At 38.4% G+C, this 534779-nt stretch overlaps 5 protein-coding genes, 1 non-coding gene and 1 pseudogene across 24 annotated transcripts; 2 read left to right on the forward strand and 5 right to left on the reverse strand.

Annotated features, from left to right (window-relative positions):
* Positions 1-97028: 97028 nt before the first annotated feature.
* On the reverse strand, positions 97029-144993 carry TTC8 (tetratricopeptide repeat domain 8). The gene is made up of 14 exons (XM_068556346.1): positions 144779-144993; positions 131613-131733; positions 130441-130504; positions 130167-130326; positions 129862-129951; positions 127742-127786; positions 122963-123048; positions 115084-115171; positions 112633-112743; positions 104379-104518; positions 102854-103028; positions 102432-102554; positions 99559-99642; positions 97029-97588 (listed from the first exon to the last, which is right to left on the reverse strand). Exons 1-14 carry the CDS (start codon positions 144890-144892, stop codon positions 97472-97474), a joined length of 1518 nt encoding a protein of 505 aa, XP_068412447.1. The 5' UTR covers positions 144893-144993; the 3' UTR covers positions 97029-97471.
* A 38278-nt stretch (positions 144994-183271) lies between these two features.
* Positions 183272-348377, forward strand: EML5 (EMAP like 5). 4 transcript variants are annotated; one of them, XM_068556608.1, is made up of 44 exons: positions 183272-183468; positions 215457-215616; positions 223830-223928; positions 225751-225819; positions 227309-227494; positions 229366-229501; positions 230847-231048; positions 249260-249397; positions 257129-257385; positions 258504-258716; positions 265089-265256; positions 265927-266033; positions 266550-266668; positions 268071-268257; positions 271501-271606; positions 272999-273092; positions 274086-274186; positions 278847-279049; positions 280054-280165; positions 281262-281389; positions 285732-285873; positions 296549-296701; positions 297429-297560; positions 298616-298704; positions 299502-299678; positions 301664-301865; positions 302575-302701; positions 305847-305861; positions 307572-307580; positions 309396-309474; positions 310568-310697; positions 313326-313424; positions 326542-326562; positions 335059-335232; positions 336044-336252; positions 339895-340052; positions 341468-341582; positions 343688-343876; positions 344049-344221; positions 345895-346057; positions 346364-346467; positions 347220-347373; positions 347833-347933; positions 348222-348377. In XM_068556608.1, the coding sequence occupies exons 1-44, from the start codon at positions 183272-183274 to the stop codon at positions 348256-348258; spliced, it is 5934 nt and encodes a 1977-aa protein (XP_068412709.1). In that variant the 3' UTR covers positions 348259-348377. The 4 variants fall into 4 exon arrangements, with proteins under 4 accessions (XP_068412709.1, XP_068412639.1, XP_068412563.1 ...); XM_068556538.1 differs by lacking the exon at positions 307572-307580; XM_068556462.1 differs by lacking the exons at positions 305847-305861; positions 307572-307580.
* A 3836-nt stretch (positions 348378-352213) lies between these two features.
* ZC3H14 (zinc finger CCCH-type containing 14) lies at positions 352214-390947 on the reverse strand. Of its 9 annotated transcripts, XM_068541925.1 has the most exons (19): positions 390785-390947; positions 390260-390302; positions 386744-386811; positions 386241-386253; positions 385166-385280; positions 382868-382908; positions 382197-382392; positions 381418-381847; positions 380715-380875; positions 380228-380328; positions 378830-378985; positions 364716-364790; positions 359877-360036; positions 358865-359097; positions 355206-355326; positions 354152-354288; positions 353751-353842; positions 352823-352929; positions 352214-352336 (listed from the first exon to the last, which is right to left on the reverse strand). In XM_068541925.1, exons 1-19 carry the CDS (start codon positions 390818-390820, stop codon positions 352330-352332), a joined length of 2292 nt encoding a protein of 763 aa, XP_068398026.1. In that variant the 5' UTR covers positions 390821-390947; the 3' UTR covers positions 352214-352329. The 9 variants fall into 9 exon arrangements, with proteins under 9 accessions (XP_068398026.1, XP_068397960.1, XP_068397952.1 ...); XM_068541859.1 differs by lacking the exons at positions 386241-386253; positions 386744-386811 and having other exon boundaries at positions 353751-353839; XM_068541851.1 differs by lacking the exons at positions 386241-386253; positions 386744-386811.
* A 5527-nt stretch (positions 390948-396474) lies between these two features.
* Positions 396475-463947, forward strand: PTPN21 (protein tyrosine phosphatase non-receptor type 21). 5 transcript variants are annotated; one of them, XR_011073703.1, is made up of 21 exons: positions 396475-396557; positions 400519-400900; positions 423291-423460; positions 426896-426993; positions 428257-428324; positions 429138-429208; positions 431220-431307; positions 431695-431783; positions 433531-433618; positions 434722-434801; positions 440617-440677; positions 441349-441433; positions 445547-446991; positions 452175-452312; positions 453191-453412; positions 456126-456254; positions 456439-456673; positions 457118-457278; positions 457505-457753; positions 458567-458646; positions 461482-463947. XR_011073703.1 is itself a non-coding variant. In XM_068541932.1 (19 exons), exons 2-19 carry the CDS (start codon positions 400721-400723, stop codon positions 457631-457633), a joined length of 3537 nt encoding a protein of 1178 aa, XP_068398033.1. In that variant the 5' UTR covers positions 396475-396557; positions 400519-400720; the 3' UTR covers positions 457634-459990. The 5 variants fall into 5 exon arrangements, 1 of the variants encoding a protein (XP_068398033.1); XR_011073691.1 differs by having other exon boundaries at positions 457505-458646; XR_011073697.1 differs by lacking the exon at positions 461482-463947 and having other exon boundaries at positions 458567-459990.
* TRNAG-ACC (transfer RNA glycine (anticodon ACC)) lies at positions 414770-414842 on the reverse strand. Its single transcript has one exon. It is a non-coding gene; the product is annotated as a tRNA-Gly (tRNA).
* Positions 463948-477544: 13597 nt separating the features above from the next.
* SPATA7 (spermatogenesis associated 7) lies at positions 477545-511765 on the reverse strand. Of its 4 annotated transcripts, none has more exons than XM_068556956.1 (12): positions 511589-511765; positions 506667-506741; positions 504651-504746; positions 501124-501171; positions 494581-494714; positions 486081-486559; positions 484875-484941; positions 483084-483199; positions 481486-481539; positions 480045-480122; positions 478421-478478; positions 477545-478165 (listed from the first exon to the last, which is right to left on the reverse strand). In XM_068556956.1, exons 1-12 carry the CDS (start codon positions 511605-511607, stop codon positions 477599-477601), a joined length of 1791 nt encoding a protein of 596 aa, XP_068413057.1. In that variant the 5' UTR covers positions 511608-511765; the 3' UTR covers positions 477545-477598. The 4 variants fall into 4 exon arrangements, with proteins under 4 accessions (XP_068413057.1, XP_068412969.1, XP_068413234.1 ...); XM_068556868.1 differs by having other exon boundaries at positions 511516-511765; XM_068557133.1 differs by lacking the exon at positions 504651-504746.
* Positions 511766-515536: 3771 nt separating this feature from the next.
* LOC137768249 (cytochrome c oxidase assembly protein COX20, mitochondrial pseudogene) lies at positions 515537-515897 on the reverse strand (annotated as a pseudogene).
* Between the last annotated feature and the right edge of the window lie 18882 nt (positions 515898-534779).

Below are 534779 nucleotides of genomic sequence, written 5' to 3' on the forward strand. Positions count from 1 at the left end.
CTTCACCCCTTGGCCTCAAACCCTCTTTCTGAGTTCATGTTCGGTCTCATCTCCTCAGACTCTTATTCTGCAGCCACACTGAGCTCTTGCCATTTTCTAACACATTGTGCTCTTGTACATGCTGCCCCTCTTCCAGATCTCATCCATTTGGATCTTACAGTGAAGCCCTTTCCTTATAGTTTTGATCTTAAACTGTAAGCTACTGCTCCTGCTCTGGGAAGAGATCCTATCCAAGGCAGAAGAGGATGAGGCCAATGCAAAGAGAAGGAAAGAGAGCAGAATCAATGTACATAGTGATAGAGATTTGGAACATCACTTGAATTCCTGGATCCGGCCACATTTGAAGCCTATTTCACCTAGGAATTCACTTCTGTAAACCAACAAGGAAGCCTAAAGAGTGGCAGTGGGGAATAACCCTGCCTTGGGAAATAGGACATCTAGCATGTCTATCAACTGGCTGGATCTTATAAGGACCCTTGTGATTACATTGGGCCCACTCAGATAATCTAGGATAATCTCCCCATCTCAAGATCCTTAACCCCATCACATCTGCAAAGTTGCTTTTTTCATGCAAGGTAATATAGTCACAGGTTCAGGAGGTTAGGACATGGATATCTTTGGTGGGCAGGTCTGGAGGGAGGCATTATTTTGCCTACCACATGGAGAAAGTGACCTCTGAAACGATAAATGGAAGAAGAGGGAGTTAATTGAGTGGAGTGAGTGAAGGAAGGCAGGCGAGCATTCCTAAAGAGGAAACAGTATGAACAAGGGTCCTTAGGCAGGAGGGAGAGTGATGAGCTGAGGACCTTGGCTTTTCCTAAAAGAAGAGCGGGGATACAATCAGATGCGTCTTCTGAAAATTCTACTGGGGCTTCCCATAGAAAATAGGTTGGAGGGGCCAAGGGGGGGGGACACAGGGAGCTCTTTAGATGGATGAGGGAATAGAAGCCACTTTGGTCATCACTTAAGTCCCCTGGCCCTTCCAGGTAACACATATGAATCATTCACACCTTGCTCAGAAGCTTTGATGTTAATTTTAATATGGAAAATTGGAAACACATACAAAAGTAGAGTTTACTGAAGGCCCACTTATCCAACTCCTAGCTATAATAATTAGTCAATTCACTGAAAATCTTATAGCATCTATATTCCCCTACCCCAGGATTATTTGAAGCAAATCCCAGGTATCCTATCATTTCATCTAAATTTATTTCAGCTTGTATCTGTAGCTGTATAAGGAATCCTTTAAAAAAACAAAACAAAAATCATAATTGCCTGGGAGCTAATAAATCCCTGTACTGACTCAGTACGTATCTATGGAAGGAATGAATGAATAATTATGTATTTTTGACCATTTTGTAGGAAGAATATTTGTTTCTCATCTTTGCCCAGGATTCCAAAGCACTTTATATGTCAAAATCCACATCCTCTCAGAGCAGAGGATTTGTCTTCTTGTGAATGCCAAGCTTAGTCTGGCCCCATCCAGCGCCTTCTCTTGCCATCCCCTAAGCATCCCTGCTGCAGGTTGTAGGGGCCTGAAGGAAATGCATCCTATTTTTCAGATGGGACAATAAAGGTACTGCCCCAGCTCAGCTCGCAAGATGGCAGAAGCCTCAGGTTGGTGTTCCATCCAGCCTCTCTTTCAGCATCAGGGGGAAGGCCTTTTCAAAATGACAAAAGAAATTCATGCAACCCACAACCCACGTGCTGACACTGCTCATTTCCAGGACACCTGCTGTTAGGCCTCCTCCTCTCCAAATTACTCTGCATTGCTGGCTGTGAGGGTGGGAGGTGGAGAGGTCTCTAATTACACCTTTGTTGCAGTCTTTGGTTCTGTGACTATTTCAAGGGGGAATGGAATGACGTTGACATCCTCCTCTCAAATGAAGACACTCCTCAAAGGTCCCCTCTCCTTTCCTCTCTCCACAAAATCCTTTGTTGTCTGGTGATGCTCTGTTCTGGTTGTCAATTGCTATATAACAAAATCCCCAAACACAGTGACTTAAAATAACAATCACTTTATTGTGTTCATGATCTATAAGGGTACTTGGGTGGGCAATTCTGCTCCACGTGGTATTGAGCGGGGGCATGGTTTGGCCTGGAGGATCCAGGAAATCTGGAGCTTGGGCAGGTACAGGTGGATTCCTCTCTCTGACCCTGTGGTCTCAGGGTGTCTCACATGGTCTCTCCAGCAGAAGAGTCAGACTCAGGACTCCAAAAGCACATGTTCCCAGAGACAGAAAGTGGAAGATGCCATCCCTTCAGGCCTGGAAACTGGCACAGCATCCCTTATTCTGCTGCTATTGGTCAAGGCAGTCTAGAGCCTTGATCAGGTTCATGGGGAAAGGACAGAGCCCCACATCTCAATGGAAGAAATGTCAAGAATATGTGTCCAGCTTTAATACCTGTCTTGGTCCATTCGAGCTTCCGTAAGAGAAGACCATAGCCTGGGTGGCTCATAAACAAAAGAAACTTATTTCTCATAGATCTGGAGCCTGGGAAGTCCAAGATTAAGGTGCTGGCAGATTTGGTGTCTGGTGAGAACCTGCTTCCTGGCTCATACACAGCTGTCTTATCCATGTGTCCTCTTAGGGCAGAACGGGCAAGAGAGATCTCTGGGATCTCTTTTATAAGTACACTAATCCCATTATGAGCGCTCCACCCTCCTGACCTGACCATCTCCCAGAGGCCCCACCTCCAAATGTCATCACATTGAGGATTAGGTTTCAAAAAATGAATGTTGTGGGAGATAGAAACATTTAGTCTATAGCAATCCTCCACAAGTAAGGAGAGAAGAGCACAGATCCTTTATAACCCCAAGAAAATGCAATGGCCCAACTAATAGGAGTTGTCCCAGGAGAACTGTGAATGGAAAAAACAGTTTTTGACATTCTGAGACAAAACTGCAGTCCTGTTATAGGAAAGCCCTTTAGGTGCTTATCGGCCTACATATCTTCTGCTTGGAAGGTAGAAGCATGTTTCCATAGGCAAAGAGAGAGTTTCTACTGTGTTACAACAGTAAATTTTGGATGATCCTGAAACTAAAAACAATGGCTTTGCTGGTTTCTAAAGAGGGCAAATCTGGCGAATCAAGTTGATTTGAATCACCAACCCCAGGCTAACTCTGTTGAAAGTGTTTCCATGCTTGCAGAATTGACCGAAAGTCACTTCACTCTCTATGAGCTCTGTGGCTAATGGCCCCAGTGATAGGAGAAGGGCTTTGTAAGCAGGAGAACCTGGCTTGGAACGCTGGCCTTCCCACCTAGGCTTCTATGGTGTGATCTTTGGCAAGTCATGTAACATCTCCTCCTTAGTAGAATGGGAATAGACTACTCCATTTAGTTTTGTGAGAATTAAATACTGAATGTGAAATACTTATTTTAGTGACTGGAACACATACTAGATGCTTAAACATAATTTAATTCTTTTATTTCTCTCCTGGATCTTTAACTATTTCTTTTTTCTTTCCTCATGCTTTCTTTCCTCTTTTTGTTCTCTCTTCATATTTTTCACTTGAAATGAATAAACTACTCCCCTACACAAACTCTGCTCTAAGAAAACCAGAATTTGCTTCTCCCTAAATGTACTTTTGACTTTTTCATCTCCATACATTTCCCCTTTCTCTAGAATGTCCTACACCTTCTTCCCGCTAATCTAAAACTTGCTCTGTGAGATATTTCCTGCTCATCTCAATTGGAAACCATCTCTTCCTCCTGTGAACTCCTATAGTCTGGTCCATTTGCTAATTGGTAGAAAGAAAAGAGCTTCATGGTCCAGGAGTCAGGAGACATGAATTATCTTCCTACCTCTGCCCTTAAATAGCTATGCGATCTTGGGCAAGTCATTTACCTTCCATAAGTTTTATATTCTCCATCTATAAAATAAAACCTTGAAGCTAGATAATTCTCTAATTAGGGTTCTTTCTGCTACAAATGACAAAAATGTTATTCAAATTATCTTAAACAACAAAAAAAGGGAATTTATTGTATCCTATTACTGAAAAGTTCATGGTTAGAGTCAAGGACAATTGGATCCAGGAGGGATGATCATCAACAATAAATCTATCTCTTGTTCTTTTTTTTCTTCTTTGTTGGCTTTATTTGTGCCAGCCCCACAAAAATGTATTGGCTGGGTGGAGGGGTGGTTCTCTAAAGAAAAGTCTGGGTACTAATATCAGAGGAAGGCAAGGTATTCTGAAAATGCAAAAATAATAGATACCAACTACAGTCCACCCCTTGGCTGCTCATCTCTCATACACCAATTCACCTATAAACCGAGCTTCAAATGTGCCCTGCCCAGCATGGTGCAACTGCTCTATGTGCAGCGCCAAACTCAGTCATCTCATTCTCCAAAGAGAGACAACGCAAAGTCTTGTCTAGTCACTGAATCCACGGCAATTCCAGGCTTTCTTGGTGATGTATGGCTCTTCATAGTCTGCAGCCTTTGAGTAAGTGGCATATTTAGCCATCTACCAACATGCCCAATGGACACTAGTGGATAAAAAATAGGATTAACTGCTGTTAAAACATTCGTTTGAGAAAGGTAAGCAAAAAACAATGGTTATTAGTCCACGGCATTTACCATATCCTGTTGGAGGGGGATAGCAAATCTCCCTGCTCTGGCAGTGGGATGAGTTCTTTGACTAGTGGCTGCCCTGGGTTTTGTTCTCTTTGATGCCCTCCAGAAATATAGGAGAGATGGACCTTGGGGTGAATCGCCCTTCTGGGAATGCAGTTCTTTAGCAGCTGGTTTCCTGTTAGTATAATTTCAAGTGTATCAGTAAGAAATGAACTCATGTATAAGGAACAGAATGCCTGGCTAACGGTGAGTTAAACAAGCATGAGCTTATTTTTCTCATACAACAATATATCTAGAGGTAAGCAGTCACCAGCATTAAATTAAATCAAGGGTCAATGAACCTTTCTGTTAGAATTCTATTGGCCTTTCTCGATAGATGGAATGCTGCAGCTCACGCTTGCATTCAAGGGAAGAAGAAGGTGGAAGGGCTGTTCCAGTGTATCTGTCCCATTTTATCATGAAACGCAAAAGCCTTCCCAGAAGCCCTCCTCAAACTTCCGTTTAGATCTCATTGGCCAGAATTGTGTCTCATGATCACCTGTAGCTGGAAGGGAAGATTGTAAAAGCCAATATTTTGTCCATTGTTCCCAAAACAGAACTGAGATTTATGAGAAGGAAGGCCTGAAAACTGCCTCAGGGATTGAGAGTCGGGGTATGAGGGAGGTAAGGTTTTCCAGAAGAAAGTTAGGGATCCATTACAACAAAAGGGAGGAAGGGGCGCCAGGTGCAGAAAAACAACAGACTGCTTTACAATCCCAAATCCACTATTTCTGGCTCTAAAAATCTTTGGTCCTGAGGGCATAAATTTTTAAAAATTGTCTCTGAGAGTAAATAAAATGATAATAATAATAACTCAAAGGAGTTTCAGAAAGTGAAATCAGTGGCAACTTATTTTTAAAATAACACCTTCCTGAGATAACAGACAATGATAACTTCTGGTTTTATCGGCAATTTCAGAAAGGATGAAAAAGAAGACTTTAAGCATGCTGACATGTGTTTTGCCATCTCTAGCATAAGGTAATATGCCTCACAGGGATGTCAAGGAGCCAGGGCTGCCATCCATCAGCACTGTCCCTATACCCCTCCCCACAGCATTGGAGTCTGCGGTGGTTGGCTCTCTAATTTGCATAACCACCAAGGCTAAATAGCCCAGAGCCTCTGATGCCCCTCTCCCCCACCCCCATCCTGCAGTTAATATCCCTAGGTCCAGGGCTAAGAAAGCTTAGGAGAGATTTTTAGGTGAGTTTCATTATTTCCAGGCCGGATTAGTTGGCTAACCCAATGTGAGCGTAAAGGTGCACTTAGAGCCCCCAGCCAAGGGCTCCTGAGCGGTGCTCCTGGGGGCGCCTCTGGCAGAGCGGCGTCCAGTGGAGTGGGCAGCAGCACAAAGTGGGTTATAATTCTAGGGCAGAGGAGCATTTGAAGGAGTGGAAAGGAGATGCTGCTCTTCCGGGCGTGCCCCAAGGGAGTGAAGCTAATAGACTAGACATCTTCTTGGAAACCAAGTTAATTTCTGAAGCAGAGGCTGACATAGACGTGGCTCTTCTCTTCTCTTTTCTCACGACCTCACCCCTACCTAACCTGAAATAATAATAGAAGCGATTAGGAACAGGTCTGCTATGCACAACAGAATAAACCTGCTTCAGGACAACGGCCAATTCTGTAAAAGAGCACATTGCTTCGTCTTCGTTGGTTCAGCTAAAAAAAGAATGCATCCAGCTGAAGAGCACCTCTAGGCAGTTTCTAGATCCCATGGCCCTTTAAATGTATCACCCCATGGCGAAGGATTAGAAACCCTTTTTAGGATTCATATTCAGGATTTTAATCTGTTTTCTGTTTTTAACCTTTAGAAGGAAAGACAAGAAAGACCTTGCAAACAAAAAGAAGCCATTATCTTGCTAAAGTAATTTCAGCTCTGAGAGAGAGAGAGAGAGAGAGAGAGAGAAAGAGAGTCAGTACAATTTAGCTTTCTAGGTGGTTGTGGGTTTTTTGTTTTTTGTTTTTAATTCCTTGCAAATTAGAGCAGGTGATAACAAGAAGAGTTGGGAAGCTGGGAAAATGGATCCAGGAAAGAGGGTCAGATGTTTCAGCGGGGTTCCTTCAAATCACACGTCCCTCCTTGCCCCCAATTCCTCCAGCCCAGACGATACATACCCTTGGTGACTCCTCTCTTTAATCCATCCTCGACAACTCTGCTTGTGTTCTTTCTCTACATTTGGTTCTCATCACACCGCTCCTCTGCTTAAAAACCACACTGAACTCCACACTGTCTTCAGAAATAAATGCAAACTCTAAAGCAACACTGCACGGGACCCTCCAACTTTCTCCTGGTCCAGCCTACCTTTCCAAGTCATCTCTGTTCTTTGCAGACAGTTGCCATAGCTTAGCACAGCACCTGCTACACATTCAGTTGTATTTGTCCACCAAATGCTAACTAGCCATACAAGTCACCATCTCCTGCCCTTGACATGCATTTACCCCTCTCCATGCTTTATACATCCAAGCCATTCCTTTTGCCAGGAACAGCCTTTCCCATTCTATTCATTTGGGGAATGGATACTTATTCCTAAGACTCCAATTCAAATGTCACCTCTTTTCCATTGCTTCCCTTGACACTCCTTCTACCCACCCACACACCCCTAGGCAGAATTATTTTGGGGTTACTATCCTCTTTTATGCATTCCTCTGCTGTAGCAGTTCCTGCATTGTATATTTAAACAGTCTGATATGTCATAAAGAAGATAATTGAGTTCCTAAGAAAATTTACTTTATCTAAATTGAATTATAAAACCAATTGATGGGGTGAGAGATAAAAGGTGTTGAGGTTAGGATATTCGAGGCTCACAATAACAAAGTTAGTTCTCCTGTAGGATTTTCAATAATAAGGGTGCTTTATAGCTATCAGACTATTTAATTGCAAGCTGAAATATCGAATTGCTTGATCAAGAAAAACAAGAATGAACCCAAACATTTGCCTCATGAGCCAAACACCCATGAGCCTTCCAAACTTCAATCATCTTGGCCTTGACCTTGCAACTTTGCTGGCATCACAATTCATAACACACAGTAAACAAAAGAACACAAGCATGAACAGGTGTACAAAGGAAGAGGCACTCACACTGCTGTGTGTCCTGGCACTTTGTTTCCAGTATCCGCCATCCTGCTCATCAAGAACTAATCCCCAGTGATGGGCCTGTGGTTACCAGTGGCAATCAGGGTAATGCAAATTGTGCTGCTTAATTCATTGACCTATGGTCAATATCCAATTCAATTATGAAAACTCTCTCTGTAGGGAAAGACCTTTATTTTCTAATCTATTACCTTCCTTCTACGTGGGAGGACACAAAAAGCAGGGATGGTGTCCTACTCAACTTTGTCACCCCAATATTGATGAATTGATGACAAACGCCCTGCAATATCCAGATAATTAGTTTTAGTCTTGACTTTGACTAGAGCTTGCGTAGTACCTAGATTTTTTTAACATGAATTAGATACATTTCCATCCGTCACCCCAAATTCTTATATACTGTTTACCAGATTTTAGTGTCGTGAGTAAAGAGTGATTTTAATAGACAGCTAGCTTCTATAATACAATATTAATATTTATTGAGAATATATTAAACCCTTTACATGGATTAGCTCATCTGTTCTTTCCAACAACCCTGTAACATAGGTATTAATATTACTGACTCATTGTACAGAAGAGTAAACTGAGGCTTAGAGAGGTCAATTATATGTCCTACAGACAAATAAGTGGAAAATAATGAAATAAAATAACCACTCTAAAATAACGATTCTCATTTGGAGTAGATATCCCCCAACCTTTAGTTGTTTCATGGCTTTCCACTCCAAATAGAGAGTCAATTCATTTACTTGCACATTCATAAATTTTGCAATTCGTTTTTATAAATTTTGCAATTCATTTATCTTGTAGGATTTAACTACTTAATATTAGATATTTAATGCGTGCTTTGTTTTTATGACTGAGATGGTACTAATTTGAACATTCTTAAGCTAAAATGACCATAGCTGTTTTCTGTAGCAAACAGAAACCGAGGCAGGCCCTCAATTATTCATTTGCCCAGTGTAGTGTGGGACCAAAGATGTTTTCTAAAGAAAGTCTTGGCCATATCCAGGGCGCCCACTTATAATGAGGTGTGAAGAGGCAGAAGGGCCCCATGTTTACAAAAGGATAGCAGTCCTCCCCAAGAGTTTGCGTATGGCTCAGCACTTAATCCATACCATAATATTAATACAAGTTCTCCAGTGCTCATCAGGCATACCCTTGAACTCCCTGCTGCCTGATTCATATCAAAAGCCTAGTTTGTATAAATAATATTTACGAAAGATGTCTTGAAGAAGTATTATGCAGTTAGTCTTTCAGATTGCAAATAAGGTATCTTAAATCAATTTTGGAATGAGGCATTATATGGAATTAATTATGATGATTTCAGACAAGCCATTTAACCTCTTTGCACTTGGGTTTCCCCACTGGTACCATGAAGTAGTTGGTTTGGGTGACCTCAAAGTGTTTTCCAATGCGAATATTTCATCAAATATTCTCCACTCTAACCATACCCGGGCTAATGAAGATCTCATCACAAATTATCTAAAGCAGTGGAAGATCCAAGCAAGCTGACCTGAGCAAGCTGGTGGGTGGTGGAACAATTTACTGAGAAGGAAACCTGAGAAGGAACAGGTTGGTGGTGGACACAATCATTGTTCGAGATGGTTCATATGCATCTGTGTCCATTCCCAGCCGCCAGCTAATTAATAGCCCTTAAAAGGAGTGAGCTTAACCTGCTCTGCTCGTCTTTGAATCTTCCACAGCACCCAGAACACTGCTATGTCAGCACTTGCTGACTGAATTGCCATTCTTAGGATCTCCGTGGTGTCAGAGTAGGTAAGGAATGTACGAGTGGAGACTTTAAACTGGCTTTGGCCCCAAGGGGAAGGTGTTGGCTCATGATATAAAAACCCAGGAAAAGCAGGGGTGGATCTGGGCTTATAAGGACAGCTAGAGCCAGTAACTCAACTGCCCCTAGGGTCTCCTTCCCCCCAGTTTCCACTCCTCACAGGGTGTTAGCTTTGTTCACTATCATTCACTGTTTACACCCTTCCTAACACTTAACACACTCACAAATCATCTTGTTCATTTACTTGTTTACTGCCCACCTCCCTACCCTGCCCTGAAATCATGTAAACTCCATACATGGAGTTTACATCTGTCTTGTTCATCGCTCTTCCCTAGCACCCAACATAGTGTCCTTGAGTGGAGACTTCATAAAAATTTTACGAATGGAAGAATGAATGAGTGAAGGACTATGTCTCAATTTAGCCACCTCTGAGTCCAATCACTGTGTCCAGGGCTTTGAGGTACTATGACTGGCTCATCTTGAGTCATGCCCCAACATGACTCCTCTCAACAGAGTCTGGTTGTTGAGAGGAGTAACAGGACCAGAAGTAGGACAGAAAGAAAGCTACAGGAAAAGAGGAGAGTTTGGGCCAACATTAAGGGCAAAAGGGATGTCACAAGTAGTCTCTTAGACCCTGCTGAAGGCAAGGTGCTCTCTATCCTGAGCTCTCCTTGGAAATGTGTGGGCATTGTCCCCTTCCACTTCTTGGCTTCTGAGTTATAGTGACTTGGACATATTTATAAGACACATGCTCTGAGTAATCTATTTAAACCTTGAATACAGTGACAATATTCTCCAAATAAAAATTCAAATACATAATATGATAAATATGGGGACAACAGGACGCAACATTTAAATTCGGCCTGTTCCAAAAATGTCATATTGATTGCTGGTTGCCCTTGTAAGTTTCCACCCCAGGTTAGCTAAGAAGCCATTAGCCATTTGAGCCTTGACCGCACAAATGGCATTTACACAAGGAAGGGCTGGCAGTAACTTATCCACATCATTCCCAGTCTTGCCTGCCTCTGGTATCCAGCAGTGAGTCCAATTTCCCTTAACCATTTGGAAAAATGGCAAATTAGAGGGAGCAAATGTCCCTTCCAGCAGCAGGAGAGACACCTGCCTAATGAATCAGCAGTTATGCAGATGGTGAGATGGAGAAACCAAGCAGGAAAGATCTGGAGTCGGCCTGTCCTGATAAGCAATCAGTGCCAGAGCCTCTTCCCGCCCCCTCTAATCCTGCTGGGCTGGGCCACACGGCTTTCCACACAAATGTAGGTCATTAAAAACGTTGTCAGCAAGCTGCTGGTTCTTACTGCCAACACACTGGAAAACCTACAGTGACTAGGAGAACTTATTTCCAAGCTGGTGCTTTTCACTTAAAACAGAGAATCCAGAATTTCTAAGCTGCATTCTATACTCGGTGCCGTGATTATCCTTCAGTGTTGCCCAAACGGCCACCAAATGTGTATATATGTGCGTTGGGGGTGGGAGTGGAGGGAGAGGGAAAAGGAGGGGAAGGAAAGCCCTATTTTTAAAGGTACTAATTATAATTTTGCAAAATTATTTTGAAAGTACTTAAAAACATACTCGGTTATAGAAAAATCAAAATGTCATTATTTATGCCAAGATCTAGAGACACATTTGGCCTTTAATTTGGCTGAGAAAGAAAAATATCTGTTCTACTGATTGAATTAAACATTTTGCAAAAGTACCTCTGTTTAATTCATGAAATTTAATCACTATCATGCTGGGATTTATTGCTGCTCATTAATGCTTCCTTTGAAGATGAGTGGAAAGACCTAGGGTTGAGAGGAAAGAAAAATTCTTTCCAAAATACTGTAAGACTTAATTTGGGTTTTATTAAATCTCATTAGTTCACTAATACAAAATTTATGACACTTTGGACAGAGAGTCAGCTGGTATTTTTCTAAGTTTAATCTATGAAAAAGTGATTTTTCTCTGCAGGTGAATGATATCAATAAATCCTATGGGGATATTCTATATTCTTGATAGAATATTCATTAGACACTTTCTTTTACATACCAGTACTATGCTAATTTCATTTTTTTTTTCATATTTTCATCAAAGAAGATGGGTAGAGGCTACCACTTGGCAGTACTTTTCCATTTTGCTTACTACTACTATTGCTTATTTATTTATACTCTACCCCCTTCCAAGAAGGATTTGAACCAGCCCACAACAAAGAACACATCTATATAGGTAAAATTAAATTTTTGTCTGATCACTACATCACACAAAACTGTTAAGACAATTTTCACTAAATTAGGGGGTGATCTGTCTTTTAAAATGGGATGAATCTGAAATTCATTTTTAAAGAGTTCTGGGAAGCACTGCAAAAAGGTTGTGTAGCAATTTTATTTAAAAACCCAAAGTAAGAGTGGCTTCAACAAAGTAAGTTTATTTCTGACTCACCTAAGAGAAACCCCTAGCTAGATTGGCCAGAGCTGATCGGGTGACTTTCCAGGCATCAGGGACCCAGTGCCCATCTTATTGTTCCATCATCCCTGTGCTGGCTTTCATCCTTTGGAACCACTTCCTGGTCCGAGATGGATACTGGTGTGCCAGGAAAACTATTCAGTCAACGGATAGGATGAAGAGAGGAAACACAAAATAAGCCCCTTCCAATGGGTCAGCACATTTAAGCAGCCTTCCTGGAATTCCCACGCAAAACTTACCCTTACAACTCATTGGCCAAAACTTAGTCACATGGCCACACCTCACGGAAAGGGAACTTTTGTTAATAAAGGAAAAAGAAGAGAATGGATGTGGGGGGGCTGGGATCAACCAGTCCCCGCCATGAATAGATAGCCAGCCATCCTTCTGAGCAGCTAAAACTGTGGTAGAATCAGAGGCGGAGAACTAGAAAATTAGGAACAAGAAAAGTAAAAGAATTTATGCAGTTTCTATAATTAAATAACAGCTTTAACACTGAGCTTCTTGATAGCCAGAAAAAAAAGGGAAAGAATTATTTTTACTAAAGAAGCAAATTAAGTTCCTCAATAGAAGCACAATGTAGCCCAGAATTGAATTCTATAATGTTTCTCTCACTGGTACCACATATAAGCAAAATAGCCACATGTTCTGCATTTTAAAAATTATTTTCATTATTAAATATTCTATCCCATTGTTTTCCATGCATATATTCACCCATGCAAGTCCAATGTCTGTTTTAGAAAACATGGTCACCATGGGTATTCAAAATAGTGAAAGGCATAACTGAATGTTCTTGGTAAGTTTTGCAGAGAGTGTGAAAAGAGGTTCTGTGGGAATCGGTAGAAGGAATGAACCAGAAATGTCAGAGTGGTGTCATTTATGTCATTATCAAGTCCTAGAAGACTGACTCAGCCTAACTGAAATGTGTGTGAGATGGAGACAGGGACCAACAGCAAGTAAAAGAATCGGTACAAAGACTGAGAGTGCCTTTGCTGGCACTGTCTGTGCATTCTTTCTATAGCTAAGACACTTGGGAAGCCAAATCTTCATCCAAAGCCACACTTTGGATCTGTCTTGAAAAATCTTTATCACAGGGATCAGAAATCCTCAAAATCCCTACAGTTAGTTCATTTTCCTCAATAGGCAGATCTACATGGAAATCCAAAGGTTGCTTGGAAAACAAGGAATTCGGGGAAGTTAAGTGAGAGACTAAACATTTAATGGCATCAGGGCCACCTATGACCATATAGATGTGATTGTTTTCCCTAGAGACTGGCAATCACAGAAATCTTTTGGCTGAGATTCCTCTCCCCTAGACAGACTGTAAATGTGCACCACCAACATTTGTCCCTTTGCTCTTCTTTTTTAAGGCCCTTGTGGCTCCTCAAACCCCCTTTAGGTCATAGCATTCTTTAATGATGTTACTACAGTTAATCAGTAGCTCATGTCTTTCTTACCTGAGAAGATTTTTGTCTTTTGGTGGTGACCTTTCACTTCTTTTCTGTTCATCAAATGTTTCTTTCTCAAGTTAACTCTGAGAGGGCAATCCAGGTTCCTGTAAGGCATTGCATTAACATCCCCAAATACAGGTCTTCGATGGACCTTCCACAAGTTTCAGGAGCATAGCGTAAAAGTTTAGTGGCTACCGTATATTGAGGGCCTACTGTGTCAGCCTCTGATATAGGCAGTTTTACTTGCAGTTTCTATTTAAATCCATGCAATAAATCTGGTGGGAAATATTATTATATTTCTTACAATTAAGGAAACTGAAACTTGCATAGTACATTCATTTCCTAAGGCTACAATAACAAATTACCACAAACTTGGTGGCTTAAAACAACAGAAATGTATTCTCTCATGGTTCTGGAGGCCAAAATCAAGGTGTTGATTAGGCTTTAATCCCTCCAAAGGTTCTAGGGAAGAATCTATTCCTTGCCTCTTCCAGCTTCTGGGGTGGCTACATCATTCCAATCTCTGCCTCCATCTTGACGTCATCTTCTCCTCTGTGTGTCTTCTTTCTTCTAAGGAAATTTGTCATTGGATTTAGAGTCTATCCAGGTAATCTAGAATGAGCTCATCTCCTGATCCTTAACTTAATTACATCTACAAAGACTCAGTTTCCAAATAACATCAGACTCATAGATTTAGGAGGTTAGGATGTGGACATATCTTTTGAGGAGATCACCAATCAATCCACTACAGAGATGTTGCATTTTGATCCAGAGTACTTAAAGAATAATTTGGGGGCTAGACAGACTGCATGTGGATGCGGATGTGAAGGGTAGCCCCTACTTTTTAGAGAATGAGGCAGGATCCTATGAATCTTAAAAACAGAACATACTCAACCTTACACGAACCCAACTGCCCAGAGACCCTGTCTCCAAAGTTTTAGCATTCTCCCACTGATAAGATATAGGAGAGGGCAATAAAAAGGGAATTTGTTGTTTATCACAGCACTCTGGTGCCCAGGTAGACTCCTTACCAGCACTGCCTCCTCCTTGGAGGGACTGAGTGGGGACCAGTATTGACAATCACATCACACAGGTAAGGTAAAGAAGATATGTAGAAAGCAACTCTTGGAATAATGGGGTTGAGGCTAGAATTTGGTTCTGCTTCATTAGCTCCCGTTACTTTGATCTCTGCAGTATTGGATGATACTATCAGAGGCCATGTCATAGAGTTAGGTGGGTCGCTAACAGTGTTGCCCAACAAGAATGGCAGCTTCTGTAGAGCATTAGCTATAGGTGTGCCTCCTAACACCTCCACCGTGTGCCAGGCTCTGTGCTGTGTCTTAGGGATGCAGGTACAATTCAGCTATACTTCCTGCTGCTAAGGTGCTAGGAGAGGACAAGCTGGTGATCACACAATCCTGCGTGGTAAGATACAAAAATTGCACTAATAGAAGTTTGTATTATGGAGTATCACAGAGGAGGGAATGGTTCATTTCCAGCAGAGGCAGGACTCATGGGTTTTTTCACAGGGAGGTACTTGGTTCTTTACCCAAAATTATACAGTCAGTAGGCAAAGCAGCTGGAATGGGAGCCCCAGCTTGTCTGACTGCAAAACATTCCTAATACCCACTCCATGAAGACATTTGTGCAAGGGCAAAATTAATGAGATAGAAGTATGCACCCCAGACGGTCTGGCCTGGTCCAAATTAGAACTTAGAATGCCTTGAGGGATGGATGTAGCTTTTGTCTGGGTCTCCTTTTCTGAAATATCACCTGTCTCAGCTGGCTGCTGAAGATGGAAGAAGAAATAGCAAAATATTCTAGTTTTCTTTTTCAGAAGACATCCTTGAGTGCTGGTTTGCTGCCTCCCTGATTGGGGGAAACAGACAAAATATGGTCATATTCTGTTAATTTCCTTTAAAAAGTATTTTAATTGCATATTTTCTCTAAAAACTTAATCTTTTAACATTTAGTAGTTTAAATGTCTCTAAATTAATTAATTAATATAACTAGTAAGATAGATTTGCATACTCTTTAGGGTAAAGGCAGTGTCTTCTCCATCTCTCTGGCCCCCATCAGGTCTAGCCCAGATCCCTTCATATAGTATGTGGGCAGTACAATTCTGCTGAATCAAATTGAGTTCTCCTTGTGCAGTGTTGGTGGGAATGTAAAATGGTGCAACTGCTGTGGAAAACAGTATGGGGGTTCCTCAAAAAATTAAAAATAGAACTACCACATGATCCAGCAATTCCACTTCTGGGTATATACCCAAAATAATTGAAAGCAGGGTCTCAAAAAGATATTCGTACACCCGTGTTCATAGCAGCAGTGTTCACAATAACCATAACCTGGAAGGAAACCAGGTGTCCATCAACACATGAATGGATAAGCAAAATGTGGTATACACATACAGTGGAATATTATGCAGCCTTAAAAAGGAAGGAAATTCTATGACATGCTATAACATGGATGAACCTTAAGGACATTATGCTATGTGAAATAAGCTAGTCACAAAAAAATACTGTATTTTTCCACTATTTGAGGTACCTAGAGTAGTCAAAATCATAAAGACAGAAAGTAGAATGGGGGCTGCCAGGGGCTGTGGGAGCAGGGAGTTGGGGAGTTACTGTTTCATAGGTATAGAGTTTCAGTTTTACAATATCAAGAACTATGGAGCTGGATGGTGTTGATGACTACACAACAGTGTGGCTGTATTTAATACCACTGAGCTGTACACTTTAAAATGGTTAAGATGGTAAATTTTATGTTATTTGTATTTTAACACAATAAAAAAAAGAAAAATAAGAAAGTGGTAGAGAATTCACACAAGCTTATTTCCCTATAAGGTTTTTTGTGTTTTGGTACACATTTCAATTTTCATGATAAATAAATTGATGTTCATATTTCTGTTGCTTTGTAGTATAGTTTGATATCATGGAACATGATACCTCCAGCTTTGTTCTTCTTTCTTAAGATTGTTTTGACTATTCCAGGGCCTTTGTGTTTCCATACAAACTTTAGAATTTTTTGTTCTAGTTCTGTGAAAAATGCCATTGTATTTTGATAGGGATTGCATTGAATCTGTAGATTGCCTTTGGTAGTATGGCCATTTTAACAAGATTAATTCTTCCAATCCGTGAGCATGGTATATCTTTCTATTTATTTGTGTCATCTTCAATTTCTTTCATCAGTGTCTACAGTTTTCCAAGTACAGGTCTTTTACCTCTTTTTAAAAAACTTTTTATTGGAGTGTAGTTGATTTACAATGTTGTGTTAGTTTCAGGTATACAGCAAAGTGAATCAGTTATACATATACATATACACACTCTTCTTTTAGATTCTTTTCCCATAGAGAACATTACAGAGTATTGAATAGAGTTCCCTGTGCTATACAGTAAGTTCTTATTAGTTATCTATTTTATATATAGTAGTGTGTATATGTCAATCCCTATCTCCCAATTTATCCCTTCCCCTCCCCCTATTTTACATCTTTTGTTAGATTTGTTCCTAGGTATTTTATTCTTTTTGATGTGATTGCAAATGGGATTGTTTCCTTAATTTCATTTTCTGATGGTTTGTTGTTACTGTACAGAAATGCAAGAGATTTCTGTATATCAGTTTTGTACCCTGCAACATTACTGAGTTCATTTATTAATTCTTATAGTTTCTTGGTGATGTCTTTAGAATTTTCTATGTATATTATCATGTTATCTGCAAACAGTGACAGTTTTGCTTCTTCCTTTCCAATTTGGACTCCTGTTATTTCTTTTTCTTGTCTGATTGTTGTGGATATACTATGCTGAATAAAAGTGGCAAGAGTGGCATCCTTGTCTTCTTCCTATCTTACAGGAAATGACTTCAGCTTTTCACCATTAAATATGATGTGGCTGTTGGTTTATCCTGTATGGCCTTTATTGTGTTGAGGTATGTTCCCTCTACACCACTTTATGGAGAGTTTTTTTTTTTAATCATAAATGGATGTTGAATTTTGTCAAAAGCTTTTTCTGCATCTATTGAGATGTTTATATGATTTTTATCCTTCAATCTAGTAATGTGGTTCATCCCACTGACTGATTTGTGGATATTGAACTATCTATCTTTGTATCCCTGGAATAAATCCCACTTGATCATGGTGTATGATCATTTTAATGTATTGTTGAATGTGGTTTGCTAGTATTTTGTTGAGGATTTTGCTCCAGTGATCAAAAAAGTATGGTACTGGCACAAAAACAGACACATAGATCAATGGAACAGAATAGAGAGCCCAGAAATGAACCCACACTTACACGATCAATTAATCTATGATAGAGGATGCAAGAATATACAATGGGGGAAAAGACAGCCTCTTCAATAAATGATGTTGGGAAAACTGGACAACTACATGCAAAGAATCAAACTGGACTACTTTCTCACATCATATACACAAATAAACTCAAAATAGATAAAAGGCTTAAATGTAAGACCTGAAACAATAAAACTCCTAGAAGAAAACATAGGCAATATGCTTTTTGACATTGGTCTTAGTAATATTTTTTTAATATGTCTCCTCAGGCAAGGAAAACAAAGCAAAAAATAAACAAATGCAAATGTTATATCTGATAAGGGGTTAATATCCAACATATACAAAGAACTCCACAACTCAAAAACAAAAAACCCAACAACCCAATTAAAAAATGGGCAGAGAACCTGAATACACATTTTTTCAAAGACATACAGGTAGCCAACAGACACATGAAAAGATGTTCAACATCACTAATCATCAGGGCAATGCAAAACAAAACCACAATGAGATATCACCTCACATTTGTTAAAATGTCCTTTATCAAAAAGACAACAAATAACAAATGTTGGTGAGGATGTGGAGAAAAGGGAACCCTTGGGCACTATTGGTGGGAATGTAAATTGGTGCAGCCACTATGGAAAACTCCCACCAAAATTAAAAATAGAGCTACCATACCATCCGGCAATGCCACTTCTGTGTATTTTTCTAAAGAAAGCAAAAACATTAATTGAAAAGGATATGTGTACCCCTATGTTCATTGCAGCATTATTCACAATAGCCAAGATAAGGAAGCAGCCTATGTGTCCATTGATAGATGGATGGATAAAGAAGATGTTTATATATAGAGAATATTTATATATACATAATAGAACATTACCCAGCCACACACACAAAAAAGAATGAAATCTTGCCCTTTGTGACAGCATGGATGAGCCTAGGGGGTACTATGGCGAGTGAAATAAGTCAGATAGAGAAAGACAAATACCACATGATTTCACTTATCTGTATAAACTAAAAAACAAAATGAATGAACAAGCGTAACAAAACAGAAAAACAGAAACAGAATCTGAGATACAGAGAAAAAACAAGTGATTGCCAGAGGGGAAGAGAGAAGAGGGGATGAGTAAAAATAGATGAGGGAGATTAAGAGGTACAAACTTCCAGTTACAAAATAAGTGAGTCACAGGAATGAAATGTATAGCATGGGGAAAATAGTCAATAATAATGTAATATCTTTATATGGTGACAGATATTAACTAGACCTCATGGTGATCATTGTGTAATGTAGAGAAATATTGAATCACTATGTTGTGCACCAGGAACTAACATAGTGTTGTAGGTCAATTATGCTTCAAAAATGAACAAACAAACTCATAGAAAAAGAGATCAAAACCAGAGGTGGAGAGTGGGGGGATGGGAAATTCAATGAAGGTAGTCAAAATGAACAAACTTCCAGTTATAAGATAAATAAGTACTAAGGATGTAATGTACAACATGATTAATATGATTAACACTGCTCTATTTTGTATATGAAAGTCTTTGAGAGTAAATCTTAAGAGTTCTCATCACAAAGAAAAAAAATTTTTTTCTTTTACTTTATATATATCTGAGATGATGGGTGTTCACTAAACTTACTATGGTCATCATTTCATGATATATGTAAGTCAAATAATTGTGCTGTACACCTTAAGCTTATACAGTTCTCTATGTCAATTATAACTCAATAAACCTAGAAGAAAAAAAACAAAGTACACATACACACGATTAACTCTAGCCCATGACACACTTTCTCTAACACTGAGTCTTCATGCTTAAACATTTTAAATCAAATTTGATTTAAATAAAATTGGATATTTTAAAGTTTAAATAAATAAATAAGTTGATTGATGTTCCAAAAAAATTTGAATTCTATTCACTATCCCTGTTCAATGTTGAAAACCAGTAAGAATTCCAGTCATGCTAATTTTATCACAAGCTCAAAGCAGTAAAGCCTGTAGATGATATAATTTGGTGAGTAGTTATTATCTGAATGAAAAACTGCTTTGCCTAATATTCTAAATTTATTTTAGGTCACTGAAATAATAGCTTCCAAGTGATAATAGAGTTAACACTATGACCTCCCATGAAAATGCTGAGTGTCCTAAAAGAGCACGGTGCATTTACAGCTTGCTGTGAGTCGAGAGATGGGGGGGAGGGTAATTTTGTTTTAATAACAACTTTCTTTATCCTGATATTTTCTTTCACTGCCCTTCCCATTCAAGTAGACAGACTATCCCAGGAGGGCTGTAGCAACCACCTAGGAGCCTCCTCCTGGCTTTGGTTTCCAAAAGCTTGAGGCTCTAGCTAGGAGGTGGTTGAAGAGAACTGTTATGAACTGAATGTTTGTGTCCCCCCAGCACACACACACCCAAATTCATATGTACTGAAACCCTATGCCCCAGTGATAGTATTCAGGGGTAGAGCCTTTGGGAGGTAACTAGGATTAGATGAGGTCATGAGGGTGGAGCCCTCATGATGGGATTAGTGCCCTTATAAGCATCATGAGAGAGCTTGCTTTCCCTCTCTGCTCTTTGCCGTATGAAGAGACAAGGAGAAGTCTGCAGTCTGCAACTCAGAAGAGGATCCTCACCAGAACCCAGCTATGCTGGCACCCGACCTTGGACTTCCAGCCTCCAGAACTGTGAGAAATAAATTTCTGTTGTTTGTAAGCCACCCAGTCACCCAGTTTATGGTATTTTTTGTTGTAGCAGCCAGAGATTTAATAATCTCTTGTCTTAATGACAAGGACTCAGCCAAATTTTGGAAGAAGGAAGGCTTTCCGTGAAGACCAAACAAGTGTTCTTTAGACTGTGGGAAGGGGAAATGAAGGGGAAGTGGTGAGGGTACAGGGCTCAGTAGATTCCTAAACAGGGGCCCCTGCAGCCTGCTTCCTGCCAGAGCCAGCAAGACCCCAGAGAGGAGATGACTGGTCTAGACAGGCACCTGACTGTGACCCCACAGTAGTGGGAGAGCCCCCAGACCTGAAGGACCCCTGTGGACAGGAACAGGGGCACCTCTGTGACATCCTGCACAGATTGATCACTGTAGCTCCTCCCAATAAATCTCCATAGACTGCTTTTCCAACAAGGTGGGAGCGGCAGCTGAAGTATTGGCTGGCACTAAATATGGTTGTTTGTTTGCTTGTTTTTTTGGGGGTGGGGGAGGGTTTGCTGAGCACATAGAAGTGAATTCCCCAAAGTTAAATATGTATATGATGTAACTCCCCCATGCTACCCAGAAAGGGGTGGAAAAAATGCTCATACCTACAGCTGATGGGCACTATAGGCAGGACAATTTGGCAAATCCCATCACCAGCTTTAAAGCATGCAAACTGTTAGACCCTGTACCTCTACTTCTACAAATCTATCTTAAATAATCCATCTGTACCAAATACTAAATCAAAGATTGAGGAACAAGAATGTTCAGTGGAGCATTGTTTATAATAGAAAAATATAGTAGGAAGCTCCCGAACTGTCCAATCACTGGGTTGGATCAATCATGCGAAGTTGAAAGCTCTCTCAACTGACTTAACTGGACTGACCGTCTTTTCCTCCATAAAATCCACTGACTGAGGCTGTGGTCCCTCCGGAGGGCCAGTGGGCTCTGCAGATGAGTGCACTTAATACTCCTGCTCCCACAGCTGAGGTGTGTGTTTACTAACGGCCTGTGGGATTGTCCAAAGTGGTTTATGGCAGTTGTACTTGTTATTTGCATTCCAGAATATACTTAAATATTATGCAGACTGATGCAATATGGGTGCAGAGAGAAAGACTTCATTTCTATTAAAACTACTGAAACAGAGCAGGACACTATAGGGGTCTTCCCAGGACAGAACCCCTCCATGTCCACTGCCTGCCTTTCGTCTGTAGAAAAACTTTAGTCAAAGAATAAATTTAATCAGAGAAGTGAGAAAATGCAAAAGCCAAGGAAAACAGTCAAACAAGACCAAATAATAATAGTCATTAAATAAAGTCAAGAACTTTTAGTTCCTCCTCAAGGGCTATAGATAATATTCTGAGCCGTATCCTTTGAGCTGTCTTATAGATACTGAAGCCCCCACCAGGTGGAAGAAGTTACCTACATGATGAGCAGACTGTAGCCATGACATCAGCTGCCACAATTCCAAGAACTGGCCTCAAAGAAATGGGAACAAACTAACCCTGGAACTAAAGACTAACTGTACTTAAACCAATCAAGATGATGCTGGTCAGACCACCGCAGGACAGATTTCAAGACGACGGTCAGAGCTGACTGTGCTGTTCTGCATGTGGCCTCCTCCCTCACCCTATACACCCCTGAATCCCCCTTAAAAAGCTCTTGCTCACTGATCAGCAGTGGGGCGGTGTCCTCTGAACATGAGTCCACCCTCTCCCCTGGCTGCCAGCCACCAGAATAAAGCGTACTTTCCTTTCCACCAACCTTGCCCCTCAAGTATTGGCTTTCAAGCCATGAGCAGCTGGACCTGAGTTGCGGTAACACTACCTTGAAAGCCTTGGAAAGGCTTCGTAAATCATAGTTCCATAGCTGTGGAATGAGATGTGGGTGAGACTACTATACGTGAGTGAGAAAAATTATGAGAATTTTGTACCAGGATTGCTTGGCTGTGTCTTTTAAGTTCTCACCTCTCTTTAAAGACACAGAAATTAGAGGTATAGATGACACATTATGGGTATGGTCTAGGTTGAACTAGCCAGCATAGTCTTAAAGAAAAGCCCTGGGCTCAGTGCAAAAGACTGGTGAATGAATACACATCCTTATGTTTTTGTTTGAACTAAAATGTGTAAGGTTATATATGCAAAATTTTCTAGGATTCCACAATCTCATCAGCTTTTTCTATGAATTACGCCACTGCTGAGACCTTGGATGAGAGGGACACAGCCACACATTCATAGAACAGAATGTTCTTTGGTTGTTAAAAAGGAAATTGCAGAAGAATGTTTTTCATATGAAGGTGCCCTTCACAGTAAATTGTTAAATGAAAGATTCAGGTTAAAAATATCCATATATACTGCCATTTGTATAAAAAATACATGTGTATTAAAATTTTAAAATACGTTTTAAAAAATGAGTGGTGGAAATATAAGTGACTTTTCTTCTTTGTATTTTTCATATGTGCTTGTATGTCTACAATAAATACTTTGTGGGAAAAAATTACAATAAAAGCACATCTCGGCTTAGAGAAAATGCACATCTACACCCAGATCCCAAGAGAAAGAAAGGAGAGGGAGGGAGGGATGTTGGTCGAGGGGATGGTACTGCGTGAGGAGCCCGGGAGGTGGGGTGGGTGCCCTGCGCCAGTGGCCTTCTCCCCACCCCCTGGCACCGCAGGTGTTCAATAAGGGCTTGCTGATTGATTCATTTTCCACTGAATTTGCTCACGGACTGGGGGTTGGCTAGGCGCAGCTAGGCAGTGATCACTTGGGTATCTCATGCAGTGACAGTCAGATGGCCATGGGGCTGGGGTCATCTCAAGGGCCACTTCACTCAGAGCCTGGCACCTGGGCTGGGAGCGGGAAGCTGGGGCTCTTTGGGCAGCTCCTCCTCCTTCTCATCTTGCTCCTTCTCCCCCTCCTCCTCTCCTCTTCCTCCTCCTTCTCCCCCTGGCCCCCTCCATGTAGGGGTACCTGGACTCAGCTGGCACCTGAAGCCTCCCCAAGTGAGTGCCCCATGGCAGCTTCGTAGAAGCTGTTTGGCCTTTTATAACCACGCTCTGAAGTGATCGTTTCATCCTATTCATAGATGCAGTCACAAAGACTCACCCTGGTTCAGAACAAGGGGACATAGACCCCATCCCTTGATGGGAAGGGTGTCGAAGAATTTTTGACCATGTTTCAAACCCAGCAACTCCCGGTGTCTGCCACACCCCTCGTCTGTACAATGGGGGGAACCGGCCCAGACGCTGATCCTCTGCACTCAATTCATCTTACTTCTCTCTCCTCCTCTCAGCCCCCCTCCCCAACTTGCAATTCTGTTTCCATCCTGACTAAACTCAGCTCCTCTTCTAGATTTAACTCCTGCTGCAGGTTCCCTGGGAACCTCTGCTTCCTTTCCTTCCCCCAAATTCCCCCAACTCAGAGCCAGGTTAGATGCACCGCTCTGTGGTTCTGGACCCCTTGTACATATCTCCAGTGCAATGGCAGCCAGCAAACACCATCACCACATTTGCCCTCTTACAATTTCCCCTTACGGAGCAGCACTATGGTACAGCCAGCCCTCGGATCCCACAGGCCCAGCTCTGTCAGCCTGGGTCCCTCCAAGCTGTGGGATCTTGAACAAGTCATTTATCCTTGGTTATCTCATTGGAAAAAATAGGAATAATAATCTCACCTAGGACTTCCCTGGTGGCACAGTGGTTGAGAATCTGCCTGCCAATGCAGGGGACACGGGTTCGAGCCCTGGTCTGGGAAGATCCCACATGCCGCGGAGCAACTGGGCCCGTGAGCCACAGCTACTGAGCCTGCGTGTCTGGAGCCCGTGCTCCGCAACAAGAGAGGCCGCGATAGTGAGAGGCCTGCGCACCGCGATGAAGAGTGGCCCCCGCTTGCCGCAACTGGAGAAAGCCCTCGCACAGAAACGAAGACCCAACACAGCCATAAATAAGTAAATAAATAAAAATTAAAAAAAAAACCTCCCTCTTAAAAAAATAAAATAAAATAATAATCTCACCTATCTCATAGGACTCTGGTGAAGCTTCGCAGAAATGATGGATGTCAAGTCTTCTTATATGTGCTCAATAAATGTCTGCTATTTCCAACTGTCATTATTATTATGAATAATTGCCCCTGAAGGTAGGGACCATGTCTGGTGTAAGTCAGTCTTCCCTGGAGCCCTGCCCATCCCCTGGCACACAGAAAAGACTCTGTACATCCTTGTTCTTCCTTTTCTAGTTTTTTTTGTTGTTGTTCGTTCTCTTTGGAGATTTTTGGCAGACTCTTCACCTTTGCCCATACCTGGCCCGACTCATGGTTCAGAACAGTCACGTTAGCCCTTTACAGAATTGCCTTCACAGTCCAAGTTACAGCTTTGCAAATTACAAGGATATCTTACTGGTTCCTAATATAGATTTAAAATTTTTTAAATCCTGCATTTCTATTTAAGCCTAGACCTTTCTGGCCCCTGTCTGAGGTGTCTTCTCCAAATATACAATTCTAGTGGGAAAGGTACTATTTTCCCAAAGGTTCCAACCTACCGTCCACACAAGGGCTGAACTGTAGCTTGGGGTCCTTCAATAGAAGGACCCTGGAAGGAAGGGGGCTGGTTGCTCAGAGTTTGTCAATATACTCACGAGGACCAGCTACATAATTTGTGGGACCCAGTGCAAAATGAAAATACATGCCCCTTGTTCAAAAACAGTTAGTAATTTCAAGATGGCATCAGCAAAGCATTAAGCCAAGCCTGGGGACCTTCTGAAAACCTATGCAGCTATACAGGTCATATGCTCATGAAGTTGGCCTTGATATTCACCTGAAATCAGCAGAAGAGAAAAAAAAATGCAGTCATTGAAGATAAAATGCAATTTAATAGAAGATGAGGCTCAGCAATTAAACTTGCTTTCACTCCAGGAGTGCCGCCTTCCTCTGGCTCCCATCCCATGCCTCCCACCTCTCCCTCCCTGCCCAGGTTCCAACTGCAGTGGCCTCCTTGGAGCACCTGGAACATGCTTGTTTTTTCTTGGTTCTTCCTGTCCCTTCTGTCAGGACCACATTTCCAGATTCTTCACACAGCTGGCTCCTTCTCCTCTTCAACTAGCAACTTCTATCACCCCCACAGCCTGATCCAGGCACCCTGTGATTATTCTCTATCCTAGAACCTCCTTTATTTCCCTCAAAACCCTTATGGCCATCTGTATTTTTCAGTTTATGATCCATCACTCCCACTGGAGTGTGGTCCTCTAAATGCAGGAAATCTTGTTGACCTTGCTCACTGCTGATTCTCAAGTAATCAGAACAAAGCCTGGCATGGGGAGGGGGAAGGGATAAGTTAGAAATACAGAATTAACAGATACACACTACCATATATAAAATAGACAAACAACAACAATTAACTGTATAGCACATTCAATATCTTGTAATAACCTGTAATGAAAAGAATCGAGAAAAAAGTGGATATATATATATATATATATATATATATATATATATATATATATATATATATATATATATATATAACTGAATCACTTTGTTGTACACCTGAAACTAACACAATATCATAAATCAACTATACTTCAATTAAAAAGAACCCTCACATAGGAATAAAGACACAGACGTAGAGAATGGTCTTGAGGACACGGGGAAGGAGAAGGGTAAGCTGGGACAAAGTGAGAGAGTGGCATGGACATATACACTACCAAATGTAAAATAGATAGCTAGTGGGAAGCAGCCACATAGCACAGGGTGATAGGGAGAGTGGGAGGGAGACGCAAGAGGGAGGAGGTATGGGGATATATGTATACGTATAGCTGATTCACCTTGTTATACAGCAGAAACTAACACACCATTGTAAAGCAATTATACTCCAATAAAGATGTTAAAAAACAAACAAACAAAAAAACCCTCGCATACACATCACAGGAGTTTGTAGTGGGCTGAATAATGACCTGCAAATACATCCAGCTCCCAATCCCTGGAAACTGTGAATGTCTTTATATGACTAAATGAAGCTTTACAGATGTGACTGAATTAAGACCTCAAGATGGGGGGATTATCCTGGATTAAACACGTGGACCCTCAATGCCGTCACAAGTGTCCTTTTAAGAGGAAGGCAGAGGGAGATTTGACACAGAAGAGAAGACCATGTGACAGAAACGGAGGGAAACAGAGTCTGAAAGATGGAGGAAGAGGCCCCAGGCTGAGGAACACAAGTGGTCACCCCTGAGCCTCCAGAGGGCTGCCAACACCTTGATTTTGACCCAGTAAGACCCCTTTCAGACCTCTGGCTTCCAGAATTATAAGAGAATAAATTGGTGATGTTTAAGGCACCAAGTCTGCGGTAATTTGTTGCAGCATCCATAGGAAACTAATACAGTGTCCAATAAAAATGTGCTGAATAATTGATGGTTAAGCGAATCTGTGGTAATTCATTCAGTGAATATTGTCCAGAGCTTCCCAAGTGTCTAGCAACATACAAAAGGGGCTAAGGATAGCTCTTGCCCTCAACATGCTCAGAGTCTCATAGAGAGGTCATCAGAAAACTTGGAAATAATCAGGTGAAAGTAGAGAGCCATACAAGGCCAGTACACATCAAAGCACTGAATTGGCAATGCTTGTCAAAAGATATTTTATCTCCCTTATTTTTCTTTATGACTACACCCTGTCCTTCCTTTCCAGTCGCCACAATCTTTGATGCTTTTCGTTTGTTAGTTGACTACTCTCTCCCCTTCTAATGTCTAAGCTCCATTCAAAGTATGAAAGTGTCTATGTGTCAAAAACCAGATATGAGACAGAATTCTACACCAGAAAAATAATCTCTAAGTTGATTGCTAAATTAAACATACAGGTCAGAGCATATAGTTACTCAGGGAGGAGAGCTCTGTGTTGGCTCCAGCTTTTGCGGTGGGAATCGAGGGGCAGGTGGCACTTGCAGTGGGTGTTTGAAGACCTTTGGGCATGGACTGAACCGCTGGGTGGGTCCTGGCCAGGGTCATCATATTTGTCCCCTAGGGCTGCCAAAACAAAGAACCACAAACAGGAAGCCTTAAACAACAGAAATGTATTGTCTCCCAGTTCTGGAGGTGAGAGGTCTGAGATCAAGGTGTGAGAAAGGTTAGTTCCTTCTGGAGGCCCTGAGGAACATCTCTTTCAGGCCTCTCCCCTGGCTTCTGGTGCTTTGCTGGCAATCTTTTATGTTCCTTGGCTTGTGGCAGCATAACTCCGATCTTCACGTGGTGTTCTGTTTCTTATCTCCATGTCCAAATTTTCCCCTTTTTATCAGGACACTAATCATACTGGATTAGGGACCCACCCTACTCCTGTATGACCTTGTTTTAACTAATTCCATCTGCAATGACCCTCCTTCCAGATAAGGTCACATGCTGAGGTACTGGAGGTTGGGAGTTCAAAGTATGAACTTTAGGGGGACACGACTCAGCCCACAGCAGCAAGGGACTCCTCTCCTGCCAAGCACATGGGGGACCCACTGGATTGGCCCATTTTGCCCTTGCTGTGGGCACCTCCTTGCATCTGTCTAGAGGACCATTCCACTGGCTTGGCTTTATTCAGAAAGCTTTCTTCAGTATCTCCCCCCATCTTTGTTGCCCAGAGCAGAACAGAGCTGGGCTGCCCAGAAGCCACCCACACCAGCACCGCAGCCCTTTCATCGTGGGACTTGGCCTCAGCAGACTCCCCAGGGAGGAGAGCTATTGCAGTGGCTCTGAGAGCTTTCAAGTGGAAATTTCTCACCCCGCAGGGGACAGCTCACCTTCAAGCTCCAATTCGAGAAGGCAGCTCCTGGGGCTTCTTCTGACTCCACTGGCTGGGGTCTCACCTCCTTCTTCTGAGAAGCCCTCCCCAGCTGCCCCCGACCTCCCAGGATCCCTCCACAGGTGACTGGCTTGTGTGTCTCCTCACACCCCTTCTCATCCCACACACTCATCACAGCCTGTTGGCTTGTCTGCTTCCCCACAGGACAGTGAGCTTGTGGCAACAGAGACCAGGTGTCAGTCACCGCTGTGTGCTTGCACCCTGCCCAGAGCCTGGCCCCCAACTGGGTCAGGGAATGGCGAACTACAGCCCGTGAGCCCAATGCATTCCACTGTGTGCTTTTGATTGGCCTGCAAGTTAAGGATGATTTTTACATGTTTAAATGGGTGGAGAAAATTCAAAAGAAGAATATTTCATGACACAGGAAAATGACATGAAACTCAAATATCAGGGTCCATAAATAAAGGTTTATTGGAATACAGCAATGTTCACTCATATATTGTCTGTGGCTTCTGTAAAAATTTTTTAGCTTTATTGAGGTATAACTAACAAATAAAATTGTAAGATAGTTAAACCGTACATTGTGATGATTTGGAATATTTATACATTGTGAAAGGATTCCTCCCATCTGGTTAACACATCCATCACGATATTTATATATACGTACTTGGTGAGAACATTTAAAGTCTACTCTGTTAGCAAATTTCAATTATACATAGAGTATTATCAACTATAGTCATCATTAAGCATTAGATTACATTATACAATAGATCCTCAGAATTTTTTCATCTTACAGCTGAAAGTTTGCACCTTTGTACCAGCCTCACCCTATTTCCCCCACCTTATTTGCCCTCACCTCCACCCCTGCCTGGTTTCTTTAGTGCTACAAGGACAGAGTCGAGCAGTTGGGATGGAGACCATCTGTTTCACAAAGCAGAAAATATTTACAATCTGGCCTTTTACTGAAAAAGTGTGCCAACTCACCTGCTGGACACTCAGGAGACTGATGTTGACCGCTGACTAAACGATTGGACACGTGGTCTCTGGCGCTCATGCAGCTCAGGCCACCTTGTGCTGTTAGCTATTTTTAGATGTGAGGTCCTGGGGGCAGGGATTGGGTCTTCTTTTCCTTTTTTGGCTCCTACACAGGGTCAGCAGGCCTTGGAAAATGTTGATGCTGATTTGTTGCCTCAGACGCCAGGGAGCAGGGATGCTGAGGATAATGTACTGCACGGACACCTGCTCATCTTAGAGGAAGGTGTAGACTGTCTACACAGTGAAACCGCTTCCGTCAACATCAATGACCACATCCTTCCAGTCTTCTTAGAGTCTGAGGTTGGAGAAGCCAGAGGAGAAGGGCTCTGAGACGCTGAGGCTCCCTCACCTCGAGGTCGGGCATCCAACGCCTCCGCTCAGGGAGAAGCGATCCCTCCACGCACTTCGAGAAGGGGCGTGAGGTCCACAGACCTGCGAGAAGCACGTGGCTTGGGGGTGGGGAAAACGAACACAGCACCAGGAAGAAAGAGTGGACTAGATACTGGCAGGGCTGCGCTGAAACCTCATCTGTGATTCTTCCTAACTCTGTGACTTGACGCAAGCTGCTGTCTTCTCATCTGCAAAGTGGAGGCAATAAGTATCTCCCCCTTACAGGACTGTCCTAAGAGCTAAGAGACACAGTTGTGTGTAAAAGGATGTTGAGAGTTTTCCCGTATCCTAGGAGTTGGAACCAATACTCAGTCACTCATTCAATAAGTGCTTATTGAATACCTACAATGTATCAGGCACCATTCTAGCCTTGAGAGATACTTCAGTGAACAAAACAAAGGACATAACTTCGCTTCCGTTTCATTCTCTGAGAGGCTGTAACCTATAGAATTCCCAGGAGTATGGGCACAATGACACACAATCTGGTAGCTCCGGAGCCATCCCAGCACCTGCTTGCTCCTCTCTCAGGGACACCATGTCCTGCAAGCTGCCATTGGGAGCAGGTGACTTTTAGCCCTGTTACCATCCTGTGGCAAAGCTCTGTGTCTCTGTGTCAGGTTGGTGGGAAGCAAAGGGATGATAAAGGTCTCTTTTGGAAGTTGCACCTCCCCAGAAATGAAGGGGAGAAGTAGCTCAGGGGGCCTCTTTTGTGCAACTACACAGTTATGGCATTTCCAGCTCCACCAAAAGAGCTAATGTTCGGCAAAATTTCTATCTCAAGAGCCAATCCAGGGAGGCAGAATTGCCATTTGAATGTTGTCCTCAGAAGTCTTTTCCATGCACTGGTGGCCCTCATCCTTTGCACAGCCCCCCTCTGTGACAGCAGAATGTTGAAAAGGGAGGAGGCTGCACTGCCAAGGGGTCTGGCACCAAAGGCCACATACAAGCTTCACCCCATAGATGCCCAAGAGACCAACTCACTCCCCAAGCAGCTGTGCAGCGGCTGCCACCTGACACGGCCTTCTCCTTAAAGGTTCCAAGTTGGATTCCCAGTGCACTGAAGGTTCCAGGTCTCTGGAATCCTTTTCCCTTCCTAGCTCACTCAAGTGGAGTGCATTGAACTTGGAGGACATAGTTCTTCGAAGAAAGAAAGAGAGAGAGAGAAGGAGGGAGGGATGGATTGAGAGAGAGAAAGAGAAAGTGTGAGAAAGGAAGGGAGGGAGGGAGGGGAAAGAAAGAACAAACTAGTGGGAGGGAGGGACATTTTAGCTTAGGTCTCCTCAGGCTGCACCTGCCTCGCATTAAAGATGGGACCTTGTTAGCAGAAGTGAACTCCATCTCTTGGATTCTTGTCCTCACCTAGAACTCAGGTCCCAGCACCTGAATATTTCCGGGAGTTTCTGGGACGTCTTCGTGAAGGAAGAGTTGGTCCTTTTTGCAGCCCAATAGTGGCTGCCCTTGTCCTCATCTTTAGCAAGCCCCGTTAGGAGGGAGGCTGCACCACCGGCTAGGGGCCACCGCAGGGGACCTGCCCACGCATAGCTGTGTCCTGGAGGCTGGCCTCAGAGCCACCACATCTGCATCCCAGGCTGCAGCCTCAAGTCCGCAGGTACCTCCAGGGCCCAGGGCACCTGCTGTCAATGCAGGGCTGCGGCAGAAGTCAGGAGGCTGCGCTCTGTGCTCTTTCTTTACCGCTGAGCAGGACGCTGAGGATGATGGACGGCACACTGGCACCTGCCCATGGTAGAAGGTGTAGACGGTCTACACAGTGAAACCGCTTCCGTGAACATCAGTGACCCCTCCTTCCAGCCTTCTTAGCGTCTGAGGCTGGAGAAGCCAGGGGAGAACATTTTAATTCTTTTGCTGAGGTGTGACATAAATACAGTAAAGACCACAGATCTTCAGTGGATGAGGTCCCTGCCGTTCTGACTTCTATCACCGTGGAATCCATCGCCTGTTCTTCAAACTTTGTATCAAGGGGACCATGTGATGTGAGGTCTTTCATGGCTGGCTTCCTCTCCTCAGCCCGTGAGATCCATCGTGTTGTTCATCAGTTCATTGCTTTTCCTTCGCTCTGTAGAGTTTCCTAGCAAGAGCGATCAGAGTGCTAGGTCCCAGAAGCAACCCACCCCCGACCCACCGTGACGGTGGAGAAAAAAGTGATTTTCCTTTGCCTGCATCCTGTGGCGGCGGCTTCATAGGGCCACTCAGAGAGCTTGATTTGAGTTTTGGAGCTGGAGGGGAACCCAGCGAAGCTTCTGAAGGTGAGGGACTATCCAGTGGAGGAGGCGGCTGCCTTCACAGCAGAGGAAGATGCTTGAAGGTCAGAATCCTGTCTGTAGAAAAGGGCAGGGGTGGAGGAGGACAGAAAGGGAGCACCAGCACATCATGGCAGTTGCCCCAGGACCTGCACTTCGCAGAGTATCCCCCCCGCAGGCAGATCCAGGGGAAGCCACCCTTCTGAGCACCAGGAGGGTCCTAAGGCGTGGCTTAGTCAACTGGCATTAAACTCTAAAAAGTGCATGAGGCTCAAGTCTCACTGTCACCAGCACTTATCAACCTCACCTATGATGGAGACAAGAGTGGACTCCGTTTCAGCTGTTCCACAGTGCTCTGCAGGTTTCTTTTTGCCTCTCTTCTGACTTCTCTTCTCCTTGAGGACCATTCTTTCTATACATTTAAACCTCATTTGACTTCTCTGTAAATGGTCAGGGTGCCCAGAAGTTCATGAAATGTGATTCTTTTCCTCTTACACCTTGCATCCCCCTAACAGCCCTGCCTGTGATTAACATCCCATGTTTATAATCCCCCTTTCTCTGCCCAGGAGTCAGGGATGCAAGTAGACCCAGCTAACAACAGTCTATCCCTCCCAGGGCAGCATCATGGCCAGGTAATCATCAGGCAATGACCAGGTGATCAATTGATAAATAACCTGGTTCATATTCTTATACTGGGATTTCAAAGAAAAAGAGATTCTTTGAAAGTCATTCATAAACTCTTGACTGAAGCATAGGTCTCTTCTATCTGGGTAGATCATCTTCCTTCATCTTAAGACTTTGAAAGAGAAGTGGAGGAAATGAGAGGGAGAAAGGGGACAGCCTCCTATGGCCCATATCAGATGAATCAACCCCAGTAATCATGGAGTGTCATATGTCACAGCCAAATTGCTCTCACATTCATGGGCTTCATTAATTCATTTTGCAAATATTTATTGAGCATGTACTATAGGCCAGGCACTGGAGATAGAGTAATGTGTTAGTTTGGGTGTTTTGGGTAGATGCCAAAACAGGATTAGCTGTGCAAGAGATTCATTAGAACACGTATGAGGGAAAACGAGAAGGGATCCAATGGGAGGCTGGGAGAGAAGTCAGACCTCAATGCAGGTCTGATTCCAGGTGAGGAAAAGACAGGGAAGTGTGAAGGTTAATTTTATGTGTCAACTTCTCTGGGCCACAGGACCCAGATACTTGGTCAAGCATTAGAAGTTTCTGTGAAGATATTTTTTTAGATAAGATTAACATTTAAATCAGTGGACTTTGAATAAAGCAGATTATCCTCTATAATGTGGGGGGCTGCATCCAATCGGTTGAAGGCCTTGATACAAACAGACTGACCTGCACCAAGGAAGAGGGAATTCTGCCAGCAGGTGGCCTTTGGACTCAGACCACAGCTCCTCTCTGGGTCTCCAGCCTGTTGGCCTACCCTGAAGATTCTGGACTCACCAAACTTCCATAATTGTGTGAGCCAATTCCTTACAATAAACTAATCTCTCTCGTGCACGCATCTGCGCTGTCTCTCTCTCTCTGTTCCTCTCTCTCTCTCTCACACACACACACACGCATGCACACGTCCTGTTCGTTCTATTTCTCAGGAGAATGCTGACTCATCCAGGAAGGAAGGAAGGTGAGAAGGAAGCGACTTAGACTGAGTACAATTCTAAGAGGGGTTGGCAAGGAACTGTTTACAAAGGTGTTGAAAGCCTGAAGGAACAAAAAGAGGATACTGAGGTAACCCAGAGGCGAGTAGCTAAAGGGAGCAGCCACAACCTCTGGAGGAATAAAAGGGGGGAAATGGTGCTGTGAGAACTTGGGAGCTCAGAGCAAGGCCCCACAGACTGGGGGGATGCCAAGGTGTTCCCCCCACAGCTGATATTTGGGTTCCTGAGGAGAGGGACATCCTGGCACTCAGGTCTCTGAGGAGGGGTCTGAACCTACTGGATGTCTGGAAGGCCGAGAGAACATGGCCCAGTGGATAAGGGAGCATGGCAGGTTCTGGTACTTCTAATGCAACATGATGAAGCTGCCGCTAGGGGCACTGAAAGAAATTAGAAGCTGGACCCATAACTTCTGCTGCTACTAGAGAGACACTAACAGGAACTGGAAACAGGGAAGGTCTCTTCTCCCCTCCTGCCTCCCAGTCTCCCTTCAGTGCCTCCCATTGGTGGAACCTAACAAGATTGGCAAGGGAGTCTGGGAAATCGAGTTTTCAGAATCTCAGCTCCAATATCCCAGAGCACAATATAGAAGGGTGGGCTTAGAACTGAGAGCCATTAGGTCAATAATGCAAGGAAGGGGCTTCCCTGGTGGTGCAGTGGTTGAGAATCTGCCTGCCAATTTAGGAGACACGGGTTCGAGCCCTGGTCTGGGAAGATCCCACAGGCCGCGGAGCAACTGGGCCCGTGAGCCACAGCTACTGAGCCTGCGCGTCTGGAGCCTGTGCTCCGCAACATGAGAGGCCGCGATAGTGAGAGGCCCGCGCACCGCGGTGAAGAGTGGCCCCCGCTCGCCACAACTAGAGAAAGCCCTCGCACAGAAACGAAGACCCAACACAGCCACAATTAATTAATTAATTAATTAATTAATTAATTAATTAAAGGAGACTGGTGTTATTTAAATAAATAAATAAATAATGCAAGAAAGCATTAAGGAATTAGTGAGAAAAAGGAAAATCACACATGGGGACAGAAAATGGAGACAGGAACAAGGCTCCTTTCTTCAGAAATGCCATGAAATCTTCCACATATACTACGGGAGGGCATAAGTTTGTGAGTTGTTCTTACCCTTTTATTCTCCTTGGCGCACTTGAAGAATCCAGTCCGTTCTCATCAGGCACAGCTGAATGTGTTACGTGGTGCCACACAGTTTCCTCCCATGTGTACTCCCAGGATTGAAGTCTCAATGTGTCTGCCAGTCCGTCTGCATCTTTATAAAGCATCTTCCCACGCAATGCAATAGCTTATCGCTTCTCAAGACTGGAGCCTTGTCCTGTTCCAGAAATGGAAAGCACAGGTATGTGAGCCAAACCCTCAGAATCAGCTAAGCTCTGGAAGGAGATAAAGCCCTTTCTCCTGATCACCACAGTGGCCACGCCCATGACCGAATCCTCCTCAAGACTCATGCAGAGTGCCTCAGGCCATTGGTTAGAATGCTATTGCCTACATATAACAGAAGACCCAACTCAAAATATTTTATTACTTTTTAAAAAATATTTATTTATTAATTTTCTTATAAGTTATCCATTTTATACACATCAGTGTATACATGTTAATCCCAATCTCCTAATTCATCCCACCACTACTCCGACCCCCTCGTCGCTTTCCCCCCTTGGCGTCCATACATTTGTTCTCTACTTCTGTGTCTCAATTTCTGCTCTGCAAATCGGTTCATCTGTACCATTTTCTAGGTTCCACATATATGCGTTAATATACATTTGTTTTTCTCTTTCTGACTTACTTCACTCTGTATGACAGTCTCTAGATGCATCCATGCCTCTACGAATGACCCAAGTTCGTTCCTTTTTATGGCTGAGTAATATTCCATTGTATATATGTACCACATCTTCTTTATCCATTCATCTCTCGATAGGCATTTAGGTTGCTTCCATGTCCTGGCTATTGTAAATAGTGCTGCTGTGAACATTGGGGTGCATGTGCCTTTTTGAATTATGGTTTTCTCTGGGTATATGCCCAGTAGTGGGATTGCTGGGTCATATGGTAATTCTATTTTTAATTCTTTAAGGAACCTCCATGCTGTTCTCCAAAGTGGCTGTATCAATTTACATTCCCACCAACAGTGCAAGAGGGTTCCCTTTTCCCCACACCCTCTCCAGCATTTGTTGTTTGTAGATTTTCTGATGATGCCCATTCTAACTGGCATGAGGTGATACCTCATTGTAGTTTTGATTTGCATTTCTCTAATAATTAGTGATGTTGAGCAACTTTTCATGTGCTTCTTGGCCATCTGTATGTCTCCTTTGGAGAAATGTCTATTTAGGTCTTCTACCCATTTTTGGATTGGGTTGTTTGTTTTTTAATATTGAGCTGCATGAGCTGTTTATATATTTTAGAGATTAATCCTTTGTCCGATGATTCATTTGCAATATTTTCTCCAATTCTGAGGACTGTCTTTTCGTCTTGTTTATGGTTTCCTTTGCTGTGCAAAAGCTTTGAAGTTTCATTAGGTCCCATTTGTTTATTTTTGTTTGTATTTCCATTACTCTAGGAGGTGGATCAGAAAATATCTTGCTGTGATTTATGTCAAAGAGTGTTCTTCCTATGTTTTCCTCTAAGAGTTTGATAGTGTCTGGCCTTACATTTAGGTCTTTAATCCATTTTGAGTTTATTTTTGTGTATGGTGTTAGGGAGTGTTCTAATTTCATTCTTTTACATGTAGCTGTCCAGTTTTCCCAGCACCACTTATTGAAGAGACTGTCTTTTCTCCATTGTATATCCTTGCCTCCTTTGCCATAGATTAGTTGACCATAGGTGCGTGGGTTTATCTCTGGGCTTTCTATCCTGTTCCATTGATCTATATTTCTATTTTTGTTCCAGTACGATATTGTCTTGATTACTGTAGCTTTGTAGTATAGTCTGAAGTCAGGGAGTCTGATTCCTCCAGCTCCATTTTTTAGCCTCAAGATTGCTATGGCTATTGGGGGCCTTTTGTGCTGCCATATAAATTTTAAGATTTTTTGTTCTAGTTCTGTAAAAAATGCCATTGGTAATTTGATAGAGATTGCATTGAATCTGTAGATTGCTTTGGGTAGTATAGTTATTTTCACAATATTGATTCTTCCAATCCAAGAACATGGTATATCTCTCCATCTGTTGGTATCATCTTTAATTTCTTTCATCAGTGTCTTATAGTTTTCTGCATACAGGTCTTTTGTCTCCCTAGGTTTATTCCTAGGTATTTTATTCTTTTTGTTGCAATGGTAAATGGGAGTGTTTCCTTAATTTCTCTTTCAGATTTTTCATCATTAGTGTATAGGAATGCAAGAGTTTTCTGTGCATTAATTTTGTATCCTTCAACTTTACCAAATTCATTGATTAGCTCTAGTAGTTTTCTGGTGGCATCTTTAGGATTCTCTATGTATAGTATCATGTCATCTGCAGTAACAGTTTTACTTCTTCTTTTCCAATTTGTATTCCTTTTATTTCTTTTTCTTCTCTGACTGCCGTGGCTAGGACTTCCAAAACTATGTTGAATAATAGTGGTGAGAGTGGACATCCTTGACTTGTTCCTGATCTTAGAGGAAATGCTTTCAGTTTTTCACCATTGAGAATGATGTTTGCTGTGGGTTTGTCGTATATGGCCTTTATTATGTTGAGGTAGGTTCCCTCTATGCCCACTTTCTGGAGAGTTTTTATCAGAAATGGGTGTTGAATTTTGTCAAAAGCTTTTTCTGCATCTATTGAGATGATCATATGGTTTTTATTCTTCAATTTGTTAATATGGTGTATCACATTGATTGATTTGCATGTATTGAAGAATCCCTGCATCTCTGGGATAAATCCCATTGATCATGGTGTATGATCCTTTTAATGTGTTGTTGGATTCTGTTTGCTAGTATTTTGTTGAGGATTTTTGCATCTATATTCATCAGTGATATTGGTCTGTAATTTTCTCTTTTTGTAGTATCTTTATCTGGTTTTGGTATCAGGGTGATGGTGGCCTCATAGAATGAGTTTGGGAGTTTTCCTTCCTCTGCAATTTTTTGGAAGAGTTTGAGAAGGATGGGTGTTAGCTCTTCTCTAAATGTTTGATAGAATTCACCTGTGAAGCCATCTGGTCCTGGGCTTTTGTTTGTTGGAAGATTTTTAATCACAGTTTCAATTTCATTCCTTGTGATTGGCCTGTTCATATTTTCTATTTCTTCCTGGTTCAGTCTTGGAAGGTTTTACCTTTCTAAGAATTTGTCCATTTCTTCCAGGTTGTCCATTTTGTTGGCATAGAGTTGCTTGTAGTAGTCTCTTAGGATGCTTTGTATTTCTACCATGTCTGTTGTAACTTCTCCTTTTTCATTTCTAATTTTATTGATTTGAGTCCTCTCCCTTCTTTTCTTGATGAGTCTGGCTAATGGTTTATCAATTTTGTTTATCTTCTCAAAGAACCAGTTTTTATTTTTATTGGTCTTTGCTATTGTTTTCTTTGTTTCTATTTCATTTATTTCTGCTCTGATCTTGATGATTTCTTTCCTTCTGCTAACTTTGGGTTTTGTTTGTTCTTCCTTCTCTCGTTCCTTTAGGTGTAACATTAGATTGTTTATTTGAGATTTTTCTTGTTTCTTGAGGTAAGCTTGTATAGCTATAAACTTCCCTCTTAGAACTGCTTTTGCTGCATCCCATAGGTTGTGGATCATCATGTTTTCATTGTCATTTGTCTCTAGGTATTTTTTGATTTCCTCTTTGATTTCTTCAGTGATCTCTTGGTTATTTAGTCACATAGTGTTTAGCCTCCATTTGTTTGTGTTTTTTATGTTTTTTTCCCTGTAATTGATCTCTAATCTCATAGTGTTGTGGCCAGAAAAGATGCTTGATATGATTTCAATTTTCTTAAATTTACTGAGGCTTGATTTGTGACCCAAGATGTGATCTATCCTGGAGAATGTTCCATGCGCACTTGAGAAGAAAGTGTAATCTGCTGTTTTTGGATGGAATGTCCTATAAATATCAATTAAATCTATCTGGTCTATTGTGTCATTTAAAGCTTTTGTTTCCTTATTAATTTTCTGTTTGGATGATCTGTCCATTGGTGTAAGTGAGGTGTTAATGTCCCCCACTATTATGGTGTTACTGTCGATTTCCTCTTTTAGAGCTGTTAGCAGTTGCCTTATGTATTGAGGTGCTCCTATGTTGGGTGCATATATATTTATAATTTTTATTTCTTCTACTTGGATTGATCCCTTGATCATTATGTAGTGTCCTTCCTTGTCTCTTGTAACATTCTTTATTTTAAAGTCTATTTTATCTGATATGAGTATTGCTACTCCAGCTTTCTTTTGATTTCCATTTGCATGGAATGTCTTTTTCTATCCCCTCACTTTCAGTCTGTATGTGTCCCTAGGTCTGAAGTGGGTCTCTCATAGACAGCATATATATTGGTCCTGTTTTTGTATCCATTCAGCAAGCCTTTTGATTGGAGCATTTAATCCGTTCACGTTTCAGGTAATTATCGATATGTATGTTCCTATTACCATTTTCTTAATTTTGGGGGGGGGTTTTTTGTAGGTCCTTTTCTTCTTTTGTGTTTCCCACTTAGAGAAGTTCCTTTAGCATTTGTTTTAGAGCTGGTTTGGTGGTGCTGAATTCTCTTAGCTTTTGCTTGTCTGTAAAGATTTTGATTTCTCCATTGAATCTGAATGAGATCCTTGCTGGGTAGAGTAATCTTGGTTGTAGGTTCTTCCTTTCATTGTTTTAAGTCTATCATGCCACTCTCTTCTGGCTTGTAGAGTTTCTACTGAGAAATCAGCTCTTAACCTTATGGGGGTTCCCTTGTATGTTGTTTGTCATTTTTCCCTTGCTGCTTTCAATAATTATCCTTTGTCTTTAATTTTTGCCAATTTGATTACTATTGGTCTCGGTGTGTTTCTCCTTGGGTTTATCCTGTATGGGACTCTCTGTACTTCCTGGACTTGGGTGGCTATTTCCTTTCCCATGTTAGGGAAGTTTTTGACTATAATCTCTTCAAATATTTTCTTGGGTCTTTTCTCTCTCTCTTCTCCTTCTGGGACCCCTATAATTCAAATGTGTTGTTGTTGTTGCATTTAATGTTGTCCCAGAATGTTGTTGCATTTCATGTTGTCCCAGAGGTCTCTTAGGCAGTCTTCATTTCTTTTCATTCTTTATTCTGTTCCACAGCAGTGAATTCCCCCATTCTGTCTTCCAGGTCACTTATCCGTTCTTCTGCCTCAGTTATTGTGCTATTGATTCCTTCCAGTGTATTTTTCATTTCAGTTATTGTATTGTTCGTCTCTGTTTGTTTGTTCTTTAATTCTTCTAGATCTTTGTTAAACATTTCTTGCATCTTCTCGATCTTTGCCTCTATTCTTTTTCCAAGGTCCTGGATCATCTTCACTATCATTATTCTGAATTCTTTTTCTGGAAGACTGCCTATCTCCATTTCATTTAGTTGTTTTTCTGGGGTTTTATCTTGTTTCTTCATCTGGTACATAGCCCTCTGCCTTTTCATCTCGTCTGTCTTTCTGTGAATGTGGTTTTTGTTCCACAGGCTGCAGGATTGTAGTTCTTCTTGCTTCTGCTGTCTGCCCTCTGCCCCCATATAACTTCTGAAACTTTCGCACTGTGCTAGTCTCGAAGGTTCCGTCCTTGCTCCTCAGGCCGGGTCCCCATGGGAGGCGGGCCTGCGTCTAACTCAAAATATTTTAAACCAGTGGTACTCAACACTGGCTCTCCATTCAAATCAACCAAAGAACTTTTAAAAAGACACCTTGCCTGGCATAAAAGCAAGATTGAGAACCAATGACTACAATAATAAAGGGATTTATTAGCTCATACAATATGAGGTCTGGAGGAAAGGCTAGGGATGGTTTGTTTAGTGATTTCAACAAGGCTCATCAGAGAGCTGGAAAGATTCTGTCTTTCTGTTCTGCTGAGGAGGGCATCCTCAGCATAATGATTTGTATCTTCATCTTTGACTTCTCATGGTCACAAATTATATGCAGCAGCTCCAAGCTGCTCCTCACACAACAATATCCAAAGATGAGAGAGAATGACTCTTCGAGACTTTTTTAGTGTCAAGTTTATCTCATATTTTAGTGGCTGCAACTGGGTCACATACTTGTCCTTAAACTAAGTACTGGTAAAGGAGATGGAATTATATGACTGGCCTAATCTAACCAGGACCCGTCCTCTGTATCTGCAAAGGGGCCTAAAATACAAAGCACGGAAGGAAGAGGGCCATGTCTCTTGGATAGGCAGCCAACAGTGTCTGACACCATTTACCCAGCATCTTCATGAGCTCCTTCTAGGGCCTGTTGAGTCTACATAAAGCCTTTAAGTAATTCTAGACCCTGAGTTACACACAGAATATAATTCTCATGGAATTTTTCATGGAATTATGGAATTTATAGGGTACGGCCTCAATGCAAAGTCTAAATGCTAATGAAATCTAGGTTTTTGCAAACTTCACATACTTCCAAAGCTACTGGAGAATATTGCTGAAGCAGGAAGCTTTGAGGAGTTTCAGATGACCAAAAGAATTCTCCTTGAGCAGTAATACAGAAAATGGGCTTTAAACAGTGGCCAAGTGTAAGCACCAACCTAATTCTTGGGCTCAAAGTTTTATGTGTGACTCAGGTGCTGTTGGTTTCTGGAATCGTCTCCTGGCAATATATTGTGGCATTATTTCCTGGCACATCATAGAGAAAGCCTTTTTTCTATGAAAATTGTTTTCATAAATATGACCCATCTCTGCAGAGCCAGGCCACTTGGAAGGTAATTGATTTATACATGCTCTTCAGAGATGTGATGAGGTTATTCAAGAAGATGATAGGAAAGATAGAGCCCCATACTTCTAAAACTGTTACATGTAAGCAAGTGCTGAGTGAAATTGCATTAAAGCTCCCAATATTTGCAGCTTCTTCCTTCACATTGCCCTCGGGCAGAGATAAGGACTTCCACAGCAATTGCTATCACTACCTTGTTGGCCTACACTTGAAAAGAAAACAATTTTCTTCCAAAATAAAACACCATCTGATTTAGTAGAAACAATGACCAGTTTACCACTAGGGAAATATTTTTATTTCAGAGGTTGGCCACTGTATAATTTCATTAAAATCCTTAGAGATGTGTTATAATGATATTAAGTCCAGGAAAAAAAAGTGATTAAAGGGTAGAATGGCAAGATACTTAGCGACCAGTCAACTTGGATGCAGAATGACACCAAAGGAATAAATTACCAAATTCCATCCAGTGACTCAGAGCTCTTAAGGATAGCCAGAGTGAGTATCAATTCCATCCTCTGACTTTTATTTGCCATCTCACATGCTAATAGATAAAACTAGCAGCCATTTAAAATTGAGTTAGGAAAGTAACGAATCTCTTCCACAGACAACGTGATAGATCAAGGGTCTTGCTCGACGGTTGGTTCTTGATCACTTAACCACTTAACCACTCAGTTTTCTAGAGAGTAAAAAAGAACAATGACAAGGATAATAACTTATTACCATGGGAGTGAGAGATACATCGATTTTTTTTAAATTAATGATCTTTATTAAGCGCCTATTACATGCTGTATACTGTGCTAGCTCTTCTGGATACTATGGTAAACCGGTTAAGACATGGTCCCTCCTCTCATAAGGGTTATGATATAGTAAGGAAGATAAGCATTAATCAAACACACAATTAAATGTAAAGTTCTAAACATAATAAGGCCTCTTCTTAGGAAGAGGAAGACAGTGCAAGGGAAAAAAAATCATACGAGAATTAAACTTATCTGAGGAGATCAGGAAGGTTCCCTGAGGAAGAGACATTGAGCTGAGATCTGAAGGAAGAGAAAGACTTAATTAGGTAGAAGGGTAGAGGGAGAATGCTCTGGCAGAGGTTGAAGAGGACACACACACAAAAGCCAAAAAGATATATGATGCTTGCAGTAGTTAAAGTTGATGCTAAATAGCTATGACAAAAGACCCCCAAAACACAACTCACATGAGAGCAATTTATTTATTTCTCTCTGTCATAACCACCTAGGATGAATGGAGCTCTACTCCATTAGGTCATTCAGAGATTCGGGTTCCTTCCATCTTGTTGCTCAGCCATCCCCCTAGAAACACAGGGTGTTCTCCTTATCTACATAATCAAAGATGGTTCACCACAAAAACCATATCAGCATTTCAGCCCAAATCAAGAGAAGAAAAAGAAGTCACTAGTCATCACCACTGGAGAGGACTTAATCCCAGAGCTGGCTCCAGCTGCAAGGGAGGCTGGGAAATGTGGCAACCAGCAAGATGGCCATGCACTCTAACAAAACTTATTGGTAGTAAGAACAAGCTCTACGCTAAAGGGGAGAGGGAAAGAATGGGTATCAGGATACAATAGCCTCTTCCACAAAGCAAAAGCACTCCCAGAATGTAATGCTATTTTCATTGAATTGGCGAATATAGATGAATATCAGCTGCTGCCTTGGTTCAGTTGAAATGACTACAGCATGAAGATCATTTCTTAATTTTATAGGCTCCTAGAAGTGTCTTTGTTGCAGCTCCCCATCTTTGAAGATCATGAATGAAGCACCGAGGAAGGAGCTCCCAACACTTTTTACCATCTATGAAGTGCATACTACGTCAAACACTGTTATGTGCTTTGCATACATTATCTCATTTAAACCTTATAGCAATCCATTTTATAGATGAGGAAACTGAGGTAGAGAGAAATTAAGATCACATTATGTCACATAATAGGCATATGATGGATTAGAACTCAGATCTGATTCTAAATTCCACACTTTTAACAGGTACACTGTACGACTGCTCCTAGAAAATATGACTCTGATGAAGGAATTTAAGAACTAATGCATAGTCTATATCCAAAAGGAACTAAACCACTATACTGAAGAGATATCTACACCCCCATGTTCATTGCAGCATTATTTACAATAGCCAAAACATGGAAACAACCTAAGTGTCCATCAATGGATGAATGAATAAAGAAAATGTGGCATATATATAATGAAATATTACTCGGCCATAAAAAGAAAGAAAGAAATCCTGCTATTTGCAACAACATAGATGGGCCTTGAGGGCATTATGATAAGTGAATTAGTCAGACATAGAAATACAAATACTGTATGATATCACTTATATGTGGAATCTAAAAATAATTGAACTCATAGAAATAGAGAACAGATTGGTGGTTGCCAAGGGCAAGGCAGTGGGGGTGGGGTGGAAGAGTTGGGTAAAGGTGGTCAAAAGGTAAAACTTTCAGTTATAAGATTAATTCAGTTCTGAAGATGTAATGTACAGCATTATGGCTATAGTTAACAATACTGTATTGTACATTTGAAAGTTGCTAAGAGAGTAGATCTGAAGTTCTCATCGCAAGGAAAAAAATTGTAACTATGTGTGGGATGGATGTTAACTAAACTTATTGTGGTAATCATTTTGCAGTATATACATATATCAAATCATTATGTTATACGCCTTAAACTATTGCCATGTTATATGTCAATTACATCTCGATAAAACTGATGGGGGAGGGGAAAAACAAATTGAGGTATGACTTGGCAAAGAACAAGGAAAATAAAAAGAACTAATACAGATATAACTGGTTAAATTCTTTCTATTTTATGTCCTTAGGAATATTCTGGTTTAAACATCTGACTTTTTGTTTCTTCACCCTTAAATGCTGGCTTATACCATGTACTGGACATTGAATACTGATTTTTCAAGGAGTGAAACTCTCAGAACTGATTGCTTCTAATTCACTGAAAGAAAGAAATTTAACCTTTTTTTTTTTTTTTTTTAGCCATTCAAAAGTTCTCAACTTCACTTCTTCAACAAACATTTACTGATGATCTATTTTAGGCACAGTGTTAAGCACAGGCTACGAAGATTAACATGGCCCAGACCCTGCCCTCAATATGCTCTCAGCCTTATGGAGGCAAACCCACCAGCAGGTGTTGCCATTAGCAGTACTGCCATGATACAGTAGTCAAGGACACTAAAGACTGTGTGGGAAGCAGGATAGGTGCTAAGGACAGGAAAGGCTTCACAGGCAAGATGTTACTGGAGGAGTCTTGAAAGGTGAGAAAGATTTAAATAATAGAAAAAGACAAGGAAGGCCTATCAGGCAGATGGAAGAGCATTTAGCAAAGGCACAGAGATGTGACATATATGGACACCTGCTTTACAACAAAAGCCCTATGGAAATTCAGTAGAGAACTGATGGTCTTTTTGATCATTGATGCTGAGTCATGGGATATTCATATGGGAAAAAAAGAATTTCAATCTCTACCTCCCACTGTACACAAAAATTAATTTATGATCAATCATAGAAATAAATGGGAAAGTTAAAACAATAAAGTATGTAAGAAAAAAAGGAGGAAAATATCTTCATGACCTTGGGGTAAGCAAAGATTCCTTAAACAAAACACAAAAAACCCCACTAACTTTAAAAAATTTGATAAATTGAATTAAATTAAAATGTAACACTTCGGCAAAAACAAACAAAACATTGAAAGAGTGAAAAGGCAAGCCACAGACTGGAAGATACATACTGTATCCTGCAAAGAGCTTGCATCCAGACTGTAATATGAACTCCTAAAAATCAATAGGAAATAGGCATAATGGGCAAAAGAACTGAACAGGCGCTTTACAAAGAAGAATATAAAAATGACCAATAAAATGTGAAAAGGTGTTTAACATCATTACTCATCATAGAGGTACAAGTTAAAATCACAGAGAGATACCACTACCACAAGGAGATACCATTATACTTTTAAGTGGTTAACATTTAAGATTAGTAACATCAAATGTGGGCTGCAAAGTAGAACAACTGGAACTTTCTTTTGTTCTTGGTGGGAGTGTAAATTGGAGCAACCAGTTTGAAAAAGTTTGGACAGTAACAACTATACCTAAACACATGTACATTCTATGAGCCAGCAGTTCCTCTCCTGGATCCATACCCAACAGAAACAAGTGCTCATGTCCACCAAAAGATTTGTACAATAATGTTCATAGCAGCTTTGTTCATGGTAACCAACAACTGGAAACAACCCAAATGTCAATCAACAGAAGAACAAATAAATAAGTTGTGGTGCAGTCATATAATGGAATACTACTTGGCAATGAAAAAGAATAAACTACTGACATCAGCATACCATATTGAAAGAAAGACACAATTAAGACACAAAACAACACATGCTGTATGGTTGTATTTATATCAAGGTCTAAAGCAAGCAAAACCAATCTATGGTGATAGAGGTCAGAATAGCAGTTGTCTTTAAGGGATACTAACTGCCAAGGGACTAAAGGGAGCCTTCAGAAATGATAGAAAAGGCCTATATCTCAATCTGGATGGATACACATGTATGCATATATGTTTGTAAACATGTATCAAGCTGTACAATTAATATTTGTGCACTTTACTTGAAGGGACACCTCAATTTAAAAAGCATTTTTTAAGTCCAGAGGTGTGAAACCACCTGACAAGTTTGGGGATTATAAGTGCTCTGGACTTATTAGAATGTGTGGTGTTGAGGACAGTATGGGAGGAGATTCATTCATTTAATGAGTGCCAGGTGTGGCGCCTACTATGGGACACTAGCAGTCTGGACTCAAGTGGCTACTGCCCTCATAGACACTACATTTTCGTGCAGGAGACAGCAATAAGAAAAATAACCAACAAATATGTGATTTCAGGTGTAATGAAAAAAAAACACGAAATCAAGGTAAAAAGATGAGTGACAAGAGTTGCTATTTTCATGAAGAGAGGTCCAGGAAGGCCTCTCTGACATTTGGCCCATAACCTGAAGGAGCTGAAGGAGGGAGCCATGTGGCTATCCCGGGAAGAGGACTCCAGGTCGAGGGAATAAGAAGTGCAAAGGCCCTGAGGTGGGTTGAGGTGGGCTATGGAACAGTGCAGAAGCCAGAATGGCTGGTAGAATGAGAGAGAGAAAAACGGTAAGGGAGGACATTAGAGAAACATCAAGGGGCTAATCACAAAGACTCTCCAGGACCAACCAAGGTAAGGGCCTGGGATTTCAGCCTGCATACACTGGGACTCCGTGGGGGGACGAGGGGGTGCAGAGTCTGAGCAGGGGAGTGACAGGACCCAATTTAGGCTCTCTGACGCACGTGGAAGCAGGGGTACATGACGGGAAAAGTCAGCAGGGGTATGGGGTATGGTCATTAAAGACCTTATGGCCAGGACGTGACTTGCTCAGATTCATATTTTAGAAAGATCCCTCTGGTGGCCGTGGAGAATGACCTTGAAGTGGAGAGTGGGTAGGGAGGAGACTTGGCAAGGAACCAGGTGAGTGGCCGTTAGAAGACTTCCAAATCTTCCCCAATATCAACATTCTAAGCATCTATAAACAGCTTGTTCTAGACAGATGGGAGTGCTGATGAGTTGGGAGTTCTGGTTAACAGGATGCCCGATGCCAGAGAGCTTTCTCGACAGAGTCCCCACAGCAAAATGACAGCATGCCCCTCAGCTCTTCCTCACAGTGTTTTACAGGGAGGCAAAATGAACAGCTGCCCGTGACATGGACTTTTTTTTCCCTTTTCTTCAAAGAAAATAGCAACCGGAGCAGAGCACAGCAGAACCGGGAGGGTTTGGCTGCTATTTTGGGTTTAGCTCAGTTTCCTAGTTCCTAGTCACTCCCATGTGCCCATGAAGAGATGGTTTATGGGCACATAAATGAAGACCAGCTGTGAGCGAGGCAAGGGAAAGAAGGGTCATTATCATCTCATCTGAATTTCATTCTAGCGTGTCCAAACAACGGAGGAAAATTGAGAGATTAAATTCACTGAGAGTCAAATGGAGCTTTCTTACTTTCAAAGCGATGTTGCAACTCATCGCTGAAAAAATCACAGAGGCCTGGGGGCAAACAGCCATTTGCAAATACCACCATGTCAGAGAAGACCTCTTTTTGGGTTCAAGCTCAGGAATTTAGTGTAACATTCAAAGGAGTGTAGTACAAATTCTTTTTTGTGCTTTTTGAGGGGGGCTGGGGAATAGGTTTTAAACATTGTACAGGTATAAGCAAACCAGAATATTGCTTATTACACTCAAATGCTGTAGAATTAATACGAAAGGCACTCCCTTTCATCTGAAAAGCAGGGAGCAGTGGGGTGGTTATAAGAAAACAACAGGGAATTCAGAGTTGGACAGATCTAGGTTCAAATCCCAGCTCTACCATGTATCAGCTGAATGATCTTTGGAAATTTATTAAACCTCTCTGAGCCAAGTTTCTTTCTGTAAAATAGGGATAAAATGCTTATCTTTCAGGGTCGTTGAGAATACTAAACAAAAAAGTGCCCATAAAGCACTGGACACATAGTAGGTACTCAATAAAACAAGATATTTAAACAACACTTTACCCTACATAATGCTTTCATATGTGTAATTGTATACACTCGATAATAACAAAATGTATTGGAAACATCAAGTAAAATGGTCATTTTGAATATTCCTCCACCAGGCCTCCTACATGATGCTACAAGGGCCCACTGTCACAGGACTTTCTTCCATGTGAGACCCCATGCCAGCCCAGGAGGCATTCGCAGGAGTCTTCAGGTCCCCAAAGGCCTTCAAAGGAAATAATGAGGTCTCAGGAGCTATCGTTGGTATTTCAAGAAAAGGCCAACAAAGACTTTGCCTTGTATAAATCTGCACAGACTATCTGAAAGGTCAAGTGTTATTGCTTTTGTCTGGAATTAAGACAGTATAGGTGTTAACTCATGCTGAGCAGGACCTCAGATTCTTTGCCAGACACGTTCGTGTCTTTGATGATTAAAAATAGGCAAAATGAATTATACATTTTTGTTCAGATTGTCTTAGTACATTCAGGTGACACAACAAAATACCATAGACTGGGTGGCTTATAAATAACAGACATGTATTTCTCACAGTTCTGGAGGCTGCGAAGTCCAAGGTCATGGTGCTGGCAGACCTCTGAGGCTGGTGAGAGCCCGCTCCCTAGGCAGCTATCTTTTTTCTGTAATCTCACATGAGAAGGGGCAAGCAATCCCACTGGGGCTCTTTTATAAGGGCGCTAATCCCATTCATGAAGGCTCTGCCTTCATGACCTCATAACCTCCCAAAGGCCCCACCTTCTCATACCATCACCTTAGGGAACAGGATTTCAGCATATGAATTTTGGGGGATACAAACATTCTGGCCACAGCACAGATGAAATTTTTCTTATGGAAGCCAAAGGTCAGCTGGGGCCTCCCTGCTCCTCTGAGATCTGGGGAAACCTGGCTCTAGTCTCTCAGTTCCATAGTGTGAGAAAGTCCAAGGCCATTGCTGAGGTGTCTGCAGATCTCTGGGGCTTTGGTTCCCATGGTGACCTCACTCTCTGTCTCCCGTGCTGCCTCCTCTTTGACTCCATTTCAATCTGGGGCTATATCGCCATTTACACACACGTACACTGTCCACTCACAACATGCGTGGATTTCGTGAGTTTAGCTGACTTCACTAAGGTTTGGGGGTCACAATGATGGGGGTCGCAGGCAAGGACCCCTCCTCCTGCTGACTTCACACTAAAACCCCCTTTCTTTTCTGTCTCCCTCTTCCCTCCATTCCTTTCTCATTTCTCACCTGGTCTCAGCCAAGAAGTCTAGCCACATCCTTTGTAGCTAGAGCATAGCTTCTTTCTCCCTCCAAATATGGCTCTCTTCCTCCCGTGAATGGCAAGAAATAAAAAGTTTTCCCACTTAATTAAGCTTAATATAAATTTCTTTGAGGAAAATCATCAAGAAAAGGGGTCTTTGCAATCAAAAAATGGGCAGAAGACCTAAATAGACATTTCTCCAGAGAAGACATAGAGATGGCTAACACACACATGAAAAGCTGCTCAACATCACTAATTATTAGAAAATCAAAACTACAATGAGGAACCACTGCACACCAGTCAGAATGGCCATCATCAAAAATCTACAAATGATAAATGCTGGAGAGGGTGTGGAGAAAAGGGAACCCTCCTACACTGTTGGTGAGAATGTAAATTGGTGCAGCCACTATGGAGGTTCCTTAAAAAACTAAAAATAGAGTTATCATATGATTCAGCAATCCCACTACTGGGCATATATCCAGGAACACTCTAATTCGAAAAGATACATGCACTCCAATGTTCATAGAAGCACTATTCACAATAGCCAAGACATGGAAACAACCTAAATGTCCATCGACAGATGAATGGATAAAGAAGGTGTGATACCTATATACAATGGCATATTACTCAGCCATAAAAAAAGAATGAAATAATGCCATTTGCAGCAACATGAATGGACATAGAGATTATCATACTAAATGAAGTAAGTCAGACAAAGACAAATATCATATGATATAACTTATTTGTGGAATCTAAAAAAATGACACAAATGAACTTATTTACAAAACAGAAATAGGCTCACAGACATAGAAAACAATCTTATGATTACCAAAGGGGAATGAGGGGGAAGGATAAATTAGGAGTTCAGGATTAACAGATTCACACTACTATATGTAAAATAAATAACCAACAAGGACCTACTGTATAGCACAGGGAACTATATTCAATATCATGTAATAACCTAAATGGAAAAGAATCTGAAAAAGAATATATTTTATATATATATATATATATATATATATATATATATATATATATATATATCTGAACCACTTTGCTATACACCTGAAACTAACACAACATTGTAAATCTATTATACTTCAATAAAAAAAAAAGAAAGAAAAGAAAAGGGGTCTTTGCAAACAAAAATATAGGAATTGTTAATCTAGGGCAGTGGTTCTCAAAGTGTGGTCCCTAGACTAGGAGCAAGGGCATCACCTGGGAACTTGTTAGAAATGCAAATTCTTGGCCCCGCCCCAAATCCTTGGAAGCAGAAACTCTGGGGATAGGATCCGGCACCTTTCATTTTAACAAGGCCTCCAGGTAATTCTGATGTGTACTGAAGTTTGAGAAGCATTGATCTAGAAGGAGGACTTTGGCTGTAACAAGGTGGGGATTCCAAACCCAGTGCCCAAAGAGACAGGCGGTAATAGAAAGGGTAGTAGGCAGAAGGGAATGTGGTGGAGATGGGAGTGAACTGTGGCTGATTTTTACCACGTGAAAAGGGAGATCCAGGTTGGTCAGTTTTTCTAAATTTGTAAGAGAAGACAGAAATTTGAATTTTTATGTGCAATCTCCAGATGTTTAAATGTTAGCAACAAATTTGTTTTGTCCTTCAAGGTTGATTCAAAGGCTTGCAGCCGCTGCCAACATCATCTCCCTGTTTAAATTAAGAATCACAGGTTTCCAAGCCATGCTCCTGGGTCTGCTACTTTCAGTTCAACTTTTAAAGCACAATTAGAAATGGAAAAGTAAAAAGAAACAGAGACTCTCATTTAACATGGATTCTGTGCCAAACATTAAAAATGGGTTTTTACGTTAATACAGGGCTATGGAGTAAAGAGCATATAAAATGGCAGTGAAATGGCAGTTGAACTAACGTAAGATATTGTTTCTGGGCAGCCTTTTTATTTCTGTCCTTATTTTCACAGAAAGTCACCAGGGAATCCGTTTTGTTCCCCATATCATGTTTAAAGCCAGGCTTATAGAATATATGCAGTGCTCAGCCATTGCCATGGCAACCTATCTTCTCCTAATTCCTTTTCTTTTCTAAAAATAAAGTGCCCTTTCTCAAAGTATCTATTTCCAATTTTTATTTAAATTTCACTTTTTGCAGAGGTTCTGTCTCCCTTTGACCTGAAAGCTATTTTTGTTTTGCTCAAGAAAAGATGGTGATAACACACATTCTGGACATGACTAGCAGCTATCTCCAAGTATTGCATTAGAAGACTAATGAGAGCTACAGACACTGGCCGGGTTGGAGGGTGCTTTTAAAACAACCCCACTGATTTCATAGAGGGGGTCACGGTCACATTCTTATAGTGCAGATACCACTTGGAACAGTGTTTCTCCAGTCCGTTATTAGGTCTGCTGCTTCCAAAAAACAGTATTTTTACTACATAAAAGAATATTCAGACAAAGAGATGGGCTGAGGACCCAAAGCCCAAACATCTGATGAGGGATGGAGCCTTGGATACTCACTCCTTTGAGCCGTAACCAGAGAGTTCTCTCTCCTTGGTTCCTTGTCCTCGTTGCAGGCTTTCCTTTGCCTGCAGAGGGGTCCTGATGGTCCACTTCTGAGGCATTAGAAGAGCTGCAGGGGAAGGAAATGTTGAACATCAGCCTAAATTCTGCAACATTTGTACATCAAAGACCAGGCCTTGATCAAAACGCCCATGAAAAGTGATTGCTTGGAACTTCTGAACCGAAAGGGAAACACTCTATAGACTGTCCTTTTGGGGGCCATTTGCCATGCTGAGATGCTACAGAGATGCTACAAATCTTGGGTATTGTCATGAGATAAGATGAAAAACTCTGCCCAAGACAAAAAAGACAAATGGCTGGGATTCCTGCCTTCTATGAGCCCACACCCAAACAAGGCCACATTCATGTGTCCAAGCAAATGAGCAGAAGATTTCATAAAGTCACGGAGGCATCCCTGGCTCTCGGGAGGATGTGTGCTTGGAGTTTTCTCCACATGTTGGCCAGCCATCCACGCTCCTCCCTCTCCATCTCTACCATGGCCAGCCTGCTCCTTGACTCCAAGCCTCTCTGTCAAGTCTGTGATGGTGAAAAAGGTGTGTTTCACCCCGCCAAGCTAAGTAGCCAAGGCAGAAATGGGAAGTGTGACTCTGGCTCATTTACACCGTAAACAGTTTGTGTTTGGGACACAATGGGTCTAATAAGCTTGCCCATTACAGATAATACAGGGTTAGGTGAAAACATTATTTTCTTTCTCTTCCTCTTGCAATTTCAAGGACTAGTCCTGTCCAACATTCTGTCCTACTGTAATGCTGTTCACTTGGATGATGGTCCTTTGGCACAGCTAATCTGGAGCCTGAGCTCTGTGGTGTCTTTACTGAGAGAATGTCACCTCAGTAAATGTCACACCCGACTGTGTACCATGGCTTGGGGCCAGACTGGACGTGATGGGTCAGCCACTTGGGACTCAAAACAGATGATTGAGGATTGCTTCTCTGGACTAGACAGCAGCCGAGAAGTCCAGGGCAGCAACTGGGGTCCTGACCATATCTTCAGATGGACAAGTTGCTCACCGCAGAGGGCACTGAACTGTGGTGGAGGCACTGGGCAATCCAGCCATGAGGAGGAGAAAGTCCAGGGCTGGGGCCTTGCGCCGTGGGAGGGTAGGGTCCCCAGCGCAGAAAGGAGGAATGCACTGCGCTCTGACCGCTTTCCCCTGCGTCTCACAGCCTGAGCCCTAAAGGTGCAATCACACGTTCACCAGCCGCAGCTTGGCTTTCACAACACTTTCTCTAAGGTCTCATCATAGGCTTAATAATCTTCATGTTAATACTTGATCATAAAAACACTTGTTGACCCAAAAGAATGCAAAGCGGGGCTCAGATATTTGTACACCTGTGTTCATACCACCCTTATTCAAAATTGTCAACAGGTAAAGCAACCCAAGTATTCACCAGCAGATAAAAGGAGAAACAAAATGTGATACGTACATACAGCAGAAGATCATTCAGCCTTAAGAAGGAAGGAAATCCTGTCACATGCTACAAAATCGATGAGCCTTAAGGACATTGTGCTAAGTGAAATGAGCCAGTCATGAAAAGACAAATACAGTATGATTCCACTTATATGAAGTACTAGGGTAGTCAAATTCACAGAGACAGAAAACACAATGGGGCTTTCCAGGCGCTGAGGGAGGAAGAGAATGGGGAGCTATTGTTTAATGGGTACAGGGTTTCCATTTTTCAAGATAAAAGGAGTTCCGGAGATTGGTTACACAACAGTGTCAATACACCTAACACTGCTGAACTGGACACTTAAAAACGATTAAGATGGTAAATTTTATGTTATGTTTATTTTACCACAATAAAAACAAACAAAAAGGAAAAAAACACTTGTTGAGTAATTCCCCTTTTTTTCCTCAGCTACTCCACTGAGATGCACTGAAGCTCTGGTCCTGATCCCAGAACTGCTATTCATAAACCCAAAGACACTGTGCAGCTCACAAAAACTTCCTGAGCCTAACTTTCTTCATGGATACTTGCGAATAATAATAGTGACCCTGGAAGATCATGTGAGAAGAGTTTTGTGAAATAAAACGTGAATAGCACTTAAGAGATAATGAGGATTATGAAGCCATTATACCCCACACACCACGTAGCACAAGATCTTGCATCTATTAAGGATCAAACGTAGGGAATGAACGGATGGATGAAGAGTTGTGCCCTGGACAGCCATTGACCCACTGTGTTGAGACAGAACAGTGAGGATAGTGAAATTGGTCTTCAGGCTCCACATGCGTACCTGGTTTGGTAATCTTCCTACCCACCTAGACCCTCAGTGCTCTCATTCACCCCTTCCCAGAAAATTAGGTAAAGTTTTACACTCAGATCTCAGTTCACAGATATCTTGCACGGGTATCTGCAGTTTCATAAGGCACACTGGGGAAAACAGAGCGCTTACCCAAAAGAATAAATGCCAATGATGGAAGTTCAGGCACTAATGATAGTATAATGTGGAAGACGTGCTGGGGTAGGGGGCAGAAGAAAGGATTGTGACTTCTCAGCAATCTTTGAATCACAGCACACAGGCAGATGCTAGGTCCACCACCATTGTGCCAATGGGGAAGTCAGCAAGGAAAAACAAGGTCCTTATCCTTAAGTCATGCCACCATTTTGGTGATAAGCAGCATAGCTTAGGGTTAAGAGCAAGGACACGGGAACCCAACTAACTGGATTTGGATTCTGGCTCTGCCACTCAGCAGCTGTGTGGTCTTCCACTTATCATTTAACCTCTCTGTGCTTCGGCTTCCTCAACTTTAAAATGAGGACGATGAAAACAGCACCCACCTCATAGGCTTGTCCTAAGGATTAAACGAGTCTTTACTCATAGAGTGAGTACTTAGAGAGCTCTTGGCACATAGAAAGTGCTCTATAAATATGTGAAATAAAGCCCAGAAAAATGTGTAACCCCCAGATCCATTCCCTGGCTTCTCCATTTGCTCTCCCTTCCCATTCCTCCTATCATCCGGATTCCCTGAGTGGAAAATGTACTCCCCACTCATGCCCTGACCACAAACAGATAAATCTTTCAGACTAGATTCCTGGCTGCTAATAAAGCTGGCTTTCAGACCTCATTTTCTAGTTAGTTGCCTAATTTAGAGACCTTGTCAATTTGCATTACATAGAAATAATGCAATAGGACTTCAGAGCTAGTTGGAACCATGTCCTGCAGCCCATAGCTCTGAATCTTCCAAAGTGGATTGGAATAATCGTAAATTATTTGAGAGCATGAAACTTCTCCTTTGCCGATTCTCTTATGATCACTGGGCTAGGACACTTTTGGGGGTAACTGTATAGAAATAAATGCCAAAAGTGTGCTATTTTCTAACTACAGATGGAAGGTGAGTTGAAATTAAATGTTTTCATCATAATGATTTGGGTTATCCTGTTGTCATTGCTGCTCTTGTTCATTTCTTTCTCCTACTTCTTTTCTTATTTTTTTTTAATCTAATAAACTTCTGTTTGAGTTTTAGATAAAATAGTGAGAATGCACAAATGCAACCTGCACCCAAATGTAAAAATATATATATTACAAGCCCCTCGAAGCCTCATCATGACCCCGTCTAGTCACTACTCCCCCACCTTATTCCTAAGGGCACAGAAGAGTTTGGACTGTTTTGATACTTTACATGATTGGAATCTTACAGAATGTATGGTCCTGTGTCTTCTTTCACTCCATATTGGGTTTGCAAGATTCGGTCACTTGATCGTTATGTGTAGTTGTGGTTTGTTCACTCTCACTGCTGCATAGTGTTCCGCAGCGTGATTATACCACAATTTATTCATGCATCCTAGTGCGTGGACATTTGTGGAGTTTCCAGTTTGGGGCTGTTTTGAATAGGGCTGCTAGGAACCTTCTGATACATGTCTTTTGGTGAATGCGTATAATCTCTCTTGTGGGTATGGTTGTTTTAGCTCCCCCTTTTTCTGACAAGCCGCCCTCCCTTTGTCACGGTGAGGCAGGGAAGCCCAGAGTGGGTGGAGGGTAGGAGGAAGAAGGAAAGGGGGACCCTGACTGCCTGACTTCTAGCCTCCACCTCCCTTCCTCCCCACCCCATCCCTCATACTTGGGGTTCTGTCCTACCTCAGCCGGTGCCTGCCTTCCTGCTGACGTGCTTTCCTGCGGCTCCTCCCTGGAGCTCCAGCTCCTGTGCAGAGGTGCTGCCACAACCTCTTTCACTCCCCTGCAGGTCAGAGTTCCTGGGACCTCCAGGTGAGCCCTCTGAAGGCAGACTCCCAGCCCCGACTGACACTCTGGCTTGTCCCTGTCTTCACTGGATGCCATGATTCTCCTGCTCTGCCAGACTTCCTTCCATCCCTCATAGCTGTGGCTCCCGGGCTTTCATCACCCCAGCAAACTTGCCTTAACCACTTTTAGTAGTTATGAGTGTAGGATTTGGGGGCAGGATATCTAGATTTGAACTTTGGTTCAAGCTTCTAGTTGTGTGATCCTTGCAAGTGATTTCATCTCTCTGCATCACAATTTTCTCATCTGTGTTAACAGTAATAACATACACTGAGCTCATAATATGACTGTTGAGTTAAATAAGATAACACATTTATTATTCTGGTAGTCGCTATTATCTATGCTCTGTATTATGTATGCTGCTTTTTGCCTTCTAAAGAGGAATCGTTTTGCTTTAATTCTTCAAAGTCAGCCAGTTCTTATCATAAAAATTACTTTGAGAATGCTATTGAGAAATAATCACAATCAGTCTGATTCTTTTGCCCTTTTTTGAATACAGTGTAAAGGCAGAGCGGTTGGGAAGTATTCACAATATACTGTTACATTTTTTAAAGAGGCAGGATAATAATTTATATATATATATATACACGTAGTTTTCATTTTAGAAAAATCAAAGAAATATATAGAGAAAGACGCTGCAAAGAAAGATATAAAAAGATAGCAATATTTCTCTCTGGATGGTGGTATTCTGGGTGATTTTTATGGTATCCCTTCTATTTTTCTATAGACGCTGATATATATAGATACACATGTACATGTAAACACATACACTTTTCTACACATATACATACAATTATAATCAGAATTTTAAAATAAGCCTAGTGTGATCAATGGAAAGGAAATCAAATTAATGGGCTGGTTATCTGAGGGTGGAGTCAGGAAATGGTTTAGTATTAGCCTCCTGGGTTTCACTTGCTGTTTTTGTGCAGAACCAACTTGGGTTGCTGCCATGCAATGGGGGTGAGGAGGAATGGGTTTGGCACCCAGGTGACTCATTGGAACACCTCTTGGTACCTGCACCACTTTGACAGTAAGTATATGAGTGCAGCAGGCCCAACCTGAGAAGGGCAACAGGGGCACAGACCCCTCAGGGATGCAAATCTGAGTCAGACCACCAGGCAAGCCATCCAAGAAGCTGAGGTGCTGGCTGAGGGTGAGAGGAAGATGGAACGGATGGTAGAGAGATGGTGATGAATAGCAGTCATGACTCTAAGACCAGAGGCAACAGCAGGGACTCCAGCGTGTCTTCCTAAACTTCCTCCTCTAAGCTTTCCCCTGGAAAGAGGCCCCCTGAGCTGTGGAAGGAGCTGCTTCCAGAAAGTACATGAAGCGTGGATCTCACTACACAGGGTAGTTGCTGTGATGCATCACCTATGTCCCCTTTCGGGAACGGCTTGTGGTCCATCTTCTGGGAGTGCTGTTGGTGACTGCCTTACCTGTCAGCCCTTCACGACAAAGAAGTGACAACACCAAATCTGTGGTTTAGAAACATTTCTCTGACAGCTGTTAAAAAGAATAATCTAGATCTGTACACATCCACACAGAGAACTATCCAAAACAAATCTTGAGGGTAAAACTCAGAATGTAGAAAAGTATATCTAGAATGTAACCATTTGTGTAAACCTTGGAACACATACCAAACAGAGCCATATATTGCTTGGATATCCACATATGTGGATATATATGTGTGTGTGTGTGTGTGTGTGTGTGTGTATCAAGATATACAAAATGAACACAATAGACACATTTGTGTTCATTTTGTAAATTTTCACATGCATAAATATTTTGAATTGGGTATTTTTTGTTTGTTTTTCTTCTGTATAACAAGTAACCCCAGTATCTTAGGGGCTTACAATAACAAATGTTTATCTTTACTCACATTACTTGGAGGCTGCAGGTCGGCCATGGCTCTGCTCAACTCTGCCAGGCTCTGTTGTACTGTGATGAGCTATGTCCTGCCTCTAGGAAGAACAAGAGGATGAGGAGGTAACAAATTATTGTGGGAAAATAACACGGACTACCGTACACATCAAACTTCCGAGGGCAATTGCCTCTGGAAGAGCAGGAAGAAGAATGAAAAAAGGAGTTAGTGAATAGAGGGGTTGTTATCTAGAACTGTGGCATAATTTGAGAAAAGGCTGGATGCAAATATGACAGTTCTGGATGATGGAAATAGGGATGATTGTTTAATTATCCTTGGGACTTCGCTTTCTACTTTTACAGAAATGATAGATTGATATGGGAAGACATTAAAGATGGAGTTGGGAGGGGGCGATTAGGAGGTAGAATTCCAGGTAAAATGATAAAGACCTGAACCATGACTAAGCATAGAAATGATATCATGGGGACTTCCCTGGTGGCGCAGTGGTTAAGAATCCGCCTGCCAATGCAGGGAACATGTGTTCAAGCCCTGGTCCAGGAAGATCTCACATGCCGCAGAGCAACTAAGCCCGCGAGCCACAACTACTGAGACCGTGTGCCGCAACTACTGAAGCCTGCGTGCCTAGAGCCCGTGCTCTGCAACAAGAGAAGCCACTGCACAACAACGAAGAGTAGCCCCCGCTCGCCACAACTATAGAAAGCCTGCGCACAGCAAGGAAGACCCAATGCAGCCAAAAATTAATTAATTAATTAATTAATTTTTAAAAAAAGAAATGATATCATGGAGTTACTTAAAAGCTAGAGTTCACGAGACTTGATGATCAATTACCTGTGAAGAGTGAGAGAGAGGTGAGTCAAGAATGCCTCCAGAGATGAATCCATGGTGATGGCAGGGCTCCCGGCTCGGGTGTCTGGGTGGAGTAACCATTCTCCACCCCAAGAAACAGAGGAGAATCAGGTCATCGGGTGGGTGGGCCAGGAGGAGGGGACACCTGTCATCTCAAGGCTTGGTTGATAACTCTGAATCATTACGATTTTACTTTTTTCCCTGTTCATTTGTTTACTTATTTGTTCCTTTGCTTATTCTTTCCTACTACTGGTTTACAAACCAGGGGTACATACATCTAACCTTAACTGTCATTTTTTATAACAAGTCCCTTCACTTGAGGCTGTGAGTTCTGCAAAGATAAGGCCAGTGAAATAGTGTAGGCTGGTCAGGAATGAGTTGCTCTGAAGAAGAAAATGACCACAGTGACAATTCAATGACTGACCAGCACATACATACTGCAGACTTCTTAACTTTGCTTAGGACATTCCTTTACCATAACTAAATACATGTATTTGTTTATTTGATATGAACCTGGAGCTTCTTACAGAGAGATGCTTCCATGAGAGCCTGCTAGACAGCAAAACAAGTCTTATAGTTTAGAGTCTCAGTCCTTGTGACCTTCTTTTGATTTGGGTTTCATATTTGAAACCACTGTTCATCTCTCTCAGTCGTTTTATCTCACCTTCAGCCAGTCTTGAGGGAGTTCCTCTGCCCTTACTCCTAGGACTTCCCAAAGGAAATTTGTAAACAAGCCAATCAATATTTAATCTCCAAATTGTTAAAAAAAAAATCTCTCCAACCTTTTCACATGATGAAATAACAAACAAAAGAAAAATAAATAGCTGCATTTGGCATTATGTATAGAAATAAATCCTAAACAACAACAGGACTACTTTTTTTGATTAAAAGCCAGCCTGACATTGCATCTGGCCATGACTTAGTTCTTCCTCAATCAGCTGTGCTTGAGAAAGAGACTGGAAGCTAATAGCTAATTCCCTACCCACCCCTACATTTCCATCTTACTCCATAGCCCTTCTCCACGATTGCCTGCATCTCTAGCTCATTATTTGTAGAAATGATAGATTTCAGCAGTAAAGTGCTACAATCTTACTCCACTTAAAAACAGTACTGGAAGAAACAGTGGTCCTAAAACTGCCTAGAACTCACCTGCTGCTTCCATCCCAAAAGTACAGAGAACATAATAGAAGAAATGCTGGGCTTGGAGACCCAGTCTCTCCTTTCCATTTTGTGCTTTTGAGCAAATCACATAACCTTTCAGAGGCTTGATTACCTCATCTGTAAAATAGGGAGAGTCATATCCACAATGCAGATTTTTTTATGAGGATCAAGTGAAATAAAGTATGTGAAAGTGCTCATGTTTGTTAGAGCAGAGCTTCTCAGACATGCATTTGTGTAGCAATACATGGGAATGGAAAACAGACTCTGATTCTCTAGGTCAGGGTTGGAGCCTGAGGTTCTGAATTTCTCACAAACTCTCCAGTCACACCAAAGCTGCTGGTCCGTAGACCATAACTTGAGTCATAGGCAGTTTTCTGTGCTGTCCATTATGGTAGCCACTGGCCATGTGTGGCCACTTAGACATAAATTAATTTAAATTTAAATTAATTTAAAATCCAGTTTGTTAATTGCAGTAGCGACATTTCAAATGTTCAATAACCGTAGGTGGCTAGTGGCTCCCATATTGAACAGCACAGATCTAGAACATTTCCATCATTACAGGAAGTCCTACTGAACTTTACTGTGTTAGAGCATCACAGAGATGTTAGAGAGCCATTCGACAGCACTCAGACTGTATGTACTGAGCACGTTCCATGAGCCAGAAAATTTTCTAGGCCCCTGTGATACAGCAATGAGCAAAATAGATAAAATTCTTGCTCTCATGGAGCTTACCTTTTAGTGATTATTGATTTGAAAACATAAGAGATCATTATTAGATGGACATAGACATGGCTGCTGTCCCATAAATAGACTCCTAACTTTATTTTATGACAGCCTCACAGTGGAACTCAACATTCCATTATATCTCCCCAGAGCACAGCCACTCAGATAACCATAAGTGAAGAATTAATCTGAAGATTTTACTGAAGATTTCTTAAAAGATGGTAAGGGGAAGTTTACATTACATAACAAAGAGCACTTTTACTATTAATTTTCTTTTTCATTTTTCAATTACACAGGTAGTAAATGGCAAATAGGATTTTACCTGCTTCCCACTCCTAAACCCCCCAAACTACCCCATATATTTCTTCCTAAGTCTTTCTCTTCCTGGCCACCCACTACAGAGATCTCCCCCAATATTTCTCTTTTTTTAATGCAGAGAAATTGATCTCTGCCCAACTCCTCAAGGTGTGCATCCCTATACCTCTTACTTCTCTGGGTCCCACCACGGCTTTAATTAGAGCGACAGACGAAGTCCGCCTGCCCTCACATTGTTGACAATAGAACAGTGATGGTGTGCTGGGGCCAGCTCAAAACAACTCACAGGAGCCAGTAGTGAATATCTCTTCCCAACTCTGCATTCAGTGACCTCACATTGGAAAGCTTGCAATTGGCCATGGTGGAGGTATTTATACCACAGCAATGGGCACATGCAATAAATCAGGGCTCCCTGATTTTCCCCACCCCCAGAGAGCCAGTTGTTAAACATTTACTAGCACACCACTGGGTGCAGAAATTGTGGGGAGATGACATGGTACCCAATTTAATTTAGAATTACTTGGAGGACTCTTATTCTGCAGTCCCAGATGCTTCTTTCTCTTTGTTTTCTGCTATGGGGTCTGACCTGGGAAACCTGCCTCACTTCTCTGAGGGGGACCCTTCCTGACAAGATACAGGAGAAGCAGCCAAATATTGCTTGGTTCAAATGACACCAAATGGTTCAAAGTCACCATTCCATGGCTTAAGACAGTGTGATCTCCAGTGCCAGAAAAGATACCAGGGAGATAATGAGACATGAACCAACACCCCACACACCCCACTCCTGATAGGCTGTACCTCTTACCTGTCTGCAGGTGTGCTTCCTTGGGTTTGGTGGTCAAGCCAGTTGAACCCATTTCTCCTGTGAATATTAAACTGAAAATCAAAAATGTGCAGAGGTGATAAGGGAAAACTGGGCTTGTTTTTCATATCTCACAACCGTCCTCAGCGGGCCATAACCATCATAAGAACGCTCTGGGAGTAGGGAACACCAAGAACTAGGTGATAGTCACCTCTGCTCAGAACTGGGGTTGGGGGTGAGGAATTGAACACAATGATGTGAAAGGCATTTGGGAGACTGACAGAAGCTCTGGGTGTGGCAGCCCCTGGGCAGCTTCTCTTCAGCTCTGTTTTCTTTCCTTTAGAGAAAGTACGTCAGGGACAGAGGCTAGAGCCAGCTCTACAGGATTGCAGTGGAAAGTGCCTCATGAGAGATTCCTACGTCCATGCCTGTTCTTCTGCACTTCCCTGTTCAGTTTCTTCTGAAGGCTGACTTTGACGTTCAGTGAAGCCTCTTTTGCTTTGGTTCAAAGTCCTGGAAGTGGAGAGGGAGAGAGTACAGAGATTTCCACTATGATTTACCCTATAGTTTCAGCAGGGCCCCAGGTTCACCCACTCACAACAGCACTGGATGTTAGGTTCTTCCCTAACCCCCGGCACCCTGAGGCTTCAGTGGAGGGGCCACAAGGATGGTGGCAGCTCCTGAGGAGCGGGGTCTGCCTCTGGCTGAGATGACAGGGAGAGAAGGAAAAGAAGCACCTCTGAGAAGGGTAGGATCCATGGACGACACTTCCCTGTCGCCTTGGCCCTCAATTCACTCTCCTGCTCCTTTATTCCATTTGGATAAATTGTGGGCTCTTTCTCTCCTGATTACAGTCTATAAATGCCAAGTTTTCAATGAGTTGGCACCTAAATTGAGGCTGCACTTTTTCACAGAGCAGTTTGGTTTTTAATAGCCTAATTAACAGACAACTCAGGTGAATCAGCATGCTTGTAAGAATGTATTAGTGCTACAGGGGGGAAAATGTCTTTATAAGGTGGCCCTCTTAAAGGTAGATCCAGACATAGCATGTCAACTAGGAACTCCATCTCTCTATGTGTCCATTTTCCTATCATGAAATAGAAATAACAGTGCTTTCCACATAGAACTAAGATAAGGATTAAATGAGATCACATATGCAGAGCACTTAGAACAGTGTCTGGCACATAGGAGATGCTCAAAATATGTTAACTGTTGGAGTTGTGATTGTGGTTTTTGTGCTTGTCTAATATTCTATTTGACCAGTAGGGTACGGTGCCAGCAGCATCCTTGAGGACTGGCTGCTGGAAAGTCGCTGAGATGATTAGATGTGGACAGAAACAAAATCGATGGCTACAGTCAGTAGATGGATAGCTATCTTAGGCAGCTCAGGAGGCTATGATAAAACTACCATTGACTGGGTGGCTTAAACGACAAACATTTGTTTCTCACAGTTCCAGAGGCTGGGAAGTCCAAGATCAAGATGCAGATTCAGTGTCTGATGTAATCCCTTCCTGGTGTGCAGACAGCTGCCTTTTTTGCTGTGTCCTCATATGGCTGAGAGAGAGAGATTATCTCTCTGGTATCTCTTTTACAAGGGTACTAATCCCACTCGTGAGGGTTCCATGTTCATGACCTAATCACTTCCCAAGGATCCCACCTCCAAATACCATCACATTGGAGATTAGGGCTTCAACATGTGAACTGGATGGGGTTCTGGGGCACAGACATTCAGTCCATAGCAAAGGCAGAGCTCAGAAGTCACCTTATCGTGGAGGCCTTCCCTAACCATTGCTAAAATATCACACGCACACACAAACACAGATCACTGTCTTCCCTATTCTGCTATGACATTCATCACCTCCTGATACATTATAAAGTTGTTTGTTTGTGGTCTTCCTTTACTGTCAACCTCCAACCTGACTATGAGCTCCACAAGGGCCAAAATTTTGCTTGTTTGCTGCTTTATCGCCTGAGCCTTTAATGGGGCTGGCAATACCAGGTCTCACTAAATAGTTGTTGCCCAAAAGAATGAGTGAACTAATGGGCATAGTGTTCTGTGCCATGGTCCAGCCCTTAGAGAAAGATGAGTAGTGAACTTAAAAAAACCAAAGAATGCCAAAAGGGGCACTTTTTTCAATCAAAAATTCTGTGTCATAGGGGAGCAGGGTCATATGTGGCAATAAGTTTGGGGCAACGAACACAGCCATCTCCAGAATAAAGTCGCGGAGTGTGGTATGGGTACAAGGCTGCTTCTGTGACATCCGCAGAGCCTGGGGATGGAAGCAACAGCAGCGGCAGGGCTGGGTGGTGACCTAGCACCAGGGGAGCATTCCGACTCATTAGATGGCAGTGGCAGGCCTTTTTGCAAGGGCAGAGCTGGGGCTCAGACAGCTTTAACAGCTAAGGCCGTCGCCTTCAGCTGGCACATCATGGTGGAGTCAATAGCTCCTGTGGATGATGGCAGCAGCACCCTGGATGGCAGGTGCAACCATGCATGGCAGCACCTGAGCTTTAGTGGGTGCCAGACCCTTTAGTGGCAGAGCTAATGGGAAAGCCACAGGAGTACCAGCCTCAAAACTCCCCGGGGCAGATACCACCAAACAGAGCCCCAAAGAAGATCCCATCAGCTGACAAATGATACCCAAGAGTAGTGCCTTTATGGATAGCTGCACTTGGAAATACTCCAGAAGGCCCACAGGAATATCAGGAGGGTATCTTAGAGAGAGCTGAAGACCCCGTAACTGTGCAGGGGGCAAGAGCCAGAGAAACGCTGGTTTTGTTAATAGGGCCCTGGTACAGAGGAGAACACTGGGATTAAACGTTGTGCTTGGCTGAAACATTGTCTGTGGCCCATAACCACCTTCGTATGCTCTCAGCAAAGCAGAAAAACTCCGTTAGGTTCTGCTGACAAGAAGCACTCACCAAGGCCAGGAGCGGGGAGGAGAGTGGATGCCATTTCTTTGCTGGTCCTGTTAGTGGTTAACCAGCGGGAAGGCAAGGACCACGGGCCCCTTCTGGGGCAGCAGCAGATTTCTGCAGTGTCTGGACTCTAGGGACCATCATCCCTCACTGCTTTCTGCTCCCACAGCCCTCCCAATCATTTTGTGACCTAATTCCTGTGCTAAATTTCTCTCCACCTAAAGACCAGAGGGGTTTCTGTCTTCTGACTCATAACCCTGACTGATAAAAATATGTATCATCCATTTGTTTAATGGTTTATGGTTTTTTTAATCTTCTAATTATCTTATTTAAATTCTATAACAATTCTGCAAGGTTGCAAAGACAGGGATCATAGTGACCATTTTTACGTGGCGGATAGAAAACCAGAGAGACTAGCAGGAACCTCGTTGCAGGTCCTGTCTTTTCTTCTGAACAGCTGAGTGATTACGGCCCTCTTACTTAATCTTTCTATGCCTCAGTTTCCTTTCCACATGAAGCAATTGGGCTAAAATCATTAGCTTTCACACAGTTTTTGTTGCAACTCACAAAAAGAAAAATATTTTATATCACTACCCAATACTTACATCTGCATGTATATAAAAAACTAAAATTATATTTTCATGAAATAAGATGCTTAAGAATCACAATGTACTCTGATTTTTTACTATTTATTCTATTTATTTTTAAAATGCTCCTGGTAATTATTATGGACTGAACGTGTGTGTTCCCCGCCAAATTCATATGTTGACATCTTAACCCCCAATGCGATGGTATTTGGAGGTGGGACCTTTGGAGGTAACTAGGTCATGTAGATGGAGCCCTCATGAATGGGGTTAGTGCCCTTATAAAAGAGACCCCAGAGAGCTCTCTCAATCACTCTCTCTCTACCATAGGAGGACACAGAGAGAAGTCGGTGGTCTGCAACCCAGAAGAAGGTTCTCACCAGAATCCAAACATGCTGGCACCCTGAGCTCGGATTTCCAGCCTCCTGAACAGTGAGAAATAAATTTCTGTTGTTTAAGCCACCCAGTCTATCTTAATTTGTTTTAGCAGCCTGAACGGACTAAGACAGCAATCTACTACACAGATTTCAAAACCCAAGTACTTGGGAAAAGTAACATCCATTTCCTGAGTCTCAGTTTCATCATCTGTAAAATGGGAGAAATAGTACCTCCTTTATAGGGTTATTGATAGAATTAAGTAACGACTAATTCTGGCTCAGGGTTTAGCCCAGGGTTGATGCTAGATTTATCCCTGAAACCCAACTGACAGGATTAGATCATACCTAGTAGTATGATTACATTAAAATGAAGAAGAGGGTATGAAAACAGCCCAGGGGAAAAAAAAGAAACCTGAATTGTTTACAATACAAGAACACCAGCTCTGCCAAGTAGTTCCAAACCTCCCCTTCAGTTGCCAGGAATTCAATGTAGAAACACTCCCGAGGCATTATACATGCTTGGGGGTGTGAAGTTGAAAGGAAAACAGCTCATATTGGGAATGGATATCATACCATCAAGCAGTGTGCCAGTATACGTGTAAGTGAGAAGTAGCCTTATTTGACATGCTTATGCAGCGTCCCACTGGGGTATTTTACAGTCCAAATGTCTTTACAGGTTTCTAGTTGCCAAATACCTGCCTTCTGCTTAACGGTAATGTTATTTCAATGGTTTTGCTCTCCAAGAGGTTGTGAGAAAATTGGATTTTTATAAATCAGCTATCATCCCCCCACTGGCTTAAATTATAACTTGCAGAGGTTTTGCTTCTAATTCCTCATTCGTTTTCAACCCTAACACTTCATTGAAAGTGTCTCTGCCTCCTCTAACCTACCTGCATCAGTCAGAGTTCTCAGTTGAGAAAAATAGAAGACATTCTAGCAGTTTACACAGAGAAAGGAATGTATTAAATGATACAAGGTCGCTTAAGGAAATTCCTGGAGGGCTAGCCTCACATCTTGTTTTATTTCTTTAAGAGTACATACCGTTATAGGCAGTTACTTCATTTATTTGTTTCCAGTTAGTTGGTGGTCTTCTCCTTTTGGAACATAAGAGCCATGAGCAGGAGTCTTGTCTGACCATCTCCCTGCACCCAGGACAACTGATGGCATACATTAAGTGCTTAATAGGTATGGACTGAATGAATGATTTAAACCTTAAAGGATAAGTAAAAGTTTGTAAAGAAGGAAAATAGGGACAGGCATTCTAATCTGAGAGAATAGAAGAGTGTATGTAATTAGCACTAATGAATAAAACAGCTTGACGCTTCAAGGAAGCAGCCAAATGTAGGTAGGCAGAGGTCAGGAGAGTCCTGTGTGCCATGCTGAAGAGTGGGAACTCATTCCTACGGGGAGTGAGGAGCGATTGGTAGGTTCTAACCAAAGGTGAAAGGAAATACACTGAAATGGGACCAACCTGCAGAGATAAAGACAATGGGAGGAGAAGGTACTTAACATCAGGCTGAAGACCTTGGATTGGATCTGTTACAGGCACTCTTAAAAAGCCAGGTCATTATATGGGTTTGGCAAACACTGTGTAAGATGCATTGGGGTAGAGAGAAGCTAGAATCAAGGAGACTAATTAGGAGTTGTACATATCCCAAACAATATGTCACTAGGGTCTAAACAAAGACGGTGTAATTTACAATGAGAAATAAGGAGCCACGAGACACTTTAAAGAACCAGGAGGATCTGGTAACAGATTGGCTATTGCAGTCAAAGAAAATGACTGGGCTATGGTGAGACCCCTTTTCCAGGCTGCAGACTGCTGACTTCTGTTTGTAACATTCCCTGGCAGAAAGGGGGCTGGAGCGCTCTCTGGGGTCTCTTTTACAAGGGAGCTCATCCAATTCACGAGGGCTCCATCCTCATGAACTAATTACCCCCCAAAGACCCCACTTCCCAATACCATCACATGGGATTAGGGTTTCAACATATGAATTTGGGAGGGACACAAAGTTTCAGTCCATGGCATTGGCCCTGACCCTCCCTTTTCTCCCCTGGCTCCTGCCTGTTCTTGGAGCCTGGTTCTCCAGCCATCTCTCCATTTCTGTGGTCTATCTCACACCCTTCAGATACATTCACTTTCCACTCAAGTTAACCAGACTTATTTCTATTATTTGCAGCCAGGAACCCTGACTATCCCAGCACCTAATAAAGAGACTTAAAAAATAAGACAAAAAACAAAAACAAACAAAACAAAACCCAAGATATTTGATTGTTACCTGAAGAACTTGAAGTAGTGAAAATAAAGAGAGAAACTTTCTTCCAAGCATGTAGTAGTTGCACCTATACTTTAAAAGGCTCCCTAGCAGAAATCCCTGTATTCAGAAGGAATGTTCACAAAAAGTAGCAGCTGGAATAATAGTAAGATGCCAGCCCATCCTGCTCCAATACTCCTTATATTCCTGTGGTTTAAACCAGAGCAATAATATCCAAGTCATCGTATGGGATGGATACTGATACATGCCTAGGAAATAGCTGAGATGTAATTCAAAAGTCATAGAAGGCTGCCAGAGATAAAAGCTGGGCTGTTATATAGCAGTCAGGAGAGATAAATTGCTACAGAACATAGAAGTTAAATTCTTAAAAAAAAAAAAAAAAAGGTGGGGGAGGGAAGGTACTTAATTGGTGCAGTATATGATGGGACATGTCTTCCAGGATTTAATAAAGTTTAGATTATGTGAATCAAATTGTGAGGCCATTTGCAACATCAAGTTACTAGACAGCGTTTTTCAAAATGACTAATGTTACCAGGAAGGGCTGTAGCACAAATGATTCCCTGCATTATCCCTGAAGGGGGTTCTGCTGGTCAGGAAGCAAAGCTCCTGGAAAACCTATCACATGTTATATATAAAATATGGGTTTGATGGTCACCTCTAGCAGTAGGGAAAAGAAGAAACTTAGTGAGCATAACAAAAAAGCAGGTGAAGGTGACCACTTCTCATCACCTCCTGGTCCATCTCACACCTGGGTTTCTGCAATGGTTTTCTAATGTCTCCTTTTTTGCGCTCTTATCCTTTATGTCTATTCTCATCACAGCAGCCAGAGTGATCCTTTTAAAACCTTTATGATTCTAATCAAACTCTCCAGTGATTTCCCACCTCACTCAGAAAAAAAGCAAAGTCCTTACAATGGCTTACAAGACCCTAATGATCTGTCAGTATCTCCCTACACACACACACACACACACACACACACCTCTGACCTCACCTCGTGCTGCTCTCTCCCTTACTCACCTCCAGCTGTACTGATCTGCTTATCGCTTCTTGAATAACACCAAGCTTGAGCTGTTCCCTCTGCCTGGAACCCTCTTCCCCAAGATACCCACTTAACTTCTTCCCTCAACCTTCCTTAAGTCTGTGCTCAAATGTCATCTTCCCCACCAGCCTTACCCCATCCTCTCTATTTGAAATTGCAACTTGTGGACTTCCCTCGCGGTTCAGTGGTTAAGACTCTACGCTTCCAATACAGGGGTATAGGTTCGATCCCTGGTCGGGGAACTAAGATCCCACATGCTGCGTGGCATGGCCAAAAATAAATAAATAAAATCGCAACTTTCTGCTCCCCTGCACACTCCTGACCCCTTTCTCATGTTCTATTTTTCCCTCATATGTGTCCTCTCCTAATACACTATATACTTTACTTATTGTTACATTGATTTATTATTGTCTGTCTTCTCTTCTTGAACCCAGTAAGTGCCACATTCACAAGGATTTTGTGTATTTTTTCCTCTACTATATCCCCATAGCTTAGAACAGTATTTAGCATTTAGAGGATGCTCAATAAATGAATGAATGTCTCAGGGGAGATATACAGCCAGGCAGAGAATAGAGAAAGTCTTCCTCAGTTTTTAAAACTCTAAGCCACTGAGCAATAGGAAGGGTAGGGTGTAGACAAAACATTTGGAAGAAACTTGAAAGGGAGAAGGATTCCTCCCTGCCCACATATTAGAAAAAATATTTGAGGGGATTGAAAAAAAGTGATGAAAGCAGAGAGTCTGGTGAGTTCTGGAGAGTGAAATCTATGTCTTGCCTTATGGACTCAGGCCTCAAGACCCCTGAGGGGGATGTCTGGGTGCTGCATCCACATAGAAAGGACCAAAACAGCGTCTCAGAGAAGCGCACAGCCACGAGCGAGCAGAGCAGCAGAGAGAGGTACAGGACCAAAGATCGCCCCGTGGACAGAAAGGAGGGAGGTCTCAGTGACAACCTGTATCCCCAGATGTCCCCTCCCCAAACCTGACAGTATGGAACCAATCCCTCCGCAGAGCCTTCATACAACCCTAAGAAAGTGAAGCGATCCCAAAAGACATTAAATTTTCCCACCATCCCATTGGGATAAAAGTAGAAACCATAACTAAGTTGAGTTGTGTAAAAATAAAACTCTATTTCTGCATGCCAAAGCTCTAACCTGCCTCATTTTATTTTATGTCAAAACAAGCACTAATATTTTAAGGCATGGAATGAATTTTAAAGACATTTTGATCATGTGCCAGGCAGAGACCAATTTTGTCCCCAGGAGTCTGGGGCAGGCACTCTGCTTCATCCTCTGCTGACCTTGTGCGCACTTCTGTAGGGAAATCAGAGAAGCATTAAGCCCTGCACACAGCTGAGTAATTGCCATGGCAACCAGAGGCCCATCACCTGAGCTTTATTCCAAACTGCTTTATCAGGAGTGAACTGCAGACAATCTCAGAAAATGAAAGATGGATATTCATATTCTCACTCTCTCTTTTTTTCCTCCTTTCTAGCGTTTTGATACTGGAGTTCTAAAAGTGGCCCACCCCTTCTCCTCCTAAATTATTCTCAGTGCCTTTTATTTCTGTCTTTGATGTGCCGTCTGATTCATGAATGCTTGTGCTTGATGAGGTGAGGGATTGGGATAGAATTAGCACACAGCATTTCCTTGGGTGTGACCCCCCGTGTCACATGTTGGCAAGGCTGGCAGAATGACGGTGTGTCTCTGAAGAGGCCACAGTGGGGCGAGCACATCTCGGTCTGTTGAAGGGGATCCATGACCCTGTCACTCTATTGTCTGGAGGGGACCATACAAGATAGAAAAGTTGTCATGTCCGGCAGTTTCTGGACTTGGAGTGGTGTTAACGGATAAATGATGACTTGTCGACCAGATCTTTGTGGGTTTTTTTCTCTCTGATCTATCATTTAAAGTAGAAGGCAGTAAACACGAAATCATGTGAAATATGGTTCAGGTGATGGGTTCTTTCGTTGCTATGGTGATAACTCAGCTATGAGTCAATGTCCCTTCTAAAAACAGTTCTACCACCTTCATAAGCCTAAGAATCGACTACAGAGCAGGTCTAAAATGTTTATTCCTAGGACCCTTTATTCCACAGGATCTGATTCAGAAGAGATGGATATAGGGCTCAGGAATTTGTGTTTTTAAAAAACACCCTCTCCCCAAGTGGATTTTCTTTCGTATGGTCTTCAGCACACACTGTGAGAAACAATACTTCCAAAAGCTGTCCCTGTGAATAAGGTTAGGTTCCACCAGTACAGGTGTGGTGACATGCCAGCGGGTACCAGCTGATTTGGAGGCAGAAAAGCATGGCTGCAGTAGGGTCTGCTACTTAAGTATGTGCCCTTGGGCTAGTTATGACCTCAGTTTTCTCATCTATATTTCCTTTATGCAGGGGTACTTGGACTACTTATGAATGAATAGCTAATACAAAATCACTAACCCCTGAATATCAAACGTATGCACGGGCAGGCAAAAAAAAGTTAATTCTAGTCTGGTTTGTATGAAAATAGACGTTATTTTTTCAGAAACTTTGCAATAATGATTTTTCTCATGTGAAAGGAAAGTTCAGTCTCCTAACTTGATGTTGAGATTGCGTAAGAAATGTGTTTTTATATCTCTGAGTCTCCAGGGCAGGTATAATAAGAAGTAATATAGATTTTATGAAGACTTTTATTACTTTGCCTTAAGGGGATATACATATACATTTTGGTGCAGAAGATGTAAAATCATTACATATATGGTTATATTGGGCTGCAGAGAAATGGATGGAATTGAATTAATTGTCGGAACTGAGCTAAATCTGTCGCTAATTATCCCTTGAAAAAGAACAACCTTATAGGTCAGTTATAACTTATAGACAAAATTACAGGTTTCAAACAGAAAAAAAAAAAAAGAATCGTGGAATTTTAGGTTGAAAGAGACCTAAGAGATCCTCTATTCCATTATTTACATTCATGGATACTCAGAACTACCCAAATTATATTGTACTAGAGTTTTATCTTGCTGATTATAATGAAATAGGTTTCCCTAGTATTCAAATATCTTTGCCATTCAGGTTTTATTTATTTTTTTGTAATTTCTTTGCTTTTTAGTATTTGGATTTGACTTCTATTTTTCAGACTCCATTTTGGGTTTTTTGTTTCGTTTTGCTTTAGAGAATGGAGTCAGATGAAGAAAGTTGTTTGAAATAATGGAAAAACAAGCTGATACCAGGACTTTGGAAAAAAGAAAAAAACATTTTTTAAGGGATAATAAGGCTGTCTTAGTCACCTTGGGCTGCTATAATAAAACACCATAGACTGGGTGGCTTAAAGAACAGACATTTATTTCTCATAGTGCTTGAGGTTGAGAAGACCGAGATCAACGTGCCAGAAGATTCCATTACTGGTGAGGGCCGTCTTCCTGGCTTGCATAGGCTGCCTTCTCACGGTGTCCTCACAGGGCAGAGAGAGAGAGCTCTCTGGTCTCTCTTTCTCTTCTTACTAGTCCCATAATGGGGGCTCCATCCTCATGATCTCATCTAAATTTAATTACCTCCCAAAGGCCCTACGTACAAATACCATCATATTGGAAGTTAGGGCATCAATGTACGAATTTAGGGGGAACATAAACATTCTGTCCATAACAATGGCCTTGTAGAAAGAGCATTTGATATGGCTCAGAAGACCTGAGCTTACTGTTTCTTTTCTCTTGACCTTCCCACAACATCTAATGTGACCTGGCTTAGGAATCATCTTCAGCTGGCAGATCTGGGTATCATCTTCCCTGGCCGTTGATGATCTCAAGCCAGGCCTTTCAACATTCTGGACAATTACCTTATCTGAGAGACATAAAAGGGAAGGATTGAACACTCTGTATAAGCTCTCTGGCTTCAAAATGCTATGACTCCATGATCAGCTAGTGTCTAGCTCCTGGTAAGCCCTCCAAAATGTGACCAAATGAATGAATACATGGATTGGGTGCCTATGGAGAAAAAGAAATCCTCTGGCCTCTAGGAGCTTCCCGGATCCTTTATCAAAAGTCACACTTTTGAGATAAAAGAAATCATCCAGTTGAGAAGCACAACTGTTGAGGTAGATGTACAAAATTGTTTTAGTGGAAGATGTTTCCACTTCTTTCCTTTTAGCAATTGCTTTTTTACATAAATCCAAAAAGCAACACATTTTCCTGAATATTTGATAAAGCTTACTGTTTCTTTTCTCTTGACCTTCCCACACATCTAATGTGACCTCGTTCAGGAATCATCTTCGTCTGGCAGATCTGAGCACCATCTTCCCTGTATTTCATGTTGGTCTTGTCTGAATCTCTGAGCCTCTTACAAACCCTGACATTTACCTAGATATTTACCATCAACACTCCATGCTTTAGTTAACTCAGTGCTTGAAACAACACTATATCATCTTCAGATGAGCTTTCCCACATTTTTTGGGTAAATAACTGTAAGAAAATATGCCTATAATTGGTATTTGACTTATGCTGAAGAAGAGATACACAATCTAATACAGTGCCTGGCATAGAGTGAGCCTTCAAGAAAGGTTTGTTGAACGAATAAATAACTGGCATCTAAATATTCTTACCAAGATATCTCTTTCCCCACTGCCTGCAAACATCCCTTCACTGGTTGGCCATTCCTGCCCCAGAACTTTGAGCCCATGTGTTCACCACAGACAAAGATGTGGGCCCCAATTTTGCACTGATTCTGCCATACCTCTAATAGCCCTTATTCTTCCCAGCAGGCTTGTATTTCTCCCACGTGGACTTCACCATGAACATGGCCCTTGGCTGGCAGTGTATTCTTCCTTGGAGTCAGAGCTTTTCACCAAGAATATAAAAAATAGAGTAAGGAAGAGGTTCATTTTTCCAGACCCTGTAGGGTGTGCAGCCAGTGCTTTTCCAATTTGCAGAAGGGAACATCAATCTCTCTTTTATTAGAATACCTTTCCTGTCATGGCCCAATGTGCCCAAAGCACCATTCTGTCCTACACAATCTACCAAGACTTTTGCTCTTAAAAGTACCTTAAAATTCTCTTTCAGAGAAGACTGGCCCCAGTAAGGTGATGGGAAGTAACAGACTTCATTCAGAGACTTAGACCATTCATTATACCCGTACACATCATCCCCTGTGGTGGGTTAAATGGCGTCCTCCAAAAATTCATGTCTACCTGGAACCTCAGAAATTTGGAAATAGGGTCTTTGCAGAGGTAATTAGTTAAGATGAGGTCATACTGTAGTAGAGTGGCCCCTTAATCCAATAATTGGTGTCCTTATAAGAAGAGGAGAGGACACATACAGACACATAGGGAAGGAGGCCATGTGACGATAAAGGCGATGACTAGAATGATGCAGGTACAAGCCAAGGAATGCTGAGGATTGATGGCCACCTAAGAAGAGGCCTTCAGAGGGGGCCTAGCCCTGCTGAGAACTTGATTTTGGACTTCTAGCTTCCAGCACTGTAGGAGTCCCCAAATAAAATTATATTAAGGTAAGACAATATTGTTCTGCATTTTGTACCATGACACCACTGGCCATCAAAAGCTGGGACCATTGTGAAAGGAGGAGAAAGGGAAGGAAAGAGATCCAGCACACACTGGCTCAATAGAAAAGCACTGACCTAGATATTTAGGACGTAAACATACATAATCTTATTTACTACCCGAATCCAAACCCTGTGAGATAGTTTATCAATTACTATGCTTTCAAGAATCAGACAAATTTAATAGATAAAAAAGGCAGTAAGGACATATGTATATTGAATAATAAGATAAATTAAATAGAAAAAATTATTTGTACATTAGAGAAAGAGAAAAAAAATCTGATATCTCTTATGTAGAGAATAGACATTTTTATGTCCATGGAACACATATCAAATGTAAGGTAAGTCTCCCTGAGAATTTATAACCAGATGCCACAAGTCACAAGAAGAACTGTGAACAAAGAAACTGGTCATCACATAGGTGTATCTAAACAAGCATTAGCAACAATAGTAACAAATGACTTTTTTGAGAGATATAGATACAAGGTGAGATTAAAGTACTCATAACATGTTACCACGTAAAACTGGAGGATTTTGAAGTATGCAGGGAAAGGGTGGAAATATTAAATTTAAAATAGGCTTAAATTGAGTATGTCTCTTAATATTAAGAATAACTGCTAAAGACACAGAAGTGATTCTGAAACGTCCAGATCAGTAGAGAGAAGCTAAACGGAATATTCTCTGACTCTCCTCAAGGGCAACCTTAACTCATCTCTGCCTTTCAGTTCACACCACAGTGAGAGAGAGCCAGCCAATGGATTTGCTACTCCCCGTCCCCGCAGCTGAGGCAGGAGGGGTGGGGGTGGTGTCATGCCGTTTAAACAGTGTCTGTGGTTACAGAGCAGATTCTTCCCAGAGAGACCATGGACCTTAACAATATGCCTATTCCATGTGGTTGAGTGATGCGGCTAATGTGAGCCCCCATGACTATAAAGATTGTCTCTGTATGAAAAGCAAATAGGGCTTCCCTGGTGGCACAGTGGTTGAGAATCTGCCTGCCAATGCAGGGGACACGGGTTCGAGCCCTGGTCTGGGAAGATCCCACATACCGGGGAGCAACTGGGCCCGTGAGCCACAACTACTGAGCCTGCGCGTCTGGAGCCTGTGCTCCGCAACGGGAGAGGCCGCGACAGTGAGAGGCCCGCGCACCGCGATGAAGAGTGGCCCCCGCTCGCCGCAACTAGAGAAAGCCCTCGCGCAGAAACGAAGACCCAACACAGCCAAAAATAAATAAATTTAAAAGCAAATAGAAGATTTTGATTTCCCAAAAGTCACCTGCAGCACAACTCTCAGGATGAGATTAACTTGCAATTAAAAAAAAAAGAATATGATGTCCTCCACTATACATACACCTACACACACACATACACACACACACGAATGCACAAAGAAACCACCCCACAGTACCCCGAAGGTGTAATCTGTGTGGCACCATGTGGGCAGAAATGGATGTGTGAGCGAAGCCAGTACAGAAAGTGTCTCCAAACACTTATTCATCCTCCCACTGCCTTCCAAAAACATTGTGTTGCATTCACGGCTTTGAAACTGTAATTAACACTTTTACTCATGGGAGAGTAGGTCCTGAGAATTTTAACAGGACATACTAGAAACAGGTTCAAACCTCAATGAGCGATGGTTTACCCGAAGGATAAACCAAGTGCAGCCACCATTTCCTGGTCTCCTGGGAATCTGGAGACCAGCATGCGCGTGGGCCAACCTTTCTTTAAATCCCGCTGTCATTGTTGTCATATCCCTCCATCAGATTGGAAAATTAAACCTCGCCGAGTACAGCTCTAAGCAATACCATGGTGAAAACCGCAAAAGTCTATTTAAATGACTAGGACCTAAAACTTTCTGGCTTTCTGCTATAACTTCACCAGCCACTCTCATGGCTTTGGGATTTGCAAGAGCGGTGTCCCTGCCGAGATGGTTGTGCTTGGTCGTCCAGGCTCGTGCTGCTCACCGCATGACAGGCCAGTAAGTAGACAAGTTGCTGGGACAGGGAATAGCAAGCAGACAGAGAAGATGGTAGACGAGTGTCCCAAAGAACCATCTTGCCCAGATTTGGATGTTAGTTTCTTTTTAGGGCAAAGAGGGGGAAGTAAGGCTGTAAAGTGAAAAGGCAATAAGCTGTGCAAATATTTCCTCGTTCCAGCCAGAGTCCAGAGGGGATGTGTTCGTTTCTTCTTTCCTGCAGCCATTCACAGCCATTCAAACACGCTAGTCGGGAGGTTTTCTGAGAGCTAAACAAAGGTATTTTAGCTTAAGGCTCAGGCATGGGAGGCAGAGTTCCCAGAGTTGGACCATTTTGTGTACTTTAAGCTATAGGCAACGTTCCTTTAGTGATAACTTGTAACAAAAGCAACAGAATACAAAGGTAAAAGTAAAAGAAACAGACCCATTATGGAGTCAGGTTTGTTCTTCAACTGTTACAGCAGCTTTCAGGGTGTGAGCTCAGGGATGCCGTCGAGCAGGGGTCCCCAAACCCCCAACTTTGCTTTGCACAGCAAGCAAAGCTTCATGTACCGCTCCCCATCGCTCGCATTGCCACCTGAGCCATCCCCCACCCCCGCCGCCCCCGTCCGTGGAAAAATTGTCTTCCATGAAACCGGTCCCTGATGCCAAAAGGGTTAGGGCCCGCTGCCGTGGAGCTCTCCTGGGCCCCAAGTAAGTCTCATGTAAGTCTGCCATGATGTCTGAAATCCCATGTGAAACTACAGGTATTTTACTTAGGAGGGAGAAACACACGAAGTTGTACACATTAGACAGCATATGGCATAATCTTGGAAGAAGATGCAGAACTGGCAGATTTGTGTAAAAGGACATAAAGGTCCAGAACAGGAGACGCTGCGAACAGGACAGGATAGAATCCTGAGCCCTGAGCATGGGGGAAAGGAGGCTGTGTGAGCCAGAGAGGGAGGTGGGGACCGGAAGGTGCTAAAAAAGGCAAACCTCACCCACTTAATTCTTCTACATAGAACTAGAAATAGAAGGATAGAGTGTGGGTACTGCTGGGGAAACCACAGGCTAAATTATAGACCTTTGCCCTGGAACAGCTGCTTTATGTGAAGATGTGAGAAATATATTATTTTTATATTAAAACAAATATAGATTTGCTTTGGGGATAATTGCAAAATCCAGGTGACTATTTTTTTATTGAAGTATAGTTGATTTACAATGTTTCAGGTATACAGCAAAGTGATTCAGTTATCTATCTATCTACATACACAAGTGTGTGTGTGTGTATATATACATATTTATTTTTTCAGGTTCTTTTCCGTTATAGGTTATGACAAGATATTGAATATTTTCCCCTGTGCTATACAGGAGGTCCCTGTTGTTTATTTATCTTACAGCAAAATTGAGAGAAAGGTGGTACAGAGATTTCCCATATCCCTCCTGCCCCCAGATGTACACAGCCTCCCTCATTTTCAGCATCTTTTTCCTTTTATATATAGCACAACAATCCAAACTATTACCCGAAGGTGGAAAGAGTTGAGGATGTAACGCTCTTTGATGGTAGGTTGGGGAACGTCTTTCAACGCACATCATTCAAACTCCAGTCCCCACACTTGAAAACTGGTTCCTATTGCACAGACTTGATAATTTGCACTATGTAATACATGCTGAGCCACGTTCCTTGGAATCCCCTTCTGAATTCCACAGACAACCTTGCTGCTGGCCGCTCAGCCTGTTTATCTATTTTGCATGTGGTAGTGTGTATTTGTTAATCCCAAACTCCTAATTTACCCCTTCCCCTCCGCTTTCCCTTTTGGTAATCATGAGTTTGTTTTCTATGTCTGTGAGTCTATTTCTGTAAATAAGTTCATTTGCATCTTTTTTTAGATTCCACATGTACGTAATATCATATGATATTTCTCTTTCTCTGTCTGATTTACTCCACTGAGTATGATAATCTCTATGTCCACTATTTTAAAGAGAAAAACCCAGGAGGCTCCAACTTCAAATGTCCTGCTTACGGTGGACCTCGTGGGTGGTGACCTGGACTCAGATTTTCTCAGCTCAGTCACCTCCCCTCCTCCTGCTACTGAGTGTCACTGTAACACCTGGAAAAGCTACTTGCTGATGAGCTTCATGAACGTGAAACTAAGAAGCCTTGTGCTGGGAAAGACGTATCAGAGCATAGCTCAGTACTAAGAACACAGGTTCTTTTCAATCCAAGTTCTTGAGACATTTTTTTCTAACTGAAATCCTATCAGGGACTAAAAAACCAAAGTAAGCCCGCTGTAACCTGGCACAGGTCAGAATGCAGGGTTTGAAACACAGCCCGTTTCTGTCAGAGCCATTTGGGGTCTCCTGCTTCTTCCTTTGGAATCAATGAACATCCTCCATGCTTACTCAGTGTGATGTATCTAAAGATGTACTCAGAGCTATTTGAGGTAACCATGCTTCTAAACACAGTTCTCCTTTGCCTGGAAAGTTTAATGCATGCAGCTTTGCCTTTCAGTTCATCTCTGTGTTATTAACAGTCTGCGTGGTTGGGAAAGTGGAAATGAATGGTGTAGAAGGGAAGAGAAGACCTGTTGTTAAGTCCCTAATCGGTCTCTTACCAGCTATGTGACTTTAGGTGGATCATTGTATCTCTCTGAATTTTGTTTTCTCATCTGGAGGATGGGGATATGAATTGCTGGGTTGCTAGCCCCGCAGGGTTGCTGAGAGGATCAGAGAAGATCATGAAAACACTTTGTGACCCATAGAACTTGTGGAACCCATTCTGATGGGAGACATCTCATTGTTTGTGGACCATCTGTTCCCTGTCACACCCCATTTCTCAAATTTGTGGGGAGCTACCAGTTCGTCTTCTACTTTTGCTAGTTTATCGGTTCTTAACTGGTTGAAAGAAGATAGCATGCCAGGATGCTGAGATTTCCAGCTATGCCTTTTACTATCCAGGTATCCTTGGGCAAGTTATGTAACTTCTCTGAGGTTTTCACCAGGAAAATGGGAATCATAATAGTTAATGTGTAGAACTGTAAAGATTACAAGCAGCAGGCACTTGATACATAATAATTACTTATTATTTTGATGTCCTTTCTCCCCACCTCTGTTCACAAGTATTTCATGAGGGCCTCAAAAGATGGCCTAGATCCTTCAGTTTAAAACCCTCTCTCAAGGAGTCTGGGACACCTCTCATTGACACTGTACTGGATATCTCCCATTTGAGTTGTATTAATAGGTAGACTCTTTAATAGATATAGGGCTATTTAGGTTATCTATTTCTTCTTGAGGGATCTTCTGTAGTTTGTGTCTTTTGAGGAATTTAGAGGTGAAAGTGCTCTTAGAAACCATGTAGCAAAGTGGTTCTCAAAATTTAGGGTACATCAGAATCCCCACAGCCTACCCCCAGACACTAGTTGTAACAAATATTATAATGGAGAAAACTGTAGTAAGTATTAATGTTTTTCTTTCCCCCAAATTCCTGTTTCATGAAATATTAAAATATCACACAACTCGTAGACCCACTTTTGTGAAAAGACAGAAATCTTAAGAAAACTATTTGTTGCAAACCGTAATTAATGAAGCACCATCTGTGATATTCAGTGTTCTTTGCATGAGCTGTGACTAGGTTATTTTTTATGCTTTTTCGCACTCATGGGAAAGAGAAAAGGGTGTAACCAAGCAGAAGTGTGGCATGAACTATCTGATTGGCTGCATATGCAATGCAGTTGAGAGATTTTTGTCTATTATCTAGTGTAAATATATTCATTTTCACACTCTTCCTAGAAAACTTGATTTAAAATCTATATCCAACTCTATATTCTCCAACTAATCCTAAACATTGTCCCCAGGTCAATTCTTACAAAATAGCTGCTTCCTTTTCAGCCCTCAGGTAAAAACTCCTTAACTTGGGATTCAAAACCTTCTATGTGCCAGTCCTTCCTGAGCCTCCAAATCTAGCTCTCGTGACCTGCCTACTCCTGCTGCTACTGCCCAACTCCCATCCAGCCAAATGCATGTTCTAATGGCCTCAAAGCCCTGCCTGGAATGCCTCTCCATAGTCTCTCTCTCCTCTCTGGTTGTCAAAATCCTACTGATCTTTCATCCAGTGATTTCTCCCATACGCTCTAGATCCTTGTTATTTAAAAAACATTTACAGAGCTCCTAAACTTTTATAGCCTTAAAGTATTTGGGAAAAAAAAAAGTATGGCACTTCAGTTAACTGTGATATATTTATTTTTTAAATCAGGTCTATTAAAGTATAATCTACATACGGTAAAACTGATTTTTTTGTAACGGTGTAGAATTCTATGAGGATTTTGGGGTTTTTTTAAAAAAAAAACTTTTTATTGAGGTATAACTGACATACAACAAACTGTAAATGTTAAAAGTGTAAAATGTGATAAGGCTGACATACATATACATTGATGAAACACTTACTACAATTAAGATAATGAAGGACTTCCCTGATGGCGCAGGGAAGAGTTAAGACTCTGCACTCCCAATGCAGGGGGGCCTGGGTTCAACCCCCGGTCAGGGAACTAGATCCCACATGCATGCCACAACTAAGGAGCCGGTAAGCCGCAACTAAGGAGCCCGCCGGCCGCAACTAAGGAGCACATGTGCCGCAACTAAGGAGTCCATGAGCTGTAACTAAGAGCTGGTGCAACCGAATAAATAAATAAAAAAAATATTTTTTAAAAAAACCACATCATTAAAAAAAAAAGATAATGAACATATCTTATCTATCACCCCCCCCAAGTTTCCTCGTGCTCCTTTGTAATCCTCATAATCCCTCCTACTCCTCCCTGTATCACCCCACTCCTCTCCCCAGGCAACCACTGATCTGCTTTCTGTCAATATAGATTAGCTTGCATTTTCTAGAGTTTTATATAAATGGAATGATTCAGCATGTGCTTCTTTTTGTTTGGCTCTCTTACTCATCATAGTTATTTTGATATTCATCCATGTTGCACATATATCAATAGTTCACTCCTTTTCATTGCTGTATAGTATTCCATGTGTGGATATGCCACAGTTTATCCATTCACCTGTTGATGGACATTTGGATTGTTTCCAGTTTGGGACTATTACAAATAAAGTTGTTATAAACAGTCATGTCCAACTCCTTTTTTGAATGTATGCTTTCGCTTCTCTTTGGTAAATACCAAGGAATAGGGATGCCTAGATCATATGGGAGGTGTAAGTTTAACTTTGCAAGTAACTGCCAAACTGTTTTCCAATGTGGCTGTACCAATTTACACTCCCACTGCCAGAATATGATAGTTCCAGTTGCTCTACATGCTAACCAACATTTGGTATGGTCTCTCTTTTTAATTTTAGCCATTCTAATTTAATTTTAATTTGCATTTCTTTAATGAATAAGCAGATTGAACATCTTTTCATGTGCTTATTTGCCATCCATATAGCTTCTTTGGTGAAGTGTCCATTCAAATTATTTGCCCATTTTTAAATTGTGTTGTTTTCTTATTGTCGAGTTTTGAGAGCTCTTTTTCTGTGTGCAAATTCTTTATCAGATATAAGGTTTGCCAATATTTTCTTCTAGCGTGTGGCTTGTCTTTCCATTCTCTTAACAATGTCTTTCAAAACGCAAAAGTTCATAATTTTCATGATGTCCAATTTATCAATTTTTCCTTTTTTGGAGTGTGCTTTTGGTGCTATAGCTAAGAAACCTTTGTGTAACCCATACTCACAAAAATTTTCTCTTATGTTTTCTTCTAAATGTTTTATATTTATAGGTTACGCATTTAGGTCTATCATCCATTTTAAGTTAAATTTTGTATACAGTGCGAGGTATGAATCAAAGTTGGGGTTTTTTCTGTTGTTTTATTTTGTTTTGTTGCATTTGATACTTAAGTGTTTCAGCATGCTGAAAAGATTATCCTTTCTTCATGGAATTGCCTTTGCACCTTTGTTGAAAACCATTTCCCATATACCTGTGGTTGTATTTCTAACTTGCTTTTCTGTTCCATTGATCTATTTGTCTGTAATGATACTGATACCACCTTGTACCAATTATGGTAGCTTTAAGGTAAGCCTTGAAATCAGGTAGTGTTAGTCTCAAATTTGTTCTTTGTCAACGTGTTTTGACTATTCTTAGTTCTTTGCATTTCTATATTAATATTAGAACCAGCCTGTCAATTCTCACCCCAAAAAGCTGGGATTTGGCCTGGGATTGTATTGAACCTATAGATGAATTGGGAAGGAAATAACATCTTAAGAATATTGAGTCTTCCAACTAATGAACATAGTATATCTCTCCATTTATTTAGGTCTTCTTTAATTCCTCTTGGCAATATTTTTAGAAGTCTTGTATATATTTTGTTAAATTTATCCCTAAACGTATATTTTTGTTGCTGTTATAAATGGTATTGACTTGTAATTTCAATTTCCAACTGTTAATTGCAAAGATATGGAAATACAAATGATTTCTGTATATTGAGATTCTACCCTGCAACCTTGCTAAATTCACTTTTTAGTCCTGGTAGCTTTTTGCAGATTCCATAGAGTTTTCAACATAGACAATTATGTCATCTGTAACTAAACATTGTTTTATTTCTTTTTCTTGCCTTATTGCACTAGTTAGAACATCTAATACAATGTGACTAGAGGTAGTGAGAGCCAGCAACCTTGCCTTATTCATGATCATAGGGGAAAGCACAACTGTATCAGTTTCTCACCATTGACTATATTAGCTACAGGCTTTTTGTAGGTGCTTTTATCAAATTGAGGAAGTTCCTTTCTATTTGTAGTTTGATGAGTGGTTTTTTAAATAAAAAATGGGTGTCAAGTGCTTTTTCTAAGTTTATTAAGATGATTTTTTCTTTTTTGTTTGTTTGTTAATATGGTGACTTATATTGATTGACTTTTGAATATTTTAACAACCTTGCATTCCTGATACAGGAGCTTAATGCTATAAATTTTCTTCCAAGTACTACTTTAACAAATTACCACAATTATTTTTATGCTTTGTTTTCATTTTCATGCAGTGTAAAATAATTTCTAATTTCCATTTCAATTTCTTCTTTGACCCTATATTGTTTAAAAGTGTGTTATTTCGTTTCCAAATATTTAAGGGGAGGGGTGTTGAGATATCTTCCTGTTATTGATTTCTAATTCAATTCTATTACAGTCATAGAGCACACTTTGTATGACTTAAATCTTTCTAAATTTGTTGAGATTGACTTGATGACCCAGAATACGGTCTACTTGGCCTTTCAAATTCTTGATGCTGTTATACTGGTATTGATTTATAATTTCAATAGAAATATGTTTAACATGCACTTGAAAATTGTTGTTGAGTGGAGTGTTCTATAAATGTCAGGTTGATACTGGTTGTTCAAGCTTTCTATACTCTTACTGATATTCTGCCTTCTTGATATACCAGTTACTGAGAGAGGTCTATTCAAATTTCTCCTTGCATTTGTTTTTGCTTATGTCCTTTTGATGAAATGACCCCCTTATCACTATCAAATAGCTTTTCCTATCCCTGGTAATATTCTTGGCTCTAAAATCTACTTTATCTGATATTAATGCAGAATTTCAGCTTTCCTTTCATTTGCATTAGCATGGTATATCTTTTCGTGTACTTTTACTTTTAACCTATTCATGTTTTTATATTTAATGTGTGTTTTTTGTAGGTAGTATGTATCTGGGTCTTTTTTATACAGTCTTAAAATCTCTGCCTTGTACTGGGGATAATTACATTTAATTTAGACCATGCTATGGACTGAATTGTGTGCCCCCAACCCCCAACCCCAGCCAAATTCATATGTGAAAACCTAACTCCCAGTGTGGCTATCTTTGGAGACAGACCTATAAGGAAGTAATTAAGGTTAAATGGGGTCATAAGAGTGGGACCTTAATTCAATACAGCTGGTGTCCTTAGATGAGGCAGACAGGCCAGAACTTTCAGCCATGTGAGGACATGGCAAGAAGGCAGCCACCTACAAGCCAGGAAGAGAGCTCTCATTAGTAACCTTGATCTTGGTCTTTCCAGGCTCCAGAACTGTGAGAAAATAAAATTCTCTTGTTTAAGTCCATATAATACAATTATTGATGTGGCTAGGTTTAAATGTACTGTACTACTTGTTTTCAACTTGTGCCATCTCTTCTTTGTCTACTTTTCCCTCTTTTCTGCCTTCCTTTTCTTATTTTGATTTTTTGTTTGTCGTTGGTTTTCATTTTGAGGATACAGGGAGGTGCAGGTACATTGTTGTGGGACTTCAGAGATAGGTGACACCTAATTAGGAAGCACTTCCTGAGGGAGCTGGATCCGAAGGGGTCCTAAGCTTTGGACATACAGAGGTTGAGGTTAGGAGCATCCAAGGCTGACAGAAAATCACACCCCAAACCTCGAAGGTGCACTGAATATTCTGAGAACTAACACTTATGTTTGGCTGGCACACAGGTGACATAAAGGAAATAAGCGTAAAGGGTGGAACTAAAAGTAGGTTTGAACCGAATGCTGGCAGGATGAAAATACCTGAGACATCAGTTCAATTTATAACAAACTCCATTTGCTTTAAGTACTATATATGTTTTTTGAAATTTTCCAAAATTAATAACTTGCCTAGAGTCTCCTCAGCCAACACATAATTTTGAAAGTCTTTTCATGGGAAGAAAATGCACTTCTCTAACTTTTCCTTTGTTTACTCTGCCACTATCACCCTAAATTATTACTTGTACCTGAGTTTTACCTACATATGTTTTCCCCTAGATAAGAAAAAAAAAATAATGTCAGTCAAAATATAATATAGTAGGTAGCTCTGAAATATAAAATTAGTGAGAATGACCAAGCAATTCCTACAAGAAAAGTAGGAGTCTGCAAGTCTCTGATCTGGTAGGATAGCCTTTTAAAAAGCAAACAATCTTCATTACATAATATGAAACACTAAAACATCCGTTAAATTTTTTTAAATTTTTAAAATTGAGGTATAACTGACATATAACATTATGTTAGTTTTAGGTGTACAATGTAACAATTCAATGTATGTATATATTTCAAAATAAGCAACATAATAAAGCTAGTTAACATCCATCATCACACAGTTATATTTTTTCTTATGTTGAGAACTTTTAAGATCTATTCTCTTAGCAACTTTCAAATATACAATATAGTATTATTAACGATAGTCACCATGCTGTACATTACATTCCCATGATTTATTTATTTTATAACTGGAAGTTTGTGCCTTTTGACACCCTCCACTTATTTCACCCCACCCCTCACCTTCCTTTGGTAATCATCAATCTGTTCTCTGTCTATGTATCTCTGTATCTATTGTTGTTTGTTTGTTTTTAAGATTCTACATATAAATGGAATAATATGGTATTTGTCTTTCCCGGTCTACTTACTTCACTTAGCATAATGCCCTCAAGGTCCATCCATGTTGTTGCAAATGGTGGGATTTCCTTCTTTATGGCTGACTAATATCTATATCTGTATATATCACATTTTCTTTACCCATTTATTCATTGATGGACACTTAATGTTTCCAAATCTTGGATATTGTGCATAATGCTTTGGTGAACGTGGTGGTGCAGGTATATTTTTGAGTTAATGTTTTCATTCCCTTTGGATAAATATTCAGAGGTGGAATTACGGGATGTATAATAGCTCTATATTTAAGTTTTGAGGAACCTCCATACTATTTTCCATAGGGGATGCCCCAGTTTGCATTCCCACCAATAGTGCACAAGGGTTTACTTTTCTCCATAACCTCACCGACACTTGTTATTTCTTGTATTTTTGATAATAGCCATTATAACAGGTGTTAGGTGATATATCATTGTGGTTTTTTGGTTTGCATTTCCCTGATGACTAGTGATGCTGAGCACCTTTTCATGTACCATTGGCTATCTGTATGTCTTTTTAAGAAAAATGTCTATTCAGATCGTCTGCTCATTTTTTAATCAGATTGTTGTTGTTTGGTTAGGGTTTTTTATATGAATTATTTCTATATTTTGGATATACGGTTTGCAATTACTTTCTCTCATTTAGTCGGTTGTCTTTTCATTTTATCAGTGGTTTCCTTTGCTGAGCAGAAGTGTTTTAGTTTGATGTAGTCCCACTTGTTTATTTTTACTTTTATTGCTTTTGCTTTTGGTGTCAGATTCAAAAAATCGTTGCCAAGACCTATGTGAAGGAGCTTACTGCCTGTTTCCTTCCAGGTGTTTTATGGTTTCAGGTCTTATATTCAAATCTTTAACCCATTTTGAGTTAATTTTTGTGTATGGTTTAAGCTAGTGGTCCAGGTTCATTCTTTTGCATGTGGCTGTTCAGTTTTCCCAGAACCATTTATTGAAGAAACTGTCCATTCCCATTGTATATACTTGCCTCCTTTGTCATAAATTAATTGACCATCTCTGTGTGGGCTTATTTCTGGGCTCTCTATTCTGCTTCATTGATCTATGTGTCTCTTTTCATGCCAATACTATTTTGACCACTATAGCTTTGTAATATAGTTTGAAATCAGGAAGTGTGATGCCTGCAGCTTGTTCTTCTTACTCAAGATTGCTTTGGCTTTTCAGGGTCTTCTGCAGTTCCACTCAAATTTTAGGATTGTCCTATTTCTGTGAAAAATGTCATTGGAATTTTGATAGGAATTGCATTGACTCTGTAGACTGCTTTAGATAGTATGGACATCTTAACAATACTAATTCTTCCAATTCATGAGTGTGAAATATCTTTCCATTTATTTGTGTCTTCAATTTCTTATATCAATGTCTTATAGTTTTCAGTATACAGGTGTTTCACCTCCTTGGTTAAATTTATTCCTGGGTATTTTATTCTTTTTATGAAATTGTCATTGGGATTGTTTTCTTAATTTCTCTGATAGCTTGTTGTTAGTGTATAGAAACACAACCGGTTTTTGTATATTGACTTTGTATCTTGTAACTTTACTGAATTCACTTTTTAGTTCAAACAGTTTTTTGGTGGAGTCTTTAGGGTTTTCTTTATATAATATTATGTTATCTGCAAATAGAAACAATTTTGTTTGTTCCTTTCCGATTTGGATGCCTTTTATTACTTTTTAATACCTAACTGCTCTGGCTAGGACTTCCAATACTATATTGAATAAAAGTGGCAAGACTGGGCATCTTTGTCTTGTTCATCATCTTAGAGTATAATTTTTCACCTTTTCACTGTTGAGTATGATGTGAACTGTGAGCTTGTCATATATGGTCTTCATTATTTTGCAGTACATCCCCTCTATACTTACTTTGTGGAGAGGTTTTTTTTTTTATCACGAACGGATGTTGAATTTTGCCAAATGCTTTTTCTGCATCTATTGAGACGATCATATGATTTTTATTCTTCATTTTGTTAATGTGGTGTATCACATTGATTCATTTGCCAATGTTAAACCATTCTTGCCTCCCTGGAATAAATCCACTTGATCATGGTGTATTATCCTTTTAACATACTGTTGACTTTGGTTTGCTAATATTTTGTTGAGGATTTTTGCTTCAGGGTGATGGTGGCTTAATATTGTTAAGATGGCAATAGTCCCCAAATCAATCTACAAGCTCAACAAATTCTGCTGAGGGAGGAGCTTCAAGATGGCAGAAGAGTAAGACATGGAGATCACCTTCCTCCCCACAAATACATCAGAAATACATCTACATGTGGAACAGCTCCTACAGAACACCTACTGAATGCTGGCAGAAGACCTCAGACCTCCCAAAAGGCAAGAAACTCCCCACGTACCTGGCTGTATGGATGACAGGCTCATGGTGTTCCAGCCAGGCGTCAGGGCTGTGCCTCTGAGGTTGGAGAGCCAAGTTCTGGACATTGGTCCACAAAAGACCTCCCAGCTCCACGTAATATCAAATGATGAAAATCTCCCAGAGATCTCCATCTCAACGCCAAGACCCAGCTCCATTCAACGACCAGCAAGCTACAGTGCTGGACACCCTGTGCCAAAAAACTAGCAAGACAGGAACACAACCCCACCCATTAGCAGAGAGGCTGCCAAAAATCATAATAAGGCCACAGACACCCAAAAACACACCACCAGACGTGGACCTGCCCACCAGAAAGACAAGATCCAGCCTCATCCACCAGAACACAGTCACTAGTCCCCTCCACCAGGAAGCCTACACAACCCACTGAACCAACATTAGCCACTGGGGACAGACACCAAAAACAATGGAAACTACGAACCTGCAGCCCACGAAAAGGAGACCCCAAACACAGTAAGTTAAGCAAAATGAGAAGACAGAGAAGCACACAGCAGATGAAGGAGCAAGGTAAAAACCCACCAGACCTAACAAATGAAGAGGAAATAGGCAGTCTACCTGAAAAAGATTTCAGAATAATGATAGTAAAGATGATCCAAAATCTTGGATATAGAATGGAGAAAATATAAGAAATGTTTAACAAGGACCTAGAAGAACCAAAGAGCAAACAAACAGGGATGAACAACACAATAAATGAAATGAAAAATTCTCTAGAAGGGATCATAGCAGAATAACTGAGGCAGAAGAACAGATAAGTGACCTGGAAGATAAAATAGTGTAAATAGCTACTGCAGAGCAGAATAAAGAAAAAAGAATGAAAAGAAATGAGGACAGTCTCAGAGACCTCTGGGACAACATTAAATGCACCAACATTCGAATTATAGGGGTCCCAGAAGAAGAAGAGAAAAAGAAAGGGACTGAGAAAATATTTGAAGAGATTATAGTTGAAAACTTCCCTAATATGGGAAAGGAAATAGTTAATCAAGTCCAGGAAGCACAGAGAGTCCCATACAGGATAAATCCGAGGAGAAACATGCCAAGACATATATTAATCAAACTATCAAAAATAAATACAAAGAAAAAATATTAAAACCAGCAAGGGAAAAACAACAAATAACACACAAGGGAATAAGGTTAACAGCTCATCTTTCAGCAGAAACTGCAAGCCAGAAAGGAGGGGCAGGACATATTTAAAGTGATGAAGGGGAAAAACCTACAACAAAGATTACTCTACCCAGCACGGATCTCATTCAGATTTGATGGAGAAATTAAAACCTTTACAGACAAGCAAAAGCTAAGAGAATTCAGCACCACCAAACCAGCTTTACAACAAATGCTAAAGGAACTTCTCTAGGCAGGAAACACAAGAGAAGGAAAAGAACTACAATAACAAACCCAAAACAATTAAGAAAATGGTAATAGGAACATACATATTGATAATTACCTTAAATGTAAATGGATTAAAGGCTCCAACCAAAAGACATAGACTGGCTGAATGGATACAAAAACAAGACCCGTATATAAGCTGTCTGCAAGAGACCCACTTCAGACCTAGGGACACATACAGACTGAAAGTGAGGGGATGGAAAAAGACATTCCATGCAAATGGAAATCAAAAGAAAGCTGGAGTAGCAATTCTCATATCAGACAAAATAGACTTTAAAACAAAGACTATTACAAGAGACAAAGAAGGACACTATATAATGATCAAGGGATCAATCCAAGGAGAAGATATAACAATTGTAAATATTTATGCACCCAACATAGGAGCACCTCAGTACATAAGGCAAATACTAACAGCCATAAAAGGGGAAATCGACAGCAACACAATCATAGTAGGGGACTTTAACACCCCACTTTCACCAATGGACAGATCATCCAAAATGAAAATAAATAAGGAAACACAAGTTTTAAATGATATATTAAACAAGATGGACTTAATTGATATTTATAGGACATTCCACCCAAAAACAACAGAATACACTTTCTTCTCAAGTACTCATGGAACATCCTCCAGGATAGATCATATCTTGGGTCACAAATCAAGCCTTGGTAAATTTAAGAAAATTGAACTCATATCAAGTACCTTTTCTGACCACAACGCTATGAGACTAGGTATCAATTACAGGAAAAAATCTGTAAAAAATATAAACACATGGAGGCTAAACAATACACTACTTAATAACCAAGAGATCACTGCAGAAATCAAAAAGGAAATCAAAAAATACCTAGAAACAAATGACAGTGAAAACATGACAACCCAAAACCTATGGGATGCAGCAAAAGCAGTTCTAAGAGGGAAGTTTATAGCAATACAATCCTACCTTAAGAAATAAGAAACATCTCAAATAAACAACCTAACCTTACACCTAAAGCAATTAGAGAAAGAAGAACAAAAAAACCCCAACGTTAGCAGAAGGAAAGAAATCATAAAGATCAGATCAGAAATAAATGAAAAAGAAATGAAGGAAACGATAGCAAAGATCAATAAAACTAAAAGTTGGTTCTTTGAGAAGATAAACAAAATTGATAAACCATTAGCCATACCCATCAAGAATAAAAGGGAGAAGACTCAAATCAATAGAATTAGAAATGAAAAAGGAGAAGTAAAAACTGACACTGCAAAAATACAAAGGATCATGAGAGATTACTACAAGCAACTATATGCCAATAAAATGAACAACCTGGAAGAAATGGACAAATTCTTAGAAATGCACAACGTTCTGAGACTGAACCAGGAAGAGATAGAAAATATGAACAGACCAATCACAAGCACTGAAATGGAAACTGTGATTAAAAATCTTCCAACAAACAAAAGCCCAGGACCAGATGGCTTCACAGGCAAATTCTATCAAACATTTAGAGAAGAGCTAACAGCTATCCTTCTCAAACTCTTCCAAAATATAGCAGAGGGAGGAACACTCCCAAACTCATTCTATGAGGCCACCATCACCCTGATACCAAAACCAGACAAAGATATCACAAAGAAAGAAAACTACAGGCCAATATCACTGATGAACATAGATGCAAATATCCTCAACAAAATACTAGCAAACAGAATCCAGCAGCACATTAAAAGGATCATACACCATGATCAAGTGGGGTTTATCCCAGGGATGCAAGGATTCTTCAATATACACAAATCAATCAATGTGATACACCATATTAACAAACTGAAGGAGAAAAACCATATGATCATCTCAATAGATGCAGAGAAAGCTTTCAACAAAATTCAACACCCATTTACGATAAAAACCCTCCAGAAAGCAGGCGTAGAGGGAACTTACCTCAACATAATAAAGGCCATATATGACAAACCCACAGCCAACATCATCCTCAATGGTGAAAAACTGATACCATTTCCACTAAGATCAGGAACAAGACAAGGTTGCCCACTCTCACCACTATTATTCAACATAGTTTTGGAAGTGTTAGCCACAGCAATCAGAGAAGACAAAGAAATAAAAGGAATCCAAATCGGAAAAGAAGAAGTAAAGCTGTCACTGTTTGCAGATGACATGATACTGTACATAGAGAATCATAAATATGCTACCAGAAAACTACTAGAGCTAATCAATGAATCTGGTAAGGTAGCAGGATACAAAATTAATGCACAGAAATCTCTTGCATTCCTGTACACTAATGATGACAAATCTGAAAGTGAAATTAAGAAAACACTCCCGTTTACCACTGCAACAAAAAGAATAAAATATCTAGGAATAAACCTACCTAAGGAGACAAAAGACCTGTATGCAGAAAATTATAAGACACTGATGAAAGAAATTAAAGATGATACAAACAGATGGAGAGCTATACCATGTTCTTGGATTAGAAGAATCAACATTGTGAAAATGACTCTACTACCCAGAGCAATCTACAGATTCAATGCAATCCCTATCAAACTACCACTGGCATTTTTCACAGAACTAGAACAAAAAATTTCACAATTTGTATGGTAACACATAAGACCCCAAATAGCCAAAGCAATCTTGAGAAAGAAAAACGGAGCTGAAGGAATCAGGCTCCCTGACCTCAGACTATACTACAAGGCTACAGTAATCAAGACAGTATGGTACTGGCACAAAAACAGAAATATAGATCAATGGAACAGGAGAGAAAGCCCAGAGATAAACCCACACACATATGGTCACCTTATCTTTGATAAAGGAGGCAAGAATACACAGTGGAGAAAAGACAGCCTCTTTAATAAGTGGTGCTGGGAAAAATGGACAGCTACATGTAAAAGAATGAAATTAGAACACTCCTTAACACCATACACAAAAATAAACTCAAAATGGATTAAAGACCTAAATGTAAGGCCAGACACTATCAAATTCTTAGAGGAAAACATAGGCAGAACACTCTATGACATAAATCACAGCATGATCCTTTTTGACACAACTCCTAGAGAAATGGAAATAAAAACAAAAATAAACAAATGGGACCTAATGAAACTTAAAAGCTTTTGCACAGCAAAGAAAACCATAAACAAGATGAAAAGATAACCCTCAGAATGGGAGAAAATATTTGCAAATGAAGCAACTGACAAAGGATTAATCTCCAAAATTTACAAGGAGCTCATGCAGCTCAATATCAAAAAAAACAAACAACCCAATCCAAAACTGGGCAGAAGACCTAAATAGACATTTCTCCAAAGAAGATATACAGATTGCCAACAAACACATGAAAGAATGCTCAACATCACTAATCATCAGAGAAATGCAAATCAAAGCTACAATGAGATATCATCTCACACCAGTCAGAATGGCCATCATCAAAAAAATCTAGAAACAATAAATGCTGGAGAGGGTGTGGAGAAAAGGGAACCCTCTTGTACTGTTGGTGGGAATGTAAATTGATACAGCCACTATGGAGAACAGTATGGAGGTTCCTTAAAAAACTATAAATAGAAGTACCGTACGACCCAGCAATCCCACTACTGGGCAAATACCCTGAGAAAACCATAATTCAAAAAGAGTCATGTACCAAAGTGTTCATTGCAGCTCTATTTACAATAGCCAGGACATGGAAGCAACCTAAGTGTCCATTAACAGATGAATGGATAAAGAAGATGTGGCACATATATACAATAGAATATTATTCAGCCATAAAAGGAAACGAAATTGAGTTATTTGTAGTGAGGTGGATGGACCTAGAGACTGTCATACAGAGTGAAGTGAGTCAGAAAGAGAAAAACAAATACCGTATGCTAACACATATATATGGAATCTAAAAAAAAAAAAAATGGTCATGAAGAACCTAGGGGCAAGACAGGAATATAGACGCAGACCTACAAGAGAATGGGCTTGAGGACATGAGGAGGGGGAAGGGTAAGCTGGGACAAAGTGAGAGAGTAGCATGGACATATATACACTACCAAATGTAAAATAGATAGCTAGTGGGAAGCAGCCGCATAGCACAGGGAGATCAGCTCAGTGCTTTGTGACCACCTAGAGGGGTGGGATAGGGAGGGTGGGAGGGAGGGAGATGCAAGAGGGAAGAGATATGGGGATATATGTATATGTATAACTGATTCACTTTGTTATAAAGCAGAAATGAACACACCATCGTAAAGCAATTATACTCCAATAAAGATGTTAGAAAAATAATAATAATAATGAACAAATTCTGCTAATGGGTATGAAGTTTCTATTGGGCATAGCAAAAGTGTTTTTAAGTTGATTATAGTGATGGTTGCCTAACTAACCGTGAATATGTTAAAAGCCATAAATGGTACACTTTAAAAGCAAGAATTGTGTGGTACATGAATATTATCTTTAAAAAGCTGTTATGTTAAAAAACAAAAACAAAAAACACTCTGGATTTGCTAATGACAGTCATTAATGCCCTCAGCGAGAGCAGCTGAGTAGTGGTAGGGGTTGAAGCCAGACTGAAGAGGGTCAAGAAACAAATGGACGATGAGGAAGTAGGCAACAAACATCACCTGCCCTTTCAAGATGTTCTGACAAAGGAGATAAGGTAGTACTAGAAAGGGGAAGGTTTACAGGGACTGTGATATTTTAAAAAGGAGAAAGAGAGAAAATCCAGTAGAGAGAAAATGTTAGAGCCCATAGAAACTTGAGTTTCAAACACTGGAAGAAGATCTATCTTCTCTGATTTAAAACAGAAAAAAATATTTCTTCCTAATATCTGTCTAAATATGACCTTTTCTTCCCTAAGATAACGTGGTTGCTTTCTCCAAGAGTTCCCATAATTTACATTTTACCAATTACTCCTTATCAGTCAGGATTCAGGTAAGGGAAAGTATCACATTGCAAGAAATATAGCCCCCAAGGATTATAATTTAATCTTTATTTAATCCTTATTCTTTAATCTCCAGAATTGGGCTTTCATACTGAGGACGTAAAATGACAGCATCTCTCAAAAATGTTAAATTTTTAGTCAGCCAAAAATAGGACTAAGGCCATCAATGTGGAAGGATGTAAAACTGTGGTTATTTTCAAATTGATACATAAACGTTTTCCCCTAATATCTGAGCCTAGATAACCATTTTAGAACTCTAGAACATATGCATGGATCATTCCAATTTACCTATTCCCTAGAATTTAAAACTATCCAGTAATGGCCTTTTACCAAAACTTAATTTCTAGGTTCATTATTTTCCAAGGCTGAGTCCTCCTGCGGTAGTTCTAAAATCTTTGTTGTTTTTCTGAATGCTTAAATTCAATTCCAGCTGAAAGATCTTGATAAAAATCCCTCATATTGGTCTTCCCTGGTGGTGCAGTGGTTAAGAATCCGCCTGCCAATGCAGGGGACACGGGTTCGAGCCCTGGTCCAGGAAGACCCCACATGCCACGGAGCAACTAATCCCGTGCGCCACAACTACTGAGCCTGCGCTCTAGAGCCTGCGAGCCATAACTCCTGAAGCCCGCGCACCTAGAGTCCGTGCTCCGCAACAAGAGAAGCCACCGCAATGAGAAGCCTGCGCACCACAACAAAGAGTAGCCCCCGCTCGCCGCAACTAGAGAAAGCCTGCGCGCAGCAACGAAGACCCAATGCAGCCAAAAATAAATAAATAAAAATTTTAAAATGACCTTCATATTAATAAAGAGTTGGTGGTGGAAACTATAGTTATGTGTTATCTTTATTAATTTTCCTATTTCTAGGCCATAAATTATATCCTGATGGGTGCTCTGATGCAGGGAAATACCATTCAGAAATGTAACAGAACAGTAGTACCATAGGGAACTGGTTCGGATGTGACCCTTTTGGAAAGGAAGAACTTCTGACCTCAGCAATTATTCATTGTAGGCAGCCTTCTTGCCATATCTCGTTTTCATCAGCTGGAAGCTCAATAATGTTAGTTTCGGCTGAACAATTTATATATGGATAGAACACTTTTTTAATCATGGTAGAAGACAATTGTTAACCTTCCTTATATAGAAATGTTGGCACAGAGGCCAGAAGTTATGCAGTCCAGAAATAATTTTGCTACAAAATATATGTAGCTTCTGATGCAGTGTTATGTCATCATTTTGCCCTTAGCCACCCTGACTCATTCTTTGCATTGGTGTTCACATTGAATTAACATAAACTCAAGACAAAAATCTCTCCATTATCACCTTAGGAATGCTGGCTCATTAATTTTTTTGCTGTGTTAATAGTCCCTTATTATTCAACTTTACTAATGCATGTAACATTCATCTTAAACAATAGTAGCTTTATTTACAGGCGAAACACTAAGAGGAGATTTGACATAGTAGTTAAGAACACGTACTCCAGGGCCACACAGAAATCTGCTGTTACCCTTAACCCATTCCTTTATAAATAATGTGCATTTGGCTCCCGAGTATGTGCTCTTAACCACTATATTAAATGTGCATTTGAATCCCAGCTCTGCCATTTAATAGCTTTAGAATTGGGGCAAGTAATTTGACTGCTCTGTGCCTTATTTTTTTCATGAGCAAAATGGGAGTAACAGCATTTCATAGGACTGCAATGGGAATTCAATGAATTACTCCATATCAAGTGCTCCAGAACAGTGCTGGGTACATAGAACATCCTCAGTAAATACTAGCCACTGTTATTAGTTCTTATTTTAAATTAACTAAGAAAATAATTCACAATATAAAATTTGAACCTAAATATTGCATACAGTGTTAGGAAATTTGATAGTGCTTGAGGAAATTCTCGCAAGCTGAACAAGCACTAGCGTTATCATGGAGAACCAGGGGAGGTTCAAGCCTGAAGTGCAGGAACAGGTCTTGTTTCCAGCCATACCAACCAGCAGTGTGACTCTGGGCCTGGCCTCCTCCTTCTGTCCCATGGAGAGATTCATCTACATAAGTCTCTGAAATTATTTCCAGCCTCTAACAATCTATTCCTTGAATTCACATTTTTTGTGTTCTGTCAGCTAAGTAGTACTACTTGTATAATCTGAACAGAAACAAATAAATACCTGTAAAATAGTTTTTCATAAAGTTAAAAAATGTAAGGTAACATAGATAGAGCCCAAAGCCCAATATATGAATGTGAGTGGCCCTGGCCCTTTAACACATTTCGTTGTATGAACACTTCAGTGAGAATTCCACTAAATACTGGAGAGGAGAGCCTGTCTAGGATTTTACAACGCACGGTATTGGGGTCCAGCCTAACCTTCTCAGGGCTGACCACAGTGGGACTTCTGGCCTATAACTCCATTTCTAATCCTGATATTCTTATACTGACAACATGATAGCCCATAAATAGCTTCTCAGGAAAAAGCAAAATTGATCGTACATCATTTCAAATAAAATTAGAATAACGACTTGATTTCTAAGACTCCTGGACTTCTGGAAAACTTTTTTCATCTGAGATGACTGAAATAAAAACTCCTGAAAAATAACAGAATGATGGTGTTTTATACACATTTATTTTAAAGCATAATACATAAGAAAAAGTAGAGTGTCTCACAAAGCATTTTATAAAAAATAGCTTTAAGTACAATTTTTAATCTCTAAAGTCTCTACCCAAGGATAAGTATATACACTTTTAGTCATAAAAGTGCAATTTTAAAGGCAGATTTCAGACCTCTTAAGCTACATGATAGCTAATGGCCAGGACATTAAAAATGTGCATTTATAAAAATTTGAGGAAATTCATGAAAATGTTTTGTAAACATTATAAACAAACATCTACCATATAATGTGGGAGGTTTCATAATCTGCTTACAAATGCTTAAATCCTGTCTTTTATAACATTATCTTATAAAGTTATTATTATAAAGTTTTAAACGTTCTAGTTTAAATTCCCTTATGTCACCTTCACTAATATCAAGCACAGGTGTGTACTACACATATATATACACTACTTTTTCCCTTGCATAATGTGCCTCCCTAAGAATATCTTTAGTCTGAGGAAAAATCAGAGCATAGCAAAATGCTGCTTTAACTGCTTAATTAAGTGTTGAGTGTCCACGTGATCTGGAAATGCTGCTTCAGACTTTTGAGCAGCAATGTAGCTCCTCTGTAGATCTCCCATCTGTAAGAAAGACCAGACCAGAATAAGACCACAGAATGAGAACCAGAAAAAAAAAAAAAAAAAAAAAAGACATAGTATCTGCACAATGTAGATTGTGCTTGATTGTGAATTGCTTGATTGTGCTACTTTGATTTAAAATTTTTTTCACCTAGATTACAATTCAATCTTGAAAAAATATGAGAAAAGTAAAATAACCAATTCCATAAATAATTTCTGCTCTGTTACAGTTGTCTAGTTATGAATTCATAAACCTGTGTTTTCTTTTCCTGTCACTGATAGTTATCATAAAAATAAATTGATGTCTGCATGCTAAAACAGCCGGCTCTGTAAGAAAACTATTTGTAATGTACCACAGACAATGACATATTTTGATTAGGGTATTATCTTTTAGACAGAAAATTCAAGTAAAAACTATTGTATTTAAGATACAATAACATGCTCTGGGAGCTTTTAAATGGTTGCTAACACAGTAATGTTGGGCAGATAACCTGGTTTTGAAAGTTTATAAAGGACATATCTGATTTTCAATAAACTTTGTGTTAAAGTCCAGTCCCCAAGAAAAACACGCACAGTAACTGAATCCGTCTGAATGTATCTTGATTCATGTATACATTTCTAAAAAGAGAAAGCTTTTTAGTGTGTACACACCAAAAAAACCAAAAAAAATCTAGATCATTCACTTCTGGTAGTTTTCTGGTAACATGCATATGAATTAAAAACATAAGTTTCCTTTTTAAAATCATAGCATTTCTTTTCAACATGCAATTTTCTCTTAGGGAAGTGTAGCCTTTGGCTTAAAGAAACATTTCATTTGCATTATATATTATTAAAATGTAACAATAGTCCTGAAAGAGAGTAATCCAGGCTTCTCTGTGGTTTAACTAAGTGGCAGCACAGTGCAGTGGAAAACATGTGGGAATCCTTGGGAGCTGGGCATGAATTCTGCATGGGACTCCAGGGAAGTCTTTTAAGTTCCAGAAGCCTTGGGTTCCGTTAGAATATAAGCTGCATGAGGTAGAGGTTTCTGTTTTACTCATTGCTAACATCCTCTGTGCGGACAACAGTGCCTGGTAAGTAGCAGAGGCTCAACAAATGAAACATCAGTTGTATGAAAAAATGAGTAGGGGAGGTAAGTGTTACCTACATCGCAGGGTTGTTGAGAGAATTAGCGGTTCAGAGAGCACCTGGAACAGTGGCCAGCACTTAACAAGCACTCAAAAATGACAACTTATGAATAACAGCTTATTTTATTTTCAAAACAGAAATGAAAGTGCAAATGACCTCACATTCATGCTATGAAAAATGATTTTTATAATGTCTTTTGGTCTATAAAGAAAGAGTCTTTACATCAGCAAACATTTTTAGCCATTTCCTTATCCTCAAAACCCACCTTCCATGTTAAAGTAAGGTTTCCAAGTAAAAGTTATTAGATGACTTTTGTTTGTTTCCTCTTATTGTTAAAATGGCACACGATTAGCTTTTAGCTCTTGGACGTTAATTGACTTGTAACACAGTATCAACGGTTGCATTTTTCCCATATTGTTCATAGCTAAAACAGCTTTCACTAATATCCCTAATTTTACAGCATCATGCCAGACTTGATGGCAATATGACCTACAAATAATATACAGGATTTCCTTGCTGCAAACGCTAATTACTAAATCCTTCCCACACCAGGAGTTAATGAATAGTTTTTCAATGATTAAATGTAATATTTGAAAACATAAAATAATTCTTCTGCAATCTATAATGGTGTTAAGTTTAGCTAATATTCAGTGATAAATATACTTAAAGTGTATTAAACTGTCCCTCGAAGTGAAGACATATGTGTACATAATAATTAAGTGTTGAAAAAAATAATTTCTCTCAGGAAGTTATGGGTAGAATGTCCTTATTTAACTGTACATTTTTTAAAAGCAAGAAAGAAAAACAAACAGGTCAGATGATAAATTGACAAAGAAAGAGAATACCTTATCAGAAACTGTTGCAAAATTAAAATGCGGCTCATACATGTGGGGTGCTAAAGATGAAGCAGTTTGTAACAGTGCTCTTGCCTGTGTTAAAAAAAAAAAGAAAGAAAAAGAAAAGAGAAACCAAAGCTATATGAGCATATATTAGCACTGTATTTGTGATTTTTTTTTTTTTTTGGTAAAAGAATACTTTACCCAGGATAGGACTTTAATAAACATAACCCTGTAATAAATAAGATGAATTCCTCATGAAATACAACTTACTGATAACCATGAACTCCCTTTATCTTGACAAAATTATATTAATAATAAAATGCTTCAAAATACGGAGAAAATGATGGAATCAAAAAGTTATGTGAGAAACACTGTTCTTACAAAGTTTATATTTCAGTATGATGTACAACTGGAAAATAATCCTCTCAATGCTAAAAAGTCTTATTAATCTAGTTTTTGTTGATGCTGATTGATTTAGTAGGCTTCTAATTATCTGTTCTCTAATGCAACAACAAAAACCACCAAAAAACCATTGTAAATTCAAATCCCCAATTTCTGTGCTGGATGACACTGAGCAAGCATTTATTATACTGCTGACCTGAAAATGACAACTGAAGGCGACTGAAAATGACAAGCTTTCTGTTCTCTAAAGTACTCAAAAGACAAAATTCACATCATTTTTTGTCCCCTCTAGACTCAAAGGATCACACATTGCAGAGACCACTGAGAGACATGAAATGCCCATACACTCATTGTTAAGATCACAAACTCAGCATTCCAAGCTGCCAAACAGCTTTTCAACTTGTAGCCAAACTTCTATGTATGACCCTGAGGACAAATTCTTATATCTTTTTTTAATGGAAAATAAATAATAGTTTAAATAGGATGGTGGATATTAATTTTTTTGTTTTATGATTTGCTATTTTTTTTAAATTGAGCTATAATTTTTAATAATAATGAAACCTTTCACCAAAACATTTCAAATCAATTGTATGCTGGAGGAACTACAGTAAGTAGGAGGGAAAGAAAATCACCAACATGGAAACAGAGAAAATCATAAAAAACACTTGCTTCAAATGGACACAGGCAAAGTTCTATGACAGAACAAGTTCGCATTTTAGAGTAGTTAGTTTTTGTTTAAAAAGTACAAATCCATCTTATTTACTTTGGGAAAATTTTGTGAAACAAAGGCAGCATCCAGTGACGTTTCTTTGCTTGTTTTATTATCAACGTGCTTAGGAGACCAGGCTAGAGGTTAACATCCTGGTGTGCTGCTCACTGCGTCTGTGACCTTGGGTAGTTACTTACCCTCCTCTAGTCTGTTTCTTCATCTGTAAAACAGAGAATGTAATATCTATCGATGTTGATTGCCATTAATATTGTATGAGTGTACTCAGCATTTTAAACTTCTTGTTATGTAAATAATAACAGTAATAATAATACAATTTATTAAGCATCTATCATGTGCTTTTACTATGCCAAGGGCTTTGCATGCACAATCTGCTCATCTTCACAAGGACACCTTCGGGTCAGTACTGTTATTACCCTATTTTATTTATCACCCACTCATTCCACCAGTACTAAGCACCTACCGAGTGTCAGGCAATGTTTTCGATACTGAAAATATAGCAGTTAGAAGACAGAGAAGGTCCCTGCTTTCATGCAGCTAGCATTCTACATTCTACACATAAAGATGAAAATATCTGATAAAATGATAAGTATTGTGAAGAAAAAAATAGTAGGAGATGTGATAGCACCTGAGGGCTCCTTTAGACTGATGTTCAAGCAAGTCTTTCTAAAAAGGCGGTAATTAAGCTAAGACCTGAATGATAAAAAGAAAAGTCATTTCAGGATCTGAAAGTATTTTCCAAAGGCACTACAGTAAGAACAGGCACTGCCCAGCAGCAAGCAGCTAATGTGTCTGGAAGTCAGTAGGGAAGGAGTAGTGGCAAAAGATACAGTCTGGCGGGACCCAGAGGCTAGATTAGGTGGGGCCCCGTAGGCTAAGGTTTGAAGTTCAAATTTTATTCCAAGTGCAAGGAGAAGCCTTTGGAGGATGCTAAGCAACGTAGTAATCAAATAATCTTGTTTTTTAAAAATATCCTCTAGGCCAGCGGTCCCCAACCTCTTTGGCACCAGGGACCGGTTTTGTGGAAGACAGGTTTTCCACGGGCGGGGGTGGGGGAGGGGGGGTGGTTCAGGCGGCAATGCGAGCGATGGGGAGCGATGTGGGGCAGCAGATGAAGCTTCGCTCACTCGCCCGCCGCTCACCTCCTGCTGTGCCGCCAGGTTCCTAACAGGCTTCAGCCCAGGGGTTGGGGACCCCTGCTCTGGGCTGTTCTGAGGGAGATGTATTATAGGGTGCGCCTACTTGCTGATGGAAGTGGAAACAAAAGCAATAGCTAGGAGACCCTTGTAGTCACCCAGGCAGGAGATGAGAGCAGCTTGGAGAAGGGGGCCGGGAGGGGAGAACTGAAGAGATGGGGGTAGAACTGACAGGCCTCACTGGACATGACGGAGGCAAAGGGTAGCAGGGAAGGCACTCAGAAAAGACAGGTTTCGAGGGTGGGTCCTAGGATTTTGGCTTGAGCAGCTGGATGGCGGATGGCGGGGGTGTGAGTGGTGGAACAGTTCACGAAGACAGGGAAGCCTGGGGAGGTGCAGATTTGTCCTAATAAAATCAAGTGTTCTATTTTGGATACTGAAAGGTTAAGTAACCTGTCCAAGGTCACAATACTAATACGTGACAGAGCTGGGATCAAACCCAGGCCGGTCAGACTCCAGAGCTCATTTTAAAATTATAACGTAAAGAGAGCTGCACGGGACAGCTTTTCTTTGAAGAAAGAAGACTGTCCGCAGTAACCCAGTAGTTCGCTGACCTGTTCGACATGGCCCTTCCGCATCTCCAGCACGGCCAGGTTGTTGTAGGCCTCTGCGTGGTTATTGTTGTTGACCAGAGCCAGCCTGAAGCACTGATGGGCCAGATTCGTATCTCCTATTCCCTACATAGGAAAAGCACAAACTCGTACACACAAATCCATTCACTTCCTCCTGCCATCTACGTCCTCCTTTCCTCATACAAATCTTTTCGGCCACCACAGAAAAAACAACAAGTACCAACACAGGAGTCAAGTGTGAATTGTACATAAGAGGATTTAACCTGAGAAGATAAAATGAGCTGTGGTGACTCCTAGCAATCTCCAAATTGCTACAAAGACTGTACCCAAACCTGGATTTCCAATATCTGAAAACTTCTTCAAACTAACATGTTGCTACCTTCTCTATTACAGAAACAACATACCACAGCTACATGTCCCAAGTTGTACCAGACGTCAGCTACCTCTTCTTCATTTTCAGCCAGAGAAAGGGCACGTTCAAATGAGGTCAGAGTCATATCATACTGCTGGGCATAGAAGCAACAGAGCCCCAGGTTGTTAAAAAGCTGGCAGTTATAAACACCCATCTGCAGGAGTCGCCTTTTGGAAAAAGAGCACACGTATTTTGGTGTCAGACCAACTTTATAAATATTAAGACATATTTTTTACAAAGTTAGAAATGAATTGACTTTATAATTTTTAATACCGTCCAAAGAACATAAAGTATTATAGCAAATGAAAAATATTTTAGAGCACATACAAAAGCATGTCTTTTGTAATGGTACTAGTCATAGGAAATGCATCCAGAGGCAAGGTCAGAAATAACTTACATACCTTTTTTTTTCCCCAAAAGCTTTGTTAGAGAATCAAAATAATCAATAAATAGTCACATGAAGTAAAACCCACACATTTTTGCCTCACACAGCTTTGGTGCTTGTAGGTAAATTTCTAAGAGCTTCTATTCAAATTTGAGGCCTGTGTTTAGCATTTACCGCCAAGTTTTCAGCTGAGTTGGATGCTGTTTCTGGTTATTTGTATTGTGTGGTTTGGCTGCATCTAACAACCTCCGATGAGCTTCTCCTCAGGAAGACAAGACTGTCAGGGGATCCCCATGTTATCCACTTAGCTTTCACGCTGCAGCTCAAGAACCCCATTTTGCTCCTATGTGTCATTAATCCCCAAAGGATGAAAGTTCAAATAAGCATATGAAAATCACCCCAGCTGCCCCGAGGAACCCATCAGCCACTGTGGGGGTAGGCGAGTGGAGTCAGCTGTATGTGCACAGGCTACATTCATATTATTGTTTTATGCTTCAGCATACATTTGGAAAGAACTCTTGTCAGCTGCCAGTTATCTCCTTGTATACTACCCAGGGGCTAAAGAGGAAATCATAATTTAAAAGTTAATTTCAGGAACCATCTATAGGATAAAATAAGTACGTGTTCAAAGAACCAGTGAGAATAACTTGTTTAGATTTTGAAAAACTATTTGGACAAGAGTTGACAATACTTCACAAAACCAGAATCCTGTTTAAGGTCCTCATCAGGATTAGAGCCTGGGGCCCACTGCTCTTTGCAAATCACATTACTATTTTACCTTCAGGGTCTTGATATTATGTACAGTGGTATTAACGGAGGCAGTGATGTGGAAGTGCTTCTAGGAACTGTTAACCTGTTATTGGCGGATAACAAAACGGCCAATTTATACAATGACAAGGTATTAAAAACTCAGGCAATTATCCAGGTGTGTTTCTGCAAGATGCCAAATACTTGTGCATTTCCAAATTATTAGATATAGCTTTAATATTCATAAAACATCTGGGTGCTTGAATTTTTAGTCTCATATAGACATGGCCTACACATTATTTCTCTACATTTTCATCCCATCTTTATTACTGTTGCATCACTATTTCATAGGAAAGCAGTTCTACAAATTGAATGTGAAGTGCACCTGTAAAACCGGAGAGCTACTTCTGGTTGATCAGAGTAAAAGTGGTTGCTTCCAATGCATGCAATGGCTTCCACATGAGTATTGTCCTGTTTTAAAACCTCTTTGTAGTATTCAGTGGCTGATGAAATATTGTTCATTTCCTATTCTCCATCAAGACAGAAGAGCAATACTGTATTAATATTGGACAAGAAATTATTTTTATTCTGACTGGTTTACATGATTTTATTCAATTAAATATTTATTAAGAGCCTACCATATGCCAGACTCTGTTCTAGGCCCTGGGGACACAATGTGAACAGTAAGATAAAATTACAGTCAGCCCTCTGTATCTGCAGGTTCCGTAACCATGATTTCAACAAGCCGCAGATCAAAAATATTCAGAAAAAAATTCCAGAAACTTCCAAAAAGCAAAACTTGAATTTGCTGCACTAGCAAGTATTTATACAGCACTTACATTGTATTTATAGCTATTTATATAGCATTTACATTGTATTAGGAATTATAAGCAATCTAGAGATGATTTAAAGTATACAGATGGATGTGGGTAGGTTATATGCAAATCCTATGCCATTTTATATAAGGGCCTTGAGCATCCATGGATTTTGGCAACCAAGGGGTCCTGGAACCAATCACCCCTGGATACAGAAAGACGGCTGTACTGTCCTCAAGGAGGTTACATCTGGTAGGAAGACAAACAAATGAACAACTATCTAAGAGGAAGTTCTTTCAGTTTTTCACCACTGAGTATGATGTTAGATGTGGGTCTGTCATACATGGACTTTATTATGTTGAGGTATGTTCCTCTATACCCATTTTCTTGAGAGTTTTTATCATAAATGGATGCTGAATTTTCTCAAAAGTTTTTTCTGCATCTATTGAGATGATCATATGGTTTTTAGTATTCAATCTGTTAATGTGGTGTATCACATTGATTGATTTGCAAATATTGAAAAATCCTTGCATCCCTGGGATAAATCCCACTTGATGATGGTGTGATCCTTTTAATGTATTGTTGGATTTGGTTTGTTAATATTTTGTTGAAGATTTCTGCATTTCCTCTAAGATCAGGAACAAGACAAGGATGCCCACTCTCACCACTTTTATTCAACATAGAGTTGGAAGTCCTAGCCACAGCAACCAGACAAGAAAAAGAAATAAAAGGAATCCAAATTGGAAAGGAAGAAGTAAAACTGTCACTGTTTGCAGATGACATGAGACTATACATAGGAATTCCTAAAGACACCACCAGAAAACTACTAGAGCTCATCAATGAATTCAGTAACATTACAGAATACAAAATTAATACATAGAAATCTGTTGTATTTCTATACACTAACAACAAACTATCAGAAAGAGAAATTAAAGAAACATCCCATTTACCATTGCAACAAAAAGAATAAAATATTAGGAATAAACCTACCAAAGGAGGTAAAAGATCTATACTTGGAAAACTATAAGACACTAATGAAAGAAATTGAAGACGACACAAACAGATGGAAAGATATACTATGTTCTTGGATTAGGAAAAATCAATATTGTTAAAATGACTATACTACCCAAGGCAATCTACAGGTTTGTTGCAATCCTTATCAAAATAGCAATGGCATTTTTCACAGGACTAGAACAAATAATTTTAAAATCTGTATGGAGACACAGAAGACCCTGAATAGCCAAAACAATCTTAAGAAAGAAGAACAGAGCTGGAGGAATCATACTTCAGACTATACTACAAAGCTACAGTAATCAAAACAGTATGGTGGACTTCCCTGGTGGCCTAGTGATTGGGATTCTGGGCTTTCACTGTGGTGGCCCGGGTTCAATCCCTGGATCCCTGGTCAGGGAAATCCCGCAAGCTGCACGGTGTGGCCAAAAAAACAACAACAAACAAACAAAACCAGTATGGTGCTGGCACAAAACCAGACAGACATATAGATCAACGGAACAGAATAGAGAGCCCAGAAATAAAACCAGGTACTTATGGTCAATTAATCTACCACAAAGGAGGCAAGAATATACAATGAAGAAAAGACAGTCTCTTCAATAAGTGGTGCTGAGAAAACTGGACAGTCACATGTAAAAGAATGAAATTAGAACATTTTCTCACACCATATTCAAAAATAAACTCAAAATGGATTAAAGACCTAAATGTAACACCAGAAGCCATAAAACTCCTAGGAGAAAACATAGGCAGAACACTCTTTGACATATATCGTAGCAATATTTTTTTGGAGCTGTCTCCTAAAGCAGGGTTCCGCAATCCCCAGGCCATGGACCAGTATCGGTCCGTGGCCTGTTAGGAACCGGTCCACATAGCAGGAGGTGAGCAGTGGGCGAGTGAGCAAAGCTTCATCTGCAGCTCCCCATTGCTCCCCATCACTCGCATTACCACCTGAACCATCCCCCCGCCCCGGTCTGTGGAAAAATTATCTTCCACGAAACTGGTCCCTGGTGCCAAAAAGGTTGGGGGCCGCTGTCCTAAAGCAAAGGAAATAAAAGGAAAAATAAGCAAATGGGACCTAAATAGACTTAAAAGCTTTTGCACAGCAAAGGAAACCACTGACATAATGAAAAGACAACCTAATGAATGGGAGAAAATATATGCAAATCATATGACTGATAAGTGGTTAGTATCCAAAATATATAAACAGCTCATACAATTCAACATCAAAAAATAAACAACCTAATTAAAAAATGGGCAGAAGACCTGAATTGATATTTTTCCAAAGAGGACATTCAGATGGCCAACAGACACATGAAAAGATGCTCAATATCATTAATCATCAAAGAAATGCAAATTAAAACCACAATGAGATATCACCTTACACCTGTCAGAATGGCTATCATCAAAAAGACCATAACTAACAAATGCTGGCAAGGATGTGGAGAAAAGGGAACCCTCATACACTGTTGGTCAGAATGCAAATTGGTGCAGCCACAGTGGAAGACAGTATGGTGGTTTCTCAAAAAACTAAAAATACAACTACCATATGACCCAGCAATTCCACTCCTGAGTATATATCTGAAAAAAACAAAAACAAAAACACTAATTCGAAAAGATTCATGCACCCCAAAGTTCATACAATTGCTAAAATATGGAAATAACCTAAATGTCCATCAACGGATGCATGGATAAAGAAGATGTGATTTTATATATATATATATATATATATATATATACACACACACACACACACACACACACACACACAATAGAATACTACTCAGCCATAAAAAAGAGTGAAATTTTGCCATTTGCAACAACATGAACGGACTTGGAGTGTATTATGCATAATGAAATAAGTCAGAGAAAGACAAATACTATATGAAGTCACTTATATATGTAATCTAAAAATTACAACAAACTAGTGAATATAACAAAAAAGAAACAGACACAGATATAGAGAACAAACTAGTGGTTACCAGTGGGGAGAGGGAAGGAAGGATGGGCAAGACAGGGACAGGGTATTAAGAGACACAAACTATTATGTATAGAATAAGCTACAAGAACATATTGTACAACACAGGAAATATAGCCAATATTTTATAACCATAAATGGAGTATAACATTTAAAAATTGTGAATCATTATGTTGTACACCTTTAACTTATACAGTCTTGTATATCAACTATATCTCAATTAAAAAATTACATCTATTAAATTTATCACCAATTTCATCAATACTACTAGTATTATGAAAATGGTTTTGACCCTATAGACTCCTAGAAAGGACTTCCCCAGGAATCTCTGAACCACACTTTGAGAAATGTTGATAATTAGAATGATTTGGGGGCCTTTCTTCCCACTCCTATTCCCTCATTCCCATGAGGCAAATGAGTATGGCTGTCTCAGCCCCTTCTGGGTCTCTTTAGAAGTCAACTGTCCTACAAGATGCCCACATGCTCTGCCCTGCTGTGTGCAGCAGGCTCTCCTGGGTAAGGTACGCTCATGTCTGTGACAGGATGGATTAGTCTGTGTAACTCAGAGGTAGAACAATATTAAGTCCTTTTGGTCATAATCTAGAGCCACATGCTCCAATTCTGCTTTTATCAAAAATAAAATTAATGGTTTATCCTCCATTTGTGTGAATCTTGTATCTATTTTTCAGTTGGTTCTCAAATTGGAGAAACTGGAGTGTTATTTATTAGTCCCATAAAACCCTGATAAAACATCCACAGGTTGATCCAAACTCATGCTTTATATATATTTTTTCACACGCTTTATGTTTGAAATTCTTATTCAAAGTGCTTCCAGGATTTGGTTCCTAAAGAGAAGAGGCTTTTGCATTCATTGCTTATAGCTGAAAAATAACTAAACTTTTCAAAACACAGGGATGTTGATACATTTGTTAGTTAACTCTGAGTTAATTTTCTCCTGAATTCTACACTGCTTTTATACACAACTATTCCACATTCTTAATATTTTAAGAACATAAGAACCCATTGAAAAGTATAAAAAATAATTTCAATAGAAGTGTATTTTCTATTTTTTGGTAAAACAAAAGCCTCATAAAACTAAAATTAGGAAACAACAAACGAGCATCTTAACTCACCACCCTGTAATCCCCACCCCTATACATACAATAAGTCCTTCCCTGACATGGGCTGTTTGTGTCCTCCCAAAATTCATATTGAAGCCCTAATCCCCAATGTGATAGTATTTAGAGGTGGAACCTTTGGGAAGTAATTAAGACATGAGTGTGGAGCCCTCATAATTGGGATTAGTGCCCTTAAAGAAGAGACACCTAAGAGATGATCTCTCTCTCCACCATGTAAGGATAGAGCAAGAAGGTATCCAGAAGACCAGGAGGATCCCTCACTAGGAACTGAAATGGCCAGCACCTTGATCTTGGACTTCCTAGCCTCCAGAGCTGTGAGAAATAAATTTCCGTTGTTTAAGTCACCCAGGTTATGGTGTTTTGTTATAGTAGCCCGAGCAGACTAAGACTTTCTCCTTCCAAAGAATAATCTTCACATTCAGGATGTGACCTGACCAGTGAGCCTTAATGGCCCCATGAACCATGGGGCCCCCTGAACATGACTTATCTGGTTTCCAGGGCAACAGCAACCCACAGTACAAGGCTTCATTCAGTGTTACAGCTGCCAAACTTGGTGTTATTAGTCTGCTCGGGCTGCCATAACAAAATACCATAGACTGAGCGGCTTAAACAATAGAAATTTATTTTCTCACAGTTCTAGAGGCTAGAAGTCCAAGATCATGGCGTCAGCATGGTCGAGTTCTAGTGAGGACTCTCTTCCTGGCTTGCACCTTCTCACGGTGTCCTCGCATGAGAGAGAGAGAAACAGAGACAGAGAGAGGGTTCAAGTGCTTTCTGGTGTCTCATCTTATAAGGGCACTAATCCCACCACGAGGGCCCTATCCTCATGAGCTCATCTAATCCTAATTATCTCCCAAAGGCCCTATCTCTAAATACCCTCACATTGGGGGTTAGGGCTTCAACATATGAATTGGGAGGTGGGGGGAGGGGACACAACTCAGTCTGCAACAGGTGGTAATGTCCAATTCAAAGAAGACTCCAGCCTCAATGGTCAATTGTTTCAAGGCTTCCAGTTCTATAAAATTACTTTAGTAGTCTGTATCTGTTAATCCCATACTCCTAATTTGTCCCTCCCCCACTCCCTCTCCCCTTTGGTAACCCTAAGTCTGTCTTCTATGTCTGTGAGTCTGTTTCTGTTTTGTTCACCTGAAATTAAGACAATATTGTAAATCAACCATACTTCAATAAGAAAGAAAAAAAGAACATCTTAGAATGTTTGTATACTTGATTGATGGGCATGGACTTAATTTATGTAATCTCTAGGAATTTTAGACTGAAACTAACATGTTTTGACAACCTTACATGCAGTTTTTCAAACTTATAAAATACGTGATGTTAAATAAATTTAAATGCATGTTTAAAAATCTCATAAGTAATTACAAATAGCCTCCAAATGGCTTGTACCAATGTACACTCCCAGCAACAACGTTCATACGTGACATCTGTTCCTCCACACCCTTGACAAGCTTAAATGCCACGGAACTTATTCATCTTTGTTAACCTGATTAAGTAAAAAATGACATTATTGTTTGAATTTTTATTTCTTTAATCATTAGTGAGGTTAGACATTCAACACACCAGGTATTTACATTTCTTTTTCTGTGAATTGTGGATTCGTGTCTTTTGCCAGTTTTCTTATCCTGTCTCTTGTCCTTTTATTATTGGTTTATGTGTATGAGGGGCTTGGGTGGGAAACCACCCTCCTGGGCTCAGGAGAGCTGGAGACACAGCTGTGGCTCAGGGATCCCTGGACACCGACTGTTTTCTCCTTCCGGATGCAACGAGCCCGTGCTGATGCTGAATTCAGTTCAAAACCCAGGGAGGCCCTGTGTTTATAAACATTCCCTTCAGAGGAGAAGCACAGATGGTTTGTTTGAGTTCTTCCAGATGTGTGTTAACCGGCGCCAGTATGAAAGGGCAGCGGGGTAGCTGAAATGCAGCTGGGGTTTGGCTGTTGTCTCGTCTCTGGGGGGACTTTACTGGCGTGGAGATGGTCAGCAGCCACTGTGTGGGCTGGAAGGACAACAACGGTCACACCGTGATCTCACCTCCACAACTGCTCTGAGGAAATACCGAGTTTCCGTGTTTACATGCTTGACCAAAATGAGAATTTATAAGTGTGTGTATGCACAGGTATGTGTCTATGTGTAATTCTCCATCAATTGGAAACCACCTGGAACCCAGCAATTGTTAAGCAATGTATAAACTGAGGAAATGAAAAGTAGCCTTTTTTTCTGTCCCAGGTATGGCAAATATGTGCCCTGTTTGATATTTTTACCTTTTTTTGTTTGGGTTTGCTTTTATTGGTATTTTTGTTTTTACAATATAGAAAAGTTAACTTTTACGTTCTCAAATTTATCAGTTTTTTTCTGTTATGGCTTTCTGACTTAGTATCATGGTCAGGAGGGTCTTCCCCATTCCAAGTTTATACAGATAATTCATCTGTATTTTCTTCTGGAACATTCATGGTTTTAAATCTTTGAGGCACCTGGTAGCAATGGGTTCTTTTAGTATATGAAATCATTACTCATCCAGCTCTATTTCTAAACTATTAAATAATCCAATAATCCAATTGGTTTAATAGACAATCTTTAGCACATAAATTTTCATATGTATGAATAAACACAGATTCTATTTTTGTCCTTTAAATAATATCTTCAAGCATATAAATGTCACTTCAAGTGTATAAACAACCGTGGTATCATTTAAGTGATTTTATAGTAGCTATTAGTGGTTATTTTTGAACCAATTCACAGAATATTAACTCTAATTAGATTTTTAGTTATTTAAAACAAAACTGCAAATAAGGAAGTGAATTTTGCAATGATTCTCAAACTCTGTTATACCTCAGAATCACCTAGTGAGCTTGCTAAGCAGACAAAAACCTACATCCCACCTTCCAGGACACCTGATTCAGAAGGCAGAAAATGGGCCTCACTCTCAAAACAATCCCAAAGTCACTGCTATTCACAGTAAAGTTCAAGGACCACAAGAATAATATTTCCTAGGGTAATGTTTCTCATTTCAAATACCTTTTAATAGAACAATTCAAATAAAGTTTACCATACAAAGATTTCCAGTGTATTCATTTTCTCCTTATGTGACAATGGATTGAGGGTTAATTACTAAAGTTTGTTCCTTAGCGTTGCAGCCTACACAACATATGCCTTAAGGGATTTCTGCATGTATATCATACTTTTCTCTGGAGGCATTCTTTTCCTTTATGTTCTTTCTTTTTTATTTATCACTTTCATTTTGGTCTTGTTTCTTCTAAATGAACATGTTGTGCTGCCTATTGTTCATTGCTTGTTCTGTACAGAAACTTGTTTTAAATGATTTATCCTTGCTAATCTGATTTGGTTGTGGTTTTAATTTTTCTTGGGGCCTTTTGTTTATTCATTTGAAAGGCAGGCCTTTATTTGAACTGTTCTATGTTAAAAGGTATTTGAAATTAGAAACATTTAAATCCCTATCTCATACCATTCTCTGTACTCTTCAATATGTTTGAAATACTTCATAATAAAAACTTAGTTTGACTAATGCATACACTAAAATCTCTTATTCTGTTGGTAAATCACAGGCCAACAATCATAATTTTATAAACTGTTATCCTTTGTAAGACCCCAAGGGGCTATGACCTTACTTAAGTAGCATATAACCTCAATTTTACATCAACTTTTTGAATGATATGAACCTTACCTCATAGATCCTGGCAATTCCACAAAGTAGGGCTACTTCTCCTGGAAACTTATCTAAGCCTTGTTTGAAAAGATTTAAAGCAGTCACAGGTTGATCCAATGAGACGTAAACCTAAAACCAAGATACATTTCAATAAGAGTACTGGTTCTTAAAATAATAGCATTTGTTATGACAAGTTTATAATTATTGCTTAGTAACAAATTATCTCCTAGATATTACAGTAAAAAAATTTCAGAAATCTGTTGGATTAATTTCCAATAATGATACTACACTTTTATCTCCACATGTTGTATATGAAGCATTCATTCATTTATTCATTCAGCAAACACTTACTGTGGACTTACTATTGTCACAGAGACTGGCCAGGACTAGAAAAGAAAGGATCAAGGGAAAATCTTTTTAGGATGGAGTATACCTATAAGTATATCTATAGGCTGGCGCTAAGGACCAATTATGAGGCTGACTTTGAAGATGCTGGAGAACGAGGGGATAACCCATGGAAGAAGGTCTGAGAAGGAGCCGCCGGGGAGAGCCTCCGGAGATGGTGGTTAGGGAGAAGGACCCTCGGAAAGAGAGGAGAAACAGATTTGTAGGGTACAGGGTCAGGGAGTTGAGAGGGTTGGCACTTGATAGTTTCTGCTTAATTAGCAACTGGAACATTAGCGTGGATAAACCATATACTTATTAGGAATTTCTAAAATAAGAGAATTATAGTTTTATGTATAGAAACATAAGATTATGACATTTTTTTCTTCATGATCTTGGATCCTCTGTTTCTTCCTAAACATTCAGATTGTGCTTTGAAGAGGCCCAAATGGATACACAGAAAACTGCTTGCAGTGTTTACTGCTAAAGTGTGAGATTAGAGGGAAGGGTATGGATGAAAACTTTTCAATTTTTACCTTACATGCTTCTGAACTGCTTTTTAAAATATAGTAAGTATATAATTCCATATACTAAGTAATATAAAATATTTAATAATTGTTAAATTAACAATCTAAAATTTTAAGAAATAATGTGGTTCCCAAAATCTGCTTGGCCTCTATTACTGAGCAATAATTCCTTCACATATTAAAGAAAATAAGTAAATTGTACCTCTATATAGTCATGTAGGCAACAATGGATTTAAACAAATCAATTTATGAAAAAATAAGTCAAATTAGAACTATTAAATATGACTCTAGTCATATTTAACAATAGTTAAAAAGTACATTTTTTTAACCACGTGGCAAGTGATTATCAATTAAGATGACAGTCAAATACTGTGACCTGAGTTATAATTTCAAGCTGTCAGGAAAGTTTACTGTGATGTTTAGAAAACTCTTTAAGAATTTTAACATATAATGTAGAGAAGATACTTAGAACCAGATAGTTTCAAATATTTCTGAAAAACCACTATAAACATACTAAGATTATCACAGTAAGTTTATATGGCAGACCTTCCATTTTGTTTCTTTTTAGTATGCAAACGTTAATACCATATTTTTTTTTAATTTTACTTATTTTTTTATACAGCAGGTTCTTATTAGTTATCCATTTTATGCATATTAGTGCAATACCATTTTTAGAAAGTGGTAGCACTTCCTTTTATATCTCATCTTCTTTTCAACCTCCTTTACCACACTTTTTTTTTTTACCACACTTCTTAAATTTAAAAAATTCTTAAAGATATAGCAAAATGATGTCCTAACCACCACTTCAACAAATGTTTCTTTAAAGTAGCCTTGGTGAGGGTAAAGAAGTAACTTTATTCCAATACTGAAAATTCTAGGTGGCCCTTCACTTCTGTTGTGGTTTGTGGATGGCACTACAGGGCAGTGAGTCAGCTCTGGAATCAGAAATTCCTGGGTTTGAATGCTGGCAAATAGCCAAGTGAGCTTGAAACTCTTAGTTACCCTCTTTAAGTCTCCCTTTCCTTAAGAGTACAAAGGAAATGTTAAAATCTGCCTTGTGGTGTTGCTATGAGGGTTAAATTGCATATGGAACAGACCTGATAGAATACCTTACCACTGAGTAGGTGATCAGTAAAGGGGAAATATTGTTTTTGTAATAATGGCAGAGCCAAAAAGTGAAGGACCTACATAAAAACAATCCCTGCTCTCTATAGTCTGCTTAGGTGGGAGACAAGTGTGCTGCAGAAAAGTGCCTCTCGGGGGCTTGTTACCCATGGGGGTAGTAAGCCTGTGGCGTTTTCTTCTGTTCTAATGGGCAATATTTCAAAGGTGTTGTCTTATTTTTCACGGCAATCAATTCTTCCTGAGATGGGTATTCTACGTATGTTCTCACCTTTTCCCTTATTAAAAAAGAAAAAAAAAAAACCAACAAACTTAAGTCTGAACATATTAACGTGTCCAATATTCCTAAAGAAACTGGTAACTCTCCCCATGTACTCGTCAGAATTTAAACATTTACCCTGAGAAGACAAATTCCACTCAAATTAAGAATACTTACTTTTGCCAAGTAGAGAAATGTATCTACCATTTCCTGCTGCTTCAGGGCTGATTTAAATTGTTTTTCTGCTTCACGATACATTCCTAACCTAAGAACAGCCATTTAAAAAATTAGACATTCAATTTAAAATAAATACTACAGCATTTATTCATACCTTGAGGATATGAATTAGAGACAAATTACATCTGTAAGAGTAAGCATGTAGCAAAGAAGGTGACGTTATACACACATACATATTAACATGTATGTTTATATAGTTTAGTTAAAAGATGCCTGTTTTCCCATATTCACTGCCTAATGCTTAAATGGTATGTAAAGAGTCTGTCTGAAGCCTAGTCACAGCAGGACTAATAGCTGCCAGGGAGCAAGGTCACACCAGTTCACCACCCAAAGAGCTTATGATCAGCTGACATATGTCACATGACCTCAATAAATGCTTAGAGCCTCCATTTTATTGGAAGAACTGAAGATGACATTTCTTTGAAAACATCTGCTTTGAGATAAAAGCCCATTTTTTTAAAGTGAGGTATAACTGACATACAACATTATATTAATTTCAGGTGTACAACATAATAATTTGATATTCGCATATATTGCAAAATGATCATCACAGTAAGTCTAATTAACATCCGTCACCATACATAGTTACAGAATTTTTTCTTGTGATGGGAACTTTTAAGGTTTACTTTTTTAGCAACTTTCAAACATGCAATACAGGATTAACTATTGCTGCAATGCTGTATGTGACATTCCCATGACTTGTTTATTTTATAACTGGATGTTTGTACCTTTTGACTCCCTATACTCACTTGCCCACCCCCTACCCTCCAGCTCTGTCAACCACCAATCTGTTCCCTGTATCTATAAGCTTTGTTCTTTATTTTTTTAGATTCCTCACATAAGTGAGATCATACAGTATTTGTCTTTCTCTATGAGACTTATTTCACTTAGCATAATGCCCTCAAGGTCCATCCATGCCATCGCAAATGGCAAGACTTCATTCTTTTTCATGGCTGAATAATATTCCATTGCATATATACATATATACACACACACACATATATATATATTATATATATATATTTCTTTATCCATTCATCTGTTGATGGGCACTTAGGTTGTTTCCATATCTTGGTTATTGTAAATAATGCTGCAATGAACATGGTGATGTAGATATCTTTTCTTTGAGTCAGTGTTTTCACTTTCTTCAGATAAATACCCAGAACTAGAATTGCTGAAGCATATGGTAGTTCCATTTTTAATTTTTTGAGGAACCTCCATACTGTTTCCCATATGGCTGCACCAACTTACATTCCCACCAACAGTGCATGAGGGTTCCCTTTTCTTCACATACTACCAACACTTGCTATTTTTCATCTTTTCAATAATAGCCATTCTAACAAATGTAAGGTGATATCTCATTGCAGTTTTGGTTTGAGTTTCCCTGATGATTAGTGATGTTGAGCACCCTTTCATGTACCTGTTGGCCATCTGTAATGTCTTCTTCAGAAAAATATCTATTCAGAGCCTCTGCCCATTTTTTAATCAGATTTTTTTTTTTTTTTACTATTTACTTTCATGAGTTTTTTAATATATGTTAGATGTTAACCCCTTTTGGATATATGATTTGCAAATATTTTTTCCCATTTGGTAGGTTGGCTTTTCATTTTGTTCATGGTTTCCTTTGCTGTGCAGTAGCTTTTTAGTTTGAAAAAGTCTCACTTGTTTATTTTTGCTTTTGTTACCTTTGCTTTTGGTGTCAAATCCAAAAACTCATCACCAAGACCACTGTTAAGGAGCTTACTGCATATGTTTTCTTCTAGGAGTTTTATGATTTCAGGTCTTATATTCAATCTTTAATCCATTTTGAGTTAGTTTTGTATATGGTGTAAGATGGTGGTCCATCATTCTTTTGCATGTGGCTGTCCTATTTCCCAACCCAATTTATTGAAGAGACTGTCCTTTCCCCATTGTACATTCTTGACTTTTTATAAATTTTTTTAAATTAATTAATTTGTTTTTGGCTGCATTGGGTCTTCGTTGCTGCGCACAGGCTTACTCTAGTTGCAGTGAGGGGGGTTACTCTTCATTGCGGTGCCTGGGCTTCTCATTGCAGCGGCTTCTCTTGTTGCAGAGCACAGGCTCTAGGCACACGGGCTTCAGTAGTTGTGGCATTCAGGCTCAGTAGTTGCGGCTCATGGGCTCTAGAGCGCAGTCTCAGTAGTCGTGGCACAAGGGCTGTTGTTCCTCAGCATGTGGGATCTTCCCGGACCAGGGCTCGAACCCGTGTCCCCTGCATTGGCAGGCGGATTCTTAACCACTGCGTCACCAGGGAAGTCCCTCTTTTGTAAATTAATTGACCACATGTGCATGGGTTTTTTCTGGGCTCTGTATTCTGTTCCATTGATCTATGTGTCTGTTTTTATGCCAACAGCATACTGTTTTGATCCCTATAGCTTTTTTTTTAATTTAATTTTATTTATTTATTTTTTATACAGCAGGTTCTCATTAGTTATCTACTTTATACAATCCCTATAGCTTTGTAATTTGGTTTGAAGTCAGGGAATGTGATGCCTCCAGCTTTGTTTTTCTTTCTCAAGGTTGTTTTAGTTCTTCAGGGTCTGTTGTGGTTCCATACAAATTTTAGGATTGTTTGTTCTATTTCTTTGAAAAATGCCATTGTAATTTTGATAGGGATTGCACTGAATCTGTAGATTGCTTCAGGTAGTATGGACATTTCAACAATAATAATTCTTCTAATCCATGAATGTGAAATATCTTTCAATTTACTTATGCCTTCATCAGTTTTTTTCATCAATATCTTATAGTTTTTGGTGTACAGGTGTTTCAACTCCTTGGTTAAATTTATTCCAAGTTATTTTATTTTATTTTTTGATGCTATTGTAATTGGGATTGTTTTCTTAATTTCTCTGATAGTTTATTAGTGTACAGAAAGCAACAAATTTCTGTATATTCATTTTGTATCCTACAAATTTACTGAATTCACTTATTAGTTCCAATAGTTTTTTGGTGTAGTCTTTAGGATATTCTATATATAGTATCATGTCATCTGTAAACAGACAGTTTTACTTCTTCCTTTCTGATTTGGATGCCTTTTATTTCTTTTTCTTGCCTAAACTTCTCTGGATAGGACCTCTAATACTATGTTGAATAAAAATGGTGAGAGTGGGCATCCTTATCTTATTCCTCATCTTAGAGCAAAATCTTTCAGATTTCCACCAATGAGTATGACTTTAGCTGCAGGCCTGTCATGTACGGCCTTTACTATATTGAGGTACATTTGCTCTACGCCCGCTTTGTTAGGAGTTTTTATCATAAATGGATGTTGAATTTTGTCAAATGCTTTTTCTGCATCTACTGAGATGATCATGTGATCTTTATCCTTCATTTTGTTAATGTGGTGTATCACATTGGTTGATTTGCATATATTGAACCATCCCTGCATCCCTGGAATAAATCCCACTTAATCATGGTTATGATCCTTTTAGTGTAATGTTGAATTTGATGTGCTAATATTTTGTTGAGGATTTTTGCATCCATGTTCATCAGTGATATTGGCCTGTAATTTTCTTTTCCTGTGGTGTCCTTGTTTGGTTTAGGTATCAGGGAAATGCTGGCCCCATAAAATAAGTTCAAAAGTGTTCCCTCCTCTTCTATTTTGTGAAACAGTTTGAGAAAGATTGGTATTAATTCTTCTTTGAATGGCAGAATTTACCTGTGAAGCTCTCTTGTCCTGAACTTCTGTTTGTAGGGAGTTTTTAAATTACTGATTCAATCTCCTTACTAGTACTTGGTCTGTTCAGATTTTCTATTTCTATGACTCAGTCCTGGAAGGTTTTATGTTTCTAGTAATGCATCCATTTCTTCTAGGCTGTCCACTTTGGTGGCCTATAATTGTTCATAGTAGTCTCTTATGATCCTCTGTATTTCTGTGGTATCAGTTGTAACATCTCCTCTTTCATTTCTGATTGTATTTATTTGAGTACTCTCTCTTTTCTTCTTGGTGAGTCTAGCTAAAGGTCTGTTAATTTTGCTTATCTTTTCAAAGAACTAGTTCTTGGTTTCATCGATCTTTTCTACTGTCTTTTTAATCTCTATTTCATTTATTTCTTCTCTGATCTTTGTTATTTCCTTCTTTCTACTAACTCTGGGTTTCATTTGTCCTTCTTTTTCTAGTTCCTTGAGGAGTAAAGTTAGTTTGTTTATCTGAGAATTTTCTTGTTTCTTGAGTAGGCATTTATTGCTAGGAACTTCCCTCTTAGGACCGCTTTTGCTGCATCCCATAAGTTTTGGTGTGTTGTATTCCCATTTTCACTTATTTCAAGGTATTTTTTGACTTTGCATAATCCCATTTTTAAACTCTAAACAATTTTGAGGTAAATAGTAATTGCCACTTGAGTAAAATAGCTGTACCATTTTATTATTCTACAAACATTTTCTTTTCCTTTTTTTGTATCTAGTCTATGAACTTCAGACTTGTTCCTTGCCTAAATATAACTGTCCTGATGTGAACACCCACTTCTTCTGCCCAGGGAAATGAAATCAATCATTAAAGCACACTTCAGCCTGTCCTTAATAGATCTGTTGGGCTTTCTCATAACTACTCATCCCCAGACATCTAAGAGCTACTTAGGCACTTTATGATAATGCTTTTACTTTGTAAAATAAAGTCAAAACAACATACAATATGGTCCATTATGTTACTTTCATTCTTGAAAGAATAGCTTTGTTCTTTTTTCCTAACCTAAGCCTCAAGTACTGGCATGGCTATACCCAGCTATTTGGGTATAGCCACACCAATGGACAATGTGGGACAATGAGGTTAAAAGTGATCCCAAAATCTGGCCTAAAGTTAGAGGATGTGGTAGAAGCCCCTACCACTCCAAAGGTCCCACAACTTTTACAAGGAGTATTCATAAAATGTTATCAGAGAACTCTGAAGTTCTGAAGAACAGCTTTATATTTATATACAAAGCTTCAACTGAACATTCAAGTCTTAAACACGTGGCTGAAGTTCAGTCACTGAATTCCATGAACACCTAATTATCCATGAGAGTCTGTATATTTGTAACTAAGTTGTCTCTTTCGAAAAACGATTTAAAAGGGATTACAATAAAAAGATACATGTAAAATAAGAATATGAAAACAGAAATAGATTTTTTAAAAAAACAATGGAGAATAAACAAATTAAAAAGCAAACAAGCAATCAGAGCTATTGAACTACCTGGAAACCAAAGAAAGGAAAGAAGAATGAGTCATATGTGTTTTACTACTGTACCCTTAAGAGATCATTTCTTCTAGTCCTATCAAAAAGGAATTTATCACATGGGTTCCTGTGCAAAGGAAATGGAGTGGGCGCCATATGTAAAGAAAGTCTAGGAATAATGAAAACACCAGTCAAGTTCATAAACACAGGACAATATCAAAGAATCAGAGCCCAGAGACGATCTCCACCAACCGCCAACTTTTTCTCTCCAATTTAATTCAATAAACACTGTCAGGGATCAACTGCATGCACATTTAATGATGGTAAGGAGTTGCAAAAATGAAGATAACAACCATGTTGTGAAGGCACCAGTAAAGATTGAAACAAAACATATGTTAAAATAAATTTAATTGCATTATGGCCAATGAGAAAAAAAGTGTTTTGAGAGCACAGAGGAGGAGCAAACTAAGACAGTTTCAGCAAGGAAGTTAACAGGCAAGATTTTGACAGCTAGATAGGATGGGGTGGGGGTGAGGGAGTATCTCTGATGGAAGCAAATTATCAGCATAAGCACACAAGCAGGAAAGTACACAGCATGTTAGGGGAGTGCTGAGTTGTTGGGTTTAAGTGAAAAGGAAAACACAACAAGGAATGAGAGAAGTAACAGAAAAGTGCAAAGCTGTAGACCGGGACAAAATCATGGGTGCCACACTTAAAATCCAGACTTCATTTCAGACATAATGGAGATTAACCAAAGAATCCAACAAGAGCTGGGTTTTTTTGCAACAGTTACTCTGACAGTGGGGTGTACAGGAAGGATTGATGGGACAAGAAAATGGAGGCAGAAAACCCAGATAAGAACCTAATGTAGCAATTCAAACAAATGACACTAAAAGCCAGGATTAAAGCACTGGAGTGGGAATGGGTAGTAGTGGAGCAACTGTAAGAGCTACTGCAGAGGAAGAACCAGTAGAACTTAATGATCAGGAGCAAAGAGACAGAAGTCAATATGGGGCTACATCCTCTGGCAAACCATCCTTGACCTCTTTCTCTGGGCTCTCACTGCACCCTGCACTTGCTTCTATCATAATGGGAACCACATTTATAATTGTTTCCTGTTCTCTCTCCTCCATTCAACTGTAAGCCATTTGAGCGAATGAATAAATGAATGAATGCTGAATACATAATAAGACAAGAAGCTATTAAGGAACAGAGGAGAACAATAATTAATATGACAAAATATACTCATTTAAATGCCACCTTATATGGATGGCAGAAGGAATCCAAGTTGTGCTTTTCTTTCATTATTATAGATTTCTGAGAGTTTTGCTTAGAGGCTCAAGATTTCAAGCTTGTCTTCAGAAATTATATTCATAAGAGTTTAATGTTATAATGGCCCAAAATTACCTTTTAGCAGAAAATACTTCCTCAGTCTAACAGTAGGAAAAAATACTTCAGAGTTCTATGTGAAATATCTAAATGGAAAATAGTCTTAATTTCCATAGTAGAAGAATAAGCATCCTTTTTATTCTATTTATATATTTCCTTTTCCTCACAGTGTTTAACTAATAACTAAAGTTAATAACCATCGAAGGATGCTCACAGTACCTAGTCTACCTTGTTTTTGAATAATAAAAGACATATTTATCTTTATAAAATATAATTGTTCATTTGTCTCTATTTTTCAAATGCTCCAAGTGCATTTCAATATCAAGCAATCATTTCAGATCCTATTTACCAGTTGCTATATAATATTCATAAATTATTACAACTTTTTTTAATCTCTCAATTAATTTGCTTTAAAATGTGTTTAAACATTAAGTGAATTAGTGTAAGACTATTTAGATCCTAGAGAAACACCATGGGATTGTGCAAATAGTAAAAGAACTGGCATCAGAAAGCTGAGCTCAAATTCTCGTTCTGCCACATATTAGCTACATGAATTTTGGAAAGTCACTTTATCTTTCTGAGGCTCAATTTCTCTCATCTGGACAAAGGGTTAATAATAGCAACTATATCCAAAGTGCCGTAAGATTTAAGTGAGATAATGTAATGCGTGGACAAGCTATCTCAACTATAAAGCACTTTACAGATGTGAGGCATCAGTAGAAATAAAAACTTGATGGGGAAAGAATCTAAAAAAAAAAAAAAAAAGTGGATATATGTGTATGTATAACTGATTCACTTTGCTGCACACTTGAAACTAACACAACATTGTAAATCAACTATACTCCAATAAAAATTAAGAAGGAAGGAAGGAGGGAGGGAGAGAGGGAGGGAGGGAGGGAGGAAAGACTTGAGAGCCAAGAGGAGTGGAGTGAGAACAGACTTGATTCTAGTCCCAGGTCTGTTACTGACTAGTTCCTGATGCAAATCACAACCTCTCTCTGGCCTCAGCTTCCTCATCTGAAAAGGAGTGTTGGACGTGATGGTCTCAAAGTTTCCCCTTCCCAGCTCTAAAATTTTACTATTCTAAAGGTGTCAGTTCTTAGTGCCATCATGGGATTACTAAGTAAATGCTTCCTCACGTAAGCCAAAGACACAGTTCTCATTTCTTCATGAGGAAATCTATCCCCCAGAAAAGGTTACCAGATTTGAGACTCTAAAATATGTTGCTGCTTCTAAGCCTTTTCCAAATAATCAAAATTTTACCTGTAGTAACATTTTCCAATCTGCACTTTCCACCACCAGTCCTTGTACTGAGAATGCTCTGTGGAAAGGGCAGCCAAATCCAAAGCCTTTGAAAAACAATTCATTTTAGATTAGGATTTTCTTTTCTAACAATAAACAGAAACAATAAATAATGGAATAAACCATATAATTAGCATCAATCAAAACATGTATTAGAAATCAGACAGAAACTCAAGTTGCTCATGTCTCCAGATGGCCCCACCAATCTTCCCTAAATAATCAGTTCCAGACCAGGGGACTGACAGCAGATGAGAAATAAACAGTGATCAAAGGGAAGCAGATGTACAGTCTATTTGAAAACAATTTTAATATACAAGTTACAAAACTGGTATTTAAAAATCCTTAAGTTTTACCCTCTCCCAACCAAAATGCCTCCAAACCCAGTGGGAGTCAAGCCTTTACCACGTAAGGCAGGCCCAACTGCAGGCCCCACTTTAAAGACAGGTATAGAGAAATAGAGAAAGATCAAGTATGCAGATAGAAGAAGGTTTGAAAACAGGGTGATGAAGAAGAGTGAAAGGAGCTGGGGTACTTGGGTAACTGCCATCTTTTAACAACCATCATTCCATTATTCTGACATTACCTTACATGCCAGTAATTCTAAAGGTCAGACTTTCCTTCGCTGCAGACTGAAAAAGATCTTCTTAACTGCTTTTGTATTTTACATGCGTTTATCCCTTTCTCTCTAACGTCTTCTAGTTTGTTCCTTCTAGTGATTATTTAAGATCAGACAAGAGACATCTCATTAGGAATTAGGATTCTATACCAAAAAAGTGGAAACCATTTGGACAGAGAGGAAAGCAAATCAATCTTTATACAAATTGAAAGCTCACAGAAATCTGAAGCTCATAGAAAGATGTGGTGAATAAAAACTCAGGTTATTAGTTTAAAAAGAATTCTGATTTTTTAATAATACTTGTTATTCTTTCTCTTAAGGTTGAAAACCTTTTATTCTTTAGTCAGTGTTAACATCATGACAATATCCAACAGCTCAGTTAAAGTAACTCTTAGATTTTCAGTTCTATAATCTCAGAATGCATCCCATATTATTGCCCATTTCTTATTATTAACTCTTTTCTGAAATGAATGCCAGAAGAGCTCCTTGAATCTCCTACTGCAAAATAAATAACTTTCCTTGTGTTCCTCATCTTCCCTCGCTCCAGGGGAGACTTCTAAATATGCAAACTATTTATAAAGGAATGGTGTCACCATGCTGAGGTTCTAATGGACTTGAAAAATCAACACCTCTACTTGAAAGCTATGGAAATTTAAAACACACTACACACTATGTTCATATGCTTATTTTTCTTTTTTTCCCCAAGCAAGGGGTAAAAATGGAAGTGAAAAATGAAGAAAAAAAGTATAATTTCAATTATCATTATCTCTGGAAATATGAGAAAACCATATTTCAATCAGCTCAGTTCAGGAGTAAACTGTAAATATCTGAATATATTCATTTTAACTTAATCCTTTAAAAGACCTGTTCCAGCGAATAGATCAGATTCACTTTCATGTTTAATATAACAGACCTTCTATTTTTCAGAAAAATATATGTCATTCTAAATTTTTTTTACACATTCTAATTTTTCCAAGATTAGACTTAGTGCTGATTACAGGCTGCTGATTTTGCTTTCAGATATGGTTCCTATGGAGGACCTACATGTTTGTCTAAACCAATTAAGGAAATTAATATGAATTACTGATGTAGAATAAAAATGGTTAAAAAAATTACATATTAATGACCACTCTTCATTTGAAGACTGGGGCTGCACTAGACAAAACCGCTTGTGACTATTTCAAATGGACTCAATTCCCTGAGGACAGGCATCCACTTCCTAACACATCTCTGTTGTTCTGCAATGTCACTGTGCGGTTAAGAGGCCCTCAAGAATTATTTGTTGACTGAATTAATTCTATTCTTTACTTCTGACTTACGTTGAAAATAAGAACCAAACAAAACTGTCATAGTAATAAGATTCATAATGAAAAGCTATTAACATTTTAAAATTTTAAAGAGATTACAGAGAGCTATATTTCTTTAAAGTCTTCCCCGGTTTTTTAAAATAAATTACTACATACTTATATTTAAGGATCTTTGAATAAGTCAATCAATCCGATATCTAGATATTAATAAAGACCTAGAAGGTCATAAATAAAAGGCGTAAGGTTATAAAAGTCCATAAGAACAGGGAACCTTGGCAGATCTCGACAACATGTTTGTGAATACATCCAACTGGGCGTCCCAGTGACCTTCCTAAGTAATAGTGCTCCAACCTCTAAAGTTTAAAAAAGTCATCCTTTCACTATTGTCAGAGTTGCGACAACTTCAGCATGATGAAATTAAAGAGCATATGGAAATAAAGATTCCAGAATCACCAACCCACATGCCCCTTCAGTTTGTCAATATTGCCAATACTGCCCCAAGAAGGGAGAGGAAGGGAGGAAGTTATTAAGAACTCAAAGGCAGAAATACAGTTTTCCATAGAACAAATTCTATTTTTTTCAATGGAGCTGAAAAAACAACATTCCTCAACAAAATTATGTAAATGCCAAGATGCAGAACAACATCTTCAAGATGAATAAAGACATCATCACCATGACCTATAAACAGCATATGATCTGTCAACTTTCTGAACCCATTGCCTGCAACTCTTCCCCGTCAAAGACCTCACTCCAGCCACAGTGGCCTCCTCACTGTTCCTTAAACAATCCAAGAATGCTAATATTCAGGGCCTTTGCAGTTAAAGTTCTCTCTGATCTACGTCCTCTTCCTCCACCTAACCATATGGTTTGTCTCCCTTCATACAGGTCTCTGTTTAAATGTCTTTTCAGAGTGGACTTCACTGACCACCTCCCAGCCCACATAAAATGACATCTTCCCCCATGTCATCTATTCTTTTACCTGGTTTCCCTGCTTTATTTTTATACGGCTTATCCCATGACATTTTATATATTTTTAAGTTTGCTAACTGTCTCTATTCCTTGCCCAACCGGAACGTAATCTCCAAAAGAGCAGAGATTTTTGTCTGCTTGCTTCACTCTGTAATCTCAGGGCCTAGAACAGTGCCTGGCACATTGTAGTGGCTCAAAATATGTTGGATGAAAGAATAAATGTCTCTGCAATAAATGAATTAATCTTCAAAAAGTCAGGATATAGCATTATGATACTCTAGTAATTACAAATATTTACTCATTTATAAAATGGGATGGTATTTGAATGTTTCTTTTTAATGACAGTGTAACTACATGATTTTATATATCACCCTGAAACCCTCTGACCAGCTTTATATTAAGTGAAAATGGCATGTACTGACTTTTATTTACAGAAATGTGCATGGTTTCTCAGTTGCCCTGACCTTAGTTTTCTCTTTTCTCAATGTGACCACATCCACTATCACTTCATTACCGATAACTCCCATACTCTGTATCTGGCCCAGGCCCCCCTACATTTTAGTGCCAGAGCTTCCAATACATGCAGTGACATCTCCACTTGGATAGCCTTTCACAATTTCAAACTAAAAATGCCTTCAAGTGAATTATTCAGCTTCTTTACAAACTGACTTCCTTCCCTAATAATCCCATTTCTGTTAGTAAGTCATTCTTATAGCATCTTTAAGAGGCAAGTTTGAGCTGTGTCTTTCCTTTGTCTCCCATACCAAATCTAGCATCACGTTCTGTCACTTTTCTCTAAAATGTCTCTTTGACACCCCCATTTTTGAGAATATGGTTTATTTATTTCTCTTTCCATACCCTGCTCATGTTTTTACCCTTCTTTTACATTTTTTCCCTCTCTTTCCAAATCCTACTGATTTTATGGATTTTCACTAATATTATCCCCTGATTTTTCCCCTTGATCTTCGGTAACAATTTCACATTCCGGCAATTACCTTTCTAACTGTTTCATTATGTCAATTTTATTTCCTCAGCTAGATTACATGGCTTGTAGCGGCAGGAACAAATATATTTTTATTAGTTTTCCTAGCACATAGCATAATGGTTGACATACAGAAAACACAATTGAGAAAAATGCTTTTGTCTTCCTGAATACTTAATATATAAGGTTTTTTCCTTGAATAAGAAAATGACAGAAAATACTATCATTAGACACTGTAGAATTAACTACATTTGATTGGACAAGATTTGTGAAGTTACTGCTCATTTGCATATTAGCATGTTGAAAAATGACACAAATGGAGAAGTCCTGAGCATGTAACCTTAAAATTCTCTGTTGAAAGGCTACCAAGATGACTGATTATTGATTATTGTTGAAGCTGGGTGATGGTTGATACAGGCTCATTATACTCTCCACTTGCACATGTTTGAAAATTTCTATCATAAAATGTTAAATGGGAGGAGATGGGGAACACTACAAAGAGACCAGAAATACATGTATTAGTAAACCTATAATCACTATATGGACCAAAGAAGAAAATGGATCAACAATGCTAACTATTAGTATAAAAAATAAACTTTAACACAAACATACTACGCAGCATTCTCATTTATCTATATCTTGCCCTTTAATGGAGATCTACTAGTCTATGAATCAGGCACAAGCCTTCCGGCTTCTATAGTTATACAAAGTTTCCTATTGGAACTGACAGTGGATTTGAAAGTATCAGTAATTCTCCAATCTTCATAATTCCATCTATTTATAAGGTAAGAAATAGAACATTTCAGAATCTAAATCCCCAAAGTCATAAAAATCACATTAAAAAATAGTGCAAATTCAAAACTTACAGTCTTAACATCATTTTCATGATGAAAGATATACTCAAACAAAGCCTGTGAAGAAAAAATGCAAACAATACATTAGATGTTATTTTAACAAAGGTACTTTATTGTTATATCAAAACTCAAAGGCCATTTTGACAGCAGCTAGATTGAACCAAAATAACAAAGTACTCTAAAGTGCCTGGGATTTATAAGTAAAGGGTCTATCCATCATTTGTTACAACCAGTCATTTTAAAATAAGGCTACTTATAACTGATTCCTGTTTTCACAGAATACGAACTGGAAAGCTCAAATAATTCAACAATGTTTTTCATATTACACATACTGTTTTATCAGAAAGAGACAAATGAAAAGACCAACTTTAGGACTGTCATAAAACTGCATGTATTATACAGTGATTATGATATTAATAATGACACTTTAGACATGGGAAAATCTGGAAGTTCTTTCTGAAACAAAGTACAGTTTAACTGTAAAGTAGGGCGTTTTTCCTTAATGTGCAGATGCCTCTATGTGCAGCCAGGGCTGAGAATCATTATTCTAATACTGCCCCCAACCTATCTGGATAAATAAGCATTTACCGGACTACCTCTCGGTGGTACTACATTTGTCCATAATACCATTATTTTATACTTGCAAAGAGGCTAGCACCCCTGAAAGATATCAAGGTTATTAACAGAGATGACTTGAAGGTAACCAAAAAAAGAAAAAAGAAATCAGGATAAGGCCCACTTTAGAAAACTACTCCTAATCCTCCATTTGTTCTCTTATTAAAAAAAAAAAAAAAAGTTATGAGAGCAGTTGGTGTTACCACTGTCATGAAAAGGATGTTATAACACCCCAGACAGTGTCAAGGAGTCACCAGCCACCCCAAGCAATATGCCAATATTAGAAATGAGTCCTGATAAGTCACAGCAAGTTGGGGACCAAAGACAGAGAAACCTGGCATTATTTCTACAACACACTAAATAAGTGCAAAATCTAGTTCAGTCTAAATCTAGTAACATAGACCAGGTCTGTCCTGGAAGCATCCTAATTTGAGGGAAACGCCTCTACTGACTACACTCCCTGGTTAGGAAACAACAATGGTATTAAGTAGCCATTCAGCCACCTCAAATAAATGGCCTAAAAAGATAAGGAATCAGATATTCCTCATAAAGGAAAGGCAAATAAGTAAAACTTTATGATTTTGCTAAATGAAGTTGACTGGGTTGCTATCAAATAAGAAATTAAGAAAAACATCATTGGCATTATTATAGTCTGATTCCTTGTTTGCCAACTGGCATTCCTTTTCCTGATTTAAATTTCAAGTCTGTATGGCTAGTGTCCTTTTTCATTTTCCCTAGAGTGTTTAATATTTACTAAATATGTTAAACGCCAGTAGAACTGATAATAGGAATGAGCTCAGCACTCATGCACACAATTCATAGAGATTACAGCTAAAAACCTGAGCTAGGCTTACACCAGTTTCCAGAAGCTAACTGCTCCTGGCTCTGAATTATTCCATGCTCACCTCTAAACTTTTCTGTACTGGAAAGGTCACGAACGTCCTCCTTTCTCTCCCTCTCCCTTCTCACTCTCTTATCACTTTTTCTCTCACTCTCACTTTCTCTTTAATTTAGAGGAGCATTTAATAGTTAGAATTACTAATGTAGTTGGCTTGCCACTGTCTGGCTCAAGTAATCCTTATTGAGATGCCTGATTAATTACTAATTAGAAAGAGAACATTTTTTTATCTTCTTTTTGACAGTTCTAAAATCCTACAAGGATAGAAAATTATTTTTCTGAGAACAGTTCAAGCTGAGAAAGAAAAATACACACACATACAGATGATCTCCTAAACATCATTACCCAAAGATGGTGCTGCACATCTGCTTTCTTTGTTATAAATTGCTGTTCTTTATTAGGAGAAAAAGAATTTCCTATTATAATGGTATATAGGCTTTATTTCTGATTGACTTTCCTTAACTCAATACTAAGAGAAATTTTAGATATTAGAATAATTAAACATTTCCATTTCAATCAAGACAAGATCTTTTCTTCACAAATTTTTATCCATTTCCTGCAATGCTATGATAACAGTTTGAACATTACTTCATAACATAAAATAATTTTAAGTACATACCTTTGCCAATTTAGGTTTCTGGGCATATTTTGTTAAATTCAGTCTAGATAAATTTATAAAAGGTCCATCAGGACTTGTAAGCATGGAAGCCTATGGGGAAAAATGATAGAACAAGAAATCTGAAACTTTCTCTTGAAACACAAATTGAGTTTAATGTGCATAAAATTATAAAGCCAACACAAGTAAAAAGAATCACCTGCAAAAATCTTCCATATAATTCTCTACTATAAAAATAGTGAAAAATGATTAACATAACATAAATTACTTTGGTCATACAAGGCTATGGTAAAGCTGACAGAATTTACCGTTCCCAGCCTGACAAATCTTCCAGATGAGCTGGTGATAGGGCGAGCTGTGTAGGCAGTTCTGGGTGTTCTGATGGCCTGTTCCATAGTGCCTGGCCTTCCACTTTGTGTAGTGGGTCTAAGGAAACCTGTAATGGGTCTTCCAGCTTGAGTGATCGGCCTGTGAAGATTGTAAATTGTTAAAATACAAAGAAGATCAATAAAGGAAGATTCTCATGCAGCCTGGTCAATATTTAGTGGCAAAGGGAATGAAATAGGAGTATACTGAACATACCTGACAGCTGGACTAGGCCCTCCTGTCTGATTAGTTCCAGGGAGTTTCAGAGATGTTCCAGGACCTATGAGATGAGACGGCGAATTCAATTTGTATATTATTTATTAATCTGTAAGAACTGTCCACTAACGCAATTTCCACAAATGTGCTAGCCTGGTGAAAAAGACATTAGTAACAGGAAATGTATCTAGAAAAATGTGTTTGAGATTAATATTTATTGAGTACCTATCATGTTACTTTTGTTATTACATTTAATCTCCACACTAATTCTGTAAGGTAGGTAGTACTAACCATTTAGCAAAGGCTTAGAGATTTAAGTAAACAGGTCAACCTGTTAGTAGAGCCAGCATTCAAACTCAAGACAGGCAGGCTCCAAAGCTCCAACACATCAAAATGACAGTTCTATACTCATAGTTTATTTTTCATACAAACTTCTTCTCCCAATAAAAGATCATTTACCCCCAATATCTAGAATTTAGATATTTTAACTCCAAAAGAGCAAAATGATAGGGGAAAAAGACATCTTAACATGAAACGTGTACTTTTTTCTCAATTTCCACTGAAGCATTAAACAGCTATTACCTTCCAAACATATATAAATGACTGATAACTGTCACAACTAACAAATTACCAGCAAGATACCATATGTCATGGTAATCATCCAATATCATTCACAGCAGCACACCTGCAAGCTGGGACTAGGCCATTGTGACAATCCTGATGGACATTCACTGCCTAGCAAATCACTCCATCACCTCACAACATGCATTAGAGCAAATCATCTTCAATTATTACAGTGAAGTGATGTTTTCAAATTATCATTTTTTTAGAACACTTCTGTTGTTTGGATGCTTCCTGTGTTTAGACTCTCAGATAAACAATCTTTGATATATTAGATAAGCAGTTCAGATAGAATACCTTTTTATAAAATATTTTAAAATGCATAATATGGCTTCTACTGAAAAATAGTTATATATCAATCTCACACCTTAAGTTTAAGATAATATAATTAAATTGTGCCTTTGTACTATAAGGCAGAAAAGAGGTAATATTTTTTCATGCATACACGTGTTTCATGTATATGTCTTATTTTTATTATAAAAAAGTACACATAGAGAGTATTCCTCCTCCTAATGGCTTTTCATTTACTTAACTGAAAAACCAGTACTTACGTGGAACCTGAGCAATAGCATTTTCATCCAGTATCATTTCTGCAATTCCTTCCTGGTCTATGTCAATTTCATCTATGTACACCATTTCAGTTAGTGCTCGTGCTTTTAAAATCCAGGCTGCCTAAAAAGCGTAGATAAGATAAAGCATATCTTAAATTGCATTAGAAGTAGTGTATAGCCTATAGAAGCCAGCCATCCTTTATTATTATCAAATTTTTTATCAAACATTGTTTACCACACTTAATGCATGATACTAATTTAAAGGGCTATGTCCAGGAGCTAATACAAGAAGGCAAGGTCATTATTAATCAAGAAACAACCAATAATGTATCAATTACCTAGTAAACAAAAGTGTGGTAATTACCTAGTAGTCTTCTAACATGCCTTTCTATAAGTGAAAGAAGATCTTTATAGAAAATTTTATTAGAATAATAATTTGAAAACAGATGAATAAAGCTACAACCATGTGTTCTTTCTGCCTTCCTCCTTCAGAGCCAAGTCCTTCGTGAAGACTTCCCTGATAGTTTAACTCTGAACCTACTTCCCTCTTGTCTTTCTTATAAAGCACTTTCTTTTATACTTCTATTATTATGTACTTACCATATTCAATTATGGTTATTTGGGCATATATATATATTATATATATAATATATTTTTATATAATATATTTATTATTTATTATATTTATAATATATTATATATATATATTTGGGCATATATATATATATGTCCATATATAATTATTTGGGCATATGTTTGCCCTCCCTTCCCCCAGAACACAAGCTTTTTTACCTTGTTCACTTTTGAATTTTCCATAACACCTATGGTTTGTGTACACAATAGATATTCCAAAAATGTTGACTTGAACTAAGATCAATTTTTCCCACTTCCCAATAACTAATCAACACAATCTTGGTTGCTTTGTGATCTAGCCAGTAGAAAACCTGCTAGAAAGTGGGGAAAAAAATGGAAAGGTAATTAAGGAGCCTAGAAAATATCTTATCAGCTTTGCTTTACCCTGCAAAATTAGACGTAAAGGTGTGCACAGTTAAATACCTTGTTAAATATTTAAAACTGCTTTATCAGAAAAGTTTACCTTTCTGCTTCAATAGAAGCAGAGAGCAATAAAGCTTGGTGTCCTGTGGCAGACTTGGGGAGAAGGCAACCCTTGAGGCAGCAGTGTAGGACCGACTCTGTGCTACAGGGGGAGCAGCAGCAAGGGAAATCTGGAAAGGGGTTAGGCCTCATCATACTAGGAATCTGACTGTGAAGCACGCTGCATGAAGGCAAGGGACTGAGCGAGGAACAGATGGAGGCTGCAAGAGGACCAGAGAGTCCTCACATAAGGATATCGAAATGCACTGAATCATCAGCGTGTATTTATTGAGCACCTCCTACTTATATAGCACTGGGCTAGGTTCTGAGAAGGAAATGCGAGAAGATGAAAACATGAATCCTAACTTTCCTGAACATATCACCTACTGGATTAAATAACAAGGCAAAGCAATGCATGATATGTGACAAATGTGCTACATGGAAAATGGTTTTACAAGAATTAGAAGGCAGAGATCCTTTTGTGGGCTAAAGTAACTGGAATGTATATTTTTAAAAATTTTTAAAGAAAAAGAATTTTTAAAAGTCTTCATGCTTTCCTTTTAATGGGAACAAAAGGAAATTACATTGTTGCCTTTGGTCCTCACCATGAGGTATTGTCTCCCCTGTGTGAGTCCAGGTCCTCCCAGAAGCAGATGCCAAGAGGGGATTGAATGTGCAGGGCAGAAATAGAGACACAGATGTAGAGAACAAACGCATCGGGGGAAAGTGGTGGGGGGAGCGGGGGTGGGGGTGAGGGGGGGTGGTGGTGGGATGAATTGGGAGATTGGGATTGACATACATACAACTAATGTGTATAAAATGGATAACTAATAAGAACCTGCTGTATAAAAAAATAAATTTAAAAAAAATGTTGAAATGAAAAAAATATATATATAACATCAGCTGTCCACAGAGCTTGTCATCACAAGAGACAGCCTACCACAGGAAAAAAAAAAAAAAAGAAGGCTGTCTTCACAATATATTTAGGTTCCTCAAGTGAAATTACATTTGATTAGATTATTGGGGGTTTGTCTTGTACTTTTCTGGTTGAGGTTTACTGGATTCTTATCAGATAACTTAGAATAAAATATTTCAAACGTTATGTGTAAATTTAACACAATTGAATGAGCAGAATATGGACCCAAAGAACTAATTTGTTTGTTAAAAAAGTCAGTTCCAATTGGAACTGCATCTAACTGTGGGAGCCACCAAACATTAGGAAAGTTGCCAGATCGATACTGCTATTCTCAGGGGTCAAGGAAGTCGTCACTCGTCACTGGCTTGGACTAATGGTTTAATTTAACTTTAAAGATGGCAATAAGTAATCCTGATTTATCTTAAGTCCTCACAGTTCCTATTGCCCTGCAAGTATCTGATGGCTTTAATTTTTCAAAAGGGCATATTCTTTGCTCAGCACCCCTGGTGGACAGGAGGAAGGACTGCAGCATTTTCTGTTCACACAGTAAAGCAGGATGTGGGCTTCACTAGTTCATTCCCATATTCCCAGGGAGCACCTACTGCATGCCGGGTCCTGGGAACAGAGGTAAGTCACAGCCCAAGTTCTAGCTCATAAGAATTTCAGTGTTATGGGGAAAGTGTAAAAACGAAAACCTGGAACATGCTATAGAAGGACAAAGAAAGGCACGCAGCTGCCTTGGGGTGGAAGAAAAGGTAAAGGAGGAGAGTTTGCCCCACGGCCAAGACAGGAGAGCGCGCGCCAGGTAGAGCGCATAGGGCAAAGGAAGGCCAGCTTGAGGGCTCATGTGGAGAAACAAGAGTGTGGTAGAAGAATCAGGTTCAGCCGAGGAGAAGCTGCTTGAGAAGAAGCTGGAGAAAAAGGCAGAGGCCAATGAGGGATCCTGTAGGCCACCTGTATGCCATGATGAGGAGCTAATAAAGCTTCAGGAGTATGATTTGGAGTCCTAGTTAAATTGACTCTCTAAAAGTCAAGTTTTTATTATTACAGTATCATTTACACAGTTGGATATTAATTATCCATGCACATATTTTTTAAACTATTTTCATACTCATTCTGTTATCTCATAGTCCAATCCATCATGCTTCTTGACTTCTATCCTTCTACTAACCCCTCAAATATTAAGAAGGTGCAAATTATTTTACATCAGGCTAAGCAGAACATAGGAAAGTAAATCCACTATTCCCTCCCAACCAAATGAATATATGCTTCAGAAGCCAAATAGGAAGATCTTTTTTTAAAAAATTTTATTCCATAAGAATTCACTTTTTCAAAAAGGTAAATCTATATTTGTTTCAGTTTCTAAAACCTCATTATTAAGAAGTAGAAATAATGATGTGAATTTCTGATATTTAAAGATCTGCAATAAGATCTACTTGCACCATTACTTAATTTTAAATTTCATCAGTATTTGAGAATATTAATTTTCCTGACTTTCCTCCTTCTATCCTAACAAAAAATGACCTTGAAAATCATGTATCACTGCTTGATTAAACATCAGATTGTATTCAAAGAACTGCTCTGGGCAACAGGAAAAATTCTTGGAATTTTAATGAAAACATTTTATTTTGGAGGCAAGCCAAGTATGTTTTACAGCCCTAAATTCCTCTGCCTGTTTAAATTTTTTTTAAGTTCAAAACTAATCAGTGATTAAAATAAAATGCATACAATATTGTAAATCAACTATACTCCAATAAAAATTTTAAAAAATAAAATAAAATGCATAACAAAGCAAATTGGTAACCCTACATTGCCACTTGAATCTGAATAAAACTATAAATTGGTTTTTATCAGAAATACTTAAGTTGTTAATAAATGACAGGGTCATGCAGTTTATGTAGATAAATTTGAATACCTACGTATTGGAAGTCCTGTAAAATCGATAAAAATAATAGATGCTTAGGAATTTTTTTTTAAGGGAAAAGCATAGATTCTCCCAATCTAAATGAGTAATCATCACATCAATTATTTCCTTTTTTATCTGCGAAACATAATCCCATCTCATTTACCTGCTGAGTTAGTCTATAGGACATTACTCTTGAGGCAACTATCTACCAGCTAACATCAGGAAAATACTGACTTACCTGTACTACCTTCTGTGAGGTTAATCCAATTTTAGTGATAAAAATAGACAAATGAAAAGGTTAAAACTCTACTGACTGAGTAAAACAGGTTTACACTGTTTTGTTCCTCTTAATACAGACTGCAAGGCGATGTAAGGCCTTTTAAGGCATGTAAGAAACAATTTTACTAAGTTATTCTTAGAATAAAGCTACCAAAAGAACAGTCTGTCTAACCTGATTTAGACATCATGAGAATCAGTAACATTTGACACTCTGCCTACTCTATGAAAATGAAAATTTAGGCACAAAATGTTGAATTGTTATTGTAAAGCCTCATTTATTTTGCAGTGATAAAAACCTGCAAAAGAGGAAAGGCAAAAAGTGTGAATAGTGAGTTCAAAAGAATCCAGTCAGCCTTGTTCCCTTCTGATTCTTTTAGATCACTATCCAATTAAGTCTAGAGTAACAGAGCAGGAAATATCAAATACAGGTCCTTCATGAAGTCCCTATGCTGGTTTGAAACTTTCAAATACCATTGAAAGTTTTCAAACCATACCAACAATGCAAATTATTGATGTTTTAATTTAATTTTAACTTTAATCAAAATCTTCCAAAATTACTGAAAACAAAAGGCACATTACTTACTCTATTTATACCTTAGGTGATTCTTATGACTCGTACATGTATTATACAAAAAATAGTTTTGCACCCTCTATCAATTTGGAAATCATGATTATGAACATTCCAATGACAAATGTCATCCTTTTAAAGAACACAGTACTACATTTTAACCTATTCACCATGTTTGCTTGAAACTACACAGGCCTCCATCAGAGTATTTTGTATACTACTTTCTTCTAAAAGGTTTGATAATTACGCATGTAAACCCCATGAGGTTCAAATTGTTTATTTATCTAAAAAACACTTAAAATTCACTCTTGCTTGGCAGGGCAAACCCCTGGCAATATTTAAGTTCTCTGATTTACAGCTCTCTCACCCCTTCTCCTTATTCCCAGACTTACTGGAAACCCTCTTGGGCTAAAAGCTTCACTGGCCAGGAGGCCCCCTAACCAGACCTCCTCTTCCTGGGTTCCCTTCCCACTCATCTACTGTCTCATCCAGTTAGCAGGTCTCTCTGGCCACCTCCCATTTCTAACAAAGTTCATTTGGTAGATGTGGCTGTCTGGCCAAGTCTCTTCTTCCTCACAGTGGCAGGCACCTCTCTCTAAAAACAAGACCTTCCCAAGCAGAGTCGGCCTACTCTTTACTCAAGACGTATGATTCAATCCATCACAGTCTTTTCAGACACTCCTGACATCTTGGCTCCCTTTCTAAGCCTCTGACTCCCCTTGCCTCCGCCTTTATTTTTCTCATCTTCTAGGTCAATATTGGTCATTTCTATTTAAGCTACAAGTCTTAATGAGTAGAGTGCCCTAGTTTTACATCCATAGACACAAAGTATTGGAAATATAATAGTTTATAGTTCTATAAGAAGGTACAGAATTCCTGGTAGATATAGCTAATTTTATAACAGCACAAGTAGATAGGCAGCTAATTTTCTAATCTATAGCAACAACTAAGCAATAGTAATTAAACTATTCTCTAAACTAAAGGTTGCAGCTAAACCTTTACCTGAGACACTGGCAATTCTGGATCTGGTTCCTGGAAAGCATTAAGAAGGTAGTAAACATTTTTAGGATAATACAGTTCCTAAAATTAAAAGTCTTAATGACCAACCAAGTATTTGTAGGTGGACTCAAACTCATTCAATAAAAACCCAAACATGAACTTTAATCTTTCCCCAAAAGTGCCCTCACAAGTTCTGTAAAGGTAACACCCTATCCACTGAAGAGTGCTAAATTTTCTGTGATCAGAAAATTCTAATTACTCTAACCTCATTTAGAGCACAGAGAAGAGATCTTTACATATTTAATGAATTCACAGTATTTCAGGAATTAAAAATAATTTTATAACTATACCAAGGAAGCTATTTTTATATTCAAAAACAAGTTCATGGTGGTTAAAGCATTCAGACTTTAATCACTTGAGGAGGAGGAGGAAAATCCACATACTATAAACCCTTCTATTCCCCATAAACATAATGGGATCAGTGGCTAAAGATAAGAAATTAATTCTGACTGCAATGTCTTCCGAGAAATTTTTGTAAATAGACTATGTAATATATATCAGGGCCAGGTGCTGATAAACTCAGGGTTTTTTTCTGTCCAAAATTAAATAGAAATGCATTGGTTAAAAAAACAGATTTATAACAAATTTATTTATAAAAGATCTACACTTTCACGTCTACAGTCAGCAGCCTCTGAACACTCAATCTGCAGCATGTTTTACTGGGAAAGCTACTAAGAAACAGAAAAAGGAAAGAAAAAAAAATCCTTGCTTTCCTTGCTTTCTACAGCTCTAAAATCCAAAAAAAAAATACCCGAAATATTTTTTTAAGAATATATTATGTGTGCAAGCAATGTGTAAACCATCTGGTCACCAAGCAAGGATAAGCAATTTCTTTCGCATGACACACAGTAGCAACAAGAGAGGAAAAGGCTAAACTAAGCTAGAAAGTGAGAGCCCTAGGGGGTGGGAGTTAGAGAATACTTGGCAATCAGCTGAACAGAACACAAAACAGCAACTAAGAAGACACAGTAATTGGAGGTTTTCAATGCCAGTGTGCAGAAGAAAGAGCTGGAAAAAGAACAGATTTCCTAGATCCCACCACCCATATTTAGAGAAATACACTGATACAGGCAATGAGATGACAGAAGAAATAACCCCTTCTATTCTTTCTTCTATTTATTTGTATACGTGTCTAAATGACCCCCCATTATCTCATTTGAGTCCCACAACAACCATTTCAGGGAGGCAGGTAAGTGTTATTATCCATTTTACAGATCAGGAAACAAATTCAGAGATGTCATGTAATTTGCTCAAGGTCACACAAAGAAGCTCTTTCTTGCCAGTCCACCTTGGAGATTAAAAAAAATGAGTTGGATGCATAGTAGGGCAGGATTGAAGGGTAAAGTGTAAGAGAGATACAAGATAAGTTCCATATAGAAACAGGTAAAAAAGTTTACCAGAGGTGATTGTAGACAGCGTTTGAAAAGGAACATAGTTAAAGGAGACAGAGCCACGGAGAGTAAGTAAACGCTGGATGCTTGTTAGTCGGCCAAGGGCAGGGAGATTCCTCCAGTGGCCCAAACTGACCCCGGCAGCTCAGCCTCAGAGCGCTCTGTTCACCAGCGAACACCTTCATGCTCTCTGTGTCTCATCCTGCCCCGCAGGATCGCACTTACGACTTACCAGGCAGGTAAGATGAAAGGTAGAGAAGCAGGGGTCCCCAGTGAGCTGTATGTTAGTAGTTGGTTGAGACAATGATCTGGTGATCCAAGCCAAATAAACATCTTTCTGTATGATTATCTTATTTATTTCCTCATTGGGGCCATGGAGACTTATTACCAGGCATTCTTTTGATTCTGTACTCTGCAGAGCAGTTCACGTTGCTGAATTTCAGCCTTTTCTGCACCTTCAAACCATTGACAGTAATAACCCCCTCCTCTCTGCAACATCTCTCATTATAAGCAGAGATTGGGGGTGGGAAGAAAAATGTGAATTACCCCCATTCTGATAAACAGCTAACCCTCCCACTCCCAGAATCACAGATTTTAACAATTTAAAAATCTATCAGAAATCTACCCCATTAAGAAAAGTATATTAACTTTAAAAAAAAAAAAAAACTGCCTCTATGTTTTATGAACTGTTGAATTATACTGGAGCTAAAATCGGGGCTGCTTTTAAAGCCATGAATCTGACATATGGAACACAAAGAACAGTAATCAGATTAAGCAACTAATCAGGATGACCGGCATGAGCTGTAAAAGCAAGCATTCCCTCTAGGTCACGTTGCTGCATGGAAGGCCATTTTGCATTTCTCTCTTTTATGTCTTATAACTTTTAACCACTTCTCACGATTTAGAGAAAACTTTGAAAAAAGACAACACTTCTCTATGAATTGATTGTTCCTACTGTCTTTTGTCAAATGGGCAAACTACAATGAATTAACCAGTTATCCTTCTTTATTCTTAACTGATCAGAACTTTAATGTCCTTCATGCTTACAGACCCTGCCCTCTGTTTCACACCATTCTGCATCTGGGAAAAGCAGCTCAGAATCCATCTTTTTCAGGAACCCATCCCAAACATCATGTTATTATCTTCAACCTACCCTTCAGTCCTTCCATATCCAAATAAAATTGTTTTACTCTAAGGAAACAAGCTGGTCCATAGTATATCATACCTCTCCGGCCAACCTGACTACTCTGACTTTGGCAAGAATCAAAACTAAATAAAATCCACATGTCCTAATAGAAAATAAAAGGCACTAGTTAAATATTTTTGATGATACTATACCAAAATGGTATCTCTTAAAGGAGAACTAAATGTAGAAGAAATAGTCTTAGAGGTGGGCTTCATTCCAAAAGGTCAATGTATCACCACCGAAATGTCTTTTTGAAGCTCCCTGGACCAGCTTATAAAAAGATTAGCAAATAGCAAATCACTTTAGAGAGGTTCTCCTCATCTGGGAGAAAAATAAGCAAAACCCAAAGTGAATATTAACATAAAAAACAAAAGCTATTTTTGTTCTAGAAAAAAAAAAATCAAGAGCAAAAATGAATCCATTTGGCACTCAGGAGAAATATTTTAATTTCCTTTCTCTTCCATGTGTCCAGGCACTGCTTCAAAGTCACTCATTTGTAATAAAATCAGTTGCGTGGCACAGGAATGGTAATTCAAGAAGCTGCAGAGGAAAAATATTCTGCTTTAAAATGTAGAAGCCTCAAAAAAAAGCCCATGAGGCTAAAGGGGTACATGAAGATAAGCCAGGGAAACCGCAGGGGCTGAGGACCACCTGCCTCTGCTCTGATCATATTACCGTTAGCTTCTCATAGATTGCTAGTCTCTCCATTTAACTTCCTCCACTGAAACAAGAGCGTTGTGAAGAAATACAAATGATGATAATGACTATCAGAAATACTCTCCTGGAGGGATCCAGGAAGAATTTGCTCAACTGATTAAAAAAAAAAAAACTGACCCTCGAAATAAGAAATGAATTAAGAATGTCCATAATACAATTACATTTGTATGAAAAGGTGAATACATATAAGAACCTATGGTGCTGAGAATTAGGATGGGGGAGCAGGGAGAAACAAAGACCACCAGGCAATTAGGGTGATCTCCATAAACAGAGGGAAAGCTGGCACACATAAATAACACCATCCAGATGCATATATGAATATGATCAAGGCACTCATTCAACAAAATACATAACGACGGCACCTGTGTGCCAGATTCTGTGCCATTCCATACAGATCTGCCATCCTGGACTCATATTCTAAGAGAAAGAATGAGAATTTTCAAGCTTTTAATCAAAGGAACCTCCTAAAGCTTCCTAAAGCTCCTCATTAAATGCATCAGCACTCTAACATAAATATTTAAATTCTTTTTAATTAATTCAGAAAAAAGCAGGATTTCTCTAAGCTTGGGGAAATCATACTGGAAAATATTTCCAAAATGAAATAACAATTGGATACAAAATGCACAAATTGGTGCTAAGAGAAGCATACAGAGAAAAGCACAGTGTTTAAAGGCTGGATCAAAGAATAATTAAAAGGAGTGAACCATGTAAACTTTTCAGAGGCCCTATCCAGGCATCCAAAGGCCAGTTTGGTAAGATAACATCAAGTTAAAACTTCTGTTCCTGGTGAAGTGCTACTCGTCATTCTGACAATATATATAGTTCCTCCTTAAAGAAACTATCTCAGCATAACAAATAAAAAGGATTAGAAAGGGAAAAAAATGTCATAAATTTCTTCTAGATCTGGTACAGATTCTCCTCAGCAGCTTTTGATACTTGTAGGAGCTAAACATATCAACCCCTGCTTATAACAATAAAACAGTAACAAAGAATTACATTTTAAAAAACATTTCTAGGATATTAAAATTAATTATGTATCACATTATGAAGTATTATTTCAAATCCACAATAAATAGGACAGTGGAATAAGCCAGGATTTAACAAGATCTGCTGCCATAATGATCTTAACCATGTCAGATGGTTAACCAATGACAACAGCAATATTTCCCAGTATGATCCTTTATCTTTTATTCTTCACTACCATTATCAAAGTCAGATCCACTAAACATTCCTTGTAACAAGTCTTAATTTTCCAAGAGGGCCAGCAAGGCCTAAAGGGAACTATATAAGAGGCCAAATAAAAAGATCCAAGTTACTAACTTGTTTAGCTGTTAATTTTGGAGACTTTAAACGAAGTTCTTAATTTGTTCACCCTGTTCTCCCTAGGTACAAGGAAAGGGGTCAAGATCTCCGCTACAGCTCCTTCTTAACCATTAATAGAACCGCTGATGCTTTGCCTATGCAGTTCCCAAAGTGACAACGTCTCCCCAGGATAAATTTGTACCTCTTCCCCAAAAAAGGAATCAGTCAGTGGTCAAGTAAGTTTCAGAATACTGCCTTAATCAAAATTAGGCAGGTTACCTTCCTTCAGGACTTCTCAGAGCCTTTAATCCATGTACACAGATATGTCAAATTCCCATTTAGCTAAAAATCTTGAAAAAGGAACAGCAAATGGGAAAATGTACTGGAAAAAGTTCAGAAACACAGAGTTTTGAAAAATTAGGCTACATAAGCACCAAAGAAGCAGCACAGGATAGACAAAGGGAATGGGCTTACCAGCTTTGTACCTTTGGACAAATTACTTCACCATGTGCCTCAGTGTGCTCTATCTGTAAAATGGGGGAAATAGTACCAACTTCCTAAAATAGCTGAGGATTAAATGAGATAACATATAAAACCCTCTGAATCAAGCCTGACACAGAGTAAATACTCAATAAATGTTACCTGTTACCTTTGTTACATACTTTGCAAGGTTATTCTAAGCAAAGAAATACACATAATTTATAGAATTTATCCCTGGCAAGTAGTAAGCACTCAATAAAAGGTCACTGAACACTGTGAAGTCCTGATCACAGTGCCTAGCACAAACTAAACCTGAATTGCAGTACTGAATGTCACTATGATTACGTCATTAAGATTAGAGACACGGAAAACAAACTATGGTTACCAAAGGGGATAGCAGGGTGCGGGGCGGGGGGGTGGTGGATAGATCAGCAGTTTGGGATTAACATATACACACTACTATATATAAAATAGATAACCAACAAGGACCTACTGTATAGCACAGGGAACTATATTCAATATCTTGTAATAACCTATAATAGAAAACCTGAAAAAGGATATATGTATGTATAACTGAATTGCTTCGCTGTATACACCTGAAACTAACACAACATTGTAAATTAACTATACTTCAATGGTTAAAAATGGTTTAAATAAGGTTTTAACCATTAATAAAAACACTGCTGCTTTGCCTATAACACATTTCCTAATGTGACAACATCTCCCTAGGATGATAACATCAGATATCTGAGCCTCGCCCACTGCCAAAAAAGGAATCGGTGATCAAGTAAGTTTCAGAACTATTGTATTCATCAAAATTAGGCAAAGTTTCTTTCTGCAGAACTCCTCAGAACCTTTAGTACGAATCTCTAAGTAGGGAATATACATTTCCCAAATGCATTTAATGAGGAAACTTTCTTTCACTGAGCACTCTTGGGACTGTTGTTCTTTGGAACACAGAATGGAAACTATCCTAACTCAGTGGAAAAATAGAACAATGTCTGGTACATCACTGGTTTGTAACAAACTTTGGTTGTACAAATGTAAAGGGGTCCATATTTTGTCGTGGTTCCCAAACATATTGGAGGGTGGAATCCTTTTTTTTTTTTTTTTTTTTAAGCAGCATTTGTGGGACTACAATGCCAGGAAACATACTTGGAAGCGTGCTTGTCTATGGAAATGCAGTCCTATTAACCAATGTGACCTAACACAAGCACAACCTAGTTTAGCATTCCTACTAACACAGATTGCTCTGTGGGAGATGTGCTATCTATCTGAAGGCCAAAAGATTCACTTTAATAGGTTATCCTCAATCCATTTGCTGGGCGCTAAGGCAGAGCCTAGTGACAGTTTTCACGCCTCAGTTTACGGAACTCCCCCTCAATTTTCCTTTTTTTTCTAACATCTCCAAGGCAACACCACTAGAGGAAAAGCTGGGAAACTATAACTACATGGGTACGTTCTGCATTTAATAGACGTACTGATAAACTACCAGAGCTCTGCTCTCCCTTTTTCTCCTTTTTTGTCTCTTCCAGGATCTACCTGACCACCAGAGTTGTACCTCTCTTATACCTAGCATACAAGGCTTTTCACTCACTTTATTTAATATTATACTTTATTTAAGAAACCCTAAATAAACTACTATAATCAATGCCATCTTTCCTTCTTTTACAGGAACTTTTTTCCCATCCCTCCCTCCTAATAAGGAATGTATCTTTTCCTCTCCTAGATTCTCATTCCTCTAATTTGCATTATTTGCCTCAAGTTGCACTCAAGCCCCAGCATCAAAGGCTCCCCACGCTTGGACAACAGTCTTAAGATGAACCAGAAGGATTACACGTTTGATCCAAAAGAAAAAAAGGCAGCTATTTCAACAGGGAGTGGGAAGTTACAGATCTTTATGTTTATACATAATGGTTTTAGAAATCAATACCGTACGTGCAGCGAGCTTAAGAGTCCATCCACATGCAAGTATAAAGGAACTAACAAAGTTCGTCACCAAATTGTTCCTTTAAGCGACGTTTGAAGGAAAGGGGCTGCTGAAGTTTGAGGAGGGGGCGGTCGTGGCACAGCACTCGTGGGTCCCGCGGGCAAGGACCCACCGGCCAAGGCTCCAGGGGGTCTCGCTCCAGGTGCCTGTGCTGACCACAAGGTCAATCTCGCCCTGCGCCTTTTTCCCTAGAGACCCCTCCCAGGGACCTGGGAATCCCCCAGAGCCCTCAGCCTTATTGCCGGGATCCACAGGTCTGACGGGGTCCGGCCTGTACCTGGTCATAAGGGGACTTCTCCAGCATCTGCGTGCACAGATCGGCGCAGAGCTGGAACTTCCTGCGCCTAAAATAGCTCCAGGCCAGGAGCAGCGGCTCCATCTCCGAGCCCATGGCGGCAGAGAGCCGGCAGCGAAACACCAGGGCACGGCTCAGGGAAGGCGGGGGGCGAGGAGCAGGCGGTCTCCAGCCCTGCCCGGCAACGCGCGGGGGCAGGGGCCTTGCCAGAGAGGCGCCCTGCATCGCGCCTGAGAATAAGAAAAAGAAAACCCACCTCGAGTAGAACTCAGCTATAGGACTGCCAAACCTTGGCTTTAAAAATTGTATACTTTTAAAGGCTACATATTTCATTAATTTTCTAGAAGACGGAACCGTGGCTACAGTAAGAGGCAGTGACTTAGACACCTCCAGCTGGGGTCCTCCACCCACCCAGAGGAGGACCGGTTGTCTGGCAACCGAACTCTCCGCATACGCTGCCAGTCCCAGAAAAATCCCGAGAGTTGACCGTCTGGCCGGTCGCTGTCATACTCTTACCCTTCAGGCATTCTTACCCTTATCACTTATCCCTCCGACTTTAGAAGCACAAACATGAGAACAGTTTCTCCAATACCATCTCGCCCACCAGAACCCAAAGACCTAAATCCTAAAACTCCCAGTCTGTTTCTCTAAATCCCTCTCACCCAATCTCGGTGTCCGAATGAAAAGGTACATTGAGGATTGCTTAGTCCAAACCGTTCGTTTTACAGATAAGAAACTGAGATGAGCTCAGATAAATTATTAACCTAGTGTGGCGTGGAGTAAGGGAGCTGGATTGTGATCCAGATGACTACAAACTGTTAATACCAGTTGTTAATTCCACGATGCCTAGGGGTTCTGGATTATAAATCGGTGACATTTTTGCCAAACAAAATAACGTACGAAAAAAAAATTTTTTTAAGGAGGTTTTGAAACACCATCTCCACGCACTTGTTGTTTGTCAAGTGTTTACTTGTGCAGAGTGATTTCTTCAGGTACAATGCTGACTTTCCTCTAGAGATTTACACAGATGACAAATATCTTTAATGGTTAGGAAAAGAGAAGTGTGACCAAGCTGCTAAGTCCAGGTTGACTTCATTATGGAGGACTAGGGGATATTTTTTCCTTGCCTTCTTCCTACCACAGTGAGAGAGGCAGGAGAGGAAAAGTTAACTCAATATTGAAGAACTTTCTGATCAGGTCTAACTCTCCTTTACAGATAAGAAGCGAACTAACAGCTCTTAGTAAAGATAAATCAGTCGTAATTTTCTCAAACCACTAGGATACCATAATGAAGACATTATATTGAATCCAGATATATATACGTCTCATATATATCAAAATGAAAGCTTTCTAAAATAAAAAATGGGTTGTGAGTAGTTTTTTCTCCTTTACTAAGCAGTCATTCTTGAATTTTTGTATCTTGGAAGCAATTAATTATCAGGATTGTGATTATTCCAGTTACGTTTATTGCAATTAGTCCATTTGTGTCTCCCTGGAGGTGCCTCTAGAAATGTAACCGGTTCTAATGCAGCAGCCCTCTGTTTCTAGGGGTCAGGACTTTAGGACCGTACATGCTGGAATTGGCACTTGGGCTCAACATTTCACAGGATCCTTTCGTTTTCTGGTAAAACATAAGTGGAATCTATGTAAGTGATTCTCAACCCTGGCTCCATATTAGATAGATTTTTTTAAGTAAACTATTTTAGAATATATTTAGATTTATGTAAAAGTTACAAAGATAGTACAGAGAGTTCCCATATACTCCTCACCCAGTTTCCCATTGTTAACAACATTACCACAGTACACATGTCACAACGAAGGAACCTACATTGGTATATTACTGTTAACTCCACAATTTATTCAGATTTCCGTAGTTTTCCCCTAATACCCTTTTTCTATTCCAGGATCCCACTTTGGATACCATATTACATTTAGTCATCATGTCTCCTTTGCCTCCTCTGGTCTGTGACAGTTTCTCAGACTTTTCTTGTTTATGATGACTTGACAGTTTTGAAGAGGGCTGGTCAAGTATTTAGTAGAATGTCTGCGGAGCTCTTAAAAATACAGCTGCTCACATTCCATTCCTAGAGATTCTGACTTAAATGGTTTGATATAGGGCTGGAGCATTGGTTTTTTTGTTTTGTTTTTGTTTCCCATGTAATTCTAATGGGCAGCCAGGGTTAAACAACCACTGTGCTGAGTTCTAAATGGTTTTGTATACATTGTGATTATTGCCAACTTCCTAGAGAAAACATTGTGTGTGTGTGTGTGTATATATATAGATATATATATATATATACATATATATATATAATTTTAAGAGCATGTAATTCATCTTAGCTTCTTCCAGGAGGCTGTTAATTTTTTTTCTTTCAGAAAAGTCAAGTGGACGAGAAAAACTGTAGAATACTCAGCAAATTGCAGATTTTTAAGCATGTCCAAATGTGGCATAAAATGTTACTTTAAAAGGTTATAAACATTTGTTTTTTTAATCTTGTTAATATGTGTATAGTTAATTTTATGAATATATAGATAGATTTTGTTACATATTTTATAATTACTAATCCATAATGCAGAAACCTTTTTGGTTTTTTTGGTCATGCCACGCGGCTTGTGGTATCTTAGTTCCCTGACCAGGGATTGAACCTGAGACCTCAGCAGTGAGAGCCTGGAGTCCTAACCACTGGACCTCCAGGGAATTCCCAACCATTATTTTTTTTAATGACATGCTAGTGATAGGAAAAATAGTAGATGGAACAGTTCCTGGTGAAGGGGATAGATAAGAATTACTAGGGCTATTTTCCTACTGGAGAAAATGAAGCATAGAGAAACAACTTAATCTCTTTGAATAGGTCAATTTCACAATCAGAGCTAGATCTCAGTTCATGGATCCTTATCTTTTGCTCTCTAGCAACTGGATCTCTTTAGGTTAATTCAGTTTAAAATCAGATAAGGAAGACAGTGTAACTTTAAATACAAAAGGTTAAATTTTCTTAAATGTTAAATTGGAATCACTCAGGCCATTTAAACTTAACCCAAAACAAAAATAGAAATGTAACATAAGGTATTCTCTTGATCAACAGGTCCTATGCTTGGTGGTAAGAATGCAGAGAAGAAAAAGACAGATCTGCCCCAAGGGTACTTATACATGAAGAGTAGTTAGAGGAAAGAGCATTGGGCTTGCAGTTAGACTTGCTAGCTGTGTTTTTTCAGGCAAATTAGGAATCAAGATAGGATGGTGATTTAAAAGTGGGCTCTAGAGCTAGATTTCCTATATTTGAAACCCTGTCTCTGCCATGCACTAAATGTGAGGATCTTAGGCAAGTGGTTTAATGGCCCTGTACCTCAGAAATGTGCTTCATCCATAACATAATATGTGTTTTCTGTATGCTTTAAGAATTTTAGATTCTGCTTTAAGAATTTTAGACTCTGCTTTAAAGAACAAGAAAAACAATGGGATGGATGAAATTCATAAGAAATGTTAAGAATAGATAGTAAGTACATCTTTAACCTATAGGACACGTTAAACATAGAATAAATAGACACTTATGTGTTAAATGTAGATTAAACTGATGAAACAAATGAGAGTGTTCATTTGTAGATAGAAAGCGATGGAAAGCAAAACCTTAAATGTTCATAAAGCATGGTTCAGCTTTATCTACCTCAAATTGGCCATCCACTGGTATCAACCCATTCTAGCCCACTTATCCTGTGGTTAAGGCATGCACTGCTGCTCACCAAGTCATCACCGAGCTATAGCTGTGGCCATGTATACTTGCCTTTTCATCTCTTCAGTAGAACAAGCATTTTGGGACCATGAACCTTCCATCTCCGAACTTTCTTGTTTGCCCTCAACTCTGGTTCTTATAACCACACAATCTGTGGTATAGGCAGTTGAGGCAAAGAGTCAGGATATAGGAGACTTGAGTGACCCACAAATAGTGTGGTCATTCTACCTGCTTTCACTAAATGTCTTAACCTACCTCGTCTCTTTCCTCTTGCTTCTCACTGTATGTTTTAAGTAGATTTAACAAACTAAATGATTTGAGCATCTTAATTTGGTTTATGAGCATTTCAGTTCCAGGACCTCTGGGATAGCCCGCTAGGTTGTATCCTTAGAGGCCACCATTGCATTTCCCCACTACATATAATATGGGGGGGATGATGCTGAGGAGGAGGAGGATTATGATGACGATGATGATGATAATAGTACCTATTTTATGGGATGGTTGTAGAGATCAAGTCAATTTAATTCAAGTAAGGCATAATGACATTGTCTTTTCAAAGAACATACAGACTCATTGGAGTGGAAACCAGCAATATGTGCAACCAGGGATCACATCAATTTTCAGTCAGAAAAGATTTATTACATGCTAGAGACAGAGCACTTGGAGACAATGTCAAAGACATTGAAGGTAGTTCTCATTTTCCCATTTGAGGAAGTGCTTGATAAATATCTGTTGATATTGATGTTAATGCAAAAAAAAAATGGTTTTAAATACAAACTATGAGATGCCGGAGATACAGAATGAATAATGCATGTAAACAAATAAGTTCATTAAAACCTATCAGGGTAATGGATACAAGTGAAGACACAGGACTGGGCAATTCTACTTCTGCACACGTGGTTGGTGAAGGGCTCTGCAGTCAGCAGCTCAGGAAAAGGTTCACAACAGCATGGAGCCATGTGACCAGGAAAGAAAGTGTGGAAGGAAAGAAGAGGCAAAGGTGGGCTGAATGTGACACATGATGCAGTGGAGTTTGCATGAAAAGCCCCCAGAGAAGTTTTATAAGGGAATAAAAGCAACTTGACTGATAAAGAGTGAAGGCCAGGAGATTGCTTAGGATACTATGGCAGGAGTCAAGGTGTGAGAAGCTGGGAGTAAGGAGAATGGACAGCAGAGGCCAAAAAATGTTCAAGTAGAATCCATAGGACTTGGACACTTGATCGGATATGTGGAGGGCATTTGGCTAAGGAAAAAGAAAAATCTAAGCTAGCTTCCAGGTTTCCAGGTTGTGAGGGGGCGCCATTCACCAAGATCAGAATGAAGGAGAAAGAATAAGCTGAGAAGAAAAGGGATTAAATTCAAATGGGACATAATGATTTTTAAGTGTCTCTGGGACAGCCAGATGGAGATGTTCTGTTGATAACTGGAGACAGATACATGTCAGAAGCCATAGAAAGAGGTCAGGGGGAAAGAGAAAATTTGAGACTCATTTAATCGTATGTCTGCTCATTGAAGGCAATGGAGAGGATGAGATACACCATGGAGAGTTTGTGGAATGAGAAGAGAGCCAAAGGAAGTACCCTGCAGACCCCCAGCATTTAGGGACAGCTAATGAAAAGAGGAAAGATGAAACGTACCAAGAAGAAACAGTCAGAGATGTAAGAAAGCAGATGTAAGAAAACCAGGTGAGTGTGGCTTCGTGAAGCCAAAGCACAGAGAGAATTTCAAAAAAGCAGAGGCATTTCAACCATGTTAAATTCTGAAAAGAGATGATGGAAACTAAAAGTTAAAAAAAAAAAAGTCACTGGATTTGGTCATTAGTCATCTGTTTACAATATTTGTCAGAGAAGTCAAAAGAGAATAGGCACAGAAATCTGAGTGCAATAGGCTGAGGCAAGAAATAGACATATAAATACAGCTTACTCTTCCAAGGGACAGACACTAGTGTAAATGATTTTAAAATACTTGCAAAGCCACATGCATATGTGTGAATTAATAGAAGTGTTATGCTTTCTGGCTATTTACCATGTAGTAGATGTTCTTTCAGAATTTTAAAGCTATAGAGTTCTATTACTGGAAGTTGCATAAACCACTGATTCTGGGGTGGAACTTTTTCTCTAAAGTGGATATGATCTGAGGTAACATGTTTACAGTTTTTTTGCTCAGGAAGAAGTGATACTTCCTCTTGGGTTCTTTACGGAAAAGTGAGCTCATTATTAGCACTAACATAGGAATTATTCTGCTTTTTAAATTAAAAAAAAAAGACATGAGGTAAATAATTCTCAGCACTATATAAGCAAATCACTACTTGATACTACTTAAAGGAGTCACTAACAGATTTATCTATATACCAATATAAAGATGACTAACATTTATTGAGTCTTGCTCTAGGTGAGTTAGGTTCTATACACGCTCTTAAATCTTCCTACTAACGCTGCAAGCTTGGTACTATTATTATCTCCATCTTACGGAGGAAAGAACTGAGACTTAGTTATCTGCTCAAAGTCATCCAGCTAGTGAGTGGCAGAATCAGAATTTGAACTCATATTGACTCAAGATCCTACACCCTCAACCAAATGTGTAACTTGAACTTTTGAAAGTACAAATACTCTAGTCACACTGCATTTCTCCCTATTCGCTGTACACTTCATGTACTTTCAGGATTTTGTGCCTTTGTACATGCTGCCCCATACCTGCAGTGTCCTTATCTCCTTCCCGCATGCCTTGTGTCTGGTTGGTATAGATCCAAGCCAAATTTCAACTCTACTTTGAACTCCAATTCTCCGAAGACCTGTCTGCAAGATACTCTCAATACTACAAACAATAAATGCTGGAGAGGGTGTGGAGAAAAGGGAACCCTCTTACACTATTGGTGGGAATGTAAATTGATACAGTCACTATGGAGAACAGTATGGAGGTTCCTTAAAAAACTAAAAATAGAACTTCCATGTGACCCAGCTATCCCACTACTGGACATATACCCAGAGAAAACCATAATTCAAAAGGGCACGTGCACCCCAATATTCACTGCAGCACTATTTACAATAGCCAGGACATGGAAACAACCTAAATGTCCATCAACAGAGGAATGGATAAAGATGTGGTACATATATACAATGGAATATTACTCAGCCATAAAAAGGAATGAAACTGGGTCATTTGTAGAGACATGGATGGACCTAGAGACTGTCATACAGACTGAAGTAAGTCAGAAAGAGAAAAACAAATATTGTATATTAATGTATATATGTGGAATCTGAAAAGATTGGTATAGACTATCTTATTTACAAAGCAGAAATAGAGTCACAGACACAGAGAACAAACATATGTATACCAATGGGGAAAGGGGGGTTGGGATGAATTGAGAGATTGGGATTGACATATATACACTATTGATACTACGTATAAAATAGATAACTAAATGAGAACCCATTGTATAGCTCAGGAAACTCTACTCAGTGCTCTGTGGTGACCTAAATGGGAAGGAAATCCAAAAAAGAAGGGATATATGTATATGTATAGCTGATTTGCTTTGCTGTACTAACAACTAACACAACACTGTAAAGCAACTATACTCCAATAAAAATTTTTTTAAAAAAAGATACTCTCAGTACTCTTCTTATAAAACTTATTGTGCTACATTGTAATGTCTGTCTCCCTAGCAAACTTTAATGTTATTTAGCCCTTTTCCAAAAGCCCAGCACATGGTACATAGTAGTAGGCGTTTCATAGATGTTTGTTGAATGACTAGCTGAATAAAGTTCAATAAATACTATACTTTTCTACTAAATGCAAAACTAACAGTTATATTTTGAAATAAATAATTTAATGTTTGAATATACACTTTGGCATCTATTTAAATGTTTAGGGAACTAATTTTAACCATTTCAAAACTTAGTGCTATATAACTTTTTTCTTTAAAATGCCAAAGCCTCTGAAGATTAGTCCATGTAAGTAGTGTTTACCTAAAGCAATTTGAAAATTATTTTTCACTTGAAGGAGGTAAAGCTCAGTCAAACTGGTTTTTGTTCTTTATTTTTTTTAATGACCAGTTTAAAGATCTTTATGCATTTTAAGGTACTTTAATTATTGTACAAACTATCAAAAATTTCACTTATTTTAAGATAACGGATATATTTTTCTAATACAACTTTTCTCTTTTTTTTTTAGTTCTTAAAATTTTTATTGGAGTATAGTTGATTTACAATGTTGTGTTAGTTTCTTCTGTACAGCAAAGTGAATCAGTTATACATATACATATATCTACTCTTTTTTAGATTCCTTTCCCATATAGGTCATTACAGAGTACTGAGAAGAGTTCCCTGTGCTATACAGTAGGTTCTTATTAGTTATCTATTTTTATATAGTAGTGTGTATATGTCAATCCCAGCAATACAACTTTTCTATATGTATAATTCCAATATTGTTAGATAAATTAAGATCTCAAATTTTTTCAGATAATTTTATTGACACTTCATATGTTTTCTTGATTCAATCCTCTTAATTTCTTATTCATTCGTCAAGCATTTATTGAGTGCTCACCTGTGCCAGGCACTTTCTAAACTATGGGGATACAGTACAGACTAGAGCAAAATCTCTCTCCTCTTATGGATGAGAGAGAAAATTATAGCTATTGGTAAACTAGGAATATAAGGACATTTCCTTAGCATGTTAAAGTATAGCTATCTTAAACCACATTCAACAGTACAACTTTAGAAGCATCCCCAGTAAAATCTAGGATAAGACATGCTAGCACTACTATTATTTAATATTGTTCAGAAAATTATAGTCAATGCAATGAACAGAATAAGACATTTGGCTATTGGAAGGCAAAGCCAAAGTAATTATTATTTGCCAGTTGCAGATAATTGTCTTTCTAGGAAATTTTGTTATGCAGGAAAGCTCTTGGGCTTTTAAAAATATTTATTTAGTATTCCATAATTTATTAGACACTTTGATTCAGTGATTTTGAATGCTACCTTAATTATGTGCTAAATTATAGTATAGAATGAATGCTGTTTCTGGATTGTCTATTCAAGGTCATTGATATGAAGGTCAATATTTATGAAAGTATAACACAACTTTAATTACTACAGCTCTATTTACAAATCTTCACATTTTCTTAAGTCTTCAAACTTATGTAAAACTTTATTCATAGAAAAACTACTTTATGCAATGAAGTTAGTCACAATCTAATATTCCTGGCATTTCAAATACTTGAACAATAATTTTTCCTAGCCTGGTGGGAAATATTCTCTGAACACTCTGCTACTACCATTGTAATTTCCAAATTGAAAAGCACTGTAAAACTAGTGGCTTCCCTAAAAATAAATAAAATGCTTCTCAATTTCTGTACATGAGCTGCATTTCATTATCCTCAAATTGCTGACCATCTGCCAAGATCCATTTTCTTCTTGTGGCTCTCCAATGAAGTCATCACCTGTTATTTTGGCAAAAGTCTTAGAAAAGTGAAAGTACAATTATTAAACATTCCATTTTATTCTAAATTTGCTTGTTTCGGTCTGAATTTCACAGGCAATTACACATCCACTAAGGTGAGCATCTAGGTGTTCTAACGAATATTTATCAAGTCTCTCTGATTCATATCACATACGACAGCCTAAACAGTTTTAAACCACACACATAAGGAGAGGCTGATTGCATTCAGTTGCTTTTTCCATCAAGCTTCTTGTACTGTGAAAATCAGATTCTGAAGTCTGAAAATGAATTGATTTTCAACAATTGAAGTAAGCTTAGAACTCTGCTGGTATAAATTCTATTTATGTGACAATCACTTCTGGCTCCATATCATACTCTTTCGATTGAACATGATATGAAAGAGTGCCTTATTTCTATTCATTGGTAAGGGGTTGTGCAGATGCTTTTCAAATTATTTTTAAAAAGAAAAATAGACCTAGTTTTTTCTAGCTAAAATAATGACATTTTGATCAAACCAAAGTCTACCTATCATATGGCATTTATATACGGGGAATCCTGGTATAAATATTTAAAATGCAAACTAAAAGTACTGGTTTTTAAAATGCAATATACAGTGTATTCTTACATCCCTGCCTGCTATAATACTTTGATCTACCACAAGGACACTTATATACACCTATGACAGGAGGGCAATGAGTAATTAAATGTCTTTGATTTGGCGAGAGTACTGCTCTTTAAAAAAAATTAAGTTCTGTAATGCTCTAACACCACCATCCAAACTCCCTACCAAGGTCTAAAGGTCCTACAGGTCCTAGATCCTGCCTACTTCTCTGGCCATATCTCACCCCCTCTGATTTGCTCACTCCACTGAAGTGACAATGGCCTCCTTATTGGTCCTCGACTGGGCTTCGCAGAATAGTGTTTGCTGACAGCCACACTCTTCCCCCAGGTAGCCACCTGCTTCACTCTGTCACTTCATAAAGCTCCCCACTGAAATGTCACCTTATGAAAGAGGTTCTCCCTGCAAATCATTCCCAACTCATGTCCCTGCCACATTTTTCTCCACAGCACCTATGACCACCTGATATATTTCATTTGCATGTGTATATATATTTACCGTCTCTCTCTACCCTTACCCACTCTTCCCCAGGACGCAAGCACCGAGAGTAGAGAGTCTGCTGCATCCTCAGTGCGTAGAATAGTGTTTGGCACACAACATGTACTCAAAAAATACTTGCTGAAAATGGCTTTCTTTCCAATAATATTACACTTAATAATACAAGTTCTGGATCACTATTTGAGTTTGAAGATCCAACTATTAATTAGTATCTTGATGAATATTAAGACTTGGTAGTGTAGATTATTTAATTGAACATAAAACCTACACCTCTTCATCAAACCAAACAGAAAACTGTCATCTCAAGAACCTCTGCACCTGTATTCCATTCTCTTCACAATGCCTGGCCTTGCCCCTCCCTCCGTCGTTAGAGGCAATAACAGAGTGCTACCCTACAGTATTCTTACTAGGTGGGTTTAGGAGAGAAACACAATGAAGAGAGAATCCAGAAGAGTCATCTGCCCAGCAGACCTACCTCATTCACATCCTGACCACCCATCCCTGAACCCCCGCTGGCACCTGAGAAGAGGAGGAATGGCTAGGTTAACATCTCACTGCAAGGTGGAACATATTTTTGTCTTCTTGTGAAAGTCTCATATTTATACTTACTGGCATTCCCCTTTCCCTCCCTCATATTCTGAGAAATTTTCCATTTTACTCTGGAAGTTCCAAAGTTTTAAGCATTTATAGGGCTTTGAATTCCATGACATAATTCCTTTTCCTTAGGATACTGTGGCAAACTGTATTATTGTCCCTAGTTATTCATTCATCCCTTCTCTACAGGAAGATTAAACATCCACCCCCTACTGCCATGTAACTTCCCTGCCCCCACTGACACTGGAGTCGGCCATGTGACTTGCTGTGGTCAATGGGTTATGAGCAGAAAAAATACACTCCATGTTTTACCAGAATCTTTAAGAGCCTTTGTGTGGTTGGCTTTTGCTCTTTTCCCTCTGCTTCTTCAGCCTGAGTTCTAGAATGAGATGATGGGGGGAGCAAAGGACAGCCAAGCGACAGCACTGCAGCTGACCCTTAACTCCCAACATACAATGTGAACAGGAAAGAAATGTGATTGTTGTAAGTTCCTGAGATGTTTGGGTCATTTGTTATTGCAGCAAAACTGACAAATGCTAATACGTTCACACTCATTTTTTTTCTCCCACGATTAGATTTCGGACATCCACTGATAGAAAGTTAGCAAGACATGGCTAACTTCCACAGGAAGAACACTGCTACATTTTCCTGAAGGGCACATGAAAAGAAATATAAATATATACCATGTTCCTAGATAGGAAGATCAGATAGTGATAAGTTTCAGTTCTCTTCAAATTACCCTATAAATTCTGTGTATTTTTAATAACTAGAATTGAGTCTGACAATCATCAGGAAGAACAGCCCCCTCCAAAACTGAGAAAGAATAATAATAAGGAGGGATTTGCCTTACAAGATATCAAAAACTTACATTAAAGCTATAGTAATCAAAACAAGGTGGTACTAGAACAGGTTCCCAAAGAGACCAATGGAATAGAATAGAGAAGCCAGAAATGGCTGCAGATATATGACAACTTAACATATGACAGACATGGTATTTCAAAATGGTAAGGAAAAGATAGCCTTTCCAACAGATTGTGTAGGGGATAGTTAGCTTTCTGTCTGGGGGAAAAAAATGAGTCAACTCACCAGTGTACAAAAATAAAAATCTGGTTAAAACAAATTCCAAAAGTAAAAGAAGAAAAGTTAGACAGCTTTTTTTTTTTTTAATCTTCAGCAGGAGAAATTTTTACCAAACAGGCACAAAAACCCAAAAGTTGTCATTGAAAGATTGGCTTATTTGACTACGTAACACATTTTAAACTCCTATGGAGCAAAAGAAACCAAGAATAAAGTTTAAAAAAATTGTAAAACACATGACAGATAAAGTATAAACATATGAGGAGTTGATCCACCTCCCTGTTAATCAGAGAAATAAAGATTAGAGTAGCATTTATTTTTCACTCAGCAGGTTAGGAAAAGTTAGAAAGATAAAAATTGTGTTGGCAAGAATACGAAGAAAGAAACCCTTTCATCCATTGTAGGATCACTGGGAATTTTGGCAAGCTTTTTAGAAAATAACCTAAAGTTTAAAATACAAAAAACCTTTGATCTCACTTTTGGAAATTTAGCTTTCAGGGAAAAAAAAGCATGCTTTTAATATATCTTCGATTTTTATAATGAAAATCAATGTATTAGTTTTATAATATAAATTTTAAAATTTAATATCACACTTCCAACCTCCACCCCATGTGCACCCCTATTCTTGTCAATAGCTTTACACATTCCAAGAATGTCCTCCTTCTCCTTTACAAGTTATCTACCTACCAAATTTTAGGCCCAGCTTAAATTGCTTCTACTCTCTAAATTTTTACTTATTCCTGCAGAGTATACTTGTGATCCTACCTTACACAGCAGTTTTTATACCCCCAATTGAACATTGTTTTATAATTGAACTTTTTAAAAAAATATAGTAGCGTTGTCCCCCTAACTATTAGTAGTCACTGCTGAATACACCTAGACCTGAGATTCTCAGCCCTGGCTACCCACTAGAATCATCTGGGTAGCTTTCACAAAATAGAGATGCTCAAATCTCACTCAAATCCAATTAAGTCTGAGTCTCTAAAACTGAGTCCTTGGTATTAGTAACTTCTGAATGTTCCCTAAGTGATTCTAAGGTGTAGCCACGGTTGACCACCATGACACTAGATGCTCCATAAAAAATTACTTGTTAGTTGACTGCACTCTTCCACTTTGCCAAATCCAGTGGCCAATCATAATTGATCTTTCAGCAGAATTTGACCCTGTTGACCATGCCCTCAGTCCTTAAACTCTCTCCTTATGGGACTCTACTTCCTCACTGGCTCTTTCTGTGTCCTTCGTCAGTTTGCCTTTACCACTCAGGCCTAAAAGTTAAGAGTACCCCAGCATTCAGTTCTTGGATCTTATCTCTCTATCAATATTTATGAACCAGTTGGTATGATCCAGTCTCATGGCTCTAAATATCATCTACCTGTTGCTTATATTTTCCCCCCAGACATTTCCCCTGTACTCCAGACTCATAAGGATCAATGGACATCTACACTTGAGACAAACAGGCATCTCAAGCTTGATACAGCCAAAATGAACCCTTGATTTCCTCTCTGTACTGCTTAACCTGTTCCTTCTGAAGTCCTTCCAATCTCAGAAAATGACCCATCCATCTTTCTAGTTGTCCAGGCCAAAAGCCTTACATATATATTTGTCTCCTCTTTCTCTAACACACCCATCCAAATTCATCAGCAAATCCTGTTGGTTCTACTTCCAAAATAGATCTAGAATCCACCTCTACCTAAACCATGTTGCCCCAGGCAGTGTTGGCTATCTCACTCAGATCAGAAGCCAGAGTTCTACACTAGCTCATAAGACCCTACATGATCTACCCACTCACTGTACCCAGCTCTCTGACCTTATCTAATGCCATTTTACACTGGCTTATTGTACCCAAGTCACACAGGATTCTATGCTATTCCTTGAACTGATCAAACATGGTCCCATCTCAAGTCATGTGCACTTACTCTTTCTTCTACCAGGAACGCTCTTTCCCCAGAGGTCCATGTGAATATCTTCCTCCCATCCCTCATGTCCCATATCAAATGTTACCTTATTAGAGTGGTCATCCCTGACTACCACGACTAGCTACCTAACTTACAGGGCTCAGTGCAAAATGAAAATTCAGGACCCCTTGTTATCAAGAGTTTCAAGACAGCAACCTGACATCAAACCAAGCACGGGACTCTGCTAAGCACGGGACCCTGCTAAGCACGGGGCCCTGTGCCACCACACAAGTCACACACCTATGAAGCCAGCCTCACTGACAATGTCACATAAAAAAGCAACTTCACTCCCACATTCCTTATCTCCTTATTCTCCTTTATTTTTCTTCATAGAGACATGTATTTATGTGCTTATTATCTGTTTTTCCCCACTAGGATATAAGCTCTGTGAAGTCAGGGACTTTGTTTTATACACTGTCGTGTCCGCAGGATTTAGAACAGAGCCTGATACATGATAAACACTCAATACGTATTTGTTGAATGAATGAATATCCAAACACGATACATGTTTATAGGTTTTGAAAGAAAAGCATATGACTATATTTAGAAAGAAAATAAAATTAGAGGTGTGAGTTCCTGTCTTGAAGAATGCAAGTAAGTGACTAGTCAGTAAATTGCTTGCTTTCTAGGAAAAAGTTCAAAGCTAATACATATTTTTCTGTCACTTTATTAATTGCACATTAAGCCACTGACACGAAAGGAAGACAACAAATTTTACTAGCGTTTATATCATTTTATGCTTCTGTTACATACATTAAGACAATCTCAATGATAATGTTGTTTCAACCTCTTTTATGATTTAGCTAAACAATATTTCACAAGAAGCAGTAACTCTTAGAAAAATTAATCACTGCTCAAAAATTGCATCAGGGCTTCCCTGGTGGCACAGTGGTTAAGAATCTGCCTGCCAACGCAGGGGACACGGGTTCGAGCCTTGGTCCGGGAAGATCCCACATGCCGCGGAGCAACTAAGCCCGCGCGCCACAACTACTGACCCTGCGCTCTAGAGCCCGAGAGCCACAACTACTGAAGCCCACGCGCCTAGAGACTGTGCTCTGCAACAAGAGAAGCCACCGCAGTGAGAAGCCCAAGCACAGCAACGAAGAGTAGCCCCTGCTCACCGCAACTAAAAGAAAGCCCACACACAGCAACAAGGACCCAACGCAGCCAAAAATAAATAAATAAATAAATAAATTTATTTTTTTTAAATTGCATCAGATAAGGTCAATGATTCAACAGTATACTTCCTAAGCTTTTCTTAAAGCTGCCTTGTGTTCAAAGGCTACGAACCCCTCAATATATGATTATGTAATGGAAAGCTATCCCATGTTCTCTTCCTACTAAGGTAGACTATTTTTTTTAAAGTGATTTCTGACACTTTTTCTGAAATCCAAACTTAATACATCACATTTTTATGTTTGTTATTTCTATTCCAGCAGGTGCATCCCGTGCTTATACGTAACCAATCCAGACTTTCATTCTATGGCACAGATTTTCATCTAGGTGTATTGCCAGTCCCTGTGTGTAATATTGCTTGAAAAAAATCTTTACTCTTCACCTCTGATAACAACAACAACATAATTACAATAAGTATTATATAATTCCTTACGTGATTCTGGTCTCCTCTGTGACCTGCCAGTTCACTGGAACCTGAGTCAAGTTCACTTAATGTCTAACAAAGTAGGAGCAATCAATGCTATTGAATTACTTTACTTCAATACTTCGTTCTGTTTAATTCCTGTTTTGATAAGGATTATCTTTAAATTTTTTTATTGAGGTATAATTGACATATAACATTATGTTGGTTTCAGACATACAACATAATGATCTGATATTTGTATATGTTGTGAAATGATCACCACCACAATAAGTCTAGTTACCATCTGTCACCATACAAAGTCAACCTTTAGGATTTACTCTCTTGGCGACTTTCAAGTATGCTCTAGAATATTATTGTCTGCAGTCACCATGCTGTACATTACATCACCATGATTTATTTATTTTATAACAGGAAATTTGTGCCTCTTGATCCCCTTCACCTGTTTCACCTGCTCCCCACTCCCCCATAGTCTGGCAATCACCATTCTCTTCTCTGTATCAATTATTTTTGTTTTGTTTTGTTTTATTTGTTTGTTTGTTTTGTTTTTGAGATTCTACATATAAGTGAAATCATACAGTATTTATCTTTCTCTGACTTATTTCACTTAGCATAATTCCCTCAAAATTCATCCATGTTGCTGCAAATGGCAAGATTTCATTCTTTTTTTGCCTGAGAATCAGTCCATGTTATTTATATATCACATCTTCTTTATCCATTCATCCATCAGTGGACATTTAGGTTGTTTCCATATCTTGGCTATTGTGAACAATGCTGCAGTGATCATGCGGGTGCATATATCTTTTCAAATTAATTTTTTGCTTTGTTTTGTTTTCTTCAGATAAATACCCAAAAGTGGAATTGCTGGATCATATGGTAGTTTTATTTTTAAATTTTTTGAGGAAACTCCTTAATGTTTTCCAGTTTTCATTCCCACCAGCAGTGCTTGAGGGTCCCCTTTTCTCCCCATGCTCACCATCACTTGTTATTTCATGTCTTTTTGATAATAGCCATTCTAACAGATGTAAGGTGTGGTATTGATTTGCATTTCTCTGATGGTTAGAGATGTTGAGCATCTTTCCATTTGCCTGCTAGCCAGCTGTATATCTTCTTGGGGAAAATACCTATTCAAATCCTCTGCCCATTTATTAATCTGACTGTTTGATTTTTGCTATTGAGTTTTATGAGTTCTTGATAAATTTGAATATTAACCCCCCATCAGATACACAATTTGCAAACATTTTCTCCCATTCAGTAGATTGTCTTTTCATTTTGTTGATGGTTTCCTCTGCTGTGAAGAAGATTTTTAGTTTAATGTAGTCCCACTTGTTTATTTTTGCTTTTGTTGCCTTTGCTTTTCAAGTCAGATCCAAAAATTCATTAAGTCTGATGTCATACATTTTCTTCTAGAAGTTTTATGAGTTCAGATCTTACATTCAAGTCATGTATCCATTTTGAGTTAATTTTTGTGTATGGTGTGAGGCAGTCGTCTAGTTTTATTCTTTTGCCTGTGGCTGTCCAGTTTTTTCCAATGCCACTTATTGAAGAGACTGTCCTTTCACCACTGTATATTCTTCCCCCTTTGTCATAAATTAATGGACCATATATGCATGGGTTTATTTCTGCATTCTCTATTTTGTTCCCTTTATCTATGTGTCTGTTTTTATGCCAATAGTGTATAGTTTTGATCACTATAGCTTTGTATTATAGTTTGAAATCAGGGAGGATAGGATTATTAGTTAGGTAAATCATTGCTTCCTTTTGGAATATTGCACAGTTCCTTTTTGAAATGATTGTATTGCGTAAGTGCCTTCTTTAATTTACTACCTAATTTCTGTTGCAATGTTATAATTTTAAAACTGCTTTTCTTGTATATACATTTTATAATCTAATTTCAACATTGAGTTTTCACCCTTCCCTCTAGTCATCAACTCCAACCTCTGCCCATTTCTCTGCTTTTGGCTAATGCTCTGAATAACTGTTCAAAATTGTTCGAGTTAAAATTTAAAATTTTTTCACAGTCTTACTCAGGAAAGAAGCAGAGAAAAAGTCAAATAACTCATTGAATAATGAGTTAAATGGACCTATTTATCCTGTAGTCTTCCAAGAACGCTGTGGCTCTAGCACTGTTACTGTGTGAACGCTGTTGGAATATTGGTCAACAGAAATGATCGGATATTCATAGTGGTTACTTTCTATAAGCAAATTTTTATTTACAGTCCTGTGTATTATCTGATCTTTAAAAATTAATAGAAAAGGATTTTAAAAACCTCAGCAACAAAAATTAATTTTCAGGAAAGAATGTGTTTTAAGATGTGCCAATATTCAAAATGCTTCACTGTGACCTTTTTAAAAAAATTTCAACCTGTAATAGACTAGCTGATTGTCCTTTGAACAAATTTAATTACTATAAGAGTGAGATTTTTATTCTGAGCATTCATAGAAAATGCTCTACAGAATTTAACAAACATTACTTAACAAACAGACTAAAGATGTTGTCACATGCAATTGTCAGAGATTAAAATAATGATATTCTAAATCAGTAGTTTATAATCTTTTTATTACCCCTCAAACACCCTTCATGAATAGCATGGCTTGAAAGATTATGTGTACCAAACTGTAGTTATTGTCAATTTATTTGCCAGTGCTTATGAATCAAAATTTCATATTAAAAAATTTTAATTAATTCCCCACAAGATACTAATCAATTAACTGTAACTTTATAGGGGAGAAACCCGTCAGGCACCACCTTAACCAAGTGGTCAAAGTTAGTATAACCAGTAATAGAACAAATAAATATCATTTGCCTCTGGATATGATGTACTGAGATGGATAGAATATTGTTTTTTTGTATTACTGCCAAAAATGTATAACCTGAATCTAGTAAGAAGGAAACATCAGATAAAACCAATTGAGGGGCTTCCCTGGTGGCGCAGTGGTTGGGAGTCTGCCTGCCAATGCAGGGGACACGGGTTCGGGCCCTGGTCTGGGAGGATCCCACATGCCGTGGAGCAACTGGGCCCGTGAGCCACAATTACTGAGCCTGCGCGTCTGGAGCCTGTGCTCCGCAACGGTAGAGGCCGCGTTAGTGAGAGGCCCGCGCACCACGATGAAGAGTGGCCCCCACTTGCCACAACTAGAGAAAGCCCTTGCACAGAAACGAAGACCCAAAACAGCCATAAATAAATAAATAAATAAATAAATAAATAAATAAATAAATAAATAAATAAAACAAAAAAAAACCAATTGAGAAACATCCTACAGAATAACTTACCTGTGTTCCTCAAAATGTCAAGATGATGGAAAAGTAAAGACTTAGAAACTTTTTTCAGATTAAAAGAGACATGAAAATTAAATGCAACACATGAATGGAATCCTGGATCAGATTTTTAAAATTCTCCTGTAAAGGCCATTAATTGGACAATAGGCAAAATTTAAATGACTTGTAGATTAAACAATAGTAGTGTATCAATGTTTATTTGATCATTTTGATGACTATCCTATAATCAAGAGAATGTCATTTTTAAAACAAAATACACACTAAAAATGGGGAATTCTGTCAACAAATTACTCTGAAAGGATTTACACACACATATACATATATATGTGCATATATATACACATATGTATGTACATACCTATATGTGTATATACATATTTCCATACACACATATGGAGAGAGAGAGAGAGAATGGTAATGAGAATATGATAAGTGCTAATTAATATTCAGGGTATCAGGAATATGGATAAATATTAAAATATACAGTAATTCTTTTATCATTTCTATCTGTCTGAAATTATTTCAAAGTTAAAATTAAAAATTAGAACACAAAAACTTCTTATTGAAATTAAGTAACCATCATATCCAAGGTGAGATCCAGTCCAAATCAAGTTGATATTTTAGCTTGTGCTGTAAAGTATACAATTACCTTTCTATAGTTGAAAGATTATTACTTTCACAGACTTCTCGTGATCTGAAGGCCCCAGAATGAGAAATACTGCTTTAAGTCATTTGTTATTGTTATCCAAATTACAGTACCTAAAATTTTTATAGAGCTTTAGATTATGCCTCTGCAAAGCTATTTGCTTGCACACTGCTTTTTTTTTTTTTTTTTTTTTTTTTTTAATTTATTTTTGGCTGTGTTGGGTCTTCGTTTCTGTGCGAGGGCTTTCTCTAGTTGCGGCGAGCGGGGGCCACTCTTCATCGTGGTGCGCGGGCCTCTCACTGTCGCGGCCTCTCGTTGCAGAGCACAGGCTCCAGACGCGCAGGCTCAGTAGTTGTGGTTCACGGGCCTAGTTGCTCCGCGGCATGTGGGATTTTCCCAGACCAGGGCTCGAACCCGTGTCCACTGCATTGGCAGGTAGATTCTCAACCACTGCGCCACCAGGGGAGCCATTGCACACTGCTTTTAATGAATGTTTCATCAAAGACCTTCATCAAAAAAGTTTAACAAACTGTTTTTGAATTACAGTAACCATTAGTAAAAAAAATTTTTTTTTAATATACTGACCTTGTTTATGTGACCCTTCTAAACTCACTTATTAGCTCTGGTAGCTTTTTTGAGTAGACTCTTTAGGATCTTTGTTCTTCTGAATGTAATCTTTTTTCTTCAGAAATTTTCTCTTTAACTTTGATTTTCAGTGGTTTGACTGTGATATGTCCAGGAGTACGTGTGTGTATGTTTTAATATCCTTCCTGAGATGCTCTGAGCTTCTTGGATCTGTGGTTTGTAATTTTTCATTAATTTGAAAATTATTTCTTCAAATGTGTCTTCATCTCTGTTTTATCTCCTTGTGAGACTCCAATTACATGTGTTCGATGATTTGATATTGTCTCACAGCTCTTACATGCTCCATTTTCCTTTTTCCACTCTTTTTTTCGCTTTATGCTTCATTTTAGACACTTTCTAATGCTTTAACTTCAAGGTCACTAATCCTTGGAATGGAGGTGGAGAGATAAGACCCTGCTGGAGTCCTTGGCCTTGCTAAGGATTTTGGTATTTATTTTAAGCAGTGGGAAACCTTTAGAGAATTTCAAGTTAGGGTTGGTGATGGTAGGGGGAGTAATTGTAGTCAATGCAACATACAGTTCAGATCCTACAATGTTTGTATTTTACATAATAAAGCCTTCAAGTTCTTGAAGATAAACCAGGATGTGCTAGAAGGGATCACAAATAAGAGAGTAAACAACATTTGAACTACTCAGTGATACGCCAGTATTTTGTATTTGGTTATAGAATGGGCATAGGCAGCTGACCTCTCCACACCATATTGCATGGATATAAGTTGTTTAAAAGAGTTACAAAATATATAAATCAAATATTTATTGAATACTCATAGGGTGCAGGGATTAAAATAAAAACAAATATTACAAAATGTAAAGATATTACTTAGAGACGGTATTTCATTTGTTGACCAAAATATTTTCCCAGTGTAGTAAAGGCTGTAACTTTGAAATATATATGACATTTTATTACTGTCCTGTCCTTTATACGTCCCAGCTTTATCTACTTTTAGCTCCAATTATCATATCTCCTTTTTCTAGAACTGTCCTATCTACAACTAAACTGTATTTGCCTCTCTAGGAAAGGTCCTCCTACATCAAAATTAGCTTAAGACTTAATCTTTCATAAAAACTTTGCACCTAAGTTTACTTTTTTGCACAAACTATGATACATTTACTTTTCTTTCTTATCGTCCCTACACCCATCTTTTAAATGTAGTAGGTGTTAATGATGAGTAGAATTCAATAAAGTCTCTTTTGATAAGAGCATGTTTATTCTATAATCCTTTTGTAAGTTTTTAGATATGGCATTTAATTGTATTAAAAATTTGTATATATAATTCACTTGTTTATATATTTTTCACTTGTCTTTAAAGGTCTTTATGGCTTCATCTTGTTTTCTTCTCTCAAACGTAAATTCTTCAAAGCACAGACTGTGAGTTCATTCTCCTTGATTACTCCTTCATAGTACCAAGCCCAGTGATTCACACGTCGGCCCTCAATTTATGTTTAGGGAAGATTATGGTGGTGGTTCTTAACTTTTTTCTTTCTGTGGCATGCTTTCAAATAGTAGAATTTTTGGTGATGTATTTGAGAGCATTAGAAACATGAAGCAACTTGAAACAAGTCAACAATTATTACAGAATAACTGCTACTACAGTATATAAAAATGTCTTCAGTATCTGCGCGAGCATTTACAGTTACTTCACTGTTTGAATAGAGTTATTTATGGTCCTGAAAGTGTTCTGTTAAAAGTTCGTTGAACAAAAAATTCTCATGTTTCCTGTTATTACATTGATGTCAAGATATGCTTCTTCTTACTGGTAGCTAGTTATACAACTGCTATACTGAAAACCGCAGAACTCTTGGCATATAACAATTCCATCCAAACCTATGCATTAAGAGACTTGACAGTCTCTAGGAGGATTTCCCTGGTGGTCCAGTGGTTAAGACTCTGCACTTCCACTGCAGGGGGCACGCTGGGGAACTAAGATCCTGCATGCCATGCAGTGCGGCCAAAAAAAAAGAGAGAGACTTAACAAACTCTAGCTTGGCTCTAGCAGCTTGAGACCATGTCCCTAGAAGGACCCCAGACCCCTGAGAAAGCTCAATGCTCCCAGGAGAATTTACTGTTTGTTCGAGCCAAAACCTGGTGATAGAGCCCTGAACTCCCTCTTAGAGCAGTTACTTGAGAATGCTTGCAATTATAAATCCTTTCTTTGCCCTCTAAGATGTAAATCTACCACCCAAAACTGTTTCTTCAAAGACTTGAGAGCTGTCTCTTTGAAATGCAAACATCCAGGGAGATAACTCTCTCTCTCACCCTCAGTCCCTGCATCTGCATAAATAAACAATTTCCTAAAATTCAATATGATAAGTGCTATCATATTGGGGATAACCGCCTAACTTCAGTGGCTGCCTGGCTTCAACTTGCACCAACGCCTCCTGCCATAAAGGTAGATGTTTATTTCTCCTCTGGATAAACTCCAGTGAACAACTCCAGGTGTCCTAGTCACATAAACTAGCGCCCATTAATACCCCTGCAGTGCCTTTCCATGAACACACCCAGCCTTTTAAAAGTCTCCAGCCCTTTGTTTCAGGGAAGATGAGTTCAATTCACATTGGACCCTCTTTCCTATTGCAATAGTATTACTGAATAAAATCTGTCCTCACAGCTTTGCTACTGTTCAGTTTTGTTTTTGACAATATTATATTGCATTACCTGCAGTTGCTGCAGAAATGTATTTTATATGTTGATCACAATTTGGTAGCATTTCCACTCAGGAAATAAGCACTGGGCAGCCGCATATTGGATCTGTGTTAGGGGACGATGCTCTATGGGTCTCCTGTGTTTCTGCACATCTTGTTTACAGAGGCACTGACTGCCTTTGTTCCAGACAATCTTCTCAAGGATGTTTGTGTAGTGAACAACCTTGGAAGATAAAGTTAGTATCTCCCTTTGGAGCAAAAGGTAAGTCTGTTTATTGTGCAGTCTAATAAAGATGATACCTCCCTTCACAGCAAAAGTCAAACAGGCTTACTGCCCATTGTGAAAGATTTAGGTTCCTTGACCTTTGCTGAGATTCCTCTCCTGTGATGCAACTCACCATGTGTGTAGTTACTGAGCAGCCCTCTTTCTATTACCCTGTGGGAAATGGGGCTCAGGGAGCCAGTGGCCCAGAGATCACAGAATAAACTGGATGATGCCACCTGGAAGTGTGGGCATTAACTCCAACTCCCCATGGGGTGAATTTGAACCAGTGGGAAAGACGAGACAAGAGGGAGCTGGACAAATAAATTCCCCCTCCTTCCCCTTCCTCCTTCCCATAGACTACTCCAGGCCCCACTTTGCCCTTGCAGCCCATTAAGGGAAATCCTGTGTGCCTGGCGGATGCACCTGCATAGTGGTCTGCTCTGTCTCTTGAAGGCGTCTTCTAAGGTGGTAGCCAGGCAGTAATGTACTACACATTGTTTCAAGCTTTTCTTACCTCACTTTCTATTCCTCAACCTCACTGCCCTGGGTTTGCCCCTCCCAACTGAAAGAGCCATGCCTTAATCATTGTCTCAGTTTTCTTGAGAATCCAGGCTGAGGTAGTGGCTAAGTAAAGAAGGAGGACTATAGATTGTAAAAGGATAAACAGGTAAAAATATGGTCTCAGGAACACACATTTTAGAAGCATAAATAAACAATTTCCGAAAGTTCAGTATGATAAGTGCTACTATAGAAATATGTACGATTGGCTTCAAGGAGGCAGCCCTGAGAGAGCACTATGGTGTTGAAGACATCTGGACAAAGTACACGTGACTCAAGGTAGAAATGACTTAAAGCAGAATGGACTGATTAAGAAGCAGTTAGGAGACCTTCAAGATGGCGGAGGAGTAAGACGTGGAGATCACCTTCCTCCCCACAAACACATAAGAAATACATCTACATGTGGAGCAACTCCTACAGAACACCTACTGAACGCTGGCAGAAGACCTCAGACTTCCCAAAAGGCAAGAAAATCCCCACGTACCTGGGTAGGGCAAAAGAAAAAAGAAAAAAGAAAAAACAGAGACAAAAGAATAGGGATGGGACCTGCACCTCTGGGAGGGAGCTGTGAAGGAGGAAAAGTTTCCACACGCTAGGAAGCCCCTTCACTGGTAGATATGAGCGGTGGACGTCAGGGAAGCTTCAGAGCCACGGAGGAGAGCACAGCAACAGGGGTGCAGAGGGCAAAGTGGAGAGATTCCCACACAGAGGATGGGTGCTGACCAGCACTCACCAGCCCGAAAGGCTTGTCTGCTCACCCGCCGGGGCAGGCGGGGGCTGGGAGCTGAGGCTTGGGCTTTGGAGGTCAGACCCCAGGGAGAGGACTGGAGTTGGCTGCATGAACACAGCCTGAAGGGGGCTAGTGCGCCACAGCTAGCCAGGAGGGAGTCCGGGAAAAAGTCTGGACCTGCCTAAGAGGCAAGAGACCATTGTTTCGGGGTGCGCGAGGAGAGGGGATTCAGAGCACTGCCTAAACCAGCTCCAGAGATGGGCGCGAGCTGCGGCGATCAGCGCGGACCCCAGAGACGGGCATGAGATGCTAAGACTGCTGCTGCAGCCACCAAGAAGCCTGTGTGCGAGCACAGGTCGCTATCCACATGCCCCCCCACCCCCCCCCACTGGGAGCTTTGCAGCCCGCCACCACCAGGGTCCCATGATCCAGGGACAACTTCCCCGGGAGAACACACGGTGCGCCTCACGCAGTTGCAAAGTCACACCAGCCTCTGCTGCCGCAGGCTCACCCTGCATTCCAGTTATAACTACCTTACCCCTCCCTCCCCCCGGCCTGAGTGAACCAGAGCCCCCTAATCAGCCGCTGCTTTAACCCCGTCCTGTCTGGGCAAGAACAGATGCCTGAGGGCAACCTACACGCAGAGGCGGGGCCAAATCCAAAGCTGAACCGTATGAGCTGTGCGAACAAAGAAGAGAAAGGGAAATTTCTCCGTGCAGCCTCACGAGCAGCAGATTAAAAGCCCCACAAGCAACTTGATGTACCCTGCATCTGTGGAATACCTGAATAGACAACGAATCAACCCAAAATTGAGGCAGTGGACTTTGAGAGCAACTGTAGACTTGGGGTTTGCTGTCTGCGACTGACTTGTTTCTGATTTTTATATTTATCTTAGTATAGTTTTTAGCACTTGTTATCACTGGTGGATTTGTTTATTGATTTGGTTGCTCTCCTCTTTTTTATTACTTTTTTATTTTAATAATTTTTTAAATTTTAAAATTTTAATTATTTTATTTTATTTCATTTTGTTTATTTATTTTCTTCCTTTTCTTCTAAACCATGTGGCTGACAGAATCTTGGTGCTCCAGCCTGATGTTAGGCCTGAGCCTCTGAGGTGGGAGAGCCAAGTTCAGGACATTAGACCACCAGAGACCTTCCGGCCCCATGTAATATCAATCAGAAAGAGCTCTCCCAGAGATCTCCATCTCAATGCTAAGACTCAGCTCAACCCATCGGCCAGCAAGCTCCAGTGCTGGACACCCCAGGCCAAACAACTAGCAAGACAGGAATGCAACCCCACCCATTAGAACAGAGGCTGCCTAAAGTCATACTAAGTTCACAAACACCCCAAAACACACCACCAGACACAGCCCTGCTCACCAGAAAGACAAGATCCAGCTCCACCCACCAGAATACAGGTACCAGTCCCCTCCACCAGGAAGCCTACACAAGCCACTGAACCAACCATACCCACTGGAAGCAGACACCAAAAACAATGGGAACTACGAACCTGAGGCCTGCAAAAAGGAGATGCCAAACACAGTAGGTTAAGCAAAATGGGAAGACAGAGAAATATGCAACAGATGAGGGAGCAAGGTAAAAACCCACCAGACCAAACAAATGAGGAGGAAATAGGCAGTCTACCTGGAAAAGAATTCAGAGTAATGATAGTAAACATGAGCCAAAATCTAGGAAATAGTATAGAAAAAATACAAGTGTTTAGCAAGGACCTAGAGGAACTAAAGAGGAAACAAACAATGACAAACAATACAATAAATGAAATTTAAAATTCTCTAGAAGGAATCAATAGCAGAATAACTGATGCAGAAGAATAGATAAGTGACCTGGAAGATAAAAGAGTGGAAATATCTACCAAGGAGCAGAATAAAGAAAAAAGAATGAAAAGAATTGAAGACAGTCTCAGAGACATCTGGGACAACATTAAACACACCAACATTCGAATTATAGGGGTCCCAGAGGAGGAAGAGAGAACAAAGGGACGGAGAAAATATTTGAAGAGATTATAGTTGAAAACTTCCCTAACATGGGAAAGGAAATAGTCAATCAAGTCCAGGAAGCACAGAGAGTCCCATACAGGAGAAACACACGAAGACACATATTAATCAAACTATCAAAAATTAATTACAAAGAAGAAATATTAAAAGCAGCAAGGGAAAAGCAACAAATACCACACAAGGGAATCCCCATAAGGTTAACAGCTAATCTTTCAGCAGAAACTCTGCAAGCCAGAAGGGAGTGGCAGGACATATTTAAAGTGATGAAAGGGAAAAACCTACAACCAAGATTACTCTACCCAGCAAGGATCTCATTCAGGTTCTACGGAGAAATTAAAACCTTTACAAATGAGCAAAAGTTAAGAGAATTCAGCACCACCAAACCAGCTCTACAACAAATGCTAAAGGAACTTCTCTAGGCAGGAAACACAAGAGAAGGAAAAGACTTACAATAACAAACCCAAAACAATTAAGAAAATGGTAATAGGAACGTACATATCAATAATTACCTTAAATGTGAATGGATTAAATGCTCCAATCAAAAGACATGGACTGGCTGAATGGATACAAAAACAAGACCTGTATATATGCTGTCTACAAGACACCCACTTCAGACCTAGGGACACATACAGAGTGAAAGTGAGGGGATGGAGAAAGATATTCCATGCAAATGGAAATCAAAAGAAAGCTGGAGTAGCAATTCTCATATAAGACAAAATAGACTTTAAAATAAAGACTATTACAAGAGACAAAGAAGGACACTACATAATGATCAAAGGATCAATCAAGAAGAAGATATAACAATTGTAAATATTTATGCACCCAGCATAGGAGCACCTCAATATATAAGGCAAATGCTAACAGTCATAAAAGGGGAAATCAACAGTAACACAATCATAGTAGGGGACATTAGCACCCCACTTTCACCAATGGACAGATCGTCCAAAATGAAAATAAACAAGGAAACACAAGCTTTAAATGATACATTAAACAAGATGGACTTAATTGATATTTATAGGACATTCCATTCAAACACAACAGACTACACTTTCTTCTCAAGTGCTCATGGAACATTCTCCTGGATAGATCATATCTTGGGTCACAAATCAAGCCTTGGTAAATTTAAGAAAATTGAAGTCATATCAAGTATGCTCCCCAATCACAATGCTATGAGACTATATATCAATTACAGGAAAAAATCTGTAAAAAATACAAACACATGGACGCTAAACAATACACTACTAAATAACCAAGAGATCACTGAAGAAATCAAAGAGGAAATCAAAAAATACCTAGAAACAAATGACAATGAAAACACGACGTCCCAAAACCTATGGGATACAGCAACGGCAGTTCTAAGAGGGAAGTTTATAGCAATACAATCTTACCTCAAGAAACAAGAAACAACTCAAATAAACAACCTAAACTTACACCTAAAGCAATTAGAGAAAGAAGAACAAAAAAACCCCCAAAGTTAGCAGAAGGAAAGAAATCATAAAGATCAGATCAGATATCAAGGAAAAAGAAATGAAGAAAAAATAGCAAAGATCAATAAAACTAAAAGCTGGTTCTTTGGGAAGATAAACAAAATTGGTAAACCATTAGCCAGACTCATCAAGAAAAAAAGGGAGAAGACTCAAATCAACAGAATTAGAAATGAAAAAGGAGAAGTAACAACTGACACTGCAGAAATACAAAGGATCAGGAGAGATTACTACAAGCAACTATAGGCCAATAAAATGGACAACCTAGAAGAAATGGACAAATTCTTAGAAAAGCACAACTTTCCGCGGCTGAACCAGAAAGAAATAGAAACTATAAACAGACCAACGACAAGCACTGAAATGGAGACTGTGATTAAAAATCTTCCAACAAACAAAAGCCCAGGACCAGATGGCTTCACAGGTGAATTCTATCAAACATTTAGAGAAGAGCTAACACTATCCTTCTCAAACTCTTTCAAAATATAGCAGAGGGAGGAACCCTCCCAAACTCATTCTACAAGGCCACCATCACCCTGATACCAAAACCAGACAATGATCTCACAAGAAAAGAAAACTACAGGTCAATATCACTGATGAACATAGATGCAAAAATCCTCAACAAAATACTAGCAAACAGAATCCAGTAGCACATTAAAAGGATCATACACCATGATCAAGTGGGGTTTATCCCAAGAATGCAAGGATTCTTCAATATATACAAATCAATCAATGTGATACACCATATTAACAAATTGAAGGAGGAAAACCATATGATCATCTCAATAGGTGCAGAAAAAGCTTTCGACAAAATTCAACACCAATTTATGATAAAAACCCTCTAGAAAGTACACATAGAGGGAACTTACCTCAAAATAATAAAGGCCATATATGACAAACCCAGTGCCAACATCATTCTTAATGGTGAGAAACTGAAACCATTTCCACTAAGATCAGGAACAATACAAGGTTGTCCACTCTCACCACTATTATTCAGCATAGTTTTGGAAGTTTTAGCCACAGCAATCAAAGAAGAAAAAGAAATAAAAGGAATCCAAATTGGAAAAGAAGAAGCGAAGCTGTCAGTGTTTGAAGATGACATGGTAATATACATACAGAATCCTAAAGATGCTACCAGAAAACTACTAGATCTAATAAATGAATTTGGTAAAGTAGCGGTATACAAAATTAATGCACAGAAACCTCTTGCATTCCTATACACTAATGATGAAAAATCTGAAAGAGAAATTAAGGAAACACTCCCACTTACCATTGCAACAAAAAGAATAAAATACTTAGGAATAAACCTACCTAAGGAGACAAAGACCTGTATGCAGAAAACTATAAGACACTGATGAAAGAAATTAAAGATGATACAAACAGATGGAGAGATGTACCATGTTCTCGGATTGCAAGAATCAACATTGTGAAAATGACTATACTACCCAAAGCAATCTACAGATTCAATGCAATCCCTATCAAACAACCAATGGCATTTTTCACAGAACTAGAACAAAAAATTTCACAATTTGTATGGAAACACAGAAGACCCCAAATAGCCAAAGCGATCTTGAGATAGAAAAACAGAGCAGGAGGAATCAGGCTCCCTGACTTCAGACTAACTACAAAGTTACAGTAATCAAGACGGTATGGTACTGGCACAAAAACATAAATATAGATCAATGGAACAGGAGAGAAAGCCCAGAGATAAACCCACGCACATATGTTCACCTTATTTTTGATAAAGGAGGCAAGCATTTACAATGGAGAAAAGACAGCCTCTTCAATAAGTGGTGCTGGGAAAACTGGACAGCTACATGTAAAAGAATGAATGAAATTAGAACACTCCCTAACACCATACACAAAAATAAACTCAAAATGGATTAAAGACCTAAATGTAAGGCCAGACACTATCTCTTAGAAAAACATAGGCAGAACACTCTATGACATAAATCACAGCAAGATCCTTTTTGACCCACCTCCTAGAGAAATGGAAATAAAAACAAAAATAAAGAAATGGGACCTAATGAAACTTAAAAGCTTTTGCACAGCAAAGGAAACCATAAACAAGACGAAAAGACAACCCTCAGAATGGGAGGAAATATTTGCTAATGAAGCAACTGACAAAGGATTAATCTCCAAACTTTACAAGCAGCTCATGGAGCTCAATATCAAAAAAACAAAAAACCCCATCAAAAAATGGGCAGAAGACATAAATAGACATTTCTCCAAAGAAGGTATACAGATTGCCGACAAACACATAAAACGATGCTCAACATCACTAATCATTAGAGAAATGTAAATCAAAACTACAATGAGATATCATCTCACACCAGTCAGAACGGCCATCATCAAAAAATCTACAAACAATAAATGCTGGAGAGGGTGTGGAGAAAAGGGAACCCTCCTGCACTGTTGGTAGGAATGTAGATTGATACAGCCACTATGGAGAACAGTATGGAGGTTCCAGAAAAAACTAAAAATAGAACTACCATATGACCCAGCAATCCCACTTCTGGGCATATACCCTGAGAAAATCATAATTCAAAAAGAGACATGTACCACAATGTTCACTGAGGCACTATTTACAGTAGCCAGGACATGGAAGCAACCCAAGTGTCCATCAACAGATGAATGGATAAAGAAGATGTGGCACATATATACAATGGAATATTACTCAGCCACTAAAAGAAACAAAATTGAGTTATTTGTAGTGAGGTGGATGGACATAGTGTCTGTCATACAGAGTGTAGTAAGTCACAAAGAGAAAAACAAATACTGTATGCTAACACATATATATGGAATGTAAAAAAAAAAAAAAGGTTCTGATGAACCTAGGGACAGGACAGGAATAAAGACACAGTCATAGAGAATGGACTTGAGGACATGGGGAGGGGAAAGGGTAAGCTGGGACGAAGTGAGAGAGTAGCATTGACATATATACACTACTAACTGTAAAATAGATAGCTTGGGAAGCAGGTGCATCACATGGGGAGATCAGCTCAGTGCTTTGTGACTACCTAGATGGGTGGGATAGGGAGGGTGGTAGGGAGATGCAAGAGGGAGGCGATATGGGCATATATGTATACATATAGTTGATTCACTTTGTTATACAGTTGAAGCTAACACAACATTGTAAAGCAATTATACTCCAATAAAGATGTTTAAAAAATATGTATGATTTTATATAATGCACTAGGGACTTCAATGAAAGCTGATTAATTCTGGAGAGTGGACGGGGATGTCACAGCAAACCACAGAGAAGAGGTGTGTATTAGTTTGTTTGGTTTGCTGTAACAAACTACCACAAACTGAGTGGCACAAACAATAGAATCTTACTGTCTCACAGTTCTGGAGGTAAGAAGTTTGAGATCAAAGTGTTGGTCGCATTGGTTCCTTCTGAGGGCTCTGAGGGACATATCTGTTCTGTACCTTTCTCCTAGCTTCTGGTGGTTGTGGCATTTCTTGGCATGTAGATCTCTGCCTTCATCTTTACATGACATTTTCCCTGTGTGGGTGCCTATGTCCAAATTCCTCCACTAATCCTTTTTTAAAAATTTTTATTGGAGTAGAGTTGACTTACAATGTTCTGTTAGTTTCAGGTGCACAGCAAAGTGAATCCCCTTTGGTAACCATAAGTTTGATTTTGAGATCTGGGAGTTGGTTTCTGTTTTGTAAATAAGTTCATTTGTATCATTTTTTATTAGATTCCGCATATAAGTGATATCATGTAATATTTGTCTTTCTCTAAATTTCCCCTTTTTATAAAGACACCAGTCATTTTGGATTAGGGGCCCACCCTATTCCAGTATGACCTCATCTTACTAATTACATCTGCAATGACTCTATTTCCAAATAGGGTCACATTCTAAGGTACTGGGAATTAGGACTTCAACATATAATTTTGGGAGGACACAGTTCAACCCATAAGAAGATGGTACATTTGAGCTGGACCTCAAATCTTCAGTAGGAATTTGCCAGGCTGACAGTGGAGAGCTGAGATTATACACATCATGAATGACACATGGGTGCATGGAGCTTTGGAAATGTCTGGTTAATTTTAGGGAAGACCAGAATCTAGCATGGCTGGATAGTAGGGCTTGTTCAAGGCAGGGAGGAACTGACTGGAGATGATTGTGGCAAAGAGGTTGGAGGCTTCATGTGTCCCAATGAGGAGATGGTCCTTTATTCCGTAGTCTGTTGGAAGCTACCCAATGTTTGTTAAAGATTACTTCTGTTACTTCTTCTTAATTATAGAAGCAACTGGTGTGTGTAACTGACATGTCAGCTGGGACTTCCCTGCCACTTGGAGGGTTTAACATGGCTTGACCCCCAAGTTTACCACCTGTTAAAATCCTGCGCTTCCCCTACTGCCTCCCCAGCAACTTTATAATTCTCTTCATGGGGTGTTGCTTCCTACTACATCAATCTAGATGAGAAGCCCTGTTTCTCTAGTTTCCAATAAAAAAAACAACGACTAACATTTCAGTGTTTAGAAACTTTGAGAGGCTTTGGAGAGGGTTGCATGGCAAAACTTGCAGCTTTGCCATTTCTCCGACTTCATTCCTTCCTTATCTTCCTGGAGCAACAAATCATTTCTCATTCCTCACGAGGAACAGTTCTGCCTACATTCAAATCCTTTGGGATCTCATTTTCTGTGCCAAGCACGCATTCGAGTATTTTTTCCCAAACAAATATAATTCTCTTCCCATCTCAGAAATAAAATTCTCTCATCTCATTACATGTATGTTTTAAAGAGCTTAGAAAACACACCAATAAAAGTGTAAAAAGTACACATCATATTATAAAACTGTTAATATTTGGTATCTTTTGTTTTAGCTATTAATATATTCTATAACTGGGCTCATTCTGTATATATTAATACATTTTTGTAACTGGATTTAAAAAAATTTTTATATTACATTACGGGAAATTTCCAATGTTGCCAAAATGTATTTGAAAACCTAATTTTCAATGGTTTTATAGTATTTTTCATATGGGCTGAATCAATTTACTTAGAGTTTTCCCTATGGTTGGACAGTTAGGTTTCCTGATTTTTTTTTTAAATTAATTTATTTATTTTTGTCTGCTTTGGGTCTTCGTTGCTGTGCTCGGGCTTTCTCTAGTTGTGGCGAGTGGGGGCTACTCTTCATTGCGGTGCGCGAGCTTCTCACTGCGGTGGCTTCACTTGTTGCGGAGCATGGGCTCTAGACACGTGGGCTTCAGTAGTTGTGGCTCGTGGGCTCAGTAGTTGTGGCTTGCGGGCTCTAGAGCGCAGGCTGGGTAGTTATGGCGCATGTGGGATCTTCCCGGACCAGGGCTCAAACACGTGTCCCCTGCATTGGCAGGCGGATTCTTAACCACTGAGCCACCAGGAAGTCCCAGGTTTCCTGATATTTATTGTTGCAAATTATGCCATGGTAAATGTTTTGATACATGAATCTTGGTCTGCATTTTTAATTATTACATTATGACAGATAACTAGATGAGAAATTACTGAGTCAAAGGATAAGAATATTTCAAGGCTCAAGATGCCTTCACTGCTTCTAGAAAAGTTTCTTGAAACAGGGGAGTGGCATGATCAGATACATGATCTTTATAGATAACTCGGGTTGCAGAATCTTGGGAAAAGATATTAGAAGTTGAATGGCAAATGGAGATTGGGAGGGTGTAGATATAGAGATGGGGATGCAGTTTAGGGATATTTGTAAAATAGAGTCAAAAGGGCTTGCTGATTATGGAGGTGAGAAACCAAAGAAAACTGCCTTGCTTTCCAACCTGCCTAACTGGGGGAATACTGAGGTTGCTAATACAGAAAGAGAAGATGGCAAGATGTGTAGATGTGTAGAAGAGGATAATTTGGTTTGAGACTTTTTTTTTAACTTGAATTATACACCTATTTTTAATGGCTTTAAGTGGAATCAAATAGGCATCTGGAAATATGTTTATTGGTGGGGAACATCTGTAATTTTTGCCTCCCCCAAATATGGGACTAACTTTAGAACTTTTTTAAGAGGAGGGCATTGGGGTGACAAGCTGGTTAGAAGCAGTCTTGTCTTAGAGCTGTATTTTTTTTTAGCAAACTCCTGTTTTTGTTTTAATTTAGATAGCATGTGTATTTAGTTATGTAAATGGAGACTGGAGAACACTAAAGATTGTAAGTCAGCCCTGGATAGCCACTGCTGGCATCCATTCCTTCTCATTCTGGTAATACCACTTCAGTTTTCCTTGGGAGAATCACCCCTCTCCCACCCCCGCTTCCTGTGGTTTTAGCGCACCTGGCGCTACTCTAAGGATCCAAGGATGGGCATGTATCTCAAGTCAGCCAGAGTCCATGGGGTTGAATTCAAGGAGTTTCCAGGGGAACTGCTGAAATACTCTTTCCACAGGGATTGCTGAGAGAATAAGATGGTAGAACTGGAGCTGTTAGCAGCTATTTTGTTGGTCTGGCAATGGAGTCAACCCAAAGGAGAACAGAACTGAGTTAATTCTGATGACCTGGTTCTGATGTTATCTCTTGAGCCCTAGGATCCAAGGGCATAGATACCAGTTCTAGTTGCTGTCGTTTTTGGCATTAAAATTCCATTTTTATCTTAAGCCATTTTGAGTGGGTTTCTGTAACATACAACTAAAAAAGTCCTGACTAATACAGTATTGAAGATCAGAAAAATGTTCAAGTTTTCAAAAGTTTCAACTATTCAAAATAAAACTAAGAGGAAACCTATTATGACTACACATGCATTCTCTTTTATATTTAATGGTTGACAAATATGTATGGAACATCTACTGTAGGGCCAGGCACTATGTTATGCTCTGTATATAAAACAGGTTAATTAAAGGTATGGTTACAGAAACATTTTTATGGACGGCATATTAAAAAATCATTATAATTCATAAGTTGGCTGAATTAGCTAGCTAGAATTAATAGCATGAATTTTGGCTTTTATGCTTTATATACTTTGCTTTTCATTTCTTTTGTAAAGACCTGAGGGTAGCTAAAACTAGTAGCCAGCAAAATATTTATTTGCTTGAATTTTAATATTTCAAATGTTCAGAATATAAAACTCCATACTAGGAACTCAAGTTTCAAGATATAGATTACCGATGGGTATTGTAGCTTATATTTAAAATGCCTAAGGGAATTCCCTAGCAGTCCAGTGGTTTGGACGCCATGCTTCCATTTCTGGGGCCAGGGGTTCGATCCCTGGTGGGGGAACTAAGATCCCACAAGCCACGTCGTGTGGCAAGAAAATAAAATAAAATGACTAAAAAATGCCCACCTGTTGATATGTAGACTTTGGGGGGTCTTTCTCCTGCATCCTTATTTGCATTACTTTCAAAAGGTACAGATGGTGAAATCACATCTAGCAATAAAAGCTTGATTAAGCTTTCTGATGTGACATTAGTAATAACAGATTATATATAAAGTTGTAGGGGTAAGAACTAATCAGGGTTTTTTTTTCTCTCTAATATTCATGAATGTTTTACTTTTTAGCCACCCTTGTGCCTCAGCTGTCTCTTTTGGTCTTGAGTTGTCAGTTGAGGATGGTTTAATTAAGAATGTTTTTCCTTCACACTCCACCCTTGGGTCATTAAAAATTGCAATGGAAAATATGATAATGGAAAAATAAATTATTTCAATCTGTTATTAATGAGTACTACTTAAATATATATCATGGGATCCATAAGACAGTGTACTGAAAAAGCCTGAAACATAGAGAAAAGTATTTCTTATTCCTCACTATCCTACATCTCATAAAATTTACATGTAACCAGCAATTAATGTACCACAATTGTACAGCAACAAAATATTTCATCTTTTCTAAGTTCACTGCTTAAATTTAAATAAGCAACAACGTTTTCTTTTTCTCACTAGGGGTTTTCAAGGAACTCAGTAGTGAGTTAGAAAACATATTCTTATTAAAAAACAAATACATGTGACAAAGAGAAATTGTATGTGCCTTTGTCCAGGGAACCCCACACAGGCCTTTCTATGGCTTCAGAGACACTTCTCAAGCCTGAGTTCTTTCTTTCTTCCCAGCAGGTGCCAGAAGCCTAATCTGCATTCCTCTTCTCTTTCTGCTAAGATTCTTGTTACCCGAAGCCAAAGACAAGCGGTTGAGTGTGGCACATTTCCCTGAGTCTTGCTCTCCACCCCCTTCGAATTTTTGGCTGCCCTCATTACAAGAGTTTTGATGGAAGAAATTTTCACATACTGAGGTATGTGGAAGTCATTCTGGCTCATACATGATTTAACTTAAACCTTATGCTAACTAGAACAGTCTGTTTTGTGGCCTATTAAACATGCATTGTACATCTGCTTCAACCATTAAAGAAAAGAATGCATTTAAAAATCAAAATGGAAAAACTGTGGTTCAGGCATCCAAAATGGAGCTGGGTGGCCATTGTGGATGTGGTTTCAGATATGTTGTGCATCACTTAGAACTTCTTAGAACTTGAATTTTCTGAACAGTATCAGCCTCAAGGACACCACCAGCCGCTCTCAAAACAATTATCTGCTAGCAGCTGCCAGCCACAGTCTTAGGGTCCCAAGGTCTCCCCTTGTAACTCTGCAATCATTTCGGACCCCAACAAATTCTTGCTTAACAAGCACCCTTACTTCTTGCCAGCTCCAATCCTAATTCTTGACAAACAACTTATGTAATTTTATGGTTTTTGCCTTTACAAGCCACCCCCTTTTTGTAGTCCAGAGGAACACAATTCAGGTGCTTCTTGAATCTGTGTATCCCAGGCTATAGCCCTCAGTTCAGCTCAAATAAAACTGTTTTCTATTTCTATCATAGATTGGTTTATTGATTATTTCTATTGACAGTTTTATAGCTAATCACTCTGGGAATAGCAAAAATAATAAACTTTTTAAAATGTCTGAAAGCTTGGAAATTGTATAAAGCTCTTACAGTCAGTTTTTCCTGCATCATAGTTCCTCACTACCCTGTTAGATGATTATTCTGAACTACACCAGATTGGATTTCTACTTTCAGCCTTCCTGGTGGAGCTCACCAAATCTACTCACTCCTTCAGAGTTTACTTTTCATGACATTTATGCAAATTCCTTCCTCTGAAATGGCCCTTCTTTCCTGCATGTAGACTAGAAGTCATAACTAAAACTGAAAAGGTATCCTCTTGTCTCAGATTGGTAATTTGCATCTTTGAGGAAGCAGAGATTGGGTAACATCCATTGCAAGGTATGGGTACCATCTGGGAATCATCACCTCTGTGCAGTCACATTTCTTAAAAGGATGCTGGTTTATTCTAGCTTTTCTCAGATTTCTAAGTTTTGGTATTTCCCAGGGAAATCAAAACGGATTTTTTTTAGACACGGAAGATTCATATTTGTATTTTATAAGTTATTATTTCTCGTTGTAAACCTTATGGCTCTCATTCTGCATTTAAAACCTTTTAAAATATGGATTTCAAATTATTTTACAGGTATCGGTAAATCCTGTGAGAGAGGGGGCACTTAGAAAACTGAGTGGGAGGGGAAGTGACAGAGGAAGTCGTCGCTCCCAGTACTTGTGTTTACAGGCTCGTTCTCCAGAATTATGACTCAAGACATTTTCAACAACACTACAATGCAAGAAGTATCGAGTTCATTGGTGTTCAAAACAGTAATTTAAAAAATTCAGGTACCACTGCTATTTCTTAAGAAATTGGATCTGGCGTGTCATTTTACGATTTAAATTCTATGTTAAGCTTTGAGGTCACGTATACAAATAAGAAAATGTGCGCTTAGGAAGTCAGGTTTTATTCCCACTCAATGTCTGGTATAGTGAGCACTATGAAGCAGCTAGAAAACACACGCACACAAGGTATCAGGAAGAAAAAAAAATGAGGTTAACATCCTAGTGTTGATTCTTTCACGCATAAGCGTAGCCCTGGCCGGGTACCGGGGCCTTGTGAGACAGGCGCTTCCCGGGCGAGACCTCCCAGCAGCAGGCGACGAGGGTGGCCCAGAGTCCCCCCGGGGCCTGAGCGGGACGCGGTCACGGCGGCTGGGGTCGCTCGTCCTGGCCGAGGATAGCGGGACTAGACGTTAGGTGAGAGCGAGAGCACGGGAACCGCTACCCGGAGACAGTACCCAAGGAGCTGCCGACGCCTCCGTGCTCCCCCGCTGGGCGGGGCGAGCGCGGGCGTTGGCTGCGACGGCGGCGAGGGGGCGGAGCCGCGCGAGGCCGCGCGCTCGCCGTTTCCCTGCGCTCGGGGGCGCGCGGAGCGGGTCCGCCGGGCTGTGGGACGAGGCCGCGGCGGGACGTGAACGCCGCAGGTGACCCGGGCGAGGAGCTGGGTGCCCGGGCGGTAGCGGAGGCGTGGAGGCGGGAGGCGGGCCCTCGCTCGGCTCGGCTCGGCTCGGCTCAAGGCTTGGGCGCTGCGGGCTGAGGAGACAAGGCGACCGAGGTGGGCGAAGAGAGGGCGCGCGGCACCCTCTTGACGGCCGGCGGCGCCCGCGGCCCTCAGCATGTTCCGCGAGGCGAGGGTTTTCCTCCCGCCCGTGGGCTGAGGCGGCGCCGGCGGCGGCCAGGAGAAGCGACATGCACCTGCCAGGCGCGGCTTAGAGGACGCGGCAGGCGGCGAGTCCCGGCCGCCCGCGGGAGGGCTTGTTTCGCCCGGACGCCGCCGCCTCCCGTCTCGCGCCGCCGCCGCCGCCGCCGCGGGCCCGAGCGGAACGGCGGGGTGGGCGCCCCGACATGGCGGCCCGGAGCGCCCCGAGCTGCCACCTGCGGCTCGAGTGGGTGTACGGCTACCGGGGCCACCAGTGCCGCAACAACCTCTACTACACGGCGGCCAAGGAGATCGTGTACTTCGTGGCGGGCGTCGGCGTGGTGTACAGCCCGCGGGAACACCGGCAGAAGTTCTACCGGGGCCACAGCGACGACATCATCAGGTACGGAGGGGCGGGGGCGGCCGCCGTCCCCTTGAGACCCGCGCGCCGAGTTTGCACTTGCCGGTCCTTCTGGGTGCCCGTGACCCGCTCCTTCAGGGCGCATCGCCCGGGAGAGAAACCCGCAGCCATCTGGTCCCGAATCCGCCCTGTTAACACCGGAGAAAAGCTTTTCCCCATCTTCGCGTTCTAGAGTCTCTCCCTCTCGGTCGGTGCGGTGACACCAAGTCCACGGATCCACTGGGCGCTCGGTTTTCTGGCTGTGTACCCTTCTTCTTCCATCAAATTTGTGAAATGTACAAAAGGTTATTTTGGTAGCATTTTACTCCTTTAAATCCCTTCGTTGATTTCTTATTCAACGAATTCTTAAAGCGCCCGAGGGAAGTCCTTTACCTAGTAGAGGACTGATAAAAGTCCCCTAAGCTCTAGGCTGGTCCTGGGGAGCGCGCCCAGGATGGCATCCTGGAGGGCTCTCATCTCTTGGCCATAATGATTAGTTGAGGTTTCACTGCCTGCTGTTATCAGCAGATAGAAAAGAAACCCTGGCAACCTTCAGGCAATTCATTGGACTTTAAAATGTGCACACCTATAGGCAGTTTGAGGATAGGTTTGATTCGAAGAAGGTGCTAAAAATAATTCTGATTTCCAGTTCTGTTTCCTTTTCAATAAAGCAATGCTAAATAAATTTACTTTTGTATTTTTAACTTAAATCACAGTTTTGTCTTCATTTTAATTTTTTTGTGGGCGGCATCTTAAAGTTGGTCTCAGTGCTTGTTTACATTTCTTTAGTGAGGGGTGTATTTGAGATGTAATTTTCAATCAGTGTCTCAGCAGAACTTTTGTGGCAAATAAAATTAAAAGCTGCAGAAATTATTCTAGGCCATTGATTATTGTCTCAAGCACAGCATATTTGTCGTTGATGATGGAGAATGTGTTTTAAAACATTTTGAGACTGTGTGTGTGTGTGTGGGCACGCGCTCGCGCTTGCTTCTTCTGGGTTTTTTAAAAGAGATTCCATGATTGGACTTGGTTACTCAGTTTTATCCCCATGTCTATTTTCCACAGGATTTAAATTGTGCATTTCAAATCCAGTATCATGGTTTGATGTCTTGTAGGCAAAAACTCTGGCATTTAAATTCTGTAAATAAAGAAGATCTTCTATTTTGCATGTCTGTACATTTATGCTCTGTAAGAGGGAAAAGGAGGCCTAGGACAAACAATAGGTAGGGCAAGATGGAGTAAAGATAAGGAGACCAGAAACTGAGATTGTGGAGTAGGAAATGAGACAGTGCTTTGGGTTCATTTGTTTGTTGTTATTCACCCCAAGAGTAGAATTTACCCCAGTTCTTTGTCTTTTTCCCTGATCCTTTCCAGTTTCTCTCTTCTTTTCCATGTGTTAGTTCTCCGACAGTTCAGGGGATAGTAGCCTTATATAGTTGAAGCAGCCGTGAGTGAAGCCCTCCTCCAGATATTTAGTCTCTTAGGTTCGATTCAGTAGGTGGGGTAGGTAGGTGTGAAGGATTTTGAGGTACACTTCTATTGTTTTTACTACTGGATAGTTGAGAGCAGTATGGTATGAAGATCTTCTGAAACTAGATATGATTTATTTGATGGGGTAAATGATGTTTTGTTTATTCTTCCAGCAGTAATTCGAAGCTATATTATGTCACACTGCTTGAATTTTTATAATTGTGTTTCAGTAAACTGTAAGGAGGTGATGCTTTTGCCTTCCTTTGGTATATACACATAGTTGCACAACCATATATGTAGTATCTCAAAGTGTTTCCAAAGTGAGATTACTCTAATTTTTGCCATAATTGGATACTTGCTTATGATTTTATGCAAAGGATTCACCCTTAAAATAATTTATAACAATAAAAAGTTTTCTTGAAAATTTCAATGGGGTAGTAAAATCTGAATATATAGCATCCTGAAATTGTGGCACAAATTTAGTACAGTACATAGACTATAACTTAGAAATCGCTCAAAGTGTTTTGAAAATTTTGTTTCAAATAATGGTAGAGATCATTCTTGTTTGTGAAATAGATCAGGAAAATGTTCAAAGCTTTCAAATTTGTTTCAGTTCAATGTTTGAAATACAAATATAGTTACTACTCCAGTAATTTTTCAATTCTGTCACAGCAGAAAATGTAATATTCATAAATGTGATGGCATGGTGGAAAACTGTTGCTGTAATGTTAGCCTTATTAGTAAAAAGTATAGTTTTTATCATCTGTTTTGTTTTCATATTTGCTTGAAACTTAGGTAAAACATATTAATTGAATATAACTTAGTCTGAAGCTAAGACTATACCAGAATGAGCAAGTCGTTGTCTTTAGGTTTTGAAAGTGTGGGTGCCATATTGATTGTAGACTAAATAATGATCAGTTGCTTACCAGTTCTGTCATCTTACTACATCTGGTATTGCCAATGGTGGTGCCACATGACTTTATCATTTTGTCTGTGTTGCATGTAGTTGTCTTATTTCTTTTTATTAGGTATGTATATATATAGTAATTTGTCCTTTAGTTATATTTATTTCCGTATTACTGACCTATGTAGAAATTAGTTTCACTGTCAGAAATAACACAGGAATTTTAGAGTCACTTTTTCTTTCTTAATGGTTTTTTTTCCTGTGTCCCAAGTTATACTGACAGAATTCTCTAGTTATTAAGTGTTTATTACAGGCTTAAGACTAAGTTATAAAATAGACTACTAGTAGTTTTAATATACGATGAACATCTGTAGCTTGGTCTATATTTTGAAACTTTTGCCAGCTGTCTTCCCAAAGAATACAATAGCTTTTAAAATTAATTTTTCTAGATACTACCCATCAACACATTTTTGACAAGTTTGTGCTTGAAGTAGTGAATGTTATTGATAGTTTTCAAGTCATATATCACCAGTGAAGACCATTGATGGAATGTAGTTAGCTTGGTGCATTTTGTTACTACTTTTTTTTCCTTTAGACAAAATGAAAGGCGTAGTAGCTCTTCAATTGTGGTAGGTGGTGTTTTTAAGAAAGAAAACCGATTGAGCTTCATCATAATCTAGTAAAAGTGGTTTTTAACAGCTCTGTATTTATAGTATGGAAATTTCATTTATTCAACACAAAGTCAAAATTGTCTTGAAAAAGCGTTTCAGAATGTAAGATGTCTCCATGGTGGATCAGTATTTTTTGTGTTTATGGGTTGAGGGTAGCAACTTTTTAAGGTCTGGCAGGAATTGCTGCAAACCTACTTGTTGTCTACTTAATGTTTCCAGATATATGGTCAATATTTCCCAAACTTGACTGATCAACGGAATCATTTAAGGAGCTTTTTGCCAGCTTCTAGCCTTTTCATCAAATGCGCTAAGCTAGAATCCTCTAGAGCTGGATCCCAGAAATGTGTTTTTCAAACAGTGCCCCAGATGATTCTGTTTAGAAAACACGTTGCCAATCTGTATCCCAAAACATGCATGCATAGAATTCTTAAATAAGCAGTTTGAGAAATGGGTAGAAACCCTCCCCTCAAACCTGATACCAGAATTTTCTTAAGCATTGTGTAATATCTAGAAGCAGTACTTCAGAAAGTATTAGATAACATACAGATTTAGTAAAATGTCCCTGTGTTTAAGTAACTAGAATTGGTGACCTGAACTTTCACAGACTATTTAATAATTCTGTTCTGTAAGATTTCACTTTATGTACTTGGATATCAAAATATTTATGGTTGTTTTTCAAATACTGCATAGTTTAAGAGATAAAATTAACATGTTTTCAGGCAAAGGTTGGAATTATCCAGAATAATAGTTCAAATTGTCATAAATGTACATTAAATGTATCTTTATTATTTATTTGGGGAAAATATAAATTTTAGGTTTGTGTTATAATAACTATTTTCCTTTATTATTTTATACTGTCTAATATATAGATAACTAATAAAATATATTTGGATATAAATTAAGGAAAACATGGTAAATAAATTCTTTGAAGCTGTTAAGAAATAAGAATAGTTTCTTAGAAACTATTAAGAAATAAGAATAGTTTCTTAGAAACTATTAACTTACTGTTCTTTCAAGGTCTTTTCACTCATCAAAGAAATATTTATTGAACATCTTTGTGCAAGGATCTCAGCTTTAAGGTATTAGGAGTTTAAGACACTATCAGTCAAGTAAAGAATCACTTAGAATACTATGTGTACTAGGGATAGCGGTATGTACATGGGCACATAACAGTTGCAGTGATGTTACCTAGTGAATAGAATACCTAAGCTGTCTGGATCTGTAAGGAAAACAGAGAAGTAGTCATCAGAAGAAATGAGTGAAGACATAGCATTTTGAGAAGAGGTAACATCATATGCAATCGTCTTATGTTAAGAAAAAATATCTGAAAAAGTTGTTTGTACTCACTATCTTCAGTTCTTTTTCTCCCATTCAGTCTTAGCTCTATTCTGTTTCACCCTAGCAACTCTTGTCAAGGTCACCAGTGACCTCCACAGTGCTATATCCAGTGGTCAATTCTCTGTTCTAATCTTATTTGATTTATCATCATCAATTGCCACAATTGGTTACACCCACCTTCTTATGAAACTTTTCTTTTTAAGATTTTTTTTTAATGCGGACCATTTTTAAAATCTTTGTTGAATTTGTTGCAATATCGCTTCTGTTTTCTGTTTTGGTTTTTTGGCCCCGAGGCATGTGGGATCTTAGCTCCCTGACCAGGCGTTGAACCTGCATCCCCTGCATTGGAAAGCGAAGACTTAATCACTGGACTGCCAGGGAAGTCCCTTAAGACACTTTCTTAATTGGTGTCTGGGACACATCTTAGTGTAAAAATAGGTATTTCGTGCTTTACTTATTCTTTCAACAAATATTTATTGAGCACCTATTAGTATTTACCAGGGACTATTTTTAGCACTAGAGTTACAGTGGTGAACCAAGCAGGTGAAATTCCCAACCCTCATGGAACCTATATCTACTGGGGGGAGATAATAAACAAGGTAAATTTCATATTTATATACATATATAAATATGTATATAGTGTGTACATATACATGTTATCTATTATTTTTGTATATATAGTGTGTATATCTATCTATATCTATATAGTATGTAAGGGCTAAGAAAAAAACAGGAATGTGAGATAGAGACTACTGGGAAGAGTTTAGATAGGTGTTTGGATAGGGTAGCCAGGAACGCCTCACTGTAAAGTATAAATTTAACACTTGAGTAGAGACTTGGAGGTGAGGGAATGTGCTATGTGGCTATCTGAGGGAAGGACATTTCAGTCAAAGGGACTGTCAAGTTCAAAAGCCCTGAAATGGAATGCCTCATGTGCTTGAGGAACAATATGAAAGAGTGGCTGGAGTGCAGTGCATTCACATGAAAGTAGTAAAGAAATGAGGTCTGATGAAGTAATGGTGGTGGGGGCAGATTGTGTACGACCTTACAGGCTTTTGAGAGGATTTTAGCCTTCCCATCTGAGGGAGATTAGAAGCCATTGGAGCAATTTAATCAAATTAGTGACATAATTTGAGTTAATGGTTTAACAAGGTCACTCTGGCTCCTATTTTGATGACAGACTGAGGGAGAGGGATAGGATGGAAGCAGAGAGACCACTTAGGGGACTGTTCTAAGACATATTGGTGGCTTGGACCAGAGTGGTTACAATGGAAGCAGTGAGAAAGGATTAGATATATTTTGAAGATAGAGGCAACATGATTTACTGATGGACCAGGTATAAATTGTGACAGAAAAGAAAGGTCAATGGTGATCACAGTTTTTGGCCAGAACACCTGAAAGAATAGAGTTGCCAATTACTGAATTAGCAAAGACTGTGGCAGAAGCAAATTTTCTGTTTTGGGAGAAAGGGAAGATCATGAGCTGTTTTAGAAGTGTTTTGTTTTAGATGCCAATAGACAACCAAGTGGGGTTGTACATTAGGCAGTTGAACATACATAATCCAGGGAAGCATCCTGGGCTTTGAGTGTTATCAGCATCTAGATAGTATTTAAAGCCATGAGCCTGGAAGAGACTACTGAAGGAGTGAGTATAGATAAAGAATCTGAAAAATGGATTCCCACGGCCCTCCAACATTTAAATATAGGGGAGATGAAAAAGAACTGACAAAAAAGTGGCTAGAGGGTTTCCCTGGTGGCGCGGTGGTTGAGAGTCTGCCTGCCAATGCAGGGGACACGGGTTCGAGCCCTGGTGTGGGAAGATCCCACATGCCGCAGAGCAACTGGGCCCGTGAGCCACAATTGCTGAGCCTGCTCGTCTGGAGCCTGTGCCCCGCAACAAGAGAGGCCGCGATAGTGAGAGGCCCGCGCACCGTGATGAAGAGTGGCCCCCACTTGCCGCAACTAGAGAAAGCCCACACACAGAAACGAAGACCCAACACAGCCATAAATAAACAAATAAGTAAATAAATAAAAATTTTAAAAAAGAAAGGAAAAAAAAAAGCCAGTCACAAAAGACCACATATCATGATTCCATTTAAAAAAAAAAAAAAAAGTGGCTAGAGAGGCAGGAGGAAGACCAAGAGAGTGTGGGGTCATGGAAGTCAAGTAAAAAGAGTTTTTCAGGGAGAAGGAAGTGATCAGCTGTATCAAGTAAGGTGAGTAGAGCTTCACATTAGTGGAGATGTTGGCTGTTTTGCAATAATTACATTGTAATCACAAGACTGTCCAGGAGACTGTGTATGTTCAGGTGATCAAGGAACAAAGAAAGAAGTCATCAAAATGAGTCATGTCATTATTAGTATGCAAAACTGGCCTCCTTGAAGATTTGCTCCAGCAGCTTCTAGTTTGCTTGGTTATTTAAAAAATGGCACATGGCTGGCAGCTCTAGATCCCTGCTGTTCAAAGATGTGGTCCTTATACCAGCAACTTCAGCATCACTTGGTAGCTCGTTAGAAATGCAGGTCTCAAACCCTACCCCAGGCCTACTGGATTAGACTCTGAATTTTAACAACGTTCTCAGGTAATGTTTTGGGTTTAAAATATTAAAGTTGTGGGTTTTAATATCAAAGTTTGAAAAGCACACTCTCGATCAGTGGTTTTCAAAGTGTGGTCCTTTAACCAGCAGCATTAGCATCACCTGCTAATGCTAGCATTAGCACCTAACTAGGTGTTAGAAATGCAAATTCTTGAGCTTCACCCCAGACCAAATCAGAAAATCTAGATGGGGGCCCAGCAATCTACTTTAATCACCTACATGTGATGTTGATGTATTCTAAAGTTTGAAAACCATTGCTCTGGATTCTTGATTTTCAACCCTGGCTGCATATTAGAATCACTTGGAGAGTTAAAGCAAACATAATAAAACCACCAACAGCTGAGTCTCATCCCTAGAAATTACAATTTAATTTATTTAGGGCGGGTCTCAGGTGTAGTTTCCTTGTTGCTGTTTGCTTCTGTTTTTAAGCTTCCTAGATGATTCCAATAAGCAGCCAGTGTGGAAAACCACTGCTCTAGATATAGAAGTAATCCATGGTAGTGGGCTGGGAAGTCAAACTCAAAAAACTCAGGGCCTGCCCAAATTTATTCATTTACTATTATGCATTATATCACAATATTGATCATTTGCCAAGTATTGAGACCCCTTTAAAAATTTGGGCCTATTACCTAAGGTCCATTTGGAGATTTTTTATCAAAAAAAGCAACCCTTTGTATTGTTTTCCATTAGTGGATCTGCCCAGTGCCATCAGTGGCTGAAAACATGAAAAGACAGATACCTTGCATCATCAGTCCAGAAAAATGCTTACTCACTGGGGACCTGGAAGGTTCACTTAATGGGCAAAATTATGTGCATCCTGGATGGTACCAACTCAGGTGTAACCCCATGCCCCAGGTGTTGATTTCAGCAGACTCATGGATCAGTTGTAGTGGGTTTGGGTCAATGATTTGGACCATGGAAAGCCCAAGATTGTCCATTAATAAATTTCCATTTTGGAGCCAGGATCTGCAGTCAGAAATAGACCAAATATCCAATATGTTAATATTTGAAGAAGCATCTAAATGCCCCTCAGAAGGACAGATCATCCCCCCTCTATGAAATTCTAAAGTGGACATATTCACAAGGACAGTCAAAATAGCACCCTAGATTCATGTCCAATGAGGGCAAGGTAGCTGAGACTGCATGTTGCCACTGACAGCTGACTGGCTTCTCTTTAGGCCAGCAAGTGTCCTCCATTGTGTCTTTAGTATGAATCAGTATTCTGAAACAGTATAAGGACTGGCAAGGGGTTACACCTAGCCAGTGTGAACAAGCTGCCTTGGCTGCAGTGGTATCTATTCTAATTATAAGGTGGCACATGGTATCACCATATTGGCCAAAGACAGCAATAACTTGTATGAAAGCGTTAATAGCTCCTGGATTTCCTGTCTACAATATCACCCACTGTTGATTAATGTAATTTTAAAATGTATTGGATTATTAAAAGATCAAGGGAAATATAGTGCCCACCTTACAACGCTGGCATACATATCCATCTGAATTAGTAAGCATGGCGGAAAAATACTAAAAAATTCTTGGAATGAGGGGATAGGCAATGGGACTGAAGATGGACATTGGACCCTGGATCTAGCTGTTTTTGAGACCACAGGCAGGCTCAATTAATCATAACACCACTAAATTCCAAAAATATGTTTTGTTTTGGGATGGGTGGCTCATAATGCTGGATTGGCTAATAAGAGGTTGTGATGGTAGGAGGTGTGAACTCATTTCACTCTAAAAGTTACCTTGTTCTTCACAATCAGGGAGAGATACCTGATTTTACTTTAATACAGAGGCTGGGGATATAGAGACAAAGCAAAGAGTTTGGATGTGAGGTGAGAATTCTGGATTGTATCATTGCCAAGGTATAGATGGGTGTTCAGCTTCTTAATGGAGCCCAAGAAAGGGAGAGGTCATAGTCATGGGTGCTGGAAACATGGAATGTGTGGCAGAACAGGAGGACCAAATTGAACTTAAAGGCCCAGAAATGAATTTTTGTTAAGAGAAGTGTATATAACCTGTTCCTCAAATCAGTTAGAGGAACTGAGACGCACGGTTGCCATAGGTCTCTTTGTTGAGGAAGTCCTGCTGCTCTTTCTGTTCCTGGGAATCACGTACCTATTTCACCTCCCAACCAAAGAGGACATTCATTCTTTATCTTTTTTTCATTACTATGAGAGGACTTTCTTTCCTGGTCAGGAATACCGTACTAGACACTACTGCCTCTGGTATGGAAGCTCACATTACATATTCATTTCAATCTATGGAGAGTAATGACAATTGCCACAGGCAGTTACTCCTAAGAATTTTGCAATTTTTACTCAGTATGATGTTGCTTGTGATAATATTAAATTAGCCACAAGATGATGATGTAACCAGGTCTAACCACCTCAGTGTCCATATTTTTACAGATATTAAGGTTGATCAGGAAGCAGGGCATAATTCCCAATTAGGAGTGGAAAGTAGAAGGCTATTTTAAGTCTTAGAACAGAGGTGATAACTAACTACAGAGTCCACAGACTGGTCATCATTACCTGGTTGCACTGTGACTTTTCTAATTATTAGTTAACCCGTGGACAATGTATATAACACACAAAGCACCATAGAGGGTGGCACTACTAACATGGTAAGAAGTTTTACCTGGAGTCTGGGTATTAGATTTAGATTGCAAGTTGACATGCACCTGCAAAAGACAATTTTTGCAGCATACAAAGAGACTATGTAGGAGTCTGAAATTGACATAATAGGGAATATGAGAGGTTTGGTAGGCCCCCTCTTAGAGGGTGGTTATTATATTTTTAAAATTATTGATACATATTTAGATTAGAAAATAGAAAAAGTAGAAAAATATTTACCCACAGTCTTGTAATCTAGAGATATTACTATTGTGTTTTAGATTATTTCTTTTGAACTCTTTATGATACATGTATCATAAGACTTTAAGACTATTTTTTTAGAGCAGTTTTAGGTTTACAGCAAAATTGAGAGCAAGGTACAGATTTCCTATATTCTGCTGCCCCCACACATGCATTGCCTCCCCCATTATCAACATCATTCACCAGAATGGTACATTTTATCCAAAGATGAACCTATATTGACAGGTCATAATCACTCAAAGTTTATAGTTTACCTTAGGGTTCACTCTTGGTGTTGTACATTCTATGGGATTGAACAAATGTTTAATGACATATATCCATCATTATCGTATCATACAGAGTATTTTCACTGCCCTAAAAATCCTCTGCTCTGCCTGTTCACATACTGCCCCTCCCTGCAACAACTGATGTTTTTTTTCCTTTTTTTAATTGGAGTGTAATTGCTTTACAACGTTGTATTAGTTTCTGCTCTACACTGAAGTGAATCAGTTATATGTATACATATATCCCCTGCCTCTTGGACCTCCCTCCCACCCCCGCATTCCACCTATCTAGGTCATCACAGAGCACTGAGCAGAGCTTCCTGTGCTTTATAGCAGGTTCCCACTAGCTATCTATTTTACGCACAGTAGTGTATATAATTACTGACTCTGTAGTTTTGCCTCTTCCAGAATGTCATATGGTTGGAGTCATATAGTATGTAGCCTTTTCAGATGGCCTTCTCTCACTTAGTAATATGTATTTATGGTTCCTCCATGCCTTTTCGTGGCTTGATAGCTCATTTCTTTAGTGCTGAATAATATTGTATTGTCTGCATTGACAATTGGCTTTGACATTGTCTTTCACAGAGCAGAAGTTTTTTATTTTAATGAAGTCCAGCTTATCAGTTGTTTCTTTCATGGATCCTGTGTTTGATGTTATAACTAAAAAGGCATCACCAAAAGCAAGTTCATCTAGGTTTTCTCCTATGTTTTCCAGGAATTTTATAGTTTTACATTTAGGTCTCTGATTCATTTTGAGTTAATTTTTGTGAAAGGTATAAGGTCTCTGTCTAGATTCACTTTTTACATGTAGATGTCCAGTTGTTCCAGCACTATTTGTTGAAGGAGACTATCTTTGCTCCATTGTATTGCCTTTGCTCCTTTGTCAAAGATCAGTTGATTATATTTATAGGGGTTTATTTCTGGGCTCTGTATTCTGTTCCATTGATATATTTTGTCTACTCTTTTGCAAATACCATATTGTCTTTTTTTTCCTTCTAATTTTATTAAGTTTTATTTATCTTATAAGTGGAAGTTTGTGTCTTTTGATCACCTTCATCCAATTCCCCCCCCCACCCCACCCCCCGCCTCTGGTAACCAGAAATTTGATCTCTTTTTCTGTGAGTTTGTTTGTTTTTGAAGTATAATTGACCTGCAATACTATGTTAGTTCCTATTACACAACATAGTGATTTGATATTTCTATACATTTCAGAATGATCACCGTGATAAGTCTAGTTAATGTGTGTCACCATACAAAGATACTACATAGTTATTGACTATATTCCCCACACTGTACATAGCATTCTATGCATGTGTGTGTGCACGCGTGTGTGTATGTATGATTACTTGAAGTTACTGATCTCTTAAGTTCAAACTCATTTTAACAAACCTGCATTTTTACCCTCCCCCCACATGTTTACTGTTTTTGACATCATATTTTACATATTTTGTTTTATATCTTTTGTGTATCCCTTAACTACTTATTGCAGATATAGATGATTTTGACTTTTGACTTTTAATCTTCTTACTATGGCTGATTTACTACCTTTACTATATATTTGTCTTTACCAGTGAGATTTTTTCCTTTCACAATTTTCATGTTTCTAGCTGTAGCCTTTTCTTTCTCACTTAGAGTTGTCCCTTTAACATTTCTTGTAAAGCTGGTTTAGTGGTGCGGAACTCTTTTAGCTTTTGCTTGTCCATAAAACTTTTGGTCTCTCCATAAAATCTGAATGCAAGCTTTACCAGGTCGAGTATTCTTGGTTGTAGATTTATCCCTTTCATCACTTTAAATATATCATGCCACTCTCTCCTGGCCTACAGAGTTTCTGCTGAAAGGTCAGCTGATAGCCTTATGGGAGTTCCCTTGTACATAATTTGCTACTTTTCCCATGCTTCTTTTAACATTCTCTATCTTTAATTTTTATGTCTTGGTGTGGTCCTCTTTGGGTTGATTCTCTGTGGGACTCTCTGTGCTTCCTGGACCTGGATGTCTGTTTCCTTCTCAAGGTTAGGGAAGTTTTCAGCTATTATATCTTCAAATATGTTCCCTGCCACTTTCTCTCTTCTCCTTCTGGGACCCCTATAATTCAAATGTTGGTATGCTTGATGTCTCAGAGGTCTCTTGAGCTGTCCTCATTTCTTTTTATTCTTTCTTCTGTTCAGCTTAAGTGATTTCCACTACTTTGTCTGCCAGCTCACAGATCCATTCCACTGTATCATTTAATCTACTGTTGATTCCTTTGAGTGTATTTTTCCATTTCAGTTATTGTATTCTTCAGCTCTGCTTGGTTTTTCTTTATATTTTTAAACTCTTTGTTAGAAACTTATAACTTCTCACTCTGTTCACCCAGTCTTCTCCCAAGTTCTTTGAACATTTTTTGACAGTCACTACTTTGAACTCTGTATAAAGTAAATTGCCTATTTCCCGTCACTTAGTTCTTCTGCACCCCAACAGCACAATCCCCCCTGGTCACCAGAGCTGTATGCTGTAGGGGTGGGTGCCTGCTGTGTGGGCTGTGTGGGTCCTTGTCTTGTGGCATGCTGACTACTATGGGAGTCTGGTAGGTGTGGCTGGCCCACACTCCAGTTAGTTGCCAGGCACTGCCTTGTGTAGAGGATGCTGGCCACTGGTGGGCAGGGCTGGGTCATGAGGCTGCTGACTGTGGCCCGGTGGTCCTAGGGCTAGTGCTAGCTCACTGGTGGTTGGAGCTGGGTTCTGGAGTGGGTATGGTGCTGGGGTCTTCCAGATATAGTGTTGGCCTGCAGGTGGGTGGGGCCAGTTCCAGACATAGCTGGCTGCAGGGTCTGGGGTGTCCCAAAGCTTGTGTTGGCCCACTGGTGAGAGGAGCTAGATCCTGGGGCAGCTGGCTGAGGGGTCCAGAGTGTCTTGGAGCTGGTATCAGTCAGCTGGTGGCAAGGCTAGGTCCTGGGGTCTCTGGCTGCAAGGCCTAGGGGTTGCAGAGCTGGTGTCGGCCTGCTGGTGGGTGGGGCAGAGGCCCAGGGGATTCCATGGCTAGTGCCTGTTCACTGGTGGGCAGAGCTGGGGGTCCCAGAGTTTGTGTTTCTGCCCACTGGTGGCTGGGGCCGGGGCCCAGGGTATCCTGGGACTGTTGCCTATCCTCCAGTGGGTGAGGCTGGTTCTGGGGCTAGTGCTGCCCACTGGTGTGCATGGCCGGGTCCCGGGCCCTCTGGTGAACAGGGTTGGGTCCCAGGGTGACTGTGGCTTAGGGGACCTTAAGGCAGCAAGCCTGCTGGTGGATGGGACTGTGTCTCCTCTCAGCTAGTTACTTGGCCTGAGGCATTCCAGTACTGGTGCTGAAAGGCTAGTGGGTAGAGTTGGGTCCTGGCACTAATAAGCTAGAAGTAGGGTTCAGAAATGGCGTTTGCCAGCACCAGTGTCCATGTAGTAGAACAAGCTCCCCCAAATGACTGCTACCTGTGTCTTGTCCCCAGGATAAGCTCCAGTTGCCTTCTGCCTCTGGGAGGCTCTCCAAGATCAGTAGGTCAATCTGACCCAGGCTTCTTTCAAATTATTGTTTGTGGCCTGGGTCCTCCTGAAGTGTGTGCGATTTTGTATGTGCCCTTTAAGAGTGGAGTCTCTTTCCACAGCCCTCTGGCTTTCCCAAAAGTAAGCCTCACTAGCCTTCAAAGCCAACGTTCTGGGGGCTCATCTTCCCAGTGCAGAAGCCCTTAGGCTGGGGAGCCTGATATGGCGCTCAGACCACTGGCTCCTTGGGCTGAACCTCTACAGTTGTAATTATCCTCCTGTTTGTGGGTCATCCACCTGGGAGTGTGGATCTTGACTATGCCACATCTCCACCCTTCCTACTCATCTCGTTGTGGTTCTTTCATTATATATTTAGTTGTAGAAGATCTTTTCTGCTAGTATTCCAGTTTTTCTTATCAATAGTTTCTGCGTAAATAGTTGTAATTTTGGTGTGCCATGGGAGGAGGTGAGCTCAGGGTCTCCTGACTCTGCCATCTTGGCCACTCCCCCAGTACCATACTGTCTTGATTACTATAGCTTCATAGTAAGTCTTGAAGTTGGGTAGTGTCAAGTCTTCCAACTTTGTTCTTCCTCTTCAATATTGTGTTGGCTTTTCTGGGTCTTTTGCCTCTCCATGTCAACTTCAGAATCAGTTTGTTGATATCCATAAAATAACTTGCTGGGATTTTGATTGAGATTGCATTGTTGGTTCACAACCTCAGGAGTTCCCTGAGTGAAATTCTAAATGAGCCCCCATACATAGAGGGCAAGGAGGGACTGAAGAAAGGCAGACCACTCCAGATTGGAAGGTGGCAGTTTTAATAAACAAGGGAACTTACATACAAGGCATGTCTTGGGCAGCTGCATGACAAGTAGATCTCTGTACCCACCCACCAGAATCTTAAGCATTTATCTAGAGACCTTAATGGGGTTCAGTCATGTTTATAGTCCAGATGGTCTCAATAGCACATTACTTTCTCAAGGCTGTGTCCTTGAAGTGGCTCCTTGTATGAGAACAGTGGGCAGAATGAACATCCCACGGAGAGGGTAAGGAGCCTCTGATTGCCTGGGTCCATTTCTCAGGTCAACCAGTGGTCATGTCCTCTCAATGACCTCCTCCAACATGCAGATAAGTTGGGAAGAACTGAGATCTTGGTAGTACTGAGTCTTCCTATCCATGAACATAGAATATCTCTTCATTTATTTGGTTCTTCTTTGACTTCATTCATCAGAGTTTTGTGGTTTTCCTCATATAGGTTTTGTATCTATTTTGTTAGATTTATACCTAAGTATTTCAATTTTTGGTGCTAATGTAATGGTGTTGCATTTTTAAACATTTGTTTATTTTTTATATAGCAGGATCTTATTAGTTATCTACTTCATACATATTAGTGTATATATATCAATCCCAGTCTCACAATTCATCCCACCACCATGACCATCACCACCTCCACTTCCCCCTCTTGGTGTCCATACGTTTGTTCTCTACATCTGTGTCTCTATTTCTGCCTTGCAAACTGGTTCATCTGTACCATTTTTCTAGATTCCACACATATGCGTTAATATACGATATTTGTTTTTCTCTTTCTGACTTACTTCACTCTGTATGACAGTTTCTAGGTCCATCCACGTATCTACAAATGACTCAATTTTGTTCCTTTTATATGGCTGAGTAATACTCCATTGTATATATGTACCACATCTTCTTTATCCATTCGTCTGTTGATGAGCATTTAGGTTGCTTCTATGACCTGACTATTGTAAATAGTGCTGCAATGAATATTGGGGTGCATGTGTCTTTTTGAATTATGGTTTTCTCTGGGTATATACCCAGTAGTGGGATTGCTGGGTCATATGGTAATTCTATTTTTAGTTTTGTAAGGAACCTCCGTACTGTTCTCCATAGTGGCTGTATCAATTTACATTCCCACAAACACTGCAAGAGGGTTCCCTTTTCTCCACACCCTCTCCAGCATTTGTTGTTTGTAGATTTTCTGATGATGCCCATTCTAACCGGTGTGAGTTGATACCTCATTGTAGTTTTGATTTGCATTTCTCTAATAATTAGTGATGTTGAGCAGCTTTTCATGTGCCTCTTGGCCACCTGTATGTCTTCTTTGGAAAGATGTCTATTTAGGTCTTCCGCCCATTTTTGGATTGGGTTGTTTGTTTTCTAATATTGAGCTGCATGAGCTGTTTACATATTTTGGAGATTAATCCTTTGTCCATTGATTCGTTTGCAAATATTTTCTCCCATTCTGAGGGTTGTCTTTTCGTCTTGATTATGGTTTCCTTTGCTGTGCAAAAGCTTTTAAGTTTCATTAAGTCCCATTTGTTTGTTTGTTTTTATTTCCATTACTCTAGGAGGTGGGTCAAAAAAGATCTTGCTGTGATTTATGTCAAAGAGTGTTCTTCCTATGTTTTCCTCAAAGAATTTTATAGTGTCTCGTCTTACATTTAGGTCTTTAATCCATTTTGAGTTTATTTTTGTGTATGGTGTTAAGGAGTATTCTAATTTCATTCTTTTACATGTAGCTGTCCAGTTTTCCCAGCACCGCCTATTGAAGAGACTGTCTTTTCTCCATTGTAACTCCTTGCTTCCTTTGTCATAGATTAGTTGACCATATGTGCGTGGGTTTACCTCTGGGCTTTCTACCCTGTTTCATTGATCTATGTTTCTATTTTTGTGCCAGTATCATACTGTCTTGATTACTGTAGCTTTGTAGTATAGCCTGAAATCAGGGAGTCTGATTCCTCAAGCTCTTTTTTTTCCCTCAAGATTGCTTTTGCTATTTGGGGTCTTTTGTTGTCTCCATACAAATTTTAAGATTTTTTGCTCTAGTTCTGTAAAAAATGCCATTGGTTATTTGATAGGGATTGCATTGAATCTGTAGATTGCTTTGGGTAGTATAGTCATTTTCACAATATTGATTCTTCCAATCCAAGAACATGGTGTATCTCTTCATCTGTTTGTGTCATCTTTGATTTCTTTCATCAGTGTCTTATAGTTTTCTGCATACAGGTCTTTGGTCTCCTTAGGTAGGTTTATTCCTAGGTTATTTTATTCTTTTTGTTACAGTGGTGAATGGGATTGTTTCTTTAATTTCTCTTTCTAATCTTTCATTGTTAGTGTATAGGAATGCAAGAGATTTCTGTGCATTAATTTTGTATCCTGCAACTTTACCAAATTCATTGATTAGCTCTAGTTGTTTTCTGGTGGCATCTTTAGGATTCTCTATGTATAGCATCATGTCATCTGCAAACAGTGGCAGTTTTACTTCTTCTTTTCCAATTTATATTCCTTTTATTTCTTTTTCTTCTCTGATTGCTGTGGCTAGGACTTCCAAAACTGTGTTGAATAATAGTGGTGAGAGTGGACATCCTTGTCTCATTCCTGATCTTAGAGGAAATGCTTTCAGTTTTTCACCATTGAGAATGATGTTTGCTGTGGGTTTGTCGTATGTGGCCTTTATTATGTTGAGGTATGTTCCCTCTATGCCCACTGTCTGGAGAGTTTTTATCATAAATCGGTGTTGAATTTTGTCAAAAGCTTTTTCTGCATCTGTTGAGATGATCATATGGTTTTTCTTCTTCAATTTGTTAATATGGTGTATCACATTGATTGATTTGCGTATATTGAAGAATCCTTGCATCCCTGGGATAAATCCCACTTGATCATGGTGTATGATCCTTTTAATGTATTGTTGGATTCTGTTTGCTAGTATTTTGTTGAGGATTTTTGCGTCCATATTCATCAGTGATATTGGTCTGTAATTTTCATTTTTTGTAGCATCTCTGTCTGGTTTTGGTATCAGGGTGATGGTGGTTTTGTAGAATAAGTTTGGGGGTGTTCCTGCCTCTGCAATTTTTTGGAAGAGTTTGAGAAAGATGGGTGTTAGCTCTTCTCTAAATGTTTGATAGAATTCACCTGTGAAGCCATCTGGTCCTGGATTTTGTTTGTTGGAAGATTTTTAATCACAGTTTCAATTCCATTACTTGTGATTGGTCTTTTCATATTTTCTGTTTCTTCCTGGTTCAGCCTTGGTAGGTTTTACCTTTCTAAGAATTTGTCCATTTCTTCCAGGTTGTCCATTTGATTGGCATAGAGTTGCTTGTAGTAGTCTCTTAGGATGCTTTGTATTTCTGTGGTGTCCATTGTAACTTCTCCTTTTTCATTCCTACTTTTCTTGATTTGAGTCCTCTCCCTCTTTTTCTTGATGAGTCTGGTTAAAGTTTTATCAATTTTGTTTATGTTCTCAAAGAACCAGCTTTTAGTTTTATTGACCTTTGCTATTGTTTTCTTTGTTTCTATTTCATTTATTTCTGCTCTGATCTTTATGATTTCTTTCCTTCTACTAACTTTGGGTTTTGTTTTTTCGTCTTTCTCTCGTTCCTTTAGGCGTAAGGTTAGATTGTTTATTTGAGATTTTTCTTGTTTCTTGAGGTAGGGTTGTATTGCTATGAAGGTCCCTCTTAGAACTGCTTTTGCTGCATCCCATAGATTTTGGATCATCATATTTTCGTTGTCATTTGTCTCTAGGTATTTTTTGATTTCCTCTTTGATTTCTTCAGTGATCTCTTGGTTATTTAGTAATGTAGTGTTTAGCCTTCATGTGTTTGTGTTTTTTATGTTTTTTTCCGAGTAATTAATTTCTAATCTCATAGCATTGTGGTCAAAAAAGATGCTTGATATGATTTCTGTTTTCTTAAATTTACTGAGGCTTGATTTGTGACCCAAGATGTGATCTATCCTGGAATGTGCCGTGTGCACTTGAGAGGAAAGTGTAATCGGTTTTTGGATGGACTGGCCTATAATTATCAGTTAAATCTATTTAGTCTATTGTGTCATTTAAAGCTTGTGTTTCCTTATTAATTTTCTGTCTGGATGATCTGTCCATTGGTGTAAGTGAGGTGTTAAAGTCCCCTACTATTATTGTGTTACTGTCAATTTCCTCTTTTATAGCTGTTAGCAGTTGCCTTATGTATTGAGGTGCTCCTATGTTGGGTGCATATATATTTATAATTGTTATATCTTCTCCTTGGATTGATCCCTGGATCATTATGTAGTGTCCTTCCTTGTCTCTTGTAACATTCTTTATTTTAAAGTCTATTTTATCTGATATGAGTATTGCTACTCCAGCTTTCTTTTGATTTCCATTTGCATGGAATATCTTTTTCCATCCCCTCACTTTCAGTCTGTATGTGTCCCTAGGTCTGAAGTGGGTCTCTTTTAGACAGCACATATACGGGTCTTGTTTTTGTATCCATTCAGCAAGCCTGTGTCTTTTGGTTGGAGCATTTAATCCATTTACGTTTAAGGTAATTATCGACATGTATGTTCCTATTACCATTTTCTTAATTGTTTCGGGTTTGTTTTTGTAGGTCCTTTTCTTCTCTTGTGTTTCCCCCTTAGAGGAGAGGTTCCTTTAGCATTTGTTGTAGAGCTGGTTTGGTGGTGCTGAATTCTCTTAGCTTTTGCTTGTCTGTAAAGCCTTTGATTTCTCTGTTGAATCTGAATGAGATCCTTGCCAGGTACAGTAATCTTGCTTGTAGGTTCTTCCCTTTCATCATTTTAGATAAATCATGCCACTCCCTTCTGGCTTGTAGAGTTTCTGCTGAGAAATAAACTGTTGTATGTTATTTGTCATTTTTATATGACAAATGTTTGTTTGTATGTTATTTGTCATATGTTGTATGTTATTGTATGTTATTTGTCATTTTTCCCTTGTTGCTTTTAATAATTTTTCTTTGTCTTTAATTTTTGTAAGTTTGATTAACGTGTGTCTCGGCTTGTTTCTCCTTGGGTTTATCCTGCCTGGGACTCTCTGCGCTTCCTGGACTTGGGTGGCTATTTCCTTTCCCATGTTAGGGAAGTTTTCAACTGTAATCTCTTCAGATATTTTCTCTGGTTCTTTCTCTCTCTCTTCTCCTTCTGGGGCCCCTATAATGTGAATGTTGGTGCATTTAATGTTGTCCCAGAGGTCTCTTAGACTGTCTTCATTTCTTTTTATTCTTTTTTCTTTATCCTCTTCCAGGGCAGTGAATTCCACCATTCTGTCTTCCAGGTCACTTATCCGTTCTGCCTCAGTTATTCTGCTATTGATTCCTTCTAGTGTATTTTTCATTTCAGTTATTGTTCATCTCTGATTGTTTGTTCTTTAATTCTTCTAGGTGTTTGTTCTTTAATTCTTCTAGGTCTTTGTTAAACATTTCTTGCATCTTCTCGGCCTTTGCCTCCATTCTTTTTCTGAGGTCCTGGATCATCTTCACTGTCATTATTCTGAATTCTTTTTCCGGAAGGTTGCCTATCTCCACTTCATTTTGTTGTTTTTCTGGGGTTTTATCTTGTTCCTTCATCTGGGACATAGTCCTCTGCCTTTTCATTTTGTCTGTCTTTCTGTGATTGTGGTTTTCGTTGCACAGGCTGCAGAATTGTAGTTCTTCTTGCTTCTGCTGTCTGCCTTCTGGTGGATGAGGCTATCTAAGAGGCTTGTTCAAGCTTCCTGATGGGTGGGGTGTTGATGGGTAGAGCTGGCCGTTGATCTGGTGGGCAGAGCTCAGTAAAACTTTAATCCGCTTGTCTGCTGATGGGTGTGGCTGGGTTCCCTCCCTGTTGGTTGTTTGGCCTGAGGCGACCCAGCCCTGGAGCCTACCCACTCTTTGGTGGGGCTAATGGCGGACTCTGGGCGGGCTCACGCCCAGGAGTACTTCCCAGAACTTATGCTGCCAGTGTCCTTGTCCCTGCAGTGAGCCACAGCTGCCCCCCACCTCTGCAGGAGACCCTCCAACGCTAGAAAGTAGGTCCGGTTCAGTCTCTCATGGGGTCACCGGTCCCTTCTCTGGGTCCTGATGCACACACTACTTTGTGCGTGTCCTCCAAGAGTGGAGTCCCTGCTTCCCCCAGTCCTGTCGAAGTCCTGCAATCAAATCCCACCAGCCTTCAAAGTCTGATTCTCTAGGAATTCCCCCTCCTGTTGCCAGACCCCCAGGTTGGGAAGCCTGACATGGGGCTCAGAACCTTCACTACAGTGGGTGGACCTCTGTGGTATAAGTGTTCTCCATTTTGTGAGTCATCCACCTAGCAGCCATGGGATTTGATTTTATTGTGGTTGCGCCCCTCCTACCATCTCATTGCGGCTTCTCCCCTGTCCTTGGATGTGGGGCATGTTTTTCATGAATTCCAGTGTCCTCCTGTTGATGATTGTTCAGCAGTTAGTTGTGATTCCAGTGCTCTCACAAGAGGGAGTCTGGTATTGCATTTTAAATTTCAAATTCCATTTGTTCACTCTCAGTATATAGGATAGCAGTTAACTTTGTATATTAACTTTGTATCCTGCAACCGTGCTGTAGTTGCTTTTTAGTTCCAGAAATTCTTTTGGCCGATCCTTTTGGATTTTTTTTTACATAGATGATCATGTCATCTGCAAACAAAGACTGTTTTATTTTTCCTTCCCAGTCTGTATACGTTTTATTTCCTTTTCTTGCGTTATTGCATTAACAAGGCCTTCCAGCACAGTATTGAAAAGGAGTGGTAAAAGGGGGCATTCATGACTTGCACCTGATCTTTGTGGGAAAGAGTTTCTCACCATGAAATATGATGTTAGCTGTGGGGTTTTTGTAAATACTCTTTATAAGGTTGATGCGAAGTTCTCCTGTATTCCTGGTTTCCCTTGAGTTTTTATCATGAATATTGGCATTTGTCAGATGCCTTTTCTGCATCTGTTGATATGATTGCGTGATTTTTATTTTAGTCCATCGATATGATGGACCACATCAATTGATTTTTTAATCATACCTGGGATAAATTCCACATAGTTGTGGTGTATAATTCTTTTTATACTTTTTAAAATTCGATTTGCTAATATTTTGTTGAAGATTTTTGCATCTATGTTTATGAGAGATATTAATGTGTAGTTTTCTTTTCTTGTGATGTCTTTATCTGGTTTTAGTATTAGGGTAATGCTGGCCACATAAAATGAGTTAGGAAGCATTCCCTCTACTTCTGTCCTCTGAAAGAGATTGTAGAGAATTGGTATAATTTCTTCCTTAAATGTTTGGTAGGATTTACCAGTGAACCCATCTGAGGCTGATGCTTTCTGTTTTAAAGGTTATTAATTATTGATTCAACTTATTTATTAGATACAGGCCTATTCAGATCATCGATTTCTTCTTGTGTGAGTTTGGCAGATTGTGTCTGATACATGTATTCTAAAGTAATTAAGGTTACGGTATATTTAACTCTTGGATTCTGTGCTTTTTATTTAACATTATAGCATAACTTTTCTCCAGTACTGTGAAAAATCACATTTTTAATGACTGCATGAGAGTCCATCCTGTGATTGTACCATAATTTTTTAACCATTTCTAAATGTTGGACATTTAGGTGGTTTTCAGGTTTTTACTGTTATAAATAAGGATTCAGGAACAAAAAAGCTATACGTAAAGATTTTTCTGTATTGAGGATTATTTCATTTTTTAAAATTTTAACACTAGCAGCTTCTTTGGAAATTCAGTTAACAAATACTGATTGAATACCTGCTGTGTGCTCATTATTGTTCTAGGCGCTTAGGGTATAATATGAAGAAAAAGGGGAAGCCTCTGTCCTAATGAAATACACATTCTAGTGGAGGAGAGTAAGAAAATAAGTGCACAATAGTAATTTTAGACAGTGATAACTACTACATATAAAATAGGGTAATGGAGTAGAATATGTTAGGATGACTAGGAAGGCTTCTCTAAGCAAGTTACATTGACCTGAAGCATGAATGATATGAATGAAGCAAGATTTGGGAGATCATTCTAGACAAAGACCTAGCGAGTATAATGAGTTTGGCCTTTTCAAGGGACAGAAAGGCCAGTGTGGCTGGAGTGTGGTGAACAAAAGGGAGAATAGTAGAAGTTGAGGTTCGAGAAGCAGGTGAGGGTATACCTTGTAGAGCCTTGTAAGTGCCAAGTTAGATAGTTTGGATTTTAGTCTAATTGTAATAGGAAGCTGTTGGGGATTTTAACTAGGTGAAATTTATATTGTTTTAAAAGATCACTCTGGCTATGTTAAGAAGGCCCTAAAGGGGAGCAATAGAGGAAGAAGGGCAGGTGGCTCAGATTAGGGTTGTAGCAGAGAAGATGAGGGTGATGATAGAGTCAGTAGGACAGGCTAATAGATGTGTGTGATGAATAAGAAAGAGAGAAGTGGTGAGGATTAAATTTAGATTCTTAGTCTGAGCAACTGAGCGGATAGTGATGCCATTTACTAAGATGAGAAGTGGATTGGGGGGTAATTAAGGAGGAAAAAAAAGCTGGATGTGTTAAATGTGAGTTGCCCGTGACACATCTATTGCTCTTGGCTGGAGATATAGATTTGGGTGTTATCACTATATGTGTGCTTTTAAAGACATGGGATTGGATGAAATCAGCTGGGAAAGGAAGGGAAGACAGCCAAGACAAGGCCCTCAGATGCTTTAGCATTGAGAGGTTGGATGTGGAAGATAGGGCCTAGCAAACGAGACAGAGAAGGGTGGGTTAATAGATTATGGAATCAGGAAAGCCTAGAGAGGAAAGTGTTTCTAAAAAAGAAAGAGTGGTCATTTGTGTTAAATACCACTGAAAAGTGTTGGAAAATAAGGACATACAATTGACTATTAGATTTGACAGGGTCACACATGACCTTGAAAACAACTATTTTAGTGAAGGAGAAGCGGTGGAAGCTTAGTTGGAATATGTGGAGAAAGTAAAGGGAGTGGAAAAATTGAGACAACTCTTTTGAGGAGTTTTACTCTGAAGGGTCAAGGGAGTGTTTTTCACTAAGTATATTTGAGTGTTAATAGGAATGACTCAGTAGTGAGGAAGCAATAATTCCAGAAAACATAGTTCTAGGAATAAAGTAAATAAGTTTCCTTTACTTGAAAGTAAAGGGAATGGGATCTAGAGCACAAGTGCAGAGTGTGTGGGTTAGAGACGTTTCTTCCATTTTACAAGAGGGAGGGCAGAGTCAGCTGTAACAGCTGCACTGAGGTTAGTGAATTTGTTGAGGGCAAAGTAATCTTCTCTAATTCCATCTATATTTATTCATTGAGTACAAGGCAGCCTCATCAGCTGCAAAGGAGGAAGTTGATGGTGGAGGACTGTGCTCATGAGGAGCTTGGAGGTTGAGAGGAAGAATGCAAAATTTATCAGCTAAGGGTTTAAAAGGATTATGTTATAGTGTAAAAATGCACATTTAAGATTTGTGAGCATAAATGTAAAGAAACACTGATGCACAATTGTATATAAGAAGGGAAATATATGAAGATAACTGCCTTGAAGGAGACAGCCCCCTTTATGTTTGTTTATTGTGTTACTACTTTGTAGTTATGATAAATTTAGAGATTAAATGCTTAAAATAACTTATGTGATTGTCGGATCTGATGACAGTGCTCTTACCTAATTTCTAATATTCAGGAATAGTAATAGAAAAGGAACTTAAAAGAGAATCTGTTTTTTCCATGTATTTCAAATGATGATGTCACAATATGGATGGGTAGTCACCTAGTTAAATGTTTTAGGATAGGAATACACCTTGAAATGGTTACTTCTATCATCTTTCTCCCAAATCAATCTGTAACATTGTTGAGTACCCCTATATGTTCTGCAATTTAGTAGGCAGTATGTGGGATAAAACTTAACTATAAGATATTAAGTTAACTTCAAGAATATTGGAAAAACACTCATGCTTTCTTTCTCATTAAGAAACTTGGAGCTATTAGAAGAGAACTTTCAGATTTCACCCACCCATCAGCAATACATCCAGCTCCTTTCTCACATTAATCCCTCCACTTGTGCACAAATCCCGCCCTTTTTTCCCTGTTCCAGAAATTCTCCCTGTCTCCTGTATCAATATTTTTGATGATTTTTCTACTGGATGATTTCTGTGAGCATGTAAAATATGCTCAAAAAATAGTCTTTTCGGGCTTCCCTGGTGGCGCAGTGGTTGAGAATCTGGCTGCCAATGCAGGGGACACGGATTCGAGCCCTGGTCTGGGAAGATCCCACATGCCGCGGAGCGACTAGGCCCGTGAGCCACAATTGCTGAGCCTGCGCGTCTGGAGCCTGTGCTCCGCAACAAGAGAGGCCGCGATAGTGAGAGGCCCACGCGTCGCGATGAAGAGTGGCCCCTGCTTGCCGCAACTAGAGAAAGCCCTCGCACAGAAACGAAGACCCAACACAGCCATAAATAAATAAATAAATAAATTAATTAATTAATTAATTAATTAATTTTTAAAAAAAATAGTCTTTTCAACAAGTAATGTTGAAAACAAGTAAATATCCATATGTGGAACAAAACGAACGTTAGCTATATTTCAGCATATACAGAATTTAACTCAAATTGAGTCATATATCTTAAATGTAAAAGCTAACACTATAATATTTCTGGGAAGAAGTATAGGAAATAGGGCATAAAAAGCCTGACTTCCAAAAAGGAAAATTATGAATTGAGCCTCATTAAATTTAAAACTTCTCAAACTTCCAGGTAACTGAGGACAGAGGCAGGTATGTAGTAACCTCGCAGAATCTCTTCCCTAAACAATGCAGAATTCACTTCACACCTATGTTGTTTCAGTGCAAAACCCTAGTCTCACCATTAATTATTTAAACAGAGAATACCAAAACTGAAAAAATAACTATAAGTAAAAATAGAAAAACAAATTCCAACCACAGTTTCACAAGCTTTCTCCTCTCCAGTGCTGGGCTTTACAGGGAGAAGCTTAACCTAAAAATCTGAAACAATATCTTGACTGGATACTGTAAGAATAAAGACAAAGATAACTGTAGATAATGTTATAATCTGGTTAGTAAAATTGTTTCTCACAGGGCTAGCAATTCTGAAACAGCTTTATATATACTAAAATTAAATAAATAAATAGACTTTAGATTATGAGAGCCTAATAAGCCTTCCACTCTTGGAGGAAGAAATTATACAGGCATACCTCAGAGATATTGCAAGTTCAGTTCCAGACCACTGCTAAAGCGAAAACAGCAACAGAGTTGAGTCATACGAATTTTTTAGTCCCCAGTGCATATAAAAGTTATGTTTATAATATACTGTAGTCTAAGTCTGTGATAGCATATGTCTAAAGAGACAATGTACATACCTTAATTTAAAAATAATTTATTGCTAAAAAACGCTAACCATTATCTGAGTCTTCAGTGAGTCATAGTAGTAATATCAAAGATTGCTGATCACAGCCCACCATAACAAATATAATAATAATGAAAAAGTTTGAAATATTATGAGAATTGATAAAATGTGATACAGAGACACAAAGAGAGCAAATGCTGTTGGAAAAATGGCACTGATAGACTTAACATGATGCAGGGTTGCCACAAACCTTCAATGTGTAAAAAACGCACTATTGATGAAGCACAGTACAACAAGGTATGCCTGTAATAAGGAAAGGAGAAGTCTTAAATGAACCCTGTGGTTTTGGATTAAAATCGGAGGTATTGAGATATCATCTCACACTGGTCAGAATGGCCATCATCAAAAAATCTACAAACAATAAATGCTGGAGAGGGTGTGGAGAAAAGGGAACCCTCTTGCACTGTTGGTGGGAATGTAAATTGATACAGCCACTATGGAGAACAGTATGGAGGTTCCTTAGAAAACTAAAAATAGAACTACCATACGACCCAGCAATCCCACTACTGGGCATATACCCAGTATATGAGAAAACCATAATTCAAAAAGAGTCATGTACCACAATGTTCATTGCAGCTCTATTTACAAGAGCCAGGACATGGAAGCAACCTAAGTGTCCATCAACAGATGAATGGATAAAGAAGATGTGGCACATACATACAATGGAATATTACTCAGCCATAAAAAGGAACGAAACTGAGTTATATGTAGTGAGGTGGATGGACCTAGAGACTGTCATAGAGAGTAAAGTAAGTCAGAAAGAGAAATACGAATACCATATGCTAACACATATATATGGAATCTAAAAAAAGAAAAAAAAAATGGTCAGAAGAACCGAGGCGCAAGACGGGAATAAAGACGCAGACCTACTAGAGAATGGACTTGAGGATACGGGGAGGGGGAAGGGTAAGCTGGGACAAAGTGAGAGAGTGGCGTGCACATATATACACTACCAAACGTAAAATAGATAGCTAGTGGGAAGCAGCCGCATAGCACAGGGAGATTAGCTCCATGCTTTGTGACCACCTTGAGGGGTGGGATAGGGAGGGTGGGAGGGAGGGAGATGCAAGAGGGAAGAGACATGGGGACATACCTATATGTATAACTGATTCACTTTGTTATAAAGTAGAAACTAACACATCATTGTAAAGCAATTATACTCTAATAAAGATGTTAAAAAAAAATAAAATAAAATCGGAGGTATCAATATGAACTCATGGGTTTTTGTTTTTAAAGGTTATATTCTATAGTTATTATAAAACATTGACTATATTCCCCATGTCTTGTAGCTTATTTTATACCCAATAGTTTGTACCTTTTAATCCCCAACCCCTATATTCCCCCTCCCCACCTCCCTCTCTCCTCTGGTAACCACTAGTTTGTTCTCTATATCTGTGAGTCTGTTTCTTTTTTGTTATACTCACTAGTTTGTTGTATTCTTTAGATTCCACATGTAAATGATATTATACAGTATTTGTCTTTCTTTGTCTGACTTATTTCTCTTAGCAAAATGCCCTCCAAGTCCATCCATGTTGCTGCAAGTGGCAAAATTTCACTCTGTTCTATGGCTGAGTAGTATTCCATTGTGTGTGTGTGTGTGTGTGTGTGTGTGTAAAACACCTCTTCTGTTGATGGACACTTAGGTTGCTTCCATATATTGGCATTTGTAAATAACGCTGCTATGTGAACATTGGGGTACATGTATCTTTTTGAATTAATGCTTTTGGTTTTTTTGGATATATACCCAGGAGAAGAATTGCTGAGTCATACAGTAGTTTATTTGTAGTTTTTTGAGAAAGCACCAGACTGTTTTCCACAGTGGCTGCACCAATTTACATTCTGACCCACAGTGTACGAGGGTTCCCTTTTCTCCACATCCTTGCCAACATTTGTTGTGTTGTTTTTGATGATAGCCATTCTGACCAGTATGAGGTGATACCTCACTGTGGTTTTAATTTGCATTTCTCTGATGATTAACAGTGTTGAGCATCTTTTCATGTGTCTGTTGGCCATCTGAATGTCTTCTTTGGAAAAATGTCTATTCAGGTCTTCTGCCCATTTTTTGATGGGGTTGTTTGTATTTTTTAATGTTAAGTTTATATATTTTGGATATTATCCCCTTATCAGTCATATAATTTGCAAATAATTTCACCCATTCAGTAGGTTGTCTTTTTGTTTTGTCAGTGGTTTCCTGTGCTGTGCAAAAGCTTTTTAGTTTAATTAGGTTCCTTTTTCTCTTTAATTTAAAAAAATTTTTGTTGAGTACAGTTGATTTACAATGTTGTGTTAGTTTCAGGTGTACAGTCCATTTATTTATTTTTGGTTTTATTTCCTTTGTTTTAGGAGACGGATCCAAAAATATACTGCTGTGATTTATGTCAGAGTGTTCTGCCTATGTTTTCCTCTAGGAGTTTTATGGTATCTGGTCTTACATTTAGGTCTTTAATCCATTTTCAGTTTATTTTTGTATATGGTGTTAGAGAATGTTCTAATTTCATTCTTTTACATGCAGCTGTCCAGTTTTTCCTAGCACCACTTATTGAAGAGACTGTCTTTTCTCCATTGTATATTCTTGCCTCCTTTGTCATAGATTAACTGACTATAAGTGCATGCGTTTTTTTTCTGGGTTCTCTATTCTGTTCCATTGATCTGTATGTCTGTTTTTGTGCCAGTACCATAATGATTTGATTACTTTAGCTTTGTACTATAGTTTTGAGTCAGGGAGCCTGACTCCTCCAGCTCTATTCTTCTTTCTCAAGATTGTTTTGGTTATTTGGGGTCTTTTGTGTCTCCATACAAATTTTAAAATTATTTGTTCTAGTTCTGTGAAAAATGCCATTGGTATTTTGATAGGGATTGCATTAAATCTGTGGAATGCCTTGGATAGTATAATCATTTTAACAATATTGATTTTTCCAGTCCATGAACATGGTATCTCTTTCCATCTGTTTGTGTCATCTTCAATTTCTTTCATCACTGTTTTATAGTTCTGAGTACAGGTTTTTTACCTACTTAGGTTTATTCCTAGGTATTTTATTCTTTTTGATGCGATGATGAATGGGATTGTTTCCTTAATTTCTCCTTCTGATACTTCGTTGTTAGTGTATAGAAATGCAACAGGTTTCTGTATGTTAATTTGTATCCTGCAACTTTACCAAATTCATTGATGAGCTCTAGTAGTTTTCTGGTAGCATCTTTAGTATTTTCCATGTATAGTATCATGTCATCTGCAAACAGTGAAGTTTTACTTCTTCTTTTCCAATTTGGATTCCTTTTATTTCTTTTTCTTGTCTGAGTGCTGTGGCTAGGATTTCCATCACTATGTTGAATAAAAGTGGTGAGAGTGGGCATCCTTGTCTTGTTCCTGATCTTAGGGGAAATGCTTTCTTTCAGCTTTTACCATTGAGTATAATATTACCTGTCAGTTTGTCATATCTGGCCTTTATTATGTTGAGGTATGTTCTCTCTATGCCCACTTTCTGGAGTTTTTGTCATAAATGGATGTTCAATTTTGTCAAAAGCTTTTTCTGCATCTATTGAGATGATCATATGGGTTTTGTTCTTCATTTTGTTAATGTGGTGTATCACACTGATTGATTTGCAGATATTTAAAAATCCTTGCATCGCTGGGATAAATCCCACTTGATCATGGTTTGCTAATATTTTGTTAAGGATTTTTTGCATCTATGCTTATCAGTGATATTGAGCTGTAATTTTCTTGTTTAGTCATATCTTTGTCTGGTTTTGCTATCACGGTGATGCTGGCCTCATAGAATGGGTTCAGGAAGTATTCCTTCCTCTTCAATTCTTTGGAATAGCTTGATAAGGATAGGTGTTAACTCTTGTCTAAATGTTTGGTAGAAGTCACCTGTGAAGCTATCTGGCGATGGACTTTTGCTTGTTGGGAGTTTCATTATTGGTAATTTCCTTGGGGGAAATGTTTATTCAGATCCTTTGTCCACTTAAAAAATTGGGTTGTTTGTGGTTTTTGTTGTTGAGTGGTTTTCTTTTTTTTTTTTTGTATTCTGGATGCAAGTCCCTTATCAGATATATGCTTTGCAAATATTTTCTCCCATTCTGTGGGTTGTATTTTTATGTTCTTGATGGTAGTCCTTTGAAGCACAAAAGTTTTTAATTTTAATGAAGTCCATGTTATCTGTTTTTTCTTTTATCACTTCTGCTTTTGGTGTCAGATCTAAGGACACCTTTGTTTCATCCAAGTTAAGTAAGATTTATGCCTATGTTTTAGCTCTTATATTTTGAGTAGATTTTTGTATATGGTTTGAGGTATGGGTCCAGATTCATTCTTTTGCATGTAGATATTCAGATGTCCAGCACCATCTATTGAAAAGACCTTTCTTATTAATGGAAAGGCAATTGACCATAAATATATCAGTTTACTTTTGGACTCTCAATTCTGTTCCATTGATCAACATGTCTGTTTTTATGCCAGTGCCATACTGTCTTGATTACTGTGGTTTTGTAGTAAGTTTTGAAATTGGTATGTGTGACTCTTCCAATTTTGTTATTTCGCAAGATTGTTTTTACTGTTCTGAGTTTTAGAATCAGCTTGTCAGTTTCTTCAAGAAAGGCAACTAGTATTTTGGCAGGGATTGTGTTGACTCTGTAGATCAGTTTAGGAAGTAATACCGTCTTAACAATATTGCCCTCCAAGAACACGAGATGTCTTTCCATTTATTTAGATCTCTTAACATTTCTTTAATGGTATTGTGTAGTTTTTAGTGTATAAGTCTTGTACTTTTTTGTTTAATTTATTCCTAAGTGTTTTGTTCTTTTTGATGCTGTTATAACTGGAATTGTTTTCTTGATTTAATTTTCAGATTGTTGCTAGTGTATAGAAACACCATTTGTATTTTTATATTGATCTTATATCCTTCAGCCTTGCTGAACTCATTTATTGGCCATATTTGGGATTTATTCTGTTGTTGTTTGTGGATTCCTTAGGGTTTCCTATGTATGAGGTTATGTCATTTGCAAGTAGAGATAGTTTTACTTCTCTCTTTTATTTCTTTTCCTTGCCTAATTGTCCTGGCTAAAATATCCAGTATCATGTTGAAGGGAAGTGGCAAGAGCTGACATCCTTGTCTTGTTCCTGTACTTATAGGGGGAACTTTCAGGCTTTCACCATTAAATGTGATATTAGCTGTGCATTTTCATAGATGCCCTTTATCAGGTTGAGGAAATTCTCTTCAATTCCTAGTTTGTTGTGTTTTTTATTATGAAAGAGGTTGGATTTTTGTCAAATGCTTTTTCTGCATCTATTGAGATGAACACGTGTGGGGGTTTGGGTGTTATTATTAATATGATATACTTATTACATTGGTTGATTTTAATATGTTGAGCCAAACTTCCATTCCCACTTACCTTTTCTCTCCGTAATTTCCCACTGAGTATTCCCTGACTTGATGATACCACTCCAGGCCATCCAGATGCCCAAGCCAAAAAACCCAAGAGTCATCTTAGACTGTTACCTTTCTGTTACTCTGTACATCAAATCTGTTAATTCTGTTTTAATGCCCTCCTAACTTTTCCCTCTTTCAGTTCATCTTCCACCCTGATGCTGGGAGTGATTTTTTTTTCTCCCAAAGGAGAAGTGATCATCTAAATATACTTGTGGAAAAATTTATATTCATTCCTTGCCTTCTACTGATGTACATAAACCATTACCAACTGTTTGGTATTTGTCTTGTTTTTAAAGACTTAGAGACTACTTTCTGTGAATTATGGGTGACCTTTCTGTTTTTTTAAATGGGATTTGTAATTTAATATTAATGTTATAATAGGAGGGCTACTCAATGCTATTTTTGGACACTAACATTTGGTCTAACTTTATACAATAAAAGAGTAAATGGGAGAGAGGGCTTAAAACAGATGAGATGAATACCAAATGAGAAGATGGCATGTGGTAGGGTTGCTACTAATTCATTGCTGTGGTTCAGTTGACCACTTGTGAGAATTCTTTTTTTGAGAAGTTTACACACACTACATCATATTACAAGATTATGAAGTCTATCATAACTGTTTATTACATATACCATTGAAGTAGTAACTCTTAGCATGGATTTTTATAGAAGTTATTTTAAGGCCAAATTATTTTAAGTAAATAAGTAACTGAAGTCTAATTTTCACATTGATATAACAGCTCTGTAAGCAGTTTTAAATCTGTTTATTTATTTATTTATTTTGCAGCCTTGCATTGCATCCTGAACGAGTATTGGTGGCAACAGGACAAGTTGGGAAAGAGCCTTATATCTGTGTTTGGGATTCATACACTGTGCAGACCATATCAGTTCTAAAGGATGTTCATACACATGGTATAGCTTGCTTAGCATTTGACTTAGATGGACAGGTATGTGATAATTTTTTTTCTTTTTCTAAACTGTGTTTTTAAAGTGTGTACTATAAGAAATTATTATAAATCTGTAAATATTAAATTGGAAAGCATTTGACAAAAAGCATTTATTCAAGGTGAAGGTGGGTAGAGGGGGTGGGTGGTAGATATATATAAGAAAAATAAGAATAATAATGAGTTTTTATTTCATTGTGTCAAGAACTTTTCAGTTGAATTAATTACTACTATTAGAGCCAAAGTGATTCTGACTCGGTGGAACATTACCTGGTTGTTCTCGAAAATTTTACATATAACTCTTTTCCAGGTATCGTATGTTAATAGGAAAGATGGAAGATATCTTAGGAAAATTCACTTTCTCTAAGTAGCGCTGTAAACATTTTAATTTTTAGTTATTTTAAAGGTTTCTTTTAAAATTATATTTTTAATTGAAAATAATGAGGCAGTTTTTACAATATGAGCTATTTTATATAAAATCAAAGTTCATAACAAAAGATGTAATCTTTGTTCCACTTACGAATCAATTCCCAAATTATTATTTACTTCTAGTCATCAATTTTTAAAAAATTAAGCCAACAGCTCTTTTGTGGTGCTTTCATGGAACTTGTTGTACCGAAAACATATTTAAGAAGTGATAAGAAGTTGGGTTTTGCAGATTTAGTTAATTTATAGTCTTTAAAAGTTTTATAGTGAAATTAGACTTTAAAAATTATTTTAACTTTTAGAAGAATTTTAGTTGTCTGCTTTTTAATTCTTAAAATTAATTTTGTAGATCTATATTTTACAGAAACAAATTACATTTTGTTCTAGTCACTTGAAAATGATAGCCAGTAGATGTTTTATTTACAACTCTGAGAAATAGCTTGTTTGAGTAGCATAGATTAATATACTTTCTGATTAGTGTCTGGTAAGAGATCTATAAAGATGTAACTCGAACTTCTCATTTGAGGAAAAAATGTGTTTCTAGGTTTAGAACCACTGTGTAGCAGTGATTGGCAATTCCAAAACCTTAATTCATTTCCCATTTTTGCTGTTATTTTTCAAGTCCCTTAATGTCCTCATATCAAAATTTCATTTTCCTTTTTAAAAGGAAGAGAATAATACTCTTTACTTACTTCACAGGAAATTATATTTTATGAAACAAACTAACAAAGTTGTTTTTTAAAATTATTTACCAAAGGTATTATGATATCAATGTCTGTATACTTTAAATATAGATATTTTCTTCTTAATTTTAAAATTGCCCTTTCTAAATGCAGTGTATTGCATGGCTGAGGAAATTCTCTTATATACAAGGAGAAATCACGCCCATAGCTTTTGCTAGTTGAAGCTTTTAATTTTGCTTACTTTAAGCAACATATAAGAAAAGTCTTGGGTACATGCATTTTATTGTCACATATCTTCATAAGAATGTGCTACTTTAAAATGTAAGCTTATAAAAACATAATAGCTAAAAGTTATTGAGCACATACTAAGTGCCAGGCATTGTGCTAAGCCTACATTATCTCATTTAATCCTCACAACAACCCTATGAAATAGATACTATTATTATCTCTATTTTACAGATAAAGAAACTGAGGCTTAGAGAGGTTAAGTAACTTGCCCCAGGTTATACAGCTAGTAAATGGAGCCAGAGCGGGAACCCAGGTCAGTCACACTCCAAAGCTCATGTTTTTAACCACAATGCTCTACTGCTTCCCAAACATGGAACTTAGGAGGTGGTTATTTATATTTCAGAAGGAATTCATCCATCTTAAGTACAGTTAAAACTTGTAAGGAACTGCTGCCAATTGAAGATTAAGTTAAGAGTATTTCTGAAATTATGTTAATGAGAAGATGCTTTAGTTAAGAAATATATTTGGGAACATATCTATTTATTCACTAATATCTATAAACTGTTTATGAAATACCAATTAGGAAATACTGTATAATTTTTGCATTTTCTACTAAATTTGAAACTGTAAATGATCAATTAAGCTTTATCCAATGAATGAGTCTCCCTGTTGGTAGTATGCTGAATTTTCTTTCCTCAGAGGGTTTCTTCTAAATGGATTGACTATCCATGCTAATACTGGAAGTCTACCTCTTTGAGAATAATTAGGGCATGAAAAGGCTATATAAATCCACATCAAACAGAGTTTAAAATTTCATAGTAAATGGTAGAGAGAGGGTAGGAGGAGGAGAATTTGATACTTTATCTTGAAAACACAACCATAATTTATAAAAACACATTCCCATATTTAACAAAATCTAAGTTATAGTTAAAACTCTGCTAATTTATAGAATGAACTAAGAATAAAATGTTAATTTTTTAGCCTAATTTTGTCAATTATATGCTGGTACATGATTATGAAGAGTCGTATTTGCAAAAATATTAAAGGAGTTCACTGATTTTTCCAAGGACCTTTTAGTAATCTCTTGATATCTAGACATATCTCAAGTGCCTGTTGTATTACTTTTGAGTTTTCATCTCTTCCATTGCTCTGCCAGATCCTAATTTCTGATGGCTTTCTGTACGAATTGACCACTATTTACTACATTAAGTCCTAGATATTTTGCAAAATTTGTGATTTTCACTTTGTAACATTTGGAACAACTAGTCCTCACTTAATAAATACTGAGATCACAAGGACCCCTCACCCCCATATTGGAATCTTTTACGTTTGTCTATTATTTGAATATGTTTCACACTTGCAGGAACTCATGGAATGCATCTAGTTGTGCCTATTAAGATACTTTTCTCATTTATGTATTTAGTGTGCTAGAACTTTTTAATAAATGCAGTTGACCTTTGAACAACGCAGGGGTTAATCTGCATATAACTTATAGTCGGCCCTCCATATTCACGGTTCCTCTACATCTGTGGATTCAACCAACCGTGAACCTGTAGTACTGTAGTATTTACTGTTGGAAAATATCTGTGGGTAAGGGGACCCAGGAAGTTCAAATCTACGTTGTTCAAGGTCAGCTGTACTTCCGGTTTAATTAATGGACACAACCCAGATTTTGTTTGGGAATAGGATCAGGGAGGAATTTGGGAAGCTGGATAGAGGCTTCTTTATCTGGTTTTCTTTATCCCTATCTGACTGTTAGTTCTTAGTTATCTTGAAAGGAGCTTTTCCTTCTGTCTGCTTCTTAAATGTCAGTGTTCCTAGGAGTCTGTAGCCTTCCTTCCCCCAGCCCTCCTCACTTCACTTATTCTCTTTAGGTGATTACTAGATCCATGACTTTAACTCCTGTATCAGTTAACAGTGGCCTCGGCTTCTCTCCTCAACTCCATATATTCTCCTTGAATGTCGTATAGACATACCATTTATTCCATGTTTAAAACTGAATTCTCTCTTTATTCTAACTCATTAAAAAACAAAGCTTATTCTTTCTCCTGTTTCTGGCCTACCTCTCCAGTCTTGTCTCCTGCCACTTCCCCGTTGGCAACTCCTCGCCTCAGCCACACCAAAGTACTAGCTCTTTCCTGAAAGCACCATGAGCTGTCTGATCTTGGTATCCTTTGGTCTTAAATGCATTTTCTCTTATTTTTCTACCCGACTGTCTCTATCTTCTAAGATATGGTTCCAGCATTACTTTCACTGGAAAACTTTCTTTATGCTCTTCCTCACCTGTGAGAAAGGATGATGAAGTAAAAAATGATAGAAAGCTAAGAGAGGGGGTAGTATTTGCTTGGTTATTTTTATCTTTTCCTCTCTGCTGTTACTTAACCTGTGGTTAGGGAGGTTGATTTCGGCCATGATATGTTTATCAGGGGTACAGAGGAAGTGCTCCCAGGTCTATTTTGTTACTGCCTGTACAGAGCCAGATGCTCTGGGGCTCTACTGGGGTATATGGAGTTTTAAAGCTTTTGGCCAGTTGTGGTTCACTTTGTGTGTGATGAACTTAGCCAGAGAGAAGAGGCATTGATAGAAAGGGCAGTGCCTCTCTGACTATTCCTCACTTTATACTTGTCTTGTGAAATTTTAATCTCTACATAGTATACTATAGCAAGAGGTAGATATCTTTGTTTTAGCTAGATATTTGCTGATTACTCTCTAGTTCCCAAATATTAAAGACTCTTAGGAGGAGCAAATCATCTCCTCTAGTTCATTTGGGCTTTCTGCAAGTGTGACTTGATGGAGAGCCAGATACAAAATATATTCTGTATCTTTTTATGTAAGCCATTCATTCTACCCATTTGGGGACTTAGATAGTAATTTTACTTTGTAGAAACTTTCTAGCTAGGTACTAAATGACATTTCTCATTCAGATGGGTGGAGGGCATGGGTTCTTAAAGTTAATTATAGTTATGGGAACATAATAATAATGATGATGATAACAAACATTTATATAACATTAAGGATATGCCAAGCACTCTTCTAATTCCTTTATATATGTTAACCCTATGAGGTTTTATTTTTATTATTCCTACTTAGGAGGTGAGGAACCTAAGGTACAGAGAGGCTAAATAATTGCCCAAAGTCATCCAGTTAGTGAGAGATGGAGCTGGTGTTTAAACCTAGGCAGTCTGGTACCAGAATCTGTGCTGTAAACCAGAGATTGGCAGAACTTTCTACAACATGTCAGATAGTAAATATTTTAGGCTTGTGAGCCATGCAGTCTCTGTCACAGCTACTCCAGCTCTGCACTGTAGTGTGAAAGCAGTCATAGGCAGCTTATAAAGGAATAGGTGTGGCTGTGTTCCAGTAGAACTTTATTTACAAAAAGCAGGGTACAGGCCTGAGGGTTGTAATTTGCCTGCCCCTGCTTCTAAACCAGTGCTTTTCAAAGTATGTGTTGTGGGTGGGTCCTTGTGATTTCTTCTTTAACTCTGTCGTTACTTAGAATTGTACTGATAGTTGCCAGATATTTGGAGGATTTTCTGCATAACTTTCTGTTATTCTGATTTAATTCTGTCTTTGTTAGAGAACATACTCTGTATTTTAATTTTTAAAAATTTGTTTAGGCTTATTTTGTAATTCACAATTTTGTGATCTTCATGAGGTTTCCTGTGCACTTTGAAAAAATACGGGAAAATATGTATTCTGCTATTTCTTTTTTCTCCTCCTGTTTGTTGTGCTATTGTTGTCATTCATTTTACTTCTTTCATTTTCATTCATTTTACATGCTTTGTAAACTCCATTATAACTGTTGTGATTTTTCCTTAAACAGTTAGTTTTCAAAGAAAATTAAAAGTAAGAAAAGTCTTATTTACATATTTACCATTTGGGTACTCTTCATTGATATGTGTAAATTAAGTCTCTTTGGTATCATTTTCCTTCTGCCTGAAGAAACTTCTGGTATCGTATCTTATAGTGATGATTTGTTGTTGATGAATTTTCTCATCTTTTGTTTATTTGAAAAAGACTTAATTTTGACCCAGTTTTCAAAAGATATTTTTTGGTAAGTATATAATTCTGTGTTGACTTTTTTCCCCCTCAGCACTTTAGAGAGGTTATTCATTGTCATCTGATATGCATAGCTTCAGATGAGAAGCCCAGGATTATTTTTAAATCTTTGTCCTTACACACCAAAATTCTCTCTCTTTTTTGGCCACTTTTAAGGTTTTCCTCTTTAGCACTGGTTTCAGCAGTTTGATGCCCATGTGTGTGGATGTGTTTTTTCTGTGTGTGTGATTTATCCTGCTTGAAGTTTATTTGAGCATCTTAGATTTGTGGGTTTATGTTTTTTATCAAACTGAGAAATTTTTGGCCATTATTTCTTCAGTTTTGTTTTTCTTTTCTTCCATCTTTCTTCTCCTTTTGGAATCACAATTACCTGTACATTAGACCACTTGAAATTTTTCTGAAGGTAACTGAGGCTCTGTTAATTTTGTTCCCTTTTTCCTTCTATGCTTTATTTTTGATAGCTTCTGTTGCTATGTCTTCAAGTTCATTTATTTTTTCTTCATTGTCTAAGCTGCTGGTAATCCTTTGGAGTGAATTTTCATTTCAGATAATTTAACATTTATATTTAAAGTTCAACATGTTTTTCTTTTATATCTTCCATTTCTCTTTTTATTCTTTATGTGTTTGTTTTAAAATAATTCTGGAGCATCTTGAACATTTCCATCTTAACAGCCAATGTCTTCTAATTTTAATCATTTCTGTGATTCCTGGGTCTATTTCTATTAACTGATTTTTCTCCTGGGTATTGGTCATATTTTCCTCTTTTTTAACATGTTCAGTAATTTTTTTTATTGGATGCTGGACATTGTGTATATTACATTCTGAATGCTGGATTTTGTTGTATCCCTTTAAAGCATATTGGACATTGTTTTTATAGGTAGTTAAGTTCCTTGTGGATCAGTTTGGTCCTTTTGAAAAGCTTGCTTTCAAGCTTTTTTTGGTCAAGGCTAGAGTAGCTTTTCCTCTAGGACTACTGGTTTAACTTCACTACTATGGTGTGACCCTCCTGGAATCTCTACTGAATACACAGTGAATTCGAGGATATACCTCCATTCTTGCTATTGGGAATTTGAGTGATCCTGACCCTTTATGATCTCTGGGAATTGTTTGGCTTTAGCTCCCCAGTAATTGTTCTTTTTTCAGAATTTGTTCTTTGCATGGCCTCATGGATTTCACCCTATACATGCAAACATAGGTGTTCTCAAGGGGACCCATAAACAGATTTTCTAGAGTTCTTTCTCTGCTCTGCAAATTCTAGCCATCTTGGCCTCTCTGAACTCCAGGCTCTATCTTCTCAAATCAGCAAGTCTTCTGGGCTCTGTTTGGATTCCACCTTTCTGTGCTATAGTCTGGAAAATGCCACCTAAATGAAGGCTGGGGCAATTGCAGAACTTACCTTGTTTGCTTCCCCCTCATTCAGGGTTTACAGTGCTTCACTTCCTGTTAAGAATGTCCAAAAATATTTGTTTTATATATTTTGTACAGTTTTCTAGTTGTTTATGGCAGGGGGGCAAGTTCAGACCCTGATACGCCTTCATAACCAAAGGCCATCTTTCATGTTTCCTAACCTCTCTCATACTTCCCATCTCACTGTCCCCTCTTTTCAGCTCAGTCTCTTCATCTCCCTCTAATCTCCTATATAACTCTTCCACTGAGGATTTTTTTTCTTTTTTCCACTGAGTTTTTAATTTCATTTATTTTTCATTTCTAGAAATTGTTTGCTTCCTTAAATTTGCTGGGATACTTTTTATAGTCTCCCATTCTTGTCTCATATGAAGATATTTTGAAGCCTTAATTTTATTTCTCTACTCACATTAAGCTTATTTTATATTATCTGATAATTCCAATGTCTGATGCTTTTCAAGACTGATTTTCTTGTTTGTGGTGACTTGCTGATTCTCACTCATGGTCCCTTATTTCCTTTGGTTATTAGGTGTGGGGGTTGTTTGTTTTAAGTTTATTTTTATTGACTTGCTACTTGTGGGAATTCTTCGAGGGATGGATTGATGTATCAGTCCTCCATATAGGATTTATATTTGCCTGTGCCACATAGTTGAAAATGCTTGAAAACTCTGCAACCCTTAGGACCACTCTGAATGAAATTTTTCATTTGAAGGATTCATGATTCATGTGGATATAGGCCCTACAACCATGTGAAGGTTGTTTGTGGCTACATATTTTCAGGAGGGTTTTTTCCCCCCTTCATGCATCACTGCCCCTTTCTTTGAAAAGGCATGGTTTCTTGTTCTCCCTTACTCTGAGGAGTTACTGCTTTAGTCAAATGTCTGCAATTCAAATCCCTACCTTGGGCAGGCCCTAAACTTTATCTCCTATTCCTCTTCAGCCTGAAGAACAAAAATCAGGCTTACCAGGAGTTAGCTGATACCTTTAGAGTAAAGTGGGTATAGGAGCTCTCTTACTTCCAGGATTCCCATAGGAAATCACTTTGTTTTTGTTCTCATATTTCTTAATTCCTTGACAGCTCAACAGTGCATTTTAAAAAGACGTTTTTTCATTTTATCTAGCATTTTTAGTTTTTGGCAGGAGAGATGTTTAGGGTGTTCTGTCAATCCTACTGTTAGAAATGGAAGTCTTCTTTTTCTCATATGAAGAACTACACATATATGCAAATATTAACAAGATGAAATACATCCAGCCTTTCTCTATGAGGCCTATAAAACATAAGTGTGTAAGTTTTAATACCCATGTTTATAATACCCATGAGTAGAATTTGTTTGCCATTTATAATTTGGTTCCTTTTTTATTTGTTTACTTTTTTATTCCCCCTGCTCCCTGGTCTTCTTGGACATAATTCAGCGCTTGGTTTCAGTTGGACTTGATTCAAAGAATGCAGTTTGCGTTTGGGATTGGAAAAGGGGAAAAATGTTATCTATGGCTCCAGGTCACACAGATAGAGTAAGTATTCTCCTTTGGAGTTTCTAATGGGTACTGTGTGGGAAAAAGGCAGAGAAGAGTCAGGGGATTTTATGTTTCTGTGTTTTGTTATTGCCAGTTGCTCATGTGTAATTAAAATTTTTAAAAGCAGTTATAAATACTCATAAAATTTTAGAATGCATATATGTATTGTAGTACTCAAAAACATGACTTGATATGTATAGTTTTAGCATAAAACCTTTAACCCAGTGTTTGCTTTGGCAAAAATGATGAGTTTTAAGTTATTCAAATCTAAATTTAAAAATTGAATGGTTCATGCCTAGGCTCTATTTATTATTCAGTTTGATTTATCACTGATTTATTACATATGCATCATAGTTAAGGTGAATACTGTTGCACGTATGAATTTGAAATTATGTTAGAGACCTAACATTTTTCACTTTGGAAACTTGTTAAAAATACATTCCTTATTCCAAGTTGTATGAAATTAATATAACGAATACTTTGTCTTAAACTCTTTAAAATGTCTGATTTTTTGGTGTATCTGCTATATTCTGCTATCTGGTAGTCTTTACCATGTTTCTTTGACACCTGTCTGCATAATCACCTAACCTGAACCAGCACAGGAGCTATAGTCGTTGATTCTATTTGGGGAAAATCTATGAATCTGTAAGAGTTGTATAAAAATTTTTAATGTATTTGCATTTTGGAAAATAAACTTGGTTTTCAGCAGATTCTCAGAGGGGCCTGTTATACGCAAACACAATTTAGATAATTATTAAAGTGTTAGGTACACTTTATTAGACAGTTGTGTATTCTGACTTACTTAGATCAAAGCATTTCACACATTAGTACTTTGGACTTAGTAAGTAGACTGATTACTATGAAAAATGGTACTGTCATTGGAATTTTTGAAAAGTATTTTTGTGGTTAGTATTTTAAAGGTGCATCAGTATGTTTTTCATTTAATCTGTATTATGGTGAGTTGTGAAACATTAATTTATAAGATGTACTCTTTCTTCATTATCACTAAAGACTATCACTTGGTAAATTTTTAGAGGTAGTAGGCATATTAGGTGATTATGCAGGCAGATGTCAAAGAAACATGGTAAAGACTACCAGATAGCAGAATTGTTTTTTATCTGTTATGAGATTATTTTTCAAATATTAATTTTTCTTTCATTTATTATTAAAGTATATGTTTCTGATGCATATTTTATTTCAGCTGGGTTTTTTCTTGTTTGATTTTGTAACAAAAATTGTTCGTGTATTTATAATTTATGGAATCTTAGAAAAAAATGAAGCCTGGGGATCTCCAAAATGTAAGTTAGTTTTGTTTGACCCATAAACAATTAAAAAAACCTGAAGACTAGAAACAGAGTTTTTACTGTGAAATAAATGTTTGGATCTTTTATGTAGGTAGTTCTGTGTGATAGAAAGCTACAAAAATGTTCTCTATTTCTGGCTGTATAAGTGTTGTGTATGTTCTATTCATTATCTTTCCTCTTTAGAAATTATGCACTTACCTGCCTCATTCCCTGCTTCTGTTGAATCATTCTTGTTATTTATAGACCAAATTTTTTTTTTTTAATTAGAAAGAGGTGTTAGTTTTCACTCCACTAGTTGCTTCATATGGTTCATAGAAACTAAGAAATAGTTTTTATTCCTTATCATTTACATACTTTATTTCTCATAGGATCTTGAAGTGTAGGATTCTGATTATTATTTATTGAGGAATATTGTTTTATGATATGTAGGGTTTGGGGCTATTTGGGCTTTTGGACAGGATTCTTAAATGATTCTGAAAATAAGTATTTTAATCATGAATCTGATTTGTTTACAGATATTTGATATTTCTTGGGATTTGTACCAGCCAAATAAACTGGTCAGCTGTGGTGTAAAACATATCAAGGTACTAGAAGGGTCTTGCTTTATAATAGTCATGATTACTTATTCTCTGCCACTAAGCACATATCATACTACAATTTAGGATATATATATATATATATATATATATATATATATATATATGTATATATATATATGTATATATATATGTATATATATATGTATATACGCATACACACACACACATACACACACACATATTTGTGTGTATATATACGTGCATGGGTATATATATATGTATAGAGAGAGAGAGAGAGACAGAGTGAGAGAGAGACAGAGAGAGAGGGAGAGAGAGACAGAGAAAGAGGTAGATGAAAAAAGATTAGTATGTTGCTCTCTGATATTTTTGAAGCTGAGCAATTCCTTTACTCGTAAAGCTTAAAAATAAGAGAGATACACATTTGGAATGATTTGTTCATTTTTGGAAGAAGATAGGGAAGTCAAACATAAATCTTCATGATGAGGGTTTTTGTTCTTTTATGTGGATTCAGGTAAATTTAATGTTTGCAGAAAGAAAGAAATGAATATGGGACAGGGCAGGAGTATACACATTAAATAGTTCTGCATAAAGAAATTAGGCCCAGAGAATAAGTTCAACTTTATAATAAGTAAATTACCACTTAAAATAATATAATTTATTAATATTATGTACTTAAAAGATCTTACCTGATCTTCAAGATCTTATTCTAAGACCTAAAGATCTAAGTTTAAAATCTGAAGCCTCAAAGAACTAAAAATGATCACTTACCCATTCAAATAGCTCATGAATGCTTTAATCAATGTATGATTTTTAAATTTAAAAATCTCTGTGATTTCTGTGCATAAGTATAGCTGGTTCTCTTCCTTTCAGTAAGTCCCAATTTCAGTCTGTTTTTTTCTTCTAAATCAGTGATTCTCAACTTTGGCTGCATATTAAAATCATCTGGGGGAAATTAATGACACAGTATACCTGAACCCCCACTGAAATAAATTGAGACAGAATCTCTGGAGAGTGAAGCCCAGGTATCCAAATGATTTTTATGCTCAGCAGGAGTTAAGAACCATTGTTCTAGGATCCAGATCAGTGCTGTCCCATAGAGTAACCACTAGGTAGATGTGGCTCTTGAGCATTTGAAATGTGACTGCCAGTGTGACTGAAGAAATGAATATTAGTTTCATTTTCATTGCTAACCCTTCCCAACTTTTTAATCTGTCTAAAAGATTATGTAGTTTTTTTTTTTCAGAAACCTAAGGGAAACAGCATATTTTTAAAATAGTTTAGTTCAACCCCCACTTATTCTTACAGTAAGGATTGAAACAGCGATTTATCTGCTGTAACATAGCTAATGACAACACTAGGATGAGGATGCGACCATTGAACGCTATTGTATCATAAGGGAGTTTCTTAGGTAATTTCTAGTCTGCTGCTCTAATATAGCATCAAAGTATTGGAAATGTTTTTGGTTATATTATGAGCATTCTTTGGTAATTCGATTATACTATGTACTTTTTAGTTCTGGAGTTTATGTGGAAATGCTCTGACCCCAAAACGAGGGGTCTTTGGTAAGACTGGTGACCTTCAGACGATATTGTGCCTGGCCTGTGCAAGGGATGAATTAACATATTCTGGTGCACTCAATGGGGATATATATGTTTGGAAAGGAATTAATCTTATACGAACAATACAAGGAGCTCATACTGTAAGTATATTTAAATATTTTAAACACTTTTAGGTATTAATTACTTACCTTCTTGTCTTAGAACAAAAGGTTCCATAATATAGCAGACTTTCTGTTCAATTCAGTAACTTGAAAACTACTATTACAATTGAATTAATTTGTCTGTTTGTTTTCAAGATTTCAATGAAGAAACATTATGCAATTAAATTAGTATAATTATTATTTTGTTCAAACCATTGCTTTAGTATGGTGTCTTTTTCATTGTTGAAAAAAAGCTTGTTAACTTTAACCTGAAAGTATCCTAGATTAACCACATTAGAATAAAACTAGTGCTTTTTTAGCCAATTTACCAGTGGGAAATTTGGGGATAGCTCTAGGATAAAATTAACTTTTTAATTTTAATATCATTGATTCATTAAGTGAGTGGCAAAGGAATTTAATTTTTGTACTTCATGAGATGTTCATATAAATAAGTTATCAGGAAAAAAAAAAAAGCTGTTGTTGAAGGCTTTTAGTGTTTTTAGGGACTTCCCTGGCTGTCCCAGGTTCGATCCCTGGTCGGGGAACTAAGATCCCACATGCCATGTGGTATGGCCAAAAATAGTTTAAAAAACAAACAAACAAACAAAAATCTTTTAGTGTTTTTTGATTTGGGCTTTTTTAGCAGTTGAGTCCCTCACATAGTGAGGGGAGCTAGAAAGCACAGAGCTGCCATATTGGTAGCAGGACAATCTCAAGTAGAAAAGCGATTACATATATTAATATGAATCACTATTAAATATATATTACATATTAAGTATATTAAAGAACCACTTAGAGCAGGACTTGCTTTAAGCAAAATGCCTAAAGACCAGAAATAGCAGACTCTAACAAAGGTTGTGGCAATTCACATTTTCACCATCAATATATAAAAATACCAGTTTCTTCCTCATACTCATCAGCACAGGTTGTGTCCACTATTGTAAATTTTTGCTTGTCTTCTGGGTGAAAAATAATAACTATTTGTTTTAGTTTTCTCTCCTGTCTATTTGTGAAATTTCATGTATTTATTGACTAGAGTTGACCCTTGAACAACATGGGTTTGAACTACAAGGGTCCACTTGTATGCAAATTATTTTCAATAGCAAATACTGTAGTACTACACAATTTGTGGTTGGTTGAATCCATGGATACCGCAGAACTTGCAGATATGGAGGACTTTGGATGTGGAGGTCCAATTCTAAGTTTTACTAGAATTTTCGACTACACAAAGGTCGGCACCCCTAACACCTGCATTGTTCAAGGGTCAACTGTACTTGAATTTCCTTTTCTATTAATTGGCTTTTCTTATCCTGTACTCTTTTTTTGTTACTGTTGTTGTTGGATTTTCTTTCCTTTATTCATTTGTATATTAGGGATATTAACCTTTAGACAGTCATACACATTGCAAATATTTCCCCAGTCTGTTTTTTTTTAACTTACGATATCTTTTCTCATATGAAAAATTGAAAATTTTTCCTTTATGCCTTGGTGGGTAACCTGCCATGCTTAAAAAGTTCTCTCACAGCCCAAAGTTACGTAAGTGTTCTGACTCTTCTAATATATTTGTTTCATTTTTTACAGTTAGAATTTGGTCTTTATGTTTTTGTTTTTGTGTAATTCATTTCTATATATGGTATAAGGTTTGACTGAATTTTCTTTTATGTTATGCCCATATCATTAAATACCACCTTGGTCATATACTGAGTCCCTATATATGCATAGATTTGTTTCTAGATTATCATTTGTGTTTTCTGATGTATTTGATTATTCCTATGCCATATCAAAAAAATTTCAAGTGGATTTCTACCATCATATATAGTGTATTTTCTTAAAAAGCGTATATTGTTAAATTATTTTACTCCCTCTTCTAGGCAGGAATTTTTAGCATGAATGCTTGTGAAGAAGGCTTTGCTACTGGTGGCAGAGATGGCTGTATTCGTCTTTGGGATTTAACTTTTAAACCAATAACTGTGATTGATCTCAGGGAGACAGACCAGGGGTACAAAGGTAATAACAGAACAAATATCTCATTACTAGCCAAATTCTAAATGTACCAAGGGTTGTCGGTTTCTTTCACTAAACTTAGAAGTACGTTTTGTAAAATAAATGAGACTTATATTTGCTCCTTCATACTGTATACATTTTAATTAAAATCCTTCTGCTGAAGAGGGGAAATTTTGCCTGAAGATCATCTAGGTTTACTGTTGCGACAGAGATTCTTTTCATGTCTAATGCCTGTTTTAATGGGACCCACAGAGAGATTTGATAGGTACTTACTTTGGTAACCTTAAATTTTGAAAATATATTACTATTAGAACGCTAAATGTAACTGTTTAGCAAATAAACTGTTGAAAATAGTGTGTTGAGAGCTGGGGAACTTTTGTTTAGGATTATTTAAATTCATGTATATGTGTTTTTCCTTCATCCAGATTTGTCAGCAATCAGGAGATAATTTTTCCTTTGGGGGGGGGTTTAAAAATTGATGTAATAAAACAGAATCTTTCACTATAAAATTAAATGTATTATCCACTAGTGTGGTATTATAAGAGTAGGATTGGAAGTTACACAAGTCTATGTTTAAGCCATATTTCAGTCACTTATTAGATGTGTGACCTTGAGCTGCATACCACATCTGTAAAATGAGAATAAGAGTAACTATTTCATAGAATTAAATGAGCTAATATATGTAAAATATTTAGAAGAGTATCTGGCACATAACTATCATCCAGTAAGTGTTATCTGTTATACTGTTTTCGTTAGTTTTGCTGAGCATTATTGTACTTTAAAGTTTACAAAATAATTTGACACTTTTTCTTATTTGATTCTTACATTGTAAGTTACACAGCAGCTTAATGTTGACCATACTATATAGATGAGAAAACTGAGAAAAACACTAGCTCTCCTGAGGTTACAAAAGGGATTGTATATAAAAAAAGTAGGAGTCTCTCTTCTTAATGATTTTATGAGCACATTGAATAAATGAAATATAAACACGAGAAAAGTCAGATTATTATAAGAGAAAAATAATACAGTTCTTGAATTGTGAATAATTTCTCTGTGGATGATGCACACTATTGTTATAAGCCTTTGGCTGAGGAAGTGATCAGACTATGACTGATGTTGTCCAATAAGGAAGAAGAGTGTATGCCCTGAAGGATGGGTAGAAATTAGGTATATAAAAATAGAAATAGTCCACATAGAAAACAGTACAGATAAATGAAGAAAATGTGTGGATCCAAGACTTTCAGATTCCTTTTATCTTATATCTAAGGTATAAAAAATAACAGTGGTTTAGGCAGATTGGCATTCTGTTATTACAGTACTGATCTTAAATACAATTCAATTTGACTAGGTTTGTCTGTAAGGAGTGTTTGTTGGCGAGGTGACCACATTCTAGTTGGAACACAGGACAGCGAAATTTTTGAAATTGTGGTGCATGAAAGAAACAAACCTTTCCTAATTATGCAAGGGCATTGTGAAGGTGAACTTTGGGCACTTGCCGTCCATCCTACTAAACCTTTGGCCGTGACTGGAAGTGATGATCGTTCAGTCAGGTAAGCAATTCATAAAGTAATTGCATAGGCTGGAATTTGAATTTGTCCTTAGAGAAGCATAAGAAAAACTTAAAAAAAAACCCTTAGTTTTAAATTTTATCTGCTTATGGTATAACAAATGAATATAATAGGTGCTTAAAATTAATAGAATTAACAACTATTTATAAGATTTGGGTTTTTCTCTTAAAAACCTAAGTTGGAGTTTGTTCCATATCAAAATGTACAGAATTACCTTTTTAACAGCTATATAATATTCCACTGTGTATTGTAACTTATTCAATTAATCTATCATTGATGGGAGTTTAGGTTCTTCCAGTTTTGTGCTTCTAAATACACTGCTTGCAGCGAATGTCTTTATACCTTTGCCATTTCGTACTTGTGTAAATATGAATATTTCTATGGTAAATTCTTAGCAGTGTTCAAAAGACATATGCATTTAAAATTTTGATAGATAATGCCTTACACAGAGGCAATAACAATTTACATACCTTACAGCAATGTGTGACAGTGCCTGTTTTCCCACACCCTTGCCAGCACTAATTATTATCCCAAAAGGTGAAAAATGATATCTTGTTATATTTTGAAAACATGCTTTTCTCTCATACTGAGGGGTCTTGAGTATGTTTTCATACGTTTGGAGGACATTTGTATTTTCTTTTCTTTGACCTGTCTGTTCAGGCTCTTTGCGTATTTTCCATTAGTACACTGGTCTTTTTCTAATTATTTTAATATAGGATCTAATACCTGTCTACATATGAAAGCAGCAATTAGCCTTTTGTCTATGACAGTGGTTTTTAAAGTGTGATTTCTGGACCAGCAGCATCAGCATTACAGGGGAACTTGTAGGAAATGCAGATTATCGTGCATTATACAGGACCTTGTATCAGAAATCAACCAATTTGGGGTTTTCCAGGTAGCTGTGATGTACACTAAAGTTTGGGAACTACTGGTCAGTGATGTGAGTTGAGATATTTTTTCCACTTCGACGTCTTTGTTACTTGCTTTTATACTATGTTTAGGTTTTTTGCTATGAAGAAGTTTTTGTTGTTATTTTGTTTTATGCAGCTGAATTTATCAGCATTTTCTTTTATGACTTCTGAGTTTTCTAGCATAGAGAAATCCTCCCTAAAGTTAAAAAGTTTTCCAGTATATTCTTCTAGTACATTAGTGGGTTTATTTTTTATGTTTAACTCCTAATCTGTGTAAAGTTTACTTTAGTATAAGAAGTGAGGTGGGGATGCAACCTAATTCTTTCCAGATAACTACTGATATTTTAAATGGTATGTTAGTCAATCATGCCATTTACTATCTCTGTGTTACTTAGTTTTATGTAGGTGGGAGATGCTATACCTCTGGGTTCACGTAGAAACTCGCTGTGGGGCTACACTTCACCCACATGGTTTGCTAGGAACTATTGTTTAGTTTCTTGCATTTTAGGAGGACTGCTGTCATTAGCTGCTGCATAACTATGAAAAAAGGACAACTGGTCCTTTAAAAAGTAATTGTGTTACCTGTAAACTGGGTTCACCTCTTGGTGGGTGTCGAACCAAAAGACACAGTCAAGCCAAAGATTGGGAGAAGGATTTATATTACTTGAAGCAAGTAAGGAGAACACCAGGGGTCTTTCCCAAACCAGTGTCTCCCCAATAGCAAAACTGGGGGAGTTTTAAGCTAAGGGCATATATTCATGAAGGGGCTTGGGCAGAAGAGAATTCAGCATAGAATTAGGGCAAAAGTCAACAGTCCAAGCTTTAGTTGATTGAAATCACAAGGGTCAGAAAAGGTCAAAATCATCATCCATTAGGTTCCAGTTGATCTGGTAGCTGAGCACTTCTGGCTAATCTTTACCACTGAAACAGAACTGGGAGATTTTACAATTGATTTATTATCTTTGCTATTGATAACAATCATTTGATTCTGCATCCTTTTGTTTCCTTAACGTCATTAATTACTGAGACCTGTACAAGGACAAGCGGTGTGGCCAGGCTTAGATCACAAAATGACCTAGGCCAAAAAATGACTTCTGTCAAGAAAGCCATGCCTGGTTCTCTTTCTCTGGAGGCTCCCTACTCTATCTGCTTACAATTGCTCAGACTTCTGTTTCTATTACTGGTGGGCAAGTTATTCAGAAAGAACTCTTCCATTGAAAACAACTAAAAATGCTGATTAAAATGTAAATCACCTTTAAACTGTTCTTTGAACAGTTTAAAGGAACTATCAGACACATTGCGAAAAAAAATGGGAATTTAGGAGCAGTTGTGGGCCAAAGCCACTTTTGCACTGAGGGCATTTTTCTTCCATTGATTAAACTTGGGCTCTTTATGGCTTTCTACTGGGGCATAGGGGCAGAAGTCAAGACCAGGACTTGCCCAAGGGGAGTAGTCCAAAACACCATGCTAGAACTATAGATTAAGCTATGAAAAAATATCCCCTGCAAATTTATGTGGGGATGGAGATCTTGCTTCTTGTTTCAAGTTTTGATAGCACAGGAAGTATATAAAGCAGCTTGATGTTATTATTCAAACAACATTAATAGTTTCAATAACTTTACCACAGTGTTGTTTACAAAACAAAATTCAGCTGAGTTAATTTGAAGACGTAAATGGCTTTATTAAATGATTCATGAATTGGGCAGCATCCCATCTAGAAAGTAGAAAAGTGCTCTGAGGAGCTGTACAAAATGAGAGGTTTTTAAAGGCAGAAAAGGAGTGGGACAAGAAAGTCAAAAACAAAAGAAAGGATTATTTCAGGCAAGGTCACCTTCCTTTGAGGGAAGGGTAGGGGAGGTGGTCCATCAATCTGTCATGCAGATTACCTCATAACTGTGGATCGGAAATTTCAGAATGATTGGTTTAAAATTCCACTCCTGGGAGAAGCTGAAACTGCAGTTAGGTTAGTTATTAAGTTTTGGTTTGTTGATGTGAGGCTTAGCACAAGTGACTCCATTTTGGGCCTGTTGTTTCTTTTCTTTTCTCCCTCCCTCCCTCCCTTCCTCCCTTCCTCCCTTCCTCCCTTCCTCCCTTCCTTCCTTCCAACAGTTTCAAATTAGTTCTGCTTTTGCCTTATAATTTTAGGTTCAATTTATTAAGAAACAGTATCAGATCTGCAGCAAAAGGTAATTTCTAAAGCTATTCAGTGTTTAATAATGGTAGTTGAGGGAGTTCCCTGGCAATCCAGTGGTTAAGACTCTGTGCTTCTGATGCAGGGGGCACAGGTTTGATCCCTGGTCAGGGAACTAAGATCCCGCATGCCACACAGCACAGCCAAAATAATAATAATAATGGTAGTTGAGGGCAATTTTGATTTGGAAAGATTTCAGTCTTGGCTCAGATCAAAATATCATAATAAAACTTTACCATTGCTAAGCCATTAACCTGCTGTGTAGTAGAGCAAGTCAGGATTTTTAGCTACTGTTCCTGATAAAAACTCAGAACCAGTAATGGTTAAATCCACTGGAGAAAATGAAGTTCACCTTTAACACTATTAGTTCTAAAACACATGATTCAAGTGTGTGTGGGTGTGTGTGCGCAAAATACTTGCAAAAGAATAATACAGTGAATACTCATAGGCTTTAAACAACTTACATTTTCAAGTAAATTTGTAAATTTGTCTAAGCCATTTTTCCCCATACATATTTTTATACCCCAATGTGATTCTATTTTACATTGTATTGGATTACTGTTTTCTCACTAATGTCTTTGAAAATACTCTAGCCTGTAGTTGTTTCATGCAAACTACTTGTAGAAGCTAATTCTTTATCACTTCAAACTTGCCATTGACTCCTCAAATAAACAACTGAGTAGTATTAGTAACATCTGTTGACTTATCAAGACTCAAGAAAAACCACTCAAAAGTATTTGCCTTGTTTTTAATTAACTGTTGATGTTGTTCCCAATACACTCAACTCTTTAAGCAACTGTTCTTGCCAAAAGGCTAATTGTCTTAAATTTATTTTTTCTGGACACATTTCTTCAGCTACTGCAATGTAAAATTATTTAGTTAATCCATTACCAATAGATAGCTTTCTTTGCTTGTCTAACAAATGAGCCACTCGAAAACTTACTTTTGTAAGTAAAACCTCATTCTGCTGTAATTTTAAATTTCTGATTTTTCTGACCATTGCTTTCCTGTGAGTTGAAAATATTGTGATGAGTGCTTAGTCTGGTAATGTTAATGTATCTTTGTATTCTGTCATTGCATAATAAACATAATGCATTAGCATCTAATTCAATAGCGGTGTAATCCACACTCTACTGTGCCTTAAAAACGCAACATTCGAAGTTCACTTTTCTCTTGTTTTGACATGATGGGTATCTGCTGGAAATAAAAAATAATAAAATGCCATGATGTGACAATACACATAGGACTCGAGATTCTATCAGGTTATAATTGTGTCACTGCAATTTGTGGTGCACCAAAGTAGTGCAAGGTGATCTGTGTCACATACATCTACTATCTGTTTTGCAGGCACTCAAGTCCACCTCTGTAGTATGAAAGCAGCCATAGACAATATGAAAACAAACCGGTGTGGCTGTGTTCCCATAAAAATTGATCTGTGGACACTGAAATTTGAATTTCATATAATTTTCTCATGTCTCAAAATGTTATTCTTTGAAAAATTTTTTCAACCGTTTAAAAATGTAAAAGCAAGGAGGGGGATCAAGATGGCAGAGTAGGAAGACATGGAGCTCACTCCCCCCACAAACACGTCAAAAATACATCTACATGTGGAGTAATTCTCATGGAAAACTAACTGGAAACTGACAGAAGAACTCCTATACAACCAAAGCTGCAAGAAATATTTTCATATAACTGGGTAGGATGGAAAAAAAAGATATCAGGTCAGGACCTGCACCCCTGGGAAGGATCTGAAAGGAGAAGGTCTGCATGGAAGGACCCTTGCCCTGGAGAGCAAGCAGCTTGAGCTACAATCTGGGCATCCCAGTCCTAGGATCCTACGCAGAGGAGACAAGCTCCCTTACCTTCTGGGAGAACCACTGGGACAGACAAAAGGGCTAGAGCAGCCTAGACTCTACTTGCAAGGAGCGTGCACATGCTGACTTGCCAATAGTCAGGGTGGAGAGAGCCCTGCACTGGTGGCTGCCACCTCACCATACTCCCCAGTCTGAATGGGGGAAACACCCTGGCCCCGCTCACTCCTTACCACAGCTTAACATGAGATCTGGGCCAACCAGGCCCTGGGAAAAGACGCAGAGACAGACCGTGGGCCTGGGGTGGTGGTGACCCTTGTCAGCACACACAGGAGCATGCAGCAGTTGGTCTCCCAGTGAGAGTGCCCTGTTCCTACTCACTGCACACTGCAGATTAGCGTTAGATCTGGGGCAGACAAGTCCTGGGAGAAGACTGCCAGAGAGACAGCCCAGGTCTCTGGCAGCAGTGCAGCCTCAATTCCTGCAGCCACAGTACCCTGACCCCCAGCCCCAGCCTACTCCGCACTACAGCCTTGTGCTAGATCTGGGACAAACACAACAGAGGAAGGGATGCAACCTCGGCCTGCTTCTAAGTGGAGCCGCAGAGGCCTACACAGGTGGCATGTGGGTCCTCTGTGAGTGCACAGGCCTCATTTGCTTCAGCACTCACTTCCTTTGGGGCAGGGCACACACTCAAGGGCAACAGAGGCTGTTCAAGCCCGACCCTCAGGGCTTCTACTCCAACAACTGAGGAGCAGACCCTGTCCCTGACAGGGTGGCAATAGCCATGGAGCAGAGAGGGAGTCCTGCCTTACGCCCTGAACAGGCTTTAGATCCTCCAACACCAACTGCCACCCCCCTCCCCACCACCACCAACCCCTCCCAATCAAGAGGATAATGGCCAGCATACCCTGAGGAAAGATGTGGCTGGCATTCACACCAAAACCAGCCCTTGCACCAAAGGCATTGGACACACATAGTCTGCACAGGGACACTCCCACATAAAAACATCCCTATAAGACTGTAGTCAATAACAGTCTCTCCTAAATTCATAGAGACAGAGAAAGTTAAGTAAAATGAAAAGGCAGAGGAACTACTCCCAATTGAAAGAACAAGAGCAATTCCCTGAAAGAACAAATAATGAAAGAGAGCTCACCAGTCTACCAGACCCCAAGTTCAAAAAGGTGATAATAAAAATGCTAACTGAATTAAGAAGGATTATTGATAGGAAAGCAGATCACTGTAACAAGGAACTAGAAACCGTAAAGATGAACCAGTCAAAAATAGACAATTCAAAAAAAAAAATAGATAATTGCTGAGGTAAAAACCAATTTAGAAGCAACGAATAGCCAACTAAATGACACAGAAGAATGAATAAGTGATCTGAAAGATAGAATAATGGACATCACCCAATCAGAACAGCAGACAGAAAGACAAATGAAAACAAAAAGCAATATATGAGACCTATGGGATAATATAAAATGTGCCAACCTATGCATAATAGGAGTTCCAGAAGGAGAAACGGGAGAGAAGGGGATCGAAAATGTATTTGAAGAAATTATAGCTGAAAACTTCCCAAACCTAAAGAAGGAAACAGATATACAGGTACAGGAAGCACAGAGGGTCCCAAACAAGATGAACCCAAACAGACCCACATCTAGACATATCATAATTGAAATGGTAAAAGTTAAAGAGAGGGTTCTAAATACAGCAAGAGAAAAACAAAGAGTCCGTTACAAGGGAACTTCCATAAAGATAACAGCTGATTTCTCTGCAGAAACTTTGCAGGCCAGAATGGAATGACATGATGATATATTGAAAGTCCTGAAAGAGAAAAACCTGCAACCTAGGATACTCTACCCAGCAAGATTGTCATTTAGTATAGAAGGAGGGATAAAGAATTTCTCAGACAAGCAAAAATTAGAAGATTTCAGCAATACTACACCTACCCTGAAAGAAATATTGAAGGATCTTCTCTAAATAGAAGAGAAGCAAGAATCTATAGGAAAAGGAAAAATCACAATAGGAAAGGCAATATATAGTAAGGATTAAAGGTCACTTAAATGAGCCAGATGTAGATGAAAAAACAGTAAAAAAAAAAAATTGTATAAGTGATTATGATTACAATAAACGGTAAAAGAATAAGCATGAAGATGTAAAATAGAACATCAAAATTACAAAATGGGGAGGGGAACATAAAATGTAGATCTTGTAGAATGTGTTTGAACTTGAATGACTGTCAGTTTAAAGCAAGTTGATATAGTTATGAGTCAACATACTAGAACTCTGTGGTAACCACAAATCAAAAACACATAATAGGGGGACTTCCCTGGCAGTCGAGTGGTTAAGACTTCACCTTCCAATGCAGGGGGCCCGGGTTCGATCCCTGGTCAGGGAACTAGATCCCACATGCATGCCACAACTAAGAGTTCTCATGCCACAACTAAGGAGGCTGCATGCCACAACTAAGGAGCTGTCGAGCTACAACTAAGGAGCTGTCGAGCTGCAACTAAGGAGCCGGCAAGCCGCAACTAAGGAGCCCACCTGCTGCAACTAAGTAGCCCACGTGCTGCAACTAAGGACCAGGCAAGCTGCAGCTAAGGAGCCTGCCTGCTGCAACTAAGACCCTGTGCAACCAAATAAATAAATAAATAGAAAGAAAGATAAAGAAGGGCATTGTACAGGGATAAAGGAATCAATACAAGAGGAGAATATTATACTCGTTAACATACATGCTCCCAATATAGGAGCACCTACATATATAAAACAAATACAGACATAAAGGGAGAAATTGACAACACAATAATAGTAGGAGACTTTAACACTCCACTGACATGAATGGACAGATCATCCAGACAGAAAATTAATAAGGCAACAGAGGTTCTAAATGACATAGTAGATTAGTTGGACTTAATTAATATCTACAGGACACTACATCCAAAAAAACAGAGTATGCTTTCTAGTTGTGCATGGAATGTTCTCTAGGATGGACCACATATTAGGTCAGAAAACAAGCCTCAGTAAATTTAAGAGACTAGAAATTATTTCAAGCATCTTTTCTGACCACAACAGTATGAAACTAGAAATCAACCACAGAATGAAAAACAGGAAAAGAACAACCACTTGGAGACTAAACAACATGCTACTAAATAACCAATGCATCAATGATGAAATCAAAGAAGAAATCATAAAATACCTAGAGACAAACAAAAATGAAAACACAACTTTACAAAATCTATGGATGCAGCAAAAACAGTTCTAGGAGGGAAGTTCATGGTGATACAGGCCTTATTCAAGCAACAAGAAAAATCTCAAACAACCTAACCTACCAACTAAAAGAATTGGAAAAAGAACAAACAAAACCCAAAGTCAGCAGAAGGAAGGAAATAATAAAGATCAGAGAGGAAATAAATAGAGATCAAAAAAACAATAGATCAATAAACCCAAGAGCTGATATTTTGAAAAGTTGAACAAAATTGACAAACCTCTAGGCAGACTCACCAAGAAGAAAAGAGGATCCAAGTAAACAAAATAAGAAATGAAAGAGGAGAAATAACAACTGATACCACAGAAATACTAAAAAATCATAAGAGCATACTATGAACAGTTACATGCCAACAAACTGGACAACCTAGAAGAAATGGACAAGTTTCTAGAAGCATAACTGCTATAACTGAATCAAGAAGAAACACATAATTTGAACATACCAATCACTAGAAGTGAGATAGAATCTGTAGTAAAAACAAAAACAAAAACAAAAAAACAACCTCCCTGCAAACCAAAGTCTAGGACCAGACGGCTTCACTGGGGAATTCTACCAAACATACAAAGAATTTATACCTGTCCTCAAACTATTCCAAAAAATTGAAGAGGAGGGAACATTCCCAAATTAATTCTGTGGGGCAACCATCACCCAGATACCAAAACCAGACAGAGACACTACAGAAAAAAAATTACCAGTCAATAATCTTTGATGAATACAGATGCAAAAGTCCTCAACAAAATATTAGCAAACCGAATCCAGCAATACATTAAGAGGATCATACACCATGATCAAATTGGATTCATTCCAGGGTCACAAGGATAGTTCAGCATACTCAAATTAATCATTGTGATGCACTATGTTAACAAAAGAAAGGACAAAAACCACGTGATCAACTCAATAGATGCAGAAAAAGCATTTAAAAAAATTCAGTATCCATTCATGATAAAAACTCTCACCAAAGTGGGCATAGAGGGAACACATCTCAACATAATAAAAGCTGCTTATGACAAGCCTACAGCCAACATAATACTCAACAGTGAAAAGCTAAATGCTTTCCCACTAAATTCAAAAACAAGACAAGGATGCCCAATCTCACCACTTCTATTCAACATAGTATTGGAAGTCCTAGCCACAGAAATCAGACAAGAAAAAGAAATAAGAGGTATCCAGATTATACAGGAAGAGATAAAACTGTAACTATTTGCAAATGACATGATACTCTACATAGAGAACCCTGAAGTCTTCACACAAAAACTATTAGAACTAATAAATGACTTTATCATGGTAGCAGGATACAACATTAATATACAGAAATCTGTTCCATTTCTTTACACTAATAATGAAATAACAGAAAGAGAAAAAAATTTTTTTAATTCCATTTAAAATCACATCAAAGAAAAAATAACTAGGAATAAACTTAACAGAGGAGGTGAAAGACCTATGCACTGAAAACTACAAAATACTGAAAAAGGAAATTGAAGATGATTCAAAGAAATGGAAAAATATACCACGCTCCTGGATTGGAAAAATTAATATTGTTAAAAATGTCCATACTACCCAAAGCAGTCTACAGATTAAATGCAATCCCTATCAAAATACCTATGACATTTTTTCACAGAACTAGAACAAACAATCCTAAAATGTATATGGAACCACAAAAGACCCAGAATTACCAAAGAAATTCTGAGAAAAAAAGAACAAAGCTGGAGGTATAATCTTTTCAGACTTCAGACTATACTACAAAGCTGCAGTACAGTACTATACTACAAAACAGCATGCGACTGACACAAAAACAGACATATAGATCAATGGAATCGAGTAGAGAACCCAGGAATAAACTCATGCACCTGCGGTCAATTAATCTACGACAAAGAAGGCAAGAATATACAATGGAGGAAAGATAATCTCTTCAACAGGTTATGTTAGGAAAGCTGGACAGCCACATGTAAATTAATAAAATTAGAACATTCCCTGACAACATATACAAAAATAAATTCAAAATGGTTTAACGACCTAAGTGTAAGACACGATACCATAAAACTTCTAGAAGAGAACATAGGCATAACATTCTCTGACATAAATCAGAGAATTTTATCTGTTTTCTACTGAGCCCGTGTGCCACAACTACTGAAGCCTGAGCACCTAGAGCCTGTGCTCCGCAGCAAGAGAAGCCACCGTGATGAGAAGGCCTTGCACCACAACGAAGAGCAGCCCCCACTCGCTGCAACTAGAGAAAGCCCGCACACAGCAACAAAGACCCAATGCAGCCATAAATAAATAAATAAATAAATTTGTTTATTTATTTATTTAAAAAAAAAGAAGAAAAGAAGCTTACGGTCACCAAAGCGGGTGGGGGAAAAATTAGGAGTATAGTATTAACACAAACCACTCTACATAAAATAAACAATAAGAATTTACTGTATAGCACAGGGAATTATATTCAATATCTTATAATAACCTATAATGGAATATAATCTGCAAAAAAATAATAACTGAATCACGCTGTATACCTGAAACTAACACAATATTGTAAATCAACTATACTTCAATTAAAAAAATGCAAAACCCATTCTTAGCTTGTAGACTATACAAAGACAGGCAATGGACCCAGTGTGGCCCACAATCTGTGGGCATAGAAAGTCATCAGGAAGTATCATGTTTAATGTTGAAACACTGAAAGTTTTTCTTTAGAATGAGGAAGAAGAAAATGGTGCCCACTTTCACCATTATATTTTTCATTATTATATTCTTCACCATTATATTCAGCTACAGACTAGAAGTGTTTGTCAGCGCAGTGAGCCCAAATATATATATACGTATATATATATATATATATATATATATATATATATGTATATATGTGTGTGTATATATATATGTATATATGTGTGTGTATATATGTATATATTTTCAATAGATGTATATATAGAGAGAGATTTTTGAATAGAAAGGAAGAAACAACTCATTTGCAGGTGTTACAATTGTATATGTAGAGAAGTAAAAGGGAAATACAGAGAAATTATTGGAATTAAAAAGAGAATTTAGCAAATTTCCTGGATATAGAAACAATATACAAAATCATAGAAAACAGCAAAAACAAACAATTTTTTTAAAATAAGATACTGCTATAAAACATTTAAAAATATACTTAGTTTTGCTGATCTTTTCCTAACCTTTTAGAGTAGATGCTGGTTCATTAAGTTGTAGCCTTTATTTTGATAATATCTGGATTTAAATTTCTCCCTAAGTGCTGTCTCAGCTATATCCCACAAGTTTTGATATGAAATACTTCTGTTATAATTTACTTCGAAAATGTTACTAGTTTTCATTAGAATTTTGGTCTTTGTCCTTTAGGTTATTTGGAAGTGTAATACTTAACTTTCAAACAATGGGCATTTTTTACTTCTTGTTACAGTTTTCTAACATTAGGGTCTGGAAAAGACTGAATTTGCATAATCTGAAGTGTTATTCTTAAATTAAAAGACTAAATATGGTGTATACCATACACCACTGTACTGTATATGTATCTCCCCTTTAATCAGGGTAGAAATCATCCACCTAAAATAAATGATTGGAAAAAATTAATGTTATTACATCGTCTTAAAAATAAAAGATTCTGATATTCTGCCCACCGCTCCCACAGTAGGAGCTGGTTCCAAGGACTCGCCTTTAGAGAGTAATGTGTTGTTGAGACCACCTGGACCGGAGACTCTGCTTCATTATCTTCAAGGCAAGAAGAGGCAGCATGACAGTGGCCCTGTTGGTAGAGGACTTGATTTGGCACCTGAGTCTACTTCTTACTACCTGTGTACCTGGGGCAAGTTTTCTGGTCGCTGTCAACTTCAGTTTCCTCATCTGGCTAATTGGGAGTACAGGGCCCTGGCTCATCCTCCCACAGCCCCCAGTGAGGAAGGCAGAAGAACATTCCTAGAGCTGGGGAGAGAGCAACGTTCTCCAGAGCCAGGCAGCTCAGAAACAGTCAAACTTTTCTCTAGGCCAAAAGGTCAGAATCAGAAAAGTCTGAATGAAAAATTCTGGAGCAGAAATTCTGAGGTGGAGCCCAGCAACCTGTGTTTTCACAAGCCCTCCAAGTGGTTCTGATGCCCTAAAAATTGAGAGTCACTGATCCACTCCATTCTGTTGCTTTGCTCCATATTCGGCTGAGTCCAAAATAGCCGTATGACTGACAAGGTCTTGGTGCTCTGACTGGCTGTCAGACCTGAGCCTCGGAGGTGGGAGAGCTGAGTTCAGGACATTGGACCACCAGAGACCTACCGGCCCCGTGTAATATCATTTGGCAAGAGCTCTCCCAGAGATCTCTGTCTCAACAATAAGACCCAGCTCCACCCAACGACCAGCAAGCTACAGTGCTGGACACCCCATGCCAAACAACTAGCAAAACAGGAACACAACCCCACCCATTAGCAGAGAGGCTGCCTAAAACTGTAAGTTCACAGACACCCCAGAAGACACCACCAGACACAGCCCTGCCCACCAGAAAGACAAGATCCAGCCTCATCCACCAGAACACAGGCACCAGTCCACTTCACCAGGAAGCCTACACAAGCCAGTGAACCATCCTTACCCATTGGGGGCAGACACCAAAAACAACGGGAACTACGAACCTGCAGCCTGCGAAAAGGAGACCCCAAACACAGTAAGTTAAGCAAAATGAGAAGACAGAGAAATATACAGCAGATGAAGGAGCAAGGTAAAAACCCACCAGACCAAACAACTGAAGAGGAAATAGGCAGTCTACCTGAAAAAGAAATCAGAGTAATGATAGTAAAAATGATCCAAAATCTTGGAAATAGAATGGAGAAAATACAAGAAACATTTAACAAGGACCTAGAAGAACTAAAGAGCAAACAAACAATGATGAACAACACAATAAATGAAATTAAAAATTCTCTAGAAGGAATCAATAGCAGAATAACTGAGGCAGAAGAATGGGTAAGTGACCTGGAAGATAAAATAGTGGAAATAACTACTGCAGAGCAGAATAAAGAAAAAAGAATGAAAAGAAATGAGGACAGTCTCAGAGACCTCTGGGACAACATTAAATGCACCAACATTCGAATTATAGGGGTCCCAGAAGAAGAAGAGAAAAAGAAAGGGACTGAGAAAATATTTAAAGAGATTATAGTTGAAAACTTCCCTAATATGGGAAAGGAAATAGTCAATCAAGTCCAAGAGGTGCAGTGAGTCCCATACAGGATAAATCCAAGGAGAAACATGCCAAGAAACAAATTAATCAAATTATCAAAAATTAAATACAAAGAAAAATTAAAAGCAGCAAGGGAAAAGCAATAATTAACATACAAGGGAATCCCCATAAGGTTAACAGCTGATCTTTCAGCAGAAACTCTGCAAGCCAGAACAGACTGGCAGGGTATATTTAAAGTGACAAAAGGGAAAAACCTACAACCAAGATTACTCTACGCAGCAAGGATCTCATTCAGGTTTGACGGAGAAGTTAAAACCTTTACAGACAAGCAAAAGCTAAGAGAATTCAGCACCACAAAACCAGCTCTACAACAAATGCTAAAGGAACTTCTCTAGGCAGGAAACACAAGAGAAGTAAAAGACTTACAATAACAAACCCAAAACAATTAAGAAAATGGTAATAGGAACATACATATCAATAATTACCTTAAATGTAAATGGATTAAATGCTCCAACCAAAAGACATAGACTGGCTGAATGGATACAAAAACAAGGCCCGTATATATGCTGTCTACAAGAGACCCACTTCAGACCTAGGGACACATACAGACTGAAAGTGAGGGGATGGAAAAAGATGTTCCATGCAAATGGAAATCAAAAGAAAGCTGTAGTAGCAATTCTCATATCAGACAAAATAGACTTTAAAATAAAGACGATCACAAGAGACAAAGAAGGACACTACATAATGACAAAGGGATCAATCCAAGAAGAAGATATAACAATTGTAAATATTTACACACCCAACATAGGAGCACCTCAATACATAAGGCAAATGCTAACAGCCATAAAAGGGGAAATCGACAATAACACAATAATAGTAGGGGACTTTAACACCCCACTTTCACCAATGGACAGATCATCCAAAATGAAAATAAATAAGGAAACACAAGCTTTAAATGATACATTAACCAAGATGGATTTAATTGATATTTATAGGGCATTCCATCCAAAAACAGCAGATTACACTTTCCTCTCAAGTTCTCATGGAACATTCTCCAGGATAGATCATATCTTGGGTCGCAACTCCAGCCTTGGTAAATTTAAGAAAATTGAAATTGTATCAAGTATCTTTTCCGACCGCAACGCTATGAGACTGCATATCAATTACAGGAAAATATCTGTAAAAAATACAAACACATGGAGGCTAAACAATACACTACTGAATAACAAAGAGATCACTGAAGAAATCAGAGGAAATCAAAAAATACCTAGAAACAAATGACAATGAAAACACGACAACCCAAAACCTATGGGATGCACCAAAAGCAGTTCTAAGAGGGAAGTTTATAGCAATATAATCCTACCTCAAGGAACAAGAAAAATCTCAAACAACCCAACCTTACACCTAAAGCAATTAGAGAAAGAAGACAAAAAAACCCCAAAGTTAGCAGAAGGAAAGAAATCATAAAGATCAGATCAGAAATAAATGAGAAAGAAATGAAGGAAATGACAGCAAAGATCAATAAAACTAAAAGCTGGTTCTTTGAGAAGATAAACAAAATTGGTAAACCATTAGCCAGACTCATCAAGAAAAAAAGGGAGAAAACTCAAATGAACAGAATTAGAAATGAAAAAGGAGAAGTAACAACTGACACTGCAGAAATAAAAAGGATCATGAGAGATTACTACAAGCAACTATAGGCCAATAAAATGGGCAACCTGGAGGAAATGGACAAATTCTTAGAAAAGCACACTCTTCTGAAGCTGAACCAGGAAGAAATAGAAAATATAAACAGACCAATCACAAGCACTGAAATTGAAACAGTGATTAAAAATCTTAACAACAAACCAAAGCCCAGGACAAGATGGCTTCACAGGAGAATTCTATCAAACATTTAGAGAAGAGCTAACACCTATCCTTCTCAAACTCTTCCAAAATATAGCAGAGGGAGGAACACTCCCAAACTCATTCTATGAGGCCACCATCACCCTGATACCAAAACCACACAAAGATGGCACAAAAAAAGAAAACTACAGGCCCGTATCACTGATGAACATAGATGCAAAAATCCTTAACAAAATACTAGCAAACAGAATCCAGCAGCACATTAAAAGGATCATACACCATGATCAAGTGGGGTTCATCCCAGGAATGCAAGGATTCTTCAATATACACAAATCAATCAATGTGATACACCATATTCACAAATTGAAGGAGGAAAACCATATGATCATCTCAGTAGGTGCAGAAAAAGCTTTCGACATAATTCAACACCCATTTATGATAAAAACTCTCCAGAAAGTACGCATAGAGGGAACTTACCTGAACATAATAAAGGCCATATATGACAGACCCACAGCCAACATCGTTCTCAACAGTGAAAAACTGAAACCATTTCCACTAAGATCTGGAATAAGACAAGGTTGCCCACTCTCACCACTAATACTCAACATAGTTTTGGAAGTTTTAGCCTAGCAATCAGAGACAAAAAATAAATAAAAGGAATCCAAATCGGAAAAGAAGAAGTAAAGCTGTCACTGTTTGCAGATGACATGATACTGTACATAGAGAATCCTAAAGATACTACCAGAAAACTCCTAGAGCTAATCAATGAATTTGGTAAAGTAGCAGGATACAAAATTAATGCACAGAAATTTCTTGCATTCCTACACACTAATGATGAAAAATCTGGAAGAGAAATTAAGGAAACACTCCCATTTACCCTTGCAACAAAAAGAATAAAATACCTAGGAATAAACCTACCTAAGGAGACAAAAGACCTGTATGCAGAAAACTATAAGACACTGATGAAAGAAATTAAAGGCAATACAAACAGATGGAGATATACCATGTTCTTGGATTGGAAGAATCAGTATTGTGAAAATGACTGTACTACCGAAATCAATCTACAGATTCAATGCAATCCCTATCAAACTACCAATGGCATTTTTCACAGAATAAGAACAAAAATTTCACAGTTTCTGTGGAAACACAGAAGACCCCGAATAGCCAAAGCAATCTTGAGGTAGAAAAACAGAGCAGGAGGAATCAGGCTCCCTGACTTCAGACTGACTACAAAGCTACAGTAATCAAGACAGTATGGTACTGGCACAAAAATAGAAACATAGATCAATGGAACAGGATAGAAAGCCCAGAGATAAAGCCATGCACATATGGTCACCTTATCTTTGATTAAGGAGGCAAGAATACACAATGGCAAATGACAGCCTCTTCAATAAGTGGTGCTGGCACAACTGGACAGCTACATGTAAAAGAATGAAATTAGAACACTCCCTAGCACCATACACAACAATAAACTCAAAATGGATTAAAGACCTAAATGTAAGGCCAGGCACTATAAAACTCTTAGAGGAAAACATAGGCAGAGCACTCTATGACATAAATCACAGCAAGATCCTTTTTGACTGACTTCCTGGAGAAATGGAAGTAAAAACGAACATAAACAAATGGGACCTAATGAAACTTAAAAGCTTTTGCACAGCAAAAGTAACCATAAACAAGACGAAAACACCACCCTCAAAATGGGATAAAATATTTGCAAACGAAGCAACTTACAAAGCCTTAATCTCTAAAATATACAAGCAGCTCATGTAGCTCATTCTCAAAAAAACAAACAACCCAATTGGAAAATGGGCAGAAGACCTAAATAGACATTTCTCCAAAGAAGATAAACAGATTGCCAACAAACACATGAAAGGATGCTCCACATCAGTAATCATTAGAGAAATGCAAATCGAAACTACAATGAGGTATCACCTCACCCCGGTCAGAATGGCCATCATCAAAAAATCTACAAACAATAAATGCTGGAGAGGGTGTGGAGAAAAGGGAACCCTCTTGCACTGTTGGTAGGAATGTAAATTGATACATCCACTATGGAGAACAGTATGGAGGTTCCTCAAAAAACTAAAAATAGAACTAGCATACGACCCAGCAATCCCACTACTGGGCATATACCCTGAGAAAACCATAATTCGAAGAGAGTCATGTACCACAATGTTCATTGAAGCTCTATTTACAATAGCCAGGACATGGAAGCAACCTAAGTGTCCATCGACAGATGAATGGATAAAGAAGATGTGGCACGTATATACAATGGAATATTACTCAGCCATAAAAAGAAACGAAATTGAGTTATTTGTAGTGAGGTGGATGGACCTAGAGTCTGTCATACAGAGTGAAGTAGGTCAGAAAGAGAAAAACAAATACCGTATGCTAACACATATATATGGAATCTAAAAAAAGAAAATGGTTCTGAAGAACCTAGGGGCAGGACAGGAATAAAGCTGCAGACGTAGAAAATGGACTTGAGGACACGGGGAGAGGGAAGGGTAAGCTGGGACGAAGTGAGAGAGTGGCATTGACATATATACACTACCAAATGTAAAATAGATAGCTAGTGGGAAGCAGCCGCATAGCACAGGGAGATCAGCTCCGTGCTTTGTGACCACCTAGAGGGGTGGGATAGGGAGGGTGGGCGGGAGATGCAAGAGGGAGGGGATATGGGGATATATGTATATGTGTAGCTGATTCACTTTGTTATTCAGCAGAAACTAACACAACAATGTAAACAATTATGCTCCAATAAAGATGTTTAAATAAATAAATAAAAAATAAAAGATTCTATTAACCTTGTCATTTTAAGCATTAAGAATACTTCTGTTTCGTAGATAAGAATTCCCGGCCACAAGCATACAGTTAAAAATCTAGGTTTATCTTGCCTCCTTAAAATGAAATTATTATTTTAACCAACAGTTTTTTCATAGAGTCTATCATTTTTTAAGTGTATGTTTGTTAACTATTCTTTAATTTAATTAAATGTTACAGGATATGGAGCCTAGTTGATCATGCACTAATAGCAAGGTGTAATATGGAAGAACCAATTCGTTGTGCAGCTGTAAATGTAGATGGGATACATCTTGCCCTTGGAATGAAGGATGGCTCATTCACTGTACTTAGAGTAAGGTATGTATTAGGGTAGAAGTAGAAAGAGAGTAAATTTCTGTTAAGTGAGATAGAGTGCATAGTACTTATTTTTATCTATTTCCTTTCCCCCCTCCCTTCTTATTAATATATATTTTTTCAGATATTAGTTTCATTAAGTATAAAAAATATGTTTATAAAAATGGCTTTGTCAGAAAATTAACTCAAAAACCTTGGTTTGGGGGATCAAGAATGCTTAGTAGAATAATGACTAAAATTTTGAGTTAAATTTGGGTCTTGATTTCCATTTCTTGGTAGTATTGATTTTCAGTAATGATCTTCTGACATGGAAGAGAGAGAAGGAGACCTTGAAACTGTTAAAAATGAGTGAATGGTTTTGTTGTTATTTGCAGATTTATGCTTTGAAGAAAATGCCTGCGTCTCTTCCTTTGTTTGGGTAATTAGAAAAGTTTAAAGAATTTGTTAAAGCAGTTAACATCTTTTGTTGGATTATGGATATGTTGGATTATTGTGTTCAGCTGAATTCTATACAGCCATTTAAAAATTTGCTGTAGATCCACACGTGTTCATGAGGACAAGTGTCTATGAAATTTTTCACATCTAGTTTAATGAATCGTAGGACCATCCACCCAGTTGCCCAATCCAGAAACCATTGATTCATTTCTCTCCTTTGCCTCTCATGTCTAGTTAATCACTAAATTCTGGAGAACCTAATTCCTAAATAGCTCTCAAATTAATCTACTTCCTTCCACTCTCACCATTGTACTCTTGTATAAACTTTTGCCATGTCTTACCTGGATTGGTGGAATAGCATCTCAGCTGGTCTCCTTACCTCCTATTTTGCTTCCTCAAGTCCTTTTTACACTCTACAGTTATAGTGATGCCTTTTAAAACACATTTGTTTGCATCCCTCCTCTTTCTAAAGTATGATAAAAGCATCGCACTGTCCTTAGGATGAAGTTCATAATTCTTAACATAGAGTATCCTGCCCATATCTCTAGCCTATTTCTTTCTACCGCAGTCTCTTTCTTTTAGCATGTATAAAACATCTTTCACTTTTTCAGATACATCATGTTCTCTTGTACTTCTGAGCTGCTATAGATATGACTCTTCTTTCTGGGACAGGTTTCTGTAATGAGATACGCTGAGATTTTTCTCTTAATCTAATTTTTTTATTGTGATAAAACATACATAATATAAAATTTACCATTTTAAACATTTTTAAGTGTAAAATTCAGTGTCATTAAGTACATTTGGGTTGGTTTACAACCAAGAATTTAAGATGCATGTAAAACACCTGAGAATTTCTATCAGATAGTTGGTATGCATTAAAAATAGTGATTGTTATTTTTTCGTTTGTACATTTACTTGTCCTTTCAATTATTGTATGCAAGAAACTGGGTGAATAAGTTATCTCTAATAAGTCAGTATTTTAGCAACTCAAAAATATTCTTTTTTGGGGGTAAGGGAGGCATGCGTCGCACAGCTTGCGCGATCTCAGTTCCCTGACCAGGGATTGAACTCTGGGCCGTGGCAGTGAAAGCCTGGAATCCTAACCAATAGGCCACCAAGGAACTCCCTCAAAAATATTCCTAATCCTTCTTAATTTACCTGGTCACTGTTTCTTCTTGGTTCGCTGTGTATATTCTCCGTATCATAGAGCAGAATTCATAAGTATAGCAGTAGCAAAGTAGCCTCACAGGAGTGGTTATGTTATGATTAGAGGAACATAGCATAGATTAGAAACTAACACACTGATTCTTAAATTGGGGTACAAGGTGATGTGCCAGGGCAAAATCATGTAACTTCTTAGAACATCTCTTTTCCTTGTTACAAAAATGTTAATTTTATACTAAAAGAAACACTAATATCATGGAATCAAATGAAAAATTGCAAATATTTTTCAAATTAGAAGATATATATGAATATATATAAAACTTTGACTCATGGTGGGCTGCATGGTATTATCAACATCAAACTCTTCCAAGGCGCTAATTCATTCTCATAAGTAATTAGGGAGACTTCAGTGGAAGAGCTTGGTGAGCATGGTTAATAAATTATGCTGAAGATGGAGTGAGGTTTCCTGCAGTGTATGGGGTAGACTTTAGTTGTGAAAACATTAACGTTGTCATTTTAGATTCTACCAGTCGCTAGCCAGTTGTCTTTTCTGACAGTGTCACTGCTGAGTTATATCAACTTCAAAAGGATTAGGACAGTTTTCCACCTAACTAATCACACATTCATTAAAAATTTTTTTCAACATATTTATATTTTGTCTGCCTCATTTCATGGGAGTAATAAGTTCTGAAAGTTGTTTCCTGGCTTTCAAAAAGTAACTCTTTGTATATGTCCATTACTTTTTCACATCAAAGTTTTTTTTATCTCTCTGCCCCCACCAAGAGCACTATTAAAACATGCTCAAATATGTCTTATCTTAAAATTCCTACCTCGAGCCTGAGGCCCTCTTTGGTTATATCACATCTCTACTCTCTCTCTTTCACAGTAAAAATCTCAAAAAACTGCCTATTTTACTATCTCTCTTTCCTTCCAATTAACTTATCAACTTTCTACCCCTATTCCAATATAGCTTTTGCCTTCATCTTTAACTTGGAAAACCTTCACTAATAGTGCCCTGTAACTAAAACCAGGAGATATTTTTCAGTTCTCATCTAAATTGATTCTCAGCAGTAAATTTGACCCCTTTAACAACTTGCTCCTTCTCAAAACATTCTCTTCCCTGGCTTTAGATGTTAATTCTTTCTCTTTTCAGCCTCTGGCTCCATTTTCTTTGTAGGCTAATTATCTTCTGCCTACCCAGTAAAATTGAAGTCCCTGAAAGCTCAGATTCTAGGCTTTCTGCTCTTTTTGACTCTATTATCTTGCTAGGTAATCTCATCCTGCCTCTAGCTTCAGTTACTACCCATAGCCTGATGATCCCGGATGCATAGTTCTAGCCCTGTTATCACCTCTAAACTCCAGTCATGCATATCCAGTTGCTTATTTAACATCACTTGGGTATCTCAAAGACGTCTGCAATTCAGCATGTCCAAAGCTGAACCCAGCATCCCCCGTCCCAAACTGATCTTCTGTCTCTGGGCCCTATTCTGTCCATGTTCTTGTATAAGCCAAAAACCTAGGCATTATCATTGATACCTCTCTCTCTCTCTAACCACCATTTCTTTTTTTTTTTTTTTTTTTACATCTTTATTGGAGTATAATTGCTTTACAATGTTGTGTTAGTTTCTGCTGTATAACAAAGTGAATCAGCTATATGTATACATATATCACCATATCCCCTCCTTCTTGAGCCTCCCTCCCACCCTCCCTATCCCACCCCTCTAGGTGGTCACAAAGCACTGAGCTGATCTCCCTGTGCTATGCGGCTGCTTCCCACTAGCTATAGGTTTTACATTTGGTAGTGTATATATGTCAATGCTACTCTCTCACTTTGTCGCAGCTTACACTTCCTCCTCCCTGTGTCCTCAAGTCCATTCTCTACATCTGTGTCTTTATTCCTGTCCTGCCCCTAGGTTCATCAGAACCTTTTTTTTTTTTTTTTACATTCCATATACATGTGTTAGCATATTTTTTCTCTTTTTGACTTACTTCACTCTGTATGACAGACTCTAGGTCCATCCACCTCACTACAAGTAACTCAATTTCGTTTCTCTTTGTGGCTGAGTAATATTCCATTGTATATATGTGCCACATCTTCTTTATCCATTCATCTGTCGATAGACACTTAGGTTGCTTCCATGTCCTTGCTACTGTAAATAGTGCTGTAGTGAACACTGTGGTACATGTCTCTTTTTGAATTACGGTTTTCTCAGGGTATATGCCCAGTAGTGGGATTGCTGGGTCATATAGTAGTTCTATTTTTAGTTTTTTGAGGAACCTCCATACTGTTCTCCATAGTGGCTGTATCAGTTTACATTCCTACCAACAGTGCAGGAGGGTTCCCTTTTCTCCACACCCTCTCCAGCATTTTTTGTTTGTAGATTTTTTGGTGATGGCCATTCTGACCGATGTGAGGTGATACCTCATTGTAGTTTTGATTTGCATTTCTCTGATGATTAGTGATGTTGAGCATTCTTTCATGTGTTTGTTGGCAATCTGTATATCTTCTTTGGAGAAATGTCTATTTAGGTCTTCTGCCCATTTTTGGATTGGGTTGTTTGTTTTTTGATATTGAGCTGCATGAGCTGCTTGTATATTTTGAAGATTAATCCTTTGTCTGTTGCTTTGTTTGCAAATATTTTCTCCCATTCTGAGGGTTGTCTTTTTGTCTTGTTTATGGTTTCCTTAGCTGTGCAAAAGCTTTTAAGTTTCTTTAGGTCCCATTTGTTTATTTTTGTTTTTATTTCCATTACTCTAGGAGGTAACCACCATTTCTAATCCATCACTACATCCTGTTGATTTTACTTGCCTGATGAATTGTCTAGGAGCATTTTAGTTAAGGTTTGTGAATAAGATTAGAATGATAATATCTTTAACATATACTAAATATTCTATAATAGTATGGATTGTATAATACTGCATATTTCAGATCATTTCACTTCTTTCTGAAGTCTGAGCAACCACCATCTGTAGTAGTCTTCTAATTGGTCTTAATCCTGCTGTTATAGTCCTTCAATTTGTTTTTTACTCTCGAACCAGATTAGTGATCTGATTGATTCATCCCACCCTAGCTTATATTTACAAGTTAAGGCCCAAAATCTTTAGATCTCTGAGGACTTTTATAATTTTCCCTTAGTCTTCCTTACCAGGCTCTGCTCACATCAAAGCCCCCTTTGCTTGTTTCAGTACCACTACACTGGGCTTCTCAAGCTGAGCTTGAATGCTTTCTCTTGCCATCAGCAATTTCACATACTTTTAGCTCTGCTGGAATGTAGGCTTTTTCCTCCCAGTTCCTGTCTTCTGCTGAGCTAAGTCCCATTAATTCCTCAGAATGAAGTTTAAACTCCACTTCTTTTGGTCTGTTTCCTCTAACTCCTTCACCTAGGAACGGTTCTTCTGTTATATGCTCTATCAATATATATGCTCTATCAATATTGTGTACTTTTACTTTTGTGATGTGTTACAGACTGCTAATGTATGAGTATTCCGAGGCTTTGGCCTCCCTCTGCTTCTTAAAGAAATCATAGAATTTGCATACCAGTTTCCCAGAAGACTTAATTCAGAATTTTTAGAAATCAATACATTTTCATCTAATAATAGTCTTCTTACCTGTAAATTTGTCAAAGAAACATCTTTGTCAGAGAAGATAGTTATAATTCATAGTGTTGATGTAATAACGTAATACATACTATAAAACCAATCAGTCAATCAGAATCTCTTTCCATCACTGTTGGTTTCTTCTCTGTGTGCATGTGTTGGTTGGTGGACAGGGTCACAGTGGTAGAAAGCAAGAGACAACCTGAGATATCCACACTTATTTCTCTCATGAACTGGGAGCAGTTAAGTCTCTAGAACAAAAAAGCTGTAAAAAAAATACCAAAACAAGTCTGAAGAATTTTCCAGGAGCATTTTTAACTAATGTTCGTGATTGATACTGGAATGATTATATCTTTAATAAAGAAGGCATAAAAAGGAAAAGCTATCAAATAGTGTCTTAGATGTTTTCTTAAAAATCTTGCTCCATATAGATATAGATGAATGGCTGGATGTACTAATGGATGGATGAGTGGATGGATGGATGAATGGGTATGAAGAAAGGGAGGTAAGATGCATGGATTTAATTAAAACTGAAAGGAAGAAGTCACTGGGAAAGGTAGAAGTAGCTACATTATTCTGTGCTTAGGAAGAGGACCTTGCAAGTTGCAGGGTCTAAGGCAAAAGTGACGTTGACCAGGAAAGCTCTTCTAAAGAGTACTTTTTTTTCCTTCATTTATTTTGTTTTGTTTTGTTCTGATTCCCTTTTGTAGTTAAGGGGATGACTTTCGTCTCTTTCTTTATATGATTAACACCAGGGTAAAGCCCAAGTTCCTTGGCAATGTATCAGATCTGTTACACACTGTCCTCAATTTCTCTCTTTAACCCCATCAAGTCACTGCTTTTCCTACTTATCTTGTATCCACGTTGTATTATCTACTGTTCTTCAAATGTACCATGTAGTTGCATTGCTCATGCTGTGTCTTCTTTCTGGAAAACCTTCACTCTTTTATGCTTAGCCAGCCCCTCAGGTTTTATGCACAAATAGGTATCATTCTTCCTTGGTCCCTTCCTGCCTTTAGTCTTTTAGTTATTGATTGATTGATTGCTGTGCTGGGTCTTCGTAGCTGTGTGTGGGCTTTCACTAGTTGCGGCGAGCAGGGCTACTCTTCATTGTGGTGCGCGGGCTTCTCATTGCGGTGGCTAGTTGCAGCACGTGGGCTCAGTAGTTGTGACATGTGGGCCCTAGAGCACGCAGGCTTCAGTAGTTGTGACGCATGGGCTCGGTAGTTGTGATGCATGGGCTCTAAAGCACGTGGGCTTCAGTAGTTGTGGCGCACGGGCTCAGTAGTTGTGGCTCGCGGGCTCTAGATCGTGGGCTCAGTAGTTGTGGTGCGCGGGCTTAGTTGCTCCTTGGCATGTGAGATCTTCCCAGACCAGGGATCGAACCCGTGTCCCCTGCGTTGGCAGGCAGATTCTTAACCACTGCACCACCAGGGAAGTCCCCTGCCTTTAGTCTTAACCCTTTTTCAGTATTTCTTATAGAACTTCACACATAACCTTTTGAGCACTCACTACATTTTCTCAATTATGAAGTATAATTACTTTGTCTCTCACAGAAGATGAGTTCATCTTTGTATCCCGTGTGCCTAAAACAGTTAAATACTTAGTGTTACTGAAAGAAATATGAGTTTGATTGCTTTGAATTGTCCATTTAGAAATTGTAAAAATTGGGAAATAACCATTTAAGCTTTTATTCTTGAAATTATCTGTTGAGAACCTTTCAGATGGGTAATGCAAAATTTATTTGGAAAAAGTGCCAGGCACTAGTTGGAAATAGAATTCTCACTTCCTCCTGCCCCTTCTCCCTTGCTGCCTCCCTCTTCTCCGCCTCTCTACCAACTCCACATGTTTGGAAACTCAGTAGTGTTTAACTAAGTGTTTACCCATTTTTATGGCTATTACCAGTACCTGTTATTATTCTGGAAAATCAGTTATAAGGCATCATTAAAAAAAAATATTTAACTTTGCTGGCTGACATGGTCACTAATTGGGAAGAATTTATATTCTATTAAAAAAGGTCAAAGAGATTGAAATAAAAGTAACTAGTGGTATCTATATAAAGATATACATTCAAATGTATTACTGAAATAATACAAATCAATTTCTCCTTTCTTTATTTCCTGGATGCAATTTTGTACATTTGCTTCATTACAAAAATTTAATTTGAAAATCATGGCTTTTATAATTAAGCATTTTTCATAAACTCAGTACTTATAAGGAACTTCATCATAAAAATCCATGACTTTATTTCCTTTATTGTATGACTCCAGAAATTTAGTATGAATCTCTGAACTACTTAAAATTGAGTAATTTAGGAACTGAAATTTAGCATTTTTCTCTACTTCCAGCATATATTGTCCTCATATATTTCTGTTCAGCAAAATTATTCCTGAGTTAATACTACTTGTCTCATTTACATTTGTTTTATGGTTTATAAATACTTGATACAGCCTCATAGTCATTTTAGACACATTTGAAAACTGAACTAATTCTGTAGTGACTTCTTTGCGTATGGTCTCATTTTTTTTCTCTTTACAGAGATATGACGGAAGTTGTACATATTAAAGATCGGAAGGAGGCAATTCATGAGTTAAAATATTCACCAGATGGAACTTACCTTGCTGTTGGATGCAATGACAACTCAGTTGATATTTATGGAGTTTCTCAGCGTTATAAAAAATTTGGAGAATGTGTTGGATCACTTAGTTTCATCACTCACTTGGACTGGTCCTCAGACAGTAGATATTTACAAACAAATGATGGGAATGGTAAAAGACTTTTTTATAGGATGCCAGGTAAAAATTTCCTATAAATTATTTATAATTTGTAGATTTTTAGTTCCTTTAAAATATCTTAGAATTTCACTAGAGGCAGAGTGTAAGTTACATTTGATTATAGGAAATCAAAGAAGATACAAGCTAATATTTCAGCCATTGTGATCTTTTCTCTATGGCTGCCTTATCATTTGAAATCCTTTTGGTTCTTAATTAAAACTTAATTGCTTGGAGGATCTAAGGCAGACCTATTTTATGTTGAAGTCCATGCCATATGAGTAGTATATGGTAAAGTCCTAGTGCATATTAGAAAGTCAAAATGCCATTTTTAATGGGTGCAACTAATTAACTAAATACAACTGATACAAATGTCTGACTATAAATTGTTTGGGTTTTTGTTGTTATCTCAGACTTTGCATAATATTAATAATATAGCTAACAAACTAATTTTGAAAAACAGAATTTTTATCAAAGATTTAAAAAGAGAAGAATAAAAACAGAACCATCAAAATATTATCTCTCAGCCCTTTATTTGGTATGATGCTTAGTGAATTAGTCACTATATTAAAATAACTTATTTAAGAAGAGTAGCTGCATATTTAAATTAATGCATCTCTCCAAAAGTTTTCATTAACAGTCTGTATGTAATGAAGATTGACTGAATCCTGAAGTCCTATTACCTAACATAAATGTATTCCTTGTCACTCATCCTTCCTTTGTGATCCTTTCAGTTATCTTTCTCAACCATGTATCTTCTTCGGTTTCTTTTTCAATACCTGAATTGCCACTTTCTTATAGCTTTTACTTTTCCTTCTAACTTACCCCATTGTGACTGATCTGTAGCATGATTTTAATAGGGTTCAGTTTTACTGTCCATATGGACGAACCTGCTAAGCTACATCATCATCAAATCTATATGTCTCTGAGTCAGCATAATTTTGGTAGTGGCTTTTTAACAACTCCTTACACTTAATTTTCTCCTTTCCTTACTATAGTCACCTACCTATTCATGTCTTCTCCTTTAACAGGATGGAGAAGATATTTAAGTTTTGGAGTTTACCATGTTATCAGTACAGTTTATGCTTGAGTAAAAATCAAAGGAAATAACTTCTTAAATTAATACTATGATTTATTTTTAGGAGGAAAAGAAGTGACAAATAAAGAAGAAATAAAAGGTGTTCATTGGGCTTCATGGACATGTGTTTCAGGCCTTGAAGTAAATGGAATTTGGCCCAAGTATTCAGATATCAATGATATAAACTCAGTAGATGGAAACTATATTGGCCAAGTTTTAGTTACAGCTGATGACTATGGAATTATAAAATTATTTCGATATCCTTGTTTAAGAAAAGGTATCTTTTCTTTCAAAATATTAATTAACCTCTGTCTTTTAAAAGACTTCTAAGTTCTTACAGAAAATTAGTCTTAAGATAAATAAGAGGGTTTATACTTTTTAAAATATGTGTGCTGTTGGTTTGGTGAAGGATTTCATGAAAATGAATAGAATTAGTTATAGTATTTTGATAATTCAGAAATTATTGTCATATGTTACATTTATTTTTGGATATGAAGTTTGAATTAGAAAATTATTTTTGAATTCATATATTATGAATGGGCTAGTACTTTACCTCTTTCTTTTTAAAGAATCATTTTTCTCCCCACTTCCAGAATTGCTTCGTATAGTTGGGATATACAATGATAGTTATACTTTTCTTATGGCTTATTATCTTTAATCATTTAACTTGTTGAACATGTATCTTTTAGGAGACATTTTTCTTGTGTCATTTTCTCAAGAATTCTGATGAAGTAGTCAGCTGTGCAAGTGCAGGTCACAGTTTGGAATCTATTGGTTTGTTTGTTGGTTTTTATCTGAGAGTGTGTTTTTGCTTAAAATCCTTAGCATGTATTGTTTTGACATTTATTTTTCATAACTGGGGGTGGGAGAAAAATAAGGGGTCTTATCACTGGTTATTTTCTATATATAGTATGTATCACCTCTTTTTCTTGGATCTTTTTTTTTTTTTTTAATTTATTTATTTATTTATTTATATTTGGCTGTGTTGGGTCTTCGTTTCTGTGCGAGGGCTTTCTCTAGTTGCGGCAAGCGGGGGCCACTCTTCATCGCGTTGCGCAGGCCTCTCACTATCGCGGCCTCTCTTGTTGCAGAGAACAGGCTCCAGACGCGCAGGCTCAGTAATTGTGGCTCACGGGCCCAGTTGCTCCGCGGCATGTGGGATCTTCCCAGACCAGGGCTCGAACCCGTGTCCCCTGCATTAGCAGGCAGATTCTCAACCACTGCGCCACCAGGGAAGCCCCCGGATGTCTTTTAAAGTGATGATATTAATCATTCTGTTAATAGACCTGAGAATAATTAAATGAAATGCTCTATTAGTCATTTATTTGTTCCATGCCTTGTTCCAGAAAGTATTTGAGTCAGCTTATAACAAGTCCATAAGTACTAAAATAATTATATGAGTAAAGAATTCATACCAGGGGAAGTATAAATAGAAATACTATATTAAAATCAGGTAAAGAAAATGTTTGACATTTTCTTCTTCAGTAGTCAAACATCAAAATTGAATCTGAGCTTCCTGGAAACCAAAAATAAAATAAAGCAGGGCACAAAATAATTTTCACTTTAGCTATTAAAAAAAAAAAAAAAAAAGCATACTTACTACTCAGAGAAAGCCAAGTTTCTTCTGAGATTTAATTTTCAAAGAACTCTCCCTTATAATATAGGGCCTTATATTAGGTGCAGTGAGTGTATTCATAGAGTATCAACATCTATAGCAGATGCAGTCATGATTTTCACCCGCTTGTTAATAAAAGCTGTTGGACAAATGTTAAAATGCAATTTAGTAAAAAGGTAATTTTGGAAACAGTAGAAATAGTTTTATTCAAATAGTTTAGGTAGTCCCCTTGATGTTAAACTTAAGGGCCCAAGTTTCCCAGAAGTCTAGACTGGTAATTGCTATACCTCTACAGTAAAGTAGTGAGTTCCAGATCCTGCCAGCTATGCCATGTTGTCAGTTCCTGCCTGCAACATGTCAGCTTCCTAGGTGCATGTGGAAGTGCCTCCATACGTAATGCTAAGGGTGTTAATAAAGGCTAACTAAATCTCTAGCAATTGAAGTACGGTATTTCTGGATCCCACTACATAGCCAGGACATGAGAGTCACCAGGCACAACAAATTTTATTGTGACACAAAATGATACTTGCCTAGTTAGAAGGTGTGAGATTTAGTAAGATTAATCATGGTGTTATTAATCTTAGACATTGCTTCTACTCACTGTTTCATACACTGACCTCTCTGCAGAAAAAAAGTAATTTTCTGAGTTTTCTTAATCAAATGAATGGGAGTTACTCACAAGCTTTATCTTCTGCAACAGGGAAGACAATATTTTTGTTGCTCAATAATTTTGTTTCATTTATAAAATGTGCAGTAGTCTTCTGAATTGCTGTAGGAATATTTTACCAAAGTCTTTAAGAAAAGTTAGTCTTGTTCAGTTACTGCTTCAAGAATATAAATTGTTTTTCTTATTTTCTGTTTTTTTTAGATTTTTGTTAGACATTTATTTTATGATAAGGGTTTTTATTTCTTGTGAGTCAGCTTGAGACTATGGGTAGGTAATCGGGAGAGAAGAAGACAAAGATTAGGAGAAGTATTTTAAGATTCTGTATTTATTGAATTTACATACTTGCATAAAGCTAGTAGTATTACTAGAAAAACTCTCTTTTAGATTAGTTATGAAGTTGTACATTTTTTCATTACAGTAAGTTGTACTATTGATCCAACTTAAGTTTGGGAAAAGATTGTGTCTGATGTATTAATGTATTTTAGATATCCACTTAAGTAATATCCATAAGTGAAGCTTTTACAAAATGTGGAAAGAAGTTAAATAATAGAAGTAGCTTACGTTATAGAATCATTGTAATTGCAGCACAAAATGTGTGAGGTTAGCCCAGAATGTTCCTCTTCCACATTTAGCCCCCTCAAATCCCAGGCCAAAGGAGCATTACTCTTCTTTTTTTTTTTTTTTCTTTGTTCATTGTTGTCCTCTTTCTCTCTAGATTCTCCTGCTCTTGACCATAATCTCTCTCAAATAATCAGACTGTTCCCAGGCAGCAGCACAGAGGCTATGGTGGTGGGTGAGAAGGCGGGGTGGGGGAGGATGGAGAGGTGAGGGCATGGTTGCTTTAATCTGACACCTTCATCACTGTTAATAATTGCCAAGACTCTTTCAGTACTTATTGACAAATGAACATTTCTATTTGGTAAAAATAGTTTTTAGATTCCATAAGAAAATTCATTGGAAAAACAAATATCAAACAATAAAACAGATTTGTGATGGGGACTTATTCAACACCGCTTTTCTAAGATTCTGAGATTTCTAAGATATTGTTGCATGTAGCTCTAGTGTATTTGTTTTTCATTGCTGTAAAATACTTGTGAAAATGTGATACAGTTCATGTGTTTATTCTCCTGTCAGTGGACATTTGGGTTCTTTTCAGTCTTTTGCTATGATATACAAGTTTCCAAAGATGTATACTTAGGAGTGAAATTGCTGGGTCATAGAGAATTTATAAGAAAATGCCAAATTGTTTTCCACAATGGTTATACCATTTTACAAACCCCGTTGATCTACATCCTCTTCAGCACTTGGCATTGCCACACTTTTTGTTTTTGTAAATCTAGTTGGTGTAAATGGTGTCACCTTGTCTTAATTTACATTTGTCTAACTACTAATAAGATTGACCATCTTTTCCAATATTTTTTGATTTTCTGCATTTCCTCTTCTATCAAACACAAGTTCATATCTTTTGCCTATTTTTTAGAGTTCTTTCTTTTATTGTTTTATGAAAATAATTTTATATACTCTAGATACAAATGATTTGTAATTTTTATGGATTACAGATGCCTTTTTTTGAGTTTGTGAGTTATTTTCCTAATGATGTCTTTTGTTGACTAGTTTTTATTTCAGTGTAGTCAAATCAGTTTCTCTTTTTTTTTTTTTCTGAACAATGCTGTTTTATGTATTAAGGAATTCTACTTTTTACTAGGGTCAAAAAAGATATTCTCATATATTTTATATCTAGAAGTTTTAAGGTCATCAAAACATTGTTAAATGGGAAAAAAATCTTTTGTCATATTGCTACAATTTATTGAAGAGATTTAGCTCATATTAACTTTCTGTTAAAGTATACCCTAAAATAAATTAGAAAAGACATGGGATCATTGAAACATAAATATTTCAGTCTATTGCTTTAGCCTCACCAAGAATTATCATTCTGTTCTCATTTAAATTAGGAAAGCTTCTATGACCATTCTAGCTTGCTTTGATAAATCTTTTCTCTGAGATGTTAGTCCTAATTGATGACAGACTGTTTAGGCCTTAACTGTTCTTTTATCATTTCCTATCATATGTCAGTTTTTAATAATGAAGGGACTTTGAGAGCTTATAATCCAATTTATACTAAAATGGAAATGGAGTCTAAGAGAGGTTAACTGATGTGCTCAAGCTCCTGTGCTATTAAGTAGTCAAGATGACACTCAAACTCTAGTCTTTTGATTTCAACTCTAATATTCTTTACATCAGACTTTTTGTCCCCTTTAATGAATTGTAAGCGTTGGAGTTCATGCCCTCTCAGTCTCCTTCACTACTCTTCTTCCCTCCTCTACAATCTAGCATTTCAACTCAAGTGTATAGGCAGAGTGAGGGAAAATATGATCTTTCTCTTTTTTTTTTTTTTTCCTTTCTTTCTCTTTCTTCAAATACCTAATGAATGTTTGCTATGTATCAGGCATTAGGGATGTATGGTAAACAAGATACAATCCTGTCCTCAAGGAGCTTATAGTTTATTAGAGGAGTTAACAAGTAAATAGACTATTACATTTGAGTGTTATAATCACATGGGGTAATAACAGGGAATTCTGGAAGCATGATAAGAGGATATGGTTGGTCTTGGTGAGTCATGGTCACTTCTTAAAAGATGTGATATCTAGGTTTACTTTTAAGATAAACTGTTTATCATAGTTAGATAAACAGTGCTGGTTATTGAATAATTATTAATAAAGTCACTTTGATTAGAAATAACTGGCTTCCCTTAGACTTATTCCATAGCTTTCTTGTTGAATTGCCTTGGTTCTTCCAGAGGAATTGATCTTTGAAAAGTCACAGAAAAAAATCATTTGGAAGGCCTTACATGATTATCTACACCTCTCTTGGAGCTATCACCCAATATAGTCAATTAGAATAGGTACTCAGATAACTCTTCTTCATTTGCTCTAAACATAACAAAATTAGTACACCTTAAAAACTTGGAATTTTATTTGCTGAAATTTCTGGTTTTACCTTGTAAGTCTCTCTGTTGCCTAAGAGTATGTACAGGGTCCCATCAAAGGAAGTAATAGCCAGAGTCCTCTTGACAGGCAAATAATGCTTTCTCTTATAAGAGGGATGGGACTAAATCTTACCTTATTGGACTTGTGGAGTGAATTGTGGCAAGTTACCCATCTAGAAAGTTACTGACTTCTGTTAAGCTACATAAAAAATTGATTCTTAAAAAAATAACATTACTGTCAGGTAGCAGTAAATTGTAATTTATATAGTTTGGGTCAAATCTTTTATGCTTTGATTAGATGGCTATCCCTAAATTCATGGCCAAGGTGAAGGTTTTTCTCCAGTTTGTAACTGATGGATCTTTGCCATCCTGAAATACAAGCCTTCTGTAACTTCAAATAAAACTTCTAAAACATTATCAAAATGAAGCCAAACATTATTGTGTTTAGTGTACTCTAACAGGAACATATACATGTTGCCAAATATCAAGTTTATCTAAGCAGGATATAGAAAATGTATTCTGAACTTAGAACCACAAAAATGGTTCCTATCATTGCACAGATTTTTTAAAAATTAGGCAGAAAGTTAAACAAATCCTTTACAGTTGGGGAAGTCTGGTATATAACACCTTAACCAAATGCTGCTACTTAACATCACTAGTGATAGAACTGTGGTGCCCCTTAAAATGATGTATCCAAAAGGACACAACATTGCCTGTGCAAAAAACACATCTGAATCTAATCATGAAGAAACATCAGACAAACCCACATTGAAGGACATTATACCAAATATATAGGTTTAAAAAAATGACTATAAAAGATAGTTGTTGGGACAACTGGATGTATTTTATTTTGGTTAGTATGACTGATTTTTGTATATTGAACCAACCTTGCATTCCTGGCATAAATCCCATTTGGTTATGGTGTGTAGTCCTTTTTATATGTTGCTAATATTTTGTTGATGGCTTGAGCTTTCAAAGGATCTTCGGAGCTAGGGCTGAGAATAGTGGGGGGAGGAGATTGGTCAATGTCACTTAAGATCAAAGGCGTCAGGCCAAAACATTCAAATATCTGAATATAAAAACAATTGATCCCCTTGTAGCTGCAGGCTTTTCTCAAAGCAATAAGATAATGCTTCACAGCTCGAGGTTCTTACCAAATTATATTGTGAATCAGTAGAGCAAAGATTTACATCCCTTGATGTACACTCATTCATTTGCTCACTCAGTGAATTTTTGAATTAGCATTTTTCCCCTTTGATCATAATTAAGGTAATAGAAGTAGGATGCATTGGTTCAGGTATAGATATTGTTGTTTATAGTGTTTTTTTGTGTGTGTGTATTGGCATTTGTTTATCAACATAAAGGTATATTTTTGTTATAGGGGCCAAGTTTAAAAAATACATTGGCCATTCAGCTCATGTAACTAATGTCAGATGGTCACATGATTATCAGTGGGTTATTTCTATTGGTGGAGCAGATCACTCTGTCTTTCAGTGGAAATTTATTCCTGAAAGAAAACTAAAAGATGCTCTTCACATAGCACCCCAAGGTGAGTAGTACACACTGTCTCAACAATTTCTCTGTCAAATAACTCTTCAGTAACCCCCAAATAACAATTTTACTATTGAAACATACACAAACCTCGTATGTTAACAGTATAAATTATTATTATTAGTGGAAATTTTAAATAAAATATTAGGTCTATATGTTTAAACTCAGATGTCACAGGGCATGGACTACAAAGTACTTTTGGTTACACTTCATCAAATGATGAGTAAAAAACATGCATTAGTAAAACAAACATTTAATGTATTCTCTGGGAGATGGGTATCTAGGTTTCAGTATGGTTTTTTTGACAAAGAAAAATTATCTAATGTCAGTTCATCTGTTGCATATAGTATTTTCTAGCTATTTTTCATGTTAATTATAGGTTATATTCACTTATATTTGCACAGACATTTAAATTTGATGTAGCGGTCATTGGGGAGCCAGTGAAGGGATTTAAAGGAACTGTTGAGTTTGCAGTGAGTGGAGAGGAAGATAATCTGTAGTACAGTTTACTGACATCTGTGTCACTTGAATAGGTAATTTCATTTGCTTGTTTTATGGCTTGTCTCCATGTCAGTTGGCACAGTCAGCTCTTAATCATTAATTTTATTGTGCTGTTTTGAAAATGAATCTTCTTTAAACAGGTAATGTTTCATTTTTTTAAATTACAGAAAATCTGGCTGACTCTAATAGTGATGAATCAGATTCAGATCTGTCTGATGTTCCAGAACTGGACTCTGAAATTGAACAAGAGACACAGCTCACCTACCGTCGGCAGGTAATTTTTATTACCACATGATTTTTTCCTGAAAAATTCTAGTTTCTTCTTTATCTTGCTCCCTGTTGTTTACTCATCTATTGTTACCTTTTGCAGTTTTTAATTTTCCAAGAAATGTATGGCTGTTTCCCCCTTTAAGATTTAAAGTATACTTGTGTAAAATGTTATTTATATTAAGTGCTTGATATACTAACTGTGCCTGTATTGTCTTTTATTATATATTATATGTGCTTTTTGTCGCAGTACACTTCCATTTATTTCCTTTAAAATACTCTCTTACGAAGTATACAAATTTCATGGAAACTAAATATGTATTTGTCAGTGTGATACTTAGAAAATGTAAATACGTTTGTCTTTCCAAGGAAGTAAATTTCATAAAGAATCTTCCTATTGAAGACAGTTGTTAAAACTTTAGCGATCATAGTAACCACAATGTCTGAAGTTACATTAGGAATCTATAACACCTTTATTAATTTATGTTCTAAGAATATTTCTACTTATGTACATTATTTAAAGGTTTACACGGAAGATCTACCTCAGCTTAAAGAACAATACAAAGAGAAACAAAAAGGTGGTACTTCTAAAAGAAGAGAGCGGGCTCCAGGAAATAGTATTCGATTACACTTTGTTCACGGGTACAAAACGACTACTTTTCATTTATGTGTTTGAATTTTGGTTCACATTTACTAGCTATGTGACTTTGAGCAAGTCACTTAACCTCTCTGTGTTTCTGTTTTACCGTCTGTAAAATGGAGATAACAGTACTTTACTTCATAGGGTTCTGGTGAGGAGTAAATAAGTCAATACTTGTGGTGACTTAGAATGTTGTCTGGCACTATATAAGAGTTTATTAAATAAAAAATTAATTTGTCTTATGAAAATTGTGTTATAGAAATGGATCTCTTTAAACAAAAAAATGAAGTGAAATGTAAGAGATTATCATCTCCCCTAAATATGTCTAATTTGTAATGATATTGTGGCTTGTTTTGGCCTAAGCATTTTGGCCTGTATATTATAATTTCAATAAAATACAGTTTCTGGATTCTCTTAGAATATCTGGCAATACAGGTCTCACATTTTATCCCGGGACAACAGAGTCTCCAGTCCAACTCTTTCCTTCCCCTAACCTAGTAATCATTGTCTTACCTGGCTTATAATGTTTTCAAGAATTTGAAAAAAAACAGATTTATTTAGTAAAAATATTTTTCCTCCAGTGTTAAAATAGACAGTATTTCTTTTTGTTTGTTTGTTTGGAAGCATTTTTTGTGTGTGTGTGTGTGTGTTTTTAATTGGAGTATAGTTGATTTACAATGTTGTGTTAGTTTCAGGTGGATAGCAAAGTGAATCAGTTGTACATATACATATATCCACTCTTTTTTAGATTCTTTTCCCATATAGGCCATTACAGAGTATTGAGTACTGTTTCCTGTGCTGCTATTCAGTAGGTCCTTATTAGTTATCTATTTTATTTATATTGATCATTTTTGAGAGGATTTGACTACTTGTTTTCTGGATGTGTATAATATTTTTAAATTGTTTAAACTTATTTTTGTAATATATATTGATATATTTTATTCTCATGGTTGAACAATGTGTATAAAAGGATACGCTCTGAAAATCTTCTTCCCACCTCTGCCCTCCCAGCCATCATTTCCCCCCTACCCAAAGGGAATCACTGTTACCTAGTTTCAGAAATATTTATGTATAATATAGTACAAACAAATACAAATATATATTCTTTTCTATACCCTTTCACTTGTAAAAAAGCAACTTTTTGCTTTATAGTATACGAATTTAGTATTATGCAAATATTAGTGTACAATATACACTTTTCTGCACCTTTTTTCATTGAGTGTTGTAGCTTGGATTTAGCTATTTGTAATCAGAGCAGTTCACAAAAGTTTATGGGATCTGAGATATTTGTATTTTTTCAAATTGTTCAGTATCTTGTAAAACTGGAAATTGAATGTCCTCTGTATAGTCCATATTTATCAGTAAAAGGCCAAAGTTAATGTTATATGATTTTTCTATATTTAGTTACAGAGGTTATGACTGTCGAAGTAATCTGTTTTATACTCAAATTGGTGAAATTGTGTACCATGTGGCAGCAGTGGGTGTCATTTATAATCGACAGCAGAACACACAGCGCTTTTACCTGGGTCATGATGATGATATTCTCTGCCTGGCTATTCATCCTGTGAAAGACTATGTGGCAACAGGCCAGGTAGGTCCTTTGAAAGACTATGCGACAACAGGCCAGATAGGTTAGACCTTCATTTGGGTTTAAAATTAAGTTAGTCCATTTTTTTCCTTATCTTTTGTATTCTAGGAAATGAAGAATTCTTTAGAATGGGATTTTATTTTCATATTACAAATGAAACATTTTTCTCATAGTTTTCCTTAGAGTTTTATTGTTTTACTTATTGTAATTTGAATTTGGAACTATGAGCTCTGGCTTGACACCTTTCTGTCACGATAATATTAATTTTTTAAATTTATGAGTAAAAATTACAAAAACCGTAAAGACTAGAAATCTGGTTTTTAAATTATTTAAAATAATATAAGTTATCTAAGAAATGTTCTGTGACAAACAGGATGACTGTGTTTTTATTTTACAGTCATGATAGTAACATATTCGGGTTTACCAAAGTGGAAAACACAGAGAAAAGTCATAACTGATACCTCTCTATATGGATGTTCTTAGAGAAGGAAGGAAAGGGTGATATTTATAAATTCTCACTGTGTGTAAGCACTTTACTAGGTTCTTAATGTATATTTATTTTATTCTCACCTCACCTCTATGAGAGTGAAACCATTTCCCCCAGTTTATAAATGAGGAAGTTTAGGTTTAAAGAAATTAGATAATTTTCTCAAAGATCTCTCAGCTAATAAGTGGTAAAGCCTAAAGCCCTTAGTCTGTTTGGCTTTAAATACTGGGTAAGTATACCTTCTGGGATATACTGAGGGTGGGGGTAGGAAACTAGCATCATCCTATGTAGCTTCCCTGAAAGGAGAGAAAGCTCTTCCCTTTTTCTTTCTCCCATCTTCCCTCCCTCTGTTTGTACCTCCCCTGACTCTTTCCTTTTCTCCTTCCTTTCCTTCCCTCCTTTTCTCCCTCCTTCTATTCATTCAAAAACATTCATAGAGCATGTGCTGTGTACCAGGAAAGACTCTGGGAATATAAATAAAACATCTTGCCATGGTAAAACATTCATACTCTGTGGGGGAAGACAAACACGCAAGAAAATTGTGATACAGTGTCATAAGTATAGATCAGGGCTTCTTACCTTGGCACTGTTGACATTTTGAGCCAGATAATTCTTTGTTGTAAAGATAATTGCATTTTTGTGTATAATGCCATCCTGTGCATTGTAGGATGTTTAGCAGCATCTCTGGCCTCTACGGACTAGAGGCCAGTAACACCACCCATCCCAGCTGTGACAACCAAAAATGTCTTCAGACAGCATTTGGGAGGCAAGTCACCTGCTGCTGAGAACCACTAGGCTAGAGATATGTATAAAGCACTCTTGAAATATTATAAAGGACTGATATATCGTGCCTAATGGAATCAGGGAAACCCTCATAGAGATGATGACATTTGAGCTGAGTAGTTTACCTGACAGAGGGGAGGTTGGGGAATGTATTTCAAGTGTGTCATATCACGTGTAACAGTGGGGGAAAAAATTAAAAAATAAAAATACAACTTCTTTAAATAACTGTGAGCAGCGCAAAGTATTCAAATCTTAGAGTGCATGATGGACATTAGCGGAAGAACTAATTAAATGGGTTGGCAGAGGCCTCAGGGGCACCATTTACTTTCACCTTTAGTTTATATAAATGGTTCTTCTTAAAACACAATTATGTACCCATTGTGCTGTGGCAAGGAGTTTGGACATTATTCTGCTACTACTGGAATGAAAACTGTAAAAACTGGTCATTTACTACCATAATTCTGGAATTTTAGGGAGTTTGGGCCAAATTAAACTAAAAGTCAGTATGCCCACGGGACATCCCTGGATACCCAATGACCTCTTCCTCTGCTAGGCTTTTAGCCGGAACTCTAACAGAAAGACAGTTTAGGGGAATTCGCTGGTGGTCCAGTGGTTGGGACTCTGCGCTTCCACTGCAGGGGACCCGGGTTCGATCCCTGGTCGGGGAACTAAGATCCTGCAATCCATGAGGCGCACAGCCAAAGGAAAAAAAAACAAGATTAACAAGAGAAAAACAAAAAGTTTATTAACAGGTGCAATTCATATCACCTGGGAGAAACTTAAACCAAAAGTAACTCAAAATGGTGGTTTAGAACTCCAGCTTATATAGAAAACAGTAGATCTGTAGAGAAATGACAGGACAGAGGAAAGCAGTTAATAACTTAGTGAAATATTGACTGATTGCAGTATTGTTTTTTGTTATGTCTTTATATAAAACCAATCTCAAAATTAACAGTAATTGGCAGCTATATTAGTTATTTCAGGAGTTGCCTTCATAGGCAAAGTTATTATATCTCTTAATCTGTATAAAGAAAGTGATTACTTGGGGGCTTCCCTGGTGGCGCAGTGGTTGAGAATCTGCCTGCCAATGCAGGGGACACGGGTTCGAGCCCTGGTCTGGGAAGATCCCACATGCCGCGGAGCAACTACGCCTGTGAGCCACAATTACTGAGCCTGCACGTCTGGAGCCTGTGCTCTGCAACAAGAGAGGCCGCGATAGTGAGAGGCCTGCGCACCGCAATGAAGAGTGGCCCCCACTTGCCGCAACTAGAGAAAGCCCTCGCACAGAAACGAAGACCCAACACAGCCATAAATAAATAAAATAAATAAATAAAATTTTTTTTTAAAAAAAGGAAGTGATTACTTGAGTCTAGAGGAATAATTAAGAATTAAGTCTTGTTAACCTGCTTGGTGCTTTAACCCCTCTGTATCTTGTTTACACCATTATCCTAGCCTAGAATATACTTGCTTGCTTCTCGTTTTATCTAAGACCTACACTTTTTGAAGGCCCGCATCAAGTAGCATCTCTTCCATGAAGATTTTCTCTACAGCCTTTTCATCCCCATTAAGCATGTATTACCAGATGTTCTTATTTTAACGGAAAATATCTCGTTTTCCCAATGAGTTTGCAAAATTTGTCTAATTGTCTTAGTGCTCATTGTACCTAGCATAGTAACGCTGCCAATAATAGATGCTTGGTAAGCATTATCTTTATTGATGAAGTATAGGATGAGGTTTAGGAGCTATGTAGTTGTAGAACTTTCCTAGAAACACTGAGCCTAGTCTCATTAGCTTTTCAACAAATGTAAGGGAAAAATGTTGATCACATATACAGTCTGCTTTATACTTTTTATTTGATAAATATTTATAGCAAATATGACAAAGGCTGTTAAATCTCCTGTTTTATTTCCTTTTATAGATATGAAAATAAACAATTTAATTGCATAACATGACTTTTATAATTCTTTCTATTTTAGGTAGGTAGGGATCCCTCAGTTCACATATGGGACACAGAGACCATTAAACCATTGTCGATATTAAAGGGCTACCACCAATATGGTGTCTGTGCTGTTGATTTCTCAGGTAAGGCAGTTTTCTATCTCAGTAAGAATGATCAAAATGCAGAGGCAATACATAGCATTTTAGTCTAAATTAGTTTTGCCTAAACTTGTCATTTAATAGTGACCTTCACGATTTTTTATCAAATGTGCATACTGTTGTCCTAACCAATCAAGGCTCTGAAAGTGTGGGTTTGCTAGCTGGTTTATAATAATAACTTAATGAGTGTAATTTTAATACCCATTATTATAAAGATGTTTCTATTAAAATAAAAAATGTTTGTCTACATAACCTCTGAAACTGTCTCAGTTACCACTGGTGGTATGTATTTCCCACCTTGGGCAAACCCTGGTCTCATTTAATGTTTTGCAGCCACAGAGTAAACTTTGAAAATGTTTAGGGTGAAAGCTAAGAAAGAGGTGAGAACTGAAATATTTGTTGTATAACATTTCTATGAAGTGACAATTCCAATCTGTCTTATCAAAATAATTTCAGATCACGTTAACTCTTTGCTACATATATAAAAGTTTAACAACTACAGATAGATCTACAGTGAAAGCTGGGGTGTGGATTGGGAAGAGTGGGGAAATACCATTAATAGAGAATTTTATATTAAGAAACAGTAAATTTGTGCTTTCTGCTGCTCTGACTGAAGTGATAGTGAATTGCTATAGTTTGTGGGGGGAAATGTATATACACATATTAATATCTGCCAAAGGTGAAGAAACTGAATGGTAAAGGAGTCAACAAGAAAAATACCACTGGTAGCGATAACAAACTAATTGAGGTTTGCAGAAAGTGTGGCAGAGTGGCAAATGTTTTATTATAGATTGCCTTTACAACCTATAAACATATGCACACCTGCCAGCATGACTGACTTAGCGCAATCTCTTGTCTAATAGTCATTACTTGTTGCTTGATGGTAGTAACAACTAGAATAATTGACCTTCACTACAGTCATATTAAACAACAATATGCAACCTATGTCTTTTGCATTTGATTCACTTTTTGTAATCCCTATGACTTCTTATATCACAGTAGAGCTCCTATGGTGAAATTCATTGGCGTATATCACTTCTTCCTTCCTTCTTTCTTAGTTTTCCCTTTCCTTCTCATCTTTTAAATATCTTTTTTCTACTTTTCTTATCTTCCTCCTTTCCCCTATCTTAAGCTGGTAGAAGATGAGGTAAGTGAAGTCAGAGGAAGAAGTCAGCAGATAGGTTTAGATGCATTGAGAAACTATTCTTCCCCCTCCTTATAAATTCTGCTTTTTGTTTCATAGCTGTATGTGTGCCTAACATTTAACAATATTTTATAAAATTTTAAATATAGTGTTGTGGTATCAGAATATGTACTGAGTGTTTTTTATCTTCTGAATGTTAATGATCAGTCTATCTCTGTGATTAATTTTCATAGCGGATGGGAAACGTTTGGCTTCAGTTGGAATAGATGATAGCCACACTATTGTGCTGTGGGACTGGAAAAAAGGAGAGAAACTTTCGATAGCAAGGTAGGGAAAAAACTTGATATCACATTGGCAAAATACTGAAATTACCTTGGACTTAAAATTTTTTTTTTTACTTATAACAGTTTTGAAATCAAGCAAATATAACTTTTTAAATTGTTGCCGTCTTTATTACCATTGAATAAATAGTATAATTGTGGTAAAAAGACAAATGATTTCATGATTCATTCGTAGGTTTATCCCTTGTGAACACACTTTTTAATGTAACTGTAATATGATATTCAAAGTAGTGATTATCAAAAATCTCCATTTATAGGTAGAGTGAATTCCACTGTAAGATAAGCTATTCTGTAGTCATTGAAAACATTATAAAATACTCATTTTACATATTTGAGTGAAAGGAGATACATACACACATGTATCACAAAGAAGTTATAGATTATTTTTATTTTCTCTGTTATAGTTTTCATTTTCTAAATTTTCTACAGTGAGCATTATTATTTCATAATAATAAAAAATATTAGCGATTGCTTTAAAGGAGGAAATAGTTAACAGTTTCAGAGACTTATTTTTTTAACTTCCTATTCCCTAAAGTGATACATAAAAGCACTTTTAAAATATAGATAAATGCTTTTTTCAGAGTATATAGACAGGACCCAAATAAAAGATAGTTTAAGAGGATTTTGTATTTGGAAAGACTATATTAAGCTGTAACAGAGTACTATAAAATTTTTTTTTTCTTTAACTCATTCATGCCACAAATGGCGTTCTCTATGTACAGTACTATAGTAGGTGCTATCCAAAAGAAGTTCAGTTCTCACTGTTCCTATCTTCTAAGATTCTGTTCAGAGAAGTTAATAAATTAAAACAATAACAAAATAACAAATGTACAAACGCATGATTATGTAGCCTAAACCTAAGAGACAAGTGGGCCAAGCATTTAGTAATGGAGTAATCAAGATAGGGTATGGATTAGGCAAAAGGTTATTACAGGAGAGATTTATCTTCAGAGTTAAAACATTTTGGTATTTATTTCAGAGGAAGTAAAGATAAGATTTTTGTTGTAAAGATGAACCCGTACGTGCCTGATAAATTAATTACAGCTGGAATTAAACACATGAAATTTTGGCGTAGAGCAGGTAAGGAAGTGCTTCTTTTTTGCTACTTTGAAATTTAAGAAACTATTACTTTTTTTTTTTAACATCTTTATTGGAGTATAATTGCTTTACAATGGTGTGTTAATTTCTGCTTTATAACAAAGTGAATCAGCTATACATATACATATATCCCCATATCTCCTCCCTCTTGCGTCTCCCTCCCACCCTCCCTTTCCCACCCCTCTAGGTGGTCACAAAGCACCGAGCTGATCTCCCTGTGCTATGCGGCTGCTTCCCACTAGCTATCTATTTTACGTTTGGTAGAAACTATTACTTTTAAAAGCGATTTGGTTAAGTACAGTGTGGTATCCTAAATTGGATCCTGGAACAGAAGTTTCATTAGTTGAAAAATAGGTGAAATCTGAATGAATTCTATAGAGTTCAGTTAATAGTAATATATCAAATATGTCGGTTTTTTAGCTTTGACAAGTAGTCTGTAGTATTGTAACATGTTAATGTTATGGGAAACTGGGTGGGCGAGCAGTATATGAGAACACTCTGTGTTACTTTGCATCTTTTATGAAAATCTAAAATTCTCAAAAGTGAAAGGTTTATTTTTTTAAAAGAATGATTCACAGTTGTCTTGATACATTTTAAACAAAGTTAAGATTTATTTTATCATTGTTTATTGGCTGCATTGATCTAGTATTCATATTTGCAAAAGAATTTAACTTATGAGATTAATCAAGTGATGTCCAGACTTCGTTCTTCTGTTGAAGACATGTTTTTTAGTCTAAACTAAAAATGAGAAATTGTGTCAAAATTCTTTATGTGCTATAAAATGATATAGAAATGGAATGTTATATTACTTTAGTCATTTAGTAAATTAGTGACTGTAGAAGTTCATATTTTAAAATTAAAAAGTCTCTTTTCCAAATCAAATAGCATACTTATAAATTCCAGCAATTTGACAAAGTCTTAGTACACTTAAACCTTTCAGATAAAATACATAGCTATAGAGAGAAGTGAGACATAGGTTAGAAAAGAATAGGCTTAGTGAAGATATTTCCCAAATTGAATTAGCTTTCAAATTGTAAACTACATAGGACATGAGTCGATTTTCAGACTTGTTTTAATACTTTATCACAGACTCATCAGATCATAGTGTATATACATTTACAAAGTAAAAAGAAGTATCTTCACATTTGTAATTTTCATTCGCATTCATTTAAACGAAACTTTTGAGTATCTTAGTCACTTGGAATTGCAAATACCCAGCAAGTAACGCTATTATTGCGGTTTTGAAAAAAAAAACAAAAACTATAAGTTTGTCTGAAATAAGAGACTTAAAGAAAGTAAATAGCCTTAAAATGAAAAGATTTACAATTGAATAACTTTTTTCCTTAATTTTGATTTGTCATAAAGTAGACCTGAAACTGAACCATAAAAGGATAAACGTTAAGACTTTAGTGCATTTCAGCATTCCTCACTTTGAGGTTCTGATCCAGAGTTCAGTAGTCAACTGGGAAATAAGTACCCACTTTATTAATCTGAATAAATGCCATCTGTCTACCCTCTAAATGCATAGCTTTATGTAAACTAAGTTAAAGATGACGTAGGACTAAGGCTGAACGGGAGCTTCTTACCTCCTATCCCAGATATAGGCTTTGAGAATTGCAAGTTATGAATTATTAATCTCTAAGGAATTTGAACTCTATTCCATGGCTGGTATGACCTTGTACAATACAAACATGTTATGCTGTGTGTATCAGAAAACTCAAAAATGATTATCTAAACCAGAGGGGAAAAACTCTGTAAATGGCCAAATAGTAAATATTTTAGACTTTCCAGACACAGAGACAAAATCAAGAATATTATATAGGTACTCAGAGAACAAGAGAGAAAACTCCCGCCTTGCCGTACCCAGTTTGCACCCAGTTGCCGTTAACTGGAAACATTCCCTCCAAGATCAGCCTGCTGCAGTGAACAGGACTTGCAGGTTGGGCTCGGGGGAGGCCATAGTCAGCCTCACTCTGCCCTAGCAACACACTGATTCTAGTGTGTCTTCTCCTCCTGGAGAGCCCTACCTTCTCAACTTGGGCAGATGGCCAGAGGCCAGGCAACTCCTGGACTGTGATTTCACTGCTGGGTGCCCAGCAGTTGCCATAGCAAAGTCCTCAACTTGTGGATGGTGACCAGCTCGGGCCCTAGGCGGCTGCTACTTGGCAGCCAAAAGTCAGGGAGGCAGGCTCTGGGAGCAGAGAAGAGAACCGACGTAGCCACTGCAGCTGTGCTCCAGTGGGCATTGAACAAAAACAGGTGATGGCAGGATTTGGCCTACAGCCCATAGTTTGCTGACCCTGCTCTGGATGGATAATCTGTGCTCTAGTGAAACCCAGTCCCCTCCACTTGTGCACTAGATCCCATCTCTCACCTATTCAAGGACATCCTTCCAACTCTTCTTCCCTTTCTCTCTTGCATTATCAGTTTTCCCTCTCTACCAACTCTTTTCCTTCAGTATATAAATGTGGTGTTATTTCTCCATCTTAAGTAAGTAAAACCAAACAAAAACACTCTTTGAGCTCTACCCTCCAGTTGCTAATCAATGTCTCTTCTTACCTATGCACTAAAACACATCCACACAGTTGTTTACACTTTAAATTTGTGAGTTATCTTCTCCTTCTTTTGAGAGAAGTCTAACCTGTTTTTTCCCCTTCACCACTTGACTTAACTGCCCTTCCAAGTGCACTAACAACTCTGGCTGATATGTTAAAAGACAGTCTTCTAATCCGCCTTCCAATGCAGGGGACGCGGGTTTGACCCCTGGTCAGGGAACTAAGACCCCAAAAAAAAAAAAAAGACAGTCTTCTGAATACATTTGGAATATGACTCCTTTTCATCATCTTCTATGTTATCACCAGACCCATGTCACCCTTATCATTTGCCCAGATGATTGAAATAGCCTTCTAACTCTTTTCATCCTTGCCGCTATTCAAATTACCCTCAACCCAGAAATCACAATGAACCTGGTAATAAGTGATATGCCAAGTCTTGTCATTCCACCACCCAAATGTTTTTCATCTCATAAAGAGTAAAAGTTAAATCCTTACAATGGCCTGTAGTGCTGCCTTTGACCTCTCTGACCCCATCTCCCATTACTGCCTCCCTTACTTTCTTTGCTACTCCATACTGGCCTCCCTAGTTGTTCCTTGAAGATTCTTGTCACGTTCCTGCCTTGGGGCCTTTGCGTTTGCTGATTCCTCTGTCTTGAACGCTCTTTTTGCATGGCTTGCTCTTGCTACCTCCTTCAGGTCTTCATGCAGATACCACCTTCTCAATGAGGCCTTTCTTAACCACTCTCCTTAAAATGGACCCCTCTCATTTCTTATCTCCCTTTTATGCTTACATTTTCTCCATAGCACCCATCGTCATCTAACATCCTGCACATTTTACTTATTTGTCATATTTATTGACTGTCTCTCACCAGGAAGCTCCATGAAAGCAGGGAATTTTGTTGTCTTGTCTGTTTTGTTCATAGCTCTGCCCCCATTGCCTTAAATAGTGTCTGGTATCTATATATATTTCTTGAATAAATGAATGAATGAATGAGTTCATTTGGAAAAATGGGCAAAAGATATCAATAGATAATGAATGACCAATAAAAATAGGAAAAGATGATAAAGCTCATGAATAATTGGAGAAATGCAAATTAAAACCACAATAAAATTCGGTTGATATTTCACATCCCCCAGTCTGATAATACCAAGTGTTCTGAAAGGTGGGAAACAACAGGAACTCCTTTCACTATTAATGGGAATATATGTTGGTGTATCGACTTTAGAGGACAATTTGGTCACAGAGCTGATACCTCTCATCTACATGCTGTGCTTTTGCAAATACCCTATGACCATTCCTAGGCATTCCTAGAGAATCTCTTGCACTTTTATAGAAGAGGCCCTTGCAGGAGTGTTTAAAGCAGCATTGTTTTCAATAGCAAAATCTTGGAAGCAACTTTATTAAGTCCCCGTTAATAGGAAAATGTTGTATTTATATAATGGAATGCTATATAGTCAGGAAAATGAGTTTTCTAGGGGTACAAATCAACATGTATAAAACTCCACAACAAATTGTTGGTGAAAAAAGCAGGTTGCAAAAGAATACATATAGGATATGTATTTATAGAAAATTTTAAACATGAAAAATAATGACATGTTACCTAAGAATTCAAAAATAAGTAGTAAAATATGTATAAGGGAATGTGTGAGAATAATCAAGATCACATTCAGAATAGTAGCAGGTGAAGAAGGGAGATGGGATTGGCATATGTTTTGATTGTTTAGTAATTTTATGTAAGTTGATAATGGATATAGAAGAGCTTATTGTATTTTTTTTACTTTTTGTATTAAATATGTCATAATATAATTTTTAAAATATTAATCAAAAGACTGATTTAAACTAACTTAGTACATATTTTTGTTTATCCAAAAAGCTATGACCTGAAAGCAGCCATGGGTATGCCTGCCGCAGCCAAGCAAGGTGTTGCCCAAGTCACTGACTGAGAGACCTTTAGTTTTCTTTTTAACTCTCCTTACTGTTACATGTCTTTCTCTTTAAACAAGAACAACAGCAGAAGAGAAATTTTATTGCTTTGAATTTTATACGTTTTGAAAGTGGTACTTTCATAATGTTTTTTATGAACCAGGGGGAGGATTGATTGGAAGAAAAGGCTACGTAGGCACACTGGGGAAAAATGACACAATGATGTGTGCAGTATATGGATGGACTGAAGAGATGGCTTTTTCTGGAACATCCACAGGAGACGTGTGTATCTGGAGAGACATCTTTCTTGTAAAGACAGTTAAAGCACATGATGGACCAGTGTTCAGTATGCATGCATTGGAAAAAGTAAGTAACCTAATAAATTTTAAGTTAAACATAGTTTGATCACGGAGTGCAGAACATTTTCACAACTACAGGGACACTACCTTTCTACTTAGCTGAGCTACCCAATAATAATATGTGAGCTAGAGTCTTCCTGACCGTATTTTATTCCTCTTTTCAAACTCCTGAACCCAGAGTGAAATAGGTCTGCTGTTATTAAAAAAAAAAAAGTTTAACTTAGTATTTATTATTCGCTTACTATGAGTCAGAGATTGTTTAAGTACTTAATATGTTATCACCATATCCTGTGAGGTAGCTATCATTATTTTTTTTTTAATAAACTTATTTGTTTTATTTGTTTATTTTTGGCTGTGTTGGGTCTTCGTTGCTGCGCGCGGACTTTCTCTAGTTGTGGCGAGCGGGGGGCTACTCTTCGTTGCAGAGCGCAGGCTTCATATTGTGGTGGCTTCTCTTGTTGCAGAGCACGGGCTCTAGGCGCGTGGGCTTCAGTAGTTGCAGCACGCAGGCTCAGTAGTTGTTGCTCGCGGGCTCTGGAGCACAGGCTCAGTAGTTGTGGCACATGGGCTTAGTTGCTCTGCGGCATGTGGGATCTTCCCAGACCAGGGCTCGAACCCGTGTCGCCTGCATTGGCAGGCGGATTCTTAACCACTGAGCCACCAGGGAAGTCCCGTAGCTATTATTATCATCCCCTCTTTTTAAAGGATGAGATTATGAAGCCTCCAGGAAAAGGTGCTGAAAGTGGTAGAGCTACTTTATGGTTCCAAATTGCAAACTGTGTTTTTAAAGTCCCATTCTAAAAGTAGAATGTTTTGTGTCACTGTAAATATTTTTGCAAATTCCATGTTGATGTTTAAAAAACATAATGGATTCTATGCTAATTTCTGTTTTTTACAAGCTGTAACTTTTGGCTATAAATATTCTTTCCTCTAGAGTTTTTCAATATAAAAGAAGGTTATTATTTTTTAAATATTTAGATCTTCATTAACTTAAAACTTTTACTTTTGTAGGGATTCGTAACTGGAGGGAAAGATGGGGTAGTAGCTCTTTGGGATGACTCCTTTGAAAGATGTCTCAAGACCTATGCTATAAAAAGAGCTGCTTTGGCCCCAGGATCTAAAGGTGATTTGAGATTTTGAGATTTGTAGGAAAAAAGATTAATTGCTTATTAACATGGTGGGCACTGAGATGGAGCACCTGGGGTATATTTTTCCTTCTTTACTAGACAGGCATCAGAATTCACTAAGAGAAGCCGCTCAACTGGATGCCAGAATCATTGCTGTCCTTTCAAAATCTATTTTCAGTGATACACATAGTAAAATATAAACAAATACAAGATTATCAGTGTTAATTTTTAACATTTTTAATTTTTCAAAGAAAATCGCCATGTGAGTGTCACATTTACCACCAGTCAGGGAATTGTTTTCAAACTTGGCCTTTTGTTTCCTCTTAGTGTTTTGTTGACCCTCCCTCTCTAGCCTTGCAGGCCCTACTTCCTTTACCCTTTCTCATAGTGCGTTAAGGCACTACAGCGCTCTGTCTCTGACCTCCAGGCCTTCCTGTATGCTGTCACTTTTGCCTAGAATTTCCCCTTTCTCCTCCCTCCTGCTTCCTCCAGTTACCTGACCATATGCTCATTTTTCAGATCTCAAACACTGTTTCTTCTAGAATGATTCCTTACACTCCCATCCCCTCTCCCCCTCACAAAAGTTTAAATTCCCTTTTGTTCCGTTTTCAATATGCTCCTCACACAAGGTCTGTTTTCCTCTTTGTATGCTCTTTGAGGGCAGAAGCTTGGCTCTATCACGTTTACCAGTATATCTCTGAAGCCTGCCTAGGGTACAGTAAACATAAATGAATTAATTTTAAATCGAATTGAATTAAAATTACTAACCAGAATATTGTACATGCTCTAAGAGGGTCAGGAGGTGGATGAGGGGCAAATGTAAAAGGAAAAGAAACAGTTGTCAGACTGGTAGTAGGGGATCTGGAATAATATTGAATTATGGAATTGTAGTATATAAATGGTACTTACTTTTGAGATTAGTAAGTTGAATGATTGGGGAAAATGTGGTACATTTATTAGAATACTTAAAATATAGGAGAAAACAACCGTGTAACGTGATTTGCATTGTCAAAATAGCATCATTGGCAGTATATACACCCTTGTATTATAGTAACTTCATACCTAGAAGAACATCTCCGTTTAACATTTTAGGTCTTCTCTTGGAAGATAACCCATCTATACGTGCCATATCATTAGGACATGGTCATCTTTTAGTTGGCACAAAGAATGGTGAAATACTAGAAGTGGATAAAAGTGGCCCAGTAACACTTCTGGTCCAGGTAATTTTAAATGTTAATATGCTTTCTTTTCCCTTTGTATACAGTTGATTCAATACATAAGAGCCAGAAGTTGGCAGTGGTGAAAAATAATGTTAAATTATTTAGGGAAATATTTGTTAATGTTAATATTTACAAAAACATAAATTTAATCATAGTTAAATGAGTAGTATCTGTAAATAATATGCACATTATCATGTAGAATAATTGCCAGTATTTTCAGTAATTTCTTATTGCAAAGCAAGAAACCAGTAGAAAGAAAAGCCAGTTGTAATTAATTTAACACAGTCCATTTATTTCATATTTAATTTTATTTCTTTGAAGTACATTTGTTGAACCTAAGGCAGTTGTTTTTCTATGAAACTCTTCAGTTTAGTTCATTCTTTCTAAGTTTCTAACTTAGAAAGGTAAAAAATGAATGTATGCTAAAATTTTACTGCTGAAAACATTTATCCATGAAAATATGTTAGTGATTTTGAAAATCCAGAAGTACAGACTTTGTGTGGTAGAAATATAACATGAAACAGCAGGATTAGCTAATCCTTAACATTTCCGTCAAGAATGCTGTATTAATTTTTCAGCTTTACATTTCCTATGTATATTATGGTTTTTGATACTATAAAACACAGCAGGTGAGGTAGTGTTTACTCTAATGAAAAACTGTCCTCATGCAACTCTGTATAGTAACACATTTTGGGTTTGCCTTTTACCCTGAAAAAGAATTATGTTCTTTCTTAATACAGACTGATTTCTTCACCAGCCCCCACTTCACTCCTGTTAAGACACCAAAGAGTACATGTAGATGAGAACACTGCACATGCTTTAAGGTTAACATAATATCCTGATGTAACAAGGAGAATTTGTAAGCAAATAACAAAACATTTTATATTAAATTAACTGTCAAACTTTCATGTCTTACTCTTTAATTTCAGTCACATGATATTCCTTTAAAGTAAAAAGATGTTAGAGTCATGGTGTTTAACGTATTTATGATCTCTTGGAAAATATAAACGCAAATACACTTTTACAGATGAATCCATAGATGGACCTATTCAAAAATATAATTTCATAATTGTAGGAAAAGATTTGTAGAAGTCATAAATGACATTATTTTTTTAATATTTATTATAAAGTTTAAGATTTCAAATATCTACTGTCTCCTAAATGTCAGGAACATGACAGGATACCAGGTCTCACCATTACTGTCCAATATTGTATGTGAGGTCTTAGCCAGTCCAGTAAAACAAAACAAAACAAAACAATTAAAGGTATACATTGTTGGAAGCAAATGGATGACACTGGATGGATATCAGTATTTGCGGATATTATAACCCTATGCCTTGAATAGTCAAGAGAATAAACTGAAAAATTATTAGAACTAATTAAGGAGTCCTACAAATTGCATATATACAAAGTCAACATGTAAAAGTCAGTAGTATTTCTACATATCAGCAATGACCAGCTAACACATATGACACAAAATGGTACTCACAAAGAAAACTATATAGTAACCAGAAATAAAGATGGCTAAAAATATGCAAGACGTGTATTAAGAAAACTATAAAATTTTACTAAAGGCATAAAAGATGTAAATAAATTCTGTATGATCATAATCCATATCCTAATGAGATTTTTCACAAATTCTGGAAAGATTTTGTTTAATCATCTAGAAGAGAAACTATTCAAAAATAGTCAAGAAATTTTTGAGAAGGTCTCTGTGCTAGAAATAAAGATAATATAAAACTATAGTAATTAAAAGTGCGGGAATGTATGTACACCGCAGAAGTGCATTCATGTATATACCAAAAAAAACCACGTACAACAATGTTTGTAGCAGCAGTATTCTGTGGATCAGTTTGGGGACTAGCGCCTCTTAACAATATTAAATCTTCTGATCCATGAACGTGGGTCTCTCCATTTATTTAGATCTTCTTGTAACTTTTTTCAACAATGTTTTATAGTTTTCAGTGTACATGTCTTGTAGTTATTTTGTTAAAATAACTTACCTCATATATTCTAATAGTTTTTTGGTGATTTTTTTAGGATTTTCTGTATACTGTAAGAGATTATGTCATCTGCAAATAAAGATAGTTTTACTTCTCCCTTTACAATCTGGATGCCTTTTATTTCCTTTTGTTACCTAATTATGCTGCCTGGAACTGCCAGTACTATGTTGAACACAAGTAATGAGAGTAAACATCCTTGTCTTGTTTCTAATTTTACGGAGAAGGCATCCAGTCTTTTACCATTAAGTATAATGTTAACTGTGGATTTTTCATCTTTGCCCTTTATCAGGTTGAGGAATTACTCTTTTATCCCTAGTTTGTTGCTTGTTTTTATCGTAAAAGAGTGTGTCACATATATATGGAATCTAAAAAAAAAAGTGGTTCTGAAGAACCTAGGGACAGGACAGGAGTAAAGAGGCAGACATGGAGAATGGACTTGAGGACACGGGGACAGGGAAGGGTAAGCTGGGACGAAGTGAGAGAGTGGCATGGACATATATACACTACCAAATGTAAAATAGATAGCTAGTGGGAAGCAGCCGCATAGCACAGGGAGATCAGCTCGGTGCTTTGTGTCCACCTAGAGGGGTGGGATAAGGAGGGTGGGAGGGAGACGCAAGAGGGGGGAGATATGGGGATATATGTATATGTATAGCTGATTCACTTTGTTATACAGCAGCAACTAACACAACAATGTAAAGCAATTATACTCCAGTAAAGACGTTAAAAAAAAAAAAGATTGTGTCATTTGTCAAAAGCAATTAGTATATTGCATTGATTGATTTTTGGATTTTAAAGCAACCTTTCATTCCTGGGATTAATCCCACTAGGTCATGGTATATAATTCTTTTTATATGTTGTTGGAATCAGTTTGCTAGTATTTTGTTGAGGATTTTAGCATCCATATTTATAAGGGATATTGGTCTGTAGTTTTTTTGTGGTGTCTGTCTGGTTTTGGTATCAGGATAATATTGGCTCCATAAAATGATTTAGGAAGTATTCTGTCCTCTTTGATGGCCTCTTTCCCTAACCACATCCAGCTGTTAAACTCTATTAATTGCTCACTGATTACTCTATTGTTTTCAACATTTTCCTGGAGAATAAAGTCCTTCACAGGCTAAACCAATCAAATTCAGGCTTCTTAAAAGGGACAGTTCCCTAGGTTACTGTTTGAGATTTGTCCTGAAGTTAAGCAGTCTCTTCCCATTGTCTATGAGATTTTCCTGTTTTTCCTAGACAGACTAGCTGGCCTTCATTTTAGCCATGTCCAGTGAGTCTGTCAGTTGCCTCCCAATTAACTTTCATCACAACCTCCATTGTTTTCAAGAGCACCTTTAGGCTTCAACTTTTCCACATTGTAGTAAATGAAGTCAGTTGCTTTGAGAAGAGGCTAGGAGCTGTTTTATGGCTTGCTTCTCTCTCTCTCCGGGAAAAATTTCTGATCCAGGGCTCTGTAGTTGAGGGTGAAAACAGTGGAATGCTTCCTTTTTCTGAGTGTCCCTTGCTTTACATCTCAGTGCTCAGTTGGTGGGGAGGGAGCAAGTAGCCTCAGGTCTTCTTGAGTTGACATTGAGGCCCCAGTATTCTTACTGGCCACTGCACCTAAGATAGAGCCTCCATCTCAGAATAGGGGGTGGATAGAAGGAGGGAGCTCCCACCTCTCAGCAGCAATCACCAAGAATTTAGCCTCAATAGCAGGTAGCTGGGGGCAGGATGAGAAATGCTGACCCCTGCCCCTTCTGGGAAGAAAGCTCCCCTAGTGGCTGGGGAGAGAGACAGCGCTTGTTCTTGGTTACATCAATCTGGTATGGAGTTTTCATGTCAGTGAGTGGGGAAGAGGGAGAAAAGGGGTGTCTCGGTTCAAATACAGCAAACTCACTGTTCTTACTGAATTTTAGCAGATTTTCTTGAGTAAATGTTTCTTAATTTGTTCTATTTCCTCGAAACCATTTCCAGAGACTTAATTTTTTTAAAATAATTTCTACCAGTTTCACTGGTGCACAGGTCTGCAGTACTCCCTTGCTCTGTCATGCAGGAAGTCCCTCCTGTATGGCAATTATTAGCATTCCAGGGCAGCCAATTCCTATTTTCTCCACATTAAATGTTGTAGGATTTTGAAGCTAATTTCAGTAGTAACTTGATTATATTGTAACTGTGGAGATAAAATTGTTACGAAGGTATTTTAAGGTATATTCCAAAGATAAAGAGAAAAGTTTTATTAGATTTATCTATTATTCATTATCCTATCATTATTATATATTATTGAATGTTGTCTTTACTTTTCTTCTAAATACAAGTATCTTTAGGTTAAATTGATCTTAACTATGTTTTATTTACAGGGACACATGGAAGGAGAGGTGTGGGGTTTGGCTACACATCCTTATCTGCCCATCTGTGCTACTGTAAGTGATGATAAGACCTTAAGAATATGGGATCTCTCTCCTAGTCATTGTATGTTGGCTGTCCGGAAACTTAAAAAGGGTAAGTGCCTCTCAGACTTGAGCATAGATCAAATTGTCACAATTATTTAACCCTCACAAATGTAAGAAAGCAATAGTAAATATATAAAAAAGACGTAAAATATTTATTCTATGTCTGCTTGCTCATGATGGTATATAAAGAAAATTAATTATACCCGGTCTTTGCTTTATGGGACCTACTATGATCATGCTTACCCTGAGTCAGTTTTTAATATCATTTTGGAAAAAAGAATATAGGATGAAAACAGAAGCTAAGTTTTCTACCCTTTATGACTATGGATTATATATAATTCAGAATCAGAAACCAGGAAGGCCTTAATTTAAAAAGGGGTAGCAGAGTTGAGAGAAGGATATTTTAGGATGAAACAGAACTGAGCACATTTGTAGGAGGTAAATGAGGCTACCCTATCAATATAGAGCGACAAGAGCTTCAATTGTTGGAACAAGACTGTTACTATTAACTTAGGCCAGATGAGGATATACAAATAGCTTCAGATTTCTTAGTAAAGTGGTAGGGAATATTATTTTATAGCATGAGGATATTGTAGGAGGAGCTCTGGCTGAAAAAGTTGGGAATTGTGACTGAAAGAAACGTGATAGCTTAAGCAGATGAAAGTAAGAATTGCTAGCAATGTAAAGACCAAGTTGAAGTTAGGTAACATGTTATAATTCAGTCAGTTGATTTATTTTTGCTTCCTTTTATTGACTTAAAAGTCAATAGAAGTCTGTTCTCTTTTTCTAGGGCTGTTGTTAAATATTTACCATGTATGCTTAACTAAAAACCTGGAGTTAATCACAAGCTCCAGAACTCTAGAGCCCTAGTCACTGTCCTTCCCTTTTTTTTCTTTTTTTTTTTTTTTTGAGTTATTGATGTTCAGCATTTTCATTCTCTGGGTGTGTGTGTGTGTGTGTGTGTGTGTGTGTGTGTGTTGTATTCCTTTGTTTTTTTCTGAAAAACTGGAGAGAATTACCAGTGGTTTTGTACATGAGCTTTCGGTGTGAAGGGTTATAGTAAGATTTCAAAACCACAGTCACACCTCTTTGTGCACAGAAAACCACTGTGTCAAAAAATTCTTTCCTACCCAAGTCCATTGGAAATCCTGACCAGTCAGATTTGGAACACACTTGTTTTTATTACTTATCGGATTTTCTTTCTTTTTTTAAATTGAAATATAATTGACATAGAACTTTACATTAGTTTCAGGTGCACAACATATTGATCCAATATTTGTAAATACTGTGAAATGATCACCATAATAACATCACTACACATACTTACAAATTTTTTTTTATTGTGAGAAGAACTTTTAAGATCTACTCTCTCAGCAGCTTCCAGGTATGCAATACTGTATTACTAACTGTAGTCACCATGCTGTACGTTATATGTCTATGACTTCTTTACTTTATAGCTGGAAGTTTGTACCTCTTGACCCCCTTCACCCATTTGCCCACCCCCACCACTGGCAACCACCAGTCTGTTCTCTGTATCTTTGAGCTTTTTTTTTTTTAGATTCCATATATAAGTGCGATATAGTATTTCTCTTTCTCTGTTTGATTTATTTCACTTAACATAATGCCCTCAATGCCCATCCATGTTGTTGCAAATGGCAAGAGTTTATTCTTTTTTATGGCTGAGTAATCTTACAGTGTGTATGTATGCATATATATGTATATACATACAGACATATCTATACCACATTTTCTTTATCCGTTCATCCATTCGTGGACACGTGGGTTGTTTCCATATCTTGGCTATTGTAAATAATGCCTCAGTGAACATGCGGGTTGATATACCTTTTGACTTAGTGTTTTTGTTTTCTTCAGATAAATACCCAGGAGTGTAATTTTTTGAGGATCTCTGTTTTTTTTAACCTGCCTTCAATTGGACATTATTATTGTTTCATGCAGTCAGTGTTTACTTAGATTTATCTATGCTTATGCATTTCTTTGTTCACCTTTTCTTCTTGTATCTCAAACTTTTTCTTTTGTCATTTTCTTCTAAAATACAGTTTTAGAATATCCATAGTAAGGACTTGTTGGAAATTCTCTCATCTTCCTCTGGATGAACCAGTGGCATATAAGAATAGGACAGTGGGAGTCGTCTGTTTTGGCAGCAGAAATATTTTATCACTGACATTGCAATTCTTTAAAAGCAAAAAAATTTTTATTCAGTTTTATTATTGTTGTTTTAAAATTTTTGATTGGCAATATATTGCCCCTCACGGGGAACTGTTTCCACTGCCCTGCCCTTGGTGTACTACTAGTCTGAACATGTTTTCATTTTTTTACTCTCATTCTTGAATGCTAATTTAACTGCTTCTACAGTTCTTGATTCAGAATTATTATTCCTATGGTTTCCATTGTTCTCTTTTACATCGTTCTACAGTTCTGAGGTTTAATAACATTGTGCATTTATGTGGTTTATTATTTATTTATTCATTTAGGATTTGTTGTGTTTCCTGAATCTTTGGACTTATGTCTTATATCAGACCAGAAAAATTGTCTACCAGTATTACTGGCTCCTTCTAGGAGTAGATCTTTATATTAGGTTGTAGAGAAAAGTCATGATTCTGTATTTTTGTTTTTAAATATTCTTCTATACTCACTTCATTTTTACTTCATCATCATTAATTCAAGAGGAAGACAAGTGGATTTTCATAACCTTAAAGGGACATGTATGGTTCATAACCTTAAAGGGACATACTAGTTGACGTAATTATAACAAAATACTGAAGTCATAGTGGTTTAAATATTATAAAACACAGTTATCTCTTTCAAACATTCAGTAAGTAAATACTTTTCTTCAGAAAATGAACATGCAAGTATTATGGTCCTGAGGCTTAACATTTTATAACTAAGTCATTATAGTTTTTTTTTTAATTAATTTATTTTATTTATTTATCTTTGGCTGCGTTGGATCTTTGTTGCTACACGCGGGCTTTCTCTAGTTGTGGCGAGCGGGGGCTACTCTTCACTGTGGTGCTCAGGCTTCTCATTGTGGTAGCTTCTCTTGTTGCAGAGCACGGGCTCTAGAGCGCAGGCTCAGTAGTTGTGGCACACGGGTTTAGTTGCTCCGCAGCATGTGGGATCTTCCCAGACAAGGGCTCGAACCTGTGTCCCCTGTATTGGCAGGCGGATTCTTAACCATTGTGCCACCAGGGAAGCCCTAAGTCATTATAGTCAATATAAACTATCCTATGAAAATTTTGCCAAATAATCCAATTTTATGGTAACTAGTTATAGAATAACCAAAGTATAAATATACAACATGAATTAATGTCTGTATTCTTAATGTGTGTAAAGTCAGTATTTTCCAAATATTTGCCAGCCTTGGCACTTTTCTGTATAATGACATATTGGAAAATTTCTGTTAAAAACTCATATTTGTGGCTTTAGCTTTTAACTATAATCAAACCTGAATTTTTTCCTCCACCCCCACCCCCCACTACCCTCTTGCAACCACTAATCTGTTCTCTGTATCAGTTCATGTACCTTTTGGCCATTTGTATGTCTTCTTTGAAAAAATGTCAATTCAGATCTTTTGCTCATTTTTAAATCAATGTGGTTTTTTTGCTGTTGAGTGCTATGAGTTCTTTATTTATTTTGGATATTAGTCCCTTACCTGATATATGATTTGCAATTATTTTTCCAATTCAGTAGGTTGCCTTTTCATTTTGTTGATGGTTTTCTTTCCTGTGCAGAAGCTTTGTAGTTTGATGTAGTCCCACTTGTTTATTTTTGTTTTTGTTGTTCTTGCTTTTGCTGTCAGTCAAAAAATCATTGCCAAGATCTGTGTCAAGGAGCTTAACACCTAAGTTTTCCTCTAGGAGTTCTGTGGTTTCATATCTTATATTCAAGTCTTCAGTCCATATTGAGTTAATTTTTGTGTGTGGTGTAAGACAGTGGTCCAGTTTCATTCTTTTGCATGTGGCTGTTCTTGTTTCCCAACACAATTTATTGAAGAAGCTCTCCTTTCCCCATTGTACATTCTTGATTTCTTTTGTAAGTTAATTGACCATATGCACGTGGGTTTATTTCTGGGCTCTCTATTCTGTTCCATTGATCTGTGCGTCTGTTTTTATGCCAATATCATGCTGTTTTGATTATTATGACTCTGTAATATAGTTTGAAATCAGGGAGTGCGACGCCTCCAATTTTGTTGTTCTTTCTCAAGATTGCTTTGGCTACTCGGGGTATTTTGTAGTGCCATACAAACTGTAAGATTATTAGTTCTGTATCTGAAAAATGCCAGTGGAATTTTGATAGGGATTACATCGAATCTCTAGATTGCTTAGGGTAGTGTAGATATTTTACTAACCCATGAGCATGGATTGTCACACACCTGTTGATAGACATTATAAATTTCCATAGGAATTGTGGGTTCAACTCTGTGCCTTCCAGGCCCTCAGCCTATTTCTCCTCCAATGTAGTGTGTTTCAAAATAAGAAATCATCATCATACATATTTTTTTGTATTGTATATGTCAAACCAAACTGTCAACCAGTTATTTTATCTTTTACCGCAAAATTGCCTCACAGTCAATTAGTTACGTACCAAAAACGTTTGCGGCAAAATGTCTATGGCAAAGAAGCTTACAGCAAAAATACTTGATATGATTAGATATAATAGTGAGAAGAACCACTCCCACCTCCACCTCTTGATTTCCAGACCCATGTATTCTGCCTGTGAGGTAGACAGCACCATATAATGGTCTATGCTGTGAAGCATATACCACATCCTGTAAGACAAAACTCTGGTCTTTCAGGATACTGTTTCCCAAAAGGTGCTATAAATTAGTTTTCAGTAAGCCATTCCATCATTCTGTTAGTAGCCCTCTGTGGGCGATGAGGGTATGTGATAAAACTTGTTAATTCCATGGGTATGAGCTGAATGCTGCATATCCTTTGCTCTGAAATGAGTTCCTTTATCAGAAACACAGAATTCGGTGATGGTGGATAAGGTATCCTGTGTGTCCACAGGTGGTGGTGCTAGCAGAAGCACTGTGAATAAGGAAGGTGAATCCAAAATTCATGTGTATTCCAGTGAGGATGACTCTTTGTCCCCTCCATAATGGAAGAGGTCCAATGTAATCAGCATGCCACCAGGTGTCTGGCTAGTTTCCCTGGGGAATGGTGCCATATCAGAGGTTCAGTTGGTCTCTACTGGTAGCAGGTTGGACACTCAGCAGTAGTGGTAGCAAGATCAGTCTCTGTAAAGAAAAGTCCATGTTTTTTTAACCCAAGCATAGACTCTGTCCTTGCCACCTTTGGCTCACTAAGCAAGTGCTAGCTGGCTAGGAAAAGAGGCTGCCTGATGTCCATAGAGCATATTATTTTGTCCGTCTGATTATTGAGAGCCTCCTCTGCAGTGGATGCCCTTATTGGGCTTTCCCTAGGCCACAGAAATCTTCACAGCCAATGCCCTTTCTGAGAGTTTTACGCACAAATCTATTTTCTAGGTTTCCTTGTCTCTGATCTTCCAGTCCTGTTTCTTCCATCCCTAACTGTTCATTCAAATAGTTAACAGTGGCTAATGAATCAGTGTAAATCTGTCTATCTAGTTGTCTCTCTCTACAAAAGTGGTAAACCAGATGTACTGCTTGAAGGGCTGCCCACTGGGAAGTTTTACTTTTACTGCTGCCCTTCAGGGTCACCCCTGAGTGGGGCTATGATGCTTTCAGGCAGGTACCAACATATTGTGTAGGAACATCTGTAAGTCTGGCTCAAATTTTTTCTTCCTCAGTCAGCTGATCATAATGAACACCTATGAGGCCATAGGTGTAGATTGAGAGAGAGAAGAGGCCTTGCACTATAGGATTTATTGCTGAAGGATTCTGAGCCACCTGTTCATATAAATTACTTGTAACTTCCAGATCTCTCTAAGCCTGGTATTTTCTATTCTGTGTCCAGTTGATGATAGATTGCTGTTGTACACACCCAGTCAGTGGCTAGGTTGGTCTTGTAACTTTCAGTTCATGAAAGGAAGCTCAGGACATACAGTCACCTGATATCCCATAGTTAGGCATTTACTTACTGTCTAATAAGACCTGGTAGCAATCCAGAAACTACTTCTCAAAAGGAAAATAGTTATCTGTAAAGGAGGGCATGGAATTTCTCCCAGTCCGAAGTATGCTTCTTTGGTAGCTTTCCATAGGCTCCATACAGCATCCCTGTTTACCATACTTGGAGTATCATTGAATCTGCTTGATCATAAGACCAAAGTGGAAGATCAGCTTGCCTTCTTTTGTTCTGGTCCCCACTGGAAGTTTATAAGTGGCTTGATAGATGGAGAGAGCAGCTCACTCAAATGTGGTATGTGTTGCTTCCCAAAAGGCCTACCAAGCATTCTGCTCCTTTTGTTCGTGGTAGGTGATGGGAGGTGTAGCAACTTGTTTTTCAGTTGGAGGGAATGTCTTGACATATTCCAGATCATTGGATCCCCAGAAATTTCACTGAGGTGGCAGGGTTCCTGCATTTTTGTGGGAATTATCTGCCACTGTCTTGATTCACTTCTGTCTTACTAAGGCATCTAAAGTATTATGCTTGTTGCTTCCTGCTTCCCAGATCCATTCAGCATAATGTCATCAATGTAGTGGACCATTGAGATGTTTTATGGAATGTCAAGATGATCAGGATCTCTGTGGACTGTATTATGGCAAAGAACAGGAGAGTTGAAATAGCCCTGAGGCAAGGATTTGAAGGTGTCCACAGATACAAGCCAGGTAAAAGCAAACTGCTTCTGGTGGTCTTTACAAATTGGTATGGAGATAGAAGCATTAACCAGGGCGATAGCTGCAGCGAAATGCTAGGAACTGTGTTAATCTGTTCTAGTAAAGATCTGGAAGAGTAGCTTCAATTGGAATCATAACCTGATTAAATTTATTATCCAGAGTTATTAGCTAAAATCCATCTTATTTCAGCACAGACCAAACAAGCAAAGATGATGTGATAGGTATTCTTACCCCTGCATATTTCACGTCCTTGGTAATGTCACTGATTTTTGCAATTCTCAGGCTTATGGTTTTGTTTCTGGTTGTCTTAGTAGAGAGAGGAATTTCCAGGGGTTTTTACTTAGTTCTTCCTGTTGTAATAACCCTTACCCCATGGATCACAGAGCCAGCCGTAGAGCGTTCTACAACTTGCCAAGTATATCTATTCAAATTCAGGAATTGGGTGGGGTCCACAGACCACCTGGGTCCACTATGATTCAAAATTGGACTTAGATTCCATCTATCACATGATCACCATAAGGCCCCACTTCTACTGCTTGTACAACAGCAGCTTTTAGTGTTCTTAAGAACTAGTGTCAGTTCAGAGCCCATGTCTAGTAATTCCTGAAAGTTTGGATCTTTCCTTTCCTTCAGTTCACAGTAATTCTACTAAGTGGCCACAGATCCTTGGAGAAAGATTTATGTTATACACTTGTGACAGTGCTACAGGGTTCTTCCTCATTGGAACTTGGCCTGCCTTCAATCAGTGGGCTCTGAGTATATGAATTGGCTTAGGTCTGAAAACTGGTTGAGAAACTGTGACTCTCCATTGTGGTGATTTAAGTCAGGTGTTTTAGCCACCAGGTCTGGAGTTTTTCCTACTTATAGATCAAACACTAATCTAGTAAGTTACTTATTTCGTTCCTGGAGACACCATGATTAATTAGCCACTAACAGAAATCTCCACAGGCCAACATATTCTGATTATTAGTACATCCCTGCTGCCCTTTTTGGTAAAAGAATCTACCTTGTTTTTGTTGGTTAAGTGCTGCTGCTTGACCTCTGCTTCTCCAGGATTATCTTTTGAATCAGGGAGCCCATATTAGTGGTGACATTTCCCATTCCTGACCTATATGGGAGGACAGTCACAGAGCTTTTCAGTGATGCAGGTGCTGCCCTTATTTAATGTATTTCTCAATGCTTTCATGAAGGGACTATTTTCTAGACTTTTTCAGGGGATGTAATTGATGGGAGGGTATGCAGTTTGCATGTGAAAAATTTACTCCAACATTCTTACCTCCCTAGGGTTTTGGATTTCTTCCTGTATATCAGAGGTCAGCCCATACATCAACTCCAGCCCACCTCCTGATTTTATAAATCAGGTTTTATCAGAACACAGCCATGCTCATTCTTTCATGTGTTGTCTAGGTCTGCTATTGCACTACAGTAGCAGAGTTGAGTAGTCTGCAAAGCTGAAAATATTTACCCTCTGGTCCTTTAAGAAGTTTGCCAACCTCTGCCTTAGGGCATGCTGAGACTTGATCCGAGTTAGGGGTCTAGTGACAGCAAAGGAATGATTGTGATGGTTCTTCAGAAGGTTAAGCATCCTCTGCAAGACATCTGTTTCAGAAGGTGAGTCTTCTCAGACACTGGAGAGGAAGCTATTTGCATTGGCCAGTGAAACTCCAAATAACTCAGAGGTTCAAGATTCTCAGTTTTGTCTGAGTCCAGCCAGATGCTCCCACTCCACGGTTAAGGGTTCTCTTCCCAATCAGCGGCCTAACTTTCACACTTGGTGAAAACTTGGTGAGTCTGTGAATTCACTTGACATTGTAAATTTTCAGTAGTATCAGCCCTGTCAGAAATTCTTTTAGGTTTGTCATGGAAGTTCTCTACTCAGACCATGACTCATGCTGAGAGTTTAAAGAACCTGGGCTTGTTACTTCTTTCTGTAAATGCTCTGTGTATTCAGTGTAATCTTTTGTACAAACACAGAACTTGTGGTCACCATTATTGTTGTAATGGTCAAGGGCAGCAGCCTCTTGGACTCCCAAGGCACTCAACTTCAGTGGATACTTCACAATCAACCACAGGAGATAGCTTAGTTCACTGTTATGCCAGTGCATACCTTGGATTGCTAGCATCCCATTTCCCTTTGGCAAGGGCTCAGCACTATGCTCAAGCCCGAAGAAAGGCATGACTAAACCAGTTCTGCAAATCCCATCTTTAATGGTCTGTCTCCTGTGACCACTTCAGTACCAGTTCTGTATCAATCAGAGACAGAAACCACCCCAGTAATTTGAACAGGGAAAATTTAATATGGAGTGTTAGCTAATGAAAGGTGATTTAACTACTAAAAGTTGTGGAAGAGGATTCTAAGGGGTGTAGAGGTAGCAGATGCAGAAAGCAGCTTCCACCCATAGGGCTAGTGGACAGAGATGAAGGAATGAACTTACAGGGTGGACCCTCCCCTCTTCCCCCAGGCTGAGATTCAGAGGGGGCGTAGGTGCCTCAGGAACATACAACCTGCCAGTGGAAAAGAAACTTGCCGGAGGGCTGATCTAGGAGATCTGCTGTGATGGCAGAGAAACCCCCCTGTTCCCCCCAGTTCCTGTCCCCTAATTGATCCACTGGTTACAGCACAACAGAAGGAAGGAAAGTCCCTTCCTTCTTCTTTGGCCTTGCAGGAACCCTCCAGCACCCTCTACTGGCCAAAACCAAGTCAACTGGCAATGGAAAAATGTCTATAGGGTCCTGCTCAGTAATCATATAGCAGGAAAAAGAAGGGTGGATTTGGAGCTGAGAGGCAATAAGTTAATATCAGGCCTTCTCCAGTTTCATGGCTATAACTACTATCTGTGTGCTCCTACCTCCCTTATGTATATCTCTAGCCTGTATATATCTTTTCCCTTGAACTCCAGAGAAGTATTAATGTATCAAACTGGCTCTTTGATGTCTTCATTTGAATTTCTCACAGGCGTTCATAACAGGTACAAACACTTGTACCTCCCCTAGTTTTTCCCATCTCAGCAAATGACATCATCAATCAAACGAAAAAATAGCCTCTACTTTTCTCTTTTTTCCTACTTTACTCCCAGTTGGTTAAGGTCCTGCCATCTCTCTCTTCAAAATATATACAAATCCTACCATTTCTCACTACCTCCACTGCTGCTACCCTGCTTCAGGTCACCATCTTCTCTTGACTCTTAAATATCAGAAATCACATCCTAGATTTCTAATGTATGCTTGATAATTACATGACTGCTTATTCTCAATTCATTCTATAACTTTTCATTCTATAACAGGTGTACCCTATCCCTCCCACTCCAAACTTTATGCAAGACTCCAAAAGCCTTAGGGCTTTGAATATGCCTGCTACATCCCTTGCCATCAAGTTAAGCCCATTTTTTGTGTTTGCCAATACAGCATTCACCCTTATTTTTTTTAAATTAGTAATACTAACATCACTGTTTCTTCATGTATAGTTTTGAAACATGTATAGATCTTCCAAGCTTAAATTGATAATTGCCTATTGTCAGATTTTTTTTTAATTTGAAAGCATTTTTATAAAGATGGCCTTATTTCTTAAATTTCTGATTTGTTGGATAGAAACTACTAAGGTAGCAAACTCCCCAAACAACAACAACATTTCCACATATATCACTGACTTTTTATGTTAGTCAAAATCTCTCATTCTTTTCATCAGCTTTATTCCTTTTAAGGTAAATATCAGTACTCACTTTTGTTACATTCAGAAAAGGAAATGGTTTGTATTAACTAATGCTTGGAATGCCATACCACTGATCTCAATAGAAAACTTTATTATCTGCATCTTTCTTTCTTTCTAATATTGATTAGAAGCCATAATAAATATAGGAATCCTCTTTGAAATTAAAGTTTCCTTAAGCATATACTTTTGTCTTTAATAAAAGAAAATTACCTGATACATGCTCTCTTTGTCTTTTAGGTGGGAGATGTTGCTGTTTTTCTCCTGATGGTAAAACTTTAGCTGTAGGTCTCAATGATGGAAGTTTCTTAATGGCAAATGCAGATACTCTGGAGGATCTTGTATCTTTCCACCACAGAAAAGACATTATTTCAGATATTCGATTTTCACCAGGTAAGATTTCATTGAAATCATATTTGATTATTAACTTGAGTATGGCAATGAATGTATCAATGTGTGATTTTTATTAACTGTTATTTTATCTCAGAATTTTAGTTTTTTACTAGAAGAGGCAGTATAGTGAGAGGTAAAAGCCCTATATTAGATCAGTGGCAAAATATCTGGCTTAGTGCCAATTCTGTCCCTAAATTTTCTGTGTGACTTGGACCAAGGCATTTCTTTGAGCTTCATTTTCCTCATTTGTAATATAAGACGGATTGGATAACTGTTTTCATTATATTCTTAATGCTTTTGAAATTACATTAATTTTGCTTCTTCAATTTCCATATATTCATTACCAATGACAAAACCTACTACAATACAGGATTACTAATGTCAGGGCAAAATTTACTTACGTTGGCTTACTTATATTTTTTCTAAATTTAGAGATTTTCTTTATTTTTCAGTTAAATGCAAAGAATATGAGAATTACTTTGTATATAATTTTTGATATTTTCTTTCCACTGAACTACCTCACTACATTAAAATTTTATTTCATTGTGTTAATTATAATATACATGAATATGTTACCATTTGTCGTTTGACTCATATGTCTTGTTATAACTTAGGAAACACCTAAGAGTTCCTCCAAAAAAAAAATTAAGAAAATTGACTCTAGTTGTAGAGTGTAAAAAATATTTCTAAGGGTAGAAAATTTCAAGCAAATATGTTTCTATTACAGGTTCTGGGAAATACCTTGCTGTAGCATCACATGATAGCTTTATAGATATATACAACGTAATGAGTAGTAAACGAGTAGGAACATGCAAAGGCGCTACCAGTTACATAACCCATATTGATTGGGATGTTAGAGGTAAGACTCTAAATAACTTACTATTCGATAAAAGTTTCATTTGATTTAGTATAGCTATTTTAGAGAAACAAGTAATTCAACAGATGAGTTCAAAAGCATTGTGAAAAACAAACATTATTCTCAAAATGATTTCCACTGCTTTATTTCACACCTAAAGATGAATGCTGTGAGTTTAGACTTTTCAATACTTCTTCTAATGTAATTCAAATGATAGTACAGTAAGTGATAAATTCTTTAATTTGTAAAGTAGTTTAAATATTGTACAGATTTTTTTTAGTCATTTGTCCTGGTTTTGTCAGATAAGCTTGATATAAATAGTAACTGAAATTTTGGAAAATAGTGATGTTAGTGAGGATGTCTTTTTAATAACAGTATTTGCCCCCGCTTTTTTTTTTGGTCTCGCCCCACAGCTTGCGGGATCTCAATTCCCCAACCAGGGATTGAACCCAGGCCACAGCAGTGAAAGCCTGGAATCCTAACCACTAGACCACCAGGGAACTCCCAGTTTTAATGTAATTTCCCCAGCATTCAATAAAATACATTCCCTAAAATTGTCATAGTTGTATAACATACAGAATTTAATGAGTATCTGTTTTTTAGCAGAATGCGTGGCATATGGCAGTGTTTAATAATTTAGATAAATGCTAAATATTTTAAATGCTCCATTTTAGGAATTTTTGTTTCAGATAGTCACCTATATAAATCTAGTATTGTAAATTAAAGTTTTTCCAAAAATAGTTTAACAAAATACTCTTTAAAAAAAGGTTTCAAATTTTATTTCTAGGATTTTTACGAGTAGGAATATGCAAAGGCACTACCAATTACATAACCCATATTGATTGGGATGTATAACAACAGAAATAGTTCACATATACACACACATACACAAATTAAGCCATTTATGAATTTAATTACGTTATTATATATATGGTTGACTGCAGAGGAAAATGGTTTTTATGTTTAAGCTTAATTTTTCCCATGAAAGTAAAACATCATACTAACTGTATATGTATTTATATTTTATATATGTGTATATTTTTAAATTTTTTTTTAAGGAAAGCTTTTACAGGTCAACACTGGTGCTAAAGAACAGTTATTCTTTGAAGCTCCCAGAGGGAAAAAACAAACCATCCCCAGTGGAGAGGTAGGAAGATAGTAGTGCTTGTAATGTTGATATGACTAAAAGTGGTTAGAAAGCTGATGCCTATCTGGGTAAAGGAAGAGATTCTATATTAAGAAAAGGAATAAATTGCTTGCTTGTATGTCTAGCTCTTCTCTAATTACTTTCCTCAAAGGGTAAGAAGCATGCAATAGCATGTAAAAAACATGCCATCTAAGATTGGAGTACTGCATGTCTGTCAAATCTTTTGGAACCTGTGTGCCCAAGATGCTTATTGGCAAATTCCTGTTTAAGGGGGGGAAAAAAAAGAAAAATCTGTGTTTGGTTTTGTGGCTGACAATATTAGCAAAATTTTTTGACATGGTCAAGGAAGAGAAGCTAAACAAATATAACATGAAAGTAGCTTAATAAGGAGAGGGACTGTAAGTAAAATTCTTAATTTCCAGTAATGATTAATTGGAAAATATGCTTATAAACTATTAGTAGAAGTTTAGACATGAAGTGTAGGAATAAATTTCTTGATTATTCTAAAAGCAGAAAAAGTCTTATAGATTATCACTGTACGTTCCGCATCTAGAACACACAGTGTATATATAATAAATACATCTTGAATAATGTTATGTTAAAATTTTTCTGTAGGAACTAGTGGACTTGGGAAGCTACAAAACCAAGACAGCTAATAATTTGTTTAACTGTTTTTATTAAAATTTTAATTTTACTTGTGACATATATAATTACAAAGAAAAATATTCAGATTTTTTGTTGTTAATTTTTTAGGGTTAGATGTTATAACCTTAGAGCATTTTTTTTTTCTTTTTTAGGTAGAAAAAATTGGTTGGGCATCATGGACAAGTGTGCTTGGTTTATGTTGTGAGGGAATTTGGCCAGTAATTGGAGAAGTCACAGATGTAACTGCCTCTTGCCTCACCAGTGACAAAACAGTCCTAGCTACTGGGGATGATTTGGGATTTGTGAAGTTATTTAGATATCCTGCTAAAGTATGTGTTTTTCTTTAATTCTCCTAATGATCATAATTATAAAAATGGTTAAGGTAATGCCCTTTCATAGCATTTCTTTTTGTAATATGAATATTACACATGGAATACGTAATATAATATGAAAGGTTCAGAATTACGTTTCCTATTCTTGACATCATATTTATAGCTTTTATCTAGAAGTAGTATTATAATTTATCATCCTATGCCTTAAGTTATATATTATATTGTACAGTTTCTCAGTATTGAGTAGTATCCATAGCCCTTTTAGAAGAAACATTCTTTTAGCCCTAATATTAAATAATTTTAGTATTCTTTTGATTAAATATATACCATTAACAGTAAATATAAACTTTTGATATTTACAGCTTTAACATTTAAAATGTTCTAACAAATTAAATACAAAATACTATAAATTACACTACCTATAAAATCAAAATAACTTTGGTTTAATGTGATGAGTGATGTTATTTTCCTAAAACTAAACTGTAGAGATTCTTTGGAATGTGCATGCCCATGCTACTGTGTGCTGTGTGATGACTAAATTCTTTTATTGCTTTCCTTTATTCAAACTATTGGGAAACATTAGGCTTTCACTTAGCACAAAAATAAAATTCATATATCAAGTATAGATGCATTTATTTCTTAATTGTCACAAATTCAGATATATGTTGTAATCTAGCATCAACATGAATGTAAATATAAATTTGAAATATGGCACTGAAATCATGATATTCAGTGCATGGTGGTCTTAATTAACTGCTCATATGAATATTTTTAGATCAGCATCAAAATGAAAACACAAGTTTAAAAATCACCGTAGAGAACTCAGGCACCCAAGAAAATATTTCACAAATCCTTGTTTTAGATACACTTAAGTAGTAGTACCTTCTTGATAAGAATGTGTTCCAATAAAACATTTATTAGTCAAAAACTTCAGTCTCAATATTCTAGATGGTATAGGAACCTTAAAAATATGTTCTAGGATATTGGTCTGCAGATTCCTTCTTCACCTTACTGTAGCAAGAACCACAAAATCTTAGGGAAGCTACCTTCTTACAGTGTTTTGATGACAGATTCCCCTTCTATTTCAGCTAATTTTTATTAAGAGTCTTCATTTCCAAAGAATTCACTGATTTAGCTATTACTGTGTTTTGTATATTTAAGACATTTCTTATTTTAACACCCTTGAAAAGATGTCCATCTAAAACCTGCTTATGATATGTTGATCTGAAATTTACTTATGAAATTTGGTAATGCTAGTGTTTAGATTTAAAAGTTGCCAGTATCTGTAACTTGGATTTTTCTTTATATTTACAAGAAAAATACATTCCTATGTGTAACACCTGCTTATAAACAAAAACACTAATGAACTACGATGAAAGATATTTACATGGGTATACACCGAAATATTTGCTAATTACTTTTTGTTAATATGGCCGTGCTGTATGTACATAGGCATTTATATCCTGATTTTCCCAGTTATTGTGTCTATTTCCAACAATATGTCTGCATAGCCATTGTTTTAACAGATATGTACTATTCCAAAGATATCCACCGTAATTAACTGTTGCTCTATTGAATATTTAAGGTATTTAAAATGTTTCACTGCTATAAGCAAATACTGTGGCAACTACTTTTTGCACAGAAAATGTCTTAGCATAGATCTCTTAAAGCGGGATTGGTGAGACAAAGGTCAGCATTTTCATGCTTTCAATGTAGAATGCCAAGTTGATTTCCAAAAAAGTTATGCCCGTAGTACTAGCAATGTGCAAAACTACTAGTTTTATCCTGTCCTTGTCAGGTTTGGGAATTGTTATTTTTTTATTTCAGTGAGTTTCAGTATTTTCTCTTTTTTTTTTTTACAAGGTGCCTTTGTAATGATTAATTTCCAATCATAGATTAAGAAAGAAATTCAAAATTATAACAATGTTTTCAAGTAATAAAATTTCTCAGAAAGATTTTTTGAATTTTTTTTTTACCTTTAGGGAAAATTTGGAAAGTTTAAGAGATATGTGGCCCATAGTACACATGTCACAAATGTGCGCTGGACTTTTGATGACAGCATGTTGGTTACCTTAGGAGGTACAGATATGTCTTTAATGGTTTGGACAAATGAAATGGAGGGTTATCGAGAAAAAAGGCCTTGTGATAGTGAAGAATCTGATATAGATTCTGAAGAAGATGGGGGTATGTCGTTTTAAAATATTTTAGTTTAACAAAAACATAGAAAAAATTTAGCACAACTGATTTAAACTGTGGAAGTTAAATAAGTAATAATAATGCTTGAATAATTGTGGTTTTAGTCCTTTTGGTCTATTTAACAACAGAATTGGTTTTGTGAATCAAAAACAACAGGCTGTCATACACTAATAACTTAGATATTCTTCATTTACCAATGAATGATAATCATACTTTAAATTAGTACTGTTAAAATAAATTTATAGCATTGAGCCTCATACTTTAAAATAATTTTGTTTTTTTCCTAATATACCAGTAATACCAGCTCATTACAGAAAAATTAGAAAGTATGTTTTGCAATAAAAAATAAACACAGCATCCATAATTTGACCACTTGGAGGTAACCTCTGTTTAACATTTGGGGTATACCCGTAGGGGTATGTGCATTTATATACATTATATTTTTTTAACAAAAATGACATCATACTGAGTTTATTTTTTGTAGCTTGCTATTATCACTTAGCAATACTTTGAGAACTTTATCATTAAATATTCTTCTACATCATTTATACTGGCTGTATGTTATTGCATAATTTGATTATAACACAATGTATTAAACTTATTTCATATTGTTGAACATCCTTGTATCCAATTTTTAAGATCATAAGTGAGGTCCTCAGTTATAACATAGAGAATAATTCTTATATTTTGATGTTAGGCTATGACAGTGATGTCACAAGGGAGAATGAAATCAGTTACACCGTCAGAGCCTTATCAACAAATATTCGCCCAGTGTTTGGAATCAAGCCTCATTTGCAACAAAAGGAACCCTCAGTTGATGAGAGGTAACAATCAAGTTTAAAACTAGATGAAGAAAAAGATATTGGTATTAAAACTTGAATTGATTGTTTAACTGAATGAATTTTTGCAAAAACTCAGTAACAGTGGTACTCTTGCATTTTACAGTCCCCAGCACCTCTTAGAAGGCGTGTTTGTCTTTAAATACTTTTTGGTGATGACACTGTCTTTTGCAACTAGCTTGGGGAATGATGCTACATATAAAGTCTGTATGATTAAAGGAATCTTATTTGCTAACTTTTATAAATACATGTGATAGGGTTTCAAGAAGTAATACAAATTGAATCCAATACCTGTTATGTTTTAGGAAGCACATGAGCAGAGAGATGATTAAATTTTTAAAAGGCCTTTTTATCCATGTGCCTTTGATCAAGGATAGAAAGTCATTATTTTAAAAGTTTTCCAAAAAGGCAAGTTGAAGTATAGCTTGTCTCTAATGGGAATTATTGGTCTTTGTATAGAATCAGCAAATCAAACATAAGGCTATGTGCACTGCAGTTTTATGAGGAAAGAGAGAAACTGTGAGCCTGATGCTTTTGAAATCATTAGAGAAGATAGAAAGCAATAAAGAGGCATATGGATCAGTGAATGGCATGGATTTCAGAAATGAAGAGGTTTTAAGAAATGATAAAGGAAAAATTATTCAGAAACTACATTGAAGAATGAAGAAGCAGTGGGAGGTAGGAACAGCAGTGACCTCTTCTGTAGAAAGCTGTGATGAGGAAAACGTTATTTTAAAAAGTTAGTATTTGAGAGAGAAGCTAAAAATGAAAGGGAATTCATTCACAGTGAACAGAATTTGTGGAAAATTCAAGTGAATGTATAGTTAGTGAGGATAGTGCTAAAGACCATTGGAGCTCAGCTAGATAGAAATGATATTAAAAGAAAACATTGGCACAGGAATTTGAGTTTGCTCCTATGGATTTAATATTCAGGGAAAAGAATGAAGTTGGAAGGGTGAGATACATGTTATTGATGGAGAAGGGGAGAACTGGAGATGCTGTTGAACTGAAATTCTAGGTAGAATGTTGAGGTCATGATGCCTCCACAGCTCCTCTTCCAGGTGCCCCATTTGCTGATGGTGGTATACCTCAGATAATAGCAGTGGTGGGTCACCTTACAGAAAGAGGGTAGACAGTGATTATCCGTTTAGCCATCACTTATAAAGAGGCAAGTTATTAAACTAGAGGTGTGTTTTTTAAAAGCTGAGCAAGGTTGAAATGACTTGGTAGAAGGCTACATCATATAGTGCAACCGGCGTGGTTTTTGGAATCAGATAAATGGGTTAAAATATTCATTTTTATCATTTGCCAGTTGTGTGACCTTGAAAAACCATTCTCTCTAAGCCTCAGTTTCCACAAAGGTAAAATAAGCATTATAATCCCCAATTTATGGAGTATTTCATGAAATGAAATAATGTATATAAGAATTTAAGTAGTAAGTCTTCACCCGCCCCTTCCTTGGAATAAAATACAAGGTAACCTAAGGAGATACCTGGTTAATACTGACACACTTCCTTTTTTTTGAATTTCATTTCATTTCATTTCAGGCCGCGCCGCATGGCTTGGGATTGAACCCAGGGCCACGGCAGTGAAAGCGGCAAGTCCTAACCACTGGACCACCAGGGAACTCTCTAACAATTTTTCTTTTTGGTACTGAAATTAAATATCCACAAAGTAATGAACACTACCTATATATTTATTAATCAGGAGAGTACATATCATTATGCAAATATAGATGTTCATAATTAGAATATTTGCAGTAGAGTACTTAATATTACCTAAAAGAAATTATACCTCACAGGTAATGAAAAATGTAATATAAGGAAGAAGGAACTCTAGACATTCCCATTAATCTTTTTCATTTATTATATTGATTTTTTAAAGAAAATATTATCACTTATCAGATAAATTTGGTATGTCAGAAAATGTGACCTAATTTTAATCTGTAGGCCATCTCTCATGGTAAAACACTTAAATTTCCTCCTTCATTGCTGAAGAGACCCGAGTTCTGATAGATGGAAACATTTTACTGCTCACAAAGAATGGTTGACACTGTCATAATTGTAATCTTTGCTGTCAGCTTGCATTTTTTATAGCTAACGTTCTCAAAATTATTTTTTATTTATTTTGCATTTTGTTCTCAAATTATTTTACAATTCAGCTCTACTAAATTCTTCTGAAAATGCCAATGCAGAAGAAGTCATTATTGTGATTCATAGTTAGGAGCCTTCATTTTCATAAAATGCAGGAATCAAAGGAGATAAAAATGAAGAGATATTTCTTTCATCAGCTTTGAATTTTTGTGAGGAGATAAAATGGTCTGTATACATAATTGTTTTCATGTTTTAAATAAAAGTATATTGTCATATACAAAACAAAGCACTTCTTAAACATTTAAAACAAGTGCTTGTCAAATATCTTATCCACTTAAAAGGAAAATATTTCTTTTTTTTTTTTTTAATTTATTTTTGGCTGTGTTGGGTCTTCGTTGATGCGCGCAGGCTTTCTCTAGTTGCAGCGAGCGGGGACTACTCTTCGTTGCGGTGCGTGGGCTTCTCATTGCAGTGGCTTCTCTTGTTGTGGAGCACGGGCTCTAGGCGCTTGGGCTTCAGTAGTTGTGGCGCAAGGGCTTCAGTAGTTGTGGCACATGAGCTCTAGAGCGCAGGCTCAGTAGTTGTGGCACACGGGCTTAGTTGCTCCGTGGCATGTGGGATCTTCCCGGACCAGGGATCGAACCTGTGTCCCCTGCATCGGCAGGCAGATTCTTATCCACTGCACCACCAGGGAAGCCCAAGGAAAATATTTCTGATGACAATTTGACAACTTTATTTAGTTGACACTTTCGTGGAGTCTTTTTCCTAAATGACATTAATAATTTTATGTTTTCCTTTTTCTATAAATATTTTTATAACTAATCTTATGTATTTTAAGTAGTTACTTGTCAATCAAATTTCCAGTATTTTTGAATAAAAATATTCAAAACAATGTGACATAAAATTTAGGCCTTTTTGTGTTTCATTAGAATTCTGTTGACATATTATCTTTATTCTGTTTAGTAAACTGCTACATTTTATTCATCATCAGTTTTCATGTATATCTCCTTACTTTTTTCCTCTTGCTCCTTTTGAAGGCAGGGAGTAGTAAGGTAAGTATTTTAGTAAAGAAAATACTTTACTCAAAAATTTATTCTTCTATTTTGGTCTTTGTGGTATTTTAAGGTCCCCCCCCCCCATAAAACATTGAACTACATTTGTTGAGAAAGAACCAGAAAGTGAAATAGGACAAATCCTACAGAAGAGTTGCATTTATAGGTACAATATGTGGGTGTTGTTATGAGGGTCTTCATTATAATCAGTGTTTTTACAAATGACTTTTCGCAAACTCCTATACTCTAATAGTTTTAGTTTTTCCTTAAATTTCAAAGACTCATAAAAACAGTCACACATATTTATCAGTGAAAACTTTTCCAGTTGATAACAAACCTGTTAGCCTCATTTAATGCTTGTTTAATGTATTCATTAATTTCAAAACATTCACATAAGGCAGTAATGATATTTGTATGTTTAATAAAATGATATGTGCAAGAAGGGACTCTTTGGAGTGCTTTTGTAGCTACCTTTAGTGAGATAAAAATGTCTTCAGACAGTTTCTGAAACAGGACAGTATGAAAAAGCCTAGTCTGTTTTAGAAGTAAAAAAGGTACCAGTAGGAAAATGCTGGCAGATAGGATGAAAAAGTAGATTTGAGATCAGATTGTGCAGAACATCAAATATTAGGCACTCCTTAATTAATTTGGCAGATAGCAGGAATTCATTATCTGTTTTAAGCAGGAGGTGATGTGTGCAAAGATATGAGTCCAGACTGTGATGTGACTTCTAAAAAAGCCCTCATAATCTTATACTATTTTAAAAGAAATAAAACATTCAGACCTAACATCAGATCTGGAGTAGCTTATTCAGGACTGATCTCTGCATTTTAAAGGGACATTGACAGTTTACAGTGATCTAGAAGGAAACAGAGGGTAAAGGAATGTTGGGAGGCCACTTTACACAAAGAATAATTTATCGCTTTGGGAATCACTAGTTTCAAAAAAAGAAAACAAAGTGGAGATATAATTGCTGTCTTAGGTATGAATGACTTTTCTGTAGGAGTGACCTCCTTGTGACGAGCAGTGTTCATGCAGAGTTTAGTAAATGACCACTTGTCATCAGTGCTATGAAGGGATGTTCTAGACATGTAAAGACGATTCCTGGTTTCACTGGGAGGATGGGTAAGATTAACTTCTGTGATCCCTTCCAGTCCTGTTCAGTCATTATGTTGTTAAGGGGAATTTTTTTTCTTTTAAGTTACTTCCTTTGCTAGAAAAGTCCCAAATCCAGCATGGTCCCGAGACTCACTCTGCCTGCTTGGTTAGACTGGCTGACTGGGAATCCCTCTTGGGTCAGAGGAGGGGGAGCTTAGTTAGGTTCCTTAGGCAGTCCTTAATAGCAGCGCCAGTGCTACCAGCCGTTTAAGTTAATAAACATTAAGTAAGCTTAAATATTTTGTTTGAAATTCAGATTGCACTGTGGAAAAATAAGAATGGCAAGCTTTAATGTTTACAACATAGAACATGTTGAATTCTTTTCTTTTTCATCTTCTTTCTTCTGATTTCCCTGCCATGAATGGAGTAGCCCTAAGCCTAAGCCTTTTCTTATATATAGCAATAAATAAAAACAATAGCCCTTTACTATATACAATATAGTTTATCTGCATTAAACTTGTAAAAATATTTTATTACAGGAAATATTGTACTACTATTTTAAATGCAAATCTGTGTTGTAATCTTTTCCCTTTTTTATCTGCTGCTGGAAAGAGGTTCCAGGTAATCCTCTCTCTTTGCTGTGTTCTATGCGGCCCAATTTTGTATCTTCGTTATCTTTCATATTTACCATTAGTAGTCTATGTTACTTGGTGTTCTTTACCTCTATTCACAGTTTTCCATGTTTTTCTCCTTTGAAATCAGTATCCCTGAAATGACTACATCTTAATTACTGGATTCATGCTATATAAGTAACTGCTTTACTAAAACTTTATTCATTCAACTTGTATAATTTTCCAAGTTGTAGAATTTCAAGCAATAATATATCTTACATAAATTATCTTTACAAAAATTAAAATATGCTTAACCATTATACAGGATTTATAGATAAAAATTATACATTTATTAAAGCTGTCAGACAATAACATTGAATAAAGTTCAACAAAACTGACTTGGAAGAAAAGCCAAAGCTGCTGTCATTCTTTAAAATGACTTTAGCAGAAATATTTTTAAATGTTAAATATTATAAAGTCAGTTATATTTATTACTTACAGATATTCCAAAAAGTATGTGAAAAAGGTTTGAAACCAAAAATTTTTGTGATGATTTGAGAAGTTCTTTATAGAGTGTTGCGAGTGCATTTAATGTTTATGTCACCAGTCATGCTTCTATACTTCTACATACTGCTTCACATTATATATGAAAATACACATTTCTTTTATATTACATGTTCAAGATATAACACTTCATTTACTTTTTATAGATGTATAACTTGAAAATCATTTTGAAAATGCAAATATATTGTTATGCCTTTAATTTTATGGATTTATTCAGAAATGTTGGAATTTTTTCCACTGGAAAGTTAGTTTACATCATTTTCTGATTTAGTTGTTACAAAATTAATATTAAAATTTGAAAAAGGGAATTGATATATGATTGATTTAGATTCAGGATTTAGATTACTAAACATTTGAATAACGGCTCTCTGACTTAAAACTAAACTAAATGATGTGTGGATTTTTAAAAAATTAAACAAAGGGGTTTTTTTTAGGGAAGAGTCTCCACGTTTAAATAATTCAAAATGGGAACTCTATACACCTAATGACACATTCATTATGAATAGATCCTGAACTAGTGATGGAAACAGAGAAGGAGAGGGATAGATTTGAGAGCTACTATGTACGTAAAGTTGGAAAATATGTAGTTAATAGTGAGAATAAGGGAAGAGAAGGAGTTGGAGACAATAGTAATAACCTTTTACAGAGTGTTGTATGGTTTACAGTGCTTTGTAACTGTAAAATGTCTTGCTTGACTAACTGAAGGTGATGCCGTAACCATACTAGGGACTTCAGAAGAAGAAAAGATAAAGGGCACAGAGGAGCAGGTAAAGAGTACAGGTTTGAACTCACACATGACTTAACGTTGCCAACAGTATGGAAAGTTTATAGAAATATTTTCAAAATTCAAGAAGAATATACTGAGTACCTGCCATGTGCGAGATACTGAGGTAGCTACTTTAGAGCAGTAATCTAGGCTTTGTTGATAATGTACCCCATCTAGAAGTTTTTGAGTGTGTAAAACTAACATTTGTATATTTTTGTCATCAATCTGTTCTTGTGCTATTATATTAGTTACATTTATGAAACATACACCAAAGAAATTAAAAGAAAAATGAATAGAAGTTCTAGTATTTTCTTTCCACCTTTCTGCTTTAGAAGATACCAAGATACAGAGCGTGGAGTCTAGTGAGAAACACAGATTGGGTTCATTTTTGTGAAGGTGTGTCAGAGACATCTGCCTCTGGAGGGCAGGTGAGAGAAGCTCAGTGAAGGCACCCAGTGATGGGTTCCTTTCCTCTTTCCCACTTCACTGTTTCAGGCCTCCTGTGAGCAGGGCCCCGCCACAGCCAGCAAAACTCCAGACCAACAATGTCGGCAAGAAAAAGAGACCCATAGAGGTGAGGAAAATCCCACTCCCCGGTGTTAATTGGTACCTTAAACTGTATCCAGGGTTTAGTTTGTTTCCTTTTTGGAAAACATCTAAATCTTGTCATTATTCTTTATGAAAATAAATGTACTGATGAATATTCTTTTTTGTTTGGTTGTAAAAATTGATTGCTTAACTGTCAAATCTGAGTCTTGGATTGATATCCTCTGTTCCTTTTTTTTATTAATCTTTCTTTTAGTTTTCTATGAATAATACCCTGAATTGAACTGTATCTCAGAGAACTCCTAAATGTAAATGTATGGAATGATCTGTGGCTTATGGAAGCATAGGCACTTTGGCAGTGTCTTATACTTAGCAGTTTGAATTTATAAGTTAAAAGTTTAATACTTACACCAAATCAAGAACTTTTACTCCATGTGATGTATTCACTGTAGGGTTTAATGAAGGTTCTGCTTCCAAGCAAAGAAAACTTTGCACAATAATTGAGCAAAAAAGGAAGGCATTTCATAATCTCAGTATCAGCAGCAACAAGCAAACTGTGCTAAGTGAGGTCAAAAACAAGGCGTAAAGCTGTGGGAGGGTGATTGTTGTACTTCCTACCCGACTCAGCCTCACAGGGTCAGTGAAAATGGACACTTTGAGTAGCAGAATTATCTGCTAGAACTTTAGCATGGGTTATCAGAGACGACCTGCTTAGTGCACAAAGCTGATATACTGTCTGGATCCTTGAAAGTACATCACTTGGACATAAGTTATCCAGAGTTACGTATGCAGATCAAATATTTTGACTAACAGTTTAACACAAATCGAAATATTCTTCTTTTGGACGCAAGAAATATCTCAAATGTTTAACACATGAAATCTTAAGAACTAAAATTCTTGGAATCAGGTGACCTTGTGGTTCTCCTTTCATTTTCATGACTTTATGTAGAAAAGTATGGAATGTGTGTTTCAGCTGCCCAAAACGGGTTACATAGAGAGGTATATCTAGGTTAATTTTGTGTTTGAAATTTATAAAACATCAAAAATGCATCCTCCATTTTGACTGAAGACACTAGTATTTAGACGTGAGGAATTGTATAATGGTTTTATCATTGTTATAGGACCTTGTGTTGGAGCTTGTTTTTGGCTATCGAGGCAGAGACTGTAGGAATAATGTTCATTATTTAAATGATGGTGATGATATAATTTATCACACTGCATCCGTGGGAATTCTGCACAACATTGCTACAGGTAGGAAACCCTGATTCTCCATTCCCCACTTTCTAAAATTTAGAATTTTTAATTTAGCATCTTAAAACTCTTTGTTAAAAATATAAGTAACCAAAATATGTGAATCTAGAATGTAAATATGTCATACTGCAGAACTTTCTAGTAATATTTTAAGTAACAAATTTACAGTCTTGAAGACATTTAACACAGCAGAAAAGGATTTCATAACGCAAAGTGCTCAAAGATCTCGATGAGAAGTAAAAGATTACTGTATGTTGAAAGCACGTTTTATAGCGAAACCATTGGTAACTTTATTCTATTTCCCCATAACCTAAACGCGAAAGTGGATGGTTTGGATGGTTGTCTTTGATGGTTAGTGACTGAAAGCAGCACGTTGGATGAGTGATTGCTAGGGAGCGGGCTGGAGCGGCAGTGTTCATACTGAGCCCTCGGAAAGCCAAGGAGGTTAACTAAGAAAGCTGCTTGCCTGTGCCTTGACTGATGATACCTTGTTAGATTCAAGAAAATGAGAAAATATTTCCTGATTTCTATTGAACTGATTGGATTGTTGAAAAGCAGAGAAAGTTCTCTGAGCATCATTTGATGACCAATGATGTGATAATTCTACTAGTAATACTCAGGATTAATTTTGAATTCTATTTTATTACATATAGTTGTAAACTTCATAAAAGTCTAAAAGTTAGAAGTAAAGATATAGATTATCTAGTCCAAACATTTCTGGCTTTTTCCTCTGGTAGCTTCATTCTAATTAGGTAGAGTGGGTTATGTGAGTCATAATCCCCCAACCTCTGGTCAGTATTAATAATTAATATGATATTTCTGTTTTAGTTGCCCTAAGAAAAAGATTTATCAGTATTACAGAAATCAATGGCAATTTTCCATTTAATAATTTGGGTCATTTTAAAAAAATACCTCTTAGAAAGAAAATCCTCTTTGAGGCTTCACTTATCCTTCAAAGAGAATAGAGAAGATAACAAAAGACAAATTACATAGGGATGAAAGTATAAATACACTTTCATATTTATACTTGTAATTTTCTTTATTTTTAATTCCCTGATTTTTAATTAATCACCTTTCTAATGATGGGATGTAGAGAGAGATGGCAGAGGGAAGACTAAGCACCTGCTCCAGTTCTGGTTATTTGGCCTCTCACCATTATGGGGATACACTGCTATGTTTACAGTCTAAGAATTCCTGACCTATTAGCTGATCTACTAATTTAGCCAACAGCACATATAATTACTTGTTTGTTCCTTTAACTGAACCCTCAGCCCTGGGAAATATGAAGCCCATTTCACTTCAAGAAGTTGTTTTTTTTTTGTTGTTGTTGTTGTTGTTTTTTTAAAGTTGTTTTTTTTTAATTAATTAATTAATTTTTTTTTTTTTTTTTTGGCTGTGTTGGGTCTTCGTTTCTGTGCGAGGGCTTTCTCTAGTTGCGGCGAGCGGGGACCACTCTTTATTGCAGTGTGCGGGCCTCTCACTATCGTGTCCTCTCTTGTTGCGGAGCACAGGCTCCAGACGCACAGGCTCAGTAGTTGTGGCTCACGGGCCTAGTTGCTCCGCAGCATGTGGGATCTTCCCAGACCAGGGCTCGAACCCGTGTCCCCTGCATTAGCAGGCAGATTCTCAACCACTGCGCCACCAGGGAAGCCCTGAGAAGTTGTTTTAAAGTAATGTTAGATATGTTAAATGACATTTCTAAAATGTTTTCTTTGGTTTTGTTTCGCTTTTCGGAGGACCTAGTATTGATGGTACTCTATCACCTGGACCCAGTCTACCATCCTGACCTCATTTCCCACCTCTCCGTTTTACTTGCACAAGCCTACCTTTACTGCCTCCTGCACAGTCATAGTCTGCTAAGGTCTCTTCACTGTCACTGCTGCTAGAGGAATCACATTACTTCTTTGATCAGGATTCTTCAGTACCTCCCCACTGACTACAGAATAAATATGTAATTTAATAATAGGCTTGTTTTCAAAATCCTCTGTAATTCTAGTTTCAATTTGCCTGCCCAACCTATTTCTTACTTTTCTTTTTTGTTACCCTACACTTCAGCCAAATAAGCCATCTGTATGCATACCCAGTACTTTCCTGCCTTTGTACCTTTGCTTCAAGTATCCCTCTCCCTGGAAGACCCTTCCCCACTCACGTTCACATTTACAGAATCTGTCATGTCAGTCCAGAAGTGCCATCTGCTCGTAAGAAGAAGAATCTGCTACAAATTCCCATAGCATTTTGATCTTTAACTCTCTTGTGGCACTTGATGTCTTCAATCTCGTATTACATGGTTTATGCCTTTCAGAGTTCTGTTACTTTAAGGATTTCTTGGTCATGTTTCCATCCTTAGGATGAAGTGTATATGTTGTGCTCAAAAAATATGTGTTGGGACTTTCCTGGCAGTCCAGTGGTTAAGACTTGGCGCTTCCACTGCAGGGGGCACAGGTTCAATCCCTGGTGGGGGAGCTAAGATCCTGCAAGCCGCACGGCACAGCCACAAAAAATATATACATGTATGTGTGTTAAATAAGCAAGTAAGTTAAACACAGCAGTTTATTACTCTGTGTAAGTGCATTTGACTATTTCACCTTAAAGTTTTCAGATTTAATTCTCAAATTCTTTTTTTTCTAGGGACTCAGAGTTTTTATCAGGAACATAATGATGATATTCTGTGCCTCACTGTAAATCAGCACCCCAAATTTATCAACATAGTGGCAACTGGCCAAGTAGGTATGTTTCTATATTTTAAAAAGAAACAATTTTAAGTAATTGTCTTGTTCAAATTAATTTAATATCTTAGGAAAAAAACTAAAATATATTTGTGTATTGTTCAAAATGCATTTATACATAGAGCAGATACTCAGTTTTACCATATTATTTGCTTCCAGGTACCTTTCTCTCACTTGGGTTATCTGAGTTGGTTCAGAATTAAGAATAAGCTATTTTATGGCAGTTGAAATAGTTGGATTTAGTCCTTTAGCAGAAACTTCTGATGAGCAAAAAGTTTTAGTTCAATAGCATCTAAAGCAGAAAGGAAGAATTTGAGGAGGGAATGGTAAATAAGAGGAGCCGAAAAGTATCTAGACTGAGAGGGAGAGCACATCTGCCTCAACAGGGCATAATCTAGAAAGAAGAGAGAAGCCGAGTTTGTTCCACGTTAGTAGAGCCCTTCTGCCCTTTTCCTCGGCAGTGATCTAATTTGCCAACTGTTTTTGAAATCCCCTATCTTGCTGTCTTCTTTCAACTCTATAGAAAACTTAAACGAAGGCTGTAACTCCACAAGCAAAATGTTGAGAGGATAGTAGGTCTCTTTAGGACATATCTACCAGTCATTGATCACTATGACTACTACATAATAGACACGGTCAGTCACATCTTCACAACCCTGGTATAATTTGTAAAAATGATCAAAATCATTGGGTTTATTGGATCTCAGTGGGCCTCAGTTGCTAAGCCAGCTTTCCAGATGTCTTTTTCTTCTTGAATAAGATAATTTATGCTTTTAATATCTCCATTTTTCATAAATTACTAAACTGATGTTAGAAACTTGTTCTCTGGATCAGTTAGTTCTACAGTTATGCCACAAAGACCCTTGCAATCTTCCTTTCTGTAAAGTTTTCTACTTTTAAAAAGAAAGTAGACCAATACTTCACCTGTTATATACAAAATATTCTAATCTTTGAATATATATATATATATTTTTTTTAATCGACATATAGTTGATTTACAATGTTGTGTTAGATTCTGGTGTACAGCAAAGTGATTCAGTTATATATAAATGTATGTATTCTTTTTCACATTCTTTTCCATTATGGTTTATCACAGGATATTGAATATAGTTCCCTGTGGTATACAGTAGGACCTTGTTGTTTATCTGTTTTATATATAGTAGTTTGTATCTGCTAATCCCAAACTCCTAATTTATCCCTCCCCCACCCCCTTTCTCCTTTGGTAACCGTAAGTTTGTTCTCTATGTCTGTGAGTCTGTTTCTGTTTCGTAAATAAGTTCATTTGTGTCATATTTTAGATTCCACATGTGATATCATATGGTATTTGTCTTTCTCTTTCTGACTTACTTCACTTAGTGTGATAATCTCTAGATCCATCCATATTGCTGCAAATGACATTATTTCCTTCTTTTTTATGGCTGAGTAGTATTCCATTGTGTATATATACGACATCTTCTTTATTCATTCATCTGTTGATGGACATTTAAGTTGCTTCCATGTCTTGGCTATTGTAAATAGTGCTACTGTGAACATTGGGGTGCATGTATCTTTCCGAATTAGAGTTTTCTCTGGATATATGCCCAGGAGTGGGATTGCTGGGTCATATGGCAACTCTATTTTTAGTTTCTTGAGGAACCTCCATACTGTTTTCCATAGTGGCTGCACCAATTTACATTCCCACCAGTAGTGTAGAAGGGTTCCCTTTTCTCCACATCCTCTCCAGCATTAATTATTGGTAGACTTTTTGATGATAGCCATTCTGACCAGAATCAGGTGATACCTCATTGTAGTCTTGATTTGCAGTTCTCTGATAATTAGTGATGTTGAGCATCTTTTCATGTGCCTGTTGGCCATCTGTGTGTCTTCTTTGGAGAAATGTCTGTTTAGGTCTTCTGCCCAAGTTTTGATTGGGTTGTTCATTTTTTTGTCATTCAGTTATGTGAGCTGTTTATATATTTTGGACGTTAAGCCCTGTTGGTCGAATCATTTGCAAATATTTTCTCACAGTCCATAGGTTGTCTTTTCATTTTATTTATGGTTTCCTTTGCTATGCAAAAGCTTATAAGTTTGCATAGGTCCCATTTGTTTATTTTTGCTTTTATTTCTATTGCCTTGGGAAACTGACCTAAGAAAACATTGGTACAATTTATGTCAGAGAATGTTTTGCCTGGGTTCTCTTCTAAGAGTTTTACAGTGTCATGTCTTATATTTAAGTTTTCAAGCTATTTTGAGTTTATTTTTGTGTATGGTGTGAGGATGTGCTCTAACTTCATTGATTTACATGCAGCTGCCCAGCTTTCCCAACACCACTTGCTGAAGAAACTGTCTTTTCTCCATTGTATATTCTTGTCTCCTTTTCTAAGATTAATTGACTGTAGGTGTGTGGGTTTATTTCTACACTCTCTGTTCTGTTCCGTTGATCCATATGTCTCTTTTTTGTGCCAGTACCATGCTGTTTTGATTACTGTAGCTTTGTAGCATTGTCTGAAGTCTGGGAGGGTTATGCCTCCTGCTTTGTTCTTTTTCCTCAGGATTGCTTTGGCAATTCTGGGTCTTTTATGGTCACACATAAATGTTAGGATTATTTGTTCTAGTTCTGTGGAAAATGTTATGGGTAATTTGATAGCGATCACGTTAAATCTGTAGATTGCTTTGGGTAGTATGGCCATTTTAATGATATTAATTCTTCCAATCCAAGGGCATGGTATATCTTTCAATTCTTTAAATCATCTTCAATTTCCTTTATCAGTGTGTTATAGTTCTCAGCATATAAGTCTTTCACCTCCTTGGTCAGGTTTATTCCTAAGTATTTTATTTTTTGTTGATGCGATTTTAAAAGAGAATGTGTGGGCTTCCCTGGTGTCGCAGTGGTTAAGAATCCACCTGCCAATGCAGGGGACATGGGTTCAAGCCCTGGTCCAGGAAGACCCCACATGCCACAGAGCTACTAAGCCCATGCGTACAACTACTGAGCCTGTGCTCTAGAGCCCGCGAGCCACAACTACTGAGCCCGCACACCTAGAGCCCATGCTCCACAACAAGAGAAGCCACCACAGTGAGAAGCCCACGCACCACAACGAAGAGTAGCCCCCACTTGCTGCAACTAGAGAAAGCCCATGTGCAGTGACGAAGACCCAATGCAGCTATAAATAAATAAATAAATAAATAATTTTTTTTTAAGTGTGTTTTTACTTTTCCTTTCTGATATTTCGTTGTTAATGTAAGAAATGCAACAGATTTCTGTATGTTAATCTTGTATCCTGCTACCTTGCTGAATTCATTTATCAGTTCTAGTAGTTTTGTTTAGAGTCTTTAGGGTTTTCTATATATATCATGTCATCTGAATATGACAGTTTTACCTCTTCTCTTCCAATTTGGATACCTTTTATTTCTTTTTCTTGTCTGATTGCTGTGGCTAGGACTTCCAATAATCTGTTGAATAGAAGTGGTGAGAGTGGGCATCCTTGTCTTCTTCCAGATTTTAGCAGGAAGGCTTTCAGCTTTTCACCATTGAGTATTATGTTGGCTGTGGGCTTGTCATAAATAGCTTTTATTATGTTGAGATATGTTCCCTCTATACCCACTTTGGTGAGAGTTTTTATCATGAATGGATGTTGAAGCATCCAAAAGCATTTTATCAAATGCTTTTTCTGCATCTATTGAGGTGATCATGTAGTTCTTTTCTTTTCTTCTCTTTTCTTTTCTTTTCCTTTCCTTCCCTTCCCTTCCCTTCCCTTCTCTTTTTTCTTTTCTTTTCTTTTCTTGTTATGGTGTATCATGTTGATTGATTTGTGTATGTTGAACCATCCTTGTGACCCTGGGATGAGTCCACTTGATCAAGGCCTATGATCTTTTTTAGGTGTCGTTGGATTCAGTTTACTAATATTTTGTTGAGAATTTTTGTTTCTATATTCATCAAGGATATTGGCCTGTAGTTTTCTTTTTTTGGTATTGTCTTTTTTTTTTTTTTAATTTATTTTTTGGCTGCATTGGGTCTTGGTTGCTGCACACGGGCTTTCTGTAGTTGCAATGAGCGGGGCCTACTCTTTGTTGCGGTGTGCGGGCTTCTCATTGCAGTGGCTTGTCTTGTTGCAGAGCACAGGCTCTAGGCGTGCAGGCTTCAGTAGTTGCAAAACGCGGGCTCAGTAGTTGCAGTACACGGGCCTTAGATCACGCTGGCTTCAGTAGTTGTGGCACGTGGGCTCAGTAGTTGTGTCACATGTGTTCTAGGGCATGTGGGCTTCAGTAGTTGCAGCTTGCGGGCTCTAGAGCACAGGCTCAGTAGTTGTGGCACACGGGCTTAGTTGCTCCATGGCATGTGGGATCTTCCTGGACCAGTGATCGATCCTGTGTCCCCTGCATTGGCAGGCAGATTCTTAACCACTGCGCCACCAGGGAAGTCCCTTTGGTATTGTCTTTGTCTTGTTTTGTTATTAGGACAATGACAGCTTCATAGAATGGCTTTGGGAGTGTTCTCTCCTCTTCAGTCTTTTGGAAGGGATTGAGAAGAATAAGTATAAATTCTTTGCATGTTTGGTAAAAGTCCCCAGTAAAGGCATCTGGTCCTGGACTTCAGTTTGCAGAAACTTGTTCTTCTAGGTTTTCCAATTTGTTGGCATATAATTGTTCATAGTATTCTCTTACGGTTCTTTGTGTTTCTGCAGTATTGATTGTTATTTTTCCTCTTTCATTTCTTATTTTGTTTATTTGGGTCCTCTCTCTTTTCTTCTTGGTGAGCCTGGCAAGAGGCTTGTCAATTTTGCTTACCCTTTCAAAGAACCAGCTCTTGGTTTTATTGATTTTTTTTCAATTGTTTTTTAAAATCTCTATTGTATTTATTTCCTCCATGACCTTTATTATTTCCTTCCTTACGCTGGCTTTAGGTTTTGTTTGTTCTTTTTCTAATTCTTTTAGGTGGTAGGTCAGGTTGTTTATTTGAGTTTTTTCTTGTTTTTTGAGGAAGGCCTGTATCGCTATGAACTTCCCTCTAAGAACTGCTTTTGCTGCATCCCATAGATTGTGTATGATTGTGTTTTCATTGTCATTTGTCTCAAGGTATTTTTTAATTTCCTCTTTCATTTCATCATTGATCCATTTTTTTTTTAATAACAAGGTCTCCTGTGTCCATTCTTTTTTTTTTTTAATTAATTAATTAATTTATTTATTTATGTTTGGCTGTGTTGGGTCTTCGTTTCTGTGCGAGGGCTTTCTCCAGTTGCGGCGAGCGGGGGCCACTCTTCATCGCGGTGCGCGGGCCTCTCACTATCGTGTCCTCTCTTGTTGCGGAGCACAGGCTCCAGACGCGCAGGCTCAGTAGTTGTGGCTCATGGGCTCAGTTGCTCCGCGGCATGTGGGATCCTCCCAGACCAGGGCTCGAACCCGTGTCCCCTGCATCGGCAGGCAGACTCTCAACCACTGCGCCACCAGGGAAGCCCCGATCCATTGGTTTTTTAGTAGCATGTTATTTAGTCTCCATGTAATCATTTTTTCTCGTTTCTCTTTCTGTGGTTTATTTCTAGTTTCATGCTGTTGTGGTCAGAAAAGATGCTTGAAGTAATTTCTGTCCTCTTAGATTTGTTGAGGCTTGTTTTGTGTCCTAGTATGTGGTCAATCCTAGAGAATGTTCCATGTGCACTTGAAAAGAATGTGTATTCTGTTTGTTTGGATGTAATGTCCTAAAAATATCAATTAAATCCAATTGGTCTATTGTGTCATTTAGGGTCTCCATTGCCTTATTGATTTTCTGTCTGGAAGATCTGTCCATTGATGTGAGTGGGATCTCCTACTATTATTGTACTCCTGTCAATTTCTCCCTTTATGTCTGTTAGTATTTGTTTTACGTATTTATGTGCTCCTATATTGGGTGCATATATGTTAACGAGTGTAATATCCTCCTCTTGTATTGATCTTTTTATCATTATATACTGACCTTTTTTATCTTTTTTTAATGGCCTTTGTTTTAAAGTCTATTTTGTCTGACGTAAATATTGCTATCCTCGCTTTCTTGTCATTTCTGTTTGCATGAAGTATCTTTTTCCACCCCCTCACTTTCACTCTATGTGTACAGTAAGTCCCCTACATACGAACCTTCAAGTTGTGAACTTTCAAAGATGTAAACATGCATTCCATCAGCGTCAGGTGTGAGTGAAATTGCAGCTTGCCCTCCATCTCCTGTTGCTGAGGATCCTTCAGCTCTGCTGTCTCCCACCTCCTCTCTCTCCTCCAGTCAGTAACTCTTCTTGCCTGTTTACTCGATGCCAGCCCCTGTATGCCAGCTGTTGTACTGTACTACTGTACTTTTCAAGGTACTGTACTGTAAGATTAAAAATGTCTTCTTTATTTTTTGTGTTTGTTTTTTATGTATTATTTGTGTGAAAAGTATTATAAACCTATTACAGTACAGTACTATATAGCCAGTTGTGTTAGTTGGATACCTAGGCTAACTTTGTTGGACTTACGAACATGCTCTCAGAACAGAACTTGTTCATATATAGGGGACTTATTGTATTCTTCGCCCTAAAGTGGGTCTCTTGTAGGCAGCATACTGTAGGCTCTTGTTTTTTGTATGCAATCTGCCATTCTGTGTCCTTTTTTTTTTTTTTTTTTTTTTTTTTTTAGTATCATGGAGACTTTTCTTATGTTTTTCACACTGTTTTAAGGCTTTGGGTGAGATTTTTCAGGCTTAGGAGCATAATTACTATTTACAGCTGTACTTGAGAGTACATATGATTTTCTTTTTTTTATTGAACTATTGATATAATTGATTTACAATGTTTTGTTAGTTTCAGGTACACAGCAGAGTGATTCAGTTATACATACACACATATCTATTTTTTTTCAAATTCTTTTCCCATATAGGTTATTATAAAATACTGAGTATAGTTCCCTGTGCTATACAGTAGGTCCTTGTTGGCTATTTCATATATAGTAGTGTATATATGTTAATCCCAAACTCCTAATTTATCCCCTCCCCACTCTGTGTCTTTTGTTTGGAGCATTTAGTTCATTACATTTAAGGTAATTATTGATAGATATGTATTTATTACCATTTTAAACCTTGCTTTGCAGTTGTTTTTGTATTTCTTCTTTGTTCTTTTTGTTTTCTTTTTGTGGTTTGATGATTTTCTTTTGTATTATGCTTATATTCTCTTCTTTTTGGTTTTTGTGACTCTGTTGTATGTTTTTGATTTGTGGTTACTCTGTTTTTCACTCTGTTTTTCAAGCATGTTAACTCATTACTATATCTTTTTGCTTTAGACTGGTAGTCCTATAGACTCAAACACATTCTAAAAAAAAAAATCGGGAGTTCCCTTGTGGCCCAGTGGTTAGGACTCAGTGCTTTCACTGCCAGGGGCCTGGGTTCGATCTGTGGTCAGGGAACTAAGGTCCTGAAAGCTGTGCAGTGTGGCCACAAAAAAAAAAAAAACAAACCCACTTGACATGTCTCTAGCATTTCATAATAAAGAACGAGCAAAGGAATAAAGAGACTTTGAGACAAACAAACAAAAAATCTACAAAAAATCTACATTTCTTACTCTCCTCCCCCACATTATATGATTTTGATGTCATCTTTTACATCTTTGTGTTTATCCTTTTGATGTTCATTATAGTTATTGCTTTCACAAATTTTTTTTTTGATTTTTAAAAAATCTGTCTATTGGCTTATTTGGTTTACTTTCCAATTGTGATTTTCTCTTTCCTGTAGATTCTTGCTTCTTTTCTATTTAGAGAAGACCTTTCAATATTTCTTTTAGGATAGGTTTAGTATTGCTGTATTCTTTTAGTTTTTGCTTGTCTGAGAAATTCTTTATCTCTCTTTCTATTCTAAGTGATAATATTGCTGGGTAGAGTATCCTGTTTTGCAGGTTTTTCCCTTTCAGAACTTTGAATATATCTTGCCACTCCCTTCTGGCCTGCAATGTTTCTGTGGAGAAATCAGCTGAGAGCCTTATGGGTGTCCCCTTGTCATTAACTCTTTATTTTCTCTTGCTGCCTTTAGAATCCTCCCTATGTCTTAAACTTTTGCCATTTTAGTCATAATATGTCTTGGTATAGGTCTGTTTGGGTTCATCTTGTTTGGGACCCTCTGTGCTTTCTGTACCTGGGTATCTGTTTCCTTCTTTAGGTTTGGAAATGTTTCAGCCATAATTTCTTCAAATATATTTTCGATCCCCTTTTATTTTTCTTCTCCTTCTTGGAATCCCTCTTATGCGTAGATTGGGATGCTTTATATTATCCCATAGGTCTTGTATATTGCTTTCATTTTTTTTTCATTTGTCTTTCTGTCTGCTGATCTGATTGGATGATTTCCGTTATTCTGTCTTCCAGATCACTTATTCATTCTTCTGCATTATCCAGTTTGCTATTTATTGCCTTCAGCTCAGCTTTTGTCTTGGCAAATGAGTTTTCTAATTTTAATCGGCTCCTCTTTATAGTTTCTAATTGCTTTTTTTTTTTTTTTTTTGGATAAGGAAGCATGTATCCCATGTATTAGCAGCCATCTATTTTTTTTTTTTTTTTTTTTGGCTGTGTTGTGTCTTCGTTTCTGTGCGAGGGCTTTCTCCAGTTGGCGGCGAGCGGGGGCCACTCTTCATCGCGGTGAGCAGGCCTCTCACTGTCGCGGCCTCTCCCGTTGCGGAGCACAGGCTCCAGACGCGCAGGCTCAGTAGTTGTGGCTCACGGGCTTAGTTGCTCCGCGGCATGTGGGATCTTCCCAGACCAGGGCTCAAACCCATGTCCCCTGCCTTGGCAGGCAGATTCTCAACCACTGCGCCACCAGGGAAGCCCCTCTAATTGCTTTTTATAGTAATCTGCATTTCTATCAATAGCCCTTCTTCATTCCTTCAGTATTTTCATTACTTCCTTCTTGAACTTGGGGTTTAGTAAACTGGAGAGGTCTGCTTCATTGTTTGTTCTTTCAGGGGAACTCTCTTGATCTTTAAATCGGGAGTGGTTCCTCTGCTTCTTCATTTTACTCATATTTCTCTGACTTCATGAATTTAAGAGAAACAGTTATCTACTGTGGTCCTGAAGGGCTTTTTATGTGGAAGTGTCCCTGTGTATGCTCCATGAGTCTAATAATTTTAGTGCGAGGGCTGTTTTTACTATGGATACCTGCCACATCTTTCCTCAGTGTGTGTTGGCCATTATCCCCTTGATAGGGGGTGTAATTATTGTTGTGATGACCAGAGCCTGCACTGGATGTTGAATGGGCCCTCCTCTTTGGTCTGCGCTTGTCACAGCCCTGTTGGGGGCAAGGTCTGCTCCCCACTTGTTGGAGTAGACACCCCCAGATCCGTTTCTGAACTGCGGTGTGAGGTAGGCGGGGCTGGAGCAGGGACAGGAGCCACTGAGTATTCCTTTGTAGGAGCTGTCCATCAGGAAGTGCACTCTGTGATGTTGCCTGTCACCCGTTGTGTGGATTCACAAAGTACACTGTTTTGGCACTGCCCTCGGCCCCACCTCAACCATGGGAATTCAGGCAGTTGTCCTGGGTGTCCCTCAGGTGCTGTGCTCACAAAGCCACTAGCACAGATCCCTTGGTACAGAACTGCTGAGATCAGGTACCGGGACTGCCAAAGTCTTGCACCTGGACCCATCGTAGAGCTACTGAGTCCGCCCAGACTGTGGCAAAGCCCGCAGCCACTATCGCTGGACCTGCCCCATCCACGAGATCACCAGTAATCTGCTTGGATGTCCCATGGGCACTGAATTTACAAAGTGCCTAAATTCACAGATCCCACAACCGCTGGGACACTCAGATTTCAGCCCTGCTTCCAAAGTCACACGGCCCCTGGGGATCGGTTTGGATTTCAGCCCTGCCTCCAAGTATGGACAATCCTCTGGTGCTTACACTCTCCCAGAGCTCATAGAGGCAGAGCTGCGCCCACCATGAGCACTCCAAGAATAGGAGGCTGCTATGGCAGGGGCCCTGCCCCTCCCTTCAAGCATTAACAGTGGGACTTCAGTGGCAGACCCAAGCTCCTTCCTGCGCACACCCCTGATTGTGGCTTGGACCACACTTCAGCCCCTTCAGGTTGTCTCCACACAACCAACCCCAGTCCTCTCCCCAGATCTGTCCTCTGAAGCCCAAGTTTCAGCGCCCAGCCCCCCTGCACACACCAGCAAATGCGCATCTCAGGCTGGGGAGGGGAGGGAGGTGGCCAGGACCCTCTGTGTTGGTCTCTATCTGTTCCGCCTGCTGTAAACCGGCTGCTGTACTCTTCTCCGAGCCTCTGAAGCTCCCTTTCTGTCCCAGCTGATCTCACCACCAGTGAAGAGACTTCCCAGGGTGAGGGAATCTTTCCTCTTTCATAGCTCTCTGCCAGGGGCACAGGTCCCGTCCTGATTCTTCTTTTTTTTTTTTTTTTCTTCTTTCATCCTACCTGGTTACGTGGTGATCTTTCTTGCAACTTTGGTTTTATGAGATCTGCCGGCGTTCAGCAGGTATTCTGTGGGAAGGATTCCACATGTAGATGTAGTTCTGATGTATTTGTAGAAGGTGAGCTCCACATCCTTCTATTCTGCCTCTTGATCCAGCCTTTCTAATCTTTGAATATAAATACGTAGATCTAGCCCGTTTTCACACTAAGTTTTTGAAATTGAAGTCTTCTTTTCACTTTGCATGAGGAATAAGAGACCAAGTTACCATTTTGGTCATGAAAGCATCATGTTTAGTGCCTCTTGGCATATAGTTATTGATCAGTTAATTTTTATTAAGTTCATTTATTCAACAAATTTACTGAGTATCTGCCACGTGCAAGGTATTGTTCTTGGTGCTTGGGATATAAGCAGCTTACAAAAAAAGACAAAATCTCTGTTAGTGGAATTTACATTCTGTGAATGGAATCCTAGAAGGCATGGTTCCTCCATTTCCCAGCTTTGCTCCTTCTCCTTTTCTTTCCCCTTTTCTCCCTTTAAAAAAGCAACTTTGTTTAACATATTAGGGCTATAGTTTTCTCTTTTGATTAAGAAATGTTGTGGTCACAAATTAATCTTTCATGAAATTTGACCTTCTCTACTTCTTCCCTTTTTTAAAATTGAGATATAATTGACATAAAATATTATGTTAGTTTCAAATGCATGATTTGATATTTTTTGTATTCTTTCCCTTTTGTTGAAAGGCAACACTATAGAGAATGTGGAATGGCTAATTATCTCCCCCTCTCTGTCCTTCCAAGTCAAAGTTCAGGCAGTACAGAGGTGGATTTTAGATCATGTATGTAGTTCTGTGCCTTGCCCTACTTGTACCATTCCACAAGACATAAAATTCTTTACTGATGACTAATTAAGTGTAAGAAAGACTCAAGAGAAGATCAAAGAGTAAGAGACTTTTTCTCTTCTGAACCTAAAGAAAATTGAATCAGTAGTTACTTTGCCTGCCAGGCTTGTTTAAAACCCACAAAGTATGAAAACACTTTATAAAATGTATATGGTTCTCTTTGTTAAAAAGTCATATAAATCATAGAGGTACTGAAATATTTGCTCTTGTGGTATTTTAGCCAGTTACATTCAAACTTTTCTTTTTTCTTGGAATCTCAGAGCCAAATATATCATTTTATCCATTACTAGCTGTCCATCATTAGATGTTTGAATTTCCTTTGTTACATATTTGATTAAGGATCCTCCTACATGTGCTTGAACCCCATTATCACTTGATGCCTAACAGAGTAACCTAACCTCTCCTTAGGAAGCGCTGTTGTTTTTTTTTTTTTAATAAACTTATTTATTTTATTTATTTATTTTTGGCTGCATTGGGTCTTTGTTGCTGCGCGCAGGCTTTCTCAAGTTGTGTCACTTTCTCGAGTGGCGAGCAGGGGCTGCTCTTCGTTGCGGTGCGTGGGTTCTAAGCACGCGGGCTTCAGTAGTTGTGGCACGCGGACTCAGTAGTTGTGGCTTGTGGGCTCTAGAGTGCAGGCTCAGTAGTTGCAGCACACGGGCTTAGTTTTTCCATGGCATGTGAGATATTCCCAGACCAGGGTTCGAACCCATGTCCCCTGCATTGGCAGGCAGATTCTTAACCACTGCGCCATGAGGGAAGCCCAGGAAACTCTGTTATAAAGTGCTTCTTCATATAGAACCGAAATTTGTTTCTCTTTCATTGCAATTCACTGGTCCTCATTTTGGGGCACCCAGAATATTTAGACCTGTGATGTTTAGGTCTTTATCTGTACTCTTAATTGTCCCAGGCCCTGCAGATATTCTGGGATAAGCCTGATCGCCAAAACCAAACACCCTCAGTCTTTAAACCATTCTTCATGTGACATAGTGTCAAGTCCTCTCATCATTTGGTTGTTATCAGAGCATGTTCAAAACTAAAAGTGGTATATCCTGACTGGTCTGTTCAGCAGAGTCAAGTACTTCATTACCTTTTCTCTCGTATTCCAGGTCAGGATACGATAAGTCTACATATGTCATTGAAATAATTATTTCATAGGGATATAAAGCTCTACCAAAGCACAGAACAATCATCTATCTTGAAAAGATTCCTAAATTTTTCTGCTTTCTTTCTTGCAATAGACTATTGCTTCTAAAATTGTGGTTAATAAGTATTTCCACTGCAAATATAATGAGTTTTGTGTTTTCTTTTTTGGCAATCTTTTACTGATACAGAAAATGTTTAATTAAAAAAAAATAAGAAAGGGGTTAATTTGTGGCCTGAATTAAGAGCTTTTTTTTTTTCTTGAGTTACATGCTAACTTTTGCCATCATTTCTCTCAGAAGGTTTAGATCTAATTCTTCCCTGCATGTAGAGATCCATTAAAGCCCAAAGGATCTATTAAAAGGGCATTTTTTAAACCAAAATAAAGTCAGATCAATTTTAAACCATATCAATATTATTTTAAGTTGTTATATTTAAAATTTCATGTAACTCACTATATATAAAGAAAATATTGATCCAAAGATTGAAAGGTCATATGCATAGAATGTTAATATGCATATATAATTGAAATTAGTGGCTTTACTTACAGTGTACTCAATTTTGCATAATAAAATTAATTTTGTATATAACAATTATTTAAATTACTTAAAATTATCATTTTGTGATAATTGAGTTTTTACAAATTTTGCTTATAGTATTTATGGATAATTATTATTCTGCTATTTTTCCATTATAGGTGATTCAGCAGACATGTCAGGTAAGGAAATTAATCATTTTCTATTTCAGTCATATTGTTAAGTAATGATAGCCCAAATTTTTATAGAGTAATAAGATACTTGAACCTATTTTGGATTTTTTTAAAATTAAGAAATACAGCATTTTAATGTCATGATGCTGAGCCCTGTCTGCAATAATAAGTTTTTTTTTAAAAAAAGCTAATATATTTTGACCTTCTTAGTGTGCCCAACATTGTTGTAAGTCATCACAAGAATTCTTCATAGTAGATATTAAGTCGCCAATATCACATAGCTGGTAAGAATAAAGGTGGGGCTAAAACTCGATCTTAAATATGAATCAATAAATTTTATTGCCTAGAAATAAAATTTTTTTTTAATTTATTATTTTTATGTAACCATCTTAATTATTGCACATACTAGATCAACAGAGCATTAAGATTTGAAAATAACTTTTTATTATTGATTTTGACCATGGCTTTGTGAAGTTAAAAAGCTGTTAGATGAACAATGCATGTCTGTTGTTTTTAGATATTATAATAACTAGGCTTTTCAACTGTATTTCAGTTTACATAATATAGTAAGAATTAGCAGTTTGATAAGAAAACATTTATTTGATTTCTACCAATTTATGTGATTTGTATCCATTTCCCTCCCCTCCTCCAGGGTAAAGCATGATTTTGTGATTTGACTATTTAACTACAAATTTATTCAACACAACAGGCAAGGTCCTTGCTCTCTTGGTCTACACTCAAGAGCAGGGGTTAGCAAACTACAGCCCTTGGGCCAAATCTGGTCCAGCACCTGTTTTTGTACAGCCCATGATTGAGTATAGTTTTTATTAATTTAAGTAGTTGGAAAATAACACGGGAAGAATAAAATTTCACAAAACATGAAAAGTATATGAAATTCAGATTTCAGTATCCATAGATAAAGTTTTATTGGACACAGCCATGCTCATTCAGTTACATATTGTCTATGGCAGCTTTTGTGCTTTAATGGCAGAGTTGAATAGTTGCAACAGAGACTGTTTATAACACTCTCATTGCTTTCCACTGCTGCTTAGCACACTACAAATTGCAGTGATTCTGTTTTAAAACTTGACAGGTTTTGAGTGCTGCGTGTATTGCTATTCCACAACATTTTTTTGTTGTTGAAGTATAGTTGATGTACAACATTATATTAGTTTCAGGTGTACAACATTGTGATTCATTTTTTTACAGCTTATACTCCACTAAAAGTTATTACAAGATAATGGCTATAATTACCCTGTGCTATACAATATATCCTTACCTATTTTATACAAAGCAGTTTGTATCTCTTAATCTCGTACCCCTAATTTGCCCCTCCCCTCTTTCCTCTCTCCTTAGGTAACCACTGGTTTGTTTTCTATGTCTGTGAGTCTGTTTCTGTTTTACATATACATTCGTTTGTATTGTTTTTTAGATTCTACGTGTAGGTCATGTCATACCGTATTTGTCTTTCTCTATCTGACTGACTTCACTAAATATGCTATTCTCTAGGTCTATCCACATTGCTGCCATTTTTTTGTTTTTTAACCAGTGTATATCTATCATGTCGAAACAAGGGAGGGGAAAGGAAAATAGACTTTGAATGTCAAACTCAAAAGGCACAGTGAAGTGTGGATTATGTTGTTATGAAATTAGTTGGTAAAACATTGTGTTTATTATGCAATGATACTATAGCTGTGCTGAAAGAATACAATATATGTCAACATTTTCACACTAAACTTTATCACAGTATTCCCAGTTCACAGGAAAGCAAAAATCAGAAAAATTAGAAACTTTAAAACAATATCTCATCACAACAGAATTTCTTCAAAAAAAAATAAAATAAAATGTGGCTACAACCTAAGTAAGGTTCTGAATGACTCATTTGTTAGCTAATCAAGAAAAGCTGTTTATTACTGTGAGTTAATTAAATCATGTTTGATTGCAACGAACAAGTGTCCAGAGAAAATAAACTTAAGACTATTAGCTTTCTGGCAAAAACCATTGCTAAAAGAACTGAGGACATTGGGAACAACATCAGTAGTCACTAAAAACAAGACCAAAAAAAGGCAGATGATTTTTAATGGTTTCCCTTGGCTCTTGATGGGTTGACAAATGTTGCCAGTTGTTTATTTGAGGAATCAGTGCGGACTTTTAAGTGACTGAAGTTTGCCTCTATGAACGGTGTCCATGGAACAACTACAAAAGATAATATTTTCAAATAAGTTAAGAAAACATGAATTCAGTACAACCTGAAGTGGAATCTGCTAAGATGTATTACAGCTGATGGCGGTAAAAATATCTGTGGAGCTAGAGCAGAAAAGGGGATAGTTGATTAAATTTAAAAGGCTTATAATCATTTAAGGCATTTATGGCTATTCATTGTATTATTTGTCAGCAGGTGGTTTGTGGAAAATATTTCAATCTATCATGTGTAATTGAACTTCAATATTTTTTGTTATTGAGAGTCAACAGTTAATTTTGTTAGCTCTCATAGACTTAACCATCATCAGTTCCGTTAATTTATGTTAGAAATAGAAGGTGAAAGTCCTGACTTGCCCTATCCCCACAGCAGTTCAGTGGTTTAGCAGTGGTAACATTTGGGGTTTTTTGGTTTTTTTTTTTTTTTTTTGGCAATTTCTGTAGCTCAGAGCCAGGACTGAAATTTTTCTGAGTGAGAACTGCCCTCAGTCTCTGTTATGGAAAACTCAGTGGCTTTGGAAATTAGTTTTTGCTGCATACTTGATAATGTTTCTTAATGATTCAACCTGAAATTACAGGGACATTACAATTACAACCTGAAATTTCAATTACAGTGCTTATATGTGAAACTTATACTGCAGGAAAGTCATTTGATGACAACTAATCTTTGAATCACAAGTAACGCCAAACTTCTCTATATACTTCTCATACTGTCAAAAATTAAGACGAGAAGTGAGATTCCCATTCCCACACAAATTTGCAGCAAATGTATTTTCTGGGCTCAAATTACAGTTCCAGCAGCATTTTTTAGATCTTGATACAAGCGTAGAGAAAATTTCCATATTTAAAAAATCTGTTTAACTGTACAATTGAGGAACTTCCACCTAACCTTCAATTTAAAGTTATTATTCTGCAGTGTAATAAATGCTAAAAGGCAAATATCAAGATAAGACTCTAATAGAATTTTCTGAATGCCTTCCAAGTGATTAATATGCTCAATTAAAATCATATGCTTTTGGATGATATTCATATTTGACAGTACCTATCTGTGTGAGACATTTTCACAGTTGAAAATTATTATAGATCATTATCAGATGAACATTTGTAATTTTTTTAAAAAAATAAACTCTGATTTTGAACCCCACTTAAGTGAATTATCCCCCCCAAAAAATTTCATTCTCATTAATAGATCTATATTATAAAAATTTTCACTCAATGAATTTCATCAATAAAAATTTTGTGAAAATTTGTTTTCTTTTATTACACAAGTACCTGCATAATACCTTGCATTTTGTCTCTTATCTGACCCTTTACAGTGAAAGTTGCCGACTTCTGCTTTAGAGGGAGACAGGCAATAAATAAGTACTTTCTTTTTAAATAACATGATCTAAGATGGTGATAAATGTGATAAAAACAACAAATAGGGCGATGGCAACAAAACAGAGTGTTTTTTCAGAGGTGGTAACGTTTAGCTAGGCCAAGAATGATACAAAACAACGATACCTGAAGGGTGATCTGGGGGCTCTAGGCTGAGGCCTGGTTTGGGAATCCTACGACCACCCACGCATTCAGTGATTCACTAGAAGGAATCACAGGACCCAGAGATAGTTACGGTGCTGTAGCTTATTACAGTGATCAGCAAGGGAAAGAGACACATCAGGTGGAGCCTAGAGGATCGAGGCACGGGCTTTCTATGTCTCTTCCAAAACACTCCTCCAGGGGTCACACAGAACCTGCTTCTTCTACCAGCAGCCAGATATATCAATGCAGGTGCAGTGTTTCTGCCCAGGGAAACCCACTGAAGACTCGGAGACCAAGGTTTTTACTGGGGGCTGGTCACATAGACACAAAGCCACAACTACTAAAATACCATAGTCCCAGAAGAAAGCAGGTATTCAGTGCCCCCCGTGGACAAAATAACCTTATCAACATAGGGAACATTTCAAAAGTCAAGTTCTTACACACGAGCAAGCAGGCCATTCTAGTGATAGTAACCTCAGTCCTGCTTCTGTTAACTCCCTCCTGGGGAGACCCTAAAGCTGAATCAAGAAACAGGAAGGTCCGTGTGACTGCAGTAAGGCCTCTAAGATGAACCTAGAGAGGGGCAGGAGTCAGTCACCTAGGGCTTTGCCAATCACGGAGAGGAGTTTGGATTCGTGCTAAGCACAGAGTCCATCATTGGAGAGTTTTAAGCAAGGGAGTTATGGGATCTAATTTTTATTTATTTATTTTATTTATTTATTTTTGGCTGCGTTGGGTCTTCATTGCTGCACGCGGGCTTTTCTCTACTTGTGGCGAGCGGGGGCTAGTCTTCGTTGCGGTACGCGGGCTTCTCATTGCGGTGGCTTCTCGTTGCGGAGCACGGGCTCTAGGCACGCGGGCTTCAGTAGTTGTGGCGTGTGGGCTCAGTAGTTGTGGCTCGTGGGCTCTAGAGCACAGGCTCAGTAGTTGTGGCGCACGGGCTTAGTTGCTCCACGGCACGTGGGCTCTTCCGGGACCAGAGCTCGAACCCGTGTACCCTGCACTGGCAGGCGGATTCTCAACCACTGCGCCACCAGGGAAGCCCTGTGATCTAGTTTATCCTTTGAGGAAATCACTCTCTGCACTATTAGGAATATAAAGGGGAAAGAGCCTCCAGAAAACTAGGAGGCTATCATAGTAGTCCGAGCAAAAGACATTTTAAACTAGGGTGTTAGGAGTGAAAATGAAGAGAACTAGATAAATATGGACTGTATTTTAGAGGTAAATCCAGCAGGTTTTTTTTGATAAATTGGATGAGGGGGCATGAGAGAAAGTTAGGAGTCAGGACTAAATTAATTTTTTGCTTGAGCAGCTGCCTAAATGAGATGGGGGAATACTTTGGAAGAAATAGATGGGCAGGGAGAAATTGCCTACAGTCATAAGGAATGAAGGGAGTGTAGGTTCAAATGCAAGAAAACTGGTAGGTTTGGAGGTGGGAAAATAAGGAACCTCCTCTCTGATGGCTTTTATTTCATCAGCTGAGAGTGAGGAGATGGTAAAGTAGGTGGGGGAAGAGTTTTGGAATCATCACTTTGGAATGTGGGAGAGAAAATATATATATTAGAAAAGATATGGTATAATTACCATTTGAATACAATAGATGTGTTTTGAGTAGACACTAAGGGAATATCTTTTGTCTCTGACAAACTTTTTTCAGCCCACCCAAGACTGTGTCAGGAGGTAAGAATTTGACATTTTTGATCCTTAAAGCAACTCAAGGAGAGAGACCTCTCTCTGGTCTAGGTTACTATTTGTCCTGATAGGCAGTTGTCCATTAAGTGACTTTAGTGATCTTCCATGAGCCCTCTAATGACAGAAAATAAGGAAATTTACTATCACACAAGAGTGGAGTGGGAGGGTGGTCTCCTGCATTTGCTGATTCAGGAGCTCCACGGTGTGCTGCTTCCTATCTCTTCTGCTCTGCCATCCTCTCAGCATTGGCTTCACCCATAAGGCTGTGGTATTTGTGTTATAAAAGGGCTGCCAGTAGGAGTTGGAGTTACATGCTTCCTTGCTTTTTCATCAAGTGGGAAAGAGGATAAAAACTTCTTTCGAAACCATGACCTAAAATTAGTGCTTCCTTTTAGCCTGATTGAGTCATTTTAAGATGTGAGCAAAGCCCTGTACTAAGAAGACCCTGATCTGGGGATACTGTGTGCTACTGGCTTGAATCTGGATTACTGAACTGAATCACTGATGTCAGGGGTGGGGGAATGGGAGGGTAAGGGTTGTGGGGTATGAGGGGGGTGTTAGCACAATGGGCTCAGACAGTTAGCTGAGCATGCAGTGTCTTTCCCCTGAATCACTTGCATTGCATGAGGAAGGCATGGATTCCTGAATAAAATTGGAGCTTTATTAAGAAGGAAGGAGGAAATGGATGCTGGGTGTACAGAAAAGAGTTGTCCACTCTAGGAACCAAAGGGTAAAATACAGTTGGCACACTTAATGGTCCATATTAAAACTTTGTTTTTAAAATATAGTGTTTTCTATGCCACATCAAAGGCAAACTAAGGGATGAAAAAAGAATATCCTTTAAAACTTTGATTATTATGAGATCCATTTGTAATTTTAAGGGACCCTTATGGCATCTCTATACTGGAGACTAAGAGTCAAGAATGGTTATGAAAAGTTTGTGGGATTGATTTTCTGGAGACAGGTTGGTGTGGAAAGAGTGAGAATAGAACCTGGGTGCTGACAATAGCACACCTCTGCTGGCTCTGCCAGCTCTGAGTTGTGTGACCTAGGCCAAGTCACTTAACTTCTCTGAGCCTGAGTTCATAGGGAAACATAACTGCCTAGAAACAGGGATCAGAAAGAATGAGATGTCCCTGGTAACATGCCTTGCCCATGATGGGCAGTCCTGTCTGGTAGCCTACAGGAAGGCGAGAAATAAGAGTAGTATCTGTGTTACTCTAGCAATGACCACTTTCAAATTACAGGAGAAAATAAAATATACTTAATGAACATAACTCAGTCTTTCTTTAGTAAGTTAGGCCTTGAGAAGGTCCAGTAATTTAAATCTTAAATATTGTTACTGATGTAAGTTTTGGACACTCTAAATGTGTAACAATCCCATAACATTGTCATACCTATATGTTTTAAGATGTAAATTCTTGGTATAAGCTTCTTACCATCTCATTTGATTTTTTATAGAAGTTTGAAAAGCTCACTAATTCAGTTTACTTAAAATTACTTGCTATTTAAATTTTAGATAAATGTAATTCTTTGTAATTTGTGGAATATTAAATTTGGAGAATATTAAATAAGTGATGTTTCTTGAAAATTCATTATCTACATCATCACATTTAGACAAATATAGTATATGGGTTGCCCAGAGGTCCTTTTTGTAAATACATAAAAATGTTTCTGTATTACAGAAGACCTATATAATATTTAGCACTGACAAAATATTATAGAATGATCTCCAGCACATATGTATATATATACATATTTTACATTTAAACCATCTGGCGTTCCTTACTGAATTAAGTTTACCCGTCCCTCATATCCTTTGACTTTTATTGAATGAGGAACATTCTAATTTTAGTCCAGTGCTTTAATTATTGTGGTCAATTTTTCACACATAAATACTCTATTATATGGTAAATTTTTATGTCTATTTCCATGTAGTTTTGATTTTTTTTACAGTTGCATAAATCTTTGAATGATTTTTACTTAATGATACTTAAATTTAATTCCCTGAGTTAATATATTGTAACAACTTTGTTTGAAGAACTGTCAGATTTAATTTATCATGGTATACTATAAATTGTAGATGGTACATAATATAGTCTAAATTCATCAGAATATTTTCTTTAGAGACCACAATTTCTTTCTGCATCGAATGATTTTAAGGCAGCTGGCTCATCTTTTCGTAATATTTCTCTATTTTTGCAATATTTGTACCAGATTTATAATTTGAAGCAAATGCACTTCCATATTTTGATTATTTTACTAAAAGTACTTATGTTCTGAGACTGAATTAGCTGCTGAATTGACTTACCTATTCCTTTTTATAGGGTGTGCAATTCATGAAAAAAGGACAGTCCAAAGCTATGGTTTTTTAACCTAGGAAATACAGAGAACTGGGAAAACTTTTTAAGCAGTAGAAACAGGCTGGACAAGATAAATTTAAAAATCTAAAAAAGAAAAAAAACAACAAATATAATTTTTTTAAAAGATTAGCAGTTTAATTTCTTCCATGAAATCCTGTTTAAAAAAAAAAAAACTACTGTCTTATAAAGTGATATGAACTTACTAGTTTTTTACCAGATATATGCCTATCCAGTTGAAGATTTCCTTTGTGATCTATTCAGGTGGTTTCCTACCTATTGCCTTTCTCAATTTGTATTTACTTTCTATCTCTCCTTCATATAACATAGGTAGTAAATATATCCTGGTATTTCATAAGTGTATAATGTTTGTATATTTCTGCACATAATTATATAAAGATTTAATGTGTATCTAAAACATGCATTATTTTTTGAAAAGTTGTTTAAAGTTGTGATTGCCTAATTTGCTTGTCTAAATGCTATTTTCTCAAAAGTGCAATTTGGACTATAGCCTGAGGAAGTAGTCTGTATTTTTCTCCCTTCCTTTCCTTTCTCTTCCCTTTTCTTTCTTTCTTTTTAATTCAGTCTTAGTTTTGAGCTACTTTTTATTAAGTACACTGTCTTTCTTTGGTACATATTTTTCCTGTGTTTCAGAGATGAGTATGCATCAGCCTTAGAAATGGAAACATTTGTAATAGGTGTGTTACAACTTTTGGATTTTATCTTTGTTTAGCTACAGCTCCTTCTATCCACATCTGGGATGCAGTGAACAAGCAGACTTTATCCATACTAAGATGCTACCATTCAAAGGGAGTGTGTTCAGTCAGCTTCAGTGCTACTGGTAAACTCTTGCTATCTGTGGGGCTAGACCCAGAACATACAGTTACCATTTGGAGATGGCAGGAAGGTAGGATTTTTTTTTCTTTGTAATTTTAAAAAATAAAAATGGGGTGATAGGAATTTTCTGTTTCATATTTGTGTTAACTTGGTGATTGAAACCATTATTCACTATTGAGCCCTACTCAATACCCATACACAGTTGTAGGTATGTTCCACTTTCAAAACCCAGTGAAATTGTAAACAAAGTATAAACTAATGAAAGTTATTAATATTATAAATGATTCACTGTTCTTTCCTTTCAGTAAGAAACTATGCATGTAAGTGTCTTGCTAATTATTATTTGGTTGGTTATAGAGGATCTTACTCAAGAATGCGATGAATTATATTGTTAAGTGATAATGGAACAGCAATAGGGTAATATTACTTTAACACATTTCGGACAAAACTTTTCGGTTACATAGCCATTATAAAAAGTGAAATTCATAGAACTACACAGAAAAAAATAAGTTATGGTTTCTAAAATGCCCCTTAAATTATAATGAAGCTTTCCATAAATCACACATCACTTGCAAAAATATGTAAAAAGGACCCTCTACACTAGTAATTGTATGTCATGTGATTGCTAGGTAGCAGTGCAAGGGACATGCCCTCTCTCTTTTTTGGGGGCCGTGCCGGCGCAGCTTGTGGAATCTTAGTTCCCCGATCAGAGGGCCCTCAGCAGCTGAGTCTAACCACTGGACCGCCAGGGAATTCCCTGCTCTCTCTTTTTATAAGCATTTATTTTTTGAACTATATATTTTCAATAACTGTTTGATCCTGTAAAAATTAGCTTAGTTCTTATACTAACCTAGAAAATTTTGTTGTATCTTTTTTATCAGGTGCCAAAATTGCCAGCAGAGCTGGTCACAACCAACGTATTTTTGTGGCAGAATTCCGACCAGATTCAGATTCCCAGTTTGTCTCTGTGGGAGTAAAACATGTTAAGTTCTGGACATTGGCAGGAAGAGCTCTTCTTAGCAAAAAAGGGCTACTGAGCACACTGCAAGATGCCCGGATGCAGACCATGCTTGCTGTTGCATTTGGTGCAGTATGTTTCTTAAAATGCGTGTGGTAGTATAACTGTGAATTACCCAAATTGGACTAGTTTGAATTTTCTTGCCTTAGATAGATGAACCACATGAATGTTGTTTATATGGCACTCTAGTCCACTAATCCTTACATATGTCCTGGTCATGCATATATTTCATCTTTCAAATTCTGATACTTTCAGAAATCAGGGACTGGGAAAGAAAGTTAACGAGGGAGAAGGATTATAAAACATCTGAGTCCTTGGGCCACTGCCATTCTCAAAAGCCTTCATTAATTTTATAACTGTCACCCTAAATCTCCTAGGTCCTAATAATTTGTCAGAATAGGAGAAAGATAAGTCATGAAATGTGATTTTTCTAGTATTTAAGGTGGTACTTGGTTTAGGATTTCCTTTGCTTCCTATCATCTTAACTCACTGCTTATTATGTAGTTGGAAGTGCTCTTGGCCAGTGTCTCTCATTAAAGGGAAGAAGGCGAGCACAGTTCCTGGTCTAGTTTACTAGGAAGAGTGTTCAAGAGCCATTTCCTCCCCTCCCCTCCCCCATTCCACCTGGGCTTGTGATTTACAAGACACATCTCTTTCCTTTAATACCTTGCCCTGGCCAGGCTTTTTAAATCCTTTGGTGCATCAAAAAACTAAGTCGGTTTTCTTACTAAAGTGTTTATGTGGGTATGTAATACTTGAAGGAAGAAAATTATAATTCTAGATTCTTAAAGAACACTTATATTTTTGAGACCATTGAAAGTGCTGGTTGTGCTATGTCGAACTTCAGTTAAATATTGTGGAGATTCTTAATACAAGACCAGTAATTCCTTTCCAGAAGAAAAACTTATGCATTCAAGTGTTTGACATTTAATATGCCCATGTACATTAACTTTCTTTGTGTATAAAATTCCTTATTTAGTCAATTGCCCATTCCCAATAGAAAATAAACTTGAAGATTAGACTGTTAGTCATATGTGAGGAGCCTTTAGAAATTATAAGTAAAAGAGTGATACTATTGCACGTTCATTGTTCTTTTGCCTAAATAAAAGCCTTCTCAATATTTTCATTTAAAAAAAAGAATATTAGTCATAATTGACTTATGTTTGAAGCAACAGTGCAATCAGTGCGAATGTTTTGTCATATAACAAAATGGGTTGATGTTCAGTTTAAGCCCTTTTGAGCATCCTCTATGCTAGGGGCTATGAAAGGAGCAGGCGAAGTAAAATGTTAGTTTTTACATTCCAATCGCAGATAAGGCATGAATTAAAGATGCTCCTATATGACAAGTATTGAGTTGGCCAAAAGGTTCGTTCAGTTTTTTCTGTAAGATGGCTCTAGTAGCACTTAGCTGTCTTTAACTTCATTAGAAACAATTTTGTTAGATTGTATGTGACAGCTGTCATATCAGTGTGCATTTAAAAAAAGACTTATCAAAATTGGTGAATTTTTGTGTAGCCATTTTAATATTGAAGATGGAAGAAAAAGAGCAACATTTTCGGCCTATTATGCTTTATTATTTCAAGAAAGATAAAAACGCAACTGAAATGCAAAACACAGATTTGTGCAGTGTATGGAGAAGGTGCTGTGACTGATCGAACATGTCAAAAGTGGTTTGTGAAGTTTTGTGCTGGAGATTTCTCACTGAACAGTGCTCCATGGTCGGGTAGACCAGTTGAAGTTGACAGCGATCAAATCAAGACATTAATTGAGAACAATCAACGTTATACCACGAGGAAGATAGCCGACATACTCAAAATATCCAAATCAAGTGTTGAAAATCATTTGCACCAGCTTGAATCGCTTTGATGTTTGGGTTCCACATAAGTTAAGCGAAAAAAAACCTTGACCGTACTTCTGCATGCGATTCTCTACTTAAACATAATGACAATGTTCCATTTTTTAAAATAAATTGTGATGGGCTATGAAAAGTGGATATTGTACAATAATGTGGAACGGAAGAGATCGTGGGACAGACGAAATGAACCACCACCAACTACACCAAAGGCCGGTCTTCATCCAAAGAAGGCAGGGTAATGTTGTGTATATGGTGGGATTGGAAGGGAGTCCTCTATTATGAGCTCCTTCAGGAAAACCAAACGATTAATTCCAACAAGTACTGCTCCCAGTTAGATCAACTGAAAGCAGCACTCGACGAAAAGCATCCAGATTTAGTCAATAGAAAACACATAGTCTTCCATCAGGATAACACAAGACTGCATGTTTCTTTGATGACGAGGCAAAAACTGTTACAGCTTGGTTGGGAAGTTATGATTCATCTGCCGTATTCACCAGACATTGCACCTTCAGATTTCCATTTATTTAGGTATTTGCAAAATTCTCTTAATGGAAAAATTTCAATTCCCTGGAAGACTGTAAAAGGCACCTGGAACAGTTCTTTGCTCAAAAAGATAAAAAGTTTTGGGAAGGTGGAATTATGAAGTTGCCTGAAAAATGGCAGAAGGTGGTGGAACAAAAAGGTGAATATGTTGTTCAGTAAAGTTCTTTGTGAAAATGAAAAATGTGTCTTTTATTTTTACTTAAAAACTGAAGGCACTTTTTGGCCAATCCAATATAATCACTGTTTTCCAAATATGAGATATAGAGATTAAGCATAAATGCTGAGGAATTTGAAGTAATATTAAATTGTAGGGAAATTAAGCGTACAAACTAGTATTCTCAGAAAGATTCAAGAAAATCTGTTTGTTTTTGATACAATCCAAAATCTTATTTTCTTATTGGTTCTTTCCATATTGTTTTTGGTGAAGGATCTTATACAAGTTGCTCTAAAAGTGAAGCTAAAATGAGACAAAAATAGCACATGATGCAGGATTTGATTTCTCCAGTTTTTGCATAAATGAACTATATATGAGGATTGCAATTCTCAAAGTCACCTAAATCATTCTTAAATTTTTGGTACCTTAACAGATTTATCTTATTTTGGATTCATTGCAGAAATGCATTAACTTTTGCTATTTTGATTTTAAGAAATCATGGCAAATACTAATTTTCATACACAATTTCTGAAAAACTACAACTTTGCTACAGATAATAGTTTTACTTTCCATGACAAAATACTTTATCAAACCTAATAAAAGTTATTTTCACTTCCTATTCCTATTCTTATTTTTAATCTCAGTTACTAATGACCTTTAAGTTATTTCTTGGGCAGCTAGAGGGAAGCAATCCAAAGAGATGATATAAACTAGAATTACAGCATTTTTGAATTGGAAGGGACCTTAGAGACCTTAGGGACTTAGAAATCCCTCATTTTACACTGAAAAAGTTGATACTCATAGAGGTTAAAAGTCTTGACCAAAGTTATTCCAGCTAATAAGCAAAAGACCTGGGAAAGGAAACGGCCCTAACAAAGCTAAGCCTTGAGTTCAGGTTTTCAGACTCTTGACTCTACTGTTTTCCCGCCATCCATGCTCTCTGTATCAAAAAGGTGACATAGCGTGACTCTCTCTCTGAGTCCACCCATGTGTCTCTCCACACGTACCCTTTTTCCTCCTAATAAACACTTTACTTGTTTCACTACCAAAAAAAAAAAAAAAAAAAAAGGTGACATAGGCTCACACTTACATAGAGAATTGCTGTTTGAACTCTATTTGAACTTTTCATGAGTTTATCTCCCCCTTCCCCACTCCTTTTCAGAATAACTTGACGTTTACAGGTACCATCAGTGGAGATGTCTGTGTGTGGAAAGACCACATATTGTGTAGAATCGTGGCCAGAGCTCACAACGGGCCTGTGTTTGCCATGTACACCACCCTTCGAGACGGACTTATTGTCACTGGTGGCAAGGAGAGGCCGTGAGTCCTCTTTCTTTTCACAGCCTTACTGAATAGTCATGCGTTGTGATGCCTCTGGTTTGCAGTTAGTTATGTCTAGGCCACGTGGATTATCCTCTGACCTTCCTCCTCATATGCGTCTCCTTTACTGCCTTTTATGCACCTTCTTGTTGATTTTTATTTCTGGTCTTAAATCCCTCCCAGTGTTTTTCACATTGTAGATAAGTCTAAACTCCAACTGGGTGATCATTTTTCTGAGGTATGGATAGGTAGCTATCCTGCAGGTTAGGAATTGATTTTCTTAATGTCTCTCTGCCTGTATAAATATTGGCTGAGTAGTAGGTGGTGATCTATGGGGGAATCTTTGCCATTGGACTCAGGATGCATCTCGACTGCCTGCTTTCTTTTTGGTTCAAACTGGATACTAAGGGATAAAATTCATACTGCTGCATTAGAAAAGGATGAGAGGATACTAGAAATAAACTTTGCCTTGTTCGCTTTTGCTTGAGGCAAACTTGTTAGATAAAATTAAGACCTCAAAATGTGTGCGGAGAGGCCTTTTTCTGAGTGGTTTTCAAATCTCCCAGTGGAAACCAGATACTTAATCATTGATTTCCTACTAACATATTCATATGCATGTTAAAATGGAATGTATATGTGACCAGGAAGTAAGTACATTCCTATACAGCATTGAAAGAACCCACAAATATGCAGCAGCTTTTGCCTTTCACATAAAGGAAGACTGTATAAGAGAAAAAACCATAAATGGGCTATATTTATCTTGTGCATATTACTCTGACACTCGTGTTTCCACACCTCATCTAGTCTTGCACACTCCTACTCACTAGTAACCTACTAAACTGTTCAGTAGCATATTTAATAATAATGGTTGGAAAGAAATGTGCTGCTCTTTTGGCCCTGAAAACATATTCTGTAGCACAGCATCTGTAATCCTATTATCTAGCCTTGCATTTCCATTATCCTCTTAACATTAAGAATCATTTTGGGGACTTCCCTGGCAGTCCAGTGGTTAGGACTTGGCACTTTCACTTCTGTGGCCCAGGTTCAACCCCTGGTCGGAGAACTAAGATCCCACAAGCCACATGGCACAGCCAAAAAAAAAAAAAAAAAATTCACTTTGCACGTTTCCTCGGTCAAGAAGTATTATGAGAGAGGATATATGATGTATGGGCAGGGGGCGGTGCTAAATAAACTTATGCTAATGTCAGAAAAATAAGTGTTCATAAAATAAAATTTGCTTAAACTGAATGTTTGAGACACTGTATCTTAAAATTACCATAGAAAGTTTATAAGAATATAAAGATTGGAGCTTCTTTTTCTGTTCTGCTTATAATTTTAGTATTTGTTTATAATAAAAATTATTTGTAATAGCCAATAATAAATGCTTCTTTTGGTTTGGGTTGTTATTTTCTTAGGTCAAAAGAAGGAGGAGCAGTCAAACTGTGGGATCAGGAACTGAGGCGATGCCGCGCCTTCAGGCTTGAGACAGGACAAGTCACAGATTGTGTCCGTTCTGTGTGCAGAGGCAGAGTAAGATGTTTCTCGAGGCATTACAGTGCAGCAGACAGTAGAAAACAGTTATTCCTGTGATTCTCTCACCTTTCGCAACTTGATGAGTAATAACTTAAAGATGGACTTGCTTGCCAGTTTTCCTCTGCCTCTTCTCTGCTGCTTTCTTTGCAGAAAGACAGGAAGCTGTTCTCCTAAGCACTGTATCTAAACCTCCTTATTGTCTTGCATCTGCTAATTCAACTCTGGTAGACAGTTGAATTTATTTGCCAGTTGACTCGTTTTGATTAAAGCAGCTGTCTCCATTTGTTTAAAAAATACACAACTGCTCTAAAAAACTTGACCGTGCATGCACTCACAATAAGTATTTATAAATTACATACACGTATTATCCTGTCTGTGTATTAAATATTAGTTAAGCTTACTTTTATTTATAGTTATTTTTAACTAAAATCCGATACTTTCTTCCTGTATCCCAATGCACTTACACCTCTTTGGAGATCTTCAGACTAATATATCATAGTCAAAGTCAAAACTTTGATGACTGGAGAAGCGAGGTGTATTATCCTTAGCGTGGGCTCGCACATGCAGCCTGGCTCAGTGCTCTTGCAGATGCGCCTCTGGTCATAGAAAGCTTTGCATGAGCTAATGGCTGGCTTGCTACTAAATTAGTCAAAGCAAAAAATTCTCTGAAAGTATGTTATTTTGGTTTTGGACCCAAATCCAATGTGTGCATGTTGAGTTTGGGGGTGCTTCCCACACACCACCAAACAATTCTCCAACACCAGCAGCGTGTCCAAAAATTCAACTAAGTTCTGACAGTATCTACCAGAGAAGGCATTGGATTCCACAGGTTGAAGGTTCAATCCTGCAAGACTGCTCCCCTCACCACCACGTCAGATGCCATGTTCTTACCTATGCTTCTGACCAGCTGTAGTTTGGAGTTCCCAGCAACTCCTCGTTGGACTTCAGACACCAGTCAGTTACCTGTCCTCTGACCCACTGCCTATAAGTTAGAGAGGGTTGTACGACCCCTCCTCAGGTTCAGTTATTTTGCTAGAGTGGCTTACAGAGCTCAGAGAAACACGTTACTTACTGGATCACCAGTTCATTGTAAAAGGATATAACTCATGAACTGCCAGATGTAGAACTGCACAGGGCAAGGTATATGGGAAGGGGAGAGGAGCTTCCATGACCACTCAGCCTGCATCTCCACATGTGCACCAACCTGAAAGCTCTCCAAACCCTGACCTTTTGGGTTTTTATGGAGGCTTCTTATATAGTCATAATTGATTAAATCTTTCACTATTGGTAATTGATTCAACTTCTAGCCCCTCTCCCATCCCCGAGGTGGGGCGAGGAGAGAGTGAAACTGCCAGCCCCTAACCCCTAATCACATAGTTGGGTCTCCTGGCAACCAGCCCCTATCCTTTGGTGAGGTCCATAACAAAAGATACCCCTCTTTTGTTCATCACTTAGGAAATTCCAAGGGTTTTAGGAGCTTCATGCCAGTAAGCGGGGACAGACCAAATATATAGGCCATTCCCAAGTTAAAGTTTTTCGATTTTAAGATGGTGCAAAAATGATACAAATTCAGTAGAAACCATATTTCGAATTTTGAATCTTGATCTTGCCCTGGCTAGTGATGTGCTAGTGCTAGTGATGTGCGGTACAATCGTCTCTCGGAGCCACAGCTCCCGGTCAGCCGCAAGGGCCGACAATCAGTTCTCTTACAGCCATGCTGTCTGTACCAAGACGACCGCTGTGTTTTTCACCTTCAGGATAGTATTCAATAAACGACATGAGGTATCCAACACTTTATTATAAAATAGGCTTTGTGTTAGATGATTTTGCCCAACTGGAGGCTCAAGTAGGTGTCCTGAGCATGTTTAAGGTAGGCCAGGCTGTCATGTTTGATAGGTTAGGTGTGTCAAATGCACTTTTAACTTATGACATTTTCAACTTATGATGGACTTATCAGATGCAACCCCATCATAAGTTGAGAAAGATCTGTATATTTCTTACTCTAAGTCACAGTATCACATAGGCCAGTAGGTCGTTCTCATATTATTAAGAAGAGCAACTGTGGTATCCCATTAAATATATTGGCCCCACTTGTGTTTCAGGGCAAGATACTAGTAGGGACAAGGAATGCTGAAATAATTGAAGTTGGAGAGAAAAATGCAGCATGTAATATTTTAGTTAACGGTCATGTGGATGGACCTATATGGGGACTGGCGACACATCCTTCCAGGGATTTTTTCCTTTCTGCTGCAGAAGATGGGACAGTGAGACTCTGGGACATTGCTGATAAAGTAGGTATAATTTTTTTAAAAGATGTTACAATTTCTAAAAAGCAAAGTCCTAAATTGCTAGCACTTAAAGAACTATCTCAGCATTGTGTTGAGAATTTGGGGGAGAAACTGGTTTACTTTGTAAGTACTCTGCTTAATGTAGTTCTCTATGACTCTTTTGGTTCTTATGCAGAAGATGTTGAACAAAGTGAATTTGGGACATGCTGCTCGTACTGTGTGTTATAGCCCTGAAGGGGACATGGTGGCTATTGGAATGAAAAATGGAGAATTTATTATTTTACTTGTGAGCTCTCTAAAGATATGGGGAAAGAAGAGAGATAGACGATGTGCAATCCATGATATCAGGTTAGTCAACAAATGGAATGGTATGTCAAGGATACTCTTTAAATGACCCAGCTTGCATTTGGAAAAAAGGTCCTTAGTGCCTGTAGCATTTCAACACGTCATAAATTGTATGCTGAAATATGGCTGTTTGTATACTTATCTACTTCTCCTTACTAAATTATGAGTCCACTGGGCACCAGCCACAGTGCCTTATAATAGCAAGTATTCAGGGAATGTTTGATGAATAAGTATCACATTGGACATGTCCAGTAAGTTCATCCTGCCAAGAATTATCTTCCATCTTCCCTTAAAAGTCTGGAAAACTAGGGAGTTCCCTGGCAGTCCAGTGGTTAGGACTTGGCGCTTTCACTGCTGTGGCCCGGGTTCAATACCTGGTCAGGGAATTAGGATACTGTAAGCCGCACGGCATGGCAAAAAAAAAAAAAAAAGCCTGGAAGGGCTTCCCTGGTGGTGCAGTGGTTAAGAATCCACCTGCCAATGCAGGGGACACAGGTTCGAGCCCTGATCGGGCAAGATCCCACATGCTGCAGAGCAGCTAAGCCCATACGCCACAACTACTGAGCCTGCGCTCTAGAGCCCGTGAGCCACAACTACCGAGCCCGTGTGCCTAGAGCGTGTGCTCCGCAACAAGAGAAGTCACCACGATGAGAAGCCCGCGCACCACAACGAAGAGTAGCCCCCGCTCGCCGCAACTAGAGAAAGCCCGCGTGCAGCAACGAAGACCCAACGCAGCCAAAAAAAAAAAAAAAATACCTGGAAAATTAAAGTTATAACCCCAAACATCTCTTAGAAAGCCTGAAAAATTAAACTTATAACCCCAAACGTCTTTTACTTCTCTTCATCTCCACTGAATATATAGTTCGTTCATTTAATCCATAGTCATTGAACATCTATGCCCCAGATTATGAATTAATTAAAACTTTTCTTGAGCCTTTTTCAGTGCTTAAGCTTATATTAACAGTGGTTACCATTTACTGAGCACTTCTATGTGATCAAGATAGATGATTAAATCCAGGTCTGTCAAAAGCTTGCACTGTTTTCACCAGTAAAACCGTTTTTACAAATGAAACCTTCCTCAGATCTTCAGTATATAAAACAGTAATTATGGCTTCCCTCAGCTCTCCAGTTTCCCGAAGGTACATCAGCAAGACTTATGGGGCATTTTCAAAAAACTGAACTGTCCCATACTGCTTTGCATCATCGATAGGCAAATAGTACTTTATTATTTTAAAATAACTTCTTCCAAGCTTCAAGTAGTATCACTTCATCTAATAACGTGGCGTGAGTTAAGCTGGTCTGTGTCCCTTGCTATTAAGACATGATCTTTCCAGATGAAAGGATCCTATCGTACTGAATTATGTAATTTAGGAATATATGTAAATTGATAGTGGCTTTTTAAAAACTGAGCTATTTTTAAAGAAATTAGGAGATGAAAATTCAGGAACCACTTAATGTTGAAGTAAAATATAAACCTTTTGTTTTATGTAACACAGGCAAATATCAGTATACACAATCTGTTGTGCCTATCAGGTAAATCTGTTTGAGGCCATATCACACATTATTTATCTCAAATACTTATTTTTGAGAGCTGAAAAGTCAGTGGTCTTAAATGTTTATACTATTTCATGTGGTCTAATGCATCTTTTACATGTAATCTTTTGTTACATGTTCAGATTTAGTCCAGATTCCCGGTTTCTGGCAGTGGGTTCCAGTGAGAATTCAGTGGATTTTTATGACCTAACATTGGGTCCCACCCTTAACAGAATCAGCTACTGCAAAGACATCCCAAGCTTTGTCATTCAAATGGACTTCTCTGCAGATAGCAGACATCTCCAGGTACAGTACCAAGACTACGCGAATAGTTTTTACATTTTGTTAGTGAATGCTTTTAAAACTCCTCAGTTCCAGAGCTTCTCAACTCTTGCCTTTTATTCACTACTATTCACTGTTTCTGCATAAATTCTTTACTATTCTTACCAGTCCTTTTCTTCATTTTTTTTTGCTCACAGATTTTTGTGGTCATGTTTTAGTCTTAATAATGTTAGAAATGTAAATCAAGTAACACTTTGCCAGTTTACTATAAACTACTTCTGGATTTTGCCTCTCACATGATGGAATTGTTTCATTTTAATATTATGAAAGGTCTCCACTGGTTGCTATAAACGGCATGTCTATGAAGTGCCTTCAGGAAAACACCTCATGGATCAGGCTGCCATTGACAGAATTACTTGGGCTACATGGACTAGGTAAATATTTCATGTGTCAGAAGGGAAGAGCTGACTGAAGGTCAGCTAGGAGAACTGGAAAATCCTATTTCTGAACAGTTAGAGCCATTCCCACTAAGGAGCAGTAATTGAGTTTTAAGTTTTTGTTACCATCTTGAATTCTTCCTAAGAAGAGAATGATATATTTACTCATGCTGGGACCCCTTTTGATCAAATATATTTCTATGCTTTATCAGTTCTTTTAATTAAAGGAAATCAAAGTTGTGACTTTAAAAATGCCCTGATACTTCCTTAACATAAGTAGGTTTAATAACAGACAATGAAAACATGTATTGGGTACTGTTAGGCAACTGTATTATTTCCCTATCTAAAGGAATGCTATTGATAGCAGCTGTTAGAAATGAAACCTTATAAAATGGGTTCAGATTTGCTGGCTGTAGAACAGATAACCGTGCATAACCATCAATGAAAATGAAAAATGCCATCAACACTTTTAAAATAGTTCTATCAGTTATCATAAAGTATTAACTGACTTTTTAAAGGATTAATCTATAAACCCTTAAAATTATAGAAGTTCATTGAGAAAAGGTGTGTGTATTGGGAGTGAGGGAGTGCCATCCCGGCAGGTTCAGGCTTCCAGGTAACACCTTGTCATAACTTATTCCTGTGTTTAAATAATGTAACTAGGTACTCAGAGGTTAATTACCAAGAAACTTTTTCAGTATGGTAAACCTATCTGTGCTATGGTGGATTTTTTTATTCCTTCTCTCTAGCATTCTAGGAGATGAAGTTATGGGAATCTGGTCCAGACATGCTGAGAAAGCCGATGTCACCTGTGCCTGCGTCTCTCATTCGGGAATCAGCCTTGTAACAGGAGATGACTTTGGCATGGTTAAGTTATTTGACTTCCCGTGTCCTGAAAAATTTGTAAGTTGACGTTGGGTTTAGTATTTTATGTAACTTTACTCCTGATTTAGACTTCTGATCATTAGTACTCTTTCCCACATAATAGCTAAAATGTTATATTGTCTCATGATTTGAAAATACTTTTAAATTTGTGATTCTAAAATTTTCTCCAAACTTCCTAAATCCATTACTCTGAAATAGAAGCCATTAGAAATTGTCTCCCCTTGCCCCCAAGCCACGCCATCTTTGCAAACTGCCCTGTGATTAGTCTTTTATCAAACCTTTAATCAATCTGTTACCAAATTTCAGATGCTTTTCAATGAAGATCCATTACTAATTCTGAAAAAGCATTTCATCATTAGCTGCGCTCCAAACTGCTTTCTCTCTCCACAGCCCTCGTGATGGAGATAATGGTTCCCGATTAGGAAACTTTGACTTCTGTTTTCATCACACACCCTGAGCTCTGTTCTTGTTTTTTAGGCGAAGCACAAAAGGTTCTTGGGTCATTCACCCCATGTGACAAATATTCGATTTACCAGTGGTGATCGACATGTTATTAGTGCTGGAGGTGATGACTGCAGGTTGGTAACTTTCTCAGCCCAAGAAGAGCAGGACTATCTTTTACTAGTTGAGAGGTTATTACTATTTCTTCGACAGGTTCAGTTTATGGACTCAGCTAGTCATCATCATAAGGTAGCATAACCAGATGGCTCCTTGGAGTCGCAGACTGTGTAAATACAGAATAAAAGGAGTTGAAAGAGTAAAGTTTTTACACATGTATGATTTGAAAGCTTAATTAAAAACATTATAAACTGTTCTGAAAATCTAGAAATATAATGAACTCACTGCAGTTCTTTCTCTGATTGCAGTTTATTTGTCTGGAAATGTGTACATATGCCTCATTGAAAGATACGGATGCTGAGAAGAGTCCATAAAGTAACAGCCTTGAGAAACCAGAGCTACACAAGAGGAAAAAAACCAGAACCAAACCCTGCGTGGTCATGTGGTGCTAACTTAAGACTGTAACAGGGATTTATCCACATTTGTCAAAATAGCATAAAGATTGATAAGTTCAAAATATTTGTTATATGCACTAGATAACTGTCCATAATCCATACACTGCCAGATAATTACATTTCAAGGAGGGACTGAATAAATATTTGCTGGTAAAAGCCACCCCCCATTTTAGGGAGGGTGCAGATTTGGCAGACTTCCTGGGGAGGTTTGGGAGACAGTGCTCCTCAAAAAAACGAACCAAAACCTTAAAAACCCAACTTGGATAATTTTCTTCCTCTTTTTAGCAAACCTCTTTCTTTTTAGAATTTATATTTTATTTTCAAGGTTCAGTTGTTTCATAAAATATTTTATCCTTGTGTTCACATAAGGAAATACACCATCACCCTAAAGGATCACAGGTTTCAAAAGGCAAACATTATTTTCCCTAAGAAAACACACACAGGCTTTACTGGAGAATATGATGCTTCTTAAGCATTAATAAAGTCCTGTTTATAAAGGACATTTTTCTCCTGGAAATTTTAAATTCAGGAACAAATCCAAAGTTAGTAGTGTATGATCGCTACATTTTCATTTTTGAGCTGTCAATCTTATGTTCAGAATTCATCTCTATAATTGAAAGAGTAAAATATGATCATGGCCTCATTAATGAAAAAGTAGTATGATGAACAATCATTTCCAATGGTGTACAGCTTAAGGTTTTATATAGCAATAGTATTTAACTGGCAGAGAATACTGAATATTTAAAGATGTAGTCTAATAGAAACATTGTTTAACATGTAAACTAAAGCGTTAAGTTCACATTTACGAAGTTATACAATTTAGTAATCTTGAAATAAAATTTTTATAGCCTTGTTTTTCTATTGGAAAAACTTGTTTAGTTAGATGTATGTCACCCCATCGGCTGACTTCCAAAAGGAATGAAGATAGGTCCACTTGTAAACTTGTCTATAAAAATTCCTTTTTGGTGGATTGGGGCTGAACTTAGATCTTTACTCCTATTCACTTTAAATGCTGCCAAAGATCAGTACTTGCCATTCAGGAACTTGCTGTTTAGCTTATCTGTAGTTTCCTGAAGACTGGAAGTTATGCAGACTGCTATTTAAAAATATATTTTTCTAAGTATGAAGAAGTTTAAGATGCTCTTTTGGTCCTATAATTTTTACTTTAATGTGTTATCTTCGTAGCATAATAGACCCCTTCTTCAGGTTTCTGGAAATCTGTTTTCTATGTGCAACACCTTGTAAATATTAAAAACAGAAATGGCTGAATTTTATCATGGAAAGCCTAAGCAGTGATTGATTGAACCCAGTTAGTTTTAAAGCTCTGAATAGCTGTGTCTGAAGGACTGATTGGGGTGTTTGTTAAGAAGCTTGAAACATTAAGATCATTTTCTTTCATTTTTCTTATCAATGGATTCTCCTAAACTAAGCCCAATTTGAGAAAACACTAATATTAAGTTTCTATTCATGTGTATTATAAAGGAGCAGCCAATAAATTAGAGCAAAAAAAAATCCCATGAACCACATTCTCCTCTCCCCATATTTTTGAGGCTGTTGCAGTTTCAAATTTTCCTTCTGAGTCAAGTTCACCTGCTTTTGGCTAAAAAGAAATTCCAGTTCCTTTACAGTGTGGGGAGAAACTCTTAACTATAACCTTAAGCAAATAAACTATATAGGATAAAATTGCTTCCACTGCATTTTTGTTCTTCCCAGTGGCCAACCTGGTAAGCCAGCCTGAATCACTGTTGTCAGTTTCCCGATTAAAGGTCACGTTGATTTTAAGTACTCATCCCACAGCCACCTTGCTTATAGGAGCCATCAACTAAGGGAAGGTGAATAACCACAATAGGCCATGTAGATTATGCCCTATGTTTTTTTAACCCAGAGAATTATTTTTGTGTGCAGTATTTGACTGAACTCCCGGATTTGTACCCCGAGCCTTCTCCTGGCACCTTTCGTCCTGCTTCTGGCAGATGCATGCCAAAGCACCCTCTGCACCCTGGTTCCATCATGGAATGCTAGCCACGTCTGTTCCCTTATTTCTGGTGATCTTTTTCGATGATGGTTCGTTTTGGACCAAGTTAGTTACCCAACAGATATTTTAGAGTCAACCTTAGCTTGCCCATAAACCATAGCAACTCAAGGAAAAAACTTAAATGTGTCTCCAGGCTGTGTCTATTAAATAGCAAAAAACAATCTGATTTCAGCATGTTATTATTTCCCTGTAAAATGGCTGAACTGAAACCACTTGAAGCTCTTGTTTGTTTCCCAGTTACGTTTTTACAGTGAAATGATGAGAATGCAGCTATACTCCACTTACAAGTAATGATACTAAAAAGTCTGTTTAAATTTCTGGAAATACAATTTAAAACAAATTTCTTCTGCACAGATGTAAAGCATCTCAAGTAAGTTAACACTGGAATGAAAAAATACCTTCAATTCAATGAAGAAAACTGTTTAGAATGAAGTGGAATTGTCATTCATTTCACCCAAGCCTAACTAACTACATGATAGCTTTCTGCATGCTCTTGTGGGCACTGTCTTTTTCTAATGTTTGTTGTTTCAAGTCTTGTAAGCACAGCAAAGTGCAACTTAAAAGATGGTTTAATAACTAACTGGATAATTCTTTCTTCTCTCAATGGAAAAGAGATGGCCACAAGGCTGCTGGTTTTAGGCTCTGAAACGTGGACGACTTTTACACACGTAGTTTTATTATCCCTTGGGTATATGACTAAGCAAGTAAATGAACTTTTTTTTTAATAGTTTAATTTGGTCCTGAGAATATTTTGAGTCTTTACTATCCCTTTTGCATTAACTCTTTTCTAACCAACTTTTAGCTTTACTTTTTAAAAAACTACATCGTCTTTAAAATCAGTGATCCGTTATTTAATTCTAAAGCATTGGACACTTCTTGCCTTAACAATTTTAAAACCACATACACAAAACCCTATTTTCATGCAGTATTCCAAAAGTTTAGTCCTATTTTGCAGTTTAGCCATCTGATCTCTGTAATTATAGTCTGTCATAAAAAATCTAACTTTTACATTAAAAAAATTATCTTCAATAATAACTATATTTTCTGTGGAGTTAGTTAGTTACTTCTGAGAATGTGATTTTTCAGAATGTGAAAATATCTATGTATAGCTATAATCTTGTGAGTTTAAAGTTTGTTCTGATACCTTATGTATATACTTGTAAAAAAATTTTGTATAATTTTGTGATAATGTAGATCCCAAAATATTTATTTAAAAAACATATGTTAACAGTAAATGAAGGCATTTTAAGGAACTGTTCCTGTTTTTTGCCCTTGCCATTCCAACTGTTTCACCCTACACGCCCCACCTCACTCGTCCTTTCTCAGAAAGCAAGGGACTGAGATTTGGGAACGATTTACCAAAGCAGCACTCAACCCAAGAAGCTTGTATTATCATGTTTTTCAAACTAACTAACTTCACTTTAAAAGTAGGACTGAATAACTGTTTTAAGCCACCTCAACACTTTGGGCCACTCCTGTTTTCAGAGTTGAAGAAAACAGCAATCCAACTTCTGGAATAAGGACACTCCCCTCATACATCTCTCCACACACACAGCAACGCTGTAGCCTGAAACTGGATTATCAGTACTAACAAACAATGATATCACCAACATTGTAAATGCTGATACTTGAACACAGCAGTTTCACACACAAACATGCCTCAAATGTTTTAATAGAATTCGGCTTCTCCTGAAACTATCTTTCCATAGTCAAAACAAAACAACAAAAAAAACACCCAATGTTAAAATCACTTAATAAACGTACAAACTTGAAAAATTAGACACTTCAGATAGATAGGCAATAAACTTCATTATTATGAAAGCAATATATTCCAAGTTTCAAAGATTTGACAAATTCTGTAGAATGTCTTTCATCAGTAATGGAAACTTTCAAACTTCATAGTCTTCTGCCAGGTAGCACTGGGTGTCATTCACTGAATAAACAAAACCAAAAATTTTTTCAATTAACTGCTTTAATTAACATCAGTTAAGAGAAGTTGAGTATTTTCAGACAATGAATATTTGGTTCTAATACTAACATATGCATTTAAATTTACAGGCCACAGTAAAAATATTTTGAGATTTACTTTCAATGTTTTACAATTACTAATATCTAAGAAAACTGATGTGAGATTTGTAAGCAGTATAACTTTTGAAGGCCTTAAGTTTATGTTCACATAGTATGTTCAGAAGTTAAAGAAAAATCTGATGTGGAGATGATCTAGGTAAACAAGCAATTGCTGAATGAAACAAAATTTGGTTTATGTAGTCGATTATTTTTCCAAAGGACCCTTAATTGAACAGCAGAGAAAAACCAAAGTGATTAAGTGTCCCCCGAATTTGTATGCTTATAAATTTAAGAAACTAGACACTAGAAAAGCATTTGAAATGACATTAGAAAAACTGATTTTAACCTTTACCTGGTTTGAGGTCGAATCCATTTCAAGGCATGTCGTGGTGGTACAGTAATGGTGGGATGATAAAATGTACAGTCAGGTCTTGTACACTGAGTGTTAAATCTACAGTGCTAAAGAGAGAGAATAGTTTCAACATCTGCAAAGCTAATACAAAAAAACACAGCAATCTGAGATGACGGTAACCAGCCCACCATGAGGTTAATGGGGCAGCAGAGATGATCTGCAACTTCCACTTTAATACACCACTGAAGCCCTGAAAAATGGACCCCCACCAAGACACAAAATCCTAATGAAAGAATAACAGCAAGTTAAGTTTCAAAAGGGACTTTAGTATGTAATACAAACTGCCTCTAATCAATGTACTAACCACCTTGCACATACTGCCCAACATCCCTTATTTTTTACCCTCTTCTATGCCCAACTGCAGTTGGGGAAGTAAAGGCCTTTCGTACGGTTTCCAGGCTGCTATTTCAAAGAGAAGATGATTCATGCTGAGCAACTAAACAGCTGGAGACACATCAACCAATCTTTAGTACCGAGACAATTAAAACCATGGTACAAGTATGGATGGTACCATTAGGTACTACTGGATTTCATCATCTCAGTTCTGGCATGAGGGCCGCGGGAGGGGGAACACACGCAGGGGCAAAGAAGGATGGAAAGTGACGGGCGAAAGTGAGCTTCATTCTCCTAAGCGATTAGGCTACTGACATTAAATCAGTTCAGACAGCTTGGCCTAATGGGCCAGACGTGGGCTCAGGGACAACTAAGGAATAACTTAAAGATCTTAAAAACCATAACATGAACTCTAACAAAAAAGTTAAACTTGGGGGGTGGGGGAAGGAAGACAGTATAGTTTGCTAGTGACCTTACAACCTCAGAAGTGAGAAGTTACCACTAAATTCATTTTTGGGAAAATGAAAGTTCTTACTTTTGGATGATAGAAGGGACATTCCATTTTCTTACAAGCAGGGAAGTAACGGCAGAGCTGACTACTAGAAGGTGGTGCTGGTGTTGTAACTGCTGACAAAAGTAAGGACAAAGGTGAAATTTATTTGGCAAAATAATTTTTAATGCAGTCTGCTGATATTTTTATGGGACCCACTTTTAAGTTAAAACACAAGGAGATTTATATATTCATTAGTCAAAATAAAATACTTTAGAATACTATAGGATGGGTACACTTGTTCGTTAAAGATTAGTTAGAATAACTGATGATGGCACAATGATTTCTGAAACTATTCCTTGTTTTTCTTTTTAATTCAGTTTATAATCACAGAATGCCATTTTTTCATTTTTCACCCAAATGTAGTAGGCCACAAAGTCACCAACCTGGTTTTGGAGGCAGTACTGGAATTCTTCTACTCATATGAGTGAAGGGACACTCTGGTTTAGTACATTTTGCATCGTATTTACAATTTGGATGAACAAACAAACATTTTTCAGCGAATTTACAATTGGGGAAGGCTCTATAAGACAAAAGGACATATTACTCACATTTAGTCTCCTCAATGCATCACTAGTTTTTTGTAGAGAGGGTCCATTATACTCCTAATTTCATCACTACTTGTTTTGAGATACACAGAAGTAACAGAAAAAAAAGGAAACTCCATTTCTAAATGATGCCAGATATCAAAACAGGACACAACTGTCTATTCCAAAGCCTGGGGTAATAGCAGATTTTCAACTCAAGCCAAGCCTCCATGAAAGGTAGAAGGGTTTTCTGTGATAATAAGAAACACCACTTACTCCCTAATTAAGGTCTACGTCTGTAACACTGTATGGCGTAAACTCTATGTGAGCACAACATGTATGCAAGGCACCGTACTATGAGGAAAAAAAAAAAAATGAGACTGATCCTATGGTCTCCCTCTACATGCACATCCATAAAATTCTCACATCAAAATTTCCTTAAAGTTAAAACATGAAGAGATTCCACCTACAGGACCAAAAAAAAAAAAAAATTCGTCTCTCAAAGCTCACTCCACAGAACCAGCCAGCTAGCAAGGAAAAATTATACTGAAGTCCAGAATATTTTCTCATTACCTATAAACTAATTTTTTCCCCAAAGTCTTAAAGTCTGTGTGTGAACACAATGCATACAAACTGGGGCGGTTACCATAGACCCATCTCCTTAAAGGTACAGAATCCTCAAAGAAACCCAGAAATTTCAGTATCTCAAGGCATGAGGCACAAAGAAGCCTCCTCCTACCTCCCCCCCACCCCCAAATACACACAGACACAAGTGAATGCTGTCCTGGGAGCGCCAGAGTCAAGTATCACTGCTGCATTTAGTTGTAAAACTCAAACGTGTCCACAGAAAAGAACAAACTTAAGCTGTATCTAGAATTAACCTGAAAACCAGAATCAGAGCGCTGCTACTCACCTGCAAGGTGACACAGGATGATGGTAAGCACACTCATCCCCATGTTTACAGGCAGGCCAGTACTTGCAGCGCTCCAGAAGTTTCTCTGGTTTCTGTGCCACACTCAGTTCACTCATCTCAGCTACAAAGGGAAACGAATTAAAAGTATCTCATTAATTATGATCAATTCAGGACATGGCACCTTTAATAAATTTCCCTCAAAACCCAGTCTTACAATCCTATGTTCTTCTACGTCTATACGTTACACAAAATCAATGAGTCCGATCACTCTGCTGAACACGGACACTAGACTCCTGTAAGAGATGACCAGGAAGCAGGCTACGGCGCTCACTGTGGGGAGTAAAGCGGACAGTGACGCTGCAACCAGAGCCAAGTCCTCACCGAAAACTTCCAACTCTCAAAATTAGTTCAGCTGAATTAAGTAGAAAACAGAGGAAAGAATGTCAAGTAGGGAGCCAATAAAATGAAATGAGAACTGAACACACCAGTTGATAAAAAATGTGAACTAATTCTCATATTCAGGTTAAGATGATGAGTGTCTCAATCCAAGCGTTCCCACTCGCTGAGGTATGTGCAGTTTTCTAAGTCCAGGTGATAACCTCACATCAATGTACAAAGGGAAGAAAAGATTTGTGCTTAAAATGAGTCACAAATGTCATAACCTACAGGGACCTGGCAGATCCCCTAACAGAGTGAGGCTGGCTGGGTGTAAGGTGATCAAATGGCAGAAAGCCTCTTGGAGGAAACAAAGGTTCGGAAGAGCAGCCCAAAGAGTAAGCGTGTGGCCACCCACGGCGCTCCCTGCTGCTCCACTCAGGAGGCCACATCCCAATTACCACGTCAACTACTGTGACGTGGGAAATGGAACTAGTGTTGCCAGACTGCCTCCCAATTCACGAAGCCAAAGACCTTTTTATATGATATCTAAATTTTATTTTATTTTATTTTATAACACAGGCTGTGCTGTGCGGCATTCAGGATCTTAGTTCCCCAACCAGGGATCGAACCCATGCCCCCTGCAGTGGAAGTGCAGACTCCTAACCACCAGACTGCCAGGAAATTCCCCTATGAGATCTAAATTTTAAATGCTAGCAACTAATTGAAACTTAAAACACAGAATAAACCAAATAAAATTACACCTGAAGGCCATAATGAACTGCCAGGTTCTGGCCCAAGACACCCTAGCCAAAAAAAAAAAAGCATCAAGGGTGTTACATATTATGGTTCACATTCATGTTTATCAGAGCAAACAGCACTTCAACCACATCACCTAGTCCTCTTGCAGTTGCAATCTGGCTCTGTCACTTACTGGCTGAGCTAGACACTTTGGGCATGTGTTATCCAACATCTCTGAACTTCTGTTTCCTCATCTATACCAAGAGAAAATAATGTCTTGCTTAAGAGTTTCACGATTTAATGGAAAGAAGAGTGTAAAACAGGCAACCAGTCAAAACCAAACAATGCAACGGCCAGTATCAGGAGTACTTATTGTTCTAGTGACCCAACCTCAGTCGTCATGAAGGAGAACAAGGCACACAAATCCAGTCCTGAAGCCCAGCTAGGCGCATAACGAGACCGCTATTAGGACTGTGCCTGACCCATTTTCCGTGCTACTTTAAAAAGAGCAAAATTTATTATTTAGCTCCAGGATATAAAAGTATCCAATATGATAGTCTGGAAGGAGGAGTTTTCTCCACTTTTAAATTTTTTTCTGTGTAACTCCTGCAGAGAAAATGTTTTACCCTCCCCTCCTAAAGAACATACTTTAAACCCAGGTATATACACGAGAACGCAGACCATGTGAAAGAAGTTAAGAGAATACCCAAGAGCAGGTTGGCTGGAAAATGGAGTAAAGTAGCTAGATCTCATGAGCAATATTAAAGAAGTTAAACACTTTACAAGGAAGCTTTATCTTTCTGATGAAAAAATTACATCATATATACACAAAGGCCACAATGCTGGTTTTCCCTAACATTTACTTCATAAGCTATTAAAACTCTTCCTATTTAAGTTTTAAGAGGCAAATTCACTTGTTATTGCAAGCTATAAAATCTGTGCTGCCATACAAGGCCAGTGGGAGTGGCTTAAAACATATGCTGCTGTTGGTGGCATCCTTGAAACACTCAACAGAAAGCCACCAAAAGCAATTACCAAGTTTCAAACTCCCTACTTGGAGGGGGAGAGCAAGAGAGACCAGAGCCTCTTTGTGGAGTCTTTCCAGCCTCACTTATGTCCTAACTACCATTACAAAGCTTCTTCATCTTTGAGCAGCCGTGAAAAATTGAGAGTCCCAGATCAAAGCGATGGTAAAGGAGGCTCGCCACTCAACACAGTTGTCTCCATAATGGCCACAGCACTTGTGTGACCCAGGCAAGAATTTCTACTAACATGTTATTTAGAGTGTCACTGCTATGACACGTATACCAATAAAGCCTAACATGGACATCTACATTTAAACAAAATTAGACCCTAACACACCAAAAATTAAACTACCAAACTGAAAACCAAAGTACTAAAAACACCAGAATCTTCTCTTATTTTAGACAAAAATATACAAGATCAAGAAATCTGGACTGCCTGATTACTGTAGTTCTTACCACCTTTGTTAACATTTACAATTTTTCCTCCTTTCAAAGAAAGGTCAAATTTTTCAACTCCCTCCACCAATCAAAACCATGACACTACATTACTGACTCACAGCAGAAAAAGCCCTCAGTTCAAGATTACAGCACTAAAAAAAAAAAAAAAAAAAAAAAAAAAAAGATTACAGCACTATCTCCTTCGCTCAGTCATGATCTCCCCCTAAAGGCTATTTTTAGTGACTGAAAAAGGTATTTGGTACATTTTCATATCTCTACCAAGAAGAGGATTACTTTGGAAAAATTTCAAAACTCATTATTGTTTTTTCTTTGATACTCTTCATATTTAAGATTCAGTAACTGTCTCCCCTGCCAATAAAGGTGTCCCTAAAATTTTTACAAGCTATGAGGAGCATGATTATCATTCTCTAACATGAATGAAAATGCTCAGTGGCACTGCACCTGCCACTGGTATCCAGTGAGAGAAGAAGCACTGATAAGAAATGCCTAAAAGCATGCTGCTATCTGAACTGAGTTCACCTGATCTCCAGTAACTACCACGCCTCTATATTAATTAATTTAAACATAAGGTCTTTTCTAAACTTCCAAGAAGTATTTTGACAGATTAGGTGAGGAACTCCTTTCAAAGGAATTTCACTGAGGTAGAAATAGCATCGAAACCCAAATTGACTTTTCTGTCAAGTTAATTACGAGAGAGACTACTGCTGGTTCAAGTGGAAAGTAACAAGTATAGTTTCTAAATGGGAAAAAAAAGGTAAAGCAAGGCACCAAGAACGATGGTTCATCCTTTAACAAGTATAATGAAGAGGTATTTTTTGGCTTCCATGGCTGAACTCCATTTTAGCACTGGAATAACACCCCACTTATGGAACACATAAGGGACAAACAGTCTCAAATTTTAACTGTTCGTTTTGTCTGAGAGAAGGAAAAAGGCCGCTGCTGAATTATAAATAAAAGCAAGGTCTACAACCAATATTCATTCAAGGTTGAGAAACATGTCAAAGACATCCTTCACAATGACAGCACCCTGAGAAGGGAAAGTCTGAGCTCCCAACACACCGTTTGAAAAGCTACCATCTGGGTCCTCAAGCTGCCTGCTCAGCAACTGCAACTGCTGTGGGTGGAGGAAACCCGCGAGTCCCTCGTGTGAGGCTGCAGTGTGGTGTGCGGGTCTCATTCCTTCAAAGCACATGTCCTCCTCTTGATCTGACATGTATCCTGGGGGGCTGGGGACACCATCCAGCGTCACTATAAACTTGGGACTTGCAGGTTTATCTGGTTGTACAAGATCTCTGCCAGACAGATAGAAAATACCATAGAATTAGGGAAACACGCACAAAAAGCCAAGCCTCCTAAAGTGCTCTTCAACAGAACTATCAGTCCCTTCCTTGGTTTGCGGTTTCTTCATTAACAAAAAAGACTTGGTAGGACTTACAGGTACAGCATCAGTGGATTCCTGCTAACACACAATGACTATAGCCAATCACTGCAGCATCAACACCAGCGACCCTTCAGGCTGCTCTCAGGACAATCTCCCCTCAACCCTGACCCCTGGCATCCGTTTGACCCACACAGGGTCAAATGGAAATAAATGGAGAAATCAGCATCTATGCTCAGAACACAGAGCCAGCAGTTCTATATTTACACTGATTTTATTAACTCTCTGTTTGTTTCTTTACAGAACATTCAGTCCATTATCTAAGGCAATAATTAACCCAACCCAATCTGCTAACTCTCTGGTTAGACTTCCTGATTTTGATCACCTGGCTTTTTAAATTTCATTTCCTGGATGTGCATAAAGAAAAGAATCTCTTAAGATTCTTAAGAATCTCTTAAGAAAAGAGCTAAATCATATACTGACTTATTTGCAGGATAATGGATTTCTGAATAAGAAAGATGAACTGGAGTTTTTGAAAACTGGATGTGCCTTATGATACGTGGCCTAACTACAGAATCAATAAAGCACTCTACACTGGGGGCTAGGATGGGGAGGAGGGAAGCTGGGAACTAATGGTTAACCTCCACTTCTAATCAACACGAATTAGCTACACAAGAAAAAGAAACCATCTACCGTGTCTGCATAAGGTGTCCTGAAAGTACCCGAAGGGTATCTGCAGTCTTCATCCCCGACTCTTGGTTTGGTGCCACTACTATTTCCTCAGACAGCTTTGGCTTCTTCAGAATAAATGATCTTGTGTCTGCATGGACCATGGATTCCATGTCATAGTAATCTGAGCCAAAAAAATTGGCCACAAATGTTTACTTCTGAATATACCTTGCATTCCCAACATCACACACGTGAGAAGAATGTCAATCTTTTATATATTTGTAATTATTTTCAAAGGAAAATGACAATGGTTCTACTCGGGAATAAGGCTGCAATTCTATGCCAAACGTCTTTTCAAAGAAGTCAAGTTTTCCTTTCCTCATACAGCATATTACCAAGGCATTCTAATGAACACTTCCTGCCTACAGTATAGAAAGGTTCTTCCATGAGGCATCTAATGGGATATTATTAACAATAAAACTTACTTTAAGTACAATATTTTCTAAAAATATAAAGAGTCTTAATGCGCCCTAGAATGATACCAAGGCTGTTTTAAAAAAGCAATCTTTCTAAAATCGGTTTTGTTCATTTTGCACACTTACAGAGCAGAACATACCCTGATGAAAAGAATACAACTGGCATAATTTCTGCCTGGTTGTAGACAGACTACTTTGAAAGGGAATTCTAAGATAAACGGACATTGATAAAAACAGAGCAAGGGAAACTGACCTTTAATGTAAGTACTCACAGATCACATCATCTACGGTATGATTTTTAAGCTAAACTACTTTATAAAATATACCAAGACCGGGAGCCCGGGATGCAGTTGGTTCACCTATCAAGAGGCAATCAGCTGAATGAAGTTAGTAAGTCGCAACTCTCTTAAAATTACCAGGCAAGTAACAGAAACCAAAATTCACAGGATATTTATTCATGTTCATTCACTGAACAAACTGAACATGTGAGAGTGCTGTGCTAGGTACACAAAGAAAAAATAGAAAAATAGATGTATACATAGTTTCAGAACAGCATGCCCCAAAAGGTGATCCAAAAGGGGTATGAACAAAGTGTTGGGAGAATACAAAGTAACCTACTCTGACTGGGAAATCAAGGAAAAGCTTACAGAGAAAAAAAAAAGAAAAAGCTTACAGAGGATGAACATTTGAAGCAGGTATCAAAGGAATGAGCAGGAATAAACTAAGAGGCAGAGAGAACTGGAGAATAGAGCATTTCAGGTAGAGTCACTGGAGAAAGGCAGGGGCTCTCCTAGGGCACAAGGAACTGAAGACACGGTGAGAAACGTGGTGTGACTGGAGGGGTGTGTGGAGGGCTGAGTAGGTAAGTGGCAAGAAGGCTGAGGCGTAAAGGATCTTGTATGTGCCAATGAGTTTGGATTCTGGTCCAGAAGAAGTAAGTAATCCAGAGAGTTTTCTAAGTAGGGAAGTGACATGAGCAAGTTGGTTTTTGGAAAAACACACAGTGGTAGGAATGGACTGGAGTCCCAGATCTCAGCTATGAGGCTGCTTCTCAAGAGACATGGAGCGACTCCGAAATGCCAGATTCTCACCCCTCGTCCTCTCCTCACACACGTCGGAGGAAGAGGAGACACATTCCACACTCGAACCAGCACTAGACGTCACAGCAGATGCATTTTCAACTACTGTCCCAGGAAGGAGGCACACCTGCCTTCCCCTGCAAGGGCAGTAGACACAGTAAGACAAGTGTAGGAGGAGAGGCTTGTCCTTGAGTCAGGACAGGAGAAAGAGCAGATTTAAAAGAGGGCAAAGATAAATTTCAATTTTAGATTTCTTTAGTTTGAGGTTTTTGTGGGACACTCAGGTGTTTAGAAAGAAGTTGAAAATTCAGATTTGACTATCAGGAGGGGGAGAGAAATAAGAGAAGCAGAGTCGAAGCTGAAGGTGAAATGAGAACATTTAATAAATTGTACATAGTCAGTGCTGCTGTCTTCTCACTGAATCCTCACAGGGAGCCTAGGAAGCAGATTTTCCTCCCATGTTACAGATGACCGATTTGCAATTCAAGTTCCTAAATGATTCACTGAGCCCCCAGAGCTACAGCAACAGGAGGGCCCGCAGTTTAGTCCAGGGCTGTCGCTCCTTCTCACCGCCCTGCTCTTTCTGAGGCACAGCAGTTCTACTCGTCTGCATCTTGGGAGAATACAGTAGAGATGAAAATAATGCTGAGGGCAGGACAAAGGATAAAGTTAACATTTTAAGGGGCAGTAGCGGAGAAGGGGAGTTGAAGGAGAATGAAAAGGAATTAGTAGAAAAACAGAGAGAGAGTGAAGTCCTGGAAGCCAAAGGATCAAGGATGGAAGAAAACATTGGAACCCAAGTGCCACACACCACAGAGTTTAGAGAACTGTGCACAGAAAACAGAGCTATACACTCCACACGAGCCACTGGTCACCTCTGCAAGACTCACGAGAGCAGCCTGGGTCAAGTAGGGCAGACAGATGGGAGAGTTAGTGACATCTTCTGGGTAAAGACCACAGGCTGAACCCACGCATTGTTTCCTCCTGAAACTCCAATAAAATGTCAATTAAAGGGTTAATTTTTTTAAAAACTCACAAAGAAAATAATTGTAAAAGAAGAGATAACCACATTTTGAAAGTAGAAAACTAACTTAGTAGATCTCGAAAAGCAGAATCTTAAGCCAATAATGAAGCAATCTAATGTGGATCCCAAGATTCTTCAAAGGCTAAGAAAGTGGCAGCACAGGGGACCCTGGGAAGGGGTTGGGAGAAAACAGGGCACAACAGAAGTGGGTTCAAGTGTCCATTTCTCTTTTATTTATCTGTTTTCTTCTTTTCTGATCCTTACCACACCTATTGCCCTAACCTTTATATTAAAGATACTTGGAATAATTGGAGACGTGCTTTCCCATCGATCATTGCTAGATAAGCTTATGGACGAAGCATCATGGTCTCTGACAGAAAGGTGCCACAATAAAATTAACTAAACGTATAGACTATTAGTTTTAAAAAGCAGTTAGATTTCCTGGCAACCTTTGACCACGTCTCTCTTGGAGAAAAGTGGAGCTTTAGACTCGTGAAACGGTAAAGACAGAGAGGGTTTCTGGACCAATGAATGCCAGCCATGTTGAAAGAAGTACGATTCTGAAAACGTGTGTGTTAAGTAAACATTACATAGTAGTTCATGTTGAGGTGCGTCCCTCAGCCCCGTCCCCACTTAGCTCCCAGAACCCTGGCAGCCATTCCATTTCTTGAAAGATCTTTCTTTGGAGAAGCTTACCAACCTGATAGAAAAGACCCAAAGACACAGACATCACAGTGCCCCCAAAGTAAACAGGCAAGACAAATCACTCTCCACTGCAGGGTCTACATTCAAAAGTCAAAACCCCCTACCTCATCCCCCAATTAATGAACCCAAAACACCAACCAGCTTTTTAAGTGCCCCACTCTTAAATGTAAGTCAACCAAGGATCCTCAGACATCTGAGAACCTGTCATGAAAGACAGTGATCAAAACCAACAACCTGGAGACAACAAGACCAAGGAGGGAGGGGAGGAAAATGTCCAAAACTGCCTTTAATATCTTCAGAGAAATAAGAGAAAGTATTGCATACATGAAATAAAATCAGTATGTTAAAAAATAAATTAAAGGAATATGCAGAAACAAAAGGGCTCTCAGAAATAAAAAACGTGACAGGAGGTAAGCAAAGGATATACTCATTCATAAGCCTTGTAGAACTGCATAATGCTTCAAACTGTATATGCATCATGGATAAAAATAAAGGAAACAAAAAAATGTTTAAGAGCTGATGATGCAAATACAACATACACAGACCTTAGCTGCCAAACATTTTGAAAATACTCTTATGTAGAAAGCAGGATGGAATGTGGGGAGATGAGAGGGCAACATCAAGGATGGAGAATATCTCAACACTTTTATAGACAGAAGGGAGAAGACAGAAGAGAGGTAGAGCCTAAAGCTACAGAAGTGTGGCGGCACCAGAATGTTCATCAGCTGAGTAGGATCTGGCATCTGGGTGAAAGGTAACCCTTAGAGACAATAAGCACACCTTTCTAAGACAGAGGCCAGGAAGGGTCAGGGAATACAGTTGCTGACTGTGGAATCCTGAACACAGGTGAAGAAAATTCAGTTAGAAGCCGACAGGGAGGGGTCAAGGGACCACAGCTTCCAACACTGGGCACGTTTAGAGGAAACGGATGCAGGAGAAAACAGGATCTGAATTAACGACTCCAGGGATTGAATGGCTCCTTTCATTTATTCAGCAGACAGTTATTAGGCACTTACACGCATCTGGCAGGGGCCAGGCACTGAGGACACAAAGATAAATAAGGCACTCACCCCAGTCCTGAGGTAGCGCATGGTATTTCTGTCTGTGTGCTGGGGGTCAGGGAGACAGGTAAACAAGTTACAGTGGCTCTAAGAATGATAAGCTCTAGGTATAGCCCTGGCCATGAGATTCTAAAGTGAAGCACAAGTAAGGAGATAAGGTTGAACACGCCAGAGGACACTAAAGCAGCTCAGGGCAATGGCAAAATTTGGATGGAGAGTAGGGTGAGGGACTCAAGTGGCCCCTAAAGCAGGGGCATGAGCAGCCAACAGTTTCCAGGGACCTAGGTGAAATGGCATCAAAGGAAGAAAGTTTCTGCCTGAGGTGAAAAATACAAACACCACAAAGCATGAAGAAAATGCAGATCTTATCTCCTGGCCCTAAAATATTTTCACAGATCTTAATATAGCACCTTAGGCCAGGATCTAAGACATATAAGATACATTAAATGAGGTGTAAGGAATGGAAATAGCAACTGAAAAATGCTAGATTACAATGAAAATTTAAGATTATTACCAACCTTGACTGATCTGCAGAGTTTCTGCCATTACTGGGTCAATTTGCAGTCGGGATAACAATTGCCTCTGCTGAGTTCCTAGAATATAAATTTTAAAACTTCACTAAGCTTAAAAAACAAACAATACCAGCACGTGTGCTTCCCAGAAATTAAGACCAAAATAATCTTTCTGGGTTCTTAATTGAAAGTCTTTAAAATAGTTTAAAGCTTCAACAATACAATTTAATAATATTTATAGACCAAAGGTCTGTAAGACAAAAACCTGTACTCAGGTTAAGTCAAAAATGGCAATGGTTCTCCCTGTCCGGAAGCTGGTTTCCTTGGATTGGAGATAAAGCCTGGTGATAAAGATAAAGGGGGTGCAAAAGCCAGGGGGAGGTGTGCACGGACCCTCAGCTTGCACCCTGGGAAACAGGCAACAGCCAACTGCAAGATCAACATGAGAAGTGTTTCCCTCCATCACCTGGGCTCTCACCATTATAAGTCAATCCCCCACCCACAGAAGGGCAAAACAACACCCCAGAGTTATCTGATCAGAGTTCCCAAAGGACAAACTACAGGCCTGGACGGATACAAAAAGAATAATGAACAAGTAAGTAGACACTCAGAGCTCTACAGTCCGGGTCCTACACCAGCAAAGCATGTAAACAATCACTTGAATCTCCTGTAAGAAAAGATGCTCAGCTAGAGTATGTATTATTTCTTAAACACATTCATAATTTCCTCATAGTTACACTGCAAAATGAAATAAAACAGAGACACAGAATTGATTTTTCTATCTTCAGTTTGAGTGATGGGAGAATATCATACTTCTCCAAACCTCCCCAGTCCAGTGCTCAGCAGATACTAGGTACTCACTTGCTGATTTAAAACAGAAATGTTACAGTACGGTGTACGAGGGAATGTAATTGACAGGGTTCCAAATACTGAAATCTCAGTAAGATGCACGCAGGCTAATTCTTAGTCAATCTATTACTGTCAGTTTCACAAGGACAGTCTGCTCGCTCAGGGCCAACATGTAAGTTGGCAACTGTTTGCCAACTATCATGTTTCATTAAAATTCAACTTCAGTAAAAATTTTAAAACCTACCAAAGTTTCATCAGCTATTTTCTTTTAAAACATGTTATATTACATTACTTTTTAGTGGTTGCAAAAAAAAGTTAATTCCTTTCAAAATTATCATGGTTAAAAACACAGTAAATCTTGAGGAGCTGACCTGAAACACAGATATCATTTGGTCAAATTGTATTCCTGTAGAACAGCTTGGGAAACTGGTGTGTAATTAGGTTACAGGAATTCAAATACTAACAACAGGTCTTTTTAACATAAACAGTGAACAATGGAAGAACTATACATTTTCAAGTAATTTCACAAGACAGATACATGAAACAGGACCATTCTCTGACATTTCAAGTTTTGCTTCATCTCTCTATACTCATCTACCTTTTCAAACCATCATTTTAGAGAGACCCACTAAAAAGGATGGAATTCTAAAGTCTAGGCTTCTAAGTTAAATCATGTAGAAGAGTCTGATTTTGTCATTAAAGGTCCATGAAAAACTCAAGTTCTCTGTGCCTTGCTGCCTCCATATGAAAACTACTACATGATGATATCACATACTAGGAATTTACCTTTCTCAATGTTTCTAAGGAAGCCAATTACTTTTACATCAGTAGTTCTTGACTGTGACTCAAAATCTACTACCTCTTGAAGATCTTCAAACTGTCTGTTGCATTCAGATGTTAACGTTGAATATTCATTCATTTTAACCTCCAAAGATGAAATTTTTGCTTCATTCTGTGACACTCTAACATTTAAATCAAAAAGATTTGCTTCCACTGTCAAAATTGCTGCTTTCATCCCTTTAATTTCACTGATATCAGTTGATATTTTCCTTAAAAGTTGGGAAATATTGTCTAGCTCACTCAGTGAACAAGAGGAACTTGTTACAGAACCTAAGTCAACTGGCCCAGGTGAAAAGAAAACCGGTAAAGATGGTGATGGAAACCCTGAAGACATTTTCATAAAATTCTCTTTCCTTCTTAGTATTTGGTAATTTTTCTTTCACAGCCCATTAAACTTTCATCAAAAATAAAAGCAATCACTAAGGCTGTTACTTTAAGAAGTATTAAAAGTAACATTTTAAAACTTATAAATTAAAAGATAGGACTGTACATTTCTGGAGTCAGAGCTCCAAAGTAAATCTGAAAATGCTAAACAAACCAATGTTCCCTTTGCCACAACTAAGAAGCCCTAATATGCAGGCCCCTGTATGTTGTTAAGTCTTACTTACAGCTCCTCTCTAAACAATAAACCCTATTATTACACACAAAATAATTCTGGCTTCTGATTGGCTGGAAGCAGACATGTGACACACAAAGAATTTTCTATTATTTACCTCATATGAGAAGGAGCACTGAAGATCTGAAGCATAAATTAAGCAATAAAACAGTATGACATACTTTATACCTGAATATGATGTGAACTTAATGTACTTTTGCCCCTTCATCAATTACCCATAATTTTCAAGCTTCAGATTATTTTTAAATTGTTTTATCTAGTATCGAGTTTCATTTCCCCTTGAAAATAGTAATAGGACAGTACTTGACACTTCCTTTCTAGGGAGAGGGCAGGGAGGGTAATTGGACCCATGATCACAGACAAATCTCTTTAAAAATATATGTGGTGATGGGACTTCCCTGGTTGTCCAGTGGTTAAGATTTCACCTTCCAATGCAGGGGGTGTGGGTTCGATCCCTGGTCGGGGAGCTAAGATCCCACATGCCTCGTGGCCAAAAAACCAAAATATAAAACAGACGCAGTATTGTAACAAATTCAATAAAGACTTTAAAAATGGTCCACATCAAAAAAATCTTTTAAAAAAAATGTATATATATATGTGTGTGGTAATAATGGAATTCAACTGTACTGATATAAGATATGGTGGAAATTTAAAGATAGGGAAAATGAGGACTCGGCCTTGGTTTGATACTAGATCATTATTAGATATGTGATTTTCTCCCATTCTGTGGGTTGTCTTCTCTTTTTCTTGATAGTATCTTTTGAAATACAAAAGTTTTTAACTTTGATGAAGTGCAATTTAACTATTTTTTCTTTGGTTTCTTGTGATTCTGGTGCCATAAGAAACCACTGCCTAATCCAAGCTCATATAGAGTTATACCTATTTTTTTCGCCTAAGAGTTTTATAATTTTAGTTCTTACATTTTGAGTTAATTTTTATATATGGTGTAAGGTAAGGGTCCAACTTCATTCTTTTGCAGGTGGATATCCAGTTGTCCAGCAACATTTTTTGAAAAAACTGCTCTTTCCCCAATGAATTGTCTGCATCCTTACTGAAATTCAAATTGATCATAAGTATACTGGTTCATTTCTGGATTCTCAATTTGATTCCATTGGTCTATATGTATACCCTTATGCCAGTGCCAGTCCTGATTACTGTAGATCTGTAGTAAGTTTTGAACTTGGGAAATATAAGTCTGCCAATTTTATTATTTTTCAATAGTTATGGCTATTCCAAGTCCTTTTCATTTCTATGTGAATTTTAGAATCAGCTTGCCAACTTCTACAAAAAAGCCAGCAAAGATTTTAACAAAGATCAAGTTGAATTCAAGATCTATTTGGGGAGTATCACCATCTTAACAATATTAAAGTCTTCCAATCCAAGATCACAGATGTCTCTCGACGGCTTTAGTTTGAGAAAGGTTGTTTTTACTTTAGTTTACTCACCAAGCCAACAAATAAGCTGTGCAAAATATAAGGCTGCAAGATGGTAAACACAACTCCCCACAGGCTCTCTAACAGAATTCGTATAAAGAACTGTAGCCTTTGACTTTCCAGTTAAATAGATGTCATTCACAGTTACAGAACAGAGAAAAAGTGCTGAAATTTATACAAGAATCTTTATTCGTTTCTCCATTACATCTGTAAATTAACCTAACTCTTCAAAATCTTTATACAGAAAATAATTTTCAAAATTTACAAGGCTTTAGAGTCACATGGAATTTTTTAAGAGCACCAGCTAAGAGAGGACATGTATAGTCAACATTAGGAAGAGGGGCACATCCCCAGCCAAGCACCACCTGCAAATCAGCTGGGCAGCAAACACAACTTCAGTGAGCAAAGTAGAAAAGTGCTCTAACAGGGGATGGGTCACAAAGAAACAAAATGCCTAAAAAGAGGCCATTTGAGGCTTCAAAGCCTGAGCCCTTCAAAGTTGGGCCCAGCCCAACTTTAGAATGCAAAATAAGCAAAGATCCTTCCATAGATTCCAACGTCAATATCCATCAACAGAGGAAGTTCACATATTCTTGCGAAACCAGAGCACAGAAAGGTGAAGGTCAGCTAGTGAGTGGCCGAGCCGGGTTTAACATGCGAACGGTCTGTCTCCCTGAGCCCGTATTCATAATCACTAGATTATTATACTTCTATGATACATTAAATGGAACAAAACCTGTTACAAAGAAAATCATGTGGTGTGATTCCTTTATATATACATACATATATGCATATAAATATACAGAAAGGATGGACATGTACATACATATAAAACACATGCCAAGACTACAGACGTACACCGGTCTGTAAATGCAGTGCTCACCTGAGGAAGGCAGTGGGCTGAACGAAGGGGGAATTTTCCTTGTTTTCTCTGAATATAAAAACTCCTCTTTACTAAGAGTCTTTCACAGTGATTCCAGTCCAACATGATATATTAAGTATATGCATTTACAGACTCTCCTTCTGGAGAGTCCGTAAAAATTAAGTAAAGAACTTAAAAATGGCACAAATCCTTAACAACATATAGCAGTGGATTCCAAATTGGGTCTCTAAGAGGATAATCCACTTCCTCCACTGAGGTGGAGGAAGGAAATATCAGAAATTCTATTATATTAGAAATATTTTTATCCCTATACTCCTTAGAATTCTATTTTTACATGTTCTAACATACATATAAATAAGAGCATTTGAGTGTGTATATGTAAACTAAATACATACATTTAGCGTACACAATGAAAAATAATTTTAGAATACAAAAAACTGTATGGTCAGAAATCTGGAGATCCCTGATTTAGAAATGGGGGTTAGGACGGGGATCATAGCAGATGAGATTTCAACCACCTCTGGAAAATAGAAAATACATGCACAAATACTGACCAAGCAAAAAAGCCACAAATGAGACGCTGGGAGAACCACAAGTAAGATGCAAGGCAGGAATGACACATTCATTAAGGCAACAAATATTCACTAAGCTCCTACCACATGCCAGGCACTGTTCTGGGTGCTCGATAACAGCAATGAACAACACACACAAATGCACACGCACACACACACAAACAACCCTGGTCAAAGAACTTATATTGTGGTGGTGAGGGGAAGGAGATGAGTCTCAAAAACAAACAAATAAAATACATTTTATGTTGATGATATTTAAAGCTCCAAGTCTGGATAAAAATATCTGAACTATGAAAATATAAAATATATATTAGATGGCAATAAGTGCTATGGAGAAAAATTAACTTTTAGAAAAGGGGGCTGGGGGACTTCCCTGGCGCTCCAGTGGTTAGGGCTCCACGCTTCCACAGCAGGGGGCACAGGTTCCATCCCTGGTCAGGGAACTAAAATCTCACATGCCACATACCGCGGCCAAAAAAAAAGAAAAAGGAAAAGAAAAAAGGAAAAGTGTGGTAGGGAGTGTGGGGCTCGGTAAGGCCTCACAGAGCTGAGCAAGCTATGTGGACATCTGGAAGAAAACATCCCCAGGAGGGGGCAAAAGGGCCTCACACATGCTCTTGTCTGAATGCTCTGAAAGAGAAACACACCAAGTATGTCTGGGGAAGAGCAAGGAGAACAAAGCGGGGGATAGGTAATGAGATCAAGGAGGGCTTTTTTTACTTGGAGTGTAACAGAGGGTCAACAGAGGGTTCTGAGCAGAGGAGTGCTGTGATCTAATTTACAGCTTGAAAAGATCACTCTGCTGCTGTGTGGAACAGACAGCAGAAGGGGAAGTTTGAAAGCAGACAGACCAGTAAGACACTATTGCAATAATCAAGGCAGGTCATGGATGATGGCTTAGACTAGGATAATAGAGGCAGAGGTATAAGGGGTGAGTGAATTTTAATATATTCTGAAGGTAGAAGATGATAGGATTTGCTAAAGGTGGAAGGAGGGAAGGAGGAAAAAAGAGGGGAGGAAGGAAAAAGGAGGGAATGAAGAAGGAAAGGAGAAAGAGAGAGAGAGGAAAGGAAAAATGGCAGTAAGTTTGAAAGAAAGAATAGCACAGGTTTCTGGCCTGAGCAACTGGAAAGGCTGAGCTACCATTAACTAAAATGAGGAGGACTGCAGGAAAAACAAACTGGAAGGGAAGATGTTAGCAGTTCGCTTTTAGACAAGTTTAAAAGGATTTATTATACATCCAAGAAGAAATGTGAAGTAGTTGGATAGGAATTAGGAATTCAGGTACAAGGTCCAGGCTGGAGATAACTAATTTGGGAGTTGACAGTGCTGAGATAGAGGTATTTAATCTAGATGAAATGAACAAAGGGGCACCCAATGGTGAGAGGTTGGAGCAATGAGCAAAGATTTCAAAGGATGTGAAACAGAAAACAAGCTTTTCCAAATGGTATAGGCACAAACATTTAAAAGATAAAATTTTTTAATTTTTAAAAAAATACTCTTTTCTAAAGAAACTCAGCAAATGATATGGGGAGAATCTAGGCAGCTAGTGGGAATGTTTAAGTGCCCCCCAGGGAAATTCCTCTGCAATTTCAAGACCAATAAAGCAGCTCCTTATCTGCTTTATTTAAAACAAAACCTGCCCACGGTAAAGCTTACAGCCCATGCCACAACACTAGGTAAGTCTTCATACTGCCTTTTCTTACACTAGTAACCACGTGTCCAGACTTCTTAAAAAGAGCCTGCAAATCAAAGTGCAAAAACACCAAACAAACACTGATAGAAAACTATCCATTAGGGGACAAAAGAGAATTCTCTAAAAAAAAAAACCCCAAAAAAACTCTTATTATGTTCTTCAGACAAATTTGAAATGATCCTGTATTCACAAGATACTATGAAAAACAGAACAAGAGAGAGCTTGTGGAAATTTAAAAATATGCCTGTCTTAAAAAAGAAAAAATAGGGGGACTGAAGAGAAAGTCAAGAAAATATTCCAGAGTAGAACAAGATCAAGTTAAAATTGAGGAGAGAAAAGGGAGAAAAATCAAGGCAGGAAATTTATCATCCAACTAACAGAATTTCCAGAAGAAGAGAACAATGAAAAGAAAGAACAATTTTTTAATAGAAATAATGTAAGAGAATTTCCCAGACTGAAAGCATGGATTTTCAAATTAAAAGGGTGCACAGGGTATCCAGCCCATAAGTAACTAACTAGTACCTAGACTTATCACAGTAGATTTCAGACATCAAGAACACGTAAGAGTAATAACCTATAATGGAAAAGAATCTGAAGAATATGTGTGTGTGTGTGTGTGTGTGTGTATATATATAAATCAATCACTTTGCTGTATACCTGAAACACTGTAAATCAACTATACTTCCATTAAAAAAAAAACAAAGACAAAAAAACAAAACACCACAGAGAAAATCCTAAATATCCCCAGAGGAAAAGCCCTAGTATTAATAATGGAATAAGAATCAGATGGGCTACCAACTTCTCAGCATAAACATTAGAAGCCTCAAGATAATGAAGTCACGCCTTCAAAGTTTTTTGAGGATCAGAAATCTGTACCTAGTTGAAGTATCAATCAAATACTTTCAATTTCTAAGGGCTCAAAAAATTTACCTCCCATAGTTTTTCTTAAGTTTCTTCATGATGTGGTGACAAAACAAAAGACTATACTGAGATCCAGGAAATGCAGAGCAAACTCGGGGGAGGAGTAAATCCCGGGATGACAGCCTTGAACCAGACCTAGAGAGCAACCAGTGGGAGAAGCAGAAGAGGACAGAGGCTCTAGGAGGAAGGTACCTAAGAAAAAATGGAAACCCAAAGATTTAATAGTATAAAATGATAGACCTTCAGACTATAATACAGGTAGGCAATGCAAGAAGGGGAAAAAAAAGAATCAAAGAAAAACAAAACACTGTACGTAAGGAGAAAAATGTAAACAACTCTAGGGAACCCCTAAATGAAGAACTCTAGAAGATGATGTAAACTTGGCCCTGAGAAGTATTTTGAGTCTTAATGATTTAAACACTGCTTACTGGTTCTCTACTTTTACAGCGAACCTACAAAGCATGGTAACTGTAACTAGAAAAACAGAACAAAATGTAAATTAGATCTTCAGCAATATAAAAGTAAGGGTGACAGAATTTAGAAAGTGGGGGGATGAGAAAAGATGTATAAGAATTAAAGGACATAAATATCTTTATCTTTCAGGAGTCAAAATATACTGATACAGTTAATCAAACAAGAAATAGGTGTATTACTTAAAATTATAAAAGTAATCAGCAGACGAACTAAAAATAGTGAATTTACTACATGGGCTTGGAGGCAAGGAAAAGTGAGAGTTTGATACTGACATACTGTAGCAAGAAATCAAAACATAACATCTATAGTTGGTGAATTAAGAAACAGTGGTATAAGCATATTATTACAGACATGAAGAAAATGAAAGAAAGTCATAAACAGAAGCATTTAAAAGTGGTGGCCTCCAGGAGAACCAGTGTGGAAAATAATGAAGCAAAGAATGTTACTTATTATTTTAAATTGTCCTATACTACTTGATTATTTTCTAATCTATCAGCAGGTATTACAATGATTTGTTTTGTTTTTCCAAATTTTCTATGGTGAGCATATATTTCATAATGTACCATATTTTACTTTAAGTATAAAATTTTATTCAACATATACCAAATAGAAAAAATAAAAGGAAATCCATGCCTAGACACATTGTAGTGAAACTGCAGAACATCAAAGACAAACAGAAGATCCTGAAAGCAGCCAGAAAAAGGACAGATCACCTACAAAGGAACAACAGACAATTAGAATAACAGAAGTCCACTCAACAACCATGGAAGCCAGAAGACAATGGAATAATATAAACAAGGTGCTGAGAGCAAATAACTCTTGTTAACCTAGATTTGTGTATGCAGTAAAGCTAGCTACTGCACACGAACAAGGAGAAATGAACACTCTTGTAGGTGAACAGACTCTTGGGGAAATTTACCACCAACAGACCTGTTCTTAAGAAACCCCCAAAGAATACACTTCAAAATACTTTAAAATATTGGAAAATGACAATCTCCAAATAACGTTCAAGAGATATGAGAAAAAAAAAAAACCAATAAATATGTAGGTAAATGTGAACAAACACTGCCTGGGTAAAATAATAATGGTGCCCAATTTATCCATTAAAAAAAGGACCAAAATGAAAACACTGGAAACATAATGTAAAGTCTGAGGGGGTAAAGACTGGAGCTAAGGTATTCTAAAATCCATTTACTGTTTGGGGATGGGGTCAGAATATTAACTTCTGGAATATTAAATCTGTATGGTAAAATTTCAGTGGTAACCAACAAAAGAACTGAAATAGAATTTAAAACAGTACAAAATAAAGGAGAGCTGGGCAATCAACAACAATTACAATAGTGATTAATGAATCTTTAAAAAAGACAAAAAAGGTCAAAAAATGAAAGCAGGCAAATACAAACCAAAAAAGGTGACAGAAACTAGTCCAACTCCATCAATAATTCTCATATATGTGAATGGTTTAAACTCATATAAAAAGCAAGCTCAGACTGAATTTTAAAACAGTAATCTAGCTTTATGATAGTTAAGAGGTACGTATGCCTAACAAGGTCAGAGAAGACTGAAAAATGCATGAAGCACAGATATATGAGGCAAATACTAACTAAATAGCTATATTAATATCAGACAAAACTGAGTTGAAGATAAAAGCATCATTTAGTACATAAAGGATTATAGATACAGATAAAAGGTTCAATTCATCAGGAAGATGTACCTTCCTGATTCAATTCATCAGGATAATTTTAAGTATATATGCACCTAGTTTAATAGCCACAAAGTAAATGAAACAAAATCTACCAGAAGTACAGAGAAATTAAGACAAATTTGTCATCCTGACAGGCAATTTCAAAACCCTCTCGGGCTTCCCTGGTGGCGCAGTGGTTGAGAATCTGCCTGCCAATGCAGGGGACACGGGTTCGAGCCCTGGTCTGGGAGGATCCCACATGCCGCGGAGCAACTAGGCCCGTGAGCCACAATTTACTGAGCCTGCGTGTCTGGAGCCTGTGCTCCGCAACAAGAGAGGCCACGACAGTGAAAGGCCCGCGCACGGCGATGAAGAGTGGCCCCCACTTGCCGCAACTAGAGAAAGCCCTCGCACAGAAACGAAGACCCAACACAGCCATAAATAAATAAATAAACCCAAAAAAGTTAAAAAAAAAAAAAAAAAAAACCCTCTCAATCACTGATAAGTAGACCGAAAACTCAGCAAGGTCAAGATCTAAACAATATTAACTGTAGAGCTTTGTCTACTAAATGCAAAATTCTCAATTCAACAATTAGAGTCCACTTTCTTCCAAAATGCACATGAAAGATGTACAAAACTGACTGCCTTAAGTCTTAACTATTCTCATAAGAATATGTATTATACAGATCACATTACCGGACCACAATGCAACTAAGTCCATAGTATATAATTAAAAAGATTAACAGACAAAACCCAAAACTTCCATATACTATGAATTAAAAACACTTTTAAATAACTTATAGGTCAAAGAAGAAGATCATAGTGGGAATTAAAGATAATTAGAATGATAATGAAAAATGTATATATCAAAATTTGTGACATGCAGCAAAAATGGCATGTCAAGAGAAATTCATAGCTTAAATGCTTACATTTGCAAAATAAAAAGGACAGGCTAAGATAAATTAGTAAGAAAAAATATAGATGGGTATATTAAAAATAAGAGCAGAAATCAATGAAATAGAAAACACACCAAAAGAGAATCAATAAAGCCAGAATTGTTGTCATGATAAATCTTTTGAGAAGACTGACAAAACACACTTCTAATGACAGATTAACCCAAGACAAAAAGAGAAAAAGCAAAATATTGTGAGGTGGCTAGCCCAATAAAAATACAGAGGTCAGAAAGATGAGAGAACACTATCAACAACTCATGCCATCACATGTGCATAGATTTTTAAAAACCTGTCACAGGGCTTCCCTGGTGGCGCAGTGGTTAAGAATCCGCCTGCCAATGCAGGGGACACGGGTTCGAGCCCTGGGCAGGGAAGATCCCACATGCCGCGGAGCAACTAAGCCTGTGTGCCATAACTGCTAACCCTGTGCTCTAGAGCCCGCGTGCCACAACTACTGAAGCCCGCGCGCCTAGAGCCTGTGCTCTGCACCAGGAGAAGCCACCGCAATGAGCCGGCGCACTGCAACGAAGAGTAGTCCCCGCTCGCCACAACTAGAGAAAGCCCGTGCGTAGCAACGAAGACCCAATGCAGCCATAAATAAATAAATAAATAAATTTATTAAAAAAAAAAAAACCTGTCACAGACAAAGCTACAAAACAGCGAGCAAGCACACTAATTAGTGACTTCGCAGTGTGTCACTTCACGCTTGCAAACAAATGGTACCGGGAAGAGTATTAACAGTCCTCATCAGTAGACATACTCGATACCTTTTCAGTTTTTTAACTTTTTACTTTAAAACAAAACGATGATACAGAAAGCCACACAAAAGTAAGGGTTTAACGAGTTCTTATAAGGCGAAACACCCTTATAACCACCATTCAGATCAAGAAAACAGACTATGTAAGCCACCCCACAAGCCTCCCTTCATGTACTCCAATATAATCAGTCCTATTCAAAAGTAACCACCATACGCCTTTTATAGTAACATCTACAGTTTGTGGTTTTATCACACAAGTGTACGTACCTAGACACTATAGATTAATCTTGCCCCTTTTGTCTTTTAAGTCTTTTAATCTAGAATTCTCAGGCTGTTTGACCTATACAGTGCCCCAGAGAGGGTACTTTCCCTGTTGCACACTCATGGTGCAGCAATTAACATATTCCTCTGGCCTCTGTACTTCTTGCAAGCTGACTGCTGCATCAGAGGCTTGATCACTCAGGTTCAAATCCTCTGGCAAGACTAAGGGAGTGTTTTATTCTTTCATTGGAAGGCACAAAATGGCTGATTTTCACTTTAAAAACCATTTTAGTAGCCATTAATTATCAGTGCCTAGATTCATTAATTCACTGTTAGTTGGGAAAAACCACTATAATTCCATCATTATAATTCAGAATAATTTTAAAAGATGCTTCCTTCATCTACTATATCACAAGGGGTAGCAAACATTTTCTATTTTAAATTCTGTGGGCTTTATGGTCTGTTGCAACTATTCAACCCTGTGGTTGTAGTATAAAAGCAGCCATAGACAATACATAAATAAATGGGCATAGTTTGCTTCCAATAAAACTTCAGTTACAAAAACAAGTACTGGGCTTCCCTGGTGGCACAGTGGTTGAGAATCTGCCTGCCAATGCAGGGGACACGGGTTCGAGCCCTGGTCTGGGAGGATCTCACATGCCGCGGAGCAACTGGGCCCGTGAGCCACAACTACTGAGCCTGCGCGTTCTGGAGCTTGCGCTCCACAACAAGAGAGGCCGCGATAGTGAGAGGCCCGCACACCGCGATGAAGAGTGGGTCCCACTTGCCACGACTAGAGAAAGCCCTCGCACAGAAACGAAGACCCAACACAGCCAAAAATAAATATAAATAAATAAATAAAAATTAAAAAAAAAAACAAAACAAGTACTAACTCCTATACTACTTTGATACCCAGTGGTACCATCCTTAAAGGAAAGACAGCATAAATGCTCAATTATTTTATTTCTCTGGTCTTCAAGACAATGAATTAGTATCTATTATCCTCCGAAAGGACCAATTAAGGGTTTACTAAAAAATGCCATCATGAAATCACAGATTCAAAACTGTCTGACAGACTTCAATTCACTGCAAATCCTTACTAAAGCTCCAATCCCAGTTTCCAACTACTCTTCACAAATTGGCCCAATTAGTACCTACTGGCTACTTTAAGGGTTTTCCCATTTTCAGGTCCATGATTTATTGGAACTGCACATAATGCTGACAGACCAAATTGCACACCATAGTCACAGACTTCTTTTAAAAAAGAGAGAAGAGACAAATATAGGATGGAATCGTTAAGGCTTCACAAAACAAGTAAATCTGAGATGAACCTGGAACAATTTAAAGGACACAGCTGAGGAGGAATGAAAAAATGTATTCCAGCATTGTAAAAGTATTAAGTCATGATGAGCATAGTTTTGGTGGGGATTTTTAATCAGATCTCAGTAGAAGAGGAAAAGAACTAGACTCTTTCCTGATGGGAACAGAAGAAACAGGTTGGAGAGCAGTAGAGAAGGGCTGGGCAGGCCCAGGGCCCAGAAGCTGCCTAAAGGCCAAGCTGATGACATCAGCCCTGGATAATGCATAGTAGGGAGAGAAGCTATAAATGCTCTCACAGAGGAGTCACATGATCAGAGTCACACTTTAGACAGGAGAGTCTGTGCAAGAGTTGGGGGTGGGAGGTTGAGAGAAAGGAAGCAGAAAGATCAGCTGGAAGTATGTCAGGCACAAGGGGATAAAGCAGTATCACTGGGACAATAAGGCAGTTCTGGCAGGTCAGAGACAGGATGCTCAGAGAGGGGAGATTTAAATATTTCATGTTCAATAGAAGAGGGGTAGGATTAACAAAAAGAAGAAAAGGAAGAATGTAGGTATCTATGTATCTTTAAGTAGAAGCTTTCTAAAGACTGGCAATTATTAATGCTAGGTGACTGGGTTCATGGGAATTCATTGCACTATTCTCTCCACTTCTGAGAACACTAAAAATTTCCCTAATGATAAGATTTTTTAAATTCTAGAAAGTGTAGGTATAGACTTTCCTCATGGTCCCTTGTTCTATTTGGGGGCCTATTAAGCCCTTTTCTCATAGTATAACCAACATTTCATAAATACCCACTGGAAAATATTTAATGCCTCGTGAAAAAAGTGTAATAGGCAATGAAATATCATTTAAATTATTACCTTGACTTTTGTCTATAGTATCTCCTTTTGTTTCCTCTTCTTTAATGGGGGAACTTATTCTGGGGGCCCTGCTTTGCCCCTGGACCATTTCTGCTAGCAATTCTTCTTGAGAAGTTCGAGTTCTGGGGGCAACTGGAAGTGTCTGTTTCTGTGAGACTTTTATATAAAAAGCAAAAAAGATGGAAATCCAAATGAAGTAATATTTCAAAACTCAACAGTGAATATCATATTAAATATAAATGCCTCCTTGAGTTTAGAATATATGAGGAGTTAGAAACAGTTCATAGACACCTCATTTTTCCTTATAATATTCTATGACTTAGTTACCCATACTTATGTAAACAACATTTATACATTTTAAACTACATGCCATAAATACACTGCAGCACACATGTATTCATTTTTAACCAAATGCTGTCTGGGTTCTGCTTCATGGTTCTATAACAATTTCAAACTGTCATCTAGATAACCTAGGTGAAGAAAGAATTTCAATGCTCTCTCTCAAAAAACTTGGAATTATGAAAACTCTCCAATTACAAAAGCAGGAAATTAAGGTCACAGTGATAAGTCTAAATTTCTCATCATTGTAAACACTCAATATTGCTGACAGACCAAAAAAGAGAATGTAAACAGATGAGTTGTTATGTCAAGTGTTGGCCTTTGCCTGATAATCCTTACCCTATAAGCCAAAAGCTGTTTATGTTCAGGGTTAAATTAGGGATGAGGAGAAGCAAGGGGACAGATGACTATCAGGCTCAAAGTTGCTAGCTTACAGTTTATTTCACTTTAGAAAGGGGTCACATAAAGAGATGCAAAGGAGAATAGAAAAGCAGAACAATGCGAAAAGAACAGTCATCAAATCCATAGCAAAAATAAAATTTAAAAATTTAGAGTGGGTAATCATCACAGCTTATTAACAGAAAATTTTACGTATTGGCTATAGCACGTGGGGCACAGAGTAATGGGTTCTACCGAGAGGAATGAAACCAAGCTTTTCATATACTAGACAAATTTTTCTAATTTCAGCCTCTTAATATTTTCCAATTTTGCTCCCTTTTAAATAACATAAATTCATATCTAATGTTGACTCTAATGCTATAAATATGAAAGTCTCATATTTATCAAAACTCCCTTTAAGATTTCCGTTATATATTTCACATACATTAGAAAGAGGGAGTAAAAGGCATTACAGTTGCTCAAAGAACTAAGTTCCACTGACAGTCGGGAAAGCTTCTCAAACTGGTCAAATCTCCTTTTAATCATTCTCTGAACCTCACCTTGGTCCTGACATCTGGCAGGCATCTTTATTTTATCACAACTTGAGGAGCAATCATCTATAGCTTACTCAAGACTTATAGAAATCTCTTACTTAATGTCAACATAATACATTTAAATTACCTGCAGAGTAGTTAGTTGTTTTTGTTACGGATTCTTGAGCTTCAGATATAGCCTTCAAAATTAGATTCTTGTTAGCTTGTTTGGAAGGTGGAAGTGAAGGTCTAAAAAAGTTAAGAAAGATATTCTGATTAAATTTTAGATTTGAGTTCTTTACATGCTAGCCATCCACTATACCTTTACTACAGCCTTCTCTTAGGTTTGGAACAGACTAGCTGTAGTTTTTAGGAAATGCCAACTGGGTGAGAACCTTGTAACTTTTTAGAATAATGAATTTGGATCAACCTTCCTCCCACCCATATTACAGTTTTTAATATTCTTTGCAATCTTCTCCAATTTTAGGCAACTTTTCTTTCATTAATGTGTTTCTCAAAAACCAATGGAAAAGTCTTACATGGTATTAAATTTATATTTTCATGATACCCTCTTCAAGGAACCCAGAAGACAACACCAGGCGATGAAAGATTAATGTACAGACATGTTCAGGTACCTCCGTTCAGGTTTCGCTGGCACTGACACACTGCTGGAGATGCTTCCTGTACGGGACCCACAATCATCATCTTCCTCCTCCTCTTCTCCATCATGACTGAATTTTTTTACTTTAACAACTGAACTTACCACAGGCAACTTTCTCTTCCGAAAGTTTTCTTCCTGCAATCAGATAAATTTCCACTTACCTAGTCTCAGAAAATAAAATTCTACTACAGAATACTTTCTTCTTTTCAAGAAAAAGCCAAGCACATTAAGAATTCATGGGCTATTTCCCTGGTTTCTTATAAAAATACAAGTAATATCTCCAATAGCCAACCTTTAGCTAAAACAAAAACCAGTGCTTTACATTCATTTATAAACAGCAGCATGTAGCACTGTGGAGGAAACCAATAAAATGGAGTTACTCAATTGTTTACTAGCAGTTGCTGTGAAGGATCTAATATTGACCTAAAATCCTCGCAAAATTATAAGGTAAGGTTAAAGCTATCTCAAATGTTAGCATCCAGGAAAGTAAACAAGATGTAAAGCATCTGTAGAGGATATTGTGGAGAGGAAAATCTGACTGATGTATTATGTTGAGCAGCACAGAAATCAGTTTAAAACAAACTTGCAGTATGTGTTTAGTTATTCCATGTACAATTTAGTATTAAGAACTGACAATTTTCAGCCTCATGAGTCAGAATTTAAAAGTATATACAAACCTCAATGCTCATCTTTTCTGAGCTGTTTCTGAAGAAGGGACTGTAAGTCTCTTCTAAGCTGTTAAGCACTTCTGGTTCACACAAACGTCCTGTTTCATATATCCGGCTAGTCTGAATATCAAGTTGCTTGGCAGCATGAATACTGTTTTGCTGCTGTTGAAACTGCAACCTGTTTAAATGAGCACCACTGTCTGCATTTCGACTTGCAGGTGGTCGATAAATTTCAATAGAAGGGTGAGAAGAACCATACGTAAGTGTCACTGTAGGTTTTTTCTGAGATAAGGGATTCTCCTGCACAAAATTGAGGTCTTCATCGATGAGATCATCTGGTTCTGGCTTAATATCAATCACATCTTCAGAGGGTGCTGGCTCCCTCAAAGGTTTCACTGTTGACGTTAGTCGGGTTGCAGCTCCATCATCGTAAGTCTGTCTGTTAAAAAATGAAAACAAAACCAAAAAGGGTGTGTTACCAATTTAGAGCAGTATCTTCAACTCTTCAAAGGATATTTAGATACATCTTAATGAAAAAGTATGGATAATCCCTTTGTGTAGTCCATTAAAAACTACTTTGAAATTGCATTTTTTTTAAACTTTGATTTACATTTTATATAAAAGGTAATCATACTTTGGTCTTATCCTTCATTATTTTATTCCAAAAAACTGCTCATGACCACCTCATTTCCAAAAATTTCTGAAAACAGCAATTTAAAGACATATTAACTAATGTAAATGTCAAATACACACACCCACCTGCCCACAGGTCTACACAAGACTCTTACCTGACATTAGTGGCTTTCTGCTCCTGTGAACTTGTAGAAACCCTAGATTCTCTTTTTTCAGGTCTAGTGCTAGAAACTGCAAGAGGTGGCACTGCAGCTTCATGCCTTCGCTCATCTCCTCGACTGAAACTGCTCTTGTTTGAAGGTACATTACTATCAAAGATGTTGGTATCGGAAGACTTTAGACTAGAGGGGTCTAGAAAGAAAAACACATGGTCTCTTGAAGCTATTTTTATTACTTTGAACCTTCCCCTTCTTCACCACCAATTTTAAAGCAATAAATACGTGTTCTCCCACAACATTTTTAATGGATGAATATTATTCCATACATAGTGATAAAATAATATACCTAATTTACTATTACTGGACTTTTAATTTTAAATTATAAAACACTGAAATATCCTTGAAGCTAAATCATTGCACACATCCACAATTATTTCCTTAGAATAAATTGCATACTTTCCCTTCCCTTGTTCAAATCATCTTCGAATTATATTAAGTTTATTGCTTTTAAATTCATAAATATGTAGGCGTCCTTAAAAACTTCAAATGAACTACCATTTTCAAATTTATGGGTTTTTTCCCCAAAGCAGTATAAATGACTTCAGAAAAATGATAACATGCTATAGCAAATTCCAAAAAAACCCAGACATCGTCTTTATGAACCTTACCAGTTGTTACAGAACGAAGTTTATCTAATACACCATGAAGCCTAAAAGAAAAAACAAACCAAAAAAGTTAAAGCTTCTGTTAATCAAGAAACATTGGATTTCAACTGTCACTCTAAATTTGATGACATTTTAGATCTAGTCTTCAGATAAACACTGATAGATGGTACTGAATGGAATTTAATGGATAAATAGTATTAAAATTAAGTTTTACATTTTTTTTAAAAAGGCTGTACATGAATATTGTAGAATAATCAAAAATCTTATTTTTTCATCACTATTTTCAACATCTAGCATCTGTAAAAATAAGGGCAAGGATTATCATCTGACCACACAGCGCTGATCCACAAAGAATATCATTCTGTTTCAAAAGAACTAAAGATTCAAGGTAGATAAAAGGAGATAAAATACCATAAACGTAATGTAACATTATTAAAATTGTTTTAAGCACAGTTTAAATCTATTTTTTATCTACATAGATGGTTTCTGGAAGAACTTAATCCTGAGAGGTGAAAAAACTTTAAAAATAATCTCAAAATATACTATATCACTTCACTATAACTACTGTTTTCAAAACTAATGCTGTAAACAAGCCACAACCTTAATTATAATATAACCTATTTTAGTAGTTATGTACAAGGCAAAATTGTCTTACAATCCTTCCAGGAGGCCAGGCATCCTAAAAACACCAGAAATATCTCATTATAATAATGTTTCACCCAGAACCCAGGCACATGCCACTACCCCCTAGGACACAGTTATTGCAGGGCTCCAAAGAATCAGAAGAGTCTGTTTGTGGCGGGTGTAAATGAACACTTAAGAAAGCAAAGTGTCAAAACAGAGACACCATCACTTTCATCAGTACATGGTAAAGAATTAAATTTATGGCAAGATGAAAGAGTTGAATTAATGTGATTTTAAATTCAAATTCAGTTGGCAGTCTGCTTATGTAAGAAATTTGTCTAAAGCACTCCCTCAAGTTATCTGAGAAAGGATCTACTAGGTCAATGTCCCATATTACATTACTGGGACTCAAAGTGATCCAAACGTTGAACCAAAAGTCTAGTCATAAAAAATGTACGTGAAACAAAACAAGTACCTGGACTGCTGAAGGATTAAAAAAAAAAAAAAAAGGCAGTACTCTTGATAATGGTAATTTCCCCAGTCAAAAGCACCATGATCTCTCTTCTTTTGGTAAACTCTGGGGACAAACCATAGTAAGTGGGTTAGGTCACCCACACTGTAGGAGTGTATGTACCAAAACATTTAAGGGACAACCACTGCACTCAATGTTCTTCAAAAATGTGTAATATAAACCCAGAGAATTCTGTGTGGAATTTCAAGAAAGCTTCACCAGAGTTATAAAGGATACAGTTGCCCACTGGGGCCAAAATGCCTTTAAGACAAACTTTGGTTTAAAGGCAAGTTAACCAGTTTCATATCCCTCCTTATTGCCTATCTGGTCTCCCAGTCTCTCGCCATTCAAATTAAGCAGGCCACTCTGCTCATGTAACTTTTGCTCCATCTGTCAACTTGGGCTGCAACTGGTGGCTCCCAGTGAGGACCTTTACATGATCCTTCCGGCTCTATTCTCAGCCACATCATTACCCTCCCCCAGCTCTCACTCTACCTCAAACCTGGTGCCAGAACCTGGCCTGCCTTCATAAATTAAATCTCATGCTTTTAGTCAGTATTCTCAACCAAAGGAATATGTGGTTTGAAAAAGGACACTGAAAATTAAAATACTGATTTATACTGATTTATATTTGAACACAAAGTTGCCTATTTCAAAATTCCAAACTTCAAAAAGCTCCGAACTAAAAAAATGATTTGAAATTTGGTCAAAAAACCTTGCCTCTTAAGTTAGCTGACTGAAGAAAGCAATTCAGGAAGTCAACCCAGTCCAAAAAACATCTATAACTGGTTTTGGTGGAGGGAAAGGAATGATAACATGCTGAAGTTTACAAAAGAAACGTATTAACTACAGTCAACACATACTAAGGACTTGTTATGGGCCAGGCACAGCTGTGAGCACATTACATGTATTAGCTTATTTAATTTTCACAACCACCCTATAAAGGTGATTTACGATACCCATTTTGCAGATGGAGAAACCAAGGAAAGAGGTAGATCCAGGATTCAACCTTGGCAGTCTGGCTCCAGAGGCTGTGCTCTCAACGCTCACAACCTGCCTCACAACACTGAATCTGACTCCCCTGTCAAGAACCTCTTTTCAGACAGAACACCTACTCTTGACTTGAGCCAAACTTTGGTCTGAGGGGTAAATATTCAGAAACATACCATACGGTGAATCGAATTGTGTTGTTCCCTAGAAACAGGGACAGGTCCTCTGTCATTTGGTCCTGACTTTTCTTGTTGGCCACCATCACCATAATGTAATCAGGAAGTTCTTCATCTATTTAAAAGGAAAAGTATATAAAAACTTTTTATGCTTTCCTTAATAGTTTCTTCTACTTGAAGCTGATGTGCTTGAAAATATAGATGTAGCTCTAAGAATGTCAGCTCTAGTGGAATTATGCTGGACAAAAAGTATAGCCTTCTTTCTCTTTATTCCATAAGTATTTCAATTACTAGAAGAACAGGAACTAGGAATAACTAATAAATATTTACACAACTAGATATTCTGAATTACAGTATCAAACTTGAGAGTGCATTCATTTCCTTTAAGCTTTTTTAATAATGCTCATTAACTTCAGAAAAGCTTCCAAAAAGCATACTGGACATTTCTCAAGAATAATACTGAGTTTTGTTCAGTTTTGTGCATGTTTGTTTCAAAATGACACTCATTTCTCAAGGAACACCTTTATCCTAGGTAAAGGCAGATTTTAATTAGGGTAACAAACTTGCAGCAACATCAAATAAACTAAAACCACCCCAAAATTATACATCATTTAAAAAATTTAATCTTAAGATTAGTTAAATGATTTCTACTCAACTCATTGTTTCATTCTTATGCCCTCCTAACAGTGAATTATGAGGGTGAGGTCTAGGACCAAAAACAAACAAAAAAACCCCAAAACCACCACAATAAAAAGATAAGAAAGCAAAAGCTATTTATCAGGAACTTTGATCCCTACCAAAAAAAATTCCTTTAGATTCTTTAATACCTTAAATATTCACAACATTTCTACGTAGGCAGAAAGGTTCATTTCAGAACTACTATCAGACATTTGTTTCAAGAAGAAATATCAAAAATCCAGTTCCAGAAAAGCACAAATACACTAAAGCCCTATCTACAAATGGAAACAGAGAAATCAGAATACTTGCTAGAAGCATGCAATTCAATGTGAGGAGATAAAACAACAAGTAACTGGTCATTTGTTATTTTCTTTGTAAAGTATCAAAAGGCTCCCACTGCTTTCTGGCAACTTTAGTAAATAAGCCTCATAGCTTATTTACACAAAGTGTCCCTACCATAGGCTGCCGTTGGTAACCCAGGAAAGGAAAACAAAGTTGGGGTGCTTTGGCATTCTTGACAGTTTTTCTCCCTCATAATGTCAGTAATGAAAACAAGTAGGCTGTGCTTTCTGACACTATATATTAGTTTGCATTTTATAAAATTTTATGTAAATGAGATCAGCAGTTGCTCTGGTACAGGGTGGGGACAAGGACAGACGGTAGGGAAGGATACAAAAGAGCCCCAGGAAAACCCAAAAGGAAACTTTTGGAAGTGATGGATATGTTCATTAGCTTGATTATGGTGTAGACATATCAAGACACAGCAAACTATAAACAGGTGGAGTTTAATGTATAACAATTATATTTCAACAAGGCTGTTAGAAATTCATAACATCGTTCTCTCAGTAGACACAAAATGAGAAATAAGAATCTAATGAAAACTTAAATTGTTCCTGGGACTTCCTGGGTAGTCCAGTGGTTAGGACTCGGCGCTTCAATCCCTGGTTGGGAACTAAGATCCCGCAAGCCTTGTGGCATGGCCAAAAAATAAATAAAATAAAGTGTTCATGATACATTCCTACAGAATTCTAATAGCATTCTCAAGTTCATCTGAAATCTATGTACTGAAAAACAGTAAAATGTTGACGGTTCCTGCAAGTTCATACTTCCTAAAATGTGAATTTAAGACTGCTCTGAATTATAACTGCCATCTCACTAAAGTACTCCATTTTAAACAAACACACAAATGAAACCATATCAACTCTTAACAAACAGCTGCTCATCTCTGTATCCCACTCAATGCCTGGAAAATAGATATTCAAATATGTACTAAAGGATTGTTTCCATAAAAAGGTTTCCAGTACTCCAGCACAAAGAAAGGGATTAGAAAGTCACCCTTTCCAGAAGGACCATGATACATATACATTCAAATAATTAAGGAGCTAACTGTAAACAAATAATGTATATTTCAAATAGTCTAATGGTGATCCCTGTTTACCCACTTAATCAACATTTATGAAAAAATCTGGTGCTCTGCTAGGCCACTGGGACACAACCAATATGAAGTCTCTGCCCTCAAGAAACTTCCAGTCAAGAAGCAGAGGCAAACAAGTTGAGAAGCTGTGCTAATATGTTAACAGCTGGGACAGGTGAGTTCAAGAGGAGCATACAGGAGTGACTATCCTTCTGTTGGCTCACCAAGTTTCTATTATGAAGCAACCATAATAGAAACATCAAGGACCCAGAAGGCCTGAGTTCTTGGGTCTTAAATCCACTGCTGACCAGCTGGATTTAGCCCTCCCAAGACTCCATTTCTTTATTTGTAAAAAAGTAAATTACCTACCATCCCCACTCCAGCATTGTGTTCAGGTACAAATAGAACTCTATGAAAATATTTTGAAAACTATAAAATACATGATATCTTTACTACAATTACACTTCACACTGGACTACGTCAAGCTTGTAACCAGGTTTTTAATATTAATAGGCTCAAAATTCTTCATTTGAGGTTTCTGATAAATGATAGGAATCATCAGATTGAATTTAGACCCAATTAATATGTGTTTATGTTTTCATGTGCTAGAATTAAGAAAGTTCTCACTGTAGGTTCTCTGTGGATTTCTTTTTGACCCAAAACAAGTTCTTGGCACAAAGCTGGCATCCATTAAATGTTGAATGAATAAAAGAATAAACAATCCTGGTTCAGCTTCATCTTTAACCTGTGAGCCTCAATTTTCTTATCTGTTAAAGTCTTACAACAATCCTGACAACAAATAATTAGTATGTGGCAAACTATCATCTGGTCTCAGGCCCCCTTTACCCTATTGAAAATTACTGATGATCCCAAACAGCTTTTATTCATGTGCGTATATCTACTGATATTTACCATACTAGAAACTGCAACTCAGAATTTTTAGATTTCTTAATTCATTTAAAATAATACACCTATCCCATAAACAGTAAACATGTTTTATGTTGTTCTAAAAAAAGAATGTGAAGAAAATCTGGTCTCACACAGGTATGCAACTGGAAAAGGGGTATTTTAATATCCTTTTCAGATAATGTGGATATTCTTCTGTGATACTACACCAAAACTCAACGAGTGGTAGTTTCTTGAAGGTAAGCAGCAATACTGAAACTAAAAACTGTATCAATGACCTTTTTGTACCCTGTTACATGAAAATCCATTGATCCATCCTGCACTCTTAATGGATCTTTCTTATCCCTGTACAATTTAAAAACATTCATGCATTGGTCATTTGAAAAAATACTGGTTCACTGAGCTATACAAACCACTGGCATACGGATACATTTCATTATACAATATAGAAGAACCATTTGCTAATATCACCATGCTGTCAAATTTATGGAGGAAGACACAAATTTTCCAAAATTCTGATTTTCATTTGAAAGCTCAACTTTGTCACTGGCAACGAACTCTACCAGTTCTTTACCTTTGCTCACTTTCAAGAAAATGTCTGCCAAAAACCCAAATTATGTAACTAGCCCATTAGTCTTTCTTAGAAGTTAAAAATGATGTTCCAAAGGGTAAAAGGGGGGAGGGGGATGGACAAATTAGGAGTATGTGATTAACAGATACAAATTACCATAATAAAATAGATATGCAACAAGGACTTACTGTATAGCAAAAAGAACTGTATTCAATACTTTGTAATAGCTTATAACGGAAAATAATCTGAAAAAAGTATATATATATATAAAAAACTGAATCACTTTGCTGTACACTTAAAACTAACACAATATTGTAAATCAACTAAACTTTCAAAAATAGTTCCAAAAAAAAACAAAAGAAAAAAAAAAATTCCGTGAAAAAGATGGCTAGGTCAGTTCTCAACTCAATCACACAAATTCTTTGCCTTAAGACAACCCATCACGCTTCAGTATGGCAGAAGTACTATATGAGTACTTCCTATTTCCTAACACCACATATTAAAAAGATGTAGTCAGGGCCAGGGTTTAAAAAAATATTTTACTTCATCACTTACATTCATAAATGAAACCGGCCTCTTTTTTTTTTTTTTCTTTGTAATTGCAAGTGGAAGGGTGGTGAAGAATACGATAATTTCTTGTAAAGTTTGGTGTGAGATACTGACTCAGGCTAAGGTACCAGCAGTTTTACTCACCACTTTTGCACAGTCCCAATGTCAGCACGGTGAAAATGGCAAACACCCTGTCCGTATTAATATGAAAATAGTTTTGACTTCAGAGACCCTTGGGGTCTCCCACACCTGGAGAACCACTATCATAAGTGGTAGCTGTTATTTTTATAGGAGGCACCAGCTTTGGAGCCAAACAGACGCAGGTCTCAATCCATAAAACCTTGCTCAAGCCAAGCACCCAAAGCCTGTTTCCCTGCTTGTACAACTGGGGATATTACCACTTACCTTCCAGTGCTCTCCTGGGGATTATCGTGACCTAATGCATATACGACAATAATTAAGCACAGTGCCTGGCCCAGAGTAAACACTCAAATTATAATTTATAAAAGAATAAAAAAAAAAAGACACATTACCGTCGGGAGGTAAGAAAAAAGGGGCAGGAAAAATAAAGAGATCTGAAAATAAAACTCACTGAACCACGAGAGAGGCAAATGCCAGACAGCATCATTCATATGCAAAATAATTCTGAAAAATGAAGATCAAGAGGAAAGGAAAGAAAATAGGAAAAACAATAAAAATCAGACAAATATTAAGGAAAATATGACAGAGCCTCAACAGAGGAAGCTAAACAATTTCAAAACACCCTATTAGAAGGGGATTTGGAAAAAATAACAAAGGTTGCATATAAAGCTTTCAATGGAAAGATAGTACGGAAAAGAAGTAACCAGGGAGTATCAGATTTGAAGGTAAAAGGACGTCTCTCCAAAGTCAAAGGCATCACAGGAAAAAATGCATTCCTAAAATTAAATTCGCTGCAAACTCTTAAAGTCTATTAGGCTAACAACAGAAGACTTACCAACGTAAGCTCCCAGTTCTTGCAATTTCCCCTTAATGGCACTCTGAGGGAAGGAAAAGACCATCGTGCGCGTGAGAAAGGCGGCCCTGGGAAAACAGACCGACTGCAGCGCAGAGGCAACTTCGCGAGCGCGCACACCTCCTGCCGCCCCGGCGCCAGAGTGGGGGTGGGGAGACGCCTCGGGCCCCCCAGCCCCACCCCGGAACCCCTCCTCCGCGGCGCCCCCTGCGGCGCCCCCTGCAGCTCCCCGCGCGGCTCTCGCCAGGACCCCAACGCCTCCCTCCGATTCCCAGGGGTTCCTTCTTCAGCCGCGAGCCCGCCCTCGGAGGCCACGGCTGCGCCCAGGCCCGAGGCGGCCTGGCTGAGAAGGCGCTGCTCGCCGACCCCGCGGCCAGTCAAGAGCGCCGGCGACGAGCAGGCCGCGGCGTCCAGGCAGGGCCCCACACCCCCCGTTACTCCTGACAACCGCGCGCCCGCCCGCCCGCCGAGGCCCGGCTTCCCGCCCCCGCCCGACGCGGGCCTCACCCGGATCTTGCGGCTGATCTCGGTGCCGATCTCCATGGCTCCGGGGCCGGCGGTGGGCTCAGCACCGCGAGGGGTTCCGCTCACTGGGAGCCGGAGTCCAGCTCCCAGCCCGCAGCCTCACCGCCTCCGCCACCGCCGCTCCCGGCCGCGCGCTCTGCGTGACCCGCCCCCACCGGCTCGAGCCAAGTCGAGCGCGCCTGCGCCTAAGCCTGCGCCTGCGCGGACTCGGGCGCGGGGAGCCTGCACTCTGGCAACCTCTGGTGGCCGCGAGGAGAACCGCGGTAAAACCTTAGAATCAAAGTAAGCGTAGAGAGAGGAGTCCTCTCTCCCCATATCTGCTAGTTCCTGAAGTGGTCTCATTAGTTATTAATTGCTGCATGACAAATGAGCGCACACATTTACCATCTTGTGGTTTCCATGGGTCTGGAATCTGAACACAACTTAGCTGGATTCTCCGCTCAGGGTCTCAAAAGGCTGCAGTTGAGGTGTCAGGAAGGCTGTGTTCTCGTCTGGAGGCTTCACTGGGGAAGAAGCCACCTTGAAGCTCATTTAGGTTGTAAGCGGAATTAATCTCCGTGCAGCTTTATGAGTGAGGGCCTCAGCTTTCTCCTGGCTGTTGTCTGGAGGCCACCCTCAGGTCACAGATGTTGCGCACACTTCCTTGCCACGGGCTCCACCAACATGGCTGCTCACTAAATCAAGCCCGGGAAGAGAGGATCTCAGCTTAGGGAAGTCCCAGGCCTTCTTTTAAAGGCTTTCATTTGATTAAGCCAGGGCCTCCCAGGGCCTGACCCCCAAATCAACTGAGTTAGGGTCTTAATTACAAAATTAGATTGCAAAATCCTTCATCCGTTCATATTCATTAGCTACAAGCAAGTCACAGGTGCTGCCTGCACTCAAGGGGAGGGGATTACAAAGGGTGTAAACAGCAGCGGCAGAAATCTTGAGGCCACCTAGGGTCTGTCGGCCACACGGTCCGTCATCTCATAGAATCCTTTTTTTCTTCTGAATTACTGTAACATCTATGTGGGAGCTACTAGTATGACACAATATCCTTTCTGTAATGTTCATCTCATTTGCGTGTATGTGTGTGTGTGTGCACGTGTGCGTTTGTTCTCTCTAACAAAATTATGAACTCCTTGTAGGTCTGTATTTCTCCAGAATTTCTTTCGGGACGCTAGACACATAGTAAGCACTTATTAAATATTTGAAGGATAAAATAAATTAATGACCTAAATTACAAAAGCCTTCCTCATGGATAAATCCAACGATCATGCACTCATTCAACATTGATGAGAGGCAGCAGAGCAGAGTGACTGAGAACAGGGATCCTGGAGCCAGACTGTCTGGGTTTGAATCCCAGCTCTGCTACCCCCTCTGAGACCTTAGGCAAGTTGCTTATCCCCTCTGCCTTAGTTTCCTCATCTGTGACATAAGTATGATACCAGTTTGTCTTTCATGGAGTTATTATGAGGATGAGGTAAGTTCATAGTTGGGAAGTATTTTGAACTGTGCTTGGCTCATTGCAGTACTATGGTTGTTGATTAAAAATTAAATGCCTACCCTGAGTCAGATGCTGTGCTAGGAGCCAGAACACAAAGATGAGTGAGACTGAGTCCCTGCATTCACAACACTCACAATCCAAAAGACAGGCACCTTATTTCTGTCTCTTTACCCACTCAGAACTAAGAATGCAAACACATGTTTTGCCTTTACTGCATACAAAATCCTTAGTCAATATTTAGATAATAGTGAAAGAACATTTTATGAAAAATAGAGACTGTTTTCATTAAAATGTATTCAGAATAGGGAAAACTTTTTTTTTAAATGTATTCAAGAAAGAGTCAACTTTCAAGACAATCCATTTAAAACTGCAGAAGGAGACTCGCAGGCTGCTTAAGAACTGGCATATTTAGATCTCAGGAGTGTGTGTGGATCACAGAGGGGATAACTCCACTAAACCGATGGTGTTCAGTGGTCTGACACTGTTACAGGTGCTTCCCTGTAAGATGCATCTTCATAAACCACATTGCATCCAGAGGAAGATGATGATAATGATACCTGAAAGAAACCATTAAAGGGACTAGTGGTATTCAACTTGAAAAAGACTAAGCAGGACAACGAGAATTATTTTCCAGCATGGAAGGGCTCTCCAGTTCAGGAGGAATGACATATTTTGCTCTAGCAGACAGAATGAGGACTAGATTTCAATGAATCCCAGTTGAGGGCTCTGGGCTGTTTTTCAAAGAGAGAAGATTACTAAAAAGAGCATTGGTTTTGAAGTCAAAGCGGTCTGAGTACTAACCCCAATTGCATGGAGCCCCTTGTCTTCTAACACCGGCCCCCTGGCATCTCCAGCCTCCTCTCAGGGCAGCCTTCCAACTGGGTGCTGCACATCATTTGCAAGTGTCAGGGGAGAGGAAGGCAGAAGAGAGGTGTTTGGGGGTGTCCTTCAGCCTGGAATGTTTTTCTCTTTTTTTCTTTGAATGCCTAATGAACTTTTTATTTGTCCTTCCAGCCCCAGCCAGAAGCTGATCATAGTGATAAACTGGATATCACCACTCCACTTAGAATATCTACCCGTTAAGTATATTTGCCTACTAGAATTATATATTCACCTGTTCCTCACATGGTGAGTCTTTGAGAACAGGGCCATACATCTTATTTATGTTTCTCTTTGCAGCATTTGGCGTCCAAGAAATGCGGTTTGAATAGACAAGTTTTTTCATTAGTGAATATCTCATGGCATGTCTACCCTTGGATCAAAAGCCCTTAAGTGTTGGGAATTCCAGTCACAGCAATTGCTTTTGCTACTGAAGCTGACATACTTTTCTTCGTTTTCTTGTCCATTGAACAAATATATTGCCAGCATCATCATGTTAGTTTATATAGTGAGAGATAGTGGGTACTCACCAAGCTATCAAAGCAGATTAATTTCTTAACCCCTAAGAAAGTATCAGTCAGTGTACCACCGAAACCACAATTTCTTTCCCTTTTATTGAACATCTTTTTACTGTAGAAATTTAAAAATTTTTACTTTGTTTTAAAAAGAATTACCTTCACAGGAAGAAGAATGTATATCACTTCTGGGTAGCAAGAGGAGGTAAAGATACAGGTATGTAATCGCTTATTCATCTACAGACTATCTCTAGACGGGTACATAGGATTATGGTAACACCAGTTACCCCCCAGGAGGAGAGCAGGCAAGGTAAGAAGGAGACTTTTCACTTGCACCGTTTTGTATCTTTTGGGGTTGAACCATATAAATTATTTCACTTCCTTCCATACAAACAGAAGCCAATAATAATTTCATGCCGAACACTTTGAAGGTTTTGTTCAAGTGGCTTGTCATGGGGCTGTCACTATCAAATTAACATGGTTGCAGGAAAATAGAGCTTAAGGACTTGGTCAGCAAGTGGCACTTGTGGACTGTGAGGGAGGAAGTGCAGCTCAGTGTATAACATCGCTTGGGTTTTACAATCATTTTCTATTTTTAAAAATCTTTTATTTTCTTCCCGATTCAATTAACAAGTTTTTATTTAGTGCCTACCCTCTGCCCAGTAGTGTCCTAGGAATTCTAGGAGATATAAAAGAAGCCTACATGAAACAGTTTTTAACCTTCTTGCCAAGTGTGGGGATCACTGTGGAATGGGGTGGCTAGCAAGTTGTCTTGGAAGCAGAGCCTTGAATTGAGGCTTGGAGAGCAACGGAAGGCTTAGACAAAGGGAAGGGGGGCAGGAGGTGCTCTGGGCCAGGAGAAACGGTTTGATGGGGGCAGGAGGGGAGAAGAGAGGAGTAAGGATGGTCATAAGAGGCTGAGGCCGATTTAGAAAGGCCCTAAAGGTCAGGCAGAATAGCTTAGCCTTAGGGGTCCATTGGGAGTGATAAACCCCAAGGAGAGGTAAGCCTGGTATTCACATGGAAAGAAGAGAGAGCAGAAACCAGAGGCATGGAGACCGCCCTTGTTGCAATAAGCCAGATGTAAAATGATGAGGGATGAAGGTTTGGATTAGAATGGTGGGGGAGGGGGGCATTCAGGAACAAAGAGGAAAGAAAGCATTCATGAGACATTTCAAAGGAGGAAGTGGCAGGTCTTGATGATAGGCTGGAGATGGAGAAGACTCACACATAATTTCAGTTTTTCTATTTTGGGAGACCAGAGAGCCACTCATTTTCTCTTTTCTTTCTTCGCACACGAATTGACCCCCTCATGGTGTCCAGTTGAAATTCAATTATAAGCAGAATTGATTGATTTTCTTCTATACAGAAACACATGTAATCCTATTTGCCTTGAGCTCCATTACCCAAGCTGAGTCCTGCCTGGGGTTTGTTCTCCCATAGCACTCCTACTTCCAGGATGGCGCTTTCCACTTAGGCCTTGTTTGTCATGTGTATGTGCGGTGTGTAGGTTTATTACCCACTAGACTAGAAGTCCTTTGTGAGCAGGGACCATGAGTAAGTACTCAATAAGTGTCTGTTAACTGTTGAAGAAAATGAGATCTAAATGAAATGTAACATAAGAAAGCTTTCCAGAAACAAACATATTAAAAAAAAATCATTTAAATAAAATTTACATAATAAAAATTTCTCTGCTCCAATCACTCAAACCATATGCCAAGTAAAGGCGAAACACCCTATTGTGATGGTGTTAGGGCCACACAGTTTTATTCCTTGGCTTAAGTGTTGCCATGCAGTAATAAAAATAATAATGCAGTGTAATAATACCATGTAATAATAAAAATTGCTAATAGGGCTTAGAATGAAACATTTCACACAAGTGACTGGATAGTGATTATTATTATTATTATTATTTTACAGGAGATGAGCAGGCACAGAAAGGTAAAGAAATTCGCACAAGGTGACCCAGCTAAGCAAGCGTTGGCGCTGAGATTTGAACCCAGACAATTTGACCCTGGAGTTCCCCATCTTTAAGAGCTCTACTTTGTACTGCATTAAGCATACAGCTCTTTTGAAGACCTACAGGTTATTTGAGGCATAACAACCTTTTTCAGGGGAAGGAGACTTTGCCACCCTGTACCAATCAGTGTTTTTCCTTTTTTTATGGGCTATATCCTTAGACGTAAGCATGGGAGGAAGAAATAGAATGTTTGAACTGTTTTCAGAAATGTATAAGAGTAAACGAACAACTCCAGCAATAATAGAATTTTACAGAACACCTAAGAACAACACGGGAATAAAACCCTTTACATGGCACCGAAATAATATCCCCCTCCTCTCATTTTTATTAAAAGCCTTGCTTTATTTGGAAACTCTTAAAATAAGTGGTCATAGGATTAAAAAAAGCCGCGGCGCGCCCCCTCCCCGGCGGCCGGGCCCAGCTGTCCGCGCCTCCCCCGCCCGCATTCCAACTCTCTGAGGTCACGGGCAGCCACCGCCTCCCCGGATCCGCCCGCCCGGCCCAGGGGGAGGGACGCCCGGCCCTGGCCGCTCCGCTGCTCTGGCCGCGCGTGTTGTGCCCGTCCGCCCGCCTTCCTGCTGCCCCGGCCCCCGCCCGGTTTCTTTGTGCGGCGCTGCCGGCCGGCCTGTCCCACCTCCGGGCCTCTCCCCTCGCCGCGGCCGCCGCGGGACCCTACGCGGGGGAATGCTCTGCGGGCCGAGTTCGGGGAGACAGGAAGTGAGGCGTGCGAGCCCCATGAGCGCGCCGCGGCGCGGGCTGGCGTGCGGGCGCGGCTGCGGCGGCCGCGCGGCGGGGCCCCGGGAGGCGGGCCGCTGAACGGGGCGCGCGGCCCCGAGGATGCGGGAGCGGGAGCAGGTGAGGGCGCGGGGCCCGGGCCAGCGGGCGGCGGGCGGCGGGCGGGCGCGGGGCCGAGCGCTGGCGTGTGTCCGCGAGCCGGGACCCCGGAGCGCGTCGGCCGGCCCCGGAGTCCTGGAGGATGGGTCCCTGCTCCCAGACCTAAGGGAGGAGCGTAACAAAGAAAAAAGTCTTTCTTTTCCAGGTTCTCTCTGATCTACTTGAGTAATTTCCAAAGGGGTCTTGAACTTGTATTCTGAACTCCTCGGCTGATTGTAGCGGCTTAATTCTGGATCCGGGTTTTAGACGTTTTAGGCATATTTGTGCCTCTCAGACTATTAAGTGCGAGATTTGCTAGGTAACTTTGGCGAGAAGGCGAGTAGGGAAGGACTGTTTCGTGGTGATGACTTGTTTTGGTTTTGGAGTAAAGATTGTTTACTCTGGAAAAAAGAATTCTTGGGTCTGCAAATTCCGACTTGTGATTTCTGCAAATCCAGATTAGATTGGCCGCTCTTGGCATGCCCGTCTTAATTTTCTTTTTTGCTGAGAAAGCCTTATAATAATAGCGTATGCTCGCAAACACGTTCAGAACACTCCGTGTGCTCCAGGTGACAACCGCTGTATGCCTAATGGTTGCTGACAGATTTTTTTTTAAGTTTGGGATATGATAGAAATTTTACTCTGAAAGTAGTTGTCTGCTGTTCCTAGCACATTTTATTCTCGAGTTCTACGCATAAATGTTTTGTTCAGGAGAAACATGCGTTTGATTTAATGCTATAGATCTGTATATTATTCTAAAAATGTCATATACTCATTTAGTGATTGTTTTATTTGAAAGCATCATTAGCAAAATTACGTGTAGTGAGGACTTTTGCAACAAGGCGGGAAACTACAGGATTCAGAATTAAACTGTATTTGAGAAACTTCTGAAAGGTGATGTAAAAACATTAAAATGAATTCATAAATATCTCGGACTGCCTTTTGGAAACTTGAACAGAATTTAATATATACTTGTTTTTTATTTCATAACAAAGTGATTTTGTAGAGAAACAAAATATCTCCTAGTATTTTCCTTCAAAAGCTAATTATGAATTTTGTTTACTTAAGTAGTTAGATAAATTAGAATTCCAGCTCTAACTACCTTTCAAGTTGTTTCATATTATTTTACACCCGAAACAGACATACCCCCAAAGCATCTTAAATTTCTACTCCTCTATTCAAACATTCCTAACTTTAGGACATCATTTGGTAGCAAATACTGCACATAACTGAAAATTAAATGTGTCAAATTGTTAATTTTGTAAATTATTAAGGAGAACATTATTTTAACACGTCTTAATAAACAAAAAGCAAGCTATTCTTATGGATAGATCTTGGGGAAAAAATGCATCTGATACACACACACACCCCTCAGCTTTTTCAGTTACATTATAACATCTACCAAAATAAAAAAGAGAAAACATTGGCATTTCTTTATCCCTGATGCAGTAAAACATTTCAAACTCAGGGACAACTGAAAGTTTTACTGTTTGCTTCATCAGAGCTTAAGTTAATGATTAAGTTATATAGTGTAGTATCTACTGCCTTCAAGGCATAGTTTTATATAGTGTAGTATCTACTGCCTTCAAGGCATAGTGAAGAGAATACCATATTTGAACACCCCCCAATGCAAATTTTCATCTTTCCCTCTGTACGACTTAATCTGTCCTCTTTCCAGTTACCATAATTTCCATGTAAAATTTAAATTCACCATCTCATCACTTGAAAGGGTATTTAGTATATATGATATGTATATATAATCTTTTAAAATTTATACGAACACTCATAACTTATCAGGCAATTTTCTAGTTGAAAGCTTATTATTTAAAGTTCTCGTTTCTTGATTTTTTTTTTCTTTCATTTTGCCTCAGCTATCTATTTGGTTTATACCCTGACATAGAAAAGAGCATTGAAAACTGCAGGTGGAGCCCATGTCTTTTCGTAATATCTATTTTCTATTCCCCCCTTTAGTATGGTGCTTTTACCTTCCAAAGGTACACAACAAATGTTAATTAACACAGCTCTTTATGTAGTTCTAGTTTTCTTTTTTTCCTCTGGCCTTCTTCCTCTATTCCTGGTTTTTAACTTTTATTTTTCTTACTATCTGGAGATAACCAGAGCTCAAATACAAAACAAAATCCAAACAACAAAAACAAACAGAAAATCGTGGTTGGGTCCTAATTAGAGATACAGCCATGTATGTAATTATAGCATGCTTGTAATCTCCTTAAGAGCAAGGACGGCTTATTAGGACTCGTCTTAGATTTCTCTAAAGGGCCACTACACTGCCTCGTACTCAGAGACGCAATACACTTTTGTGGAATGGAATTATAAAATGTTAAGTTTGGCAAAGCCTAGTGTAATAGCTAAACTATATACTCTAGCTCTGCCACCCCCCAGCCCTGAGTGCCCATCACCTCTGGGGCTGAGACGCAGTAGAAAAAGCGGAAAAGAGCAGAGGGCTGGGAATGAGGAATCTGGGATCGGTTCCCAACTCAGCCCGTTCTAGTGTGAGGCTGAGAAAGCCGCTTCTCCCGAGGCCTGGGTTCTGTGTCCGCCAGATGAGAGGGTTGGGGGCTGCCCTAGCCCCTCCGCGCGGTTCCCGGCCCAAGTTCAGGGTAACCAGCTGCGGCCGAGCCTTGCCAAACGATTCATCCTCGGGGGAAGCCTCTGTTCAGAAGATAACGGAGGGTGGGAACCGTCCCGGGATTCTGGAACTATCCGGGATTTTGTCGACTCGTTTAGGGGGAAAAAAATCCAGCCAATGTAAAAGTTCCAAGCTGCCGCTCAAGGCCAGTTTGCTTCCGCCCAGGAAGTACCACCAACGGGTGTTGTTTAGAAAAGTTTTAAGTCGCGTATTTTTGGCGGGGGTCCTGAAGCTCCAAATCGGCTTTCAAATGGACCCCGCCCAGACCTCCCCCTCGCCTCTGGGGCTCTAGCCGGGCCCTTTAAGTGTTCCCTCCGGCATCAGCGGGAGCCTGTACTCTCCTAGAGCATCCGTCCGGAAACGCAGCCGCAGGCGGAGGGTTCCGGAGCCTCTGAGGCTGTGGGTTGCTCGGGCAACGCCGCCTGCTTTTCCGTGGGGGGAGGACGAGGGAGGAGGTGGAGCTATCCCTTGTCCTCTTGGCCTCACGGGCGTGTTGAGCAGCGTCCTCCCCGCATTAACTCGGGAGGGCGTTTAAGGGCCTCGCCCCTCTCCTCTTCTGGGCTGCGGCCCCGCTTAGGTGAAGGCTTACCGCCTCTTTAGGCGTCCCCATCCGGAGAGGGGCCGGGGCCAGGGCTACGCTTTTCACAACTTCCACGCCTCCGGTGGTAATCCGATAACAAGCATTTGTAGGGTCTTTTATAATTTGTTTATAAATAAATCGATTTGGTGACGTAAATATTTATAAACCAGAGAGTTCTACAAATGCTTGTTAAGTGTTCACCTCGTTTGAACCTCACAGCTGCCATGTGTTACAGGGGATTATTCCATTCGTGTTCAGGGTTAATTTGCCTAATTGGGACTGAGACTTGAACGTAGCTCTTTTGGAGGTTTTTTGCAATTATCGCACTTAAGGACTAAAGAACCCTAACATTTGGAGTATCGGGGAGCCAAAAAGAGTTAACTATGAAAAAACAAAACTTTATCTAGAATAGAAAGAGGACCACTAATGCCAGCTACTAAATTTGGTGTTATAGTAGTGTCAGCCATTATCTCATTTAATCCTGAAGTTAGCCACACGTTGTCACCACTATCTGTGGGATTGAGTGAGGGGTGGAATCTGACCCAGGGCGTAACACAGCTCTGATGATAAACTTCCCCACTGCCTCCCAGATCCTGCTAATGCCTTATTTTTCCAGAAGAAAGGGAAAGCTTAGATACAGCTTTATTGATTTTTATTTTTGAAAACGAAGCCCAGAGTTGCTATTGCCTGTGTAACCGGTGTTCCTCTTTCCCCAGCACTGGCGTGGGTGCTCCCATCACCTGGTCTTTGGAGACTCAGTTGCTTTTTAATGGCGGCAGCAGCTGCTGGGTGAGCAGCCGGAGACTGTACAGTACTCCTCCCTTCAGGACAGGATCGCTTTCTCTCGCCATTACCACCACTGGATTGGTGGCGGTGCTTTTCCCTTTTCACCCCTCCAACTCTTGAAGGGAGAAGAAGATGCCACTGCCATTTGGATTGAAACTAAAACGCACCCGGCGCTACACGGTATCCAGCAAGAGCTGCCTGGTTGCCCGGATCCAGCTGCTCAACAGTGAGTTTGTAGAATTCACGCTGTCCGTGGAGAGCACTGGCCAGGAGAGCCTGGAGGCTGTGGCCCAGAGACTGGAGCTGCGGGAGGTAAGCCCCAGGAAAGGCTGCAGGCTTCTCTGGGCGGGCTTTGTTCCTTACTTCCCAGCTACTGTCGTGCGTGCTGGCTGTGTCTTCTCAAAGTATGAGCCTGTAAGCCCTTCTCCCCACCAGGAAGGAATAATACAGAGCAAAGAAGTCTTTCCTTGGGTGTGCCCCGTAAGAGAATTACCAATGCCTGAGTTTTGAAAATGTTTATATGTTCCCCCAAAATGTTATCCAGAATGAGATAGGAATGCATTTTGGAATCTGAGTGAAGAAGCCGTCTTGGAAATGGATCCTTTCAGCCCCCAGCCATCCAGCTGACACTCAGCCAAGTCATTCCCAAATTCCTGACCCACAGAATTGTGAGCAAAATAAAATGGTTGTTTTAAGCCACGTTAAAAACAAAACACAAAAAAAAAAAGGAATGCATTTTGGATTATCCAAGTAGTTCTGGTCTTCTGGTGTAATCCCACGTGGGTCGTCCTGATCTAGTACAGTTTACTGACTTCATTCATTCATTCAACATTCATTGATTGTTTTGCACAGGCCAAGCCAAAATTCGAGAGACGTATTGCCTCGGTTTGAATTCTGGTTTCTTCATCAATTAGTTGTTTAACATTACGTGAGTTATGTGACCTGTCTGAGCTCTGGTTCCTTCATCTGAACCATGGGATAGCAGAGGTGCCTGTGGTTGTGATTTAATGTGCATGTAAAGCCATAGCTCTAATAACTATAGTCTGTTACAGTAATCATAGGGAAGTTTGCCCTGGAAAACCCCTAATCCAGTCTGTAGGAAGTTGTGAAGTCCTCAAGTGTCCATATAGTGTCTTAAATTTAAAATGCTGTGTAAGGCCTGTGAAGAAAAGGGCTCTAATTAAACCCAGGTCCCTTCCAGTCTTTGGCTGCCTGGTTCTGGGGTAAGAGAAAGATGGAAAAACGGGTTATTTCACTTAAATGCCTATGTTGTAGTCTTGACTGGAGATCCTGCTAATGTTGTAGTTCATAAAAAGTCAGGAATAGATAAACTGTGCCCCTGGTGAACATCCAATCATTTGATCAGTCTTTATTAAAGACTTATTAAGTGCCAAGCTCATATGTACTAGGAGCTCACCCTACTGTTGATACCAGTAAGAAAGCAGGCATGATGCATGCGATGATGGGGGAAGTAGAGGGTGCTACAGACAGCAGGGAGAGGCAGCAAAGGGAAGGCTTCCCAGGGTGAGTGATGTCTGAGCTGGGACCTGAAGATGGGGCAGGGTGGTCCTCTCAAGGGCTGGAAAAGACTATGCCAGTGGCACAAGGCCCAAGACACAGGCAGAGGAAAGGTTGTAGAGCAGGGGCCACCTAATGCGGGGTTCTTGTTAAAGGGTTTGGGCTTGTCCTGAAAGTAATGGGGAAGTTAGTGAAGAGTTTTTAAATAGGTGTGTGGTGTGATTGTTTTTATGAAGCGTGAACCCTCTGGAGAATGACTAGAAAGGAGTAGAGTTGTGGTGCAGATGGTAGTCACTTGGGTTTGGATGGGGCTGGAGAGAAGTGAGTGGCATCTGGAGATATTCAGGACCTACGTTATCAGGTAATGGGGAGGGACTAGCCGGGGTCCAGGTGGATCCTAAGGTTTCCAGTAAATGGTGGGGACTGTATAACTGAGGGAAGACACACAAAAGGAAGAGCAGGTTTGAGGGGAGCTGGGAGAGGTGTGTGGTGAGTTCAGTTTCAGACGTACTGAGTTTGAGGTGCCACCTGGGGACATTGAGCAGGCAGAGTATGTGCAGGTCTGGAGTGCAGGTGAGAGATCCAGGCTGGAGGAAAGAGATTTGGGAATCTTCAGCCTAGGCCAGTTAACCTGGGAGAGGGTATGAGAGAAGAAGATGTAGCATACCCCTTGGGGTTGAACAGAGGGAGAACCTTAGAAGGAAACTGAAATGGAGAGGCCCAAGGAGAAAGTAAACCAGGAGCGCCGACCTCAGTGACTGGTCCTGCTGACTTGCATTCATTCCATCTTTTTTGCTTCCTTCACCCATTTTTCCTTTTTTCCTATTTTGGTTTCTTTTTCCTATAATTTCTTCCTCATGCACCAGGTCTGCCTACAACCACTAGAGTCAACTGCTTGAGGAACTGTGGTTAATTTATTTTTGTACCCAAAGTACTAGACGTGGAATGGGCTTAATAAATACAGGTTGAACTGAACCCACAGGCATTGCTTTGCTTCTCTGTTAGTCAAGAAGCCCAGAGAAGTTGCCATCCCTTGTTTGAGGTTATCAGACTCAGGAACAAGCAACTTCATACAGCTATGGGTATATAATGAGACTGATTTTTAACAGAAGGGAAGAGTGCTCTAAATGGGAACAGGTGTGGTCCCTAGAAAATATCTTGCCCCTGGACAGGCCTTCCCACTGTTGCCAGCATTTAAGGACAGTCATGGTTAGAAGCTCTGCTCTGTAGCATGTAAACAGATGGCTTAGGCCCAGGCCTAATCTGGCCCAATGACTGTTTAGAAATCATCTGAGTCAGGGCAACACCTGTTCTTAGTTTGTGTCCATACATCACTTAGGAGATTCATACCAAGAGAGAGTGGTATGTTATCGTGCAATGTTCTCCCGTCAAGAAAACTCAGAATTATCATAGCATGTAGATTTGGCTGATAAGCTTTGCTACTGCCCAAATTTAAGCTGGGGGGAAAAATCTTTACTTTGCTTGCTTCGTTGAATAACATTTCACTTCTATTATGACAATTATAAGGGCTATACGATAATACCATTGTAATGCTGTACCTGGCAGCTTCAACTATATGGGTAATATTTTATTGCTTAAGCTGAATGTGTGGTTAAATGATGCTTGTCAGTCTTCATTGTTTTTTGACTGTGTGAGGTATTTGATAATACATTAAGGAACTAAAAACAAAAAGGTTAATATATTTGTATCCAATATAGTTAACTTAGATTGTCAACTTTTTTCTAAACCCACCATATTTGAACTGTGGAAAGTGGCTTTTAAAAATGGGGGGAAAAAAATGATTGCTGCAGGGAAATATTGCTGGTCATTACAGCACCGTCCTCTCAGAGCTGTTGAAATTCCTTGCATATCATTCATTGAGTTTCATAACACTTTTTCAAGAGAAGCTATGGGAGTCTTTACAGAATTTAAGGGGAATTAGAAAACTTTCTAATTTTGAAAGTATATGTTAGAGAGGTTTGATGGAGGTGGTGAGAGAGGAGTGTATCAGCTGGGCACAACTACTCCCATGGGGCAGTGTGTCCTTGAAAGAATATCACAATCTAGAATGAGGTGGTCAGCCTTAAGAACCTGTTTCAGAGAGTAAGACCTGCGTTACCCCAGCTCATTGGGAATTTGTAAAACCAGGTTGCAAGTTCAGTAATTTACGATGAGATTTGGAACTACCAGGGGCCCCAAGAATGTGGGCCCTCTGGCCAGGCCATGATCTCCCTTTAGGCAGGCCATGTGGGAGCTGGAGCAAACCAGAAATTGCTTGGTGAACATGGAATCGGAGAAGGGAAATTGCCCAGAAAACCTTCCATATCTTCCTAAGGGGAGTAGTACTGCCTCACGGACCAGACAAGTTCCTCTGTGTATCCTTTCTGGGCTGTGCTAGGGTGGGCACTGCCTCTACTGGCCTCTTGAGAAGGCTGTTTAATAGAGTGGTGAAGACATTTGCCAGTTGGATTAGAAACACCTGGGTTTGGATCCCAGCTGCCGCTTACCAGTTGTGTGACGTTGGGCACCTTACTTAATTCCCCAAGTCCAATGGTTTTTCATCTGTAAATTGGGCATGATAATAATGTCTATTTGACAGTGGTTGTGAGGATACAATCTTAAATGTAAAACATTTAAGAGAGGACCTAGTATTTAGGAAACTCAGTAAGTGTTATTCTTCCGCATTGTTATTGTTATTTGTGACTCCCATTTCCACATTGTGGTGACTGACCTCTTCAAATTAACTCTTTTCTTGCTTTTGTAAATATCTTTGTTTCTTCCTTTTACTAAGAGAATACATGCTTGTTTTATAAAACTTATAAAACTTATTTCTTATAGTACAAATAAGTATAGCAGCCACTGGTAATTGCACTTCTTACATTGCTAAACTTAAAATTTTAGTATACCATTGTAATTTAGCAGTCATATTTGAACCTCTATTTTCATGCCAGCTGAAATTAATTTGTACAATGTCACTGCCTCATTGCCTTCAAATAGAGCTTCAGCAGGTTTTTACTTCTCTGATAGGTTTTACTTCTCTGTTTCTTCCCTCTTGCCCTCAACCTAACCCCTAGGATTTAAACAAAAAAAAATTTTTTAATGAGATTTTGGATTAAGGTTCATATTTTTTCTTTAGGGTATGTCTTTTTCAAGAATTCTTTTTAAATCTTATATTACATTTGATAATCACATTTTAATCATGCTGTCATGGGTTTTAATTAGATTCATTGCAAAATATTATTTCTTATATATCTTAATCTTTTAATGTCCTTATTCAGCTTAAATTTACATTTGGTTGGAGTTTTTATTTTAAGTTTTAAAATCTCCAGTTAGGAAACAGGGACGTTTTAAAAATCCTGGAAACCTTTTGGGGAATTCCCTGACCATCCAGTGGTTAGGACTCGGCACTTTCACTGCAGTGGCCTGGGTTCGACCCCTGGTTGGGGAACTAAGATCCTGTAAGCCATGTGGCGTGGCCAAAAAAAAAAAAAATCCTGGAAACCTTTTGAAGGTAACTTTTTCATGCTTCTGCTATGATATGATAACACACACATTATATGTTAGTTTTATAACTTAAATTTTAGAGGGCAGTTTTCTTTCAGCTATTTCTGAGTGTTTTGTGTAGAGGGGAAGGAGGGTCCTCATTGTTGTCTGCATGTATGGCATACATACGTAACTTTTTCAAATAACAGGTTTGAAATTGAGATTGATCCTAAGCCACGCCTAAGATTACCTCCAAAGCATTTTGATGAATAAGTTGAAAAGTCTAACAAAACTTAGAAGTTCTTACTTTGGCCTCTCATTTTAAAATTATAATTATAGGCTTTGATATTTGGTTACTCTGTTGTGGTTTATCACAGATATTCAGAAAATGTTTTTAAAATTGTATTTGAAGTGCATCACACGTATGTCAAGTTTTTATCCTTTGGAATGTAAACTCCATCAGAGCAGGACTGTGGTATCACCAGCGTCTGGAATAGTGCCTTGTACCTCATAGTACATGGTTGCTGAACCAGTGCCTACTTGGTTTAAAAATTAAGGTTCTTGTTTTGAATTTAGACTGATAAGCACAGACTGCAGTTCAGTTAAGTCAGCCTTTATTTGCTGTATGATTTTATTTCCTGGAGAGAGTTGAACATTTACCAACTTTGAACAGAGGTAGAAAAGAACCTTTCTTCGTTAGATTTTATTTCTTTTTCATTTTGGGCCTCCTGAAATACTTAGAAAAAGGGTTTTAGAGACTCTCTGAGGTAAGATTGCTCTATCAGGGAAGTGTCAACTTCTCTGCTGAACTTTGAACAGGTTCTTATAATGTTTTCTGACGAATGGAGAAATTTTTTGGCTAAGGGATTTGTTGGAATAGAGAGGAATCAAGCACTTAATACAAACCATTACTCTCAAGCACCACTTTAGAAAGTGTTCTTGGCCCTCAGAGTGTTTTATTTTAAATCAGTGTCTTAGGTATTCCAAATATCCACTGACCTATCTTGACTGTTATCTGAGCAGACCTCAAGAATTTCATGCGCATTTCCTTCTGTACTAGCTGTTTTCATTTGGACTCTAAAAATAGCTGAAATATGTGTAAGGGAAGAGTATAATACCTGCAAACTTTTTAACCTTTGGGCTGAGTAGTTATTCATTCAGGTATGTATGTTATAAAACAGGTAAGATTGACGTATAGACAAGGATCAGTAAATAGTTTGGTTAGATCTATTGGACCATCTGAAGCAAATGTAAATCTTAGATTGGCCTCTCTACCTAGATAAAGAAAGCTTTCCAAAGTCCAAACCTGATTATAAATGAGCAAGAATTTTTCTTGATTTTAGATTTTCTGTTACTTGTCTTACTTGGTCTAGATAATTAATAACTAGTCATATAAATAAGTAGAGGGGTTATACATATAAACATGGAGATATTATGCATTTTAGAATAATGTATTATCACACCAGTTATTACAGAATTTGGACACCTGTTTACTTAAAGAAATGGAATATTCAACCTTCACTTAATTTCTAATAAATTTAAGGGATAATAGTCTGAGATGTTTTTCTCCCAGTGCTGGATTTTTCACCTAAGAGACATTGGAGATGTCCTTGAATGTCTGTCACCAACGGTCTGTCATAATAGTGTGGTCTCATGACCATATGGAATTGAGAGAAATTTGCTCATATGGGGAGGTTTGTGAGTTGTTACAAAATGGCAGACATGGGGAACTGATGGTGTTTTAGGGGCTCTAAGTTCTGTCATTGTTCTTGGTGTATATGGTTTCAGATCTAATTCCTTATAATGCTAGACGCTGTAACAGCTTTCTGCTGTCCTCCTTGTGGGTGGATGAACATTGTCATGCTGGAAGCTTGACATGCCTTATCTCATTTAATCCTCACAATGAGTTGGGCATTATCTTTTCCATTTTAAAAGGAGGAAACTGAAGTTCTGAAAAATTGGGTGATTTGCTGTGCAAATCTGGGCAATCATACAGCTAATACACAGAAGAGCCAGAATTTGAGTTTGTATCTGTCACACTTCTGCTTGAACTTCAACTTTTAAAATTACAAATGACATGGACCCCTTTGAGACTCTGATCAAAATGCAGAATTCTGCATACAACTTCAGGTGGGTCTTGGATACACCCCTCTTTCAGTCGTCTATGAGCTCAGGCTGTGGGCCTAGAAGCCTCTTGCATGAGGCAATCTTTCCCCTTCTCTCGGCTTAACAGGATCTTTCTTCCCTCATCTTTCTTTTCTCCAGAGTGAAGGTGGTGGTAGGATGGAAAATTTGTGAAAAATTCAAGACCTTCATATTTTTAAGAAAATAATTTGCCTGTGAAGTATCACTCCTCCCCCACTTCCCCTGCAAATGCCTGTTTTGAATGGCCTTTATCTTTAGATCTCAAGAAGGGCCATATGGGGTATTCATTTCCTCACTTGGACAATTAATGTTAAGGAAAAAATATCTCCCTTCAAGGAGGAAAGGGAGGAGGTTGTGAATGGTAGTTCCTTTATTGTACCTCTGAGGGTAGATCCAAGTCTGTCTTCCCTACCAAACAGCACCCTTGTGCCCACCTAGGCAGTAGGTATGTGACAGTTCTCCAGTGAATGAATGGATGACTCATATTTCCTTGATGCATTAACCAAACCCCCCGGCCAGTTGTTGAGCGCTGTACTTCATTGGTCTTGTCAGATACACACCCTACCTGAACATGGCATTTTCTTTTCTGTTAACAAAGCCTTTGCTCATATCACTGTCTTAACAATATGTTGGTTTAGCAAATATTTTCCTATTTGGTTCTCCAAGCAGTTTGTTCATAAATAAATGTCACTTGGATTTATCTTTTAATGAACTGACAGGATACCCAGAGGCAATTTAAATTCTTAAGAATCAGCTTAAGATGTTAATTTCAAAAAAAAAAAAAAAAGCAAGAAAGAAAAAGAAAAGATGTTAATTTCACTAGACAAAACATGCATGTCACAAATCCTATATGAGAAGTAGCAACATGTTATAGAAATAACTTCTATCAAGGGTCTGTGCCACCTTACATAGATCATCCAAATGAAATCACTAACAGGTGTGCAGAGTTTTTATTTATAAATAGGACAGAGTGATTGTGTTATTTTGAACAAGCTTTAACTGAGCAGGCTAAGAAGATACACAAGTAATTTCATGCTGGGTGGAAACAGCTCATTTCCTTGTGAATATAAAAACAACTTGTCTGCTCAGTCATGTTACAATTGTTTAGACAGCTCAGACTTTGACTTAACAAACTAATTTCGATATCAAGTGGATTTTTAGCAGATTGAACTTTGTACCAACCATCAAATTCAACTGCAGTTGGCAAAGCACGGGGTTTTGTAGGCAACAAGGTGGAGTTTTGGTGCTAGTTGAATATGGGTTCAAATCCCTGTATACTACCTGTGTGGCCCAAGGAAACCAACTTAACTTCTCTGGATTTTGTTTCTTTCATATATGATACGGGATAGTAACAATAGCTTTCTGTTGGGTACTGACAAGGTGCCTAGCACTGTAGTAGATGCTTTTCGTATATTTAATTTAATCCTGAGTTAATTGACTTCCTTCCTCCTCCCACCATCTCAGAGATGGAGTGGACCAAAGATGGGCAGTGTCCAGACCAAGGGGAGGTCCTGATGCAGGACACTTGTTGTAGTATAGAGTTATTTTTCTTTAGTCATTTCCGTTTTCTTTTTCATCATGTAAATTTGTTCATTGGTTGGAATAATTTACTGAGAAAGATGGATTGGAGAAAAATGACTCAAGGTGTTGTCATTAAGTCAGCCAATTAAGTTCACAGCTATACCACTGAGAATAAAGATATTCCCTATAATACCCTTTCTCTTCCTCCCAGAGTTTGGAGTGAATCATCTAGAAAATAACCTTAATTCTCACCCATATTTTGCAAATGCATATTTGTTTGTACTTTTATTTCTGGCACGTATTTTGAAGTCAGATTTATGTTTGAATGGTGACTTAAGGAAAAGAACACTTCTAAATTCTATATTGCAGTAGGATAACAGAAAGAAAAATGAAGCATGTTTAATAATGAAGACTATATCTAAAACTCCATATTATTATTTGTACAATATGTGTGACCCATTGCTAGAGTGCAGGCTTCACTGTCCATTACAGTACCCCCTGGGCCTGGCTGGGGCAACTAGCAAGTGACAGCCCCCAGCTAGAGTTCAGGTCTTTCAGCTGCAGGTTTAACACTTTTCCCTCAACGACACTCTACTTTTCCTTTGAGCCATTGCCATTTTCCTAAAGAAAAGCAATCCAATTGTTGTAGTTTTTAAAATAATTTATTTTAAAAGGAAAGAAAGAGAAAAATTGCCAAAGAGAAAGCCCCATTAGTAAAGGAAGCATTTAAGTGTAGAATTTTCTATACTACAGAAGATGTAATATGAAATTTTATACTGTTTAAGGGGACTTAAACTCTGATAATAAGAGTTAATATTACTTGAGCGCTTATTGTGTATGAAACATTGTTTTAAGCGCTTTTCATGTTTTTGCTTATTTTGATCCCCAACAATCCTATGAGTGAGGTACTCGTATCCATCTTAATTTTACAGATGGTGAACAGAGACAAAGAGTTGTTAAGTAACTTGCTCATGGTTATGTGGCAGAGACCACAACGGGACTAGTTCTTCTGCCTTCTTGATCAGCATCTTTCCTCCCAGTATGTGACCTTGGGCCAGTGACAGGTGGCCTGCCACGGAGCGCGTGCCCTTAAGGACAGCCTGGCACAGTGCAGCCTCCCAAATCTGATGGAGATTGTTTAAAGCGCTCTTGAGATTTGTTATCCTTTATTTTAATTACTACTACAATTTATTTTGTTTAAAATATGTTTTTGAAGTCACATCAGGCAAAGAAAGATAAGTCTGAGAAGGAACATGAATCATGATTAGGCCACAAGACACGGCTGGGAATGTCTGAAGTGCTGAGGGCAGAGCTGTTTGATAGGAAGCCTTTTGCGAGCTTGTTCCCTGGCAGAGTTGGAAGTAGCAGTCTGATGAAATACACCCCAGGAGAGCTCCCTGCTGAGAGATTTTCCAAAGCAAGATCTGGTTGCACTGCTGTTGGATGGACTTGGGGGCTTCTGGAGTCAGAATCTGCATCCAGACAAGAAAAAGTGGTAGAACCAGTGAGCCTGTTGAAGCGCTTGCTGCCTTTATTGATAGAGCTGGATCACTGCGATTTAGCTGCTGTGCACACAGGTTATCATTTCCACCTGTTACAGCAGTTCACACCACCCAAGTGTTTCCGTTCTACCATCTGTGAATTATGAGCATGGGGACAGGGCCACTATAAATTGTTATTCCACTTTTAATTCCTCTTCTGCAAGTCATGATTCTATCATTTAACCTTTGCATCTGTTTTTTTTAATTGAGACTTTTATCATTATATCCCTTGAATATAGGGTAATTGGATATAGGATAATAGAGAATAATTCCTATTACCCTTGATAGCACATACATATTAATGGTAGTTCATCCTCTTCTACTTTTAAGTGTAATGAAAATATCTTATGTATTTTTAAGTAGAACTTCTAACAAAATGTAACTGGTGTTATGGTACTTAAACAATTGAAAAATATCAAGTGTATGATTCTGAGTTATGTACCTCCAACCCCCCACCCCATTCCTTGATCCTCAATGAGGAACATATAAAAGGGAATCCATTAGAGCCTTAAGTGTGGCCTTTATTAAATGGAACTTTATATTATTGACAAAAAAGAGAAGTAGCTTTTTTATATTAAAAAGGGAAACAGTTTTACTCTTTTCTTGGAGTATTTGTGTATATGGAAGAAGTATTTGCTATAAGTAGAAAACCACCTCGTAAATATGTGGAGTAAAAAGTTATTTCTTGTATGATGAAACCAGGATTTGCAAATTTTGGTTAATGAAGAAAAAACAAATACAGCTTTTAGTAACAGAAGTCTATGAGTTTCTTCATGTGTATCTGTGTAGGATTTTAACCACGAAAGTAATTTCCCTGATTTTATCATCCTCAGCTTTTTCATGGTAATACCATTGAGAACAGTGGAGCTGCTATACATATATTTTTTTAAGGCAATGGAAAATATGTTGGGTAATATTCTTTTAGACAATAGATATTAAATGTGACTAGATTCTTTCTTAAAATGTATAAGGCCCATATTCATTTATAGTTTTGGGGGGGGGGTTATAATTTTTTTTTTTTTTTTTTTGGCCACACTGTGCAGCATGTGCGGTCTGGGATCTTAGTTCCCCGACCAGGGATCGAACCTGTGCCCCCTGCAGTGGAAGTGCGGCTTAACCACTGGACTGCCGGAGAAGTCCTCACTTAGAGTTTTAAAATCCTTTCTAATTCCCTTTATCTCTCTGTGGCCCTCCTCCCCCAACATCATAACCATTTCTTTTTTCTTTTTTTTTCGCCGAGGCATGTGGGATCTTATTGTAGTTCCCTGACCAGGGATCGATCCTGTGCCCCCTGCAGTGGAAATACAGAGTCCTAACCACTGAGGCACCAGGGAATTCCCCATAACCATTTCTATATAACATAAAACAGCTATAATTTTAACCTGAGAAAAGTGAATGTCAGAAAAATAAGCAGCTATTCCTAAATATACCCATTTCAGCCCTTCTTTTCATTTTTACATTGTGTGGTTACAACTTCTAAAAATATTGCTCACACTACTAACTGTCTATGGTGAGACAAGATAGAAGGAATAACTAAGACTTGAGTTCAAGAAAACATGAAAAATATTTTTTTCCTGTGACTTAATTGAAATATAAAAACTGGAATATGGGCCAAATTAGACTGAGGTTATCTGTTTTTTTCACTGTCCTCTCAATAAAAAGAGAACAGCTACTATTTATTCATTGCCCTAAAACACAAGCATCTGTGAATTAAGCTAATAAGCAAGCCCCAAAAGGCCCAAATTTAGGAGATTTGAACAAAAAGAAATCTATCTAATTCATTTCTTGGAATGGCGTATAAGAAATGATCCTGCAATATAACAAACTAGTTAACTAAAATGATTGAAGAATGGGAGGCTCTGTTTTATCCTCAGTTTCGTGGGTCCTAAACAAAGTGACCTTGTACGTGGTAGTACAAATAGAGAACATCAGCCTTTGATGTTGAAAGTGTGTGCGGTAACATCTGTTATTTCTGTCATTTTTGTGTAGTAAAATGTTGTATGTACTAAATTTCCCTGTTTAATTCTAGCTTACTCTTTAAAAACGTGTTTGACATTTTAATTTTATAATTGAATATCTTTCTTCATAGCACTTGTCAGTGTCTAACTTCTCAGATAATTTTGCTTGTCTTTCTCCTCCTACTGGAATGTAAGTTACTTGAGGGCAGGAATTGTGTTCTTTTGTTCAGTGCTGTATCCCTACCACCCAGAACAGTGTTTGACTCACAGTAGGTATTCAATCAATATTCACTGAATGAAAAGATGAATCTTTCTAAGACTTTAGTCCATTTTTCTTAGAAAGTATATTTTTTGAAGAACGATCTTATTGCGTTTCAGGATCATTGTTTCTTCATAGCATCTTATTGTCCAGGATGGTAAGTAGAAAAGCTGTGAGCAGTCCTCTATGTAACTAGTGATCCCAATTCATGTCCTGGACTTTCTTTCAAGAAATTCGCTTACCGTTTTACTTTCTTCCTGAAAGTTAAATGCTCCAATAACAACAACAAAATCTGGTCATTTGAGGACTTCAGTTACTTGGGCTTCAGTTTAATAAGTTTCAGTATAATTTCAAGACTAAGATGTACTGTTGATTGTCATCTTCTTGAATCCTCATATGTGTAGAGTACAGTGATATTGTATATTGTAACCTTGACTGTCAAATAGGTAATGTATTGTTTAACCAATGATAGAAGAAAATGGATTGAAATTAAACAGAAAAGAAAAAAAAATATTGTCTGCTTTGAGGCATTGTGACCATCACACTATCTGTCAAAAGGAAGAAGTGCAGTGCTTCATTATTTATAGCACACACCGTGTAGAGGTAAGCTCTAGACTTGAATTAGGTTAATACTCGTTAACTGCCCTTGTTAGATGATCTCTGCCAGGGATAGACTTTATCTAGTGCTGTCTCCTCTCATCTCCCTCCTGATGAAAAGTCTTCTGACTTCTGCCTAGTCTAAGAAAAGCATCAGGATAGAATTATAGTTGCAATTTTGTATGGGATTAACTTTTATCAAACTCAATGCATCAGTGGCTTAAAAAACCCTTTGGCTAATTTGTATGTCCCTGTACTTTAAAAATAGTACAACTAAAAAGACTCTTAAAATAATTAGACAAGAAATGACTTGTTTTTGGAAAGGGTTTACATTCTGACAGGATTTGGACCTGCTTATAATAGCTGGTGTCTCTTTAAATGACTGTGATTTGGGGCACTGCACCTTTTATCCAAGCTCTAAAATTTGTAAACTGTCTTTTCATCTGAACAGAAAGCTGAATTATCAAAATCACCTTGTTCTCAGAGTAAATGTTAGTTCTTTTAAAGTAAGTCAACTACGTTGTGTCTGGAAAGAAGCCAAGTTTTGTAGCTGTGCAACTTTTGTTTTTATTGTAGTTTGCACAGCAGGCACAGTTATCTGTACAATTTTAGGGAAGTAGCTATGAAACATTTAAACAGCTATGGAAAAATCATTGAATAACTTTATGAAAACTCCTGATATGTTTGTTCAGGACAAAATAGGAAAGGGTGAATATAAACATGACAGTGAGGAAGTTTCACAAAAATTATTCGGTGATAATTGAGGATTGATCTAGAGGATGCTAGAAGACTCAGATATTTAGAGGCTTCATTTGGAATGAGTTTCCCACAGGTCAAGTCAGCTTGCTTTGATCACAGTGGGAGTAGAGAGAGCTGTGAGAAAGAGAAGCCAAATGGAGGTAAAGTTTCTTATTGGGAAAGGTACTGGGTAGTTAGGAGTGGTGGGAGGCATGAACCAAAAACCATTTAAAAAAAATTATTTAAATATTCATTTATTTTAAATATTTATTTTAATATTTATATTAAATATAAATATGTATTAATGTTTATCTTAAATTTTAAAAAATATTTATTTATTTTTGCTGGGTCTTAGTTGTGGCACGTGGGATCTTCGTTGCGGCATGTGAACTCTTGGTTGCGGCATGCATGTGGGATCTAGTTCCCCGACCAGGGATCGAACCCGGGCCCCCTGCATTGGTAGCGCGGAGTCTTACCCACTGGACCACCAGGGAAATCGCCCAAAAGCCAATTATTAAACGCTGGTTTATGGGGAAATTTTTATTACAATTAAACCAAGCCCATAAACAATATAGGATGTGCGTAACCCCAAAAATTTGGACTCAAGGAAGAGAAAACATGATTCTGAGGAAATATCTAGATCAAGTAATGACTGGTAAGAGTTGAAATTTAAGGCACACAGGGAGCCTGTCTGTACCAAAGTTTTCGTATTAAAAAAATAAATAAGTAAAAGGTCCCGGTAACTTTAAATAAAAGGAAGACATTAGTTTGACTATTATTTGGACATTTTTATTTTCATGGAAGAAGCATAATTGACTCAAGTTTTGTTCTGCTTTCTCAGACACACCTAAAGAGATCCTATCTGCTAAATTTAATGTACTCATAGCAAATGTTCTGAGTGCTTTTAAGTTTTATCAGCACAATTAAAACTTGCAAAGTACTTTACCACAACTTTTTGAGGAAGGCAGGGTCCGTGTTATTTTCCCTATGGATAAGCTGAGACTCAGTGAGGAAGTGACTTGATCAAGTGCTGGTGAGTGGTGGAGCCAGGATTCAGAAGCCAAGCCTTTGGACCATCAGTCTGTGCTCTTGGCACTACACCGTGCTAGTGGCAGCTATGGGAATTGCAAGAGCCCCCTGGAGGAAATATCAATAGAAATAACAGCAGTTCCCCAAACAGCAAAAAATTGAAATATCTTTTATGGCTTTGGAACATATGGTTGAACTTACACGTGAAGTAATGAAACCACAGTTGGCTCAAGTACTGTAAAGCTGTATATAAAATAAGTTATTTTTCTAACTGTATTTGGGAAATGAAGTAACTAACTTTGCCTTATAACTAAGGAGAACTCTTTGGTCCAGACTTTTTTTTTTTTTTCTTAATTTATTTATTTTATTTTTCGCTGGGATGGGTCTTCATTGCCGTGCGCGGGCTTTCTCCAGTTGCGGTGAGCAGGGGCTACTCATTGCTGCGGTGCGCGGGCTTCTCATTGCGGTGGCTTCTCGTTGCGGAGCACGGGCTCCAGGTGCACAGGCTTCAGTAGTTGTGGCTAGCAGGTTCTAGAGCTCAGGCTCAGTAGTTGTGGAGCACGGGCTTAGTTGCTCCATAGCATGTGGGAACCTTCCAGACCAGGGCTCGAACCTGTGTCCGCTGCGTTGGCAGGTGGATTCTTAACTACTGCACCAGCAGGGAAGCCCCCATTTTTAATAAATTTATTTTATTTTTCGAACTTTTTTTAAAAAAATTATTTATTTATTTATATTTATGGCTGTGTTGGGTCTTTGTTTCTGTGCGAGGGCTTTCTCTAGTTGTGGCAAGCGGGGGCCACTCTTTATCGCGGTGTGCGGGCCTCTCACTGTCGCGGCCTCTCTTGTTGCGGAGCACAGGCTCCAGACGCGCAGGCTCAGTAGTTGTGGCGCACGGGCCTAGTTGCTACACAGCATGTGGGATCTTCCCGGACCAGGGCTCGAACCCATGTACCCTGCATTGGCAGGCAGATTCTCAACCACTGTGCCACCAGGGAAGCTCCTTTCAAACTTTTTAATGCCAATTTTTAGAAAGCTTTATAAACGTCTCTACCCCTCAGTGTCTACAAAAGGACACTGACTAATTTTTAGCAACAATGGTTGTTATTAAATACATGACTAATTAATGTTTAGAGTTATGTTCCTTTGAAAAATAACTCCAGGCTACTTTGCTTTTGTAATTCTTTATAACTTCCTTTGAAAGGGTTTTTGTTTGTATGTGTTCTCTCTTGGTGAAACAGTGTTACCCATCACTTCCTGCTGCTGCCAACATGCTATTTAACAAGTCTTTCCCCTTTATCTTTTTTTTTTTTGGCTGCACTGCGGGCTTGTGGGATCTTAGTTCCTCAACTAGGGATCGAACCCAGGCCCAGGGCAGTGAAAGTACATAGAATCCTAAACACTGGACTGCCAGGGAATTTCCATAATTTGTCATCTTTTAATCTGCTTTTTTTTTTTTATTTTTTATTTTTTTTATTTTTTATAATCTGCTTTTAATTGGATAACCAGATTAGTAAACTCATTACAAGTATGTGTAAAAAAAAGAAAAAAAAGGTCCATAAAAGAGGAAGGAGAAATTTCTTCTTTGTTAAGGGCATATACTTTATTGCTTTGATTTTGACAAATTTTTCATCACTCAAACACATTTTTGCTTATTCAGTGTTTTTCATTTATGTTCAGATAGTTGAGTTTGCCAGGTATTTGTCAAACTGTACAAAATCTTGACCTAAGTATAGATATTAGAAAATAGAAAATATAATTCACCCATAGCTAGGTTCATCTACTTCTGGTTCATTTTTTTCCCCTTAGACTTTTTCAAATACACTGAATACGATATATTTAAACATTTAAAAATAAAGTTTTAAAATTCTGTATTTGATTTTGAGTGGTTCTGATCTTCAAAAATATCTTTTTTGAGAAGAAATTCACACAACAGAAAGTTAACCATTTCAAAGTAAACAATTCAATGGCAGTTAGTACATTCACAATACTACCTCCATCTAGTTCTAAAACAGTTTTATTACCCTAAATGGAAATCCTCTACCTATTAAGCAGTTACTCCCCATTCCTCCCTACTTCCACACCTCACAACCACCAGTCTACTGTCTGCCTCTGTGGATGTATCTATTCTGGACATTTCCTTTAAATGGAGTTATACGGCATGTGACCTTTTGTGACTGTCTTCTTTCACTTAGCATAATGTTTCTGAAGTCCATCCATGTTGTAACATGTGCCTACTTTTTAAAAAAATGATTGAATAATGTTCCATTGTGTGCATATTCCATAATTATCTTTTCATCTACCGATGGACATTTGGCTTGTTTCCACCTTTTGGCTACTGCAAATAGTCCTGCTATAAACATGTGTTTACATGTATTTGTTTGAGTACCTGTTTTTAGTTCTTTCAGGAAAATATATAGGAGTGGAATTGCTGTGTCACGTGGTAATTATATGTTTAATTTTTTGAGGAACTGCTAAATTGTTTTCCATAGCAGGTGAACCACTTTACATTCTTACCAGCAATAAACAAGGGTTCCAATTTCTCCACTTCCTCAGCAAGACTTATTTTCTATTTTAAGTTATAGCCATCCTAATGGGTGTGGAGTGGTATCTCATTGTGGTTCTGGGTTGGTTTTCACTAATGGTGATTGAGCATTTTTTCATGTGTTTCTTGGCCATTTGTGTATGTTCTTTGGAGAAATATCTATTGAAGTCCTTTGCCTGTTTTTAAAAATGAGTTGTTTGTCTTTTTGTTGTTGTGTGAGTTCTTTATATATTCTAGATTCTAGACCCTTATCAAATATATGATTTGGAAATATTTTCTCCCATTCTGTAGGTTGTCTTTTTGCTTTCTTGATTTGGTTCTTTGATGCACACAGTTTTAAATTTTGATGAAGTCAAATATATCTGTTTTCCCCTTTGTTGCTCATAGTTTTGGCATCATATCTAAGAATCTATTTCCAAATTCAGGGTCATGAAGGTTTACTCCTATGTTTTCTTCTCAAGAGTTTTATGGTTTAGTTCTTACATTTAGGTCATTGATCCAGATTGAGTTAATTTTTGTATATGGTGTGAGGTCAGGGTCTAGCTTCATTCTCTTGATTGCGGATCTTTAATTGTCCCAGAACCATTTGTTGAAGAGACTGTTTTTTTCTCCGCTGAATAGTCTTGGTACTCTTGTTGAAAACCAGTTGACCATAGATACATGGATTTATTTCTGGACTCAGTTCCATATCACTGATCTAAACGTCTCTCCTTATACTGGTATCTCACTGTTTTGATTATGGTAGCTTAGTAGTAAGTTTTAAAATTAGCAAGTGTGAGTGTCCCAACTTTGTTCTTTTTTGATATTGTTTTGCCTATTTGGGTCCCCTTGCAGTTCACATGAATCTGAGGATTGGCTTTTCCATTTCTGTGAAAAGGCTCTTGGAAGTTTGATAGGGATTGCATTTGAATTTGTAGGTCACTTTAGGTAGTGTTGCCATCTTAACAATATTAAGTGTTCCAATCCGTGAACACAGAATATCTTTCCTACTATCCTATCTATCTTAATTTCTTTCAGCAATGTTTTGTATTGTTCAGTATACACATCTTTTCACCTCCTTGGTTAAATTTATTTCTAGGTATTTTATTCTTTTGGATGCTATTATAAATGGAATTGTTTTCTTAATTTTCTTTTTGAATTTTCTGTTGCTGGTATATGGAATCCATACTGATTTCTGCATGTTGATCTTGAACCTTGCAACTTTGCTGAGTTTATTGGCTCTAGTAGTTTTGTTGTTGTTGTTTGTTTTTTTGGTAGGGGCTTTTTTGGGATTTTTTAAAATATAGGATCATGTCATCTGTGCATGGAGATGGTTTTACTTCTTCCTTTCCAGTTTGGATGCTTTTATTTCGTTTTCTTACCTAATTGCTTTGGCTAGAATTTCCAGTACAGTGTTGACTAGTGGTGTTGAACATGGGCATACTTGTCTTGTTCCTGATCTTAGGGGAAAAGCTTTCAATCTTTTACCATTCAGTGTGATGTTAGCTGGGGATTTTCATAAATGCTTTCAAGAAGTTCTCTTGTATTCCTAGTTTGAGTATTTTGATCATGAAAGAGTGTTGGGTTTTGTCAAATGCTTTTTCTGTGTCAATTGAGATGGTTGTTTTTTTCCCTTCGTATCAATAATATGTCACATTGATTGTTTTTTTTTATGTTGCACTCCTGGGTTGAGTCCCACTTGGTCATGATGTATAATCTTTTCAGTATGCTGTTGGATTCAGTTTGCTAGTATTTTGTTGAGGATTTTTGCACCTGTAGTTATAAGGGATATTGGTCTATAGATTTCTTTTCTGGTGGTGTCTTTTGTCTGGCTTTGGTATCAGGATAATGCTGGCCTATAGAATGAGAAAGGAAATGTTCTCTACTTGTCTTTGATTCCCCCTCCCCCTTTGTTTTCTTTATGGATAGGTTTAAATTTTTTTGCGGGGGGAGGGAATTAATTATCCGGCTTCTCAAGGTTGTCATCCAAGACAAATACCCCAAAGTGGACTTATACAGAAAATTCTGTGCCTGACGAAATTTAATCACAATATTTTATTGCTCAAACTCTACGTACTCATCTTAGAAACAAACCATATTATATTATAAAACCTCTGGAATCAGACGTTGTTATTTCAGTATGTATGTGTAGAAATTCTAAGAAAGCATTGAATCCAAGGGTTCTAATATTATGAGATTTTAGTTACTCATATGTATATAAACATTTTTTGGAGCAATTTTAGCAAACAACAACAACAAAACTACTAGAGCCAATAAACTCAGCAAAGTTGCAAGGTTCAAGATCAACATGCAGAAATCAGTATGGATACCTCCTTGGAAGTATTTACAAGATATAAACTTTATTTTGGCTAGCCTGAACTACTACTTAAGAGAGAACTTGAACACAGGGACAGGTACCAAAGCAAATACTTTACTACAACATAAAGTGGGTTAATGTTCAAATGTCTAAAATCTTAGACTTTCCTACGACTAAAATAGCTAATCAATAAATAATTTGCTAAATCTATATTCAGCTGTTTGCACAAAGTTCTTGCTACTCCTTTATAAGGTATATAATTTGTAAATAAAAAAGCTAATTATGATGCAGTTTTACAAATGTACTTCTTGATTTTCTATCCATATGTGGCATAATAAATGCATTGCTAAAATAAATTAACTTAGCAGATTTTTAAGAGTTTATTTCTTCTAGAATGTGCTTATTTTTAGAATGCCAGCAGATTATTCAGATATTTTTGTATGTCATGATCAGTTCACAAAAGGTGCAGCCACAAATTATATAATAAACCTATAGTTTTATAATTCTATTTAAATTTTTGTGTTTGGAGGATTCAGATCCAACTAGATTTAAAGGGAAAAGTAATGTTTACAAAGAGTATTTTTAAGACCTTTTAATTTTGATTAAAAGTGATATGCCGTTATGACCGAAAGTTTTAGATTCTAAAGAATGCCCAGTCTTCTGTGTTTATGGCAAAAAATAAATATTTATAGAATTAAGTGCATAGCAGTGGTATGTTTTATAGACCAATCATGGTACATGCAGTCTAGTTCTAAAATAGAACACAAACCATAAATACAATGAACAGAAATGTATTGTGTTGTAATCAATCCAAATAAATGTAATTAGAAAGCTTTTTTTGGCAGGGTCTTTAATCGATTTTGTTGGTGTTTAGCAGAGTGGGTGAAACTAAATAATCTTTTATAAATATAGTGGTTTTCTAGTGGCAAAATGCATTCATATGTGTTTCACATTTAGGTCTCATGATGGAGTTATGAGGGAGGTATACCTTATTTTACACTTGAGAAAACCGAATTGTACTGATTGACTTTTCCACTTCACAGTGAGCAGGTATTGGAAATTAAACCCAGGACTTTGGACTTTTAGCAACATCTTTCTGTTACCAGATTTTTATCTTTTGTAAGTTGCAGTTCTGAAGAAAGAAGGAATAGGAATAGTACCTGTTTTCCAAAAATGTGATACTGTTCTTTTCCTACAGCTAACATATAATTTATTTTATAAACATAATCATAACTTCAGAAAATAACAACAGTAGGACTCAGACTTTGTGCTGTATTAAAGTGTGTTTGGATCTTCAAAAATAATGATTTCCACGCAGCTTTTCGAGGATAGGTTGTTCATATGACTATCTCCTACATAACATTGGAGGGGGGCGGTGTGCTGTAGTGCAATGATTTTCAAACTTTAACGGGTACGAGAATTACTTGAGAGTTTAATAGCTCTGTAGGGCTCACTGCTCTCCAGGTAATTCTGGTAGAGGTGGTCCAAGGACAGCACTTGGAGAAACACTGGTTTTAGAGTTTAACACACACAGCAAGTATCTATTTGATAAGGTAATGGGGGTGATTTAATCTATGATATTGTTCTAGTTCTTGGAACAGAACCTGGTCCAACATAGTAGATGTTCAAAATATTCCATTCGTATGTGATGACTTGGGTGGCAACTGAGAAGCAGGAGAATATTCGTTCTTTCATTCAAAATTTACTGAATTCCTGCACTATTCTAGCCGTTTGGGTATAAAGGGAAAATGGATACATTCCTCACTCTTGTTGAGTTTCTTTGATTAATAGACTCATTTTAAAGGTATGGTTCTTCCTTTGTAAAAAATTGTAAGATGAAATTATTAATATTGAGGACATGTTTTAATATTGAGGTCACTTTTTCTCTGTAAATTAAAAACTCATTTTTTGAGGATTACAGGTTAAAGAAATGGCCTGAGTGTTAGTTCTTGTTTTATTGTTGCTCTAAAGCTATATTATCCAGTATAATGGCCACTAGATGTTTGCGGTTATTTAAGTCAGTTAAAATTAAGTAACGTTGGGAATTTGGTGCCTCAGCTGCACTAGCCACATTTCAAGTCCCCAGTAGCCACATGTGTGTTATACTGGAGAGTGCAGATACAGAGGAGTCCCATCATCGTAGGAAGTTCTATTTGACAGTGTTACTCTAAGAATCTAGAACAAAGCAGTGATTTTTCCATTGCCTTGATCTGTAAATGGATTTTTGAGATAAATATTAACAGTGGCCTGAGGCTGTCATTTCAGCCCTTAAGTGCATTAGCACTTTTTCAGGTTGACGAGGCCCAGGGTTAGGATTGAGTTACTAGAACAGTTTATTACACAGCAACTAAGATTTGAATGCTCATATCTGGGCATTTTTCTGAAACCTCCGAGTAAGACACTTAAGTTATTTTACTGCTTTAGGTATATAGCTTTTCTCGTGGTGTATGTGTATGTGTGTGTGTGTGTGTGTGTGTGTGTGTGTGTGTGTGTGTGTGTGTGTATTTACCTCCTTGGCATTACAGTTGCTTAAATTTGTATCTAGTGAACTTTGCAGGGGGCAAAGAAAAGTTGCAATTACATCTTTATTACTAGAATTTTTGGTATTTACATGAAATAATTTATTCATAGATGCCAAATTTGAGCGTAATGACAAGTTGGATTAACGCTAGTCCGAATTCAACTAGGTCAAACCCCAGTTATGCTTATTATAAAATATTAATTACGGTAATGTAGTATTTTGATAATTTAAAAACTAAACATTTTACGTTTTTTTGTTGAACTTACGTAAAATCCTGTAGCACCTGCTGCATTCTGATGTCTAGACATTTTTCTATGCAGGGTTCAAGAAATAGTCTGTAAGCGTAACTGACTTTTCGCCTCTATTTCCTGAATGAGTATCTAGATAGAGATAGGTCTTGCCTCCTTTTTTTTTTTTTCCCTTCAGGTTTTGCTGTGGTCCCTTTCTGAGAAGAGAAGCAATAGGAGACTGTCACTTGGTCCCAGGTCATGGATTAGAGCAATTAAATCCTTTTGTACATTTCTGCTTCCTTCAGTGATTCTCCCTCTTTCCAGATCACTTACTTCAGCCTCTGGTACTACAACAAGCAAAACCAGCGCCGGTGGGTAGATTTGGAAAAACCTCTAAAGAAGCAGCTGGATAAATATGCATTGGAACCTACCGTCTATTTTGGAGTGGTGTTTTATGTGCCTTCAGTTTCACAGCTGCAGCAGGAGATTACCAGGTAAGAAATAATGTGCTGTTTGTTTCTAGGAAATCTAGTGAAATTAAAAAGGTGAAATTAAGGTTGGAGTCAGGAGATAAGGCTAAACTTTGCCCTCTTGCCCCTGCATTTTTAGCCTCAGTATTACGTGGAGGTGCTGGTATGTGGTGTGTCACAGTGCTTTACTGCATGTTGCATGAGTTATGGGTTCACTGGGCACGAAGGAATGATTAAAAGGAAAAATGATGTTTTTACCCTGGCTGTGAACTCTTCTTGTAGTGATGTCACCTTTCATGTTTTTGTTGAGTTGTTTCTGACCTTTGTAACAATGAAATGAGAGAGGAGATTTTAAAAAATTGTCACAAAATCTGTGTTTACTCCTCAAGGAAATGTGTAGAAGGGTCCTTCGAATTCTGACACCAGTAGCCATAGTATTCTGTACATAGGTGTGGGGCGAAGGGGAGGTGGGGGAAGTGTTTGAGATCAGAAAAGTTTGGCCAATAAGTGCACTTAAAAGGGACAAAGGCAGCAAGGGTAGAATGTATTAAGGAGTGGGATAGAGGAACTAAATGTTCTTTTTTTTCTTGACAATAACAAAAGAAAAAAACAAGGGATCAAATCTGGATTCTTTTTTTTTTAATTGAAGTATAGTTGATTTACAATGTTGTGTTAATTACTGCTGTACAGCAAGGTGATTCAGTTATACATATATATATATATACATTGTTTTTTTTAATATTCTTTTCCATTATGGTTTATCATAAGATATTGAATATAGTTTTCTGTGCTATACAGTAGGACCTTTTTGTTTATACCGAATTTGGATTCTTGAGCCTGCCTTTCACATTCTTCAAAATCCACCACTACCTTATCTTTTTAACCCTGTTTAACATTACTTTCAAGCCAAGCTGGACTACTTCTAGTGTGCTGAACATGCTGCATGCCTTTTCACCTTTGTGTCCTAGACCCTTCTTTCATAAATATGTACTGGAATCCTGTTCATCTGATTTTAGTTCAAAAGGCACCTCCTCCGTAAAGCTTCTGTGGTCCCTCAGGCTGGAATGAGTTTTGCCTTCTCCAGACTATTCTAGAATTTGCTTGTACTTACGATGGCAGTTGTCACAGCCTTTCACTACAGTTATTTGTGTACCTATCTTTTCCTTAGATTTTAAACCCATGTTTTCTTTAACTTTGCCTTTCGCATAATATCTAACACAATGCCTTGCAGATAGTAAGAACCTGGTACTGCTCTGTGTTTGTGGAATATTCTTTTTAAGTACTGAGTTCAGAGTTAATTTTTGGAAGAACGTGGATAACCAGAGAAGCTAGAATCAGGTTGTAGGGATAAGCATGAACTGGCTATAAAACAGATCTGAGACATATATATTGAAGAGAGAAGTAGAAGCCAGGAGGAATAAACAGCGACTGACCACTTTGACTCATTTATTTAAACATTTATTGAAGATATAATATGGTATGTGAGAATTATATTGGTTACTGTGGGAGATGAATATACAAATGGATATGCTTTACTCTTACTCTGGAGGAGTTGCTCACAATCTGGTAGAACTGACAGTCTATGTAAATGAACAATTACAGTATATTATGATAATACATGCTTTAATTAAAACACTGGCTTCCTAGGGGTGGGATGTGGGGAACATGAACAGGGTGTAAAGAAGTTGACTTTTCACTTGACTTTACAAGGAATTTTCTAGTTAGAGGGAGTAGCTTGTGCAAAGTAGGGGGATAGTAAAAGCAACTGATGTTTTCAGGGAATTTCAGACATTACTTCGAGGGGAGAACAGAGACTTGAAAAAAGGAATGTCCTAGTCGTAAAGTCATAGATCAATAGGGGCAGACATTTTTGAATTTTAATGGATGGGAATGATGAAATGTGCATTTTACAAAGATCACCCATCATGGAAGGTAGATTATAGGTGACAAGACTATAGGCAGGAGACCAGTTAGGAATGTATATGCCATAATCTAGGCATTAGTCTAGAGTGTGGACCTGCTTTCCAGTGATTTGATTTAAGGAAAGAACCGAGAATATTTAGAGTGGAATATGTGGACAGCATATTCAATAGATAGACTTCTTTAGGTGTTTGAAAGGAGCTGCCTGGGAGAATGTTTCAAGATTTCTTCTTTGACAAGATCTCAGAGCTACCAGCATTCTATTTGCTGATTGAGGGAAGTCTGTGGGTTCTACTAGCAGGTGGAAGGGGATAAGTGGGATCTAAATCCTTGTTCAAAAGGATGGTGTTCTGGTCAAGTTTTTTGGTAACAAAGAATGGAAACCTCAAAGGTAGCTAAAATAGGATGATGTAAGGACCTATGAAATGATTAAAAGGGTGGGCTCTCAGGGGAATTCAAACGTGAACTGTAAGTGGGTTGAACTTCACAGACGTCAAACCTGGAAGAGATTCTGGATTCAAGATGGTTCTATAGACCATATTGGCAGAGACTTCGTTCAACACCGTATCCCCAGCATCTAGAACAATGCTTGATGCATAGTAGGCCCTAGTAATTACCTAAGTGAAAAAATAAGAGGAAGGCAGAATAAATCTTCACTATAGAGCTTATCAAAATGGAGAAGTGATACAGATGAAATACTGCTGACTGGCTGAAAGTAGATGATTGCTGATAATAATAACAGTTGTTTATTAAGTACCAACTATGTTCTAGTATTATACTGAGAGCTTTACATATATTCCTTGATATGTTCAGCCTTGTGAAGGGGTGATAGTGCCCTCATTTTACTAGAGATAACTTAAACCCACAGATTATGACTTGCCCAAGTTCATGCAAAATGCAAAATCAGAGATCTGGAATTTAACCTAGGTCTGCTTGACTAAAGCTTGTGCTGGTAACTAATACCCTATATATTGAAAGCATAAACAGAAATAAACCCACATCACAAGAATATTAAGAAAGGATTTTAACAACTAATCTTTTTGGTATTTCATCAAAGAATATTTTAATATAAGGCTGGTCTGAAATGTCAGGAACCATTTTCTTCTGGCTTTACTGTCCAGGGCTAGGAAAGTCTTACATCACCAAGTTACTAGTCAGAGTTTCTAAAGTAAAGATTGGCCATTGATCCTCTATGTCTCCGACGAAAAAGGACAAAACTTAGAGACTTTTACAGGGTATAAGACAGATGACCAGCTGTCTTCTAGATGGTTGTAGCTTGTAGCTTTCAAATAACTACAGTTAAGGATAAGTGACTCAATAAATTGATTATATTGTGTGTGTGTGTGTGTGTGTGTGTGTGTGTGTGTGTTTGTTTGTCGGTATAGATATGGTCAGGGATATTCCTGTCGTTCTTCAAAATCGTCTGAGCTTAAGGTTTTGGCTAGTTTATGCTCCTCTACCAAATTATGATAAAATGCATTGTGTCTCAAGTAGAGGTAATACTGATATTGACTTTTAAAAATTGACCTTTTTTTATAGGTATCAGTATTATCTGCAGCTGAAGAAAGATATCTTGGAAGGAAACATTCCTTGTACATTAGAACAAGCAATTCAGCTAGCAGGCTTAGCTGTTCAAGGTAAATAATGGCAATTGATAATATAATAGATCTATCAGATTAAAATGTATGTTAAACAGAAACAGCAAGGGATTCTTAAGGTAACTGACTTTATAGAAAATAACTACTGTAAAGTAGTTTTTTATATTAGTGAAATATTCTGTTATCTAAGGGGCTTCCTTGTGGGGAAAAAAATGAGTTTGGATTACTTCAGTGAAATACGAGACTTCTGGAAGGTTAAGCATGTTATGTCAACAGAGCACACAGACCAAAAATAGAGAGGAAATACACACATATGCACACACATGTATAGCATTTAATATGCTCTGTATTCCTCTAGTTCAGGGACTTGATCTGCTGCTAGCTAGTATTTTCAGAAGAAAGATCAGCCAAACAATGTGGTTGATGAGGTTACGTTCGCTTGTACTTTAAGCGTACGCCATTTGTTTGGTTTCTCAGTTGTCCTAGGTTATAGGACATCGTCAATCATAATAGATAGTTTTGCATTTCACAAGTATTTTTGAATTAACTGTCATTTTTCACATGTCTAATCTATATGTATTTACATGTATGTAATGTACTTTGGAAAGACTTCTGATGGGGCATTATTTCAAATGATAACTGGCATTTAATCTTGGGAATTGAAATTTAATCAGAAGAATCATTAATAAAGTTCCATCAGATATTAGCAGGCATGGAGACATATATCATTTCTAGACAAATAAATAAATGCCTGATACACATGGAGCCACATTCCTTTTCAAGGTACTTTGAAGCTTCCTAAGTGTCATCTTTGGCTTTCAGAGTTAGTTTTTCCTAAACTTTTTGCTGAACTATCAATTTTTTGAACAATTAAAAATTTCTAAACAGATACATCTTGCTGTAACATATTCAGATGATCTAATTCCTCTTCCTAGAGATAATCACTACCATGAATGGTTTGGTTTCTTCCTGACATTTTTCTGTGCATAAGTAAGCATACATGATTACAAAGTAGGTTTTGTTTGTTTTTCAATGACAAAAAAAGAGATGGTTTATATACAGTTTGTAACTTGGTTTTTTTCACTTTATTAAAAGGCATTTTTTCCAAGTCAAGACACATGAATCTACCTAATTAATGTTTTTAAAAGGGTATTTTAAAAGTATACACTTTATAAGCTATAAGGCAAATTTGACATCTAAATCATAAGCACACCATCTGTATACTGCATATTGAATTTAGTTCTGCATGTTTTGCTTCCAGTTAAGCATAATTGACATGTGAATATTTGTCATTTTATATAGCTGATTTTGGTGACTTTGATCAGTATGAATCCCAGGACTTTCTTCAGAAATTTGCCTTGCTTCCTGTGGTAAGAATGCTTTTGACATTGGGCCTTTTTAAAAACAATTTGTTTCCATACCCTTAATATTCCCTGAAATGAAGTCCATATAGTAGACTTACTAGGCAGGAATAGAGTTTAAAAAATCAATTTCCTCTTATAAACAGCTCAAGTGTAAATGCTTTCTCTGTTATAGTCTTCTGGTCCTTGTAAACCCACAGAAACAGAAGGGTCTGTGGTCATTGGACTGCAGCCAGAGAAATTCATTTTGTGTTTGGATGTGAGTCTAAAGAGAGGGACAGATTTCCAGCTTCTGAGGAACCACATAGAGGTTTTGCTTTTAACTGAAGGCTCAAAACCTGACAGAGTTATGTTGAAATGGATTTGGTTTCTCATCCGCAAATTAAGGAGTAGATGACAAAAAGACACTGCCTTCTACATTTTAAAGTCACCGCTGATGGAATTGACAGGGAAACTGTGTGTTGGAACAACTACGGGAGGTGGTATGCTCTTCCGAGTGTCTACACAACCAGCCAGGGAATGCACAAGGTGTTACGTGCTGGGCTTGGAACTGGCTGATGATGTTACCAAACTGAAATAGCTCATCTGAAACTTTCTCTGGGATGAATTGAGAAGGCAGGGCAAGTGTTTTGGCTCCTGAGCAGAAGCCACGTAATTCCTTAGAAAGATCATGATTATGTCCTTAAGCAAAGCTCGCACACATTAACACTAGCCCTAGTTTTGCCTGCTGGTGGCAAGAGTCAGTAACAGTCAGTAGCACGGATTCCTTCTAAGAAATTTGGGTGATTTGTTTACATACTTACTGCAGTATGTTTTTTCCAGGAGTGGTTACAAGATGAAAAAGTATTGGAGGAAGCAACCCAAAAAGTGGCCTTACTGCATCAGAAATACAGGTAACGCTGAGAAGTGGAAATAGTTTAGAACTAATACCTGTTTGAATTTGAACCATGCATTGACACCATTAAATTTGGAACTTTACTACTGCTGGCTGCTACTACTGCTAGTTACCAGGAGCCAACCTCTGCAGAGCTCTCACCGCGTACCAAGTGCTCTTATGAGCACTTACCCGTATTAACTCATGTATTATTCATTTTTTATCGTTGATGAAACTGAGAAGGTTGAAAGCTGCAGTCACTGAAGGATGACAGTTCTTCATCCCATGTCTTAAAGGTTTTGGTGGTGACTCGGTCCTGTGTAGGTTAATGCAAGATTAGGGAGACATGTTTTCTTTTGTGATGTGGCAGATGTGATGTTTTCTTTTGTGTCCGCCCCCCTAGTCCCCCCCTTACACCTTTGGAAGCTGTGTCTCTGTCCTCTGGGGGAGCTGTGCTGAGAGCTGTGGTGCTTATTGCCCTGACCCCTGCTTCTGGGCAGAGAGTGACTTTCTTTGAGAGTGAATCTGTATGTGTTGTCCAAAAACCCTGTCCTAGAGAATGCTAGCTTTTATTCTAAACCAAATACCACACAGTTCCAAGTACTTTATATATCATTAAATTCTTACAACCATTCTTTAAGGTAAATCTTACTATCTCCTTACAGATTGGGAAAATCAACCTCACAAAGACTAAATAACTTGCCCAAAGTTACATGTGGTAGAGGTGGGATTTGAACCCAGGTCTGTCTAATTATAACCTATTATTCACCCCCTCCCATTAAAAATAACCTTTTGCCTTTAATCTGTCCCCACTCAAATCCATACAGTCACTCACAAAAGATTAATCTTCCTAAAATATCACTTTGGACTTGTCTCCCCTCTTCTCCTCAAATGTTCATGAATCTCTTCTTGCTTTCCACCAGCCTAAGTTCATTACCCCTGGGATTAAAGGCTTCCCACAAGTTGGTTAAATCCTGCCATTCCAGCTTTACCTTCTGCTGTCCAAATGAACCTTTTTTTTTTTCAGCATAATTAATCCCTCAGGCACACATCACTCTATCTTTTGTTAGGTTTTGTGCACCTCCTTAAAAGAGAGTTTAGTGCTGTTATTCTGTATGAGGCAGAGTGCTCAATGCTGTGGCACAAAGATAAATAGAACAATGATCTGCCATCAAAGGATGTACTCCCTGCTTTGGCATCTTAAGGGATAGGCAGGACAGCCCATTGTAATAGTAATAGTAATACTGATAATGGGTACGGGGGAGAGGTGTGCACAGAATGTGGTGGTTCTACACACAGCAAGGGCATCTGACTTAGACTCAGGGCAGTCACAGAAGGTGACAAAGAAGGAGTGACATGTAGGCTGAGTCTTGAAGGGTATTAGGGATTGACCAGGTACGCAAGTGGGTGATAGGTATACCAGGAAGCGGAATTAGCATGTACAAAGGCCCGGAGGCACGAGGGAATGTGGTATATTCAAAGAAATGCTGCGTTTGGGATGGTCGCAGTGTGGGGTGCCTTGTGGGTGTGGGAGAGCAGCAGAAGATGAGGCTGGAGAGGCACGTGTCCGTGCAGTTGAGTGCCTTCCTACCTGCACACCCATTCTTGTAATTCTGTCACCTGAGCTAAAAAGGATTTCCATCTTCTAACCCTTACCTGCAGCACTTACCGTTTGCAATTTAGCACACAGTGCTTAGTATTGCCTGATACTTTGGTGGTTTAGAAAGAATTCTAGCTTTCACTGAAATTTTTTTAGGGGGTGGTTTTATTTCCTGCCTTTCCCCTTACCTGCCTAAAGTACAAGGGGTAGGATCTTACATAACTAACCCTCAGCGTTCAGCACAGTGCTTTTGCATGCAGTTGGTTTTCAGTAAATACTGATGATGCATTGATATAACTAATCACAGATGGTTAGAAACTTGAAATGTTTCTAATGTTTTATGACAAATTGATATGTAGTTTTTTTAGAAAAGCTTTTCGTAAGAAATTTTTTTAGTTTTGTGAACAATCTGACTTCTTTTGGGTTGCAGAGGGCTGACAGCTCCTGATGCTGAAATGCTGTACATGCAGGAGATAGAGAGAATGGACGGCTATGGAGAAGAGAGCTACCTTGCCAAGGTAAGCGTGGCACGAAGACTGGGCTCGCCAAAGGCATCTTAGTAATTCCGCCAGAAGAGCGGGGAAGCCCAGGGATGCCCTGCTGTGCAAAGGCCAAAGAAACGTAAAAGCTGAGGTCCTTGTGACCAAAATTTTGTAGTAAAACACATTCCTGTTTTGTGCTTTGTTCTTGGAAGTGCTCTTGAAATAGAGTTCCTTAAGGAGCCCAACTCTGTTTTCATATGTATTTACAAGATGAAACATTTATATCTTGCAGACTTTTTGCCTTCAGCATGGGTCTTCTGAACATTTCCTATCTGGGACACAAGAGTAGGGAAGTAGGTGTGGTCATTGTGGTTCTTATGCATCTGCTGCCCGAGTGTTTCCTTTTTCGCTTTCTCCTCTTAGGATAGTCAAGGCAGCGACATATCCATCGGAGCGTGTCTCGAAGGTATCTTTGTGAAACATAAGAATGGAAGGCCTCCTGTGATATTTAGGTATTTTTCTTACATCTTTCTGTGCACTTTCTGTGGCTCCTGTTGGTGATATTTTTTAGTACCTGTGCTAGTTATATCGCTCACAAGTAAATCTCTCCCAAGGCCTCACTAGAAAATGGCAATATGCCCTTCCTAGAATAAAATACCACCTGACTGCAATGGTTCTTTTTATAAGATACTTTCTTCAAACCAAATTGTAGAAAATAGTGCTTGTAACGATGGCCTGCTTATGAAATGCTTAAAAATGTGTGACCCTTTTCTTACCATATGAAGGTCATTCTTTGTCTTGGTGTGAATTTTTCATTTGAGCTCTGGTTTCCAGGGCTATTTCTTGTGGAAACTCTAGGCCTTTCTCTGATTCTAGTTTGTACCAAAATTCCTAAAATACCAACATCTAAAAAAATTTCAATTACTTCTTATAATGTTGATTTTTCTTTTCTTGATTATAAAAAAGTGATACTATCCATTTGTGGAAATCTTGGAATGTATCTAGTAAGAAGGACAGAAAGGATATATAGCAATGTGCTAACAGTGGCTGGCTCTGAACAATGAGATTTCAGGTGATTTAAATTTCCTTTTCAGTATTCTTTGTCCCTTCATTTCCTTTGCTTTACTATCTTTTGGGCCCTGAATTCTCCGTGGTGATTAGGACCACAGAGCGTGTACCCGGCTTGGGGAGTAGATCCCCACTCCTAGGCTGTACTGCACTGGGTCAGGTGGCTCCCATTTGGCAATTGCTCTCATGTCCCCAGGCTGCTCATTGTCCTCCGGACATGCTGAGCTGCTGGGTAGGGGGTGGAAATGGATCTGGCCTGCACCGGAACGGCAGGACCCTGACATTGGGAGACATCCCACTGGCTTCCTTTATCTCACTGGATAGGAGAGTCTAAAATTGCCTTCTTTAATATGATGCTAATAATCTTTAGGTTTAACAATTAAGCACCAAATTACTACAAATGAATTTTATTTAATTAAATAAATTTAAATAAATCTAATATAATGGAGAAGGATAAAGAGGGATAGATTTTGTTTTTCCAGACCTATTTTTCCCTTTTATAAAATTATACAGTTACGTAATAAAATAAAATATTAATATATAAAATCTGAACGTGGTAAAATAGAGTTAGAAAGTTCCAAATCGGAGTTTGAATCCTGATGAACACACCCAGAATAGTTCACTCTTTGGATTGGAACTTTATCTTCACCCTGCTCCACCAGCTTTTCAGAGCAGCTCTCCTCTAGTTTTGTGCCTTATTTTGCCCTGTATACCTGCAGAACTTAACAGTATTTGTCTGCTTCTGTGTTCTCTATCAGCCCCACCCTCCATCTGTGCCCCTTTGAGGGAAGCACTGTCCTTTACTGATCTTAGTATCCTAGGACCTAACACAATTTCTGGTATTATCATAGTGGGTATCCTTTAAAATGTTTGTTGAATGAATGAAGGAGGCATTGACAACCAGCTGAGAGTGGGATATTTGATCAAACTAGTGCAGCAAATGAGGATAGATTTTACATTTTTAAATACTCTGCCTTCATTTTAGTATACATGCTTTTACTTCTTGCCACTAGCTGTTGTCACTTCAATTAGAAAATGCACGCGAGCTGATTCAAACCACTGTTTTCTTTCTAAAATGATAAACAAATAGTAGCTTATATATTAAGCTCAAAAAGGAAAAACTCATATATTCTATCTCTTAGTAAAAAACCTGAGCACTCACATTGCCGTTTGCTGTTTGTTGTTCTTTAGGTGGCATGATATTGCTAACATGTCCCACAATAAGTCCTTTTTTGCATTAGAGCTGTCAAATAAAGAGGAGACCATCCAGTTTCAGACTGTGAGTAAACATTAGGAATCTGTATGTAATGTTTTTCCTGAAAATTAACACTTCCGTGTGTATGTGTGTTTGGGGAGGGGGGTAGCATTAAAATTATAGTATTTCATAGTTTTATAAAACATAAAATTTTATAATACTTAATAACGTTTTGTATAGTAGTACTTAGCAAAAATTAGTTGCTCAGTAAATACTGTTGAATGAATGAATGAGTCTTTGGATAAATACTATCTGATTATGATCTCTAAATTAAATTTTTTTTTTTTTTTTATAAATTTATTTATTTATTTTATTTTTTGGCTGCATTGGGTCTTCGTTGCTGTGCGCGGGCTTTCTCTAGTTGCAGTGAGCGGGGGCTACTCTTTGTTGCGGTGCGCTGGCTTCTCATTGCGGTGGCTTCTCTTGTTGGGGAGCACAGGCTCTAGGCGCGCGGGCTCAGTGGTTGTGGCTTGCAGGCTCTAGAGCACAGGCTCAGTAGTTGTGGCGCACGGGCCCAGCTGCTACGCGGCATGTGGGATCCTCCCGGACCAGGGCTCGAACCCGTGTCCCCTGCATTGGCAGGCGGACTCCTAACCACTGCGCCACCGGGGAAGTCCCTCTAAATTAAATTTAAGGGACTATTAAGTATGGGAGAGGGTAAACACTGGTATCTTAACTTCCGCTGATAAGTGAACAGCTCTTTAGAAGTGCCATTTCCCAGTTACTTTTATTCTCTTGACAAAAGCAATGAGTCACTGAGTCATTTTGTTTAAAAATGTCTTTAAGTATCTAGTCGTCAGTAATAAAAACGTTTTATTTAAAAATGTCTGAGTATCTAGCTGTCAGTAGTAAAAGTGGACATTTTCATAATTTTAGAATTTCTAAGTCATTTTGAAACTGTTTAATATAAGAATGGCACTGTGTAGCAGCTTTTTGTTTGTCTTCATAATCTGAGTCCTAATTACAACATTCATAGGAGGGGTGCAATTTTAGAAAATGAGAGAATCCCAATGTGTGGAAAGTGACTTTGAAATAATATGTCACGCAATTCTGTCTTGTTCTCAGGTAAGCTCTGTATCAAGTTGTAGATGTGCTTTTGTTTACTTTGTGCATATTTTGTTTGCTAGGAAGACATGGAAACAGCAAAATACGTGTGGAGACTCTGTGTTGCGCGACACAAGTTTTACAGACTGAATCAGTGCAGCCTGTAAGTATACCCTGCTCACAGAAACTGTGGGAGGTGATGAGCATAGAAGTTTTCATCTCGAACTATAGTATTCATCTAGAAAGGCAAATTAAAAAAAAAAAAAAAGATAACATTTTTATAATAATCTCTTTACTTTTGGATGTCAAAATTTTATTTCTCAGTTTTAGCTTTGGACCAACCTCTAATAACTACAGATATGCCTCTAAGACTTCTTTCAGCTAGTAACTAGAATTATTCTAATTCACAAAAGCTAAAATGGAATTTTTTTTTTTTTAATCAACATTTTGAGTAAAAAAAGGTTATTCAGCTTTTCAAGCCTTTTGAAGAATTTATACTGCTTCTTCCTAAATGTACGTTTTCCTCAGCCCACGTGGGTCTCCCCCTTTCTGCTGGATCATTCCCATCAGGTTACAAACATGCTGTAATATTTTACCTCTTAAAACTTTTCCTTCGTTCCACATGCCCTCTAGCCACGGTGCCGTATCTCTCTTCTCTTTTACAGCTGATTTCTTCAAAAGAGTTGTATAATCTTGCTCTCTCGCCTTCCTTCCACCCCGTTTCCCCTAAGCTGCCACGCCACTGATGCTGCTTGTCAGAGCGACAGTGACCTTCACCCAGTGGTCATTTCAGGAGTTCTTGCACTTGACTCCCGGGCAGCACTGCACCTCTGCTCATCCCTTCCCCCCTGCACCCTGCTCTTCCTTGGCTGCCAGGACCCCACCCTCTCCTGCTTCTTCTCTTTCTAAGCCTATTTCTTCTCAGTCGGCTTTGCTGATATAATCCTCGGACCTCTTCTCATCTACACTCATTCTCTAGGGGATTTGGCTTGACCCCAGGCTTCAAAGCAGCATCTATATACTAAAGTGCACCTGACTTCATTTCTAGTCCTGTCTTCCCCCTGAGCACTTGACTTGCACACCCTACTGACATCTCTCCTTGGGTGCCTAACAGGCTTCTCAAATTTGATACGCCTAAAACCAAACGCTCGATTTGCTCCTCTTCCTGCCCCAGAGTCTGCTTCTTCCTACTGTCCCCCATTTCGACAGGTGGCGGCACACCATAGTCACTCAGGCCCCAAACCTAGAAGTCCTACTTAATTCCTGTTTTCTCTTTCATCCCACATCCAATTTGTCAGTACGCTCTGCAAATTCTGCCTTCAAAACATATCTAAATCTGACCATTTATACAAGTCTTTCAGCTGATGACTTAGTGCTGGCTGCTATAGTTTTCATCTGGAATACTGCTGAAGCCGCCTTTTTTTTTTTTCTTTTTTTTGGCTGCGTTGGGTCTTCGTTGCTGCGCACGGACTTTCTCTAATTGCGGAGAGCAGGGGCTACTCTTTGTTGCGGTGCGTGGCTTTTTATTGTGGTGGCTTCTCTTGTTGCAGAGCACGGGCTCTAGGCACGCGGGCTTCAGTAGTTATGGCACGCGGGCTCAGTAGTTGTGGCACACGAGCTTAGTTGCTCCGTGGCATGTGGGATCTTCCCGGACCAGGGCTTGAACCCATGTCCCCTGCATTGGCAGGCGGATTCTTAACCACTGCACTACCAGGGAAGTCCAATAACTTTAAATTTTATGGTCATTTCTTTTAAGGCTCTCAATCCAGACTGTGCTTAGTCACATTTAAAGTGATAATGATTCTGAAGTATTGATAGACTCGTTCTCATGGTCCAGATGGGCATTTAATGAAACCGCAGCAGGCCTGGAACTGGGCATTGAATTCTGGACATCAGGTTCAGGCTGGAGTGACCAGTGGCTCAGGAGATGGACTCTGCTTGCGTAGAAAGGAGGACTTTGCTCCTGAGTGTCCCCTTCCCCGCTCCTCAGTCCTGATACATTGTCTAATGGTGCTTGGGATGGCCTTATGTGAGTCCTCTAACCTTGACCTAGGTGACTCTATTTTAGAATTTATAGAATGGCGTGATCCATCTTCAGTCTTGCTCTCTCCACTTTCAAAGTACTTTAGGTAACAGAATCACCTTTTTTATGTCACCCAAGCCTTAAAAATGCTAGATAACAACAATCTCTTTGCTTTTTAATTTATAAAATGGGGAAAACGGGGCTTTTACTTAACATTTCTTTAGGGTTGGAATAGGAATTAAATTAGGTAATGTCAATCTCTTAGGTGAAATGACTTCTCTCCCCCTCTTCCCCACCCCAAGCCCCAGAACTGGACCTCCTGAATTTATATGAGAAGAGCCTGGAAGGGAAAAGGACTCTTGAGAGGGGTCTTAGTATGGGAGGCTTTTCTCTCTCCTCTCTGGGGGGAACGGGGGAAGAGGAGGTTGGTATCCCGCAACCTGCAAAGCCAAGTGGTAGAAGTTTCCACAGACTTTCTCTAGACGGGGGAGTTGGATTTCTGTCACCAGTGGGCTGCTTGCTGAGCCTTGTCAGAGGGTTGGTCTGTGTTCCCTGCAGTTTAGGTGTAAACTAAATATGAGTGAATACAGCAGCTGGTCTCTGTCCTGGAGACTTTTGTGATCCGGAGATTGACTGGAAGGGGATGGGGTTGCCCCACTTCTTCGAGGCCTACTGCAGGGTTTGAAGAGACTGCGAGAGGCTTGGCAGAAGAGAGTAACCCCTATCCCATTAAAGAAGAGTCATTGAGATCAACATTTTCTAGGTATTTCCACCATCCAACATATTTTTTGTTCATCCAAAGCTCACTCCTCTAGCACTAGCTAGAAATGTATAAGAAAGGAAGCTCACAAAGCGAAAGTCGGACGACTCTTAGCAATTCACAGCCTATACAGCTCAACTGTAAATGCTTAGCCATGAACATCAACTTCAGTCCTCACTCACTATTTCATTCATTTATTCAACAAACATTTGGCACCTTCCTTGTGTGCCAGGCACCAGTGGTACCATGGTGTGTCGTTTGCCTCCAAGGAGCCTACGAATCTGTTGAGGTTGGGAGCGGGTGAGACAGATAGTCAGCTGTTAGGGGCATGTGCTCAGGAGTCTGGCAGACCTGCCTCGTTCAAGTGCCAGTTCTGCTTATTTGCCATAAGGCCAGGAGCAATTTACTTAATCTCAGGATCAGTTTCCGCATCTGTACAATCAGGATAATAACTGGCCTCGTTTATGGGGTTGGTGTTAGTATCCCATGAGGTAATCAGATATAGCCTTTAGCACTGTTTTCAGTAAGTAATATCATTTGTTTTACTTGGGCTAGCAGCCTTTTCTTATTTTGTCATCTCCAGTACACGCATTCCAGTGGTTTTCTTTTTTTTTTTCCCTAAGTTCTTCAGCTGCCTCATCTTTAGCAGCACCCATCAGCATCGTAACTGCCCCAAAACACAACCAGCAGTTACACCATTTTCTCTCGTGTACTAAGTTTAGGATAGCTGATCTCAGAGCAAACTGCCTTTATAAGAATACTGGCAGGAAGAAAGAGGAGGTTAGAATATTAGAACTGATGGCGCGGCTGCCTGCGTCAAACAGTTTGGCAGGCGGAACACGTACTAGTTTGTGTTCAGCAGAAGTGGCCTCTCCAGGGGGCAGTGTCGCCTCCATCCTGGGTGCCGCCAGCAAGGTGCCCAAATAGATCCCGAGTGTGGGAGTTGCCGCCTGTGCTGCTAAGCTCTGCACCCTTGGATTTTGGGTTTAACACGCTTAAGTTTATTCTTGTTCCCGCTGGGCTATCCTGGACATGGTGTTGGAGGTTTCTATCAGCAACCTTTCTCCCCATCTCTGAATTTTGAATTTATAGTACTTTAAAAGTTTGGTCAGTTTACTGAGTCTCTGGACTAAATATAAACTTCAAAGGACCCAGCTGGCCTAAACCTAGTCCTAACAATGGAGAATAAAGGGAAAGAAAATTTCAAGGCTACAAAATGCAGTGTCTTCAAATTCTGGACACGAATTTTAAGAATATATTAATGTGCAGTTAAGGAGTGCTTAAAAAAAAAAAAAAGGCCCAGACACACCCTCCTGACTTGTTCCACTAATGAGGCCTCCTCCTCTACTAATATATAATGCTTTACCAATTGATGCAGGTATTTTTGCAGTCTAATGGAATTAACATCCAGTTTATTATTGTTAAGTAATAATTACTGGCAGAATGGGCAACATCCTTTGGGAAAGAGACATCTATTCTTTTTTTTTTTTCCTGAGACATCTATTCTTCATCAACAATCTTAATACTTTCCAGCGATAATAGAAGGATATTATTAAAGAAAGCATTTAATCAAAAAAAGTCAACTCTTAAAAGCAACTGTAGCTACTTGATAAGCTCCTAATAATCAGTAACTTTTTTTAAATCTCAAAAATCTTGTAAAAGTTAGCTAATATTTAGGGTTTGAATATAGGAAATTAGTTGTTAGAGTGCTAAGAATAATGTTAATTTATGAGACATGAGGCTTGATATTATGGTAAATTTACTGATTAAATGGAGCTAGTGTTTACTTTGTGGATTTTCTAGTAATTAGTCCTTAGAACACTATAACCAAGGGTCACAAAATATATATATTTTTAAAATCTGTTATATTTTCAATTTTTAAACTGACAGGTAATTTAATTTAATTTAATTTATTTTTTTAATTTTTATTTATTTATTTATTTATTTTTGGCTGTGTTGGGTCTTCGTTTCTGTGCGAGGGCTTTCTCTAGCTGCGGCAAGCGGGGGCCACTCTTCATCGCGGTGCGTGGGCCTTTCACTGTCGCAGCCTCTCTTGTTGCGGGGCACAGGCTCCAGACGCACAGGCTCAGTAATTGTGGCTCACGGGCCCAGTTGCTCCGCGGCATGTGGGATCTTCCCAGACCAGGGCCCGAACCCATGTCCGCTGCATTGGCAGGCAGATTCTCAACCACTGCGCCACCAGGGAAGCCCCACAAAATATTTTTGTAATCAGTAATTATGTGTCACATAAGCTCATGAGCTAGGAACAAATGGTCAAAGGTTTTTCAAAAAGTGCTTTGACAAAATTACATCATCAACAAAGCCAAGAATCCTATGTGTTTAGGTTCCTAGATCTTATTTGCAATGTAACTGACCACACATAAGAACAAAACAATGTCTACCTCTGTTTTAAAAAGATTGAATTACCAAAGGACTTTTCTGTCTCTTGTTTGTGAGCTACGTTTATTCAAAGATGGAGCTTACTGTGAATATCTTAAAATCTCAGATTATCTGATAAATATTAGTTGGCACTCCTGAATATTCTCATTCCTTTTTAAAAAGTACACTTAAAACCGGAGAGAAGTTTCTTGCTAAGAAAGGTGAATGGATTTATCACAGGCCCACCAAACCAATTTTCCTACTGTTTTGCTTTCCCTATCCTTAGTTCCTTAGAGGAAATATAGATTCTTAAGTTTCCAAAGTTATAACCTTACCTCTTCATGGAGGTGGTCAGTGCTGAGCCAGGCCTACAGGAGAGATGCATTTGCACTGAATCTTGCTTCCCTAGGGATGAGTTTGCGGCCCTCTGGCGTGGCCTGTTTACCCCTCTGCTTCTGATCACTCCAGAGGTTCCACCCAAATGGACCAGGGAAAGTTAATCCTGTCCATCCCTCTGGTAGTCCAGGTGACTGACGCCCCATGAGGCTCAAACCCTGGAGTGTGGTCAGAGGGATCTGGGCATCAGGAGCGGGCCGAGGCCCCAGGTAAGGATAGAAAATCTCCTTTCTTTTCTCTAATTTATGATTGGATTAGTTTGTCTTTTGCTTTAGAAGAGTTATCGTTTTACCTTTTTATTAACTTATTTTGGTAGAATTAGGAAGGTTATGTGTATATGAGTGTATATATATATATATATATATATATATATATATATATATATATATGCTCTTCTCAAAGACATGTCTTATTTTACAGGCAAACTCAGACCGTCATAGTGAACCCAATTAGGAGGAGGTCTTCTTCGAGGATGTCTCTGGTAAGAAAGAAGGACAAATACAATTGCTCTTTTTCTTTTAGTGATGTCATCTTCCTTAATAAAATATGCTTTTAGCAGTGTTAATTTTTAGTTTGAACCACAAAAGTATGCTGATATTTGACCAAAGAAATGGTGATTTTCCATAGCTTAAGCCTAATATTTATATAATATATATAATATTTATTATATTATACATATTTAAATATTAGGTCCAACCTCATATTAAAAATTTTGACTATTAGCCAAGAGTAATCAGATATTTAAAATACTAGATGATTTTGCCTAATAAGATTAAATATACGACATATAAGCTTCTTATGTTCAATTGTTTATATAAGAATTCAGGAAATTCTTGTCTATTCCCTCTTGCTCTTAACTTTTTGGATACAGCTTGTTTTCTTGTGCTGTCTGATGTCTGATATCAGCGCATAGGGCTTAGCATTGCCGTTCTGGCACTGAAAATGAAACACTGAAATGATACACTGAAAATGAAACACTGAAAATGATAGATATGGTAAGATCTATAGGGTCTTCATATTTATTTTTCATATATAATATGTTTGGCTGCTTTAGAAGTTTTTAATGGAGAGAAAGAAGCCAGCAGAAAATTACTTTACACATATTACATAGGCAATGTGTTTTAATGCTGTTTCCAATTTTCCATTTCTTAGCCTAAACCCCAGCCCTATGTGATGCCTCCCCCACCCCAGCTGCACTATAATGGACATTATGCAGAACCATACACTTCTTCCCAAGGTAAAGTACACTATTTCTGAAATGCCTTACAAAATTATTATGAATAAATTAATGAGGGCTTGGAGATCTTGAAGCCAAGATAGTTTTTGGCTGAAGTTACATCCAGAATTGTTGTCATGATTATAGCCAACCTGGATTCATAGAAGAAGCTGCCATTATAGTCAGTTTTTTGGAAATGGGTGGAAAATATTCAATATCAAATTTTGATGCTCTGATTTGGTCCCAAATTTGGCCCATGGGCACTCCTTCGAGGTGGCTCCCATGTCCTGTTAACACACCCCCAGTAGCCTTTGAGTGCTTCCTTGCTTTCCAGCCTGGGATGTCCCAAGCTCATTTTGTTTTTTTCCTGCCTGAGACCTTCCCATTGTAAAGTATTAAACATTTTATTTTTATCTGTTTATGTTTATCTTTCACATGATGAGTATAGGGAGCTGTATTTAAACAGCACCTCCGAAGCTAAATCTCCAGCATTCATTTTACAGACTCTGTCTACAGGGCTCTACTATAAAGGCCAAGGAGATTTATGCAGAGAAGTAATTCCATATCTTAAGAAGCTTGGCATCTAATAGTGGAGGATAAGACAAGTACACAAATAACTTAAATACAAAGAGAATATGATTGTTGTGATGAGAGAGAGCGAGCAATTGCTCATCATGTTGGAGAGACTGAGAAAGGCTCTTTGGACCTCGAAAGATGGGTAGATTTCCACATGTAGAGAGAGGCGGGTTCCTGGTTGGGATTGCTGCTCCTGGCTTTGTGAGGAGGTGGGGGTGGATAGTGAATGCATTGGCACAAACAAGGAAGAGGGTGTCTGGACTCAGTCCCACAGGGAACTGGTAGAACATGGTGTGTGAAGGGACCAGAAGGCGGGTGGTGACGCATTGTTGGTGTCGGGCCTTGTGTGTAAGATGAGACTTTCTGTGCAGTGCGACGGGTGGGTGGCAGGGGATGGATTGGGCTCTGGGTTCCCAGGGTGTCCCCCTCAGGATGTTTTCACCTTCTTCACGGTCTTCTCCTCCTTGCACGCTGCCCTCCTTTGGTTTTGTGACCCCAGCTCCCACCCACTTCCGGGAAAAGGCTCTTCTCTCTGCACTGTTAGTGTTTCCTTGCTGTTCATCCCTTTTCCTCCATCTGCAAGCATCCTACTATTTTTCCTCTCTTCTCTCTCCAAACTGCAGTTTGAATTATTTTTTTCTTTCATTTTTCACCCCACTTCTGAGAGTAACACCTGTGTGCTCTTTCTGCCTACTGGTCACCCCTTTACTCCTCCTACCTTTGCTACTCTGTTCAAGCTGCCCTCTCACAGGTCCCCAGAGCCCCGCACCTTCTCCTTCCCATCCGATTCCAGCAGTCTAGCCTCTTGACAAACCTCTCTTCCCTGCGCTGGGTCCTCTCTCCTCCTGTACCATCGGCGTTCACTGCTCCGAAAGTCTGCCCAGGGCCTCCTCTCCCTCCGCAGGCTTCCGCAGCGCCCTCGTTTCATCCATGGTTCGGGTTTCGGCGAGGATGACTATCTGTGCTTCCCACCCCGTCATCACTGCTGTGCTCCAGCCCCACATTTCATCTGTCTGACAGCTGCTGGGGCAGTGAAGGGAGCTACTGCATGTGAGCCCTCAGCGGGCTACCCGGCTGAGTGGGAAGCACTCGGTGAATATTATCCACCATTACAGCTTGCTGAAGACTGACATCCTGCATTTGAGCCCATCACTCTACTCCACAGGTCCCTTTGCCCAAGTTCCTTGCTTCTTTACGACGAAGTCACCCTCCTGGTTACTTGGATTCCAAACTGCATGTAATTTTTCTTTTCTCTTTTTGCCTTCAATACCCAGACAGTTGCAGATCCTGTTGCCTCTGATTAACTTCACGTAACATCTCTTCGTATCCCCTTCACCCCCTTCGCCCTGTCCCTCTGCTCCTGCCAATCCAGTTCTTTTTTTCAAACGTCTCATTAGTTATTGCATCATAGGAGCTGATATCTTCAGTCTTCAATCCCCACCCTCCCTGGTTCATCTGACACTCAGCAGCCAGGCTCATCTTATCCCATCTCCCTGACGATCATTCCTTTATCTAGTGTTCAACGTTCTCTGTGATGTTTCTTCATGCTGCGCTTGCAGTCTTATTCCCCACTGTTCTGTACCCTCTCCGGCTACCTGGTACTCCAGCCAGCCCGAGCACGCCCTCCATGCCTCGTCTCCCGGCTTTGCCCGCACCGCTCTGTCACCCGCAAGGGTCCATATCCCACGCACCCTCCTGCCCACGTGCCCCCGCCCAGTCAGGACGGGCTAGGCTGCGGTGTGGGAACGAATTCTAAGCTCTTAATGGCTTACACGGGAAAGCTTACTTCTTTCTCAGGTGAGCCGTCCATCGTGCCCTGGCAGGCGGGCTCTGCTCCACGTCAGCCTGCCCCAGGGACTCGGGCCGGGGTCCCTTTCCATCTGCAATGTTGGGCACGGTGGCAAGGAGGGGGGAGCGTGGAGATTGCTTCTGTAGCCTCTGCTCACTTTCCCTTGACTGTCACTCGTCACGTGGCTGTGCCTGCCCTCCAGAGGTGAGGAGGAGGGATCCGAGCGATACGCGTGCACTCAGAGGTAGAGAGCCCGGCTACTGATGAAACCCCACCCCCATACCCCAAGGCCCCTTGAGGGCTGTATCCCCTGGGAGGTTGTTCTTGGTCTTCTCCTCCCTGTCCCATCAGCCTGGCCCAAGCTGGAAGCGATCCTTCCCTCCTCCGGACTCCTGTAACGCTTGTCTCCTTTACCTGTCACGCTTCTTCCTTGGATTCTGGTGATTTTTGTACACACGTTTCCCTTTATATTTATCTGGATTCCAGTCATTTTCCCCCCGTTAGTTCCTAGCATAGTCTTTTACACATACAGACCCATAAATGAATGGTTCGTGGGGTACCCAGAGGAGCCTGGAGATGGGGAGGCCGGGTCGGTGGGTATTGTGCTAGTCTAGACGGGCTTGAATGAGGCTGAGCTGTGACAGCAGTGAGTAGAGGGGACTCCATAGATGCAGATTGCAGAGTGTTCCAGATACGGGAAGTGGACAGGAACAAGGAAGCATTGTGTGTCCACAGGAAGAAACGGGTGCGTTTGAGGCCCATTCCTTTGTGGCTGTATGTGCCACACACGAGACTGTGGCATGTTCACTTTGATAATCATTTGGCACTTAAACTGCCAAGAGGCATTTGAATCGAAAAAAGAATGCTTTTCGATGGCGACTGTTCTCTGACGGTCTTTCTGTTGAAGGGTTAGAAATCACCCTCATTAGTTTTTCAGGTGAACTACAGATTGGACTGAAGAAACATGCCTCCTACCAGCCCCGAACAGGTGCACACACAGCCTTTGTGGATTAGATGAGGCTCCTGATTCTGCTAGCTTGGACCCCAGTCTTACTGAAGCATGGGGGCTGGAGCAGGGGGCAGCTGTGGCTGTCTTAGCAAGGGTCTTCTTGGCTTCTGGCCCCTAGTGAGATATATAGCTACTGGTGACACTGTTGGACCTGCAGAGGCTCAGATCCTGCTGAACTATTGCCCTTTTGTCTTCACTGTGGAAGAATCTATACAGCCCACCTAGAGTTTCATTTAAGGAACTGTTTACGGACACCTGGTGCTTGAACTAGCTCAGCATCATCAAGGCCACATCTCCAGTGAGGGGAGAAAGCAGAGTCAGAGACCCAAAGCCCTGAACAGTATCTCTGCCTGCAGTTCCCCAGAGTTCCAGAAAGTCTGCTTTGTGTCTCCAGTAAAACACATTTTTGACTTTCAGAGAAAGACAGTGTTTTGTGGCACAGCTGTACTCTTAATATTGGACTTGGATTTGGCTGCTCCTTATTGGGTGTCAAATCCTGAGTACCACCCTCAGAGTAGGCAGGGCCATCCCCCTTCTCTAGGTGAGGAGGCGAGGCTCCCAGAAACCCCCTGTCCAGGGCCACTCAGACTTGTGGCTAGAGCCAGGTCACTTCAGGGTGGAGTTTCATAAGGTACACTGAGAATGTCCTCGGCGTTCGGGGCCTGTCTCAGTATTTGTCTAGAGTCGTTGATCTACTTTTGTACATTTAGAAAATCTCATTTTAAAACACACATCTTAAATGTTTTGTTTTTCCCCCCAGATAACCTGTTTGTGACCAACCAGAACGGATACTACTGTCACTCTCAGACAAGTTTGGATCGAGCCCAGACTGACCTGAGTGGTCGCCTCCGCAACGGCAGTGTCTACAGTGCACACAGCACCAGCTCCTTAAATAACCCCCAGCCCTACTTGCAGCCCTCACCCATGTCCTCGAACCCCAGCATCACCGGGAGTGACATCATGAGGCCTGACTACGTCCCGTCGCACCGGCACAGCGCCCTGATCCCCCCGTCCTACCGCCCGACCCCCGACTATGAGACGGTGATGAAGGAGCTCCACAGAGGCCTGGCACCCGCCGAGAGGCAGAGCCGCTCGCTGAGAAACCTCAACATCGGCAGCTCGTACGCGTACAGCAGGCCCGATGCGCTGGTCTACAGCCAGCCCGAGATCCGGGAGCACGCGCACTTCAGCTCCCCCCCGTCGGCCCACTACCCGTTCAACCTGAATTACAGCTTCCACAGCCAGGCCCCTTACCCGTACCCCGCAGAGAGGCGGCCGGTGGTGGGTGCCGTCAGCGTGCCCGAGCTGACCGACGTGCAGCTCCAGGCCCGGGACTACCCAGCCCCCAACATCATGAGGACGCAGGTGTACCGCCCGCCGCCCCCCTACCCGTACCCCAGGCCCGCCAACAGCACCCCTGACCTGTCCCGCCACCTCTACATCAGCAGCAGCAACCCCGATCTCATCACCCGGCGGGTCCATCACTCGGTCCAGACGTTCCAGGAGGACAGCTTGCCGGTGGCGCATTCCCTGCAGGAGGTCAGCGAGCCCCTGACCTCGGCCCGGCACGCCCAGCTCCAGAAGAGGAACAGCATTGAGATCGCCGGGCTGACCCACGGCTTCGAGGGCCTGCGGCTCAAGGAGAGGACCATGTCGGCGTCGGCGGCGGACGTGGCTCCGCGGGCCGTCTCCGCGGGCTCCCAGCCAAACGTCGTCACGGAAAGGACAAAGCGAGAAGAGGAGGACGAGCACGAGAGCCTGAGATACGGTCACAGAAAGTCTCTTTCAGACGCCACCATGCTGATACACAGCAGCGAGGAGGAGGAGGAGGACTTGGAGGAGGAGCGCGGGGCGCGGGCGCAGCCCTCTCCCCGGGCGCCGGAGCCCCGGGGCAGCTACTCCCAGGAAGCCCCGCTGAGCGGCCCCCACACGCCCGGCCCCCCGGCCGCCGGCCCCTTGCACATCCTTGAGCCCAAGGTCCACGTCACTGAGGCCGAGAGGAAGGGGAGGGACGGCAGCCCCGTGCCCACGCCCGGGGAGGGCCCGCGGCCCAGGAGGGACGGGCTGCTGACGCCCTCCATGTCCGAGTCCGACCTCACCACGTCGGGGAGGTACCGCGCCAGGAGGGACTCTCTGAAGAAGAGGCCGGTGTCAGATCTCCTCTCCGGAAAGAAGAACGTCGTGGAAGGGCTTCCGCCGTTAGGGGTGAGCCGTTCAGTGTGCACGGGGTGGGAGGGCCTCACCCAACCCAGCACGGTGCCCTGTACACCTGACTTTTCTCAACACCTTCTGCCCTCTATCCATCTTTTCTTTCACTCATTACTTCTGATGTTTTTCAGCTTTTTTCTTTTTAAGTTGTTTCAAACCACCCCACCCCCCCCACCCCCCCAGCCAACACATATTTTACCCAGTTTTTGTCTTATTTTGTAATACTTTGAGTTTGATTATCTATGGAAATAATGGGGAGGGATTGGAATTTTCGTGGTTTTGCTGGAGATAATAGGTGGAGGGAAAGGTAAATGTAGGAGACTCTGTGGAATGGAAGAGAAAGAATGAATGGGAAGTTTTAGTAATGCAGTGTGACGGAAAAGGAAGTAAAGGTTTCATGACTTTAGCCAAGATTGCTTTGTTAGCCACCCGTAAAAATACCCCGCTGTGATGCAGGGTCCAGGGCTGCTCTTGTTCAGTTTGCTTGTTTGGGGTCTGAGGGAAGCGTCCCCCGAAGTGTCCCTAATGTATTCCTTATGTCGCAGTCCGTGTGGGTACAGCTTGAACTGCTGGGCTGTGATCTCTGAGGGCTGGAGGGTGATTCTGGAGCTGGGAAGGTGGCACTTTGTCAAGACAAAAAAACCCAAGAGCTCCAGGTCTCTTTATTTATTCTTCATATCTTTATTGGAGTATAATTGCTTAACAATGTTGTGCTAGTTTCTGTTGTACAACAAAGTGAATCAGCTGTAAGTATACATATTCCCCATATCTCCTCCCTCTTGAACCTCCCTCCCACCCTCCCTATCCCACCCCTCTAGGTGGTCACACAGCACCGAGCTGATCTCCCTGTGCTGTGCAGCAGCTTCCCACTAGCCATCCATGTGACATTTGGTAGTGTATATATGTCAGTGCTACTCTCTCACTTCGTCCCAGCTTCCCCTTCCCCCCGCCCCCCCCGCCCCATGTCCTCAAGTCTGTTCTCTACGTCTCCGTCTTTATTCCTGCCCTGCCACTAAGTTCATCAGTACCATTTTTTTAGTTTCCATATATGTGCGTTAGCATACGGCATTTGTTTTTCTCTTTCTGACTTACTTCACTCTGTATGACAGACTCTAGGTCCATCCATCTCATTACAAATAATTCAGTTTTGTTCCTTTTTATGGCCGAGTAATATTCCATTGTATATATGTGCCACATCTTCTTTATCCGTTCATCTGTCGATGGACATTTAGGTCGCTTCCATGTCCTGGCAGTTGTAAATAGTGCTCCAGTGAACATTGTGGTACATGACTCTTTTTGAATTATGGTTTTCTCAGGGTATATGCCCAGTAGTGGGATTGCTGGGTCATATGGTAGTTCTATTTTTAGTTTTTTAAGGACCCTCCATACTGTTCTCCATAGTGGCTGCACCAATTTACATTCCCACCTCCAGGTCTCTTTAAAAGAGAGATTGAGTGAACTGAGAACCCAAGGAAGGTCCCTTGTAGAAAATGCAGCTCCTTAGTATTCAGCATGATAAATAACCTTGGTTTAAGCACTTTTTATCCACTTGAGGCAAAATATAAAAGAGCATAACATCATCCCTAGCTGCCATTCCCAGAGCATTTACCGTGTGCTGAGCAGGCCATCTGCTTTACCATGTCCAGTTTACAACAGGCCTATTGTTTCTACAGATGAGAAAATAGACTCTGAGATATTAAGTAACTTTCCCAAGGTCACACAGCTAGTGAGTGACCAAACTGAAATTTTAAACCCATATTTATCTCTGCAACCGATTCTCCTGTCTTCTACGTTGTTCTGCATCGAAGTATATTGTATATTTTATTAAGTAATAATTGCTTGTCTAAGCTTTGCTGTTCTCTGTCTTTCCACTGAAACCTTTTAAGTCTGAGTTCCTCAGCTTTGCCCAGGCATCTGTGGCGTTGTCATGTCAGCGTGTCCACTCTGAGTCATCTGGCTTCCTTGCCCAGGCCTCCATTCCCTGTGCCCTGCGCTCCTGCCAAGTGAAAGTGCTTAATTAGCCTATGTATTCTGTCTCCCAGTTGCTCCCAGTGTCCTGGCAGCTAGGGACTCCTCCCCCCATTTTTGCTGGTGGGCATACTCAGACCTGAGGGCGCGTCACAAATGTGGTTCTGCCCTAGTGTATTATTTAGATCTTCTAAGATGCTACAGACATCTTCATAAGCAGGAGGAAAGTTCACACAATATTATAGTGGTTATGAAATAGATCAGTATACATAGACTCAAACTACTTACAGTAGTGCCGTGAATTTAAACGTGTTTTCTTTTAATGGGTTTGAATTGTAAGTTTATTTTTAATTTTTCTTGGGAGTACATTCTTACTCATCTGTCTGACAGTAAAGGCCAATGTCTCAGGTCGGCTGAAGCAGAGGGCATGGGCACAATCAGTGATTCAGGGCAGGACAGAGTGTGGACGTGTCTCCCGAAGTAACTCTGCCTGAGTCCCGAGCCAGCTGGACGGGGCCCTCGCATAGTTGACACTCTTCACTGATTACATCACGAACATAGTTTTTATGTGTGACCTGAGCCTTTCCCCAAATGATACTTGTTTTGAGTAGAGTCCAGTATTCAAGCCTATTGTCCCTGTAGTTTTGAATGGCCCAGCAAATTCTGCTAAATCTGAGGACTTTTATCAGTTTGGTTCTCTAAAAATACAAAATTTCCCCCTCATTGACTTTTAGGCCTATAATATTAGTGAGGTTATGTGATTGGATTATCCTTTTTCACCCTTCCTTTTCGCATAAGGGATCTCCTTACTTAAGGAATGTGAATGGCAGCTGTGGCCCGGGAAAAGGTACAGGACCTAAGAGTGGAAAACTTGGGTCTGAGTCTAGATCCTGCCATTCATTAGTTCTCTGCCCAGTGGGCCGGGCCCTTCACACACCAGAGCCTCAGCTTCTCCATCCGTAACACAGGACGGTCACCCCTCCTCTGTCCGCTGTGGCGTTGTGTTAGGTCCCACATAGGGTTAGGCATGAAAAGTGCTTTCTAAATTCTATGATGCAGCATAACTGATTTTAATGCAGGGTTTTTACTGTGTTGACCCTATTTACCATGTATAAAGAGGCAGCTGTGTGACATTGGGCAAACAACTTAATCTCTCTGACTCCCATTTTCTCATTTGTAACTGAGATGACCCCAGAGAATTGTTGGGGGAAAATGCTCAGTCAAGTTTAACTTATTACTCTGAGATGGCATCGTACATTTAACTTACTGGCTTCCCAAGAGCTGAAGAGTCCAACCCCCTGCTAATCCTCTGAACCCCCTTCATAGTAACTCAGGGTGGCCATTATTTTAATTGTTACAACAAGCGAATATACTAGTGTGAATTATGGTTCTAGAGGTTTAGTATTAAAAACAGTGAAATAAATTGCAGATAAGCAGGAACATTTTAGAATTCTCCACCCATCTCTACCTATGGCGACTTGATTGCTATCTGGAAAAGGTAGACTGGTTTGAGTGCTTGTGCATCTACATAAAGAGTTTTTGTTTCACCCTTAGTCTTACGTGGTGGTTCTGACATGAGAAATCACTGTACGGGTTGTACATTTAAAACCATGCTCTTGTACTGTGAGGGCTAAGTAAGGGGTATTTGAAGTGAGTTATGACTATAAGCCCCTTTCTTCAAATACTGGCTTTAGGGCTTCCCTGGAGGTGCGGTGGTTAGGAATCCGCCTGCCAATGCAGGGGACACGGGTTCAAGCCCTGGTCCGGGAAGATCCCACATGCTGCGGAGCAACTAAGCCCGTGCGCCACAGCTACTGAGCCTGCGCACCTAGAGCCCGTGCTCCGCAACAAGAGAAGCCACCGCAATGAGAAGCCGGCGCGCTGCAACTAGAGAAAGCCCGCGCGCAGCAACGAAGACCCAGCACAGCCAAAAATAAATAAAATAAAATTAATTTTAAAAAAATTTAAAAATCCTGGCTTTAGAACTGACCTTACCCATCATCCAGCACATGTGTGCTGGGGCCTTTTGAGTCATTTTCAGGCCAAGCAGTGCTGGAGCCACCTCGGCTGGCTGGTGGGAGCCGAGTGTTAAGTTTTCAGGCTCTTGTGAGGCCGTTGACGTTACACTGGCAGATTGAAGTTAGCTGTGATGCAAGTATTTGTACTGTGGAACCTGGCAAGCTTCACACATCCGAACTGTTCCCACTCCCCCGCCACAAAGTCCATTGTTAAACATTTACCTGCTTTCTGCACACCACTGTTTTCTGCACGCGTGAGAATCATGACATTTTAGCCTAAGCAGGAACTTTTTAGTCTGTGTAGCCTCCCTCTCTCTCTCTCCAAGGCTGACAGAGCTGCAGTAAAGTTGATTTCATTTATGAGACAGAAGAGAGCTGTTGATTTCATTTATGAGAGAACTGAGAAAACCATTTCTGTCAAATTAGGGCTACAGTCGTGATAATTACTGTGGCTTCCAAGGAGGTGTAGACTATTGAAGAAGACTTGGCATTCTTGGGCTCGTTTGCCTCAGAGAGCAAAATCATTGGCTTTAATAATAACTTGAGGAAACACCAGTTTTCAGGAGACAGAATTCAGTCTATGCCCTCTCTTGTACCCTCTCTTGGTATAATGATGGAGATTTCAGCCCTGACGTTCTCCTCATTTAAAAATGTGGTGGTTCTAACTGCATTTACCAGAGGTGTGGTGAGCTAACCCAGGTCACACAAGTCTGCAACAGAATGTAGAATACAATAGAGCCACCAGAGAAGACACTGAAAAAGAATGAATTTGTATTTTTTTTAAATGTATAAAAGCTTATTGCAATGAGGTGACTACATTTAAAACCCTCTTTGTGGATTGCAGCTGATTTTTGTGTGTGTCACGGTTTGATATTCAGGAGTCCTGTGAAGGAATGCTGTCTGCTTGGAGCCTCACCTTTCATTACAACAGAACCCTGAAACCAGTTGCATTTCAAAACCTTATATCTGGAAGACTTGTCAGGGCTTTGGCCTTAAAAGGAATGTCTTCCTCCTAATCTTTGTGAAACAAACGTGTGTGTGTGTGTGTGTGTGTGTGTGTGGAGTGTAAGCTCTCCTGTGGTTGTTGGTTTAGGAGAACCCTCCCTCTGTTAACTGTCTTCAGTCCATTGAAATCTCTTCTCAAAGGGATTGTATTTGTGTATATTTGATATATACATATAAATATTTTTGTAGGGAATGAAAAAGAGCCGAGTAGATGGAAAAAAAATTGGTCCTCTCAAACTGGCTGCCCTAAATGGACTCTCCCTATCTCGACTGCCTCTGCCTGATGAAGGAAGGGAGGTGCCTGCCAGAGCCACGAATGATGAGAGGGTATGTACCAGACCACGGGTCTGCACGCCTGCCCTGGAACAGCTGATACAGTGCTGCAGAACTGCCTTCTTGAGATTTTACTGAATTTTCTAACACATTTGATAATTATAAATGAGTGTTAGGAATTTTGTCATCTGGCCTTCAAAACTGGGGCAAATTTATAGCTAATGTCTTCATAGGTAATTTCAGCCTAAATGTTGATTTTTGTCTGTTGGTTTCTGAATACTGTTCTTTACCTTCTCCTGGCCATGAAGTTAGGGGAAATGTGCAAATGCATATGAGTACACATAGGAAGGAAAAAAGGTATCGACTGCTTTCATTACATCGAAAACTTTAACAGTGAACGGTTACTGAATTTTTCAAAACTTTGTGACTGAGATGCATTTGCTATGAGGTTCTATTATATCAAAATTAGACAGGCATGAATTATGCTAAGCAAAAATTAATTTGCTTACAACTGGATCCTGGAGATAGTTTCCAATAATGTTTTCCGTTTTTTATATATATTATAAAATTGAAGCATTTGTTCATAGAGGTTGGAATTGATTATCCTACTTTAGGATTTACTGTTCTCCAGGAGAATTTTCCATTCTTAGGGGGGGGTCACATAATTGACTATAGATTTAGAGAAGATGAATTCAATGAATTGCTTTAGGCCAAGTTGACACAGAACTTTGCATCATGTTTCTCACCAATAAGATTATTTCATTTGTTCTTTTGTTGTTTTGACTTGTTAAATTTAACTTTGGTTTCATCTAGAATTTTCAATATTAGATAACACTGGACTTGAAGCAGAAAACAAGATTTCAAGTGTACGGTCAAAATGCAGCTGTGGCATGGGACTGTATTCATATTATTCCTCACTTTCTGTTTTTCAGTGTAAAATTCTGGAACAGCGGTTAGAACAAGGAATGGTATTCACAGAATATGAAAGAATTCTTAAAAAACGGCTAGTTGGTGGGGAGTGCTCAACAGCACGACTCCCTGAAAATGCAGAAAGAAATCGGTTCCAAGATGTTCTTCCCTATGACGATGCCAGAGTGGAACTGGTCCCAACCAAAGAAAACAATACCGGTTACATCAACGCGTCACATATCAAGGTGAGGGGAATGTTTAGAGTGATACACAGGATGTGAAGTTTCCAGTTAAATTACGAGAATGGTAAGAATTGTATTCATGTCCATTTTCTAAAAACATCCTAGTTTTGAACCGTTGGGACAAACTGTACTATAAGTTGGGAAATCCATACACCAAGGCTGGACACACAGTGTTTGCTCCCTCCATGTGTTGAATCCCTCTGCGCCCAGCATTGTTACCAGGACCCCGGGACCACTCATTTGTCTGACTTGAGAACTTTGTGCTTCTGAATCTGAAGACCTCTTTATAGCTCATAAATTCTCTCAAGAGCAGCTGAATTGCTAGTTTTTCCTTATCACATACCTACATGCATTTTTATGTAAAAGAAGTGTCTGGTGTTTACCAAAGCTTTTCCTTATGGTGGTGCCATCTGTACTCTTTGCATACGCTCTTAGTCATTTTTTTTTTTTTTAAGATTGTTACAAGTTTAAGTACTTCCGTGCCTCCAGCCTTTCTAACATTCTCCCAGTTTTAAATTTATTAATTTATTTATTTTTATTTTTTAGGCCACGTCGGGTCTTAGTTGCGGCACGAGGGATCTTCGTTGAGGCATGTGGGATCTTTTGTTGTGGTGCACCGGCTCTTCGTTGCGGCGCGTGGGCTTCTCTCTAGTTGTGGCGTGCGGGTTTTCTCTTCTCTAGTTGTGGCGCGCAAGCTCCAGGGCGTGTGGGCTCTGTAGTTGTGGCGCGTGGGCTTAGTTGCCCTGCAGCATGTGGGATCTTAGTTCCCCGACCAGGGATCAAGCCCGCGTCCCCTGCATTGGAAGGCAGATTCTTTACCACTGGACCACCAGGGAAGTCCCTCTTAATCATTTATTTTCTTTTGTAGCCATTAAATATTTTATAAGAACAATTTTTTAAAATTAATTAATTTATTTTTGGCTGTGTTGGGTCCTCCTTGCTGCACGCAGGCTTTTCTCTAGTTGTGGCGAGCGGGGGCTACTCTTCGTTGCGGTGCACGGGCTTCTCACTGCGGTGGCTTCTCTTGTTGCGGAGCAAAGGCTCTAGGCGTGCGGGCTACAGTAGTTGTGGCACGTGGGCTCTAGAGCACAGGCTCAGTAGTTGTGGCGCATGGGCTTAGTTGCTCCGCAGCATATGGGCTCTTCCTGGACCAGGTATCAAACCCATGTCCCCTGCATTGGCAGGCAGATTCTTAACCACTGCGCCACCAGGGAGGTCCCCCTTTTAATCATTTTTAAACATCATTTTGTTCTTAAGCAGTGCTGCTTTTTCCCTGGAAACAGTATAATGCCATTTAACTGGGGTAACGTTACACCCATTAAAATGGAAAAAGTGATGATTCACAACAGGAAGGTGAGAAAAGCCAGATGCTCTGTCTTCTCCATGCTGGCTGGAGAGTCAGTTTGTTGTTTTGGGAAGAAGAAATTTCCTTATAGTGAGTGAATGAGTAAGTGTCTATGGGCAGGTGTTATTTTCCTTCTTTCCCACATTTTATTTAGTTTGCAAGTGATGTTTGATGAGAGCCGTTTCACACTTAAGACTTTCTAGAGGCCCAGCAGTCTGCCTGTGAAAGCCAGTACCCTTGATGGTCTTTGGGAATTTGTGCACAAGCTTTTTAAACATGGACGTAAGTTATTTAAAAACTGAGCATCTCTTTGGAATAGCTTAGCCAGTCTCCCGTGACTGGGTGGATGAGGGTTGAATAACATTGTGGTTCTGTGGTGGTATTTCAGAATCTTCAGAGACAGCCCGAAGAACAGTGGAAAGAGTCTGACTTCAGAATTCGTGGATCGACCACTTAGCAGTGTGGGACCTCGTTGTACTTATCTCTGAATAAGGAAGTGCTGACCTCTCCCCATTATGCTCCCCATCAGATCCTTCCTCCCTGGTTCTTGTTCGCTGTGGTGCCCGGTGCCCCCCACCACGGGCCCAGTGGGAGGATGGGGGTGTGACTCAGGCTGCAGCCTTAAATGGGGGCGTGAGTGGAAGGGTGCGTGGCCCAGGGTTTACACTCGGGGCACTCAGAAAGCGGTTATGGCTGTCACTCAGCAGTGGGGGAGCCGAGATTTAACCCAGATTTTCTGACTACAAGTCCTGTAATTATTATATTAGACTGTTTTCAAAGAGGTTAAATCCTAAGTGGAAATTTAGTATAGAGGGTAATCCTGACTCAGAAGTTCAGAGGTGAACTCCTTAGGTAGGAAGACTTTTTTCCCCTAGAAATTTGATGTTTAACTTAGGTTTTGACTTAATTGCTAGTACTTGATCCAGTGTGTGTAGTACTTCACGAGGGAAAATTGTGTTTGAAATTTGGGATATGATGACGTTGATATTATTTTTCTGAGGAGAACCTAACAGCAGCAATAACAGTCATTTATTAAGAACCTATCATGTGCAGGGCACCGTACATATTGGCTCGCTTAATCCTGACAACATGAGGGTAGGGACTATTTTTATTGTATAGATGAAAATTGAGATTTGGAGAGCTTAAGGAAATTGCCCTAGGTCACATAGGTATTATGTGAATTCAGAGCACATATGTTTATAAAGATATCAGTAATGGAAATGGCACTAATAAGGAAAAAGAATAAGATACAAGTCTTTCATTATTCTGCTGAATATTTCAGTTTGCTTTTTTCATATTACCATGGACAAATGTATATACATGTATTATACACATACATATTAATTTTTTTAAAACCTTTTCTAATTTCAGGTCTCTGTCAGTGGAATTGAATGGGATTATATTGCCACTCAGGGACCATTACAGAATACCTGTCAGGACTTTTGGCAGATGGTGTGGGAACAGGGAATTGCAATTATAGCAATGGTGACAGCAGAAGAGGTAAGTACTCATTTCTCTTAATTGATTTTCTCAGCCTCAGAAAAACAGTTAATGTTGATCATGTGTAATCTTGACTTTTAGAGAAAAGGGCAGGGTAAGGTTGCAGTTCTGAGTTTCAGACATACTGTCTGTGAGGGGCATCCTTTGCTGGCTCTTGTGTTTTAACTGCACTTGTCTCTAACAGGAGGGTGGAAGGGAGAAGAGCTTTAGGTATTGGCCACGCCTTGGTTCCAGGCACAACACTGTCACCTATGGAAGGTTTAAGATCACCACCCGGTTCCGCACAGACTCTGGCTGCTATGCCACCACGGGCTTGAAGATGAAGCACCTTCTCACGGGACAGGAGAGGACGGTGTGGCATCTCCAGTACACAGACTGGCCTGAGCATGGCTGTCCAGAGGACCTCAAGGGGTTTTTATGTAAGTATCTTCATTCCCAGCACGGCCTTTGCCAGAGCTGTTAAATCCACCACAGAGAGGAAGACTTAAGTTCCTGAAACATATCCTTTATTTCCTTTATGTTGTCCCATGTAAGCTGTGGGCTTGTTTTAAAATAAAAATTTCAAGTGTTTAGGGGAGGCTTAACAGAAGAGGTTTTAAAGCATAATTTGGTAATGAGTAGAATGCCATTACTGACTCCTAGAGAGTTTCTCCTCCTTTTCATTTTGTAGATGAGAAAACGGAAGCCCAGGAGGAGTCAGGGACTTGCCCAAGATCACACTGTCAGTTAATAGTTGGGGTTGGTTAATTGGCACCTGGTGCTCTGTATCTGGAGTTTTCTCAATCAGTGGAGATGATCTGAAAATTGTCAATTTGATAGGCCTTAATCCCTTCGTATTTTTCTGTTTCATTGATACTTCACAGCATACCTTGAAGAGATCCAGTCTGTTCGACGCCATACAAATAGTACAAGTGAACCAAAAAGCCCCAACCCTCCGTTACTGGTCCACTGCAGTGCCGGCGTGGGACGGACTGGCGTCGTTATTTTGTCAGAGATCATGATTGCCTGTCTGGAACACAACGAGGTGCTTATTTCCTCTGCTGATGAGGGAAGAGGTGGGCTGGGCACAAGGCCAGGGAAGAGAGGGACCTAGTGACCTGACAGCTCTTTCTGAACAAACGTCCTCGGGGATTCCCTATTGAAGATGCTAAGGTAGAAAAGAGCCTGTCTGCTTGAAGCCAGATTTCTGCCGGGACGCTCGCTCCCCGCCCAGGGTGTGCGTTACTTCATCACTGCTTCTCTCAATCTAGGTGCTGGACATCCCACGGGTGCTGGACATGCTGAGGCAACAGAGAATGATGATGGTGCAGACGCTCTGCCAGTACACGTTTGTATACCGAGTTCTCATTCAGTTCCTGAAAAGCTCAAGGCTCATATAAGCTCCCACAACTTCCTATGGGGACCCGATCATGTGAAGCGTTTACAGCGGAAAAAAAAAAGTGCTTGCGGAACTCATGCTCTCTCCTCCACTCGATGCACGCGGAGCGCTACATCAGGACGTAAGTGACGGGCTGAATGATGGCACATGGAAGGAAGTATGCAGAGCACAGGCTGAAGAGGGGGTTTGACCTGGGAAGGATGCCGAAGAGGAAGGACTTTGTTCTGAGGGCGTTGCCCTGCTCCGATCTGTCCGATTTGCAGTACTTGCACACATTTGGAGATTGTATTTTCTAGATAATTCTCTATTTTGCTGAAGCTACGCTGGGCAATTCTGGCAATCACTAAGGCGTATAGGTTTCTATCTTAAACTAGTTTTTGATAATGGAATTTTCTGTTATGACTAAAATATTTGGGGTTTTCTTATTAAGAAACTGAACTTTCCATGGGGATGATTCACAGATGTGAGTAGTTCCTATATAACTTTGTATTTAAAACTATGTTATTATCTTTTGTTATTTTTAAAAAATCTTGGGTACTTAACAATGTAGTTACCAAACCCCAAACTACAAGAAGAATCTAAAAGTGTTATTTTGAAACATAGAAAAAACATTTTTATATTCAGAAAATTTTTTATCCTAAAAATTCTATATATTTGTACCTTCTGTATTTTCCGAACAAGAGGTCAGCTCATTAAGGTACTGAGATGAGTCAGTTAATGTAAGTTAAAGTTGGGAATGAAGGCACATTATTTAAAACGTATGAAAATAATCAGATTCACTATTTTTTTTTTTTCAGTATTATTCATAAACCCAAATGAGTTTGATTTTATTGGTTGAAAATGAAGTGAAAAACAGTTGCATAAGATGGTTTTAAGCACTTTTTTTTGTTGAAAACAATAAATCTGAGTTTTTAATATATGTGTTGCTTTATAGGTGAAGCAGTAACAACGGACATATTGAAAGTGTTTTGGAAGAGATCAGGAATAAGAGTATGTAGGATGACTAGGACAAGAGTAAGTGCAGTGTAAATGCAAGATGGTAAATGCAAGATGCCTTTGTCTTTACAAAAAATGCAGTGTTATCTATACTCAGACTGAGATGCTGGGTTGGAGAGTGGGGGGCTTGGGAAGAGTCTGGGGGCTGACCCCCCGAGGAAGGTGTCCCCAGGAAGTGCAGGGCCCATCACTGGCAGTGACTCGCTCTGTTTCCTTGAAGTTCTTCCACCTGTACCTCTCTTCTTTTTTTAACAAATCAGGTTTATATTATGATTAAAAGAAGCCTTGAAGAGGCTTTATTTTCTTTTGGTTGAAAGAAGGGAAGTGTTAGTAATAGTCTTACCTCATCTCCCAAAACCGCAGCCCGGACTTGCGGGGCCCGCAGAGATGACTGTGGTGTTCAAGATGTACCGGAACTTTGGCTCCTTAATCCTCTCACTTCACACCTGAGGTCAACTTTAGCTCCGCTCCCCCCAATCCCATTTAGGCCCATCCCAGGGGGCAGGACCAGGCCAGGCTGGCATGGCCTGGTCGCAGTGGGAGCTGAGGAGGTAAGGAAGGACGAACTGGTCCGTTTAGCTGAGGAGCCATCTCTTTCTTCCTTCTTGAGGATGCATCTCCAAAACACAGAGCTTCTGAAATGTCAAATCCAGGATTATTTCCCCAAATTACAATATCCTAGGGATAGTTCTGATTCCCGTGTTAACTCCTAAAGCAGTTTAACTCATTATTGTCACCGCTAAGTGTGTGTCGTTAGCTGTAAGGCAGGATTTCCTTTATACAGTGTGTGTATCTGCCGAACTCTGACCCAGAAACCAACCACTTGAGAGGAAAATTCAGACGATATTAATGAAAATGAATATTGAAAGTGGGCATGTTTCTCACTTGGGAACAAAGAATTGATTTTAAATCTAAAATTATTTAAAGAACAATAGACCCAGGAAGAGCTCCCCAGGAGAATGGAATAAGAGTTTTTTATTGTAATATTTCCCATCTCCACAGCATGTAGAGGACAGGAGTGTTTCTGATGCTTTTTTTCTTCCATGGTACGTTTTTTAAAAAATGCTTTTCTGTCAGGTTTAAACATTTTGAAGTGTCCCATTGACAAGAACATACTGTAAAACAAAATCTAAAGAGTAATATATGGTATGTTTGTGTTCCTGTTGTAATAATTTGATTTTAAGAAAATTACTTATGAGGGCTAAATTACACTGTATAAACGTCACTCTTAAAACTCGCATGTTTGACATAGCTTCTAAGACCCATGTAATTTTTTGTGTCCCTTTTGAATTTTTAAACTTTTAATTAACAGTTAGTGAATATGAAAGTATTTCTGAATAAAAATAAATCTACGTTACTAGACTTTGAAGTAATGTGATTTTCAAGAGCAAACTGTAGAACACTGAGGTTTCCGTAGGCTCACCATGTCTGAGCTGAGGATATTCTGTCCGCCAAACTTACACAGTGCTTCCGTATTTTTAGTGTCTTTTAGTTCGTTGATATTCTTAATTTCATATCAAAATTACCAAAATATACATTTTCACAAAAAGTAGGTTATAAACCAGTGTTTTCCACTGATCATTGTTGGCATCTCTGGCATCAGTTTTCCTGATTAGTGGACTCTTTTGATAAAATACTCTAGTTGGTAATTTTGAACACAGGAAGTATTCATTTTACAGTATCATTTGAAATGTTAATTGCAATCATTATTACATATATGCTTCTGGAACATCTACTGTGAAACATTCAGAAAACCCTAGAATTTAGCCTTTAAAAAACATTTTGGCAGTATTAAAACAGAAGCTGTGCTTCCTTAGAAATGCCCAGAAAGACCAAGGTCTAGGCAGAAACCCAGAGGAGGAGTGTAGGACGGAGTGATGACAGCATGGCATGGCCAACTTTTTTGTGACGCTTTCATCATGAGAAGAGACATCATTTCAAATGGGTTGATAAGTTAATGTTCACAATATTAAGAAAATATAAATGTCCATATTATACATAATATGAAACTTTACATGTATTAAAATATAAAGAATTACTGTTTATTATAAATCATTTAAAAAATCAGATATTTTAAAGGAATTCTTTTAGATGTAAATTTAGGGAATTTGCTTTCCATCAAGATTTCATGTGGAATAAGCTAAACCATCTCTTTCCAGTTTAAAGTTTGTTAAAATAATCTAAATTGGAGGGGGCTCTATTTTTGAACTGAGGGATAGACATTTCAAAAATAGAGGAATAGATAGATACTTTAGGAATTTGCCTGGGAAAACAATTCTCGAAAGAACATGAGTTTTTCAAATTCCTGAGATAAGGGCTCCATTTACCCTAAGTAGCTATAATTACTTATAAAAAATGAGGAAAAATCAGAAAGTCTGGTTGTTTAAGGTTTGCATGTGTTAGGGGTGGGTGCATAGAGGATTTCAGAACACATTTGAAGGGGTCCTTGGGTTGTTAAAGTGGCATAGTTTTCTATATAGTTCAGGTAGTTCCCAAATAAGAATTAATGCTCTAAAAGGTCAGATATATGTTAAATTATTGAGAGTATTGTTTACAAGGGGAAATATTGCTATAAGTGGGTATCAACTTTCTTGGTTTGCCCTCCCAAAGCTTATTTCACCCACAGGGGCTCTGAAAGGTAGACAGTGGTGGTCACCTCCCCGTCATCCGTACTCTTAAGAAAAATACACAGCAGCTTTCCTCCCTGCCGCACCCTGCTGGTGAGAGCACAAAGCATTCTCTCTGGGTCTGCCAGGCAGTGGGGACAGGGCCTCAGCAAGCAACTGGAGTCAGATTGATCAGTGTTCCATGAAAGAATTCCACATAACGTTCATGTCCCATCATTTGCCTCAGAAACCTGAGTGGCACATGAAGAGTAAGGAACAGCATGGGATACATGATGAAGATGAGCAGGGCTGCTGCCTCTGAGCCCGCCTGTGAGGCGGGGCGGGGCGAAGGAGGATGAGTTGGCAATACCTCCCCGTACCTTTCCTGTTTCCGCTTACGTATCTACCTTTGGATTGTCACTGGCCTGAAATGGGAAGTAGAAGATGGGCCTGGATCAAGAAGGAAGTATAAGGTCTGCAGCACCCAGCTGAGGAAGCAGCAGTTCCAAGGCAAATATTCCCATGTAAAGAGTGTCTCTAGGTCACATGTATATGATTAGGGCCTGGCTGCACATCATATTTCCAAAAGTGTTTAAATTAAAATACTTAGTTTTAAAAAACTAGAGTAAACCTGAACTTTGTCCAGTATGTTGCTGGGTTAAGAAAGAGGTAGTAACCATATACTTATTTTAAATTATCCTTTAATATTATAAATAAGTATAAATGAGTGATAAGAAAGGAGTAATTGTTTGAACTACCTGTAGAACTAACAGTTTGGCTAACATACTGTTCCAAATTTTTGAAAATTACTTATTAGGTAGATATTTTGATCATTATTCCTTCCATTAAATATGACTGTGGTGTGTCATATAAAAGGACCATTTAAAATCTCGAAGATGCTTTGGCTTTGAATCTATAATGTAGGGTACCCATACTGCCTATAGCAGTACATGATTCCAGTGTAATAAATCTGCAATTTTAAACTGAACTGGTAGGGGGTTTTTAAACTGTGCATAAAGACCAGTACTTTATTTTGGTTGTCACTACTGACATTTTAAGTGCGCCTGTGTAGTTTAAATTCACGCTCTAAAAGCTTGGTGAAGAAAAGGTGTACAGTATTCACTCTTAGGAGCAGGTCTGTGCTACCAAAGAGATTCAGAAGGTTGGATTATCTGGGTTATCCGGAACGTGAATCTGTCGATCCTCATTTTTGGGGGTAGGTTGATGAGACTAGTACAGATTTAATGGTAACTGGCTTTGCACTTCCACCTGCTCATTTATCAGCTGAGGGAAACTGAACAAGTAAATGAGAAATATAAGTTCAGTTACTCATTTTTCATAAGAGTGCAAGTATCGCAGGTCAGACTGCTATCATAAATGCTGAGACTGTCCAAACATTTTTTTCCAGAAATTTATTAGAAATCACATGAAATGAATGGACCATTGAAAGAGACAAATCTTTTGTTACTTACTTTATAGTAATATTTATTGAAATGCAATTTAATCTTAGAGTTAAGTGTCCTAAAAGGATCTAATGGTTTTGTAGTTTTACTGGAATAATAACCACACTGGTTCAGTCTAACAAATAACCTGATAAAAAGTAAATAATTCTCCAGAGGTGACAAACTTATTTCCAGACAGATTTAATAAAAACAAAATTAAAAGTAATACAAAATCTTAAGCCCACAAAACAAAAAGGTGAAATAAAAAAACAGAAGGAAAAAATGCTATAATTTGTGACAACTTTTAGATTAGTAGTGCTCTAGTGGGTTTTATTTGCATAGTTTGGTTTTGTGACCCAATAGAGGAGTTGAAGTAGTTATTGTACCGGGATGATTTTTAATGTTTTTGAAGATTTTCTGTTAGTATCAGTTTAGACTCTCCATATTAGATACTTTTTCATTTCTATATTAAAAGTAAGCAGCTTAATTTCTTGTTGTAGAATTGAGCTATTACACAATTATCAGTGTATTCAGTTTCTAAACAACACATTGAAAATAAGGAGAAAAATAAAAATATTTTTAGAAATATTAAGCCTTAAAAAAACTTGGTTGCCCAGTAAAGCTTACTCAAAAGATTGGCATTGGGCCATTAGAATATATTTTTGCTTTTTACTGTATTCTCGAGTAATTTTTTACATTAAAATATAAAACACTTAGTTTTTATCATGCAAATGTTAAATATTTTCCTATAAAAACACCTTAATGTTTCACTCTATTGTGCTTAAAAGAGGGAGATATTTTGAATTCTAATGATGCTATTTAGTTCAGATGAAGAATTACACTGCAACAGAACATAAATTTGTTGTATATTTCTTTGTTAAAAACTGAAGCAATCCAAGCCCTACCCATAGTAAATCTAGCAAAGCATAGTTTAAAAATGAATATCTAGATAACAAGTCTATTTAAATAAAAATTCCAACAGTAGTTAATGTGACTTAATAGTCCTAAGAAACTTAAAAATTTGGAGAAAATTTTTATGAAATACATTTCCTCAGAAAGTTTCCCTATAATTCAAACAATGCACTGGGAATTCTACCTTTTTGAAATCAGGTTGTATACATAGTTGTCTAGTATTTTCTAGTTTAAAAAGCAATTTTATGTGCTACTGTCTGATGATCAATAATGTAAAAATGTATAATCAGGAGAGCTTAAATCTTCTAAACTGTCATTGGTTTGTAAAAGCGTGTACATTTAATGGGCAAAAAAGTTTGAATGAATGTAATATATGTGAAATGAATATATTATAGTCTATTTTTGCCATGAAAATAAATATTGAAGCAAGATATGATTTGTGTGTGAATAGTTCACTTAAAGCTTTTTTTGTTTGTTTGTTTGTTTCGTTTTATAATTTTAGATCTGATCACAAAGAGGCATATAATTAGTCCCATTTCCCCAGTGGGTTATTTTAAATTATGTTCCAGACAATAGATGTTTCTTTTAGTAGTTGTCAGTCTGTCATCACACATCTCCACCATCATCAATCACTTACGAGTTAGAATGCATCTTATCAAAACAGCCAACTTCATTAATCAGGACATTTGTGGAACGATTAATATATTTGAAGAATAAATATTTATGTACTTCCCAGCAGGTTGACAGAGCAGGTTGACAGAGTTCCCTGTAGTGGAACTTACTGTTATTAGTTGAATGTCCACTTCATTTATTAGTGGGGTTGTTTCTGGACCAGCAGCATTGGAAACTTGTTAAAATGCAGATTCTTGAAGTACATCCCAGGTCTGAAAATTCTGAATCGGAAGCTATGGGCATGGGACCCAGACATCTGCCTTAACAAGGTCTCCAGATGATTCTGATGTACATTAAAGTGGGAAAACTACTGCTTTAGTTATTAAAAAGCCGTAGATGTTCAATATAGACCACAACTTGGGATTCATTACATAGCCAGGCTACAATTAATAGGCACTAAGGTTTATTTAGGCAATTTTTTTTAATTAGGCAATTTTTATTACGTTAATGATATTTACAATTGTGGTAGACTGATGGGCCCCCAAAGGTGTCCATGTTCTATTCCCATGAAGTTGTGAATGTTATCTTACATGGCAAAAGGGACTCTGCAGATGTGGTTAAATCAAGGTTCTTGAGATGAGATTGTCCTGGATTATCCATGTGGGCCCAGAGTAACCACAGGGTCTTTCTACAAGGGAGGCAGGAGGGTCACATTGAGCAGAGATGTGATGACAGAAGCAGAGGTGAGAGAGATTTAAGGATGCCAAACGGCTGGGCTTGATGATGGAGGAAGGGGCCACAAGTGAAGAAATGCAGGCAGCCTCTAAAAACTGGAAAAGGTAAGAAACATTCTCCCCTAGAGCCTCCAAGAAGAATGCAGCCCTGGCAACATCTTGATTTTATGACTTCTGGCTTCCAGAACTGTAACTTGGTAAATACAGGGTTTTTATTTCAAGCCACTAAGTTTGTGAAACTTGTTAGAGCAGCAATAGAAAACTAATAAAAGAGTATAAACTTCCTTGCAGGGAAAATGAAGGTCAACTCACCTTTTTAAAATATTTTTTTAATTTTTATTTTTTAAATTGAGGTATACTTGACTTAAAATATTGTATGTTTCAGGTGTACAACACAGTGATTCACAATTTTTAAAGGTTATACCCCATTTGTAGTTATTAGAAAATACTGGCTATATTCTCTGTGCTGTACAATATATCCTTACTGCTTATCTATTTAAATTTTTTACTTATTTTTTAAATAAATTTATTTATTTATTTATTTGGCTGCATTGGGTCTTCGTTGCTGCACGTGGGCTTTCTCTAGTTGTGGCGAGCAGGAGCTAGTCTTCATTGTGGTGTGTGGGCTTCTCACTGCGGTGGCTTCTCTTGTTGTGGAGCATGGGCTCTAGGTGCGCAGGCTTCAGTAGTTGTGGCTCGCGGGCTCTAGAGTGCAGGCTCAGTAGTTGTGGCGCACAAGCTTAGTTGCTCCATGACATGTGGGGTCTTCCCGGACCAGGGCTCGAACCCGTGTCCCCTGCATTGGCAGGCAGATTCTTAACCACTGCACCACCAGGGAAGTCCCCGCTTATCTATCTTATACCTAGTAGTTTGTGCCTCTTAATCCCCTGTACCTCTTTGGCCCCTCTCCTTTCCCTCTCCCCACTGGTAACCACTTGTTTGTTCTCTATGTCTGTTTCTGTTTCTTTTTTGTTATATTCACTAGTTTGTTGTATTTTTTGATTCCACATATAAGTGATATTATACAGTATTGGTCTTTCTCTGATTTATTTCACTAAGCACCTAAAACCCTCCAAATCCATCCATGTTGTAGCAGATGGGAAATTTTCATTCTTTCTATGGCTGAGTAGTATTCCGTTGTGTATGTATACCACATCTTCTTTATCCATTCATCTGTCGATGGACACTTAGCTTTCTTCCATAACTTGGCTATTGTAAGTAATGCTGCTATGAACATTGGAGTGCCTGTATCTTTGCAAATTAGTATTTCATTTTCTTCCAGCATATAGCCAGCATTGGAATCGCCGGGTCATATGGTAGTTCCGTTTTTAATTTTTGAGGATCCTCCATACTGTTTTCCACAGTGGCTGCACCAATTTACATTCCCACCAACAGTGTAGGAGGGTTCCCTTTTCTCCACATTCTCACCAGCATTTCTTATTTGTGGTCTTTTTGATGATAGCCATTCTGACAGATGTGAGGTGGTATCTCATTGTGGTTTTGATTTGCATAGCTCAGATGATAAACGATGTTGAGCATCTTTTCATGTGCCTGTTGGCCATCTGAATGTCTTCTTTGGAGAAATGTCTATTCAGGTCTTCTGCCCATTTTTTAGTCAGGTTGTTTGGTTTTTTGATGTTGAGTTATATGAGCTATTTATATATTTTGGATATTAACCCCTTATCAGTCATGTCATTGGCAAATATTTTCTCCTATTCAATAGGTTGCCTTTTTGTTTTCTTGGTGGTTTCCTTTGCTGTGCAAAAGCTTTTAAGTTTAATTAGGTGCCACTTGTTTATTTTTGCTTTTGTTTCCTTTGCCTTAGGAGATAGATCCAAAAAAATATTGCTACGATTTATGCCAAAGAATATTGTGCCTATGTTCTCTTCTAGGGGTTTTATCGTTCAGGGTCTTAAATTTATGTCTTTAATCCATTTTGAGTTTATTTTTGTATATGGTATTAGAAAATGTTCTAATTTCATTCTTTCACATGTAGCTGTCCAGTTTTTCCAGCACCATTTATTGAAGAGACTGTCTTTTTTCCAATATATATTGTTACCATCTTTGTCGTAGATTAATTGACTATAAGTGTGTGGGTTTATTTCTGGGCGCTCCATTCTGTTCCATTGATCTATGTATCTGTTTTGTGCCAGTACCATACAGTTTATGTTAAAAAAATTTTTTTGAAGTATAGTTGCTCTACAATATTACATGAGTTACGGTTGTACTATATAGTGATTCACAATTTTTAAAGGTTATGCTCTGTTTCTAGTTATTATAACATATTGGCTGTATTTCCTGTGTTGTACAATATATCCTTGTAGCTTGTTTTATACCTAAGTACCATGCTGCTTTGATTACTTTAGCTTTGTAGTGTAGTCTGAAGTCAGGGAGCATGATTCCTCCAGCTCTGTTCTTCTTTCTAAGGATTTTTTGGGGCTGTTTATGGTCTTTTGTGTTTCCATACAGATTTTAAAATTATTTGTTCTAGTTCTGTGGAAAATACCATTGGTATTTTGATAGGGATTGCATTGAATCTGTAGCTTGCCTTGGGTAGCATGGTCGTTTTAACAATATTAATTCTTCCAGTCCATGAACACGGTATGTCTTTCCATCTGTTTGTGTTGTCTTCAATTTCTTTCATCAGTGTCTTATAGTTTTTGGAGTATGGGTCTTTTGCTTCTTTATGTAGGTTTATTCCTAGCTAGGCATTTTATTCTTTTTGATGTGGTTGTGATTGTGATTGTTTCCATAATTTCTCTAGTAGTTCATTGTTAGTGTATAGAAATGCAGCAGATTTCTGTATATTAGTTTTGTATCCTACAACTTTAGTGAGTTCATTGATGAGCTCTAGTAGGTTTTTGGTTGTGTCTTTAGGGTTTTCTATGCATAGTATCATGTCCTTTGCAAACAGTGACAATTTTACTTCTTCCTTTCCAATTTGGATTCCTTTCTTTTTTTTTTTTTTTATCTGTTTGCTGTAGCTAGAACTTCCAATACTATGTTGAATAAAAGTGGCCAAAGTGGGCATCCTTGTCTTATTCCTGGTCTTAGAGGAAATGCTTTCAGCTTTTCACCATTCAGCATGATGCTAGGTGTGTGCTTATCATATATGGCCTTTATTATGTTGCAGTATGTTCCTTCTATACCTGTTGGGTATGATGTTAGCTGTGGCCTTGTCATATATGGTCTTTGTTAGGTTGAGGTATGTTGTTCCCTTTATACTCTGTTGAGTTTTTTTTTAAATCATAAATAGATGTTGAATTTGACAAAAGCTTTTTCTGCATCTATCAAGATGATCATATAATTCTTAAAAAATAAATTTATTTATTTGTTTATTTTTGGCTGCTTTGGGTCTTCGTTGCTGCGTGCAGGTTTTCTCTAGTTGTGGTGAGCGGGCTTCTCATTGTGGTGCTTGTTGCAGAGCACGGGCTCTAGGCGCACGGGCTTCAGTAGTTGCGGCACGCAGGCTCCGTAGTTGGGGCTCGCGGGCTCTAGAGTGCAGGTTCAGTAGTTGTGGCACCCAGGCTTAGTTGCTCTATGGCATGTGGGATCTTCCCAGACCAGGGCTTGAACCCGTATCTCCTGCATTGGCAGGCGGATTCTTAACCACTACGCCACCAGGGAAGCCCAATGATCATATGATTTTTATTCTTCAGTATGTTAATGTGGTGTATCACATTGATAGATTTGTGGATATTGAACCAGCATACATCCCTGAGATAAATCCCACTTGATCATGGTGTATTATCATTTTAACGTGATGTTGGGTTCGGTTTGCCAGTATTTTGTTGAGGATTTTTGCATCTATGTTCATCAGTGATATTGGCCTGTAATTTTTTTGTGTGTGTCTGATATCTTTGTCCTTTTTGGTATCAGGGTAATGCTGGCCTCATAGAATGAATTCAGAAGCATTCCTTCTTCTGCAATTTTTTGGGAATAGTTTGAGAAAGATAGGTGTTAGCTTTTCTCTAAGTGTTTGGTAGAATTCACTTGTGAAGCCATCTGGTCCTGGACTTTTGTTTGTTGAGAGTTATTTTCATTACTGATTCAATTTCATTACTGGTAATTGGTCTGTTCAAATTTTCTATTTGTTCCTGGTTCAGTCTTGGGAGATTGTATATTTCTAGGAATTTGTTCATTTCTTCTAGTTTGTCCATTTTATTGGCATATAGTTGTTTGTAGTAACCTCTTATGATCTTTGTATTTCTCTGGTGTCAGTTTTAACTTCTTTTTCATTTCTAATTTTATTGATTGGGCTTTTTTTTTCTTGAGCTTTGTTAAAGGTTTATCAATTTTGTTTTTCTTTTCAAAGAACCAGCTCTTCATTTCATTGATGTTCTCTATTTTTTTTTAGTCTCTCTTTCATTTACTTCTGCTCTGATCTTTATGATTTCTTTCCTTCTACTAACTTTGGATTTTGTTTGCTTTTCTTTTTCTTTTACACTGAAGGACTTACTCCTTCAGTGTAAGGTTAGGTTGTTTATTTGATATTTTTGTTTCCTGAAGTAAGTTTGTGTTGCTATAAACTTTCTTCTTCGAACTGCTTTTGCTGTGTCACATAGATTTTGGATCATTGTGTTTCCGTTTTCATTTGTCTTCAGGTATTTTTTGATTTCCTCAGTGATCTATTGGTTGTGTAGTAGCATATTGTTTAGCCACCATGTGTTTGTATTTTTGCAGTTTTTTTCTTGTAGTTGATTTCCTGTCTCATAGCATTGTGGTTGGAAAAGATGCTTGATATGATTTCTATTTTCTTAAATTTACTGAAGCTTGCTTTGTGGCCTAGCATATGATCTAGCCTGGAAAATGTTTCATGTGCATTTGAAAAGAATGTGTATTCTGCCTTTTTAAAAAAAATATTTATTTATTTATTTATTTAGGCTGTGTTGGGTCTTAGTTGCGGCACATGGGACCCTTCATTGTGGCACGTGGTCTCTTCATTGCAGTGTGCGGGCTTCTCTCTAGTTTTGGTGTGCTGGCTCTAGAGTGCATGGGCTCAGTAGCTGTGGCGCGTGGGCTTAGTTGTCCTGCGGCATGTGGGATCTTAGTTCCTCAACCAGGGATCAAACTTATGTCCCTTGCATTGGAAGGTGGATTCTTAACCATTGGACCACCAGGGAAGTCCCCTGTATTCTGCTGCTTTTGGATGGGATGTTCTATATATATTATGTCCGTCTGGTTTATTGTGTTAAGGCCAGTGTTTTCCTATTGATTTTCAATGTAAGTGAAAATTGATGTAAGTGGATTGTTAAAATTCCCTACTAGTATTGTGTTACTGTCCATTTCTTCCTTTATGTTTGTTAATACTTGCTTTATGTTTGTAGGTGCTCCTGTGTTGGGTGCATATATATTTACAATTGTTATATCTTCTTCTTGTATTGATCCTTTGATTGTTATGTAATGTCTTTGTCTCTTCTAACAGTCTTTTTGTTTTAAAGTCTATTTTGTCTGATATAAGTATTGCTACCCTGGTTTTATTCTGATTTCCATTTGCATGGAATACCTTTTTCCATCCCCTTACTTTCAGTCTGTGTGTGTCTTTAGATTTGAAGTAAGTCTCTGTAGGCAGCATATGTATGGGTCTTGTTTTTGCATCCATCCAGGCACTCTATGTCTTTTGATTGGAGCATTTAGTCCATTGACATTTAAAGGAATTATTGATACATATGTTTTTATTGCCATCTTGTTAATTGTTTTGGGGTTGTTTTTGTGTTTGTATTTTGTTCCTTTCTTCTTTTGTTCTCTTGTGATTTGAATATTTCTAGTGTTGTGTTTGGATTCTTTTCTCTTTTTTGGGTGTATATCTATTATAAATTTTTGGTTTGTGGTTACCACGAGGTTTATATATATCAATCTATGTATACATATGATTGTTTTAAGTTGCTGATCTCAATTTCTTTTTTTTTTTTTAACATCTTTATTGGAGTATAATTACTTTACAATGGTGTGTTAGTTTCTGCTTTATAACAAAGTGAATCAGCTATACATATATCCCCATATCTCTTCCCTCTTGCATCTCCCTCCCTCCCACCCTCTCTATCCCACCCCTCTAGGTGGTCACAAAGCACAGAGCTGATCTCCCTGTGCTATGCGGCTGCTGCCAACTAGCTATCGGTTTTACATTTGGTAGTGTATATATGTACATGCCACTCTCTCACTTTGTCCCAGCTTAGCCTTCCCCCTCCCTGTGCTCCATTTCAAATGCATTTTAACAACACTGCATTTGTATGCTCCTTCCCACATGATTACCGTTTTTGATATCATATTTTACATTTAATTGTTTTGTGTATCCCCAATGGCTTATTGTGACTATAGATGATTTTACTACTTTTGTTGTTTAACCTTCCTACCAGCTTTGTGTGTAGATGATTTACTACCTTTACTGTATGTTTGCCTTTACCAATGAGTTTTTTGCTTCCATAATTTTCATGTTTCTTGTTGTGGCCTTTTCATTTTTGCTTAGAGAAATCCCTTTAATATTTCTTGTAAAGCTGGTTTGATCATGCTGATTTCATTTAGCTTTTGCTTGTCTGTAAAACTTTTGATCGCTCCATCAAATCTGAACGAGAGCCTTGCCAGGTAGAATAGTCTTGGTTGTAAGTTTTTCCCTTTCATCACTTTAAATATACACTGCCACTCCCTTTTGGCCTGCAGAGTTTCTGCTGAAAAGTCAACTGATAGCCTTATGGGAGTTCCCTTGTATGTACTGAATAACCTGCTGCTTTTCCCTTGATGCTTTTAATATTCTCTTTACCTTTAATTTTTGCTATTGTAATTACAATTTGCCCTGGTGTGTTTCTTTTTGGTTAATACTGTTTGGGACTCTGTGGTTCCTGGAGTTGAATGTATGTTTCCTTTCCCAGGTTAGGGAAGTTTTCAGCTATTATGTCTTCAAATATGTTCTATGCCCCTTTCTCTCTCTCTTCTCCTTCTGGGACCTCTATAATGAGAATTTTAGTGCATTTGATGTTGTCCCAGAGGTCTCTTAAACTGTTCTCATTTCATCTCATTCTTTCTTCTGTCAGCATCAGTTATTTCCACTACTCTGTCTTCCAATTCACTGATCCAGTCCTCCATACCATATTTGGTCTCCTGTTGATTCCTTCAAGTGTATTTTTCATTTATGTTTGGTTGTTCTTTATATTTTCTAATTCTTTTTTAAAAACTTCTAACTTCTCTGTGCATCCATTCTTCTTCCAAGTTCTTTGATCATCTTTAAGATCATTACCCTGAATTCTTTCTCAGGTAGATTGCCTATCTCTACTTCACTTAATTCTTCTGGGGTTTTATCTTTTCCTTCATTTGTTACCTGTTCCTCTGTTGTGTCATTTTGCCTAACTTGCTCTTTTTATATTTGTGTATCTGGTAGGTTGGTTACGTTTCCCGACTTTGGAGAAGTGGCCTTTTGTTGGAGATGTCCTATGCCTCCTAGTAGTGCACTCCCCTCTCATCACCAGATCTATATGCTCTACAGGTGCCCCCATGTGGGTCATTCTGTTGTGGCAGACTGACTACCGTGGGCAGTCTGATAGGCTTGGTTGGACCCTTGTCTGGTTGGTTGCCAGGCCCTACTCTGAGTAGAGGCTTCCAGCTACTGGTTGGCAGGCTGAGTCACGAGGTAGCTGGCTGCAGAAACTCAGGGGACCCCAGGGCTAGTGTTGGCTCACTGGTGGGGAGAAGAGGGGTCCAGGAAACTCCAGGGCAGTTGCCCACCCACTGGTAGGTGAAGCCTGGTCCTGGGGCTAGTACCAGTCTACTGGCAAGCAGGGTCATGTTCTGAGGTTTGGCTGCAGGCCCAGGGGTCCCAGGGCTGGTGGCTGACCACGGGTGGGTGGGGCCGTTTCTTGACACAGCTGGCTACGGTGTCTCGAGTGTCCCAAAGCTTGTTTTGGGCTACTAGTGGGCAGGGCCAGGTCTCCGCGGGCCCCAGGGCAGGTGCTGGCCTGCTGCTAGGTGGGCTGGGTCCAGAGGCTGTGGGGCTATAACTGTCCTGTGACTGGTGTTTGCCCTCTGGTGGGTGAGGCTGGTCCTGAGGCTACAGCAGGCTCACTGGTGGGTGGGGTCAGGGATTCTGGTGCTGTTTCCTGCCCACTGGTGGATGGAGCTTGGTCCTGTGGTCTCTAGCTGTGGGTCCCTGGGGGTTCCAGGTCTACTGCCTTTACACTGGTGTATGTGGCCAGGTCCTGGGCCCACTGGTGGGCAGGACTGGGTCCAGGGGCAGCTGTGGGCTCAGGGGATCTTAAGGCGGCCCATCTGCTGGTAGGTGGGGCTGTGTCCCTGCCCAGCTAGTTGTTTGGCCTGAAGTGCCTACAGGCTGGTGGGCAGGGGCAGGGTTGGGTCCTGAGGCTAATAAGCTAGAGGGAGGATGGCAAAAGGGTGCTGGCTGGCACCAGTGTCCACGTGGTAGAACAAGCTCCCCACAATGGCTGCTTTCAGTGTCTGTGTCCCCAGGGTGAGCTGCAGTTGCCTCCTGCCTCTCCAGGAGACTCTCCCGAGCAGCAGGTGTGTCTGACCCAGAGTCCGTTCAAATGACTGCTTCTTCCCTGGGTCCTGGAGCATGCGAGATTTTGTGTGTGTCTCTATTTAGGACTCTAGGACTAAATTAGAGACTTTAGGACTCCTGAAAGTAAGCCCTGCTGGCCTTCAAAGCCAAACGTTCTGGGGGTTCATCTTCCTGGTGCAGGACCCCTGGGCTGTGGAGCCCGATGTGGGGTCCAGACCCCTTGCTCCTTGAGGAGAACCTCTGCAATTATAATTATTCTCCCATTTGTGGGTTGCCCACCTGGGGATATGGGACTTGACTATATTGCAACTCCACCCCTCCTACCCATCTCGTGATTCTTTCTGTTCTTTAGTTGTAGTGGATCTTTTCTTGTAGGTTCTGGTATTTTTCATGGTTGTTCTGTAAATAGCTGTAATTTTGGTGTGCCCATGACAGAAGGTGAGCTCAGGATCTTTCTACTCTGCCATCTTGGCCCATCTCAACCCACCGGTTTTAAAATCTTGGAAGGTATGGAACACTCGCATCCAGCACTGCTAGGCATTTTTGCCTCAAAACTTGAACGTTGGTACAGGACAATTCTCAAGGCAAATCCCAATTCAGAAGCATCTTCTTCCTGGCCTTGGAATTAAACATACAGATTTGATTTTGGGGGCTATGCCATTACTGCCTGCATCTGCTGCTTTTAAAAGTTCTGGGAAAAGTATCATGCTAGGTGGCATATTCTATCACCAAAATGTGAATCAAGTTAGCAGACTGCTTTCCAGAACTATACTAGCACATGAAGGGTGAAGAGGAATTTCCACTTCTAGGTGTAATTTATTTCACTTATAATTTCTAAAGACCCTAAGAATTAAGCTAAGACTAACTTTGGTATATTAAAACTAAGAGAAATCTTTGGATCATCTAATCCAAACTTTTTTAAACAAAGGCCCAGGATAAAGTAATTCATTGGCAACCACACAGCTAATTAATCCACTTGGCAAATTGTCATCTTGCCCCATAAAATCTATTCTGATCTTTTCTAATTGGCTTCACTGGGGAAAAATGTAACTTTTTAAGGCTTCTCAGGAAGAGGCTAATTTATATTTTAAACCATTTGAAAAGTGAGTAAATGAGGAAATTTTCATGTATTTTAGCAATTTGCTACATTGCCCCTTCTTTACGGGAAATTGGCACTCTGAGTGTAAAGAGAGGAGAAAATCTCTGTCCTGTTTTCCCTATAACCTTGTCTGGAGCTAAACATCCCCTCAAGGTCAAACTATCTCCCTCCATGAACAAACGCATTCATGCTTTGGGGATCCAAAGAGAAACAGGTCCTTTCTTTTGAGAAGCCCATAGTCTGGACAGGAGACCAGTTGCGTTCGTAAACAATATTATAGTTCGTACGATAGGTACGAAAGATCTCACCCAGAGCAGGGGGGACATTTGTTGGAACAATCACTAAAGGTTTCAGTGTTACATTCAATCTGGGCTGTCAAAGGTTCCAAGGGCAGCAGAGGGGAGATGATATTTGGAGCAGATAGCAAGTGCAAAGGCATAGAGAGAGAGGACAAACCTCTGTATGTTTATGGAACAAATAATTAGATGTGACAGACACTTACGATGCTTGGGAGAATATGGCAAGAGATGAATTGGGAGGAAAACATGACTTTATGAAAAATTCAAAGGGGCAAGAGGAAACTCTCAGAGATTTGTTTTGTTTTTTAAAGAAGGGAGTGACATGGTCTGTTTTAAAATAATAACAGCCTGTGAGTCTTTAATTCTTACACAACCTATTTAACTCCTTACAGCCCTGCGATGCTCTATAAATTACGTACTCCCATCCAACAAATGAAAAGCAGAAGGAAGCTCAGTAACCAGCTTAAAGTCGCAGCTCATAAGGATCAAACCTGAGCAATCTGGCTCAAAAGGCTCACTCATCATGACTCTACTAGTCAGAGCAGAGAATGGGCTGTGGGAGAAGTAGAGGGAAAGATAAAAATTAACATGCTGCTTCGAGTCTAAGCCAGTGTTTCCCAAACTTACCGTTCACTTCCTACCTTTACACAACTTTTGCCATCTGAGAACCACTTTTAATGTTTTTTTAAACCAACTCATCTCTTTAAATTTTACAGGGAAACCTGACGATAACAACAGAATACCCCAACAGGTATAAAAGTTAGGATGGTTCATGGCCCCAGAAACAAAAAGCTGTACCCAGAGTTGGATGGTAGAGAAGACGGGACATGTCAAAGCAGGGCCCAAAGGGTGGACAAGCACCAAGAAGGCAGTTACTGCGAAGGCCTTAAACAAGATGGCAGCTTCAGCAAAGGGAGGAAAATCTGAACCAGGGCAGTGAGTCTGAGGTACTTACATGGATAGCGGCATGAGCGGTTTGTGGCAGAGTGAGGCTGAGACTAAAGAAAGGAGCCCTGGGGCGTGAAAGAAGGAGGAGTCCAAGAAGCAAGCAGAGGGGTGAAGTATGACTGATGGGGAGACCCAGGCTGGGAGCCAAGAACAGTGTTGGGATACTTTAGCCGGTGAAAGAGGACTGCAGGGTGGGGAAAGGCGGGGCTGTTTAGGGGGTAAGGTAAAAATTCCAGAGGTGAGAGCAGAGGGTAGGTGGAGCCGAGGAAAGACTGCAGCAGCCTGACTTGGGGCACAAGATATTGGGGCAGAATTGGGTTGGGCACCCAGCCCCACCATATTATATTAGCTTCGGCTGTTCACGGAACAGAGCATCATGATTTTCAGTGTTTGAGAGAAAATCGATGGAAAAAGTTTGCAGTACTTGACATGTACTTGCATATTATATTTTGCAGGTAGTCCCTGAGCCTGGATCCTGACCACAGCTTCCCACACATGAGACAAACCTGTCACCCATCTACCACCAGAAATCAGCTCTAAATCTCCAGTGGTAGGCACCATCTTCTGGGAAACACTTGTGTGGGCAAAGCATGATAAAAGCCTGAGGAACGCGATACTTGGAGGAAATTGCCAAGTTTCTAGAAGAACACTTGGGTTATCGTCATTATTCTGTTTCATCTTTTTACCCTCCATGGTGCCTAGGCATGAAACTTCGTATATAACAGGCACTCAAATATTTAGTTACAATATTGTGAGTGGTTGAAAAGACATAAGTAGAGATGAGTCTTCTGAGGCACATTGGAATAGTTAGGATCCCATTCATGAACTACAAGGGCAACGGGAGGGTATCAGACTAGGTCTGGTAGAATGTTTCCCCTCACAAGAAGGGATGATTTTTCAGATAGCTGATAGGCCATCCTAGCTCACTGATAACTAGAAAGGCCTTGACGCTTTAGATAATGCAGGAGAGTGAGAAGAAAGAACATTAAAGATACTGTAGACAAGGCTTAATGTTTCAAGAGCCACTCCAGATCATAGGCCCTTTCCCACTGCCTACAAAATCACTTATGTCTGAGCAAAATATGTTCCCCTATATAAAGGAACTTTAGAAATTGTGGCCAACAGATCCTAAGGAGACCCCAGTGATTCTCACTTTCTGGCATTCACACCCTTATATCCTACCTCTTACGTGTGGGTAGGACCTGTGACTTGCTTTTAACCAAAAGAATATGGCAAAGGTGATAGAAGTCATTCCTGTGATCATGTTATGATTATGTTTTATGAGACTCCATCTTGCTAGCAGAGTCTCTCCTCTTTCTCCTGTTAGCCTTAGAGAAGCAAGCAGCCAGGCTGTGAGCTGTCTATGGAGAGGGCCAAGTAACAGGCAATGGCGGGCAGCCTCTAGTCACTGAGGGCAGCCAATGGCCATAGCCGGCAAGAATCTAAAGCCTTCAAACCTAAAGCTACAAGGAAAGAAATTATGCCAACAACCTGAAAAGAGTTTGGAAGCAGAATCTACCCCCAGTCCAGCCTCCAGATGAGACCACAGCCCCAGCCAACATCTGGATTATAGATTTGTGAGACCAAGGGCAGAGGACCCATCTACGCTGTGCTCAGACTCTCGATCCACAGAAACTGTGGGATAAATAATACATGTGTGTTGTTTCAAGCTGCTAAATTAACAGTAATTTATTATACAACATAGAAAACAAATACAGAAATCTTAATATAAAAAAGTAAAAAAAAAGTGAAAGGAATATTGAAGTATTGGCCATTTGGGATATTTATTAATGAAGATCAAGCATCCAAAGATCAGTCCTCAATGCTCATTTCCATGATTTTAAGAGTTGGTCTTTCCATGTCCTGATTACCATCTTTGACACTGCATAACTGAACAGATGGGGAGAGTGCTGTGCTAAAACAACACAATTCATTTGAAGTCTCAACTTTTTCATTGTCACTGTCTCCTTCAATGACATTCACAGAAGTTTCTTGGTCTAGTAAACTGTCTGACATACTTACATTTTTTTCATCCCTAACTGAAGTTCCAAGATTTGTTTCATCATTTACCTGTTGAATTATAACCCCTTCTGAATACTTTGATTTATAGACAGGCAGGAAAAAGTCATTTGGTGAAGAGACTATCTTGTTCTCATCCTTTGGAACAGACAATAACATAGTCAAAGCTTTTTGGTATTCTTGATGTTCCTGTTGAATGGCTAAATCTTGTTCATTTTTATATTCATTTTGTTCTGAATTCTCAGCCTTTTCAAAATCAAGTAAATGCAACATACCAACATCATCTAGCATTACTGAGTTTTCCTTGGACATGCAGCCTAAGTCCACCTTTAGGATATGTAGTAGGTGGCGCATTTTTTCCTGGAATTAAAAAAAAAAACAAGAATATTAATTAAGCTAGTCAAATTGAATTACTTTTGTCTGCAGTGCTGCTAACCTCAGCAGGATTCATACTTCTTCTTCCACATTCTGCCCGCACCCCTCACCCCCAGAGTACACAAAAAAGCACAAGGGAAAAAAAGTGCTTGCTTTTAATGCATTGTTTGAGAGTATGGTAAAACTTTAAAATTCTTTCTATATTAGAAATTTTCTAATGAAGTTCTAAAGACAACAAACCTCCTCCAAATGATGTTTATTTTGTTTTATATGTCTCTCAAACAGTCGTTCTAGAAACCTACAAATGATAAATAAAAATGTTAATGTCTCAAAATCAGAAAATCAACTAAATATAAAATAGCCATGCAATAAATAAACTACCAAAGGTTGGAAAATATGTTTTAGATTACCCTTTTTCTTTCCAAAGATAAATGTTTCTTCTATAAAGACTGCATGCTACTTACATCTCTGTTAATAAAATATCTTCAGTGAGGTTCCCCCCCCCTACACACACTAAAAGCTCTTTATCTTTTTTCTCTCACACACATACACAAACATCAAAAGCCTTCCCCCCTCTTTCTCTCTTTCACGTACACACCCCCACCAAAAGCAAACCCCTAAAGAAAATTCTCTTACAAAGAGTTACCTTACAATGCTTCCAAATTGTACTTGAAAAAAATTCCACTCATAGTAAATTCACATAAAAACCTAAAGTTATCACTTATTAAGCACCACTAAGTGTTAGACATTTGTCTAACTTTGTCTGGACACATAATAATCATTATACCTCTCTAATCATGACCAATACTGGGAGACAAAGGTATTATAAAACCCATTTTAAAAGATGAGAAAACGACATCTCTAAGATGATGGTTTCCTCTCCCCTAAGGTCACAAGCAATTAAGAGAATTAAACCCAGATATGTCTGGCTCCAGACACATTCTTTCAACTACACCATGCTTGTCTAGCTATCACAGGAGTGTGATTATCAACCGGTTTCATTTTACCATTTGTTACTCTCAGTTAGGTTATGAGCTAATCTTAGATTTAGTTTTTCTGAATTATTTGAAATGTTTAAAAAGTCCAAGAAATCTGTATTCTGTGTTTTACAACCATCATTAATGTTTGGACCATTCACTTCTGGGCACTGTTCTATGCATATATATTTCTTTACCAAAATTGGGATTAAACAATACATACTGTTTTGATACCTATATTGTTTTTTCTAATCAACTATATATTTTGAACATCTTTATGCATCAATAAATTCACTTCTACAACATCATTTAAAATCTCTGAAAAGAACTTACTATTATAGTCTACAATTTATTCAGCTGAACCTTTACTATTCAACATGTAGTCTGATTCCATTTGTCGGTGCTACTATAAAAATTGCCATAATAAACAGCCTTATAATCTAAAAGAAAAATGTGAGGTTTTTAAGCATAAATACACATTTTTCATGCCAACCTTTTTTGTTTTTGTTTATATCCCCATGACTTGTTTATTTTATAAATGGAAGTTTGTACCTTTGGACTCCCTTCAACCATTTTGCCCCTCCTGCCCCACCTCTGGCAATTTGTTCTCTGTATTTAAGGGATATAACAGTATTTAATGAATAAACTCTCTATTCTTTTCTCTAACTCCCCAAACTGTGAACTCGCCTTAGAGTACGAATTAAACATCATTTATAATTTACTATCAATTATAAGAACAATTACATCAATTATAAGAACATGATCCCCTAAGAAAGCAATATAATTTTCATTTCCTAATATGTGGAAATAACTTTAAAAAATTAACACCAAATGAAGAGTATTTAATGTATCATTCAACCACCATAACACAATTAAAAAAATCTAACCTGTTTGAAAATAAACCAAGTTTCAAAATTTCATCTGTTACATCTTCAATGAAACTCAGATACAACAGTTCTTCTTCACTGTGAAGGCAAAGTGATATACAGCATAAAAAATCACTGCTTACTTACTCTGAAAATGATAGGAAACATGAGTACCTAATTAGAAATATCTGTACTATTACAAATGTACTTCCATCTCACATTATTAAGAGGAATATTATAAAACAAACGTTACATCTACCTTCTCAAATTATGCAAGGATATTTATTGATATTAAAGATGAGACAATATTCCCTAATAGAGTAAAATTTCATAGATGTCTGAAACATTCATCAGGAAGTAAAAAATAAGCAAGGATTAAACAAAACAAAACAGAACAGAAAGCAACCAGGGGCAGCGCCAAAGGGCAACTAGGTGTGACCCACTGGGGGCACGTGTTCTGGACAAGCATTTTAAATTTCCTCTGGCTCCTGACCAGGTCCAGCAGCAGACGTGCGAGTCCCTCTGCATGGCAGAAGGGAAGGAAGAAAGTCATCCAGAGAAGCAGGAACTTCAACGATGAAATCCTCTCCTGCTCCTAGGAGAGCATATTGTTTTAAGGTTGAGAAATTTATTGAGCAGAAAAAATTATTTTTTTTCCTCAAAAGCTTTGGAGATGAGGAAAAATATTCTAAAAGAAAAATCTGTGTATATAAATACAGTGATAATTTTTAATTACTTGGACACATTTCTCTGTTATATTATCTTCTGAGTTAACTATATTTTACTAGTTATTACAAGAAAATTAGGGTACTATTATAAGTTTGATTTTAATTAGCTAAAAATCAGTGATGATAGGAAATGTAAATAGCAAGTAACTACTCAATTACTGAATAAGTAAATACAAGGGAAAGTTAATTAGCAAATCAAATAGAAGATTAAAATACTGCATAAAATTTATGCTTTCAAACCAATTCACAGGCAGCAAGTTTGAGAATAAATGAAACTCTATAAAAGTAGATTGTTTTCCCTGAAAAAATGCAGCTTAACTAAAACAACATTCAAACCCAGAAGTGGGTTTTTTATCTGCAAAAAACTGGTGAGGTTAGAAACCTCCAAGAATGGTATCCTGAGCTACCAAGCCTGCATTTCTCTAAAACTCATCTTTATTATTCTTTATTATTTTTATTTATAAAAATAAAAATTATGGGTACTAATTATAAAAAAATAGCAAGCATTATTAACTTAGGGACAAATTTCTACTGGACATAAAGATGAAGTGATTAATAATTATTTCAGAAAATTCTGGTTATTCTCTCAGATTTGGTGTGCATTATACGACTGAACCCCAAAGCTGGTTGTAAAGAAAGATTAGTGTTCAATCCTGACTAATTTAATAATAATTTGTGTGAGTCTTAATTCTTCATTTCCACTAAGCAAAATGAAGAAGTCAAAAATATCTTACTCAGAATAGATTTTTCTCCCTGAAGAAGGCTGCACGGAACATTGACATACTGCCCTGGAAAGAGAAAATTAGAGTATTTGAACAAAACAATGATTCGGCATACAGTAATATGTTAGTAATAATATGTTTCAGAATTTTAAAGCACTTTCCACATTCATTATCTAATCTAATCTTCAGAAAAACCCTGTCAGGTATATTGGGTAGGTGTTATTTTTTCCACTTATTGAACAATTCACCAAGGGGCAGAAAGGCTAAGTAACTTGCCAAGGTCATGTGTTAGTAAGTAGCAGAGATAGATTTTTAAACTAGTCTTGTAATTACAAATTCGTGATCCTTTTAAAAATTGTACTATGAAACTTACTTTGTATAAACAATTATCAGTTTGACTAAGATTAAAACATAAATGATGTTGGAAACATATTTGGAAACATATCTCCCTATAGAAAAAAATTTTAAGCTGTTAACTATGATAAATTTTGTCATTATTCAGTTATGTCATCATTAGTTAATTCCAAGCTTCCTATTCAGGTATATCCAATTATAATATTTTACTTTACTTCTTTTAGATAGAAGCTACTAGGAAAGATAACTATCCCTTTCTTTAGGTCATTCTTTATATTCACTGCAGACTGGCTCAACTGGCTCAAGAGAGTATCTTAAGTTATGAATACTAAAGCATCATGAATTTCCCGACAGAGAAGTTAGCAATAACCCCCCTTGCCACTCCCTCCCCCCACAAAGCCTTGCCAGGTGAGATCTCCCTAAAGAAAGGCCTGAGGGAAGACCTGGGCCCTGAAACACTGTGTGTGCTTGCTTCCAGTCTGCTACAGGATGTCTCATTCTTGCTCTTTAGTCTTTTTTTCCTTCCACCTCCTTCATCTCATATCCAAACTCTGACACTGGAAACACATTTGACAGCTGAAGCTATCAAAGGCAATTTTTAGGTTCTATACTACCCGCTAACCTATCATTTTTATTTAGGCACAGTGTTCCATAATTCCTAAACATGAGGAGTCGTTTTAAAAAATAGTGCCTCCTCTACAAAGCACGGACAGATAAAGCATTAGCACATGAGGAATATTCAAAACCACAAATGCTGAATCCTCAAATGGTAGGGTTCTTCAGTGCTATCTGTGCCATGTAAACTGGTTAGCGTCACTGCCAGAGGATCTGTCTTGGGGAAAATCCTTTCTCATATGAAGAGGGATAGTAAATAATACAAGCCTGTGTCCCTTTTCCCTTTATTAATGAATTAGCAAAATGAATTCATTTACACTTTTAGTGACTACCTACTTTGTAATACTTTCTTAGTAAAACTAACAGGGCCACTGAATTGTGTAATACCAAAACAGATGGGAGAGCATTCAGTTAAAACAGTACTCATGTTTCCAAGTCTGAACTGTCCGTCCCCCGCCACCGCCCCCCTACAGCACGTGCGGCACGTGGGATCTTAGTTCCCCTGACCAGGGTCAAACCTTCTCCCCCTGGAGTGGAAGCACGGAGTCTTAACCACTGGACTGCCAGGGAAGTCCCCTCATGTTGCAAAGTCTGTACGTCTGTTACACAGGAAAGCAGTTAGATATAAACAGGTGAAATACCTTGACGAGGAACACTGAAGAGCACCGTCTTTAACCTCATCCCATGGTAATTCATGCCCTTGTAAAGGTAAAGGGGTTATTTTTCCTTTGGTACCATACGACATACAGCTAGATGCCTGGGGATGCAATGAGAAGAATATATCTTTATTTTGCTTCAAAAATACATTATGAAAGCAGAACTAAAGCAAAACAGCAAATTTCCAAAATAGTTGATGAAAGAGCGTAGAGATACCCAGTAGATAAAAGCGACTGATATATTAGGACAAAGGATGTTTCAGAATTCACTTTTCATACAATCAAGACCTTTTTCTTAAATTTATTTAAAGGTAAAACAATTTCTTATATTTTAATGACGAATATCTTAAATGACATTAAAGAATACCACAAATAAACATATAAAGAGAAACGAAGCAAATAAGTAAACTTGAGAGAAAATAGCCTATTATTCAGAAACTCAAATAGCCCATCTGTTTCAAATGCCAACCTATCAAATATGTATTGTAGAAGCAGTGGTAGCTCCGGCAGTATGAACAACAATATAAAGAAAAAACCAAAAATAATGGCAGCCTACTTTTATAGAACGCTTACGTGGGGCCAGATACTGTGTCAAGCATTTACTTGCATTATCAGAGTTAATCTTTAGAATGCTAATTTATGTGTAGTGCTTTACAGTTTTAAAAGTGCTGTTAGGATGGTCTATCTACTGTAGCTAGTACTCTTACTAGCTTCCTCAAGTAGATTATGGAGTAAGTGGACACGCCGTTTTCTTACAGGGTTATAGATAAACATTTGGAGCACCATGTCATAAAAATGGACTTCTGCTTTAGTTTATTTAGTTATCTGTGGAGCTAAAAACCCTCTTCCTAAATCTCAAGCTAGTCATAGCCATCATTTACTGAGCCCGGGTCAGACTAGGTACTTTACCTATAACATTTAATCCTTCCAATGATCCTGGCACATTAAGTACAGTTTTTCTAGAGGTGGAAACTCAGCTGTCAGAGGAACTGATTTGTCCTTGGGCCTTAAATGGCAGAACCCTATGTCAAACAGCTATTAATGGCTGGGATGGAAAACTACGATCCTCTACCCATTTTCAGAAGGCAAGAGGGAAGCTGAGTATGCTTACATTATCCCTGAATCTGTTTGACATTTTAACAGACGAACCTTTTTCTCAAACAATAAATTTAGATAAATTTAAATTAGTGTATGATTAATACCCCTAAAATAATCAGTTTATATCTTAAAGTCAGACTTAAAGCTGTAATATTTTAAAATAAGTGATTGCTAAACATTCAAAATACAAACACTAAAAAAGATCTTTACGGTCTAGAAAAAAGTAAAGGCAAGCACAGGAGAATGATATCCATCTGTTTTTATAAAATGTATAATTTCCAATAATATAATCAGTGGCAATTCTTTAAAAAAAAAATACAGGCATAGAAACTAAAATAACTTCTGCACAACTTTTCTGGCTCCTTTAGCGATCCAAGTCTGCATCTTTGAAAAGAACATATAAGGTATTTTACTCATCCACCCCTCTATCCAGCCAGCCAACCAACCACCTAGAAAAGATGCCAACAAAAAATGACTTCCCGGATTGGGCAGGATCCACCTGGCCACTCACAGAGAGCTATAACCATCTGTAAACAAGCAATACTTCTGTATACTGGTTGTATCACATGCAGGAAGTGTCACCAAGAGATTATTCTTCACAGTCCAAATAGCTACACATGTTCTGTTAAAGCAGCTATAATTCTAATGTGGAACACAAAGAAATCTCATTTTTATTACCTGCTTTATGTTCATTTCTGAATCTGTGGAGTTCTTAATCTCAACTGTCTCAAAATCAGATTGAAAGCTGTAATATTTTAAAAGAAATTATTGTTAAATCTTCAAAATATAAACACTGTGATAATAAGCTTTACTGGCTAGAAAAAAATAAACTTCAAACATGAGCGATAAAATGCATCTATTCTTGTAGAATGTGTAATTTCTAATTATATAATCGGGAAATAGATATGGTTTGGATTACATATGCCTCTTTTTCCTTTTTTTGAATAGCAGCTAGATTTCAGTTGGACAGAATGGGACTAGGGAAATGGAAACAATTATCTTCAAAAGCTGTCAAAAATATAATCAGAGAAGTATTCGTTGTACTTGCTTCCCTCATTTCTTCTTCACTTAAAAATTCTACCATTAGATTTAATTCCTTAATTCTTTAAATGTATACAGACTGATCTTACTATACCTCTTATCTTTACCCAGAGAAAAGAATACTAGTCATAAATAGTTTTTTACTTTTAAAAATAATTAAAACCTAGCACTAGATAAGTACTCATTTATATAATACTAGGAAAAACAATCACAAATCCGCTAACACTCAATACTTTACAAGATTTGTTTCTTTCTTCAATCATCTGGCAACCTTTAATGAATATTCATTATGTGCCAGGCACTACTGTATATGAAAATATTATTGAGGCAAATTATACTTAATTTCCAGAAATTATCCCAATTGTCTACATTATCCCTGAGGAGTTGTTGCTGAGTATTTGCAGGGAGGGAAGCATAGGGGTAGTTAGACAAACAGTTGCTTCTTCTCCCCCAATATAGCCCATTGTTTTGCCATGTCTAACATAAATCAATAAACATATTTACACAAATGCTGTCTGATGACATATTTTATGGATTCTCTGAAAGTATAATATTTAAAAACATACAAAAGTTCTAGTACCATGTTTGAAACAATAAATTAAAATATGTAACATTCATGTTTATAAGGAGCTTGACAAGTTTAATAGCTATTTACTTTTTCAACAATTACTCTGATAGTTCTAGTGATTCATGCAGAAGGAAAAGCCACATTAATCTCATTCTAATCAAAAGGGCACTTACCAGACCTTAAGTGCGGCACATAAGGTACATGATATAAAGTAAGGAATATTATTTAATTTCTACCACATCTTGAAGGATCTACTATTGGCTGTTGTGCCATACCTGCTTAATTCAGTCTGCGTTTCAGCTTCTATCTGCTGATCTGTAAAATCCTTTTTTTTTCTTTTAGCAGGTGTATAATATCGATACTGTGACAGGAAAGATTTTGCTTCTGTTTTTAAAGTGCGTGGGGTGAATGGCAAATGTCTGTTGGAAAAGAGTTCAGAATGTTTATCCAAAAGGTCCCCACTGGGTGCTTTCGAAATAACTAACTGAAACCGCTGGGAATTTAGGGATGTGCCCCGGGGCCTTCTGCCGTAGGAGGTTCCAGAGGATGATTTCCTGGGCCCAGAGGCAGCGTAATCCATGCTGGACGGGAAGGAACTGGAGTTCTTCTCAGTACCATCTGTGAGGACTTTACTGGATTTAGGTGGACTTAAGTGTAGTCGCTCTGAAGAAGTTACTGGTGACCTTTTAAAGGATGGAAATCCGTTCACTTCTTCGATTAACACAGCATCTTCATCTTGTGGTTCTCCTGGAGGCTAAGAACATTTGGTTTAACAGTGATCAGTTACGTTTACAAATTCAGATAATTGGGGACCTCCAGATTACACATTAAAAAATGTAGAGCCTCAGGGCTCTACAAATATAATGTGTATGTTCCTGAAAATTTGTATATGAAGTTATATTCAAGTTTTTGAGTTATTAATATATAAAAATATAATTCTAAATATAAGCAATAGCAATCATTTTTCTTTCTGAAACTAAAAAAATGATTAATAACATATATCCATATTTGTGGTCTTGAACCTGTGTACTGAGGTAGATCTCAGTTTTATTTGAGTTTCCAAACCAATCGTGAGTACTAATCCCCTTCTCAACCGCTGCTGGTGGCAGAATCCACCCCTTCCTGCCTTGTCATGACCACCTTCAGTGCCAGCAGTTCCTCTGTGACTTAAAGGCTTTGAAGGAATGAAAAGGAACTTCTCTTCACAGTGTATGGATGTATGGATCCCTGATTTAAGTAACTGATATTTTAAACATAATTAAGAAAGATTTATGCCATAGGGAAGTTCATATATGTTTCTTTTGCAACTTCTCATGAGTGGGGAAAGCTTTGAAAGGAAGGCATTTTGGCCTGCTCTATTTCTTTTTGGTTTAACCATTAAAAAAAAAATTTTTTTTAATTGAAGTATAGTTGATTTACAATGTTGTGTTAATTTCTGTTGTACAGCAAAGTGACTCAGTTATACACATATATACATTCTTTTTAATATTCTTTTCCATTATGGTTTATCCCAGGATATTGAATATAGTTCCCTGTGCTATACAGTAGGACCTTTTTGTTTATCCATTCTATATGTAATAGTTTGCACCTACTAACCCCAAACTCCCAATCCATCCCTCCCCCACTCGCCCTCCTCCTTGGTAACCACAAATCTGTTCTCTATGTCTATGAGTCTGTTTCTGTTTCGTAGATAGGTTCATTTGTGCCATATTTTAGATTCCACATATAAGTGATATCATATGGTATTTGCCTTTCTCTTTCTGACTTACTTCACTTAGTATGATAATCTCTTGTTGCATCCCTGTTGCTGCAAATGGCTTTATTTCATTCCTTTTTATGGCTGAGTGGTATTCCATTGTATATATGTTTGGTTTAACTTTGGAAGAACTATTTCTACAGGGTATTCATAAGGTTTAAGAGTATAGGTAATATTTTATTCTTTTACAGACTAGATGCCCATAGACTAGATGCCTTGTCCATGATACCAGACTTTATGGACACCTGTGTGTACCCTTTACAGAACTCTGAAGCACTTTATTAAATGGTAGAGAAGAAGTTACATGGAAGTTAATCTGGGGTGAAAAAGGCTGGGATTTAGCCGGTTATATCTGTCCTACAAGCTCACAGGGAGGAAAACAAGAGGAAGATAAACAAGCTGAATAAGAAAGGAGCTGAGTGCTTTCTGTGCACAAGGTACTGTTACTGCCTTTGAGTAGAAATAAAAGAGGAATAGTAAGAACTGTTACTATTATCACTGCTACTATTACATATGGAGTGCATACTATGTGCAAGGTACTGTTCTAATTAATTTACATGTACGACTCATTTAATCATCACATCAACTTCTGGGTGGTGGTACAATTATTACCTCTACTATGCAGATGAAGAATCTGAGGGGCAGGGTCTCATAGATTTGAACCCAGGTGAACCTATGCTCTTCCCATTATGTCATACTATCTATTTTACAGACTCATCTGAAAATTATACATTTTTAGATTTTTTTTTACACCACCAGGAATCTTAAGCTGATTTTAACTCCTTTCATGGTAATGAACAAGTCAGCTAACTTACATATTGATTTACCTCAGCAAGGAAATTGTAGATAACTAGATATTGTGACTACAGCCTAAAATAGGTCAAGTCACCTATTTCCTTTCCAAGTGCTTTCTAACTTTATCCCAAATATAAGGCAGAATTACTCAAAGCAACTAAGTATTTTGGCATTAAACTGTGAGTCACTAGGGTAGTGTTTAGTTAATGACTTTAACACGTTAGTTGTAAAAAGTGTTCCCAAACTAGGTTCACACTGCAGCTTATGTACCAGAGGAGTCTGGCTCCCCGGAAAGCAATTTCTAAGTATGATCTGAAAAATCTTTTAGGGCTATTAAATAATAATCACAGGAATTATTTACACTTGGGGAACAGAACAAATTGGGATCATAGCAGGCAGAAATGCTTAAGGCATTAGATTGCCTGTGAGAAAATTCTTACCAGTAATGGTTATTTAATAAACAAAATGAAATACCAAAGAAAGTCTTTAAAGGCAGGAATATATTCTCATCTGTCTGAAATGCGCTGGGAAAATTGCTCTTGAATCAATTGAAGGCATGAAACTTTTCTGTATCTTTATATCTTATAATCCCTACCCTGTATCCTACTTCTTCTTTCCTTGGAAACCAGTAGAACACAGTACAAAACCAACTGTACCTATCTGCTTTTTTGAGATTATGTAATTTTTAACTATGAATATCAGAAAGCTTGGATATGATTTTCACAGAAAATGTGTAACACACTGGTAAATTCACCAGAATTAAAATAGCAGATCACTGTAAAGTTCTAAAATCAGAAAAGTGTTCATCAATTATTGTCAATGGAACAAAAATTCTGGTGGTAATCTGACCACTTTCACTTTCAGTTTAATGCAATTTGTTGTAAACTGTTTCTGTGATTTAAGAATTTATGTAAAGTGATAATCATTGACAGTTTACACATACATGTTTTTATGTCAAGAACACCTATCCAATTTTACAATCACAGAACAACTGAGTATTAAATCAATCTTTTTCAGGGATAATGTCAGAAGAAATGGTATACAAAGACTTTCCAATTGTCAGGTTTTAAAACAGCTGAGGAATCAATTCAAGTGCAGAACAGGATGGATACAATTTATTTAAAAATTTGACTAACACTTGTTTTGCAAAAAGCTTCAAATTGTATTTTACAAAAGAAACTGATAGCTTCTGATTTTCATTGTTTTATAGTGCTTTTAAAATAGATTTATTTAAGAACACGAATCACATTCATATATCCAATTAATCTTAATATCACATGGTATGTGCTGCACCAGTGATGTGAGTGAGTGGTGAATAACTGTGTGTGGGGTACAAGATGCTGACTTAAAAGTGTCTGAGGTGATAGCATGTAAGTCAAAATGTAAGAGAAAATAAGTAGCCCATATTACAGTGTGGGCAATTAACGAAAAAGTTTTTGATTACATGATCTCATGTATATAAACAGCTACTATGTCCAGAGGCTAAAGTTACCACTTTCTTTTGAATTGTAGCAAACTTTTCAGTAAATGCAGATTATAACTACAGGTATCTGTTAACCATAAAACCCACCCAATTATCAAAATATATGCCCCAAAATAATAATTTTAATTTGAATGTATCTAAATATTTATCATCAAGTATTATAAAAAATGTAAGCAAATTGCAAATTACTATTAAGTCTAAATGGAGTAAAAAATATACTTATATAAAAGCATAAATGAACTATATTTTTAGAGGCAAAAAGTTACAGGGTTACAGTGACTAAAGGAAAAATGAATGGAAAACATCGTCCATTTACAGACTTAATTATATATTTTATTTTCAACAAATCTCATCCTTAACTCAAAACAGAATTATTAATTTATATTCAAAATGCTAGATAATAGAAACATATTTTAAAAAATATGTTTAAAAAGTACTGTCACTAAAAATGAAAATACATACATGAGTCAAATACTGATGAACAGATTCCCAGATGGTACAGTGTAGAGCAGGTTTATTCTAAAGGAAGCAGCTCTATTCCTAGTCCTTTTATCTATATAACAGCCTTGGGGACTCTTAAACATATTTACAGCTCTCCTGATGACTCCCAAATCTATTTTCAGCCCAGACCTCTCTCCTGACACAGATACTTACATCCAGCTCTCTACTGAATATATTAGATGTTCCAAAGGCATCTCAAATTAAGCAGGTCTGAACAAGTAAACTCATACTTTACGTTATCTCCCTCCCGAAGAAAAAACTGCACTTCGTCCTGCTGTCATTACTTCAGTGAATGATCACCATTCTCCCAGTTGCCCAAACCAGAAACCTGGAAACCTCTTTAATTCCTGCCTCTTGCCCTTCATATCATCTGATCAGTCACCAAGTCCTGGGGATTCTACTTTTTAAATGTCTCCTATATTCCTTGTGCTCCTTCTGCTGTCTTATAGATCATATCTTAATCATTTCTTCCCCATACTGCAACTGTCACACAATTAGTCTGTCCTTCCCTGCTGCCAGTGTAGTCTTTGTAAAGTGTCAATATGATGACATAACTTCCCAACTAAAAACTGGTCTATGGCTCCGCCACACTTCTCAGAGAAAAAGGACCCAGGTTCACTCTTAATTCACAAATGCCCTTAGTCTTTACCCCTGCCTACTGATATGTCACATCTTCATGTACAATGGAAAGAGCTGGAGTCAAAAATGAAACGGCTTTTACCAACAGGCAATAGTTTTTCCATATCACAGTTGCTAGGGGACAGAAAACGAAGCTCAGGGCCTTATCTAGACAGTCTAGGAGACCATGCTCATGAATCTGCGATCCTCTCAACGGCTATCCTCCAATTAGATGACTTACAAAGAAACTTGCCCATCTTGAACACTGGCACTGAGAGAACAGTGGCCTTTGAGAATGCGAAATCATATGCTGCTTCCACACAAGCTTGCAGCCTAAATTTGCATTACCCAGATGGTCCACAAAAACCTTAAGCCAAGACAAATGACTCAAGTTTTTTCCAACACATAAATTGTAGGGGGATAAAAAGGTGGGGGAAAGAGAAATTATAGATTAAAAGAAATGTATCAATTAGTTGAAATTATTTAGATTCCAATTCTAACAAACTTAAAAAAAAAAAAGAGAGAGATAATGGGGAAATGTGAACAGCGGATATTTGATATTAAGGAATTATTAATTTTTAAGGCATAATAATGGTATGGTGGTCTATCTTTTAGATATATACAGAAATATTTATAGATAAAATTATATATCTTGTATTTGCATCAAAATAATCTGGGATGGGGGTAGTGAGTGAGGATATACATGAAATAAGTCTGGCCCTGAATTGATCATCGTTGCACGTGGGGGACAAGAACACGTGGGTTCATTATACCACTCTATTTTTACAGATGCTAAAATTTTCAAAATTAAAAAGTTTAAAAAGAGACCATCACACACACAAAAAGACTTCCAGTTTCAGCTGACGGATGGAGAGAAATGGAAAGAGCATAGCTCTCACCATGATAGTAGGAAAAAAGCCGGACAAACGGCAAATTAATGATTTTTCTTGAACTATTGAGAGAACTAAGGTCACAACTAACCTAAAATCCACAGTGATATAGGTACCTGCAGGGAGAAACAGGACCTAAGCATTTGCTTATTTGGGACCGATGCTGCTGAATGACATATAAACTGGTAAGAAGATTACGCTAGAAGTTTTTAGCTAATTGCTAAGGACTGAGTGTGGACTAGTGTAAGAGTGTGAAGCCTCTGAGACTTGGGGAGCTTGTACCCTCTTGCAGGCTTTTCCTCTAGGAAAGAGCTTTTCCACCAAAAGCTCTCAGGGAAGAGCAGGAAGAATCCTGAGAAAATTTCCCCCTTCCCTTGTTTCTTTGGCATGGCTAGGGGAGGGGAACAGCACCCACTGCAGAAATTACTCCCAGACCAACTTTTCCTTTCTCTCAATCTACAGGGGGAAATTCCCTTCACTTTGCCACATAACAATTACAGAAGTGATATTCCATCACCTTTGCCACATCCCATGGGTTAGAAGCAAGTTACAGGTACTGCCTACACTCAAGATGAGGGGATTGTTTAAGGGTGGATCACTGTGGGGCTTAGAATCCTGCCTACTACTGTGGGTCAAATAGAAAGTACACAAGAAGAAAGAAGAAATAAAAACATATTACATGCTCCACTTTAAAAGGCAAAGATTATCAGAGTGAATAATCTGACCCACCTAAAACCCATCTAAAATATTAGGATTAAAAAATGGAAAAAGATATACCAAAGGAATACTAATGAAATGAAAGCTGGTTTAACTATATCACTATCAGAAAACACTTTAATATAAAAAGCATCAAGGCAAAGAAGTTCAAACCACAGTGACAATAGGTTAGATTCACTAAGAAAATATATCATCTCTAAGTCTGTATGTATATAATAATATAGACTCAAAACATATAGAACAAAAATTGCTAGTACTAATTCTTGGAGAAATAGCTAAATACATAATCATGTGAAAGATTTCTCTTAATAAAAGATAGACTAATTAGACAAAAAGATCAATAAGATTTGAACATCTAAAAGATATAAAACTTAATCTAATGCATACACTATATATTAAATACTGCATACAGCTATAGAATATATTTTCTTTTCAAACATATATGACATAGTGCATTAAAAAAAATTGTCCAAACAAAAGAAAAAAAAACTGTCCACCTACTGGGTCATAAAACAAATCTCAACAAATTTCAAGAAATGGATATCATACAGATGTTCCCTGATCAAAATACAATTAGGCTAGAAATCTGTAACAAAGAGAAAACCAGGGAAAAACAGAGAGATTAAGAAACACTTCTAAAAGACTCTTGAGTTAAAGAATAAATTGTAATGGAAACTGTAAAATACTTTGAACTGAACCATAATAAAAATACCACGTTATCAAAACTTGTGGAATGCAGCTAAAGCAGCACTTGAAGGAAAATATATAGCCTTAAAAATGCTCATACTATGAAAGAAGTGAGGCTGAAAATAAACTAAACAAAAGTAGAAGAAAGTACTGTAACATAAACTCAAAGAAAGCCAAAAGAGGAAAATAAAGCATGAACATTACCCAACTAGAAAACAAAGTACAACAGAGAGGATCAATGGAGTAAAAGATGTGCCCTTAAAAAGATTAATAAAACTGACAAATCTCTGGTGAGAATAATAAAGAAAAGAAGAATGAAGGCACAAATAAACAACATTAGGATAAAAAGAGGAACTAATACATATTCAAGAGAGATTATGAAATGATTTAAGAGATATTATGAACAAGTCTATGCCAAGAATTTGAAAATTTAGATGAAATGGACAACTTTCTGCATATGTACAACTTATGAAAATAGTTCTATAATGATTTCAAAAATTGCAGTCAAAAATCTTCTCACAAATAAAACTCTAGGCCCAAATAATTTTAATGCTGAGTTCCATCAGCTTCAAGGAACAAATAATTCCAAACTTATATAAACTACTCTAGAGCATGGAAAAAGAGGAAAGAGCACCCAGTTTATTTTGTGAGGCTAGCAAAACCTGACATAGCAGAAAAAAGGGAAAATGACAGGTCAATATCAACAATGGACATAGATGCTAAAACCCTAAACAAAATATTAGCAACTGTATCTGGTAATGTATTAAAAAAGGAATTACATCATGACAAACCTGTGTTTATATACTAGGGATGCAAAGTTGATTTAACATGAGAAACTCGATTATAATTCACTACATTTGAATAGATTAGAAAGAAAAATTGTACCATCATTTCAAAAAATGCAGAAAAAGAATTTAATAAAATTAACACACATTCATGAGAAAGGAAAAAAATCCTCTTAGCAAACTAGGAATCGAAAAGAATTCCCTTTATCAGATGATAAAGGGTATCACAAAAAACCTAAAGCAGGGGTGAGCAAACTATAGCCTACAGGTCAAATCTTGCCCACCACCTTATTTGTTAATAAAGTTTTACTGGAACAAAGCTACATCCATTCATTTATGTACTGTCTATGGCTGCTTTCCAATGGCACAATAGTTGTGACAGAGACTGTGTGGCCTGGAAAGCCTAAAATATTTACTATTTGGCTATTTACAGGAAAGTTTACCAATTCTGACCTATAGTAAACATTATCAAAAAGTCAGGTTGCACCACCAATGAAGTATCTTAGAAACACTTACTTTTAAAAGGTAAAAATACTATCTTACCTTTTGTAGAGTGTTAAGTAATGACTTGGAATTACTTTTAGAATTGGACTGCATTGCAGTTTTGGTTAATTTCAATTCCCTTTCACACCGTGCTAATTCCTTTTTGAGTTTCTCTCTTCGTTGTTGGTCTGCATCTGAGGGGAAAAAAATCTTTTGAAATACAGAATAAAATAGAAAAATTAATTTTTTGGTGTTAGACGACTAGTAAAGGGCACTTTTTTCTTTTGAAAGAGAGAGAAAGTCTTTTTTAAAAATTATTTATTTATATATTTATGGCTGTGTTGGGTCTTCCTTTCTGTGCGAGGGCTTTCTCTAGTTGTGGCAAGTGGGGGCCTCTCTTCATCGCGGTGTGTGGGCCTCTCACTATCGCGGCCTCTCTTGTTGCGGAGCACAGGCTCCAGACGCGCAGGCTCAGTAGTTGTGGCTCACGGGCCTAGCTGCTCCGCAGCATGTGGGATCTTCCCAGACCAGGGCTTGAACCCATGTCCCCTGCATCGGCAGGCAGATTCTCAACCACTGCGCCACCAGGGAAGCCCCAAGGGCACTTTTTTCTTGCTAAAAATGTTTATACTACTGATATGTAAATAAAAATCCATATACTTTTCTGTATAAAGATAACAAATATTTAATTTATGGAAACTTCAAATGGATTGACTATTTAAAGAGCACAAACGAGATATGACAAATTGATTAAGCCTAAGGGCTCAAGGGAGCAATTCCTAGCAGATATAGACATATAAAGGTTAGAAATGCTTGACTGTGTTGTCTGCAACTGTAATCACCAAATGCAGAGTTTGAATTAATCCATATACTCCCCCGCAAATGAAATATTATTGTCAATACCATCATATGCTATAAAAATTTAAGCTTTATATGAGTCAAAAAAATGACACTAAATTTTAAAACATTATTTTTAATTAGGATAAGTGATTTCCATTTTTCTTAACTGCTAGTCATTTGAAAATACAAATGAAAAAGGGGGTTTCACATTTTAGTGTGCGTTAAGTCACGTATTGAGTCATTATCAAAGACTGAAAATGGCAAAATGAAAGCTAGTCAAGTTTCAGAGTTAAAAAGAAGGCTAACCATAAGTAAAATGACTTGTATTTTCATGTAAAATTTAAAATTTAACATATACTTTTTAATTGGAATCTATATCAACTTAATGGACAAGATAATTTCAAGTTTCAAATCACCCTGATTTAGGGGGGAAAAAAAGGGGCAAAAGGTTTGAAAAGACACTTACTAAAGATATATAAATGGCCAAGAAGCTTATGAAAAAATGCTTTACATACTTAACCATGAGGAAAATGTAAATTAAAATCATAATGAGACACCACTTCACACCCACTAGAATGGCTATAATCAAAAAAGGAGTCAATAACATGTTACCAAGGATATGGAGTAACTGAAATCCTAATTATGTTGGAGGCGAGAATATAAAATGGTATGGCCACTTTAGAAAACAGTTTGGCAGTTTCTTAAAAAGTTAAATACAATTTTACCATATGACCTAGCAATTCCATTCTCAGGTATATACCCAAGAGAAATGAAAATTCATATTCACACGAAAGACTTGTACATGAATGTTCATAGTGCACTATTCATAATCGTCAAAAACAGAAACAGTGCAAGTGTCAGTCAATTGATAAATAGACAAAATGTGGCATTATCCATACAACAGAATACTATTTAACAATTAAAAAGGAACAAAGTACTAATTTAGGTTACCACATAGGTTAATCTCAAAAACATTATTCTAAGTAAAAGTCTAATGCAAAAAAACACATATATGACTCCATTTATATAAAATGTCCAGAAAAGGCAAAAGTATAGAGAAAGAAAGCAGATTAGTGGCTTCCAAGGCTAGGAGTGGGATGAGGAAGCAGCTGCAAAGCTATCATTTTGGGGATCTTCTTAAGGTGAGGAAAATATTCTGAAACTGGCTTGTAGTGATGATTGCACAATTCTGTAAGCTTAGTAAAAATCCATGAATTTTATGGTATGAAAGTTATTTGTCAATAAAACTGCTATAAAAAATAAAGCCTTTCTAATGCCTTAGAATATGGCATTATTTAGACAATTCAACAAAGTATATAGAGATATTCTAATTTTGATAAAGACTGAAATTATCAAGTCAGTTGTCTGCTATGACAGAAGAGTATATCTTGTAAAAACAGAGATGACTCAAAACCACAGATTTATTTCTTTTTTAAAATATGTCTTTAAAGCCTGTTTCTAAGTTAGTTCATACTGATTATAATGAGCATCAGCTTTGTAACACACAAAGTAATGATTATTAATTACACTTTGGTTCGGTGATTACAATCTTTGCAATTCTTCTAGCCATCACAATTTTCTTCATTTACATGGCCAAAAAGAAAAACTCCGGTCTCAACTGACTGAAAGCAGAAAATATCATGGTATAAATAAGCACTAGCTAAGTCTAAATTCTAAATACAAAAAATAGGAGTAATTCTTTAAATACTACTCATATGCCGTCAATTTCTGCATTTTTATCTCCATCCTGGAACTCTCTCCTGAACTCCAGACTTTGTATTCCAGCTGCCTCCTCAGCATCTCCACTTGGATTTCTAATAGGTATTTATTTTGAACTTACAATGACCAAGACTTAACTCTTGATTCACTTCCTCCCCTAAATATCTTCCTATCATATTCCTCATTTCAGTAAATTATAACTGTCATTTTAGTTGACGGACTCTAAGTTTTGGGAGTCATCTTTGACTCACTCTTCTTTTTCTCTCATATTCTATCTACATCCAGTCCATCAGTAAATACTGTTGACACACATCTGAAATATTTCCAGAATCCAGCCATTTCACATTCTCTCTACTTACAGGCACTTTGGTCCAAGTCACCATTATTTCTCATCTGAATTACTGTCTCCTAACTAGTCATTCTGCTTCTACCACTGCCCCTTATAGACTATTCTTAACTCACCAGCCAGAAAGATGCTTTTAAAGTTAAACTGGCTCTGTTCCTTCTCCTCTACTCAAGACCCTCCAATGGCTTCCAATTTCATTTAGAGTGAAAGCCAAAGTGCTTGCAAATAGTCATAGCCCTAATGTGGTCTGCATCTCTTTGTCCCATCTCAATGACCTCATCGCTTGTCACTCTTCAGCTGGCTTATTTCACACCAGCTATACAGCTCTTCTTGCTGTTCCCCTGGATACACTGATCACAATGCCATGTCAAGGCTTTTGTACGTGCTGTTTTCTCCATCTTGATTGCTCTTCCCTCCTTTACCCACTTGCTTCTCCCTTACTTCTTTCAGGTCTCTGCTCACCTTATCAGTGAGGCCTTCTTCTCCAAAGTCCCAATCTCCCTTATCCTGCTTCATTCTTTTTCATTGCACTTATCACCATCTGATATAGTCTATATTTACTTATTTCTTTGCATTTGCTTATTGTTTGTCTCCTTCAACTGGAATATAAGCTCTATAAAGGCAAACTGTAGGTGCCCAATAAATATTTGCTGAATTGATCACTGAATAAACTCTAGTGTACTAAACAAAATATGCAAAATGCCTGATTATTTTAAATTGGTGAATTTGGATTTTAAACTGGTGAATTTGGTTCAGTAAGAGGATTAATACATACATTCAGGCTTTTAAATTACACAACCTGAATAAAAAAAGAGATAATCTTATTTTATACATCTACTGTTCAGGAACTTGTTCAGTATGAAAATTTAGCAAAACTTTCCCATTTAGAGCCTAGTTAAAGAGGATTATTTGATCTAACGTCAACTGGGTAAAACCACCTTAATTCAAATGATTCAGATTTTGAAAGCCTATAAATATTGAACCAGTTTTCTGTGCTATAAAAAGTTACTAATATGATACAGAAGAAGAAATATAAAGCATAGAAATTAAAAAACTGGAAGGATCCTTAGAGATTATCTATCTTTCATTTTACAAAAGAGGAGGGAAAGACATAAAATGACTAGCCCATATAGCTTGTGTGCTATGGTGAAATTGGTCTTTAAAAATATATACTCAACAATGTACTCTTGCCTAAAATGCCTTTACCCTTCCTATAAAATTATTCGAACCCTAAGACTCATTCAAAGATATGAGAACCTACACGAAGGCTTGCTGCAAACATAAAGGTCACAGAAGAGGGAGAATACGAAGCGCCAAGCACAGGGCCTGATAAAGACACTGTGCTCATTGGTGGCAACTGGCACAGCTTAAGTCCCATCCGTTCCTACCTGTTCCACTAAGAAAATGTACAAGCAGAGATAGGTACAACCGTTGCCTGTGATCTTTCCCAGATTGCACATAAGGGGCATTTTCCTATCTATGCTCTCATTCATTTATCACTTAGCATGCACTACTTGAAGCTGTTATTTCTTTTTTAACGCAGAAATTCTCTCTCAAACTATAAATAACAATTAAGTTCAAACAGCAGCTTAAAAAAATACTAAACTTAGTTTATAATATTTGATATTTATATAATTACAGTAAGACAAGCACAGGCTGTGATATCCATGCTCTTTGGCTATTTTAAAGTATGCATTTCTTGATTGGACTCAAAGGCCTCAAAAGGTCTTAAATGGTATCTTTCAGAACATCTTAAAATAGGAATTTCAAATTTTGTGGTCTGATTATTTCCTTAGTAAAGATTTCTAAAAATAGAAATATTTTTCTATGTCCATACCATATGTATGTACATACAAAGGGGAGATATATCATGATTCTATAATAATATATGTCAATAGCTTTTCAGATACAAATAACTACCATGTTTATCAGTTAGCTATTAGGATACAAATAGTAGATATTTATCTGAAGAAAAGTGCCAGTTATGGTATTTTCAATGAATAATTCAGTAATTTTTTTAAAAATTTATTTTATTTATTTATTTATTTTTGGCTATGTTGGATCTTCGTTGCTGCATGTAGGCTTTCTCTAGTTGAAGTGAGCGGGGGCTACTCTTCATGGCGGTGTGCAGGTTTCTCATTGCGGTGGTTTCTCTTGTTGCGGAGCACGGGCTCTAGGCGCGCGGGCTTCAGTAGTTGTGGCTTGTGGGCTCTAGAGCGCAGGCTCAGTAGCTGTGGCGCACGGGCTTAGTTGCTCGGTGGCATGTGGGATCTTCCCGGACCAGGGATCGAACCTGTGTCCCCTGCATTGGCAGGCGGATTCTTAACCGCTGCGCCACCAGGGAAGTCCCTAACTCAGTAATCTTAACAAGCTGAGGGCAGTGAGAATCACAGAATTCTAGAACTTAAACCTTGGCAAGCTTTTCAGTACTATCCAAATTTTTATATACAGGAAAAATGAAACCGAGAGTAGTTAAATAACTTATCCAAAGCTACAAAGTGATTTACTGGCAGAGCCTGGGCTCAACTGTAAGTTCGTATACTGAGAAACACAATACAAGCTTCTTTTATGGATGATTTTTAAAAGTTAGAAAATGCTTCCTCAAAACGCAGCATGTCAATACCCATTAGGAGGGTTACTATCAAAAAAATAGAGAACAAGTGTTGGGGAGGACGTGGAGAAATTGGAACCCTCAAATTGGACATTGGGAATATAAGATTAAAAGCAGAATTACCATATGGTCCAGAAATTCCATTTCTGGGTATATACACAGAAAAACTGAAAGCAGGGTCTCAAACGAATATTCGTACATCGATGTCTATAGAAGGATTATTCACAATTGCCAACAGGTGGAAACAACCCAACTGTTCATTGACTTATGAACATATAAACAAAATATGGTAGTACATACAATGGAATATTAGCCTTAAAAAGCAATAAGATTTCTGACACATAACAACACGGATGAGCCTTAAGGACACTGTGCAAGTCAAATAAGTCGATCACAAAAAGAAAAACACTGGATAATTCCACTTAAATGAGTTACCTAGGGAAGTCAAATACATTGAGACAGAATATAGAACAATGGTTGCAGGGTGAATGGGGAGTTACTGTTTAATGGGTGTGAAGTTTCAGTTTTGCAAGATGAAAAGAATTCTGGAAATGGATAGTGGTTATAGTTGTATCACAATATGAATGTACTTAATGACACTGAATTGTAGACTTAAAAATGGTTAAGATGGGGTCTTCCCTGGTGGCACAGTGGTTGAGAATCAGCCTGTCAATGCAGGGGACACGGGTTCGAGCCCTGGTCTGGCAAGATCCCACATGCCGTGGAGCTACTAAGCCCGTGCGCCCCAACTACTGAGCCTGCGCTCTAGAGCCTGTGAGCCACAACTACTGAGCCCATGTGCCACAACTACTGAAGCCTGCGCACCTAGAGCCCATGCTCCACAACAAGAGAAGCCACCTTAATGAGAGGCCTGCACACCGCAACGAAGAGTAGCCCCCGCTCGCTGCAACTAAAAAGAAAGCCCACGCACAGCAACAAAGACCCAACGCAGCCAAAAATGAATAAATACATAAATAAATTTATTTTTAAAAAAAAGTTAAAAAAATGGTTAAGATGGTAAATTTTAGGTTATGTGTAGTTTACCATAATTTTTTTAAAAAAAGGCAATATGTTAAAAAGTACTTACATTTGATGCTGGCACTCATGCTTAGTGGAACTGAGCAGTCTACTGCAGCTGAAAGAGAAAAATCAGTTGTTTAATAATATTCTTAATTTTTATAAATGACAATAAATATCAAATGCGAAAATCACAAAAAGTTCCAGAACTTGCACTTCCTTGTTTTGATATTTATGCTACCTCTAGAGATGAAAAATATTCTTGATAAGAAATATACTGGTTGGGATTAACGGCTCGTTAGATACTGCAGAAGGAAATATTAGTGAACTTGAAAACACAGAAATATAAATATTCAAAATGAAACAGAGTAAAGACTGGAAAACAAATGTGCAGAGCATCACTGACTTAACCTACCTGTATCACTCACTTAACATACTTGTAACTGGAGTCCCAAAACAAGCTTGAGAAAATAAAAGAGCAAACTTGGAGCACCTACATTATCCGATTTCAAGACTTACTGTAATGCTATAGTGATGACGGCAGTGTGGTATTCTAATAGACAAACAGATCAACAGAACTGAAGAGTAAGTCGAGAAACAGACCCTTGCATATGGTCAATTGTCTTTTAAAAAGTGCCAAGGCAGTTCCATAAGGAAAGGACAATCTCTTCAACAGATAGTACTTCAATATTTAGATATCCATAGGCAAAAAAGTGATCCTTATATCATACCATATAAAAAAACTAACCCAAAATGGATTATACATTTAAATGTAGGAGCTAAAACTTACACTTCTAGAAGAAAACACACAAGAAAATCTTAATGACCTAAGCTTAGGCAAAGATTTCCTAAACAGGATATGAAAAGCATAAACTATTAAAAATTTGAAAAGCTGGACTTGATTTCACATATAACAAAATATTTTTCTTTAGATTTTTTAATCATTTAAAATATAAACTTCAAAAAACATGAACCAAAATTTAAAAACTTTAGTTCTTCTAATGATAAAATTAAAAAAAAAACTTAAGACACTGGTGAGAAACTGGCTGAATTCAAATAAGGTCTGTATTTAATAGTATTGTGTCAATATTAATTTCCTGGTTTTAATAATTGTATTATAGCTTTGTAAGATTTTGCCATCAGGGAAAGCTGGGTGAAGGGTTTCTGTGACATTCTGTACTATTTTTGCAAGTTTTCTATAAGCCTAAAGTTATTTCATAATAAAAACTTAAGAAAATGAAAAGACAAGTCACAGACTGGGAGAAAATATTTGCAAAATATGTATCTGACATAGGACCCATATTCATATAAAGAGAACTCTCAAAACTTAATACTAAGAAGACAAACAATCCATTTTTAAAAAATGGGCAAAAGATTTAAATAGATATTTCACCAAAGAAGATACACCGATGGCAAATAAGCACAAGAAGAGTTGCTCAATGAAAAGGGAACCCCTGTGCACTGTTGGTGGGATTGTAAATTGGTACAATCACTATGGAAAACAGTATGAAGGTTCCTCAAAAAATTAAAAATAGAACTACTATATGATTCAGTGATTCCACTTCTGGGAATTTACCTGAAGGAAATAAAAACAGTAATTAAAAAGCTATATGCACTCCAATGTTCACCGCAGCATTATTTACAATAGCCAAGATATGGGAGCAAGCTACGTGTCTATTGATAGATGAATGAATAAAGAAGATGTGGTGTACATATACGATGGAATATTACTCAGCCATAAAAAATGAAATCTTGTCTTTTGCTGTAACATGAATGGATCTAGAGGGTATTATGAGAAGTGAAATAAGTCAGACAAAAAAAGACAAATACTGTATGATCTCACTTATATGTGGAATCCGAAAAACAAAATGAACAAACAAAATGAAAAGACTCAGATACAAAGAGTAAATGAGTGGTTGCCAGAAAGGAGGGAGCTGGGAATGGGGGGCAAAATAGGTGAAGGGGATTAAGAGGTACAAGCCTCCCTTTATAAAATAAATAAGCCACGGGTAAGTACTACGTAGCATAAGGAATAGGGCCAATAATATTGCAATTAACTTTTTATGGGGACAGGTGGTTAGTAGACTTGGTGATCATTTCATAATGTATGCAAATGTCAAATCACTATGTAGTACACCTGAAACATAATATTGTATGTCAACTATATTTCAATTTAAAAAAAAGGAAAAAAAAAGTTGCTCAACATCATTAGACATTAGGGAAATAGAAACTAAAACCCTATGAGATACCATTACATATCCACTAGGACTGCCAATAGGAAGTGCTGGTGAGGATGTGGAAGTGACGGAAATGAAAAATGTCACTCTGGAAAACAGTCTGGCAGTTTCTTATAAAGTTAAACATACACTTACCATATTACACCACCATTCCACTCCTAGTAAATAAATTTATCCAAGTGAAATGGAAACATACATTCAAAGATTCTATGCGACTGTTTACAGCAGCTTTATTCCTAATTGCCAAAAGTGAGTCAATACAATCCAGATGTCCACCAACTGGTGAAGTGATAAACTAATTGTGGTATATTCATTAAATGGAATACTACTTAGCAATAACAAGGAAGAAATACTGAACATGGATTAGTTTCAAAAGTGTTAACTAATTGAAATAAGCCAGACCCAAAATGATAACATATTGTATAATTCCATTTATATGAAATTCTAGAAGAGGCAAAACTATAGTGAGAGAAAGGAGATCAGTGGTTGCCAGGAACTGGAGGGAAGAGAGTGACTGCAAAGGACTAGGGAGAACCTTTTGGGACGATGAAAATGTTCTATACCAGGAGTCAGTGAACATTCTCTGTAAAGGAACAGAGAGCTAATTCTACAGGCTTTGCAGGGTGATACAGCCTCTGTCACAACTAGTCAACTCTGCCTTTTAGTGTAAAAGCCACCACAGACAATGTGTAAAAGAATGAATGTGACTGTGTTTATTTATGGATGACGGAATTTCAATTTTATGTAACGTTCACATGTTACAAAATATTATTCTTTTGATTTTTTTCAACCATTTAAAAATATAAATAGCACTCTTAGTTCAGGAGCTGTACAAAAACAGGTGGCAGGATGACTTGGCCTGCAAGCTGTAGTTAGCCCATCCTTCTTTTATAGCATGACTGTAGTGGTGATCATAAAAATGTATATATTTTTCAAAAATTTCAACTGTACACCTAAAATTAGTGCATTTTATTATATTTAAGTTACACCTCAATAAAGCTGACAAAAAGGAAAAAACTGTAGTTACCATCTTCTCTGTGTAGCTTCTTTCAAACAAATTTGAAAACAAAAGAGAAGATCATAAACTTTTGTTATATTAAAATCAGCATCTAATTGCAAAAATAAATTAGGAATAACAGGTAAAATGAAACAACACAGATATCACATTCAAATACAGTTAATAAAAATGGCATTCCGAATTTGCTAGGTATATAGAGTCTGTGGTTGGTATCTTACTACACCAAACACAAACCCATGGGTATATAATGTATTCATTTTTGCTACAGATTTACACTAATTAGAAGTGAAGCTGAGAAGGGTTTAAATTGGGTACAGAAAGTTGACATTTGCACGTTTTTACCTTTGGCTGAAAGGATTTTATTATAGTGAACAGCCATGTGATTCTTGACCAGTTGGAGGGTACTTAGTCTGAGAGAGGAGGAGTCAGTGCAAAAAGCTAAAAATTAAAACATATTTAATCATTATATTTAAAATTAATATAAAAGTCATCATGAGATAAACAAATTACTGATTATTAAGCTCCTTTTTATAAAATGTTCTGTAGTTTAACCATGGGGATACTGACATTATATCTGTAATGCTGAATATGTCCTAGCTGTCACCTTGCACTGATAACTGATGAGCTATTCACTACTTTGGGTTCAAACCTCTCTAGGAATAAGTTTTACAAGCCTGAGAGTTTTGGGAAGAGATTGAGAAATATAATCTAACATTACATCTACAAAACTATTTCTTATCGACAGCTCTCAATCTCATAACTAAAAATGTTTAGCTGCTTGCCTGATGATAAAATAATGTTACCATTGTTAACACTTGAATACATGGAGTCTGGGAAATCAAACAAATCCCAAACTCCGAAACTCTAGGCAAAGATTCTATTCTGAGATGCAAACTTCTAATTTTATATCTGAAAACGAGACCTACAAATCGGTTTACTGCATTCTTTTTGAAGTATTAGGACTATCTTAAGACAAGTATAATTACAAAGAAATTGGATGACATTAAACTTCTTGACCTCATCTAAACTGTTAAAAGAAATCTTAGAATTAAGCATGTATATATGAGTATAAATGTATAAAATGTGAATGTAGGCATAACTTTTTTAAATATTAAAAAGTTTTTGAGAAGTAATACATGCATGTGGTTAAAAATTATAGCTAAAATGGCATGGAGACATTGAAAAATAAGTGAATTTCCTGCCCTGACCCCTAGTCTCCTCTCCCAGAAGTATACTCTGCTACTTTTTTAATGTATCCTTCCAAGGAAATTCTATGCATAATAAAAGTATATACAATAATGATAATCTTGACACTAATACTACAACTACTACTAAAAACATTTATTGAATAGGTACCATGCATATATTGCTGTAAGCTCTTTACCTGTAAAAACTCATTTAGTCATTATTATCACCATTTAATAGACGTGGAAACTGAGGCAGAGATGTGAGTAAGGTCTTCAAGGTCACACAGCTGATAAAGGATGCAGTTTAGATGTGAACCAAGACAACCTCATACTTACAATCACTATTCCTATACCAGCTCTGCACATATATTCTTTAAAAAAAAGTTAGTATACGACATATTGTTCTTCATCCTGCATGTATCTTTTAAAACTAGTTCAAAATTTTTATTTAAAAATGGATTTTCAAAGTTTATGATTCTGGCTCTATGTGTATATATGCTTTATTACAAAGAAATAAATGAGGTAACGGAAAATGATTCTTCTTTCACATTTGGAGGATCAGCATAGAGGATTTTTCATGTAAATAAGGAAAGAAAGACTTTCAATTAGTATTTTGCCTAAAAACCCAGGCTTAAACATTTTAAGCTATAATTATAAAAATACTTTAAATGTACATTAAAATTTACTTTAAAGGCTTTAAAACGTGAAAACATCTAAAGAATACAGATTCCGTTCTCATAGGATCTAGAAGGCCAATTGGATAAAGAGGCCCAGTTGGGTAAGTGTTTGCTCCTGATACAAAATGCATTTTTCAAGGGCTCTTTTCCTCTGCACAGCTTTTCCTTTTCAGTGATGTGTCTTTAACAATCTGCTAATCACCATTTTAACAAGGCAGGCATGCCTCCAGCCAGGGTGGTCGGCCAGCAAAGAGAAGAGCTGGGCTGGACCTGCGGCAGGGAGCACAAGGTAGTGAGGTCCACATGCAGGGCACGATGGGCTCCTAAATTCTCTAATCTCAAGAATTCCTATAATATGTAATTGTAATTGATAATATGAAGTTCAAATATTGATTAAATGAAGTATTTTTTCATGTTATATAAATTTACAAATAAAGGAAACACACTTGGTCAGTCTTTTAACAATCTTTTACCATTTTAAGTACCTCACTTACCATTACTTTTGGTGCTCAAGTGTCCTTTAAATAGGCAGGGTGGACCATATCTGGGGAGGACAGAGGTTGCTCTGACTTTTAACAAAAAAACATGAATTAGGATAAATGAAACACAACTTTCACAAAGACACTACTGAACACATAAAAAATAATAAATTTATCTTTACCAAAATTGTTTAAAATTTTATTCAATCATATTACTAACCAGCAATGATAATATATCACACAAAAATTTGGCGGCCATAGATAAAAGGCTTTCTCTTTTAAGAAAATAAGTAATATTCAAAACAGGTGTGCCTTGAGGCTTAAGTTTCACTGGATAAAATGATAAACACATTAATTATGTTATTTGATATATACTGACTTTATTCAGTAAATCACTGACCTACTGGTTTTTAAATGATTTTGAGATAGAACACAACTAGATTTTCAGTTGATACATATGATTAACTATTTCAGTTAATCATAGGCTGGTCTGTCCTTAAAAATAATTTTAAGTAATCCTCTCACAAAGTAATTTGGTAAATTATAAATTATACAGTATAATATTATTATATATAAGTATATAAAAATGTCAGAATCAGAACTTAATGATTAAAGATGTCTTAAGGTTCATCTAGTTCAACCCACTTACCCTCTTGCTTGGATTCTATCTAAACATCTTATATTCATAAATTTATTTATTTATTCATTTATTCATTCATTCATTATTTATTTATTCATGGCTGTGTTGAGTCTTCGTTGCTGCCCGTGGGCTTTCTCTAGTTGTGGCGAGCAGGGGCTACTCTTTGTTGCGGTGCGTGGGCTTCTCACTGCGGTGGCTTCTCTTGTTGCGGAGCACGGACTCTAGGCACCCGGGCTTCAGTAGTTGTGGCACGTGGGCTCAGCAGTTGTGGCTCGTGGGCTCTAGAGCGCAGGCTCAGTAGTTGTAGCCCACGGGGCTAGCTGCTCCGCAGCATGTGGGATCTTCCCCAACCATGGCTCGAACCCGTGTCCCCTGCACTGGCAGGTGGATTCTTAACCACTGAGCCACCAAGAAAGTCCCTAAACATCTTATATTTAAAAGCACCTCTAGTGATGGAAAACTCACTATGTCCCCTAAAGTCAGTGTCTCATGTTTCAGACCAGATAGGCTGTCAGAAAACTAGATATATACTTTATCACAAAATAACTTCTCTCCCGAAAAAGTGATTGTGTTTTGAGGGGTAACCTCCAAGATAGGAAGGCTGAGTTACAGAGTTTAATGGAATTTATCATGCAAAATATAGTGTATCCCAAGACATGTTTTTTTTTTTAACAGCTTTACTGGAGTATAATTGCTTTACAATGGTGTGTTAGTTTCTGCTTTATAACAAAGTGAATCAGTTATACATATACATATGTTCCCGTATCTCTTCCCTCTTGCATCTCCCTCCCCAAGACATGTTTTAAGTGGGTAAAATGGCCAGTCTGCTATCAGGTGGGCTTTTATAAGCTATAAAGGTGTGGAGAAGACACAAAGTCTGGAAGAAATATGATGTTTGAAAATAGAAAAAGAGGTATCGAGATAGTAGAACTAAAATCCAGGATCAGAGAACAAAGCCTGCCAGAACAGACTAAAACAAAAAATCTGAGATCAGAATACCCAAGAAGCTCCTTCTACATCATAGGCCAGAGAGCAAGAAGGAAAAAAATTAACTTATTTAGGACAAGAGAAGTCAAGGTGATACCACTTGAGCTGGTAATGAAAACAGTCATGAAATTAGCATCATTTTTGCCTGGAGAGAGAGACTAAACATAAAAAGAGCAAACTAATCAACAAACTCTCAAGCAAACTTGATTTCTCCAGAGGGAAAAAAGTGTTGACTTTTTGCCTGCCCAGAATCCAATGCCCCTTTATCTGGAAATAGGACCGCAACCTGCTTGGGGAACCACTCCCCCCCTCTCTTAGCCCAGCTGGTTCAAGTGGATCCCACTGCTCAGAGGTGGGCATATCACCCCAAACTGGCCAGTAATGTCGACTGAATCAGGAATGACTATGTGACCCAAGTCCAGCCAATGAAACATAATCATGGGGCTTTTACTGGAACTATTAGGAAATTCCTAGAACATAAATAAGCCTGGCACTACTGGTGGCCATCTTGCACAACACAATGGGAACCTGTCTGAGAACGAAGCCTACACAGAGGAAAGTGTAACCAAGACCAAATGAGATCCCTGGTAACATCGTCTGAGTATCGGGATCTAACCATGTTTGAAGCTCTATCCTCCCTAGCCTATTCTGTACATGAACTCAAAAAATCCTATTTTAGCTTAAGCCAGCTTGAGTTGGGCTTCTTCACTTGAGTCAAATGCTAACTTACTGAATACTGCTAACTGTGCCTGGCACTGTTCTAAGCATTTTTTTTTTTTAAAGCTTTTTTTTTTTTTAATTTTATTTATTTTTGGCTGTGTTGGGTCTTCGTTTCTGTGCGAGGGCTTTCTCCAGTTGCGGCGAGCGGGGGCCACTCTTCATCGCGGTGCGCGGGCCTCTCACTATCGCGGTCTCTCTTGTTGTGGAGCACAGGCTCCAGACGCGCAGGCTCAGTAATTGTGGCTCACGGGCCCAGCTGCTCCGCAGCATGTGGGATCTTCCCGGACCAGGGCTCGAACCCGTGTCCCCTGCATTGGCAGGCAGACTCTCAACCACTGCGCCACCAGGGAAGCCCCCTAAACATTTTGTAGAAACAAATTCACTTAATCCTTACAACAATCCTATGAGAGGTACTATCATTATCCCTACTTTATAGATGAAGCACAAGGAGGTAAAGCATGTAATTTCCCCAAGATTACACAACTACTGTGTGACAGATTTCGGGTCTGAACCTAGGCAGTCTGGCTTCTGAGTCAACCATTACACTGTCTTGATAAATATAAATTGCTTAGGACTCAAACCATGCTCCAAGCTACTATATCATATGAAACAGCCTAAGAAGTATGTAGTTTACTTCCTGTATGCAGTTTATTCCCTCCAAATTCCTTTCTAATGTATGTGTGTTTCCCTTCAGTTCACAGAAAAAGAAAAAGCAGGTATATCTAGAGAAGTTAGAGAGCACAATGTCAGAGAGAATAAATGACAAAAGATAAATAAATTATAATGTTAGATGTCTTACTATCTTGTGCTCTTGAAAGCATCAAAGGTAACCTCTTAATGAAATCAAAGAAATTTAGAAAGTGCAATACTTTCAGTTAAAATTAAGTATTTTAGCTCTGGCTAAAATTACTTATGGTTTCCTATTAATAATTATGGTATAGGAGAACTGACTACCCTAGATCTCTGTTGAATATTACATTTTGCTTAAAAACTCAAAATAAAAAACGATGTTTGATACTATATATTATATAATGTCCTAAAAATGAAGCTAATTAAATTGGGTAAGTTATAAAAATAGAAACCTTTTTACATTTTGACATGAGCCTGACTTTAAAAACAATTTAATTAATAAATACTGACACTAAGTCTTACTAAGTCTATTATATTCTAAATTTTACATATATCCTTTCCCATGCTCCCACTTCTACCATGGGATAGTTAAGTAGAACAATGGCTCTAGGGTTTCACATTCATCACACCTGGATTCAAAGCCTGTTGTGCCACTTACTGTGACCTTGGCAAGTTACTTATGATCTTTTAGTTTCTTCACTGTGAAATGAGAATACCTATGTACAAGATGTTCTGTGGATTAAAAACCGTTAACTTGGGAATAGTTTCTGGTACACAGCATGAGTAATGACAGCCTATGTGGTAAAACTTCTGAAAACCATTAACAGCACTTTCGTTTGCTTTTTCTGGAACTCAGGTGGCAAGGTGTCAGCGTATACAGTTTGGTGATCAATAAATAGTTATCTCCTACATTTAAAACAGCACTTATTTTGATCAATGATTACATAATAGAGGCGCACTTGTATTCAAAGCAAGACTTGTTGCAAGGAACCATCTAGCAGCTTGGTTTAAAGGTACAGTTTAAATAGATAAGAACACTGAATTGGGAGAAGAGGTCTGAAGATTGCCTTATCTGCTTCGCTCAGAAAGTGTGAAGATGCAGATTATTTGGACTGGGCTGACTCCTAGAGATTTAAAGTTATATGGCTCCAATTGTTCCACAGTGATGTCCATTTTAACACAGAGTATTCAGTCAAGGGCAGGTATACACGGTGACTATGGATTAGTCCTTTGCTCCTAAAACTGTAGCCAGCAACCCTGCATCATTTGGAAGCTTATTAGAAATGCAAAATCTCACCCCCCCCATCAGACTTACTGAATCATAACCAGCATTTTAACAAGATTCCTAGGTGACTCCTATTTGCACAAAAGTTAGAGAATCCCTGCGTTACTCAATGGTGTTTTTTTTGCGGGGGGGCCGGGGACAGGGTTACCGTATGAAGGATTTTGTATTTACTGACTACTTACAATGTGCCCGGAGTTTTGTATGTATTATCTGCCTTTAATCCTCAAGATTAAATGGGTGTTTTTACCCATTTAATGTAAAAAAAAATCCATGGGTGTTTTTACCACCACCCATGGTTCGAGATGAGGAAACTGAGGCTCACCCCTCGGGAGTGCGGAGGGGCTTAATTTTGGGCCCAGGGAGGTCTGACTCCAAAGACCACATTTGGTTCCTCTGCCTCCGACACCGAATTCAGGGGACAGGGTCTCCTGGAGTCAGGGCAACAAATTCTGAGCAAGAAGTGGACCTGTGAACCCCGCAAGCAGGGCTTCATCCCGGGCGAGAGGCCTGGGCAGCTCGGGGCAACACTCGGGTCAACACCGGCGACTAAGCAGGGGTCGGGGAGCGCCCAGCGCGCGGCCTCGACCCGCGCGGCCCCTTACCCGGACTCCAGACCCGAGGGTCGGAGAGCGGGCCGACGCGAGATGGCGGTCGCCCGCGACAGCTGCCCTTTACCTCTCCGGCTGCCATCCATGCTTAGATCCTCTTGCAGCCGCCGTGGGGACACTCTGGGTCCCCTTTGGTCTTTCCCGGGGCCGGGCCAACCCCCGCAGCAGACGTTTGGCGAGAAAGTGCCCGAAGGCGGCGGCAGGTGCTGGAGACTGACGCAAAGCGGGCTGCTAAGTGCGGGTTCCAAGGCGCCGGGATTGTGACGTCACGGCGCAGGGACGTGCGCTTCCGCGGCCCCGCAGCCCCGCCCCCGGGGGTACCCGGAGAGGGCGGGCGCGCCGCAGAGGATGCGAGGAAGGACGGGCTGGGCGGGGAAAGAGCCCCAAGCGCCAGTCTGTTGCTCTGGATCTCTGCCAGTAGTCCACAGAGCGGCCGCCTGTCAGGAGTCGAGCCACCAGCACCTGGCAGGCCTCATCCCTGCGGGAAGAGCGGGAAGAGATGGTAGTCTCATCTGGCATCCATGTCCCTTGGGTCCCGGAAGGAAGTCCAACTCAATTGTTGGTTGAGGTCAGGGTAACATTTAACCAGTTCCAAATAATTAAATTTCCAAGCAGTACGTGAACATTTGGATTAGTGAAAATCCTGGGGATGAAAAACATCTACATATTTATATCTTAATTCTTAACCCCAATAATCAGTTTGCAATTCCTTTCTGCTTACTGAGCTTCCTCCCTCCTCTTCCACCACCCCCCTCCGCCTTTTTTATCTTAAGGCACCAATGCGTTTTCCTTTATGATGGAAGAGAGTTGCAACATGAACAAGGCGTTGATTTATCCGTGACTTTGAACAATTTGTTTAATTTTGAAGCAGTTACTTTTGAATCCTTGGAAAGAAGAACAGAATGGGGCGGGGAGCATGGTAATGTGTCGCTTCTCAGCAGCAGCTCTATTGACATTTTGGGCTGGATTCATAATTCTCTGTCGCGGGGTGGGGGGGCTGTCCTGTGCGCTGTAGGATGTTTAGCAGCCTCCCTGGCCTCTATGCACTGCATGCCAGTAGCAACCCACCCACTCCACCCCTGGTTGTGACAAAAAATGTCTCCAGCTGTTGCCAAAGTTCCCCTGAGAGGCAAAATCACACACACACACACACACACACACACACACACACATACACACACCTGCCCCCAACCTCTGCTGTAATGGAAAAAGTACTGGCTTTGGAGTCAGATATGTGGAACTTAATTGTGAGTCTTTTGGCACAGTTAGTTCCTAAATTTTTTTTTTCTCTTGTTTTTTTGTTTGTGTGTTTGTTTTTTTTTTTTTAATCAGTCATCAATTTTATACACATCAGTGTATACATGTCAATCCCAATCGCCCAATTCAGCACACCACCATCCCCACCCCACCGCGATTTTCCCCCCTTGGTGTCCATACGTTTGTTCTCTACATCTGTGTCTCAACTTCTGCCCTGCAAACCGGTTCATCTGTACCATTTTTCTAGGTTCCACATACATGCGTTAATATACGATATTTGTTTTTCTCTTTCTGACTTACTTCACTCTGTATGACAGTCTCTAGATCCATCCACATCTCAACAAATGACTGTTTCGTTCCTTTTTATGGCTGAGTAATATTCCATTGTATATATGTACAACGTCTTCTTTATCCATTCGTCTGTCGATGGGCATTTAGGTTGCTTCCATGACCTGGCTATTGTAAATAGTGCTGCAATGAACATTGGGGTGCATGTGTCTTTTTGAATTATGGTTTTCTCTGGGTATATGCCCAGTAGTGGGATTGCTGGATCATATGGTAATTCTATTTTTAGTTTTTTAAGGAACCTCCATATTGTTCTCCATAGTGGCTGTATCAGTTTACATTCCCACCAACAGTGCAAGAGGTTTCCCTTTTCTCCACACCCTCTCCAGCATTTGTTGTTTGTAGATTTTCTGATGATGCCCATTCTAACTGGTGTGAGGTGATACCTCATTGTAGTTTTGATTTGCATTTCTCTAATAATTAGTGATGTTGAGCATCATTTCATGTGCTTCTTGGCCATCTGTATGTCTTCTTTGGAGAAATGTCTATTTAGGTCTTCTGCCCATTTTTGGATTGGGTTGTTTGTTTCTTTAATATTGAGCTGAATGAGCTGTTTATATATTTTGGAGATTAATCCTTTGTCCGTTGATTCGTTTGCAAATATTTTCTCCCATTCTGAGGGTTGTCTTTTCATCTTGTTTATGGTTTCCTTTGCTGTGCAAAAGCTTTGAAGTTTCATTAGGTTCCATTTGTTTATTTTTGTTTTTATTTCCATTACTCTAGGAGGTGGATCAAAAAAGATCTTGCTGTGATTTATGTCAAAGAGTGAATTTCTTGAATTAGCTTCCAAACCTCTCCAAGCCTCAAGCCCCTCTTTTCTAAGATGTAAGAGATGCTACTAACTTTGTAGTTGTAAGGATTAACACATACAGTGCCTGGCAAAATGAGATGTTCAGAAAATAAAAGTTTTCTCTCTTCTAAGACTTTTGTCTCGGAAGAACTTGGGTATCAGGAAGTTCAGGCATAAGGGAGTAAGTCAGGAACACTATGAAAAGGAAAGGGGAATAAACCAGAAATTCATCTGAACTCCTGATTCTCCAAGACTCTGGGGAAAGGAGAAAATGAGATTCAAAATCTGAGAAGTGTGGAAGTGGGTGTGATGGTTCTGTGGCCCCCAACAGCAGAAGTCATTTAGAAGGGTGCAGGGGTAGAGAGTCAGGTGTTACCCAGAGAACAAAAACACTCTTGCCTACCTACTCATTAATGCTTGAAATCCCTGTCTAAAAACATGAAGCCTTTCATTCCACTACTAGCATCTGGAAAATATCTTGCATATAATAGGCCTCCAGTAAGCATTTGTTAGATTGAATTAGAACCAAAACATAAAGGGCATACGCCCCTGGGAGAAGCAACACAGTGACTTGACTCACACAGAGGTGATGCCAGCTTCTCTTGTGAAAGTAGATTTTGGGTATCAAAGGTAAATTTTAGTTTCAGATAGGAAAGGGGCTCCACGATTAAGCGAGGACAGCAAAGTGGGAGAGGGTTCTGAAGACCATATTGCTTGCTATCCAACTTCAACTGAAGCCATCCTCATTTCATTATTTTTCTTTTAAGTATTTTATTCCAATTCTTTCAAGAAGTGGACAATAGGGTCTTTTTCTCTCCAATTTTAGCAGAGAACATATTATCATAAGTGCAATTGAATTTGTCCTTGGCCTTCACTCTATGTGTGTAAAGAAGAGAGGGAAGATCCTTTCTGGTTGCTGTTCCCAGGAGATAACCCATGATCGTAGGCAGATGCATGCAGCTAATATGGGCTTATTGTAGATTTAGCTTCCAGGAACACGCTTCCACTGGGGAATCACCACCAGCTGCAATTGTCTTGGAGAACAGACATTCCTGAAGACCTTTTGTTGAGTATTTAAACATGAATTTCTCATTGTTAAGAAATTATTCCAATGGTACATTTTTGTTATTGATATCTGGAAGCTTGTATATCTGTATTTTAGAAGGAAAACAATTTTCTCCCTTAATGCATTGCTATGTTTACTTTTATTATTGAGTTTCTTCTTTTTGTCTTAGCTTGTCAGCTCAAAACTAAGACTTGTGTTCAGTTGCAATAAATATTCATAGCCTATTTTTCTATTTATCTCTTTAATTCCCTTTATTAGGCAGGTGGCTTTTATTCTTCTACTCTTATTTAATGGTTTAATCAAGCCTATTTTTTTAAGCATGTTAAACATGAGGTTTATTTTAAGTACGAGTCCACTATGTGTTATACTGACAGTAGATACAGGGCCAGCATAAGTTTGTAAATATTCATACACGTGTAAAAAAGACTGCAACTTACACATACTTTCTTTACTTGATTGAAAGACTTCTTATGGTACATAAAATGCTTTCTGTAGTTGATCTCAGCTTTGTTCACACTGAAGTGAGTTGTATCCAGGTTTTCTAAGCTCAAGACTGCTCAATTGCTGCTGCCGCCGCCACCGTTGGTTTGTTTTCTTTCAGGATCAAGGTGAATACTTTCATATAAAATCTTGTTTTTAATTCCTTCTCTGGCAAGTCTTTCCTGGATTCTTAGCTTTGCATAATTATACCTACAATGGAACCAGCATCCTAAAGTCACCAAGATAAATCCTCACACTCCAACATGATCTTCTAATTCTACTGGTTAACAAAAAATGTCCAAAGCCAACCTCAACAGATCCTAATGAACCGTATAATATCGAATCCCGTGCATAGGGAATGTTTTCAACATCTAAAATTCCTAGGAGCTTAAACGGCTTCCCCTTCCCGGGCTCCCCGGGCTCCAGCACAGCCGCCATGGGGACGGTCGGCGCCTTTGCCCCTAATCAAGCCTATTTTTAATTAGATGAGTTTGAAGCCCTTTGGAAATGGGGATATAAATAAAATAAACTATGTATTATTACATACCATAATATATAGCCTAATACATATACTATATAGTTTGTTTATTCTATTTTATTATATATTATTTTAAAACATATTATTACATTTACATTTAATCTATATCTTTATAGATTACCATTACTTGTATAATTCAGAGGATTCCTGGAATTTATATTTGTCTGCTTGGCCATGCTCAGTATCATCAATAAAAATTATCCAGTAAATGCAGTGAAAGCACCAAGAGATAAAGGCCACGATAATCTTTTCCCATTCAATGGCTAATTATGAACATATTTTCATCTTTAAAGTCCCTGAAGGACAAAAATGAAGGACTTTTTTAGGGAATTTTTTTTAAGGCATACCTATCAGGGCAGAGAAAAGAAATGAAATTAAATGATGAATGTGCCCTATATGTTGGCCACAGTCTCAAAACAAAATCCCTTAGGTTTTGGTGGAAACCTTGGAAATTTGAGCTATTGACTATTTCTCAGTCATTCTCCAATCAAAATACTGTAGCTATTCATTCATCTAATAAGTAAATGAGAAAATGGAACTTCAGAGCTTGGCGGTATTAGCATGTTATGAAGTAATGGATTAATTTGCTGTTTGTCACTAGAGGGGGCTTTAGGAAAGTTTTAAGCTGCATCTCTATGAGGAAGACAATCAAGCCATAGGAGGCAATATTAACTTACAAATCTTACTCAAGGAGTGTAAGGAGTGAAAAGCATTTTGAAACGTGACTTCAAGGTAGAGCTTCTCCAAAAATAGTTAGTGACACATATACCGAGTTCTTTCTTGAGCACAGGAAATTACTGTATTATCTGAAGGCCCTTCATGAATAAAAAATCTTCATCATTGTCAACCTATAACTTGATTTTTCTTAATTTTATTGTTAAAGCTGGAGAGAACAGTAATGACCATAATTCTCTATAAAGCAACATGTGCTTAACAGATAGAAAAAAAGGACAGATAGACAAAAAAAGAGTGATAATAGGATAAACTGATCCCAAATGACCATTTTGAGTTCTCATAAGAAAAAGAACTCTGATATCTGTACACAAATATCATCTTGTCCATAGAAATTTATCAGAGCTGTAACACCACAGAGTTCACTGCACTTTTTACACTCCATTCCACACTTTATTTTCATTTTTCCTATATTTTAAAAGAGCACAAAATTATGACTCTGGAGGTAGCTTAGCTGGCTTCTTGTTACTAAGAAAAGAATCACTCATATCGTGACCCTTTGGAAAGGCTGCCAGAATTGCAGATATTAAGCCAGCTAGTAACTGTAATAGTCCTCCAGAGCTCCAATTTCTCCCCAGCTGTGTTCCTTAAATCTTCTTGTCCAATTAAGAGAAGAAGTCTCTGTGAACAGAACTTAAACATTCTATGGTTACTAAGTAACCTGTCCCTATAGCTTAAGAAGAACATTGTATCTATTTTTCCACTGCCAATCAGTTGCGCACAATATATCTGGGTGGAGGCTCAGACTGAAGTTTTGATCATCTCCACCTAATGCATTCTCTGTTTACAAGTGGCTTCACCATTAAAAAGAAAGCAAAGCAAAAAACATAACCGAGCTGTTAGTTTATCCTGATATTATTTCTTTCAGTTAAAAAAATAGAGTTTGGAGTTCTAACGATGAGTGGATTTCTGGGAAGTTGCAATAAAGCTCCTATAGGTGCATCTATGAATCACAAATAGCCACATAAAATCAGTTAAAAAAAAAACTGAGTTTGTAAGCCACCAATGAAAAGCATCCTTTTTTAATGCCCTACCTAGTTTTCCTAAGGGATTCAATCTCCACTCCAGACAAAATGAAGGACAGAAATGAAGGACATTCGGGAATATTTAAATTTAGATTGCATTAATTATTTCTTTATAATTTTGAGCAAATAAGCTTAGACAATGGAGATGGGGATGGGTTACTGACCCTGTCAGGCACGCTCAATCTCTGACTTGATTGGCTGAAATGTAAGGTTTCTCTTACGTTCTTTGAATCCTTCCATTTCCTGCTCCTGCAAACAACTGTTCAGTGTTCATTGTGTTTCGTGTTTTAAAACAAAAATCGAAATTCTCCAACATTATGAAAATATGTAATGAAAACAGCTTCTTGTTATGTAACATTGTGTCCACTGAAGTTTATACCCATAGGCAACTTTAAAGAAAAACATTATGAGTCAAGAAATGAATATAGGAGACCTTTCCCACAGTGAAGCCACAGTCTAGAAACTTTGGTCATGGGCTGGGCACAGAAAGATTTCCTCTGTTGTAAAGATTTCCTTTACAACATGCAGAGTGGATCCTTATGTGAGATAACTGGACATATAAGGTAGAATAAGTGATGCACTGAGCCTTATTAATTTACTTTCTAAACAAGGCTGGCAGTAAACAAATATTTTTCCTTGTATGTCAGAGAATGGGGGGGGGGGGCTGGAAAGATGCCAGTAATCACCAAGCCAAAAGCTTCATCTTGCAGAAAAGACTGCTAGAGTCCAGAGCACGTAATTAGCCCACGCAACTCAGCTTTCTGACTCTGGATTTAGTGCTCATTCCACTAAATCAAGAAACAGGCAGATAACCAGACAATTATCTCAGTGACATTCTATTATGTATGTTTGCTCTTTTATGCATGTACTACCTAAAACAATGGAAAATTTCTTTTATTGTGCAATCATGAACACAAAAATGGAAAAGGTAGATGAGAATTTGCTTAAGTCCTTTGTCTTAGGCAAACCTGTACTTAAGCTGTCTGAGAGAAATGCAAATATGTATATTTTAAAGCCATACATTTTTCTAAAAGACCAGCATATATGATTCTTCCAAAATGAAAGTGAGCCCAGTTGAGCCCAGTTTTTCTCCTACCCTGGAGATGTTTACTTTACCATAATCCAGAGATAATCTGTCATTCACATGGAGTTTGGGATCATTTTTCATTGGAGAATTAACCCCTCAGAAGGGGTAGCTTTTCTTTTGCAAGGATGGCGGAAAAGAATAACATTCATGACTCTCCCTGTAAACTAAAAACTGCCATACATTATTTCAACTAATATTAATGAGCACCTACTATGTGCAAAGCCCGTGCTCTTCAGCTCACATTTCCCCTCTTAGAGCCTACAGGACACAACCCTACCTTCTCCAGGTCATTTGCAACACCTTCAGTGATCCTCTGGGTTTTACCTGCTTTGAACAGAATCACTGAAAGCTGGACATCTACAGGACTATTATAAAGTGTCAGGTAACATAGAATAGCTATTAAATGTGTGTTGGAATCTACTTACTTTTGAGTCCTGGGTCTGCTGTTTCTTGGCTCTGCAACCTTGACCAAGGGCTGCATGTCTTCATCTGCAAAATAACAATAATAGTGTCTACTTCATGTGATTGTTGTGAGAATGACGCAAGATAATATAATAGCCTTCCACAGTGCCTGGGTGCCATAATTTAGGTTCCCCCAGAAGCAGACCCTGAGGCATATATTCAAGTACAGGTAGTTTATTTAGGAGGTCATCCAGTAAACACCAGTAGGGGGGTACATAAGTGACACAGAGAAGGGAAGGAAGCCATAAAGAGATGCTATCAAGCAAGTGGACGAGGAACTCTGTGAAACAGTACAGGACACCTCGGGGTTATTCTCCCCGAAGGTCGGGGAGCTGGGGTATTTATCCATCACCTACTGTCAGTCTTTGTCTAAGGGCTACTGGGGGTGGGTGGTTAATTCCCCATGGGCGGGTAAGGTGGGTTTCAGTATTCAGAGAAAGCTCTGGGCAATAAGGTGCAGGTGCTGACTGTTGAAGTTGGGATTGGAGTGCAAGGAAGTGGCAAGAGCTGAGGACTGACAGTAGCCATTCAACACACATTTACTCTTTTTGTGTTTAAATGTTCTTATTATTAAGTGACTTATTACATTCTTTTCAAATTGAATATGCATGGCACAAAGAAGGCATTTGTTATGGACACCTGTTATTTGTGTCTGCCCAGCATCCTTTCCCTTTTCTTCCGATGGGAAATGCATCCCTTGTCCTTTGGGTGATACTGTTTTGATCTTCTCTCCTTTCCAGGCCCCTCTCTTCTCCTGCCCCTCTGTTATCACAGGAAGGGGGAACGTGACCCTGGCCTGGCTGGAATATATCCAGCCAGCTAGCTTCAGGGATTGGTTCAAAGGTGGGTGTGGAACCCTCGTCAGCATCCCATCTGATCAGTGTCCTCGCTAGGACTTAGCTGCTAGAGCTGTTGGTACTGATTCTTTCTGCTGGGTCTGCTCAGCTGGATAGAGTTCTGGGCTGCTGACAGCTATGTTGCTTCATTTGGAAAGCATATGTGTAACAGATAAAGAGATAGAGAAGGGTGGTATGGGGGGGAGAGAGAGAGAGACTTTGAAGACATCATTTGAGCCCCCAAATACAGCTCTGGTTGAAGTATTGAATATTTGAACTGGCCTTCAAGTTATATGAGCCAATAAATTCTTTGCCGTCACTTGCAATGAGTGAGTCCTAGCAGAGCATTTAATACGTATTTGTAGCATTTCGTGCTCTAAAATGCTAAGACTTATCTTTTAATACGTCACGTGAAGTGTAAATTCCCAAGTAATTGTGAAAGCTGCTTAGCAAGATGTTGGAGACAGGTGTGTACGGACAGTATCATTATATTCCAGAATATCCTTCCCCTCATTTGAGGTTTTAGCATTTCATGTCTCAGTCACATCATTAACTAACTTTTTAAAAAACAAATTTATTTATTTATTATTATTATTTTTTATTTTTGGCTGTGTTGGGTCTTCGTTACTGCGCGTGGGCTTTCTCTAGTTGCGGTGAGCAGGGGCTACTCTTCGTTGCAGTGCGCAGGCTTCTCATTGTCGTGGCTTCTCTTGTTGCAGAGCACAGGATCTAGGCGTGCAGGCTTCAGGAGTTGTAGCACGTGAGCTCAGTAGTTGTGGCTTGCGGGCTCTAGAGCACAGGCTCAGTAGCAGTGGCGCAGGGGCTTAGTTGCTCCATGGCATGTGGGATCTTCCCGGGCCAGGGCTCGAACCTGTGTCCCTTGCATTGGCAGGCAGATTCTTAACCACTGCACCACCAGGGAAGCCCCATTAACCAACTTTGAATTGCCCCAGGAGAAAGTTATTTCACTCCTGAGCACATCAAGAAGAAAGTCTCAGTTTGAGACTAGTGTGGTTTTAGCTCCTCTCACCTTTGCTAGTCTCTCTTTCTAACAAGTACTGAAGCTCTAGCTCAGGCCATAGCATTTGAGGGAATCATTCTTTGCCTTTGTTGTGCTTATTTATGGCAATTACTACCATCCTTCCAATTATAATTGAGGTATTCGTTTTCTTTAAAAATGTTTAACTTAAAAAGTGAGTAAATTCAAAGGAAAACTATAAAGTAAGTAATAGTATGATGGTGTAACAATATGGCAAAAGTCGTGGGTGGCATTTAAAAGACTGAAGTTTGGGAATTTGAGGGAAGCATTGGCTTATTATAATGTATCCCTGCTTCCATAGGGAGAAGAGAAAGGCTAGATAGACAAGGATCCATTCAGATTTGCATAGGCTAATTCTCTGATGCGATTTTGATTAAAGGACACAATTGGCTTATTGGGGAGTTTCAACTCATTTGGGGGTAAAAACATAGAAGAATTTTATTTTTTCCAGTCACTGTTTTCACCTGTGCTCTAATGAAATCCCTTCCCCACTGGGTTACAGGGGCTCTTAAAGACACTTTGGCCTGATTCTTTAGCTTTTTGTCATTTTTGGTAATTAAAAGCACGTTCCGTTTTTAAGACTCAGTTCTGCTTTTTAAATAAATTGTAACCTTTTGTCAGGTCTAAGGCTCTTCTCTTCCCCTTTCCCAGAACTGGCTAGACTGGGGGCTCCAGGGGCTGGTACCGGAGGTGCACTTGCTATGAGTGAGTCCTAGAAGAGCATCTAATACATATTTGTAGCATTTTGTGCTCACAATACTATCAGCTTTTATACACCCATTCTCCCTACCTCCTTGTCCTGGTTCCTTTGATACTGAGGTGGAGAGGCAGAAGGAATGTCTTTAATTCTCTCTTCTTGCATGGCTGTCTCTGTTCTTCTAGCTCTTCGTCTAAGAGCTCAATGTGAAGGAGTAGTGGTTCCAACATACCTTTTAATTTTTTTGGCCACACCGTGCGGCTTATGGGATTTTAATTCCCCAACCAGGGACTGGACCCGGGCCCTCGGTAGTAAAAGCACGCGTCCTAACCAATGGACCTCCAGGGACTTACCTCCAATATGCCCTTCTGACGGCATTTCAGTCCCAAGCAACTTCCTCAGATGCTGGTAATATGCTGCAATACTTGACTCCAAATGAATCCCATCTGGCTGCATCCTTCCCCACTGATTCACTGCACCTGCCTGTTTGGCCCCTGCTGTAGCAATCCCCAGCCAGACTACAGACTCCGGTTGCATGGACTTGCAGGTGCGTGTGGGATCCTTTTCTGTATTTGGGGGGAACTAGAACTATGGGAGAAGTGCATGCCCCTGTCTGTCTGACTACCCTCCATCCTGCCTTGTCTCCTTAATTCATTCCCTTCTGCCTGGATCACAGGGGCAGGTGAGCAGATTCGCTGGCTAACAGACATTTAACCAGAGAGTGGAATCAGAATATCCCTTTTCTTTTCTTTTTATTTTTTAAACATCTTTATTGGAGTATAATTGCTTCACAATGGTGCGTTAGTTTCTGCTGTATAACAAAGTGAATCAGCTATACATATACATATATCCCCATATTTCCTCCCTCTTGCATCTCCCTCCCACCCCTCTAGGTGGTCACAAAGCACCGAGCTGATCTCCCTGTGCTATGCGGCTGCTTTCCACTAGCTATCTATTTTACGTTCGGTAGTGTATATATGTCAATGCTACTCTCTCACTTCGTCCCAGCTCACCCTTCCCCCTCCCTGTGTCCTCAAGTCCATTCTGTATGTCTGCATCTTTACAGAATACCCTTTCTGTAGGCACCTATGAATTCACCGATGAATGATTCTCTTGGGATCTGCCTCCCTTGGTTTCCAGGAGTGGGAGCGGGGGCGGGGGGGGGGGCGGGGGGGGGAAGCAGCTTTTCCTTTCCTGACGACAAAGAAGAGAGACAGGGAATGGCTTCTCCTTATAAGAAATGCCCTCCACCAAAAGGTGACTTCTTTTTTCTCCAATCAGCCTCACATTTTCTTGTTGGTGGATGTAGTATGCTGAATGATGACCACTCAAAGATATCAGATCCTAATCCCTGGATCCTATAAATGTTATTTTATAAGGAAAAAGAGTCTTTGCAGAAATGAGATGAGGAGATTCACTTGGATTATCTGGGTCAGGGGTCCCCAATCCCTGGGCCTCGGACAGTTAATGTTAACGGGCCGCACGGCAGGAGGTGAGCAGGGGGCAAGTGAGCTAAGCTTCACCTGCGACCCCCCATCGCTCACATTATGGCCTAAACCATCGCCCGCCCCCCCCCCCCCCCGCCGCCACCCCGTTCGTGGAAAAATTGTCTTCCACAAAACCGGTCCCTAGTGCCAAAAACGTTAGGGACTGCTGATCCAGGTGGTCCCTAAATACAATCACAAGTATCCTTATAGGAGGAAGGCAGAGGGAGATCACTCAGACGGTAAAAGAGAAGATGATGTAAAGATAGAAGCAGAGATTGGAGGGATGCAGTCACAAGCCAAGGAATGCCAGCAGCCACCAGAGGCCAGAAGAGGCAAGGAATGGATTCTCCCCTAGAACCTCCAGAGGTAGTGAGACTCTGCTTTCGGCCCAGTAATACTGATTTCAGTCTTCTAGCCTCCAGAGCTGTGAGAGAATAAACTTTTGTTGTTTTAAACTACCCAGACTGTGGAAATTTGTTATAGCAGCCCTAGGAAATTAATATAGTGGGATAGGACACTCTTTGCTGAAATGATGCCTCTCACTGACTGTCATCAAGACAGGCATTTCTCAGAAATAACAATGTGGGGACCTGTAACTTTTTGTTCTGATTTTGGGTCTTTAGTTCTGGGTATAGGGAGCCCAGGAAAGAAATTCCACTAAGCACTTAACACCATCCTGTTCCAAAAAGGAACATCACCATTAACTCCCAGCATGGTCATTTAAATTTTTTTTTTTTTTGCTTTTCCAGGCGATTGAGAATGTTGGTTTTCATTTATATATGACAAACAGAAGATTCTCTCACAAATTATAACAGAAACAACGATTTGATCCCAAATAGTCGATTTTCCCTTATATAATAATAGGACTCCCAAGTTTTAGCTGGGCCACGTGGAATCGAACTACAATTCTCATCCTCCTTTGTAAGTAGGAGGATGACAAAAATTTGGTTAGTGTGTAAAGTAGAGGAGATGCATGCAACACTAGGGCTGTGTCCTTAAAGCAGAGAATGTGCCTTTCTTTTTCCCTTTGCTCCTTTCCAGTGGCTGGAATGTGGATGTGATGGCAGGACCTGGAGCAGCCATCTCAGACCATGAAGTGGCCCTGGGAATGAAGGCAATGCTCAGCATAGAAACAAGCTAGAAGGAGCATGAGTCCCTGACACAGTGGCGTTTCATACCAATCCTGGAGTCAGACTTTCATAACAGAAAAAACTAAACTTTGGCGTTTTCTCTTACCCACTGTTATACATAATCCTAGCCAAACATAATTAGAATTTTTGTAGACTTCAAACTACACTATGGAAATGGATTCTCCTAGAAAGTAACTTTTTTGACCCCTTGGAATAGTCAATCAATTCGAAATGTCTACCTGGATTAGACTGAAATTATAACAGTATTTTTACTGTTATATATATGGGTATTTTCATTATTTCTAATATGAGCAATTTGAGAACTGACTTGAAATAAACAAAACCCACATTCAAATTTTATATAAAGGTTGCCTTTTCCACACTGTATTCTCTGTTCTTGGTGTCATCCAGAATAATTGTTTTAACATCTCTAAAGATTTGGCTTATGATAGCATGGAAACATTATAGAATGAAGACATGAGATGGGAATCCTTGAGTTACATGGTATTAACTAGTCGTGTAAACTTGAACAAGACACCTCTCTGAGCCTCAGTTTCCTGACCTTTAAAATAAAAGAGTTAAAATACAATAAGTTTTGCTTCCAGTCCTTATTCCATGAAAAAAACGGGTATTTTTTAAGAGTATCATTTTCCTAGTGTTCTGACAAAGACCAAATCTCTAAAACTGTGGAGTTATTTTAGGACCCATGCTATCAAGCTGCTTATGGAAGATGGGAGATTTATTGTTAGTGATTTCACTGATATTTTGTTCTTAGAAAATTATTCATGGTCTTAAATCATGTTTAAACATCCAGATTGTTGACACTACCATTTTATAAAAATGGAAGAGTTTCAGAGTGAGGAAGTTATTCTGCTGGGTATCTTCTTGACTGATTGGGGTGAGGCATCTTATGTTAAACCTATAAGAAACTGATTTCTTTTACCCTCTTTTGTTAGATATGTTTTTACATATTCCTTATACCATAGTTCAGTGTCCTCTAGTGGTTACAGTCTAAATCAGAAATCACAAAGCCTGCAGTGAGTGGGCAGTTGACATAAACGTGTGAGGAAAATAGGTGCTTGGACACTGGTACTGCTGCCAGGTGTAACCACTGCGTCCTGCTGCCAGGTGTAACCACTGCCTGGGTACTTTGCATTTTCAACAACAGACATAATCAAACACATCCCCTGGCTGCACATCACACATAAGCACCAACTGGTAACCCATGATCTTCAGGCATTGGTGGCCAAACCTGGCTGCTTATTAACAATCTCCTGGAGAGCTTTTGAAAAATACTAATGCCTGGGCCTCCCCCATAGCAATTCTGATTTAATTCAATTTGGGTTGGGCTTGGGCACTGATACATATATATATATATATATGGCATCTCCTCTGCCGATACTCATGTGCTTAGGTTTGAAAAGCACTGGGGATATACTGCTATAAGTTGCTTACACTACAAATAAATACAAATAAAGTGGTATAATACATTTGCAGGGAGACTCTCATTAACTAAAGATGCATACTGTAAACCTAGGGTAACCACTAAACATTTTTGGGGGGCTGCATATGGCTTTCTTCCCTGCCAGTTTTATTGAGGTATAATTGATATACAGCGCTGTATAAGTTTGTGTACAGCATAAAGATTTGACTTACAACATGAAATAATTATCACCATAAGTTTAGTGAATATCTATCATCTCATATAGACATAAAATTTAAGAAATAGAGAAAAAATACTTTTCTTGTGATGAGAACTCAGGATTTGCTTGTTTAACAACTTTCATATGCAACATACAGCAGTGTTAATTATATTAATCATGTTGTACATCACATCCCTAGTACTTATTTATATTATTACTGGAAGTTTGTACCTTCATCCAATTTTCTCTCCTCCCCACCCCCTGCTTCTGGTAACCACAAATCTGATCTCTTTTTCTATGAACTTTTTTGTATATTTAAGAAACGGATATAAATAATGTCTATAGAGGTGATCAAATGGAATCCTAAAACATACTCAATGAACCTGAGAGTGGGCAGAAAAAAAAGGGTAAAAAACCTAAGAAATCATGGACAAATAGAAAACAGCTAGTAGGAAGGTAAATTTTAATGTATTTTTCATGTGAATGGCCTAAACATTAATTAAAGGACAGAGATTTTCAGATTAGATAAAAAATAAGACCCAGCTTATTCTTCTTTGCTGCTCTCAACAAGCTGATTCTGAAACTTATATGGAAAAGTAAAGGAGTTGGAATAGCCAAAATAATTCTGTCACATAAAAGCAAGGTTGGAAAACACATACTACCTAATTTGACCACTTACTATAAAGCTACAGTAATCAAGACAGGATGGTATTGGTGAAAGGATAGAACACAGATCAATGCAACAGAATAGAGTCTAGAAATAGACTCACACAAATACAATCAATGCATTTTTGATAAAATTGCAAAGGCAATTCAATGTAGAATGGATTGTCTTTTCAGCAAATGGTGCTGGAATAATTGGGTGTCCATATTCAAAAAATTAACCTAGACACATATCTCATACCTTATACAAAAATTAATTCAAAAATGAATTAAGAACCTAAATGTAAAACCTGAAATTATAAAACTTCTAGAAGAAGACATAGGAGAAAATTTGCCTCATTTTGGGTTTGACAGAGCATGACACCAAACTATAGCCAATGAAAGAAAAAATAATTGATAAATTGGAATTTATCAAAATTAAAAACATTTGGTCTGCAAAAGACATTCTTAAGGGAATGAAAAGATAAGCCACAGACTTGGAAACATATTTCAGATCACATGTATGATGCAGGTCTTATATATAGAATATATAAAAAACTCTTAAAACTAAGTAGTAATTAAAAATGGGCAAAAGATCTGAATATACACCTTACCAAAGAATATATAAGGATGACTCACTTCTATTGAATGGGAAAAACAGTAACTTTACTGTGGGGAAACATTGCAGACACCACCTTAACCAAATGATCAAAGTTAACATCACCAGTAACAAGTCTTGTTGATGTTATGTACCTCCTCACATGATGTGATGTGAAAGACAGTTTACCCCTATGGTATTCTTTCCCCAAATCTATAAACTTAATCTAATCAGGAGAAAACACTAAAATTGAGAGACGTTCTACAAAATACATGACTGGTACTCTTTGAAAGTGGTGAGGTCACAAGATACGAGGAAAATAAAAAAACTGTCATAGAGTAAAGGAGACTGAGGGACATGATGACCAGATGGAAGGTGGTGTCTGGGGATTGGACACTGGAACAGAAAAAGAACGTTTCTCCAGAAAAACTGGAGAAATCCCAATAAGGTGTGTTGTTTAGTTATTTGTACTGTACCAATGTTAATTTCCTAGTTTTGATAATTATGTGATGGCTATGTAAATTGTTGACATTAGGGGAAGCTGGGTGAAGGGTAGGTGGGAACTCTTTTGCAACTCTTCTGTAAGTTCAAAATTACTTTGAAATAAAAACTTAACCATGTTTATCAGGTATCATCCTAGTTTAAAGATGAGGATACTGAGGCACAGATTGATTCATTTTTCATAAACCAAATAAGTGGCATATCTGGTATGTCAAATCAGTTCTGTTCAACTCTAAAGCATGTCTTCTTTCATTAACCAACTATCTTTGAAGACATGTTTTCCCCCAAAATTTGTAAGCTTGTAGAAAGATATGACTGTATCTTTTGTTTTTGTTTTAATTCCAAGGTGGAGATGAGGTTTGATGCCTTTGTATTCCTAGCACCTAGCAGAATGAATCCTTTAGAGAATGTGTCCAACACACATTTGTTGGTTAGGATAGCATTACTCTCCTCAAGAATACGTGTTCTTCTCTTATCTTCATAGTGTCTTTTCCAAAGTCAGATTAACATGCTAGTATGGAACAACCCAACATGTTTCTCCCCATCATTCTCTAGCTCAGGGTCAGTTATTAGAGAGCAAGCAGAAGGGGAGGTCAAAGAAAAGGTGACCAGAAAGGAGGTCAGAACAGGCACATTCAGACTGAGCATCATTTACTTTCCCTGGGCTCTTGCATGCTGCATTAGTCAGAGTAAGATAACTACTGTAAAAAACCTCCCTCACCTTCCCACCCACATTTCAGGGGCCTGATATTATAGACATTTGTATTTTCTTTTTGTAAATTCCAGTTGACAGGGGTATTGATGTTAGCCAGCTGATCTTCAAACAATCATTCAAGGATCTGGCTTCCGGATGCTTCACCATTCTTCCAAGATGACTTCATGGTTACTTGGGCATGGATCTCCAGCTGGCAGATGAGAGAAGAGAGAGGAGGATTACCCACGGAAATTGTTATGGGCCCGGCCTGGAAGTGGCCCTCATTACTTCTGTTCACATTCCATTAGCTCTGTTCTCAAGGGAGGCTGGGAAGCAGAGTCTAGCTATGTGCACAGGAAGAAGAGGTTATGGGTTTGGTTGTACGCTTGTATATTGATGCCCAAACAGGAAGTCATTTGTAGGGACAGGTTGGAATTCCAGAAGTTATCACAGCAGCAACTACTAAAAATAGAACTAGTGGCAGCCAACCCTCCTCCTCGGCATTAGTCAGAGAAAATTTCTCACCTCTTAGCTGTTGCTGTGTTGTGTCATCTTCTGCTTTGCCCTCTCCATGAGCAGTGACTGACAACAAATGCATGGGCATAAACAGACATAAAAGAGAACAAAGCCACCCATGTTCCAACAAACTCCAGCTGTCAGGACACATCTCTAATACCGCAAGTACTGATCCCAAGTGTTTCTTAGAAGTGATCTCTTTAAAACAAATCAAGCCAGAATGCACTTAACATTTACCATCTCCTGCTTTTATGTAGCTCTGTAGTATGAGCTCTGTGGCATTTTGTCAGACCCTTTGTTGTTGAATAGTAACACGTTTGTTTGGGGAAAAAAGATGGCAAATTGGAAAGAAGAGCATGAGTCTATTGTAGCAAATATAATAGGCCCACTTTTATCCCTGGGAATGGGCTGTCATTGCAGCCTGTGTCCTTACCCATGATGCTCTCTTATACAGAGGTTAATCTTACAGTGGGGTAGACCACCATCGAAGGCTTGTCATATTGAAGAGCCTGCAAAAAACATAGGCATTGATCAAAATCAACATTTCCTCAGCTTAACCAAGACACATGGAACACTTAGTCATTGTTTGGAAATATGGCCCAGCTTTATACACTAAGTGAGGTTTATGTGAGCTTTACAATGGAAATGTGTATGTCTTTCCAGCTGTTTTCTGAGGATATTTAACCTGCAGAAACCATTGAATTGCAGCTTGTCATATATTTACACAAAACAAATTAAAAAGCTATTTTGCACTATGTGAAATATGAAACATGCATTATATGATTTCTTTGCAAGAATGGTTATGAAGAGTCTAGATCCTAGACCATTGTGAATGCACATCAGTCCCTGACTTTTGGACCTGTTGACCCCAAGTGAATGTAACCAATAAGAATTCAGTAATATTTTGGTTCTGACCTGTCTCTCATACTGTATGTTAGCTCTCAGAACTAGTAACTAAGTTAGAATAGTGGTAATTGAGATGTGCCATTTTAAATTTTATTTATTTATTTATTATTATTATTATTATTTTTTTTGGCTGTGTTGGGTCTTCGTTTCTGTGCGAGGGCTTTCTCTAGTTGCGGCGAGCGGGGGCCACCCTTCATCGTCGTGCGCGGGCCTCTCACTGCCGCGGCCTCTCCTGTTGCGGAGCACAGGCTCCAGACGCGCAGGCTCAGTAGTTGTGGCTCACGGGCCCAGTTGCTCCGCGGCATGTGGGATCCTCCCAGACCAGGGCTCGATCCCTTGTCCCCCGCATTGGCAGGCAGACTCTCAACCACTGCGCCACCAGGGAAGCCCGAGATGTGCTATTTTAAACCAACACCGAACCATAGAAAATGTGAGTTACCCATGGCTAGTGATTGATAGCAATAATGATAATTATGATAATAATCTTGATAAAGTCTAAAGACACTCTAAAAATGTCAAAGGGCCAGGGAGAAAATGTCAAAAGTATAGGCATAATAATATTTTAATCAGATTATATAGAAAGATAAAGGCAGAACTTTGAGTACAATGTGCCTCCCTTGTGCCCTGGAGCTGTGTGTTCTGTTGCTGGATCTCACTCTGTTTCTATGCGCTCATGGTTCCAAGCCTGGTCAGGCTGGGTAGGGGAAGGGGGCTACCAGTTGGGTGTTACAACCAATCGGAGACTAAGAGCTTTCTAGCTGTCAGTCAACTATCATATGGTAGGACCACCCTACCATACCTGTTCACAATGAGAACATTTTAACCCTCCTGGACTAGTCAGACAGAGGGGGAGGAGCATGGACAATGTTTATTGAGCATCTATGATACGTAAGGCACCGCTTTGAATGCTAAGGGAATGACACAACCTGGTGATAGGGGTGGGTGGAGGAAGACAAGGGCTTGACCTTAGTTATCAGAAGATGTGACTTAAAATTACTTTTATGTGAGTCTGGTCTCTCCTACAATTCCCAGCCCTGCCTCAGAGTAGACTGTATATTCCTGAAGGACAGGAACCCCAGTGAGATACAGCATGATATGGGAAAACACCCTCAGCTTTCTTGTCAGATAACTTGCTCTGATTCTACTTTTATTTAACCCATTCTGAACTCCCATATTTTTGCTCTATAAAATGAGCATTAAAACAATGATCCCAAAGGGTAGTTTTCATACACATTAGATGCTCGAGGTTAGCTTCTCTTACCCTGGGATCTTGCTTATAGTGGATGCTTGATAGAGAAATGAACTGAGGACATTTCGTAGAATTATACAGTGTTAAATTTGGAAGACCCTTTCAAAATCATCTATTATAGTTAAATTATCTCATTGAATTGAATTATATTTCTCCTTTTCTTAGATTTATGAATTGAAGGGAGAAGAGCTGCTACCATCAAAATATAATGACCTCTTGCCTATTAGATAGGAAAAGATAAAGAAGAGATATCCAATATTGGTGTGGGTGTAGAGAAACTTTACACTCATGCCTTGTTTATGTATACAATGGCTCAACTTTTCCAGGGTGCAGTCCTGATGATATGGACCAAACATTTAAATATATATATACCCTTTGACTTAGCAATCTCACATCTAGAAATTTATCCTGTGGAGATAATTGATCAATTGCACAAAGATGTATGTAAAAAATCTTCATTGTAGTGTTGTTCATAATACAAAAATGCTGGACACACTCTTAATATTCCTAACAAGGATATTAGTTAAATTAATTTTGGTACATCTATGTGGTAGAATATATAACAAATCTATATTAACAGGTATGGAAAGATCTTTGCAATGAATTGAGTGGGAAAGCAGGTCACAAAACATCATGCAGAATACCACTTTATTTATATAGATTTATTAAGGCATGCATGTGTCTATGCACAGAGGGATGTTGGAGGAGGGTCACCACAATTTTAAACAGTTACCTCCAGATGATTTGGGCTGATTTTTACTTTCTTCCTTATACCTTTCTAAAATGAATGGATTGTCTACTTAAGCATATATTGACTTTACAATCAGAAAAAAATCATAAAGTTATTTTCAATTTGAAGCAAAAGTCAGAAAAGTAAATATTCGTTCATATTTCACAATTTAATTGTGCTACTTGGCAGTGTCACTGTGCAGAATCCAATTTTATTTTTATTATTTAGCTGACTGACAAACCAGTTGTTTACATGGTCATAACTGTAGAAAGCCCACACTCCAAGCATTCTTCTCATTTTCTCCATCTCCCATTTTGGAAGTTCTGGGACTTACCATAGATCTTTTTTTGAAATAAGGCAGTGAATAAATAAATAAATTAAATGACTCTGTCTCTCCGTAACTTTAAAGCTTACCCTATCATAAATCCCTTTTTTCCTAAATAAAAGCAGATGGTTGACTATCCTATAGTGTAAATCTGTCCTTAAATGACAACCAAACAAAACAGATTTCCTGTCTTGTGATAAAAGAATTTTAAGGACTACTGGGCAAGATGCAGGATGTGTACTGTGTACTGGTCACCATAGTTTCAACTGAGGACAGGATATTTAAGCTTATCCTTAATTTGGACAGACATGAGTCTCAGCTTTGTAGGGTTAAAAATGGTGCAAGGGTATGGGTATGTTTAGATTGAATGGGAGCTGACTATAGTAACAGCTCAAAAAAGAGGTCCCTATTTTTAATTAACCCTTTGGCTACGAACTGGAAAAAAGAAATGAATTGAGTAGATTCTCTTTAGAAAATAAAGCTGGCATTACAGAGAGAAAGCTGGTGTCTAATTATGTAGCATTTTTGAACAAAAACCCTGATATTAAAAAACCCTGAAATATATATATATATATATATATATATATATATATATATATATATATATATATATACTTTAAAAGTCTGTTTTAAGCTTAAAAATCAGCTAGTCAGTTCCCATGGCAGTTGTACTCTTGAAGGATTCTAGATTGTAACCAATTAAACATTTTTAGCAGCTAATTTCTTTTTCTGTTTGCAAATAGCACTTTGGAGCAAGCAGGCAATGGACTCTTAATAGCTTACCCTTGGTTCTGTTATCCACATTATTTCATGTAGCATGCTACGCATAATTTTAAAAAATGCAGATGGTCTCTGTATCAAGGGCTTTAACACTGACATTAAAGGAATCCATAAAGGCTGGAAAAATAAGCATGAACTAATTTCAACTCAAGATTTCCAACCCCTCTTTTTGGAAACTGCAGAGGCTCTTTATGGGCCTCTGGTAGTTTGGAAAGTCCATCCAAATCAGAATCAGAAAGCAAAAGTTCCAGCTACAGTCCTGCCCCTGGTTGGCTCTGAGATTTGGGACAAATCACTTAATCTGCTTGAGCCCCAGTTTCCTTAACTGTAAACTCATCAACTTTGAGAATACTTGGACCAGATGAGTTGTCTACTTAAAATTTTTTTTATTATTTCTTATTTTAAAATCGTTGAATGCTTTCTTTAAATAAAACCTGGGTGGAAGCCCATCGTGAAAACCAGAAAAGTGGAGTTCCACTTGTTAATGTTGGCCCAAGGTTGGGAGTGTCCTGAGTGTTTCTCTTTCGGTTCTTCTCCAACTAATCCCTGGCCACCATTGACATATTAAGTAGGAGCCCCTAGGGCTCCTTAGAGCACCATTTGAGGACAACTGGTCCTCATATCGAAGATATATAAAAGATAAATTTTAATATCTTATTCAATTTTAAAAGTCTAGGGTTCTGAGAAATCTCAAAAAATAATGTCATAAATTTTTAGAAGTTTGGACTCTCCATATTTCACCAATAAAAACAAAGCATAGCAACTTCCAAAAGACAGGAATTATTATTTTTAACATTATGGGTTAGAAGCACTGTTGCCTTGATTCTCCTGATATTTGACCTTCAGGGACACTGATGTGAGTCCTCTCCCCAGTGTGTTTATTTTGTTATAACTTACAATAAAACGATTAACTGCTTGATGCGTTCCCTTTGCTGCTTTGTCTGTTTATTTTGCTGGGTAAATATCTACCCATTAACTCATCATTTCATAATTTAAAAGTTTTTATATTCTTTTGGATTTTTTATGGCTTCGCATAGCCCACGAACTCCATTATTCTGAACAATAGAATGCCGCTTATAGGGATAACTTTTTTATTCTCAATGTTAATCCAGTCTCTCTCTGTATTTATGCAGAACTCTTTTGCTTTTACTTACAGAGGAAGTAGCAACACTGAGAAGAGCTCTGGTTGGATCAAAGACTTGTGGGTTCCTGTGGAGGAAGCTGGAGTTTGGGCTCCAAAATGATTTTTATTAAAACCTGACCGTTGGTTATTCTTTATCTACTAGATATAAACCACTACTGGGAAATAGTATGAAAAAAGACAGCACATCTTCTCAGAATTTCTTCATTATTTCAAACAGGATTTCAGGATCAGCAATGAAGACTTTATCTGATTCTTGCCTTAATGTCTCTAGTAGCTGAGATCTGCATAGGAATCAATTGTGGTATAACCTGCAGCTGGCAATCATGGGTGCTCCCAGGTGCTGTGCTACACAGATAAAATAAAGCTGAGTAAAAGTGACTTAATAATGTCATCTCTATGAGGAAAAAGTATCGTGCACACCCCCAAATGCTTAAAACTAACATTTATACTGTACTTCCAAAACCACTCTACCAACTATTTATAGAGAAAGCACATCAGCCAACCACCACTTGTTAAAACACACCAAGTATTTTCAGGTTGACTGAAAGTCAACTTATAA

This window comes from Eschrichtius robustus, chromosome 1 (genome assembly GCF_028021215.1).
Source record: "Eschrichtius robustus isolate mEscRob2 chromosome 1, mEscRob2.pri, whole genome shotgun sequence".
In the NCBI taxonomy this organism is placed as follows: Eukaryota; Metazoa; Chordata; class Mammalia; order Artiodactyla; family Eschrichtiidae; genus Eschrichtius; species Eschrichtius robustus.

Excerpts from the sequence above, each read along its gene's own strand:
- SPATA7 (XM_068556868.1), bottom strand. The coding sequence starts at position 511,603 with ATGGCAGCCGGAGAGGTAAAGGGCAGCTGTCGCGGGCGACCGCCATCT. Across the intron at positions 506,742-511,515 it reads CCCTCGGGTCTGGAGTCCGG|TCAGAGCAACCTCTGTCCTC; the intron begins GTAAGGGGCCGC and ends TTTTGTTAAAAG. Across the intron at positions 478,166-478,420 it reads ATAAACATCATTTGGAGGAG|GAAAAAATGCGCCACCTACT; the intron begins GTTTGTTGTCTT and ends TTTTAATTCCAG.
- TTC8 (XM_068556346.1), bottom strand. The coding sequence starts at position 144,892 with ATGGGCTCGGAGATGGAGCCGCTGCTCCTGGCCTGGAGCTATTTTAGG. Across the intron at positions 104,519-112,632 it reads GAATTGCCAGGATCTATGAG|GAAATGAACAATATTTCATC; the intron begins GTAAGGTTCATA and ends GATGGAGAATAG. Across the intron at positions 97,589-99,558 it reads TTGCAACAGTTTCTGATAAG|ATGGGAGATCTACAGAGGAG; the intron begins GTATTCTCTTTC and ends TCTTTCTTACAG.
- ZC3H14 (XM_068541925.1), bottom strand. The coding sequence starts at position 390,820 with ATGGAGATCGGCACCGAGATCAGCCGCAAGATCCGG. Across the intron at positions 354,289-355,205 it reads CATCCTGTGTCACCTTGCAG|AGCCTTCCCCAATTGTAAAT; the intron begins GTGAGTAGCAGC and ends TTTGTCTTATAG. Across the intron at positions 353,843-354,151 it reads AGTACTGCCTCCAAAACCAG|CAGTTACAACACCAGCACCA; the intron begins GTTGGTGACTTT and ends TACTTTTGTCAG.
- EML5 (XM_068556608.1), top strand. The coding sequence starts at position 183,272 with ATGGCGGCCCGGAGCGCCCCGAGCTGCCACCTGCGGCTCGAGTGGGTG. Across the intron at positions 273,093-274,085 it reads GAGAAACTTTCGATAGCAAG|AGGAAGTAAAGATAAGATTT; the intron begins GTAGGGAAAAAA and ends TATTTATTTCAG. Across the intron at positions 296,702-297,428 it reads AGATATTCGATTTTCACCAG|GTTCTGGGAAATACCTTGCT; the intron begins GTAAGATTTCAT and ends TTTCTATTACAG.
- PTPN21 (XM_068541932.1), top strand. The coding sequence starts at position 400,721 with ATGCCACTGCCATTTGGATTGAAACTAAAACGCACCCGGCGCTACACG. Across the intron at positions 428,325-429,137 it reads AATTTGCCTTGCTTCCTGTG|GAGTGGTTACAAGATGAAAA; the intron begins GTAAGAATGCTT and ends TGTTTTTTCCAG. Across the intron at positions 452,313-453,190 it reads GAGCCACGAATGATGAGAGG|TGTAAAATTCTGGAACAGCG; the intron begins GTATGTACCAGA and ends TCTGTTTTTCAG.